Raw genomic sequence first — 576,716 nt, 5'->3', positions numbered from 1 at the left:
CCTTTATTTTGCTTTCTCGCGGCCTAGGGTAGGGGTCACCTCACTACCTGGCCTGTGTACATTTTTTAAATGGTGGAAGAAAAATAAGAGTAATAGTTCATGAAACATAAAAATTGTATGGAATTCTGAATTCAGTTTCCACACTGAAAGTTTTATTGGACATATCATTTGTTTACAGGTTGAGTGAGTGGTTGCAACTGTGACCATAGGGTTCGTAAGCCAATGACAGAAGAAGTTTGCAGACATCTGGGCTGGAGCATTTCTCTCTTTGTTGCTAGTTGTTTCAGGGTTTCCTTAAACCACAGCTCCACTAAAGATAAGATCATTGCAATCATACAGAACACCTGGAACACACCTCTATCAACATAATCAGACTTACTCTACTCCAAGTAACACTCACTTATAGGTAAATAGCACTTTGCTGATCACATATGACCACACTACTTTACAATGAGAACTAGTGAATGCTCCTGGCAAGTGAATTGTCACCATCTAATTTCTTTTTGGGGACAATCAGATTTGTATACAACAGGTTTGTTTAAAGTGATATCATAACTACTATCAGCATAAAAAATGAGAGACTTTCTTCTAAAAGTTAAAAAATTCCTTAATTAGGAAGTTAGCTGTGGAGAACAAAACAAGGAATGATACTGCTGTACTGTGTTTCAATGTAAAATATTGTTGGACCCAGCAGACATCGAAGCGGAGGAGAATTAACTTACCATGTTAGCTCAGGAAAGGCACAGAACTCTAAACAACTAAATTAGATCAGATATCATTCCTTGTTTTAACTCTCTGAAATGTTCGGTGGGAAAGAGTTGGCTGTGGAAGGAGGAGAGGCAGGGGCCCTCAACCAGAGCGATGAATTGCCAAAGATCAAATATAGAGCTCTTTCTTTTAATGTTTCAAAAAAAAAAGACACTCACTTGAATATGGTCAACTGATCATTTCAATTGTCCTTCTTTCAAAATAATTGTAGATTCATATACAGTTGTAAGAAGTGATACAGACAGTTCGTATATATCATTTTCCCTTTTTCCCCAGGGGTAACATCTTATAAAACCACACTATGATATTACAATGAGGAGATGGACATTAACACAATTAGCTGCTTATATTCAGAATTCCCTAGTTTTAGTTGTGTGTGTGTGTGTGTTTACTTATATGAAATTTTATCATGTGTAGTTTTGTATATCCACAAGGCAAGATACAGAAGAGTCTAGTGTCCACAGGATCCTTCCTGCTGCCCATTAATAATCATACCTATCTTTCTTCTACTCCATCACGAACATCCTAACCCATGACAACGACTCATCTGTTCTCCACTTCTAAAATGTAGTCCTTTCAAGAATGTTACATAAATGGCATCCTGCAGAGTGTAGCTTAGTGGAATAGTCTTTTGTTACTCAGCATAATTCTATGGAGATTCAGTCAGGTTGTCCTTGTGTATCCAGAGTTCATTCTTTTTTTCTTACTAAGTGGTATTCCATGGTATGGATTTTTGAATTTTGAACCAGCCCTACATAAATGAAATAAATCCCAATTGGCTGTGGTGTGATATCTTTGTATAGATGGTTGGATTCAATTCATTAGTATTTTATTGTGGATTTTTGCACCTAAATTCATGAGAGCTATCCATCTGTAGTTTTAATTTTTTTGTACTTTCTTTGTCTGGTTTTGGTATCAGGGTAATACTAACCTCATAAAATGAATTAGAAAATTTCTCTCCTTTTCTGTTTTTTTTTTTTTGAAAGATAGTCTGTGAAATTGGCACTAATTCTTCTTTATTCTTCTACCAGAATCTTTGCTAATATCCTGTAATGAAACCCTCTGGACCTGGAGATTTCTTTTCTAGGAAGTTTTAATTCAGAGTTGCATCTCCAATGACTATATAACTATTCAAATTATTTTATCTTGATTGAGGTTTGGTGGTATGTGGTTATTGAGGAAGTGGAGAGTTTCTCTAAGTTGTCAGATCCATGAGTGTGGGTTTGTTCAACCGAGTCTCTCATTATGCTTTTTTCTTTTTAAAGATTTTATTTATTTATTCATGAGAGACATGGAGAGACAGAGAGAGGGAGAGACACAGGCAGAGGGAGAAGCAGGCTCCATGCAGGGAGCCCGATGCAGGACTCGATCCCAGGACTCCAGGATCAAGCCCTGGGCCAAAGGCAGGAACTAAACTGCTGAGCCACCCAGGGATCCCTCTCATTGTGCTTTTAATGGCTGCAGAATCTGTAGTGATATTGCCTGTTTCATTCCTGATATTGGTGACGTATGGCTTCTCTCTTTTAATTTTTGTAAGACTTACTAATGAGTTGTTAATTTTATTGCTTTTTTAAAATAAACATTTTATTTCATTAAATTCCTCAACAGAGGAAAACAGCTTTTTTGTTTTCTTTTGTTTTGATTACATTAATTTCTGCTCTCATTATTATTATTATTATTATTATTATTATTATTATCATCTGCTTCCTTCTATTTGCTTGGGATTTATTTTGGTTTGCTTTTTCCAAGCTGCTTGAGGTAAGAACTTAGATTATTGATTTGAGAACTTCTTCGTTTCTAATGTAAGTATTTAATACTGTAAACTTCCCTCTCTGCATTTACTTGCATTCTACAAACTTAAGATATTGTGTTTTCATTATCATTTGATTCTCTGTGTTTGTTATGTCCATTAAGATTTCCTGCTTGGCCCATCAATTATGTAGAAATGTGTTGTTTAATTTCCACATGTTTACACATTTTTCTGTTGTCTGTCTCATGCTGATTTCTAGCTTGAATCCACTATGATCAGAGAACAAACTCCATGGTTTCATGCTTCTAAATTTATTGAACTTTGTTTTATGGCCCAGGTATGGACTGTCTTAGTGAATATACTATAGGCCCTAAAAAAAATGTGTATTCTGCTGTTGTTGGGTAGAGTGTTCCATATGTATCAATGACATTCTATTGGTTGATTAAGGTATTCCAGTCTTCTATTCTTGTTGATTTTCTGACTCATAGATTGGTCACTTTCTGAGAGGGCAGTGCAAAGTTCCCAAATATAATCATGATTGTCTATTTCTCTCTTCAGCTTCATTGATTTTTGCTTCATGAATTTTGAGAATTCTGTTATTTGGGGCATACACATTTCAAATCACTATGTCTTCCTAGTGATTGATCCTTTTTTATCATTTTGTCTCCTTTGTCTACAGTAACATTTCTCTGAAATCTAATTTCTCTGCTTGACTTTTTATTTAAAATCAAAGTTTGCCTGAGGTATCTTTTTCCATCCTTTTACTTTCAACCTATCTGTGCCATTGAAGTTAAAGTGAGTTTCTTTTTAAAAAGGCCATTTTTGGGATCCCTGGGTGGCGCAGTGGTTTGGCGCCTGCCTTTGGCCCAGGGCGCGATCCTGGAGACCCGGGATCGAATCCCACGTCGGGCTCCCGGTGCATGGAGCCTGCTTCTCTCTCTGCCTGTGTCTCTGCCTCTCTCTCTCTGTGTGTGACTATCATAAATAAATAAAAATTCAAAAAAAAATTAAAAAAAATTAAAAAAATAAAAAGGCCATTTTTCCTCAACTCCTCTAATCTCTGCCTCTTGATTGATATAATTAGACTATTTTCTTTTTTAAAAAATATTTATTTATTTTGAGACAGAGAGAGATAGTGAGCAGGGGGAGGGGCAAAGGAAGAGAGAATCTCAAGCAGACTCCATGCTGAGCATGAATCTAACAAGGGACTCTACCTCATGACCCTGAGATCATGACTTGAGCTGAAACCAAGAGTTGGATATTTAACAAAATGAGCCTCCCAGACACCCCTAGAATATTTACTTTTAACATAATTATTGATAGAACTGCCATTTTGTTCTTTATCTCCCATTTAGTTCCTCTGGAGCTCATTTTTCGGTTTCTCTTTTCTTGCTTTCATATGGGTTACCTGAATAATTTTAAGGATGCCATTTAGATCCATTTATAGTGTTTTGAGTCTAATTCTCTTTGTGGTTTTATTAGTAATTTCTCTGATTATTATAGTACACATGTATAACTCATCACAGTCTGCTAGTGGCAACACTTTACCTCTTCGAGTGATGTGTGTGAATCTTACTTCCACTTAGGCATGTTCACCTTCCTCACTATTAGATATCATTGTCTTCCATATCAGATGGTATTGTCATTTTTTTGCTTTGGTCATCACACATGATTTGGAAAATTCATGAGAATAACAGTGTTTTATATGTCTCCCATTTGTGCTCTATCCACTTTTGTTTCTTCCTTCCTCCCCCTCGAAGATTCCTTCTTTTAACATTTCCTTATGTTTGAAGAACCTCTGTTAGCCATTGTTTAAGGGCAACTTAACCAATAACAAATTGCTTCCATTTTCTTTCATCTGAGAAAATGCTCATTTCCCCTTCATTATTGAAGGATAGTTTTACCAGACACAGAATTTGCAAGTACCATTTCTTTCAACATCTGACAAAAATGTTGTGCAACTTTCTTCTGGTTTCCATAGTTTTGATGGGATATTCACTGCCATTTGTATTGGTGTTCTTCTACAGGTAGTGTGTCATTTCTCTCTGGCTGCTTTCAAGGTTTTTTCTTTGTCAAAGTTTTTCTTCTTCTTCTTCTTCTTTTTTTCTTTGTCAGTTTTAATCATGATATGCCTTCCCAAGGATTTCTCTGGATTTGTCATATCTGGGGTTTTCTCAGCTTCATGATTCTTCAGGTTTATGCTTTTCACCAAGTTGGGAAATCTTCAGCCATTGTTTCTTTGGATACTCTGTCCATCACATGTAGCTCTCCTCCTGGGACACTGATGATATAAATGGCCCACAGGTCCCTGAGAATTTGTTCACTTTCTTTTGTTCAGTTTATTTTCTCTCTGTTGTTCGAATTGGGTAAATTCTATTGGTCTGCCCTCAAGGACATCAGTCCCATCCTCTGTCAAATTCTACTCTAGTACTGAGTCTATCCACTGAGCACTTTATTTCTGTCATTGTATTTTTTAAATTGTGGAATTTACACTTGGGTTTTTGTATAACTTCTATTTCTTTGCTAAGAGTTTTATTTTTTATTTGTTTCTTGAGAATTTTCAATTGCTTGTTAAGGCATTTTTATAATAGTTACTTTAAAATCCACATCAGATAATGTGAACGTTTCATCTTGGTGTTGGTGTCTGTTGATTGTCTTTTCCCACTCAGGTTATGATTTCCTGGTTCTTATTATGATGGTTGATTTTTTATTGTTTCTTGATCATTTTGGCTATTATGTTAGGAGACTCAGTCCTATGTAAGTATTTCATTTTAGCATGCAGTCGCCCTAAGTGTAGCATGCAGTTCCTGGCGTACTTTGTGGGATGAAATTCTAATGACAATTTAGTTTTCAAAGCCTCTGTGATGCTATTTTGATCAGCTGTAGCTCCACTTTTCCCCACTGTTGTTGGAGACTGCAATGGTCCACTTGATGTCTCTAGGTAAGAGGTGGTTTTTCTGGCCAAGGATGAGAAATCTGGTGTCAACCCCCATATAAGCCCAATAGCACCAGTAAATGAAAACCATAGGGGCCTCTGCTAAAAAGGTGCTTCCAGGAAGAGAATGCCCTTCCCTGCTCGTCTCACACTCTCTTTTCCTCCCCTAGAGACACCAGACAGCCAGATATCACCAGCCAGGAAATTCGATTCTGGCACAACCAAAGCCTGGCTCAGAAAGTACTTTTTGTCCTGTGACCTTGAGACTTCCCTCCCAAATGCACAAGCAAATCTGGTCCAGAAAGTACACAAGATCTGGTACACAAGCCCTTGGCCCAGGAAGTATTCTTTTTCTCTAGGAGCTTACATGCCTCTATGTGTACATTTAAAAGTAAATTTAAAAAAAAAAGACTCTCATCTCTCTGGGTTATGTTCCTTCTGATTTTTATAGAAGCTTAGAAAATATATAAGCTTAAATTTGAATTACTTCCACTTTGCCCATTGAGCCATCCAGATTCTTCTCCTTTCCTCTCTTTGTTTGCCCACAGTCCCTACTCTGATCATTTATACATTTCCATCACCCTCTTCTACAAGTGCTTGCCTCATTCCACTCATAGCTTTTCTTGATGAACACCCTCTCTCTCTTCAGGGCTACTTGGGCCCTTAGAAAACCATTGCTTCCATAGGCTCTGTCCTCCTTGTTCACCTGTATGCTCTTGGCAATTGGAATACTTCAGCTGCTTCTCTCCTCTCAGAAGGAGAGGTCTTGGTCTTGTGTGGCATCTATATTCGGTCTGCCATCCTCTCTATCAGCTTCATTGTCCTTCTCACCTTTTGGGTCTTTGAGAGGCAGGATCACTAGGGAGCTAAAGAGCACACACTCCAGTAGGAGATCATGTCATTTCAAATTCCAGCTTTGCCACTTATCACCTGTCTGACTTCAAGCAGGTCACTCAACACCTCTGACCTCAGTTTCCCCATCCAGAAAGGGAGTTTTGAATATCATGTACCTTATAGGGTTGTTGTGTTGATTATATGTATCAAGAATGTAAAAAGTCCTCAGAACACTGCCTGGCCCCCAGTAGGCACTGTGCAAGTGTCAGCTGCTATCATCATTACTCTATGCACTCTAGCTCACTTTACCCTTCATCTCCCCTTCCTTCCAGTCTGATCTGCACACATTCTCATAAGGTTTCAATAACCTCTTTTAAACTCTCTTGTCTCACCACAATATCATCCCTTAATTTCAGCTCAGTTCTGGGTCCACTTCCTGTAAGAAACAATCCTACACATAGCAAATGGGGAGTGGTCATTCTTCCTATAAGCCCCAATTGTATTTCACATTTACCCAGGATGTGGTCAAATGTCTGCTGAGTGGTCATATTTGAAGGCAAAGGCAGTGCTCAGGGTTTCTCTATGCTTCCCGGGTCCTGCCCCCTGTGGTACCAGCACACTAGGCAGCACACACTCAAGAGTACCACTTTCTTTTTTGATGCACTCTCCAGTCACCTTTTTGCAGATGCCAGCCTAGATGCTCTGACCAATAGCTACTACCTACCACCTGGGGGCTCTCAGTTCTGTGATTGCCACAAATGCATGACAGAATTGTGTAAAAAAAGGTGGGGGGGATGACAATGTCTATAATGAGGAATCCCATCAGAAGAATCTATCAACCCCAGTAAATATAATAAACCCATTTTAAACTGGTTAGCAGAGTCCAAAATTCCAGGCCCTTTGCCAGGACTCTTTCTGGATCAAAGTTGAGTAGGGAAATTTCATAAAACTGCAGCCTCAGGTGTGATTACTTTCAAAGTACAGCATTCACATACATTCACCAAAGTTTCCCCTTTAGGCCACAATGTTTCTGTAATTTGGGTCTTTAGTAGGGGAGATAATATTTTTTGGCAGGCAATAAGTTCTTTTCTTTTTTGGGGTATATTTTTTTCTGCAGCCAACACCAAGCCAAGAATGTTAACAGGCCATCAATTTAACTTTGATTTCATAAAGTGTGAGTAAAGTGGTAGCAGACTGCGGCACTTTTGCCAGGGGGCAGCAATTAAGCAGGTTGAAAAGAGACTTGAGTAAAGCAGGGACTCACTCTGAAATGAAATTATGGGAATTTGCTCTGTCGGAGCTGTGATTCATGCAGGGATCTGAGAGGCAAGCCTAAAGATGGAGGAAACCACTTCCCTTTAAGCCTCAGGTGAAGTAGCTAACGAGCCCTCTTTGCCTTGTTGGCAATATCAGAATTTTTCGAGCTCTCCTCACAGAAAGTGTCCATGATAACTGTGTCCGTGACACTTCAGGTTGATGAGGAACCTTCATTTTCCATTTACCCACATATTGATTGCGTATGCATATGGCCCTCAGGAACTTTTAATGGCAGTAAATCGCAAAGGTTTCCTTAGGTCCCATTCTGGAGGAATTGCCTCAAGAGAGTGCTGGCCCCACAGAACTGCAGGCTTGTGGGTGGAATCACCAAATCCCAACACTAGCATCTCAATTCAGAAGATACAAAATTCAGCAGTCAAGGGAGCTCAACACTTCTTAATTAAAAAGAAGAAGAAAAAAAAAAAAAACTTCCATTGGGAGATCAGCCTAGGAACTGATACTGGCCATTGACCTGAGACATCATAAGGTACCTGACATAGATAAAAGCATGGATCGGGGGATCCCTGGGTGGCGCAGCGGTTTAGCGCCTGCCTTTGGCCCAGGGTGCGATCCTGGAGACCCGGGATCGAATCCCACGTCGGGCTCCCGGTGCATGGAGCCTGCTTCTCCCTCTGCCTGTGTCTCTGCCTCTCTCTCTCTGTGTGACTATCATAAATAAACAATTTAAAAAAAGCATGGATCAGAAGTTGTAGTGTATGCAAAAGGGTGCAAATACTTGGAATTTGCTGGAGGAATATAAGTTCCAACCAATGTTCTCCCAGACACACTGTGCTACAGTTATCTATTTATGTCTCTGTCCTCCTGTTGTACTGTTACATCTTAGGCTCAAAGCCTGGGTCTCACTCAGCTTTGTATTCTTTTACCTAAGATCCAGTACACGTTCAATAAATGCTGACTTAAAGAAAGAAGGATTTGTTTTTGACCTGAGAAATAATTCGGTTTTAGGACAGTGAAATTATTCTGTATGATACTATAATGGTGGATACATGTCATTATAGCCCATAGAATGTATAACATTAAGAGTGAACCTTAATGCAACTATGGCTTCCGGGTAATAATGATGGCTCAATGTAGCTTCATCTATTGTACAAATGTCCCACTCTGATAAGGGATGCTAATAGTGGGGGGAGGCTATGGGGATAATATGGAAAATCTCTACTCTTCATTCAATTTTGCTTTGAAGCTAAAATGACTCTAAAAAAATAGTCTGTTTAAGGAAAATAAGTCATGGTTTCAACATGGAGTGATGGCAGGTGACAGTATGTAAGGCATAGAAAACAGGATGAGAGAGAATATTGAGTCCTGGGTGAGATGAGGGGTTAAGAAGATGGACTCTGTTTGAAAAATCATCGACAATCCAGTATGGCTTGAGGAAGTGATACATGTAAGACAAGTCATAAGAGATAAGAACAAAAAGACATTTTAAGGATAGAGGATGAGGGCCTGAAGTAATATATAAAGATTTTCAACTTAATTGAGGGGCACCTTTGAAAATTTCTCCTATTATGTTATAGTAAAGACTAAAATTGCAATTAAATTCTGGGTCAAATTGTCAAATTCCTTTATTCCATCTAGGTTAGTGATCTCTAGGTGGATCATAGCAATTACCTCCTTCAGATATAAACAATAGGAGCATCTCAAATGTATGTGTCTAGAGTCACAATGACTTGTGATTCTACATTCTTTCTTTACATTGAGATAATATCAAAATGATCTCACTGTGATTACACTCATACTAGCTATTTATAACCTTCCCCCCTGACTTTTGACTACACAATGCCTATCCAAGCTCTTCCACCAGAGATGTATAGAGGAGAAGGAGAAAGGAGCATGGATCTGGTGATGGGGGGCTTGAGGGAGGGGTGGCAATGACACAATGCCCAGAAGCTCTACAGCTCTTTAAAAAAGAGCAAGAAAAACACCCAAAAATTTCCCAATGCCCACTGCAGACCGCATTCCAGGGGAATATAGTGAAGATAGAGAAGCCTCCTTCAGTTACAAAAGGAGTTCACACTGTTTAGCTAAACTTCACCAGAGAAAATAACTCTGTGACATTTCAGTTGTGTTGTGATCATTAGAAGAGTAGCCCCAGGGCCACATAATTCACTCAGTTAGTTGAGTTTCTGACTCTTGATTTTGGCTCGGGTCATGATCTCAGGGTCATGGGATTGAGCCCCGTAGCAGGCTCTGCACTCAGCATGGTGTCTGCTCAAGATTTTCTTTCTCTCCCTTTCCCTCTGCCCCTCCCCCTGCCCATACTCTTTCTCTCCATCTAAAAATAAATAAATAAAATCTTAAAAAAAAAAAAAAAAAAAAAGACCAGCCCCATTCATTCATTGTAGGGCCCCTGGCATGGATCCATGATGGGGGCAAGATTCCCCTAAGACTAGCTCTGTTACTGGGCTTCTGGAAAAGCCTGACTTATGAGGAATCCCTCCTGATAGTAGAGGCACCAATGAGAATACCGGTGTGGCCTGAGATGGTATATTGGGATGGCATGGGATACTGAGGTGCTAGGAAAGAAAGTTGTATATACCATTGATCTGGAAACTCAAGGTGTGATGGTCAGAGGAAGCAGATTTTTGCAAATAGGGCTAGCATCTGGCAGCTCACCTCCAGCTCCCCTCTTTTTACTCCATGGGATTCTGACCATGCAGGGGCCAGCAGGTGGAGGACGAGTGGTTAGCACACCATTTACTAGGTCTGAAAGAGTTCTGAGGATGGTAATACTTGAAATGATGTTAATACAATGGTGAAACACAGGAGCTCTAAATGCCAATCCCTGTTCTAAGGGCTTTGCCTATTACCTCTTCCAGCTTCACAGATGCAAGGCTGGTACCATTACTAGGTCCCTTTCACAGACAGGGGCATGAGATTAAAAGAGGTTATGTAAGTCACAGGTTTACATGGGAGGTAAATTGCAGAATCTGTCTATTTGCCTATCTCTAGAAAGCATGCTGATCACCCACTGCTGAGGGAAGAGGCAGGTGGCAGAGAGGACATTGTAGAGGAAAAATCTAGGCTATTTCGTGTTAGTCTTCTTTCTAGAAGCATCTTAGTTTAGCATCATCTGGGCAGCACCTTAGTTTAGCATCCTCCAAAGTGGCTTTTCAGGACCCTTTATGTAAAAAATACACATGCAGGTGATGGGCACTGAGGAGGGCACTTGATGGGATGAGCACTGGGTGTCATACTATATGTTGGCAAATCGAACTTCAATAAAAAAATATATTAAAAAGGAAAAAAATACACATGCAAAACAAACAAACAAACAAAAAGCAGTCTGTTTTGCATCTGCTCCTACTCCTGGTTCAAACTGCCACTGCCCCACATGTGCATGGGAGTGAGTGTGGATTCCTTCAGGGTAGGGAGCTACCCCCTGAAGCTGTGTAGGTGTAGTCTAGCCCGACTAGTGCCAGACAACTCTCCTGCTTGATATTTGTTTTCATTTTGAAAAAACCTTAAGTTACCTAAACTTGACTCATCATCACCAATACAAAGTTTATCAAGTGTCTTCCTCTGCTTGGAGCCAGCATTTGGCCTGCTGAGTCCATTACAGTATGTATAGAGCCTTCCACGGTACAGGGGTAGGTAGTGTGGGTGGAGGTGAGGGTTAGCTGCGAATATGATCACACAGTTATAGATAAGGCCTCCACATAGGAAATCCAGGGTGTCGCCATCCCTTTTCCAATACTGCCGGGGCTCAAAGGATCTGTTATTCTGCTTCCCATTTTTATTAAACTATCAAGAAAATCAGTGATTTTTGAAAGGCAAAGGAGAGAGCTAATGGGGGAAAGAAACCCTTTGACCCTTTGACCATGGAGATATACCCTCAGACTGCCTGAGATGTGGAAGAAATAAATGGTATTATTCTTGGAGTCAATCCTGACATTACCAATAAAGGAGTTTTAAAGAACCATGGGGCAAGTTGATGAGGTAGCTAAAAGAAAACAGTGCAGGTACATTTCATGTCAGCAGTAGGAATGAATGGGTCCCTGGCACAACACTTGCCCCAGAAGCCCCCAGGGAAGGCAGCAGAGTTAGGGATCAGGTCTAGAGCAATACAGCCATCAGGAAGGCTTTAGCTCCACTGTGTTGCCTGGTCTACAGATACTCTCGCCACCCCATCCATTTAGCTGTGAACTCTTCATCTCGGGTCAGAAGCTGGGTAGAGGAAGGGTGGAGGACGTGACAGGGCATCGGTTTCAGCCTCCTGAGGAGAAGCAGTGACACAAAGCACGTGCATACATGGATTTGCTCAGCTGGAGAAGTCCTGGGACGGCCCTCATGTCACCTCTCACCCTCTGCCAGGACCGCATGTCCGTGAAAGAGGCACGGAACCCAGATGAGTTGCCTGACCATTCTCTCCCAAGAATGGAACACAACTCAGACCATCTAGATATAGAGAAGTTAATTTATTACATACTAGGAATGCCTCAGGCTGGGCACTGGGACTTAATTCTTCCCAGGGGAATCCCGTTTCAGAAACTGCCTTCTCTTCCAAGTGTCAGGAATATTAAGGGATATGTATTTAAGGCGAAATCAACATTTCAAAACTCCAGGGACTCGGCAGGCAAGTTGAAGGAGGCTGTTCTCACAAAGATGTGCAGGCCCTACAAGGGGTGTGGGCATGCCTGGGGCAAAGAAGGCTCTTTGTAAGATTTAGAAGGAACCAGCTCAAAGCCCTCTTCAGGCCCTCACAGGTAATCTGTCATCTTTCTAAGATTCCGTGGTTGGGATTTTGTGACCTTAGATGCCTCTGGTCCCTGAGAAGCCAGTCGCAACTGAATACCTGCCATTTGCTTTGTGAAATCTCACCCTGTTTCTACCCTGGTGTCAACAAAAATATGGGGCTTTCCTAGATTCTTTCCTTGAATCATTCAAAGATTCTCACCCAATGCCTTTGTGCAAGAAGGGAACTTACCTTGGAGGTCTCAGTAGCAGCAATATAAGGAACTTGAAATTAAACATTAGGCCTCAGGAGTCTTAGATCAGTGCCCTCTTGTCCCTCCTCAGAGACCATCCTTTCTCCCAGTCTGAGTGCTGGTGCTGCCCATGCTCTGCCCTCCCAGCCTCCTCCTGACTCTGGGGGCAGCACACGCTCAGATGTGACTGCTCATCAAGCAATGACTCCCTTTCCACACTAGCCAGCTCCTTCCTCCTCTAGCTGTGATTAAGAATCCAGAGAAGTAATTTCTTTTCCAGTAACATAAAATAGAGAACACTATTTCTGTTTTTAATCGCTTTAAAACCAGTTGAAAAATCATTTAAATTAATAGCACAACATGGAAAGACAACAGGCTCAGAGTCAGAAGTGTCAACTCAATGTCCACTCTCCCTCCCAGTGAGCTCGGTGACCTTGGACAAGTCACTTCCCCCTTAGTTCCTCTCCCGTAGAGTATGTGCCATGCCACACAATGTGGAGAGCAGTTACAGGGGTGAAATTATGTTTAAAATGACTGACACAGGGCAGCCCCGGTGGCCCAGCCGTTTAGTGCCAACTTCAGCCCAGGGTGTGATCCTGGAGACCCAGGATCGAGTTCCATGTTAGGCTCCCTGCATGGAGTCTGCTTCTCTCTCTGCCTGTGTCTCTGCCCCTGTGTGTGTCTCTCATGAATAAATAAATAAAAATCTTTAAAAAAATAAAAAATAAAATGAGGGACACAGTGCTCATATCCTGGCAGGGAGCAACAAACACTAGGGGTTTTCTATTAAGTCTTTAGATATTGATCATAGAGTGGATGCGGATAACATGTTGTTTACCTTCCTGGGTAGAATGCAAGTGCAAAGTAGAAGCATAAAGCAGCACGCTGACATGGTGTAGAATAAAGGGCGCCTTCCCCTCCATTGAAAAGTCCTCCAAAGTAAAACAAGATTGCACTCCACAGAAGGGCTCAAAGATAAAACAGGTCCCCTGTGTCTCCTGGTTCAGTTGAGTAGGTTAACTCAGCATTTCCCCAACAGGTGGTGATTTTGTGGCCCGAGAATCATATCACACATAAACATTCATAAATAGTTTGTTCAAAGGAAAGGCATTCCAGGATGCGATGAAAGCCTGGGGGGGAATCCACTATTCCCTCCATTCCTATCCACCCCTCCCACTACTCAACCTCATGTTTTCTGTCCTTTGCAAGGTCTTTTTGCTTAAATAAGAATGATGCCAGTTCCCTAATCTAGAGCCCTGACTCTGAAATTTCAACCCAGTTCAGAAACTAGATGAGAAATAAAAATTTACTCTGAGGAAGTGATGCCTACAATTGACTTTGACTCTATCAGATCCAGACCTTAGACAAGTGAGGAGAGAATGAGACCTAGAAACTCAACACCCACTGAGTGAGACAGATCCGGGGTCAGGGGAGCATGGCAGTGAGTGAGACCAGTGGGCTGAGCTCCAGAGACCTGTGATGCCCCAGGGGGCTGACCAGGCAGGAAATCAGCACTGGGGGTCCCATAGGTGGTGTCATGGTGATGTGGGAAACAAAGGCAGAAGAAAAAATTATTAAATTTCCTTACTAGCTACAGCCCATTGACAAATCCTTGAAACAGGCAGAGTGACCTTCCTCTACAGACTCAACTTCCTTGATGTTAATACTTTGCTAAGGGCAAAAGGCGATCTTAGCCCGACCCTCAGGATCCTCTAAGCCTCCTTAAAATATAAAAATTTCTTTAGAAACTTCCTTTATCTCTAAATCCCCAAGATACGTGTTGTCAATCATCCTCCAAGCATATGACCTACCGATATACATCTAAAGGGTCTCATGACTAAGGTTTTATTAAACAAAATTCCTTAGAGACTTAGGCTCTCCCTAACTCCCTCCCAACTTGAGAGTACATAATGGGCCACTCCCCATGACCTTGATGCAGCTCTTTCAGCCCAGGGTCCTGTCTCCATGCTTTAATAAAATCACCTTTTTTGCACCAAAGACATCTCAAAATATCCTTCTCGGCTGTTAGCTTTGAACCCTAATGTCTTTTCCTACATCAGTTGCACATAGACAGAGCCTGGTAAGGAACTTGAAATTAAACATTAGGCCTCAGGAGTCTTAGACCAGTGCCCTCCTGTCCCTCCTCAGAGCCCTCCTTTCTCCAAGTCTGAGTGCTGGTGCTGCCCATACAGGGTGACAGGGACATTGCAGACAATAGAGCTTAGGGCCGAGATCTGTCCACAAGAGACAGACCCCCAGCCTTCAGAGAGGAGTTCTAGAAAGACAGGAAGGTAACACCCCAGCTTTGGGAAAACTCAAGAGTGAGCAGATTATTAAGGAAAATAAAAACAAAAACAAAAACACAAGTATAAGAAACAAAGCAGGACCCACTTCCCAGAGCACTGACCTAAGGTGGGGTTTGGTCACAGAAACAAAAGCTGAGTCCTACTGGTTTTTAAACTAAGACTCAGAGTAGGATAAGCCTAGAAGCAACACGAAAGTAGGACTGAACCCCTTCCACCCACTCACCCACCCCCAGTAGCTGAACCACTGCTTGTGCCCCCAGCCACAGCCAGAAAGGGCTGGAGAGGCAGAGTCTCATAGCAGTGAACCCAGGAGCAGCTCAGGACACACCCCACCCATCACAGCCCCTGCCCAGGGATTTAGCCAGAAATGTTTTCGGGCTGCCTGTCACCTCTAGACAAAGGGGAGCAGGCTGAGAACCAAAGCTCTCTCACTCAGGAGAAGCCCAGAGGTTAGGTGCGTACACTCCCTTGAGTGCATTTACAGACAGCGTGGGTCACTTCCATCCAGCAGCTGCTCCTGCGGTCTGAAGATGAGAGCTTTGAACAAGTAAACTGAACGTTTGGGCTGGTGCTTCTTTGTAACCTTACTCTTGAGGACCGGGAAGACAGAATGATTCTACTTGTTTCTCAGAGCATGGTCATGGAGCACATCATCAGAATCACTTGGACAAGGAAAGTTCTGGGGCCTGCATTGAATTGGAAGCCCTGGGGTGGGGATAGGGAGTGATGTTCAAGCCCTCATCCAGAACTGAAGCTCTGCGTAAGGGGTGGGCATATCTCACACCACAACCCTGTCTTCTGTTCCTCAGTCCGTGGTGATGCAGGACCACGACAGGGAGCTGAGAGCCTTGCATAGGGGGGAGGTCTTCTGTCTGCTTGTCTGCTTCAGCTGCCAAGTGTGAGCAACCCAGGGAACCTGTGACATTCCCTCCTCAAAGTCTGCATCCCGGGAAGTGAAAGGAAGCAAATTATCCCAGCGTGGCTCTGCATTAAGTGGAGCTCAGAATATTTCCTTCAGATCCACCTGTTTAAGACAGAAGCACATAAATACATACTATTGTTGCTACTTCCGCCCACGTCCCAGCTCACATCCCCTTTTGGGGCACTGCCATCACAGATGTTGGAGTCGTGTACAATGTCACCGAAGCATGAATGCTGATGTCAACCAGTTAAAGGGAAATGATCCTATTTCCTCATTCTTTAGGAACTGAAACAAGCATTGAGAGAAGTCATGTGGGTGCGTGTGTGTGCATCATGTGCGTCCTTCCTTGTGTCCCGAAGCTTGGCACAAGAGGGAACACGATAAACGTGTGCTGACGCAGGTAGAAGGAAAGCCGGGTGTGAAACCCCACAGCTGCATTGACACGACGCTAACCTTCTGTCTCAGACCAGGACGATGTGGCTAAAGAAATGCTATTGGCTAACGTCAGAAGGATTTATTGGGGCTACGTGGTCGCTTACAGCACTGCAGGGCAGGATACATAACAGGGCCCATGAGGGGCTGGATCCAGGATCTGGAGATTCAAGAACAAAGGTTCCTCAACTCACTTTCTCCAGGGCTGCTGAGCTCATCTCTGCACACCTCCCTCCCCTCCCCCAACTGCCCCTCATTTTCTATGTGTCTCTTTCTTGGCAAAGTGAATGTCCTCATTTCTCTGTGTGAGCATCAAACATGGCTGCCCGGCCTCCATGTTGAATCACTTCATATTTCAAGAACCTGGAGGGAATTATGATAGTCTCTTAGTCCTAATTCCAAGTTCTGAGAAATAGGATGTGATTAGCCATCTTAGTGAGGGTGTGAGGAGTGCACTGTAAATCTGGGCAGGCCTACTGTGGCCTGAGGCAGATTCTCTTTCCTCTGTGTCCATCCAGTTGGAATGCCAAAGATGCATCAAAAAGGGCTGTGGCAGATTCTGTGAGAAGAGGACCAGCAGTTAGATGGGGTCACCTGCCTGAGGTGGAGAACCTGTTCTCTAGGACACCTCCATAAGGCTATGAGTCTCAGTAGAGCCTCTTCTGGTCCTGACTGCTAACACCACCACCCTGAGGGTGAAAAGCAGCCCGAGTCTGCACTCAAATGTTAAGGCATGTGCTACCTTGTGGATTCTAATGTCCTGTCATACCCTTCCTTCTTGCACCTTAGCCCTCCCTCACAGGACTTACCCTGAGATCCTGGGCATGGCCAGAAGTAAGGTCTGCACCCTTTTTGGTGCCAGTGATTTTTCAGAGCTCAGAGAAAACACGTTGAGGACAAAGGTTTATCTGTCATTCTCTCCTTGACTGGGATCCGATCATATATGCAGTTTTGTTTTGTTTTTTTTTACAAAGATGCATGGAAAAATATTCTAAAAAATGCATGAGGTACCCTTACAAAGTGACCATCTAAAACTAGTGAATGCTTGCTTCTGCTAATTTCAGAATCATCGGGTCATCTCCCTTGGCTTGAGTCCACACAAACTCAAGCCCAGGAAGAATAGCCTGAGCTGGATGAGAGTCTGGAATGAATGGAGAATGGGCTCCATCACATGCTCCCATACACATAACCTGCGGATAACATTTGGCGTGTGCTCTGCACCCTCGGTGTTTCAATATTTTATGAATGACACCTTCCAAGATTTGCTGGCCCATGCTGGGACCACCTGCCTCACTGATATCCTGATGTGCTCTCGGGAAGGGGCTCCGCACACTGAGAAGCTCCAGATGGCCCTGGCCATCCTCCACTAGCACCATCTCCTTGCCAAGCTAGACAAATGCAGGTTTTTGACCTCAGGGAAGTAGGATTATCGGGGTAGTCTATCTCCCTGTGGAACACTTACCTGGCCTGCCACTCCATCAATGTCATGCTCAGCTGATGGAGTGCTAACTGGAGTTCCTGAGCCCCGTTGTTTCCTAGGGTTCACAGGCCATCACCAACCCCTCCATCTCTCAGCCCTGACCGGGTGTTTCTGTAGAAGAAGCATGCCTTCTAGTGGCCATCTGCAGCTCACAAGACCTTTGAGATCATAAAGCATTAGAACTGTGCTGTCCCTCGTGATGAAGTGGACACCATGGGCAATTTACAGGATCAGTGTGTCCATCTGCCTTCCCAAATGCCTGCATCCTGTCCTGGAGAACTTCGTATGAAAGCCAAGGATCCCATCATTGAAGAGTGTCTGGCCCAGCATCTGGTGGTGATCTAGAGTAGTCTACAGCATGTCCCCCAAGGGAGCATGCCCACCAGAGGGGTGCACAAAACAATCCACCAAAGAGAGGGAAGAAATACAGAAATTTACTCATTTTTTCTATCTTAGATATTTATGTATGTATATGTGTACATATATGTACATGGGTATATATATAATGAATTATACTTTACTGATATTGATGTACATAGGGACCATCATACCCATATAAAACGTATTTTAAAATTTGCTCGTGGTGTATTTATTTTTTCTGATGGAGTGCATGATCCAAAGCATCCAGAGACCAGTGATTCAGAGCAGGGGTCTGGGTCAGATAGCTTGCTTGAGTCCTGGCTCTGCTGTTCTATGAGTGTGAGTCTAGGCAGGTGCTGAGTCTCCTCGACACTCCGTTTCCTCATTAACAAAATGCACTTGACAGAAGCCTCACTCATAAGACATATAAGGATAGAAAGAAAGCAGGCAGCACAATCCCAGGGCCTGGAGCTCCGAGGATCCTGAGTAAGCATCCATTATAATTATCACGGTCACTGTCCAGGTCCCTCCTCATCAAATGGCAGAAGCTAAAGGCCTCCAGATGGCTGAAGCTCAGCAGGAGTCTCTAAACCTGCACCTACATTCTGACCCCAGAGGGGACCCCACAGACTCAAGAGCTATCCCAGGTCCATCCCATGACTCAGCCACATGTCCTCTGTCATAAATAGCATAAGTTATAGAGGCAGATGAGGATCCTGTATGGGTGAGAGTAAGCAGAAGCCAGAGTGGGACTTGAACAGTCCAGGTGCCCCTGGGGAGTTGGGTACCTCTGAATGTATTCCCAGCGCTCCCTCTCACTGGCTATGTGACTTGGCTAAGTTGCTCCACCTCTCTGTTTTGGTTGGGATAATGCTAGCTGCCCTCTAACACTCATTGGGCTTAATAGAAGTTGGCATGGTAATCAAGCAATAATCATTAGCTGCTATTGTTAACATTAGGAACTAGACCTGGCTATCATTTGCCAAAGTTAAAAGGCTGCACCTCGAGGATGAATCCAGATACTATGGGGGCTGGGTTCTGGGGTTTAAGAAGCAACTTAGGTGCAAAGTCCCTGTGACAAATTTATTTTTGAATGCAGGTCCTTTGTCTGGCTGTCCTATTCCCCTGCTGCTTTTACCCTCCCATCATTTCATCACTTTTTACCCCCATGTGCCTTGCCTTTGGCATGTCTGCTGTTCCCTCCCATCATTCCATCACTGTCCCCTCTGGTTCTCAGGTCTGCCCACTGGTTTTTGGCTATGTATTTGCTGCCATGGCACCCCCAGCCCTCATCCCCCTAGACAGAGCGCTGCCCTCCAGGGACAGACAGACCCTGTACCGCATGGGTGGCCAGTTTATTGAACTACCTGAATCTCTCCTTCCCCTCCTGCCCACAACCACCCTTCTGCGGGGTCTCCCATCTGTGGAATTTTCTCAGAAAGGAAGGACCGGGGTCCCTTATGAGTCTGGCAGGTGTTACATCTGGCTGGGACTGCTTACCTGAGTGGCAGGGGGTACAGGTGTTGCTTCTCCTGCGGACCCTGGAGAGTAGCCGTGTGGTCCAAGGTGCCCTCACACTCTCTGTGGGAGCCCCGACGGCCCAAGCCATGCCTCCTCTCTCCGCCCTGCCCTTTGGGCCCCATCTCCTCTCCACCTGCTCACCTGGCAAATCTGCTGCCTACTCTGAGTAGGTGTTCACCTGGCTAACCAAACGCCCATCTATTCTGCCGTCCCAGGCCCCCTTGAACACCCCCTCCTTTTCTGGAGAGGACTTGGCTTCACTAAGTACCTGGTTGGGTGAGTTCCCTCTCCCACTCCTCCAGGGCCCAACTACCTGTGAACCCCTGTGCTGCCCGGGAAATGTGACAGCAGGCCACGGAACTCCACCCTGCCATCCAGATCCTCTGGGAACAGGCTTGGACGTTGCCCTGCCCCCAGCTCAGTCCTATGCTGACCTTTTCTGACCTTCTCTCTGTCTTCCCGGCCAGATTTGCAGGGCTGGCTCCAATTCCTACGTGAAACTGGGGCCAGACAGGCATGTGGACACCCTAGGCAGGCTCATAACTTGGCACACCTTCAAGATAAAGCACTTTAAATATTTGTTCAATAAAAATCTAGTGGGACCACGGAGAAACCGATATTCTGTTAATACTTATAGAAAAACCTTCCCTTTAGCATTCCTTTCCACTGGCCAAGGAATTTATGTTCTAAAAAACTGAAAAGCTAAATACCTGGTAAAACATCTCATTGTTTTCTGTAAATCCGTTTCTTTTCAGTCTATCCTGTAGTTTCTGAAAGGAGGTGACTTCTGAAGAGGCAGGAACAAGAGTTTAAAATTCAAATAACAAAACAAAACTCATTTTTAATTTCACACTATATGTATTTTCAAAATTTCTCCTGGCTGTGTCTGTTAGCTTTTAGCTGACCGTGAGTGCACACGAATGCAGGCAACATGCAGAGCACGAAAGTCTGCCTGGCTGAGAAATGTGTTTGCTATTTTTTTCTTTTATCTTTTATCCTGTTTAATTAAAAGTTTTTTCTTTTGGTTTTGTTTGCTTGCTTATTTTTAAGTGTCCAGGCTGGCTTAACCCACTTAGATCAGGCTGAAGCCAATTATACCCAAACCGTTAGGTGAGGCGGGGCTCAGAGGAACTGGTGTGCCAGGATTTTCCTGGAGATGGTTTTGTGCATCAGGTGCTGCCCAATGGGTGTGGCCCCTGCTCCAGCTACTTGACGGGGCCACCACACCTGCTCCAGCGAGCACCTCTCCACTCTCCTGGCCCCTCTCACAGCCTCTCCTTCCCGCTCCCAAGCGGCTGTGCACTGTCTAGGCACCTCAGCCATGGTGAGCTCCTGAACCAAATTTTGCCACTTTAATAGCAAATGTAGGGGAAAAATGTTCACCTGGATGCAAACTTGCCTACCTTGAGTCCAGGCCCAGCCCCTTACTGTGTGAGCTTGGCAAGAAATCCAACCTCTTGAACCCAGGTTTAGGCAACTGTAGGGAAGGGTAAGGGTCCTGACCTCACTGGATGATCCAGAGGATTCAGCTAGCACATGCAACAGCCTGGCCTTGGGAGGCTCACAACACGTACACACGAGCCCTGTGGTTGTCTTCCTGCAAAGTGATATCAATGTTCCTTACCCTTTGTAAAGATCTCAGGCTGACAACTTGCGTCAAAAACTGGAAGGCCACCTAGCTATCAGTTCTGACCTCTCCTTGCCTGAGAGACACCCAAAGTGAAATTGGATCCTTGTCACCAGTTGTGGGTCAGAGAACACAAGAAACAAGCATCCATTACACCCAAGTCTCATTCATCCTAGAGTTGGAAGGAAGAGGCTCCGTAAGGTCAAGGCCAGCTGTGCCAGCACTGAGCAGGGCAGAGTTCCCAGGACGGCTGGCTGTCCCCAGAGTGCAAGTGGCATGGGGCAGTGCCAGGGTTCACCTTCCTCGTAGCAGAAACAGATGAGAAGCAGGAGCATGTGTGCCACATTTCAGACAAGCAAAGAAAGCAGCCAACACAGGTGAGTGAAGACTAAACTGCCCACTGGAATAATCAAGCATCAGAAAAATCGGTTCTACCAAGGAGAAAAAACATAACAGACCCAGAAATGCCTGCTGTTTGTTGGGGAGAGATTCTGTATGGGTTTCCTGGTGAGGGGGATCCGTGCCGGGAGCTGGAGAGAGGCAGAAGAACTACGAGTGGATGGAATGCCATGTGTGACTCGTGAGGAGGTTGTCAAGATAACACTCGTTAAAAAGGGGTAAAGAATAAGAGGCTGTTTTCTAAAGCATCAGGGAAAAGACTGACCTGAAAACAGATCCTCTCTAACTCAGGTGGGGCATGGAATCAACGAGGGGTCTGAAATGGCCAAGATACAGATCCCAGTCTTCAAAACCGTCTTTAGCAATAGGAATGAGAAGGGAAATACAAACAGCGAAGGGGTAATAGAAACCTTCCAGGGAGGAAAAAAAAGAAACCCTCCAGAAATAACTACTGGCAGAAGCAGATGCAGGACCCTTGGAGCATCTAAGGACCCCGCTGAACAAGTGCAGGCAAGCTCCCGAAGGTTATGGGGAATGGATCAGCATCTGCTGGATCGACTACAATAGTGCCTGAAAAAAATGGCTTTGTTATCCTCATTATTACTTTCAAGAGATGAAGTTAGAATTCTGAATGAAGATGTCCCATATTCTTGTCTGAAACACTCACAGGAGAGGAAAGGAGGGAAGCAAAAGAAATTTGGATCCTGTTTGTCAGGTCTCACATCATGACTGGGGTAACTCATCACACACATGTGACACATGTGTCACAAAATGCTCAAAAGGCTAAATTCCCATCATGTTGGTCTGAATCAAGCTGCATTTAAAATGTGGTTTCAGGGCCGCCTGAGAGGCTTCATCAGTTAAGTGGTTGCATGTCTGACTCTTGGTTTCAGCTCAGGTCATGACCTTAGGGTCTTGAGATCATGCCCTGAGTCAGGCTTCATGCTCAGTGGGGAGTCTGCTTGAGATTCTCTATCCCACTCCCTCCTCCCTGCTCATGTGCACACACAGTCTCTCTGTCTCTAAAATAAATAAATCTTAAAAAAAAAATGTGTTTTAATGCCATCTCTCTCCCTCCCAAAATGTCAAACTGGTGAAGACAAGTGCTGCATCTACTTGCATTTTTGATGTGTCTGTGCCTGCACAGTGTATAGAATATAGGGGTAAAAGAACTCCAGAACAGCTCATTCACCCCCTACATGAAATCCAAGAACTAGAAGGCCCATCTTGAGGGTCCAACCATTATGATAGCTGCCCCTGGGCCCTAGACCTGCCCCATCCCACGGGCAGGGTTCTATAAAGTTTGTTTCTACTTCCTTCTTCTGGCTCCTCTTCTTTTCCCCTATATGCTGACACATTTATTGCTTTCAGCTATGTCCCCTGTCCAGGTCCCCACACCATTCACTTCCTCGGGCCATCCTTCAGATCTCTGCAAATCACTGGAGGCTGGACCTTCTTCCAGTCTTATGCTTTGAGGGCCAAGCTTGCTATGAGGTGACAAAATAAATGATGTTAAACAGTGAGTGGGTTAATGTGCCAGTGTTAGCAAGGCCCTTTAAGTTATTGATAAACTCTTAATCCAGAGAAATAACTCATGCTAATTCAGGTTCTGTGGCAAGGTAATGGGGATGGTTTAGGGATGGCAAGCCTGTTGGGAGTCTCACATTAGAGACATTGCCTATGAGTAAGGTTGACCCTACTCAGATGGGAGGCATTACTTATGGTTACACTCAGGACAAGGGTGGTGGCTTTGTCAGGGACCACATGTACATATATTAGGGACGCAAAAAGGAAGTCTGCCTCATATCTCTACTAAGTCCTATTTAATATCTTAATTATCTCATATGAGAGAGATGACAGTGGAAGTAATGTCACTTGTATAAATCCCTATATGTTATCACCAAAATTTTTCATGTTAGGTAATACATTTATTTGGCTATAAATTATGGAATTAATGTTGCTAAAACATAATTAGGTGTGCATGTGAAACTTTTACACACTGGAGCCCATATACTGATGAAAATTATATATAACAAATGTACTCATGAAAAGTCATATATAAATAGAAATATGCACCATTTTTAAACGCACTAAAGAACATTGCTATTTAAACAAAGCCTATAATTATACCTATTTAAGAATAAGGATCCTCTAAATTTAGAATTTTGAAGCCATTATTTATAGTACGGTTTACTTGAATGTTCATACTTACACACTGTAACTGCATACATGTGCGTGTGGGCATGTGTGCACATACATACTCTGTAATATATGGTAGCTACACAGGCTTAAGCCAGTGGTAAAGGTCTCCCCGGGGTCTTGCTTTTTTTTTTTTTTTTTTTTTTAAATTCCTGCCCTGTGAATCATCCAGGTCCTACCGAAGGCCAGTTTAGTTAATTTTTCAAACCTTTAAAGGAAGGATGCCTCCTGGGCGACAGGCCATGCAACCAAATCAGTCTTGCTCCCCATGGTAGGTAATTATAAAGAAATAGGACCTAGTGGAAACTGAGTCATATTGTTATAACATTTCCTTCCCTGCAAATTGTTTTTCTCATTTTGCTTCTGATTTCGTCTGGGATCAGGGAGCCCTGAGAGGGCCATTTCAGATGGAAATGTTACTTGTTCAGCTTGATTGGGTAAAGGGAGGCCTGTAACCTCATAGATTGGACTGCAATTTCCTGCCCAGCTTCCTGAATGGGGGCTTTCAATTCTTTTAGTCCACTTATTTATTATCTGAGCTTGCTGTATCTGTAGGTCACTGGCTGCTACTTGATTGCAGTTTTTATGAGCCAGTCCAAAAACTTCCAGTCTTAAAAATGTGAAACAATTACGTCTATAATTTCTGGGCTGGCTGTAACAGCCCCATAAGACTATGTTTTGGAAACACTCTTCACAAAGAATTAAGATGTGTAACTTACAGGAAATACTATGTGACAATCATAGAGTCTGAAGAAAGGGAGAGACAAGGCTAGATATTTCACTGTATATCTTTTTCGACTTAATGATAACATTTTGGCCACATTCTTTGGCTTTTCTTTGGACAGGGAGTCTCTGGGCCTTGAAAGAAGACCTCTTCCCACTGAATTAAATTATGTCTCCTGCATGTTATTTCTTGTTGATACCAGGAAAGGCCTCCTCGCTATTGTCTGATGCCCCAAATATCTTCTTGCACTTTCTTGTTTACCTACAGATGCCCTGCAAATTGGTCCCTACAACTTCTAACAGCCTACTTCTTAGCATCTGCCAGTGCTATCAAACCCAGGAAGCTCTTAAATCATATACGTTGTTTGGAGATTTGGAAAATGTAATCACAATACTTATAAACAAAGAAGCTCAAAGTAAACATGCAAGCAGAAGATGCAGAGGCATAACCAGGGTAGAGATATGAAGCTACGAGGAACAATTTACAGTGATGTCAGCTTGCTTTGCACCCCTCTGTGGCTACCCTAGAGGATGACCACCAATGGCCAGCTCCAACTGACTCTCTTAACCAGCGCCAGGAATGAGCCTGGGCTTACATATTCCTCAGAGCAGGAAGAGAACTGCTGTACCTTCTTACTTGCACACCCAGAAAAACTCCCTGAGGGTTTCTCACATAATGTTCTGAATACAAGGGTAGAAAAGCTGATTTTTTGTTCATAAATTGTTGAGGTGATGCATTTATTTTTATGACAGAGTTAAAATGTTAATGATATTCAAAATGGATGGCATGTAATGAATTTATAAATCACCTCATTTATATTTTATGGGCATTGAATTTTGGTCCTTTCTTTCCAGCCATCTCTCCTTGATCCAAAAGATCTATAATGTAATAACAGCAGAGAATCCCAACATTGCTAGTGTCATTTCCTTTTTTTAGACACATTTATTGATTACACTCTGAGGCATGTTGCCTCTTTTATACTATGGGTAACTCTTATGCAGTAGGAGCATTTGGTCAGAACAGTGGCATTCCTCCTGCTAGATCATCTGCTTCTTGTACTAAAAAGACAATTCTGGATACAGAATATGACAGACTCAGAAAGAAAGCTTAATTAAGAGCAAGAGTCCTGGGTTTGAATCCTGCCCCGCCCCCCGCCCACCCCACTGATGAGCTCTGTGACTCTGAACAAAATCATCTCAGTTCCCTCATTTAGCAAATGGAAGGATAGGACTGCATGGTCTCCAAGATCCCTTACAGCTCTAACATTTTATGTTCCTGTGACATGGAAGTTCTAATAATAGGGCACACGGAGAAATCAGTGGTGATCAAATGTCTTTGATTTCCCTTAGTGGGGTCAGGAAGAACTGAGAGAAAGCCATCTAGCCACACTGGAAAAACTCTGAGAACATGTTAAGTCAGGAAGAGTCACAAATGGGGAGAAATTAGAATTATTATCAAAGGGATCCTAGATTTGATGAGAAAATCAGCACAGAGCAGCACACCTGCACTGGTGGTTCCCGGGGAACCCTGGGTGATGGATGTGAGCACGTGACCTCAGGTTGAGGAAAGACTCTAGAAGAACAGATCAGAACTAAGACCATGGGTGTTGGGTGTATCCTGGGGCCCCACTCCAAGCAGATCCAGGTTGGTTAGCATGGCATGGGCATCACTTCTTAAGAGAATTGCAGGTGCTATACAGTAATAACCTTTTTTTGAAACCCAAAATGGCAATGACAACCATTAGGGACTATTTTCAGAGCAGTATTTGAGCATTGGTGGTTGGCTGAATCAACCTACTTATGTCACCCAGTTCTCATTGATGAAGGGCACGTGGTAAGCAATTAGTCTTTTGAGGGAAAGATGGAGTATTCAGTAAATGATGCTGAGATTTTGGAGAGACAAAGCTAAGCATGTAGGGTAAAAAAAAAAAAAACAGATTTCTTACTTCATATCATATGCCAAAATAAATTCCAAAAGAATTAAATATTAAAGTGAAAAAAATGTCAAACTGAAAAAAATTGAGTTATTTCTGGAGATAAAGTTTAATATATTTATTATATAAAACCTGCTTATAAATAATACAGGAGGAATATCCTATTGAAAAAAGAAATAACAGAAACAGGCAACTCATAAATGAAGACATAAAATTGACCAGTAAACAGATGAAAAAATGTCCAATCTCAGAAAGAAATCAAAGTAAATGCAAATGGAAACACTTGAAATACAATATCAGTCCATCAGATATTTACTTTAGGGGCGGCTGGGTGGCTCAGTCAGTTGAGCGTCTGCCTTCAGCTCGGGTCATGATCCCAGGGTCCTGGGATAGAGCCCCATGTCAGGCTCCCTGCTCAGTGGGGAGTCTGTTTCTTGCACTCCCTCTGCCTTTTCCCTCTCTTTCTCTCTTTCTGTCTTTCTCTCTCTCTCTCCCTCTCAAATAAATAAATAAAATCTTTTTTTAAAAAAAGGATTTTACTTTAAATAGTACTTAATGTTGGTGAGGATTTGAGGGAAGCGAGAACCCACTCTGTACATATTGCTCACTAGTAGTCACGGTCCTTGGGTTCCATTTCCATGGAATATGCTGGTACCCCAAGGTGGAGACTGGCCATATGTTTACCAAACTCAGCCTTCTTTCTTCTAGGCTTATAGCAGGACTACATTTTTCAGCCTTCCTTAAAGAGAGGTATGGGCATGCAACTAAATTTTGGCCAAAGAGATGTGGCCAGAAGTGAGGCCCAGCACTCCTAGGCCTGCCCATAGATGCCAGACATGTGACCTTACTGTCTCTCTTTCCCTTATCTGCTGACAGAAGCAGAGGACCTAGTGGAGAACCCTAAGGCACAAAATTAAAAAAAAAAAAAAAAAAAAAAAAGCTTGAGTAGAACAAGCTCCCTCTCATTACCCTTGTACCATTTTGTCTTCATGGACAAGGAATAAAATTTTATCTTCTGTGTTGAACCACTGAGGATAGAGGTTTATTATCATATCAGCTAGTGAGCATTACTGCCAGAAATTTTTTTTTAATGGTGCCTCAAAGTCAGGTGCTTTGAAAAACTTAAATATGTGACAATGACTCAGTGGCTAGGTGGCAGGTGGAGAAGATAGATGTAGTAGGCCAGATGGCCAGCAAGCCGTGGTAAGACATGACAAATATTTGGTAAATCTGAAGCCTGGAATGTCTTCGAAGGGTGACCTCAGGCCTCCTGAGCCTTCGTTTCCAGAAAACATGGTGGCAGGAATTAAAGTGACTACTTATATCTGTAACTGGATACTTTTTATAAGGTATGATGGGAAAGAGATGAACCTCCAGCAATAATCACCTAGTTTTCCAGCAGACAGAAGGCATGAACAAATCTACAGATAAAAACTTAAAGGTAGAAAAGTTGATGTTTCTGGACCACAAATCATAAGAGATTAAGACTGGAAAGTTCTAGTCAACCTTCCCAGTTAAACAAAGAGATTTGGATGGGGCAATAATCCAGTCACCTAAGGCTGATTTTTTTTTTTAACCTAAGGCTGATTTTTTTTTTAATTTTTATTTATTTATGATAGTCACACACAGAGAGAGAGAGAGAGGCAGAGACACAGGCAGAGGGAGAAGCAGGCTCCATGCACTGGGAGCCTGACGTGGGATTCGATCCCGGGTCTCCAGGATCGCGCCCTGGGCCAAAGGCAGGCGCTAAACCGCTTTGCCACCCGGGGATCCCCCTAAGGCTGATTTTAAAGATTACATCCAGGTAATCAGGAACTTGAGAGAGGAGGAGGCACAGAGATAAGGCAGACTGGAGACTTGCTAGGAAAGGTCTCAGTGAGGCTGCTGGTCCTTGGAACTTCCTGGAAAAAGATAGTAAGAAGCTACTAACAATTTGAGGGAACTCTCCTGCCATGGAGACTAGAAGTCTGGATCATAAAGGTTTTTCATCTGTGACAAAAACACTGGGGTACTCAAATTTGCTGGAGCAGGCAATACACTGTGACAGCTGGGCAGTCTATTTTACTAACTTCGTCTTTATTTTCTGGATTCTGATGCTGAGCCCAGGAGGAATTGCCCTGCCCAGGGTTAGCTAATTCCAACTCTGGAGTGTTCCTTTTCAAATGCTAACTAACCAGTCCAGATCCCACACCTCCAGCCACCTCCTCTGTCAGGTTTTAACTCTCCAGGATGCCATGTCCCTGTCCTAATCACCCAGGGCCAGGTACCAGACAGCTGGAAACAGCTCCACATCCAGAGTCTACTTGAAACTATTCAAGCCAGTCAATCCTGAGCCTGCTTGCTGCATGCCACCCACCCCATTCCCTGCCATTTCTCCTACAAACCACAGTAAAGGCTCTTGGGCACATTTCCTCTCTCTCTGCCTCCTGACTGACCGTGGTACTTCCCCATGTGTCCCCTGATGGCATGGCTTGCCCCCTTCTCCTCAGATTTGTGAGAAACAAACTATCTTCTCAATGGCGGTGGTCTCCTGATCTGTTGAACTTATTATATCTCAAATTTTCTATCAATATACTGTATTTTAAAACAAGTAAGGCCAACTCATTAATACCCATTTTAGATATTGCCATGGAGAAAAATGTACAAACAGGTTCCTTCCAATGAACAGAATCAGGTGTAACTGAGGACCCACCCCTGTGCCCAGGGTAGGGTGCCTTTACAATGCCCACTGGCAGGATTTCAAAATTGCTAAGAGCAAGTGGCTACCCTGTGTTTCCTGTTTTCCCCTCCTTTGAATGGGAGTACAATGGTGTTATTTGTCCTTGGTCCACAATTTATACTGGATGTGAGGGGAAGATGATTTGTCTTTTGAATTCACAGGTGGCTGGATCATGAGGAGCTGTACATGCTCCTGCATAGAGAGGGGAGCTTATGACCCAGAGATCCTGGCCTCCAGTGACTGTGTGGGTCTCTAAGTTGTTTCCTATGAAGAGATTAAGTTTGTTCCATGTTGACAAGAAAAAGGAAAGAGAAAATAAATAATTGGTCATCAGAAGGGCAGACTGTGGCCTCAACTCCCCAGTTCCTTTTAAGATTCTTCACATTTCCTGGGCTCACTGTCAATCTATATTTCTGTCTCCACTGTCAACAGACATGACCACATGTCTGAGCTCAAGCAAAGTGAAGGGGTTGAAAAGATGCATACGACTTCCAGCCTGGCCTGGCCTCCAACTGTCTTTCCCTATGGAGAGGTAAATATGAAGGATCTAGTAGAGGACTCTGAGGCCTTGGGGACACAACCAGAGATCCCTATGTGGCTGAGGCAGAGCCCTCTTTGCTGCCAGCTGGCCTTCACATGAATGAAAATGTTTTCCCCAAACGTTATGTCACATGGAAGTCCTGGGGAGTATAATCTGGAAATCTACCACAAACCTTACCACATGATAAATCATTTGTTCCATTGGAGAGTGGCTAAATCACAGTCTCCAATGGCAGGTGTCCCACAACGTACTAGCTGTGTGACCTTGAGCAAAATTTACTCAATCACTCCATGTCTCTGTTTCCTCCCTCCTGGGATAGGTATTCTGATAGTATCTATTTTGAAGGGTGTGGGGAAGATTAAGTGAATTAATATTTGTAAAGAGGTACTGAACAAGTTAACTTTTATTTGAATTTGAAATTCCACTTTTAGTTTTATCCTAAGGTCAGAGTCATAGATTTTATTTACATATTCAACAAATGTTTAGGTAGCTCTGACCATCTGCCAGACATTCTGATAGGCACTAAGTAAACAGTGGTGAAAAAATGATGTGTTCAAGGATTTGTAAACAAGAATTTTGCTGCTATATTACTTGTGCCAAGAAAAAAAGAACAAGAACAACTTGAGTGTCCCCAAATAAGAGATTACTAGAGAAATTATGCTATATCCATGGGGCAGAATAAAATGTTGACACTAAATGGATCAAACAGCAAATCTTCAAAATGCATAGAAATGTGGAAGATATTCACAATATGAGTGTCTGCCTCAGGGCCTTTGTATGTGTTCTTCTTTCTGCTTGGAAAACTTGAAACATAGAAATTGCTCCATGAATAATTCCTGGATGAATTAGTTAACTGGAAAAGACAAATTGTAAAATAATACATACCATATAATTCTCTCTTCCAAATACATGCATAGTAGAAAGACCTTAAAATTTGCCAAAATAGTACAAAGACTATGGTTGGTTGGTAAGATTGTGGGTGATTTTGACTATCTGTATTTTTGGAATTTTCTGTAACAATCTCTTTTTTATTACTGAAAAGGCTATTTGTTTTTATGTTTTTAAGATTTTTAATTTATTCATTTGAGAAAGAGGGAGACAGAGTGACAGAGACAGACAGAGTGAAAGTGGGAGGAGAGGCAGAGGGAGAAGCAGACCCCAAACTGAGCAGGGACCCCAATAGGGGGCTCAATCCCAGGACGCAGGATCAGGACCTAAGCCGATAACAGACACTTAACCATCTGAGTCACCCAGGTGTCCCGGCAATTTGTTTTTAAATGAGTCTGCATATGAAGGATCAAATATAGTTCACTTTCTAAGGAAAGCAATAATACAGACCTGAGGACAATAATATGAGCTAATTTTATCAAAGCTGACCATGTGCCAGCCAGTGTCCTAAATGCTTCACGTGCATTACTCCATTTAAACATTAGCATGATCTAGTGTGGTGGCTATGACCACCATCCAACAGGGGCTGACAGCCACCACCCTGAGATTCCTATGCTGGGATAACTCATTCTTCCCAGAATGGCACTGATTTGATCTCTGTCCATGGCCCAGCAATTTTTTGACTTTCTTTTGTTTATTGTGGTAAAATACATGTAACATACAATCTACCATTTCAACCATTGCTAGGTGTACAGTTCAGGGGCATTAAACACATTCACATTGTTCTATAACCACCATCCTCATCTAGCTCCAGAAGTTAAATTCTGTCCCCATTCATCCTTGACCTCAAGCTCCTGGCAACCACCTTTCTCCTTCCTGTCTTCACAAATTTGACTACTCTCAGTACCTCTGACAAGTGGAATCAGGACAAATACTCCTTTTGTGACTGCCATATTTCACTTAACATGTCTTCAAAGTTCATGTATGTTGGAGCATGTGTCAGAATTCCCTTCCCTTTTAAGGCTGAACATTCTATTGTGTGTGCGTACTGTGTTATGTGTAGCCACTGACCCATTGATGGGCACTTGGGTTTGCTTCTACCTTTCAGCTACTGTGAGTAACGTTGCTATGAACATAGATGTAGGAATATGAGTTCAAGTCCCTGCTTTCAATTCTTTTGAGTATAAAGCCAGAAGTGGGATTGCTGGTCATACAGTGATGCTATTTTAACCCTTTGAGGAATAGCTATACTGTTTTTCATAGCAGCTTCATCAAACCCCAGGACTTGGAGGAAGCCAATCTGGTGCCACATTTCTTAGTGTTTCTCGTTTCTGTCTTGTTCTCTCAACACTCTTTGTCTCAGCCCCCACTGCTTTCCTTCACCTTGGGAAAGGGCTACAGAGGAGAAAATAGTGTAAAGTAGTTGTAGAGCTCAGCGCCAGATTTAAGGTAAGTAGCTTTTGTGATCACCTTCTTCCTACATAGGGGACTAAGACCCCATGGGTCTCCAAGTTGGATGAAAACTGCAGTCAGGTTGGGATTCTAGCCCTGACACCACAGATTACTAATAGCATCCCTAAGAAAAGTCAGAAGCTAGGTTTTCTTCTCAATAAAATGCCTTTCCTATCTGGCTCTCAGAACTAGGCTCTGGCTGATTACTCTAGACCTAAGAATGCTAAGACAAGAATAAAATGCTGGGATGCCTGGGTGACTCAGCAGTTGACCGCCAGCTTTTGGCCCAGAGCATGATCCTGGGGTCCCGGGATCGAGTCCCATATGGGGCTCCCTGGGAAAGCCTGTTTCTCCCTCTGCCTGTGTCTCTGCCTCTGTGTGTTTATGTGTGTGTGTGTGTTTCTCATGAATAAATAAATAAAATCTTTAAAAAGTAAAAAAGAATAAAATGCTATAGGGACACCTGGGTGGCTCAGCAGCTATGTGTCTGCTTTCTGCTCAGGTAGTGATCCCGGTTCCAGGATCGAGTGCCCCCTGGGGCTCCCTTCGAGGAGCCTACTTCTCCCTCTGCCTATGTGTCTGTCACTCTCTCTGTGTCTCATGAATAAGTAAATAAAATCTTTAAAAAAATGAATAAAATGCTATACAAACTGTTTCCATTTTGGTGGAACACTATTCTGAGTAAGGAATTTCATCTGGCTGTTGGGATAATGCTCTTGACCATAGTTTGTATGGTCACCATTAGGTGACAACCCGGTAGGAACACACCAAAGGCTCCTTCCCTCCTACCATCGTGGGGGACAGGGGATCTGGTGTGCCGCAAATACGTTCTCTCCCTTCTGCAGGAGGTTGCTTCTTTCTGTTGCACATCAGCAGATTTTTTTGTGCTCAAAAGATTAAACTTCTGAGGTGACACTTGCAAAGTAGCCGAATCAGAAAAACTGCAGCAACACCAAAACTAGCAACAACAAAGGAACTGGGAACTGAAAGGAAAATTGTCTTCTTTCTTTTTTGTATCCAATGCCAAGCTGATTTCTTTCATACTCCCTGTATCTCTTCTCCTCTCCTTATTTCTCTGAAGAAATGAAGTTACCCACCAGGGATGCACTGTCCCAGTCCCCTGAGTGGCCCGGAGCCTCTCTCAGTTGTCAGGGGATTGATGGATCTGGGTGAGGTTAGGAGTGGGCCACCCCAAATGACCCCCAAAGGTGGACCTGGGAGATTTCTCATGGACTGCCCCAACACCGGCTGTGAAGCATAGAGCTCGGCTTATGATTTCTCTTATAGATGTTTGCTTTTCCAATTTACTCAAGCTGATCTTCAGAATGTACAAGCTCCTGACTGTGAGCGCCTCCAAAGCTGGACGGAAACCAGACACCCCGCCTAATCCATCACCTCGGACCTACCCTAACAGAGACAAATCATGCGGTCACTGCCACCCTGTCGGTCCCACAGCCTGTGGCAGCGTCATTGTTATAATTTAATGCCTCTGCAATAAATTATATGCCCACTCCCCCCCCCCCCCCATCAGCCTTCCTTCTGCTCCAGGAACAGAGAGAGAAAGAGACACAGAGAGGTACGGAGTAGCTGGAAACTAATGATCTGTAAACCTGGCACTTCTGGTTACCTGCCTTTAAACCTTCCATCACTGAAAACATTTGCTGACTCCCGGTTTTTGTAGATGATGATGTCCTCGTGACTGAACCTGGACTTGAGGTATTGCTTCATTTTTGTCTTAGTTTATATTTTAGGCTCCCGCCCCACCCGCACCGGTTTGCTGTTTCACTCCATGATGGGATTCTCCAGTGGAGGGTACTCTTGTCTTACTCATCCCTCTGGTATGTGATCAACGGCCCAACAGACAATGGGTGGGGAAAGAAGCGAGTCCCCTGACCTGATCTCAAGTTCAGTGCACTCTGGCTTTGGGGAGAGCATGGAAACGACACCCTTGTACTGATGAGCTGGCACTCCAGGAGCCCTGAGGACAGAACTCCTCTCCAGCTATACGGTGCGCAAGAGTGGTCTCTCGGGCAGGGAAACGATCCCCTTAGCCAAGATGAAGAGAGGGTCTGGCTTACACCTGTTAATGCTTTCTCTCCACAAGTTCAGAAGCCTTTGCCAATCTTATTAAACTCAGCCTTAAGCTTTGTGGTAATGAAGGCTCCAGTTTTGCACGTGGTCTTGCTGCAGGCACAGATGAGGCTGTGCATTGAAACCCCCTTTCTTTTCTCTACCCCCTCTCTGAACTCAAGAAAATGAACACTAATGTCGTTGCTATTTATGTTTTACAATGCAAATGCCACGGTGTGTCATACACATTGTAAAACAAATGCATTTACCTGTGATAATGCATTCGTTTCATTTCGATGATAAATACAAAATGAATAATGTGATAAACATGGTGCTGAAGGATTAAAATGAATCTGTAATTTCTTGCAATTGTTCGAGAAGGAAATTACAGGAAAATATTAATGTTTTTTATAATGATTACTTTGCTTGGGGTAAGCAGGAAGCCACTGTTTTCTCCTGTGATATCATTTGTCCCAATTCAATATATTCAATATAATAAATTCAATTGACCCTCATGCCATTAAACAAAACAAAACAAAACAAAACATTTGTCTACCGAGTGTTAGCATGCGGACAATGTTTTTAGCTTTCATGTAGATCCATGGTGTTTTAGAGCTAGAAATAACATTGAAGTCATGTGGTTGCAGACTCTATGGGAAGATTTATGGTGGCAGGGGGATGAGCAGGTACCTAGGAGAGTGCTTCCCACCTTCCTTCACCTTATGAGCCATAGAAACCACTTTCTACAACACACTGGGGCTTGTTGATAAAGCTGCTCTGGCTGATGGTGGCTGATTCTGGAGGTCCAGCTGCCCCAAGGTCCCCCTGGCCGCTCCAAGGGCTCAGAGGATCAACACTTCACAACACCCTACCTCTTCCTATAAACACCATTTGGATAGCTTGGTACAGGCAAGAAACGTGCCCAAACAACAGATGCCTGGTCCTGCAGGGTCATCCCAAGACCCAGCTCCTTGCAGTATATGTGGTAGGAACTTATTTCCTGTTCCCTGTATGTTCACATTTAGTAACCAGAAATTGAATTAAGGCTCGGGTGTAATCTTTACTTTACCAGAGCTGAGCAGCTGAACACTCTGTGAGGTCACGTACAGAATACTATTCTGAGGCTGAGCAGATTTAAATATTTCATTATGCACAGTGACCTTGGGCATGTCTCAATGACAGCCAGGTGAGAGCACAAAAAAATTAACCCTGTAGGGGAAGAGATGGACAAGGAGCTGCCACGGAAAGGTTTATTTTATTCTTTTCTTGGTTCCTTGGATAAGATACATTTGTAAGCATTTTCATAGCCAAAGAGACAGCATTTGTGGAAACCTGCAACATGACGCATGGCGCTGAAGAGGTACTCTACAGAGGCAACTTCCCTGTCTTCTTTCTGTCTGTATCTTCCTATAGTTTTGTTTTTGTTTTCAGAAAAAAATGTGTCTTTTGTCTTAGAGTCTTTAGTGATATGAGGAAGGAGGTGGCAGTGAAACAGGTCAAGTCAGTCAAGTAGGAAAAATAGTATATAAAAAATTGTAGAACCTATTGAGGGCTTGCTACATGCCAGCCACTCTTCTAGGTACTGTGTGTGTTGCCGCAAATACTGCAAGTTGCTATACTCAATATCCATTCCGACCTCACTCTGAATGATACAGGCTGCAAAACAATCCCTGTATTTGCCAAACTTCCTTGCAGGCAGGATGCTGTGCGTCACCTGGGTTCTCATTAGCACATGTGCCAGGTAAGTTTGGGGGGTGGCCATGAGCTACATGAGCAAAGGAAGTGCCTTGTCTGCTGGAGCAAACAGACAGCCCCGCCCCCCCCCCCCCCCCCCCCAGGCAGACCGGGAAGAACTTCTGGCGCCAGTATGCACTGTCAGATGAGCGGAATGGTAGGAGCTGGCAGTAGTTGTTTTCTGCTAGGTCAACCTTGTGCCACACTGGGCATTTTTCCTGGCCAAGTGTGGTTCCCCAGCACTCCCAGAAATTCTCAAAGCTGTAAATAACTAATTTCCCATTTGCATTGGTAGCTAACATTTGCACTGTTTTTGTTTTGTTCTATTGAAAATCCTAACTAGTACTGCAGTTAGTAGCAGAAGTGGCAATGGGAATAGAGCGTTGAGAAAATGCGGATCTAGGATTGTTTATGTCAGGGTCCCATTGACATGAGAAGGTAGAGCAGTGATAGTCCATGGGATGCAGTGGTGGAACATTTTCCTAAATTATTGCCCATGTTCATCTGAAATGAAGTGATGGGATATCACTTCTGTGGCTTTCGTTTTGGGTCCACTCCCTTGCTTTCTTGGACAGTTCACTCAGAAGGAGGCAGGTGGCATATCATGAGGCAACCCTGTGGAGGGGCCCATGTGTTTAGAAACCTGTCAACAACCACCTGTGTAAGCTTGGATGCAGACCTCTCCACCACCCCCAAGTGAGTCTCTAGATGAAAGCAGACCCCCAGCCCACAGCCTGGCTGAAACATCATGAAAAACCTTGAGCTAGAAGCACTTAGCTAAACCACTTGGATTCATGAACACAGAAAGTCCACGAAGTAATAAATGTGTTTTGCTCTATGCCACAAAGTCTTGGGTAATTTGTTACACAGTGATAGGTAACTAATACAGATTTCTTTGAAAACCAAGTCATTTCTTGATGGTCCTAAAAGAATCCCTTGCCTATGTTAGCCACTGGAAAGACATAGCTGAAAACTGAATTGTGAATCTGATTTTATAAGGTGATGGATTATAAATACCCTCCCCTGTAGAGGATCTTTAAATAATCAGGTAGACAATAGGAATGTCAGTACATCTCTTTGCTCAGCAATATTAGTACTTGCTTAGTGGGTTCCTGAATGAAATAGCGATTGAAGCAGGGACAGGGGTTCCCATAGGCTCTAAAACTGAACTTCACTTTAAGGTTTCTCGCTACTGCCCAGCAGAAACAAAACTAAATATAATGCCATGCCCCCATGGGGACCTAGCTGACCTAGAGGCAGGTTTTTATTTCTTTTATCTCTTCTATCTTTGATGAGAAAGGGATTGATTAGTTATAGATTTATATATATTCTAGACATATATTCTAGATTTAAATTTGTCTTATTCTGCCTTGTTTCTGCAAGAAATACAATCCCTGCAGTTATTATTGACAGTAATAATAGTGTCTTACACAATATTGGTCTTGTCAAGGAACTGACTTTACAGTGAGCAAATTAAGGCAGTGAGCTTATATGGATGGTGTCTTCAAACATAGGTTTTATTATTATTCAGATATGGTAAGGCCAAAAATTGTCAGGAGACAATTGCCATTGAAAAGATAATTTGTCTTCTACAGCCCCCAAGAGATGTCATGCCACACAATGGCGTGGGGGTCGGAGGGGTCACATGGGGAAACACCAGGATGAGCTAGGAGACAGAGCAAGTCAAAATCATGGTTGAGGGTCTTTCTTGTGGTTTCTGCAAAAATAAACAAATGAGGCCAGGTAAGCAGGCTTACTCAGGATTGGCCAGTTTGAATAATTTTAGCAAGCTCTGACATATAGGAGTTGTCCCTACTTGTCTGATACCTGGCTCTGGGGAGGAGCAGGGTAGGGGAAGAGTGACTTGTAATGTAATAGCCAGATAGAGGAGTTGGCAGGAGTGTGGGCTAAGAATAGGTTGGTTTGCATATGAAAGGTATGTCACAGGCTAGCCTTTTACTAGGAACTAGTCAATCTGGAAGGGGCAGTGTCTTCAGGATCAGTGAGGTCTCAAATGTCTAAGTATCAGAATACCAAAAATAAAAAGGCATGACTGGTATGGATAGAAATCTTTGCTCAAAAAAAAAAAAAAAAAAAAGAAATCTCTGCTCCAGCATATATCCTTTTCCCTAGACAGCCTTAGAAAACATAAAAATTAATGTATTAAAGACTCAGTAGTTACAGTACCTGGGAGACATCGCATGAAGTTGAAATGTTGTCCTACAGGATATAGTATATGCTTTTTATTGCTATATTTTCACAGCCAGAATACAAGAATTTAAAAACCAAGGAGTAGAAGTGGGAGTGGCTTCTTGTGCTATTACAATTAATGACCTACTTGCAAAATGTTCACTCTTTATCCCCAGGACTTTAGGCACTCCTGGATTAATGTAAAGAGAAAGAATGCATTGTCTGGTTCATTCTGTTTATCAGGAAGTTAAGACTTTGACCAAGTTATTTAACCTTCCTTATGCCATATGCTATGAAAGCAATAAATGGTAGGATATTGGATCCTGACCTTCAAAGGGAAATGAGGTTGCTGCTGCTGACATGGGTCAGTGTGAGTGGAACCAGGCAGTCCCTAGGAAGCCTCCTTACAGTGCCCTGTTGAGTTGTAAAATATAACAGAAGGCTATAGCAACTTACACCGCCAAAAAACCCAAAGGGCAAGACCACCTCAGGAAGCAAAGTTTAGATCTCTAAGTAGATCACTCAGCCAGTCAAGGCAATAGCTGAGGGCAAAGAGAAAATGGAATGAATAGTAGAAGTTGTAAATTCCAACTAGAGCCTTGTGACCAGTTGCAGAAATGAGGACTATAAAAACTACCCACATTTTCTTTCATGCTTTTCTCTCCTATTTCCACGGTCATTTCCTAATGTTATTTCAGTAGTGATTCAGTTGTCAATTTTGCCAATACGTTTTTTGCCAATACAAGATATCAAGTAGGGATCATGGCAATATTAGAGAACTAGTGGACATCATCCAGGTATGGATGCAATGACTGTAAGGATGTTGGTCCCTCTTTTGGAGGGAAAGTTTGGGAGATTTTTTCATTCTGATTAGGGTGCAAATTAGTCTGTAAGCTTAAGTATGAGGAAAAGGGTATGAGTATTGGTACTAAGAACCCAGAAGTATGGATTGTGGCAGATACTACTCACTTGGCACTCATTATGATCCTCTTCTAATTTATCTACATGTACTTTGAAGACAGAAAAGTATGTAAAGCACATTTTCCAGACTCCCTTGCAGCCAAAATTTCATCTGTGACCTGGGCTTCTTAGATTTGCAGGTAGAGGTGAGAATCTAACATGGTGACTGTCCATGGAGGGACTGGATCACCTGACATGTAGGGTGGCAGTTATAATGGAGTTTCGGGTATCCCATCTCTAGTATACTAGTGGCATTAATGTATGTGATATGATTGGAATATTCTTTGGATATTCTGTTTTGTACTGTGTAAATTCTAAGCCTGCTTCCCTGGATAGTTCCCTGAGAAATTCCTTAGGAACCTAATATCTTTTAATAGACCATTTTTGATGCTATAACTAGTTAGAATGGATAATTTTCTGCAACAAAACAGCTCCATTCCATTCAAACGAATCCTCATAGTAATTCTTTGAAGAATGTTCTATTGTCATTGCTGTCATTTTATGATGAAGAAATGGAGGCACAGAGTAGCTCAAGGTCCCCAAGCTGGTAAGCAGGAAGACAGGATCTGAATTTAGGCGATTTAACTTTAAAGCCCATATTATGGTCCTCTATGTTATGCTACCTCCACAAACCTAGCAGACCAGGAGTAGAAGATGAGAGGAAAGAAAGGAGAGGTTAGGAATAACAGATACTCAGAGAGATTAAAAGGTTTATCCAGAGCGCAAACTGTACGTGATATATACTAGGTTCAAGCACAAGTTTATAGATTCAAATCTGATATGCTTTTCACTGCATTGCATTTCAGTTATTAGTTATTTTCATTTGAAGTTCAGAGCTTAGTTGAAGGTAAGGCTATGCAATAGAACAGTATAAGGGCAAGAGGCCCCTTAGCAGGGTGGGATAATCCAAGTACTTCTGATGGCACTGGAAAGCTTAATGAAAGAAAATAACAAGGTCAAGTTTGTATATTCTCCATTCAAGGCATTGTTTGAGAACCAGAGGAAAAAAAAAGAGTATCCATTCTCAATCTGGGCACCAGTTTGGCAATTGATTTATTGAAGGTATAATTTATCCACATTAAGAATATTAGTAGCAATTAAATTTGGGCATGTTTCTTATAAGGGTTACATAAAACTAACTTAAATGCTAAGGGAACTATTATAATTAAGATTTGTCTAAATATTTTAAGTACTTAACATAGTTTGATCAACTCATATCACTGTTAAGTATAAAATGTAAATGTCACGTCTGTTTCAACTAAACATTCAGAAGAGGAGGAACATGATCTGACTCTACTTTCTTCACATCTGCTCTCATATTACCAGGAATTCCAGAGTTTCTAGACCACACTTGGGACTTTTTTTGTTTTCTAGAATTGTTATGTTTAATTAAAAAACAAACACTACATTCTGTCATTTATTAAGGTGAACCTTAAAAAGATAGGGAGATGGATGAGCTCCATCTGCTATCTCATGCTAAAGCATCCTAAGTAGCTTTTTGCTAGTGCCATCAAGAAGATAAACTTCCCCAAAATACAAATATTTTCTTAAAATGCCATGGCTTCTGAGAATATGAGTCATGGATATGTCATTTAAAAACATATCTAATTACTTTTTAAAATATTGGTTTGAACTCTTATTAGCCACTTGTTACTCTTTTTTTTAAATTGTCTCAGATTTGACCAGCAAGAGCACCTTCACATTGGGTCTATGTTCTTTTGTTGTGCCTCTGTCATTTTTTTAGATCTTTTTTATTTTCTGTCACTTCAAGATGTTCCAGGCTTCTCTTGTACTTTCCCTTCCGTAAATCTGGAGTGAGATAGAAGTTTGGGGCACTAGATGTCTTCACTGGTATTGAGATGCAATTGTTTTTAGGCCCTATCAGAGAATGGAAATAGGAATACATGCATTGACTCCATACTGATATGAATGTATACTTGAATAAAGAAACCAATGGAGAAGGGAAAGCTCTTTGTTTAGTAAATGTTCTACTAACAAATGTAGGAGAAATGAAGTGTGGAAAATCACTGTTTGGCAAACACTGCCGAGATAATTACTCTAAGCAAGAATCACCAGTGGACACTAAAATCAATGGGCAAAAGCATGATGAGAAATGGGAAGCTTACATCATCATAAGGTGTCTTCCTACTAGCCATTATTACTTACCAAGAGAAAAATAATCTATTTGCAGTGAAGGAAACTGGCAGACACACAACTTAACCAAGTAGTCAAAGTTGCCTCACCAGGAATGGGACAGGCAAATTGATACTGTGTGCTCCCCCTCACAAGAAGCACTCAGCGCACACATGACTTCCTGTGGTGTGTCTGCCCCAAGTTCAGAATCTGAATCTACTCACAAGGAAACAGCAGGCAAACCCAAATTGAGGAATATTATCCAAAATAACTGGCCAGGATACTTGAAAAGTGTCAGGATGATAACAAAGGACTATGCCAGAGTAAAGGACAAATGACATCTAAATGCAATGTGGGATCCTGGATTGGATCCTGGATAAGAAAAAAATCCCATGAGATGGATGGTGAAATTTGAAGGAGGCTTGTCGATTACATCACAGTAGTGAATCAGTCTCAGCCTCCAGATTTTGAGAATTATCTTGTGGCCAAAGAAAATCTTAACATTTGGGGGATCAGAGTGAGGGCTATACCAAACATTCTTTGACTATTTGACAACATTTTTCTGAATCAGAAATCATTTTAAATGAAAAGGGAATAACATTCAGAAAGAACTAGATAAGAAGAACCGAATGCCTGGTAAGGAAGCACTGCTGCTGGGTTGATGATAGCTCCCCCGAGACCCTGTGAGCTGCTATGACTGACACTCATGTTTACTCTTACCTGCTACCTTTACCTGCTCATTACACATATTAGCAGTTAAAGGCCAATCCCTGCCTGATCATGGCAGAATGTGGGTGCTAGACTTTCCAGAAGACCAGGTAGGGGAAGATTTTTACATATCCCCCACAGTACCCTAGGGGATATTTACAATACAAAAGACAGTTTGAAATGTCTTTCTGTGCTCATTTGTTTGACATTTTTTCAATGTGTAATTTTATTTGAAAGATATTTTTAAAAATTTTACACTACAAAAATGTTAAAATCATCTCCAACTACCAGAAAACTGCTGGTGATGTTGTACGTTTTGAGGTTGCATTGACATGCACAATCGATGTAATTATTATGATGAGCTATCAGCTCTTTGTTATTTTATGCGGCTCAACTGCTATGGTCTGAATACTTGGCAATATCTGGAGTAAGGGATATCTGGCATAGGTTAGATTTACATTATGAAGAATAAGCATTTTTTCAGCATGAGAAAATGTTTTCTGCATTCAAGCACTCGTAGTAAAATGTAAAATTAGTGACATGGTAATATTTTTATCAAATCCCTGAGGGAAGAGACTTTCATGACTCATATTTTACCCATGTTTTCTTGTACAGAACCAGACTCATAACAGGTCCCCAAGTCAATTTGAAAATGATTTAATATTTGTTTACCCTCAAAGTTCATTTGCTTGTGAATATTTGCCTATACATTGAGTTTAAAAAACAAACGAACGTCTGCCTCAGTTGTCCCTATGGGAGTAAATATCTAATGCATCACCAGTAGGAATTAGTCTTCTTTGAACACTAATTTTTCCATGTAAGAGTGCAATGGTGGGGCGCCTGGGTGGCTCAGTAAGTTAAGCGTTTGACTCCTGATTTTGGTTCAGATCATGATCTCAGGGTGGTGAGATAGAACCCTGCATCAGGCTCTGTGTTCAGGGTGGAGTCTGCTTAAGATTCTCTCTCTCCCTCCCTCTCTCACTGCTCCTCCCTCACTTGTTCTAAATAAATAAATAAATAAATAAATAAATAAATAAATAAATAAATAAAATCTTTTAAAAAAATGAAAGTCCAATAGTCTTGTTTTTCACTTTTGATAGTTTTATGTGACTATAACCTCCAGGGAGGGACCCATGGTGAGGTCATGCTTCTCTGGCCTCTCCTTGAACTCCTCCAGATGGGACCAGGGTTCCTGACATTCCCTCTTTCTCCAGTACATCTAAACATACTCAGACTATCATTTTTAACCTTGTAAAAAGAGGCCCTCTGCCACGCTGAGAATACTTCATAAGGTTTGCAAGCCGGCTGTTAATCCATAGGACATACACAGGATGTTTAAGATATTTTCCTATGTTATAAACCATACAGCCTATATACCACATGTATTTACTCATGCTTATGTACACTATGCATGCAGTTCTGGGTGTTTATTTTTATTTTTTTTAAAGTTTTGTAGTTTTTTTTAAATTTTTATTTATTTATGATAGTCACACACAGAGAGAGAGAGAGAGGCAGAGACATAGGCAGAGGGAGAAGCAGGCTCCATGCACTGGGAGCCCGATGTGGGACTCGATCCTGGGTCTCCAGGATCGCGCCCCGGGCCAAAGGCAGGTGCTAAACCGCTGCGCCACCCAGGGATCCCTGTTCTGGGTGTTTACATGCATATGACTAGGAATAAAGTGTGTGAAGCTTGCATGGATGATGTAGACAGTTTGCTGAAATCATAGTATCTTAGCTGGTAATATAAGTAAATAAAATCCCTGACCCCCACAAAAGCTTCAGATAGAACAAATGCATGTAACATATTTAAGTGTCTGATTAATTTAACCATAGAATAATGAAAGGAATATTGGACTTGAATTCAAAATATACACATTCAAATCCTAGCCCTAATACTTTTTAAAGAGTCATCTAACTTTTCTGAGGCTCAGTTTTATTTATAGAATGAAGTAATTATGCCTCTTTTCCAAGATTCAGTAATCGTTCTCATATACATATGTGACAAAACGATGAGTGGTTGTCAACTCGACACTCTCATACACATACCACCACAACCACGGAGAAGTGGATGTGGCCACTTTTTGTACATATTAAATTGCTTTATTCAGTCAGTCCTCGAGAATGTATTAAGTGCCTCTGCATTAATTGCTGGGGACACAGCCATGAGTTAGGTGAGAAATTGTCCTGCCAGATGGATGACACCTTCTGGTGAAAGGCAAGAAGCTTGAGCAAGAAGTTTTTACCAGAAGACCTAACCTGGCCCAGGTCAGAGAGTCAAAGCAAACTTTCTTGGGTTGCTGCCTATGGATCTGAATAAGAATTGGAGATGGGAGTGGGAGGACAGAGGACACCTATCTAGGCAAAGAAAGGTAGCATGTGTAAAGGCTCAGTGGCTTGCCCTCTCTGGTAGTGACAACGATAATGCAATGGGAAGCCATTAAAGTACGGCCTTGTTGCTGTTGTTTTAATATATTTTATTTTTCAGAGCTGTTTCAGGTTCACAGCAAATTTGAGCAAACATTTCGATTTCCAGTTTCTTGGTGTTGTACATTCTGTGGCCTTGACAAATGTACGGTGTATATACCCACCATTATAGTATCATACATAATAATTTCATTGTCCTGAGAGTGTTTTATTTATTTTTTATTTTTTTAAAGATTTTATTTATTTATTCATGAGAGAAAGAGAGAGGGAGAAAGAGAGAGAGAGAGAGGCAGAGACACAGGCAGAGGGAGAAGCAGGCCCCATGCAGGGAGCCTGATGTGGGACTCGATCCCGAGACTCCAGGATCATGCCCTGGGCCAAAGGCAGGCACTTAAGTGCTGAGCCACCCAGGGATCCCCTGAGAGTGTCTTAATAAGGGAAGTAACATGCTCATAATTGCATTTTAACAAGATCTTTCTTTAAAAAAAAAATTATTTATTTTAGAGAGAGAAAGTTGAAGGAGGGGCAGAGGGGGAAAATCCCCACACAGACTCCCCACTGAGCATAAAGCTTGATGCAGGGCTCAATCCCAGGATCCCAGGACCCCGAGATCATGACCTGAACTGAATTCAAGAGTTGGATGCTCAACCAGTTGAGCCACCAGATGCCCCTTATCAAGATTTTTCTAATGGCAGTGTGCAGAATGGATTGAAGAAAGCCATGAGTCAGTGCAGGAAGTTGATCTGAAGTAGAGAAAATATAGAAATAGATGCCACAACTTTGAGGGTCAGCAGTGATGAGGAGACCAATGATCAAGACAAATGAGGGAGATAAGATGAAGGAGAGGAAGACAAGAGCAGAGCCCTGCATGGATGGCACAGCAAGAAAGCAGACAGGGGTCCCACAGAGTTAGATCTTCCTCTAACAGGAAGTTTCATGACTGCCTTCTGGAAAGTTCTAATCATGCTGGCAGTCCACATACTTTCTCTCAGCAAGTAGCCTGTGTGTCCACACCAGGCAGCATTTTGAGTCCACTGTGCCTTTCAAGACTTCTGTGGTCATATCACTGCTGTTCACAAATGTGTCCTCATTGTTTATTAAGACATCTGGAAAGCTCCAGCATTTATTAAGCTTGAATTTTCCATCTTCTTCCCAGTTTTCTTGAAAATTGGCCTCAAGAGCGTTTTTCTTCTTTGAGCATTAGCTTCCACAGAAATCAAGGAGTGGTGGCAAAGTCCTGCATGAGAAAGATCACATTTCACCATGAAGGGAGAGAGAGGATACAATGCCAAGATGAGAATCATTTTCATTTAAAACTTCAGATTTTGTAAGAAAAACTCCAAGTTAGGCAGGTGGGTGTAAGGCAACAAATGTAAAGCTTTTGAAAAACAGAAGAACTTCCAAATCATACACCTGCTGCAGGTGTCCATTCAACTCCAGAAAAAACACCTTAAATTATTAAGGGTACAAAACTTGGCTTTCAGAGGAAGTTGTTTATTTGGCAAGTATTTATTGACTTCCTACAAACACAAGCTAGATAAACCCTTTCTTCAGTCTGCCCTTTATTAGATGTCCTAAGCTGGAATAAATCCAGGAGTCTTACCTCCTTCCTTCCTTTTGTCCCTGCTTCCTTCTCTCTCCCCTTCCTTCCTTTTTTCCTTCCTTTTTTCCTTCCTTTTTTCCTTCCTTCCTTCCTTCCTTTGTTTTCTTTTCTCTTCTGATCATTTTCTCTTCCCTTATGTTCCCCCCCCAAGGGCATAATGTTTTAATATTTTTTTCTACTTAAAAATATTCAACTGCTATTTTCACATTCCAGTATTCTAGATATGACCTACAAGGCATTTTAGAGAGACCCAGAGGTGAAGTAGAGAAATCTTGGGGGAATTCTTTGGATAAATAGTTCTCAGCAACCTTGACTTTATTTCCTTGCTCCGCATTGCCCCACATCATCACTAAAACACCTTTAACCCCACCTTTCTCTTCTTCGACTGGAGATATTTGGAAGGGAGATAGGGTCAAGGACATACATGTGTCAATTATGCTAAATAAGTAAGAGACAAAGGAAGGATAAAATACTTGCTTTGATTGTATGGGACACCAACTATAAATAGGTTCTGGGGCCCAATTGCTTAATTCAAATCCTGCCTCCTCCAATTATTGACTGTGTAATCTCAGGTACATTATTTAACTCCTCTGTGCCTAGATTTACTCAAGATGCTTAAAACAAGTGTTTCTGCCCCTATCTGGTTACAGAGAGGGCAGTGCCAGGCATGTAGTAAGTAGAATATCATCACTGCCGCTGGAGGAGGAGAAATGGGCTGACGACTTAAGTGAACCGGCCAAGGTAGCAAAGGGCAGAATCAGATTGAGACACTATGTCCTCTCTCCAAATCCCACATTCTCCACTGCTTCTGCATGATTGGAAGCCTCTCTGTCCATAGCTTACTTACACACAGATACACATCTCTATTTCTCTCCGTTGGACCACCTTTTTCTTATCATATTTTATTTTTTTGCTTCCAACATTAAAATGTGTTTTCAACCAAAGTTCCCCTCAATTAAAAATACCACACAGCACATTTTCCTGGCTTGTGAGGAGTAATTTATTCAATTCATAGAGTTAGCGAAATATGTGGTTAAAATCTTTGAATGGCTCTGTAAGCAGAGTGTCTGCTCATTAGACAAGCAGATACATCACTTGTCACTCCTTCTTAATAACTCATTCATTAACCACTAGTTCCAGCAATCTGAAATAATTATTTTTCTTTTGAATCTTACAAATAATATTAGGGGGAAAGAAGAAATCATGTTAATGTGCCGATGACTATAAACATAATGGAATGCTAGACGACCGTGATGCAATCACCCAAGGTCCATGTACCAAGGTGAAATGTAACAAGATGCTCTGCCAGCTCTCAAAGAAACAATTGGTACAATCAATTTAACCTCACATTTATCTTGTCTTGACAATTATTGAGCCATTAATCTTCTCAGTGTCAAGGCATTGCCATCATTGGACCCATTCAAATGAGTATCCATGGCAATAGAGTACACATGGGTGAAAAAAACCTTGGCAGCCAGAAGCACGATGTCACCTAACAAATTGACAAGAAATGTAGAGTAAAACCTATCTGTGAGCAGAAAGGAGAAATCAGAAGCTATGGTGCCCTGATCTCATAAGTTCTCCCCATCCAATCAGCTTTGGTTCCTGCTTACTTTCCAAAGCTACAGCATGATAAGAACTTCTACTAGATTAACCATGGGGAGACTGAGATGACAGCAAATCAGGGACACCAAAAACCAAAACAAAAAGCAAGTGAGTATCTTTGTAATAAAACTTGATATAGATTATTTTAAAAAAAAAACTCAAAGTCATCAGGTAGAGTTACATTCAATTTCTTACACTATATATTTTTTAAAGATTTTGTTTATTTATGAGAGAGAGAGAGAGAGGAGGGGCAGAGGAAGAAGGAGAAGCAGACTCCCCAGTGACCAGAGATCCTGGCATGGGACTTGATCTCAGGACCCCAAGATCATGACCTGGGTGGAAGGCAGATGCTTAATGGACAAGCCACCCAAGTGCCCTCAATTTCTCACACTATATTTTAAGTACAATTGGGGGATAGGGTGGTTTATCATCTTATTTTATGCATGTAGAACCTATGGAGACAAAACATGTCCCTAGGGAGAAAGAAAAGAATGTCAGAATGAACAGAGGGGCAGAGTAATGATGGCCAAGGTTCAGGTGAATACTTGGGATTACTACTCCAAAAGGATACTTATTAAGGTACCAAGCAAGCATGCTGTGTGTTACTGTAGCATCACATCTAATGAGAAGATCCCCACCAGATAATATTCTAGGTATCATTATGAGTTGGATCCTCTAAAGACTTGACATCCAGACAAGATCATTCCATCCTTCACTTGTAGGCCCCCCATAGCTGCTCTTTTACCCTTAGGAGCATGGCAGATGGGCCGTTCCTCCCATTCCCTGCCTCCACCCAGAAGGATGAGTTATTTCAGGGCACATAGCTTAAAGCAATGGACTTCCAACTTTTCTGATTGTGCAACCCTATTAGTATAAAATGTTTGATTGTGGGGTCTTTATATATTACTATAAATATAAGCTAATGTAGTATGTTATGTACATTTACTCAAAAATAGAAGATATAACAGAATGGAGAAGGAGGGATTGAGCCATTTTAACTCATCCACCTTCCGAGTGAGTTCCCCAGGTGTGGCAGAGAGACACAGAGGGCGTAGCTTTGGGGAGAGCAATCAGACTGGCCCTTGACTCTGCTGGGGCTCCCACTGTGCTTGGTGTCTGAAGTCTGGCACCTGTCCTCTGGGGTAGGAGGGAGATGATGGGAAGTGACTGGCAGGACCCTCCATGGAGCAAGGCCCCAGAGGGGGTGCTGAACACCTCAAAGCAGACACATTTAACTGAATTTGTTGTCATCATGGATAATGGGGTTTGGAGAGGCACATCATTTTTGGAAAACTAAATCATATAACCGGTGGAACTAATTTGCAAACTGCTCTCTCAATACCATGAGATGCCCCTGAAAAGCCTTCCCTTCCTCACTGTTAAATTGTCATCTCTACATTGTGTGTGTTTGTGTGCTCCTGCATGTATGTTTTGTTTTGTTTTAAAAGTGTCAACATCCTACTGACAATGATGGCATCACCAAATATTCTTCAAATTTGGAACACTGGTCTACTTGTAGATGAAAAATGCCTAATTCATCATTAAACTTCATACAACTCGGGCAGCCCCTGTGGCGCAGCGGTTTAGTGCCATCTGCAGCCTGGGGTGTGATCCTGGAGACCCGGGATGGAGTCCCACGTCGGGCTCCCTGCATGGAGTCTGCTTCTCCCTCTGCCTGTGTCTCTGCCTCTCTCTCTCTCTCTCTCTTTCTCTCTCTCTCTGTGTGTGTCTCTATGAATAAATAAATAAAAATCTTTAAAAAAAAAACTTCATACAACTCCAATCTATTTGCCCTGAGATTCCTTGGGAACCCCTAGGAGGTATAAATTATTTTATGGTCATTCTCTCATCCCATTTCAAAATATTATGATGAGTCTCTTATCTAAGATAATATCTGTAGGACCATTGTCAAAGATCCTATTGTTGCCCAAACTCTAGCCAGGGTCCTCTGAGCCCTCTTCTCAATTAGAGCTCAGTTGGGGCCTATAAAATCTTGAATAAACACGGTTTCTAATAGCTCAAGGCCACTTCCATAGGATGACTCTAGCTCCCCATATAGTGCCTGCCTGATAAGACTCAGGGTTGCCAGAAGACTTCATTATTGGTTCTAGCCAACACCAGAAGATCAGGCTCCTGTCTTCCATCCTCTGTGGGAGGGTAGGGGTCCAACTGAGTAAGTGGCAATTGGCAAACCTCAATGGGTTTCGTATGAACCAACCCTCTCCTTCCAGTTCTGTGTAATTTTCCTTCTCCTTGACTCTACCTCCAGGCCTCCTGTTCGGCCCCACCCTCATGCCCTCATTTTCCCTTTAGAATTCCCACACACATCCAAGTGGAGTTCAGTTCCCTGTTATAATAATATGTTACTGATTAAAATCTGTCCTTGACATTTTAACTAGTGTCCAGTTTTGTTCGGTAACTGCAGATCACAACATAGGAAAAATAAATAAACACAGGAGACTTCCACCGTCCACCCCGCTGCAATGTGGAATTTCCAGGGGAAGATAATTTGTCTGATACAGACTATGTCAAGATGCCAATATTGATCTACGTAGTAAATATCACTGAAGCTTAATATCCTTCTTATTTTCATTAGATCAAAAAGTAAATGTAAACTGACCAAGTATTTTGCTTCTGCACTGCAGTGGACCATCTTGCCCATCCCCCCATGCATGCACCATACTTTCGGGACCAGTGATCTGAAGAGCAAACTTCTGTGCAGAGAAGCTGAATTAAAATTCATGCCCCACGGGCCACACCTCATAAGAGATGGATTCCATACGGGGTGATTCAGGCTTTACCCCAGTTAGCCCTGGCCCAGAAATGCCAAGCTCTTTCATAGGCATGGCATCATCAGTACAGATGGTATTCCCATCTGACAAGCAGGGCTTCTTAGACCCACTGGCATTCTTCCCAGTAGATGAAAAACGCAAGCAGGACAGATTCAAGCCACTGTTGTCTTCTTAAAATAAGCAATTCATTTTTTAGGGAGTGAGAGCTATTTTTAATAGCATTAGTTACTTGGCAGCTGTTTCCAAAATGGCTCCCACAATTCTAAGAAGCTGTGATTCATCCTTTGGCCTGGCAAGATCCTGGGTACATGGAAATTCCAGCAGGAGTTATAAATGTCACTTTTCATGCTCAGAGCTCACAAAGTCCTCTGTAAAGTGAAAAGTGAGAGTTGGCAAATTCCCTAATAATGGGAAACAAGAGCCAGTATTCAGCTGGGGGTTGGTCAAACACTCTTGTGTTACCCGGTGTCCTGTGGGAATCACAGGCATTAGGGACAGGAAACCACTGAGGTTTTTGAGTCTGGTCCCTGTGGTCTGGATAGAACCATTTCCTCGCAGCTTCACTCCTGGCAGATATTTGTCTTCACATGTGCTTGCATTACTTTTTTCTTCTATTTTATTATGTAAGTATATTTCAGAAAGTAATAAAGCATGTGTAATTGGGGGGGTTGAATGTTTTGATTATTTTTATTAGCGTTTCACAGTTAGTATGACAATTTTTAAACAATACAAAATCATGGAAAATGGTAAGTAAAAGTCCCTCCCATCAACAAAATCTTCCTTTACTCACGTTTTTCAGTTAATCACCACTTTGATTTGTCTTCTTGTCTTTGTGTGTGAGTTTATTATAATATATTTAAGATTGATAAGGTGACACTATTACTGTTTCGTTACTCTTCCAGAAATTTTCCAAGCATATATATGCATACACATATGTTTACATATTGATTATATTTATGTTTGTTTTTAATGGGATTATACTATGCATATTGACTTGCACTTTCTATTTTTCAAGTTTAACTTTGCCTTCCTTTCCTCATTGGCACGATTAACATTATAAAGGTTGCCCAGCATTTCTCTTATGGAAGCACCATAATTTGTTTAATGGCTTCATATTAATGGAAATTCGAGCTGCTCTAGGTATTGGCTATAACAATGTGGGTCAATCACATCCTAACACTTAGCAATCATAGCAAGTTAGTGAATTTCTAGCCCAGAAATCATATGTGTGTGAATTGTAAATTGACTACATATCAAAAGCATTTGGAGAATCAGAGCCCTACCACCCCTCAACCCTGTGAGCATTGAGAATTACATTTAGGACACCTGGGTGGCTCAATGGTTGAGTGTCTGCCTTTGGCTCAGGTTATAATTCCAGAGTCCTGGGATTGAGTCCCACATCGGGTTCCTTGAAGGGATATGTCTCTGCCTCTCTCTCTGTGTCTCTCATGAATAAATAAAATCTTTAAAGAGAGAGAGAGAGAGCATTACATTTAGCTTACTTTTTAAAAAACTGTTGTTAAATACACATGACATAAACTTTACCATCTTAGGCATGTGTAAATACACAATTCAGTGGCATGAAGTACATTCATGTTGTTGAGCTACTGTCACCACCCTCCATCCGTAAAAATCTTTCATCTTACAAAACTCAGACTGTACCTAGTAAAAACATTAACTCCCCATCCTGTCTCCCATGACCACTGACAATCACCATTCTACTTTCTGCACCTATGAATTTAAATCCTCTAGGGACCTGGTATGAGAGGACTCATACAATATGTGTCCCTTTGTCACTGATTATTCCAAGTTTCCTCAATATTGTAGAAGGTGTCAGAGTTTCCCTCCTTTTTAAGGCTGAATAGTATTCCTTGTATGGATGTGCCACGTTTTGTTTATCCATTTATCCATCGTAGACACTCGTTTAATGCATTTTGTTTAATTTTATTTTTAGATTTTGTGTATTTATTTTCAACAGAGAGTGAGCAGGGAGGAACAGAGAGAAGGAGAAAGAATCTGAAGCAGACTCTGCAATGAATCTGCAATGAGCTCAGCTCAGAGACCAACACAGGGCCCAAACCCACGACCATAAGATCATGACCTGGGCTGAAGCCAACAGTAGGACTCTTTAAGTGATTGAACGACTCAAGTGCCCCTAATGCATTTTAAAACTGACTTCATAGACAATTTTCTGATACTTCAATAGTCTAAAATGGATAAATTCAAGAAAAACATACACTATGTAATCACAGGCCTATCATCCCACCAGCTTCCCTATGCTCTGTCCCTTCCCATGAAAGTATCTGAGGCAAACTTTTTCCCATCAGAGAGGCCATCGCCACCCTCCTCACAGAGCCAAACTGCCTCCACCTCACCCCCACTCAGAGCCCACCCTCTGTCTCGGCGGTGGGCTCAGGCCCTGCCGCCGAGTCAGAGGAATGCATCTGGGGTATTGTTAATACTCAAGAAGAAGTCACTGAATGGTGTGATTATTCTGGTTTTGTGTTCTGCTTTTCTTTTTTAATTTCCACAAAACTTTGCAGAGACATTCAAGAAATGCAGTCAAAGCATTTGCAATTACACTTTGAGCCCATGGCTTGTCTTCAGAGAGATGTTTTGAATTTAAGCTACCCCATGACTTTGTCAGGTTAGATTTGGGGAACTCATTTTGTCAAAATTCCTGTGGGATTTTTGCCCGAATAACTCATATTGATTTTTTCCCTAAAACTTTCCCTCCCAAATAGTTAGAGTTACATAACACAGAATCTTGATTCCTTCTTACTTCGCACCCCCAAACTCCCAACTCCACCTCATGGCCAGACTAAGGAATGGCAAAATGAGACAAAATACAAATTACAAATGTATTCCAACTGCTGTGAGTTGGAAACCAATAAATCTGATTTTTTAATAAAGCAAAAAACATTATTTTTTACCTAGAACTGAATAGAAAGAGAGTGCTATTTAATCATTTTTATCATCCTTAAAGCTCATGCTTTTCTACAGATATCACCTCAAAGTCTTTTGAACAGCACCCAAATAAAGTACAGTAGGTCTGAGAGAACCATCGAGGCTTTGAGCAGCACCTGCCATAGAGCAGGGAGCCACTAGATACCTATTTGTTGAAGAAAAGGTGAGATGCATTACACATCAAGTTACAAAACTACAAAAGCTATCCTGCCCCTCTGTGGCAATCTCTATATTTAAAGTCACCGGCTTTCCTATATATACATTTTGCTAGAAGATTTCCAAGTAGTTGCATTTATTTCATTAGAAACAATTTTATAAGGGATGTTCATAGAAAAAAGCCTCTCAGCACGTTAAAAAATTACTTCATATAGTTTACATGCAACTGTTTTTCAGAAATGTTTCTAGTGCCAAAAACGGTACACAATTACACCGCATTTCCTCTCAGATGGTTTCCTGTTCTTTTACAATTTTTTTCTAGTTGCCATTTTAATTCCTTATTTAAAGTTTTCTTAGAAAAGCTGTTGGCTCTTCTTTCAGGGAAATGAACAAAGTGTAACCTTTTTTTTTTTTTTTTTAAGGGCACAGGCTAAAGGAAACTAAAGACTTCCTGGTGAAATTAGAAGTACTTATTTAGACATGTAGATAGAAAAGAAACCTAGAAATTACGATGAAAATGGTTTTCAAAGATTGGCCAGCCTGAGTTAGGCAGAAAGCAGATAAAACTGCTGGGTGGGAGCCTGTCAAACACAAGTAAAACCAATATCAATAGACACAGTCCCGTCCTTCAGCCGGGTCTGACTGCAGGTGCACACACACTCCCTCCGTGACTTTGATACTAGGCATGACTTTGCAAAGTAGTCCCAAAGACAGTGTTCTTTGCACACCAAAAAGAGGCAGGAGAGGGGTGCAGGGGCAGGACACAGGAAACAGGGCCCAGGGTTCTGTGGAAATGCTCCTGCAAGGCAAGTGCTGAAAACAAAAGAACTTTGAGTGGAACCCACTTAGAAGACAGCCCAGCCAGCTGATTTTTGATGGCAGCTGACTCAATGACACAGCAGTGAAATCACAGAGGAATAGGAAAGGCACAGCTCACTTGATACCATCTCACTTTGCCTCTGTTTCAAGCAACTAACACTTTCCCAAGTTAATAGTTAAAGGCGGTTATGAAAATGGACTCTTAAGCTTATGTTCTTGCATACATCATGGATGGATCAAGGCATTCTTTTTCTTTTTTTAAGAGAGGGAAAGAAAGAGAGAATCTTAAGCAGACTCCATACCCAGCATGGAGCCTGACTTGGGTCTTGACCTCATGACCCTGAGATCCTAACCTGAGCCCGAATCAGGAGGCAAAAGCTTAACCAACTGAGCCACCCAGGCATCCCAAGGCATTCTCTGAAACAAAACGAAGAAATCAAATGAAATTATACAGGCAGGTCCTCTTTATCTCTAGAGTGACAATCTTTGGGGAACCATCATCCACAAAGAAAATACACTATATCCTACGAGACACTTTGCACGGTCAGCGGAGTCCACAGCAGAGTTGCACAGCACCTGGCAAGCCCTCATCTCCCTGCATGGGTCCTCCACTGACCCGACTCTCTCTGCTTCTCCCAAGTGAAGGCTCCAGCTACATCCTCACAAGAAGGGAGAAGTGTTTGTTTTCCTAAACCCTTCGGTGTCCTGTGCGTGCATGCGCCTGGGTGTGGGTCTTGCTTCCCTCCTTTCATCAGGAGGCTTTGCTGAGGATTTGTGCTCACCAGGAGCTGAGGAACAAAGGGCCTCCCCCTTCCGGGCCAGCACAAGGAAGCAAACATGGTGGCACTTCTGTGCAGCCAGTGATGTCACTTGAATGATCAGACACCATTCTCAATAGCAATAGCTGAAAATAGCAGGCTTGGGAGGCAAGAGCCCACACCAGAGGGAGAGAGGTGAGTCTGAAAGCCCAGCATGGCAACCCCAGGGATAGTAATTACGGCGAAGTTCCTTGGGGGGAGAGTGTGACTAATCTAAGCTGCTGGCACAGCAAGTCATCTGCGTGCCTCCCCATCCTCCTCTTTCTCCCAGGATAATAGAAAGTGATTTCATTCAGCACTGGTGATGCAGCCCCACTCGCAGGGCCTCCCGCATGCCTCTCGGATGCTTGCCAGCCACCAGGTGAGGGGTTTGGCCGAACAGGGGGAAGAAGGCTCCTCCATGGTGGGCCTTTCAGAACCTGACCTCCAAGAGCTCACCCTCCAGTGCAGGACAGCAGCCACCAGCCCTCCTGCAGTGACAGATGTTGTGGGGAAGTGCCACCCCAAATCTTAGACACTGGCTGTGTGTGGACGCCCGGGGGCCAAGCCAGGACAACAGAGGCCTTCTTAATGGCGATCATTCTTTTATCTTAAGTTTGCATTTAAGGATTTTGTTTGCCTCTCAGAATAATATTATGCTGTGTTTTTTTACTTTCTGTATTCTGATGCTCTGACACGTGGGGCCTTTCTGACTCTGGCAGGACTGTCTCTCCTGGGGTTAGTCAGTTCCCGAGGAAAGCAAACCACTCACCTGGGAGCAAGACTTTCAAATACAAACTACTAATCCACAGTCCACACCCCAACTGCCTCCTCTATGGGGTTCTTATTCTGGGCCATAATGCTCCTGCCCTAATCACCCAGGACCACGTACCAGACAATGAGGGGCAGCCCTATACCTGAAGTCTATTGAAATTAGACCAATCCTGAGCCTGTTCGCCCTACCTCACCTGTTTCTTCCTATGGAAACCACAATATAAACTCTGGCCGGTGTTTTCCCCTGGCTCCCTCTGCCTCCTGTCTGCCCCAGGTGCCTCCCTATGCAAAAGATGGCATGCCACGGCATGGCATGCCCTCTCCTCTTGGGAATCATAATAAACTATCTTTTCAATGGCAGTCATCTTCCCAATTTGTTGGCTTTACTGTATCTCTCTCTCTCTTTTTTTTTTAAATGAATACACTATACTTTAGAACAAATATTAGCCCAAGTATATCCCTGAGGATGGCTGTAGTGTTTCTAACACGAGCTGAGTCTAGTCTGAGTCTAGTCTTCATAGGCCTTAGGTTTAAAATCTGGGCTTCCACACAGACAACAGTGGCAAAAACAAACAAACAAATAAACAAAGTCAGGACCAGTAATAAGGTCCAGCACCTGGAAGGAGCCCAGGGCCAGCACATCTGCATATCAGTGTCCAGCCCTGTGAGGGATGTCCCATCTCTGCTGCAGGGCCCCTTCTATTCATGGGGTCCAACCTTCTCTTGATGGTCCTGGGTTACCAAGCAAAATATAAAGGCAAAAAGCCTTTATTATTATTATAAAAAGGTATATTATTATTTTTTTCAATGTATTTACACGAATTTGTTGTTTGGTTCACTATTGTTGCTTTGGGTGTTTTTAAGTCACTTTGGGCATCCTTGTGATGTTTGCCATCGCTCTCTTATCTTGATTTTCAAATTCACCAGATCAACTCTATAGAGGCTGCCTTCTTACCCTCTTCCTCCCTCTACTTTGGCTTTGCTTTCTTTCAAACACTTTTCACATTCTGAAAACTCTAAAAGTTTTGGAAAAGTATAGAAAATTGTAAAACAAACATGAGTGGCTTCTTCCTAGATTAGCAATTATTATTTGTAATGTTTATTTTGTCTTTTTAAAAAATAGATAGATAGATTGATTGATTAATTGATTTAAAAGAGAGAGAGAGAACAAAGGGAGGGGTGGAGGGGGAGGGAGACAGAGAATCTCAAACAGGCTCCATGCTCACCTCAGAGCCCAATGCAGAGCTTGATCTCATGACCCTGAGATCATGACCTGAGATGAAATTAACAGTCAGACCCTTAACTGACTGAGCCACCCAGGTGCCCCTGTTTTGTCTTTTAAAAAAAGTAAAATAGAAGAGACGAAATATTTGCAAGTAAAACTACAGATTTCTTTGTCTCTTATTCTAGAACAGTCACTTCCCTTCTTCCTAAAACTAACCACTGTTATCAGTTTCCCGTTTCTCTAGTCCAGTTTGTATTATTTTACATTACATATACATGAATCCCTGAACAAGATCAGTATTGTGCTTCAAGCTTTTACATAAATGCTTTCATGCTGCAAGCAGTATTCTGCAGCTTGTTTAGTTTTTAAATATATACCTTCTATATCATCTCTGTCAGTAGTTTTTAATGATTAGATTGTGTTCCATTAGATGAATTGCCACATTTACTTAGACAGTCCTCCACTGATTCTGCAATGAAAATCCTTCTGTGTGTCTTGCAGGCAGACTATGCCAGGGTTTCTTTAGCATAGTCATAGAATTTGAATTCACTGTATTGGAAATTACACACATTTAAAATTTACAGGAAGCCTGTCAAATTTCTCTCCAAAGGGGTTGTCCTGGCCATTTTTTTGTCCATGAAATTTCTGCAACATAAATGTCTATTTGAGGCAGGCTGTTAGGCCTCCAAAGTTTTTAGAAAGGAAAAAGAAAAGCAAATGAATTTGTTATACTCCAAAGTCTTATTAAATACTGAACAAAACATGAACAAGTTATTATTACTGCTGTTTATTACAGAGACTTATGTGCAGATACAGTGGCCATAGTATTTAAAGCTATACAAACACTTGGCACACATGCCATTACCTCCAACTCTTATCCATGTCACTAATATCTGTCTTTCCATTCTTTCTGCTTTAAGGAAAAATTCTTTTTTTTCCATTCTCTATGTGCTATGTAGCACTTGCACAACCTATTTCTTGAAACTATACAAAGTATTGGTTATTTAACTCTTGGTCACTCAATGAAGTAGGCATAATATATGGAATGACTCAGGCAATGACTTTTTTTGACATATATGTCTACATGAATTAGATCCAAACAGAGACCTTATATTAAATAGCAGTATCTCCATAACAAGAACCAGAAGCTTTTGATCTATGCATCTCTCTCTTTTTAATAGTTTTCTCTTAGTATCTTTACAAGTGGAGGGAGGGAACCAACTTTCCTGTTTTTTCAGGGACTGAAGAATGTCCCAGGACACAGGATTTCCAGGGTTTTTTTAAGATTTTATTTTTTAAAGATTTTATTTACTTATTCATGAGAGACAGACAGAGAGAGAAGCAGACACAGGTAGAAGGAGAAGTAGACTCCATGCAGGGAGCCTGATGTGGGACTGGATTCCCAGGTCTTCAGGATCATGCCCTGGGCTGAAGGTGGCACTAAACCGCTGAGCCACCCTGGCTGCCTGGATTTCCAGTTTTAAAACGGAAAGTTTCAGGCAAATCAGGAGTTGGTTACTTTCTTTATATGATGGTAAATGCATTTAGAAAGTGTGCTGCCAAAACATGAGAAAGCTCACCCCGGGGGATGATGGACGAGAGTAGGTGGTTTTAAGACTCTTATGGGGATACTCAGCTGATGAGTGTGGTCAGCAGTCTGGTTGTAAAGCCTAAAGCAAGATCAGAAAGTCTGGGGAATGATTAGTCAAGATGGAAAGGGAATAAGAGTCAAGACCAGATATGATCCATCAAGATGTCAGCAAGAGTCATAGCATCAAAGATAGCATGGTACACTTCCACATCCAGATTTCTCTTTTACTTTTCCTTCTTTCTTCTCTTACCTATGGGCATGCTCTCAAACAGCTAGAATGGGTAAGCCGGGTGGCTGGTGTGGCAAAGGAAGATTGCTAGGTGGGGAAGTGGGCAGGGGGATGGATTAAAATGGGTGATGGGGACTAAGGAGGGTACTTGTAATGAGCACTGGGTATTGTATGTAAGTGATGAACCACCAAATTCTACACCTGAAACTAATATGACACCATAGGTTAACTAACTGGAATTTAAAGAAAAACTTGAAAAAGAAAAGGAAAAAAAGGAAGCTTGCTGGGCAATAATACACCAGAGCTAGGTTGATGTAGTGTATTATACTGATTCATTCTTGGGAAATGAGAATTTATTTCTTGTTGTTTCCTATGAGACTCTGCCTAATCTTTTAAGATCTTGGACATATTGAGGTTAGGATGACTGAGGACTTGAACAACAATTAGTAATGTCTTACATTTGCCTAATACTTTTAGCTTCTCAAGGTGCTTTACATCTATTTTCTTCTATAATTTGATCTATAACTCTAGGAAGTATGTAGAGAGTTATTAATACCTCCTTTTTGTAGATGGACAAAAAGAAGACAGGGATGATGATAGATATTATCCAAAACTCAGGCCTATAAACAGAAAAGCCAGCCTAGCATCTCTGTTTCCTAATTCTTAATCTCCTAAATTGGGCTGTGCACTTGGTAGAAGTAAAGAAAATATTTTTTTCACCTGAAAAAAAAAAAAAAACAGAGCTTATCTAATTCAATGGTTTCAAACTGTTAAACTTTCAGAATCATATTGTTAAATAAAATCTTACATGGGACTCAAGTATATAAAACACCTAAAATGGAAGCATCTCAGATTGGCATAGGGCACCTGGAACTTTCTCCAGTTTTTCCTTTCTCCTCCGGAAAGGAATTTTCTTCAAAAGTCAGGTTGGAAACCACTGATAAGGCCGATTCCATTCATTTGCCAAATGGTGAAACAGCCAGAGAAAAATCACTGTGATGTGCTTCAGGTTACCCAGCTGGGTACAGGAAGAACTGGGATGAAACTGGGATTTTATCAGTTAGCTTCTAACTGTTTATCATTGCTTGTGTTTTTCATATTCTGCTATATCCAAGCAACTGTCATAGTTTATGTTCTTGTTGTTCAAATTCTTTTATTTTCCTTGCTTCATTTGTGATTGTTTACTTTTTTTAAAGATTTATTTATTTATTTATTTATTTATTTATTTATTTATTTATTTATGATAGACATAGAGAAAGAGAGAGAGAGGCAGAGACACAGGCAGAGGGAGAAGCAGGCTCCATGCCGGGAGCCCGACGTGGGACTTGATCCCGGAACTCCAGGATCGTGCCCTGGGCCAAAGGCAGGCACCAAACCGCTGAGCCACCCAGGGATTCCCGATTGTTTACTTTTTTATAGAGCAAAGTTGAAAATATAAATAAGCAAACTACTTTACAGTTCACTCTTTTCCTTTTTGGTGGAACTATTTTCAAACATTTAAGCAATCACATGTTTAGGTTACCACAGATGATATAAAATATTATACTGGGCAATACAAGCCCATCAGTATCAACACACAGAACAGAGAAAAATTTTATCAGGAAAAACATCACAGAGTGGTGTCAGCAAAATGTGGGGGTAGGTGGTTCCAAGCCCACATCTAGCCACAGAAACATTGAAAAGCAAGCAGAATTGCCAGAACCAACTTTGACAGAACTCTGGAAAATGCTCAGTTTTATTGAACCAAGTAAATACTGAACCAAGAAAAGGGCAACTTAAAAATGGTAGCAAAGCTTGGTGGGCTTTTTTTTTTTTTATTTGTTTTTCCCCCTCCCCAGCTCAGTAAACATTTCAAGCTGAAGGTAGGATGCTCAGAAAAGACATAAAGCAATCCTAAACTTTCAACTTTAGTTACTATCTAGGCTCAGAGCAAGCAGGAAATGAAGGCTGATGCAGAGTTCTAAAAGACTCTGGGTAATTGTCAAAAGAGTATATCAGCAAGATCCATCTGCAAGATCAGGAGAGGTGAAGATTAAACCCTAGCTGAACTCCAGCTAAAGGAACAGAAATTTCAGGGACCACACACAACAAAGAATACAGTCTTTGTAAAAACAGCTTGGAAGAATCACTAAAGAAACAAATGACTGAAGGCTCTAATAATCAAAAAGAGCATATTCAGAGGAAGGGAGCAATTCTGATTTCAAGGTTAATGATCTATATTCAAATGCTAAGTTTGTGGCAAAAAATTACAAAGCACACTAAGAAACAGAAAACCTGGCCCATTTGCAAGAAAAAAACCCAAACTGACAGAAACAGTCTTTAAGGAGGTACTGTCATTGGACTTACTACACAAAGACTTTAAGTCAAGTGTCTTAATTATTTTCAAGCAGCTATGGATAAGAACTAAAGGATATCAAAAAAACAATATACAAACAAACGAGTATATCAGTAAAGGCACAGAAATTTTTAAAAGGAGCTGACAAGTAAAATTACTTAACCTAGAGGTTTTTTTATTAATAGGAATTCTCTAGAGAAGCAATACATATATATAATAATGTAGTGGATCATGAAATTATGGAGGCTGAGAAATCTCACAATCTGTGATGTACAAGCTGGAGATTGAGAAAAGCCAGTGATGTAGGTAAAGGCCTAAGAGCTAGAGAACTGATAGTATAGATTTCAGACCTGAGAATCAGGAATACCAAAGGCAGAAGAAAGATTGATGTCTCAGCTCAACAGCCAAGGACAGGGCAATTCAAACTTTCCCAACTTTTTGTTATATTCAGACTTTTCATGGTGTCAATACACATGGAGGAAAATCACCTGCTTTATTCAGTTCATCAATTCAAATGTTATTCTCTTCCAGAAACACTCTCACAGATATCCCCGGAAACAATGTTTGAGGAATAGCTGAATATATCTTGGCCCAGTCAAGATGACACATAAAATTAATGATCACAGATTTCAAGAAAAAGTTAAAACAGGTAGAAGAAAGATTCAGTGACCTCGAAGCCAAAAAAATTGAAATTATCCAGTGCAGTAACAGAAAGAATAAAAGAAGAAAAGTGAGCAGAACATAAGAATCTATGGCACAACATATATGCATTATGGGAGTTTCAAAATGAGAAGAGAGAAAGAAAGGGGCAGGATGAATACTTGAAGAAATAATGACTGAATCCTTGCCAAATTTGATGAGGGACATGAATCTACGTACAAATACAAGAAGTTCAACAAATTCTAAGTTGAATAAACTCAAAGAGAACTCCATCAATATATGTTATAACCAAACTGGAACATAAATACAAAGTGAGAAGTAACCATCAGGTACTAGGGATTCTCAATAAGGTCATATTAATTGACATATGATTTCATCAGAAGCCCTAGAGACCAGAAGGCAGTGGAATGACATAATTAATATGTTGAAAGAAAAGAAATAACCCTATCAAGAATTTTGTATATAGCAAATCTCTCTCTCAGAAATGAAGGAGATATTAGAGCAAACAAAAGGTGAGAGTTTGTTTCTAGTAGACATGTCCTATGAGAAAGGCTAAAGAGTCCTTCAGGTTGAAAGGAAAGACACCAGACAGTAACTCAAAACTGTATAAAGAAATACATACCTACTGTAAAAGTTACTACATAGGTAAACATAAAAACCAGTATTATTACATTTTTTATTTGAAATTACTTTTTTATTTCCTACATAACTTAAAAAACAATAGCATAAAACAGTTATAAATCTATATTTTGGGGCACACCATATATAAAGATGCAATTTGTGGCAACAAAAACATAAAGGAAAATGGTGGTACATAGGAACAGAGTTTTTGTTTGCTATTAAAGCTAAGCTAGAATGATTTCAAGGTAGATTGTTATAAATTTACTAAAATACTTAATCACCATGATAACCACCAAAATATGTATCTAAAAAATATACACAAAAGGAAATGAGAAGGAAGTTAAAATTATACTCTACAAAATAAAATTAGCTAAACCCAAGGGACACAATGAAGAAAATGAGGAACATAAAGAGTATAAGACATATAAAAACACATATGAAAATGGCAAAAGCAAATTATATCTTATTAATAGCAACTTTAAATGTAAATGGATAAAACTCTTCCATCAAAAGGCAAAGATTGGTAGAATGGACATTAAAATACAAGAGACTAATTTTAGATACCAGAACACCACTAGGTTGAAAGTAAAGGGATGGAAAAAATATTCTATGCAAATAGTAACCAAAAGAGAACTGAAAAGGAAATTAATTTTTAAATCCTATTTATAATAGCATCAGAAAGAAGAAAATACTGAAGGATAAATTTAACCAAGGAAGTGAAAGACATACACTGGAAACTACAAAATACTGTTGCAATTTAAGAAAAACTAAAAAAGGAAAGATGTCCTATTTTCATGGAAGACTTAATATCTTTAAGATGTCAATATTACCCAAAGCAATCTAGAGTCAATTCAATCCTATGAAAACTTAACCTTTATTTTTTACAGAAATGGAAAAAAAATCCCAAATTCATATGGAATTACAAGGGGCTTGGAATAGTTGAAATACTTTTGAAAAAAACAGAACAAAGTTAGAAAACTTGTATTTCCTGGTTTTCAAACTACTACAAAGCTATAGTCATCAGAAAACATATGTCAATAGCCTAAGGATAGACATATAGATCAATTAAATATAATTGAGAGTCCAGAAATAAACCCCTATACACTCATCAAATTTTCAACAAGGGTCCCTAAACCATTCTATGAGGAAAGACATGTTGCTGGCATAACTATTTATTCATGTGCAGGAGAGTGAATTTGAACTTCTGCATCAGGCCATATACAATTCTTCAGCTCAAAATGGATCAGTGGCCTACATATAAGAGCTAAAACCATAGAATTCTTAGAAGAAAATACAGATCATTGATCTTGATTTCAAGCATTGGATTCTTAAGTATGACACCCAAAGCAGAAGAGACAAAAGAAAGACTAGATATATTAGACACTAGCAAAACAAAAAGTTTTAATATCAAGAAAGTGAAAAGACAACCTATAGAACAGGAGAAAATATTTGCAAATCACATATCTGATAGGAATTTAATGTCCAGAATGTCTTAAGAACTCCTACAATTCAACAATAAAAAGACAACCCAATTAAAAATCAGGCAATGGACCCAAGTAGATATTTTTCCAAAGAAAATATACAAATATACAAAAAATGCTCAACATCATTAGTTGGATATGCAACCCAAAACCACAGTGCAGTACCACTTCACACCAACCAGGATAGCTGTAATAAATTTAAATAAATAAGCAAATGGATAACTAATAAAAAATACACAAATACAAGATAGATGATAAAGATATATAGATAGATACATAGATGACACAAAACAACGAGTGTTGGTAAGGAGTTGCAGAAATTAGAACACTAATATATTGCTGTTGAGAATGTAAAACAGTGCAGTAGAAAATAGTCTATAAAAAATTCATAATTTTATATTTAGCTGGCTAATATGAATGGTTTGGTGGTTTCTCCAGAAGTTAAAGACAGAGTTACCATATGACCCCACCATCCATGTATATACCCAAGAGAATTGAAAATGGATACTCAAACAAGTACATGTATCTGTACTTGTATTATCTATATAGCCAGTGAGGTAATTATCTGATAATTTGGAGAATATATTTTTCCTGATATTATTTGGGACCCTAGTTTAATAACTTTGATTAACTAGATAACCCTGATGGTAGCTAAATCTTGCCAGTAATCAAGCATTCTTTTGTGTAATGGGTTTTGTGGATATTTACAGTGATTTCATACTGTTATTTAGACAGCAGCTGCCCCATCATGTCTTCTATTTATCTAATAATCTGTCATATCTGGTCAGGCACAAAGTAAGCATAATCTACATCTCAAAAGAATTATCCAAACCAGGCAAATGTACTAACCATGTGCCTTTTCATTTCTGAGGAAGTCTTTTGGGAATTTAGCTATTGTTTCCATCCACCCTCTCTAGATTTTATTGTATAAAAGTATATGTTTGCTACATATTATCAGCAGAGAGATGTCCTAACCTTATTATAACTGGTATAACACAAAACCGAATGCCCTGGGTGAGGAGATCTTGACATGTAGAAGGATTCTTCTATCTTTGGCATCTGGTTCACCTCATTCTGAACCTGCTTTGCTGTATTGAGCGTTGAGTTAATGCCATTGTCAAACAAGGCAGAAATTTGATCTCTTAAAATGATAATTCTTCAGTCCCTTTATGAAACAACTGGTCTTCTCTAATTGTTTCCCTATTAAATGTCATAATTAAATTCAAGATGGTAAACAAAACAAAACAACCTAATCTGATAGCCAAGATGCTAAGTCCAAATTGTATTATTTATGGAATGCAAGCATTTTTTTAAAGATTTTATTTATTCATGAGAGACAGAGAGAGAGAGAGGCCGAAACATAGGCAGAGGAAGGAGCAAGCTCCCTGCAGGGAGCCTGATGCAGGACTCAATCCCATGACCCCAGGATCACACCCTGAGCCGAAGGCAGATGCAAAACCACTGAGTCACCCAGGCATCCCTACGGAATTAAAGTATTATATCAGTAGTCAAAAGGATAAGAGTTTACTCAGGAAGTGGTGATGAATAAAAATTCTTAGCAAATTACCTGGGCTCATCAACTTGGTTGCAATATCTAGTAGCGATAGTAGTAAGAATAATGACCATGTATTGAAGTCTTACTACCTGCTGGGTGCTGCATTAAATGATTTATTCCACGTAATTCCATCTTACTCAAAAAGAAACAGAAAATATATATACTTTAATTTTGTGTAGCAGGTTCAGAATTTGAACCCAGGTCAATCTGGCTCCATAGTCTGAATGCTTAACTATCACTAAGTTCCAGAGCCTCTCAAACAATAACATTTCTATTAGCCACCAGAGAGGTCAGGCATGAAATGGAGTGAGATCTTCTCTTTAGCCAATTTCAATTTCATTTAAGGAAAGATCATTAGGAACTAACAGGATACTTTGTACAACTAGATAGAACTTTTAAAATACCTCTGAGATTCCTCATCACGCTCCTGACAAGGATAAGAGAAAACAAAATTTAACATACTGTTGAATCTCATACTTATCAAGGGTTTGATCTTGAAATGTCTCTTGGCTTTATTTGCAGTCCATTTTGAACCATCACTGACAATTTGGGATATATGGGCCCATGATCTCTCATCTGGTTGAAAGGAGAGTGGTTCACTTTAGTTTAACGTTTTAGGTATAGCCAGATGACATCTCGATCCCTGATCTAACTCAGGTAAAGAAATGCCATCACTCTAGCATTTATTTCACGGAAGCCACTGAAGAGGGAATCTAATTCTCAATTCAATTCAACTCCATTCTAATCCAATCCAATTCAGTAAACATTCATTGTATGCCTACAACAGCTTGACGTCATGTGGGACACAGACATAAGGAAAAGGTCTTTACCCTCAAAGAACTCAGAGGCAAGTGTTCAAGACAATGAATCAACATGAATTCCACTCCATGAGACAGAAGTGGCGTTTACAAAGGAAAGGCTGGTTGTTGATTGAACCAGGAACAAAGAAGGGATTCCCAGAGAAAGCTCTCACTAGCTGAGTTTTATGAGATAAGTCATGAGTGGACGAAGAAGCAATGATCTTCAGAGGGAATGAAAGGACATAGGGCCAAAATATAGCAGGTTGTTCGAGTAAGTAGTTCTGGAAAGGTTCCTAATCACACAGTCCTAATCTATCTCTGTAGCCTTGACTTTGATCTACCTTCTACAGCATCTATCTGTCCACCTATCCACAGTCCCTTCCTGGCATAATTTACCCATGGCCATTCACATCCACTCATGGTTTAGGAATGAAATGGCAAAGACCCAGGGATCTGAATGTGGGACTGGAGAGACTGGGAAAAGTTTTACATTCTATTTTTTTTTTCTGACTGAGGGGAGATAAAAAAAGTCTTTCCCAGCAAGATATTATTATTATTCTTGGACAGTTATCTATTTTTAAAATTTGGGCCAAATCATGCCTTTTGCTTTGAAGTTGGGTCAACTAAGATCGTTCTACTTCCCAGACCACGTTATTTTTAAAAAGTCTCCATCTGTACTGAATTTGAACTTGAGCAAGATCTGTTTCTGAGATTGTCTTGTCATGGTTAACAATGCTCTGGTGCCCTCCTGCTTTATATTGGTTGGGTTATCAGGTGTACTACTAGATTTAAAAGCTACGTTTCAGGACTTTTCATCTTTGCAGGTTCTTATACCTGAAACTCAGGGGGAAAAGTGGTAAAAGAGTTCTGGAGAGAAAGAAAAAAAGAATAGCTTATTCTTTCAATATGCTTAGTCTGATAGCAAATAAATATATTTGGTGGGGGTGGGGAGGATTACACTACCCGCAGAAACATCTTAGCCATCTGTTCAGAGCTCTTCCAACATGATTACAACACAATGCAGTCCATGGCTGGTTGCTGATCTAAATATTTGGTGGAGGAGGTACTACCCTCCTGGGGTGTCAGAGCCCATCCATAGCTTCTTGCCTTCATGTGGCTTATTGGTTCTCTACCAACAATTAGGATTAGTAGAGAATCCAAGACTTTCACTGGGATAAATAGCTTCTGACTTTGTAAGTTAAATCAGCAATTGATGTCTCAACCTAACAGCACAGTTTTAAAATTTCTTTCTTCAGGTAGTGGGCAACAAATTCAACCTGAAAAATAAAAGGCCCAGGAAAATCTTAGAAGCATCTTCCATGACAGCAAATACCCATCATTAAACGCAAGGGTTGACACACCGAGGGCCTCAACAAGTCTCCTCCTGTTGGTTAACAATTAAAGGTCCTTTCCCTCCAGTCTGCGTGGAGGGAAGAAAGAGTTTGAGTTTTAATCGGATAGTTTTACATCAAAGAGTTAAGACAGGAAGAGAGCCAGCCTCTCAGCTTTTCCCCCTGGAATTAAAGTCACTTTCTCTATTCCCCTTCTAGAGTCTCTGTGATGCTTGCTACCTTCTGTATAGTCTACTGGGCTAAACACCGCCTCCTCCCCACAGAGAAATGTGAAAGGAAAGCAAATGAGCTAAACCCTCCCAGTTCCTCTGCCTACATAATTATCACCCATTCTGGCTGGACCTCCCAGCAGCACAGCTCAGTTTATTTATCTGATCATCTTCATCTCTTTATTGACAACTGACCTAACCTGAAGAGTTTCTCCTAGGTGAAATTCCTGGTACTGAGTCAATGAAAGGCATGGAGCAGAATCTCAGCCCCTTCTGACACTCCACTGCCCACAGCATCAGGTCACCCTGAATATTCCCCCTTGCATAAACAGAGACACAATGTGGTATGGTGTTGATGGTAATGCTTTTTTCCTTTCTCACCCCCCTGCTAAGTCTCTGGCTCTCTATCCACATTCTGCAGCAGGCTGGAGTGATTCACAGCTAGGACCTGGGGTTGCAAACTGCTCAGACAGTCATGAGGTAAAAAGGGCAGGGTTTGCAGATGTCCCACTTTCCACTCCACTCCTCCTACTCCACCCCTTTGGGGTCTCTTGCCAGCACCACACTTCACTGGTGACTGCAGCAGACCAGAGTCAGCATTGCTGTAGATGGGTGACCACACTGAGCCACCACCAGATCTGTGGTTATGAGAGGGGAAGCTGTTAGTGATGGTGAAGAGTACTGGCGTTTTTCCCTTAGGAGGGTAGAGGGCATGGTATTGACCCCTGAGGGAAGCAATCACAGCTGTGGGCTGGCTCCCTTACTCATGTAAGTTAATGGTATTGGGGCAATGGTGAGTCTAATTCAGTCCTAGGGAGACATTATTTCTTTAGTTGCATTTCACGCTGCTAGGTCTGAACTCTAGGCATCATTCTTTCGACCCATGTGTGGTCCAGATGTACATGGTCAAAAGGAAACCTTTTTTCTAGAGACTTTGGGGGGATCAAGAAATTGCTTCAGATTCCAGCGTGTTATTTATATGCATTCTTTAGCACTCTATGATAATGTGACGGGGGCCTTGGGATTTGCAAGTAGAGTCTGTAACCAAGTTGAGCTGATTTAAATCAAACAGACAAACAGACTGACAAAAATCCTGAAGGCCCAATAGAGGGTAGACAAGTAGAAGGAAGAAATAACTGATGGCTGAATTTGGTTAGACCCTTGGTTTGGTCAACTGTTTACATAATCAGCTCAATGGGAAAATGAGAAGAAAAGTATTCTCACTGATTTGAGAGGACTCCGTCACTCTGGAAGTGTGATCCAGCAGCTCCTCCTCACCAGGGACAGTGGCAACAACAGCAATGTAAGTTAGAGCAAAAATTTACATTTTCTTAGAACTACTTTCAGCAAGATCCTTTCTTCTTGTTTCTGTGGACTTTCACCTGCCCTGTCTCACTTATCATTTTCCATCCTCCATCTCTACCTCAGGGCTCCCGGAAAGGAACAGAGGGCAGTGCTAAGAATCAGAGGCCCCAGTACAGATCTCTACTTTGTCACTTGCTACCTATGTGACTTGGGGGTAATTACTTAATCCTGACTCTCTTCCATTTTTCTCATCTGTAAAACATGGGGGAAACAATGTGCACCCCATACTTTGTTGGAAGTTTTTTTTTAAGTAGTCTCCCTGCTGGGCATGGAGGGCTTGAAGGATGGGCATGCCCAGCATGGAACCCAATGTGGGGCTCACATTCACAACCCTGAGATGAAGACTCAGGCCCAGGCACACCCCTGTCAGTAAGTTTAAGAGGACATGTGTGAGCACTCACTAAATGGTAGCTATTAGTTTCTAGTCCTGTTTTGGGGTGAATCCAAGCCAACATTGCTCATTGAGATCTGTTGTCCCTGAAACTGAAAACTAAAGCAAAATGTGCTCAAAGAAACATTGACATATAATTGGATGCTCGATGGCATGCAGTGAGGAGACCCTGATTTGGCCTAGCTCTTAAAGTGCTTAGAGAATTGAGATAATTCACATAAAGTTCTTAACAATGTCTAGATCTCAAACACACAATGTCTAAGTGTTCTTGTCCTACATTCAGTTGAATAGAAATTCTGCTGAATCTACCATCTAGGTATTCATATATATGCGTGTGTGTGTGTATATATATACATATATATGCATATATATATTGATGTATATATGTATGCATATATAAAACTATACATAAATGCATTCTAACCCTTTTTCACCAGCCCCACTGCAATCATTTGATCTATAACACACCTTCTTTCCTTCTATGGCCTGTATTACTGACTGTAGTCTCCTAACTAGGGTCCCCGTGTGTTCCCTGCCCTCCTACTGCCTATACTTACCGGACAGAATAACATTTTAAAACATAATTCAGACTATACTATGTCTTTGCCTAGAGCATTCCAAAGGTCCTAACTTCATTCAGAGTAAAACCAAAAATCCTTACAATGACCTAAAAGGTCCAGCCTATCCTATCTCCTGCCGCCCTCTGCCCTCCCTACCCTTATCTCTCTGATCTCCGACTCACCTCTCCCTACCTTCTTTCCACTCACTCTGCCATGGACCCTAGGCCCCATGGCTGTTCCTTAGGTCCATTCCACAGCAGGATTCATCATTGGCTGGTCCCTCTCCCTAGATCCTCCCACTCATATCCCCGTGGCTCATTTGCACACCTCCTTCACACTCTTGCACAAATGTCACTGTTAAGCAACCTACTCTCACCAATCTCTTTAAACTACTATCTGCCTTAGCTCATAGCACTCCTCGGGCTTCTAACCTGCTCACTCTCCTTTCCCCATCACATTCACCACTACCATGTGAGTGACTTTTTATGTATGCTGTCTCCCTACTGAAATGTCAGCTCCAGGGCAGAGACTGTTGTGGTCTGTCATGTTCACGCGATATCCTAAGCTGAAATAGTACCAATGACACAGTAGGAACTTCATAAACATTACTGAATAAATTGATAAGTGGTCATTCTTCTGAAAGCCTCAATCCTTTGGGTGTTGGTAGTTTTCCTTTTTTTTTTTTTTTTTTGCAAATGTGATGGGGAGGAAAATAAAATGAAATGAATGACTTCAAACATTGATTTCAGCTCTGGAAGTCAGCTAAAATTCATTCATGCATCAATTAATTCATTCACTAAAGAAATATTTATTGAACATTGACTAAATGCTGCGAGTACAAAAGGGTAAATGTAATGAATTCTCTAATATCAAGAAATTCTTAGTTTAGGGGCACCTGGGTCGCACAGTCTGTTGAGCATCCAGCTCTTTGTTTGGGCTTGGGTTGTAATCTTAGGATTATGGGATCAAGCCCTGAGTCAGGCTCCACCCTCAGAGCAGAGTCTGCTTGGGACTATCTCCCCCTCTCCCTCCACCCCTTCCCCCACTCTCTCTCTCTTTCTTTCTAAAACATATATATTAAATCTTAAAAAAAATTCCTAGCTTAATAAGAGAAGCAAATTTGTAACCCAATAAGTGAAGTACATTGAGGTAAGTGTTATAGAGACAGGTGTATATGGATTCAGAGAAATAAGTCCCTAACTCTCTTGGTGTGAGGTATGAAAACTGAAAGATGGGGGTGGAGAGAGGAATCGATTTGGGAAGACTTCAACATAGGAAATTTATCAGTGGATAGTGGAAAGACAAGTAAGAATTTATAGGTTGACCAAGAGGAATCACATCTCAGGCAAAGTTATAGAGGCCCCTGGAAGAGTGTTGGTTGGAATGGGAAGAAGAGGGGAGGAGTAGAGAGATTGCTGAGGCCAGTCAGCCATTCATTTAATTTTAAGTAGGGCAGTAATATGATCATACTTAAATTTCTGATATACTACCATGTCAAGAGAGGTTGGAGGTGGGGGGAATGAAGATGAAAGGCAACTGCAATGATGTGGTCATTGTAGGTAAAGGTCTTGAGCCTAGTGGTCAAGATGCTTCATAGAGATCACACACAAAATATATTCTTTGCCACTTGCTTTTCTTTCAGTTAGTCTAATATAAGGACTCTTTTTTCATGTCAATCTATACAAATAAATGCCATTCTCACCCTTAATGACTGCGCTATAATCCAACCTTTGGTGTACCTAATATTTTTAACAGGCACTCCAAATCATATTAAGCTATGTTATGATTGTTTTAAACATTTATACCTGTATTTATTGTTTTGGCTATAACTATTAGAGTATGGTCTAAAATAGCTAAGATAGTTGAGCTAATTTTGACGTACAGCAACTTGACAATAATTCCTTGAGGTTGGTTCTATTCTCTTATTTAAAACACATAGAAACTAAGTTTGGCAAATAATTCCTATGTGTAAAGCCATGAGCTTGCAAACGACCAAGCCAGATTCCAAATCAATATATGTATAACTTTCAAGTTCAGCCCATTGGATTAACATTTAGCATGAATACACATGAAATTTTGTACCTGGGAAATAATTTATAATCATATAATACATTCTCACTCCAAAGTTCTTCATAAGAACCTCAGAATTCAGAATTTTTGTATCTTGCCTTCCTTTGTATCATACCCTTATGACCAGCCTAGAGCACCTAACTTTCAGTCAAGTAGAGCTCTGGCCTACAAAGGCTTTATAAAATTCACAAATTCTCTTCAGTTTTCATTTATTTATTTATTTATTTATTTATTTATTTATTTTTTAAAATTTATTTGAGAGAGAAAGCGCACGAGAGAGAGTGTGAAAGAGAAAGAGTACAAGCAGTGGGGAGGGGTAAAGGGAGAACCACCAAACAGGAAGCCCAATGAAGGGCCTGATCCCAGGATCCTGGGATCATGACCTGAGCTGAAGGCAGACGCTTAACTGACTGAGCTACCCAGGCACCATCTTTCAGTTTTCCTCATAGTTTCACCTGCTGTGCAGAGATGTACCTAAAAGTAACACAGACTGGTCATCTGAAGCAGAAACCAAGAATTTGATGTTATAAGGGTGCCTGGGTGGCTCAGTTGTTTAAGCCTCTAACTCTTGACTTCAGCCCAGGTTATGATCTCAGGGTCACAAGATCAAGCCCCATGTCCAGCTCCTTGTGATGTTCTCATTCCTTCTCCCTCTGCCCTTCCTGTTCCCCCTCCCCACCATGCATACATTCTTTCTCTCATTAAGATAAATAAATAAATCTTTAAAAAGAAAGAAAGAATTCAATGTTGTAGTTACAAGGAAAACACACTCTAACTTTATTAGAGCCTGACCTCTGAGGCCTTGGTCCTCTGGCCTGGGATGATGCATGCAGAGCAGGGTCTTACCAAGCACACCTGCTTAGCTGGACCACTGCCTCTGCCTATCTTTTCTAGACACTGCTCCTGGCACATATGAATGACTCTGAACTCCACTATCCAACCCCCTTACCACCCACAAAGTGCTGTCAGATAAATTATTCCATCTGATCTCAGCTGAAATCATAGATTTGAAAACTGTAGCTAGATAGCATCATAACTTGAAATATGAGAGGGAAAAGGTCAATTTTCTTCCACTAAATGTCAAGCAACTAGCTTGACTGATTGTTTTTGCTGACTTGACTAGATCGATAGGCTGTTAAGTCGTTGTGTTGACACTGATTGAATCAATGCTGTTTGATTTGGAGGGAAGAAGGCAGAAAATAGTAGCCAGCATTTAAGCAGGGAGCATTGGAGAGCTCATGTGTGTCCGGTGGTGCTCCTACCTCATCAGGTTCCCTTCCATCCTCCACAAACCCTGTCAGGTAGGCACCCTTACCATCCCCATCTTACACATGAGAAACCTGAGTTTAAGAAAAGTTATTCCATCTTGCCTAAAGTCATTCAGGAAGTGATGACACCAAATTTGAGCCTAGTACTTAATGGTGAGGCACAAGTGCTGTCGCTAGTAGAAAATGCTGCAGATCCTGGCAACTTAGTGGAGGCACATGGCTCCATTGCTCCACCTGCCCTCCAGGTAGGAGTGGAGAAGGAGCCAAAACCTTCACTGGGTTCTCTAGCAACAAATAGTGATTCATTAGTTAGACCACATTTGCTGTGCTGGCTTAGGGTTTTCTTTTGTTACCTAGTGACAAAAGAGTATCCTGGAAGTCGCACACAAGCTAGAGTGGCTTTATTTATTTGAATTTTCATGGTTCAATGCTTTGAGGTTGGAGGTGGGGGATAGAAGAGCTTAAGCCTTGAAATACTCACTCTGCTGGATGCCTCATGTGCACAGCTCTGCCTGATGTGTGTGTTTGTAGATACTTATTTCCTCGCCTGTGTCAGAATCATTTGAGCCCCTGTGCTTTGTACTTGAAAGGATCTTCAAAGGATGACATCTTCTCAGAAGTCTGGACTTCAAGCTTCTTTTTGCCTGCTCTTTCTCCAATTGCTTTAACATCGGGGGTTTAGGTGGATCATCTTTTTGCCACCCCCACCCTGATTGTGATCCAGTCACTCTTATAGACCTGGACAGTCTTTGCACCTGCCCCCCAATCAAACTGTCCCCATGTCCAGTAGGCTTCAGCAGAAGGAGAGAAAAATGATGTTGACATTTTCAAGCCATGTAAAAACTTTTATTTACCTCTTTCTTGCTCACTGTATTCATTTCAAAGAGCAGAGACCTAATAGTGTTGACAAGCCAGTTCTTCAGGATTTCTGATGTGATATTTATCTCTATCTCTCTTCCATGCCCTACAAAGTTACATTCAAGGAGGCAGTGAGAAGGGGAATAACCACAAAGAAATTTAGAGGACAATTTTTCTAATAAGAATAGAGTTCTAGTGTTATTTCTGCTAATTAGGAAGTCCAGTCCTAGGTAAAGGGCCACAGTATGTTATAAAAAAAGATAATCCTCTGAAGTCCGGGGGGACTGCCCAGGGGAAGGCTGCTTTGTTGTCCTGCAATGGAAGAGGGAAAGGGAATCTGGCCACCCTTGCAAGAAACATGGTGGGACACACCCTTGCAGTCAGCACCAACACCACGACTAGGAATAGTGAAGGGTGTGCCAGCTGGGGAGGGTGGGAGGCAGTGGATTGCAAGAGGAATGGTTATGGACTAGGAGATAGGAGACAAAAGACGTGGATTTTAGCTGGCACTCAGCAGTTCCTGTTTAGCTAAATGCATGTGCAAAACAAGATCAAAGAATGTTGAGTTTGATAGTTAAAATCTAAATATTCATCACTGGGATCCCAGGGTGGCTCAGCGGTTTGGCCTTCAGCTCAGGGCATGATCCAGGAGTCCAGGGATTGAGTCCCAGTCGGGCTCCCTGCATGGAGCCTGCTTCTCCTTCTGCCTATGTCTCTGTCTCTCTCTCTCTCTCTCTCTGTGTGTCTCTCATGAATAAATAAATAAAATCTTAAATAAATAAATAAATATTCATCATCATCAAAATCATCACTGGGAAAAATTACAAACTTTGTCGCACTTTTTCATGCATGTTTTCTGGTTTGGCAGAAAACCGTATTTTATTTGCATTCTGGGGATTTGAGTGCTGGTAGATGGCATGCAAACTTTTTGATGCCTAAGACATCTAGAGATCCATCTTGCCTAAACTTTATCCTGGAATCTGCCACTAGCCTTGTGACCCTGGGCAAGTCTGTCCATCTCTCCGAGGCTCGGTTTTCTTCTTTGTTGAGGAATAAGGTGTGGTGGCATCAGGGGGATGAGTGGGGGTCAGATAAGTTTTAAACTTACAAAGCAGAGGACCCCAATTAATTTTGACTTTTATGCTCCTCCAAGAAAAAAAGAATGCTGATACTTGACTGGCTAAAAGATGAGCCATATTCTAGAGAACTACACTGAAAAAGTTTTCTTCTGAAATCAGTAAACCATTTTAATTTCAGACAGAAGTGGCTTGGTTGGAATTTGGAATCCACCAAAACATCAAAAGGGAAGAGAATGGACTTAACCTTAGGAACTATTACCAGACATCTCTTAACACCTCCTGTGAGAGATGTGGGAATGACCCTTAAATATTTCCAGTGACAACTTCCTGTAGGTTCAGGTATAGAAAACAAAAGAACATTTGAAAAGGAGACACAGACCCGCAACTGAGTGTCTCAAGCATTGCTGTCCTTGTCAAGCAATAACTCAAGGCACCTGGGTTTCCCAATATTCCCTTTAGCAGAGAGGAGGGCCATGCCTCTTGGTTATAAAAGGGATAACTGATCTGGAGCAGGGTAGAAAAATACTCTCCTACTCACAGGCTTTTATTCATATACCGTATGGCGAAGACTGTTAAATCTTCACTACTTTACAATACAATTTCTGGTATCTGATACATGAAAGAAAGAAATTTATGCCAACTCTTTTCTGCTTTGATATTTAACCTTGTGGAAAAGTGATCCCACCTACCTATGTTTGTCAAACTAGCCAGGAGTCCCCACAGTAGTCAAGAACCCACAAAAAGAGTACTCAGTAAATGTTGGCTTTCCTTTTATTATTATTTAAGAAGTTAAAAAAAAGAAGTTAACCAAAGTTTATTATTATTTAAGAAGCTACAACAGTTGCCACCACTTGTCATAAAATGCCTTGTCACTGAGCATGGTCTGCTGTTGCAGTAGCTATAAAACCGTGGGCTCTCTGGGCTTGCTGTCTTTACTTAACTCTCTCTCCCTAAACCGAATGCTCTGCCTGCCTTGAACAGCCTATTTACTTATTTTATAAGTATAAATTTGATAGTAGCAGGGCATGATTACCTTCTTGATTCCGGGAAGTTTGTCCTGTGCTTTTTCCGATTGCCTCAGAAACACATGTACAAAGCTTGGCAAATAACAACTACCAGCCGAGATGAAGAAAGTTTTTAGAGCCAGTCATAAGAGTCCCAGCAGAGCTCATGGTGAATAATTTGGTAAATGCTATCAAAGCTAATTAGAACTTAGATAGCCTTCCACATTATTTAATAATTGTCTCATGTGTTTGATCTTATTTTCCTTACTGGTTTCTCAGTTCCACAAGGGTGGACATTTTTCATCCCATCTTAGGTCCGTCTTACAAAGTCTGTTCTACATATACATAAGTACATAATAAATAAGAAGAAAGCTCTTTAATCCAATATCCAAGACTTACTATGGAAATGCTCTTGTTACATCCTGGGAATTTAGAAAAGACCTCTTTGAATTTTCCAGCTCACTTAAAGAATTCAATTGGCCTCTGCTTTCGAATACAGATCAAAAGCCTGCTACCAACCCATCCCCTTTGTAGCTCTGTACCTTGACAGCTGCATTTCCTTGGGGTCCTGCTTTAGTCACAGCTCCATTTGGAATAATTGCAGATGTGTCATGGCAAAATATTAAGTGAACGAGCTGGTAAAATGAGACAAATCAGAAGTCAGAGAACATAAACATGTACGTGACTATCATCTGTACAATGCACTTGGATTTATAGCTGCAATCTGAACAAGGACAAACCCACTGCTGCAGTGAAACCTTGACTACAAGGTCCCAGGCAAGAAGCTTATTTCCTCTTTGGAACTTTCCAAACATCTCTATGAGTGTAAGTAAAACAACTGATGCCTCTCCATTGTGGAAATCCTCACTACTGGGCCAGTCCATCCTAAGCAGTGTGTCTTTATCCTTTCAAGAGTCCCACAAAGTAGGTATTATTATTCCATTATTTTGTTCACAGTGAACTGCAACATGCTACCTGACATGTTCCAGGTCATAAGATTAGTACATGTGGGGAAAGGATACAACCTAGGCCTCCCATGCTCTTTCCAAAATCTTTTCTGTCTACTTCTCAGTTATCTTCTCTCACCTGGCAGACATCACTTTCAGGTATCTGCTAGAAAGCTTCATTAAAGGGAGGCAGATGGAGGCATGGTTCCATGCATGGTCCAGTATCACACAGTAGGGGACCCAATAACTGACTCAAACATATGTTGAAACATGATGTGGGATAAAGGCAGTATTATAGTTAACAGGTGAAGAAGGAACTTTTCAGGAAAGGTGCTGTGATGTTTGATTATCCACATGGACAAAAATAAATAGAATTCTATCTCATACCATGTAGTTCTAGACATATTAAAGACCAAATATGAGGGCCCCTGGGTGACTCAGTCTGTTAAGTATCTGCCTTTGGCTCAGGTCAGGTTTTGGGTCCTGGGATAGAGCCCTGTGTCAGGCTCCCTGTTCAGCAAAGAGTCTGCTTCTTCCTCAGGACCTCCCCCTGCTTGTGTTCCCTCTTTATTATTTAAATATAAATAAAATCTTGAAAAAAAAGACCAAATATGAAATATATAACTTGAGGCGTGCCTGGGTGGCTCAGATGGTTAAGCATCCAACTCTTGGTTTTGGCTCAGGTCATGATTTCATATGAAATGAGATCAAGCCCTGAGTGGGGCTCTGCACTCCACAGGGAGTCTGCTTTAAATTCTCCCCCTCTGACCTTTTCCACCCTCAAATAAATAAGTAAATCTTTATATATATATATATATATATATATATATATATATGACTTGAAGCTTCTGAAGAAAAGAGACTGGATTACAAAAATGAGATATTTGGTCAATGCTTTTTTTGTTTTTTTCCAGGAATGGTGGCACAGATTGTAGAAAGGACAATAATACCTGGAGAACACCGTCAGGTGGCCCAAAGGGTCACTTCGAAGAAGGCAATACACATCTGCTCAAGGGGCTGAATTTACTGGGGCCCCTCTTAACCTGGTTTCCTTGAAATTGGGGGGAATCAATGATGGTGGATTGGCTTCCTTGTAGTCACCCCCTTAGGGTACAGGAGCAACATGGGAGGTATTAGATCCTCAAGATCATTACCACATTGCCAAGTGCCTAATGTGGATGGTGGCTTCTGCATACTCCTTCTGGTTTGTAATGTGTCCTAGGTCTACAACATGGGAATCAACAGAGACCTGGAGTGCCTAGGAATTTTATGTCTCCCCTTCCTTCCCTCAGGGCGGCCACTGAGGGTGACTCTGAGGAGTACCTTAATGAGTTTGCAAACTAAAAGTAGAAGAGAACTGACTTACCTGGTAAATGATGTCTATCAAAAACCTATCAAAACTTCATAGTTTGGGGATCCCTGGGTGGCTCAGTGGTTTAGCGCCTGCCTTCAGCCCAGGGTGGGATCCTGGAGTCCCGGGATCGAGTCCCACATCAGGCTCCCTGCATGGAGCCTGCTTCTCCCTCTATCTGTGCCTCTACCTCTCTCTCCCTCTGTCTCTCATGAATAAATAAATAAATCTTAAAAAAAAAACTTCATAGTTTTAGACTTCAGTGGCCAAAAAGATGGAGACCTTTTTATCACCAATTCTAATGAGCATTGTCCGTGGAGATCTGACTGTTACAAAAAAGGAGGAAAAAAATACAGTGTAAGAATCAGAAATAAAGAGAAGGGGATCCCTGGATGGCTCAGAGGTTAAGCACCTGCCTTCAGCCCAGGATGTGATCCTGGAGTCTCGGGATCGAGTCCCACGTACGGCTCCCTGCATGGAGCCTGCCTCTCTCTCTGCCTGTGCCTCTGCCTCTCTCTCTCTCTCTCTCTCTCTGTGTGTGTGTGTTTCTCATGAATAAATAAAATCTTAAAAAAAAATAAAGAAAGAGAAAAATACTGTCCTTATTTTCAGGTAAAATGTCTGCATGTGTTATCTAAAGAAACACTGGACAATTTATCTGAATTAATATGAGAGTCCAGTAACATGGTTAGATACAAAGAGTCCAAAGTCACACAGCTGGAAACCCGGAAACTGATCTAGACACACACTGAAACACCAGGTAATACAAAGACAATGCTGTGACTTATAGAATGAATTTTTCAAGAAAGGTGCTGGAAAGACTATCCATGGGGACTAAAATAAATTTAGATCTCCTATCTCACACCATGCAATTCTAGATATATTAAAGACCATATAAAGCATACAACTTTAAATTTTTGAAGAAAATATAAAGGAACATTTTTGTCACTTCTGAATAAGGAAATGTTTCTTAAAAACTTTTTTTTAATGAGATATTCGATCACATTAAGGAGTTTATATTTATTGATATCAAAAAGCCTCATAATTAAGGTAAAAAGATAAACCAAAGTCTGTCAGAAGATATAGCAAGTCATACAACTGGCAAAGAATTAGTATTTAATGTATATGTATATATACATATACATATATTTTTATTTGCACACACACATAAGATATATACATAAAATTCAAGCTATATAAAGTATATAAATATTTGAAACATATAAAATTTAGGATTCACATATATAGGTGTATGTATAAGAAAAAAAAACCTTTTTTTTTTTTAAAAAAAGGATATAACAAATACATTACAGAAGAGAGAGTCTGAATGCCAATGAGGATGTAGAAAACTGAGAATTGCCATGTACATACACCAATAAATTGATGCAATCCTACCTTGGAGAGTAATTTGGCATTATTCTAGTACATAATTCTAGTGCATTAGTTTGGGTTCTCTAGAGAAAGAGAACCAATAGGATACATATGTATATGGAGAGAGATAGAGAAAGATTTACCATAAAGAATTGACTCATGTGATTACAGAGGCTGAGAAGCCCTAGAAGTTGACAAGGTGGAGACCCAGGAGAGCGATGGAATATTCCAGGCCATGTCTGAAGGCCTTACAACTAGGAAAACTGGTGGTGTAGGTTTCCATCAGAAGGCAGAAGATTCATATCTCCGCTTGAAGACAGGGAGAACTCTTCCTTACTCAGCCTATTATTCTAGTCAGGCCTTCAGTGGATTGGGTAAAATTTACTCGCATTGAGGAGGATGATCTACTTTACTCTGTCTACTAGTTTAAATGTTCATTTCACCCAGAAACATCCTCACAGATACACCCAGAATAATGTTATAACCAAACATCTGAGCGCCCCGTGGCCCAATCAAGTTGACACACAAAATTAACCATCCCAAGTCAACCCCTTGTCAATTTGGTACCTACTTAATCTCCAAATAAATACCATGTAAAGTCATAATTCTACCTCACATGATACAACCCTGTATACAACTGGAAATGCACAAACTACAGCCCCAGAAGAGGAGGCAAAGCCCTCGAATGACATTTACTCTTTTCCTTAACATCCCATAATTTAAATACTGTGATATAAAGTTGATATATCTTATGTTACATGATAAGGGAATAAGAGAAGGGAGAAAACAAAGATAATATATTATATGTTAAATACTATATAGATAATATCATACGTTATATAATATACACGCATGTTAATAAGAAAATAACCCAGCAGTCCCACTTCAACATATATGGTTATGGTAAATTTTTGTACATATGTTCAAGGAGACATGCATAAACCTGTTTATTGCACCACTACTTCTGATAGAAAAACACTAGAAACAACCTAAGTGTCCATCTTCCATATATTGCAGAATCGTCTATGCAAAAAATAGAGTCCTATTTAGCAATAAAAATAAATGGGTTAAAGATGTAGGCATGAAGAACCCCAAAAAGATGTTGAGTGTAAAAAACTAGTTAATGAAATGTCAAACACTGTGTGATACCATTTATACAAAGTTTAAAATAACAACATAAAACATCCCAAATTATTTTTGGTAATTTCATGTGAAATAACAATATGAACACTGCATGGAAATAGCAAATAGAAAATTATGTTACTTCTGGGAAGAAAGATGGAGTATTGTATCTTCAAAGGGTAAACAGGAGGTTTCAACTATGTTTATAAAATTTTATTACTTTTTAAAAAACTAAAATAAATATGGCAGATAAAGTTGGATGGTGGATAATTTTCTATAGCTTTCTATAGGCTTTTAACTTTTTAAAATAAAACCAATTTCCCACACACTCACACAATAATGTCATGTGTCCCTGTTAGGATTACTACCAAAAAAATAAAAAAACCCATATTGTTCTGATCACAGTGTTTGTAATCAAGAATTCAGACAAGGTACAAAGATATCCTATCTTCCAGCCATGATGTCTACGATCTCAATGTGGAAGACTTGAAGGCTGCGGTCGCCCCAGTGACGGGCTTCACTCATGTGCCTGTGGCTGGTGCAGGCAGTTAGACGGGTTCCCGGTGGTGGCTGTCAACACATACATGTGGCCTCTTCCTGTGGCCTGGGCTCCTTCACAGCATTGTGAAACCATGGAGCAGTCCGACCTCTTATGTGGTAGCTCAGGATTTCTAAAGTGTGCGTCCCAAGGCAGCTACTTAGAGGCTTCATGGAGGCTTCTGACCAACTTTCAGTTTTGGAGTGTCACTTAATCTGTTCACTCTATGCCACTTGGTTCAGCCCATATTTAAGGGGAAGGGACATGGATCCAGCTTCTCAGTGGGAGGACACCAAATAATTTGGAAACGTTTCAAAACCAGCAAAGTCCACTCTCTGGACAGCAATTATTTACATTTATTTCAAGTGAAAAAGATGCTTACCCTCTCCCTGAATCCACCAGAAAGTCTCTCACCTATGTTGCACAAGGCTCAAGCTTGGGGTCCAAGGTCTCATTATTGAAGTCAGGTCCTTTGACAAATGAGTCTCCTCAAGGTGCACTTCCTTGGGTTGAGCCAATCAAGTCAGGTTCCTCTCATTCTAAACACCTGTGAACTAAGGAGACAAACCATCTTGGGGAGCCCACTCCACTCCACTTCTTTCTTCCTGACTTTACCTGTAACTATTCGGTTTCTTTGGATCACAATCTCAGCATTCATTACTTTGAGGGGTGAGATGGCAAAGCAGCAAACTAACACAGTAAAAAATCACAAAATGTGCATTATTTTGAGGGAAATATATTACATAAAGTACTAAATTTTACGTAAGGAATTTTGTATCATTGAATTTATTTAGTTTTTTTCCAATAATAATTATAAATTAGCTATAAAATGTTGTGAACTTAAAGAACTTTGCTTTTATGAAAAGTGAGACTACAAGGTAATTAGCCCATCTCCTATACCTATTTGTATAGGTTTTTAAAAGTTTGTTGTCCCAATGGGCAGGTATTGTTTTTCTTAAACGTGTAAATATCATGTGCTGAGTTGAACAAAACCTTGCTTTTACTCTCCTTAGAGTTTAACTAGGACCTTGCCAGAATTATTTCATAACTAGACATAATAACATAACAACTGATATAGAAACCACTACAATGCAAATTCCTACAATAGAAATAAAGATGATTATTCAAATGTGGCAATATCCCATTATTTCAAATCTATTGTCTATGAGATCAAGCAATGCTAGGTTCCTATTGGCAGGTGAAGACTTTGATGGAAGATAGAAAAAAAAGGAGGGAATGTAAAATATGGAAAGGATTGGAAATAGGATTAAACAAAAGAATGGAGGGAAAGAATTGGAGAGAAACAGAATTAAAAGATAGAGAAAATAAGGAGAGAGGATCTAGGAGGGAGGGAGAAGAAGGTTACTGAAAGATGACAAAGATGTCCAACTGTCTCTGGCAGTAGGGTCTTGATCCATGTCCAAAAGACAAGAATTCACTTTTCAGAATGCCTTTTGTATTAAAATTAAAACATAACGCATGTTACTGTGATGCCCCATCAGAAATATTCCCTTGAGAGAACGGTGTATTGGACTAGAGAACCCCACTAATATCCTTCCCTCCACAAAGCACCTGGTGAAAAATAGCCTCAAAAGACAGTCAACAATCTGATATTTCTACATTAGCTCCATGAAAAGGGAGTCTTTCAATTAGTGACAGGAATTACATTTGTGCGCCTGCGGATTGTATTCACAGTATGGAAGTGATTACAAGGCAGTATATGTCCCTTAAAGCCAAATGATCTGCTCTTTTTAGTTGCTGGTATCAGAGAAAATAGCAAGACGGTCCAACAGATAATCCCCAAATCATGACAAGTAATAAATCTGCCTGCTGAAAGATCTTTAAGAAAACTTCCTCCGGAGGAAAGGAAGGATGTGGGAGGTAAAACCACATGTGCAGAGTAGCTGATATCAAAATTGTAATATTGCTCCCAGCTCAAACTTCATATTTTATCCTTGTTAAAATAGGAGACAGGACAATGCTGTGAAGCCATCTTCATCGAACCTGAATTTTTAATGTAGTGTGGTCTGTGAACAAGGCTGAAAGAGAACAGCTGGAAACCAGCACATTTCTGGGCAATTGTTGTTTTTGAAAAATAGTGGAAGTAATAAGACATCAAAACGGTCTTTTAAATTTTGTCTTCAGCATGAAGCTTCCACCCCAGAGTGGGGAAATATAAAACTCCAACTGACTTTGTTGATTAATGGAAATTTATAATCAGACAACGTCATCCCTAGGAAGAACGGGCACCATTCTGGGGATGGCAAACTGGAAGGTCAGTTTACCAGATGGAGGCAGATTCCTGCTGCTTCCTCTGGGAAGGTCAGAGGGTGGAGGCACAGGGAGTACTGGTTTACTCATACAAAACCACCTCCTGTGAATCTCTACCCTTCGGTGATTCCACTTCAGCTATTTCCTGACACAAATTTGGAGTAGGAGAGGAAAAGTGGAAAGGGCACACTGTATGTTATTTTACCTTTCTGGACCTTCTTAGGAATCAAAAGTTTACCATGACTTCTTCCAGGTCATCCTTTTGTTTCCCCCTCTAAAGCAGTTCTGATTGTGTAGTGTGTGTGTGTGTGTGTGTGTGTGTGTGTGTGTCTGTGTGTGTATTTAAAGTAAGTCTACAGTTCCATCCATCCTAATGTACAAGTCTCAGACTTCAAAGAAAACGATGGACAGCCCAAGTGGCTCAGCGGTTTAGCGCCACCTTCAGCCCAGGGTGTGATCCTGGAGACTCAGGATCGAGTCCCACATCGGGCTCCCTGCGTGGAGCCTGCTTCTCCCTCTGCCTGTGTCTCTGCCTCTCTCTCTCTCTCTCTCTGTCTCTCATGAATAAATAAATAAAATCTTTTTTAAAAAATCTTAAAAACAAAAAAAAAACTTAAATGATAATGTCTGTCCTTCAGACTCAGTCCTCCTCACCACCATCCCACCTTACCCCAAATCTGAATGTCCTCTTTAAGTCCTCTCCTCAAACTTTCATACCTTTAACCTTCTCACTGGGGGTTGCCTGATGAGGCACCTGCCATGTCTTTGAAATGTTCTTGTCTGCACCAAACTAAAATCATCCCCCCATGTTTTGAGTAAAATAGAATCTCCAGGAGGATGTAGTATATCCAGGCTTCTAATTTTATTTTTTCCAGATGCACTGGCAAATCCTTCCCAAGTCTCCATGCTATAGTAGTTTGAAAAAATATTGTAGGTTTAGGCAATCATTTGTTCTAAATACAGAGAACTAGAAGAGAACTACACGGAGTTCCATAAGACAATACAAATTCCCATAGCTTTCTGTAAAATTCAAGCAAACACAGATTCTGTGACTGAAATGAGAATCTCCAAAGTTTATAAATGTTTCCAAGGATGGCAGTGAGTCCATACACATGCCCTCAAACTTCCATTTTGAACCCCAGACATAAGTGGCTTGAATGAGGAGTGACTCCTCACTGAACGTCAAGAGGAATTCTTACTTATTTATTTTATTTTATAATGTTAATTTACTCCCTAAAATCTATTTAGCTTCTATTTCTTGCCAAGCACAAACATTCTTACATATCTGACAAATATTGTGAGTATTTTCTTATTTGTTGAGGAAAAATACTGTAGATTTATCTGAATTTGCCTATTATTTTTATATATGAGATGAAGGGCAGTATTTAAATTAAATCTATGAAGATGGATTTATGTAACCCACTTTCCCTGTACACACACATCTATCTCTCCTATTTTTTTTTTCTTTTATGGGAAACGACAGATAGGTAAGATCCTTGGAGACTGCATGTTGATGTCAGAGATCATTCCTGCAAAATAGTCATAGAGCCACTTGCCCGGGGGGGGGGGGGGAGAAGAAAAGGCTTGTCAGTACCAAGGAGCCTTTGGGTTCTGCCTGTTGCCTGTACCTTTCATTCCATGTCTCTCAGAAGATGTCCCATGTGGGTCTGGGGATGTCCAGCTGAGCAATGATGCCCTTGGAAGCCACAGCATGCTGAGAAGAGGAAATAAAGAAACCTCTGACTTCCTTGCCTCTGTCATGGTCTTTCTGCTTTGGCACTGTGCTTGTCCAGATACAGAATTCCTCCTGGGATTGAGCAGGCTCCCCAGAGCTGGCCTGGAGATGGATCAGGGTCTGTGAGGTGGGGGTCAGAGAGAGACAGAGTCAGCAGGGCTTCATGTGATCTCAGCTTCTACTGAGGCTGAACTAAAGCTGAAGGAACTCGAGTTAGGAAGAATTAACTTCCTGGTTTGAAAGGTCAAAAAAACATTAAAAGTGGCTATGGAGTATCCTTCTCTAGAGTTCTGAGGGGGGAAAATGAGCTTAGTTAATCTGGGGAACTACATGAGTTGTAATTCAGCCCAAAATCCTGCAGTTGCATTTAAAATCTCTTCCACTATTTTATTTCTTCCTACCCACGAGTGCATGCCAACAAATCTGAGGCTTCCCAGGGCTCTGTTACCAATTTGGAGGGCTAGGCATTTTGATTTTCCAGGAAGTAATGAAGCTCCATTGTTTTGAACCATTTATTATCAACTGTGCTACAAGAAACAGAAGGTCTACAGTATTGGAGCTGTCTGAGAGAGAAAAGGAAAGACAGGAGATGAGGTTGAAGAGGAGCTCAGGGGCCAGGTTATGGGGACCATGGTCAGGGCTTTGAACCTGAAGCAAAGGAGAAGTCAGGAAGTCCAATCCAGGAGAGGTATTACTGGTTTGGACCAAGGCAGCCACCAAGAGATGGGAAGAAGAGGCTGGATTTCAGATAGAGTGTTCATGAGCTGCTGGTGAATTGGGCAGAAAATGGCCCCAATTGTCAGAAGCCAGTGCCTTGCATTTGAACAGGGAACACTTGAAGAGAAAGGGGAGCACAGGCTGTTAACCCCTTTACATAGCCTGGTATAAGGTGCCTCATCTCACTGAGTGGGAAAGCCAGGTGAAGGGACTTGGGAGTTGGGCAGCCTGGAGCAAAATTCCAGCTGTCCCTCTTACCCATAATGTGACTTTCAGTAAGTCCGATGGCCTTTCTTGGTTCAGCTTTCTCTTTTGTTCAAGGGCCAGAACACCGTACATGCTGGAGATAGGGTGACCATGAGTTCTAATGAGGTCATGCATGTGAAGTACATGGCTGGAGCCAGAAACTGTGGCTCTTAGTCCAGAGCAGTTAGTGTTACCACTTCAACAGCTCTGCAGGGTGGGGAGTGGGGTCCCCACTGCATAAGTGAGGATGCCGGACAAGAGCGGTGGTCATAGTATCAAGATTTAAGTCTTCCTCCAAAACACCTTGAAGAGATCTCAGGTTAATAGGAAATTTAACCTGTGCCCTTCAAAATTGCTGATGTCAGGTCAGCAGGAGGGTGACTGTGGTGGGCTGGCTAATCCCTTCCAGGACAGACAGCTCAAGGGAAAGGGGCCCCACCTCCCAAAGAGATTTCCCTGATTCTCAGGACTTCCTCCTCAGCCCTGCACTCCCCCTCTTTCCTTTCTCTCTCCCTGAAAACCTGGAACCCAGATTCTAGGAAGCAAGTAGATCATGGCTTTGCTTCTTTCATTAGTTTATACTTTACATATAACAAGTCAGCTCAAAGCCTCTAGTCTTTTCAATGACTTCGCAGGTAAATTTTGCTGCCTCTTTCCATGGAGGATCCGGGATAAAGAAGACAGGAGCCTGCTTTTTGGTGAATTTCTTCGAGACCCCTAAGCAATACTTCTTCAAAGATTGGAAGCCCCTCAACTTTAAGCCTGTGTAGCAACACTCCAGGGAAAGCAGTCATTGCTGTGCTTTAGAAGGAGAACCACAGAGTGGAGGCATTGTAGAAGACAGAGTAATTAATACAGGAGACCTGGGACAATGACCTGAGTGTGGACAAACCTGCAAACACATTAGTTGTCCCTTGCACACAGAGTGAGGCTCTGAGAACAACCCAGAGAAGAGGTCCAGGCTGGTAGGGGGTCAGGTTTTCAAAGGCAAGTGAACAGCTGGATTAAAGACTGAAAAAACTCTCACCAAAATGGTAATCTCTCTCCCACCTACATTGTACCTGAAATTCCAGCGTCATGGATTTACTCTTTCTGTTAAAGTTTTATTATCACTTAGGAGCAAGATTTGCTAAAAAGCCATGCATCAAGCTGTTCATATAGGAGATAAAAGGTGGGGCAGCTTAATGACTTACTTACTTATAGCACGCTGGCTATATAAAGTATGATGCTTCCATTCAGTGACAAACCATGAGAGCACTGAAGATGATGACAAAGGAGGGGCGGGGCAAGCTGGCGGAGGAGCAGGGTCCCCAGTCACCCGCCCCACCAACTTACCTAGATAACTCCCAAACCATCCTGAACACCTACGAATTCCACCTGAGATTCAAAGAGACAACAGCCTAGGGGTGGTGAAAGGGGAGGAGGGCTTGGGTGCAGGTGAGTTGGTGGCGAGCACTGAGGTGGGCACTTGACAGGATGAACACTGGGTGTTATTCTTTATGTTGGCAAATTGAACATCAATAAAAAATAAATTAATAATAAAAAAGAAAATAAATGCAGAGAGAAAAAAGACATTTAATGAGAAGAGCAACATTGTCTTACAACTCTTTTTAAATTAGTTTTAACAGAAAAATAGATTCTCATTTCTGAGTGTTTTCTGGGCATATTTTAGCTGAAGTATGTGAAGAAAATCTGGCTACTTGCAGCTATATAGCTGAGAAGGGGAGGAGTATTTTAATAGCCTTTCAGAAAATTGTAAATATTCTTGGATACCACACCACGACTTGATAAATGGTATTTTCTTTAAGATGAGTTGCTATGTGAAATCCAAAACCACATCAGTGTACATTTCCTATTATCTTACAGTAAAATCCAGTGGTTTACCTTTAAAAAAAAAAAAAAAAAAACAAAGAGACAACAGCCGAACGCTACAGAGAGAAGGGTGTTTGCTTCTAACAAGTAGGAAGACAGGAAAAAAAATAAAAGAAAAAAGAATCAAGTGGGGGAGGGGCCAGGAGCCAGGCTAAGGCTGGCGGCGAGAGCCCCCCGACAGGAGAGCCCCGGAGAAGCAGGAACTTTAAAAATCCGCACTGGATTCTCCCGGACAGAAAGGCGCTCAGCAGGGAAACCGGCGGGACCGCAGGAGGGGCAGTGGGGCCCCAGACTCCCGGGGTCACCAACAGAGGAGGGGCGCCCCGGGGAGAGCGCCCACACCGGGCCGAGCGGTAAAGGGCTGGAGCGCGCGGCGGCCCGCGAGCAGCTCGGAGGCGTCTCCGCGGAGGGGGCTGCGCTGCCCGGGAGCGTGATCCCAGCAGCGCAGGCCCTGGAGCCCAGGGCGCAGGGGACACAGCCAAGGACTCTGCGCTCCCTCCGGGACGGGCCCAGGCTGGAGGGCCCAGGACAGCGAGGACCCCTGCCGCCGGGCGGCCCCGAGCTGTGCAGCTCAGCGCCCCCCAAACCCGGGAGCATCCAGGCCCGTGCGGACTGGGAGCTGCCGGGGTTACTGCGGGAGCTGACTCCAGGGCTGGGGAGCTGGCTGCCGCCAGCGGTGGTGTCCCTCCTGGTGTCACCCTGTGCCTGGGACAGAGCAGGGCCGCCAGGGGACAGGGGCCTCAGTGAGTAAACAGCTCCCACTGAGCCGTGCACCTGGCAGGGGGCGGGGCAGCACCCCCAGATGCACGCACCTGAGAATCAGCCCAACAGGCCCTTCCCCCAGAAGACCAGCTGCAAGGACAGGGGAAGAGCAAGTTCTTGGCCAAGCAGCACTGGAAAGCTCCAGGGGACGTTGAGGGATTTACAGTATATAGAACCAAAGGATATCCCTCCTTGGTTTTGTTTTTATTTTTTCTTTTTTTTCCTTCCTTTTTCCAGTACAACTCCTTTTTCACCACTCTACACTGAGCAAAATGACTAGAAAGAAGAACTCACCACAAAAGAAAGAATCAGAAACAGTACTCTCTGCTACAGACTTACAGAATTTGGATTATGATTTGATGTCAGAAAGCCAGTTCAGAAGAAGAATTATAAAGCTACTGGTGGCTCTGGAAAAAAGCATAAAGGAATCAGGAGACTTCATGACTGCAGAATTTAGATCTAATCAAGCTGAAATTAAAAATTAATTAAATGAGATGCAATCCAAACTGGAGGCCCTAATGATGAGGGTTAATGAGGGAGAAGAATGAGTGCATGACATAGAAGACAAGTTGATGGCAAGGAAGGAATCTGAGGAAAAAAGAGAAAAACAATTAAAAGACCATGAGGAAAGGTTAAGGGAAATAAATGATAGCCTCAGAAGGAAAAATCTATGTATAATTGGGGTTCCAGAGAATGCTGAGGGGGACAGAGGGCGAGAAGGCATATTTGAACAAATCATAGCTGAGAACTTCACTAATTTGGGGAGGAGAAACAGGAATTCAAATCCAGGAGATAGAGGGATTCCCCCAAAATCAATAAAAACCGTTCAACACCTCGACATTTAATAGTGAAACTTGCAAATTCCAAAGATAAACAAAATCCTTAAAGCAGCAAGAGACAAGAGATTCATAACTTAGATGCAGAGAAATATTAGATTAATAGCAGGCCTCTCCACAGAGACCTGGCAGGCCAGAAAGGGCTGGCAGGATATATTCAGGGTCCTAAATGAGAAGAACATGCAGCCAGAAATACTCTATCCAGCAAGGCTCTCATTCAGAATAGAAGGAGAGATAAAGGACTTCCAAGTTAGGCAGAAACTGAAACAATATGTGACGACCAAACGAGCTCTGCAATAAATATTAAGGGGAACCCTGTAAAAAAAGAGGAAGCCCAAGAAATAATCCACAAAAACAGGAACTGAATAGGTATTACGATGACACTAAATTCATATCTTTTAATAGTAACTCTGAACGTGAATGGGCTAAATGATCCTATCAAAAGATGCAGGGTTTCAGACTGGATAAAAAAGCAAGACCCATCTATTTGATGTCTACAAGAGACTCATTCTAGACCTAAGGACACCTACAGCCTGAAAATGAAAGGGTGGAGAACCATTTACCATTCAAATGGTCCTCAAAAGAAAGCTGTGGCAGCAATCCTCATCTCAGATAAATTAAAGTTTATCCCAAAGACTGTAGTAAGAGATGAAGAGGAACACTATATAATACTTAAAGGGTCTATCCAACAAAAAGACCTAACAATCATGAATATTTATGCCCCTAATGTGGGAGCTGCCAAGTATATCAATCAATTAATAACCAAAGTAAAGACATACTTAGATAATAATACACTAATACTGGGAGACTTCAACACAGCACTTTATGTAAATGACAGATATTCTAAGCATGATGTCTCCAAAGAAACAAGAGCTTTATATGATACACTGGACCAGATGGATTTTACAGCTATATACAGTACTTTGCATCTGAACGCAACTGAATACATTCTTCTCAAGTGCACATGGAGCTTTTTCTAGAATAGACCACACATACTGGGTCACAAATCAGGTCTCAACCGATATCAAAAGATTGGGATTGTTCCCTGCATATTTTCAGACCACAACTCCTTGAAACTAGAACTCAATCACAAGAAGAAAATTGGAAGAAACTCAAACACATGGAGGTTAAAGAGCATCCTGCTAAAAGATGAATGGGTCAACCAGGAAATTAGAGAAGAATTAGAAAGATTCATGAAACTAATGAAAATGAAGATACAACCATTCAAAATCTTTGGGATGCAGCAAAAACAGTCCTGAGATGGAAATACATTGCAATACAAGCATCCCTCAAAAAATTGGAAAAAAAACTCAAATACACAAGCTAACCTTGCACCTAAAGGAACTGGAGAAAAAACAGCAAATAAAACCTACACCAAGCAGAAGAAGAGAGCTAATAAAGATTCGAGCAGAACTCAATGAAATAGAGACCAGAAGAACTGTAGAACAGATCAACAAAACCAGGAGTTGGTTCTTTGAAAGAATTAATGAGAGTGATAAACCATTAGCCAGGTTTATTAAAAACAGATGAGAAAAGACTCAAATTAATAAAATCACGAATGAAAAAGGAGAGATCACAACCAATACCAAGGAAATACAAATTATTTTAAAAACATATTATGAACAGATATATGCCAATAAATTAGACAACCTAGAAGAAATGGATGCATTTCTGGAAAACCACAAATTACCAAAACTGGAACAGGAAGAAATAGAAAACCTGAACAGGCCAATAACCAGGGAGGAAGTTGAAGCAGTCATCAAAAACCTCCCAAGACACGAAAGTCCAGGGCCGGGTGGCTTCCCAGGGGAATTCTATCAAACGTTTAAAGAAGAAACAATACTTATTCTACTAAAACTGTTCCGAAAGGTAGAAAGGGATGGAATACTTCCAAACTCATTTTATGAGGCCAGCAACACCTTAATTCCAAAATCAGACAAAGACCCCACCAAAAGGGAGAAATATATACCAATATTCCTAATGAATACAAATGCATAAATTCTCAACATTAAGAAGATTATTCACCATGACCAAGTGCAATTTATACCCAGGATGCAAGGCTGGTTCAACACTTGTAAAGCAATCAATGTGATAGATCATATCAACAAGAGAAAAAACAAGAACCATATGATCCTCTCAATAGATGCAGAGAAAGCATTTGACAAAATACAGCATCCACTCCTGATCAAAACTCTTCAGAGTGTAGGGATAGAGGGAACATTTCTCAGCATCTTAAAAGCCATCTATGAAAAGCCCACAGCAAATATCATTCCCTATGGGGAAACACTGGGAGCCTTTCCCCCTAAGATCAGGAACACAACAGGGATGTCCACTCTCACCACTGCTATTCAACATAGTACTAGAAGCCTAGCCTCAGCAATCAGGTGACAAAAAGAAATAAAAGGCATTCAAATTAGCAAAGAAGAAGTCAAACTCTCCCTCTCCCTCTTTGCAGATGACATGACACTGTACCTAGAAAACCCAAAACCTAGACTCCACCCCAAGATTTCTAGAACTCATATAGCAATTCGGCAGTGTGGCAGGGTACAAAATCAATGCCCAGAAATCAGTGGCATTTCTATACACTAACAATGAGACTGAAGAAAGAGAAATTAAGGAGTCAATCCCATTCACAATTGCATCCAAAGGCATAAGATACCTAGGAATAAACCTAACCAAAGAGGTAAAGGATATTTATACTAAAAACTACAGAATGTTTCTGAAAGAAATTGAAGAATACACAAACATATGGAAAAATATTCCATGCTCATGGATTGGAAGAATTAATATTGTGAAACCGTCTCTGCTACCCAGGGCAATTTACACGTTCAATGCAATCCCTATCAAAATACCATTGACTTTCTCCAGAGAGTTGGAACAAATAACCTTAAGATTTGTGTGGAATCAGAAAAGACCCTGAATAGTCAGGGGAATATTGAAAAAGAAAACCAGAGCCAGGGGCATCACAATGCCAGATTTCAAGTTGTACTACAAAGCTGTGATCAAGACAGTGTGGCATTGGCACAAAAAAAGACACAGAGATCAACGGATCAGAATAGAGAACCCAGAAATGGGCCTTCAACTCTATGGTCAACTGATATTGGACAAAGCAGAAAGACTATCCACTGGAAAAAGGACAGTCTCTTCAATAAAGGGTGCTGCGAAAATTGGACAGCCACGTGCAGAAGAATGAAACTAGACCACTCTCTTACACCATACACAAAGATAAACTCAAAATGGATGAAAGATCTAAATGTGAGACAAGATTCCATCAAAATCCTAGAGGAGAACACAGGCAACACCCTTTTTGAATTTGGCCACAGCAACTTCTTGCAAGATACATCTATAAAGGCAAGGAAAACAAAAGCAAAAATGATCTATTGGGACTTAATCAAGTAAAAAGCTTCTGCACAGCAAAAGAAACAGTCAACAAAACCAAAAGACAACCTACAGAATGGGAGAAGATATTTGCAAATGACGTATCAGATAAAGGGCTAGTATCCAAGATCTATATAAGAACTTTATTAAAGAACTCTAACTTTATAAAGAACTCTATTAAACTCGACAGCAAAGAAACAAACAATCCAATCATGAAATGGGCAAAAGACATGAACAGAAATCTCACAGAGGAAGACATACACATGGCCAATAAGCACATGAGAAAATTCTCCGCATCACTGGCCATCAGGGATATACAATCAAAACCACAATGAGATCCCACCTCACACCAGTGAGAATGGTGAAAATTAACAAGACCGGAAACAACAAATGTTGGAGAGGATGTGGAGAAAGGGGAACCCTCTTGCACTATTGATGGGAGTGTGAAATGGTACAGCCACTGTGGAAAACTGTGTGGAGGTTCCTCAAAGAGATAAAAATAGAACTGCCTTATGACCCAGCAATTGCACTGCTGGGGATTTATCCCAAAGATACAGATGCAGTGAAAAACCAAGACACCTGCACCCCGATGTTTCTAGCAGCCATGTCCACAATAGCCAAACTGTGGAAGGAGCCTCGGTGTCCATCGAAAGATGAATGGATAAAGAAGATGTGGTTTATGTATACAATGGAATATTCCTCAGCCATTAGAAACGACAAATACCCACCATTTGCTTCGACGTGGATGGAACTGGAGGGTATTATGCTGAGTGAAGTAAGTCAATCGGAGAAGGACAAATATTATATGGTCTCATTCATTCAGGGAATATGAAAAAGAGTGAAAGGGATTAAAGGGGAAAGGAGAGAAAATGAGTGGGAAATATCAGTGAGGGTGATGGAACATGACACTCCTAACTCTGGGAAATGTACAAGGGGTAGTGGAAGGGAGGTGGGGGGGAGGATGGGATGACTGGGTGACGGGCACTGAGGGGGGCACTTGATGGGATGAGCACTGGGTGTTACACTATATGTTGGCAAATCAAACTCCAGAAAAAACAACATACAATGAAAAAAGAAGATGATGACAAAGGACATCTTTGTTGACATGGAAAAATATTCAGGATAGATTGTAATGGAGCATGACTCCACTTTTGCTTAGAAAGTGTTCTCAAATTATGCAGATTTTAAAATTTACTTTTGAATTATAGATTATTTTTCTTTTTGCTTATCAAACATCCCAATTTTTCAACCAAAAGATTGATTTTGTACTTTAAATATTCAAATTAATTTTAAAATGAAAGTCATCTACTTGTCAGTACTTCAAAGTTACTAATAAAACATTTAATAAGTATTATTTTACTGACATAGTTAAAAGAGAATTGGATTCACATATTCTAATGGGAATAAAAATCTTAAATATCAAGAATAAAGATTGCTGAGAGGAGTCTAAGAGATCCAACAGTGAGCAAGAAGCCTCCCATTCCCACTATTTCAGCAGGAAAATCTTGGCCTGTGATGCTAAGTTGAACTAATCTTAATAGGTAGACAATAAGCCACTTCTAAAATAGCTACAATGAGCTAATTCATTTAAGGATAATATACTTAAATCCACAATTAATATACCTGTATAAACTTTTCTCCCCAGTCTGTATTATTCTCTAAATGGCAAAGCTGTTTGTCTAATGCTCTAGAAAATCTAATTGGTGTATTAATGCTGATCCCCCACACTGATCATTCAGCTTGTTTTCTCCAGGACGACTTTACTTTCTGGAACTTTGTTAATATTACAAACATTGTTAAAAGGCAGTGCTCTCCTGAGTTATTATTGCAGACAAAGTAGGGAATGATTAATTCCAGTGGGATACTAGAAAGCCACAGAAACTGATAATAAAATACATAGATCCTATGTATTCACATGGAAAGGAGACCATAGAACAATTTGTGGGTGTAGAAATATGAATTTTTTTTATATCTGGTAATAACAAAACCTGCTCACGCTTTTTCTGTGATCACAGGGCTCCTCAAATGGATTCCCTCTAGTGCTACCTTCCACAGAAGGCTTACCATAGCTAACTTTTTCATCTTAATCCCTGGCTGGTTTTAACTCCTAACATATTCTTTAAAGCTTCACAGCTTCCATTAGATGTGCTTTCTTCTCTACTTCCTCATTTTTAATCCTGAATAAAAACAAATAAATAAAAGCAACAACAAAATAGCTCTGCAGGTAACTTTGACTAGTCCTTCATGAATTCACAGTCAGTGATACACCTGGTCTCTGTCCAGCATTTGTCCTGCTCAATGACTCCTAAGTTTTAATGGCTGGTCTTTAAATCTCCACATGTTTATCCCTGTAAAATAAACTGCATAATTCTCCCTTGCTATTGACTTACCTGACAGTGTTTCTGAAAATTTAGAGTCCTGATGCTCTTCCACTTTGAACCCAGATATTCACTAAACCCCATTTCACCTTGTGCAACTTAGAGTAGTATAGACAAAAATCTGCTCATTTTAATAAAATACTTGAAATTAGAAGAAAATTTTCCAAGACCCACCACTTTAATACAGTGACATCAATTTGAATACATTTCGAGACATTCTTCATATATATGTATCTTTATAATTATAAGCATAAGTATAAATAGTATTCCTCTTTCATTTAATATATTATTAACATTTTAGGTTATTTCAAAGTTTATAAAATCATAATTTATGATCACCATATAATATTCTATCCAACCAGTTAACCATAATTTATATAATTGCTCTTCTATTTTAGTTATTTGGATTGCTCCTAATATTTATTTGTTAGTATCAATAGTGTTATACTATTGATATTATAATTATTATACTATAGTATACTATATTGTACTAATAATATCTTGGTACATGTGTATTTTTTCTATATTTGGATAATTTGTTTAAGATAAATATTTAGAAATAACATCCCATTGGTTTAGAAAAGAACAATATTTTTGTATCTTTTGATAGACATTACAAAAGTTTACTAAAATGATTGTTACTACAAGCTAAATGACTAATACAAGACTATCCCTCCTGTCATTTATAAATTTATAACTGAAAAAAAAGTAAATTCCTCTTTCTCAGCATTGAGAAATGGGCAAAGTAAGTCTGTGATTTGTAGTAGAAAAAAAAAACCGAGATGAGCCCCACAACCACCCCAACTTTCTTTGAGAGGCACTATCTGGGTTGTGGTAAATGAAAAAAAAAAAAGCACAATAATTTCACTGAGCTAAGAAGACAGACATTAGATTTTGAAGTATTGAAGCAGCTGGGATTTGCTGAGCAGTGTATAACAGAGAATAGAGTTGTCAAAAAATAAGTTCCACCAGACAGCATAAGAGGACGCCTGAAGCTGTGGTCAAATCCTAAGCTTTCATACAGAGAGCAAGGAACCACTAGTTCTAGAAAATAACTACCACAGGAGAGAGAACATCTACCTAGAAGCTACTAAAATTTGCAGAAGCAGGAAGACACTCAAGATCTCCAGCCAGAGTGTAGGCATTCCATTGAATATGATGAGCTTTCAAGAGAGACCACAGCAAGACCATGACAAGAGAAGACTAATTAGCTGTAGAAAAGAGAATATTTTAGATCCACTCTACCAAAGCTTTTGAAACATCCCTTAATAGAATGAAGCTTATCAACAAGTAAATTAACAACCTTCCAGAACAAAAGATGACATTCTACAAAGGACCGAAAAATCTAGACACCAAACAACAGACCATTTATGATGCCCGGAAATAACAAAACAAAACCAAAAGCATCAGAGATGTGAAAAACAGACAAATGTGAAAAATAACCATGAGAAAAATCTGATAATAAAAATTATCCTGAAATTACAGAGAAAACGGAATTAACAGACAAGAACAATTGACTCTTGGACACTGTGAGGGTAAGGGTGCTGACTTTGTACACAGTTAAAACTCTATGTATAACTTTTGACTCCCCAAAAAACTTAACTACTAATAGCCTACTGTTGACTGGAAGCTTTTCAGTGAATTGTTTTGTACCTTAACCTAAAATCAATTGACTATAAATGTATATCTTGTTCAGGTTTTCTTCTGTTTATTCATTTGTTCATTTTTATGCTTATAAATATTTATCTCATTACCATATATTCATATATCTTGAAAATAGGTTGTTTAGTACTTCAACTTTGTTCTTTCTTTGCAAGATTGTTTGGTCTATTTGAGGCCCTTTTCATGTACATGTAAATTTTACAAGTAATTTGTCAATTTCTGCAAAATAGTCTCCTGGGATTTGACTGAAAATGGTTTGATATAAATGATCAATAAAATCCACTAGTGAGACCATCTGGTGAAAATTTTCTTTATGGAAGACTTTTTTTTAAATTATAAATTTAACTTTTAAAATACATATAGGACTACTCAGATTTTTCTGGGTTTTTTTGTTTGTTTGTTTGTTTGTTTTTTCCTTACCTCAGTTCTGTTGTGTTGTGTTTTCTGGGAAATATATTTTATATGTTATTAAATGTTTTATCATAGAGTTATTATAATGTCTGTGGTATCTGTGCTAATGTCTTATCTTTCATCCTGATATTTGTAATTTGTGTTCTTTCTTTCTTTTTTTTCTCTTGTACATTTTAGCTAGGATGTCATCAATAACTTCATTAATAGTTTCAGAGAGCAAACCTTGGCTTTGTTACTTTCTATTGGTTTTATGTGTTCTATTTCATTAATTTCTTCTTTTCAAAATTTCATTTTTTTTTCTTTAATTTGCTGGTCTTTCCTCTAATGATGGATTTAGACCTTCCATTTTAAGCCTTCCTTCTTTTCTAATTTAGAAAAATTAGAAATTTCTTCCTTTCCTTCTTTTCAGCATTTGGAGCTATAAATTTCTCTCCAGTTGCATCCTGAAAATTTAGATATACGATATTTTTATGAAATTCAAAATATTTTCTAGTTTCCTAACAATTTTTTAATTGACAGTAGTTATTTAGAAGTACATTGTTTAATTACCAAATATCTGAAGGACTTTCTGGACTACTTTTTGTTAACAATTTATTTAATTTTTTTGTAATTAAAAAATATACTTTGCCTAATTTCAATCCATAGACTTGTACATACTGGTTTTATGACCCAACATATAGTTTATCTTGGTGTATGTTCCATATGCACTTAAAATATAAAATATATACCAAAACAATTCAATAGGAAAAGGATTTTTAAGAAATGATTGTGAAACAACTGGTCATCTCTATAGGAAAAAAAACTCAATTCATGCCTCACTCTATACAAAAGTTAATTTAAAATAGATTATAGACTTAAATGTAAATGCTAAAACTATAAAGCTTTAAAATATATATCTTAGAATATCTTCACAACCTGAAGTTAAGCAAAGATTTCTTAGAACTTAGGAAAAAGAAACTGGGGACAATGGAATTTATTAAACACTTCTACTCATGAACAAAACACTATTGAGGTAGGCAAGCAGTAGAAAAGCAGGTAATGTTCCCATTTATCTGACACAAGACCTGTACCTAGAATATATTAATAATTCTTGAAAATGGATAATAAAAAGACAAATATCAAATTTTTAAAACTTGTCAGAGGTCTCAAAAAGGCACTTCATAAAGAACATACGCAAATGGTTGTTATGCACTCAAAAAAGTGCAGAACATCATCTTTCATCAGGAAAATGCAAATCAAAACTGCAGTGAAATATCACTGCACACCCATTAGATTTGCTAACAACCACTAAATGTTGGCCAAAATATGAGAAGACTAGAAATTTTATAGTTTGCTGGTGAGACAGTAAAGTACTTTGACCACTTTGGAAACTGTTCTGGTCGTTTCTCCTGAAGTTAAGTTTATACTTACCCTATGATTGAACAGTTCCACCTTTTAGTATTTACCTAAGATAAATGAAAACATATGTTCACAAAAAGACTTGTAAAGGAATGTTCCTGGAAACTGTATTCAAAATTGCCCCAAACTGAAAACAATGCGAAATTCTGCTAACAAATGAATGAGGAGATAATTTGTGGTACATCTCTCTATAATGTAATGCTACTTAGCACTAAGTAGAAACACAGTACTGACAGACAACAATTCAGATGAACGTTACTAAAGTCAGGTTTCATTATATGCTGTAGTCATGTTATATCAGGTTGCTGTGAACAATGAATAGCAAAAACTGAACCAGTTCTAGGGAAAATTTAAAGTGAGGTCCCTGAGAGTCTCTGGTCACAACATTTCCCTCTCTCTCAACACATAACCTGTCTCATGTGTGTTTCTGTTTAAAGACACCTTATTTAGTATATATTGTTGATGCATTAATACTGAATTAATGGTCAACAGCATTCCAACTCATGAAAGAAGCTTTTCTGATACACATATTTTCTCCATAAAGTACATCCAGCCTTCTTGCACTTAAGGACACTAGAAACACTTCAGCATGACTCTTCAAGACTATTCCAAACAGCAAAATAACAAATGCAAAATGCAAAGTGAAAACTAAATAAATGAATGAGACCATATAATGTTTGTCCTTCTCCGATTGACTCATTTCACTCAGCATAATACCCTCCAGTTCCATCCACGTTGAAGCAAATGGTGGGTATTTGTCGTTTCTAATGGCTGAGGAATATTTCATTGTATACATAAACCACATCTTCTTTATCCATTCATCTTTCGATGGACACCGAGGCTCCTTCCACAGTTTGGCTACTGTGGGCATTGCTGCTAGAAACATTGGGGTGCAGGTGTCCCAGCATTTCATTGCATCTGAATCTTTGGGGTAAATCCCTAACAGTGCAATTGCTGGGTCGTAGGGCAGGTCTATTTTTAACTCTTTGAGGAACCTCCACACAGTTTTCCAGAGTGGCTGCACCAGTTCACATTCCCACCAACAGTGTAAGGAAATATCAGAAAGGGACACAGAACATAGAGACTCCCAACTCTGGGAAACGAACTAGGGGTGGTGGAAGGGGAGGAGGGCGGGGGGTGGGGGTGAATGGGTGACGGGCACTGAGGGGGACACTTGACGGGATGAGCACTGGGTGTTATTCTGTATGTTGGTAAATTGAACACCAATAAAAATTAATTTATTAAAAAAAAGAAAGAAAAGAAAACTAAATAAAAGGTACTTGTTTACACCAGGAGAGCTGAAAATAGAAGGCAACCATTGCTGTGTTCCATTTCACCATTACCTCAACTCAGATTTTTTGCCACTCTATACATGTCCATGAATGACCACAAAAATGCCACAAGAATTACATCATTTGGGGATTACAAATAAATTTTTGAATAAGCAAATTCACAAACACAGAACCCACAAAAAATGAGACTATCCAGTATATGATTCTATATAACAATGTTTGAGGATGGGCAAAACTAATCTCTGGTGAAATAAGCAGACAGTGGTTGCTTCTGGGAGGATGAGAATCAGAGATTGGCTAGAAAATGTCAGCAAGAATCTTTTGGGGATAGTGAGAGTATTTTATATTCTGATGGGATGTGTGATACAAGGGAATATGTGGTTTGTCAGAAATCATTAAGACCTGTATGTGTCATCACATGTAATTAAACCCCATGTAAGTAAAATAATAAACCTACCAAAAAAGAAAATTTAATACTTTCTACACAAAAAGCAAACAACAAAATAATGATGTTTTGAAGTTAAAAAAAAAAACTATTGGCAAGCATGTAAGAGAGATAGAGAAGTCATATCTTTTACATAAAAATAGATATTATAAATCAATAAAAACAAACGCTTTCAAAGAAGAAATGAGTAAAAGGAAAAATCAACTTATAAAAGGAAAATACAATATCTCTATGGTGAAATGACCATCTCAAAGTTACACGAGTATTTAGTGGAAGAACAAGGACTAAAACTTAGATATCCTAATTCATTTTCTATTTTATCAAGGTGATTGAGGTTGGCAAACATTGAGAACATTTGGGGACAGGCGAAGACAAAATATAATAATAGTAACCATTCTGTCCAAATGAATCACATGGTTATGTAATATCAGTAGAATTTACTTCTCTTCTTGCAGCACAAACAAGAAATTCTGAATTTGATCAGAACAATCATCATGAAAGAATATGGAGACAATTATGGGAGAAAATTATAAGAATCAACAGAGGACAGTAAGTTCCAAATACCTTACAATGCAATTATAATGGAAGTATGCTGGTACAAGAATATACCAGTAAGTTACTGGGACAGAATATATACCTCGTGTGTACCTAGAATTTTAAAAAGGAAGGGGACTATTAATTAATAAGTTGCATTTGGATAACAAGTACATAATTTGGGGGAAAATCAATTTAGATTCTCACCCCAAGACATACTAGTGTAAATGTTTAGTATAAATATTTTAAAGTGTAGAAAACTAGAGGAAAATAGTATCAAATATAAACAAAATTTGGGGAGATTAACATTCTAGGCACAGACGCAATTGAAAAAAAATCTGGAAGACATAGATGTAGCATTCTTGATTTGTTAGATTATGATGAGCTTCTGCTGACTGCTCATAAATTCAAAGATGAAAAGAAGAGGCAGATTTTGCCATGGAAAAGCTTATTTTTAAGAAGATTTTAACTTTGGGTGCCTGGGTGGCTCAGTTGGTTAAGCGTCTGACTCTTGGTTTTGGCTCAAGTCATAATCTCCTGGGTCACCGATTTGAGCCTTGCATCGGGGCTCTGTGCTCAGCAGGGAGTCTGCTTGAGATTCTCTCCCTTTGTTTTTCCCTACACTCCCTCTCTCTCTCCCCAACAAATAAATCTTTAAAAAACATTTTAGCTTCAATTAAAGGGTAACGTTTATGCAGAAAGATAAACAAATCAAAGCATTCAGTCATTAACCTCTACTGAAAAGTAACTGATATTCCAAGTTCTAATACCATAGATTTGGTTTGACTATTATTTAACTTTATATACATGGAATTATATAGTATATATTATTGTATGGATGATATATTTCATCCAACATTATGTTTCTGAAAGTCTTCCATGTTATCCTGGATAGCAGGAATTCATTCACTTCCATGGCTCTGTGGTATTCATTCTATTCATTCCATTTGCAATTTTCATGTACTAAAAATATAGGTATCATGTATTAAAAATAATGTTGCTATAATGATGTTGTACATGTGCTTTCTGCTTATATGCATTCCCTTCTGCTGGTATACATCTAGGGTAGAATTGCTGATTTATAGGGAATATATAAGATATGCTCAGGTATATGCACCACACAGAGTATGAGAGCCTCCATTGCTCCATGTTCTATACTTGGTATTCCTGCCATTCAAGAATTGGGCTGGGGAGTCAGGGGTGTTGTAATATTTTATGGTTTTGTTTTCCACTTCCTCAATTAATTATGATGTTGAGCTGCTGGGTATCATCTTCTGTAAAGTGTCTCTTGAAGTTTGGGCCCCATTTTTTAATTGGTTGTCTGCCTTTTTCTTAATGATTTGCAGAAGTTTTAAAAAATACTCTGGATAAGAGTTGTCAGCATATATTGCAAATATCTTTGTCTTGCTCAGTGGATTTCCCTTTTCACACTCCTGTTATCTTTTGATCAACAGATTGAGTTCTAAATTTCTATGAAACCAACTTATTAGTCTTTTATGCTATCTTTGTATGTGTGCCCTTTAAAATCTTGGCTTTCCTCAGGGTCATGAAGTTATTCTCCTGTATTATTTTTCTAGACATGTATTGTTTTACCCTTCACATTGAGATCCACAATCCATCTGAAATTCAGTTTTATATACAGTGTCAAGTAGGATTCAAGTTTTTGCGTGTGTGTGCACATATTTGTGTAGCACCTCCCCACACACATGTGGACATACTTATTGAAAAGACCATTCTTTCTTCTTGTACTGCAGAAGCATCTTTATCATAAATCAAGTGTCTGCATATATACAGGTTTGTTGAAATAGACTCAATCTATCTCTTTAGACTTAAAGCCTTAGCTAAAGAGTTGGTTAGAAGCCACCAAAGTGAGTTTCCTAAATTATCATTAGATATCATTTGTTTATATTAGCCTCTATTCCTGCTTGCATTTGAATAAAAATTCTGTCAAAGGTTGAGAGTTCTAAAGGCCTAGTATTCATCGTTTCAGTTTCCCTATAATATAAATTTATCACCTAGTCTGAAAAAAACATCACTGAAAGAGAATTTTTTTTTTTGTGGATAAATGAGATGATAGGTGGGTAAGAGGAGAATAATCCAGAGGGGGAGAATCACAAACCTCTAGGTACAGTCAGAATAATGACTTCATAAAAATGTAACTTTGAATTTTCAAGCATTTTAGAACTGGAAGTGACTTTTAATGCCAGTATATATATAGCAGGTACCAATAAATGTTTCATTCTGGATGAGCTATAAAAATATTTTCAAATCTCTCTTCATACCATACGTATGAGATCCAGTCATTGTGCTTAGTATCTACTATCTAACACTATCACCTGTCTTTTCCCTTCCCAACTGAACTTGCTTTTCCTGGCAGATGTCCGATACATATTTTGCCAAAGCTAAAGGTTTGATACTTTGGGCCCACATGAATGCTCTATCTTTGTATCAATTCAATTAGTCTTCTCATCACTGAACTTCTAGTTATCTGTTTCTACTCATTTTATAAATTAAAAATAACAATAATAATAATATGGAATAAGTCCAATAAGCAAAGATGATAAAGTTGCCCAAAGGGAGCCACTGGCTGGCAGATACCATTCTCACCACACCACACCTTAAAGGGCCCCATTTTCAGCAGGTGAACCTGGGACCATCAAGAGCACTGCTTTCAGATTGCTTGGAAGCTGACTATGCAATATCTAAAGTTTCTTTATAATTACATGCTGTCTCATAAACATTACCATCTTTGCTTGAAGTTATACAAATAGGAGAGGCATGGGAAGCTGATACATAAGTCAAAGTTTAAAAAGAAGTAATTAGTAGAAAGGAATATCTTGAGGTGCAGAGGTAGGGCAAAGAATGTGCCAGTAAATGGATTCTAATATCCCCTAGAAGGGGAACTTCAGCTATAGTTTAAAAGGAGAGAAGAGGGGTGCCTGTGTGGCTCAGTCAGTTAAGCATCCAACTCTTGATTTCAGCTCTGGCCATGATCTCAGGGTCATGAGATTGAGCCCCATGTTGGGCTCCACACTAAGCTGGAGCCTGCTTAAAATTATCTGTCTCTCCCCATCTTCCTGTGCCCCTCTCCCACACATACACATGAAAGAAAGAAGAAAGAAAGAAGAAAGAAAGAAAGAAAGAAAGAAAGAAAGAAAGAAAGAAGAAAGAAAGAAATGAAAGAAAGAAAAAGAAAGAAAGAAAGAAAGAAAGAAAGAAAGAAAGAAAGAAAAGAAAGAAGAAAGAAAGAAAGAAATGAAAGAAAGAAAAGAAAGAAAGAAGAAAGAAAGAAGAAAGAAAGAAAGAAAGAAAGAAAGAAAGAAAGATGGAAGATTTTGGTAAACTATATCTATATAGTTGTACATAGATATGTAAAGATATGCATTTATTGTGTGTATTTATTTGTATATATATGTATATATATGTATAAACAGTCTACATAGTTGTACATAGATATATGTACAAATAAATATAATTATGTGTATTTGGAGTGAGAGGGAGACTATTTAGGTTCTCCATAGCTTCTTTGTAAATCTATGTATCAAAATCCTAAACAATATCCCTGAATAATAGAAATACACATGGGTTTTCTCGCTTTCTCTCTCTCTCTCTCTATCTCTCTTTGCTCTAAATTTTCCAGATTATGTGCAATGAACAGGTATTGCTTTAATAAGGAGAATGCACATAAATTGAATTATAAAATTATTGACTAGAAAAATTAATCTTCAGGGAGTTTTGTATTTTCAAGTAGGGGAACTGTGTTAGGAGTGGAGAGACTCTTTCTTTTGGTAGAGACCCTGGAAAAAGTCTCTGCAAGAAAGATTGGCTATCACAAAGTACTAACAGCTCCATGTTGGCACATTACTTAATTTTCTTTTCTATTTTGATTGAGTTCTATCTGGCTGTGAGCTTTCATCTTGTCAACTTTAGTAAAAGATTCAATCTACACCATTTTTCAAGTGCCCCTCCCTGCTTCTGGGCTCCTTGAGGTTTTATAAGACCATCACGGCTGACACAGCCCAGTATATTAAAAAGGGCTTCCTAGTTTCAGGGCCCAGGCTGGCTGGGGATGTGAAGCTGGGCAGGAGTTACCTGCTAATGCCTCTCACCTCACCCTACCTTCTACTCTTCTACCATTAGCCTCTGCCATGGGGATGTGCGCCATTTCCTACCACCAAAGTAATCATCTACTGGAAGCTCTGCCATCTCCAGAGTGAGAGAAGAGAAACTGGAAATCTCTAATTTCCAAGAGAAACTGGAAGTCTCTAATTTATTGAGAAATATCTCCAATATTTTTAAGTTGGAAACAAATTTAACTTTTTACATGCAGTGTAGCCACTGACTTGCCTGGAGGGTGGGTTCAGAATCTGGAGCTCAGATCACAATAGCCCAGCAATCCTTCCCATATGGATGAAGAAAGAAGTTCTATTCTCTCTCTCTCTCTCTCTCTCTCTCTCTCTCTCTCCTGCTGATCGAAACAGAAAAAACAACATGACTACTATTAACTTTTCAGTAACTCATTATGTCATAAAAGGCAGAGCAGAGCTAGCTGTGTATGTTCAAGGTGCCAGGGAGCACTGGTATCATCAATCTCTGAAATGGGAATCCTAAAGGCCTTACCTTACAGACTTAACAAGGTTGCTGCAAAGGTCAAATGAGTTAAGAAGTGCTAAAGAGCTCTCAATATGTAAACACACTGTACAAAATTTGGACAGTATCTGGTGGAAGAAAAGAACAGACAGAGGGCATGGGAATAGCCCATCAATGCCTTCCTGTCCTGGCTGCAGAGACTGGCATTGGCTGGAGCCACTCTTACTTTCTTCATACTTAAAATTACTTGTGACAGCGAGCACCACCAGCCCATGTAGCTGGACAGGAAAAGGACATTCCCTTTCCGTGTCACATGACTTTTAAAGAATTGTACATATATAGACACAGATCAGAGGTTGCATTACCCAGAAAGCACAGAATAGTTATATGGAGCAACATCATGCTTTGTGGAGGAGGACATTAATCATAGTGAATGTTCTTAGCTCTCTTAGGAAGGTTGGCCAGCCAGAGTATGTCCATTCTAGGGTGGAGTACATAGGCACAGAGATATGGCCTTGAACCCACCGTTTAGCTCTCCAGGGCTCACTCAGGGAAACAAAATGGAGCTGAAGAGATGATGAAAAGAGATTCTGATTATCATACGCACAGACACTTTGTGTTTTCCTGTTCTTTGTTGTTCTGCTAACATTATTTATTCATGATAGCAGGTAATTAGACTGTGTCCTTCAGGGCCAGCTCAACAGATGTGAAGTGAGGAAAATGTGTGTGTGCAAATGTGCCTAAAATATGTATGTATTTTAGGGGCATATAAAAGCTTCACAAATCACATTAGGAATACTTTATATGTTTTGCAAAGCTTTAAAAAGTTTAAGGCACTTTCTTGTGTGTTCTTTCATCAATTATGTATTTTGATGAACATTGTAAGTCTATGGGGTTGGGCAAGGGGTCACACAGGTATTCTGAGGTCCCATAACCCCTGGCTAATGGAGTTGAGTCTTGAAATGGCCATGAGCCCCAAGGACTCATTCTTGTGCCACTTCGCCTCCCGACCCATTGCAGCCCTACACCTCCCCCTGAATGCATGGGCATTGTGCTCTAAGAAGGACTGCTGAGGATGGGACAGCATCTTAGAGGCTGCAAGGATGAACAGGGCAGTTTGGAGGAAGTGCAACATCAGCAGAGGCGCATGGAATGTCGCATAGAACAAGTGCCCAGAACTGTGCAGGTGGCCGGGGCCAGCATCACATCTTGCAAGGACTGACATGAACAGCTTGGAATGGGCCGATTGTGCAAAAGCATGCTTCATGCAAACCAGGTCAGCTGGAGCCACCTTCCACCCTCCTCTTCACTTTACCCCTTCCACAAGCATGCCCAGACAAACATGGACATACTCACAGATACACACAAATGCGAACACTGTCAGGTCCAGTGTCTTCCCAAAGACTCACCCGGTGTGGACAGCTGGCTGGCTCTCAGGAGGGAGAGTCAGAATAGAACAGAACAGATGCTAGCCACAGGAAAATGTGGAAGGAGAAATACAGAAGGACATGCCCAGCCAAAGAGGGAGGAGGAAGGAAATTTAGAAACTGCAGTAGCAATCATAAAGTGGTGGCTGAATTTGGGTTTTATGCTAGCTTACCACCAGAGATCTCAGAGAGCTTTACCAGTATCAATTAAGAGGGCTATCACTCCCATTTTGGCCAGATCCATCTAACCAGAGGGAATGAATAATCCTGATGGGGAAAGCTCCCAGGGTCCTTGCTCTGAGCCCTCTCCTTTAGGTTAGTTCGAGTGGCTGAGAGTCCAGCCTGCATGTTGACACCCCAAGCATCCCTACCCTGGAACCCTCAGGACTCCAAGCTGTAGAACTTTCCCTTCCATCAATAATTAATCCCACGTCACAGGAAGGGGAGGTCTCTAGTCGAGGGCTTTGTCTGCAGCCCCATCTTGCTAAACATATCTAACAATTTTTATAAAACAAAACCAACACTGTTATCAAATTTACAAGTGCTAAAAACTTGGGGAGATGCTCACACCTTGGATGATAGAATTGTACCCAAAAAAGCTTTTTAAAAACTGGAATAATGGACCTCAAAAATAACGTAATAAAATTTTAAAAGAATTAATGCAAAATTCTAAAGTTGGGTTCAGAATGTCAATGTCACCGGTACCTGACACAAGAAACCAACAATAGCAATCTCTATGGAAAGGGTCTTTTTTTTTTTTTTAATTTATTTACGATAGTCACAGAGAGAGAGAGAGAGGCAGAGACACAGCCAGAGGGAGAAGCAGGCTCCATGCACCGGGAGCCCGACGTGGGATTCGATCCCAGGTCTCCAGGATCGCGCCCCGGGCCAAAGGCAGGCGCCAAACCGCTGCGCCACCCAGGGATCCCTATGGAAAGGGTCTTGAGTGTTAAGATGAATCCAATGTTTATAGAAAAATTTCCAAGAAAGCTAATGCAACCAAAGTCACATTTGTGGACATATATGGTCATGCAAAGAAAATTATTACCAAAGGTGATATTGGAAGTCATCTGACCCACCTTTATTACATGATGGAATTGAAGTCTTCAGAGGTTACATAGAAGAGTAGATAGAATGGATATAAAATGGATTCCATCTTGGGTACCAATGCCAATCAATGGGAAGTCACTGCCTGGAGACCTGATTTTGAGATGAATTCTGAATCCTTGTCTGGGTTCAGCAGAAAGAAGGATTGTGATGCTTAAGTGATTTTGCCATGATCTGGAGAGGGAGCCCAAGGGTTACTGATGCAGACAATGCTGGGCCCCACCCCCTCAGTCCTAAGAAGCCCACCATTCCAGTGTGTTCTGCATTGGGTCCTGCTATGGCACCTGCCGAACACCCACTGGGAGTGTTCTCTATACTCTGTCCCAGAGTCTGCCAGCAAGGTCAAGTCTTAGTTGCCCAAGTTAGCCAGTAACCTGCTTAATAGTATACCTTCGACTGGATTCCTTTCTTGTCTGTCTCAACTCACCCTCCCCTTTAAGTCCTGCCTGAAATCATATCCCCAATAAACAAGCTGCACTCAAATCCTTATCTCAGATCTGCTTCTAAGGAGCTGATCTAAGACAGCCACATAGTCACCATCCTGATGGAGCCAAGGAAGTAAGATTTACCCCAGCACCAGTCCACTGACTCTGCAGGGTAGAGTGTTGAGGACCAGATCCCTGAGAGACTAGGACACAAACTAAGGACAGAGACCAGGACTGTGAAGTGTCTGGTGTCTCTGCCAGTAAGGCAAGGGTCAGATAAGAGAGGGTGTTGAGTTTGGAAAAAGAGAGGCAGACCTTTAATGACACGAAGGCCATTTAGCACTGAGGTTATAAACACTGACTTTGGTTTCACATTTCTTGGTGTACAGGTCAGTCCTACCACATCCTAGCTATGTGATCTTAGATAAAAAATTTTTTTAAATTTGTTTAAGCTCTCCTATAAACTTTAATATCTTTATACTTTAAGCTTTAATATCTCACTACCTTCCTCTGGCCCCTTCTGCCAGCCCTCTCTCTGACTTCCCTTCCAAGGCCCTATTTTGCTTAAAATCCCCTGGGACTCCTTTGTTTTCCTTCCTTATAAGCATATTTCTTGCAAATACTAATCTCAAGGGGCTAATTTGTGCCATCTGGAAACAGCACTTCCGTCCTCCCCAGCGCTCCACTTCGGAGATGTGTTCGCAAGAAGCCCCAGGCAGGAAACACAGCAGCACGGTTCCAGGGGAACATATGGTGGAGGGAAGCCACCCACGGGGCTCCCGGAGAGGAGCTGAAAGAGGACTTCCTTTCTCCACTGATCTAGTTGTGAACAAAAGGTTCATGAACAACTCGTGGGGCAGGCTTGAATGATACTAGTATCAGGCTATCACCTCAGTGTGAGACCGTGCCCATTGAGACTGGGCAGCAACAAGAAGTCACCTCCCTTCCTTACTGTCCATGCAATTTGCCTTATTGCCTCCTGCCAGCACCACTGCAAGACCATCATGTCATGGATCCTGTAGAGAGATTCCACACGTGATAAACTGCTACTTCATCAGAAATATCTAAAATCTGAAAATAAATTGGCTTCGAATCACACACGAAATACTCCCAAATATCAAAATTAACAAAAGATTATTCACATGACATTATGTCAATTCCATTATACATTTATTGCTCACAAAAATATACTGTGTTTGAAAATAATTTGCAAGGTAGAACTTCAAACTTAACAAGTTCCTGAATAAGCCCAATGATGCTGGACAAAACACAGCCAATCACCAACTAAAGGCATTACTTCTAGTCAGCCATTTTTCCAGTCAGCAAGCACTGATTAATGGTTTGCACGCCAGGCATTGTTTTAGGTGCTGGAGATTCAATCTTGAACAACAAAAACAAACAAACAAACAAACTCCTCTCCTCTGTGAAGAAATTCTTTCAAGCATAAAATAACATTCAGTGTGGGGTATAGTTGCTGAACGATGTGGGTAAAGTCTATTTTGAGTCAGAGTGTCTGAGCCTACAGCAGTCTGGACATAACAGCCCTGAGCACTGCGTTGGCCAACTTGTACATCATTAGCTCATAACTAAGGAGACCTGGTGAAGAATGAAGATGCAAGCCTGGAGGTTTCGTCAACCAGATGGCCCCTGCAGTGTTGCAGGAAGAGTGAGACATACAGACACCTCAGAGCAGATGAAAGACCTCATCGGGAGGCAGGACTGAACTTGAATGAAGCCCAAGCCTTTTCCTGAAAGTCTTGCCACCCTACTCACCTCCCATGGTAGTATCTTCACCAAGGAGTTTAGGGTTTGGGGGTAGCTCATATTATTGTCCTGGTGGTAAAAGGCAGAAAGATCCTAATCCTGGTCAAGGGGTAGTGGAGATTTTTTCAAAAGGACATAATTTATATTACTTAAGATAGAGGAGAGTGGCCCTATTTCTGAAGAAAGAGGGCAGATTTCAAAAAGGAGGCACCCCCCAAAACACGTAGCTTCTTTATCTTCTTAGATGTCAGGAATAGTTGTATTCAGCATCCAGGAGAGCTTTTAGCTATGACTGCCATTCGACTTCCCTAACCCTATGCTCACACATGCACAGACTTGCACAGGTGAGGTCACAGGGCTTACAGAATGCAGTAAAGGAAAATGTGTCCCCTCCTTCATCACACCATATGGAGTTGCTTTCTACACTGAGTTTGGTGCTCTCTACACTGAGTTTTGGTGATGTCTTTACATTCGAGAACAGAGTAGGCTTTTCCAGTTTTTTGAGTCTATCTTCAGGTTATCCAGAAGTGTTTTCAAGTGAGGTTATTCCTCACATGGGTACTAGGCATTTCTTGTTAAAATGCACCTAAGTATTTTATTTCCTATTATTATAGATGAAGTTTTTAAATTATATCTTCTAATTGATGTCCTATTCCTAGTCTATTCTAGTCTAACTTCTGTGTATCCCAGTTCTGTGTATGAAGACTATTATATTTCTGTAAGCTAAACTGTTGCTAATACACCAAACACAATGTGAAGTAGTAGTGACTTTAGTGCTCTTGACTTTAGCAGGAGTGTCCATGTTTCCTCATCTAATAAGATGCCAGTTTGGAGGCTGAGATATTGAGATACTTGTATACTTTTTATGTGTAGGGAGTATCTGACTCCTATTTATTCCATGTTTTATAATCATAAATTTTATGTATGAATTTTGTCAAATGCCTTTTAAACATCTATGGAAAAGGTCATATGATTTTTCCCCCTAAGATCTAGTAATATGTTGAATTAAATTAATGGATTTAAAGATACTTACCCATCTTTTCATTCCTGGAGTAAGCCCTACCTGGTCATAATGTATTATTATATATTCTTGAAACTATTCCACATTGTTTATTTTTTGGGGACAAACATGAAGAAGGGTTTTACTATGTGAACTTATCCATAACACTAAAATTAATAAAAAGATAAAAGAATTAAATGATAATTCAAAATATTTTTTCTCCCTTTGCATGTTAGTTCTTTATCATTTTCCAAAAATTACTTCTAGTAACTCTTGGAAAATTGCAGCCAGCCTCTTGAGTAACCTAGAATGTAAATTATATTGGGTCTTGCAGATTTGAGCATATTCAATGAATTTGAAAAATTTTTAACAATATTCTTTCCCGGGATGCCTGGGGGATCAGTCAGTTAAGCATCTGCCTTCAGCTCAGGTCATGATCTCAGGGTTCTTGGGATGGAGCCCCAAGTTGGGCTCCCTGCTCAGTGGAGAGCCTAACTTCTCCCTCTTCCTCTGCTGCTCCTCCTGTTTGTGCTCGCTCTCTCTTTCTCTCTTTGTCAAATAAATAAATAAAATCTTGAAGAAGAAAAAAAAAAAAGAAGAAGAAGAAAGTGATCAAGAGGCACTTGGCTGGCCCAGTCAGAAGAACATGTGACTACTGATCTCAGGGTCATATGTTTGAGCCCTATGTTGGGCATAGATATTACTTAAATAAATAAATACTTAAAAAGGGTGATCAAACCTTTCCCTATCACTACCCACATTCTAGAAATGCCCACCTATCCAGGCTTTAAGATCCTATTCAGGAGCATCTGGGTGGCTCAGTGGTTGCGCATCTGCCTTTCACTCAGGTCTCAGGGTCCTGGGATTGAGTCCTACATCGATCTCCCCACAAGGAGCCTGCTTCTCCCTCTGCCAATGTCTCTGCCTCTCTCTGTGTGTCTCTCAGGAGTAAATAAATAAAATATTAAAAAATATATATCCTATTCAGGTCCTGACTCCTCCTTGATGTTCACACTCCAGCTCACACCCTCTCCTGTGAAACCACATGGTCAGTACGACTCAGTGTTGCCATGGACTATTCCCACCTGTATCGATCTGGCCTGTCGAACAAACTCTAAGTGCCTGTCTTACTTTGTTCAGCTTGCTATAACAACAAGAACATAGACTGGACAGCTTAAACAACAAATATTTGTTTTTCATAGTTTCAGCAGTTAAAAAGGAAGAAGAAGAAAAAGGTGATCAAAATGGGAAATATACTCTAAGTCAAAAAAAGAAGTGACTAACCAGGTGAGATTGGTATTCACACATGGTGTAGAAATTGGATCTGAAGACAATTCCAGAAGGGTAATTAAGTTCACTAAAGTAAGATTATCATCTCCTTGAAACCCTATCTTTTAAAGAACAATAGTCACTTTTATGGGTAAGTTTTGCTATATTGGCTGTTATATAATCCATTAATTTTTAATCATGCTTTGAAGTATTCTGCTCAGATCTCCCTTCTGTGCTGGAGAACATATGGTCTGTCAACCAGGAGAAGAAAAGTATTTCCTACCACCACCATTGCTGCCACTTTTCCTTCTACTCCTCAAACCCCATGCACAGGAAAAAGTGAACTGGCCAGCAAATTCTTTTATTTTCTGTGATTATTGTCTTTAGACTCAATACCACCAGACAAAAATCCAACCATCACTTGCACCTTGGGAAGGGATTTACCTGATTCGTATTTGATATTGGTATCCAGGCTCCCTAGACAAGGAAGAGGGCTGGGGAACAGAGTTGGTATCATTGCAGGCAGATAGGCTATCAAATATCTACAAATGTGGAGCATCAAAGAAGTCTGATTGCAACCAAGGACTGAGTACCTAGGTTGAGGAACTGAAGTGTCAAAAAGGAGAGAAAATAACATAGAAGGGAGAAGGGGAACCCCAAATATAAACTTTGAGGAAGTTGTAATCTTGTGGAAGATGGGCTCTGCTGCCAGGTACCCATTCAACTATTTACCAGTTGATAGTGGGGCACTCATCAGCCCCCATCAGCCCCTACTGTGTCAAGGATCACCTAAGAAAATTTGGTCATGAAAATCACAAAGTGTTGATGTATTAGTTCTGTGTCTGCCAATGTATCATACAACAAGAAGAGAAACAGATTTGCCTGTGCATTAGCTGAAAGTTGCTTATGATTTTAATCATAAGACAACAGGAAAAGAGAAGAAAGGTGTTTTCTGTTAACATGGCTCTTTTTGGATATCTGTATAGAGGGAATCCAATATATTTCTTTATATGTAATGACCCAAAAGTTTAAATTTCCTCATCTGCAGAAGAGGGGTAATAGTAACCACCCTTCAGGGTTATTAGGATTAAGTGATTTACGTAAATCATTGGGAGGTCACTGACTTTAAGTTCCCTGCCATCTACTACAGGGTGTGTTTCTGCTGTTCCTCACATCGAAACTCCTTCCAAAGGTTGTTGATTTTTGCGGTCTCCCATTGACTTCCTCTCCTTTTCTCCTCTTGGACTTCTCTCTCTTTAAATATTTCTCCATTGCTACTCAGGTTTACATAATTCTACAGCCTTAAAAATCATCTATGTGTTAATACTCAGTCCAATTTAAGCTCCTACTGCCTTCCCAGCATCTCCATTTGTATGTCTAATAATCATTGCAACTCAACACAGACAAACTACTGATAGACTATCCCCATCCCAACACACACTCCTCTCTTCTCCAAGGTCCTCCTTGTATCAACAAATGATGTTACCACCTGTGTGGGTCTGAAACCTTGAGCTCATATTTGATTGGTTTTCTTCCCTTGCACTCTTGACAAGTGAGCATAAGTTAGATAAATGGAGACCAGCATTCAAGGCTAAGAGCACAGCCATGAGCAAAGGCCCATATGCAAATAGATGGAAGGGGCACCTGGGCAGCACAGTCAGTTAAGCATCTGACTGACTCTTGGTTTCTGCTCAGGTCATGATCTTAGGGTGGTAAGACTGAGCCCCACATCAGGCTCCACACTCAGAGGAGTCTGCTTAAGATTCATTCTCCCTTTCCCTCTGCCCTTGCCACTTGTGCTCTCTCTTAAATAAATAAATCTTTTTTTAAAAAAAGAAAATAGATAGAAAGTTGAGAAATGGTAAATGACCTAGAACAGTTAGAAGGAGATCATTCACAATGAGTCTGGAAGGATAGTTTGGTTATAGACAATGATCATCTTTGATGAAAACTTTATTGTTTAGGCAACAGCAAATCACTGAAGGGTCTTGAGCCTGACCTGACCATTGGTTAAGGAAAATAACTTTGACCATGAATTTATTTTTTTTAAGATTTTATTTATTTATTCATGAGAGACACACACAGAGAGAGAGAGACAGAGACACAGGCAGAGGAAGAAGCAGGCTCCATGCAGGGAGCCCAACGTGGGACTCAATCCCGGGTCTCCAGGATCAGGCCCTGGGCTGAAGGCAGCGCTAAACTGCTGAGCCACCCGGGCTGCCCAGACCATGAATTTAAATTATGAGAAATTACAGACAAAGAAAACAATTAGAAATCCATCGCAATAGTTCAAGTCAGTATGGTGAGAATCTGGGCTGCACAGTACACAGAGAATAAGAGAGATAAGAACTCTCAATGCTAAAAACAGAAAGACTCACCTGATTAGACAGAGGCTTAGGATGGAAAAGGAGCATAATGCAAATCTGAAGCTTCCAGTCAGTGCCTCTTGGAAGAAGGAAGTGCCAGATTCCAGAATAAAGAACAGCTGAATGGCAGGTAGACTATTAGAAGGAAAAAAGTGAAGTTGGTTTTAGACATGTTGAGTTTGAAATGCCTAAAATGTAGCAATAGAAATGTCCAGTAGAATCTAAACCTCAGACAAAAGGGCAAAACCAGAGAATGATTTGAGAGTACTAAACCATACATAATTTTGAGTTTGGGGCCTAATATAGTAGCTAAGGTTTAGTGGATGCTCCATAAATATTGCCAATCCAATCACATACCTTTGGGAATAATCACTATAAATATGATATTGAAAGTGTTGGAGTAGATGAAATTGCCCAGGGAGAAAGGAGATCTGCAGACAGGGCCTTGGGGTATCCTTCTTCTATGCCCGAAAGAAAACAATCTTGCAAGAAGGCTCATGTAGGATGAGACCATTGGGGGATGTAGTGTAATGGAACCCAAGAGAGAAGGGAGGTGCAACAAGGAAGAGATTTGTTTCAGCATTGGACATTGTTACCAAAATGATGAGTAGAATGAGGGCAGAAGAAGTGCTGTTGGATTTGGCAGAGCATGTGCAGGAAGACTTTCAATGAAAAGATGGGAACAGGGGATCCCTGGGTGGCTCAATGGTTTGGCGCCTGTCTTTGGCCCAGGGCACGATCCTGGAGTCCCGGGATCGAGTCCCACGACAGGCTCCCGGCATGGAGCCTGCTTCTCCCTCCTCCTGTGTCTCTACCTCTCTCTATATATATATGTATCTATCATGAATAAATAAATAAATCTTAAAAAAAAAAAAGAAAAGAAAAGATGGGAACAGGAGCCATACCTCAGGGGCTGAGAAGTGAGTGTGTGACAGGAGAGCACAGCAATACCTTGTAGTATCAACTCCTATAAGATATCATAGATATCTCCATAGTGGAGCTTCATAGATGTCTGGTAATTGTATGGGCATTAATAAATCTTTTAGTCCTGCTGTCCATGCATATAACAATTTGTTATGAGCATGTGAAATATGCCAGTTATGACAGCTCTATTCAGCTCTCCATCATGGTTTAAAACCAAAGCATAGGGCGGTCCCGGTGGCCCAGTGGTTTAGCGCCTGCCTTCAGCCCAGGGCCTGATCCTGGAGACCCGGGATCGAGTCCCATGTCGGGCTCCCTTCATGGAGCCTGCTTCTCCCTCTGCCTGTGTCTCTGCCTCTCTCTCTGTGTCTGTCATTAATAAATAAATAAAATCTTAAAAAAAAAAAAAACCAAAGCATAAATTTTAGACCAACAACATTATGTCGCTTTCCTGGGGAATCACATGTCTGCCCCAGGAAATGTCTCAGGGAGAAAAGCTTCCATTTTGTGTGCCTTTATAAATGTTTCTCCTCATTTAGAAAGTCATTCAGTAGCTCAAGAAAATCCTTTCCTTCCTCTACAGGACAGAGGGATCTCTTTATGATTAAGAAAAAACATCATGGTACAGTGAGCCGTATTCTCTTGATAATACAACAGAGTGAAAAGTAATAACTAAGCAGGATGAGAGTCTTGTAATCTTCTAAATGGCTGTGATTTCAGATTTGCCATAGCCATCATAAATGAAAAGATGATTTAACAAGAAAGAGATTTTAACAAGAGAGAAAGGGAGACTGGGGATGGGGTGGGGTGGGGAGAGCAAGTAAAGGGTTCGCTGTTGGCCCTTATTCCGCCCAGCTGAGACACTTAGAATTCCCCATGAGGCGACTCTAATATCATCCTGGGGACATCCTTCCTCTGGCCTATCCCTGTCTGCCTTTGGAATTCTTCCCTGGACTCCTGGCATAACCTGGACCATGGCGGGGACCAGCCAGGCCTGATGCCTCTACGCTGCTCTGCCCCACAGCTCACTCCTTGCCAGGGGAGCACAAACACAAAAGTACATTGGAACACCAAATAAACAATTTCACTGCGATTTTGTAGGCTGGCTGAAACTCTTCCTCACTGCTGCGATATGCCCGTGGTACATCTGTCTCAGTATGTGAAAGGATGCAGGAGCTTCCTAGCATAAAATATCCAGATGCCCTTCCTCAGTTCAAACTGCTCAGAGCTAAGTGTCTCCCTGGTAATTGCCAGCTCCTGGGGCCAGGAAGAGACGCCTTTGTACACTTGCCCTTAAAAGTCAAAACTGCACTTAACGAGAGTTGGTGCATGCCTTCTGCGTTTCCCAATTTGGCTGAAAAGTAATACATCAGAGACTGTCATCTGTGTATTGTGTGGTCCATGCCACTGCATAAAGGTCTTTTTAATTCTCCTTTTTCTCACAGGCTGCAAAATACGTCATTTGCCTTCCTCTGGCCTCATGCATACTTTCTTACTGTCTCTTCCCATATTTGTAAGAGTGCACTGTTTTACTTCCCCTTCATTTTCTTACACATTTTCTTCGAACCACAAGTGCCTTTGCTTCGAACCACAAGTGTTCATTATCAACTTCTCTCCGGTTCTCTGGTTCCTCGGTCAAGTAGTTCTTATTCATTCTACTTGTAAAGGATGGAACTCTCTGGGCCCACACAAAGCATCAGACGCTTCTATCTGGGTGAAGAGAAACCAGGGCCTGGGGCTTTTATTGACTGATCAGCTTCCAGAAAAGCCCAGCAAAGTCTCCGTTCCCAGTGTCCCCAGCTGTGTGGCTGTTACAGATGTTAGGGTCCTGCTGAGAGCTGGAGCCCCCCACCAATGTGCAGTTGAATGAGGCTTCAATATTAGTAAATGAAGAGGGTGCTTTAGAATCACAGGGAGTTCACCTCAAAGCTCTCAAGTAATCAGAAACTGCTACTTTTCCTTTCTCCTCTAAAAAGGAAATGCAAATAAAGGAAGTAAGAAAGAGAGACTGAAATAATAAAAGCACCAAGTGGGAAGTATGAGGTAAAAATGAGGACAATAGGTCGTTGACTTTGGGCACAGGTAAAAGAAACCAGAGAATCCAGGGACTGGTATTAAAGCACCTTTGGGAAGGAGACCAAACTCTGGGGTAACCTACAGGGTTGTGGAATGTGCATTCTCATGTTGCTCAGGGATGAAGGACACAGATGGGAGGGGCACCAGGCTGGGGAGGTAGTGTGTTGGCCAAGGCCATCCAAAGCCCAGCTCAGGTTGATGTGCGGTTCTGCATATTGGGGGAGGATGCTTTGGAAAAAACGCTTGCTGTGTTGAGTAGATGAAGTAAAAGTTATCCAAAGCACCTTACAGTTCAACGTTTCATGTTCCCCTGAGTGTCTGAGAGCACCATGGGGGCAGGCAGCGGGGAAGGTTGCTCAGGCCACAAATCAGAGACTTTTTTTTTTTTTTTTTTTTCACTAACAACAACCACTGCCACCTGAAGCTAAGTACATCTCAATATGTACTTGCAGATGGGCACAGGAGTCTGGACCGGGTGGTGTTCTCCCTTTGGTTGGTTCTGTTCATTCCCCATGCTAGATATTCTCCTCATTTTTAAATGTCTGTATATGTTGCTTTACTTTAAAAAAAGTCTTTGCACAGGCATAGACCAACTGAGCAATATCGATAAAGGTCAGTGACATATAGCTGCAGACCAAGTCAACACTGCTCATTTTACTTTATTTTTTATTTAAATTCAATTAATGAATATATAGTGTATTTTTAGTTTCAGAGGTAGAGTTCAGTGATTCATCAGTCTTATATAATAAGCACCAGGTATTACATAACACTGTTCACTTTAAATGATAGGAATTGTTCAACTGTGATCTGCCTGATGTGGTTATTGTGGACACATTCATGACGAGAGAGAGAATGGCCACAAAATCAATGAAGCCAATCAATATGGGGGTTGGGAATTCCCCCAGCAGAGCACTAGCTGCTTGCAGGGCTGCTGATTATCTTCAGCTCACTCCCCAGTGCAAACTTCATTTCCAGTATGGCACTGATTCTTACCTTTTCTTGTATCCTCCCTCCTGGGAATTTTTTCTATGGGCATAATTCAAAGGCAAAGAGAACGCTGTATGCATGAAAATGTCATTGCTGCATTATCTATAACAACAAAATACTGGAAAGATTTAGTACCCAGTTGCACAGGAATATCTAAGTTATGGTAGATCGATTTGAGAAACTATTATACAGCAATACATACAATGATTATAATGATTATGTGGCAAAATGGGGAATACCATAATATTAAACAGAAAAAAGAGGAATGAAAAATAGGCTGGCTATAGATTGGTGAAATGTGTTTCTTATGAACATAGATTAGAAAAATGAAGATAGTGGGTTACGCATGAGTCTTTTTAAATAATTTCTTCAAAATGTTGTCTTTACAAATAAAAATCATATAAGGAATAGAAAATAATAAAAAACTGTCCATCAGTATTAGCTGACTCACTATTGTGCATCTGTGTGTGTCTCCATGTGTGTACATCTTCACGCATGTGTGTATGTAATCATTTATTTATGTAGATGTAAAACCAAGGGTCCCATGAATCAATATCCAACCCATTTTCAATATTTACTGGATGATTTCCACTAACATTTTAAACCCCTATAATTGTAAATTCATTCATTTTTAGGAAGAACAATTTTTATAGTAGGAGTTCAATAAGTGTTTCTGGAATGAATACATACACGCTGGGAAGAGCTCAAATTCCTTCTATAGGGCTTTGTTTCTAGCAGATGCTTTTCAAACTCTTGGAAAAGGGAGCTGTAGTGTCAAGAAGTTCTGTGTTACTGGGATAATGAGGGGAAGTAAAGGAGTTCTCCAGACTGTCCTTCACTCTGGTGTCTGTTATAGCTTCCCTTCTAAAATATGAATGTGTTTCATACTTAAAAGCATACTTATTTAAACAAAACACTGATGGTGTGAGCAGGTCCCCCTAAGGGACCGTGGGGGACAGACGTGACTGCATTTCCTCACTCTTCACTCTGCCCACATAACCAGCCCACAGGGCTCTTTGGTCTAGTGTTCGGAGGAAGAAGGTTTTACTGAGCTCCCTAACCCAGGACAGGGACTGTGGTCCCAAATGGGGTAGAAATTTTGTTACTAAACCACTGATCATAGATGGTTGTTCAAGAAAGGGCCAAAATAAAATTGATCTCTTGTCTTTAAAATGACAACAATTAAAATGATCATGGCAATCAGTTTCCTCCAAATCTTCTGATTATGAATGTCATAGTCTTCTTTTCACTGATATATGGCACATATCGCTCCAGCACCGTGCTGGGTCCATGGTGGGTGCTGAACAGGTGATGAATCTTGCATCAACTTCAGGGAGGCCTGGGCCCATGTGCCCTGCTCTACTTTAGGGCCTGCACTCAGTCTCCATGATTTGTCATTTTTTTCTTAAAGAAATTATTTTTTTGAAAAAGTAAAAATAACCACATGGTACAAAAATTTTGAAAGAATAGCAGTATACATGAAAAGTTAAGTCTCCTTGCCATCCCTTTTCCCTATGTTGCCTGGGTCCTTTTCCAGTGATATTTCTGCAGATATAAGCATTTGCACATAGGAAGATTCTGGGCGGTGCCTGGGTAGCTCAATTGGTTAAGCATCAAACTCTTGATTTCAGCTCATGATCTCAGGGTCATGGGATTGCCTCCTTGATCTTCGTGAGCCCAGCGAGCCCTGCACTGGGTGTGGAGCCTGCTTAAGATTCTCTCTTCTTCTCCCTCTGCTCCTTCTCCCCTCTCTCTCTAAAAAAAATAGATGGAAACTAGAATCATAGCTTAAAGGCTAATTTAGTGATTAGTTGTCCTTGGGTTTCAATTTCCTAAACCTGAAGCATTTTCAGGCCTAGATTTTGGTCTGCTTATGTCACCTCCAAGGCACCAGGGCCACATCAGTCTAATGGCCTCCTTGCTTGATCCACTTGAAGAAGTAAGGCATTCTGTGCATGTGTAAGCATGTCTGACACCCAAGTACCAGGATGAGGAATTGCTTAGAAGGGATGGAGCAAAGTGGGTACTGGGGGTATCTAGACATCTATGTCCCAGTTGAGGTCAGATAACATTAATGAACTAATTTACAGAGATTTGACAATTTCTGATAACTTCCCATCCCAAAGTTTGGTATGTCTGTTTATTCAGTTCTTCTCTAGTGTCCTTCACATTCAAATTTCCTTCAAGACTTACACATTTATTTAATTTTATTCCTAGCTGTTTTGTCTTTATTTTTGTTGTTGTTAAAAATGCGATCTTTTCTTTATAATGTATCTTCTGATTGTTGTTTGTACATGCAAAGCCCATTGATTTTGAAATGCTAATTATGGTAATTGTGTAAAAATGTTTCTCTTAGGTTTTCTAGCTTACAATTATCAGCACCTGTAAAAACTCATGTTGTATCTTCTCCTTCCCAAATCACACCCCTCATTTGTTTTTCTTGTCTCACTGAATTAACCAGGATCTCCAGTAAAATATTTCAAGTGGGCACCCTTGCCTTGTTCCTCACTTTAGTGGTGATATGATTTTCAATTTCCTCAATGAGGAGTCTGGAATAGAAAATGCCATTGTTTTCTGATTTGTTGAAACTGAAAGTAAACACACACACACTTTAAAGCATTGCTTTATTAGAAATGTCTTGTGTGATGTAACTGTACAATCATCCTATAACAAAAGAGATGAAATGGATAAACCTGATAAATTTTTCTATCATCTATACTCCAGAAGCCAAAAACAAAAGTTAAAGGTGCTGCATAGTTTGGTTATTAGCTTTAATTTTGTGTAACAAAAGTAAAATTTATGAAGCAATAAATTATATGACAAAATTCAAAGATTAGATAAGGTGAGGATATTAAAAATAGAAGTACTGAATCACTTATACCAGAAGGGATTAACTAAGGGGCACAATGTTGCTTTCTCGAATGCTTTCTGAAAAATACCAGTCGAATGGGGGTTTTCAAGAGAATCTGCTTATTGCCAGGCAGTACGTGGTTGTTCCTGGCATGGTTTTCCTGGTGGATTGGGAATGAATGGTTGGTTAGGATGGGTGTGGGAGGAGTGGGGTGTTGGGGGATAGGGTGGGGGGGGAGGGGTCTGTTGAAACCTGTCTGAACCTCAGAGTTGAGCTAGATTTCATGGCTGCAGCACAGTGGGGCTTAGCTGGGGGCCTGGGAAGCTGAAGTTTCCCTTGCAGGATCCCCAAGGTGACCATGTGTTCTTAAATGAACTTCATGACTCAAAGTCTCAAAAAGACTTTGAAGGCACTTTAGGAAAAGGAACAGTTAAATGCATTCCACCTGTGTCTGACCACTACTGTCACTCCACCCCTTCCCAGCTCTGTGCCTTGAGGAAAGTTCATTGGTCTCCTAAGGCTCTGTTGTGTCATCTACAGACACCTACCCCATAAGGATGATATGAGAATTCAATGAGATAATGATGATAAAGGTCTCAGGACAGTCCCAGTGCATACAGGTGAGCCCTTCCCTGCTCCTGGGGTGGGGAAACCAGCCTTAAAACAGAGGAAGAAAGGTTTCCAATATTACATACTGGTTGCCTGATTTGAAGGAAGATCATTTTGCTCTTGAAATTTCAGGAAGTTGGAAGGCATAGGATCATTACCGACTAAGAACACACCCTAACTCAAGCTGGTGAAAGATGAATGGATGGCCATTTGAATGCCAGCCTCGCAGCGTGATGGGCAGTGTAACCTGCGATTCATTGTTTCATAGCATTGTCACAGTGAAATCAGACTCCACGTCACCATCTTCAATCTGCATTTTGGCTTGTGCTTTTGACTAGCTCCATAAAAGCTTCAATCTGTATTGTAGTTTTGTTGCTTGTAAATTTAAGCCCTGATAAAAACTGCCCTATGGGGTAGTTTGGGGTTTGGGATACACAATCCTGAGTCTTCCAAGGTCACAGTGGCTGAAAAGGGGACCTGACCCCAGGAAGTTGTGTGGCCAGAGGACACACCCTGGCCTTTAGGAGGGTTCCTGGCTGACTCTCATGCCAGCATAGACTAGAGGGGAGTGGCAACGTGTGGTTAAAGCATCACTCACTCACCTGCCGCGACTTAACATTTGTTCAGCCATCTGAACAAGGAAACAAACACTGCCTAACCGGAGGTACCAGAGAATTCTTACGTGGGGTATAGTCACAGCTCTTATTAGCTTCTAGAATGCTCAAATACATCATGACCTCACAGAAATATTCATGATAGTGTCTGAGTAATACAAAACCCTTGGGATAGTGACTGTTAAGATGTCTTGTGTCCGGGGACCTTTTTAAAATGATGCATGTTGGAGCACCTGGGTGGCACAGTTGGTGAAGCATCTGCCTTCAGCTCAGGTCCTAGGATCGAACCCTATATCGGCCTCTCTGCTCAGTGAGGAGTCTGCTTCTCCCTGACCCTCTGACCCTTCCCCCCACTTGTGCCGTCTCTCTGTTGCTCTACTTTCTCAAATAAATACATAAATAAATTTTTAAAAGATACACATTAGGGCAGCCCAGGTGGCTCAGCGGTTTAGCGCCGCCTTCAGCTCAGGGTGTGATCCTGGAGGCCCGGGATTGAGTCCCGCGTTGGGCTCCCTGCATGGAACCTGCTTCTCCCTCTGCCTGTGTCTCTGTCTCTCTCTCTGTATCTCTCATGAATAAATAAATAAAATCTTTAAAAAAAATAAAAAATAAAAAGATACATGTTAAAGTAAACATTTGTCATTGGAATACGCTTGCCAAGTTTTGCTCCACTGGAATTAATTCATCGATTCAAAGATTCCAAGAACTATGTGACTAGTATGTAATATTTTTTAGACATGATTATAAATAATTCACTAAATTGGTCCATCATTAAAAAACCAAGAAGTTCGGGGCACCTGGGTGGCTCAGTGGTTGAGCGTTTGCCTTCATCTCAGGTTGTGATTCCAGGGTCCTGGGATCGAGTTCTGCATCAGGCTCTCCCCAGGGAGCCTGCTTCTCCCTCTGCCAATGCTTCTGCCTCTCTCTGTCTCTCATGAATAAATAAAATAAAAATAAAATAAAGTAAAAAACAAGAAGTTCTAGAAATTAATTATACTTATTAAAATATATACAGTATATTCCTTTAAATGCTCAAGATAAAACTGAGGAAACACAGTCAGCATTCACATATTGTGCTTTTGCTTTGTTCCCTGGACTATGGCCAGTTGCTGGCTTAAGCAGGGCATCCCTTTGACTGAGGACAGAAGTACTGCCCAGCACGGGAGGCTTAGCAAAGCACCAGCTGCCTTCCGGAAATGACAGCATGACTTCAGGAAATGACAAGAACTGTCCAGTGTCCACAGATCCTATTGATAGCAGGACCATCACTATTCTTATAGGGATAAATGAGGACAGAAACAAACACACCAAAGAGAAAAAAAACACAATAAATCAACTAGTGGTACAAACAGTAGCATGTAGTTACTAAGCTGGACGCTGTGCAAAAGCTTGAGTCTGGTCGCTATCACATCTATATACATGATGGAAATCAGTATTTAGACCATGACTTCCCCAGAGAATGCAGGGCTGCACAACACAAGATTAGTGGGATATTAATAAGACTTAAATAAAATCTATGATCCATTAAACTTGGGAAGTCTGGGTTAAGCAAAAAATCAAGTGGATTTCTTTACTGAGCTCTGTCCTAGTCAAATATGCTAATATGCGCTGTGGCTCTCCAACCAGAAATCATGGCATGGCAGATTTCCCAAATGTATTTGACCAAGGGAGACCTGTTTGTTTGTGGGGCAACCCTCAGAGGCTGCTGTCCTCAGTGCACCTGGGGAAGTGCTGCCTAACTGAACTTAGCCTGTCATACAGCTGCCTCAGGGGGAGGGACCTGCAATGCCCCACATTGCTGAGTATGCACTGCCTTCCTGAGTACTGCTCTGCCCTACTGAGCATGCACTCACTGCCTTCCTGAGTACTATACTGCTTTACTGAGTGCTGCACTGCGTTCCTGAGTATGCACTATCTTACTGAGTGCTGTACTGTCCTACTGAGTAACTACTGCCTTCCTGAGTACTTCTCTGCCCTACAGAGTATGCACTGCCTTCCTGAGTATGCATTGCATTACTGAGTACTGCACTCTACTGAATGAAGGTTTCCACACCCATGTCCTGCCTGGTCCTGAGTGAAACAGGTTAGGGAGGAAAATAAGAGAGGCCCAGAAGTTTAAACTTGTCATCTGATCCCTTCCTGCCCTTCTCCCTTTTTGCTGTCATTGTGGACAAATTTCAGAATGTCCTCCTGGTGAAACACCAAGGGCCCTTCCAGCAGAAACAGGTATTGCCACAATAGGAAAACCATAAGACTGCACCTCACTGACAGGTTGTTACTTTAAAGAAATGCCTTTTGGAATTCTTCATATGCATTCTTCTGAGATTACAGTGAATCACAGGAGAAGGTGAAAAGCTGTTAATTCCAGATCCTGGGGTTAATTAGCTCCTTTATATCATGTGCCTGTAAGAAAGTATAACAGGTACAGTGAGAGAGACTTACATTTAGTTTCCTCTTAACAGGTTCTTAAATCAGGAGATACTTTAATTGCAGCAGCAAGCAAGATGGTACAGGAAAAGAGACATTTTTCTAGCAGAATTCAACCCCAACTTCTGTCTAATGGGAGCTGAGACGAGAAGATTTTCAAGTTCTGTGCAGGACTCTCCGATGAATGACTTGGGAAAGGTACTTTTGGTTGGCATTCGGAAGGAAATCCAGCAGATCATCCCCCTCCAAATTCAGGCCCTGTGTGTGTAGTTGATTCAGGCACCTGGGTCATGCAGGGGAGGTGAGAGAGGCCTCGGGTGCTGACGTGGCCGCTCACCCTCCTCCTCCCATGCTGTCCTGCCTCAGGCCTGTGCTTCCCGGACACCAGCTGTCACACAGGAAGCCGCAGCCTCTCTTTCTCCCACCTCCTTTGCTGGCTGGAGCTGCAGGATCATGGCCTGCAGAGTTTCCTTCACCATCTGGAGCTCCCTCTTGAGACTCTGTGCACACGTTGTTAAGGAACACACGCGAAGGTGACGGGCAGCCCTGTGCAGCCTCAGAGAGATCTGATAAGAGCACGTGTGCCTGCAGGAAGCAGATGGGCACTGACATCTAATTGCAGTTTCAAGTTCTTCCAAATTGTAGGAATTAAATATTAATACAAATTTTACACTTCTTGTAAGAGCGATCGCCATCTCCATGAGGCCTGAGGTTATTAACTATCTCAAGTAAGATTTCAGAAAGGAAAAGGAAGAGTCAGCTTGTTGACTGAGACACTGAGACAGATGGCCCACTGGGAGGCTCAGGCTGTAGGGTCAGTGGGAGGGGTTCCTGCTAAGCCCCAGGCAGGGGTGAGGAGGGGCACAACTGCTACAGACAAGTGCTTGGACAGCGCGAAGGACAGAAGGCTGGAAATTAGAGCTTCCTCAAGAAATCCATTATTTGGGGCCACTGTAAGTCCTGACTCATGAGTTAAAGTCCCTGTTGGCCACAAGCCAGCCTTGTCACCTTGTGCAAATCACTTAGAACCTTGGTTTTCTCGTGAAATAAGGATTTCTAAACCGCTGTAGGTTCGAATCTGCAGTCTTGTGTTATTATATCCCCCAGGGACTTGTAAAATAGCCACTCAGGGTACACAAGATTTGACAGAGCTTGCCTTTTCTGGGTTGGTTGGTTGGTTTTTCTTTAAACTGTTGTTTAAAATTGTTTCTCACATAGAGAAAACCATCACTGAGAACTTGGCAAATAATTATAGGGGATAAATAAGGTTGTCATTCTCTTAAGAAATCAGCCCTTTTCTGGGACTATATTTAACAAATCGTAAAAAAAAAAAAAAAAAAAAAAAATCGTGCTTTTTTTCTATCCACGGTCAGGTCCCTGTTTCCTTTCGTACCTAAAGTCAGAGCAACTCAAAGATAAACAGGACCAGAGACAGACTGAATTATTTTAGTTTCATAAGCAAATTAATTTCACTTCAGCCAAGAGGAATGAAGGGGAAATATGGGAATATGTCACTTAAACATCACTTAAATACTGTTAAATTATCACATGAGGTCAACCACTTAAATATTCCTAGATCAGAAATGGAAAAAACATAAAGAAAGCTTTGGGAGAAGTAGCTTGCAGAGATTTTACCACTCACAGACCATCAACTCTACAATGTTGTTTTATTTAAGTACAATGTCAATGCAATGTCAAGAGAAAAAGATACCCCCAGGTTATGACTGTAGAAAGCTTTCTTTTTCTTTTTTAAATAAAGAACTCCAGTGGATTCTGGGAATTATGCAAATGAACTTCTCCTAAGTAAAAATGCTGAACCACCCTGAAAAGCTTTTGGCAGCTTTTCATCTTGAAGCTTCCCCAGACTTCATCATTTGTGTAATTTACATTCATCTACTAGGATGGTTCACTCTTTGCACTTGAACTTGAGGGGAATGAGGGTGGAGATGAGCGGGTGCAAGGAAAGAAAGAATACCATATTCACCTTTTTTTTTTTTCTTTTAAAAAAGGCTTCACTGTCTTCCATTTCTCTGGACACTAATCCTTAGTGAAAACATGTATGACTTTACGAGTAAAAGCGTAGATAGTCCCAGACTAAATACCAAACTGCAATTTAACCACAAAGTTATGTCACATTTCCAAAGAGTAAGCACAGAGTTTAAGTAGTTTATGAATCCTGACAAACTCCTGAGATTTAATTACCTTTGATATGCAGCCTGGGACTACATGCCCCTATTTGTAATAATTATTGCTAAAAGATGACACAGGTTTTTAGAGAGAGAATTGAACCAAAGTGAGATGCTTCTTAAAGAACTTGCACAATTTCTGGCCCTCACAGAACACTAGAACACTAGAGTCTTTTAAAAAGAGACTGACAGAGAAGGCATAAAGGAAAAAAGACTAAGTTACATAATTAAAATAATGCATCAGCACTTCATCCGACAATCTGCAGTGACACACAGAGGAGTTGGAAGACAGGGATTGGAGCAAATGATCACCAGCGTCAAAAAGCTGGCAAATCACTTAAATGGTTTGTCTTACTTGGAAAATGCATATTCTCAGGAGCCCTCCTCTACTTGCTAGAAGAGACGCTGCCCCATTCATGGATTGTTTAATAAAACCAATTAGATCTTCAAAAACATAAAAGAAAAATAGCAAATAAAAGTAAATAAAATACATACTCTCATACTTTCTTCATAAGACTAGAGTTAAAAGAAATACTTTTTTTTTTCTTGTAAGCATTTAGGGCCTTTTGGAGGCACTAGAGATTTAAGGCTTATCGACGAACACAGCGGATGTAGCTAACACTCTGGGCTCTGTTGGATCAGGACTAGACATCAGAAATCCTGGAAACCTCATGTAGTGAATCTATGGCGTAATGATCATAAAAATGATTAAAATCATGTTTTTATTACAAGTGTTGGCCACGATGTGCAGAAAGAGGAATCCTTGTGTACTATTGGTGGGAATGCAAATTGGTGCAGCCACTGTGGAAATCATATGGAGGGTCCTCAAAAAACTAAAAATAGAATTACCATATGATCCAGTAATTCTACTGGGCATTTACCCAAAGAATATAAAAATACTAATTCAAAAAGATACATGCACCCCTATGTTTATTGCAGCATTATTTACAATAGACAAATTATGGAAGCAACCCAAATGTCCATTGATAGATGAATAGACAAAGAAAAGTGATATATATAATGGAATACTGCTCAGTCATAAAAAAGAATGAAATTTTGCCATTTTGTAACTACTTGGGTGGACCTAGAATATAACACTAAGTGAAATAAGTCAGTCAAAGAAAGACATACACCATATGATTTCATTCATATGTGGAATTAAAAACAAACAAACAAACACTCCTTTTTTAAAGACTCTTAACTGTAGAGAACAACTGGATGGTCACCAGAGGGGCAGTGGGTGGAGGGATGGGTGAAATAGGTGATGAGGATTTAGGAGGGCACTTGTCATAATGAACACCAGGTGATATATGGAAGTGTTGGATCATACTATACACCTGAAAATAACATAACACTGGATGTTAACTATACTGGAGTTTTTTTAAACTGAAAAAAAAATCATGTTTTTATTTACAAAATACCTCTCTCTAACCAACCTGACTATGCGATGCCTTACAAATGTATGTTCCAAAACATCGACTAAAATGGCAGAGAATCCAGGATAAAATGTGGAGTGGAGATGGGGAAGACCAAGTTACAGGATAATTTGTATGGAATGGAGAACCTATACACATAAGTGATTTCTGCAAGAAAAGTGCATTAGAAGGACACAGTGGTAAACTTCTAGGTATTGATCCTGGGAAGACAATGTAGCCTTTTATTTTTTTTCATACTTCTATAATATTCAAATCGGCATGCATACTTTTATATTTAAATCAATATTTCTATAAAAGAAATCACTTGAAACATTTCACCATTCAGCAGTTGGGGAAATAAAAAAAAAAACAGAAAGAGATCCTTGTTCTTTCCTTCACTCATTCAAATACTCAAACATTTCCTGAGCTCCTACTGTGTGCTAAGAAAGGTTCTGGGGGGTAAAAAAAAGAAAGAAAAAGAACAAGAAAGGTTCTTGATGTAGGAAGCACAGGATTGAACTGAACAAAGTCACCGCCATCGTGGAGTGTAGTGTCAGTGAGTTCAAGGGAAAGTAAACCTACATGGGCATGTATGTAGCCTCCAAGATGAAGGCCATGGAGGGTTTGGAGCAGGAGAGTGACTGATCACTCGGCTACTTTCATCACTAGTAGGTTAAAGGGGGGGCAAAGGCAGAAGCAGGGAGATAAGAGGCAGTGGTTGCAATACTCCAGAGAAGAAAAGATCACGTATTGAACTGGGCTAGTGGCCGTGGAGGTGAGAGGTGACCAGATTCTGCATATGTTCTGAAGGCAGAGCCAAGGGCAGATAGTGATGGGCCAGATGTGGAAGGTGAAAGAGGGAAAGGGCATTGAGAATGACTCCCAGATTTTTTATCTAAGTGATGAACTTGTAATTTATCAAGGAGAAGACTGAGTATGAGCTGGAGTTTTTTGAGGGTGGGGAGGGATTTTTGGAAAAGTCTATTTGTCAGCCAAGAAATGTACTTAGATATGTACACAGATAAGTACTTAGAGGTTATGTTGAATAATATATTTTAAAAAATATTCTCATACTTTCTTAATGTATTCCATTTGATACTGCTAACTAAGATCTTAAGGCTACTAAGTAGTACAGTAGGTCTAGAATCAGTGTTTCTGATTACTAGTCCAATAAATTCAAAGTGGAAGCCCATTGACATATTTGACCTTGGTTTTTGTCAAAGTGCTGAGCAAATGAAGTAAAATTCCAATATTGGATTTTAGATAGATATGATAGAGGTGCTCACTATATCTAAGTGTGAGGAAGTCTCAAAGAGCTGAAAGATTCTTATGATGCCTGTGCCATTGAGACCTCTAGGGCTAAATATAAAATTCCCCTGTAACAGATATGCCACTACAAATCTGTGGCATCTAAGAATATGAGCAGATTAATTACAATAATGGCATAAGGATTGACATGCCAACATCTTTAAAAATACCTTTGGAGCCCAAGACCATTCTTTACCACCGTGGGGTAGACTATACACATGTCAAGCAAATGTATAACTTCTTGCTAATAAACTTATGCAGGCTGTTTGCAATTAGTAAAGGGGTAAGACAGTAAGACAACTTTCACAGATGTCATCCAGGAATACAGAGGTAAGACAACATTGTCACTTAGGGCAGCCACTTGCAAAGAACCTCAAATTCTTTCAAGAAGTTCTTTTGTTTACACATAAAAACATTTTGTTGTGTGTTTGACTGTCAATTGGGTTTCCAAGCAATCATGTTCGTAGCTCAGTCAAAAGTAGATCAGCTCAGCTGGTCTGGTTTGGTTCAAAAAGAAACAACAGTATTTCTCAGAAACATTTTCTCATTTGCTAAAAGTGTTTCTTGATACCAACAGTGATGGCTCTGTAGCCACTGGGGCTTGCAGTGTGAGGAAATTTACCTTCAGGAAAAAGCCGAAGGTGAGGAATGCATCTGCTGAAGAGCAAGGAGGAAAGCCTCATCCACACACGTGACCTGCTCGGTTGCATCTGATGCTTTTACAGGGGCCGCTCCTTGTGGTGCCCACCTAGTGCCAAGTTTGCATTGTGCCAAGCTAGCAGCAGGGCAGCCTGGGGCGCACCCCACCTCCTAGGCTTCCTCTCCCCACCCCATTCCCTTTGGCAGAAGCCAATGGAAGAAATCCAGGCCACCGTATCCGCATCAGCCCAGCACACACAATGCTCTCAATGACAACCTCTTACAGTCTGTTTTTTTCCTCTGTAAGATTCACAAGTAGAGTTCTGTGATCCTTGTGGCCCCTTTTCCAGCTCTTTAGCTCTAGAGTGGAAAACATTTCCAAGAAGGCACAGCAATCTCCCCAGACTGCTGTTACCTTTGTCTGTTCAAGCTACGCATTTGAAAGTTGAACCAGGCAAGGGATCTGAGGGGAATGTGATGTTTTTGCATGCGCCTGGATGTATTTAGAGTATTTGCATGCCATCAAGCACCACCAAAACTAATCGATTGGGCACCATGCATTCCAAATAAGCAGAGAGAACAGAATTCCATGAAGGTCTCCTGGACATGGATGCAAATAGAACCACAAATAGAAGCAGTCTGTCCTCATCTCATCTGTGATTCAGAAGCAGGCAGGACTGCCGGGGGGCGGGGGCGGGGGGGCTTTGAAATACGCTAAAAGTGTCTTAATCTTAGGTGTACTTTCCCCAGACCCCCACTTTGAAAGTGTGTTGTAGAAGTTGAAGGGGGAAAAATTAGAAGAAACCTGCTTAAAAATCCACCTCACCTGGATGGTTTTCAGTTAAAGAGTTTTGGACATGGAGGAACCATCCAAAATGGTTTTCAAAACATGACTGCTAATTAGGACCCAAAATGACTGTGAAATCTTACTAGAGACTCAGACTAATGCTCCTGGAAATCCTGGCTTGACTGGCAGGGAAGTCACACCTCCTGTCCTCTCTTCAGACAGCAGGCATGAGTCACCTCTCTGACGTGGGCTCTTCCAATTAGTGGTGCAGACTTCTTTCAGACACTTGCTACCACAGTAGCTGACGGGTTTGTGTTGGTCTTTGGTCAGGCTACATGTAATTTAGTGAGTCTGTCAGGATGACGAAGAGACATGGGCTATTTCCTCTTCCTTCTTGGATCTGTCAATCCAGTGTCTTCTTCTGAAAAGCAGGACACTTTCAGCAGGCTGCCCGAGCCTCAGCATCAAGTCAGGATGCCCGGAGGATCTGTTTGGAAACTCATCTCCACCGTCCATGAGTGGCCCACCCCCCACTGATGCCTTGCTAGCAACACTGTCTCACACGCATGGTTTATGCAAAAACCTAGTGTCTTCCACACAGAATATGAGCATCTGTAGCATCCAAGGCTTGAATCTTCTGGACATGGACATTCACTGCAGACTCACATTAATCACGTTCATGCTACATCATATATGCACAGCAGGCTCTGGCAGAGTATTTAATGGAATCAAACAAAAATATGATACTCACTGTGTAATTCTTTTGTGTTGTTGATGGCAAGCTGTTTCTTTCAACTGTACTCAGCTTTGTGTCTTTGATCAAGAGTGGAAATACAAACCAGTCAGTTTGGCTGGAGGATTCAGCAGCCTCTTTGAATCTCTAGATAAGCTGAAACTTATTTGAAACAAGGGCTTTGGTTTGTACAGGGAGGGAGCCTCCACAGAGCCATGTCAATATGTCCACTCAACTCCAAGTGCTGTTTTGTTTGAGTTCAAAGATTTGCTTCTGTGTCTTTCCCCTCAATCAGTGACACAGAACAAAGCCTGGGATTCAGAGATAAGTTTGGGTTGAAATCCATAGTGCAGTATGGATTTTCTTTGAGGGGAAGAGGATGTCTTCAGGACCCATGCAGTATTTTCCAGCCCTGGTTTGACATGCCCCTAGTATGTCTCCACTTATCTCAGCAAGGATCAGCAAAATTCTCAAGAACATAACTTTGGTAAGATACTTTTATTGTAGCTTAAAAATTTTAGAGTAATTTTATGGTTCACAGAATGGGCCTGTCCACTTATTTGCAGGCACAGCTACCTCCCAATGGGACCAACGAGGACCACAGAGCTTGCCCCTCATTAGCAATGACGGGGGACCAGTTACCTAATTTTGGTTTTCTCAACTATCAAGTTGGAAGAAGAATCCCTATCTATTTATTGCTGTTTTATTAGACATAAATGACCTTTTATATAGGCCACTGTGTGGCTACAAACTGACTTTATTCACACATCTATTATGAAATAATTGAATAAACCTGTCTTAAAACCTCTGACATATAAATGGGATGTGGCTGGAGCTTTTGACACAGCCACTGAAATTGTTGAGGCAAACAGACTTTGGGGAATATAATTTTCTACCTAAAACCTAACACCTACCATGTACAACCATGTTAAAGATTTTTCCTGAATATAGCCCCATGGAGCCTCATGAAAACCTTAGAGGCATATGTTACAGATGAGGAAGCTGAATCATAAAAAACCTTTAGCAATTGTCTGTCTCCTGCTGCTCCAGAGTTGTGGGTAGACTGTGGGGCCACTAAACAGGGTTTATTTACACAGAGCTCTACCTCCTCTCAGCCTCCTCCCTGGCGACTCACTCCTATTAAGGAGAAAACCTACCTCTCTAGAACCAAACTTGACTATAAAATTCAGAAAACTTAGGTCTAGAGACCAGCACAGACCCTGCCTACAGCCCTCAGAATTGCTCTCTGACTCCACTATAAGCTAGAGGTATGTCTCACTGGGGAAAGCCCCCTCCTGCTGGGCTGGGGACTTGGAACCCCTCTAGAGGCACTAGCTCTCTGTATTGCATCACTCCAGGCCCCCAGGCACATAGACAGTTACTTGTTCATTTGCTGGAGCCCATGTTCCCTTATAAATACTCAAATCTAGGTAATCTGTGAACACAGAATAAACAAAAATACAAAACAAGAACTCTTCCACTGTTTCTTTGGCCAACTTTCTAAGAATAGTTTAAATACCAGTTTTGTAAGAGGTAGGAAATTCTGAAGAACAAAATGTCTGCTTTTAAAAATCTACCTTGAGCAATGTGAAAGGAATCACCATTATGTTGAAGAAATTTCCTGCTAAGTTTAATAACCAAGGTCTAAGATTTAAGGTTATGATGAGGAAGGAAACGGTACTGAAACCATCATTAAACTGTGGGTCTGATACCTGTGATTAAGATTAGTCACAAAGCTACTTACACACACGCAGACACATACACGCACAGTCACTCAAGATACAATATAAAAAGAAGCAGAATTCTGAAAAGTAAGACAGCAATGAGAAGCAAAGACAAGAATAGCTACATTTCCCACAAACTTATCTAGCAAGGGTCATACTACTGATTGGAAAGGATGAATGAATGGAGAAGTGTTCTGATTGAATAATTGAAAAAAAAAAAGGATGGGGCTGTGTACCCCTTCATCTTCACACCCATCCATTTGCCCTTGAAAGAACTAACTAGAACTAAGCACATTCACAAATCCACACAGGAGGCGGTGCTTCATATGGATGTAAACTGAAGCTAATATGTTCTCATGCCACCTTGCTCAGTGGCAGCTAGTATTGAAGGAGGCATCTGCAGATGTGACACCAAGTATATGGAGTCTCATGCAAGAAGAAATTGAAAAGGAATGGCCTAAAGTCCTGTTAATTATAATACTCTGCTGCTCATTCCAGGGCAGAATTGTATGGTAAAGAAATATAGAGAAGCCCCTGGGAAACTGAGCCAGGGAGACCCACAACCACCTGTGCCCCACAAACCCAGCTTCATGCCTCCTGAAAATTGCATTTTGCTTTGGTCTTCTATGCATGTCTGAACTTCACGGTTAATTTTTAGTGGTCAGGCTTAATAATCAAAAATGCTGAATTACTTACCAACAAAAGCGAGAGAGAAAACACTGCATCCAGGATAATCTCAGAGATCTAAGGTGTGCTGTGCTATAAATAACAGCAGCATCTATTTGTTTCCATCTGCCAGGGCATTGAAAAAATTGAGTATTTTTTTAAGACTCGCTCTTACAAAACAACTAGCAGGTGCTTAATAGGTAAGACAAAAAGGATATGAATGAGATCTTCATCATGGCTGTGGATTGCTGTGTGAAGCTCATCTTCTAAGTACAGTAACTTCTTGTCTATGGCTTCACATTTTTCTCCAAGTTCTGCAGAAAGGATGCAAGATTCCTGGCCAGAGAAAAAGAAAAAGAGCATTTGTAAAGTATAGACTTTTTCAGGACTATGTGACATCTGTACTTTCCCCAGCAGTACTCAGAGGGAAGATTTCCCAACAGAGCCCTCCGGGCTTCTGCACACCAGGAGAATCATGCTAGAACCTTTGTCTTCCTTGGAGGTCATTCTCGAGAAGACATGAACTGATTTCAGGTTATTACCAAATAACGAGCTCCACAGATGACCTCCCTTATCCGGTCATCTCAAAGTGCTATTTCCAGGATGTCAACTCCTAACGTTGAATTATCAAAGGAGAAGCCTGAGTCTCCCAGCTGCATCTGTGGACAGATGTAATAGGAATTCGAAACAAGAGTCGAGCTGTGGCAAATCACAGGAGCTACCTGGTTGAGCTGTAGGAACACAGCTACTCCTTGAGGGGCACAGTAATCCAGTGGGGCACTGGACATGGTTTACACACTAGTCACAGGGCCTAAAAGTTAGAAAATTAGGAAGACTTTAAGTGCCATGAGGTATGTATTCTATATACAGCTGCTGCTGCCACCACCACAGGTATTAATCTGTTCTCCCTCTCACCAGAGAAGAAACCCTCAGAAGACCAGGGCTGCTGAATGGCAGGCCCCAAAAGAGCAAGATGGATGGTGGCCCGCTCCCTGTGGTCCAGAGCCCCTGACATATGGCAGGCATGGGATATCCACTGATTCCATGAATGAATATCTGAGTCTTAGAGCCCCTTCCTTCTCAGATGCTTCCCTTTCAAACTTAGATCCCACCCATGAACCCAAAAAGTGTCTTCTATATCTCACTTTAAAGCACAAAACCACCACAGAGCAGAGTCCAAACTCTGCCCCTTCAAAACCGGCCATGAGGCCCACTCCAGTTGTATCCCCTTTGACATGCAACCTAATTTTGGCCAACTGGATGGTCCCTTTGCCTCTGGTCACACTATTCTTCCGGCCATTCTGATACGCGTTAGGTCCTCAAAAGTGTTTGTAAAACCTCTGCTATCCATTCATCCCACACCCGCAAGCACAATAACTGGCATATAGAAGCTCATGGACTTTTAAAAGAAAAGAATAAGCAAGGTCCAAAAACTGAGGAAAGGAAATAGAGAATCTTAGAACAAAGGAAAAGGAAAAACGCAGCATTATGCTTAGTGAGATAAGCCAGACAGAGAAAAATAAATATTGCATGATATCACTTCTACGTGGAATCTTAAAAAGCCGAATTTGTAGAAACAGAGCATAGAATGGTGGTTACCAGGGGCTGGGCGGCGGGGGGTGGGGGTGGGGATAGGTGTGGCGAGATGTTTTAAAAGGACAAACTTGCACCTAGAAGATGGGTAAGTCCTGGATATCTAATGCACAGCACAGTGATTATAGTCAACAATACTATAGTATAAACCTCGAAAATCCTAGTAGACTAGGTGTTAAATGTTCTAACCACAACAAAGCAAGGATAATTATGACATGATAGAGGTGTTAGCTAATGCTAGGGTGGTAATCACTACGATATATACAAGTCCCAAGTAATGACTTGTATATGTATTGTATGACTTTTTTTTTTTTTTTTGAGAGAGAGAGAGACAGAACACACACTTGCACAGGAGTGGGGGTTGGGGGGACACTAAGGGAGGGGAAGAGAGAGAATCTTAAGACTCCACTCCCATCGTGGAGCCCAATATGGGACTCAATCTCACTCTCCTGAGATCATGACCTGAGCCAAGATCAGGTCAAGAGTCCAACACCTAACTGACTGAGCCACCCAGGCGCCCCAACTACGTTGCTGTTCTATGTCAATTATATTTCAGTAAAAAACCATAATACATAAATAAATAGATAAATAAGCAGCAAAAAGCAAGCTCATTAAAATTTAACAAAAAATAAAAAATAAAAACAAATAAATAAAGTTTAACCTAATGTAAAAGTGATTATTTTCCCAACCCTGAGTGAAAGTCTTAGAAGGTACACTAAGAAGAATTTTGCCTAAGGGAAGAATTAAGATACATATTTAGATTAAACTGTAGGGTTACTATAAAAGTTGCACTTAATACCCAACAACAACAACAAAATGCCCAAGTGTAGTGATATTCACTGTTAAAAAGGCCTTAGAGATAATGAGCTATGTAATAGTATAATTGGAGGCCATGAATAATCATTAAATCCAGATATGTAATTTAACATTCATTATATTACCTCCAGAATGCTTTTGAGTTTATATTCCAATTGGTCAACTATATTAGAATAGAACGGGGCTAAGGGGAACTATAAATAACTACCGCAAATATTGGAAAAGCCTTTTATACTGCAAGTAAATGTATATACAGAAGAAAAAAATTTAGGGACAGCATCAAACAATTTCAAGGACAAATGGACACAAACAAGAAGGCACGTGAAGCATGCATGAGGGTCTGCCCGTAATTGACCATGGCAGTGCCGATGAGAAGACAGCAAATGTATACAAATCACATGTACATCCATATATTACTGATCCTAAAAGTAATCATGTTATCATTCAACGATGCAAAATTACAGGGCGGACAAATCACACGGAAGCGGAGACAGTGGGCAATGAGCAACCCCACAGTCATGCGTGAAATACATGAGACACTAGGAGAAAGATCATCCGAAGGAAAATGACCGGTGGCAGTGAGACCACGACTCCTGCACCAAGGAGAAAAGCACAGTGTTTGGGGGAAAATACAGACAGCTGAAAATACACTTGAAGAGAGGAAAAACACAGGCTCAGAACACAGAATTAAGGAATTGAAAGCACTTAAGATAGAGAGGCAAATGACTTAATCCTCACCTTCAAGCTAAAACAAATACAAATCAAAGCTGAATTAGAGAAAGAGAACTCCAAATCTAGAAAGCAGCAGCTGGTCCCTGGCTTCCTTCGAGTAGCCAAGCTGCTGTAAAGCAGAAGCACAAGTCCTCTCTCCAGACTGAGCAGCCTACGGGGCATTCAGCTGGTTTTCTACATTAGCTCACGAAGGTTTTCCTGACCAACTTTCTCCATGGCTTGTATTGAAAGTGGCCTTGGGGAGCACGCCCCTTCACCCCGTGGAGTAGTTGCAAATGAGCCTGGGATCCGGGAGCCGCACCCCGACCACGTGTCTCTCCAGTGTTCCAGTTCCAGGCGGAAAGAGGTGGAGCCTTGGGGCCACCATCGCGTCCTGCTGAGACCTCCCCGCAGTGTGCTGCCTGGGCCTGGCGAGAGCAGCTGGAGCGCCCCTCGGAGACTGCAGGAGCCTGCAATCCTGTGGACAGTTCCAGAGCTCACAAACACCCCTATGGGCCACCACCTGCTGTTGCGGAAGAGTCCCAAGCATGGCTGGCAGGCTGGAGGCTTAGGGACACATTATTAATGTGTCCCAGAATTCTCTGGCAGCCCTCCCGCACTGATGATGGGGGGCAAGGGTCACCAGTTGGGGCACCGAGAGGTGGCAATAATCCAAGGTTATTCATGGCTTTGCCACAAGGTCAGGGGTTCTTTCCACAAGTAAGAGGCCTCCCACATATCCCCACAATTAGATCAGGGGTAATGATGGAGCTGCCTCTAGGAAACACAAGAATGACCAGCAAGGAAAGGCTGGCTCATGTTTCTTTCCCACAGGGAGGCCCGCGGCCCCCCCTGGAAAATTGGCCAAGGTCTCTCTCTCCCTTGTTTTCCAGTACTCCCGGTTTGCCTTCCTGCCCTACTGCTCATTGCTTTATACTTTCTCGACCTCTGAGTTTCAGTCCATTTCTTGCTATGCCTATTGCTTTTGCTCCACCCCCAATATTTGGTCCTCCGTTGCCTTCTTATTTTGCCAATTTTCCTTCCTAGGAATGCCGGCTCCTGCGCCCTCAAACAGAGAGAACAACTGATGACAATAAATGGAGGGGAAAAGAGGGTTGGGGAAAAGGTGAAAATTATTCATTTATGTTTTTATATTTGAAACCCCCTACCCTCTTAAACTTTGTTTAGCACTAATGTACCTTACATGATTGAAGATTCAATAAAAATTCTAAAGTTTGAAAAAAAAGCTGAATTAAATTCACTTAAAATATGACTTTACATACCCCACCCCCAAACATATAAGCCCCGCCTGTTTGCCTTTTAAAATTATGTACAGATTGATAGTGATTGTGTGAATTTGGGAAAGCGATTTCAGACATGTAGCAAAAACTTTAAATTATTTAAATTTAAATTATTCATAGCCTGTGATCCAGTAATTCCATTTCCTGGAATCTATCACAAAGAAATAAATTATTTTTATTAAACCTTTTAAATAAGTATGGAGAATGTTATATATGTTAAATAAAAAAATATTTAATAATGCAAAAGTAATTGCATTAAAAGCATGGGAAAGAAGAAATAAAATGTCCAGCATTAAAAGGGGTAGTTAAAATAAAAGGGATAGTATATTTAATTTATTTTTAGACATTAGAATCATTTTTAAGACAGTAATATTTAATGATCAGGCAATACACAATGGATAAAGTACTAAAATACTAACAATTATTATTTTGAGGGGTGGTGTTATAGAAGAGTTTTATGTTCTTCTCCATACTTAGTTGTATTTTCCACATCTCTAAAATATAAGAAAGAAAAAGGTTACCAAGAATACTGATTCAAACCATAATGGAAAAGTATGGAAGAAATACACCTGAATATTTAAAAAACAAAACAAAACAAAACAATTTTGCAGATTAAAAAGACATAAAGAGGCAAAAAGAAACAAACTCAAAGAGCTTAAGATTCCATGACTATGAAGAAAAGATCTGTCTGGCAATCTGACACGAGGCTGTTGCCTTAATTACAGAATCTCTATAAGCTCCTGCACAAACCATTGCTTGGTGGCCCAACAGACTCTGCTCCTGAACCCCTCGTCCTGCCTGTGACCTGGGTGGGTGTTATTTGAGGAGTTGACAGCTTTACCATAGTGCTCTCACTTAGAACCTTGGAAAGAGAACTAATTTAAGACCTACCTGAGCAGTGACAGCTGACGAAGGGCAGATTTACATATTTCTACCAACCTGGTGAAAAATTTTGCTCTGTCCAAAGGACTCTTTCCTGTCCCTAGAGGCCACAGGGACCAGAGTCATGGCTATAAGGTGAACACTGTTGCAGAAGTACTTAAACTAGGGACCAGGCAAAACTTCCTTGTATTTTCCATGCTATGCTCAGGTATGGCCAAGTGTATGTGTAGCCACAGGAGTACAGCCTTCCAGGACCTTGCTGCTCTGCTGTCAAGGGTCAGCTTATGACTCCTCCACCTTGAGCCTGGCTGGGCAGTTGACAATCCTTCAATGGACAAAGCATGCCAAAGGTGACATGCTTGACTTCCAAAGCCAGCTCATACTAGATGATATGTCTTCTCAGATCACTTGCCCTGGAATCTGGCCTCTATGTTGTGAGAATACCCAGAGCCCATGGACAAGCCATGTGTGATGTCTAGTTGAGAGCCCCAGCTAAGGCCCCTGCTGACAGCCAGACATGGACAGGACTCAGCCTTCAGATGATTCCAAGCTCCATGTTGGAGTCATCCAGCTTACAGTGTGGGGCAGATGGTTCTCTGCCAATTCCCCATCCAAATTCCTGACCCATAGATCCACGCATATAGTAAATGGTTGTTCTAAATCATTAAATTGGGATGATTTGTCACACAGTCACAGTAGCCACACAGCAGACTACGCAGGTTATACCCTACACAGGATTCTGAGTAGATAGATAAGACTGTTGCAGAATGTGAGCAGGAAGTACACTCTCACTGATTCTTAGCTAAAGAGTCATCCTGAAGACTGACTAGATCCTGAAGCTCAATAACATGCTAATGCCCAGGCTTGTCTCAGATGGGAAGGTCTGAGCCATGCTTGCAACTGTCGCTCTGAGATGAGATGTGCGAGAAGGAGATTTTGATGAGCTGCCACTGCCACCCTCCCTGGTCCCCAGATCTCTGGTTTCTGGTCAAATGTGCAGGCAGGGCTATGAAACAGTGTGGATATTCTGAGCAGTATATTTACTTGCAATAAGACTAACAGGGCCCCACTTCCTTCTACCTTTGGGAGAAATGACTCTCCAGTAGACACTCAGCACAGCAAGTGCTTCCACCACCAGAGGTCTCAACAACAGACCAGTGGTTATTTGTTTGGTATCTCACACTCTCCTGGAGTCTATGGGATAAAGGGCAATACTGCTGCACTATTTAAATGGTTGTGCCCTCCTGTGAAAATGAGTGTGCATACACTACAGTTGTGGGATGGTAGAGTCTCTGCAGGGAGCATCAAGTGTGATTTCTCTCTTGCTTTGAGACCTCCTTTCTTGAGTGTATTCTTTTTAAGCCAGTGGATTTTAGGCTTTACTAGCAGAGATGCCCTGGCAGGAAAGCAGGGGGCTTGACTGTCAACTATACCTCAACTTCTGATTTTATCCATTTCATTTGCTTAAGCCTTGATGGAAAGTTAAAAACAAGTAAACGGAACCAGAGCTATTAAAGGGTTTTGTTTGCTTGTTTGTCTTAAAAGAAAGAAAACTTCTTTCAAAGAAGTTGTCCTTCCATAAAAGCTTTGGCAGCTCCAGCATTTCTGTTTAAGCGTACTGTAAGTCAGCTATACCATTCAGGAGTCCCCAGCCTGGGATATAACTGCATGAAAATGAAGCCACCTTGTTTCCCAGGACCTCAAGTGCAAGCATTTATAAAGGGACAGCTCAATATCAGGGCCACTGAGGATGTCATGAACCCTTCCTTGAGGATCTTAATACCCAGAAGCAGAGAGAATTGGAGCTGGCAGGGGGCTTGGGAATGATCTAGTTCAATTCTTCCTTTTATACACGCAGAAAGCATCTCAAAGAGTCCTGTGTCTCATTAAAGGTCACACACTGAGAAAGTGGTGGGTTGGTGTCTAAGACACAGGTCTCCCATATTTAGCAGATTCCTCCCTCTGGATCTGATTTAGCCGTGCCAAGGGGAAACACAGAAAGGGATTTTTGTTGGGCCCCTCCAGGGTGGGAGGGAGGGGGGCTTCAAAATAATGACAGAAATAAATCAGAGAAGTGAACAGTGCCTGAAGATACCACCTCCTTTCCCTTGCACCCTTGGGACTCTGCGAGGTCTGCTCTGATTCCTAGACAGCTCTGCATCACTAAGGGGTTCTTCCTCCAGGAATAAGATAGATAGATATCAACTGGAAGTGATAGTGGCAGCCACCAGACAACCTGGCTTCCATGGTGAGCTGGGGATCTTGGGTCCACATGTCCATAAAACATAAGGCTGGAAGCAGAGGAAAGCAGTGAGTCACACTGGAAGGAAGCGAGTTTCAACTTTCTGAATAAGAATAGAAGAGCCTTGACCTCTCATCTCTTTTTATCACTTTGGCAGATTCCAAACTGAACATTCTCTGAACCATATCCAGCAGCTCTTCATGCACTGAGCTCCTCTTGGTTTGAAATCTGTAACATTTGCTTCCATTTTTATTATTAAATTAAATGTGGAAAAAAAAACCTCACAAAAAAACAACATACCAAAAAAACAAAAACCCCACATGACCACATGACTGACACTTGATAATAAAAATAACACCTACTACAAAGTCACTGGTATTCCTAGCTGAAATGGAATTTTGTAGGATTTGCAATTCTGAACGGATAAAGTACAGGTTGTCTGGCATTTCAAAGTGGCTTTGAAAACTCTACAGTAATTTGTCCCATCAGGCAGTCTCTTCAGCAACTCAGATTATGACTTTTCCTTTCTGTACCTCCATTCCCTCATTTAGCCCTAGGAGTATCTTTCCTATGGGCCAGAATGAAAGAAACTTCACTGGGTAAATGGCCCCTTGGCTGAGAGTTTCCCATTCTTTGCCTGGTTAATACCATCTCTCTCTTCAAAACCAAAACCCTGCAGATTCCACTTCTTCCAGGAATGCTTATGGATTCCTGAATCTCCTATACCACCTCGACTCTGTTAGGGCTTAAGCATGAGACTCCTTTACTGGTCACATACCGGCCTATCTCCCCCACCAGGAGGTGGCATAATGGCGTCCTGCCATTTCTGTAGCCCAGTGACTACTGCCTTGTGGAAGCCATGCTGTTTCTCAGATTGCATCACTCATGGCATCATCTAGCTGAATTGAGAAGGGCCAGACAGGAGGGATCCAGGGCTGCCAGCCAGTCTTGTGTGCTCACCACAGCGCTTTCATACAAACGCATCTTTCATGGACCTCAGAAAAAAAGCCCTACATCTTCCCTACTATCTCTCCACATGGCTATGATTTGGGAGCACCAACTCAGCTAGACATTATTTCAAATATAATTTCTCTAACTCACCTTGTGGTCAAAATCTGTAGACTTGAAAGTTTGGGCAGAAATTTTCAGCTGTGTTGAATCAGAGCTGTTGTCAAATATCTGTCCTACCCAACAAACTCGGGACGCATGATTTAAAACAGAAAAGAGGATTTCCTTTGTTGGGCAGGATTTTCCCATTAAAATGACTTTCTACAACATTTGTTGACAAAAATTTATAGTCAGATCCCAAAATGCATTCTGTGCCTAGCCAGAACAGATGCCTAAACCTCAGAGTCTGGTGACAAACCTGAATCACACACTCCATGGCTAAGGTCTCCAAGGACTTTTTTCCTTAGTGATAATTCCCATAAACAAGACTAAGTCCTTGCCTGTGACATTTGGAGAATATCAATATTTAACGTTTGAAAACTAGAGCCCATACCCAAAGGGTAGGTAATATATTACATCACAGTAATTGTTTCAAAATGAGAAAATATCTGGTAACAATATCCCCTAGGCTACACCTAGAGTGATCAGGAAATCATATTGATTATTTTTATTCTGGATAGAAAATGCATGTGGAACAGGAGGCCATTTAGATTAAATTGCCAGTTAGCAGATAATGTTGCCAATTTTATTTATGAAGGGCTCGCACACCTAACAGAGCATACATTTCCAGAAATGTTATTCATCACTGGTGATCTGCCACAAATTTGAGCAGATGGACTACACCTTGGGTTGAGTCAGTAGATCGAGAAATTCAAATAGTTGATGTTTTTAATACTATCAAAAGGAGTTCCAAAGAGAGAGGCAGTGTGATGTCTGAAATGGAAAAAACCTCATAACTGAAGGAAGGATTACTGCTACAATTTAAAAATTACTCTGATACAATCAACAATGACTTTTGAGGTCTATACTTTAGGTGGGAAATGCACTGTGCTAGATGCTGTACTTCAAAGTCCACTCTCACCACTGCTATTCAACATAGTACTAGAAGTCTTAGCCTCAGCAATCAGGCAACAAAAAGAAATAAAAGGCATTAAAATTGGCAAAGAAGAAGTCAAACTCTCCCTCTTTGCAGATGACATGATACTGTACATAGAAAACCCAAAAGACTCCACCCCAAGATTGCTAGAACTCATACAGCAATTTGGCAGTGTGGCAGGATACAAAATCGATGCCCAGAAATCAATGGCATTCCTATACACTAACAATGAGACTGAAGAAAGAGAAATTAAGGAGTCAATCCCATTTACAATTGCACCCAAAAGCATAAGATACCTAGGAACAAACCTAACCAAAGAGGTAAAGGATCTATACCCTAAAAACTACAGAACACTTCTGAAAGAAATTGAGGAAGACACAAAGAGATGGAAAAATATTCCATGCTCATGGTTTGGAAGAATTAATATTGTGAAAATGTCAATGTTACCCAGGGCAATTTACACATTTAATGCAATCCCTATTAAAACACCATGGACTATCTTCAGAGAGTTGGAACAAATCATCTTAAGATTTGTGTGGAATCAGAGAAGACCCCGAATAGCCAGGGTAATATTAAAAAAGAAAACCATAGCTGGGGGCATCACAATGCCAGATTTCAGGTTGTACTACATAGCTGTGGTCATCAAGACAATGTGGGACTGGCACAAAAACAGACACATAGATCAATGGAACAGAATAGAGAACCCAGAAGTGGACCCTCAACTTTATGGTCAACTAATATTCGACAAAGCAGGAAAGACTATCCACTGGAAAAAAAAACAGTCTCTTCAATAAATGGTGCTGGGAAAATTGGACATCCACATGCAGAAGAATGAAACTAGACCACTCTCTTGCACCATACACAAAGATAAACTCAAAATGGATGAAAGATCTAAATGTGAGACAAGATTCCATCAAAATCCTAGAGGAGAACACAGGCAACACCCTTTTTGAACTCAGCCACAGCAACTTCTTGCAAGATACATCCACGAAGGCAAAAGAAACAAAAGCAAAAATGAACTATTGGGACTTCATCAAGATAAGAAGCTTTTGCACAGCAAAAGAAACAGTCAACAAAACTAAAAGACAACCTACAGAATGGGAGAAGATATTTGCAAATGACGTATAAGATAAAGGCCTAGCATCCAAGATCTATAAAGAACTTATTAAACTCAACACCAAAGAAACAAACAATCCAATCATGAAATGGGCAAAAGACATGAAGAGAAATCTCACAGAGGAAGACATACACATGGCCAATAAGCACATGAGAAAATGCTCCGCATCACTGGCCATCAGGGAAATACAATCAAAACCACAATGAGATACCACCTCACACCAGTGAGAATGAGGAAAATTAACAAGGCAGGAAACCACAAATGTTGGAGAGGATGCGGAGAAAGGGGAACCCCTTGCACTGTTGGTGGGAATGTGAACTGGTGCAGCCACTCTGGAAAACTGTGTGGAGGGTCCTCAAAGAGTTAAAAATAGATCTGCCCTATGACCCAGCAATTGCACTGCTGGGGATTTACCCCAAAGATTCAGATGCAATGAAATGCCGGGACACCTGCACTTCGATGTTTCTAGCAGCAATGTCCACAATAGCCAAACTGTGGAAGGAGCCTCGGTGTCCATCGAAAGATGAATGGATAAAGAAGATGTGGTCTATGTATACAATGGAATATTACTCAGCCATTAGAAACGACAAATACCCACCATTTGCTTCGATGTGGATGGAACTGGAGGGTATTATGCTGAGTGAAATAAGTCAATCAGAGAAGGACAAACATTATATGGTCTCATTCATTTGAGAAATATAAAAAATAGTGAGAGGGAATAAAGGGGAAAGGAGAGAAAATGAGTGGGAAATATCAGAGAGGGAGACAGAACATGAGAGACTCCTAACTCTGGGAAAGGAACAACAGGTGGTGTAAAGGGAGGTGGGCGGGGGGTGGGTGGGGGTGACTGGGTGACGGGCACTGAGGGGGGCACTTGATGGGATGAGCACTGGGTGTTATGCTATATATTGGCAAATTGAACTCCAATTAAAAAAAAGAATATATAAAAGAAATATTTTTTAATAAGTCATCAACTGCTTTGTCCCTTTCTAAGGAACAGGATTAGGGTGGGGAGGGGAGGAAGCAGCTCCCTCTCTGGAGACCCTGCTCTTTGCTATAACTCAACCAGCTTACTTAGATCCCTATCTCCCTAGGCCATGTAATAAGGCATCCGCAGTAGTTGCCTATCCAAAAAAATATTTAATTCCTGCAGTTAAACTCACAGGCTACATAATAAAGAAAGGACAGGTGACAGAGTAGTCTTCCCTTATGGTTGGCAAGCCATCTGCATTTACGGATTACTTGAGCCTTGGCAGTATTTAAGTTTTTTCAAAAAAAAATTTTTAACCATGCACTGCATATATGAATACCTACAAAAAAAAATGTGACTTGAGCCTCATGTTTGTTCCGCTGTTAAGTTTCATTCCCTCTCCTATAGCTTGAGGTAAACCAGATGTGATTACCACCATCCATGAGCTTAGCCGATGCATTAAAGCATTTCCTTAGTTCAGTATTAAAATCACAGTCTTAAATATGTTCCTTTGGGCTGTTTTCCAAAATATTTACTTGGCAAATACATTCCCAGAATGCTATATGGTTTTCTTTTTCTTTTCTTTTTATTGTCCACAAAGAGAGTATTTACCTATGACAAACTCCTGTCCATACCATGAATAAAATCTTGCACATCTATCTGAAATAGACTTTGTAAGTATCTGTCTTTCCACATAAACACTCATTCTACAGGCATTAATGCCAAAGAGCAGAAAAACATGAATTAAGACACTGAAGGCATATCTTTACTTCTCCATATAATACAAGTATTCATCCAAATACCCAAGTTATATGGCTACACCCTGAGTAAGTGGTATTTCTTTTAAAAGCATCCAGATGTGAGGGGCAAAGAAAACATTTGAAATATTTAGATGTCTTTCAGTCAGAGTAAGCAATAAATTGTCTTCAAGTATCTGTGCACTAGTTCCAGAGAAGGTGCTGAGAAACAAGTTCTAAACAGAACCATTTAACAGAACAACAACAACAACAACAAAAAACTGATAAAAGAAAGAATTGGCTGATAATTTGCATAAGCTAATTGGCCTATGGCTTCCGGTTTACATGAAGGGCAATCTTTGGAAAGCTATATTTTATATTACAGGATCATCTAAGAGAACTTGGATTGTTTTCCTTTTGGCACACATCCAGTTGAACATCAAAGTTGAATAAGGCCAAACTCTATTAGAAACTTCAAGGAAAAACCGAGGAGTAAATAATAGTCATACCATCAGCAAGTATTTAAATAATCTCTATTTTAACACAAGCATTGAGATATGGAGGACAGTGACATCAAATCCTAAAACCGTTTTGTATAAGGAAAATGAGAAGGGAACACGGTTGGGGGGATTCCACATAGGGAGAATGTGCTCGGCAAGATGTCTGTTGCTAAGAAATGCTGAACCACAAAGAGTAAAGATGAGCCAGGAGAAAATAATCAAATGCTAACTTTCATCTGTATTCATTTTAGATAAAAAAAAATTTCATTTCTAAATATTTTTTGTAAATTGTGCAACCACAAGACTACCAGAATTACTGTTTCTAAATGCCAGTCTTTCGTCCTGGTCCTGGATGGCACCCTTCACAAGGAAAGTATCTTCACGTTCTATGGGGACCCAGCCCCTGCTGTACAGGAGGTTCCTGACTTTGACCGCCCCGGCCCCCAACAGGTGAGAGCATCAGGGGCAGCCTAGGTATGACAAGGGGCAGAGGGTCAATTCATTTTCCAGGAACATGAAACCCTGTATTAAAAAACAAAACAAAACAAAAGAAAACAACACACCTCTCGGCTACTGAACCACTGCGTAGTGGTCAGATAAGCCTCCTGTTCACAAACACCCTTAAGTTAGTCCTTGCCAGCCAGGCGGTGGCGATTCTCTATTGATCACTGGGTGTTCATCAGTGAGGGACAAGGAATCTCCAAGGTAAAGAGTCTCGGAGAGCCCAAGGCTGGTTTCCTGAGAAGCACTGACCTATTTTTAATTAGTGAAAGAAATGCCACAGTTAGGCCCTGGAGCACAGAAGGTGATTCCACAATTTTCCAATGGGAGGGAAAGCGGCGCGATCAGGGGAGTCCACTTCCTTTCCTTGGGCAGGTGAGGGAGGCTGACAAGCTGACAACGTTAATTAACAGAGAAGCAGCAGGAGCCAGCTAACAGCTGATGGTGAAGCCCCCTCCAACCTACCCTGCAGCGCCCCTGGGGCTCCCTCTCTCCACCTGCGTGGGGCGGGGCCAGGAGGGCGGAGCCCCGGGGCGCCTGCGCACTTCCCCCATCCGTGGGGTGGTGTTTGTTGCTCCTCCTACACGTGCCGGTCCTACCTGAAATTCTAATGGCATAACTTAAAGAAATACAATGGGAAGCAATGGAACGTTTGCATGAACGAGACGACCCGTCTCCACAGACATCAAGTAGAGAACCTTGGGAAACTCAGTAATATTTAGGAGAGAGGAGAGAGGAGCCCCAGGGATTGGTTTTGCAGGTGCGCACTTCCCGCCCACTTTTGAGAAGCCCACTCTGGAGAGGCCAGGTGAGGCGTTGTGGCTGAGGTTTGCCCATGCAAGCTGGGCCGAGCGAAAAGGAGCTGGGTTTTGGAGAGACCCGTGTCACAGAACAAGGCTGCACTGTCGGGGTCGTGGCTTACAGCGAGTCGCTTTCAAGGCAGACGGCATTATTATGCCTGCTATTCCCGTGCTGCACGGGACCGCGCGGAGCTCCCGCCCTTTTCCTGGCCTCTTGCAGCCTCTTTGGTGGCAGCTACTGGCTAGGAAAGGAAGCAGCTGGAGTTAAGGAGAGAGTGATCCTGTCCAGGGAACTCCGCGGGGGGGGGGGGGGGGGGAGCCCACTTTGTAGTAAAAACAGAGAGCACCCCAGCAGGACAGGCTGCAGACAGGAAAGAGAGAATTACGCAGGTATTACGGCCAGGACGGCGAGTACAAAAGAGCAACTTCACAGCGGAGGAAGCCGGCTCACTGACTTCCCCAGCTCCTGTCTGGCCCCCGTGCAATTTCTGCACCGTCTGTAAACCCGGGCCAACGGCAGCTGATTGTTTCCAGAGTCCGCGGAAAGGCTTGCGGGCGAGCAACTAGCAGCCGGGAAACAGAAAAAGAAGAGCGATCTTGCAAACCTGAGGACGTGCAAGCTACACCTGGCCCTGAGCCCTGCTGCCCACTTCCTGCGCCGCAGCCCAGCCCCAAGCACAGGACTGTGCCTCGCGGGCCCAGCTGCAAAATGCGGGACGCGGCGCGGAGCGGCCTCGGGAGGGGGCGGTGGGCTCGGGGAGAGCTTTAATGAGCCACAGCAGGCTCCGAGCGAGGGCGCACCTCGGGAAGGCGCGGAACCACGTGGGCCGCTTACGCACACAGCCGAGGCTCCGAGAATCCGAGAATCCGGCTCCCTGTGGACCTCCATAAGAAGTCAGCAATTTTTCATGGAGGATTTGGGTCATAAAGAAACTGCCTGCCTTCGGGCCGTCGTGCTTCAATAGAGAAACCAGGGTGGGATGGCCAGACCCAGCAGACAGCTCCAAAGTAAAACCAACTCCCAGCTGCAACACAAAGAGACACTTTAGCCACGGGATGAACGCGCAAGTACCCAGACTTCAAGGACTCCCTGGAGGAGGGAGTCGGGAAAACTTAGACACCTTTCTAAATGAGATCCTTGATCATCGTTTCTCTGAGCCTTTGGTTGTCGAAAATACTCCATCTAAATACAAACGAGATTCTTCCTTTATTAAATCTTTCTTGTCTGGGATTATCTCCCACTCATTCATTGCTCTCTTCTGCTGCTTGATAAGAAAGTCAGGCGCATTGTTTGCAAAGGTCTTAGAGATAGATACCTGTGATTTGCCAAAAAGAGTGATAACAGACAGCCCCCTCAAAAAAAATTTTTTTAAAGCTCTGCTATGTATTTTCTTAAGCCTCTATTGACTTTTAGATGCATTATTTTATTTAAATCCTTACAACCTCATGAAATAGTTTTTACTGTCATCATTTAGGGGCTGTGGGAAGGGGGCTGTTTAGCAGATGAGTAAATGCAGCCTGCAGATGGCCTAACTAGGGTCAGAGCAGAGACTCTGAGCTTCAGGTTCCTTTGCCACACCATACATACTGTCTTCTGATAGCCCTGAGCCTAGTTCCACTGATTCCAACATCGATACCCTCGCTCTTAAATAGGTGGATGTTATTTTTTTTTTTAAGCTGTAAACACCTTTGTGAAGTTACATACAATAAAATTAAAAAAATAAAATCTTTAAAAAAAACAATAAAATTCACTCTGGTGTAAAGTTATAGATCTATGTACATAGTCATGTAACTACCACCTCAATCAAGACACGGAATGGTTTTATCACACACACACACACACACACACACAAATTCCTTCATGTTGCTTTTCATGAACAATCTCTTCCCCTAACCCCAATTCTTGGCAACAACTGATCTGTTTTTTGTTCCCATAATTTTTTCCCTTTCCCTTTCTATGTTAAGCCTGATATCTTAACATTTCTGCCACTGACAAAGGGCGTCTACCCTTCTTTGTGAATATAAACCCAGAAAAGAAATGCAGGAACAGTAAGTGGGCTGAGGCCTGGCACAGGACAGGAACACAGCAGTGACAGCTAGCAAAGTCTTTAAAATACCCTCTGTCTCCCCTATCCTCAAGAAAGCAGCAAAAAAAATGTGGGAAATCCTCAGCATTTCAGTTGGTGGAGAGGAGGTGGGGGTTGGAGGCAGGGAGTGGGGGTTGGAGGTCCCAGAGCTCAGAGAAGCAGCCACTGTAGCTCTCCCATTCTCTGGGTTACAATCTGGTCTTCCTCTTCACCAGAAACTTCAAGTATCATTCTGTGATAGGGTTCTACACTATTCATCCTTGACCCTACATTTCCTACTTTGTAGCTCTGTTTTCCTATAGTCAGATTGGCAGGTGCTTATAATCTTATGGAAGAATAATCATCCCCCAGAGAGCCTGGAGGGACGCAAGGGCACAGCAAGGAAGGAAGGAAGGGAGGGACGGAGAGAGGGAAGGAAGGAGAGAAGCTCCTCCAACAGGTAGAATTTGCTGAATCAATCCTGACCTCCAGAGGGGTCCCATGCCCGAGCAGACCCCATCACACACCAGGCCTGGCTCCTGCCTGTCCTGGTACTGAGCTCCAGGGAGCCTACTCTGGACAGCCAAGCCTTCCTTCAAAGCCTCTGACCCAGGGCCCACAGTATCTTCAGCCCAGGGCTGTGACCCCCCTTGCTTGGGTGGCACTTCCCTCCACATTAGAATCTTCTTTCCCGTGGGCCAACTGTAACAGGTGGTGAATTTTCAATTACTCCACCAACAGAGCTGGTGGCCACCTGCAGTGTCTTGGCTAACAAAGAAGTTGAGATCATCTATAGCTCGATTTAGAGCCTAATTTATGAGGCCAGCAGGATTTCAGAGAGTGACAACAGCCTTTTTTCTCATAAGGTTATTCAATTCAAATATAGGATCAAGTATCAATTCTCCAAGCAGTCCAAAAGGCAGTGACTATAGCCCACGTTGTCAGTGAGTGTCTGCTCTGTGAAGACCGTGGTCCTACAGACACAACAGGCAGGCCTGCTTGGGTGGGTGACTTTCTGGCAAAGGCCTAGGGAGGGGACATATCTTTTTTTTTTTAAGATTTTATTTATTTATTCATGAGAGAGAGACAGAGACATAGGCAGAGGGAGAAACAGGCTCCATGCAGGGAGCCTGATGCAGAACTTGATCTCGGGACTCCAGGATCACGCCCTGGGCTGTAGGCAGGCGCTAAACTGCTGAGCCACCCAGGGATCGGGAGGGGCACATCTAATAACAAATGTGAGCCATGAACATGAAGTAACATGTTTCACCAGGCTTTTATTTCCTTTTAATTCAGAACACCTGAGTACCTGGCCAGAAAAAGAGCTCCAAAGCCTCCTGATGTGGTACTAAAATTGGAGAAAAAAAAAAAAAGTTGCTTAGAGAACTTTCATTGAAAGGTGTCTTGTTAGGGTTGGAAGGGAAAGTGAGTGAAAGAGAAGGGGAGGTGGGGAGGGGAGTAAAGAGTGGGTGGGGGGAGTGGAGTTCTTCTTTGTTAATCTAGGTCAGCCTTGGAGTAAAATGTTAAATAAATCCACATTTTCATTATATATGTGATATATATATATATATATGACATATGATATATATATCATAAGTCAAGTACCAGGTTTTTCTTAAAAAATGAAAACAGCATATTACAAATATCCATTATGACCTTGTCTAGGCCAAAACAAAGGTGTATATATATATATATATATACACACACACACACACACATATTTGAATGTTTGATTCTAATAAATAATAATATATAGATATTCTAATAAATAATGATAGATTCAAAATACATAATTAAATATCACATCATATATAATAGTATATAAATGATGATATATGGCATATATGGTATATGTGATATATATAATAATTATATACCAGATTTATATTCTAACTCTATCCATTAAATTACAACACAGAACTAAATATGTCAAAATATTTTTGCTCTTCTATATTTTAAACTTTCACAAAAATTCTACATTATTTTGTGTTCATATTCCAGGGTTATTAACACTGTTAAAAGTTTGTATGGTTCAGTGAGTCGCCCTCCCAATATTTACTGTTTCCATTTGGAGTGTGGCCTCAAAGTACCCCTCTGAGTAGGGCCCCTGCTGAGGCTACACAGATGGACAGACCTCTTTCTGTTCGCTGCCAGCAAAGTACAGAGCTGGGCTCAGCTGAACCTTCCAATCTTCAAAGGCTTGCAAAGGGGTCTTCTTCTCAACTTCAGAGTGGAGCCTGGGGGAGATGGCAGGAGTGGTTGTATAGGCAGCTCCCCCTAAGTCATCTGTCTGCCTCTCATCTTCTGCAGATAGTATGCCCCTGGCCTCCTGGAGCTGTAGGCCCTGGATAAGCAACTGACAAGCTTCCAAGTCAGCTTCCCACACTTTTCCAAGCAGTGGACACTTGCAGCTAAAACAGAGGGGAAACAAAGGCATGAAGATTTATTCAGTGATGTATCATCCTACCAAGTCAATAGCTTAATCTGGCTAGAAGTTAGCTAGTCATCTTACAATTAACAATTTAATTTCATATAGTGGTGGATTGTTTCAACTAGAAGGTATATAGGGGCCAAATCTGGATATCATCAAGTTAACAGTGAAATAACTATTGGTCCTTCTTAGCTACTTGATCTGCAAAGACATCCAAGATCTGGTGTGTTTTTCCAGACTCAGTGTTCCAATATAATACAGCCCCTTCTCATATCTGTGCTCCAGCCCTGCTGGCTTCCTTTGAGTCTCCAGACTTGTCCAGCTCTCCCAGCTAAATACTTTTTCATGTGCTATTTCATATGCCTAGACTGTCCCTCCCCCGCCATATTCACCTACCAATACCAATTCACCCAAGTAATGTAAATGAGTGAAGCAGTGCATGGGTAATACAAACCATAGCAACAGATATGCAGTTTCAGTGGCAGAAAGCAAAAGAGCAGAATAGACTCTGGCTAGTAGGAAGAACATATCCATCTACAGGGAGCCCTTTATCAGCTCAGGTCAACTAAAGGAGTATAGACTCAATGTTCAAAAATTTTTTATTTTTTTATGAAAAGGCAAAAATGTGGAATTTTATAGGAAAATATACATTTTTTTACCCATACATTCAGCTTCAGGCTGGATATTTTCTAGACATCTATCTTCCTTTCAATAACCCTTCCTTCTACTATGTCTAATCTACCATTCAACTTATCTATTGTGTTCTCAATTTTTGTTACTTTACTTTTCATATTCAATTTTCAGTTCAATAATTTACTATTCAGTTCAATAATTTTTATTTAATTTTCTTTTCAGTTCAATAATTTTTATTTAATTTTCTTTTCTACATTTCAGTTCACTGCTGAAATTATCTATCATGCTCTCTAGCTACTTAAAAATATTAATTGTCATTAGTTTACAGCTGAGTTTATAAATGATGAATTCAGAAGAAAAGAGTTTGAGACAGAAACAACATTATTGAGATATTAGCTAAGGACATTAAAATCTTGACAAGGGACATCAAACTACACATTCAGAAAACATTACAATCTTAAAACAGGAAGAATCTAAGAAAAAGAAGAAATACACCTGGGCTTATCATAGTGAAACTGCTGAACACCAAAGATGAAACAAAATTCGTTAAAGCAGCCAGATTTTAAAAAAAAAAGCATTAACTTCAAAGGAACAATAATATGAGTGACAGAAATGGTAGAAGCCAAGAGATAATAAAACAACATCTTTAAAATGCTGTAAGAAAATAAGTGTCAATCTATAAATTATACAATCATTTTCAATTTCCTTCAAAAGTAAAATAAAGATATTTTCAGAGAAATAGGAACTGAAAGAATTCCTTGGCAACACATTCAGAAAAAGGAAAATTATCCCAGCTGAAAGCAAGGACATCCATAAAGAAATGAAAAACAATGAGAAGCATAAACATGTGATTAAATCTAAGTACATTTGGATGTAAAAAACAGCAATAATTTCTTTTGTAGTCTAAAATATATGTCAAATTAAAATACATGACAGCCAGTGCAAAAAGAAGGAGGGTCCTTGTGTTGTCCAGAAAGCAAAAGAGTGCTCATTTATATCAGACTTTAAAAAGTCGAAGATTTATATGCAATCTTCTATAGTAATTGTAAAATAGGTTAAAAGAATGTATAACTGATAAGCTCATACTATAGAGCATTTTAAAAATTAAGTATACTTAATTGTTTAAGTATTGATTTAATAAAAACAATAAAAGACAGGAATGAACATGATACAGATGGGGACAATGGTAAAAGTAGAAACACTTATATGCAAATATATCAAGATTTACATTAAATATAAATAGATATATTTAAAAGGCAAAGATTTCAGACTAGAATAAAAAATCAAAATCTAATTATATGTTGCTTACAAAAGGCATATGTTAAATATAGGGATACAAACAGATCACAAGTAAAAGGGTAAGAATGATACATTATCATTAAAGACATCATTAAATACAGTGATTGTCCTTCGTGGGAAAAGGACAGTCTTTTCAACATACTGTACTTATTTCAACTGAATATCACTATAGGAAAAAATCAAATCATGATTACTGGCTCACATTATACAAACACCAATTTCAGGTAGGCTGAAGATCAAAATGTGAAAGTTTATAACACTAAAACTTCTAGAAGATAATGTAGGGTAATATCTTTATGACTTCATAGTAAACAAAGATCTCTGAAATATGAAAAGGACACGCTGTAAAGAAAAACAAATGGTAAGTTTGACTTCAGTTATATCATGACATATATTCACCAAAAAAACACCATTGAGAGAATGAAATTATAAGCCACAGAGTGGGAGAAATTATTTGTAATGTGCATAACCAACAAAGGAATGATTTGAAAATATATGATGACTCCTACAAGTCAATAAGAAAGAGACGGACAATGCACTTTTTAAAAAGGGCAAAGATCTGAACAGGCACTTCACAAAAGAGGGCATCTAACTGGCCAATAAGTAACTTATGAAGAGGATGCTCAACACCATTAATCATCAGGAAAATGCATATTAAACCACAATGCAATGTACTACACATCAACAAGATGGCTAAAATTTGAAAGTCTGACAATAACAAACGTCAGAAAAGATTCAGAGCTATTAGTATTCTCATACACTGATGGTGAGTCTAAACATGAATACAATGTCTTTGAAATCTCTTTGATGGATGTACTAATACCCAGCACATGTCAATCATTAAGACCTACCAATGCGACTCCTAGGTATACACTCAAGGAAATGTATATACTGTCAGTTCTCATATTCATAGTAGCTATATTCTATAAAGTCACCATGAGCACCAAACTAGCCAATACTGAACGGTGCTCCCCAGGGAAACCTAGGGTTAAGTTCCTTCCAGCCTCTGGCCACAACGGTTTCATCAACCAATCAATGTATAACTTTGTTATGTATGTCTCTATTTGAAGACACCTTATTTAGAGTATATTGTTGATTCACTAATGCTGAACTCATGTCCAACTGCACTATAACTCCTGCCTGAACATACATTATTTTCTCCTCGCTAAGCTTCAGCCTCATTTTAAATAGTGAAATCACTAAAAAAAGTACAAAAATTTTAAAAACATGACACTAAGGAGACCATGAAAATGACACTTGTTTGTAATATGAGAACTGGAACAAGGCAGAGCATTGCCTTGTTTGACCTCAGCTGAGAACATGTACATCAGATGACTCAAATTTTTCACTACTCTGCATGTGTATGAATGACAGTGAAAGCTCTGTAGGTATTGATTTCAAGGTTACAAATAAACTTTAGTAAGTAGGCAAATTCACAGAACCCACGAATAATGGAGATCAATTGTATAATATAATATTATTTGTAACAGCCAAAACCGGGGAGGGAAAACAAACATCTGTGGATAATTGTGTATATTCATTTTTTGGAATATCATACTGCAAAGACGAAGGTGAATAAATTATTACTATCTGCAACAGTATGGTAATCTCATAATCATAAGGCTAGGCAAAACCAAAAGATAAAGAGGAGGCACTATGGTTCCATTTATTTTGTATTTGAAAATATGCAAAACTAATCCATGGTCTTAGAAATCAGGACAATGGCTACCTTGGGGAGAAAGGGGATGATGACAGGAAGAGGTACAAAGAGGGCTGCTACCATACTGGAAGTGGTTTATTTCTCAATGGGATGGTGATTTATATGAGAGTGTTCATTTTATGAAAATTCATCAGACATACATTCATGAGGTGTGTGCTTCCTGGTTGGTGTTATGTGTCAATCTAATACAATAAAAAGAGAGAAAGGGATCCCTGGGTGGTTCAGCAGTTAAGCGTCTGCCTTCTGCCCAGGGTATGATCCTGGAATCCAGGGATGGAGTCCCATATCGGGCTCCCTGCATGGAGCCTGCTTCTCCCTCTGCCTGTGTCTCTGCCTCTGTCTCTCTCTCTCTCTTTCTCTCTCTCTCTCTCTCTCTCTCTCTTTCTCTGTCTCTCATGAATAAATAAATAAAATCTTTAAAAAAATAAAAAGAGAGAAGAAAGATTTTCTGAGCCATGTCCTGTAACAAGAGAGCTGGAGTGGAATCTCATACACACCAGTAGTGATTGTCCTTAGTTACACATGCTAGACTCATTTTCCAGCTTCCTATGTGTAACCAATCAGACAGGCATAAAGTGGCATTTTGTTCAAGGTTGCATCTCTCCACTAGGATCATAGCCACTCAGGTTTTCTCCTGTGAATTGTCCTTTCATATCCCTTTGTCTGTTTATTCCTTTCTTAAGTTCCACTTGCTTTTTCTAAGGCTTTTATTGAAGGAGATATTTTACTACCACTTCAATATCTTTATTTTTCTATTCTACTTAAATATTTTATTACTTCTTGGGTCCAATTTAACCCATTATCTCCTTTATAGAAATCAACTCATTTTCTAATGGATTTTGTATTATAATGTGTGTTCATAATTATAAAAATTATCTTTTTAGGCAACTTGTGTTTGTGTGTAAAGACAATGCTCCTTTTCATTGTGTTTTGTGTAGTTACTTTTCTGATTTATCTTGTTCAGTCTTATCAGAGGTTTGCTATCTTCTTAATCTTTTCTAAAAAAACTACCTTTTGCTTTGTTAATCTTCAATATTGATTTTTGTTCTCTATTTCCTTGAATTCTGATCTTATCTTTCTATTTCCTTTTTCTCATTTCTTTGGATCTATTATCTTTTTATTAGCTTCCTTTTTCAAGCTTAAATTGTTTGTTTCCTTTTATTTTTTATTTTCCTCTCTTGCCATTTTAATTTTCTAATAAATGAAAGCTCTAAATTTTTGTCCAAGTCACACTTTAACCATGTTTAAGTTTTAAAGTCATTAAATATTTTAAATATGCAGAGAAATACAGGAAATAATTTAACAAACATTTCTATACCTACTGTCAAACTTACTGATTTTTAACATTTCCTGTGATTGCACATGATTTAATTCCAGAATTTATAACATCATTGTCCCACAAATTTTACATTTAGTGCTTTCATTGTCTTTCCTCATTTTACATTCATTTAAATCTCCAGCTTCCTTTCTGTTAGGTTGCTATCTAATTGTATTGCATAATGATCAAGAATAAACTTTATTTTTTATTTTTTTTAAGAATAAACTATAAAATTAGTTAAGGTTCCTACTATTATCATCTACTACTTGATGGTTCTTTGTAATTGTCCCACATGCATCCAAAAGAAATGAGTGTTCTACTCATTGCATCTACAGTTAAGGCATATTATATTATTAAAGATTTTTATACATTTGCTTTTTTTTTTTGCCTGTTTCATCTATCAGTTTCTGAGAGGAGTGTTTTAAATTTCCAACTATAATTTTTGATTCATTTATTTCTTCCCACAGTTCTACTGATTGGCTTATGCATTTTGGATTATGGTATTGGATATATATGGTATTGGAAATATATATATATATTTCAATCATTAAAGTTTCTACTGCTTCTTTTCGGTTTATGATGACCTTCTACGTTAGTATAATATTTTAGCCCAAGAATCTATTTGGTGTGATATTATAACTGTGACTTTTAGTTCAACTTTTCCAGGCTTAGATATTTACCATCCTTTATTATATATATATATATATATATATATATATTGCCCCAAAAAATGAATCCATGGATAGATCCATTCTAAGTTAATTTTTAAATAGTGTGAGATTTAGGTTGAAGTTCCTTTTTTGCCCTGTGGATATGGAATTTGGGGTTGATTGTTTTCTTTCATCATTTGAAAAATGTACCATTTCTTTTGGGCTCTCATGGTTTCAGGTGAAAAATCCACCATTATTCAAATTAATGTGCCCCTATAGGTAATATATCATTTCTGCTGGCTGCTTCAAGGTTATTTCTTGGTCTTCTAAGTTTTCAGAAATTTAATTCTGATGTGTTCTGGTATGGATTTTTTTGGATTTATTTTTGGGGGGGGGAAGCATTCTTAGCTCTTGAATCTGTAGGTTTGTGTCTTAATTTTGGAAGTATTTAGTCATTATTTCTTCAAATAATGAATTATTCCCCTTTTCTCCTTCTTGGATCCTATGATATGTATCAAATTTTTTGTTATTGAGCCTCAGGTCTCTTAGGCTCTGTTAACTTTTTCTCAGTCCATTTTCTTTTGTTCAAATTGGGTTAATTCAGTTTTTCTCTTCTCAAGTTCATTGATTCTAACCTCTGTCATCTTCACTGTATTATTAAGTTTTTCCACTGAAGTGTTTGTTTCTGTTTTTGTATTTCCAGTTCTATAATTTCCACTTGATTCTTTTTTTATAACTTTTCTATCTTTGCTGACATTTTCTCTTTTTTTGCCTTTATTTCAAGAGAATTTGTAATTGCTTATGGAAACACTTTTAAAATTTATATACTTATTTAAGAAAAAGAGAGCACATGTATGTGAGCAGTGGGGGGGGGGGATGGCTGGCCACAGGGAGAGGGACAGAGAGAATCCTCAAGCAGACTCCCTACTGAGCACAGAGCCCCAACATGGGGCTCAATCTCTGAGATCATGACCTGAGCTGAAATCAAGAGTCAGATGTTCAACTGAATGAGTCCCCCAGGTGCCCCATCTATGGAAACATTTTTTATGATGGCTGCTTTAAAATCCTCAGCATGTGATTCTAACATCTAATTCATCTCCATGTTCAGGTCAGTTATTGTTTATTCTCATTCAAGCTGTGATTTCCTTTGTTTTTATATTTTGAGGGATTGTCAATTGTATTCTGAAAATTCTGGCCATTATGTTAGGAGATTCTGAGTCCTGTTTAAATGCCTTCTAAAATAAGTGCCTTCTATTTTAGAAGGCAATAATCCAGTTAGGTTTATCACACAGTCCTATTCTCCTTTTTAGGGCTATGGTTAGAATTACATTTTTTTTTTATGTAGGCTCCACACCCAGGGTAGAGCCCAATACAGGGTTCAAACCCATGACCCTGAGATCAAGACCTGAGCTGAGATTAAGAGTCAGATGTTTGGCCAACTGAGTCACCCAGGTACCCCTCCAATTACATTTTAATTTTAAGATCCTTTGCAGCAAATGTATGGCTTTCTTGGGAGGGGGGTGTTTGGTTTGGTTTGGTTTGGTTTGGTTTGTCTGCTTGAGATATCTGTTCCAACAAGAGCTTTCACTGGTCCCAGCTGAACTGCACAAGGAGCAAAGGAGCTTCCCCAGGCCAGGCCACTGAGTGTCTCTGAGAGGAAAAGGGAGTCTTGGGCCAGCAGAAAGGGAGAACATTCCTCTGGGTGCTTATTGTTAGCAGGTTATGTTGTTGATGCATTCTCACCTGTATTGTCTGAGGGACTCCCATTAGATCCAGGGGCAGAATGAGCGTACCTAGCCTACACCTTAGCCTACTTTCACCTTCTCATTCTGCCACCATCCTACTCCACAGTGATATATTTGTATATATTTTGAGGCTATATTTTAGTTCTAGGTTTTTACTAAGCATGTTTTTTTCATAAGTTTTTTATTTCATCAACAATAAAATTACTAAGGTTTTGTAATGCCTTCTTTCACATATCTCATACTGCCCTCCTGGACTTATTTTTCATCTTGTTAAAACACTTCATCTAAGAATGTTTCAAATAATATCAGGTATGGCAAACCTTTTAAAGACTCCTAGATCTGAGAACATCTTTATTTCACACTTAAACACTAAGTAAAATATAGCTTAATATTCTGGATTCAACACTGAAAATATTACTCCATGGCATTTTTGCAGATTATGTTGCTCTTGAAAAGTGTGATATCAGTCTAATTCTTATTTTAAAAAGATTTTATTTATTCATTTGAGAGGTGGGTAGAGAGCACAAATGGGGGAGGGGCAGAGGGCGAGGGAGAAGTAGACTCCCTGCTGAGCAGGGAGCCCCAATGTGGTGCTCCAACCCAGGACCCTGAGATCATGACCTGAGCTGAAAGCAGATGTTCAACCAATTGAGCCACTCAGGAGCCCCACAATTTCTCCTTGCCTTTGTTACATAAAAATTTTAACTGCAACCTATCCATGTTCCACTTCTCACCCTTTTCCATCCTGTCTGTTTTATACTCTGTAAAGCCCATCTGCCTAAAGCCTCATGTCTTTTTCTTCTCTGGCTTTCAGTCATTGGTCTCTCAAATATTTCTTCCTTCTCCTCTACTGTTTTCTTTCTTTCTAGGATTCTTTTCACATAAATGTTGATCAAATACCTCTATTCTGTATATTGCTTAATTTATATTTTATATTTTCCTTCTCTCTATTCCTGATACCCTCCAAATACCTTCCAATAGCTGCTGGCTCACTAATTGGTTCTTCAGCTGAATTCATTAGGCTGCTCGACCCATTTGCTGAGATTTTTTAAGTTTTTATATTTTGCTTTGTCTGAGTTGTCATTTGGATTTCTTTGTGACTTCTTGTTTTACCTCCTGTCTCCAATATCCTTCCTTATCTTTGGGAAAATACTTAATATGCTTATTGAATGTTGTAGTGTCCAATTATGCTTCATCAGGTATAAGTCCTGTTGTTCTTTTTTTATTTTAATATTTTATTTATTTATTCATGAGAGAGAGAGGCAGAGACACAGGCAGAGGGAGAAGCAGGCACCATGCAGGGAGCCTGACATGGGACTTGATCCTGGGTCTCCAGGATCACACCCCTGGCTGAAGTCGGTGCTAAACTGCTAAGCCACGAGGGCTGCCCATTTCTGTTGTTCTTTTAGAGCAGTTACACCCTTAAGTCTTATTTATTTCATTAGGCATATTAACTACATTGGTTGGTGATAAGTCTTTGGGAAAGCCCTGATTTGTGCCCATCCTAATAGGGTAGGTGGTGGGTGAGTGGGGTATCATCTCAGGGGAAAGGGCCTCTGGTGAAACAATCTGTACTTGCAGAAATACATAGACTTCCTCAATTATAATTATCCACCCCTTAGGGAACAGGGAGGACCAGGGGAGTGTTCAAAATCCAAGCTATTTTTTGACGCCCTCCCATGGTAGGGCTTCTCTGATGCTGGTGTTCTTGTTCTTTCTCCCTGCCTCAGCAGTTGACAGGTGCTTGTCTGTTTCCAGAAGCGATGGGGATAGGCACTGGCCTTCCCAGGCAATGTGTTTAGAAGAAAAGGGCATACCTAAAAACCTCTCCTCCACTTTATCATCTGTTTCTTCCCCACATGGGGACCAAATCACCTTCAGCTGCCTGAAGTGTTCTCAGTAATTTTTTATTGTTATCTTGACAGATCCATCAGCATCTTTCTGGCTTCCAGTGGTGAGGCCAGGCTGGATTCAATGAAAAGATCCAGTAGGCCAGCTCCCATAACTAAGGAAAAAAGTTGGCTGCTTCCATCAACAATTTTCTACATTATAGCAATTTGCATAGTGTTAGTTCGTGTCCATTTGCTATTTGAAAAAGTATATTTTGTGTAGCTTTTGAGTGAAAGTGGGCCATCCTGAAATGTCTCCTAGAATGCACACATCAAAGTCTCGAAATCTATGAGCCAATTTTAGAGAATGCTGAATGGTAAGTAAATCATGTAGATGTAAAATTGTCGTGCTTTATTATGGCTCATGCAATAATTTCATCAAGCTTTAGATTTTCAAAATATCTTTTCTATTGAATTCATTTGTGCTAAAGAGAGTAATGGTTGATTTCAAAGTCTTGAGATGTTTTGCTATTCCTGCTCAGGAGAGTAATTAGGTCATTAATAATAATCCCTTAAATGAATGAGTCACAGCTACTTGAGCTATGTGAGATCTTTGGTGAGGTTTTACAACCAGTAATGAGACAATTTAAAGATACAATTTCAGTGTTTGGGGGAAATTTCTTGAATAGAGAATTGAGATTCATCATTTCTGTTGCTCCTGCCGGTTAGAAGTAAAATGAGGTCTAAAAGATCATCTGAGTGTGGCTTGAATCCTTACGTAACTAAGGCATGTGTATATAATTTATGGAGAATGATGGTAAGAGGGCAGACAGGAAGTTTGTAGGGAAAAGTTTCTACCCATTTTTAGTATGGAAATACTGAATCTAACATAGATACCAATAGTTTCAGCTCTTGGCACCAAACTTTCTTTCTTGACTTATGAATATTTTCACTTAAGGAGTATTAGCATTTTACCTAATTCTTTGGAAACTTTAAAGATAACCAGGTCTTTTTATAGAACTACAATGGAATAAAATAGCAAACAAATATGTGAATGCCCAATTGTTTAAGTACTAATAGTCCTCACGCTTCTGAAATCTTTTCATTCCCTGGGCAACAATGACTTAATTTCTAATCTTTAAAAATTGTTGTTATTAGAAATATGTAAATTTTATTCCTATGTATTCTATTTTCCAAAAAAGAAAAATTAACATAATTCTTCACCAAACAAAGACTTTTGGACAGCTTAGTCTCCTTTCCAAAATGCCATCTGATAATATGAAAAAAGGAAATGTAGCATAGGAAAGAGTGTTTAGGAAACTGTAGCAGACAGTGCTGTTTGTTAAGCCAACACTCCTTCCTCTTTTCATCCTTCCTAACAGAACTCAGGTAGTATTCAGGTAAACACCCCCCCCCTTTAGGACATGCTGGATGGTGGCCCCTCCCTAGCTTTTCAGGTAGAGTGTGATTAGATGAAAGCAATCAACCTATGACATTCTACCAGACAAGCATTTATAGTCCAGACGTTGGCAACACAGATAGCTGAGCTATATTCAATCTGACCATGTCTTGTGGTCCATGCTGGGATGCTAGAAGGTGAGGTGTTGTATTCCCTCTCCCAATAACAATGAACATAGAAACTACTGCAACTATCTTATGACTCTATTGGAGTGCATTGCAAAGCTAATGCACTATGAATGGAAATGGCTAAAAAGAGGTATGGAAAATATATTAACTTGATGACAAGTCTGAACTGCTGAATCAGCCAACCCAGGTGCCCATCTTTCTCTTATTTAAGTCAATTATAGCTGTTGTTCCTATCAATTGTAACCAAACACATAGCTGATTCAACCAAAGTCAAATGACTCTGTTTGCAGTTTAGCCTCCTCTACAAAGTTTGGTGACCTTTGGAAAATACTTTATCTCAATTTGAACTTCTACATTTGTAATATAACATCTCCTATGTCTATCTCAGAGGATGGATTATAAAAATGAAGCTACAAATGAGTACATAACTCATTTGTAAAAATGAGTAAAAAGTACATAACTTCTCAAATCTTGAATAGTAGGAGGCACTAATAAAATGAAAATTGCTTTTAAATGTGCATGGTAATATGGTGGCCAAGATGTGACCATTGTTGTCCCTATTAGTTTATGATTCTTCTATTACTATGTTAAAAATAAAGGCCAGGTGAGACCAATGATTAATTCCACACTATTCAACCTGCCAGCAATAATAAAAGATATTTTGCAGAAGGGCAATGCAGTTACTCACCACCATCAACATTATCCTTGTCACCACCACTACTACCATCATCACTGTCCTTAACAGTCATTGGTCAGGAGCTGTTCTAAGGATTGTTAATCCTCAAAACAACCTTATGAAGTAAATAACACTATTTCACTGTATAAGTTTTAAGACATAATTCAAATTCTTTGCCATTCCTATAGTCAGGAGGTAGAGTCTATATCCTCCTCTTTTGAATCTGGTCTGGCCTTACTGACTTTCTTGTTATCAATGGATTGTAGAGGTTGTAATGCCACACAGCTTCCGAGGCTAGGCTAGAAAAGGCCATGCAGCCTTCACCTAGTGTTTTGGGACCCTGGCTCTGAGTAAAGCCAAATGCCATGCAAGAAGTCTACTCCCTCGTGAAATTGCAATGCTGGAGAAACTATACTCACTCACTTGGTCAATGGAATCAGGTACAATGTCAGCTGACACCCGCTATCAGCTACCAGCCATGTGAGTGAACCATCTTGCTTGTCCAGCTCTGCTGAGCTGATAAAACTGCAACCTCAACCTCATGTCACAACCCCAAATGAGAACTGCCTAGTCAAGTTCTACCCGAGTTATGACCCACAAAATGATGAACAACGTAAAAATGTGCTGGGACAGACCCCTGCTTTACCAGCTGAGAAAACTAAGGCGTCTTCAGAAATCAAAGAGATGTTCTGATCACCAGCCTGATCAGCTCCCTTTTCCTATTGTGGATGAGGCAGACAGCCACAGATTGCAGAGGCCCTTCCACCTTTGCAGCCTATTTAAAACTCTAAGTAACAAGTTACGTTTTTCCCCTGCATCACTCAATAGTAAACACCAGATGAAGAAGGAAAGAGAGTACCACCCAGAAATAACTACATAATTATCTGAAACAACTACTGAACACTCATTTTTAAGACTTAAAGTGAAAGTCATCAGGGATCCCCATCAAGCCGCTCCTGCTCTTAATTTCTCTACCTATATTCATGGTCTCTACTCCTGCCTCATCCTGGCTTGTTCAGTGTTCCTGCATCCGTGGAGTTCCATCCTTTGAGAGTGGGAACCTTGTCTTCATGCCAACTGCTCTGCTCCCAGTGGCTCACAGAGTGTAACATACTGGGCACTTATGTATTAGAAGAGTGAATTGAATGAAGGCCAGAGATCATGGTGACTTTTAATGTGTCTTTCCTTCGACTCCCATATCCAAACACAGGCTATATGCTGAGAATATCATTTGGGTCTATTTTTTCCCTTTATGACTGCTACCCCAAATTAAGCATTTCATCTCTTCACCCCCAGGAAAGCTGCAATTAATGATGAGTTTTCTGCCTTCAAATATTTCATCCTTCTAATCTGTTCCTTCTACTACTGCTCCAAAAATGTTAGTGGCTCCCATTGCTTGCTAAATGGAGGGTAAAGTCCTTTGAGTTCTTTCCCAAGATGACCTCCAGCCTGCCCTGGATTCCTTTCTCGTTGCTCTCCTATGTGCTCAATGTCAGCAAAGTGGGCCACTTGTTCCTCCCAGGACAAATGTACAAGTTTCAAATTACACATGACTATTTTTTATGCCTTTCTTCAAAATCTTCACCCATTAAAAAGCCCACCATTTCATCAAGGCCCATCTCAAATGTCACTTTAATAAAGAACTCTATGGGATGCCTGGAGTGGCTGAGCAGTTGCCTTTGGCTCAGATTGTGATCCCTGGGTCCTGGGATCGAGTCCCACATCAGGTTCCCTAGAGGGCACCTTCTTCTCCCTCTGTCTATGTCTCTACTCTCATGAAAAAATAAATAAAATCTTAAAAAAAAAGAACTCTTCCTTGATCCCCACATCATATGTAATGTCTCCTTTCTCTCAACCTTATGCATTTTGCAGTACTCTTAAGACCATTATTAGCCTGTGCCTTGATGCCTGGGTTGTATGCACAGATACCTTCTTCTACTGTACACACTTAATGAGGTTTCAGAATATTTAGGACTCATTCTTTTAATCCTATGAAGCATATAGTCTATCAAGGTATTAACCACAACAGGAACTCAGTAAGTACTTAATTAACTAAATGAACTTTCAGGGAAGTTACATTTAAAGGAGTCCTCCAATTTGAAGCAAAGAAAACAATTAAGTTTTTTTTTTAAAAAAATACATCCTAATAAAGGTTATAGAGGAAAAGCTTTCCTGATAAGTGATCCCAGTGGACTGACTACATTAAAAATTAAAGTCTCAAGTTAGGTCTCAATATGCCACTCTACTTTGCCAGAGTGGTATTGGCTTCTAGACTGTGCAATGCTGAATGGAAATTTTAGATTATTTGAGTATAATTTTGAAGTGGGGAAAATATTTTCTAAGCAAGACAAACCTGGAAGTCAAGTAGGAGGGGAAAACAGTGATAAATCTGAAATCATATATATTTCAACTTCTACATGGCAAAAATGCCATAAATGAAAGTCAAAATATAAAAGGCCTTTTAGGAACAAATATTTCTAACACATGTAGTGTAGTCCCAGAGTCAAATTCTTTAACCTTCAAGAGTTTTGAAAAACAGCAAGAGAAAAAGCACACATCCCAAGAGAAAACAGGCAGAATGGGCAGAAGAGAAACAAAAACAACCAATAAATACATGAAAAGACGATTGGCCACATTCATGGCAGAGATGTACTGTCCTGGAAATGAAAGTATCCAAGTGGTACAATTTGCTCTTTTGGAAAAGAGAGACAAATCAGTACCCTTTTTTTAAGGAAAGTAATTGGGCAATATTTGTCAAAATTAAAACTGCACCTGGTCTTTGAGCTGCCTCTTCTACTTCTAAGCATTTACCTCACAAATATATTCAGACAAAAAAGAGAACAGTAACTGCACTGAGAGAAATAACTGGAAACCAAATGGAGAAAATTGAAATTAACCACATTTATTGTTACATCCCATGTAGCCACTTACAATAGAAGGCTAAGCTCTATTTCTCACAATGGAAATATTTCCAAGAAAAATTAAGTGAAAATAGGTAAAGCACAGAACAAATAGTATTCTGTTGTGCTCTCATTTGAATTTTCTAAAAGTCACAAAAGGGCAGGCGTATATATCCATACAGGCCTATGCACGAGTGAGATATTTCTGGAGGAATATACTTATTTTCTCATGATCAGGGTAGGGACAAGGGGTTTTTACTTTATTTTTACCCCTTTCTGTTGAATTTTTTTTTTCCTTCAAAGAAACCACATGCATCCTTTACTTTTATAGCAAGAAATAAATTTTAAACTTTTAAAAAATTATTCACCTTTTGGGGTATCTCGTGGGCTCAGTTGGTTAAGCAACAGACTCTTGCTTTCAGCTCAGGTCATGATCTCAGGGTCATGAGATTGAGCCCCCCATGGGACTTGGCTCTCTGTGAGAGGTCTCCTTGAGATTCTCTCTTCCTCTGTCCCTCTCCTTGCTCACACACTCTCTCTTTCTTTCTCTAAAATTAATAAATAAATCTTTTTTAAAAAAAATTACCCACTTCTTTCCCTTCTGCCATTTCGCTAAACTTTGCACTATCTTAACCTCGATGATAAACATCTCCCCTTTGCAAAATCCTTGTCATGGTTCTCAGGGCCACATTTTGATCAGTGCAAGCTGGAAGTCAGGGAAGTGGCTTCCTAATCAGAGCCTCTCAGAAGTACAAGAGCTGCATTCAGTCCCAAGAGCTACAGGATAAATGGAAGCACATGCCCACACTGAGGGCAGCCAAGGAATTTTAAAGAGAAACAGAAGCAAGACAAGCAAGAGAGAGCATGCCTTGTAAATCACCTCACAGCTTATCTGCTGGGTACCTTCCAGTAGCTCAATTCAGAATGAAAAGGAACTGGTCAGACCAGAACTGGCACTGTAAGTAAAATATATTATCCTTCCTACCCATCAGAAGACACCACTTTCCAAAGAGAGCTCAGTAACAAATGCCAGTAGAGAGGATAGAAGACGGACCCACCAAAGAGCTTGCACCCCAAGTATTTTATCAGCGGCTGTGCAGGCCAAAGTGTTAAGGATGGGAGGATTCCATGCAGCTAAGCACACATGTATATCTGGTTTTGGGGAAAAGAAAGTACAGAAATGTCCCCAAACTATTTTGTGTTCTAGACAGAACAGTAAAAGCTATTTAGGAATGCGCAATGGTGCCACACGGGTGTGAACCAGCCTGGTGAGGCCGACAGCATAGTGCAGAATGGCAAGGTATGGAGCCAGGTGGAAGCTGCCGTGGAGTCCTGTTATTTGGAAGATCTTCGATATGCTTTCCCTCGTGCTTATCCATAGACGGGAAGGTGGTAACATTCCCTCCAAATATATAATAATCATGGCCCAGGAGACAAGGAACAGCCCACCTGCAAGGGACAGAGCCTGGTTTCTGACTTTGAAAATGGATCCCAGTGAGTGATCTTCAACTTCCTTAGGGTGTGTCTGTAAGCTGAGCTCACATCCCAAAACAAAGACAGGACCAACTACTTCTGGCTGAAGGAGCTTCTGCAGGAGTGTTGGGTGGGCCACAGGTGTGAGAAGCAAAGGGCAGGAGGCAGAAACTAGAGCTCCAGCTGACAGCGCGTGCACACAGGTGGCAAGGCAGGGAGAGGAATGTGACATTACGGAGCAGTGTGCACCAACCACATCTGCCTTCCTCCCAAGCAGTCTTGCTGTGAATTCCCACCCCCCACTGACCCCAGGATTCCTGCAGTGCAAACACCATTCTGGGTTGGACCAGGCAGGGGGCATGGTGCACGGTAAGCCTTGGTGGGGAAGGAGATGATGTCATTCAGGCTGTGCTGTGAATTTGCTCTCCATCTTCATCTGTCAAGGACCTCACTGTCATCAGTCAAGGTGGTCAGGGCTCTCTCCCCAGCAGTGGAGCAGCAGGCTCCGTGGAGACAGAAGGGGAATGCCTCCTGTGTGGTATGATCAGATTCCACACAACAGAACCACTAGACAACCCAGAAAAATGCCCATCTCTCTTTCCCTCACAGCCCATCAGTCCTACACACATATGTGTTCATTCTACACAGACACATGGTGGTTGGGGATGGCTGTTTTTCACTGATGCCATGAGAAAAGTTGGAAAGACTGAGGTGCAGGGAGAGGCAAGGGAGCCAGCCTGTTTTGTCCCAGGCAGGGGTTGGCTACAGGCCTCTTGTCCAGGTAAAAGTGGCTTTCTGCAAGGGAGACCAGTGCTGGGCCCCCTCGGCAGGTGGGAAGTCCAGTTTTACCACATGCAGCTGTGCAACCTTAGGCAAGTTCCTTAACCTCGCTGTGCATGTCTCCTTATCCATCAGGGAAGGATTATTGGATGGAGAGGACAACAGTCCTGGGCCTGTCCCACAGCACACAGCAGCTATGTGTGAACTCCTCTAGCTACCTGCTTTCTCACTTCCCATCAAGTGACTTCCTCAACTTGATCTTCCCAACTCTGGTTTCCAACAGTGATCATGCCCACAGCCCCATCTCGGGCACTGTTCTCTTCATCCCATGGATCCCAGCTCATCTCCTTGAAGCTCTCCCTTACTCCTCTTGGACAAGCTAGCTACCTCTCTCTTGGGATTAGCCATGGTGTTTTGTCCACACCTCTATTTTGACACATATCATATGCTGTAAACATCCACATACATTCACTCCCTCCCAAAACAAGGACGGTTCAAGGTCAGAGTGCATGGTTGACAAACAAGTCAGTGAGTGAACAGATTTTTCTCAAGGTTTTCTTGAGTTGGCCACCATCAGGGGTCAGAGGAAGTCAAAGCCCACAGCAGAACTGGAGATGAGCCTCCAGGACCTACAGGAGGAGTTCACAATCGGCAGGAAAAGCAGGAGAACCCTGTCCCTTCAGCAACTCTCCAGAGCCTGACATGAGTAGGGAAGAATCTTGGTACTGATGCTATCCCACTAGCTGCTCTCAACATATGGTCAGCCTAGAACACTTGGTACCCATCCCTAATTGAGGCAATGAAAGAGCCAAGCGAGAAGCATGATAGCAAGGCTGATAAATGAGGGCCACAGGGAAGACAGGGACTGGAGAAGGTGACAGTGATGCCCCAAGGCTGGTGCTCCTCAGATGTACAAGATCCAGGCAGCAAAGTGAAGGCTGCTTCCATGCGACAGCCAAGCAGCAACACAGGTCACCAAGGTGGGGGCCATGGCATTTGGGATCTCCACCAGGCATGCCCTCAGATTCCCCTGAGTGAAGGATCCGCGGAAGCTGAACTCTCTGAAATTAGAGCAAGATCTTGTATTTAGATGCACTTTTATAGGAATAGATTCTACAGATTTTGAGATTCTAAAAAAGCCTTGTAATTTCAAAAAAGAAAAAAGAAAAAAAAAGATAAATGTGCCTATGAGTTACTCAGGGATCTTATTAAATCGCAGGTTCTGGTTCCTAAGTCAGGGCGGGGCATGGGGCTCTGTGCTGTAACCACGCCCAGGTGATGTCCCTGTCGCTGGTCAGCAGCCCACACCTGCAGTAGCCAGGGTGCTGCGAGGAGCCTTTCCTACCAAAACCTCTGCATTACCAAATTGCATGCAACCACAGAATTCAGCGTGACACAAACTGATCTGAACTTCAGTACATGAGACAAGATACACAAGACACAACATAAGCTCAGGCAGGTATTACTGACACTTTTTAAGATCCCTTTGGAATTTAGGACCAGCCCATTACAGTTTGGAAGAGCTACGAAACTGTCTTCCATCCCCGCTGCAGGAAAAAATAACCTGGAGTCCGTGGTGTCTGAGCCTTTCTTGTTTGTTCAGAAGGAAATCCAGCAAAGAAACAGTTTTTCCTCATTCCGGGTTTCACCTACCACCTCTGGGAAAATGACTAGAAAAGCAACGATGGTCAGGTGGACTCACTGTGTTTATAGAGAATTTGCGTGGCACTGAATATTTATGCATACGAAAGATCAGATTAAAGCTTCACAGGTAAATTGGAGACTCAGTGGCTGCTGGCAGCAGGTTCCACTGGCAAACACTGCGGATGCAGAGCACAAGTAGCTCTCTGGGTCTAGCCGGGCCCGCAGCCACCAACGGGGACAATGTGATTGCGTGGTGCTGAGGTCTGGATCCGAGAGAGGAAGCCTCCCAGGGGCAGTAGAAAGCGGGGTATCTCACAGCTGGATGGTGCATCAATAGCTCTATCCCCAGCACACAAAGTATTATAAAGGCTGAAGAGCAAATTGAAGTCTAAAAATAGCACAATAAAATTATTTCCTTCTTTCACTCCACCAGAGAGCAAACCGGCTGACATCAGTATCTGCGGGGCACAACGGACTTCTTAGCGCTTATGGGGAAGAAACGATTACACAACTGCCCTTTCTCACCAGCAGACCGACTGCCTCAGAAAATAAGGGAGGGAAAGCAATTATCCTGTTGCCGAAAACCAATAATGGGTATTTGATTATGATTATTAATGGGGAGAAAGGGAGACAGACCGCTGAGCAGAAACCAGGCACTAAGTGAATCTGCGCGAGATTCCAAGAGGGGGAATTAATTTTTTGTTTTCTTTTCACCTCTCATCCCGTCATTTGAATGTGACACCAAACTTTAAGCACGGCCTGTCACATCCTTATCCATATTCAACGCCACTGCACTATGGCCACATTATCTCCCCTGGATACCCGAGTGACAGGCTCCTTGCTGCGGGGGACTGTTTTCCCTTTGCCTCTAAATGCAGGCCGGATGGAGCAGGGAACTGACTTGTCAGATACAGGAAATTAACTAATTTCCAAGACACCAGAAAGACATTTTGTAGCAAATATTTACTTCTCTGTTTCTTTCCTACTGATACTGAACATATATTATCTAATCTGGAGGATGCCGGATTTACGATCTCTGTGAACAAAGGGATGTTATGGCTCATTCCAAAGGAAACGATGCCAGCAATTCCTTCAGCCCCTGTTGAAAACATGAGTGCAGCGTGAAGTATATTTGTCATGAAAGAATAAAAGAAACAAATGAACAAACAACAACAAGGGCGGAAACAGACTCATAAATACAAAGAACAGACAGGTGGCTGCCAAAGAGGAGAGGGATGTGGGGATGGATGAAATGGGTGAAGGGAACCGAGAGGCACAAACTTCCAGTTATAAGTAAGTCGTGGGGATGAAAAGTAGCACAGGGAATACAGTCATGAGTACAGTAATACACTTAGCGTGGTGAGCATTTTGTAGTGTATATAATCGTTGAATCACTGTCTTGTACACCTGAAACTGAGTATTATATATCAACTACAAATAAAAATAACTTTTTTAAAGAACAAAAGGGACCTTGAGGGATATAGGTAGAGAGGGCATTGAGCCATTTCTCTGACTTTATATCACATTCTGAAAACCAGTTCCCTAATATTACCTTACCTATCCTTTGATGTTCCAATTACTGTCTGCCTCAAGGTCCACGTAAACACAATAGCTTCATACAAAGTCGGCCACTGGCAACTCAAGAAGCCGAGAGGGGAAGGCTGGGAACAGGGAGGGCTGAATTAGAAGATGCTGGGTAAGGTAGGATGTGGATCACCCTCTCTGTGTCCGGCAGGGTTCTAGGCACTTTTCATGCATTCTCTCTTTCTACTGTACAATTTCACTTGAGGTGAGGATGATTATGATGATGATCTCAATTTTACAGATCAGGACAGAGGCTCAGAAGATTCTGGTGTGTGCTCAGTTACCTAGCTAGCTAGTGGTTGGAGCTCAGATTGAATTCCATCCTGATGACAAAATACTTAGGATCTGATGGCACCAGATTTTCACTCATAAGAAATATTTAGTCTCTTTCCCCACCTGGAAACACACTTTCCTAATGTATACTGAAACCAAACATAACACTTAGGAGATTAGGTGACTAATAGCAAATGCACAGCCTGAGACCCACAAAGCCACCCTCACCTCATCATTGTTTTGTGGTAGATATCACTCATTTTTGTGCAAATATAGGAACATTTCTTTCATGATTGAGAAAACACCAGCAGTTGTAAACAGTAACAGACAAAATAGGCACTCATTATCACGTGCAAAATTGAACATTTCCCTATGCTGCCTGTTCCCAAAACAAAGGTTTCACCTGAAAACTATTTCAAAATTCTACATGCATGGGGCACCTGGGTGGCTCAGTGGTTGAGCACCTGCCTTTGGCTCAGGTCGTGATCGTGGGATCAAGTCCCACATTGGACTCTCCGCAGGAAGCCTGCTTCTCCCTCTGCCTATATCTCTGCCACTCTCTCTGTCTCTCATGAATAAATAAAATATTTTTTAAAAAATTCCACATGCGTGCACACACACACAGGCATGCACATATATATCATAACACATTATATGTCTAATCCTTTTTATTCTTTCCAGGTCTCTAATCTTCAGCCTCTTCCAATAATATAGAAATAATAAATATTATTATTAATTACTATTATATATTACAGTATTACATTAATAAAATATTATTATAAATAATACTAATGATGATGGCAGCAAACATTTACTGAGCCTGTCCCTTTATTGGTGAGAATGGGCTTTACATATCTCATTTAATCTACAGAATAGCTCGGTAAGGAGGGTACTATTTTATTTCCTTTTATAGACAGGAAAGCTGAAACTTAGGTTAAATAATTTGCTCAAGGTCACAAAACTAGAAAGTAGAGAGGAGGCCACGGATTTGATAATCTGACCCCCAGAACCCATTCTTCTTGGTCTCATGTTACCCTCTTTCCCTGGCTTCCTATCAGTCTGAGTCCCTCCACTCACAGGCCCTTGCTTCTGCGGGCCCTGAACCTACAAGGTCCTCCTTTCTCCAGCCACATTGGCCAGCTCTTCATCTGACTCAAATGCTTCCTGTTCTTGACACTGTCCCTTGACCTCTTCTGTGAACAGAACTAGTTGCTTCTTATAAAGAAGCCATGGGTCAGCCATGAGGCAGCAAGCTTCTTGAAAGACCACCATGCTACCCGGCACACGGTCTGGTACACAGGAAAGGCTCCATATAGAATTGCCTACAAGTCCACCCACTGGGTGCATGTTTTTTGCTCCTCCCCCTTCCCACCCATCAGCCATGAGGAACATTTAATCAAGACCTTCTGAATGTCATCTCTTCATACCCATAACAGTGAATTTTGAACTTCCCCTCCTCCATTTTTGTTAAGCTAAATTTAGGAGCAAAGTCCATCAAACCATACTCAAAATTGTGGGACCCAGGAAATTGAACAAAATCCCCTACCCCTGGACAAGCAGAGCAGGACTGACTCTATTTTGGGCTGCACCCGCCTTGTGCTGACCTGCTTACTACTTAGGGCACTGCCCCACCCTAGTCAGAGACCAGGGCACACCCTAATCGGAAATCCGGCTCAGCGGACCAGCATGTCTGTGCAACTTTCTGCGTATCCCATTGGCCACTGGCCCCTATAAAGCTGCTACGCCTCTTAGTCTCCGGGTCCAAGTCCCTGCTCCGCTGCGTCGGGTTTACTTGGACCCAGGCTCGAGCGTGTAAATAAACCCTCGTGTGTTTGCATCGGTGTCGGCTCCTTGGCGGTTTCTCGGATTCGCGATCTTGGGCACAACAAAAATAATATTTTCTAGTGTTCTCATCACATCAATTATCCAATTTTTCCACCTTTCCCTAGGCTAATTAATATTTCCTCGTACATTTGTACCTTGTTTTAAGGGTAATTAAAATCTCTGAATTTATAAATATCGAAAATAGAGGAAGCTGGTCTAATCACAAGAGGGCTGACTACAAAGCCCTTTTAAGTATTTGTCTTTCCTGATATGCTTCTCTGTTCAAGGATCAGTAGTGACTTCATAGCCTGGCAGGCAGACCTGGAGTCAGACTGCTCATGTTTGAATCTACCCCTCACCAGCATGTGACTGTGGGCAAGTGACTTGGCCTGTGTCTCAGTTACGTCATCTATAAGTGGGGGTAATGACAGTATCTACCTCACTGGATTATTAATATAAAATGAATTAAAATACATAAAGTACCAAGAACAGTACCTGTACACCTTAGATACCACCACCAATACTCCTGCCATTACCATCATCACCACCACAAGCAGGACTCTGACTACCTAGGCAGGTCAGTTATGAGGTCATTGCCTCTCAGCTCCAAATTTATCCCTCATTGCCTGCTCTGCAAAAATTTAGCTGGACCCCCTAAAAAGTCTTCTTTTGTCAGCTGGCCCAATAGTAAGTTTCATCAGTAGAGGAAGCTGGAGAGACAGGGCTAGAGGAAGAGTTTCCTTTCTGGTTCCAGCATGCTCTCAGCCAGCTCCTGAAAAGTGGATGGCTTCTCTCGACCCTCCTCCCACTATATGCACAGCTTCTCCAGCACCCAGGTCCTGAAGTGCACACAGGCTCTCTAGTTCCCCACTCCTGCAGTGCAGATGGTTTCTCCAGCATTCAGCTTCTGCAGAACTAGGTGCTGTCAGACACACAGCTCACCCAGCATCTGGCTCCTGCTGTGTGAGCAGCTTCTCTGGCACCCAGCCTCTGCACCCTGCACAGCTACTCCAGCCTCTGGATGTCAGAAGCTCCCAGAAGCCAAACACTTTGCCCCAAAACCCCCTCAAGCAGTTTTTTAGCAGACTGCTCTTGGTGAGACAACTCCCTATGAATAGTCTTGTTTGGCACTCTGGAAAGTGGATTCCAGAAATTTCCAGAGAGGACTTCCAGTGAGGTACCCAAGGGTGGCAACATAGCAACTTCCTGCCTATTCTGCAGCTGTGGAAGCCCTATCTTAGCCCTGTGGGTGGGGGAAACTGCTGCTATCTGGTATTCCTATATTCCTTTCTGGTGAATTCCTCATTATTCCAACCCTCTGTCATCATGTATAGTCCTTTGTATTATACGGTCTCTATTCAAATAACTGTCTGGACTCTGTCTCCTGATCAGACCTTGACTGAAGCACTCTCTGCCCTCACCTCTTTGCCCTTAGTAGGAGCCCTCCAGGACTCTCATCCTTCTCTGTGTTCCTCATACACTCTAAGTTAATTCTTGTCTTAGGATATTTGTTTCTTTCTGCCTAGAAATGCCATCAAATCTTCTTATGGCTGATTCCTTGGACACTTCCTCTGAGACACTCTCCCAAATTTCCAATCTGAAGTAGTCCCATCTAGTGCTTATGACCTCAATCACCTTTTAGCCCTGTTTTACTTCCTTCATAGCACATATCACTACATGAATTATCTTATTCCTTCATCTGCCTCCCTCCCTAATTAAATGCAGGTTATCTGAGAACCTTTGCTCTATGAGAGCAAAGACTGTGCCTGTATTGTTTACCACTGAAACTATGGAGAATCCTTGTCAAACGTGAAAGCCCTTGATATATAGTTGTATACAGAAGACAAGAAGGAAAAAAAAGAAATATAAGAAAAAGATGGAAGGGAAAGAGGGAAGAGGGAATCCATCCTGTCATCCCCCCTTATTTTAATCTAGAACCTAATCCTAGTGCCCCCAATATAACAGTTACTTTAATGAAAGTAATCTCCCAATCACTGGTGCTCAAAATCTTGAACCCACCACTCTCTGTTACGTTCCATGCTCATCACAAAGACCCACAGAGTTTTCTCTAAATTTTGTCCTTATTTTTGCTCCCTTTTCCCCAATAGTTCCATCAGTCTCCACAGAAATCAGTTATGTCTCCATGGAATCATGACTTTATTACCTTAATAGCCTCCTTACTAGCCTCTCTAATTTCATGTCCTTTCTCTTTTTTACTCTGCTCTCAATGGTACTGCCAACCAATTTTCCTAATACGTTGCTTTTCCATCAAGCTCTTCCCCATTTCTTTACAAATTCTTCACTTATTTCATCAGCCTAAATATTTGTCTACCTTCTAAGGCCTTCTTCTACATTGGCTTCATGCTACCTAATAAGCTGCACTGTCCATTACCTGCAATCACCCATGAATAAGCCATGCCATCTTCATCCAAGGGCTTTCATTCACAGGAGCTCTCTCCTTCCCGATATTCTGGAAGGGGGCAGATCCCACAAAGTCTTCATTGGCAACCACAGTCTCACTGATCAGCTTCTTCTCTCAATTCCCATACTTCAGAAAACAGCTGGATTTCTTTTATAAACATATGTTGTTTATAAAAAAAAATGTGTTTGCTCCATAGTTTTCTGTGGCTTCAGGTAGAGTTTTGAACAAGCAATGGGAGATGCTGTGATAAAAAAAAAAAAACTACCAGCCTCCTAGATGAGGATCAATATAAGCTCTAGGGCCTGGAGGACCTGCCTTGTGGTAATCTAAGGTCCTGTTCCACCAGAATGCTCTAACATTATCATCTGACTCAAATCATAGTCTGAGTCATTATTCATATATTAAATCTGTTGTAACACATTTTGCATGTATCTTGTATGGAAATTTTACTTTAGAAAAAAAGTGAAAAATGTGAATTTTTCACAAAGGTGTTTGTTTTTTAAAAGGGCCTCCTCCTGTCTATCTTCATCCCTTGTTCTTTCCGTATTTTCCTTCTCTTGAAATTAAGGGAAAAAAAGGCTTTCTTTATAATTAAGCAGACTGTAGTATGTACACTCACTGGAACATTAATTACTACTAAAATTATGGCTATAAACATCATAGAGTAATATAGGAAAAATTTTTTGACAAACCATCTGGTTGAAAAAAGCAGTATTTCCAAAATCAGTACATACAATTAATTATAATTATTGTCAGTCCTGAGAGATCTTAGAGTGGTATAATAAGAGTATGAGGAGTATAATGTAAATGTCACCACAGACTAGGTCACAGAGTTCTGCAAAATCTAACTCTAAATCTAAATCTAAATCTAAAGTGGATTCTGGCTCCCAGTTCTTTAGGATGTGATTTGATGGGCTTACAATGAGAAGGTGATGTGATGGGTTCTGTTTCCTATGCCTAGGAAGTTTTACATTCAAAAGGCATATTGCCAGGTGCAGAACAGTGTCTGCAGTACTTCACCTTCCATGAATATATATGGCTTCATTATTAAAAAGCAGTGGAAGGATAAGCTCTAATTGAATGAAAATGGTTTCCTGTAGAGGGAAGTAATGGAACAAGTTGGAGAAAGAGAATGACAGCCATACTTCTCTGAATGTATCTTGCTTTGCACATCTGACTTTGAACCATAAAGTTTGTGTTACATGTTTATAGAAACAGCAACCACTAAATAGAAGTCAAAATAAAACGAATGAGCACACTGTTCATTGAGCTAACTACATATTGAGTTGATGGATGAACTATACCAAGAGAAATTAAAGTGACTTTAAAACTATATTTTAACTTTATATCCTTAAGAACAGAAAGAACTGCAAAGAAGTTTTAAGTTGCTTTTAGTTATTATATCATTAATACTACTATTAATATTATTATTATGAAACTACAGATATAAAATATGGATATACCAAATATACTATTATATATAAACATACTATATATATAAATACAATATATACACTGTACATATACCATATATCCCACCATATATATAGTCAAATATACTCTTCTATATATACATATGAATAGATAACTGACAGATAAAATATTTTTTTAAAAATTTTAGTGTATGAGAAAAGAAATACAAATATAAAATTAAAGAAGTTAAGGGAAGCCATATAATCCTAAATTTGGACTGGAAATAACAGTATGAATCTGTGATATAATTTCTTTATCCAAAAATATCCTAGCTGTGTCTACTGAAAAGGTTAAGAAATAACAACCAACCCAGTAGTCATGAGCACTCCCAGGGCCCAGACTGTGGTCTCTATTCAGGAGCCAATTTGAAAGGGCTCTCAGCCAAAGATGGGTCAATTTAAAAAAGAAAAATTTCTGCAAAGGCTTAAACATAGCAAATATTTTCAAAATCCATGACCTCATAGTAATACACACACACACACACACACACACACACACACACTTTTTATTCACTTTTGGAGCATGCTAGAAAACCAATTATTATTCTTAAAACTAACTGGTGCATAAGGAGAAAAAGTCAAATATTTATCTTGTCTTTCTTTCATAAATTGTTCCTCAGGACAATCAAATTGATGTTGAAAGAAAATTGTTTTTTAACTTTGAGACATGTATTTACTTTCCCTCATCACCAGTCATGGGTCACTGTAAGTGAACTGGGTGGCTGCCTATGCCTTGGAAGGAACAGGAAAACATTGCTGTTGAGTTCTGTGGCATCCTATGCAGAACTTCAGTCTTTGGTGATAGGGTTAGAGTTTCTGATTTCACAGCCCCAAAAGCCTCCTTTAAAATGATCTAAGGAATTTTCTTCTTTTATAGGAGTATTCTAACAAGAAAAAATAATAAAGACAGTGATGGAATTAGAATATTATGGTTCTGAAACCCACTAGAGAAATAACAAATCTAGTCACTAATCACCAATGCAGGTAAAAGTTATATATTGTCTCTTGACAATAAAATCAAACCTCAATATAATCAAATCTCTAGATCAAACTATCAATTTATGGGAAATACATAGAAAAAAAACCCATGACAATGACCACAAAGACTCAATCAGACAAATTCTGTAGTACAGAAAACTTGATTTCTCCAACAATAATAAAAACTAAAGTAAAAGGAGAGAGAACCTGCAGATTAAAAAAAAAAAAACTAAAACACATTTCTTTATTTGAATAGATGACCTGTTAAAATAAAATCATGAAAAAATTCAGGGAAATTGGAACACTGACTGGATATCTGATGATAACAAAACAGTTTTGTCAATATTTTAAAGTATGATAAGGGTATCACAGTTACTTTTTAAGAGTCTTTTTCTTTCTGAAGATATGAACTGACATATTTACAGATTAAATAAAATGTCTGAGATTTGTTTCAAAATATTCCTTTTGGGGGTCCAGGGAGTATGATAGATGGAATAATAACTCCCCAAAGATCTTCATGTCTTGATATTCAGAACCTCTGAATGTTACTTTATATTGTAAAAGGGACTTTGCCGATGTGATTAAATTAAGAGCTTTTGGATAGGGACGTTATCCTGGATTATCTGGTGAGCCCAATGACATCACCACAATGGTCCTCATAAGTGAATCAGAAGGATCAGAATCAGAGAGGGTGGTATCATGACAGAAGCAGATTGGAGTGATGTGCTTTGAAGATGGATAAATGGGCCACAAGCTAAAGACACGGGTGGCCGCTTGCAGCTGAAACAGATAATGAAACATTCTCCCCTTGGAGCCTCCAAAAGGAAAGAGCCCAGCCAACACTGCAATGTCAGCCCAGTGAAACCACTTATGCACTTCCAAATACTAGAACTAGAAGAAATAAATTTGTTTCAGTGAACTGTTTGTCATCATTTGTTTTAGCAGCAATAGGAAATTAACAGAGTAGGAGAGTTAGTGGGGGTATAGCTGAAATCACAATTGGCCACAATTGTTGAATGTGTGTGATGTGTACATGGGGGCTCATCACCCTTATTCATTACATAATTTCTCTGGTTTTGTATATGTTTGAAATTTTTCTTAGTAATTAGGGTGTTTTTTAAGTCTTACTAAGGGAATTTAAACCAAAAATCTATTTTTTGAGATACTGCTTTCAAGTTTTGTATATATGGCTCATATGCAACTCTGGAATGTTGTGCCAACGTTAGTCTCAGAGAGTCAGAGCTCTTAGGGAGGTTGAAACAAACAGACCATGATTCCGTAAGAGTAGTCCCATTGGGACATGGGCAGGATGCTTTCTCTTCCTGAGCCTCAGCTGTCTTATATATTTGGGTTAATAACAGAGCTTCCGGGCAGCCCGGGTGGCTCAGCGGTTTAGCGCCTGCCTTCAGCCCGGGGTGTGATCCTGGAGACCCAGGATCAAGTCCCACGTCGGGCTCCCTGCATGGAGCCTGCTTCTCCCTCTGCCTGTGTCTCTGCTTCTCTCTCTCTGTGTCTCTCATGAATAAATAAATAAAATCTTAAAAAAAAAAATAACAGAGCTTCCATCTCATTGGGTTATTAGGAGGCTTAAGTAAAATAATCCATTTAAAGTATTTAGTGGGTTATCTGACACAGTATCTCATAATAAAGGTTAGTTCCATATTATCATGGCATGTCATTTCCAGCTTTCCAACAAACATTTGAAAAATGTCTCAATCTGTCTCTATCATCATTACTAGAGCCCTCTAAAATGTATTTGTGGCATAAGTATTTAGAACCTATTTGAATCATCCATAGTCCATTTTAAAAAGCTCTCGTCTTGGTCTGACTGTTCTGCTCTGATGATCTCCCAAGATAATGAGCAACCCAGAACCAGAGGTATCGCATAAAGCCCAACAGGGAGGCTCTAAAGAAATTTCTATCCTGGGAAAATAACTGGTTGGCCTCTCAGGTTCCAAATGCTCTCTAATCCTTTCCCTCAGGATGAATGCCTCTGTTCCTGGTTTATCCTTCAACATGGAAGTAAGAATCAGAACTCTCATTATCCTATGTAAACTGAAGGGAGAGCTTCCTTTTCCTGTCCCCAAGTTATCTCTTCCGCTGAAGCAGCTGCAAGAAAGGTCAGACCGGCTCTTTGAGGAACAAATTTGTACTTGTCATTCTGTGCCTGGCTCCTTTTCAGAAGCTCTGCGTCTTCTGCTAACTGGTGGCTACAGGCTCTTCATGGGGCTTCAAGCCAGAGTCTAGGCTGATGCGCAGAGGTAATGAAATAAATGGCATTTAAAAAAAAAAAAAAACAAACACTGTAATGTCTCTCAAGTCCACTGAAGCCCCTGGAGTCACACACAAGGAGATGGGGACTCACAAGTCCATTAAACACTTTGCATCAAAATAGTTGGCAAGTTTGCTCCTGGGAAGCAGTGGAGGGAAGGGGAAGAAGGGACGCCTGCAGCTTGGCCTCCTCTCCTGTCACAGGAGTCACAGCATTTGGGAGGGATGGCAGTGAGTCAAGGGGGGCTGTCTAGACATGTAATGAGTACACTGATGTGCAAAGTCTGCAATAGTTTTCAAATTGCTTAATGCGCTTTTGAATTTCTTGAAGAAAACGACAATGCAGATTGGTATTACTGGTTCATTTTATTACAATCCTAGATGGGTTTTAAAAGAGCCAACAACAACAACAACAAAAAAAATCCAAAAAACAAAAAAACACTGGTTGACAAAATGAGGTGTGGCTACACACATTTAAATCAGTGCTGCCCAGGATCCCTGGGTGGCTCAGCGGTTTAGCACCTGCCTTCGGCCCAGGGAGTGATCCTGGAGTCCCAGGATCGAGTCCCACATCAGGCTGCCTGCATGGAGCCTGCTTCTCCCTCTGCCTGTGTCTCTGCCTCTCTCTCTCTCTCTCTCTGTCTGTCTGTCTCTCATGAATACATAAATAAAATCTTAAAAAAAAAAAATCAGTGCTACCCTTCTTCTAGAACCTCCACATCTTCCTTGGCCTTCTTCTTATAGGAGTTAAGAAGACAGAAACAGCCACCAGTTACTCCCTGAAAATCCACGCAGACATAACGGGGCTGGTAAAGCAATGTCTGTTACCAGGTTTTCATTCAGCTCATTTTTTCACATTTTCTGAGGACCTCAATATAGGGGATGATATTTATTTTCCTGACTTAAGAAAAAAGACGGATAAAGTGGTCTAAGAAGAAAATGACCAATAATGCTGATTTTAAAGGTTGTCAATTTCATTTTACGTGGCTGTCGTGGCTGGAGTGTCCATTTCATTGTTGCTCAATCAAGCTCAAACTCTGAGGAGAGGCAGAGGCTAAACATGCAGGGGGAGAGGCTGGCTTGTGCCACTCTGAGACCACGGGAAGGCCGGCCGAGTGCACACAAACACACAGCTTCCGATCCTGCCCTACAGACCCCGAGACGTGCTTCTCTCCTGCTATCATCCTCCAGGTGACTTTGCTTGGCTTTTGAGTCCTGAAGATGGCAGCGTGGGGGAGTGGGGGGGGGGGGGTCCTACAGCTGCAGGAAATACCATTTTGCAGACATAAACATCTACATCTGTAAGGGGGATAAAAAGCCACCACTAACTCCATATCACCGAAATAGCCACAGCTTCAGAGAAAGAAAAATGTGAATTTGGGGTGGAAGTGAGGAGAGTCTTCCATGTTGTACCTTGCCCGCCAACGAATAGCAGCTGGCTTTTCTAGCTTTTGACCTGTTGAGCCCTGAAAGTACTGAGTACTGTCTCGAGTGCCTCATTGTTATTATTACTAATACAGCTATTTTGTTAAACAGATGCTTAACTTCCAACCCACGTCTCACAGTCTCTGTTGGTAAGGAAATGCTGACTCTACTTCTTGGAGCATAAAGGAGGGCAGCCGTAGAATGGGAAAGATGCATGTGATTACATGTGATTAATACAGATCTGAATTCAAGACTTCAAGAGATAAGAGAAGCCAACTGAGGCTTTAGGGGGGTTGTTGATGGTAATTATAAATCACATCCCCAAGCTACCCATTCTCATGTGTGGAAATCAGATCAGCAGTGTCTGTGATCCATGTCATGCGGTGGATTTGAAGGACACTGGAAAAGCCTACCCTGACTGACATCACTCCCAGACCACCCATCTCTGACCCAGGAATTCCTGCTTTTAGACCTTTGAATAAAGTGGTAGCTGTCTCCCAAATATTTATTTATTCCCTGAAAGAGTAAGACAGTGACTCGGTTATCCTCACAGTCTCCAGTTACAATTGGCCAGGATCCATCACATGAGGGGCATGGGGATATGTTGTCAGGGGGCTGGAAAGGCTTGTGAGGAAGAGACAGAGCCAAGCATCACAGGCCTCACACTGGAACTAGGGCCCATGTGCCCTCTAAGTGGCATATGGCCACTGCTCCCTGGAGAAGCTTGTCTGCTTTTCCCGAATACTTACAGCCAGTCTATTCCTCTCGGGCTCAAGCGGTGCTGATACCTCAGCATTGACTATGACAGCAAGTGGCTGCTACATCAGTCACCATTTTCTTTATCTGCCTTCCAAATCCTCATGTCACGAGATCCTGTGGCTGTTTTTAGGAGTCAAACTTGGACAGGGCCAACCTACTGGCCAATTTGCTCTCACGAGACCATCCCTCAGGGTGTGAATCTCTCTGTGGATATTGTCCCACTAAATCTTAAATAAGAGTCCTTCCTCCTAGACAGACTAAAGTAGCCTGAGACGAAGCCAAGATCCTATGATCACAGCTACTCTAGAAGGGTCTAAATGCTGACAACCTGGAAAACAAAGATGGGAACAAATTCATTCTGAAGCTAAACAGTTACACTTGACTAAACCCTTCTAGTGCAAAGCATTGAGACACTTAGAGAATCAGATAAAGCATCCTCCAGGTGAGACCCCATAGGCCCGCAGGAGGGCAAGGCAACTTACAGAAACACATTCCCCCTTCATGCTCTAATAACCCACACGAATGAGCACCCTGGCACCAAAGCAATACTCAAGAACAATCTCCATCTGTAACTACAAGAGTGGACAAATGCCATTACCAAAACAAAAGTAAACTCCACTGAATGGCAATAGATCAAGAACATTCTAGAGACAGAGTGTCAATTAAAAGAGACAGGCTTGAGTTCACATACAGAATAGGGAGACGTAGTGCCGTGACCCATCTGCACCAGGGAAATGCATCTAACTAACCAGGGCGTTCGCTTATTTTCCCATTTATAGAATAATAGAGGAAATAACTCAGTCAAATTGCTTTGTGTAACTGTCACAAGTCATCATCTTGGTGATTCTCTTCTCCTTAGGCCACTAAATAATTTTCATGATTTCTTTAGGGGATTTTTTTTTCTTTTTTTTAAGAAGCACAACCAAAAGACCCTGTTTTGGTGATGAATGGGAGCTAAAGAATTATCTTTTGCGGCTTAGCACACAATACCGTCACATAAAATTCTCCCAGCTCAAGAAATGTCATCTTTACATCAGCAGCAACAGAGGGAAAAACCTGCTTTCCGCCTGAGGCAGTTGTGATAAGGGATTTAGAGCCCATCCTGGTGTGAGCTTCCAGATATAATGAGATGCAAGCAGCACAAAAAGTGTCTGCTGCTCTCCGCTTTCTAGCTAACACTCACACAGCTGTTGCATGACTCAGGCTGGCTGGGAGGTGGCAGGGTGGGGAGGGAAAAGGAGGAAAATGAGTCACAGAAACGTCGTGTGTAATATTTTGTCTAACCTACATTTGTCAAAGCTGCTGCAGGGCTGGCATCTCACTTTACGTGAGATAAGGACACTGAGCAGAGTCTTAAAACTGCACACTGGAAGTGAGCGTCAGAAAAAATCCCATGAGGAGTTTTGCTTGTATTAATCATGCAGCTGAAGCTAACAGGTTCATACCATGTTAGCAAATTAAACTATCATACAATCTTGACAACGCTTCTCTGAATCCTTAAAAGTCTTCTCATTTTAATTAATGACAAATTGGTTATCTACCTACTGGGGTTTCCATTGATACAGCAATTAATTTTTCTTTAAGATTTCTCAACTCCCTGCCAAAAGGCATCAAAAACACTCAAGCTATAATGGTTTCTCTTGAGTTTGCAAAAATCCCCTTAGCTTGGACATTCCCTATTGATTAATTAGAATTGCCTTTTTAGAAATGTGACAGGCACCTTGAAATGCACACACTCTGAAGCACATTGGCCTATCTGGGGTGCCAACAGGCACATAGGCTCATAGAGCAGAGTGGACATCACCTCTCTCTGATCTCCCCTAGTGATCACAACTGGTGTCTCTCAGCCACCTAAACGAAACACAGTAAAGAAACAGTAATCACTGGGCATCTGGCCAAGCCTTGAGCCTCCTTGAAAACTGGTTGACTTCTTAATTGATCTCAGTGGACAGAGTGATCGTATCACAGGTTGAAAGCAGAGAAACTTCGGGTTGAGCTGCACAAACCACAGTAGAATCCGCTGGCAGGGCCTTCTGTTTGAAATTACAATCAATCTCCTATCTATTCCCTAACCTATCCATCAAAATCACAGTCATCTTTTTTTGTTTGTTTGTTTTCTCAAGCTACTTTTAGAAATGGCACCAAGTCCAATTAAGCCTTGATGCATCAGTGACAAAGATAGTGATGACAGGTGGCTATGACCTCCTCACAGGTATTCTGACCTTTTAGTCCTGACCTGGCAATTAAAAGTCTGTCTTCTCCATGTGCCACGTCACTCTGCTCCCCAGATGCTTCCTGCCACACTCTGCACTGAGCACTCCCCACTCTTTGGAGCTCCTCACTAGACAGGCTCAGAGGGCTTCCATTCATGCTTTCCCTTCTTCCCGTCTGCCACCCCCTTCTCTAGCGCAACATGTTTGCTTAGTCAAAGGGAAATGTCAGAGGGAGAGAAGCAAATATATTGGAGTTACTTTCCTCAAAAAATGCTGTCCCTGAGGTAACTGTAGCCTGAGCTCCACAGGGCATCAAGTTGAGGTACCTTGTAGCTCCATGAATCACAGAAGAGATGGTAAATTCTTCCCAGCTTTGGAGCCTGGGAGCTCAGGCCTTCCTCAAAAATAGTGAAAGGGAATAAAGGGAAAAGGAGAAAAAATGAGTGGGAAATATCAGAAAGGGAGACAACATGAGAGACTCCTAAATCTGGGAAAAAAACAAGGGGTGGTGGGCAGGGGGTGGGTGTGACTGGGTGACGGGCACTGAGGGGGGCACTTGATGGGATGAGCACTGGGTGCTATATGTTGGCAAATTGAACTCCAATAAAAAAAATAAAAATAAAATAAATAAAATAAATAAAAAAACTCCACAACTGGCCAGACTGGTTCTAAAGACAGAAGTTTGCTCCAGGATCCTAGCCATTTGGTGGCACAAACCATGGGAGGCTCTAAACCTTTGTCACAGCCATTAACAAGAACTCAATTACCTCATTTCTTTCCCTCCTCACCCTCCACAGGAGGTGCTAACAGCTGGCTAAAGGGCAGACAGCAGAAAAAAAGCTGTGTTTCAGTAATATACAAGGGTTGTGAGACTCTTAGTAGAGGTTATTAGCTACAACCAAACATCTCTCTTCTCCCCATAATTTTACCAGGAGGATGGGGCTCTCTTCTGGATTAATAAAATAATATTGTTTTCTGTTTGTCTGTTTGGTTTTTTTTTTTTTAGAGACAGAAAGAGAGCATGAGTTGTGAGGGTGGGATGTTGAGCAGAGGGAGGTGCAGAGGAAGAGGGAGAGAGAGAATCCCAAGCAGTCTCCACACCCAGTGCAGAGCCCAACCCAGGGCTTGATCTCATGATCCTAAGCTGAAATCAAGAGCCAGTTGCTGAACTGACTGAGCCACCCAGGTATCCCTAAAATAAGGATTTTTTTATGGTTTTATAATTTTTTATAGTCCAGAGCTACTACTAAGGTAATAATAACTAGCATTGATTAAGCCTTTACATATTAAGCCTAATATGAGAAACATTCTTTATCTTACTCTATCATTTGTCCATTTTAATAACAGAAAATTGGATCTTGAAGAGATTTATTGACTTAGTGGCAGCCCACAGCCCAGAAGTAGTTGCACTCAAACTTAGATGATGTGACTGCAGAGCCTGCACTACCTTGTGATCTAATAATCACACTACTGGGTATTTGCCCAAAGAAACAAAACACTGATTCAAAGGGACACATGCACCTCTATGTTTATACCAGCATTATCTACAGTAGCTGAGATATGGAAGCAGCCTGAGTGCCCATTGATTGATGAATGGATAAAGAAGATGTGGTGGCTATTACTCAGCCATCAAAAAGATGGCAATCTTGTCATGGATGGCCATGCAATCTTGCCAAATAAGTAAAAAAAAAAAAAAGTGAAATAAGTTAGTCACAGGAAGACAAATACCATATGATTTCACTCATATGTGGAATTTAAGAAACAGGGGATCCCTGGGTGGTGCAGCGGTTTGGCGCCTGCCTTTGGCCCAGGGCGCGATCCTGGAAACCCGGGATCGAGTCCCACATCGGGCTCCCGGTGCATGGAGGCTGCTTCTCCCTCTGCCTGTGTCTCTGCCTCTCTCTCTCTCTCTCTCTCTCTCTCTCTCTCTCTCTCTGTGACTATCATAAATTAAAAAAAAAAAGGAATTTAAGAAACAAAACAAGCAAGCAAAGGGGAAAAAAAAGAAAGAGAGAGAAACAAATCAAGAAACAGACTCAACTATAGAGAACAAATGGATGGTTCCCAGAGGGGAAGTGGGTGGAGGGATGGATGAGATAGGTGATGGGGATTAAGGAGGGCACTTGGCATGATGAGCACCAGATACTGTATGGAAATGTTGAATCACGATATTGTACACCTGAAACTAGTATTGTGCTGTATGTTAACTATACTGGAATTAAAATAAAATCTTTTAAAAAATTGAAATGTCTCAGGTTCTCTATATAATCATCAAGAGAGAAAATGTTTGAGGATTGTTTTTATGGTCTCCAAGGAAGGGAGACCCTTTATATTAATTCCTGCTTCTGGGCACTGCTGGTCAGTGTACCTAGAAGGGAAGAATGGGTTCTGGCCCCACTTTGTGGACTGGGTATAGAGGCCAGATGGGATTTGGGTGGTGATAGCACTTCTAGCCCTAAAGGAAAAACACCTAATCAGAGGACTTGGGTTTCTAGAGCAGGAGTTCTGCTTTCTCTTTCTGGAGAACTTCTTACTCCCCCAAAACATAAATACTGTTAGCCTACTGTTGCCTGAAAGTCTTTCTGATACAAAAGCAGTCAATAAATACATATTTTGTGTGTTATGTATATTTTATACCACATTCTTACAATATGGTCAGCATCTCCTGTTTTTTTCCAGGAGTGATTGGTAACAGCTACATGAAGAGTACTTTTGCATTGGTTATGAATGTATTCATGAGGACTTTCCAGTATATTCTCCAAAAACTGCCTTTAAAGGGTGCCTGTTTGGCTCAGTCCATTAAGCATACAGCTCTGAATCTCAGCTCAGGTCTTGATCTCAGGGTTGTGAGTTCAAGCCCATGTTGGGCTCCACACTGGGCATGGACATACTTTAAAATATATGGTGGGGGGAAGAGGGAGAGAGAGATAGAGAGAGAGAGAATATGTCATTAAGGAAATCATAAGGAAGAGAAAATACATATATAGTAGTCTACTGGATTTATTAAAAAAAAAAAATCTGCATGTAAGTGGACCCAAACAGTTCAAACTCGTGTTGTTCAAGGGCCAGATGTATAGATGTGTAGGATCAATTTGTCTGGTTTTGAAAGGGAAATGTGGGCTTCCTACAAATGTATCAATCGATGGATGAAGTCATAAGTATTTCCTGTGTGTGCTGGCCATTGAGGCAAGAAGGCAGGACACAGACAGTTAAAAGGGACACTCTTGTCCCAAGGCAGTGTGATCAAAGAGCAGGCACGAGGTAGCCAGAAGAGAGGAGCCAGAAGAGGGAGAAATCACTGTGGGCCACATCTGCTTCAATAGAATGTGAAAGGACAGACAGGGTTCAACTCCGTAAAGAGCCTGCTCATCAGGCAGGGATAAAAAGTCTCCTGCTAATGAGAGAGAGAGACAGAGCTGATACAAACAGCCCCCAGCGAGGAATGCAAGTAGATGCAGGAGGGTCACACCAAATCAGGGAGGGGAAAGAAAGAAGCTGAGACTCTCCATATTTCTGACAGCAGAGGCAATGCAAAAAGGGGTCAAGGCCACGCAGAAGCAGTGAGAATGGCGCTGAGCTCGCCGTGAAGAAGTGAGGTCTGGGGAGAGAGGTAACACGTTTGACGTGTGTCCATTAAGAAAGAGAGGAGGAAGGCATATGTCAGCAACGGAACAAGAAAGTATGAAAAAACAAATGGAGGTGTCCACGTGGGTCTGCTTTCCTTTTCTTTGTACAAGAGGGGGGAAGGGGTTCCCATGGCAGCCAGTTGCTTATCTACTGGCTGCCATTTCTTACGTTCATTTCCCTCAACAGCTTTTGAAATCAGTTCAATATGGATTGAAAATGGATTGTTCCAGGTGTACAGGAACTTCGAAATTACCTTGCATAATTTGGCATAAAGGGCATTATACGTGAGACCTCAAAGAATTCCATTCATTGTTCAGGGTGAGCAGCCTCCATGCCTGCCATGAACGCTAGCATTGCCAGGTCAGGTTTGCAATACGCTCCTAGGATAAGCAGACTCTTCGGCTTTCAGCTATTATGCTGCTAAGGGCCAGACACCTGAATAAGGCTCATGAATTCTCGCCTCGAGTCCCCAATACTGCCATCACATTTCAGATTCCCATGCCTCCGCACGTTCTAACCCTGCTTCTTCACTCTCCATGCCTTGCTTCTTTCATCGTCTTTGTGAAGCCTGAGCGTCTCTCAGCATTAACTCCCTTTTTCCTTTGTGGATGGATGGGGTGGGTGTATGCTAAATGCAGTATCTGGTTCAGTATTAGAAAAATAAATAAAGGAATACTATCTTTGGCACTATCTCTGCTACTTTTTATTATATGTCAACTCATCAGTAATGAAATCACCAGCATGCGCCGTAGTATTTGTTTCAAAACTTGTATAATGTAGCACTGCATACATATAAAACATTTCAAGAACAAGACCACTTTTCAGAGACAAAATTTAAGTGGGTAAACTGAAAACGTAAAATAGAACTCTAAAAGGTTCTTCCCACACCCAGGGGGACTCTTGTATGTGAAACAAGTGCCCCAGAGAGCACATCTTCAGCTGTGATTCCCATCCTCGCTGGATTGTGAGCAGTCAGTCATGACACTTGTTTTTGGGCGTGACTGATGGGCTCCGGGAGCATTGGGTGAGGGTGCCTTGGTCTCTGAGGCACTGTCCCTTACCCTCCAGAGGCACTGTCTCTTACCCTCCCATGCCTTTTGAGTGCAGGGACACTGCTTGGTCTCCTGCACTGTGCTGTCTTACACAGAAGGTCAATACAATTTTGCCAGATGCCTACTCCAAACTCTAGTCATCTGACTCTCAGTTTCTACTGACTTCCGATGTGAAAGCAGAACCATCCACACAGGCAAGCTGAGAGGTAGTAGGAGATCCAGGTAGGAAGCTACCAGGACCTTTCCCTCTCTGCTCATCTCTGCTGGTTACCTCTGGGTGTTCATTAGCAGAGTGAGTTCATCCAGCCACCACTTCCCATCAAGCTGTTTGTATTGAAATTTCGAGATAATTAGAAACTAATCATTATTAAAAAAAAAAAAGAATAAGAAGAAGCAAATCACCTTTTGAAAAATATGTTAGTCTCTAAATTTCAAATGAAACTGATGTATGTTGGATAATCCTTTCTTTTTTTAATAATCCTTTCTAAAGCTAAGAAGGGCCTCTAAGAAATATCTAACAATTTCTACATTGGAAAAAAAATTTAATGATTTTTCTGTTTTCTGATTACAAAAGCATGATACATACTCCAAAGGGGAAATAAAACCACTTAAACACAGAAGAGCACAAGGAAACAAAGTAATCTATAATCCAGTGAGCTGTACTTAACAAAGTTTTCATATTCAACTGCAGAAAAAAAAAAGGTAGCAATAGAACTGCAAGAAGCTAGAAGAGACAGTTTCCCATCAGTCATGCATACAAGAGATTCCACAAGGTTAAATGGAACCACTACTCCTTAGCCATAGGGTAGAGGGTTTGATGCATGCTACCCAGGGACATGAGTTAGCCATTGAACAATAATGAATTTCTCCTGCACTGTGCTTAGAGATATAAGATATAACATATGGCCAATAAAATATGTAACCTGTCGATAGAACTTTTGAGTATTTCTGTTGAGTCTTTGGGAAAGATAGCTACTAGGGAATATATAATAAGGGAGACAATGGAAATTAAAGCAAGGTTTTATCATAAAGGAAAATCAGCCAAACCAAAATATCACATACCTCTTAACCTCTAGAGACAATAAATCTGAGAGAGTAATAATAAGTGGGGAAAGCTCTTTAAGAGTAGATTTGTTGTTGTTCTCTTGTATTCTATACCATTAATATTGGACGGCAAGACAAATGGATTTCTGGGGCATTATATCTTCTTAGGATGCCTTAACTTTTTGAAGATAACAGTTGAAAATAGAGCATCAAGATACAATTGCTATTTAGCCATTTTCATTCTTGCAGTAAATATAATTTTACTGACTGTTGACCACATGCCAAACAGCACACTAGCCACTTGGAATACAAAGCAACTAAGGCATGGAATCCATTCTCTAGGATCTCATAGTCTAATAGAATCAGATAGAAACCATTTCAACAAATTGCTGTAAGTGGCCCCCACTCTGGGTACCAAGAAGGAAGCAGAAGGCCATAAAGGCTTTATAGATAAGGCATATTATGCTGAGCCCTGAGGATGAATGTGCACGCAGAGGCTAGGGAGTGAGGGCTCCCAGGTCAGAGGCAGTAGCAGCGGGGACAGAGAGGAAGGCAGTAAGGGCCTGGGTCCATGGCATGGCCATGTGATGCCCATGACAGCCACCCTCCTGCCTCTCCAGCTAAGAGAAAGGAAGGAGGAACATCCCTGAAACAAGGGAGCAAGGAAAAATCCCCAAGTAGTATCTCTCCTTTGCGGAAGGGGAAACAGGAACACACATGTATCTAACTTATAACTCTGATTTTTTTTTTTTTATCAGTTCATTTTCTTCTGGAGAACAAGGTGTGTTGATGTATCTCTGCCTTTTGCTGACATAGAGAAATGGTAAGCCATGTTCTCCTTGTGCCTAAGCCACTCCCTGTTGGTGAGGTTAGAAATTAAAGGAGAGAGGGTGACCTCCTTCTGATCCATAGACTTCTGGTCCATGCACTATTGCTAAAAGACAGTTTTCAAAATAAATAGAATAACTATGAATGTCTATTTTTCTATTGTAATTTTGTGTGTTTATATGTGTGTATGTGTACATATATGTGTATATTTATATATATGTCTATATTCTCATGTATATTATATGAAATAAGTTTACGGGTATAATTTACAAATACATGATTTTACATTTATCTATTGACAATTACACTTGACTGAATAGGTATCCTGAGTATGTAAGATAACATAAGATTTAAGTGCATCAAATATTTTGCAACTTTAATGTAGTTGGATAGAAAATAAAACCATGATCAAAAAACAAGTTTTTGGGGAAAAAAACTTTGTGAATTTCTATAAGCATTCAAATTCAGAAGGGAATTTCTTTTCTTCTTCTTCTTTTTATATATATATATATATATATATATATATATATATATATATATATAACTCAGATTGTTACATGGCAAATCTTCATTTAAAAATATACTAGGGATCCCTGGGTGGCGCAGCGGTTTAGCGCCTGCCTTTGGCCCAGGGCGCGATCCTGGAGACCCGGATCGAATCCCATGTCAGGCTCCCGGTGCATGTAGCCTACTTCCCCCTCTGCCTGTGTCTCTGCCTCTCTCTCTCTCTCTCTCTCTCTCTCTCTCTCTGACTATCATAAATAAATAAAAAATAAAAATTAAAAAAATATATATACTAAAAGCCCGTCACCCACTCACCCCCACCCCCCGCCCTCCTCCCCTTCCACCACCCCTAGTTCGTTTCCCAGAGTTAGGAGTCTTTATGTTCCGTCTCCCTTTCTGATATTTCCCACACATTTCTTCTCCCTTCCCTTATATTCCCTTTCACTATTATTCATATTCCCCAAATGAATGAGAACATACACTGTTTGTCCTTCTCCGATTGACTGAGGGAGACACTTGATGGGATGAGCACTGGGTGTTATTCTGTATGTTGGTAAATTGAACACCAATAAAAAAAATATTTTATTAAAAAAATAATAATAAAAAAATAAAAAATATACTAAAAGCTCCCACTGAATATTTTCACACTTGGTGCAGGTATCCCTTTGAATTGCTAACAGAATTGGACACTTCCTAACCCACTAATTCACTTGACTTTCTTGATAGAGAGTAGGATGCTGAGCCCACCAATCTGACTCAGTGTCACTGACACAGTAACAAAGTTATTGTTGTCATTGAGATTTATCTGCCAAATCATGACTGGCCAGATCCAAATCTCACTGTAGCACTGATTGTAAATTGTGTCCTCCATACATTCAAAGGGGGAAATGAGCAATCTTTTCAGTTCTCAGCCACTTCCTTTCAAAATTCCTGGAAGACCAAGAGAGGCTACAGATGGTGGTAACAAGTAACAAAGACTCCCATTAGCATCTATCTCCTTGCTTTGGTCAATATCCTGCAGTATTAATTGAGCAGCCGCTGTGAGGCAAACCATTCCACTCGTGCAAAGAACTGGGACTGTGATGGGATCATGCAACCTTTGCTCCTTGGGCCCAGGGGGGAGGACAGTTCTGTCGTGGGAGGGAGAGGTTGACCATTTCCACACTTCTCATGGCATCCAGTCTGGCCTCCTGATCTGAGGCGGCAGTAAAACTCCCTGCACACACCTTGTGGTACACATAGCCTCTGCTACTCTGCCTACTGCCCACTGCTTTCCCTTCTATTCCAGTGTTTCTAGCACACCAGTTCAAACCATCTGTACCAGGTCCCTTACAGCTTCCAATAGCAAAGGAAAAGCCCTGAGGAAGTAGGCCGTAGGATGGGTCAGCTGCCGCTCTAGTCATGTGAGGCTGTTGACAGATCCTAAGTGACGAATGTATGTGAGTCATACAGCCCCATGGCCGGAGGGGCAAGGAGGGAGGCAGAAGCTGATGGAAGATGGGACTAGGCGGGGGGAGGGATCTAGAAGTTTGTTACATTCACTCAACTATTTACTCACTATTTGTTGGATACCCTTACACTGTTTAGCACCATCAAATCACAAGATACACACTGAACAAGACAAATGTGATCTGCAATACCTGTCACAAAGAATTTTGAAAGTGAAAAGAATTCAGGGCAAGCATGTTTCTCAGTGATGGGGAGTCACAGAAGGCTTCAAAGAGGGGATACCTAAAGCATGAAGGATGAAAAGACATATGGCCATTGAGGGTGGAGCTGGGAGCAGCCACAGTGGTGCATGCAAAGGGAATGGCAAGAGTGAGTGTTCCGATATGCCAGCATGCCACAGGGAGGACATTGGCCTGTCTCAGGCCAGAGCATCTGACCCTCCTGAAGATGACTTCAAATCCCTAAATATTGGGCCAAACCTTATTTAAACTGCCATTTTTCTAGGTCATTGTGATCTAATATCAGTAATTTCACATGGCTCAATCTAATACTTCTATGGATGGCATCCCTTGAACATTTCCCTATCTAAATTAGTTTCTCCACAGGAAAAAACACACAGTACCATTAGGAAACATAAGAGAACCAGTACAAGTAGTAGGACGGTGGCAGGATGATGATGAATGATGCTGAAGGACACACAGAGGCCATATGGAAGAGTTTGAGGAGCTACAGTAAGATCTTTGAGCTTTATCCTTAGGATGATGGGGATGACCACATTTGTATTTTAAGATGCTCACTCAAGACCACCTGGAGAGTGGAATGAGAAGGGTAACATGAGACAGAAAAACATAAAAAGTAGCTATGATGGTTGCTCAGTAAGAAAAGATAGATGCAGACAAGCAGCGGAAGGTGGGAGGGTTTGAGGACACAAAAGAGGCCAGCCTGGTCGGACTCGGTGACTTGGAGCAGGAGTTGAGGGCCCAGGGAGTGAGCATAGGTCCATGGGGCCACACAGGGAGCCAGGCAAAAGGAACCCTCCAGGCAGGTGATGGGCTATTCTCTGGGCTGGATACACAGCAGGGAGAGCTGGTTTTGAGGGAAAAGGATGAGTTCTGGGCATCCCTGTTCACTCAGTTCTGATGAAAAGGAGAGCAAAGATCAGAAGCAGCAGGAAATGAAGGGAACTAATGTTTGCTGACTGCCCATGAGGTGTGGACTTTATCTCTGCTGTTTAATAAAATCCACACCCTGACTCTAGAAGGCAGGTATCCCTCCTTCAGCTTGACAGCTAAAGATGACAGTGAATATTTACTGGAGGTTGGTAGTTGGATAAGCTGTAGAGCTGCATTCTAAATGGGCATGCATCTCTCCACCAGTGCCCAAGCTCATACGACTCCAAGCTGCCAGCCAGTAACCTAGTGGAACCTATGGTGTGTGTCATGCTTATGGCTGAAAAACAGGAGCTGGATAAGATCAACAGGAATATGCTGAAAACTTCCCCAGGCACAGACAGGAGAAGGTGAAGCTGGACTCAGAGCAGAGTACCTGACCCAGACAAGTATCCTACTTTCTAAGGAGGGGAGACATTTCCCATGAGGATGCTCATACCTGCATGCCCTCCTTACCCCACAGTCTCTCCTGACCATCTTTGTCATAGTTCCTCCCTGTGTCTGGGGCACTAGAAATAGATAAATATCAGTCAATATTAGAAGAACTTGCTTCTCGAGGCATAGAAGAAATCCCATAGTACCTTCCTTGCCCCGCAGAGCAGAACTCAGCAAGGCAGCTCCTCTCAGTGTCTCTTAAGGGACAATATTTTAGCCAATGGCATTATCTCAGTTGACAAGGGTTTAAGACATAGCCTATTTAAAGAGTTATTTAACAATTCCAAAATAGTAGCAAAAAAAGTCCATAAAGCTAAATGACTCCCAGGGAAGAAAGTACACATTACATTCTCATACTTGTTTCCTTAATTAGGAACAGATCCTGGTGGCTGGGATTTATTTTCATGAGTACACATCCACAAAAATGAGAAACATCTTGACATGCTGCAACATCCGTAATGTTTCTCAAACTGAATTCCTAATTGGGTTAAAAAAAAAAAAAGGCAACCACAAATTTTCACGCTGGTTTTGAATCAGGATTCAAAACAGAACCTAAGATGTGCATTTTTAAATATTGTTCCAAAACATGTATAAGCTGGGTCAAAATACATAAGACCCACTTCAGACATTAAAAAGAAAAAAAGTAGAAAACAGACCAAGGCATGAATTCGGAATTTAACATGGCAAAGAAGATTCTTCCTATGGAACATGAAAGCTAACTTGTGATCTCCCCCAGACATTTTTAAACAACCTAATCTATTTACCTTTTATAAAGAGGAGAAAAGGACTGGGGGTTGTTTATATGGTACCTGCTTGAATCCTGTTACAGAATTCAAAGGACTCCTTTCTCTGTGTTTTTCTGTTAACTTATTACAGAAATTGGCTAGGCTTTTTCTTTGCTTTCACTAAATTCTGTTACAGTTAGGAATCCAGGTGCACCATGGAGTCTTAATGAAGAAATTCTCATCCTTACCTACGCAGCTTGTCCTCAAGCACTTCCATGTACTTCATAGTATTCTCCTTCACATTCATTTCTGCAAAACAAAAATCCGAAGTTGATGCACTTGTGCTCAAAGATTGAACAAAACCCAGAAGTGCCCAACTAAAATCCTAAAACTCTCAGTCAGGCCAATAGTAATGATAACATCCTAGGTTTGGAAAGCCCTTAAATCCACTGAGATGGCTGTCTGGAGAGATGTGCTGGAAAGGCTCTGAGGCCTCCAGGGTCTCTACTAGAGATAGAGTGTCCTTGTGCTGTGTTTTCAAAGGCAGCTCATTTGGTGGATGGTATGGAAGCTGCTGTGCTCTCTGCCTCCCACCATTCCCCCCTGGTAGTCAAGAGCTTGGTTGCAGAGGATGGAAAAAAAGACCAGAGTGGGAAACAACTCTCATCCTGTGGATGAACCAGAAAAACTTCACCAGTAGTGGCATGGGACTGCGGACCCTTTCACTAGACACACAGGGAAATGTGATCCTGACAGTATTTGACATAAATGGCTCAGCTTCCAAAGCTGGGATGTCAGAGGCCCCTTGAGATAAACTCAGAGCCTCGTAATTATCAAATGTTGGAGGAATAGATGATTGTTGTGCCCCAATGGATTAAAGAGGCATTTAACTAATAAAAAGAGATTTGGTCTTTTGTGAGTGAAGAAAATTTTTATTTCTGACCTCTCAGTGGGTTAAAAAAAAAAACCAAACATTGATTTACCATCATCACTTTTTTTAAAAAATAAAGGGAATAAAAGGGGGGAGGGACTCATCCTGTTTTACTATGTAAGTAAACATTTGTGTACTAAAAAAGAGAGAGAGATTCGGTGCACTCTGGGCAAGCCCAGACAGCCTCTGTTTCCTTCTCTGGGGAAAGAAAGTGCCATGCTCTCAAGGTGATCACTGATGGAGATGTGAATATGAAGCACCCAGAAGAGCAGGTGGCAGCAGAGAAGTCCCCATCAGATGGTAGCTGTAATTAGTGATGTTGCTGCCATTCCTATCATGACCATTATTATTGCTATTGTGGAGTTTATTAGTGTTTTTATTCCAACCTATATTCTCAAAGGCAAATCATGCATTGACACTCTAAAGTTGGGATGTGTGGAAAGCAGAATCCGTACTGCCTGACTCTGCCCTGAGCCTGAGCCTAGAGGACACTCATGACCCGATTTTGTCAACATGTGTGAATTAGGGTATGGGACACGGGGTACGTTTGTAACTGGAAAAAGTATCTCAAAATTCCTCATAAAGAAACCAAATATTTACATAGAAATTCAAACAAAAGTTCTGATACATGAGTTCATAATAGATAAAAATAGAAATGTACCCAGTGAAAGCAATTATTTAAGTTGGTTTCTTTATCTTTTTGATTTATGCCAACCTCATTTACAACTTAAGGTGTGTTGAGGTTTTTTTTTTTTTTTTCTCCAAATAAATATTTATTTTTAGCACCTACTGTGTGGTAAGTACTATGCTAGCACGGAGACTAAGGTGCGGTGGTAAGAATCCATGAAGCAGAAATCTGTTCACTAGTTCATCTGGAGCAAGTACTACAAATTTAGAATGTCCCAACTGGAAATACTCTTTTTCACATTCTACACATGTTTATGTGCCACACACTGTTCTAAGCCCTTGGAATAAACCTGTGAACAGAAGCAATAAAGATTCCTGCCTATATAATGCTTCATTCTGGTAAGGGCAGGTAATAAAGAATAAACATAAGAGTTTCACAGAAAACTAGAAGTTAATACTACAAAGCAAGAGAAAGAAGGGTATCAGAATGGGGCTGCAGAGTGGTCAGGCATCATTAGGAAGGTGACATTTGAGTAAAAGTATGAAGAGGTGGGGGGGAGCACATGAGCAGCCATACTGGGAAGATCAGCGCAGGTGGAAGGACCAACCTGTCTAAAGGTCCTAGGACAGGAGCACACCTGACTTCTCCAGCAACATCTAGAGCAGATTTTGTCTGGGAAAAGAGATGAAGGCAGAGAAATAGCTCAGCTCCAACCATGCAGGCCATTGTGGCAAGCTGTGTTTCCATAACATAGCCACAGTAATATTCCCAGCCCCACACCCTATTCCAGAACTTGGCTGTTCTCCATCAAGCACTGAAATCGATTTCTCTCCTCTTCAGTCTGAACAGGCTATGACATTACAACCAATAGAGAATGACAGGAAGGATGCTCTTTAACCTCTGAGGCTAGGGTCCAGCTTCTGCCCACCTCTTTCTACTGGCAACTCAGTCACCAGGTTGTGAGGAAGCCCAAGCCACATGGAGAAGCCATGCATAGGTGTTCTGGCCGAAGGCCCAGGAGAAGCTTTCAGCCAACAGCCAGATATGTGAGTAAGCAAGCTTTCAGATGATCTGAGCCATAGAGTCTGAGGGACCCAGACATCATGAAACAGAGACAACCCACCTCTGTTGCTCCAGGTCTAAATGTCTGACACACAGAATTTGCACACACAATAAATGACTGTAAGTCATTAGGTTTTGGCATGATTTGTTATATAGCTATGGCTCCTGGAAAGCCATGTCAGGATTTTGAGTGCTCTGAGTGAAATGGGAAAACACTGGAGAAGAAAGGTGACAATCTGGCTCATGGCTGCTATGTTGAGATAGAGTCTAGGAAGGCACAAGAGAAGTCGAGAGACGGGAAAGTTAGAGTGATCATCCAGGACGAGGTAAGGGAGACTGAGACCATGGTGTTGCAGGAGTGGGTGATAAGAGGCAGATTTTGGATATAATTTAAAGATAGATATGGCAGGAGTTCCTGATGGATTGAATTCAGGTGTGTGAAAAAGAGACCCATCAAGAATGACTGCAAGGTTTTCACTCTGAGCCACTGGAAAACAGCATTGCTGTCAATGGAGATGGGAAGGTTTCACAGGTGAAATCAGTTTGGGGAGATGAGCAAGAGTTCAGTCTTAGACTGAAATTTGCTATGAGAGTAGAACTTACATGTTCTTACCAAAAAAAAAAAAAAAAGGTAAATACAAGTGGTGATGGATGTTTTCATTAGCTAGATGAAGAGGGAAGGGGTTCTTTCACAACACACATATGTATCAAATCATCATGTTGTTTACTTTAATTTTTTTTTAATTTTTATTTATTTATGATAGTCACACACAGAGAGAGAGAGGCAGAGACATAGGCAGAGGAAGAAGCAGGCTCCATGCACCGGGAGCCCGACGTGGGATTCGATCCCGGGTCTCCAGGATCGCGCCCTGGGCCAAAGGCAGGTGCCAAACCGCTGTGCCACCCACGGATCCCCATGTTGTTTACTTTAAATACCTTACAATTTTATTTGTCAATTATACCTCAATACACTGGAAAAAGATAAAAATAAAAGCAGTTGAGAAACTCAAAAAGAGTCCAATTTGGGATCTGATAACTTTGAGCTTATGAGCCATCCGGTGGGGATGTCAAGGACAAAGTTGGATATATGAGTCAAGAAAAGGTCTGGCATGCAGATGGCCATTTGGAAGATATTGGCAGGTGAAGCAGTGAGACTAGATGATATCACTTAGGAAGTGAGAGTAATTTAAGAAGCTCTTAGTGATCATATGTAACTATGGTTATATTGTGATAGCATCTTTCATCCAAAGGGGAAAAAATGCACAGCACCTCCCTTGAGGATAAGAAAGCCACACTCTTATGTTAAAATTAATCCAGATATATTCCATATTAATGATTTTGTTCAGAAATCACTACATACTTGGCTCATCTAAGCATCCAAGTCTCCAGTTAGTAACATTGCTGGACCCAAACAGGAGCGTAGGCAGTTTCATGTGCTTTTCCACTTGCCTAGAGGCTGCCATGTGACAAGGATGTCACACTGAAATCCCGCCTTCATTGGATCTTGACCCATCTCCCAGCCAGGCAGCCTAAAATGCCTTGCATGCATATGCACTAGGTTGACACACAACCTTCCAGAAAGGCCAGGACCATAGACAGGGAATTTAAGTTTTTATCTTCCTAAATAATATGCCCAAGTTGGGGTGCCTGGGCAGCTCAGTTGGTAGAGGTCTGACTCTTGATTCTCATTCAGGTCATGATCTCAGGGTGGCAAGATCGAGTCCCACATTGGGCTCCATGCTGGGCATAGAGCCTGCTTAAGATTCTCCCTCCCCCTCTCTAAAGAAAAAAAATGCTCAAGATGCAGTGAGAACAGAGCTCATCTTTTCTTCTCTTCTCATCGTGCCTCTGTTTCCTTTTTTCCTAATCTGTTCTTAGAGTGAACACTAGAAGAATGGTAGTGGTATTGAGGCAAGCTTCTGAGAACCAAGGGTAGTGCTGAAGGAAGCTGAATACTCCAGGTCAGCAGGCCTCCTAATGAAAAATGCAGAAATATTTCTCCTCCTCTCCATTTGCTGAGGGAATCTGATATTCAGAGTTGGGCAATATTATCAGAATGGAATTCATATAATTAATTTCATGAATCCAATTAAGCAAAAACTGATTGATAATTAAATGCAGTAAATCTGTGAAAACATTTAGCAGAGTGTGTGGTACAAACACAAATCAACATTATGGGAATTTAACCCGGGTTCTACTTCATACCAGGCACCATATGAGACACTATTTAAATCTAAAAGAGACATGGCTTCAAGGGATACAGAGATAGCTATGGGGTGAGACTCTAACATGGATGTCTCCCTGGAGTGCACAGCAACATTTTCCATAAATCTTCATAATAACTGATAATCCACAAATGCCCCCGAGTCTGATGAAAAAACACTACCAAGTTGCCCAGCAATATCCTTTTTTTTTTTTTCAGCAATATCCTTTTAAGCATACACAAGGAAGGTAAAGGAATGTTAAGTAGAAAACAGGCCTAACTTGGTTTTAATGCATTTTATCCTTTGTTTGCATCATAAAAGGACAGCAATATTTGTCAGGATACTAGTACAGGAAATGAGCGACATCCAGGCAGACTCACTATCAGATTGAAAGAAGCAGTGATACGGAGAACTTCAGCCCTACCACCTTTTTGATGTGTAAGGACAGCATCATGAGATCAGGACAATACCACCTCAAATTTGAAAATGGAAACCAAAGGGACTCCATCAGTTTAGCACGAATCACAAAGTTTGTCTAACATTTGCCATTTTCTCAGAAGAATTTGCCAATAACATAGTAATTCTAGTAACATGAGGTTTGGCCTCACTTTACAAAAATAAGTCATCAGATTTTTTTTTTTTAAGATTTATTTATTTAACCATGAGAGACACAGAGACAGACGGAGGGGGGGGGGGGCGGAGAGGCAGAGACATAGGCAGAGGGAGAAACAGGCTCTTCACAGGAGCCGATGCAGTGCTCAATCCCGGATCCAGGAATCACAACCTGAGCCAAAGGCAGCGGCCCAACCACTGAGCCACCCAGGCGTCTCAGGTCATCAGATTTCAAATATCCTTATTCAAGGTTCGATTTAGACACAATTAGCTCCTACTAGTAAAATCCTCCAAAAGGAAGATATGAAAGACACAGGAGGAATTACAGAATTCTGAGAAATTTTCAAACATCTAAAATAGTATTCTTCTGTTGGAGTGAATGAAAGAATTACTGTTTTTTTGAATAATCAAACTATGCATCGAGATGGAGTAGTAACACTAGGCTAATGAAGACCCAGGGAAGTCAAAGACACAGAAAAATGGACTTATAACTTGTTTGTCTTGATATGTGGGATGGATTAGTGTTGTCTAGGACCTTGAAAGATGGTGGAATCCATGCTGTGAAGCACTACACAAGTCAACTTTTACACTGGAGGGCAAGAGGGAAATGACAGCCATGAGTGCCTGATAATAATAGAGTGATCTTGTAACACTGGAAAGTCACCATGCAGAAAACATGATACCAAGGTAATGATATCAATGACATTTCATTGAGCACTTCCTGGGCTTGTTCTAAACACTAAACAATGATAGTACCTACGAAGCAGCTCTATTATTATCCTCCTTTTACATAGATGACACAGAAAGGCAGCAAGGACCAAAGTCACACAGCCAGTGAGGGATCATCCCAGAGCCCATTGTTATGGAACCCATGACTTCCATTTTAAATAACACAGGGGTTCAGAAAATGCACATAGAATAAATACCTGTGAAATTTTAGCCACCAACAAAATGAAGCTGGTGTTCGCACAGAAAGTAAATCAAGGAAAGACCAAAGATTGCTCTAAAAAGTCAGAGCTGCAAAAAGCATGGACAATTATAAAGAACAGCCATCAATAAATGGAAACCTGATTGTATGTAAATTGCAGGGAAGAATGCTGCTAGCATATTTGCCTAAAATAAATCACCATTAATATGAATACATATTCACATATATATGTCTACATATATACATGTAAAGGGTATAGGCCAAGGTGATTTCATAGTAGGTTGCACCAGAAAATGATTAATAATTCTCTGAGGCTTATAGTCATGTTGTTTGCTCCTAATAATAGGACGTCAACTTCACTTGGTTTTACCAACAGATTTTTATTTGCATGTATCTATTTGTTTATTTATAGTATTTTCTGTTACCACTATGCAAGGTGGTCATTTAAATAGAATCTCAGGTGGGTTCCTGGGCTTTTGGCTGGTCATTGTCAATTCCCTAGGGTGGATACCAAATAAACACACCATCACTAAATGAACAACAGCTTCACTTCTCATTGGCAGGCCATCATTCAGCGTGTTAATTCCTCTCTCTTTTTTTCCGTCTCATGTCGATAAGAGATTTGCAGAGAGAAGAAAAATGGCCAGATATGGATCTGACAGCATTAATAAATGATACCAAAGAGCAGGCTTCTCTTTTAGGGGCGTGCCTGACTCTCATTCTTATACCCACTAGAGTTTCTTCAATGCCTGCCTTGTGCCGGGTTGTGCATTGGGCACTGCTGCTGTAAACATGAATCACATGGCACTGCCACTGTAGACATGACTCAGATGTGCGGCCCTTAGCCTGGAGGACACCAGGTTTGGCAACAGAAAACAGTCACACAAATGCATGATGAATAAAAACAACGAGTCGAGTTCAGTGATTGAAACTTAAAGCAGCAGTCTGTTCTGGGAGCGACGCAGAAGAGATTCCGCCCAGCGTGAGGGGGTTAGAAATGGACTTCCTGAGGAAGTGAATGAAGTAGAAATCTTAAAGGATTTTCCATGCTGGCTGAAGCCGCAGGAGGCATGGGTAATCCAAAACAGCAGTTGCACATAAAATCAGATTTGTGTTTTAGAATATTGGGCATTTAATGTCATTTTATTTCACCCTCTCAATAATTTCTGAATCATTTTTTCCCCTCAGCTTACATTAAGATTAGTCAAAGTGGTGCATGATCCCACACCAAAGAAGGCAAGGGGCCTGCAGGAATTGGGCAGATCCAAAAGCACAGGCTCTGAGCTTCTACCACCAGTATCACAGCCACACCTGGAAGCAGACACAGCGATGAACTCCTGCAACCAGATGTTCTCCTTTGGGGGGATCTGAGTAGGAATGTTGTGTTACGATAGGCTCACACTGGCAGAGGCACCCAAAGGTCAGAGGGTGGAAAAGCTTTTTCAGAACTGGGGCATCATCTGACTCTGTTGCCTACTAAGGAAGTAAAACTAATTATTCTGAACTGTGTTTATGCTTCACCTGTGCCATTTTGCTCCACGTGCTGGTGTGTGGCAAAGGCTATCCCCCCAGATGCCTCGTGGCTGCCTCAGGGAGCCCTCCTCACTGCCCTTGAACCCAAAGCCCATCTCAGTGACTTGTCCATCTTGACACCCTTGTCTGTAGAAACCACGCCTGGTTGGGTGGGAAGAGATGGTGGGCAGGTAGGAAGGAAGGAGAAACGAGTAGGTAAGCTCTACCAGGTTTAAAAATGTTTAATATATAGTGAGTGATTCCAGTCCATAAAAGATAAAAGCCCAGAGTTCCAATTTCACCTGCTGTGCTTGTCCCGAGTTAATTGGGTATCATCTGATACAGTAATTCTCACTTTCCCAGTTCAGACCTGCGCCTACATGCAATCTCCCGGTGCCCTTGAAGCACACAGCCTAATAAATCAGCACAATTCAATGACAAGAAGAAAAACCAAGTATGCATGGTATGGAAAGCAGGTCAGAAAAAAAGCTAACGCTAATCCCGAGCTGCCTCACACCGCAGCCCCGGTGTGCATGTCCTCACCAGCCAAATGTTTCTACCAAATGGAAAGACAAGCTCCCTCTCCCAACTCTCCCTGCAAGACAGTAGCAGGCGCAGGTTCGACTTCTTGCATATAACTTATATAACTTAAAAGACTTGAAGGGCACCTGTGTGGCTCAGTTGTTTGAGCATCAAATCATTGGTTTCGGCTCAGGCCTGGTCTCAGGGTCATGAGACTGAGCCCTGCATCAGCTCAGCGGGGAGTGCGCTTGTCTCCTCCTCTATCTGCCCCTCCCCCACTCCTGCACATGCACATAGGCTCTCTCTCTCTCAAATAAATAAATAAATCTTTTAAAAAAATAATTGAAAGAGTTGTGACCTGGAGATCCATTTACAATATTTTAAAAGTTGCTTAAAATGTCTATTTATTTACATTGCCTGGTAGTGTACATTTGAGAATATACACTTTATTCTTTACTTCTTTCTCCTTACTCCCCTCAAACATGCACACCACACCCACAGATACACACATGATTTACTTCTCTTTGACAGACAGACTAAGGAATGGAATGTGGGGCTTGGTTTTTAAAACGGAATACTATTTTCTTAAACAATATGTGTTTAAAAAAAAAAAGCCCAAATCCACATTTGATCTTCTTAAGCGAAGGAAAGTGAGCTCATGAGGTGCCAGCATGATGCATCCATGTGGGTGCATTATCTATTTACAATAACTCCCCAAATCCTTTTGAGGATAAGAAGACTGAAGCTGAAGGAAGTTCATTCAAGGAGTAAATGAAAAACTCAGACCCAGTTCAGTTTTATAACAAAGTCTATGTGTTCTCAAATACATAATCCTGCTGCCCAATTGTCATGAAACATAACTGACGAATTTCACTGAAGGCATTCTATATTTCCCAGAAGGGAAGAATTTACTTTTCCCTTAACTGTGAAGGATTTGAAACTGGCATCTCTATATTGGACACAAGAACACCCGAGGTCTGACCTGAGTTATTGCCCCTGCAAGAGAGATCCTGGAATGCTGGCAGGACAACTCAGAGTGTGCTCCAGGGCAAGGAACAGCAAGTAACTATCTGAAGCCAATCAGATCCCCAACTTCATGGATTCTCCATGTTGGATGTGCCCCTCTGAGCTATCTTGGGAGGTAACTAAGCAGGCAGCTCAGTTAATGGCCTTGCTCCTTGCACCCAGCAGATTTGGGCAAGGTAGTGCTAGGGATACAGAGGGAAAGATTTTAACATCACCAACAGCTCTGCTTATCAGTCCCATAGCATAGCAACCCATGTTCACCACCTCCAGCAGAGGGATTATCTGCCCAACACCCTTCTGTTTTGAGGTGCTAATCATCCTCAAACCAACCCCTTGCCAGCATATCCTAGCACCCACTGGCTTCTTGGCTGAGTCTTTCCTGGGTAGAGGAGACACTCATATGAACCAACAGGCTCCTTGCTCCAGAATTTTCAAATGTGCACAAATTGAAGAGGATCCTCATTCTCCAGTGCCATGCAGACAAATGGCTGGGGGCTGCCTGCAGCTACAGTTGGGTCCCAGTTTGAAGATGAAGCTGACACAGATTAGCTCTCAAGGCCCTGGGCCCACCACCCCGCTGCCCAACCCATCCCCACCTCCACCATGGTGACTTGAGTCAATGCAGTGTCATTTCTGATGCCTGAGGGTCACACCTCTGCTCTGTTTCCTCTGCCTGGAATATCCTCTTCAAATGTTTTCTGCCTTCCTACCCACCAAGACGCTCTCTGGGCTATAAGATCCTGCTTTCTTGCCCTGCGCCCCCTCCTCCCATGGTGCCTCTCACTCCTTCTGGGCTTCTGCAGATCTTTCACACCTTCCTACAGCCATCAAGTTTATGTGGGACATGGCTGATCTCTCTGCTCAAATTGTATCTTCTTTGAATCCTTAGCACCCAGTGCAATCCTGGGCTCAGAGGAGGAGCCCAGTAGGTCCTATGACACAAGCTATAGGCCAGGTATTATGCCAGCCACTGGGGAAGCCACAGTAGAGACCAGACAGTTTCTGTTCTCAGGGGATTGACAGCTTGATAAGGAGATGGAAATCAGAACAGATTATCAGGATGCCAAGTGCCTGAGGTCATCAGAGAATGACTCCCTGGAGGGTGCAGGAGAGACACAAATGCAACCCAGGGTGAAGGGATAGGCAGGGGCACTTGGGCTCCCTGAAAAAGAGGACCTGTGAACTGAGAAGGAGATGAATCTACGGATACGCCTCAGTTCCATTATAAACAAAACAGCACACAGGAGATGAGAGGGAGAGGTATGGAATGAAATAAAGAGAGAAGGTCGCAGAACTCCCATCTTTAAACACCCAGTCATCAACCACGCCTCCTGCAACAAAGAGGCATCAACCTCCTGCTCACCCGTGCTTCTCATGCTACTTGGTGGGCACTTGAACAGGGCAACTCCCCAGTGAACCTGGATTACATGGGGACTACACAGACAATCCTGAGCCCTTACAAGCTGTGACAACGTCTAAAAGTGAACTGGCTTTTTTTTTTTTTTCCTGCATAAAGCCCAGCTAGCAGCCACCACTGCCAAATGATCCTTCCACCTGGAGTGAACAACCCAGGGTTTGGTTCCATTCAAGGCTCCGAACGAAGGGCATGCCTTTACCAAGCAGCAGACATGAACTCCCTCCAAGGTAAGACAATAGCACACAGCCCACAGGATGCAGTGCACAGTGTCCCCACCTTCCCTCCACTGTGCTCAAGTGCTAAAAGGAGGAGGTAGATGCAGACATATCAAGAAGACACTCCCAAGAAGACAAAATCCCTAAGATCCTACCTATCTAAGATCCTAACTATAGCTTTCTTGTTGATGTATTTTCTCAAGCCTTACACAGAAGAAGTGGGGAAAAAGCCAGATGGGTCACACTGAGGCACCAATCAGATGGGAACAATTTTCCATGTAGGGACAATTTCACAAAAGTATGAGTTTAGGAGCACCTGGGTGGCTCAGTCAGTTAAGCTTCTGTCTTCAACTCAGCTCCTGATCTCAGGATCCTGGAGTTGAAACCCGCAGTGGGGCTCTCTGCTTAGTGGAGAGTCTGCTTCTCCCTCTCCCTCTGCCCTTCCCCACCTCTGCTCATTCTCTCTCTCTCTCTGTCTCAAATAAATAAATAAAATCTTTTTTAAAAAAAAGTATGAGTTTAACTGGCTGTAAGATTCCTTCCTTCTAGTGACAACCCCCATCACAAACACACACACACGCACACACACACACACGCAGTGCCCACATCTAGGCACTTGCTGTCACCTCCACATGGCCCCATGACCAGGCCACACATGACCAGGCACCTGCTGCCATGGACCAAGTCTTCTGAGAGGCCAGGTGTAAGCAGTATGCCTTTCCTCCCCTTCAACACACAGCCCATGCTGGCATGGGTCATAAAGCGAGGATGTTGGAAAAACTAACAGAGGAAAAACATGAATAATTTGCATCCCTGCTTCCTCAGGACAAACATGTGCCAGGTGGGAACGACCATACAATATAAAATCTCAGAGGAAAACAGCCTGAATGAAGCCTCTTGCTTCTGCCTGAAATGACTCATCTTCCCAAACTCTTCGGTCCAGGATCACCCTACTGGGACAGGCATCGGGGATGCAGGTCTTGTTGGGTGCTCATCTTGAGGGGTGGTGTGACCTTGTCCCCCAGGGCCTGGTACCAGACAACCAGGGACATCCCTGTGGCCCAGAGCCCTGCCCTGAAATTATTCAAACCGGCCAGTCCTCAGCCTGCATGCCCTGCCGCACCTGTCCCTTCCCTCACAATAAAGGCTCTTGACTACATTTTCCCCTCAATCCCTCTGCCTCCTGACTGAGCCCGGCACTTCCCCATGTGACCTCCATGGTGTGGCCTGTACCTCCCCTTGGGACCTGTGACCTACAAACTCTCTTTTCAAGGGCAATCGTTGGCCTGACCATACCTGATTAATAATAAAACCTATACTTGAATCTCTCAACTTAGGACAATAGAACATGCTACATTCAGCCATTTACCAGACAGATTTATAATCAGATACACAGTATATGTGCCTTGTGCTGTAACTCTGCCCCAGCCTCACATATAGTAGTGATGAGTCTGCTCTCACCAACATGTGCCACTAATTCTGTAATGGACAAGGGAAAAGAAAGAGACAAGCCTTATCAGCAATGAATACAACATTATGAAAGAGCTGAATTTCAGCCTTATCAAAACAACTGCCAGGGAACATAATCCTTGAACTTCCACAGCCCAGGCAATGATGTGTGGTAGGAGGCTCTCAGGTGGCTCCTTGCCGGGACAGGTATCAGGGATGCAGGCCTTGTTGGGTGCTCATCACGAGGGGTGGTAGGGCCGAGAGTGCCCACCCTGCGCTTCTGAGGGTCTGACATGGTGCCCTGAACTGAGGCTTGGCACATCTGGCCAATGTATTTTCTATTTCTACTCAGGGAAGGCTGGCCGCAGAACTCTGGAAACTATTAGTTCTGTCTTTGCCAGGGCCACTCAGTTGGGCCCCCAGAAGGGAAAGAACCTGAGATTCCCAACCTTTCTACAATGGCCCTTCTTATGAGAGAAAGGCCACGAAACCTTGCTTAACACCCTGTGCTGGCTTCCCTTTGACCTTGGAAACAAATCTAGACCTTTCCACAAACCCTGCAGGTGTGGCACAGTCAGTCTCCCGTCTCCCCACCCACACCTCGCCCCCTGGCACCCTGGCCTGGCCTCAACCTCTCCACACTAGACTCTTTCCCCGCCCTCTGCCTGGCCCTCCTCCCCTGCTCCCTGGGCAGAAGCTGTTTTCTTATCCTTAAGCTTCAGCTCAAATGTTGATTCCTTAGAGGGCGCTTCCCCCTTGGTCACTGGCTGCTTTCCATCCCAGTTATTTTCTCTCTGATCCTTGATTGTTGCCTTCATGGGCCTTACAACATCTGGTATTTATTCTATCTATGGGCTCATTTACCTGGTGGTGGTAGTGGTGGTGGTGGTTTTCATCTGTTTTTATTTCTCTGTCCCTCTCTTTAGGTTTCAGGAGTACAGCACCCCACAGTGCATTCCCCTATGCATTTGTTAGATTATCTATTAGCTCTGTTACAACGTGCATCTTATTTCGCTTCCCTGGCGTTGCTGCTGAGTCTTGCTATTGCTTCATACAGCAGAGAATGGCATGTGAGGAAACATCCTGACTATGAGCACAGGCGGGGGGCATTCCGGCATCCCTGGGGAGAGTGAGGGTCAGCTGTGGGCCGAGTGTCAGGAGACATCAGGGGTCACTGGTGCCTTATAGACTCGACTTCAGTATGAACACTCAGCACTACCCCCTGCAAGGGCTCTCCAGCTCACAGCCTATGGCTACAGAGCAGTTTCATATAGGAATGCACGTGAGAGCACAAGGTTTTGTGGGCCAACTTCTAATGTGAGAATGGGAATTCAGGACTGTGGGTGAAGAGAGTGCCTAAGCCAGCCCACCTGTTCTCATAGGTGCCTAGGAGAGCAGGGTATGTAAGTCAGGGGGTCTGTACCCACTGCTAATGCCAGCATCTTAATCAGCTCCCACCTGCCGTCTGCAGTGGGCATGGCAGAGACAGAGGAACGCGTTGGCTGGAAAGCAGAAGAATGTTGAAACTCCCACTGTGATTCACAGTGCAAGCTGCCCCTCATGCAATTGAGAATGAAATGCAGCAAATGTTGAGGCTGAATCTCATTTTTAGCCTTTAACTTTGGAAATTGTATTTGGGGTAATGCTAATGTGAAGAGAGTGTATTAAAACAAAGTACAATAATAACATGGGGGCATCTCTTAATAGCTTACAAGTGTCTTCCTTCCTTCCTTCCTCCCTCCCTCCCTTCCTTCCTCCGTCCCTCCCTTTTGCTCTCCCTCCCTCTCTCCCTCCCTCCCTCCCTCCCTGCTTCCCTCTCAAACACACCCTAAAGAGCACAAGATCCATGAGAATTTAAAAATAGCCTAACATGGATTTCAAGTAGAGTAAACTAAATGAGTCCAATTTTCTATGCCTTTCATTTTAAATTATGCGCTAAATGTCTAGAAGCATGAGATGTAAGTGAGGAGGATGGGACATTTAAAATCTAATTTTCAAAAATTGGGTCCTAAGGCAGAACAGTGAAAATGCATTTACACATATAATTGTGCCTGCAAATCAATACTGGCAGAGCAAGTGCCCCTTTGGCTGGTGAGATCGCCTGGCCTGGGTTCACGAAGCCCCAGGAAGCCAATGCACTGGTTTGGTGAGTATGCGCTGAGCCCCTGCTTGGTGCCAGCCGGTGATCCAGCCCATGGCCTCAGCAACCTGGTGAACGAGCGAGGGAATGGCAGGGGTAAAGAGGTCTTTACAACACTGTGGGAGGGAAGAGGAGAGGCCAAGACAGAACAGCTAGTGAGCACAAAGACAGGCACTTCCCACAGCGGAGAGACAAGTGGGGGTCAGGGAGGAGACATGCGGGAGAAGAACATAGCTGAAATCCAAGTGCTGTGCAAGGAACAGGGCAGGTAGCAAGGCAGAGAGACCAAGGGCAAGGAACTCCTGTACCGGCTCGGAAGTAAAGGGAGAAAGGACACACTTGGGAAACTAAACGTTCAGGCTGGCTGAAGATTAACGTGGGAGGAAGGCGGGGGAAGGGGGGGCAGTAAGGGGCATGGGGAGAAACAAGGATGGAGAGAGGAAGCAGAGGGAAGTCAAGGAAGGCCTCATAGGTCCCTGTGGGAATGTGGGTTTCCTCCTACAAAGGGGAGCCTTTTGGGGTTCGACAGATGAGTGTGTTATGTCCATGAGAACAATTTCCCTGCAGCTACACTGCAGAATGGGTTGGCTACAGGGCAGAGGACTGCAGGTGAGAGGATCTCTTCAACACTGCTGCTATGATGCAGGAGGACTGGATTCAGAACACGTTCGTGGGATGGACAAAGTGGGTTGATCTAAAAGACAGTAGGGAGGGACCCCTGGGTGGCTCAGTGGTTGAGTGTCTGCCTTGGCCTCAGGTCATGATCCCGGGGTCCTGGGATGGAGTCCCACATTGGACTCCCCGCAGGAAGCCTGCCTCTCCCTCTGCCTGTGTCTCGGCCTCTCTGTGTGGCTCTCATGAATAAATAAAATATTTAAAAAACAATTAAAAAATAAAGACAGTAGGGAAATATAATTAACAGGAATTAGCTTTGGGTTGAATTCATTTATCCATTCACTCAGCAACTACATATCAAACAACTATTACGGGCTGGGCACTAGTCTAGAAGCTAGCAATACAACAGTGGAAACAAGAGTATTAAATAAGTGGGTATGTGTACACCTGCTCAGAGGTGCCTGAACTCATTTGGGAACTACTGTGTTACTGCTTGTTAAATAGGATGAATACAATAAAGCAGACAAAGGGTTTCGGAAGTGGAGGTGGGTGGGGGGATGGGGTAACTGGGTGACGGGCACTAGGAAGCCACTTGATGGGATGAGCACTGGGTGTTATACTGTATGTTGGCAAATTGAATTTAAATTTAAGAAAAAAGGAAGGAAATTCTTACAAACTTTGCTGTGGCATATGTATGATCATAGCTTTTGAGAAATGAAAAAAATAGGATTATTGTGAAGTTAAAAAAAAAAACAGACATGGAGCCTACATTCCAAGTGGGGAGAGAGAAGCAAAGAAGTGAGTATAATACAGCAGATGTCGATAAGTATAAAAAGACAATGTGGGGGTGCCAGGGCATCACTGTCAGCTAGGCGTTCGACTCTTGGATTTGGCTCAGGGCATGATCTCAGGTGTTGTGAGATTGAGCCCCGTGTCGGGCTCCGCACTCAGCATGGAGTCGGCTTGGGACTCTCTCTCCCTCTCCCTCTGCCCCTCCCCGCACTTTTTCTCTCTCTCATATAATCTTAAAAAAAAAAAAAGACAATGTGTGTATCAGGGGAGGGCTGCCATCTTAAACAGGATGATCAAAAAATAAATAAAAAATAAAAATAAATAAAAAATAAAATAAACAGGATGATCAGGGGAGCCTTCCTTGAGATGGTGACAGTTCAACAAAGACCCAATGGAGGTGAGGCCACACAAGCAGTCAGAGAGAAGGAATACAGCATAAAGCCAGGTCTCTGGGTTGGTGGATCGGCAATGGAGAACACCAGAGGAAGAAAAGATTTAGGAAGGAAGAAAATTAGTTCACTTTCTAATAGGTAGGGTTGGACATATCTTTAAGATATCTGGGTAGAGCTGCCCAGCAGACGGTGGTCCTGACAGGATGGAATTCAGCAAGGTGAACAGGGATTCGTTGTCCTTTACATGGTGAGTTGAAGCTGTGAGAGTAGATAGACCATTCAGGATGGATGTATTCATTTCCTATGGCTGGTGCAACAAATTGCTATGAACTTAGCAGCTGAAAACAACAGAAATGTATTATCTCACAGTTCTGCAGGTAGAAAGTAGCACATCATGGCTCAGCTGGTTCTTTGCTCAGAGCCTCACAGGATGAAATCAAGGTTGTTAGTAAAATCCAGATCTGCGAGACTTCAGGTGCCCATTTCCTTGCTGGCTGTCAGCCAAGTGTGGTTCTCAGCTCCTAGAGGTTCCCACAATCCCCAGCTACTGGCCCCATCTCTCCATCCTCAAAGCCAACAGTCACTGCTTTTAAAGGCTCTTCTGATTAGATTGGGCCCTTCTTTTTCATCCAGGATGCTCAGCCCATCTCAAGATCTTTAACCTCAGTCATTTCTGCAAAGTCCCTTTTGCCAAGGACATCCCTTATTCACCGGTTCTGGGGATTAGGGTGTGACACCTTGGAGACCATTACTCAACCTAACACACTAGCCATATAGCATGAAAAGAAAAGGTGGCTGGGGACAGAATTCCAAGGATCAAAACCTTAGAAAGATGAGCAGAAAAGGAGGAGCTGGCAAAGGTGACAGTGAAGTGATGGGGAAAGTAGCAGGACCCCAGCAGGGTAGGGTCTATAGAAGCAAATTAAAAGTACAATGTTTCCAAAGTGGTCAGCAGGAGTAGACACTGCCAAAAGGGCTGGAAAAAATTCAGCGAGTTTTGTAATGAAAGGGTTACCAGTGATCTACAACTGCTTTCTCACACACACACCCCAACCGCAGCCTGGACATCCCAGAACCAGCCGGCAGAGCTGTGTGGAGGAGGGGACAAGGTTTCAATGTCATCCCACTGGTGGGTACCAGGACCTCCTCAGTCAAATAGACATGAGCCTGGTTCTGAAATCATCAGCCTGATTTTCATCCCACATGCACGTTCTCCTCCCCTGGAACAACAGGAGAGCTTCATGTGTGGAAGAGGCAGAGAATGGAGCCCCTTCCCTGCAAATCTGCAGACAGTGATCCCCCTGATATGTGGAAGCACTAAATGCCAACAGAAAATCCATTCTGCAATCCCCATAGTTTCCTGGTATTTGTTTTAAGTATTTAAAATGCATTAGGCTTGACACTAAAACGGTTAATAAGTTAATCTCCTAGATATTTAGGAGGAGGTAGGTATAAAATTATTGGCTTAAAATGATCCCTGTGAAACCATTTCTTCTGACAAGATCATAAAATGCACTTTCCCAGTGAGTCATATATAACTGGCTCATGTCTTTTTTTTTTTAATTTTTATTTATTTACGATAGTCACACACACACAGAGAGAGAGAGAGGCAGAGACACAGGCAGAGGGAGAAGCAGGCTCCATGGACCGGGAGCCTGACGTGGGATTCGATCCCGGGTCTCCAGGATCGCACCCTGAGCCAAAGGCAGGCGCCAAACCGCTGCGCCACCCAGGGATCCCCCTGGCTCATGTCTATAATAAAATGGGGGTTCAGGTTTATGGAAGGCAGAACCTGTGAGGCTTTGGATTAAAGGGTAATTTTCACCTCATGTTGCTGTGCAATTGAGGGATCGTGGTATCTTCTTCCCGACACTTTTTCTGTCATCCACCTCGAGATAAGTGAGCAGCCTCTCCTTATCACAGGCCACGTTATAAATATGTGTGTTGGGCGGTGACCCCTCTGACCAAAAGGAAAAAGAAAACAATGGGAAGGCTAGACTATGTTTTTGATTGTACAGATACCATCAGGCAGGCCCTGGCACTACCTCAGAATCCCATTAGGTTTTAACAGGGAGTTGGTCTTAAGGGATTGTGAGAATAGATTCATTTTGTTTAAATATCAGAAGATAATGTGGGTGGAACTCCTGTTGGCTTGTTCTCAGTGACAGGTGTGGCGATCCAGAGACATAAAGGCGCATGGCCTCCGTCCCTGGTACACGCACAGCTGCCGAATCTTTTGAGACAGGTTTTGTCAGCCTGTGTGTGATTCCAGGCCCTGGGGTTTTCTCGATTGCACCATTTGCATTGTGCAAGTCTTTCTGTCATCTGCCTCCCACCAATGAAAACAGGAGAAAAGTCCCTGAAAATGAAAAATGCAATGCTGTCATCTCACTGCTGCCCACAGCACGGTGGGAGGGGGTACAGAGGGACAAGACCGACCCCACATAGTCACATTTGGTCCTGTGGGGCCCAGAAATGGGTCACTGGACTCCTGGACAGAGCGAGTAGCTCTCCAAGGGAACACAGGCAGGGGGGTGAAAGCAGTTAGTTCGTGTGGAGGAAGTGGAGCAGAGCAGGGCTGGGCTGGGAGCCCCAGGTGATACTCGTAACTTCCATACCTGCAACTAGGGGTGGTCTACGTGACTATTAACACAATACTGTAAAATAATACTTCACTGTGTATTATATTATTGTTATATATTATTCTATTAAATGTGCATTGTACACTTCTACATATTCAAATTAGTGAATAGACTCATATATATACACACACACACACACATATTTATATATGACCCGCCCCACACACACATATATATGTATAACCTAACATACTGCATTTTATGGGCAACTTAAGAGATTTCCAAGGGCAATTTTATTTATTTTTTATTTTTTTTAATAAATTAATTTTTATTGGTGTTCAATTTACCAACATACAGAATAACACCCAGTGCTCATCCCGTCAAGTGTCCCCCTCAGTGCCCGTCACCCATTCACCCCCACCCCCCGCCCTCCTCCCCATCCACCACCCCTAGTTCGTTTCCCAGAGTTGGGAGTCTTTATGTTCTGTGTCCAAGGGCAATTTTAAACATGCTTGATTTTTACCTTAAACTTCACCTTTAGAACCCAATCCCTACATTAGGAAAAATTCCTTTACTTTCTGAACTGGCTTTCTACGACTGCCCAGTAAACACCGGGACTATAGGGGGATGCAAGTTGTTTGAAAGGTGTTTTCATGACTCTCCTCAAAAAGGCTTTAAACTCATTATGTTCTCTGAAATCAGCTACTGCTGAGCAATGCTATATTGCGTGTGAAGAACAATATGTGCATTTGTGAGACATTCCCAACCTTCATCTAAACTTTCCTGCTTTAGAAATTCAGGACCTGAATTTTGAGAACCACTTTAATAAAATTTAGTGTTTCCCCTTTCCTTGTGTGGATTTATTTCCTTTGTGTTCATGAGGCTGTTAAAAAAAAAAATTGTGTTACAAAGCGGGGCGGGGGGGGCCACCCAGCATTGTTCCCAAGTGGCATGGCTTCCCCTGGTCGATGCCACTTGCATACTAAACCGACGGTCCCCCGAGGCTCGGCTCAGCACTCCCCATAAAGTCCAGAGAACAGACTGGATCATCCTGCTGTATTAAGATGTCCTGAACTCTCTTTAACACAATCCTTCCTTGTCCCATTTTGGCAAGAGCTCCCTCTGAATGTGAGCACACAAGGGCTATGTCATTTATCTCTCTGGCTCAGACCCAACCACAAGTTAATCCCTGCAGGCTGTTCAAACAAGAACAGGAGACTCCAAGATAAACCCCTTCCTCGAGTTTCACCAAACCTCTCTCTAAATCAACTCCAGTGAAAGCTGCACATCTCCAAGTAAGCTCTGCACTTCAAATGGAGGAAATCACCTGCTCAGAAATGGAAGTCAAGCTTCAATTATGAAATTGAACAATGTATCTGATCAAAATAAGGGACTACACATTTTCTGTAATTTCATCAAACAGATCATTCACATAATGACAGATTTAGCTGCTTTTCATCTAATTGGATAACAATACATAAAATGTACATCTTAAAGCTGAAAGCAGTGTGCATTTAAGAAAAAAAATCAACACTAAGATAAAAATTTTGATCTTATACGTCTAATATTTCTACTGGGATTTGTATTCCCAGTAATTATTCTCAGAAATCTTTCCCTTTTTCTTTCATCTATCTGTGCTATGTGGTGCCCACTAAAACTCCGCACAGACATGGTAAGTGTACTGGGCACAACCACAAAGATAAGAAGACCCTGTCTCCACCAGCACGGCCTGCAGGCGATAGGCATACCTAACACTGAAACCCATTGCCATAAAACAGAATGCTGCGTGGCTAGGCTTCCACCATATTTTAAAAGTAGTTTATTTTGCTTCTTAAGCAAGCAAGGTAGGATTACAGGTTGGGCCAAAGAAAGGAAGAGGATGGAGACAGAAATGGTGTCCTCAGACCAGAGAGTGTACCTAACTGATGCTGGGTGGCCCTCACAGCTACTGCCACACACAGTTGCTCCTCCTTTCTCTCTCCTCCCATTTGCTTTACTGTCTCTTTTCTTCATCTCTCCTTCCAGAGGTATCGTGGGAGGAATCTCAGCCATGTTGAAGGTTGACAAGGCAGGTTGACCTTGGCTTCCTGCATTTTGCCTCCTCATCCAGTGTCATTGCCGACCACTGGAGCATGGTGGGGCCTGGGCTGGGGAGCCTACAGGGGGATATGGGGTGGCTCTTCCAAGTGGTGCACATCCCATGGGAGGCTCTCGGTCACCCACATTCACTCAGATTTGGAGAGGGTAGGAGACTGGGCCAAGGAGGGTGGCCATTGGGGGAACTGCTGGATTCTGTCCCAAGCTTTTGTATTGCAAATATATCCCTACTTAATTTATGACACTAAGTCTTCCCCACTGTCTTAGTTTGTTTAGGCCACTGTAACAAAAATATCATAGTCAGAATGTTCATAAACAACAGAAATTTGTTTCTCACCATTCTGGAGGCTGGGAAGTCTAAGAGCCAGGTGCTACCAGGTTGGGTGTCTGGTGAGAGTCTACTTCCTATTCTTTTCACTGTGTCCTCAACATGGTGGAAAGGGCAAGAGACTTCTCTGGGGTCTCTTTTATAAAGTTACCAATACCATGTATGAGGGCCCCACACTCATGACCTAAACTCCTCTCAATAAGAACCATCATGTCAAGCATTAGAATTTAACATTAAGAATTTTAGAGGGACACAAACATTCAGCCAATAGCACCCATCAGTAATATGCTTGATCAAATATATTTAATTTTAAAGGAAGCCAGGTGAAAATGAGATACAATATTTTTTTTCTGGACATTCATGAATCACTTTATGAAAATCAGAGATACCAGGAAATATCACACAACTACGTATAAGAATGAGGTGGAGCTGGTGTGCCATAATCAAAACAACAGACCCAGAAATGTTTGAGAGGTGGCAATAAATGGCTGGATGATTTATTTTGTGCAGGATTGTTTTTAGGAGCATTACTATAGCTACTTATTGTTTTTCTTTGAAAGCAAGAACCCAAAGCTCTTCTTATAATTGGAAGATAGTAGAGGATAAGTGGTCATGAGTAAGCCTGTGGATTCAGGCTAACCTGGGTTAGCTCTGCAATGCAGCAGTACCGTCTACTTGGGCAAGCTAATTAATGTCTCTACACATCATTTCCTCATCTGACAACTGGGACAATACTTGTACTTCCCTCATAAGGTGGTCATAAGGAATCAAGGAAATAAGGGGTACTCAAGAACTCTTAACTTTTATCTTTTCCTGCTTTTGCTATCATCCTGTTTCACCATCACCATGATAGAGCTGTTGGGGTGGCACAGGGACATTCCCTTCCATTACACATATTATTACTTTTGTTTTTTTTCTCTTCCAGTTTTATTAAGAAACAATTGATATACGCCACTGTGCATGTGTAAGGCATATAGCATGATGATTTGATTTACATACATTGTAAAACAACGATCACAATGGGTTAACAATCATCATCTCCTATAGATACAATTTTTTAAAAAGCAAAAATTCTCCTTGTTATGAGAACTATTAGGATCTACCTCTTAAGTTTACTATGTATCACACAGTAGTGTGAACTACAGTCATCAAGGTGCACATACATCAGAGCCCTACTGCTTATTTATCTTATAACTCAGAGTTTGTACCTTTAATCATTCTTCCTTCAATCTCCCCCTGCCCTTGCCTCCGGTAACCACAAACCTATCTCTTTTTCTATGAGTTTAAGGTCATTTTTTAAAATTAGATTCCATATACAGTGAGATTACACAGTATTTGTCTTTCTCCATCTGATTTACTTCATTTAGCATAATGCCCTCAAGGTCTGACCATGTTGTCACAAATGGTAGAATTTCTTCATTTTTTATGGCTGAATAATAATCCCCTGTGTGAAGTGAAATAATTTCTTTATTTATTCATCCATTGCTGGACCATTAGGTTGTTTCAATTGTAATTGACTATTGTAAATAATACTGCCATGAACACAAGGGTGAGGGTACAAATATCTTTTCAAGTTAGTGTTTTCATTTCTTTTGGATGTATTCCCAGGAGCAGAATTACTGGATCATATGGTATTGTTATTTTTAATTTTTTGAGGAACCTCCATACTGTTTTCCACAGTGGCTGCACCAGTTTGCATTCCCAGCAGCAGTACATGAGGATTCTCTTTTCTCCACATCCTCACCAGAATTTGTGATCTCTTGTCTTTTTGATATGGCCATTCTAACAAGGCATGAGGTGATATCTCATTGTAGTTTTAATATGCATTTTCCTAATGACTAGCAATGTTGGGCATTTTTTCATGTACCTGCTGGTCATTCATATGTTTTCTTTGGAAAAATGTCTTCTTAGGGCCTTCATCCATTTTTATGTTGGATTATTTGCTTTCTGCTACTGAATTTTATGACTTCTTCATATATTTTGGATATTAACCCCTTATCAGATATGTGATTTGCAAATATTTTTCCCCATCCTGTAGAGTGGCTTTTCACTTTGTTGATTTTTTTTTTTCTGTGCATAAGCCTTTTAGTTTGATGTAGTTCCACTTGTTTATTTTTAATTTTGTTGCTGGTGCTTTAAGTGTGGTTTCCTAAAAATCATTACCAAGAACTGTGTCAAGGAGTGTTATGCCTACATTTTCTTCTAGGAGTTTCATGGTGTCAGGTCTTACATGTAAGTCTTTAACTCAGGTTGAGTTAATTTTTAGGAGTGGGGTAAGATAGAGGTCAAGTTTCATTCTTTTATTTGTGAATAGACAGTTTTCCTGGCACCATTTATTGAAGAAACTGTCTTTTCCCCATGGAGTATTCTTGGCTGTCGTGTCAAATATTAGTTGACATAAAGTTTGGATTTATTTCTGGGCTCTCTATTGTATTCCATTGTCCAGTTATCTGTTTTTATGCCTCTACCATACTGTTTTAATTACTATAATTTTATAGCATAGCTTAAAATCAGGTATTGTGATGTCTCCTGATCTGTTCTTCTTTCTCAGGATTTCTTTAGCTATTCAGGGTCTTTTGAGGTTCCACATAAACTATAAGATTCTTTTTTTTTAACTTACATAAAAATGCCATTGGGATCTTGGTAGAATTGCATTGAATCTATAGTGGCTTTTAGTTGTATTGACACATTAGCAATATTAATTCTTCCAGTCCATAAACACAGGATGTTTTTCCATTTATTTAGATCTTCTCTGATTTCTTTCATCAACGTCTCTCATAGTTCTCAGAGTAGAGATCTTTTACCTCCTTAATTACCTAAGCTTTTTATTGCATTACTGCATTGTAAATGAGATCAGTTTTTTATCTTTTTTTCAGAAAATTCATTGCTAGTGTATAGAAATGCTACTGATTTTTATACGTTAATTTTGTATTCTGCAACTTGACTAAATTCATTGATTAGTTCTAAACAGTGTTTTAGTTGAGTCTTTAAAGTATTTTGTACATAAAATCATGTCATCTGTAAATAGAGACAATTTTACATCTTCTTTTTCAGTTCTAATGCCTTTTTCTTTTTCTTATCTGATTGCTCTTGCCAGAACTTCCAGTACTATTTTCAATAGGAGTGATGAGATTAGGCACCGCACGTCTTATTCCTGATCTTACAGAAAAAGTTTTCAATCTTTCATCACTGAGTATAATATTGGCTATGAGCTTGTCATATTTAGCCTTTGTTATGTTGAGATAGGTTTCTACTATGCCTAATTCATTAACTTTCCATGGTGAGTGGTTGTTGATTTTTTTGTTGACTGCTTTGTCTGTGTCTGCTGAGATGATCATATGATTCTTTTCCTTCATTCTATTAACTCCTGTAAGATCAGGAATAAGACGTGCGGTGCCTAATCTCCAATCCAGAAGTAACATACTGATTTGCACATGTTGAACCACCTTTGTATCCCTGGTATAAATCCCACTTGATCATGGTGAATGCTCCTTTCAGTATGTGCTGAATTCAGTTTGCTAGCATTTTGTTGAGAAGGGTTTTTGCTAATAGGACTATAAATTGAGCTTAATTGATAGAGCAGCTTTACAACTTGATCAGTGCTCTCCAGGGTTGAGAATCAGAAGTATAATAGGATTTTTCACAAGTTGTGAGAAGAACAGAAATTTTGAATTATAGTATATTAATGCCAGATAAATGTTCAATATATCCAGTAGAGATAAAGTATTCTTCATTTTAGAATTATTTCTAGCCTCGGTCACCCATTGAACTTAGAATACTGAACAGATATGAGACTGGCTTCCTCGAGAGGCAGTGGGGCACAGTAGAAAGAAGAAAGCTGTACGTTTCACAATTCCAAAAGCACGGTGCACATGAACTACAATGGGAATGATGTCCCTGGATTTGGCAGTGCCATTGAGGCTCAGAGAAAAAAGCATAGTCTTTGAGGTCAGATAAAATGGGATTCAGGCCCAGTCCCAGATATGAAAGCAGATATGTTACCAAACCTCAGACCCACTTCCTAACATGTAAAGTGAGAGAAATTATTCCTATATATTAGGTTTCTGTGAGAATTAGAAATAATAAATATGTAGGGCACAGCCTGTATCCAACAGGTGCTCAATACAGAGTAATTTTTTAAAGATTTATTTATTTATTTATTTATTTATTTATTTATTTATTTATTTATTTATGATAGACATAGAGAGAGAGAGAGGCAGAGACCCAGGAGGAGGGAGAAGCAGGCTCCATGCCGGGAGCCTGACGTGGGACTCGATCCCAGGACTCCAGGATCGCACCCTGGGCCAAAGGCAGGCACTAAACCACTGAGCCATCCAGGGATCCCCAGAGTAATTATTAATATTACCATAACTCGTCACTTCTATAACTCTATTAGTTCTAATATTAAATATGGGACAAACAGTTATAGTCCATATCGGTGGTTTCCAAGTATTTTTAAGTAATGGTACTTCCTATAAGCATCTTTCCAGTTACCATTTAATCATATGGTCCTGCCTGATTGTGAAGCCCTAAGAGAAGAGGATAAATTTCATTTGATAGTTATTTTGTAAGGTTACATTCCCAGGTTGAGCTGCCACTCTGAATAACTCCGAGGGCACCATTCTAAGGAATTCCAGGTCCTGGCACTGCCAATGATTTAATAGGCACTGTACTTGTAATTTAAGACATTGCCACCAGGTGTCAGCGCTGAGCAACAATCACAGGGTACAGATCCTCTGGATCCCCACATCCAGAAGCAATAGATAATACAACTCAGTGCTGAAACTGAGCCATACATCAGGTAGGTTAATCATGAGTCAGTATAATACAGACACCCTATTGCTCTGGAAACACTTCTTAGCAGACTTTGGTTCACTCATTCATTCACTTACTGAATCAACAAATATTTACTAACTCTGCCAGGAACTTCTAAGTTAAAGTTTTGTAAGTAAACTTTCTCCTGGTCACTCTGCCATAAGCAAGTCCCTAAGGCATCTTCTGTAGATCCATACCCCAGCACAAATCAGAACACAGAGGAACTGTTATGACTCCCTTACTACTCCACCTGACCTGAGGATGAATCATAACAAGGGCTCTGACCATCTTGAGGAGTCCAGGCTGGTTTGGCTTCTCCCGTGTTGAATCACCAGGAAATCAGGACTACCTAAAGCAGGCAGGAATGGTCTGGCTCTACTCTGGGCAACTGAGAACTACCTTGTTCTAGAGATCCTCCCAGAACAAAACATGAGCCCGGGACTCAGCAAAAGTAATTCTCTGGGGCATAACCTAGTTTGGGAAACGGTATCAGAAGTGGACCCAAAGCAGATCACTAAAGGGGAAGCAACTTGCCCAGCCCTGAGTTTATCAAGTGAGGGACAGAAGGGTGATGGCCGGCTATTCAAGCAGCAGGTAGGGAACTAATAGTAAATCTGAGTGGCAGCCAGGCTTCTGGACCTCCACCCAGACTGCTGCTCACCAGTGAACCCCTGAAACCAGACCTGTAACTGGCTTGCAATCTCCTACATTTAGTTCTCAAGCCATCAGCAGTACATATGACATCATGCTGCTCGACCTCTGCCAAACAGCTGCAAGCAAGTTTCTGCATCCCCTTGTCACTCGTCTGTGCTGATGGGTACCTTCTCTTTCAGTACCTTCGGACACACATTTCCCTAGGGACACAATGTTATAAATGGCGGTTAGGATCTCAGACTAGCCACCAAAACCTGTTTAAGGCTGAGCAGGCCACATGGGGCAGCAGCTCAGAGCATTGCTCCAGAGGCTCACTGTCCCGCAGAGCCCCAGCTGTCACTTCCTGGCTCTGGAACTCTGGGCAGCAGACTTAACCTCAGGCTCATTGTGAATCAAAGTAATGACAGCAACCTTAACTGTTAGAGTGAGGATCAAATGTGTTCACATGTACAAATCACTTAGAGCCATGCCTAGCACACACACATACACACACACACACACACACATATACACACACATTCAGACAACGCTAGAGAGAAAGCACTGGAGGAGCTTCCAGAAGTACATGTTCATCAGCCCTGGGCTCCCTGTAAACTTGAACCTTAAGCTGCCACTAAACTTCTCTGACCTCACATTTCTTACATGTAAATCAGAGTGGTTAAATTACATGATCTCTGAGGTCCCTCCAATTCAAAAACTAAAGAAAGTGATGCCTGGGTGGCTCAGTGGTTGAGCGTCTGCATTCAGCTCAGGTGTAATCCCGGGGTCCTGGGATCAAGGCTCCCTGCAGGATCATTCTACTGATCCCTCTGCTTAGGTCTCTGCCTCCCTCTGTGTGTCTCTCATGAATAAATAAATAAAATCTTTAAAAAATAAAAAAAAACTAAAGAAAAATAATACTGGGAACATGTTGTCAGTGTGTTTTCTGAAATTCTCTATTTAAAAAAATATATATTCTTCTTTTTCAGTGATGTTGATAGTGAAAACCTGGTTGATCTCAAAGTCCCTGGCTTATAACCAGTCCCAGAGGCCTCCAGGCAACTTTTCCCTCTAGGCTTGATGCCCAGAGCCCACAGCTGGCCCATGGGCCCCTCTGTCACTCAGACTCCTGGCATCATATTGGCAGTCAGGTGTGAGCAACTGCTGCCACTCGCCCCCACCACCAGCCTACTTGTCGGAGGCCTTTTAAATTATAAGACCAGGAGAAAATCCGTAGTTCTTCAAGAAAAAAAAAAATGGTGGAGTGCCCTCATTTAGAACAACTTTTTCTTGCCAGTCTCAGAAGAAAACCAGCCTTATCCTTCATTGTTTCTCTCTTCCCATCTGGGTTTTAAGCCACTAAAAGCCCCTTTTCTGCACCCCCCCCCACCCCCCCGAACTCCTTGAGTCACACTGGGCTTCATGAACCAGATCAGCTACAGAATGGTCTGCAAAAAGGCATCTGTTTGCTTGTCCTAAGCAGCTTCCCTGCTGTGCACTCTGAGAAAGGCTGAGGACTTGCACTTTGGAGAGATCAGGCTTGTCTTTGCTTGAAGCCAGTGGCGTGCACCCTGGCAGCACGGTGCCACGGGGGCTCATTAAGCCTGGGAAAAATAACAACACAGTGGCAGACTAAGAGACGACAGCATGAATGATTTAAGCCATTTTCGAAGTCTCGGGGTTAAAAATACATTCTCTTGGCTGTGAGATTGTGTATTGTGATCAAGACTACTTGAGGACAGGATTTCCATACTTTGTCAGGAGTGGGGGAGGTGAGCACGAGAGGAAGGATGAAGAGAACAATAAGGTTCCTTGAGGCTGGCTCTGTGAAAGACTAGCCTGTCGCAAACACGAGGGCACAGCCTTCCATACTTGGGAAACAAGCAAAGGGTCGTCTCTGAATGCCACTGTCCTCTGCGCAACACCACGTACATTCTTTACCTATGTCCGAGAAGCTCTGTGTAACCACATCATCCCCACCTTTGTTGGTGCCCAGTTATCTAGTTTTCATATGCTAAGAGTAGGCATCCTCAATAGGTGCTTTCTCTAACTTGAATGAATAAACACAAGAATGAAATGTTAGAGAGATGATAGAATAAATCTCCTCTAGGGAAGAAAGAAAAAAAGAAAAAGAAAAAGAAAAAGAAAAAGAAAAAGAAAAAGAAAAAGAAAAGGAAAAAGGAAAAGGAAAGGAAAGGAAAGGAAAGGAAAGGAAAGGAAAGGAAAGGAAAGGAAAGGAAAGGAAAGGAAAGGAAAGGAGAAAGAAAGTTCCCTAACTCAGAGCCCATGCTCCTGTGCAGGGTGGCTTGAATCCAGACCCACAAGAGAACTACTGAAGGGAGTTCCCAGGTCCAAGTAGGCAATGCAGGTCCCAGCATGGGACTGTATAGGATGGAGTGGCCAGGAAGGGACAGGAAGCTGGCACTACTCTCGGATTTCAGTGAGACTGTGATAGGGATCCAGCCAGCTGCAGGCATTGGAGGAACTTAAGTCTGCTCAACAGAGCCCATTACCAAAGGAATGGTATCATTCCTATCATTTGGAAACCAGCTCCTCAACTACTTGCCCATCTTCTCTGTTCCCACAGAAATCCACCTACATATTTGTCATCACATTTTATGATGTCTATCCACTTATTTGTATGTCTTCTCCATCACTTATCTCCTTTGTGTCCTAAACGTTTGGCACAGAATGGCTCCCCATGAGTGGAGCAAAAGGAAGGGCAATCTGGGAGCAGGGAATGTTGGCAATGCATACAAGTGGGTGGGGAGTTTCCAGGAAGCCTGGTTCCCACAAAGAGCCCTGAGCTATAAGACAGAGGACAGTGATACAGCGAGAATGCTAGAGCTTTCCTAATTCTCGGGATGCCAGACATGTTACCAAGACAGGATTCGATATCCAGAACATGACAAAGTAGCAACTACCTCAACTACCATGGGTAGAAAGCAGGTCTTACGAAGCTGAAGCATCAGATTGTACAGAGATGTATCAATAGCAGAAAATGACCTGATTAGCCTGAGTTTTGACTTTCCTAACCTAGAAGTGGGTATATACGCCTCATGCTTTGGATCAAGTATTGGTCTTGGACTTATAGGCCACTAAGGGGCTATCCTTGGAGATCATGTGGCCCCGGTCACAGCGAGTGGAAATCCAGGCAAGGAATGAGAATGCAGGACTTTCCCCTCCTCTCTGTCTCAAAGAAAAGGGGATTCTCCTTGGTAGCTGGAGAACATGGAGTTGGAAGGACAATCAGTATGCTATCACCATCCCCAAAGGCTTTGTGAATCGGTTACGGGAACACACTGCAACAAAAACATTTGCCATTAATGTTAATAGTAAAAACTATGGCCATTAAAAACTTTATCGTTGGACTATCTGGAATTCGAAGTAAAAATTCCAGGAAACCAATGGACTTCTGAAAAAAGTACATGAAGCGATGAAGACAATGTATCATCCCCTTGGGAAAGCCTCATTCCTCAAAGCTGGCCTTCCTTAAAGGAGGTCACGAAAGGAGCATGAGAACTGAATTCACATCTGAACCCTCTCTCCATCAGGCTTTCAGTCCTTAGATTTAGTGGAGGATAAATCTCGGCCCCTGCCTTTAAATCCAAAGAGTTTCCTTTCCCTTTTGTTCCCCTTGGCTTTCCTCCTACTGTGTGTAAAAGTGGTATTACTCCCTCAGCTCTCTGTTTGGGCTGATCTCTTAACATTCAAACTCAAAGGTAGCCACTGAAACTGGGTCAGGCACAGATATGAGAGCCTGAGACTAATCACCAAATTTATAAAAATTGTGATCCAGCTCTCCTCTGTGCCACGAGTACAGAAGCTGCTGGTACCAAGGAGCATGTAGTGAAGACAGACTTTCAATAAGAGCCCTCGCCCCCCTGCCATACTACATGTTGTAATATTTGATCTGGCATTCTGAATTTGACTATCCCGAATTTTAAATTCTAGACTTCACACAGACAACACACTAGTGCTTTTCGTGTACACCTGCTTTTCACGTGGGTTTAGAGAGCACTAAAGGTATTAATTTGCTCGTCCCTAAATAAGTGTGTCCTGTTCCCCTAAGTCTCTCCACAAACACGGTTTGTAGAAGAGCTTTTCCTTTCAGTAAGTCAACTGACAACAGCAGTGCCAGGTTAGGGATGTTCTTGGAAGTGTAATAACTGATTCTCTGCAGGAGCACATAGTCCTGGTTCTGCTAGTTACCGTGGTGGCAGCTGGAACTGCTAGTCGTCACTGAGGGCTTCTTAGGGTTCAGGTATTATTCCTGAGGCTGCAGTGACAATGTACCACAAGGGTCACTTAAAACAACAGAAATGTATTGTCTCACAGTTTCAGCAGCCAGAAGGTCAAAATCATGCTGTGGTAGGGCTGGTTCTTTCTGGAGGCTCTCAGGGGGAATCTGTTCCACAACTCTCTTCCTAGCTTCCGCTGGTTGCCAGCAACCTTGGTGCCCCCTTGGCTTGCAAATATATCACACCAATCTCTGCCTTCCCCTTTGGGGTCTCTGTGCCTCAAGTCTCCTTTCTCTTAAGAGAACATCAGTCACTGGATCATTCAGGGTCTATCCTAAATCCAGAACAATCTCATCTCCAGATACTTAAATTATGAGCACCCGGATGGCTCAGTGGTTGAGCATCTGCCTTCAGCTTAGGTTGTGATCCCAGAATCCTGGGATCGAGTCCCATATCAGGCATCCCCTCAGGGAGCCTGCTTCTCCCTCTGCCTATGTCTCTCTGACTTGCTCTCTGTATCTCTCATGAATAAATAAATAAAATCTTTTATAAAAAAAAAAAGATGCTTAAGTTAATTGTGTCTTCAAAAACCCTATTTCCAAAGAAGTTCACATTCACAGGTATCAGGGGTTAAAACTTGGAAATACCTTTGCAGGCGAGGGGGGACAATTTGCCCTGTTACAGATGTAATAGGAAGCACTTTGCATGTTTTATCTCACCGATGGAGGAATCCTTTGAGGTTGTCTTGTCCCATGACCCATGAACATTCTCGACAACATACCTGACATCAGTCATTCAGCAGCAGCTTGACTAGCTCCTGAGCGAGGGAACCTTCAAACCTGACAGAAGCCGTGCCAGCTTCATACTGCTCTAGCACTCTCAAGATCTTCCTGGATGCCTAGTCTCACCGCAGAGTTACTAATTCTATTACCATCTGTGAGATAAGAAACTGAGGCCAGAGCAATATATGACTAGGTTAAGGTCATGCAAATAGTGAGGAGGGATCTAGGTCTCACACATTCTTAACTACACACCATTCTGATTCTGCAGGGAGACTACAGGGGAGGAGGCGAAGCTTCCATATGAGTTCACCATAAAAAGATAAACCTTGAAGTCCAGAATAACCTTGCCATATACGATGCCATCCCAACCTCACCTTATCCATAAAACAAATGTTGAACTAACTGGTGCCAGCCCAAAAATCAGAGCAAAAGAATCATTTAAAAAACAAAACTGAAAACCCTGTTGCAAATGTTGTTCTATCCACAGAGTAGTTGCTTTTTCTTCTGCTTGGCTGTGAACACCCTCATGTACATCCCCATAAGGAAAATTAGGATTCCCAATATCACTCCTCTTCTTCCCTCAGATTGTTCACATTATTATCCTCACGTCACCTACGCAGATATATTCACACCCTCCCCACACACACTCTGCTGCACATCACACAAATGTTTCAATAGGTTTTCCAGGAGAAACATTTCCATCCCGTACTATGGTGCTCACATGTGCTTTCTTTGACAAGAATGCCCCTCACCCTTCCAGCTCCCACATGTGAACAAACACGCAGCCTCACTTGTGTGTACAGCTGTGTGTGCTCTGCCGCAAAGGGTCCGGCACCACGTGTGGGCTGTCCTGCCAGGGACAGATGGCCCGTCGAGGGAGGTAGGCTTTCCCTCTGTTTTCAGTTCTGCTGCTTTCCTTTGATTGATTGCTGCCCTTCCTCACCTGGGGGAAAGACTTCATCTTTGTCACTTTACATGTATTTATATGACAAGCTCCTTTAATTCTGTGATTAAATTGTTATTGAGCATAAAGACACAGTGAAATAAGCAATTCTTAAGCTCAGAATACAGGACAGAGCAGGTAAAGGGACATGAGCAGGACTTGTCCAATGAATACAAATGAATGCTCAGATCTAGAACTTCGGAATCCAAGCACCTACCTCGCAAGCTCCCATCAGGCCTCCTCTTGTGGGACTGTACTCTTGGTGAACCGCAAAGCCCACAGAAGCAGATTTCTCATTTCTAGTTCCTGGGCTGCTCCACTTTGTCCCCCTCACACCTGATCTGCAGCTGTCCTAGGAAGATGGCGTAAGCCAGAGCTAACTGCCGACATCCCCTCTGTACCGATGCAGGCACACTGGAAACACGTCCTGGCCAAATCCACAGCCCCACAGAGATGCTTTCTGGGGTACGAGCCCAAGAAATAGCCTGAACGTGCACTCCACAGGGTGAGCCTGAAAGGCTGTGGGAGTTGGTGCGAAGTCTGTCGGTGAAGAAAAACATACCAGGTGAGGTGATGTCTGTCTACAGCCGTCAGTGACCGAAAAGGCTCCTTTCAAGGCCCCAAAGCAAAACACTGTGGGAGGAAAGAAAGGTGAGGCAAAATCTCCAGTCAAAAGTTTGAACTGCCAACACCTTCAAGCACCTGGCACCAGGGAGAGATGGAAGGAGCCCTCGGGAGAGCAAATGTGCAGGAGCCCCAGGAACCACGGTGCAGGACAGCTACATGGGCACCGGCTAACTTCTCATTCGAGTCAGTTTAGGTAGATTAAAACCATTTCGGCTTTTGTTTTAAAAAGTAAATATCGCAAGTCCTCAAGTTGGGGGTTGATAGTGTGAATCCTGGGTGCCACTCACATGATAGTTTGCAAGCTGGATTTTCCGAGTAGGTTGGAAGCATGAAAGGTATTCTGGAAGAGGCAGACTGCTTCAGGCCTGGGCCCAAGGGGCTATCAAGGCATCTGTCCAGAAATCCTAAAGGGAGGGGCCTCTGGGGTTGTCCTTGCTGACCTGGTGTCACCTCCTGCCTCAGTTCCCCCCATGTGGGTCATCCCACAGACGGACGTGGGGCTGAATGTCAGGATGGCTATTCACTCCGGAATCAGGATACCCCGATACCAGTCCCCGCTCCACCACTCACTAGACCTTCAGGTCAACTAAACTTCTCTATGCTTCACATTCTTCATCTGTGAAAATGGATTATAATGATATAAGCCTCCAGGGCTCAGTGTAAGGATTAAATGCAACAACACATGTAAAAACTTTAGATTTGTGCACAGAATATAGTAAGCACTTAATAAATGCTAGTAATCATTGCCACCTTTGTGCTATCAAAACCTCATGCCAGCTCCACAGCTAAGGCTAGCTGGGCACCTGCCCTGTGCCAGATATTCCCACAGCAGGGGCCAGCCATACCTGCATTAGTTCCCTCACTTCTTAAGGTGACCCCACTGAAGAAAGGGTCGAGAGATACAATTCTTTTATCATAGAGGAGGAAACTGAAGTTGACAGTAATTGCTCTGCCCAAAGTGGGCGGCAGAACAGGGCTCACCCATGTCCCTGTGCCTCAGAGGCAGAGTTCTAGGTGGCCACACCCAACTGTCCTCAATCAGGTATGAATAATCTATTAAGTGGCTTTCTCTGAGTGGTAGAAAATGTAAAATGAGAAGAGAGAGATCATTTGAAATGGAGACAAGTAGCCAGTGAGGATCCTAACTTGTTTCTTTAACTTGATTCTTTGAAGAATCCAATCATGACATTATTTTCTCTACCAACATCTTAATTAAACATGAATTTACCAGGTAAAGTGGGTGAGAAGCAAATCAAAGTGAAAGGTCAACAGTTACATCACCTTTCCCCAGTTGAGAGCACACGGTTTTGGGCTCACAAAGTTGAAGGAAGAAAATGCTACCACACCCACATTGTTCTGCAGGTGCTGCAATGTGCTCACCATCATGAAATATCCAGGATTTAACATGCAAGCCTTATTGGCAATCCCAAGTTCAAGCGCTATCAATGCAGCCCCAAGCCAGGGTCTGAGGAAGAAAGGGAGCCCCCAGGGCCATGGTTTTCAACCAGGTAGGATTATCCAATAAAATAAAATAGAAGATGTGCAGTTAATTTGATATCAGATAAGCAATAAATGATTTTTAATATAAGTATATTCCAAAATTGCATGGAACATACTAATCCTAAAAAATTATTCATAAGCAACATTTAGGACCCTGAATATATCCTGCCAGCCCTTTCTGGGTCCTAAATGAGAAGAATATGCAACCAAGAATACTTTATCCAGCAAGGCTCTCATTCAAAATGGAAGGAGAGATAAAGAGCTTCCAAGACAGGCAGGAACTGAAAGAATATGTGACCTCCAAACCAGCTCTGCAAGAAATTTTAAGGGGGACTCTTAAAACTCCCCTTTAAGAAGAAGTTCAAGTAACTCTGAACGTGAATGGGCTTAATGACCCCATCAAAAGGCGCAGAGTTTCAGACTGGATAAAAAAACAGGACCCATCTATTTGCTGTCTACAAGAGACTCATTTTAGACAGAAGGACACCTACAACCTGAAAATAAAAGGTTGGAGAACCATTTACCATTCAAATGGTTCTCAAAATATACCCTAAAAACTACAGAACACTTCTGAAAGAAATTGAGGAAGACACAAAGAGATGGAAAAATATTCCATGCTCATGGATTGGCAGAATTAATATTGTGAAAATGTCAATGTTACCCAGGGCAATTTACACGTATAATGCAATCCCTATCAAAATACCATGGACTTTCTTCAGAGAGTTGGAACAAATTATTTTAAGATTTGTGTGGAATCAGGAAAGATCCCAAACAGCCAGGGGAATTTTAAAAAAAGAAAACCATATCTGGGGGCATCACAATGCCAGATTTCAGGTTGTACTACAAAGCTGTGTTCATCAAGACAGTGTGGTACTGGCACAAAAACAGACATATAGATCAATGGAACAGAACAGAGAACCCAGAAGTGGACCCTGAACTTTATGCTCAACTAATATACAATAAAGGAGGAAAGACGATCCACTAGAAGAAAGACAGTCTCTTCAATAAATGGTGCTGGGAAAATTGGACATCCACATGCAGAAGAATGAAACTGGACCACTCTCATGCACCATACACAAAGATAAACTCAAAATGGATGAAAGATCTAAATGTGAGACAAGATTCCATCAAAATCCCAGAGAAGAACTCAGGCAACACCCTTTTTGAACTTGGCCACAGTAACCGGAGAAGGACAAACAGTGTATGTTCTCATTCATTTGGGGAATATGAATAATAGCGAAAGGGAATATAAGGGAAGGGAGAAGAAATGTGTGAGAAATATCAGAAAGGGAGACAGAACATAAAGACTTCTAACTCTGGGAAATGAACTAGGGGTGGTGGAGGGGGAGGAGGGTGGGGGGTGGGGGTGAATGGGTGACGGGCACTGAGGGGTACACTTGACGGGATGAGCACTGGGTGTTATTCTGTATGTTGGTAAATTGAACACCAATAAAAATTAATTTATAAAAAAAAATTATTCATAAGCAACAATGTTCACAGCATTATACACAATAGGCAAAAGGTATAAACAACACAAATGTCCACCAACAGAGAAATGGATAAACAAACTGGTATATCCATGTAATGGAATATTATTCACTTAAAAAGAAAGTAAGTTCTGACACAGGCTACAACGTGGATGAAGGACATTATGCCAAAGGAAATAAGCCTGTCACAAATGGACAAATACTGTTTAATTTCATTTATATGAGGCTCCTAAAATAGTTAAATTCACAGAGACAGAAAGTGGAATGGTGGTTGCCAGGAGTGCGGAGGTAGGGATGGAAGGAACAGGAATGTACTGTTCATAGGGACAGTTTCAGTCTAAGAAGGTAAAAAATTTCTAGAGATGGATGGTGGTGCTGGTTGCCCAACAAACAAATGTACTCAATGCTACCAAACTGTACCCTTAAAAATAGTTAAAAAAAAAAAACAGCAAATTTTATGTATATTTAACCACAATTTTAAAAGTTACATTTGGCTTAAAATTCAAATTTAACTGGCGTTCCTGTGTTTTTATTAGCCCCATCACCAGGGACATTTGGCAAGGGACATTTTTAATCATCATGATGGAGGAGGGGATACTACTGGGATTTAATAGGTAGAAGCCAATGGTGCTGCTCAACATCTTGCAGGCCACTAGACAGCCCCAACAACAAGAATGATCTGCTGCAGAAGGTCTACTGTGCTGAGGTTGAGAAGCTCCGCCCCCAAGGGAGGTGCAGGGGAACCTCACAGATTTTGCCTGGGGCCTAGAAATTTAAACTTCAGCCACATCCAAAAGACAGATTCCCACAGGGAAATAAAAATGAACAAATCCTATCTGTAGTAAGGCACACCTAAAAATTATCTGTAATCACTTTGTACATTATTTTTGTACACAAAATTCTGTTTGCAAAAGAGACTGCAATTGCTATTGCGCATTTTCAAAAATAGACCCCCTTACAGAATTCATTTGGACTCATTCTGATGAAGACAAAGAGTTTATCAGAAAAGGTATTTCTGTCCAGTCTCAGCCTCAATATGTTTGGTGAGGCACTTTAGCCACAAAAACAAAATTAGGAGAGGGAAGGGGGAAAGGGGAAGGGGGAAAAAAAACCAAAAAACAAAAAAACAAAATTAGGAGATTAGCTAAGGATGAAATGAGACCAAATCCCCATAGCAAAGTTCCATGCACCAGCCAGAAGACACTTACTCAGCCCACTGCGACAAAAACACCCAACTGGAAAGCCCACATGCCAGGAAGAAGCTTAGCTCTCCCCATTTGACCTTGTATTACTTGCTAATCCTTTAAAGCATAAGAAGAAAGGGAAATCCACCAAGAACTTGAAAACAAGCATGATGAAGTCTTAAGCACATTTTTCACTATTATCAATGATAACACAAATGGATGGTGTTTTATTAATGCTGAATTAAGAATCAAAGACAAAGTAGCAGCTCATTGTCAAAGCTGTCTTAAGCACAACAACAAAACAAGATTAGTATCATGGAGTTGTATATAAATTACACTCATGATCCATCAAGAAAATCAATCAGTGAGGAGGGAAAAATAAAAGGGTATTTCCTGCTTCTTAGAAACCGTCAAGACTCATCCATCAACAAAGACTTTTAGTGCAACTAAAGTGGTAAAACCTAAAGGAAAATAAATGTCAGATAAGGTAAGCACTGGAACTGGAAGATCACAAATTCTTTAAAATCAAGGGACTTTATGGAAAGTGATATGAGGAAAATTCTCTCTGCCCAGAGAACATACTGTAGAAAGCATATAAATAAGAAAGGAAATCTATAACCAAAATTAGGTCACAATGGGACAGCTGTGATTGAGGTTTCCGGGGGCTGGAGCTGGTGCCTGTCGCCTCCTGGGTATGGAATTTGGCATTTGTCTCCTTTTTGCTGCTCTTCTCTTTCCTTCCCTTCCCAAGTGTCTCTTCCTTCCTGCTGACCTGGGGTCCCACAGACCTTATAAGCAAGCAAAGAGCCATTAAAAAAATGCATATCAAGGAACTCTCAGAGCAAAAGAGATTTCTCCTGATAGTCCTACAAGATAATTGTAGGTGAAATACAAACTTGAAAATTATCCCTGGATTTTATAAATGCTGTATTCCAAAATAATACCAGCTCTGTACCAATTAACTTACAAATACACATATAACACAGACATGTGTGCACAGAGGCACAGTGAGGGCTATGAACTCACCTAAGTGGGATGCAACCATCAACAAGCTCCCAGTACCTGGAACACACCCTGAACAAGGAATCGCATCTGAATGGTCCCTTCAGAACCCACAAGGGAGGTCAGAGCTTCTGTCAACGTTGTTGGCAGGCTACCACTAAGCCCAGTGCCTTCTCTCTTGCCACACAGAAAGATGTAAATCGCCTTGCTCCTCTCATTTCTAAGGTCCTAACAGATGAAAACAAACACATTAAAATAGGAAAGAGCTGAAATAGACAGGAACACTGCTAGCACAAATATAGCTTGTAGCCTGGATGAGGGAAGAGGGGAGAGTAAGAAAAATGACAAAAAGAAGACACACCTCAAAACACAGCAGGCCCCCTGGCCATTTAAGGAAGGGGCCCACGGCCATGCACCACTCCACAGACCCTGAGGCTCTGACAGTGCGGACAGTCATGAACTTGGAGTCACATGTCCCAGTTCCAATTCTAATTTTTGCTGTTATAAGTATGAGCACAAATACCTTAGCTTCTTTGAATCTCAGCTTCTCCAATCATAAAATGAAGATAATCACATTGCCCTTCCTGATCTTTGTGTTGAGTATGACCACAGTCTAAGAATTGAAGTGTGATTATATATACAATTGAAGAATATTATTTAATTAATAATTAGTATACATAGTAATTAACCTAAGGCATCAAGAAGAGGTTAAATTGCAGTCTGTGTCTGGAAAGCAAATGTTGTATTTTTCACAGCCACACAGGAAGGGTGAAGGGGAGGCTCATCTCTCTAGGGTCAGCCTCTGTGACACCCCACCCGCCCTCTTCCACCCCAACTCTTGCCTCATCCCTGGCTTCCTTAGCTTGCAGCATGCCTGAGGAGAAAGCCTGCAAGACCAGGAGTAGGAGGGAGCAGGTTCATCCGTGTGCATCCCTCCCCCCTCCCTTCTCTCTTTCAAATAAATAAATAAATTTTTTTTAAAAAGCCTACCTATGTGATTCTTAATTATACATTATCTTATTTGGAGCCTACAATACTAAATAAAGCATCTAGGAAGCTCTAAACTTCCCCAATGTGAGAGAAAGAGAGCACTGTGACTTATACTATCCAAGGCATAAGGTAAGAAAACATACCTGTGCTTTCTTTATGGGAAGTAAGATATATTGCATTCAGTGAGAATGGCATATACTCCTACTCAAGTTTGACTTCATCTCAGTAGAAGAGAAGCAGGAAGGATCTCCAGGTGCAACAAAACTTAACCTGCCAGCCCAGGTAGGTATCTCCTGGTAATAAACTTCTCCAAATGTTGGACCCCAGTAGAACCAAAGTGAATCCATTTTCTCAAGGAGAATAAATTCAATGTCCATGGTATTTGCATCATTAAGAGCAATGGATAAAACAAACTCTGACAACTTTTCTAGACATGGCTAAAGATTGTGTTTGTCTAAAGAAAAGAAAATTGGAGTACCCCAGGAGAGGCCTCAGCTTGCTGCCTGTGCTGGTGTAGGTCACAGGACGCATGCTGCGCTGTGCAAATACTACAGAGGAGAAATGGCAAACACATGAGGTCTAAGAACTAAGCATCCTTCTAAGAAATTCCAACCTGTTGATGCTATGATGCCTCTTTGGAGAATCCAGTTGGGTAACTTCCATTTGAAAACTGTTTACTGCTCTTTTCTCCCTCCGATAAAAATCGGTGTACCTTCCCAGCACTGCAGAGACTCTAAATTGTGCTGTGGACAAGGGCTGTTCTTTATAACCTTGCAAAAGCTGCTGCTGAAGCTCCCTCTGGCTGTCTTCAGAGGCACAGCCCACCCCTTGAAGAAAATGCCCTTGTGCTGCTGGGAGGGGCAAGTACAGATCCATGCCAACCAGGCCCCCCTGGGATACATGGCTTGGCAGTCCCTGTGGTAACCTTCAGACAGAGCGGCTCAGAAGAGGACAGTGCCTGGAAAGAGTCTGCTAAGTGCATTCTCAGGTTTTCTTCTCCTCTCTGTCCACAGAATAAGGCTCTGGGCTGGGCCTCCTTGTAGCTAGATGTCACTAAGACACTAAGACCTGGACAAAGGGCCATAATTGGAAGTGTCATTGGGCAGCTTCTGGGAACCTTCCCTAAGAGACAGAATGTATGGGCACCATATGCTGTGTCCCTGCTCCCAACCTTCTGCCTCCATCACCACATTTCTATAGGCCATGAGGTTGAAGCCACACATGAAGAAGCAAAATTGTAGCTTGGCAGCATGCAGTGGCTGAAACTGTGAGGCACCAAGACAGCCCTGGAACTGCCTACCTGTGCATTAATGTGAGAACAACAACAACAGCAACAACAAATCAGGCCTATTGTAGGCAACTATAATTAATGATTATTTGGGATTATCTGTCTAGCTCAATCTAATGCTAACTCACATAAGGTCAGAAACAAGTAGAATAGAAGAGACAGCTTGAGGTGGGTATTTTGTCAAGATAACAACATTTCCTCTTTAGAGAAAAGAATCTACAGAATCTCACTAGAGAGAACATAAATGTTTTTTCAACTACCAGCCCCTTGGTGCCTTACCTACTTTATTCTTTCCTTCCTTCTGCAGTTAAGCCAGGCTCCTGATCGCTACCAGCACAGTATACACAATTTTCACATTCCACTTGGAATGTTGTTTCTCTCCCTCTGAACAGGCCTCTGGCCATATATACTTCTTTTGAAATCTGGGACAGAGATATAGCAGCAATGCACTCTCCTCTGTTGTCCTGTCCTCAACATGCCACCTGATCCCCATGTGGTAAGGTGAGAAAAACAAGAATGGCTCAGGTCCCCTGTAATCATGGGGTGGGTGTGCCACCCAAGACAACTGGAGACCTCCTGAGACTAATGTATAGAATCTGAAAGGAAAAAGGTTCCTCTCTGTGATAGAAACCAACCATAAGGCAGGGGATGCAAGTTGGCAACTGCCAAAGGCCACCGTGACAGCCATTTTTCTTGTTACGTGGTATGACATGTCTAATGTGAAGCAAAGCTGTCACAAGACCACCAGTTACCTACCCAATAGCTATTCTCCCATCATAACCAAGCTCTTATTGGGGATGGCAATGTCCTTAGCTAAAATCAGATAAACTAAAAACAGAAAAACACAACACAAGAGCAACTAGATTTCAGGCTCTCTTGCATACTGGGCTGCTGAAGGACATCATAATGACCAATGGGATATAAGTGTGAGCCACTGGTTGGGCCTGTGAGAAAGCTATTTACTAGAGAAATAGACTTATTGGGTGTGCCTCTTGCCCACTATCCTCCCTCTGCCTGGAACACAAATGTGATGCTAGAAGATAGGCAGCCATATTGTGAACACCAGGAGACAAGCAATGCTAAGGATGGCTGAGTGCAAACACAGAAGAATCCAGAGTCTCAGGATACCTCCATGCTCACTCTGGGTACCTGCCTCCAGGCTTCTTGTTGCAAGAGAAAAGTAAATCCCCCAGTTTATTTAAACCAGGATGTGGAGGCTATTGTCACTTACAGCCATATGAACTTTGTTACCTCGAAGTAAAACATTACAAGAAACAGAACCAAAATGGGAAATAGGTAGAGTAGAAAAGATGGAGCTTTGAGTATGTGGCTGGAAATCTTGTATCTTGAAGAATGGTGAAAATGTGATGAACTACCATCTTTCATACCTTGGAAATGCTACTTGTCAAAAGAAATGATACCAAGTGATATAATTATAATAAGAATTCAGAGCATTAGCATCTGCTGGCTCCTTCTTAACACACACAAAAAAAAGGGAGATAAACTCACATGATTACAGATGCCTATGACACATTTAAGAAGGTGTCACCCTCAGGTGTTGACCCTGCACCTGACAACCCCGAGAGTGATGTCCCCTTAAATTATTTTTTTAATAAATTAATTTTTATTGGTGTTCAATTTACCAACATACAGAATAACACCCAGTGCTCATCCCGTCAAGTGTCCCCCTCAGTGCCCGTCACCCATTCACCCCCACCCCCCGCCCTCCTCCCCTTCCACCACCCCTAGTTCAAATACCCACCATTTGCTTCAACGTGGAGGGAACTGGAGGGTATTATGCTGAGTGAAGTAAGTCAATCGGAGAAGGACAAACAGTGTATGTTCTCATTCATTTGGGGAATATAAATAATAGTGAATAAGGGAAGGGAAAAGAAATGTGTGGGAAATATCAGAAAGGGAGACAGAACATAAAGACTCCTAACTCTGTCCCCTTAAATTCTATGTTCTAGGGACCTCCATGCCTCACACTAGTCCCAGCGCTGCCCTGCTACAAGCAGAGTAGAAAGGAAGGAAATGCAGCTCCTCTAGAAAAAGCTCTGCCCAAAGCTTGCAAGACGAGATGATTAGGAGTCCCATAATTCGAAGACATTCATGGCTGAAAAGGGCAATTTCTTCTCTACCCCAAAGTAAAGAATTAATAAATATTAGCCATAAAATGATAGCCTCAGCAAGAGACAAAACTGGTGTACCACCAACCATAGGGGACAGGCTTGCTAACAAAAATGGGATTATAGATATTGCCTTGGGGGAGTGACAAAGCACAGAAGTAAAAGACAAGATTCTTCAGGCTTAAGAAACTACATCTAGACAAAATGTTTAAATACAGTTGTTAAAAAAAAATACAGTTTTTCACTCATGGGATTGACTGGAAGGAAGTAAAACAGAAGCCCACCATTTTTTTTTTCTATTTGTGCTTCCTGTTTTCTAATACATACGCAGCTCATGTTTTGCCTTCAGGGAACCAAATATAGTTAATAAGCATGACCACAATACCTCCCAAAAAAAGCAGGGTGGAAAAATAATATCAAGGCACCATCTAACCTGATGAGCTTTAGAGAATTGGCTTAATCCACTGCAAATCTTGAGGAAGTACATCTCTATCATAACAGCTCAAGTCAGTTCAGAGTCAGTGGTTATTTTGTTTTACTTTGTTTTTGTCCTTTTTTTCCACATAACATTACACTATCACCAGGGAGGACCTGCATTCATCTTGAACTCACCCCATATCCCGTTTGGAGGAAGGAACAGGATCTTGGAATATGTTGAGATTTCCAAACCCATAAACACATGAGAGAATTTAGTAGCAATAGGAATGTTAACCTCAAGAATAGGCCAAACAGGCATTGTACCTGTGTCTCCCTTACTGATTCATGAATCAAAATTCATATCCTCGATGAATTTACTTAAAAAAAACACAAGTTTCAGTAAAGTTGCAAATACAGTATGAAGAATTTTTTTTTCTGAATCATCTGAGAGTTGTTGACCAGATGCCCCTAGGTTCCTGACTAGTTTAGTGGTATTTTCCTACAAATAAGGACATAACCTATATGAATACAAGACAACTACCAAAATTAGGAAATTAATACTAAGAGATTACTATCATCTATTCTCAAGCTTCAACTAAATTTTATCAATTGTCCCAATAATGTTTTTCTGTGACAAAAGCCTTCCCCCTCCCCTCAAAATCACACACTGCACGGAGTTCTGATGTCTCTTTAGTCTCCTTCAGTATGAAATGGCTCTTCAGTCTCCCTTTGACTTTCATGACCTTGGCACTTCTGAGGACTACAGGCCAGTTATTCTATAAAATGTCCATCTGTTTGAGTTTGTCTGGTGTTTCCTCATGGGTAGATTCAGGTTTGCATTTTTGGTAGGAATAGCAGATTTGATGCCATGCTGTTCTCATTGCTTCCTATCAGATGGCACAGGATTTGGGAGTTACTGATGATGTTAACTGTGATCACTTGATTAAGATAGGGTCTGCCAGACTTTTCTAACATAAGGCTACTCTTTTAATCTTTGTATTTAATAAATATTCAGAGGGAATGTAACTAAAATTATGTAAATATCCCATTCCTCAGGAAACTTTTCAGTGTATTTATTTGTATATATATGGACTCACTATTGTCCATTTTATTCTTGGGTTATAATCCACTGGTATCATCTTCATTTATTTTGATGCTCAAATCATGCCTAGTTTGGCTGGAGGGTGTGGAAGGGGTGCAGAGTATGCATGGTGAATTCTGGGTCCATTTGTCCCACTATTCTTTGAACATGTCTTTGCTTTCCAGCCCCAACTTGTTCTTGCCCTATCTTGTACTTTTAATGCTTGTATTCAAAAGTGGCTCAAAGAGCCCCGGGTTCCTCTCAGTGTAAAGTAGTATTTAGAAGCCAAGAAGAACTGGCTCTGGGTATGCTTACCACTGTTGGAATGCCACTGCTCTAAGCTTTCTCAGTGACACAGCTGGAAGACACATGTGTAAATGCATAGGTACACACACACACACACTTTTACCTTGGTATTTCTGTATCTAGTTACACATCTTGAAAGCTCTGAATTCACAGTGATACCTTCAGTTTTACTCCAACACCACGAGATTCCTTCCAGTTTTCTCCCTTTCCTTAATTGTAACTCTCATCAACAACAGTGAGAAACTGAGCTTCTAGGAGGGACACCACAGAAGAGACACTGTGGTATCCCCATCATGGATGCCTACCTACTTATCCCACCGAATATCTAAGTTGTTAAAGAAGGGAAGAGAAGGGATAGGAAAAGAAACAGGAGAAAGAGCTCCAGTGAATTTCTGAGGAAAATATAATGCTAAAGAAAGTCTGGCCTGCAACAACATATGACTATTATTTCCTAAGTTGATTTTTGAGCCCCCAAGTTTGTACCCACAGGATGTGCAAAGCCTCCAATCCAGTACCTACCTCAAAGATGCCATAGATGATAAAGGATCAGGGAAGAACTAAGGTTGAAGGAGGAAGGAGGGCTGGGCTTCTAGACTGGTTAGCCTGGGAATATGCTGCCTGCAGGGCCACAGCTCTCACTCCCACATAGTCTGAATGCCCAGTACCTCTTGTCCGCACCATCATGCTAACTGCAAGTGGAGCCCCTTGTATGTTCAACTTGATTCTCCATAGTCCATTCACCATGGCAACAGAGTGATCCTTTAAAACATGAACTGTATCATGCCCTCTTCTACTGAAAACCCTAAGATGGTTTCCCATCTTAATCAGAAAGTTTGTAACATTCTGTTATACACAGTCTTATGTGATCTGTCCCCTCTTTCCTCATTGTCTTCACTTCCCACTGCCCCCCCCTCACTGAGGCCTCCCACACAGGCCTTCTGGCAGCTCCTCAGATGCCCAACATGCTCAGACCTCAAGGTGTTGGCTGTTTCCTTTGCCTAGAAAATCCCTCCCCAGAATCCAGACTGCTTGATCTACTTCACTCAACTGTCACCTTATCAGAAAGGCTTCCCTAACCAAACAGTCTAAAATAGAAACACACACACACACACACACACACACACACACCACTCCTGTGCCTTAGGCCTGTTTTTTCTTCTTAGCACTTAATACTATTCACTTATTATATGATTATCATTCATTTATTTGCCTGTCTCCTTCCATCTCAAGCAATAATCTTGTAGGCTCCATTCCTGTAACTGGCTGAATTTTGTCCCCCAAAAAGATATGTTGAAGTGCTGACCCCAAGATCTGCGAGGATGACTTCATTTGGAAACAAGGTTTTTGTACATGTAATTAGCTAAGTTACAGAAAAGCCGTACTAGATTGGGGTGGGCCCTAAATCCAATGATCTGTGTCCTGATAAGAAAAGGAGAGGGAAGAAGGGAAGGAAGAAGACTGCCTGGAGACAGAGACAGAGACTGAGATTAAAGTTGTATCTACAAACCAAAGAATGCCAAGAATTGCCTACAACCACCATAAACTAGGATGAGGCAGAGAAAGCTTCTCCCCCTAGAGCCTTCAGAGAGAGCACAGCCAAGCTGACACCTTGATCTCGAACTTCTAGCCTCCAGAACTATGAAAGAATAAATTTCTCTTTGTGATTATTTATTCGGGCAACTCTAGGAAATTAGTATAACTGTATTTTTTCATCATTATATCTCCAAATGCTTAGAACAGTGCCTGGTACATACAAGGCACTAAGAAAGTAACTGCTATCTGAAGAAGTGAACAACTTTCAAAACTACCTTGTCATTCATCAACATCATCAACTTATCCAGGACCAATGCTGACCTATGCTGCTGACCTAAGATGTACCTACATCTTGCATTTGTGGAAAACAGAAAGAGGTGTCCTTCTTCGAGACACTTCACTTCCTTTAGTTGAAAAGTTTCCATAACATACTGACTTCATCAGGACAAGATGTAATACACATAATACATATAATATGATTAATAATTAAAATACACATGATAAGGGCAATAAATAGTGTGAGTGATATTCCTTGTTCCCAGTAGAGTCTGCACATATATAGTGGCCCTGATCTAAGCCAATCACATTTCTTTCAGTTACTTAGGGAGGAAGTAGAATTCAGATAGAAGATCTAGGGCAAAGGTAACAAGAAGCCGTACCTTTTCTTCTTTTATCTGGGAGACAAAATAAACATGGGATAACCTAAGAAAAATATTAAAGCAACATACTGCAGATTAAATACATGGTTTGAAAAATAAATGCACAGGTGAAGCAGAATAAAAGGATCAGATGATGGCATCATTGCTCTGGGGTAAGAAAAAGAAAAAACTGCCATTCATCAGTGTCTGCCATATGCCAGACAGACCTGATTTCATTTAAAGTACACAGAGCTCAATGGGATAAAGGCTTACAATGCTCGCACCAGTGCTCTTGCCACTGAAAAGTAGTAAGACTTAATAACTTGCCCCAGATGAGGTAGCTAGGAAGTAGCAGCACTGAGATATGAACTTGGATCCAACTGGCTACAAAGCCTGCACTTGTCATACATCAAGCCGCCATCTTTGAGCAAGTTTTAAAGAAATTGTGGACAAGCAAAATCAGTGAAATAGGAGTTTTTCCAAATTAAGTGTATACAACTTTCAGTTCTAAATAAGAATAATACATTGACAAAGAAGATACGGTGTATATACAATGGAATACTACTCAGTGATCAAAAAAATGAAATATTGACATTTGCAACAACATGGATGGAACTAGAGGGTATTATGCTAAGCAAAATAAGTCAGTCAAAGAAAGACAACTATCATATGATTTCACTCATATATGGAAGTTAAGAAATAAGACAGAGGATAATAGGGGAAGGAAGGAAAAAATAAAATAAGATGAAATCAGAGAGGGACATAACAGACTCTTAACTATAGGAAAGAAACAGGGTTGCTGGAGGGGAGATGGTGGAGGAATGGGGTAATTGGGTGATAGGCATTAAGGGGGGCACTTGATGGGATGAGCACTGGGTGTTATATGCAACTGATGAATCACTAAACTCTACTTCTGAAACTAATAATACACTAATTAATTGATTAAATGTAAATACACATATAGGGAAAATAAAAAAACAAAAATAATAATAGGTATATAGGCTATTCTGTGTACTAATTATCTTCATATACTCTATCTAAGTAAATTTGGAAATTAGTTTTTACCTAATAGCTAGTATGAAGGCAGACCAGCTATTTGCAAAGGGATGGGTTTACAGCATGACTTAATATACACCATTGTGAGTAACAAAATTTGAGAAAAATTCATGGCATTTGTTGTCACTTGGTTCACTCAAAACCACTGCAATCCCTGACAAACACGTTTTTCTCTGCTATAGAGAGTTAAAGCAAAGGACTACAATTTCCATATTCCCTTGCCATTAAGGTCCTGCTGTTGGTTGACTTCCACCCTGGTCACACTCCCCTGTGGGACCAGGAAGCAATGATGAATATGCTGAGGCAGCAGTCCCAGGATCTTATAGCAGCATGGTCAGAGGCATCTAGCATTTCTGAAGCTGTTTGGGCATGATACTCTCTGTGTAATGCCTGGCTCTATGAGGTTGAAACAGCAAAGAGCATTGGCACATTCCACTGCCCTAGCTGCATGATGAGGTTGGACATTTTCCCTGGCTATATTACTTCCAGGTGTGAAGCACCCAAGTGTGGTTCTTTGGACCTCATGGAAATTTTACAGCAAACTAACATTCTCTAAGAAATCTTTCTTAATGAGCCAGAGTACACTGTGTTGCCTTGCATCTAAGAAAATCTATGTTTAAAATTCTTCTACTTGTATACTTGGATAAATGAAAGAAGAATGGCTCTGAATATCATCAAGAGTTACTGTAGGCATAGAAAATCACCCGTTTCCTTGTCTGGCTGCACTACCACGCAACTCTCACCCCAAGAGACCAGCAATAACATCCAAGAACTCTTCTAAAATGAACAAAATAAACTCATCTGGCATGCGCAATCTTTCCCACTTTTGCAGAAGTGACTCTTTGCAGGCTTTATGAATAAGCCATTGATTCTGTTCCCAAGAAAGGAACAAAAGAATGTGGCTGTAGAGGAAGAGAATGGATCACAAAGCCATAATTCTTTACCTGGTCGTATTACCAGGTGACCTTGGGCAAGTCATTTAGCAAACTATTGCCTCCAAGGAACTCCCCTCATCTTATTTTTGAAGGACATAAATGAAAGGTCTTCTATTACTGAAACACACAGGCCATTTAGAAGTATTATTTGTAGCCTTCTTTCAGTTATCTGACTGTACCCACTGGTGGTTGAGATAAGACTTGTTTCCAGCAGACCAGCAGTGGTATTTTCCCCTGAATAACTAATGTGTGCTAGCCTGCCTATGGATAAAGTGAATGTGAGCTAGCACTTTAAGAGGTTCAGAATTAGCTGTTAATAACCATCTCCTGTTATGGGGCAAAGAGGAAGAAGAAGATTAAGCCATAGTCCCCTATAAAAACAGACATGAAAGGCAGCAAGGTCAAAAGACACTTAAATCCCAAACACAGGCTGGACTATTTGGAAGAATGCTTCATAAGTTAATACTGTAATAAATAAAATAATTTTATTTGCATTGCACAGCTTCAGAAGCTTTTACTCTGGAAACAAAATCTTTATCCTGAATACACTAAAATCACTTATACATTCCTGTATAAATCATGAAAATCCAATAAATCTAGGCTTATATATAATGTGTCTCTTTGGGGAAGCAGGAGAGGAATAGGAAGTATTAAATAACACAGAATGGGAAGTCTCTACATTTGGCCACTGTAGGCAAACCTATTCAGTACAAAAAGTACTTTTCTCTTTTATTGGAAATTACTGGAACATATGACAAACTGAACAGAAAACAATAATCAAATGTTCATGCTTAGATGCTAAAAATACACCAGGGTGATTGTGATTTTTTTATCTCTAATTTCAGCACTAATGATGATGATTATTAAAATATATGTATAAAGAAATCAAACCTCAGGCTTTGATAGGGAGGGGAGAAAAAGCTTTAACCTAATACTTTCTGCTGTAAGAGCAATTTCATCCTCAAAATTAATCAGACCATCTAGATGCAGCATTTTAATTAGGTAAAACCTACAGCCATGTTGAATAACAAAGGGAAAGACATAGATCAAGTGGTAGATAAGATCCTCTACATGGTTCTATTTTCCCAAAGTTGTATCACTATTGATGAGAGTTAAGGGGGTCAATGCAAGAAACCTGGAAGTAGGTCATGGGCCACATTACCTAAAAGTAGTGGTTCTCAAAATGTGACCAGCAGCATCAACACCTCCTGGGAATTTCTTAGAGACATACATCCTCAGGCCCTACACCTATGGAATCAGAAGCTCCGAGGGCCCAGCAATCTGTGTCTAACAAGCCCACCAGGTGATTCTAATGCACACGATAGTTTGAGAACCACTGCCCAAGAACTTCAGATAGGGAGTATAAAATAAAATTCTATTACTTTCCTGACCTCTTAGAAACTAGTCTGAAAATCCACAGGACACAAGCAGTTTGTGGCTGAATGGTGGTGAAAATCCACACTGCTTAGCCAGTGTTAGGAGAATTTTCTGCTAATATTTGTCACCTAGTCCTTCCATCTTTCATCCACCTAACTTCCAATAAATAAGTTATTTATTGATGTAGAACCATTGGCAACTATTTCCAACTTGTTGACTTTCAACATCAGTTCCCAAATTACATTTTGTTTTTCTGTGTTTTATTTACTTCAAAACTTTCCATGGTGAAGGAGTAAAAGGCCAGATTTTTCTCTTCTTCCTCACAATTGAATTTGAGAAAATCTTTGATCAGTCAAAATATCCTTCACCCTGCCCAGCATAAATTCCAGCCCTTCTTAGCCAACCATGCCTGGACCATCTGTCCAATTGAATGACTGCAGGTCCCCCTCAACATGAAAACATTGGGAAAACAAGAAAATGCAATTCTTTCTTTCTAAAATCAGTATGTTATTAGTTTTTCTAGCTCTTAGGACATAGCTCTGTCTGTGGTTGGATTATTATGTGTGATTGTAAGCAATTTTATTATAGCCATTATTTAACATCTTACTGGGGGGGCGAAGTCATGACTGACCTAAACTGAGTACATATAGAGTCAAACCTTTCTCTGATCACACTTCTGTGTATATTTTATATACTGCTTTAATTCACTTGATGATATCTTGCTATCTTATCTAAGGTGTATGTATATTTCTCCATGATTCTATTTTTAAGCTCCTTGAGGGCCGCAACCACACCTTCTCCTTCTCATTAAGTAGTAAAGCACTTACAATGAGATTCAACAAATATTCACTGTATATATTTAATCAAGTGTTCTCTCCCCCTTGTCCCAGGAATAAGCTGCTGACACTCTACTTTGGTGATTTACCATTTGACACTAAATTTTCGCTGATTTGGGGGAAAAAACCTAGAACATCCCTGGCTTAAGCTAACCCTAAAGGAGCAACTGATAGATAAAGCTCTATGCATTCCCAAATATGCCCAAGATCAAGCGTGATATAAATGGGGTGTTACGATGCACCAGGGGACCTAGTTATTACACTGGGACATGGTCACAGCTCAAAATCAGCCACGTAGCTTTGCTTTCAAGCACTGACAGCAGCCTAAGGCAGCAGACTGTACAATAAATGACTGCAAAATGTCACTGCCAGAAAGTTTCTCAGATGTTACAAATAGGCTGAAGATTGTCACAGAGAGAGGAAAGGACAATTTAGTCAGCACTATATATATATGGAAGAAATATATTGGCCTTGTTCCATAAATGATAACTGAAATGCTATCTGGACCAGTCAATTTATCACAGGAAAATAAAACAATCTGCCACTGTAACCCAGAGAGGAGAAAAATAAGGATAAAAGATGAAAAAGCTCCATTCATTTCAAAGAAAAGACACAGTGACAAAGAAACTATAGCAGGCTGACTATTAATTCAAGACCTCTTGCTACTCTGGCAGAAGCCTGAGCAAGTCAGTTCACCATGGTCTGGCTGCAATATGCCCTCCCTCCATTGCAAGTGCCCTGCCCTGCATCCTCTGTCTGATGAAATTCCACTCATCCTTCAAGATTTACCTCCCGTGTCACTTCCTCTCTGAAGTCTTACAAAACGCTGCCAGGCAAAATTAATCACCTCCCCTTCCCTGCTGCCCTCCTGGTGCAGCATTGTGATTCTGGATCTCATACCAGTCCATGATGCCTGAAGGGTGGAGACCGCTGCTCAATTCCCTTTGTTTCATTTACAGGACACCTGACAAAAGGCCTGGCACCTCGAAAGTCAGTGCTCAAAAAATCTATTGAAAATTGTTCGACAGAATTATAGACAGTATTTCAATTCCCAGTGGTGGGAACTTTATTTGATGTGTATCACAGGTATAATATTTATTGAACAACTCAGTACAGGACACTATGTTGGTGCTTTACATACTATGGTCTTTAATCCCTCACATCAATCCTATAAGGACAGTGGTGCTCAGGAAGAGAAAACCAGGACACTGAGATCCAAACCAAGCCTGACAGCAGGGCATATTTTGCATCCCTGCACCACTGCATGATCACGTGTGCCCCAGGCCACTGACACAACCTCTGTGAGCCTCAAAGTCCTCCTTTATAAAACTGGGATGATTATATTTTAGTGTTCTGGCCCACTTTCTACAACGGCATCAGGAAGACCAATGAAATCCCACCATTTATTGAAGAATAGAGAACAGTGAAGAGGATAAACTAAAATGGAAAAAAAAACCCAAATGCATTTAACATATTTCTTTTCCAAAGTTTCAGAAATGGCACCTCATCTGCATCTCCTGAAGGGACAGCTCTCAACAGAAGCTGTACCTTAAAGGTACAGCTGCTTCTATGAAGACACAACTTTAAAATGGGCAGATTTTTATACCAATTATTTGAACACTATATCCCTCTTGTAAAGATCTGCTCTGGACCCCAAACTCAGGAAAAATGCAGAGAATGTTAGGTCACTGCATCTCAATGCCACACTTGTGACCATTCCCTAAATGTTTACCATCTATTTAGACCCCAGGTCACACCACACAGGTAACTGCATGAAAAATGACAGTGGGGAGTTAGCTGTTAATGGGCACTATTGGCAAAACTGATGCCCCATAGGAAATGGGAATATGGTGGTGGAAAAGCTGCCATGACACAATACCAGCCAATATCTGTGGTGACATGACACCACTTCAGCTTGTATAATGCTAGAGAAACCCTAGAAAACAAATAATTACTAAGTTGCTAAAATGGGCCATCAACTATTTCATGTTTTAGGCAAAGTATGTGTATCCTAGAAAAATCACCACATTGTGGCACATGGACTTGGAGGCAGGTATATATGATAAGACAAGAGTGAAAGGGTAAAGAACAGCTCTTAGGCTACTACAACAGTCTAGGCATAGGAGGATGATGCCTAAAGAATAAAAAGATGGACATCTTCTCAGTCACATTATGACTTCCCAGTCATGTTATACCAAGACTGGAAAAACTTAGTATGAAGATACAAAATTATAGTTAATTTCATTTATTAATATAGTTGCAAAACTGCTTTAAAAATTAGTAAGACTTGGGGAACCTGGGTGGCTCAGTGGTTGAGCATCTGCCTTTGGCCCAGGTCATGATCTTGGGGTCCTGGGATTGAGTCCTGCATCAGGCTCCCCACAGGGAGCCTGCTTCTCCCTCTGCCTATGTCTCTGCCCCTCTCTCTGTGTCTCTCATGAATAAATACATAAAATCTTTTTTAAAAAGAGCAAAACTCCAGCATAGTATTAAAAACAATAGTTTATTCTAGGAAATGGAACAATAATTTAATTTTTAAAACCTTATTGATTAGGGTTTATATACAATATATGTGGTGCATATAGTAATAAATATATATTTACATATATATACATATATGTGTATATATGTGTGTCTGTATATATGTATATATAAAATATATATTATATTATTTAATATATATTTAAATATTATATTATATATATTATATATATTATATATTATATATAAAATATATATTATATTATTTAATATAATTTGAATATTATATTATATACATATATAAAATGTGGCATAATACTGTTTGAATTAAGAACTGTTAAAGGTGCATAGTGTAAACCCTACAACAACCAGCAAGGAAAATGAAACAAAATGGAATAGTAATAATCCAAGAGAAGAGATCAAATAGAATACTAAAAAATAGGGGCACCTGGATGGCTCAGTCAGTTGGGCATCTGCCTTTGGCTCAGGTCATGATCCTAGGGTCCTGGGATTGAGCCCCAAGTCAAGCTCCCTCCTCAGTGGGGCACCTGCTTCTCCCTCTCCCTCTGTTTGTTCTCTCTCTCTCTCAAATAAGTAAATAAAATCTTCAAAAAAAAAAAGAATTGTAAAACATAATTCTAAAGGAAGACAGAAAAAGAATAAAAAAGAAAAAAATACATATGGGAAAAATAGAAAACAATAATAAGACAGTAGACTTATACTCTAACATATTAATAACTAGACTAAATGTAAGTGACTTAAAGATTCCAGCTAAAGGAGGAAATTATCTATCTGGATAAAAAAAAAGCAATATCAAACTATAGTATGTTTCCAGGAAACCCACTTGAAACATAAAGACATAGATAGGTTAAAAATGAATGAAAGAAAGATACATCATGCTAACACTAATCATAAGAAAGCTGAAGTAACTATTCCTACCAGATAAAGTAGAGTTCAGTAAAAAAGAGAATTGACATAAATAAATAGGAATATTTCATAATGATAAAGTGGGTATGTAGACAACCTAAATGCTGATAGAACATGAAAATATTTGAAGTATCAAAATATTTAAATAATGGAGCATTGAAATCTATTATTTAATAGAACTGAGAAGAGAAACAGACATATCCACAATCATAATTAGAGATATCAACATACTCCTCTTAATAATTGATAGGTCAAGTAGACATTAAATCGGTAAGGCTTATGATTTGAACGCTATCTACCGGAGTCACCTAATCTACATTTATAGAACACCATGCCCAGTAATTGCAGAATTTACATCCTTTTCACGCACACATAGAACTACAGAAAGACTCTATATTGGTCCATAAGACAGGTCTCAATAATTTCAAAACAGATTAAAATCATACCAGGAATGTTTTTTAAACTTTGTGTTCAAAAGAATTAAATTAGAAAGGAATAACACAAAGATATCTTTGAAATACTCAAACATTTGGAAATTGAGCAGTCTATTTCCGAGTAATTCATACAGCAAAGAAGAAATTACAAGGAAAATTAGAAAAATTTTTATTTGAATGACAATGAAAATATAACAAAATTTGTGGGCCTCAAATGAATAAGTGCTTGACAGAAACTTATAGTTTTAGAAAAGAAGGTTTACAATAAATGATATGTGTCAACCTTAAGAACGTAAAAAAGAAGAGCAAATAAAACCCAAAGTAACTAGAAATAAGGAAATAATAAAGCTAGGAACAGAAATCAATGTAATATAAAATGGAAAAACAGTAGAGAAAATTAATGAAACCAAAAAAATGAGTTTTCTATAAGACCAATACAATTGTTAAAATTCAGACTGAAAAGCAAAAATTTAAAGAAAACACAAATTACCAAATAGGTTATCAAGAAAAAAAAAAGAGTAGCACATTACTGTAAGTCCTAAAGATATTAAAAGCATAAGGACAAAAAAAAATAAAAGCATAAGGACATATTATGAACATCTTTATGACAATAAATTCAACAGTTTAGATAAAATAGAAAAGTTTCTCAAAGGTGCAAATTATCAAAAATATATACACATATATCTATTAAAGAAATTGAATTTGCAATTTAAAACCTACTTTAGGAACTCCAAAGTCAAGTGGCTTTACTATTAAATATTATCAAACATTTAAGGAAGAAAAAATACCAGTTTTACACAAACTATCAGGAGAAAGGAATACTTCTTATATAATTTTATGAGGGCAGCATAACTGTGATTTAACATACAGAGCAACTTCTCTCAATCCTTAACCAAATAGTAAGCAAATCAAACCCAGCAATTTATAAAAAGTATTTAATGATCAACTACGGTTTATGCAGGAAAAAGTGTTACTTAACATTTTAAGATCAGCGTTACACTGATTAACTACAGTAACACAATAAAGGAAGAAAATAGCTCAAATGGACTTCATCAAAATTAGAAACTTTTACTCATCAAAAGACACCATTATGAAAATGAGCAGAAGAAAATTTCTGATGCAGTCAGTGGCTGCCTCGGCTGCATGGTGAGATGGCCGAGCAGGTGCCCAGGCCAGTGCTATTGCTGTGTCTGGGTAACATCTGTCAATCACTTACTGCAGAAACAATTTTCAAAAAACTTGTAACTGATCAAAATGTTTTAGGCAATTGGAGGGTACACAGTGCTGCAACATCCATGCATAAAATAGAAAGCCCTCCTGTATCAAGAGCACAATTGCAAGAAGAAGCGTGATACTCCCATGAATCACACTGTCCAGGCAGGTTACCAAGAAGACTGTGCCATATTTGATTAGATCCTATGTATGGATGAAAGCAATCTGAGAGATTTGAATAGAAAAAGTATGCAAGGTAAAAATGGCAAAGCTAAAATGGAACCACTTAGGAGCTATTATCCATGAGAGCAACATATCAGTGAAGATCCCTATTATGTGAGTGACTCCAAACTCAAGACTGTTTACCAGCAGTGTGTAAGGTGCAGTGTATTGGACAAGGTACGCTGACACTGCATCCATTCCTTGATGCAGCCAGTGGGGCTAGTCCCCACAGCCTCGCTCAAGATGTCAGGTGTCAAAGTGTGATAACACTCCAGAGCTCAAGCCCACAGCTGTTTCTTTGGCTAACTTGCTCTTTCTTATCTTAAAATAATTATAGATGAAACTCAGTTGTTGTGTTAGGCAGAAGAACAAGTAAAAAATTTTGATCTAGACAGTTTCTGGGGTACATAAAATCTCCTTAGACTAATTAAACCCCCTACTTCGTTTCACTTAGGAAAAAAATGTGGAAGAAATAAAATAGAACATGATGAAATGAGCATTATTTTAAGACCCAGATCAACATCTGAGCTGACTGAGACTTCTAAGTCTTCTGCTCTACCTCTTCCCTAAGTTTGTGGAAACTTGAGGATGAATGCGCCCTGTTCCCCTATACTACCTCTTTATATCAGAGCCTTTTTAACCATCCATGGGAACTCACAACCTAGATGAAAAGGGTTAATACACATATTCATAGTGTACACTTGCATATTTAAAAAATAGAAAAAAAGGTTTATGGAATTAATCTTAGCACCTCTACTACTCCCTAGTTTTTGTTTATTTAGTTTATTCTATAAGAAAGTAGGCTTCTTTGCTCCCATTTGAACCACTTTGCCCCTAGAAATTGAATCATATCCAGAAAAGATATTTGTATGCTGGTTTATCTCATGATCCATTTGCAGAATGTGTCTGCTTTTATATGCATATATAACCCAAATGTCAAAAATAAATTAGCATAGGAGGAAAAAATAATTAAAAAGTTAGCAAAAGATCTTTTATTTTGGAATACATAAATATAAGTAATGATACGATGATAAACAATCATCGGTGCTTAATTTATAGGCAAATATAGGTTATTTCTGTGTACTGTCAGTTAATTAATCTAAAATTAATAGGGATATATGTCAGAAAAGACTGTTTCAAAATGAACTGGAGAAGTTATAAAAATACAAAATTTTTAAAAATAGAAATGAACAGGAAAGTCCTCCAAGTAAGAGAAAAATATCTGTAATAAATATACCTGACAAAAGACTTGATTTCAAAATATATAAATAGCCCCCCTACAACTTAATAGTTAAAAGACAATCCAACAACAACAAAAAGAAAAACTGGGCAAAAATATTTGAACAGTAATTTCAGAAAGGAAAAATATGTAAATGGGTAATAAACACAGAAAAAGTACTTAACTATTGGTCTTCAGTACAAAGGCATTAGGATGGCTAAAATAAAAAGGACAGACAACATCTAATGTTGATAATGATATAAAACAATTATGATTCTCCAATAGTGTTGGTAGAAATATAAAGACTCCTAACTCTGGGAAACGAACTAGGGGTGGTAGAAGGGGAGGAGGGCGGGGGGTGGGGGTGAATGGGTGATGGGCACTGAGGGGGGCACTTGACGGGATGAGCACTGGGTATTATTCTGTATGTTGGCAAACTGAACACCAATAAATGAAATGGCAAAAAAAAAAATGGTACAATTTTGGAAGTTTCTTGTAAAGTTAAATGTATGCCCACACTATAATCTAGTAATTATACTTTCAGATATGAACCCAAATAAAATGAAAACATGAGAGACTTATGACAAGGATGTTCATAGAAGCTGAAGTCATATTTGTCAAAATCTAGAAACAACCCCAATGTCCATTAAGAGGGAAATGAATAAACAAATCATAGTATATTTATATAATGAAATACTATTCAGTAATAAAAAAAGAAATAAACTACTGATACACACAACAACATGGATGAACCTCAACAACATGTTAAGTAGATGACAGAAAAAAATGTCTACAGTATTAAAATTCCATTTTTTCTGGAGTAGACAATATTTACCTATACTGATAGAAATTAGACATGTTTGGCCACGGAATGGGGGTAATTAACTGTAAAGGATACTCTGGATGGAGGAGACTCTATAGTTTTACAGGGTATAAATTACATGGATATATACATTTCTCAAACCCCATCAAACTCTTCACTTCAGATTTGTGCATTTCACTGTGTGTAGATTACATGGTACTATAAAACAAAATTTTAATTATGACTTTAATTCACCATTTCAATGTGTTAAATGAAATATATTCAAGTATATATATATATACACACACACAAACATATATATATAATTTAAAGTTAGTTTTAATCTAATAATGGATCTATCAGAATTACAAATATCACACATAATAGACAAACCTTAGAATTTACCTTTTAATATCAGATAAAACCCAAGGACATCAGGTATCACTGCATCTATACAAAATAAGACAAGTGGGAAAAGCAATGAAGAGTAAAGAATGGAAAGAACAAAACATCATTATCTACAAAGGACATGATTCCTCTGTAGAAAATCAAAGGCAATTTATAAAAAACTAAGACAATACCAGCAAAGTTGCTGGAAACAAGATCATATAAAACACAGTATAAAGCAGTAAAAAACTGATCAGGAGGGAGTTTTTGTTTTTTGTTTTTGGGGTTTTTTAATTTAGCATTTGTAATAGAAAAAAACTGAACTGTACATTAAGATGAATTTAACAACAAGAAAACTGTATAAATAATGAAGAGTCTATAAATGTAGTCATATGAAAGGTTCATGAAGGGGAAGGAGAAGGTCAATAATATAATTTGGGCCGTCCACTCAAATACTTAATATATAAATTCAATGCAATCCAGTTAAAATCTGACAAGCTGATCCTAAAGGGCCATAAATAGCCATGACTTTGAAGACAACTTTGAAGACAAAGGATAACTAGTCCTATGTGGGGAGAGAAGGGGGGGATGGAGGGGAGGAAGGGGTTATGTCCTACCATACATCAAAATGTACTATAAAGCCATAAGCCATAGCAATGACACAGTGTGGTACCAGTGCAGAAGTCAAACAGATCAATGGAATAGTATAATGACTTACAAGAAGATGCAGGCACACACACACAAGTGGCACACCGATCAATGGAAACCATGATCCCATCAGGTATTCATATGTAAAAAGGCAAAATTAGGACCCTACTTCATGCCAAACACAATAAATCCCAGATAGAAATTTTAAAATGTATTTTTAAGAAAATAAACAAAGGTATAGAGCAAAACTTTAAAATCAGAAGAAACCATAGAAAATATTTATATGATATGGAGTAGGAAAGAATTCATTAAACAAGAAATATATAAAGAACGAACAATAAAGGAAAAGACGAAGTTGTCTAATTTAAAATTGAAAACTCCATACGACAAAGACACTGAGGCGGGGAAACAGACTCTCCACAGTATAGGATATGGGACATCGGTGTATTTACAATTTTTTCTTAATTTAAAACAATTCTTTGGGACACCTGAGTGGCTCAAGGAGTTGAGCCTCTGCCTTTGGGTCAGGGCATTTTCCTGGGGTTCAAGATTGAGTCCTGCATCAGGCTCCCTGCAGGGAGCCTACTTCTCCCTCTGCCTATGTCTCTGCCTCTCTCTCTGTGTCTCTCATGAATAAATAAATAAATATTTAAAAAATAAAATAAAACAATTTTTGAAAAAATAAAACCAGAGGTTGATGTGAATCCAATGTGGTAAAATTTTAACATCTGCAATAAGTGGATGCCCCATTATGCCTGTGAAATCTCTATTGATGGGACTGAGATGCATGGTTCCCCACTCTCCCTCCACGTCCTGACTGATCCTGGAGCTTCCCTGGGTGGCTCCAAGGCACGACATGCCCCTGGGATCAAACTACCTTTTCACCGGCAGTTGTGTCCTGATCTGTTATCCTTACTCTACCTCAACTTTTCTATTAATATACTCTATTTTAAGACAGTGGAAGGTGGGTCTCCCCTGAGCCAGTGGACAAGGAAGCAGCAGCTGAGAGACGCCATGTAAGCATCCCCACCCTCAACTTCCAGAAGGTATCGGGAGCTGTCAAACAGATGGTGGGAGATGAATGCACCACACTTAATCCCTCTCTTTGTCATGGGAGGAAATGTGACATAGCTTTAGCTATTAAGAAAAATTAAAAATGCTGAACATAACACCCAAAGGAAAGGAATAAAAACTGCATTCAGTATGGAGAAAGGATACATTCTCAGATGGGATTATCAGGAAATAGGAGAGTTGTCTGAAATCACAAGGACATAGTGTCAGTTTTTAATCTTTTTTTTTATTCTGGTAAAATTTATAGCATAAAATTGACCATTTTTTCCATTTGTAAGTGTACAGTTCAGTGGCATTAAGTACATTCACAATGTTATGCAACCATCACCACCATCTGTCTCCAAACTTTTCATCTTCTTAGATCCAAACTCATTAAGCCCAAACTCCCTATTGCCCCTTTCTCCAGCCCCTGGAAACCACCATCCCACTCCTCTATGAATCTGACTGTTTCAGTTACCCCATAAAAGTGGAATTTTACAGTGTCATTTTTAAGGAATTCCATACTCTGTATTATTGATTAGACATTTTTAAAAAGCACAACTGATGTGCATTCTTCTCTCTTTTGAATTTGACTTTTGCTTTGTGAAGGTGGGTTGATTTGTGCCTGATGAATGCTATATAGACAATGCCATATTGTGTATGCTCAGTACCTAATTTCATAGGGACTTTACTGAAAAAGAACTTTCTTTTTTTTTCTTTTTTTCTTTCTATCTTTCTTTCTTTCTTTTTTTTTTTTTTAAAGAAAAGAACTTTCCACTGCTATGTTGTAGCAGTTGCTGTGCTTCCTGCTCACACAAGACCAGAGCCTCCGAGGCACAGGTTATCACTCCCATGTACAGAGTTAAAATATGCATGGTTTGTATTAAAGCCCTGTGTCATAAAGAGCAACCATATTATTTAATGGTAGTCCTTGAAAAATCCATGAGGGGAAATCAAATTTTTTGCAAATCAAAGAGAAAAGCACTCCCTAAGCAAATTCTCGAGTCTAGGAGCACTCCCTAAGCAAATTCTCAAGTCTAGGAGAAACAATTTCTCATAACAAAAGTTCTAGAAACCAAAAGTACTAGAATAATAAATACGGGACAAATCACAGCTCCCTATAGCATTAGCCAAATTCAGTCTTTTGAGCACAACCTGAATTATGGACAACATGTGACATATTCTTCTAAAAAGTTTTCAGGAAGGTAATTTTCAGAAGGCGCTCCTGGTAATGTCTTATATTATAGCCCCTACTTGCTTTACAAACCCGCTAAGGGTAATAGATGGGAAGAAAGATGGAAGAAAGAGGAAAGATGACACAGAATGAAGCAGGTATGTGTGCATGGTGGGAGAAACTCTAGGCAGAGACTGGAAATCCAATCCAATCCAATCCACATCTTCCCTGTGCACTTGGCCAAGCCTTTCACCTTGCAGGGTCACCACCCTCTCACTTATAAAGCAGGGAAGGGTGCTCCTTAAGAATCTAGAGACAGGGAGGCCTTCCTATCTAAAAGAAAAACTCATCCTTTTTGCACCAACACATTGCCTAGGATTCTCTAATAAGTGGTGACTTTTGATGTTTTACCACACTAATGATGATTTGAAAATCGTACTCCATGTACAAAAGGTTTTGTCCTCTGGCTTTGGTTTTACATCTCTCTCCTTCTTCCCCTCCATTTGATATGTTTCTCTGCATTTATAAATGTTCCCAAGTGTTGCCCAGGCTTCAGCCTCAGTCCTGGTGGCATGAAGCCTACACTCCATACAAGGGTGGCTAGTCCTGCCAATGTGCCCAGACCATCCCACCTTGCATATGAGGATGCAGAGTCTGGAAAAGGCAAAATAGCCATCACAGGCAGACCCAGAACTCAGAGCCCTTGCAGACAACTCAGGTGCTTTCCAGCTGGAGCCTGGAAGCCTCTACTAACTGATGTCCACAAAATCTGCCAGCTAACAGTTCTTCCTTTTGCAAGGAGAGTACTCAGGACATGGTCCTGGGACTCCTAGATCCAGGATGAAGATACCTCTCACACCCAGAACTATGGGGCTGCTCAGCCTCCCCAGAGGATCCCATACAGGAATGCAAGGCCACTGGGCTGCAACTAGCTGGTCTTAGCTAGAATTCTGTTTTCTTTTTTTTTAAGATTTTATTTTTTTATTTATTAGAGACAGAGAGAGAGAGAGAGAGAGAGAGAGAGAGAGAGACAGAAACACAGGCAGAGGGAGAAGCAGGCTCTATGCAGGGAGCCTGATGTGGGACTCGATCCTGGGTCTCCAGGATCACACCCTGGGCTGAAGGCAGGCGCTAAACTGCTGAGCCACCAGGGCTGCCCTAGAATTCTGTTTTCTAAACCACAGCTCATCACACAGGTTGGACCAGGAAAGAAGAAAGCAATCTGTCGGCTCCTGAGGGACTCACCCAGGTGAGGCACACAGCAGCTCAGTAGGGTTGGGGGACTAGGGATAACACTCTTCCCAAGGCTCCCTGGGCAAAACAAGGCTGCTTCTGGGTGGATTGTCACCTCCCCACAAGAGGAAGACTTCCTGGCATCACTCATGTCCTTCCTGCCACGTACCTCACTATTCAAGCACCCACACCTTCCCCATCCTTAGCCACCTCCCCTGTACCTGGAAGCCTAGAGCTGTCAGGCCTAGATGTTGCAGGTGTACTACCAGAGTCATAAATCCATCTCTATGCACTCCCAGACCTTGTCCATTGCCACAGTGTTTCTCCTTTTCCTTCAATGTGTTCTGCAACCCTGGCATTATACAAGGGATGAAGACTATAAAATAAACACCATGGGCCAGTTATCCCGCTTATAAAAGAAAATTTTACTGAAACTCTTAAAGACCACCAGATTACATTGTGCCCACTGCCTGCCCCAGAGGTGGTGATTTGTAGATATTTGTCATTCCCATACACATATTTATCCTTTTCTTTGCTATGCATGTATCCTTAAAACATAGAATGCTGTTTTACATGTTTTTAAATAAAGAGTCGATATTTAACTGTATGCATTTTACTGGAATTTTCTCACCTCGCTGAGATTATATAAATGAAATTGGTCCACATTGATACATATAACTATAGCCCACTCGTTTTCACCCCTGTATAGTATTTTATTATGTATGTGTGTTACTTATTCATAAAAGAAATACCCCAACCAGAAAGCAAGGAGTAGTTCACCTTTACATATAAAGGGTCCTCAAATTAAAACAGATAAGGGCACCTGGGTGGCTCAGGCCATTAAATGTCTGCCTTCAGCTCAGGTCATGATGTTGGAATCCTGGGGTGGAGCCTCATGTCAGGCTCCCTGCTCAGCAGGGAGGGTCTGCTTCTCCCTCTCCCTCTGCCTCTGTATGCTCTCTCTCTTTCTCTCGCTCTCTCACTCTCTTGCTCTCTCACTCTCACATGCTAGCTCAAATAAAATAAATAAATAAATCTTTAAAACAAATAAATAAAATGGAACAGATAGTAGTCATCAATCCCTGATTTGTTTTCCCTACTCTTTCACATTGATTTGATATCCATAACTAGTTTAAATGCTAAGTGAATTCAATAATGTCCATTTCTAGAGTGATTACCTACAAATAATCCCATGTTTTAAATAACAGAAAGAGGTATTTGTATTACAACACAGAGACGCTGGACTAATGGCCAGGTCACAACTACCTAGTCCTATAGATTTAATGGTGTGACTCAAAACATACAAGTTTGAGAGAGAAGCTCAGTGAGGAGGATTACACATCCAGCTAAAGGATGCATCAGAACTCAGATATTCTGCAAAAGGAACTCTACATGAATGGAGCAAATCCATCTGTCAATAAATGCAATAACCCAGTCTGGCACCTTATGTTCATCTTTCCATCATCAAATGGGAAAGAAACAGTCAACTCTAGATATCTGCATGGTGCCAGGGAGAACGTAGGTTGGCAAGTGAAGAAAAAGAGGCACTGGGAGAAATGGGGAAAATGGCAGCCACAGGAGAAGCCAACACTTTGAAGCAACGGTTGGTCCATCTGTCTTTAAGAGTTGCTTCAAGAAGGAACCAGCTGTCTGATACTGGGGGGTGGGGGGGGAGTAGAATAAGAACTTGCATTTAAAATAAAATCATATTAGAAAGCAGACAGGTCTGTTCTGTTTTGCTTGTCTCCAAATCACGACCAAAGTCTTCATCCTGTTTTATTGGCTTCTGGAGGCTGAGCACTGGGTATTTTAGATCATTTTGCAAACTTTAGCTTAGGGGAATAAATTGCCAAAAAACTTGAGAAATCTGTATTATTTGTATTCCATAAGACACATGTCTGGAAATATACACACAACTTTGGATGGACTCAACTTCCATATTTAGCGCCTGGAGGAAGAAAGAGAAAGAAAAGGGTTGCTTTGTGTTTGTATTTTTTTTTTTGAAAACTCAGACACACCTTTCCTTCACAAAAATTATTTCCTTAACAACTACCCTCATCTGGAACATTAAGCCCACAGAAACTACCTGAGGATTTTGAAGGCTCACCACATGCAAACTATAAAGTGGGGGTCTTGCCAGTGTTGTTTAATGAGTAAAATCACCGTGAGGGGATTGCTCATTGTACCAAGGTAGTAACAGTCATTTGACTTGACAGTCTAGGCTCCTCTGACTTCACACAAGCTCCCCACAGTTCCTGCCTTGCTCTTTCCTCTTCCTTTTGCACCATCACTTCAGATCTGATCAGAGAGAGAAGTCCTCAGAGGCTCGTTCATTTGTATACCAACATATTTTAGATCACCTTATTCAAGAGAGATCCAGAAAATGGTGAAACAGCCCATATACATAATCCCAGGCCATCCATACCCAGTAGCATGAGAAGGCGCTTTTTGAAGCTTTTGAAAGAAGGGAGCCTAGAATAATCCTGTGTCTTTAGCTGGACACAGGAGGCTTCGCTTCCCTGTGGGTTTGCTCTGGACAGGCTACATCAGGCTTGGGTACTTGGCTTCGTGTTTTCCGAAAACAAAAATTATCCAGGAAAATTGCAGGAATGTACTCTCATATTATACTCCTTCCCTAGGTTTTGTCTCAATAGTTCAAGATGCTAAAAATATAAACTATGATTCAGCTTTTAAAACTTCCGTGGTCCTGTCATAATAGTGGGCCAGACATGAGGGGGCACGAGAGAAAATCCAATTAATCCTACCCCCATGAGCAAACAACCTTATCAGACATTTTACTTCAGCCCCAGCAGAAGTTTTGCATGAAAGATCCCACCTGTCAGTTTTTCGTTTATTTCAGCACAAAACCTCTGAGGCAGCATTTTTATTTTAATTCAGAGGTAAGTTTTATTAAAAATGCCTGTTACAGCCAGCTGGTGTCAAACCATTGGTTTGCTAACTAGGCATCAATTGAAGAGCCTGCAATTTTCTGTTTCATGAAGATGAGGGCTGCAAACTCTTAATACCAACTTCTAAAGCTTGTCTGCCATGGGCCAGGTGAACCACGAGAGGTGGGGAGTTCTAGAAGAGAGAGAGGGGAAAATTTCTCTTTTTTAAATTTTTAAAAAGATTTTTATTTATTTGAACGAAACAGATGGTGAGAGGGAGCAAGGGAGAGCACAAGCAAGAGGGAGAAGCAGGTTCCTCACCGAGCAGGGACCCTGACGTGGGGCTCGATCCCAGGACCCTGAGATCAGGACCTGAGCCAAAGGCAGACATTCAATCGCCTAAGCCTCAAGTCACAAATTTCTGTCTTAAATTCACTCTTTCCCCCAACCTGGACTGGTTCCTTCTGTAAAACTGGATCATGCAAAGACACATCCCAGAATTACATTCCAGGTTTCCTGTTGCCATATTTGTTACATTAGCATAACATATGCTATCAAACACCAACAACATACGTGTCAGACCAAAAAACGCCCCAGAAAAGATTCAGGTTCTCCACACTGGGAGGGTATTTGCACAGAGCAAGAACATCAGACCCAGAGAATCTGTCAACCCGACATCAGCTTACTCAGTGGGTGGTGAGGATAGTGGGTGTGGAATGCAGCTTCCCCCCCCCCCAGAGGACAGTGTATCTCTCACCTGTCTAAATTTGGATGTCCAGGACTGCCCTTCCCCTGCCACCCTCCCTGGACAAGGGACCCTCAGAATTTTACATGTGAGGTCACCTGGTGTTGTCATTTATTGAGCTGACCCTCAGCCTTTGGAATTCCTGAAAGTGTTTTAGGTTAGAAGGGCTGGAGCTGGTATCACTGACGATCCCCAAGATGCAGCCCTGGTTCAGAGCAGGTGGATCTTAATGGAAGAGCGCTAGATCTAGAGTCGTTAATCGTCTGAGCTCTGGCTCTCCCACACAGTTTTTTTTTTAACAGCATGAGACTCGGTTTCCTCTCCTTGCAGTGGAGGTGTGAATAGTCAGCACCTCATATGCTGAAGACATTTAATGTTTTTGAGCTCTGAAAACAAGCTTCCACAAACACCTCTGCTTCCTCTCTGATAAGAAGACCCTCCAACTTCTGGTACTCTCAGGTGAAGCCTGTGGAACTCTGGGATTCACAAGCAAGGTCCCCAAACCCAAACTCATCACATTTCCCAGAACTGGCACTTTTCCTCTACCCTCCTCCTTAATCAGTGGCAGAGTCACAGTGCAAGGCTGGAAAGTGGGAGTCATCCTGGAATCCTCTTTCTTACCCTTGCCACTCCCAGGAATCCATCAGAGAGCCTGCTAATTCTCCTTCCCTGGCATCTACCGACTGTGTCCACACTTGCCTCTCCCCACGCTACGTAAGGCTTATGTCCTGAAGGGGCTCCCTGCCTGCACCCTTGCTTCCCTACCCTGCACACAGCTGTCGAGTGCCCTAAGTCCGAGGATGTGACCCCCCACACCCCCTCTGAAATCAGTAGTAGCTCTTCATAGCATTCAGGAGAAAATTCAAGTTCCTTGGCTTGGCACACAGACTTCTCTTTTGGGACTGGCCCCTGGCCCCTGCATGCCTCCCGTTTGACCCACCCTATATCCACTCACACCAAGCTCACTATGGGCCCCATGTCATGGTCCATACTGTTCCCTGCACCAAGCCAACCCTTTCCCACCTGTCTGTCTGGTTACCACTTACCTACAAGGATGTGAGCTCCCCAAGGGGCAGGAGGTGGAGTGGGGGTTTTGTTGGGGGGTGTTGTTTATTGTTCTATTTCCTGAACCTAGCACAGTGTGTGGTACATTTGAGAGCAGAAACCTAATGAACACTCGAAAGAATGCATGAATGGTTATTTAAGACTCAGAGGAAGCATCCTTTTCTCATGGGAGCATTTCTTGGTTTCTCTTCTTAATCTCAACAACTAAATGTGTAATCTTTCATATGTGTGTCTCTTTCTGCCACATCATCCTGCAGGCACCTGTCTTGTAACATCTGCTGCTCACTCCTGATTGCTCAGTTTCCCATGTGTGTTCAGCACTATGTCACAGGCCTTGTGAGAGAAGAACTGCCTTATGTTTGCTCTTGTGTTCTCTGTCTCTCACTCTCCCTCTCTCCACCTTCTCTCCCTCCTACCCCGTTCTCTCTTCTCCTGTATACCTGATACAAACAACCAGGTACTGGGCCTGCACCCTGTGTGTTAGCATCGCAATAGGCTCATCATTAGGCTCAGTGACAAATCATAATGGTCTGCCTGTATGTTTTAGCCCACTCCACATTCACACCTAGATAACGAATCATTTTTCCTGGCTAATCCACAGGCCTGATCTTCCCAAGGACATGTTCAAATACATGCCATCCATTCAGCAACATGGTACAACTCATGGCAGACAGTGACTGTGCCTCTTTCACTCAAAAACGTAATACCACTTCATTGTGTAGACAACAAATATCGCACAGCTTACAATGCACAGGTACTATACTGAGATAGGACATGATGGACTCCATTTCCTATTCAGTGTGTTTATTTATTCGAGCAATGTCTGAAGGCTTTGTGTGAAGAGAGAGACACTCACTTTTGAGGGCAACAGGAAACAGCTGCTCCAAGGTATATATAGACCAGGAAAATCAAACACATTCTCTCTGTAAGATCCAAATCCAGTTCTAGTTGAGTCCACCCCTCTGTTTCATGAAATGATAGGATGGGACTGGGGGAATTCTGGAGATGACTCAGTTTGAGAAGATGGGGCCGTCACCTTGTGCTTTTTATCTGGTCCTTTCTCAGGGCTTGGGGAGTATTTAGACATCATCTCTTTCCCAGCTGTAGGGACCCTGATTTATGAGCTCTGCAAATAAGTCAGCCTGAGTTGGGGAGAATAGTACGCTCACCCAAAAGGCAAAAATTAAAAATCTGTCCAGCTAAATTGTATTGTAGAATCTGAGAGAAAAGTCCCCTGTGTCCATTATGGCCTGAGACTGCAGCGGGAAGGAGAAGAAGGAGCCACGGGCGTGGGTGCAGGCATTCGGTCTCCATTGACAGAGTGTGTAACCTGAGTCCCAGCTTGCTCATCATCTCAACAGGGTGAAAATAACACCTCCTTCACAGGGCGCTTATGAGGATTAAGAATTTGTGAGGAGATGAGGTAAAATACCCGATACAAGATGAAGGGGTGATTATTATTATCACGGCTTTCCTTCAAAATTTCTGCTTCGTTGGAGGCCTCTTATGATCAGAAAAATTTCAGACTCAAGATTTTTAACTGACTGGTTAAGACACAAAGTGGATACCAGTTATGTATACATGGTGAGGGGCAGGTGCGTTATGGCCCGGGAATAGGACTCTGGCTAAGAGCGTGTTATAGGTTAAAGTACATCCCCCTTAGAAAAGATATAGTAGAGTATCCCCAGTATATCAGAACATGACCTTACCAGGAGGTGGGGTCTTTAAAGACATACTTAATTTAAATGACGTCATGAGGGTAGGCCTAATCCAATCTTACTGAAGTCCTTCTAAGAAGAGGAGATTAGGACACAGACACACACACAGAGGGAAGACTGGTGGAAACACAGGGAAAAGGTGGCCATCTACACAGCAAGGAGAGAGGCCTCTGTCGGAACCAGCTCTGCCAACAGCATAACCTCAGACTTCTGGCTGCCAGAAGTGAGAGACAACAGATTTTCATTGTTGAAGCCCCCCAGTCTGTAACAGCCCCAGGAAACTGCTGCAGAGGACAAATGGATGCCCCTGCCAGAGAAATGGCCCTTGGCCACTGTGGTGTTTTATAGAAAATATATCTCTCCCTCGTCTCCCCTACCTATGACATCATGTAGCCATCTCTATACTCCCAAACAAACAATTACCTAATCTTCAACTTGCAATAAAATTGAGAGGGAAAAATGTTTAAGTGTTCAAAGGTTTCATTTGAAAAACTGCTCTGAAACTAAGTCATAGAACTGAATTGGATCTTCCCGTTATTCTCATCCCAGGCACCTTCCCTCCCTGATGCTGCTGCTGCTGTGAGGACACAGCATTACTTGTCTACTAGACTCCCCTGAGTTTAGGCCTCTAGTCCCTAATTGCCTCCTTGATTTCCACGTGGACATCCCTAATGCACCTCAAATCAACATGTCCAAAACCAGAATTTTGGTTCAACAACTCACACCTCCCCATCCCTGGCCCATTGTTCAGACAAACACCACCATCTAACCAGCTATGCAAGGCAACAATGTAAGGTATTTTTTATCACCTCTCCTCACTCCGACACCCTTGGTGAATGCCTGAAACCACAGATAGTACTGAACCCTATACATACTTACATATGATAAAGTTCTTTTATAAATTAGCTGCAGTAAGAGATAAACAGCAATACTAATAAAATATAACGATTATAGCAATATACTGTAATAAAAGTTTTGTGAATGTGGTCTCTCTCTCAAAATACTCTGTTGCTCTGTACTCACCCTCCTTGTGATGACATAGATGATAAAATGCCTACATGATGAGATGAAGTGAGGTGAGTGACAGAGACACAGTAACGTAGTGTTAGACTACTATTGACCTTCTGAGGATAGGTCAGGAGGACTATCCTCTGCTTTTAGTTGACTACAGGTAACTGAAACCATGGAAAGCTAAATCATGAATAAGCCAGGGGAGTGACTACTGTGCAATCCCTGGAACCATCAACTTCTCCACCACTACTGTCTCCTGAATCTGTGCGCTTCTCTCCATCCCAACTGACTTTACCCTCTCCCCATCTGCTCCCTGACTCACCATAACAGCCCCCCACAGGTCTTCCCAGGATCTCCGACCTCTCCAGTCCATTCTCCTCATAGCAGCCCATGTGGCCTTTGAAAAGCATAGATCTGGTCATGTCGTTGTCTGCAGAAAATCTATGAGAATGCTCAGGCACTGCTGGCAGGGGTGCAAATCAGAACAGCCACATTGGAGAACTGCTCAGTGTGATCCATTAAAGTTAAACTTATGTATATCTTAAGTCCCAGAAATTCCACTTTTAGGAAAACACCCAACAGAAAGGGGAAATAGAATCACCAAGTCATTTACAATAGTACTATTCTAAACAGCAAAACACAGGAAACTACCCAAATGTCATCAACAGCAGAAATGATAAATAAATTATGTTATATTCACACAGAAAACTACTGCTACAAGCAGCAAATGGAGTTTCATGTTGTTGAGTGAAAGAAGCCGAACAAAAAATACAATCATGTGACACCATTTATGGAAAGTTCAGAAATAGTAAAAATTGATCTATGGTCTTGCAAGTTAAAAAGGAGGTTATTGTGAGAGCATGCTAGTGACCGGAATGGGATCCAGAGGAGCTTCTGGAGTGTTAATAATGCTCTGTTTATTGAGCTGGGTGCTGGTCACATGATGTGTTCAGGGTGAAAAGTCATAAACTGACTCACTTGGGCATTGTTCTGTATGCACATGCTTGGATTAAATATTCGTGTCCCTTCCAAATTCATATGTTAAAACTCTACTTCCCAATGTGATGGTATTAGGAGGTAGGGGGGCCTTTGAAAGGTAATTAAGAGCAGAGGGCATAGCCTCATGATTGGAAATAGTGCCCTTGTAAGAGTCAGGAGGGCAATTGCTGAGGGTAGATGAGGACATGACAAGAAGTCATCTACAAAGAGGAAAAGGACTCTCACCAGAACTCGACCACATCTGCACCCTGATCTCATGCTGCCCTCCTCAAGAGCTGTGAGGAATAAATTCCTGTTGTTATAAGACACCTAGTCTGTGGTATTTTGTTATAGCAGCCCAAAATGGACTAAGAAAGCATGTTATAATATAGTTTCAAAAAAAAAGTAAAAAATAAACAACATAGACAACTTTTCATCCCTTTTTATATAAAGACCAAAATCCTAACTTACTTCAAAAACCTTCTTGGTTTGGGTCCTGCCTACAGTTTGAACCCAGGACACCTACTCCTCTCTCCCCATCTCTGGACTCCAGCTATCCTGGCCTCACTGATCTCTCTGTCCCTCAAACCCACCAGCTCCCTCTGGTCTTGGGGTTTCTGTATAGGCTGCTTGCTCAGCCCCTCCCCTCACCTACAATTTTCTACTTATCCTTCAAATCTCAACTCAAACTTAACTTCCTTGGAGAGATCTGCCCCTAGCCGCTAGCCCCCAGACTGATCAGGTGCACATGTTACACTCTTGTACATTCCTTTGTGGCACTTGTCATAGTTTATACCTACATTTTTGTGTCTTTGATCAACATCTGTCTCCCCCCACTAGATTCAAGTTCCATGCAGTCAGGGTGTGTATCTGTCTGTTCACCTCTGTACCTGCAGACCTGCAGCACCAAGCCCAGCACCCACCTTGCAGTATATGCTCAATAAATATTTATGGCCTGAAAGAGTGAGCCATCCTAAGACAGCAGTGTCATTTCTTTGAATCAAACATCTCAAAAGACTAGCCCTTCCAACTTCTAACACTTCCTTCCTAATGTCTAATTCCTTTCTCCTGCAATTTGAGTTCATTTATCTTCACCTTGCCCTCAGCAAATATGAATTGAGATACTTACCACTAAATCTCCATTCTCCATACGTGCTTTTTACATCTTTGAAGTTAGCTGTTAAGTCACTTTTGATTTTCATCTGTTAAGTCAAAATAAGCTGATCCATGCAGATTATTCCTTCCTATTCTCTAACAGTGCCTTTGCTTGAATGTAAACTCAGCCATGCAAAGTTACACGGAGGAAAAAATGGATCTGAACATATATGTTTCACCAGTGACAGGGGACATTTACATCACATAAACTCATAGAGCATATCTAAAATAGTATTAATAGCTATCATCCATTGAATACCAAATGATGAAGATCAAACTCAGAGCACTCAAGTAGTACATGGAAAGTAAGCCAGCTACTAAGATTCAGAGGTAGGACTAGAAAACAAGCAGACTAGTTGAGCATCTTAACCTTTACTCAGTTAGAATACAGTAATGCTTATTATTTTCTCTCTGCCAATAAATGAGCTATACAAATACAACACTTTAGATCACTGTATCTTGATTTTTCTTTGAACAGTAATGGCGATAAGGTATAGTCCCAGAGAAAATCAAATTTAGTCATTAAATTTATGATTCACCAAGTAGAACATGACCTTATCCCCTTCATGCCCAGAGCCATAACATAGCTTGTCTATAACCTAGATCGGGAAAACTGTAAATGGAAAAGACATCTGGGACCACCCAATTGATCTTCCTGGCTGTACAACTTTGGGCTCTGCCATTAGACCTGTTTTAGCTATTCTTCAGTATAGCAGGTGTTATAGATCTCTTTTTTAATTTTATTTTTATTCCAACATAGTTAACATACAGTGGCATATTAGTTTCAGGTGTACAATATAGTGATTTACCTATTCCATACATTACTCAGTGCTCATCAAGGTGAGTATTACTGACCTTTGATGAGAAAAGGCATTGTCATACTAAACTGAATGCCTCCCTTCTCGTTTTTAATTCTTCACCTGTGGGGAAAACTGCCTTGTGACTGTAGGAATTTGATCATGTAACCCCCAATCTGCTCTCCCACCAGAGTAGCACTTGTGCTGGATATAAAATTAGCACCTGTCGCATGGCTCCCAATGACACTATTCTCCATATAGATGGAACCAACTCCCTAAGCTGTGGGCACCCTATACACACCACCAAATTCCCTAAGGCTTAACATTTCACCATTAACAATGGAGGGAACAAAGATAGGTAGGAGAGATAAAAGACATCCACACACCAGTTCCTATGGTCTGCCATCAGGCAAAAAAGAATCACAGAGTCATGACTCACCACAGTTACCTGTGTACCTCTGTCTGGCTTCAGAACCACAAGCCCTCTAGACACTCATTGACACATAATTCTGGATTCTGGAATGCTAAAACTAGTGCAGATGTTCAGACTCAAAGCTTTAAAACCCAGACAGCAGCTGCTATAGATCAGCAACACTCATACCATTTCTGCAAAAGGCATGGTTGTTTTTCATGATTGCTAGGACAGTTAGGTGTCACAACTACTGCTACATACAGTTAGAAGCCCAAGACACTAAAAGATTTATCAGATGAGAGAAGGTCCTTCAGGGTATCCTACCACACACCAGGGCTCTCAGGCCAGCTGGGAACCAGTGACCCTGCTATTTACATACCTTCCTATGTTGTTTGCTCTATTATTTTCCCTATTTGGTTCTATTTATTTGTGGTCCCACTTCCAAAGCCAAACCATATTGGAGAATCACGAACTGTCTAAATTCTCCATCATAGACCTTAAGAGGAAGGCAAAAGGAAGAAGAATAGCACTTACTATTGCCGAAGAAGAGAGAAAAAATGAGCATGGGGTCTTCACCTTTGTGATTGGAGTGAAAACAGTTTAGTTACATCAAAACAATATGTTCAAATAACAACCAAGCCAGATGAGCTCAAGGAAAATTAATGAATCATCTCCACTATTCTGCTCATTGACAAATGAGAAAACAATGAGGTCGAGACCATGAAATTGCCCAAGACCCCTTAAGTGGTCAATTCTGTTCACAATATCAAAGCTGCAACCTTGGTAGGTAGCTGGCCATCACCAATGTAGGCAGACATTCAGCCAGTGTCCAGGCCTCAGAAAAGGTGTCTCAGAGTGCCTGACAATCAATGGCAGGTGGCCTTCAGTTACCAAGGCCCACAGCTCACTGGTGGCTTGCTTCCCCACAGACTTAGCTGCAGTGACTTCTCTCCCTACCACTAATAGCATCCAGACCACCTCCTTCAAATATTATAGCTATATGGGTTTGTCACAGCATTAATGAAAATTCAGCTTGCCACCACACAGGAAAGATTGATTTCTCTGTCAGTGTTAATACCCAGGTTTGAGGTCAAAGTGAGGCTAGAGAGAGCCGGTCTCCTGTGGTCACATCAGATGATGCTCTGAATGAGCCGTGGGAGGGCTGCATCCTAGATTCTGACAGAAACTGTTTTAGCGCCTTTATTAATATGTCATCGAAAACCAAATCCTTAGTGGCATCTGGCTAGCTCAGTTGGTGGAACATGATATTCTTGATATCAGGGCTGTAAGTTTGAGCCCCACACTAGGTATAGGGTTTAGTTAAAAACAAAAGAAAATAAAACTTTTTTGAAATTGAAAAAAAATACATAAAACTATATCCTTAACAATTCAGATGGTTACTAAAGGGATGAACTGTGGTGTTTATTTGTTTTAATTGGATGGCTATGGAAAAAAAAGTTTTTCAATGGGAGAGAAAAACCAAGAGAGCTATTTACTAAGTGAGTTATTCACTAAGTTTTTGGCCAGGCCATGGAAAATGATACTCAAAGCTTCACTGTTTAAGATTACTTAAGATGCCCTTTTCCAGTTGTAGAAATTGGAATTTTGGCATTTCTATTACTTTTTCCCACAGAACCCTCCCGTGACATTCAATTCTAAGAGCCCATCATATTCCATGGAGAGAGAACCTCTCCCTTTCCCAGTCTGGTTCTGCAAGAAAGATCTGATTGTGAGATTGAACCAATTTTTCTTGATAGCTTGAAATTTATTATTTGAATTTTCCTTAATGAGTCTCTTAACATGCTTTAGTAAAACTTGTCCTTATAATCCTAAACACTTCCAATTCTGTTCCTTACATGAGCACTCCATGAAATGCCATGACTCTCTATTTCCTTTAGTTTTCAAATCACTAATGGACCGTTGCATAATACCTGATCTGTGGGGCTGGCAGAGGGACCAGGGTTGGGCACTAGGCAAGGGACCCCACAGGGAGGTGCTGAGACACCAGCCTTGTATGGCTCATCAGGCAAAATTCAGCTTTGCTTCTCATCTGTAGCCCTATTATAAATTGCTTACCTCTTCTTGGGCTTAAAATCATAATCAGTGGGGCTCCTGGGTGGCTCAGTTGGTTGAGAGACTGACTCTTGGTTTTGGCTCAAGTCATGATCTCAGGATCTTGAGATCAAGCCCTGCCTGCATCAGGCTCTGTGCTCAGCATGGAGTCTGCTAAAGACTCTCTCTCCCTCTCCCTCTACCCCTCCCAGCTCTGTCTCTCTGTCTCTCTTTCTGTCTCTTTCTCTCTCTCTCCAGAATAAATAAATCTTTATAAATAAAAATCATAACTAGTGTGTGTCAATTACACTGCAATTTTTTTTAAATGGTTAAGTGATTTTTAAAAATCATAATCAGTAGCCATAGCTGATCATCTTTCCCCTCTCTCTCTCAGGTCCTGATAAGAAAGGACGCCCATCTTCCCTGGTGACTTGATATCACATGATGAACTTTTGCTCCTTATCTAAGGAGTCCCTTAAGGGGCCCCTTAAAATGGCAATTTATGGCAGGAGATCTGGTCAGGATCTGGAGCAGAGAGGGTACCTGTGGGATTGGGCTCTAGGTGTGAAGTCCCTTCCATGGCCACACCTGAAGGATGTCAGGACCCCTCTCCCAATCTTCTTCCATAACCATCCCTATGCAAAATAAACTGGAGCTTATGCAAGGATACCTGAAATGCATCTTTCTGTGTGGTAGTGGGAAATTACATGCAACAGGAGATTATTTTAGAATGCAAAAGGATATATTAAAACCGAAAGCACATGTCAAAAGCAATTTCTTCAATAATTGCTTATCTGGGGTACAAGGACCCTGCCTCAGAAATGTGCCCTTATCTTGAAATATGCAGTAACCCCAACAATAGATTGTATATGGAAAAGGAGTTGAGTAGATGAGTAATTTAACAAGAATTTTCTTCTACTGGTTTCCAAAGCATCGTCAAGATTGTGCTCCTGTCATCTGGATTAGCTTAAAATAAAACTCAGTTGGTTTTTTTTCAAGAACAGATGGAAAGAGGGACACAAAGGCGAACAGTATGCAAACAACAGCAGAATTTCAAACAGTAGTGGGTAAAGAAATGGAAAATAAACATAAGTCTAGGAAACAGCTATAACTTCAGTCCTAGGAAAGTGTTTTCTGAACTATTATGTAGACGCTTTCAAGATGAAGAATCTCTGTCATGGGATGCCTGGGTGGTTCAGAGGTTGAGCATCTGCCTTTGGCCCTGGGTGTGATCCCAGGGTCCAGGGATCGAGTCCCACATTGGACTCCCTGTAAGAAGTCTGCTTCTCCCTCTGCCTACATCTCTGCCTCTCTCTGTGTGTCTCTCATGAATGAATAAAATCTTAAAAAAAAAAAAAAAAAGAATCTCTGTCATTCTGTCTTCAGTCAATGCATCAAACTGCAGGCGTGTCAGGAGACCGGGGTCCTCGGGGCCCAACACACAGGAACCAGGAGACCAGAGCTGGACTTTCAGGAGTTTTTTATATAGTTAAATCAATAAAAGGAGCTGAGAGTAATAAGAAAGAGTTTTCAAGCAAATGGAGAGAAATAACATTACAACAAGAACCAGTGTGACACATACATTTTTTTTCATTACGAGGATGAGAAATTTTTTTTAAAGAATGAAAGAAAGCCAATGTTAAAGGGAGTAAGATGCCTACATAATTCAATAGAGTAGATGATCAAGTACCAAAGCAAAATTCTCATTTTTGGGACATCAGGATTGATCTGCCCAGACAATAACATCTGCATGTATCACATCAATCAGGTTGTCTTCATGCTGCTAATGTGGGGTCCAGGCAAGGCTTCCCATGCACCACCGCAGAGCTGCCCCACTACACATGGGTGGGCCTCGCAAGGCACAATCCCACAGGAAAACCACAGGAAACCCAGGTTTTCCCTTTAATAGTGAATCTGTTTTAGACAATCAGTGGCTCTCCTTTTCCATAGCAGGGAAGAGGAAGAAAACAAAGAGCCGCTGGCACATACTGTGCACAGGATTTGCTGCCACCGAGGGCCCCAGATGCAATTCTGAATTGTTCACATACCACACACATGCACCACACACATACGTGCATGCATATACATGCCACATACATGTACGTGCCGCACATGTACCCGCCCTTGTTTACACCTACACATGTGTGTGCATGTGCATGCCACATATCATGTACATGCATGCACACACTACACCACACTCATATACACTTGCGTACACAACACACACACATGCATGCACACATAGATACACATGTCACATGTGTGCACACATACACCATATACCCTTTGAAACACCACCACTATTATTACTCATGACTTGTGGGGGAGTCCAGGCTCCCCACCCCTGTGCAGTGTCTAGATGCCCTGCTCTGTGGGAAGACAAAATGTCCCAAGGTCATTCTGGCTATATTAACAAGATGACATTTAAATTAGTTATGAAGTGGAGACTCATTAAGACCAGCCCAGTTGTTAAAATAGATGGCAGGTGGTCATGAATGATACAGAAATCTTGTAAGGAATTGTTCAGATGTTCTTTGTTTCATATAGTTGATATTTTAAAAAGTTGCCCTTTAGGAAGATGGTGGTATAGAAGGGACATCTTGTCCCACTCCACTAGCTATTAATACCAAAAGTCTTTGTGACTGTGTCATAATTGGTACTTCCCAACTGAATGCTAGAGTTTAGGCCAGAGGTGGGACCTGGTGAGCTGACAACACATGGCAGCGGCATCCAACTGCTGTACAAATGTTGGGTACGGGTATTTAATCTGGACTCAGAATGGTATGTCTGTGATACTTGAAAACAAATCTTATCAGTAAGCAGGAAGAAAGAAAAAAAAAAACATGTAAGAGATTAACTGCAATTATGTGGGTCTTGAAATACAGTCAGTCCCACAAGCCAGGAGCAGAAGCCAGTTAAGCACAGCCTGGTAGGAGAAAGAGACCATCAACAACCAGTCATCAAAATGAAGTCTGAAGGTGAGGATTCTACTGGACATGAAAAAGATGTGGAGGACACACTGTAAACAATTTCAAACCTTACAGCAGACCCAGACACTGCAGAAATTGACACTCGCAGCAGACAGGTATGCCAACAAAGGCTGCAATTTTGGGTGGTCCATCAGGCAGTCCATCAGGCAAAGAGGAGAAATCAAAGCATCACTGGCTAACCACGGTAGACCCAGCACCAGCAAGGGACTACCAGCCACAAATCATTCAGATTCAACTGCTGTTGATTCTTGAGCAACACAAGGGTGAGGGGCACCAAACCCCCATACAGTCGAAAATCCACGTACAACTTTGACTTTCCAAAAACTTCACTCCTACTATTCTGTTGACCAGAAGCCTAACCAACAACATAAACAATCAATTAACAGGTTTTGTATGTTATGTGTGTTCTTTATTGTATTCTTACAGTAAGACTAAAGAAAATATTATCAAGAAAATCATAAGAAAAAAATGCATTTCAGGGGCACCTGGGAGGTTCAGTTGGTTAAGTATCTGCCTTCAGCTCAGGTCATGATCTCAGGGTTCTGGGATTGAGCCCCACATCGGGCTCCCTGCTCAGTGGGGATCCTGCTTCTCCCTCTGTCTCTGCCCCTGCACACATGCTCTCATTCTCTGCTCTCTCTCTCTCGCTCGCTCTCTCTCTCCCTCTCTCTCTCTCTCTCAAATAAATAAATAACATCTTCAAAAAAAGAAAAAGAAAAAGCATATGTAGTACTGTATTCATCAAAAAAATCTGTGTAACTGGACCCACATAATTCAAACTCATGTTGTTCAGGGGGCAATTGAATACTTCTGCACAATTGGCCAGAATCTGGTGTGTTCACCATTGGCACTGCCCTGAGGAAACATTTGAAGCAGGGCAGGGTGATTGTGCTCACCCTGGCAGCCACGTCCATAGCCATCTCCCTCTGCCTGACTGGGTCTCCTCTCCAGAAAGACCCAGAGCTTTCTAATCTTCTCTCACCCCTGCCAAGTTCTGCCCTCAGAACCTACCAAAACTCTGAGGAGAAAATGACGACTAATCAGCAACCCTCTACAAAGCAATTCCAGCCCAATCCAAAGAGAATCCGTGACTCTAAACTCTCAGGGAAGACGGCAAACTCTGGGCTCACTGCACCAATGGAGAATGCCATTCTGAAGCCCCCCTGAGCAGGCAGGCCCACACGTCCTCCAACAAGCAGCCTCCCCAGCAGCAAGAAGAAGAAAAATGCTCAACATACATCACAAAGCTTGAGATTCAGGTTTATTCTCGGAAACTGGAATACTGAAGCAAAATTAAAGCCACAAAATGCTAGAAATAAGATAACCCTAAGAAAAATATGTATTCTTTAAAACATAATCCAAATCAATCTTTAAAATAAGTCCTTTCACTGCTTATAAAGCCCACCAGGCATACCTCAGTTTACAGAGGAAGAACAATGGCATAATAATCTAGGTGGAAAAAACATTAATTGCTAATCTTTAAAATCAGAGTTTGTAATAAATTAAAATGAGAGCAAAAGTGAAAACATGTCCATCATTCTTGTTTGCCCCTTTAACAAGTTTTTGTAGCCCTTCTGTTGCTGCCAATTTCCCCAGCTTCTAACACACGACAAGTCTGTGCTGCTCCTGAGCAAGCTGGAGCTTTGTGGAGACTGGGGAAGCCACAGCTCTCCAACACCCCCTGGTCCAGCAGTGTTCCCACCATGGGTTCAAGATAACATCAACAGACAACTCGGGCCCTCAGAGCAGCAGGTTGCAGAGGGCGAGCACAAGCTGGCCAACTGCTGAGCACAAGCTAGTCAGATACAGGGTAGCACCATTACCCAGTGGATCATCAGGCGCATTATAGGGAAAAGAAGGGAAGATGGGTGTCTCTAATTACAACTTTCTGCCTCGCTGGTCAAAGAAAAGACTTTCAAACTGCAATGGCCTGTCAATGTTTTATTCTGACCGTTATGTTGGATGTCTGTGGAGCCCTATGTGCTTTTCAGCTGGCTCTTGCCACTGGGAGGAAGAGGGATGGTCCTGCTCCTTCAGTGATAAGAGCATATGTCTTTGACACCTTGGAGTCCCACCTTGGGAATGACAGCAAAACGGTGGCCGGGGGTATTCAAATCTCGTTTTCTGGGCCTTCCCCACATTCCTTCTCTTCTTCCCACCCCCTCGCAGAAACACACTTGTGCCCAGATTCCCAGAACCTTTGGGCTGCCTACACCCACTGTTTACGACTTGCCCTAGAGATGGTTCCCTTTCTAACTTTTTCTCTAACTTTTTGAAAGTCAGCCTTGCATTCAGCTTGTCAGAGACCAGCTCTCTTCCAGGAACCAAGGACACAGTATAGATTTTAGCCAGGAAATATGGTGACAGCTAAATAAGTCAAGACCCCTCTCAGGAACGAAGGCCCACACCACTTCATCTCAAGATCTTTATGAAGAGACTCTAACACTGAAAATGTCCAGGCCCCTGGTTCACATAGTTCTTGTCAGGGGCATCTGGACCTTTGCACTCCACACTGGGGACAACTAGCAATTCTGCTTCTGAGTTAGGATGGGTCTGTGAAAACAAGATACTCATTCGTGGTCTTACACCTTGCAGACAGATGCTCCTCTAGGTCCAACCATCTGCTTACTTCACTACTTGTCAGTCACTCCTTTCCCCCTTCCCTCATTCATTCCATCAACCTGATATCTGTCACTATTCGGCATCCTAGACTATGTCTCTTCAAGATCAGCGCTCTTTCTACTAACCTAAAGGATGTCCCATCAGGAATCTAACACTACTGCTTCCTCCTTCCATCCAGGGAAGGGGCAAGGGAGGCAGTATGTACCTCGGTCCTTGTCTTAATTATTACTGGCTCTATACAGCATTTCCCATCACTGGTTTCAAAGATGCATGACAGCTAGTCCTTTTTAAAGGCCCCAGATTTGATTTCATGCTATTATCCTCTTCCACTCTCTTGCAAAGAGAACAAAAACGTAAAAGTTTGATTAGGCTACAGCTGCTGTGAGGATGCTCAGCAAGAGGCTGACCCAAGCCCGGCCAGGAGCCGGAGACACCCAGGAGTCCTTGGCGCTCACTGCTTGCTGACAGGACCACCGCACCCCCGAGAAGATATAGGGAGAGCAGTGGAAAGGAAAATAAAAGAGGAGAAAAGAGGTTAAAATGCAGGAGACATGACAGGAAAGTGGAGTAGCAAGATCTGCAGAGAGGGGAGTGACATGGGGGCGGGGAGAGGCGCTAACCAGGGCTTCCTGGGCCCACTCCTGAGTCTCAGGCTGTGTAGACATGACTTTTTCAAAAACAGAGATAACAATTTTTTATTCCTCCAGAGATGAGTGTCCTCTGAGGGTTTCTCTTTCCCCCTTGCTTGCCAGCCTGCTAAGCGGGAGCTTCAAAGTTCACTTAGCACCAAAGCACACTCACCGCAGAACAAATCTAATATTAACGTTATTAGCACGGGAATGCTAAAAGGGAGGGTGGGGGCTTTCTCCCCTCCCTTCACCACAGTGGGGTTTCCAGCGTTCTGCTCACTTCCTAGAGACAGCCTTCGCCCAAGGAATGACTCAAGCCTCAGTAGATTAAAAAGTGTGTGTGTCCTTGTATTGAGCCAAGCACAGTGCTCTGATTGTTTCCTAACCAGCACTTCCAGGTTATTGGTTTATAATCATTTACAAGGACTTACCATCTTTTTTCCTAAATAAATATAAGTGTATGGAAAGATCTGTTCTATGTGCCAGCACAGCAGAGGACAAAAGCAGCTGACTGACAAGGAGCACAGCAATATGGGCCACGGGGCTGTGCTGGAGCCTTGTCTTCTCTCAAGGCTTGAAAATGAGTCCTCCCCTCCGGAGGGTTCACTTGCAGCCCAACTAAACAAAAACATCTCTCCATCTGATGGGGGTGCTCCCATGGCTTGAACAGGCGCTCATTGCTTCTCCTGCGTACCTCGCTTTTCCCTCTATTATTATTTTTTTAAACACAGTTCCAGAGCCTTATACGAAGCAGCCCCAGCTACCCTGTGCCGCCTGTTCTTATCTGAAGCAAGATAAGTATATCAGTCGAATATTAAGCAATTACTTTCTTTAAATCTGTCTCACTTCCAATCACACGGAATGGCAGCGTGATAGCTAGCCATACATATGAATAAGTAATGGAAGATTTTTAAAAAGCGGATTTAAATAAAATATCCTTCATTACCGTGTTGAATTCTATCTACTGCTAAGAAGACAGCCATCTGGAGCATTGCAGCAAGGTGGGTTTAAGAAGGCACCCGCATGCGCTAATGCAATAGGTGGACAGAGATCTGAAGACAGGCCAGAAGAAGACTGGTGATATTATCAGAGAGGAGCGTGATTGTGTGATTTATCTGTTATTTTTACTCTGAATTTTGCAGGAATAATGACTGGTTCACCCAAGTTGATAAATGGGGTCTCAGAAATGCCATATTTCTTCTAAAGTTTGTCCCAGGAATTGGTGCCCTCCTCAGGCACCGAGGATGCGCAGACCGAAAGCTTTGCCACAGCGCCCTCTTGTGTCCAGAGAGCCACACGCCGCTCTTCCCTAACCCCCTCCCTAAGAAACCCTATTATTACTTTAATTACAGATTAATTACACCCTTTCATCAAGGTTAGAAGATTCCATACAAAGCATGACAGCTAGAGAGCAGAAGACAAGCTCTGTGCTTTTTTCTTCTTATTGTGACATAATTTCTTTTCAACGCTCTTTCACTCTAGTGGTTGAGAAGTGGGCTCTGGGGTCAGACTCCCCAGGTTCAAGTCACAGATCTCTGGCTTGCAGGCTGTCCTTGGGCAAGTTACCAATGTCTCTGTGTCAAGTACCTATCTCCCTATGGCGGCTGTAACAGTAAAGGCAAAGGACCCTGAAAGTGCCTGGAACCTTATTTTAAAAGGTTAGCTATTGGTTATTGTTGTCAATTATTTAGAAATAAATCAAAGAATTAATTACATTTGTGCCTCAAGCGACTTTGGAGATAACTAAGTCCAATCTCCTCATTTTATAGATGAGAAATCTCCAGTTCACAAGTGCAGAGTGACCTGTCACAGTCACCCACCCATTTTACGGCAGAGCTGGAACAAGAATTCAGTCTTCTGGTTCTAGGCGATGTGAGTCCTTGGTCTCCCCCATAGAATGGCTCCTTAGAAAGTACTCCCTCCCTTTGCTCTGAATGTGCAGAGCATGTGCTGCTAGAGCAGGGTTCTGGGGGCACACGGGACACTATCAGATCAGTACTGAGCCTCACTCAAATATCAGTTGGAGGTCAGGGCACAAGGAGTAACGGGTAATCCCTGTCCACTTTTTATGAAGAATGTCAAGGTGATGAGATCTATCATCCAATATGGAGAGAAAACAGGGCATGTGAATTACAAACTACCTAGAGGCACTGGCTTCACATACCTTTCAGGAAGCCTAATAGGACCATACACAAAAAATTAAAATCTAATGCTTATATTAGGTTTTATCTAATCTGTTTCCAGAGTACTACATTCTCAATCCTCCACATCTTCTAAGATAATATCTGACTCCAATGGGCAAGGTCCAGAGAGCCATGTACGAATGTGGAATGAAGAGACGTGTTGGCTATGGAACTCACTTCTCTCAGAGAAAGTTTCATTTTGTTTTCAAAGAAGATACTATACCACAAAAGGACACATTATGGTTCCACTTATATGGGGTACCTAGAATAAGTAAATTCAAAGAGACAGAAAGTGGGACAGAGTTTGCCAGAGGCTTGGGACAGAGAAATGGGGAGTTAATGTTTAATGTGTATGGCCAATGTTGCCAAGGAAATATGTGCCAAAATGCAGATTAGTTAGTTCTTATACTTTTATATCTCATCCTAATACTTGTTTTATTGTGGTGAAGATTACTGTATCTTGGATTAAGACTCATGATACAACAAAAACTTAATGAGGCAACACAACCTCCTCTTGAGTGAACCTCCGGTACTTCTTAATGCTCCTTTGATTTTCTAACAGACCTAATGCTGATGTATAATCAAGCAGGTGTAAATACAATTACTGGTCAATGTATTTGGCAGTTTGGGGCAAATATGAAGAGTGGCCATTAATGAAAGGTCCTAAAAAAAACTCTCTTCCAAAGCAAAGATGTGTGAACTTCAAATTTCAAGTATCAGCCTATGTCAATAACCAGATGTTTGTATGAAAAGATGAATAGACGTGGGAAGACCAGGTGTTTGACACAGCTTACTCACTCACTAGCAATAGGGACTGGGCAAGTAGCATGACTTCCCTGAGCCTCACCTTGCTCCTCTCTACAACAGACTTGCTGGTGATTTCTAAAGGCTTCCAAAGTCATCATTCTATGATCTGGATTGAAAACTGGTCTTGAATCTATCCACAGCTACATAATTGAAAATCTTTCAAAAAAGATCCAACTGTATGAAGGCCACAGTATCATGAACAAAAAAAAAAATCTTCCTTCTCTTTATGGAATAATCTGCAGAATGAGAGGTTGAATATAGGATTTCACATATCAAAACAGAAAGAAAGTTGGAGGAACAATGTACATGATTTTTGTTTAACATAGTCTTTTTAATACCCACCGTTCTTTCTAAACACTCATGCATGCAGTCCAGTGCCACAAAAATCAGTGTTACATCCCCTTGGATTTTTGGGTAGTAGCAATACATTGAAAATAGAGGCAACTCTGGTGAACTATATAAATGGAAAACCAAGATTTCACAGAACCCAGACTAGAAAGCAAGAGCATGATGTGGGGGGGAAAGAGCGAACAATGCTAAAATTGCTCCCTGTTTTCATCTGAAATTTTCCCCCTCAGAAATCAGATTAATGGGGGTGCCTGAGTGGCTCAGTCGGTTAAGCATCTGACTCTTGATCTCAGCACAGGCCATGATCTCAGGGTCATGAGATCGAGTCCTGCGTCAGGCTCTGCGCTGGGTGTGGAACCTGCTTGGGGTTCTCTCTCCCTCTCCCTCTGGTCCCTGCCCCACGCCTGTGGCTTGCATGTGCACACACTCCCTCTCTAAAAGCATTAAAATAAGAAATAAAATACATGCTTTTAAAAAAAAAAGAAATCAGATGAGTGAAAAATTATGAGAATCATTTTAGAAGCACGGTGAGTTGCATATGTTTCGTATCGTTAATTTTGTATGATGAAAACTATGTTTAAGCTCAGATGTTCATATTGTTTGTCAGTTACACTCTGCAAACAGATGCATGAAAAAGATCTTCATTAAAATATATCTACACTATAAGCCATTGCAACCCTTTTGTATGGACAGACACCAAAGCAGAATTCCCCTGTGTTAGAGCAAAGGACAGTATTCTCTTTGGGGGCACAATGATTTCCCCAAGGAAAAGAAGAACTGAATCCCCTCTTTGATTCTGAGTTTCCTCTCATGGATTTCTGATCCAGAGAAGTTCTTTCGCTCTCCACCACGCCTCAGAGGACTGGAAGTGTACTAGTCATTGGCAGCAGCTTCCTTTTATTCTCAGAGAGTAGAGACAAGGGACTCATTACCCTACTTTCCTAAAAAGTTTAGGACAAAGAAACAAATGAACTCATCTGAGAATTCTGGTATTGGAAAGAAGTTGTGATCTGCCTCTTGACAGTTTTATGAGTTTACACAAAGGGTCTTAAAGAAGCCACATTGTCATATTAAATGTAGTGGTTCAAATCTATCTGAATTCGACATGAAACTATACTCTTATTAAAAGAACGTTTCATAAACTATGTCAATCATAACTGAATTTTTATAGCTGAATTTTTATTAGTCCAATATTTTTGTGTCAATGAAGCCACAGGCCCAAGGAGACATCATTACCAACTTTGTACATGCTGCTACTTGACATTTATCTACAAGCTAATGAAGATATGTTTGTCATTATTATCCCTTATCAAAATGGGGTGACCGACTTTGTCATATGGAAACCATATGCGTCTTTTGGAGTCAGGCAAAACTGGTTCAAATGCTAGCTCTGTCACTCATTTGCTATGGGAACGTGGGCACATTTTACCTACACAAGCCTCAGTTTCAGCAAACCGCATACATTAGTGTCTGTCTTCAAGGAGAAGCAAACTAAATAATATGTATAAAGTACTCCCAACTGGGCCTGGCACACAACTCCCCCCAGTAAGTGGCACGTTGCTGCCATCATCATTCCACATTGCAAGTCATTCTGAGATGATCACATTCATGTTATGAAAATATTGCCAAGCTAGGTGTTTTTCCAAATGCAATGAGAATGTCCAAATATTTCCAGGGCACTCAAAGTGGCTCAGAGACATTTATTAAGGGCTCTATACAGAAAAGGGAACAAAGAACTTCCTCTGGCTCTGCTTCTATGACATTAGGTAAGGGTTGCCTGAATACTGCCGTCAAGTAGTAAAATATTATCAAGCAATCATACCCAAAACACTTGACTTGAAGACAAAAATGATGTCCAAAAATCAGAGAGGAAAAAAAATCACAAAGTTTTTTTTATGAGCATGCTATTATTCGTGAAAGATATTCTCAAATAACGAAAAATGAATAGTCTACTAAAACAATGGAACACTAAATAATCATTTCCAAGTCATTTCTAAGAGGTACATCTCTTTAGAGTTTAAATATGACACCATTAAGGAAACTTCACAATGGAAAGCAGTTGCCATGAGGGACAAAAGTACCTAGAATGTTCAGCTCAAAGGCAGAATCCCATCCCTGCTCTACCTACTAATAGCTGCCAGAGCTACTTCCAGTCCTTCGGATGTCATAGTCCCTCATCTACTGTACTTATGCTATAGAGTTATCTTGCTAATCAGAAATGAAATCATGATTATAAATGATTATGAATCATGATTATCTGTAAAGTTATATAACTACTGTTAATTATTGTGTTTTAGAGCCAACTCATACTACCCAGCGAGAGAGGCAATTGATAAATTTTCAAGAATTTTTAAAGCTACTTCTTAAAACATTGGTAGCTTGAAGGGCACCTGGGTGGCTCAGTGGTTGAGTGTCTGCCTTTGGCTCAGGTTATGATCCTGGGGTCCTGAGATCCAGTCCAGCATCGGGCTCCACACAGGGAGTCTGCTTGCTTCTCCCTCTGCTTATGTCTCTCTCTGTCTCTCATGAATAAATAAATAAAATCTTTTATAAATAAATAAATCAACAAATCAATAAATCAAACAAACATTGGTAGCTTGAAATCAACCATGATGGGAGTATTTACCATGGAAATGGGCAGACGTTATAAATCAGTGCTTTTTTTCATCTTTTTCTGGAGAGCTGGTTATTAAACATTTATCGACACACCACTGGTTCTGGTTAATACTGTAAACATACGAAGTTTCCTGTGCCTACAGATGAATGAACAAAAGTTCAAAGAAAAGGAATCTATTGTGAGGTTCTGATAAATCTCAATTAGATTCTTAAAGAAGCTATTGTATTCAGAGAGAATGGACATGGGGTAGCACACACAATTAGACATGTTAAAAGATTAGAGAAATGTATTCACTTTATAAACAATGCAAGTAATAGAAGAGCATGCTATGAGACAAAAATGGAAAAAGAACATGTTACTGCAATCTTTTATACCTCCTGTGGTCTGAATTTTATTTTTTTATTTTTTATTTTTTGAAGATTTTATTTGTTAAGTCATCTCTACACGTAACAGGGGGCTTGAACTCACAACCCTGAGATCAAGAGTCATGTGCTATATGGACTGAGCTGGCCAGGTGCCCTGGTCTGAAGTTGATTTTGAGTGGCATCATCAAGCGGCATAATCATTAAAGATCTACAAAATGTAGGGCAAGTTAAAAAAAATAGATAAATGTTACACACAATATAGAGCCTATTGTTGTGAAATTGTGAACCTAGGAGACACAAATATAAAAAAGTAAATAATGGGCTCTGAGAACAACTCAGTAGGGATGCCCTCTCTGAGAAAGAAGCTTCCACAGCAACAACAAAAACACTTGTCAAAAACAATGTCAAGAAAGGCTCTTAAAGAACCCAAAAATGTGAGAAACATTCCACCTATAGGACAATGTCATCATGGATCGTTGTTAAACAGAGAACCTGTCTAGACCCTGAAGGATCTCCATTTATACAGCAGCTTCCCCGGAGAGACCGAATAAAACCTCTGTTGGTGTTGTTGGGGTTTGGCACTTACAGGTGCTGACATGAATAGGAACAGGAGAAATACAGGTGCAGACTTTCTTAACACACAAAAAGCAGGAAAAAGATTGTTTTCACTGATACCATTCAAAGGCAAAAATGCCCTTTGGAAAATGTTGATGAGGTACAGACCATTCTCAGATGCTTGGTCCAAGATTGCCATGTGGATTTCTGCCATACTCATCCCGCATCCTGCCATCTGCCCTGTCGTAGGAGCCAGACTTTTATCCCACCAGCTCTGTACCAGGCACAGGGGACTCCAGCATCTCATGTTATACAGCAGGAAACGATCTATAGAAAGATTTGCCTGATTCAAGGAATGAACAGGTGAGAAATAAGAGGTAGAGAAATAACTCACATCCAAGTCAAATTTCAGTTTTTGTAAGTACACACGAAGACAATAAAAATGAGGGATGAGAGGAATATCAAATGCCTGGTAGTCATAAGTCTGAAGATAGAAGTGAGTTTGCTGTTTTTGGTGGACAAGATGTAATGGCTTTGGAGCAAAGATAGGAAGAAAGAAATGTGAACTTTTCATATCTGCTGGAGTCTGAGAAGGTTCCAAAGATGCCCCTACCTCTCTCACACACACATAGCACAGACAGACAGACAGACAGACATACACACACCACAGAGACATTACACACACATCCCTACAAAAAAATCCTTTTATTTTTGATATATTATTATACTGAATGTGTCTTTGGCTTAGAGTACTCTCCATTTTTCATAAACTAGAAAAATCAATCAAGTGCCAGAGTCTTTAAAGTTTTAGTAACCATATGGATTAGTTTGTAATAAAATCTTAAACTATTAAAAATCAGTTTAATTTGTAAACATGAAATAGGAAGAGAAAAAAAAACTGTTTTTCTTAATAGCATCTTCATTTGGGCTAAGAATCTTGTCTGTCATTGTTTTTTACAATTTTCTTAAAAACACCACTACATTTCACCCTTGATTTCTAGATTTCTGTGGCACAGATATAAGATGGGTACCTAAATCCAGGCAAAAGCACTAAACACAATTTCCTTCATCGCCAAGTCTTACACGGATGGCAAAAGCAGGAGGTCACCTTGCCGTGGGATCCCACACACACTCTGACCCAAGTGCCATTTACAAGGATTTCAGCTCACAGCCCCTCCGAATCCCCAGGCTTTGCCTAACTCAACATTGGCAGGAGAGCCCATGCTCCCTGACTCCCCAGTACTCAGAAAGTCCCGCCATCTGATGGTACTTCTTGTTTTCTTAAGAAGAAAAAAAACTTGATCAAAATGCAAAAGAAAAAAAGAAATAAGAGGTACGCAGAGCTCTGCTTTTAGAACAAACCAAAAGAGATTTTAATGCAACAACAGAAGATTTTGAGGTCGACATAAAATGGAGATAAACAAAGAAGAAATACATCAGGGTAGACAGACTAAAGTAATTGATAAAGAAACACATGAATATATTCAGGTGGACACAGGGCACTATGCAATAGTGTTGGGCAAAAGAGGTCCAAACAGATGGTTGTTTTCAAGCTGAAATTTCTGAAGAATGCTGGTTTCCAGAATGTGTCTGGTTAAGAGAGATGCAGCTCCCAGAGATGAGACAGTGAGCTCAGACACCATTCCCCAGGGCCACTCGGTGGTGGGTGAGCGCTCAAGAGTTATAGAAATGTTTTAAAATAGAAAGTGACTTCTGGACTTTGAAGGCTTTTCCTGAAAACCACTGACCGATCAATGCCATGTGTCAAGGTCACCCCGCAGCCCATCAATGTCTTGTGTCCCGGGCTCCCTTACTGACATTTCCACTTCCTGATATCCAGCCCAAGAGCATCTGAGGAACCAAGCAGGAGGCATTTAAATACTACCACGGCCAAGAGCATGAGAATAAGATAGTGCCCATAGTACTTGAACTATGAGGAGGAAACTTGGGCTCTGGAGCATTTTTTTTTTTTTTGTAAATAAATAGAAAAAAGGGAAACGACAGGAATTGGCTCTGAATTATAACCTTCAGTTGAACAACAACAAAAAAAGCCATCTGACGTGGTGAGTGAGTGGAATGGTAAGTAGCGAGGCTGGGAAAGAACAGAGAGGAGGCAGGAAGGCCAGATGCAAACAGCCGAGAATAAGGACAGGACGCTGGCCACCACGGGAGCAGAACACAATTGTACTGAAATCAGTAAGCTGCCTTATTGCCAAGGCTTAACATTCAAAAAGAACCCTAAGGAAATTAACCAGATTTACCCATCTGAAGTTTCGGGATCAACTACAAATTATTTCTAAACTAGCCAGACTTGGGGCACCTGGGTTGGTGCCCAGTGGTTGAGTGTCTGCCTTCAGCTCAGGGCATGAAACCAGGGTCCTTGGATTGAGTCTCGCACCAGGTTCCCCGGAGGGAGCCTGCTTCTCCCTCTGCCTATGTCTCTGCTTCTCTCCCTGTGTCCCTCATGAGTAAATAAAAAAATAAACTAAAATTTTAAAAATTAAAATAAATTAAAAAATAAATAAACCAGCCAGACTTCAGAGTCACCTGGAGAGCTCTGAAAAAAATGCTGAGTCCCACCACTACTCTGGACCCACAGCCCAGAAGGAGGTTGCCGTGCACAGCCAGGGGGAGAGCCACAGCGACACGTGGCACTGCCCTGATGTCTCCCAGAACAAGACAGGAGCTTCAGTTCAGCTCTATGTAGTGGGGCAACTGAATTATTGATTGTTAGTAAAATCTGTGTTATCTTACTTTTTTGTTGAAACAAATTTGGTTTTGTACCAATTCATTGTGTTTGTTTTCATGTTCTGCAGGCTCACAGTAGGCCACTAGAATGAATTTCTTCCCCAGGATCTGACCTGGGCATGCAGCTGAGTAAGTGGCTGACATTCTCTTTCTGCTCCACTGCAGCAGGAGGAATTTGACTTCAAGGTGGGTGGTGGTAGGTGCAGGGCACTTAGCCTCCTCTCCATCCACCTTTTAGAGAGTGCTTGGAAAATACAAGCATGGACACTAAGCAGTGATCTTGGACTTGAGGGCCACCCACCCAGCATCTCTGTCTCTGCCTCAGGGTAGTGTGCTAGCTCTGACAATGAGAAATCACTGCTGCATTTGGGTTGTGCCCATTCCAGAAGAAAGTAAACGCATTCCACTTGCTTCAAGATCCTAGCTAACAATTCCAGTCTACTGCCTACCCATGTTAGAGAGAAGTTCACAGCATCACCAAAAACTACTGCCAAGGTTCTTATGGAAGATCCAGCACAAATCCTTACTTTTGTTGTGGGAAGACCCAGGCCCAGAGGTTGAAACCACATGGCCAATGCTATTCAGCTGGTTAGAGTCCTCACACAAGACCTACCTGTCATGATCCCCCACTGGGGGCCTCTCCATTCCTGGGAGGAATTAACACCATATGCTGCTCCCTTTTCCTAGTAGTGGATTCAGTGACAATCATCCAGGTAACCAGAAATAAATTTTTAAAATCAATTAAATAGATCGTGGCTTTCCCACGTCAAATAGGCGATGAGGCTAGCATGACTCTTTAGTCAGCAAATGACTGTTTGAAGATTGTAGCCTAGTAAGAGTGTCATTTTCATTTCTGAGACGGGCTGTGCTTGACAAGCTGTGGCTGACAGTGGGGTCCCTGGGTCACGGAATGCAGATCAGAGAAGAGATATGAAGGGAAATTACCTTGTCTTCAGCTCCCTGGCACGCAGAACTGGGAACCTCTACCACAATCCACTCAACAGGGGTGGGTGGGTCCCTGGGGTCACAACTACTTGAAGACTCAGCAGCCTCTGTGGGCAGGTTTCCAGCCAGAAGGCCATGCCTCCCAGTATAAGACAATGAAACTGCAGTAGGCCGTGGGAGGAAACGAAGGCATGGGAGCAACTGGACATCACGCACTAGCTAGAAGAACATATAAGTAAATCATTATTAAAATAATTTCAATATATAAATTCAAATTAAGATTGCCACAAAGCTGCTTGAAAAACTGGTTTTGAAACAGCCTCTGCATGATCCATTGCACTGGAATCAGTAACCCAGAGAAGCAGAGAGGAATATACAGCAAGGAAAGGGATGTTGAACCATCCCCATGCTCCCAGACTTGCTACTGTCTTCCTCCCTCGCTCTTCCTGGCCTGGAGTCTCCCTCCTGCCTTTTACCCTCCCATATGACAGGACTCATAGAATTTTGGCTCATAAATATGGGATCCCACTAAGAGCACAAAAAGGTCACCATCCAAACTGAGGAACCCCCAAACTGAATTCCACCCAATAATTCTAGCAGCTAATGAACTGCTTAGGCTCACACAGCTCAACAAACATTCGTATGAATTTATGTTCTCCGAAGCCTTCAACATGCATGTTGAGCTAAAAACAAAGCTTTAAGTCTTGTAGTTTAGATAATCACATTCTAGGTTCATGACACATTCTAAGGGCAATGTTGGGACTTGAATTTTAACAGTAGGATTTGGATATTACATCAAACTAATGGCGGACCTAGCAAAGAGCATCTTTTTCAAGAGCATTTTTTTTCGCACGTGAACATGTCCAGTGAGAAAAGACATAGCCAGGGTTTTTCAGACTTTGAATCAAGTTCCAAAGTGGAGTCTCACTTTTTGGGCTGTGAAGTTGATCAAAGAAAAAAAAGGAAAAACGGCACTTGCCTTTGGCTATAATCATCCATAAAATAATCTCACAGTTAGCAAAATAAATCATAGTTAGAAAACAGCATACAAGAGTTTTGGCTTAAGGAAATGAAGAACACCTCAATTTTGCTCATATCCCCGCCCCCGCCCTCTAGTGGCTTAACCTTTACTCTCTGAGCACAAGATGGAGTGTTTCATGAAGAGAGAACAAAAGGACAAGTGGAATTTTAAGTTTGGCGGGAAAGACTGTTTTCATGAAAATTAAACTTAATTCCTGTATCAAATGAGGAACATTTTATCACTATGGGTGAAATCACTCAAGTTCATTTATAGAAAAATCATATTTAAATATAAGACATTCTTTACACTCTAGTACAAAATTAATGAAGAAGCCTAGAATAAGGTATAAGTTTTCAGAAGTGTCATTCATCGATTTAAGTGTTTATGGAAGAACTTGCCTTGACATTGAAAACCATAACTGTCCCCAACACTTAAAAAAAAAAAAACCCACTCAGGAAATGCCTTTACTTATCTAAAAAATTTCCTTAGAGTCTTCTAACACATATGCCAAGTATGTTATATACCTCACACCACATGGAATTATGGAAACAACTATGAAGACTAGGATGCAAAGCTGAACATAAGAAAATAGAAGATGGTCCTGCCAAAGATTCATAAAAGGGCAAAAAGCTAAGAAAAAGAGGGTCACACAAAACTCTAATTGCCACCAGGTATTTTATGAGAAGCTTCATATGTATTAGTGTGCATGTTACACAAGAGAATGAGCTGTAGTAGGATATGTACTATGTACATGACATATATGCAGTACTATATGTAATACGGGTATTGGGGGGTATATGTTAGGAGTTACACACATAGTTCACAATCTAACAGGCATTTTCCCAAAAGTTGTACACGTTTTATGTTATCCCATTTATTATAACCTGTATCATCATATATACTGCCTCAGTTACCCCTCTCGGTGACTAAACCAGGATGTGTCCTCATTTTATAGGTGAGGAATCTGAGACTCAGAAGGAGGCTGGATGACTGACACACCATCAAAGGACCATTGGGAGGCTAGCCAGGATCAAAGCTCACTCGGGTCCACCAGGCAACAAAGCCCATGCAGAAAGCTGGCCTCATGCAGTGTCTTTATTTCTTAGTTCCTGGGCTGGTTGTCAGCCCAGGGTAACAATCCCCCTGGAAGCTCCTGGGGTCTTCCTGTTGACCGCTGCCACCACCACCACAAGGCTCGCCAGCCCAAACCCATGGATTGGTAGCTTGATTCTTTCTCTGGGGTTTTGCCACACTCCTTCAACCCTTTGCAATAGGCAGCAGATTATTATTGTCAACTTAGCCATAAAGGAGGTTGTGAAGGGAGGCCTCTCTACTGTCATCAGAGCACTAAGCTTCCTAAACTTCAAGCTTACCATGAAATCAGGGACCCAGATAAGAAAGACACAGAGCTAGGACAGGGCAGCCCATCTTCAGCTCTTCGGCCTTTCGTGACTGGTCCCTTGTTACTCATCCACCTTTAAAATAAGCAGTTTGTGTCTATTCTCTCTCCACCCTCTGGATTCAGAAGAATTTCAATACTAGTGTTTGATTACTTTATCTCTGGCAAATATTTTTCTCACCCGTCCTTTTTCCAAGGACAGCAGCATTTTATTAGAGAAGTCTAAATACCTCCAGAAAGAATGCTAAAGGCAAATATCAGCAAAGATGTCTAGCACAGCTTTCATGCATTCCCAAACAGCATTACTCTTAAAAACAGAAAGAAGTGGAATTAATTTGGCTCTGTTTAAAGATCAAATCCAGAGGGCATTCTCCAGTGAACTCCAGTCTAATCTCTCAGAGTTGCTATAAGGTCAAATATTGGGCCCACGTCCAAGACGATCTGATATAATCCCTTGTCATTTAAGATGGGATTTGCACAGTAGAGAAACTTAAATTTAGTTACAATTCAATTTCCCTTTCACATTAAAAAAAAAGTCTCTGACTTTTTTCCACTCGTTGTCATCTTTGGTCTAACAAATGCATGTTCCCCATTACTCCTGGCCATCCCAGAGAGAAGACAGAACTGGCAGCTGTCTTTATCATGATGGAGCTAATGGGCTAAATGCAGCCCCGGATGCAAATACCAAATTAGGCCAAGAGGAACCTATATTGAAAAATAAATATGACTGGTTCAAGTCTGGAGACCGAGCACTTAGAATTAGCCCTGCCTACCCAGCCTACCCCTGACTTAAACAAGACCAGGAACCTATCACTTCCCCAAATGTCAGAATGTGAATATCTTCCAAAATATGAGAAAAATTAATAATTACACTGACCTTTTTGGCTAAAGTGAATGCATTTAAGGAAGATGCATACAAACACTGCATATGTTTTTATATCCTTCAACCGTTGCTGTATTCATCCCTATGCCTGATACTACTTTCCCTTCACTTGTGCAGAGAAAAGTGAAAGCAAATCAATAGCTTCCTAGCACCTTCCAAATCCAAAACGTAAGCTAAATAAAGCTCAGAAATAAAGATTCAGAACAGCTGAATAAATGATCAATCCCAGGAGTGACCTCCAGATATTGTGAAAAGGGATATCCCTGGTCTATCCCAGAAGAAAGATGAAATAATTTCAATTTTTTTAAAGATTTTATTTCCTTATTCATGAGACACAGAGAGAATGAGAGAGAGAGAGAGAGAGAGAGAGAGAGAGAGGCAGAGACACAGCCAGAGGGAGAGGCAGGCTCCTTGCAAGGAGCCTGATGCAGGACTCGATCCTGGAACCCTGAAATCACGACCTGAGCTGAAGGCAGGTGCTTAACCACAGAGCCACCCAGGTGCCCCTAATTTCATTTTTTTTTTTGTTAGTCAAATAAAGGTTTTACCACTTCCTAGCTCTCAAATGTTGAGCAAGTCACTGGACCTTTTTAAACCTCATTCTTCACTACCGTAAACGAGAGCAGGAGTCGTGCCTCCCTCATACTACTGCTGCTAGCACACCAGGAGAATGTTCTGAGCAGGCTGCACACCGGAAGGGCAACTGTCTCCTCCCAAGCACACTTTCTGACACAGGAGCACATGGTGGGCCCCTGGTAATCCCTTCATCTTTTCATGCACAACTGCCCTTAATCAATCTTTTCCAGAGTTAATACTGTGTTCCTCCCTCTTCAAACACAATATCCTGATTTTGTGTTCTAAGCCTTTGGTAAACAGGGGCTCAGGAGACTGGAGGATTCCACTCTCCCCAGATGCTGATCTGAAGCAGCACATGTCCCTCCACTGCACCCTGCTTCTTCTCAGCCTGGCTGGTGCTGAGGCCAGCTGCCCTTAGGGCTCTTCTTGCACACTCTCCCTCTTCCCACATCCTCTCAAACCTATAAATGAGCATCGCTGTGCTGGGGGAGGCCTTTCTTCTTTCCAGTTTGCAGTTCCATTGGAGAAAATGGTCATGTTTTTGCCCACTTGGAAGACAGATGTCGTCTCCCCAGCCTGCATTTGGAGATGTGAGGGATGGTATCTTTGCCTGCTGCTTGAGGTTGACCCCATTTTATGACAGGCTTTGCAGCATACTCAACTTCCCAGATGTGAGAGCAAGGTGTCATCAAGGGTAGTCATCTGTGTGCTCACAGCTACTTAAGGACATGGAGTTGAGAGAAAGAAGTGAATTGACCACTCAGAAGCCTTGTGAATATAAAAGCAGAAAGCCACCCCTATCAAGTTGTCTTCAAAAAATACTATTCAGGGCGCCTGAGTGGCTCAGTCAGTTGAGCATCCCACTCGTAGTTTCAGCTCTGGTCATGATCTCAGGGTCGTGAGATTGAGCCCCATGTCTGGCTCCATGCTCAGCAGGGTATCAGCTTGGGATTCTCTCCCTTTCCCTCTGCCCCTTCCCCTGCTCGTGTGTGCGCGCTCGCTCTCTCTCCCTCTCTCTCTCTCTCTCTCTCTCTCAAATAAGTAAATCTCTGAAAAGAAAAGAAAAGAAAAGAAAAGAAAAGAAAAGAAAAGAAAAGAAAAATACTATTCAGAAATACACTCAGAAGCTCTTGTAATCCAAAATACCATGGATGCATAGAATATTTAGGTAACAACTATGAAATGTATATACTAACATACATGGAAGGTACAAAAACCACACCCAGTAGTCTTGCCCTGTGAAAAGCAGGGCCCCTTGGAAAGTCGGGAGACACACACACCTCACCAGACATGCTCTGTTGGGAAGCAGTTTTTGCCCTTGCTGTGACCTCTGCATACCACCAATCCCAGTTTCCCTGTAAGGGTGTCTGAGATAACGAGGTGGCAGTGAGAGTCTAAGGAAATCTAAAATTAAAACAATGAGCTATTTGTGGCTCCCCCTCCTACTGATGACTGACTGAAATGGAGCGAAAAGTCAGGGCCTCAACTTTCACAAAAGGATCAGACATCAGAACAATTCGAAATAAAAAACCAAACATGCTCCCTTTTAATAGAAGTTTCTCTACTTTTACCACATTTAAAACAATTCTGGTATATTCCTTTTTTTACAACATCATAAAAAACAGTGTAAGCTCTTTTTCTTTATTCTTTGTATTTATTTTCCTCATGAGTGACAATGTGCCTTGTCTCCATATAGTACCAATATCTCTACCATTCATTTCTGTCCACCTGTCACCATTCAGTTATGTCAGCATATTCCCTGAGTCAAAGCAGAGGTTCTATTTTTGTTTTGCACAACTCTGGAAGATTTGCATCACTACAAAGACACATGAGAGAAATTTATGATTTACTGGAATTTTAAACAACTCAAGTCTGAACTTGTTTGGGACATGCATTCCACAGACAGGCAAGTCTTTCAAAAGGCAGCAGATTTACTTGATGGCAAACTTTGGCATCATTCCTGACTCCCTAAGGGCTGTCTGTCATAGGATCATACCTAATGCCTCCGTCTGTCCCTTGATTTTAGCCATCAGGGATGCCAATGGGGACAGAAGCAGGGAAGGCCCTCTACTGCCTTCAGGCACCTGACAGTAATCCATAGATTCCTCCCACCACCTTCTGTGCCCTGCCTGGGACACAAAGCATGCACCAATCAGGCCCTTGCTGATTCTCACTCTTAGCAAACTGCCAGAGTTCTCTCTGATGTGGGGCCTGGCACTCCCACGGGCATTTACTCTTTCACAGAAAAAATATCATAAATCAAAATTAAACAGGATAGAGAAACCTGCAGCATCCAGAGTTTTGGTCACCATCGACCCCTTATTGAGTGCAGGGGAAAGCTTTTTGGTACAGAGGCTGCCCCCCATGCTTCCCAAATTCTATTTCACTCAAACTGCACCAAAGCCATAATGATTGAGCACTGCAGGGAATAAAATGGAAAATAAAGCCCAGGCCTTGCTCTTGAACAGCCTACAGCCTATTAGAAGAAAACTGTATACATGCCCATGAGAATGTGAACTTAGTACCTGAAGAGAAGATGGATGGGCTGCAGTGGTTAAAAGGTAACATTATATTAGGGATCAAAGAAAGATCAGGAGCCCTGTGCAAGCTTGTAGTTAGCTACATACCTACCTGGTCTTTGGCTTAAAAGCATACACCTGGAAAGAACGTAAGTGATTATTTAACAAGCAAAGCCCTATGAGGAATGCACACTCATCATCATCATCATCATCATCACTGGTGGCCTGCAGGTTGTTGACTTGACATGTAGGGCATGGCTAACCTCTCTGAGTACCTTTCCTCTCCTTAAAATGAGAACACGACCCCACCTTGGAGGTTGTCATGAGAAGTAGGCATAACACATAGAGCCTAGCCAGCTGTATGTGCTCGGCAGGTGGTATCCGTTGCCATCTAGACTAGGTTCCTCAGAAGTGGTCACTGAAGATCAGGAGAGGTTAAGTAACCTGCTAGAAGTTTATATGTCACTTGGGAACAAACTAGTATACAATCCCAAGTCTTTTGTCTGATCCTGCAGACAGACCATCCAGCACACATACCAGAGCCCCGCCATGCCAAGGAAGGGTGCACGGACCAGCAACAGCAGGATCACCTGGAAGCTGCTAGAAACGCAGACGCTCAGGCCTCCTACACCCTCCTGAATCAGAATCAGCAATTTAACAAGCTCACGAGGTGACTGACAGACATTAAAGTTTAAGAAGCCCTGCCTGGGGAATCTTCAAAAGACTGTCTGCTCTTATCATTTAAATATTCACTCATTTATTCATTGTTTCACTCTGCAAACATTTACAGTGAGCCTGCTGTGTGCAAGATACTGCAAGGTATAAAAACAACCTATTCTCTGCATCACAGAATACAATCGAGTGCCTGTAGTTCAATGCCGCCCAAAATTCAATCCAAGACACCAGGCATGATAATAAAAGGGATAGAGGAAAACCAGAGCATTTGTACATGTCTCTGAGTCACATTTGTGTACAAAAATGTCATCTGCTGGCTAAAATGATCATGGTCACAGAAGGCAAATCACCTAAGTCAGACCAGCTCTGGTTCTTTCTCTTCCAGGGGTGGGAACTTGGGCAAGTTGCCTACCCAAGATGGGTCTCATATGAAAAAACTGGACTCAGTCTTTAAGAACTCCTAGATCCTTGCCCTGCTTTCTTTCTTTTTTTTTTTCCCCCTGACTTATCTGATTTTATTCATTTTTTCAGCAAATATATGAGCAATACTATCTTCTGGGGACAGTGTGGCTGCTGGGAACATCCTGGTGACAAGGTAAATGAGATCTACTAAGCCAATGGTAAGTGTTATGGCACAAACAGAAGCAGGTAATGAGATCACGTGCTGCTGGGTGGTGGCTCCAGCAAGCCGGTCAGAGAGGCCTCTTGGAGGAGCAGGATTTAACCCAAGACCTGAATGGCAAAAACACAAACCTGCATACAACTGAGGGGGAACCGGTTCTGGATGATGTAACAAAACCTGAAGGTGTGAATAAGCTCTGTGTATTCAGGCCTGAAAGAAGGTTCCAGGCGTGGAGGATAGAGGAGAGAGAAACATGGGGTGCAGTCTATCATCCAGGGAGGGCCCTCCCAGCTGCACAAGGCTAGGCAGCCAAGGTAAGGAGCTGGATTATTTCTTGGGTGTGACTAGAAGCCTGGGAGAGTGTAGGCAGTGATCTGATTTTAACTTCTCTTACTATAAAATGTAGAACTGTTAACCTGTTCTGGCCTGAATTGAGCACCACCTCCCCCCAGATTCATATGTTGAAGTCCTAACCTCTCATATCTCTGAATGTGACCATATTTAGAGACAGGGTCTTTACGGAGGTCATTAAGAATAAATGAGGTCATTGGGGCGGGCCCTGATCCAACAGGACTGGGTGTCTGTATAAGAAGAGACGATTAGGACACAGACACACACAGGAACCACCCTGTGAGGACACAGGGAGAAGACCACCATCTGCATGGCAAGGATAGAGGCCTGAGAAGGAGCCAACCCTGCTGACACCTTGATCTCAGTCTTCCAGCCTCCAGAACTATAGGAAAATACATTTCTGTGGTGTAAGCCACTGGGCCCATGGTACTTTGCTCTGGCCACTCCAGCAGACTAAGACATACTCAGTGTAAATATAAGAACAACCATCTTTACAATGACACAAAGGAAGCCACAAATTCTCCTGCCTAATTCTAAGAGCATCCTAAGTTGTCCTCCAAGTCTTCGGGCCAGTGATCTAAATTCGTGGTTCTGCCTAATTCCCAGGGTCCTTTTCCAGCAGTTCCTAAACTAATCACAGGGAATTTGTGAATTTTCCTGGAAATTTTTCCTACCTTAGTTTCTCCCAGCTTAAAAAAAAATTAAAAATTAAAAATTAAAAAAGAAAGAAAGAAAGAAAGAAAGAAAGAAAGAAAGAAAGAAAGAAAGAAAGAAAGAAAGAGGAAAAAACCCACCTCAGACTTTTCTCTGGTTTCAGTTGTCTTATCATTTTAGTTACCATTGCCTAAATTCTAAGATACACCTTTAAAAAAAATGAATTATTTATTTATTTGAGAGAGAGGGATAGAGAACATGCACAGAGAGAGGAGCAGGAGCAGAAAGGTATAGGGAGAGGGAGAGAGAAAATCTCAAGCAGACTCCCCACTGACCGTGGAGTCCAACTCAGGGCTCGATCCCACAGCCCTGAGATCATGACCTGAGCTGAAATCAAGAGTTGGATGCTTAACCAACTGAGCCACCCAGGTGCCCCTAAGATACACATTTTCTTTAAAAAATTAAGAGGCAATCTTGAATGAAAGTGAACATCAGCCTTTGTGTCTGTCCCCCTGAAAGCCTCCATCAAGTCCGTGGGGCATTTTACAAATACCGGCATCACAGTGACATTCTGTTTCTTTCACAAAGGTCAGTGAAAAGCCAGGACAGAAGCCTTTTTCCTTTCCAAAGTGGCAGGGACCATGGGACAAGGATAGATTTTGATTCAGAAGGCCAGGACAGGCACTGGGGTGGGGCAGTGTCCCCACAGCCGTCCTTGTGGATGCCCATCTCCAGCGCTCCACCATGCTATCTGGAATCTCCACTCCTTGGTTAGCAAATTCTGCATCCTCAGCCCTTCCTTCCACTTTGTCCTAACAATGATCTTCTGTGCTCCTTCTCCCTGCTTTCAGTCTTCTGCTCTACCAAAGCCCTGATGTCCTCCACCAATAAACAGGGTAATGCCCCCAGCTTCTCGGTTCCCTGGCCTCACCTGCAGTGACTTTTGCTTCCACCCAATATGAGCCACCTCACCCCTAGCCACTGGGGACTGTGCCACTCATAAGCCCACCTATTCCTGCCCTTCCCTCACCACCTGTTTTTCTGTCCCTTTCTGTGGCCACATTAGGCCATCCATCCCTTGACACCTTTACTCTCTCCTTTTCAGCAACCTCCAACTTTGGCTCCATGGTCCATCACTTTCCCACCCTCCTGCTACCATTTTCATCTCCCAAATCTAGCTGCCCATCTCCCAAATCTAGCTGCCCTTCTCCTGTGAAAATGCCAGCCTGGGATCCCCACTGGCGACATGCTCACTCCCTAAAGCCAGGCTGCCGAGCATGGTCAAAATGATACAATTGCAGAGGCAGGTGTCACTAGGAGGCAGATCCAAATGGGTGCCCTGACCACACCTGGCGATTCTTCTGTTTCCCACCACAGATCTCCCCCATCTCCAGAGCGATCACTGTAACCTCATCTCAACCCTCCACCCATGACCCTCCTCTTCATTCATTCACTTACTCATGTATTCATTCCAAAGTGACCATGGAGAACTGATGCTGAGCCCAGGCTCATGCTGGCACAGGGGTCCTACTCAGCCAGCCATCTCTTTTCTCTGCTGCTCCCCATCTACTCCACTGGTTCTGTTACTAGTATCTGAATGCTCCCCATCTACAGTGTCTGAAAGAAAGAGAGAGAGGGAGAGGGAGAGAGACAGAAAGAGAAAGGAAGAAAGGGAGGGAAGGAGGAAGGAAGAAAGGGAGAAGAAATTCCTTACTCCATTATATCTCGCCCATTCCCTTTTCCTTTCCTTTCACAATTAACTCATAGAATGAGTTTTCCACTCACTTCCTCCTCTGCCTTTCCTCCTCACTCACCCACCCAGCAGACTGAATGCTATCCCCATACCTCTTCCTGGACCTGCGTGCACCTGCAGCCAGCAGACACACCCAGGCCCCAGTGCACCTGCTTTCTCTGCTGTAGTTGCCACCACTGTTCTCCTTTTCTGAAATAATATCTTTCCAGGGCCAGAGGCAGGAAAAGGTTTAGGGCTCAGATTCTTGGATAAAAGGAGCCAGAGCTCTACAGCTGCGAGGACTCTCTGCCTCCCCTCCTCATCCATCTCTCATCTCTGCTTATCCCTTCATGGCTTCATTTTGCATGTGACCTTTCCATGTAGCAGGAAAATGACTACCCATGAGCCCTGGATTCTCATCCTTCCAGCTTTCCTTACTCTGTTGGGGGTGCAGGAGGAGGGCAGGTTCTGATGGACCCTGCTCATTTCTACCACTTGAACAATCCTCACTGCCAGTGAGTGTTCTGTGGTAGCCCATGCTGGGCCACGTGCCACATCAATGGCCATGGTATTGATCACTATGGTCATATTCATGCAAGAAATGGGAGGAGTCCTTAATGGAAGGAACCAGACAAATAAAAATAACCTGTGCTCCTCTCAGCTTCTGGGATGTCCCACTCTTGCCCATCCTCCCTCTTCTATGATCAGTCCTTCATGCTTCCTTGTGGCTCCCCTTCCTCTGCTGTCCCCTAAATGTTTGTGCCCTTTGGCATCCTCCCTAGTGCTTTTTTTCTCTGTACTTGCTTCTCCTGTGCCCTCTCCCTTATCCCCAAGGCAGTGTCGGCCACATGCTGATAACAGCCCAAACCCACATGGTCAGCCCAGCTCTCCTTCCTCAGCTTCACAACCAGCTGTCTATTGAACATCTCCATCTGGATGTCACATAAGAACTACAAAGTAAACTGGCTAAAAGCAAATGTATGAACTCTTCCCAATCTGCTGTTCTTAACAGTCTTGATTCCAACTAATATGGCTGACTCCAAGCCAACTCCTCCTTGTCATCATCCTGCCACTTCCATCTCTAAATATCCAATATCAAACCCTGTTGGTTCTAACTGCTAAACATCTCTTCCCTCTACCTACTCCTCACAGTCCTCATGGCCACTGTCTTGTTTCCATCCACCTTCACCCCAACCCCCCTCCAGGATACTCCTCCTCATTCATCTCCCTGATGTAGGAGGTCCCTCATGCCCAGCATGGCTCCCCTCTGCAGTCTGCAGCCAGACCCACTGTGGGCTTTATTTTTTGTTGTTATTGTTGTTGTTGTTTTCCATACAGATCTGATGAAATCACTCCCCTGCTCAAATCTTTTCAGTTGCTTCATCTTGCCCTTCTGATCATTTCCAAGCTCCTTAAATGATACATGAGCCAGCCTGGACTTCCCTAACTCTGAAATTTAAGCCCTTTCCACTCCTCCATCACATTAAATAACCAGGCACACTGAACTTCCTACAATCCTTAAAGGAAGTATGTTTGTATGTTTTTTTTTTTCTCACCTCTAAGCCTTGTTCTTTCCTCTGCTTCAAATGTGCTTTCCATATTTTCCTCTGTTTTAACCTTTCCATGCCCTGTGTCACAGCTTAGATATCATTTATTCCAGCAACCTGGCCCTGGCACTGCAAGCTTCTCTGCCATAGCACTTGTCACACTGCAATAGAGTTTGTCTGTTTTCTGCTAGTACCTTCCAGCAGTTCTTCCATCTCTGGGGCTGGACACATAATGGCCCACAGTAAAATCAGCTGAAAGCAAGGACAGATTTACCATAAATCTAATGACACATATGTCTCAGGGCCACCCACTTTTATGAGTCTCTTCCAAGGCCTGTAACTAACTTTTATTCATAATTTTATGTGTTTTTTCTTAAATAAGACCTACCTCCAAATTGTAAATGCTTCAGGGAGTATAAACTGTGGATCCTCTACTGGTTACATGAGTAAATTGGGCAAAAAATGAGGCTCACAGAAGTTAAATGACTACCCCATGCTATGCCCTACTTCATGACATGGTACTATCTGGATCTGATTTTGCATGGGTCTGGCCACACAGTTCAAACTCTGGTGTGCATTCTGAGAAATTCAGCTCATCCCTCCTGGCCTCAGTTTCCTCCTTCAGGAAAGAGGATATATGCTTCATAGGATTTTATAAGTAATAATTCACATGATATCTCTAAAAGCACCTACACAGGACTTGAAACATAGATGATTCTGAATACAGGATTGCTGGAAGAATAATACTTTGAAATACTGCACACCACAAATTCCACTCAGCTCTCCAATTCAAGATCCATATAGTTCAGCAAGTCTTTACTAAGCCCCTACTCTATATGCAAAGCACAGATGGGGGAGGGGGGATACAGAAGATTAATGATCTCAAAAAGCTGTCACAGTAGTGGGGGAAATAGATATTTAAACAAATAAGTATAAAATATGCAAAAAATTAAATTTCTTCATCTTTTTTTACTGTTTCTCTTTATTTAATATCTTGCTCTTCTTTTCTCTAAGGAGTTATCTCCTACCCTGTGGTCTAAGGTTGAGTATGTTAGTTAATTAACAGCTCTACTCCACCACAGAGTTGCCTTGGGTTACAACCCAAATGATATTTAAGGAGACTAAGTTGAAGATGTGAAGGAACAAAAATTGAACAAGGTTTTCGCTGGTGTCACCATTCAAAAGCCCTCTGGGGAAATAGTAGTTCCTTAAAAAGAAGCCAAATTTAACTAAGCCAACAGTAGAAGTTAAGAAGTTAGGGATAAAAAATATTCAATAGCAAACTCCCCTTCTGAGACTAGGTGTATGTGAAAGTCATTTAAAACCTTTGCCCATTTGTATATTTTGAACCACAGGACACTGACTGGTCAGCTGGATTACTGGGTCACTGGGGAGCAGCCTGGACCAGAGGCCAAGAAAAATGGCTCCCACCCACTCTCCAACTCTTTGAGGGGTAGCATGTAATCCTGTGGCCCTGAAGAGTGACACAAACCTGGCTTGTGCCAGGCTCTGCCTTCAGGAAGGTATGCAACCTTGGGTCAAACCCTGTGAAATGTTGACACAATCAATAATAATAGTGGATAATATAATGCTAGAGAAAATAGTAACATCAACCTCACAGGGCTGGTGGATGCTTAAATGAGATCAAATAGATAATAAATTTAAGAGTTTTTAAAAATTCTTTTTTCATATACGTAAGTAAAATTTACTTTTCCTTTTGTGTGTTTCTGTGTGTGTAGTTCTATCGGTTTTATACCGTGAATGGGTTTTTGTAACCATCACCACAAACAGGATACAGAACAATCCCAACACCTCCAAGGAATTTCCTTGTGCAGCCCCTTGTGGCCAGACCCTTCCCCAGCCCTATAACGCAGTCCCTAGGGGTCTGTCTTTTCTACAGTGTTAAATAAATTGAGTCATACAGGATAAAGCCTTTTGTGTCTGTCTTCTTTGGTTCAGCAGAATGCATTTGAGATGCATCCAAGTTGTGTGTATTAAAAATTGATCCTTTTTATTGCTGGGTGGTGTTCCACTATGCGGATGTACAACAGCTTCCTATTCCATTCATCCACTGAAGGACACTGGGCTTTTCCAGTTATGGGTGATTATGAATCATGCTGCTATAAATATTCATTACACACTTTTGTGTGGACATAACTATTTCTATAGGATAAATAAATACCTAGAAATGGAATTGCAGGGTCACCATGGCAAGTGCCATTTTTAAGTTTATAAGAAACTGCCAAAATGTTCTCTAGGATGGCTGTACCATTTTATACCCCACCAGCAATCTTTGAGCAATCTAATTGCTCCATCTTCTCATCAACACTCAACATTATCAGTATTTTTTATCTAGCCTTAATAGGCATGTAATGTTAGTTACATTTTTAAGAGAGAAACATTTATATAAGACTGTGTATAATCATCTATTTTATAAGGTAAGAATGTTCAGGGTAGGTTAAGGTCTCAGAAACCAGGTTTCTTCAATGACCACTACCCTCAAAAAGCCTTGACAACTCCAACATGACAAAGATGTATCTCATGGTCTGGCTCTTCCCCACTTCTTCAGCCTTATCTTCTACCCTTCTCACTCTTGGACCCTTATTATTGAACCTACTATTGGCCAGATCAATAATGATGTTAAGTAAGGTTAACTGAGTCCTTATTACAAGCCAGGGGCCAACCCATGTCTGTCACATGTGTTATCTCATTTCATCTTCTTATAGTCTGTGTAATTACAGGTCACATTCCTGTGACACAGGAGAAAACTGGTGCTCAGAGAGATCAGGAGCTTAATGGGACATTAAGGAAGGGATAATGATCACCTTTGCAGTATCAGGCTAAGTTTCACAGTATCAGGCTAAGCTTCAGGCAGGGAGAGAACAAAATGACACAAGGAGGACACAGAATGTATATACAGGAGAGTCCATGGATTCTATGGCAAGAGTAGTCCAGACACAGATATCATAGGCTTCATATACTTCATCCAGAAAACACAGAGATTGTGAGAAGTCCTGAGGGTCAGAGGGATCCGGCAGGGTGAAGCTTAGAAGGAATGTAGGGAGTGGGCACATGGGTGGATAAGAGCATGGGATATTCTGGAGGTGAAGGAAAGAAAACAGAAAAGCAGGTGGAAACCAGTGGGAAGCAGCAGAAAGCCATGGGAAGACATGGTCTCAGAGGTGGGAGAAAATGATGCCCAACAGCTGCAATAGGCAGGAAGGTGCCTTCATCATGTGATAAGCACTGAGTGTTATACACAACTGATAAATTATTGAACACTGCATCTGAAACTAAGTATGTATTATACATTGGCTAATTGAATTTAATTTTTTTTAAAAAATTTAAGATAAAAAATAAATAAATGAGATGAAAAGAAAAAAGAAGGTGCCTTCATGAAGCCCAAATCACAGTAATTTATTACGATTACACATCATCCATGGACAAGGATCTTTGACTTAATACCCAACACTGCTTATTGTCTGAGGAGAGAAGGGGAGGGAGCCTGACAAACCCAACAGCTCTCTACAAAACGCTGGTGACAATTTAAAAGGTCATCCCATCTGGCATTTTTCCAGGACAAGGAGGTCCTTTATCTACTGTGCCCTTTAGCTCTCTCCCTCAAACTGCAGCTTCAGTGGCCATACACACCATAACTAGACCCTCTCCTTCAGTCTGTGAATTAACAGCATGCTTTGGGAAAAAAAAATTCCTATAGGCAGAAGCTATTTTTCTAATGGATCTATTCAAGAAAACAGAAAAAAAAATTTAAGGGGGGAAGCACCTGGGTGGTGTACTCAGTTAAGCATCAGACTCTTGGTTTCAATTCAGGTCATGATCTCAGGGTTGATAGATTGAGCCCTGTGTCCTAGGTGAGCCAATGGTTTTGGGGTTGTGCAGAAGGGTGTCCATGTTCTTGGGAATACACACTGAGATATTCAGGAGTGAAAGGTCAGAATATTTGCACTTTACTTTCCAGAGTTCAACAAAATAAAACAAACAAATATGTATGTGTACACACACACACACACACAGAGTAGAGAGCAAGAACAAAGTCTAGGAAATGTTCACTGTTGAATGTGGGTGAGTATTATACAGAAGGTCATAAACAAGGGAGGAAACATGCTAAAATATAGAATTTTTAAATGGTAAACTAAAAAAAGAGGTAAACTAACAGTAAAATAACAAATTTAAAACAAGGGCTCCACACTAAGCCCAAAGTCCACTTGGGATTCTCTCTCTCTCCCCCCCTCAGCCCCTCCCCCTGCTCATGTGCCCTCGCATGCTCTTTCTCTCTCAAATAAATGAATCTTTAAAAAAAAAAAGTCAAAGACGGTGAGGTACTATTATACACTAGCTGTACCATGCAGAAAAAGGAAAGAGGTGGGTAGGAAGCCATACACTTCTCTCAGCTTGTGTATTTTAATGGACACAACCATGAAAAACAATGCCTTCCCCAGATTTATTGTAAAAAGTGAAGTGGCTTCATTATGGTCCCAACCGCAGCAGTTCCCTGGATGTCACATGTGTTTGAAAGGCCAGGTCCAATGAATATTAATGCACAGAGTGGAGACAGACCGTCTTTTCTGGGGAAGACCTGTCTGTCACTATTTGTTACATTATTTGTACCCCGATGCCTTCAGTGGTTTCAGAATTTGTTCTAAACTGTCATATCAACATAGTATCATCTTTTACAAAAATTTCTTTTCTTGTTCTGTTACTAATTATGATAAGGGGTTAATTTCACACATGCATACACATAAAGGAAAAAATCATAATATATCATATAAGGATGAGGAAATCATCAATTTCCCTTCCCCTCCCCACCAAAAATGGACCAAGAACATGGACAATAAACTATGAAAAAAATTATAAAGGCACAAAAAGAAGCTAGTTCAGCTTTGTGATCGATCAAATACATGCAAATTAAGGCATGAACTAAATATTATCTAATTATTGTTATTATACTAATAACCTTTTAAGAAATAAAACCCAGTATGGGAGAGGATGGATTGGTAGCATCAATTAAACTGGTATAATTCTTCTGAAAGTCAGTTTGCAGCAATGCATTATGCCATAAAGCTAATTATACTCTTTGGTCCAGTAATCCCGATCTGGCATTTTATCTTTAGAAATGAAATCATAAAAATGATCATTAAACACATCAGAATAAGGAACAGCTAAGCAAATCATGGTATATTGAGTCTCAGAATGTTATAAAGACCATAAATAATAAATTGGAATGCTATGTCACCACAGGGAAATGTAAGTGCATGATGAGGAATATGGATCTGGAGCCAGAAGGTCTGAGTCCCATTCTAGCTCTTCACTTCCCATCTACAATTCCCTTAACTCACTGTACCTCATTGTCAGCCTCTGTAGAATGGGGATGACAAATTTATCACAACATATAGTTTCTAGGCTTGAGTGATGCAATGCTTATTGCCATATAGGGCTAATGGCAGGAAGAGAATGCAGTGTGCAAAAGGTATGCATGTGTTTCAGGCATTGGGGCAACACTATAAATGAAACCAGGAGCTCTGTTATAGAAGTTGTATGATGGACACTTTTTGGTCGGCTTTGAAAATGTGTTTTGTTCTTATGCTATTTTGTGGAATGAATTTTTCTTAAAACAATTTAAACTACTAGAGTAACCCTGGGAATCTTATAAACTTCAACTTCAGAGGATTCTTATAGAATTGATTGGGGAAATTAACTTTGTCTACAAAGGTTGGTGCATTGATAGGATTCCAGATCACTAGGGAATTTCAGTGTTTGGTAACCTTCTCAAGGTGGACATGGAGTTTGGTATTCGGTCTCTACAGTCCTCAGTATCTGGGGGAAAAATGGGGTTCAGTGACAGGCAAACAGACATTTGCCAAATTCTAATTTTCTGTCTTGCCAATACAACTGGGACATATGGATCAAAGTCAAACACTGGGTCACATACAGAGTTAAAAAGAAGCTCAATACTACAGTTACCTTGTATGAGCAAGACCAGGCTTCCTTTCCTTAAGTACATTCTGAAATCATAGTATATTTGCATTTGGTTCTTTCTTAGGGAAGGGTAATATAATATTTGGGGATACACGAAGTGTAAAGTAGCCATAGTAACACATACAAAATGGGAGATGTTAAAAATAGGCTAAAAGAACCAAAAGTGTAACATCATTTTGGTAAATAAAAGGAGAATTTAAAGGTTTGGTTATAATTACATCTAAAAGCAAAGGATGCAATCAGTTGTTAATGAGTTATAAAAACTTTAGAAAGTATAATGTCAAGACAAAAATACAATTACATTCTATAACTATGTGAGCATGTAAAATACAAGCATATCTGGCTTATAAATTTTTGATGTTGTCAAGTCAGTAGATCTTTAAGCAACTCTTGACGGTTCCTGCCATGCTATAAATATTAAATTGCAGCACATTAGCTTATCATTGGCCACGCCTATGGTGATCCAACTCTCCCCAGATTGTATAAAACTCTGGAGGGAAAGCAGATGAGACAGGATGGCTATCTCTAAATACAAAGTATACTGTCCCCAGGGCAGCAAAAACTGGTACAACAAAGCAGTCAGGACAGAAAAACATTTATCAGTGTACCCTCTCTCTTTGACAAGAGCTAAGAAAACCTGAAAAATCAAATCAACAACAAATAATGGTCTCTCAAAAATGTACTGTCTCTCTTGGATTGCTAAACATATGGCAGCTTCAAAGAAGAGGAAGTACCCGAGGAAAATGGCAGGAGGCTATAACTCATGGCAATGTCAAAGAAAAAACACAAGATATTTCATACAAATTTAATCATTGAAAAAAATCTGACAGCATAAAAGATGTCATGGCACCAATAAAACTGAATTCTGAAAAACCTCACAAAATTGGACTCAATTTTTTAAAAATCAGTCCTAATTCCTCAAGGCCCCTGAATTACAGAATATTTTAAATGTTTTATTTAAAGTTCAAAAACTCACTCAAAGAAGCTTAGAAAGAAGACTATCACATTTTGCAAGTTGAATCCCTTGTGGTCAATAGGACGACACAGCAGTAAATTCATAGGCAAACAGGGCTTGTAGTAGTCCATGACCAGAAAGTCTGGATAGTATGTCAACCTACTTATTAATGCCTGTCCCTGTAAGAATATAGAGGGAAACACTGACATGTAAGCATTTTAGAACAGGAAGCAGAACTATCAACAGTTCTTTGAAAAAATATCAAAAAGTGGTTTGAAGTTAACAAATATGTATCCAATTAAATTGTTATAGTTCAACTTTTTTCCTATTGGCTGTAGAATGCTAGGACCTCTTAGTCACCCTGTAACAACAAAGGATTTCCGTTTTAATACAAAGTATGTTGTTATTATAATGGTGATAACCTATAGAACCTCATATCAAGTGAAATGACCCATCTGGTATCAGGAAGTTGCAGATAGCAGATCATTTATTCAGGTATGAAATACAGAGAGCATACTTAGAAACTTCAAAAGTGAGAAAAACCTATCTTTTCAGGGCACTCAACATCATCAAGAGATGATTTTTAGTGGACTTTGTTTTCACAGTCATGACTATGAGGATAGCATTTAGGTAGAGTGGTGAGGTTGAGGGATGGGTAGAGAAGCTCATGTTCATGAAGAACATAAAACTGCAGACAAAAAGGATTCAAATCCTGGTTCCTACCTCTCATGTCCATGTGCCACTGGTCAAAGCTCTGACCCTCTCTAAGCCTCAGTATCTTCAGCTATAAATCAGAGAGTATGGAGCCAGACACACACTGTCCAGAGGATTAGGTAGCTAAACGTGTGTCAAGACTTGGCTCAGTGCCTGGTGCAGAGTAAGGGCTTAAGAACAGAAAGAAAAGTAATCCAAATTTATTATTGAAGAGAATGTGACAACATACAGGGGATCGCTCCTTCCTCTGCAAGAACATAGTAAATCCATGATAGCTATAGTTAATCTGTGCACACAGCAAGGCATCCAATGAATACATGCTGAGTCTATACAATGAAGAGCAAAGGAGGAAGAAATCTGAAGAAAACTAATTTTTAAACCCATAGGGATCTGAAAAAAAGGTAATATGAATACCTTCGAATTGAGTTCTACTAAGTTTTAATAATCACAATAACAATATATTTTCAAAGTCATAATATAATTCTGAAGTTGTTCAGTTAACTGAGGATGGCATCACTCCTACCCAGGAACATTTAAAAATAGGGGCGGAAGAGTTGCACAAAAGACAATGATCCAGATGTGAAGCACTCTGCAATACATGGTACCATCTCAGGCAACCGATCACCCCTCACCCAAACCACAGCCAACAAACTCTCCTCTGGGAATCATGATATTCCACTTAACCACCATTCTTGGCTTAATCTTCAGAAGGGAATGTATGAGTGTGAATTTGTGTGTGTGTGTGCATGCATGTGCACACGCATCAATGTCATCAAAAGCCCAGAGTCCAGATGAAATTAAAAAAAACTAGGAAAGACACTGTTGCCAAGAATGATCCACCAGACACTTCAGAGTCACGTACACCCACCCTATTACACAGAATCACGTTCCTGCTCCAAACAAATTAGCATATCAAAAAACTGCCTATTGCAATTGGGTATGAAATACAATTAAAATCATCATTGCATTCCCCTCTGGGGATACATGACTGAAGAATTGGGAAGGGAGTATAGAAAGCAAATGGGAGACAAGTGGGAAAGAAAGTAACAAGTAAAGACTTCTAAAAAATTACACAGAAGTAGGAGAAGGAAATCAGTTATAGTAGAGAGCAAGGAAATGAACAAAGTATGGATACAACCATGGGAATGCAAGACCAGTGGGACTCGTAAATGGGACTTTGGTGACTTCAAGGACTTCTGATTCACTCTGGACCACAAATGGTCCAGACTATGGACCTAACTGTAATGTTAGTAATGGTCCTAACTAACACAGTGCCTGGCATACTGTAACTGTTCAATAAATGCTTAGAGATAACACATGGCGAGATGAAAATGCTGTGTTGTACCTGAAGCAACTGAGAAGCAGTGAAGATACAGTGACTTGCTAAAGATCAGTCATTCATCAGGCCTCATGCGGGGATGCCTCTCCATGCCAGGTGCTGTGCAGATGATCAGCAAACAACAGAAGGCAAATGAAAGTGAGGACTCCCACGTCTGAACACAGGCTTTTTACAGTGTTGTGGAGAGACCTCTCAAAAAAATTATCACAATTTTTTTGATAAAAGAGAAAGAAGTTCATTGCAAATTTCAAGCATAGAAATTCACAGGCAAAAACAGTTGCAGAGAAATAACCACACTAATAGGGATGCAGGGATATAACTAGAAAAGAAAAAATATGGAGAAATATTTAAAATGCAAATATATATTTAACTGTGATCCTGGTATAACAATAATTTATTAATAAGATTAATCAACGATAAATAGAAATGTAAAAGTTTCATTTTTACATGGAAAATGTAAAAATGGAAAACCTGAAAGAAAGATTATGGAAAACCTGAAAGAAAGGCCATGGAAAAACCTGAAAGAAAGATTATGAAATTTTTTAAAAGAAGTTTTTTCTCCCTGGGGAGTGGGGGGGGGGTCAGGGACGCCTAGGTGGCTCAGTTAGCTAAGCACCCGATTCTTGGTTTCAGCTCAGGTCATGATCTCACAATTGTGGATCGAGCCGGAGGCTCTGTGCTCAGTGCAGAGTCTGTTTCAGATTCATTCTCTCTCTCTCTACCTTTCTCTCAAATAAAATATTTTTTAAAAAAAGAAATTTTCTCCCATAGTTCATATTACCTATGTTTTTAAATCTAAACAAAGATTTCTAATTTAGAAAGGCAGACACAAATAGGATATTATTCCCCATAGAACAATCTAAGTTCTTCCATGTACAGAACCTGGAACACATCTAGTTCCAAGACAAAAAAGCTTGGTCCTCAGTCATCAAGAGCTTGATTTCTATTCTGGCCCCAAGTAAGCAAAGTTGTCTTCCATGAGGACCTTGGCCAAAGCTCAGAGGGAAGAACTGATATTTGGTGAGTCTACAGACTATGATCTCTGGCCAATCTTCCAATGTCTGAAGTCTCATCTTTGAATCATGTCAGATCACTGGAAGTTCCCATACTTAAAACTAATTAGCCTGAGCCCTTACTAATATATTCCCATGGTATTACTATAATTTAACATGTTTCTTAAAATCTGAGAGATCTTACAATGGCTCTTTTCCAAATCCCATTTGCTGAAACACGGAATCAAAATTTTGTGGAAAAGTATGTACGCACCCACAGATCTAAGATATGTGTACATTTCAGTCTATCCATGAGCTACTGCTCTGAAGGCATCCCCTAGGTTTTTTCCAGGAGTGGTTGGAAACAGCCACATGAAAAGTGCTTTCTCATTTGTTACGTATGAATGTATTATTGAGGACTTTTCCAGCATGTTTTCAAAAGAAATGCCTGGGTGCCTGGGTAGCTGAGCTGGTTAAGCATTTGACTCTTGATTTCGGCTCAGGTCATGATCTCAGGGTCATGAGATCAATCACTGGGGTCCACGCTAAGTGTGGATCCTGCTTAAGATTCTCTGTTTCCCTCTCTCCCTCTGCCCCTCCTCAGTCCGCTCACATGTGCTCTACCTCTCCCTCTCAAAAAAAATTTGCCTTTAAGAATTTAACACCACTTCACATTCCTGAAAACTATGTGCTTTAAGCTGCTTTTTTGAGGAGGATGGATGATGCTTCAAATGTCTTTTTTGCTCTGGCTCCTAGGAAGCTCATTATCACATCATATTCTCAACCAGATTAATTAACATTTGTCATTGGCTTTTCTTCTATCTCAACTTTCAAATTATATTTTTTTCTTAATTGTGTTACTTACATCTTCATTATATATGTTTTCCATTTCTCCATTTCCTCTCTATACACACACGCATATGCAAATTCTATTCTTCTGTTCTAATTCTTCTTGAAAGTTTCTTCTAAATATGTCTGATAAATGTGAAAAGGGAATTACTGCCTATACTTGCAGAACTTGTAAAGTGCAGGATCTCTAAACTGAAGATTAACTATATTTTCTTAATAGGTGTGAGGTAACTTCTAAAAGAAGCTTCACCTGTGGACTTTCAGAGTTAAAGGAATTCATATCTCACTAGAGAAAGTCCTAAGTCCTTTCATCAGTTATTTCAAGCTCAAAAATTATGAAGTAGTCCAAAAATCATGGCAAGATGATGTCAGCATGGACCTATGGCCTTTCTAATCTAAAGTAAAAGGGAGATGCAGTGGTTTACCCTGATGCATAGAAGATGCTTTCTAAGACCCCTGTGGGTGCCTGAAACCACAGAGAGTACTGAACCCTATGTATACTACATTTTTTATTATACATATATATGTATGATAAAGTTTAACTTACAAATTAGGCACAGTAAGAGATGAACAAAAATCACTAATAATAAAATAGAACAATTATACTGTAATAAGACTTTTGTGAATGTGATCTCGCTCTTTCTTTCAAAATATCTTGTTGTCCCTATTCACTCTTCTTGTGATGCTGTGAGATGATAAAAGGCCCACGTTATGGGATGAAATGAGGTGAGTGATGTAGGCGTTGTGACGCAGCATTAGGCTACTAGCGACCTTTTGATGATTCATCAGGAGGATCATCATCCTGACGGGGGTTGATGGCAGGAAACTGCAGATAAGGGGGAGGTACTGAACTAGCCCCAAGCCAGAACTGAAAAATTGACTCTTCTCTGACTTTATTACACTTAAAACCTGCTCCTTACCTGCCCTCCACTTGTTCTTGCTCAATGGAAGGCGAATAAGTTAAAGCTGAACACAGCCAGCCATCACTCAAAGTAAAAAAAAATGAAATCCTGCCATTTGATAGCCATACAGAGAATCCCTTTACGTACTTCACAGACCATCTATACGAATTCCTGACAGCTCGGTGGGCCACAGACCCTGCCAGATTTTTGAGCTACATCTGCAGTATCTTTTCTATTCAGGCAGCTGGCATAAAGTGGGAAAATTCATTAACATGCTAATGATGTCCTATTTAAAATTCTAGCCCTGATTATTCTGTGATTAAATCTCTCGCCTTGACGTCTGCTTCCTTTATATATGAGTTATAGTGAAAAAATCAACAATATTAATAAAGTACAATACAGATTACAACTTATGCACAGGGGATGGAAAAAAGTTATATAAATCTCAGGGTTGTCTTTTTGCTGAAAAGCAGATGTAACAAATCAAAAAAGTTACTTATTTTTTTCCCATCCTCCCTTTAAAAAAAATTGAAATCCACAGTAATTAAAGGTTTATAGTTAATCTCCATAGGTATTCAGGGGTTGAAAGCTTTTCATTCTATTTCACTGTACTTAAAGTTGCTCAGAATTCAAGCGTGTTCTCCTGAAGTCTTAAGAAGAACTGATACAGGTTAAAACACACACCCCTTCTTGCTTCATCACAGAGAATGTGTGTCACTGTGACAAAGCCAGTGATTTCTGTCTCCCTTCGCCCTTGACTACTCTGGCACATTTCAGTACTTTTTCATCATTTTGTTCTGTCTGCTGACACTTCAGTATGAATATCCCACTCAGACAACTTCAAGCATCTTCCACGAAGGACAATCAAACTTACCTCTGTTCTCACTAAATTAGAAAATGAATTTGAAAAATCAAAAAAACGAAGAAGATCCAAGGTCTGGGTCTGTTATTCAAAGCAGAGGAGTAAAGGAATAAAATAGAAGTAAAGGAATGTTTCATTTTAACATCTGGCCCCAGTAAATGAACAAATATTTACGGTATATTTACTATTTTCAAAGACATCATGCTGCATACTGTGACAAAAGAAATGAAACATAAGGACAGTGCTTTTCTTTGATCTCAGTCAAGCCAGCCCCATAAGATGTAATAGTATTTTAAATGATCAGCAAAGCACTTCCCATCAATAAGAGTTCTCTGTACAAGAGAGATTGCTAATTGCTCCCTAAAACTGCAAATTTCTCCTTCTGCTATAGAAACAGAATCTCTGGTTAGACTTGGACATATAGGTTGGCCATCTTGGACCAAATGTCACATGTTGAGGAGTACAGATGAACAAAATCGAAGAGCCCGGGTCCCTGACCATCACAGAGTCACTTGTCCATTCCTAAATTGCCTTTTTCCCTTGTGCCACATTCTGCAACCATTGTAGGAATTCAAAACCTGAGTATTTTTTAAAAGAATTCTACATATTGCTTATTTCTTAGTCTTATTTTTTAAGCATTTGTCTAAGGATAAAAAGAGGTAGCTCATGGTACCTATACGCCTATGCATACTCTTCCTTTGTATCTGCTCTACATGTAAAGCTCTACATTAAGAGCTTCCTCTAAATTGTTAACTCTCAAAAGCCAATAAATGGCAGACTATGGACTTTGGCCTAGTTTTATTGCATTCCAATAGATAAAAAGCTCCAACCTACTAAGGAATTTGTTATATATGTATTATTTATTTATATATCTTCCATTACTTTCATCAACCCAAGATTACTAATTCGGTTAACCTGATACCAAGTCACCTCAAACTGGTCAAGAATTACCGTCAGGCTAAATAAAGCATAGGGAAGAGGGTAGCTGATCAAGCAAAATCCAAGTCTAAAACATAAAGAACGCCTTCACAACAGTAATGAGCCATCTGCAATTTAGAATCATTGATGGTAACAATTTCTCATTCCATTTGTTTATGTTTTATTCATCATTTTGAAAATACTTAGTAAAGTGACAAGGGTGAGATTCAAAAAATACTACATGGCTCTTTTTTTTTTCCTTCTTAAGAGATATTTATGGCTTTCAAGAGCTCAACTGTTCAAATGAAAATATTGCTGAACTAAATTTGTCCAAATTTGTTCACATCTTCTTTATTCTTAGATACAATAGATTCCCCATTTTGTGCCAAAAATTACAGAGTGACAACATGAAAAATCTTATAGTTGTTATTGTTAATACATTTGAAAAGTCTATAGCAAAAATTCACTTAAAATATCCAATGATCTTTCCTATCCTGACTTCACAGAGCACATCATCATATCTTAGGGAAAAATGTTACTATCCCTCAGTACTCTAGTTACAGAGTCAGACTCAAATGTACAGTCTCTACATATTTGTACATATTTGTACATATTTGCCAAAAAAGTCTTGACCTACAGAAGTGGGGAAAGGAAGATAAGTAGCTCTCAATTGTTTAGCCAGGGAGGCCTGCCTATTACTAAGAAGACTCTATAACAACTGAACATCCTATCTGTGATTCAAATAACTATAATTGAATGTCTTTCTCAATTGAGTAAGCATTTAAAACAAAATTCATTCAGATTAAAAGGACACACCTAATTTCTGCTAACTAATTTCATATTTCTTTGTTTGGTTTTAAATACTAATCTTTATTTACTTCAATCCGTGGAGTATTTTCAGGTAGCTGTGTTTCCAATGTGGCTAACATCCCCATTCTTTTCCTATTTCTTTTTAAATAAGAATACTTTGTAAATATAGTTATTAATTAGTAGATAGGTCTTTCATTTTCCTAATAAACATTTATTTAGGGATGATAATATACTATATATGACCTCTCGCCTCCAGCAGCTTCTACTTCCTAGAAGAAATGCAAGGGCAGACACACACACCCACACATACACCTCAAGATCTTTATAAGTTATTTCATTTAATCTGATTAAGTACTGCTCAATCAACCTATAAGTTCGATATTATTCTTCTCATTTTACCAGTAAAAAAACAGATTCTAGTATCTAACATATTTGAAACCTGCATTTATTTCTCATGATTTCATTCTTCAGATTAGAAACTGAATCACTGTAAATTCTTTACATTCTTTTTTTAAGAAATAAGTTTTCACTTTTTCAATTCAGACTGAACTAGCATCTTCTAAGACTATCCCTCAGGGAGCAAACCTCAAAGTGACCTCAGTTACTCTTAACAACCAGAACAGGAAAAGAATACAAAAGTATGGTAACTTCTCTGACAGGCAGATACTTCAGTTAAGGCATCATTGGCCTCTTCTACATCATTCTTCCTTGAGAAAGAAGCTCTCACAAAAACTCACACATAGAAAAGCCACTTCATGGTCTTTATGCAGTCTTCTGAGTCAGCCTGCTCTCATCTGTGATTGTGCAAGCCAGAAGACTAAGCCAAGGAACAAAAGGAACATAATTGTCAAACAGAGAAAATTCTCAAGACCTGTGCCAAGGGGGAGATTACTCTAAATAATCACAAGGCCATTAGCAAATCTAGGGTAGAGAAGGGGGAGTAAAGACAGAAAAAGAAAAGACGTCACATGTGAACAGCAAAACAAAAGCTGACAAGTAATTCCACCCCATTTGCCAAGACTCCTGCCAAAAAAAACCCTCCAGGAAAAATATTGTGTGCTCCAGGACGCCCTTTGCAGTGATGCTCACATGAGACACAGAACATCCTGCCCAGCCGCAGAGTACAATCAATACCACGATATTTCACCAGGCAATAGTTGTGATTACTTACCGTAGGCAGTTTCCCCCTGGTCCAGCTCTCTTCTCAGTTTACTGTAATCTTCCTTAACACTCCCCAGCTTTTGGACATTTCTGGAACTCAGTACCCGAAGCTTGTCCAGGAGTCCCTCCAGCCCTTCCCTTTCTGATGTTAATGTTCTAATCTCCTCTGTGAGCTCCTTGGCTGTAGAGAAATTATTTCCTGTAGCACATTGCAAGAGAGAATGAGGGAAAACAAGTTTTACAGCATCCCCACACATGGATGATTTAGCAACAGCTTGTGAGTACCAACAGTATGGAGAAAGAGGGCTGCTCTTTGCAACTGCATCCAGCCACATTAATAGTCTTCTGTGGAGGAACCTGGAAACACACTAACTGTCCTCCTTCAACTGGGAAAACCACCAGTCTCTTTATGACCTTATTTTTGTAGTCTGTTTTAAAAGTCCCAATCCAAAAAAATAAAATAAAATAGTAATAAAATAAAAGTCCCAATCCAGGTCCTTGTGAAACACAATGACGCAAAAATGTCCAAGTGAGATCCAGGGAAACCATGTAGTATTACTCCATTCAAATATCTAAATGTCGGGATGCCTGGGTAGCTCAGCAGTTGAGCATCTGCCTTTGGCTCAGGACGTGGTCTGAGAGTTCTGGGTTTGAGTCCCACATCAGGCTCCTGCATGGAGCCTGGTTCTCCCACTGCCTGTGTCTCTGCCTCTCTCTGTGTCTCTCATGAATAAATAAAATCTTTAAAAAATATATTTAAATGTCAAAGAGGTGAAATATTATAGTAGGGTGGAAGAGGACTAGCCATTACAGTCAGACTAGACCTAAATTCAAATCCTAGTCCCCCTGTTACTCAACCTTCATGACCTTGAGCAAAGAAATGAGAACACATAATTTCAGGGCAAACTTTTTATAAAATGTGATTGTACTAATACCTGCATCACAGGTTGCTTTAAGAACATGAAATTTCGTAAAGAACTAACCAAAATATATCATGCATTGAATCTAGCAAGGTTGCAGGATACAAGGGCAATATACAAAGATCAATTGAATTTCTAAATAGCAACAGCAAATAAGTAGAAGATGAATTTTTAAAATACTATTTACAACATTTTTTTTTACAACATATTTTAAAGGTCAAAATACTTAGGGGTAAATTTAAAGAAACACGTGAGGCATCCATACAGAAAATCATTTTTAAAAATTCTGAGAGAAATTCAGAAAGATTTAAGTAATCAGAAAAATATAAGACTATATATACATATATTGGAAAACTGAATGTTTTTAATACTTCTATCTTCCTTAAATTCATCTATTCATTTAATACAATTACAATCAAAATCTCATGGTGGTCTTTTATAGAAACTGACAAGCTTATTCTGAAATATAGAAGAAAATGCATAAGGCCTAGATTAGCCAAAAGAAAAATTCTTTTAAGGTGGAATAAAGAGAACATATAATACTTGATTTCAAACTAATGCTGAAGCTACACATCAAGACAATACAGCATATAGATAAATAGATAGACAAACACATCAATGGAATAGAATAAACAGTCCAGAAGTAAAACAAATGCACACAGTCAATTGATTTTCAACCAGTGTCAAAGCAAGTCAATGAGGAAAAAAGAGTACAACTGACCCTTGAACAACACAGATTCAAACTGTGCATGTCCATGTATACACGGATTTTTTTAATATAAATATAATATAGTAGTGTGAATATATTTTCTCTTCCTTGTGATTTTCTTATTAGCATTCTTTTCCCTACTTTATTGTAAGAACACATGATGTAACAACATATAACATACAAAACATGCACTAATCAACTGTTTATGTTATTGGTAAGGCTTCTGGTCAACAGTAGACTACCAACAGTTACATTTTTGGGAAGCCAAAAACTAAACTCAGATTTTTTTGACTGTGCAGCACATCAGCATCCGTAGCCCACATATCATTCATGGGTCAACTATATTTTCAACAAATGGTAATGGAACAACTAGCTACTGAAATGGAGAAATATTAGCTTTGATCCATACTTCAAACCATATGCAAAATTTAATTAGAGATGGATCACAGACCTACAGGTAGCTGCAAAAACTATAAAACTTAGAGAAGAAAGTATAGAATACTTCTCTAACTTTGGAATAATCAAAACTTTGGTTAGGACTCATAAAATACTAACTAAAAAAATAGATAAATGGACTTCATCATAATTAAAGACCTCTACTCATCAAAAAATACCACTAAAAAAAAAAAAAAGAAAAGGCAAGCCACAGACTGGGAGAAACTATTTGCAATACATATACCTGACAAAGGAGTCAAATTCTACAACCCAATAATTAAAATAAAAATGACTTAACAGGCATTTTACAGAGTAAGATATACAAATGGCTGGTGATCATATGAAAACATGTTGGTGGTTATTAGTTACCAGAATAGTACAAATTAAAGCCATAGAGATTCCACTACAAAACCATTCAAAATTCATGGTTCAATGAACCAATGGTTCAAATGAACTAGACTGAAGCTGTCTAGCTGGTAAGGATGTGGAGCTGCGGAACTCTCAAACATAATGGGAGTGTCAGTGACACAGTCACCTTGAGAAGACTCTGTTTCTCATAAAGTTAAATACACACTTGTTCTTGGGCCCAAAAATTCTACTTTCAGGTATTACCCAGGAGAAACAAAAACATGTAATCAAAAAATAGTTGCATGCAAATATTTATAGTGGCTTTACTCATGATAGCCCAAACAAACAACCTAAATGCCCACCAAGGGGAGAAAAGCAGAAACGGGGGCACATCTACGCAGTGGAGACTACTCAATAACAGAAAGGCACAAACTCTTCATACACACAGTGACATGGGAGTATCTCAAAAAGAAAAATAATAAGACATAGAAGACTGCATGCCACATGATTCCAGCGATACTAAGTTCTAGCACAGAATGATCCATGGTGAAAGATATCAGAACAGAGACTGTGTGGGGAAGGCAGATGATGACTGGGAAGGGGCACAAGAGTGATGCTTCTGGAGGGATGAAAATATCTTGATAGGGCTGCAGATGAGAGGTGTCAAAATACATACAACCGAACATTTAAGATCTGTGCATTTCATTGAATTTAAATCATACCTCAATAAAAAAGGAAAAATATATTAGGGAAAATTTTAATATGAAAATTATGTTGTAAATAAGCATATTACATTAGTGGGTGCTCCATAAATAACAGTTATTGTTATCAAGGGGCTCCATGATGTTTGCACAGTAACAACTACGAATCTTTTCTCCTCTACCTTACAACAACCTTAAGAGGGAAGTCATGCCCTATGTTATCTATTCTGAGAGGCACACTTTGTTTTCCCCATGGTAACATCTCTGAAATGGAGATGTGTCCAGGCTGTGTCCATCAGCCTGGAAGTAGTCCAGATGAGGCTGTTACCATGTGATCATCGTTCTTGGTGGCTCGGTGGACCATCTGCAAGCCACTGGGGTTTCAAAGTAAAAACCATTTCAGGATCACTGGAGACCTGGCTGTTGCCTGAAAACCATCTCTTGTAATGGATTTGTAAGATTAGGCAAGTACCATCATTTAAAACTTGAAGAACTGTTTTGCAGCTTGGCAGAAAACAGTAGTTCATTCTTGGAGGAAAAAAATAGTTTCTTCACCAACAGCTTCACTGATGCAGAGAAAGATAATGGGTGAAAAAATGTGAGCTCCAACTACTTTGAGTCACAATGTGTTTCAGAATACTCAGACTCTGAATAAGAAGACATTTTATGAAAACCTTGAGTGATTAAGTTTTCTTTTGAAAAGGATTTTTCAAAAGCCTAAATACTTCTAAAAGAACTATTTCAATAAGTATAAAATAAAAATCCAAAGCCACAGAAAGCATTATATCATTGTTTAATTGACAGCAATTTTTCTTTTCTTGTACTATGTAAAATAATGGGGCATTTTATGTTCACTGAAATATATGTTGTTATCTCTGCTTTATAGTCAAGAAAACTGAAACCTCAAGAAAAAAATCTTGCTAAGGTTACATAGCAACAAAATGGAGGACAGATTTCCAACTCAAATATAACTCCCAAATCCTTCTTAGGTACTAAACTACGTTGTTTACTATTATTATTATTATTATTATTATTATTATTCAAAGGCAAGTTTCAACCCAATATAAATGGGAGAAATATGACTAAATGTTTTCCCACTTTAAAGGCATTCTGAACACCCAGCACTTACCATTTCTGTCACTGAAATCCATAGTTTCCAATTCCATGACTGGATAAATATCTTTTGAGACCCTATTTACTGTCTATCGCTCAAGTGGTCAAATATGGGAGGGAACAAGGCACCACCCTGCTCTCCAGGAGGTCACTGATAAATAAAGAGGAGGATATGTGTTCTAATGAATGGGCAAATATGCTCTAGAAGAGCTAACAGAAGAAAAATTGTTCCAGAAGGGGAGACAGAGGCAGGTTTCACGAGGAAAAAATATAAGGTTTCCAAAAGAAGAAACAGAAACCTGGTTAGACAGCATGCTTGCCTTCAGTGGGTGGTAGGAGGCATGTGGCCTAGGTAGAGACTAGACCCACAAAGAAGTTGGATCCTAATGGTAGAGGGTTCAAGATACCAAGCTGATGGGCTTGACCCATTTAAAAAAAGTCCGGATAAGAAGAGCAGACTGGATGTCCACAAGTTTTGGGCTATAAATAGCAATACAAATAAAACATTTCCTGGATCCATGATTTCCTTCTTTTTTTAAGATTTTATTTATTTATTCATGAGAGACACAGAGAGAGGCAGAGACATAGGCAGAGGGCGAAGCAGGCTCCCTATGGGGAGGCTGATGCAGGACTTGCTCCTAGGACCCTGGGATCACGACCTGAGTCGAAGACAGACACTCAACCACTAAGCCACCCAGGTTCCCCCGTGATTTCCTTCTTGAACAATGACCAAGTTAGGGCTGCTCTGGATGGGGCCCCTGTAGACTGCCACCCACAACCTCAAGTTTGACAGGTACAGAGTTCTGGTTTGGGAAGATGAAAAGATCTGAAGATAGATGGTGATGATGGTTACACAGCAACGTAACTGTACTTAATGCCACTGAACTGTACACATAAAAATGGCTAAAAAGGCAAATTCTATGTGTATATATATTTTATCACATAGAAAGATATCCTTTCAAGAAAAAAAAAGAATCTCAAGATATGTGCCACATGCCCAGGGTAGTTTGGGGAAGACCAACCCAGAGGTGTGACCACCTCTAGACATGGCAGCCACAAGCACAATGTGGTGCCTTCAAATGTCCCTTCACTGGCTGGGCTCAGGGAACCCCAATCTTTCTGCTGGACCATATTTTCAAGCAAGGGGGAGTAACCAAAAGTGAGGTGGGCACCAACCGTGTCCCCAGAGACACCACAGTGTGCAATCTCCTCCTCCAAACAGTTCAGAGAGAAAAGATCTCTAAAAATAAATCAGAAAAGACTACATAGGCAGGGCAAGTGCCTGCACAGAAGGTTTGCTAGAATGACAGGAAATACATTCTCAGATTACCCTGCAACTCATGACAAGCTCTAGAGACCAGGGCCCTTAATAAAACATGAGAGAGATCATTAATTAAAACCTGGGTCCCTTCCTTGATCCTGAGGGAAAATGCATAGTGATAGACATGTAAATTTTATATATGCAGGAAGAGTGCAAATTCCCAAAGAGACAGTTAATACTACAACTGAAGCCATAATAAAATGCTACACTGCCCCCAGTTAATATTTTATAAGCATTTTGGTCTCAGATCCAAGCCCATGAGTAAATCCTTCTTGATTTAGCCCTCCCTGATTACTGAAACTGGCCAAGAGCTCTATGATGAAAATACAGAAAAGTAAAAGCTGATCCCTGAAGGAAGTCCCATCAGTGACCCCATGCCCCCAATCTCTGTGACTCTAATGAGCCCCTTTCCTAAATGCCACAGGAGGATTTGTGCAGATGAACTCCCGCCTTTGCCATCATCCCACGCACACATCTGTCTGCTCTTCAGCGAGAGAACCATACCTGGGCCTTCACAAAGGCTTATTAAAGCACCTGTCAAAATATTTCCTTCTACAAATGCCACAATTAAAACCCTCCAGGTGAATGCCAAAGCCAAAACTGACTTTACCCACTCTGTTCCTTCTAATTGTATCCTTTATCCTGAACTTAAATATGTCCCTCCTCTACTTCACAGTATCTGGGGTTTCTTTTTTGAGGCTGTTGTTTGAGAGTCCAATTTTACAGATTACAGGGCTCTTGTTAGGCCTTTCTGACAAGTCAGGATGGGGATCTCAGAATGACTATCTCTGGTTTGCACTTGGAGAAACTAAGACCCAGACCTTGCCAAGGTCACAAAGTTTTGGAATTCTAAGATCCCACATGAGGTTACTGATCTTGAACTGGGTTTTTCCGACCTCATGTTAGGTGCTTATTCTACCAAATATAATTCAACAAGTGACTTGGTCAAAATGTGGCCACAAATCACCCATAAAGGGAGGGAGTACAGAAAGCCTCAGGGAATGAACTCTGTACTCAGGTAGGCTGTATCACCAGACAGGTCCAGCCCTCACTACGACTTTCAATCAGCGGGACATGCCACACACACACACACACACACACACACAGTACAGCATAGGTCCACAGATACTTCCATCTGTAACGATCCTCCTAAAATTATTCACATTTACATACTCTAATTTCAGCTGTCCTTCTTTACCGGAAAAAAGAAATAAAGCTAGTGTGAAAATCATCAAACTCCAAAAATAATAGAGTCCTGCCTCTTTTTTCTTTTTGGCAAAATGCTGTATTTTTTTTTTTTTTAAGATTCCATTCATTTATCCATGAGAGACACAGAGAGAGAGGCAGAAACACAGGCAGAGGAAGAAGCAGGCTCCCCCCAGTGCGGGACTCAATCCCATGACCCCAGGACCATGACCCAAGCCAAAGGCAGAGGCTCAACCACTGAGCCATCCAGGCATCCCAAGGCCATTTCTTTTGAGGAACTCCAAGCTCAAGTACACATGGTGAGGCAAGACCTCATGCTCTGTCACTCAGAGCCTCCCCCTCCATGATGTCAAAGCTAAGAACTTGGCCTAGCATGGGATGCTTGGGTGGCTCAGTGGTTGAGCGTCTGCCTTCAGCTCAGGGCATGATCCTGGAGACCCGGGATCAAATATCACATTGGGCTTCCTGCATGGAACCTGCTTCTCCCTCTGCCTCTCTCTCTCTGTCTCTCATGAATAAACAAATAAATTTAAAAAAAAGAAAGAAAGAAAAGAAAGAAAGAAAGAAAGAAAGAAAGAAAGAAAGAAAGAAAGAAAGAAAGAAAGAAAGAAAGAAAGAAAGAATGAACTTGGGCTAGCAGAGCAAAGGCTACAAACCAGCACTTGCCACTACTCCCCCTACCACTCCACCACCTCTCTACGGAAGCTCCTTTGGCTGGAATCTGCTATTCTCTGTCAGTTTTATCACTTTCTTCCAGTCAGTATGATTTCCTGAGAGAGCAACAAGCACTTTATGTGAGCAGAGCCCTCTGACTGGTTTTGCACATCAAACATTTTAGACGGCCACACACTTCACAGTTAAGACGGGGAATATAACACCGGCACACACAGGATTTTATGTAAAACATAAACTGCTTCTAATAGCTTGAAAATTGTGGTACCTGGTGAGAGACTAAATATACAAACAGACAACGGCCAGATCATCTGGAGCAATAGCACTCTGTCCCACAACCTTGGGACAGGTTGCTCAAGAAATGAACCCCCATATCTACAACAGCCAGTTCAGGAAGGCAGGCTATAGGAAGCCAGATTGCTATTTCTATTAATAATCCAGGAAACTAAATAATCATGTCTATAATAATCGGTCCAAAATGGCCAGGATTTTATTAATAATTAACAGCTTCCCTAATTTTTGCCCTTGCTTCCAACTTACGAACCGGCCAGAGAAAGCCAAATATGCTCCCCTAACCAATTACATAGGATGCTCTAATTAGCCTGCCTCTAGCTCCCCCAGGCTCCCGTCAGAGTAAACCTGAAGCCTTCCCTTTTTTCTACTATGAAGCTTTCCCACTTTTCTGCCTGCCTTTGAGTCTCTGCCAAAACACAGGTAATGGTGGCTGACTCCCTTGCTATAGTAAGCTCTGAAGTAGCTTTCATTTCTTCTCTTTTGGCGGGCCTCATTTATTTCCACACTGGACAGATAGCATCTTTGAAAAACCTTTGCTGGGCCTATCATCTCCTCCGCCACTGATCTAAATTTTTTAGAGAGAGGGAAACATTCTGTGCTTATCTAGAAAATCTTGTTTATGTCTAGATAGGCTTCCACTTAGACACTAAGATATTTTAAACGAAGCTAATTTTTATTCTCTGGAAAAGAAAAATCAAATTGGATAGAACCATAATTTAAAAAAAAATGGCTTGGAGTACCTGAGACACCTTGGTATGCTACTAAAGAATAAACAATGATCTGAACCATTTATTCCTTGGAAACAAATAATAGGAGGCAGGGGGAAAGAAAATATACCACAAACTGAGGGAAGACCCAAAGGAGGTATGAAAATAACAGATTCTGGGGCTCAGCAATCTACAAATGAGGTGCGGTTTTTCTTAACACAATTACTCTTATTGACTATCTTCTGAGTGCAGGGCAAAGCCCAAGAAAAAAGCAGCAGTGACTCAACAGATGGATGGCATCAACAATAGTGGGTGATCCAAGCAGGGAAAGGCTGGAGCCAGAAATGCACGTGCAATGTCAGTATCCGAGCAATATGAGAAGCTGGGCAGCAGAGAGCCAGGCTTTGATCCTAGGGGAAAGGAAGAGGTCAGAGCAGGGCAGGCCCCATGCAGATGAAGACTGGGACACTACTCAGGTTACAGAGCATAGATGGAGACAGAGCCCGGTTACAGGACCTGGGGACCCATCCAGGACCATGTCTGAGCAGCAGAGCAGACCCAGAGCCTGAGACAGAAGGCCAATAGCAGGAAAGATGCTTGCTACCGAGTCTTATACCAGGTAACCACCACTTAAGTATCTTCTGTGTCTGGGCATGAAAAGTCCTGGAGTGTCAAGGAGGTCCCAGCTGTGAGGAGGAGGGCATGCATGGAATTGGACTGAGCAAAAGCACAAGCACTCATCACTAGAGGCCAGTGGTTACACAGGGGCCCAACGCAGTTCTAGAGAAGGAGACAGTCCCCAACTTCTGGTGTTGACATCTTAACAATAGTACCCAGATCACCCGTACCCACTACACACTCTCTAGAAGGCATGAAGGTCAAAGCAATCACTGTGGGGCAGAGGATGAAGTTTTCAGTGAGGGTAACAAAGAGGTTAATGATTCCTTGTCTCGGTTGGGCTACCTTCTTTGAAAGTGGATTCTCCAGCCCCCGTTCAACCACCCTATCTGTTCCTGCCAGGGTCTGCCCAAATAATTGCAGATTCGTAGGCAAAATAAATGATGGGTATGCTTTGAGTAACTAAATCTCGAGGTTGATTTATTATGCAACAATCAATGACGAGAACAGATTTTGGTGTCTGAATGCTGCTGTAACAAACCCCTAAAATCTGAAGCACTGATTCTGGGATCAGGTGGCATGCAGAAGCCTTGACAGGCCTCAGTGAAGAATAAAAGGGAGGCAAGACAAATATAATTGAAAGCTGGAGGAAAGGAGTTCCTTGCCATATAGTAACAGAAAGTCTGGTATCATTATCAACTGAAGTAATAGAGAAGAAAGTTGCTAATGAAGTTGGTCATACACCCAAGAAGACTCCAGGCAGAACACAGAAGTGCCTGCCAGGCATCCTGTCACTGCCTATGATACAATGCACGAAAAGAGAAGAGAGTTAAAGAATACACTATTAAAAATAAAGGAGCTAGGATTTGGTGAGTCTGAAAATAAAGCTATTTCTTATTCCCAGTCTCTGCAGATAGCCAATTTGATTCTCAAATTAAGAAGTCACAGTCTATAGACCAAATCAATGAGTGAATCAAAGAAACTTTCAGACAGACAAAAAGCCCTCTGGGAATCTTAAGGGTACCCCCTAAGACCCTTTTCATTCAAGAGTGCCTCCAAGAATCCCAAGGGCATTGCCTCTCAGCATTCTAGCAGACAGACCAAAATGAAGAAGGGCTTCTTTCCCCTGGAGTGGTTTGTCATGGCTTTTGTCTAATGGAGTGAGGATTTGCCACTCTGAATGTGCTAAGGTAGGCCTGTCAAGATCCTAAAGGAAGGGCCTTTCCCTGCTCAGGTCCTCCCTGCTGTAGAGCATAGCTCAAAAGAAAATAGAAACTACGTTACGTAGAGATGAAAAAGAATGACGACCATCCTGGCACAGCCCCAGCCCATGGGGACAGCCCACTGACTACAGAGTAATCAGGAAGCAGGAATGTTGAGAAGTGAGTTCCCATCCCAGCTAATTCAGGTCATCCCTCCTCCAACTAGGCCTCACTGATTTTCTTAGCTGATCAAAAAACTAAAGACAAAACCCAGGCCCCAAATGCAATATACCATCTTAAGAATTTTCCCTGGGATTCTAAAAAGAGATTATTCACATTTGAGAGAGGGACATCTCTGCTGCCTGAATGATCCATCTCCTCCCTTGGGTTTAATAGATACATAGCCACCTGTATTCCTCAAGAAGATATATGGATTAAGAAAGGCAAAACCACTAACTCAGAAGAAAGATTGTGTTCAATCTTTTTTTTTTTCTCTTAGCAAATGGGGCCATAATTTCAAGTAAATGGCATGTGAAGCTGTTAAGAGCCAAGCCCCACATTCACATTTCGATGTTGTACTGGTTGTAAATAATATGCCTGACTGCACCAGGAACCAAATTGCTCGTTAGCTGCCAACATTAGTTGTTTAATGATCTGAAGAGCAGAAGCTGCCAATTATTGTATTCCTTCTTAAAATGCCATTTAAAACCCATACATGTAATTATTATACCTTTTCGTTAAATTTTTATGATTCTTCTGAAGCTGATGAGCTGTAGGTTCACGCAACCTATAAAACTCCGAGAATACTTGGAGGATGTCATTACATAACTGGATTAAAAATCCATTTATCACACCTGAACTTGAGCCCCTGTTCTGCCACCACTTAGCTAATTAACCAAAGGACATGCCCCAGGGCCTCTATCTCCTAATCTGTTCATTGGGACACCATATCTCTCCCACCTACTTAACATAGCTGTTGTGAAAATAAAATAACAATATAGAGGAATGTCTAAAAGCCCTATTCAAATGATAAGGTAAAATACTATTTTCAGAGATTTGTCTTTTTAACCTACTAATTAATGGAAAAATATATTCCTAATAATTACAGGATTGAGAAGGGATTACGATCCACTGAGAACCCTCCAAAAATCTAATATCTCTGACTAGACTACTAAATTGAGTGCATCACCTGGTCTCATGTTATCAGCCCCTGTAGGAAGGGGCTGACTTCACCCAACAATCTCCATGGGGCCTCTACAGACACATAATGCTATCTAAACATCTCCTAGAATTATATGGTATGCAGAGTACCTCTGGTCTCTTAAAGAAACAGAAATTGGAAGTCCAAAATACGATACCTACACAAATAACTTATTTTTTTGTTATATGTGCATATGTAGCTTTAAGAGTCTTACAAGGAAGCCATGCTGCACATTTCTTCCATGAGTTTTAGTAATACTTCCCACAAAAGCTCTGAAATGTCCAAGACATAAGTAACAAGGAGAGTGTCATTCAAGAATAAAGCCTGGCTGTGGTGGCAGCTGTCACTATTCTACTCCACTGCTTCAATGTCTCCTCTACATCCAGTTACCTGATACAGCAAGCATTTTGGCTTCAAGTAATGCTGGGAGTTGGGTTTCAATGTCATTCACTTTCTTCCTGAGAATGCTGCTGAGTCTCTCACTCATACACACCTAGAGGGAGAGAAACAGCCATGAATCAGCATTCACTCAAGTCAAAATCAGAAGGCAATGGAGCAGCCAGTTGGAGATTTCTGGATTTATAAGCAATTAAGAGGGGGTGATAAGGAATAACTGAAGGAGAGTTATTTAAAAGCAAACAATGTAGGGCTGCCTGGGTGGCTCAGTCGGTTAAGCATCTGCCTTCAGCTCAGGTCACAATCCTGGAGTCCTGGGATTGAGCCCCTCGTTGGGCTCCCGGTTTAGCTGGAGTCTGCTTCTCCCTCTGCCCCTCACCCTGCTCTCTTTCTCTCTCTCTCTCCCTCCCCATGGTTACTCCCTTCTGAAATATTCTTGCCCCAAGTGCCTTAGCTTACTCATACCCTTCAGGGCTCTGCTCAAACATCACCTGGGAAGAAAGGCCTGGCTGATTACCTATAGAAAATAGCAACCTCCTCAACCCTCCCTCCCCTTCCACCTTCACCCTGCATGGTGTTTTTCCCATGTCTTCTCCAGCTGACATGATTTGTTTTTATTGTTCTGTTTTTCTAGTATCTCTCCCCACGAGGATGCAAGTTCTATGTAAGCAGGCACTTTGTTCTTGTCCGGCACACAGTGAGCAATAAGTGAAGGTACACAGTAGTTGAGATCAAGGGCAGAGGGGCAGACTAATTACCAGTAGATGTTGTCTAATAAAACTTTGAGGGCAGAGATTTGCTGTAAGTCAGAATTGAAATTAGACAAGTAGACCTCAATGAGTTTTATAGGTTTTATCTCATATTTTTCCAGGATACCTAAACACTTCCTACATTTTCTTTGCTCTTTCAAAAATAGAAAAAAAATCTTTTTTTAAAGATTTTTTAATTTATTTATTCATTTATGAAAGAGAGAAAGAGGCAGGCAGAGACACAGGCAGAGGGAGAAGCAAGCTCCATGCCTGGAGCCTGATGTGGGACTTGATCTCCGGTCTCCAGGATCATGCTCTGGGCCAAAGGCAGGCGCCAAACCGCTGAGCCACCCCAGGACCCCCAAAAATAGTAAAAAATCTTAAAGTTCACTTTCTTTTTCCAAATATCTTAGATTATCTTTTATTTTGTTTGAAACTAAAACATCACATTTTTTTCGTTTTGTTTAAAGCAAAAACTTCATATTCAATTGATATCTATACTCAGATCAGTGAGCTACCTCGAAAAACGAGAAAAACATCCAATTCAACAAAAGTACACAACTCAGTTGAATAACAATAAACATGTGTATAGAGACATTTTGGGTGGCCCACAAATGATCCTTCTTTACTGGATAAAAATCTGATTCCATTCAAAAACTAAAATTAATCCTGTTGGGTTCATAGACCCCAGAGAAAATATAAAATTTAATTTCCCCAGAAGAATCTAGATCTTGCTAGATACCATCAATTTGAATTGTTTGGCTTATTTCAGACTAAAATTGAAATTATTTTTGGAATCAAAGCAGACCTCACCCATCCTGACTAAATTGTTATACTATTTCTTGGCCTTAAATATGTTCTTTTCCATTAAGCAATTGTAATTTCTCAAATCTCTACAAAACTCATTCTCTGGATGAAGGTGACAGTGCAGTCGCCTCCATGCCAAAGCTGGCATCAGAAGTGATGAGCATCTCCATGCCCCAAGTGATAATTCCTAGACCCTCTAAACAATCCTGAGATTTGTCAGGAGTCAGAACTACATGTTAAAAAGAAGATGCTCTGGATTGCTCCTCATAGCACTCAGTCTCAGGCTGGCCCAGTGCCCGATGATGGGCACATCCCTTTCCATCCATCCAAGAATGTCATCGAAAGTCCAGGAACATTTCTGCCAAGTCCATAACACCAGCCATAATTCTTATGTCTCATCCAATGTATGTCCAGTCTTTCTAATTTTAGTTAACAGTTTCTATTAATCATAATTGGGTCAGTTTCTCCTTTGTTGAACAAATCTATCCTTCAAGCTGTCACTGTTAATATGAGACAGACTTTCTAAATCTTCTTATTAAATTGCAATGTACATTCTTTCAAGCACTGCTGGATGTAATCTAATATCCACCAATCACCAGATATTCCATTTATTTCCAACTATTTCTTTCATCTCATTTATCCCTTAATTACCTGGTTTGGGAACCATGGAGTCAAAGAAATGTAATGAATGAATGAAGGTTCCATCTCTCTTTGGATGAGGAATCAAAAGAATATCAGATCTATATATCTAATATACTAAAGGAACAGGGCCAAGCTGTAATTTTTGCCTCAAGGTCATGAGTCAAACAAGTCTAGTGAGTAAAGTTGTTTTGTGTGACTGGACAGTTTTGTTTCAATTCTGTGTGGACTAATATATGTCCGCCATATACATACACATTCATGTATGTGTGGATGTACACACCCACCTATACACACAAATACACACCCTAGAAAATCTGTGTCTCCTTTGTATTTCCAGATAACTTTGGACCCTGGGGAACTCATTATCAAGTGGAGCTTCTAAATTTACATTTTAAAATCTTAGATATGGGGCAGCCCGGGTGGCTCAGCGGTTTAATGCTGCCTTCAGCCCAGGTCATGAACCTGAAGACCCAGGACTGAGTCCCATGTCAGGCTCCCTGCATGGAGCCTGCTTCTCCCTCTACCTGTGTCTCTGCCTCTCCTCTGTGTGTGTCTCTCATGAAAAAATAAATAAAATCTTTAAAAAAATTTTTAATAAAATCTTAGATATGAATTCCTTTATCTTATGGAAAAGCAAGGGAATTTTAAGTTATTTGTAAGTGCATTAGAGAAGGTATGCAAACAAAGCCAATCACTTTTGGCATTTGGGCAAATCCAAGAGCTTTAACGGTAGCTGGAGATTATCAACAAATCCCACTGTCATATGCCTATAGTAATATGTTTGTGTGCATAATATAAAATGTTCTATAAAACACATTGCTATATAAACCATGTAAAAAAAAAACACCATGTATATTCTCTAATAGGCACACTTGTATGCTCACTGTTGGGATAGGGATTCATTCAGAATACACACAGCACGTTCCAATGCTCAATAAATCCAAACCCTAAAGTACTTCCACCTTTTAATTTTGCCCAAAAATTAGGATGCTCCTGATAAATGGCACGTATTTACACCAGAAAATACAGAAGAAGGAATAGTCCTACCTCCTGCCCCATGCAGGAAGCTTTGGCCTCTCCTCACCTCCCTAGTGGCTCCATCTGGAGGTCACCTGGCAGACATCCATAGAACATGAATACTAGTCGGCATATCACCAAAACATATATAGCAGAAATTCAGGTATGCCTTCTAGCATTTCCCTTCCTGCTTCACATGACAAAATGGGCAAACTGAGTCAGTCTCCTTGAGCAGGGAAGAAGGTCTCTCAGCCTTGCCTGGGGATTCAACCCCTTGCATGTTCTGCATAAAGCCGTGCCTTGGGTCTCATCTTGCTCTTCTTCCAGCAAATGTTCTAGCAGAACATAACTGCTTATCAATCTGCTGCTGTGTGACTTTTTTAGCAAAATCATTCAATTTTTTTTTTCAGAAAATGGATACAAAAATAGGGGGGAAAGGGGCCAGGAAGACTGTGGACACTTTCGTCAAAAATACATCCCCAGTCTCAGCCCAGCTGTGGTGATGTGCAAGCCCTTTGGCAGGTCTTCCTGACCTCTCTCCTGGGCACTGAGGGAGGGCAAGAAAACATTCCTTTCAGGCCAGTGGACTCTCGTCTGCTTTGCTCTCTGCTCAGACACCAGCTCTTTTTACATTCTGACCATCTTATAACCAGCCCTGGCTCTCAGACCTAACACAAAAAATTAACAATTCCTACCCAGTTCTCTGCCACACAGTTAGTAATCCACAGAGTAATTGGTCCTACTTCTCAGTTTGTCAATAACTTGGTCACATAGAACTATCTCTGCAGGAAAAGATTCTGTTTTGTAAACTGTGGTTATCCTAATAACCATGACATTGACTATTTAATTGAATTGACACGTGCTCCCAGGGAATAATGCAGGAGTGCACTACCTCTGTACAGATCAGGTCCTGATTTGAAGTATAAGTGGCAGAGAAAATAGGCAAAATTATTCCAAGTCAGTTTAAAAAGTTTAAAAACAAACACCTACTATGCCTTTTCTAAAACCTGTTTGTGAGTATCCCTGAACCCTGCCTTCCTGGAAGAAAAGCATTTAACTTTTCAGATTACTCCCATCCCAAAAGCCTTTTCATACAAAGGCATTTGATGGTATACAAAAGCATTCATTTTCCATTCCCTAACACTGATGGCTCCTGTGAAGCAAAGGCTGAACCAGTCAACCCCTGTGGGACCAGAAGCCAGGACCTCTACCATGGGAGCAGCCCTCATTCCCAGCTCTTTGGGCCCATCACCTGGCCTGTACAATGGTTCTATAGAGTCTGTACTTCTTCCAGAGCCATGAGCTAGCCATGAAATTTCATGTGAACTAGACATGACATTAAATCAAAAGAAAACTTCAGAGACTTTAGAAAATGGGCATATGAAGTTACTTACCTTAGCAGTGATTTCCTTAAGTGACAAGTTGAGGGATTTTATCCGTTCCTGGAGGCTAGAAGAATTAGAAAGAGGACATTGGTCTTCTTGAGATCATAGTTCTATACCACCACGTACAGGAGCACTATGAGACAGTGAACTTTCCATCAACCCAAAGTCTAAACAACAGTGGGAAAGATGATGCCAAATTGGTTCCATTTGACTGTGGAATTAACATGTTACTAGGAAGCAGATTTCCCTCCGTAATTATGCTCTACTTGGGCTGGTATTAGAACTGTTCTTTCCATAGTACACATCTCCATAGTAGGGCAAAGGAACAACCCAGATGTCCTGGAAGCAGAGATAAAAATTTATATTCCTATAACTACCTTCCAAGGAGGATGACCTGCCCTGTTGGACTCCTTGCTCAGTGCAGAGTCTGCTTTAGATTCTTTCCTCCTCCCTCTCCCTCTGCTCCCACCCCCTCACCCCCACCCCCCACCCTTGTCATTCATGCACTTGCTCTCTCTCTCTGTCTGCCTAAAATAAATAAATAAAATCTTTGAAAAAATAAAAAACCTATCACAGGCAGATACTGACTCCAAAGACACAAGGGAGACAGTAAGGTGGGTAGCAACTTAGAAAACAAGGGAACTAATGGGACAGCTCCCTGGAAAATGCAAAAAGTGAACTGGGCCTGAAGAGAAAGGAAGGAAAAACAAAACTTCAGGGAAAAGATGAGTCCAACTGGACCATATGGATCGCAGAGGTGAATTGTGGTGGATGAAAAGGGGAAGCAGTGGGGCAAGGGACAGAAGGGGAAGTCTGTCTGCATCTGCAATGTGTGCTTACTTATTTAGGAAAACAAGTAGAGGAAATGCTGTATATATTTAATCTCAGTGGTGGATAAATGAGTAGATGTTATATTTTTCAATGTGTTTAGAATATTTACAATCAAAATAATTCTTAAAGGAAGATCAAGAACCAGCAATAGTCAATACAGAATACCGGGCTGAGGGCTACAGAGCTTTATCCCACAGGCAACAGGAAATCATCCCAGTTGGGAGCAGGAGAGCAATAGGAAAGAAAGAGGATTTTCTGGAAATTTAACTAGGCAGCACTATAAGAGGTGATTTGGAGGAGGGACACTGAATGTGACAAACCAGGTGGGCACCTTTAGCAGAGACCCAGCTGCAAGGCCCAAGGGCAGGAAGAGGGACAGAAGTGAGAAAGAAAAGGAAGGTGGGGACCCTTTCATATGCCGCTGCTGAAAAGCAGTGAAAACATATGCTCTGGGGCTTTTCATTCATCCATTCATTCATTTATCCACAAATTCATTAATTCTTTCAACATCTACTGGGCACCTAGTAAGTTAGGAACTCAGAGCATAAAGACCTGGGTCTTATCTGTCAACAGCTCACTGCTGCCAAACAGTAGCCCAAAAGAAAAAAAAATTAAAAAGGGGGATATAGGTACTAGAAGAAAGGAGATCAGTTAACAAAATGATAGATGCAAAAGCAGGAAGGTGAGATTTCCTGGGGTATGTGTGGGGAGGTAGGTCAGGGCAAGTTTCTCTGGTCGGGGTTGCAAAGTATCAGAGGGAGGTGGCCAATCTGCCCATTGCTGTTGTTCTTCAGCTGTAAGAGCTGGTTTTGAATGTTATCACCTCCACTCATCTGTGATTTCTGAGCATAAGCAAGTTCTTTTGGATTGCAAATTGCCCTGGAACTGGGGCAGGTCCATTCTAAGCCAGTCATCCTCACATCCAGACCTACATTCAACAGAGGAGGGACACCCAGTTGAGCTGAGGTCAGATGGCAGCTGACAAAGAGCAGGGCATGCAGCAGCAGAATTTTCTGAATTCAGGAGTCATGAGATGACCAAAATCAGTGTGCTCAGTGGGAACGGTGAGAAAGTACTTGTGGAATCCTGCCTGGACAGGATGGAAGTTGATCTTTTGAAGGGAGGGAAGTTCGAGTGGTATGCTAACATGGAAAGCAGGGAACAGACCAAGCCTCTTGAGTTGCTGGGGAGAGAAGGGCAGAGGGTGTCAAAGATGTGTCTGTTCTGGTTCTGCCTCTGATTCCAGCAGCAGCACTAGCTTCATGCAAATATCTGCTGTCCAAATTTCAAACTTTCTGTGGGTGGCAATGCATTTTCCCTTGCCAGGCTAAGGGGAGTCCATTCAACTAATAACTTTTCAGTAAACAGTTCGTCACAAAATTAATCCTATATGAGCATTTAATAGCATTTTATAAGTAGGTGTTCCCAGCCACACACAAAGACTAGTTCATGCATTAACAATGAAGATAGATAGGTGGTGGATCTACTTACTGACCCTGAAAATTTAGCTGACCAAATAGCAGTGTCTTTAACTTATGCTCAATAGGTCAAGAACCATCCTTCCAGGGGTTGACACAATTCAGTGGTCTTGGTTCAGCCCTGGTTCTATCACAGAAAGAAAACTAGTCTCCTCTCAAATATCCATATTAAAGCAGGGAAGCAGTGATGCAGATAATTGAATGCATTGTTTCATATTTGATTTGATTTATATTTAATTTATTTAATTTATGCTGTATTACTTTTTGCAGTAGATTTACCTTCTTAATTATGTTTTGCTCAGGCTAATATTAACATTAGTTGCATCCCTGGGGTATACACAGAATGAAAGCAACAGGGGGCAAAAGAATATGAATAATCTACAAACCAGGCTAGTGGTTCTCAAGCTATTTTTAGTAGCAGAAATCTTTCAGACAAATTTTACATAGAACTGCAATATATACATATTAAATACACATATATATTATATACATATATATATTAAATACATAACAAGGGGATCTGTTCTGATTGAGGGTAGGTGTCTGGCCTGGGGTACAAACAATATCACACTGATTCCACACACTTCGTGCTCTACCATCCCCCGTGGCCCCTGAACCAGGATTCCAGGAGCAGGAATTCAAACTGAAAACCTCCAAATTATATAAGTTAAATGTTTATTAAAAAGAGTCACATGTGGGACGCCTGGGTGGCTCAGTGGTTGAGTGTCTGCCTTTGGCTCAGGGCGTGATCCCGGAGTCCCCAGATCAAGTCCTGCATCGGGCTCCCTGCAGGGAGCCTGCTTCTCCTCCCTCTTCCTGGGTCTCTGCCTCTCTCTCTGTGTCTCTCATGAATAAATAAATAAAATATTTTCTTTAAAAAAAGAGTTACATGTACCTCAATGATAAAAATTAATCCTCGTGTTTCTTTTAAGCTGGTATATTATTGACAAATGAGAACTATCTCCTAGATCAAATACACCAATGCTGGTGTACCCTGGAAGCACATACACTATTTCCACAAATAATGTTTTAACAAACACATCAGACCTCATTTACTCAAGTTGAGTATCTTTGTTCAAAGCAGCCAACCTGGGAAGAGTAGTGCCAAACATTTGTTGAGCATTTACTATGTACCAGGCCCTCTTCTATATTCCTTACATATGTTAGCATTTTAAATCCTCACAACTCTGTGAAGTAGGAACTATAATAGCTACAATTTCAGACAAGAAAACTCAAAGAGAGATTTACATAACTCTCCCAGAGTCAGCCAGATGGTAAAAAGGTAAATGACAACCCAGGCAGCCCAGCTATCTGTTCTCCTAACCACTAGCCTGCACTACCTCTCCTGGAAGATGTGCACTTATTCAAAACATGCTCTCACTGTCCAGGCTGACTTTTAGAATCCTTTTTTAGAATTATGTTACATTCAGAATGCAATCACTATCATTATTTGTAAATGCACATTATTCTTCACTCACAAACTAGTGTTTAAGTCATATGACCAAAATTCAACTTCAACAAATGAAGTCTTAGAAAAATCAAGACTGTTGACAAGAATGTGCTGCAGAGAAAGCACATCAGGGGCAGATGTGCCTGGAGCTGGTGGTGGCAAAAGAAAGTAAGAGCAGAGGGGCCAAGGGGTCAATTTTGAGTTGACTGTGTCCCTCTCACCCCAAATTCATTATGTTGGTGTCCTCACGATGGACCCTTATTTGGAGACAGGGTCTTTACAGAGGCAAGGCATTAGGGTGGACCCTAATCCAACATGCCTGGTGTCTCTATGGAAAGGGAAAATTTGGATACACATACATACACATACACACACACACACACACACACACACACACACGGAAGACCATGTGGGGACATAGGGAGAGACATCCATCAATAAGCTGAGGAGAGAGGCCTCAGGAGAAACTAAAGCTGCTGACACTTCGCTCTTAGACTTCTAGCTTCCAGAGCTGTGAGACAGTAAATTTCTGTTATTGAAGCTTCCCAGTCTGTGGTACATTGTTATGCCACCCAAGCAACCTAAAACATGTGATATTTTCAATTTTCAACTGAAATTAACACACAATTAATCATATGTGTTATTAAGGTCCTACATACTGGTACTCTAGAGTCCAACAAAAAGTTACTTCACCATAGCAGCAGGCAGACAACAAACAACATGATAGCTTTTTTTGTTTGCTTCAGACTAACAGACAGTACCATTTGCAACTGATTCAAGTGGCAGACCGAGAGGCTACAATAGATAAGTGAACATTTTTATTGGTAGCTAAGGATTTGAAGAGCAGCTATAAGAAAAGTTTACATAAGGAGGTGACTCAGTTACTTAAGCATCTGACTCTTGATTTCAGCTCAGGTCTTGGGATCAAGCCCCACGTTGGGCTCCATGCTCAACGTGGAATCTGCTTTGAGATTCTCTCTCTACTTCTCCCTCTGCCCTTCCCCCTGCTCGTGTTTTTTTAAATAAGTAATTAATTAATTAATTTTAAAAATCTTTCTAAAAAGAAAAATTTATATAAGAATGTCTTTGATTTTAAAAAGGTGATTACAAGACCACTGGGTTAGTATAGGAGCTCAAAAATCCCTGAGCTTCAGTTTAGGAATGAAAAGGAGCTCTCTTAACACCATAAGAATGCTACCATTGGTGTCAAAACTATCAGTAATAAAAAAGGTCAGCTTGGGGAGGGACAGTTTGCTTTCCAGCAGTAACTAGAAGGGAAGATGGAATGGAGGTCAATCATAGTAATGAATTTAAATCTAAAAAAATCTAAAGACTAGTCAGAAGGAGATGTATGCAGGAGACCATCAGCCAGGTAATTTGGGCTCAAAGACTTGAGATAAGAAACAACACTTCTAAGGGAGAACAGGCCAACCGAAGAAGCAATTCTGCTGCTACCACTTTGGCCCATGGACACTGACCTCTGAAATGCTACAAAGGCCTGTGAGCTGCTCTCCTGCTTTTCCCTCACCACTGCTTGGTTCATATTTGGCTCCAGGATACCCAGGGAAAGCCAAGGACCAGTATGGCCCACCTCTCCCTTCCTTCACTGGCTCAAACCTGCCACAGAGGCCACCTGACAGTGCCTCCAATCTTCCCTGGGAGGTGCAGATCCCTCTGCCCAGATGCCCCCACTGCCCCCAAGGCACACACCAGGCCAGCCCCTTGCCTCCCTTCAAATCCTTGCTCTAAACTTACCCTCTCAGGGAGCTCAGCTTGACCACTCCATTTAAAACTACAAATTCACATCCTTTCCTATTCTTCCCCCACAGCATTTACTACCTACTAACCTACTATGTAATCTACTTACCTATTATACTGATTGTTTTTTCTGCCTTCTCCCCCTAGACAGAAAGCTGTGCAAGGGCAATGATCTTTCATAGAGAAGTTCCTGGCACACAGTGAGTACTTAATATTTGTTCAGTGAGTGCTACTCACCTTATTGTCTTCTTCCTAAGGAATACAGTAGTCCCTGCCTTATTTACGGTTCACTTTCCATGGTTTCAGTTACCCATGGTCAACCAGTCTGGAAGCAGATGATGTTCCAAGCTATCATCAGAAGGTCAATAGGATCCTAACGCTATGTCACATGTCCACATCATTCACCTCACCCCATATCATCATCATTTTATCGTCTCACATCATCATAAAAAGGGTCCGTGCAGTACGACAAGATTTTTTGAGAGACTAAATTCATGTAACTTTTATCATATATAATACATTGTTACAATTGTTCTATTTTATTATTAGTTATTGTTGCTAATTTCTTACTGTGCCTAATTTATGACTTAAATTTTATCATGAGTATGTGTGTATAGGAAAATATACAGTATAAGTAGGGCTGGGTACAACCCATGATCTCAGGCATCCACCGGGGGGGGCGGTCTTGGAACATATCCCCATGGATAAGAGGGACTGCTGTAGATGAGGCACAGTGGAGACATCCACACCTCTACCAGAGGATACTCAACCCACAGGATGGTGAGAGGCTGCATCTTTGTCCCCACCTCTCACTACTGTCCCAACATCAATGAAGGTTAAAGGCCATGACTGCTCTTGACTATCTTGCTGTAGGTGGAGCTTCATATGAGGAAGAAGAGGTTAAAAATCTAGTCTACTCAGTAAGATCTCCACTCCTCTTCCTGAAACCCATCTCTCAGAACTCTGGCTCTCTTTGATTTATCTCTTTTGGATGATTTCTTTAATAGACTGTGTATAACTGAATTGTATTCCTCAAATATTTATATCTTGAAGTCCTAATCACCCTGCACCCTGCATCTCATAATGTGACTTTTTTTTTGCAAATAGGGTCATTGTAAATATAGTTGGTTAAAAAGAGTCTGTTAGAGTGAGCCCTACTCCAGTATAACTAGTGTCCTTATAAAAAGGAGAAATTTGGATTCAGAAAAACACATAGAAGGAAGACAGTGGGAAGAAACACAGGGAGAAGAATGTCACCTACAAGCCAAGAAGAGTGACTTGGAACAAATCCTTCCCTCAAAGTCTTCAGAAAGACCAGGCCTGCCCATACCTTGATCTTGGACACCTAAATACAATAAATGTCTGTGTTTAAGACACTACCTGTGGTTCTTTGCTATGGCAGCCCTAACAAATTAATGCAGACTAGCATGGGGAGGGAGACATGTGGAGAGCTTGAAGGTCAGAAGTAAGGATCAGGACTGTGCAAAGGGCACCCAGAGGTCTCAGCCTGGAGGCTATCTCTACCCAGTGCAAATGAGTCCTCTCTGCTGCAAGGCTGTCAAGGCCAGAGGGTCACTCTGTAAAATTCAGAGTTGTAAAACTTAGAGTGTCTTGCTAATCTTCCTCAATAGCCTAGTGCTGCATTAAGTATCTATTTGTTTAAAGAATCTCACACTCCAGTCAAATAGCAACCAACTACTATTCATTCCCTATTTCTCCAGACTTAGGAAAGCATAACTCAAAAGCCTTATAAGAAACTTGAATATGTACCCTTTCTTAGTAATACTTTCAATACTTCCCATAGACCTAGGTATCAGAGGGTCCTGCCCTAATCCTCTGTATTCTTGGAGTGAAGCATCCACGAGGCCAAAGGTACATGCCCATCCAGAGCTGGGCCAAGTAGCCAAGACCAGAATGCCTTCCCAAAGAGCCATGAGACTGCTTCCTCCCAGGGTATTCTCAGGGTATTCCTCTCAAGGATGGAACACACACTGCAGTGGACATACCTGCAGGCCCAAGCTCTCGTCAGGCAGTGGCTACTTTGAAGGTGTGGATATTTCCTGGCCATGCAGGCCAGGGTGTTCACAAATAAAACCTATCACAATAGCAGGGCAGGAAGGACAGATGCCAGGGTGGGAAGACAAGGTTGATCAGGTATTCCATTGGTCTCCTTCCTCTGAGCCACAGCTATCAGGTGGGCCTGAATTAACTCCATTGTGTTCATGTCCTAGAGAAACTTCTTTCACTTTACGTGGTCTTCCCTTGTTTTTAATGCTTCCTTCTGCCACCACCACATTTGGTACCAGCCTTGGCCTGACACATTAGACTCACACCCAGGAAGCCAACCACATACCTGCCCCAAAGACAGGCCTTTGAGGAATAAACTGTGTCCCTAGTCTCATATGACCTCTGCTGAATAAAAGAATATTAATGGTTCTGAGAATTCCACCATTCCACTAAGTCTCTGCAAGATTTGGAAAAAGTCACTTTTTCTGGAGCTCTATTTCCTTACCCACAAAGTGAGGCAGTTGAGCCAAATTATCTCTAAGAAACTTTCAATTCTACCATCCAAGGTTCTTTTACTATTCTACCATTTAAAATTCTCTTGCCAATATTATTTTATCTGCAGAGAGCTAAAGAGGCTAAAAGACACATAGGTTATATAAAGTGCCAGATGACCTTGATGACAGAGGTAGAAACAGAGGCCAGATGTCTGTTATTTTTCTAAGCAAGACACAGATTTTAAGCCCTCAGAACAGAGTTGTGCAGAAAGGCTGCTATCTGTTGGCAGCTGCCTGTCCATCTCCTCCCTGTTATATGTGGCCTGATCCTAAAGTCTCATTTTAGCAAAAAGCTCTGGGAAAGGAGGAGAAGTATCAATTTCATCTCCAAACAGTCTTCTCCCTGCCCCTCTTTCTCTCTCCCCATTTGTAGTTCCATCCCATGTATTATTTAGTAAAAATAAGTTTAGGAATGAGAGATTGTTATTGAAACAAGTTAGAAATGATATAAAGGTCAAAATGATAGCCACTCAGGCACAGGAATTACTTGGGTCTTAAATTTAAAAAAAAAAATAATACAGGAATCCCTTGACATTAATAACCTTGCCAATTACTGCTCAGTCCTCTAACCTTCTGTCAGGGGCAAGTGGTTAAGAAAATGACAGCAAAAACAGCTTTAGGAAATGCAAGGTTTTATCTGTTTGGCCTTTTTCCTTCTTTGAACCCTTCTTGCCTCACGGCTGATAATGTCACATGTCACCAGTGGGACATGCACAGGGCACAGACAACAAAAATGCCAAGAATTCCTCCAGACTTTGGAGGATCCGGAGAAGGCACGATAGGGCACAAATACTCACCAGGAGCAAGCCATTCTATGTGGCTCTAAAAGCTATCGAGCTGGTTACTTGAGACATTTACTCTTTGGGAAGCCTGCATAGTACAGTGGGGAGAGATTTGTTACCAGAGCTCTGGTACCCCGTGGCCATCCTCACTGCCGTTGGCACAGCACATAATCTCTGTTCTGGTCATTGGCAGGACAGGCACATGGCACAGTGTCTGCTCATGTGACAGATACTTATATTCACCCTGGGCATCTCGGGCAGAATGAAATATCGAAAGGTTTTTAATAAAGCATTCATACGAATAACCATTACCATAGCAGAATAAGAAAGTAGTTTTGAGTAATCTGACAGAAATCAAGCACATGGGTTTTTAACTAGAGTAAAATACATGTGATGTTTTCCTCTCTGCCCCAAGCAAAAGAGATTAAATGAAAGAAATAAAGAAAAGAGGTCAGAGAAATACTCAGACTTTCAGCCCTTTAATTGGTTCTCTGGATATGGATGGATCACATTAGTGACTCATCTCCTTAATGAGTCTTTCTCTGAATTTCAGGGATCCTATGTCCAAACTCTAAAATACTACACTCTGTTACTCCAGAGTTTTTGTGGTAAAGCCTCACTTTGTGGTAAAGCCTCACTTCTCCAACTAACTCTGCAGACTGAGATTGAGATATAAATTCTTCTTAATAAAATACATCTAAGCTTGTGTAAGTACTCCCAAAGGAGATAGCAGAAAGAGAACGAGTGAGAGCGCACAAGGATTTCCAGCTTCGTAGGAAAGACTTCCTGTGGTCAGGGCGCTGATGTGGAAATACAGAGCAGAGAAAGAGTGCTAGTACTGAATGTACTGGATTTCCGGTCTTCCAAATTTGCTGATATGGATAAGATACAGTGCATGTGCATGCACACGCAAGTTCCCACCCCCCACTGGGAGACTGCCTGACATCACGGAGTCACAGCTTGCCTCTGAGGCCAGTGCCATTAAAAATCACAGCTTTATTTTCAACTGATTAACTTGGTATTTGGCTTGCCCAAATACTCCAAGTGTTAATTCAAGCAGATCTTTCAGTGCTTCTCAAACCACTTTACTCCAAACTGTAACTGTAATTCATATGCCAGAAGCATTTTGACTTGCAGGCATTTGTCTGTAAGGGATCTTATGCTGTCTAATGAAGAGGAAATGAGAGCAGGAGTGAAAAATATGAATAGCCTTACATTCAGATCATAAGTACTCCTCTCTACCCCTTCCTCTCAAGTTATTCAGGGATACCTATTCACATACAATGAGAAACTAAATTACTGGCCTCTTATTTTTTGAAGACTGGTAATCAAGTGGACTCTACATTTTCAACTATTATCATAACCCAAATGCATTTAAACATTCAAAAACTATTTCAGTTCTGTGCTATAGAGATTTTCTCCACCAAATTGCTGTGAGTTAAATCCTGGAAACACTAAAATTTGATCCAAGTGGAAAAATGAGCTGCCTCTGGGTTTACTCTGTTAAGTGATCCAAAGGCAACTTCAGATTTCCATTTCAATCACTTCCTTAATTCTGACTATTAAATAATAAATAATGTCTCATTGTTCCCAGGATTTTTTAAAGAACTACCCTGAACTGCTTGCATTTCTTCTTAATACTATTATTTTTAAATGTATACTGTTTTCCTAAATTTATAAACATGCAGACTTTCCATAACTATGGAGTTTACCCAAAAGGTTATACTTTCTGCTTTGGGTTTATGATGATTTTCTGAGTCATCTTTAATTACCTATTGTCTGGCTAAGAACAAGCATATGCACAGCTAAAGCCTGCACAATCAGTTTAAATCTTACATTTCTCTCAGACTCTTTCAAAATCTGCTGACAAATCAACAGTTCAGTCATATTTCTGAAACTGGAGAATATTATATATTTCATTTCCTAAAATGTTTCAGTGGGTAAACTAAAGATTTACACATTTTACTGGGTAAAGATGGCAAAAAATAGACCATTGCTGAACAAAATGAATGAAGAGCAGGGAAAAATCCAGTTGCCTAAACAAGTAGCTGAATTTAAAAAAAAAAAAAAATCAAACACCAATATCAAAACAACTCAAAAAGAAAGCTGAAGAAATTTGTCCAAAAGGATGTACACAGTAGTAATGATATGGCAGCCCTGATGAACATCTTAAGAAAAATGTCCCCAATGTATAAAGCACAGGGGCCCCCTGCAAGCACCTACAAAAAACCAAAGATCATCCCAGTAGCCTAGAAATCCACACAGGATGGATTAATAATCACCCTTTACCAGCTTGGGACAGAAGTACTCTTAATTAACTAAATTTCCACCAAGCAATGAGCTGGCATTTCCAACCTGGGGTTATTCCCTGCAGCTACTTGAAAAGGTTTTTCTGACCAAAACTGAATTACCTTTCACTGGAAGAGCTTTCAGCCTCCAGCTCAAGGCCTGAAGAACAGTCTAGTGGTATGTTAACGCCAAAGAGTTAGAGCAGGGAATAGTAACATAAAACCTACAAACAGGGAAACATTCTTGGAATATGTCAGGAATAAAAGAATTTGGTGAAAAGGAGTGGAAGATTGTAGAAGACACCCAAATTGCAAAGAGGTTAACTACAGAACAGTTCTCAAGATGATAATCGTGGAAAATAAAAAATTGAAATACCAGAAGAAAAACTCTTAAAATAGGCCACATGCATTCATGTATGCTGAGAGATCACTTGCAATTGCAATATTAGGAGAACTGGCTGCAATCAGTTTAAAATGATTATCTTCTATCCCTGGAGCTCTAGCTGAAAACAGTTAATCTGATTCCAAAATTATAAAAGAGAAATGGATGAGTCTACAAATTACAAGCCTCCCAAGAAGAACCTACCTAAATAATCACAGACCCACACTGGAAACTCCATGATGGAAACAAAGCACAGAGAATTTGTAGAAAATCATAGTAAACTCAATCTAGTACAAAATGACATTTTTTTAAAAAAAAATCTATAAGGGGAGATTCCTCCCCTGCACTTCTCAAATACATTCAGCAAACACAGAAGCCAGGGTCCTGTCTTCTTGGGGTGAGTGGCAACTGTACTCCGCCAGAGAGTTGGTTGTTTCAAATCCCTTCCTTCTCTTCCAACCCTTCTTCTCTTCCAAGTTGTGGTTGGTATACTTTTCTCATTGCCTATAATGATGACCTTCCAAAGGAAATGGGAGGATACAGTAGTGAGCTGCATTCCAAACGCTGAACAGTAGCTACAAAGCAGGCTTCAGTTCTGGCCTGTGTCTGGTGACATGCTAGTCATTAACACCAACCCACTGAGAAAAGAATTTGAACACGGTGCCCCACATATGGTCAAGTTCTGCCCAGGGAACGTGGCAGGGGAACTCATCTGGGGGCTATTAGGAACAGAATTACTGTGTTTTTAAGCACTGTGTGTTTTAACTGATTTCACAAAATCTGAAAGTACAAAGTTTTCTTTTTTTTTATTTATTTACTTATGATAGTCACAGAGAGAGAGAGAGAGAGAGGCAGAGACACAGGCAGAGGGTGAAGCAGGCTCCATGCACCGGGAGCCCGATGTGGGATTCGATCCTGGGTCTCCAGTATCGCACCCCGGGCCAAAGACAGGCACCAAACCGCTGCACCACCCAGGGATCCCTGAAAGTACAAAGTTTTCTAGATCCAGAAGGAATCTCCAACATCATCTGGTTCAAACCTTCATGTTATGAACCAGACTTCCAGTTCCCATAGCGCCAGGCCTTGGAAGTAGTGCCATCCTCCTTTTTCCTCCATTCCTTTCTTTGGAATGGCCAGCGGACCTCTCTGACCTGAAACAGTCAGCTGCCTGCGTGTAGAGACCTATTTGCTCTAATCCCTCTCAGATGACACCAGGTGATCTGTGGGGCACAGAGACAACATCGCTGGAATGACACCCATTCTCTTTTGCTTGGATCCACAGACCCATGCTTTGGCTAGCTGGACTTCTTTCCATTGTCTGCCTGGGCACTGGATTTGAAGCCTTGGTCTCTCCTGGATTGTCAGTGTTAACTACTTCCCCCACCCCCATAGCAAAGATACTGGAATACTGCTGCTATGTGAACTGCGGTCCTCAGCAGCCTCATCTGCAAAATGGGCATAAAACCAATATACTGTCTAGGATACTTTATAGGGTTATGATGAGCAAAAATTAGCATTTTGTAAACAATAGCAATGTTAAAATTAATATGTGATTATTATTACAAATCTCAGTAAGAAAGCAAGCTATGATAAATGTGAGATTTGAGAGGCACATCTGCAGAGTGGTCCTGAACACGGAGGCAACTGCCTACCCCTGCTCCAAGGACACACCAGTCTTGCTTTACTCCTCTGCCACCATCTCAACCCATTGACTTTCTGGGCAAATACTGTCTGCCTCAGCGATTTCTGAGGAAATAGAGGTATATGCTTTACAACAAAGATAGAAAAGTCAGTATCTCCTATACATTGGTTCTAGCAACCACAGAGCTACTCTGCCAGATGATTTCTGATGGATTAGTCCCATAAAGTCACTGCTCCTGAAAGAGCTACCAGGTGAAAAGACAAGACAGAGAAGGTAGAGAAACAAAGACCAGAAAGAGAAACTAATGAACACAATCAACAAATGGAGAAAGACTGGCAGACCTGAGGGATGTCCTGAAGTCTCCATGTCACTCTGCTTTGGGCCACCTGTTCATCAGCCGTGGGCACAGGGACACACACAGCTGCCTCCCTGCATACACTCTGAGGATCCAGCATACTCCAGGCCTTGCTGTGCTCACGGTGCCTCCTCATTCTCACAAGATATGGATCTGAGGGGAAAGTGCGACTACTGATTTTTTTTTCCCCAGTCAATTGTGAACTGCTGAATTTTATTATTTCAAATCTGTCTTGAAAGGAGCCCTGATACTGGCTTGGGATGCTCACAGATACCTGTGACAGGGATGCTTGAGCTCCTGAACAGTTCACCACCCTCACTGGGGAGCCCTGAGCAGGGCTCAGGGAGGAGGGAGCACCCCATGCTACCCAGTCATGCTGACCAAGGTCCCAGACATATCAAGCAAGGTCCAGCCAGCCCCTTGAAACTAGGGATTCAGTTGGCTTCACAGTTTGTGCCAATGGTTTGTAAAAAGATGTGACACGTTTCTTCCAAATGCCCAAGAAATAATTCATCCATGAGCTGCCAGAGCACATTTCACATGAAGCATGAGAAATTCCAGGAACTGAGGGATAAAAACCTCAACCACAGGCTAATACGAGCCAGACACAGGTATCTAAAGAATGTTAGGAAGTATCATCCACAGCCCGCATCTCTATTGTCATTACTCTGATTATTCCTAACTCACTTCACAGTTGGCCACATGCTGCTGGACAGGGTCACTGCCTGGCTCTTCCCTGGTGTGCAAGGCACACAGACCAATAAAGGGCTAGGAGAGCTGGGCCAATGGCACTGGAGAAACATGAGCTGCAAGTCACGACCCTCCTCAATTTATGCCACATTAAAAAAAAATTATGCCACATAAACAGATGGGAACTCACACCTCACATACAAGGATGTGGCCCAAGAAAAGCCCCAGAACTTGTCACATTCTTCCTTCTCTGCCCCCCAAACTTCTCCCCACACTGCCCCCACCAACACCCAATCCTATTACCGATTATTGGAGTGGAGTCAGTATGGAATGGAATGAGAAGGACTGGTTAATGTGGTTGGAGAATCCAGCTCACTGGATAAAGCCATCCATCTAGACCTCTCCCATTAAATGAAAATTTGTAAGAGGAAACAAGGAATTCGTTTTAAGGCTGAGGGTTTGGAATCCCAGGATAGAGAAATTCAAACAAACAAATATCTGCAGTGGGCCCTGTCCTTTCTACATCCCTGCTCTATCAGCTTCCACACTGTGGAGTTCCTGATTCCCCAGAGGATTAAAAAATATCCTCTTGGTCATTGGACGAAAACCATTTCTGTTGGCTCTATCAAAAGGCAGCTATGGTATCTCTGAGAAGGCAGCTCCTCATTCCACCCTGCTAAAAGATAATGGATCCAAAACTCACACATTAGAAAATTCAAACTGCTGCTTTGGTTTCTATTATAATGTCCAAATAAAAAGTCACTGGCTCTCTCATTCCCTCATACAACCTTCTCCTTCCAGCCTTTCTCTGACATCCACCAGATGATTCCCAACAAGCTATGGTCAGAAATGATGGCGCCATGCAAGCAGAGAGTCTCCATCAGTGATTTGCTCAGAAATGCCAAGTGCTATTAGGAAGTTCCTTTTCAAGCTGACTGTGTAGTTTATCCAGTGAAGAAGCATATCCTTCCCTTTGAACTTGCACATTACCCAGTTGAGTAAATCAGAAACAGCTTCTCCCCAGACAGCACCCTGAGTTTATAGCTCGTCTCTATGAAAAATCTTTATCAGTGATGATAATAATAATTGTGATGCTGAGTGGTCTGTTTCTCCACATATTTGTAACAATACCAATCTCTACAACCTCTCTTCATAAGACTTCAAGATTTGCCTGTTTCACAATTTGTCAGGATCTCTCCTCCATCTGGCCTAAGAAGAAACTATTCTCATAAACAACAGACACTGGTCAACAACTGTAGGTGCATATAAGATGCAGTCTTCTGGCTGGGGCACCTACGAGATAGCCCCCGTCAAGTCAACATCTTCAAAAAGAAAACCAGTATCTCATAGGAAAAACTAAGTCAAACAGTATTGTGTATAATTAGTTAAAAATACTAGACCAAGCAATCTGTGATCTATCGAGCCATATGACTCCACATTTGCTTCTTTCAAACACTCTATTTCTGGGAGTCCATGCTGAAGCCCATCAGTTTGGAAAAAGTGTGTCTTCCTTCTTAAACGGAAAGCCCACAAAATAACAATGATTTTTCCAGTTAATATTTATGACCAGAAACAGCATGAAGCCTCACCTCCCTCTTGCGGAAGAAAGGAAACTGATCTGTACCTACACACCCCAAACTGTCCTAAGGCAGGGAGGTGCCTGACTGTACCACTAAGTAAATAAAGGAGATGCCAAGGGTCACCCCCTGTTACAGTGTCACCCAGATTATGATATGTCCCAGGGTGGTCACTCTCCAGCAACATAAAACTCTGCTCGGTGCTGGCAGTGTTCTGCTCATGATAAACATTCCAGACTGAGAACTAAGGCAGAATAACAGATTCGAAATTATAGGATCCAAGTTCAAGGGCCTCGCTCTATCAGCCTGCCATATAATGGAGATCCTTGTTTTAGACTAAGAGAAAGAACTTCCTTGGATCTCTGGAAAGAAACTATCTTCTATTAGCTCAGACTCAAAGGCTGCTATGGATGTATATGAGAAGGCCTCTTAGTAGCTTCTTCACCTGGAAAAGCTCCTGAGTTTTTGTTTCCTCATCCATAAAATGTGAACAAGGAGAATAGCCCGCCTACCACCCCAGGCTGCTCTGAACGCAGTGAGTTGGTGTGTGAGAAAGCACTTGCTCTACAACTTGTGCATCTCTGTACAGGACAGGGCACACCTGCAGGGATGCTTTGAATTCAACTCAAAACCCAGAGGCTTTGCTAAACACTGCAGTAGATTCTAAGTTAAGCATGCCCTAGCTTTTTCTGGCAAAAAGCCATCACCTTGTGGGAAAGATGAGAGGTGGATAACAAATCTCTGTGTGGTTAAAAGCAAAAGGAAAAATAAGTAGGACACACCTGGATGGCAGGATGAAAAAGGATCATTTTAAGCCTCAAATATAAATATATGTATTTGTAAACATAATTATAAATTCACATGTATATTTCATCTTATATATTATACATAATACATGTATATAATACAGTGCATGTTATGTGTGCATATATGACATATGATATACGAAGTATAATATATATATACCTATACCTCTGTATGTGTATATGTGTGTGCATGTATAGACATATGGATGTAGAGTGACTTCCACAGGAGAACACTGGAAGCATCCCTGTGTGGGAAAGATCCTCAGAGGTGGAGGCAATAGTATAGGGACAGGTACAAAGATGCAGCTGGAGAGCGCAAGTCATATTCAATGGTCAGTTTCCAGTTTGGCAACAATCCAAATCTCTTCTTCTCCATGAGCATGAGCCATGAGGTTAGATTTCTGAAGGGAAATATTAGGGCTGAAAGGAGAATGAGAGGAAGTCCTAAGCACCTCCCTAGAATAGCATCCGTGGCTTGCTTTTCTTGGCTGGATACTATTTGCTATGTGGATAAGAGGGGACCAGAATTCACTCAATAGCCTAAGACACGTTGGGACAGACAGTTTGAAGGCCTTCAGAAGCCTGGAATCCCATTACAAACGTGACAAGCAGTAAGCACAGTGAAGTGCTTACTACCATCCAGGCACACTGTTACCAGAGCTTTATATGTATTAACAGTTGATCCATGTAACAGCCCTATTATCATCATCCCCTTCCCCAAGTAATAGGTGGCTCCCAGCTGTTACATTGTTGAGTGAGGATTCGCCCCCAGAAAATCAAATGGCAGAACCCACATTCTCAACCACTACAGGTGGTAAGTCCTATGAAGTAGTGCCTTCAGCATAATAACTAAGCAGAACGTGAATCTCTCCCGTTGCTCTACACTCACAACACCCACAGTCCTTACTACCCATCTGCATGTTCATTTGGGCATTACTCAGCTTTTTAGCTAAAATGCATACGCGTGAGTTCTTTCACCAAAATAAGTCCATGATCTCCGAAGGACAAAACACAGACTTGTATCTTGTAGATATTCCACAATATAGACCATGGGAAAGATTCTCACTCCGTAAGTGGATAAGAAGCTAGGCTGAGAAGTAACAAATAGGAATTTTAATATCAATTTTGCCTCTTATCAGGACTGTGGGCAAATTACTAACATTCTTGAACTTTCTTTTCCTCATCTATAAAATAAATATAATAATAGAAGCAACTCTTAAAGCTTAGCACAGTGCCTGTCAAAGAGTAAGCATTCAGTAAATGCTAGCTATTATTAATAACCATTCATTCTTCCTGAAAGAAATACTGTCATGATTGAGTAGCCCCCTCTTAATGATTCACCCCCTCCATCAGTGAGAGGTATAGTTTACCTCTCTCCAGATGAGTGTCTTCAGCAAAGGTTGGCATCAGAATCTCTAACCAACTGAGCTGCTACAGATCTCAAAGAGAAAGAAGGTGCCCTTGGGGTCTCTGGAAATGGGGACGGTGCATAGTAGAATGGAGAAGAAATACTGGCATTTGGTAGACTGGGTGGCCAGAACATAAAATGTCTCCAAATATTCAGAACTGCCCCATACAATGAATAATTTTCCCTGCTCAAAATAACAATAGCACTTCTATTGAAAAACTAGAGCCCTTCTTGGAAAAATATTTGTGTATGAGGGACAGCAGGTAACATCAGTCCTGTAAACTGGTCAATGAGTTGAGGGATCCCAAATCAATTAGGAAATCAATACCTTCTTATGGTTTCAGGTGGTTCTGCACAGATGGAAATCTGGTTGGCAAGGGCCAGGGTGTCATGCAAGGCCTTGCGGACTTCCTGCAGCTCGCCCAGAGACAGCCTGCCCACTAGGGTGGTCAGGTCATAGCCCTGCCATGGGAGAAGCTGCTCCTGCTCTTCTATTTCCCTTCTCAGCTGCTGATCTTTTGCTTCCAGCACAGACATTCTTGCTTGGAGAGCTTCGATTTCTTTCTGTAGAGAATGGAGAAACCAGATTTTATAAATTAACCCTGCTCATGGCAAACTGCTCTGCTGATAATGAGTCCTTTAAATGAGAGTCGGCCATATGTACTAGAGCCACTTCTAAGGCAGGCAGATTTTTGGAGGTTTGTTGAAGTAGAAAAATCACGCCAATTTTATATTTCTGATTAGTTGGCGTAAGGAAAGATATTCCCTCCCAAGTATTCAATAATTATGGGGGGTGAGCCAGGAATTTGACTTGGAAGAACCAAGCAAATATATTAATAACTTACTCCATTTGAGCCGGAAGAGCTACAATATAGAGTCGCAAACGTCATATGTTTGAGGTATGAACTAAGCAGGTAACACAGGTCACAGACCGAAAAAGAAAAGGGAACAATCCTTGGTTGGTCTGTCCCCAAATGTGAAAATGTAGTATGCAGAGAAAGATTAAAAAAAATCAGTTTGCTAAGTCTACAAGATTGAAGGAGCAATGGGATGCTGCAGATAGTGTTATGCAGTCTAAAGTTCATAAAAATATTAAATAAATTCAATTTCCACTAATATAGCAGACCAAAATCCAAAGAATCTATAGAATATCATCCAATCTTGAGGTCAAAGGATAAAACAAACAGTAGGTTATTGAGTGAATGCCAATTGTGTGCACGATGCTAGAGCAGACAAGCATCTCACTGCCTGTAGCACTCTGAATTTAAAATGAGACTCTTTCAATCACCACACTCCCATGTCCCATGCGTTGGTTTCTGGCTAATAAGAGCAGAGCTCTGATCCTGGGTGTCTCCCCATCTCTTATCTGTGGTCGCTCAAATCCAAGTACAGATCACCTATAACTTCTACCTCCTGACCCCACTTCCAGTTTGGGCTGAGGGTAGAGACTTAGTTGGTTGGTACTGAAGATCCACCCCTGAGATGCTCCAAGAAGATAATATGTCTCCCATTGGTCCATCGTTACAATATCATTGGCATTGTTTCCCAACTAACCTCCCATCCTCCACCTCTGCCCGTATCCTATTGTTTTCTTTCTTTGTAAATGTGCAAAATGCATGTAACATGAAATTCACCATCTTAACCATTTTTAATGCCAGTCCCATGGCATTAAGTACATTCATATTGCTGTGCAACCATTGGCACCATCCGTCCAAGACCTCTTCATCTTATAAACCAAAACTCCAGATCCCCATTTACCCCATCTTTCCCCCAACCCCTGGCAACTGCCATTCTACTTTCTGTCTCTATGAATCCCTAGGAACTTCATATAAGTGGAAGCATAGTATTTGCCTTTTTTGTGACTGGCTTATTTCACTCAGTATAATGTCCTTAAGGTTCTTCCAAGTTGCACCATGTGTCAGAATTTCCTTCCTTCTTAAGTTTGTATAGCACTCCATTGTGTGGATGGACTACATGTGGTTTATCCATTCATCTGTAGATGGACACTTGGGTTGCTTCCACTTTTGGCTGTTGTGAAAAATGTTGTTTTGAACATCACTTTGAGGTCCTTATTTCAATTCTTTTGAATATATACTCAGAAGTGGAATTGCTTGATTGCATGATGATTCTATTTTTAACGTTGTGAAGACCCACCGTGCTTTTCCACAGTGGTCCAGCACCCAATTCTTAACACAGAAGTCAAAGTGATTCTTTAAAACGTGGTCAGATTATGTTGCTACTTTGCTTAAAACCTTTCAATGGCCACACTGCAGTCAGACAGAAGCCTGAGTGCTTATAAAGGTGTGCAAGGTCCTCCAAGACGTTTCTCCCTGACTTTGTCCTCTACTATTCTCCCCTACCCTGGCCTGCTGGCTGCCCTCTGAATATGTGAGGCACATCCCCACTGCTGGCCTTCATGTGGCTGCTCCCTTGGCTTCCATCTCACTGCACAATGGGTTGATCTTAGCTTATGCATTATAGCTCTTACCACCCTACAACATAGTAAGGACATAACTTGGGAATTAATTATGTTTGCCATTTCTTATCTATCTCCCGAGGCCCACCTCTACTAGAACATCAACTTCACAGAAATCCTAAGCATTTCAAACAGTATCTGGAATATAAGAGGCATTCAAACACCTGCTGAATAAATGAATATTCACGTTCCCCCAGAGTTCTGCTGAGAACGTTCTCCTCAAACACTAGGTATCCCAGGGCTAAAACTATTTCCCGTACATTCTGACATCATAAGGAATTATGCAGGCTACTGAAAAATATTGTAAATATTTTTCGAATATTGTTAATGTTGTAAATATTAAATATTGTTCAAAACCAAAAGCCAGATTTCACATTTTCAGCTACCCAAAGTGATGTGGAGAACAAAAGCAAAAGACATATAAGAAAAATAATCAAATTTCCTTTGCAGTCCACTGACAAGTACTTGAGACAGGCAGGGTGACCTTCCTCCAGGAACTCAACTGCCTCAATGTGAATACTTTGCTAGAGGCAAAAAGCAACCCCAGCTTGACATTAGCTTGACTTCCAGGATTCTGTAAGTCTTCTTTAACATATAAAAATCCCTTCAGAAACTTCCTTTACCTCTACCCCCCAACAAAGATATATGTTATTAATCATCCTCCAAACATATGGCCCACTGATATACATCTGAAAGTTTTCATGACTAAGAATTTACTAGACAGCAGTAAATGACTCCTCAAGGTCCTAGAAACCTTGCTTCCAAATTTCTTAGAGACTTACACTCTCCCCAAACCCCTTTCAACTTAAAAGCATATACTCAGTCACTCCTCAAACCCAATGAGGCTCTTTCTGCCCATGGGTCCTGTCTCCATGCTTTAATAAAACCACCTTTTTGCACCAAAGACATCTCAAGATTTCTTTCTTGACCCTTTGCTCCTGAACCCCATACATCACAACACAAACTTTTAGGATGATACTCACTGAATATAGAAGTATTCAGTTTACTGGAGAATATTTTCAAGTTGTGATGGCTTTTGCCACCTTGCTGTTATGGGGACTTGGATGGGCAAGCTCAGGTAATAAGAATACTCTGAACCAGGGGGTAGGGATGGGAGGGCAGTCCAAGAACTCATCCAAGCCCATAAAACAGTCTAAACTCACTCCATTGTTTAGAACCTAAACCAAGATTTGCACTCAGGTGTTCAAGACCCATACTCTTCCTGGAGTCACGTTGTCTTCCATAGATGCTCCCTTGTTACCCCCCATTCCTGTCTCGAGCCCCCTGGGGCTCCACGTGGTATGGACCCAACTTCAAGGGTCCCTGCCTCAGGAAGGGGGAGTCTACTTCCAGAGCACTTGGTAGCCTCCTGCCTTAACTCTGTGCTGCATCTAGACTTACAGCCCCTGAGTGGTTCCTGGCCAACTTTTACCCACCACTCTGGGCCAATCTGGAACTTTCATGTGATATCTACTGGTTTTTCCCAGACACGCTAGCCTTGCCCAGCCCACACTTACAACTCTGCCCCCTGACAACTGCTCCTCACGCTTCAACTCAATACAATTTTCCATGAAGGATTTTCACAGAACACATTTCTTCCTGACTTTCAAAAGAACCTCATAAAGATCAAAATGATCAGAGGTCATTGGCCTGGCAGACAAGGAAAGCATATTCAAAAAGTAATGAGGAATACTGAAAATGGGCACAAACACCGCTGAGCTTTCAACCCCTCTTTGTGGAATGAGATTCCTACCAGCCCTCCAGCCAACTCCACCCATCTCTCTCTTTTGGACTTCACGGGTGGATGGCCAAAGCTCTCATTTCTCTGAGCATCCTTCCCCTGCTCACCTGCAGCTGCCGCTTCTCCTGAAGAAGCCAGTCTCGTCTGGTGATGGACACACGCAGGGTGTCCTGAGCAGTGGGCTCCCACAGCTTCGGCTCCATCCTGGGGGTGGTATGGGGGTCATCACTGCAGGCCCTTAAAGTACAATATGCATGTTAATACAGATGTGAAGAAACTGAAATCCTTGGAGCTACAAAACTTTCCAGAGAAAGAAATTTCACAAAGTGGCCGCCAGCTGTTCTCATCTTTGGCAGGTCAGATGAACTAGGTCCCTAAAGTAAGTTTCTGTTTTAATTACATTCTGTTGGGGATTTTGCTTTTACCCAAAGCCAAACTGCTATTTTTAGGCCTGCCCTGTCCCATCCTATGGCCCCTAATCACATATACTATCTACGTGCTGACACTGTCCAATGCACACCAGATTTTAAAGACTTCGAATGAAAACAAAGAGTGCAAAATATTTCTATAATTTTTATGTTTATCACATATTGGAATGATCATATTTTCAATGAACTGGGTTGTATTTAATATATTTGTAAAATTAACTTCACCTCTTTCTTCTTGCATCTATTTAGTGTGGCTACTGGATAATCTGAAATCATGTCTATGGTTTGCATTGTATTTTATTGGACAGTGCTGGCTTGATCATTCAGACAGAGCCAAATGCCAGGGGCCGGTCGTGGCTGCAGAGATTAAAAAGAGCTGTGACTGATCCACAGATGCTTGGGTCAGAGCTTCTCAGAAAAGGCTTGCTAAAAGACTGTCAAAAACCACTTAAAATCTGGCTCTGTCAGGAGCTGGCACATTTGGTCAAAGCAGTGCTGGGGGAAATGCAGCACAGGCTTGATTGAGACTTTGCAGGGGTCTTGAAGACATTTACCCTTAACGGATGACAAATTCATCGTTAAAGTATTCAATTTCTAACTCGATGCAGTTGGACAGAAAAAAAAAATATATACCCCAAGCAAAAATCTATGTCAAACCTATGTCAACCATTCAGGGAAACTAAGTTTAGGAAAACAGCACCAACTACAAAAGCAAATGACAAGTTGGGAAAAAATATTACCAGCCATGTACCATAAAAAGGAAAAATATTTCTAATTTCAAGAGTCCTATCGAACCAAGAAGATAAAGACGAACACATCTATCAGAAATTCAAACAGGTGTGCATAGGTTGCTAAGTCAGTTAAGTGGCCAGTGGCCGACTCTTGGTTTCAGCTCAAGTCATGATCTCTGGGTCCTGGGATCAAGCCCCACATCAGGCTCCCTGCTTGGCAGGGAGTCTGCTCAAGGATTCTCCCTCTCCCTCCCCCTGCTCATGCTCCTTCTCTCTCTCTCTTTCTCTTTCTCTCTCTCTAAAATGAATGAATAAGTCTTTTTAAAAATCCAACCAAAGGGGCAGCCCCGGTGGCCCAGTGGTTTAGCACCACCTTCGGCCCAGGGTGTAATCCCGTAGAGCCGGGATTGAGTCCCATGTCGGGCTCCCTGCATGGAGCCTGTCTCTCTCTCTGTTTCTCTCTCTCTCTCTCTCTCTGTCTGTCATGAATAAATAAATAAAATCTTTTTAAAAAAATAAAAAATAAATTAAAATCCAACCAAAGGAATTACAAAGAGTTAAGGAAAATGTTTACCATCAAAAACACTTTTCAATGCAAATCCAAACAACACAAAATATCTCTTTTCACTTAACTGGCAAATGTTTTCAGGAACCATCATTGCTTGGTGAGAGAAGGGAAAAGGAATTTAGCATAAAATACAGTATAACTTCAGATCCTATATTCCCACTTCTAAGAATTCATCATATGTAAATAATTACAGATGTGCACAAAGGTTAGCTATAAAAATACCACATTTTTTAGTAGCCCCAAACTGAAAACACACAATTGTGTCCCCAAATGAGTAGCAAAGCAGTAAGCCATGGCACAGCCACACAAAGAAGGGTTATGCAGCCACTAAAATTAGGTCACCAAAGAAGATGTAACCACTGGAAAATGATCTCTATCTATTGCTATTTTTTTCAATCAGCTATTATGATAATATGTAGAACACAAAACAACTATTGTAAAAAAAAATGTATATAAAATATAGGAAAACATCCACCAAAATGTTATCAGCTCTCACCTCTGGGTCATAGAATTATTTCTTTTGGCCAATTTTTTTATTTTCTAAGTTTTCTATAATGAGCATATGTTATTTCTAATACTAGAGTGGAAATGCTTTCTACCATATACACTAAGTAGCTATACTATTGACTTAAATAGTTTCACATAGCCAATTGTCATAGCCCTTGGACAAAATAGACATGTCTGTTTGAAATAAATCACATTTCATATGTAAAAGGTCAAGGGCAAAGTAGGTGTCTATAGCTTCTGATAGTCTGAGGCATAAAGGACACCTGTCCCTTCCTCCCCTGGAATCTCCTTCCAGATAGCTGGAACTTGGCTGCCACATGTATTGACTTCAGGGCTCATCAAGCAGGAACATGAAGCTTCCTGTTCTTACTTGTACAATCATATAGAGCCTCACTCCCTCCATGTTTCTCAGAAAAGAAAATGAGCAACTCATTTTTTTAGATTCCATTTATGAATGGATTTATATGGTATTTGTCTTTCTCAGTATAACTTATTTCACTTAGCATAATACCCTCTATGTTCATCCACAGTCACAAATGGCACAATGTCATTCTTTTTGATGGCTGCCTAATATTCCTGTGTGTGTGTGTACACCACATTTTTCTTAACCATTTGTGTGTTTATGGACATTTAGGCTGCTTGGCTATTGTAAATAATACTGCAATAAACACAGAGGTACATACATCTTTTCAGGTTAGTGTTCTCCTTTTCTCTGGGTAAATATCCAATGAATAAACAAACAAAAAGCGGAATCAGACCTATAAATACAAAGAATGAACTGATGGTTGCCAGAGGGGTGGGGGTGGGATGTTGGGCTAAATGGGTGAAGGAGAGAGGGAGGTACAGGCCTCTAGTTACAGAATAAGTAAGTCACAGGATACAAGACACAGCACAAAACACAATGATATCGTAATTGCCATGTAATAGGATGGATGGTAGCTACACTTGTGGTAAACTTAGCATAATGTATAAACTTGTCAAATCATTAAATCATACACCTGAAACTAATGTTGCATATTGCATCAGCTGTAAGAGGAAGGAGGAAGGAAGGAAGGAAGGAAGGAAGGAAGGAAGGAAGGAAGGAAGGAAGGAAGGAAGGAAGGAAGGAAGGAAGGAAATGAGTAACTCATTCTAACATCTGTGCTGTTCATCTCCTTTCACTTCCAGCCCATTTCATTCATTCATTTAGAAAAAGAAAACACTATTAAGCCCACCCATCCTGTGCTGTGGTTCGTCCCTGGTGCTAGGGACCCAGCAGTAAACAAGACTTGGTTCCTGCACAAGAGCAGGGAAGGCAAACGCACCAAAAGGAAAATACAAGGTAATAGACAAATGCTCAACCTAAGGTTCAAACCAATTATTATAGGAGTTCCAAGGTAAGAGTGAGTCTCCCACTTCCTAAATCTTAACGTGGCATTTACAAATGAGTGAGCCCACCAAGCACTGCAATGAAGCAGCACTACTATTTTTAGAAACAATGGTAGAAAATATGTCACCTCAGCTCTTCTAAATTGGGAAGCAGCAGCTACAGAAAAGGGAACCTTGCTGGTATTCGTGGGCCTGACACAAATTCGGGTTCTCTGAATAATCTCAAAACCACTTACTTATTGTAACAGACCTTGCAATTTAGAAATTTATTTTAAGACCTGTTACTCTGATTCATGTGTGTAAAGGCAAATCACAGTAATAATTGTAAAAAAAATGCTTAATCTGATGATAATAAACTAGTACGAACGGAGAATTTTCTGTACACTGGACACATCACTTTTAGCACACTCACTTCTCACTACAGACCAAGGAGGAACATATTATTATCACAGTTTTGTCACTGAGGAAGCAGTGGCAGAGGAGATTCAGTGACTTGCTCTTGGCCACCAGGAGAGCCAGCAGAAGAATCGAGGGGTCAGGGATGCATCCTGCCAATCCCCACTTTCTGGCCTTTCCTGGACAGTGTGCCATTTAGGCTCTTGGCAAGATTATCAGCTCCATTTCCTCCTAGTTTCTAGGCTTGTACCACCCACACCCACAGATTAAGTCCCCTTGCTCGCTATTGAGCAGGGCCAGCTGAGAATGACAGGGAGGGAGGTGACCAGGGTTTGAGTACTAGCCCTACCTTTTTCTTGCTATGTGTCCTTGGATTTATCAAAGCTCTCTGAACCTTACCTTCCTCGTTTTTAAAATGAGGTTGGTGATGAAGACAATGATGCCTTCCCTGTGTGGCTGATTATGGAGGTCACCATCAGTTCATTCACCAAATGAGCACTGTGCACCTTCTCTGTGCAGGCCCCACCCTTGCATCAGGTGTGAGGAAGGAGGCAGAGCCCCTCTAACCTCAGGGAGATGTCTGTTTGCTGTCCCTCATGTCCCCATACTTGCAGGGAACATGAGATCTGTGTGCATGTCCAGTGGACACAGTGTCCTCTCCAGGGTAACGAAGATGAAAAAGAAAATTTTTTTGAGGATCTTCACATGGATCAGAAGAGGAAGTCTCTAGAACAAAACCATCATCAGCTATTGCCATCTGTGGGAATGGGACGTGCTTCCTGTCTCTGGGCTCCAGGGTCTTGGCCTGTCACATAGCCATCATAGCCACTCTCTCCGGAATGAGAGCCTAAGGAAGGGAGAGACCCAGCTCACTTCGTGTGGTTCCCAGTGCTCGCACTGAGTAGGGTCTTAGCAAATATGTGTTGAATGATTTAATGAGCCCATGGCCTAGAAAATCCAGAAGTTGTTTACATTCAGCTTTCTGTTGCATTTGGATCATTTCTTTGCACTAATTTATTTCTCCATTTGCTCTGCTTATGCAAATACTAAGAGTTTCCTGAATTTCCTAAATAGATACCATCTGGGTCAGGTTGGGAGTTACTGAAGGAAATCAACATAGAATTGAAAATTAGCTACAGAGGAGCTACAGGTGCAGAACTGGGAATTCTCCATATTATTGTTAATCACATTCATTACTTAATCCATAAGAAAAGCCCCTGTGATTAACCAAAACTCCTCTCTCTGTCTCATACACTTTGACTCCAGGTGTAGAAAGCCATCCACAGATGGCTGTGTGGCAGCCCCAGGACACACTGTAGCTCCGTAATGAAGCAGGGGACAGGTTTCCATCATTGAGATGTTCAGTCCTCTGAGCCATACTCCCTCTTCCTTCTATCATGTTGCTCCCTTTATATTTAATAATTCTCCATGTGTAATCCCTAATGTCAGTACAAATTAGCATTGCTGCTATAAACTAATCAGTATGTAAGATGAGCAAATCCCTCAGGGGCCAGAATTAACAACACGAGGGTTGGAATGTTAGAACAGCCCTGGGTGCCAGCAGGGACTCAGGATCTCTAAGATCCTGCTCTCCACCTCCCAGTTTCTTACAGGCCCCCATCTGGGGCTGCTCAGTGCTGGAAATATCCTTTGGCCTTTCTCCTTTGTCTTTTCCACTAACCATTTAAAGGAAAAACCCAATTTGTTAAATAAGATCCTATATCACTGAAACCAGTGAGAGCATATCTCATCCCAATGACCCCCATATACCACGTGACTTTTGTGCATGTGTAGTTCAGTAATAATGAGAAAAGAATGAAATGCCCTCTGGGAATCAACATTTCCAGAGCCAGGTGGTTAATGGGTGTGTGCCTGAGATGAACCTACATCACCACCTCCTCCCTAGCAGCACCCGGAGTCCCTAGAGCCTCCAGCACCCTCCTTTTGCTCTAAGGGTTGCCTTCAGAAACATGGGAAGTGAGAATGCTATAGGGCAGAGGAGAGGCCAGACAATACACCTGCTAGGACATTCCATATCAGAATGGCTCATGGAAGTGCCCATGGTTTAGACAGTTGTACGTATAACACAGAAGATCCCTTTCTCAGACAGGAATACCAGTCTTCACAATGCCAGAAAAAGTGCTATTTTGTGCCACTTCTGGAATCAAAGAATTTTAGTCAAGAAAAAAAAAACAACATTTACCAAGGCCAATGCTTTCATTATTACAGTTTGGAAAACTTGAGTTCAGATGACTATTTTTGGCAACAAGAGCCAAGTACAGCCCTTCTGAATGCCTTTACTCATTGCTGCTCCCCATGGATGACCATTCAAACAAATTTATGTCATATGACTTCTGTGCTTCCATCCCTCCCTTTTTGGGAAGATGGTGAGAAAGAAGTGGTTTGGGCAAGTCATTGAATCACTGAAATATGGTTTAGGTCTGGAAATAGCTTCTGCATCCAACAAAGTGTCATAAATTAGTAAGGTCGCTGTGATAGTACAAATCCTGTAAAAATGCCTGGCATAATTCAGATAACTGTACAGTTCTGCCTATATATATATATATATATATATATATATATATATATGATTTGGGTCTGAATAGTAAAGAGAATGGAGTAAAAGTCATATTCCTTAGGAAATCTAGCAACATTGTTTTATACAGTCTTACCCCACTCAGAAATGACTGTCCTGCAAAGAGGGGCACATGAACATTTGTTTGGGTTTATAACAGCTATGCTCAACACAACTGGCTTTAGGACAAATTTTAGTTGAATTTGAGCAAAGAGGATGGCATGAGAGACCTTTATCTGGAAGAGGATATTTATAACCCACTAATTCTAAAACAACTTCTGAGGAGTATTCTGTGGCTCATCCCTTCTATTCTTCTCTTCTGTTCCTATCTCGAGTTGATGACAAAGGGTCAGTAGTGGGTTTCCTGGGAGTGCAACACACGCCATCCTAGTGACATCTGACTCCTGACCTTGAGCCTCAATTCAGGTTCAGAAACATACCCTGGTGTGTTCTGGTAAGAATAACCATTGTTACATCTTACCATAACCTAGGCATCTTGTGTTATACCTCTGTAAAATGTGTCTATAATAGTTACTTTCTCAACTTACACAATGTATCTCCATTCCAGGCTGTGAACTTAGAGCTGGTTGTCTCTTCCCTAAATACCATGGTGGGAAGGTCCTGACAAGACAATAAAGAATCACATGTTTCAAAGGGAACAGAGGAAGACCTGGTCAGAGGAAAAATGACTCAGTCCAGAAGCATCACCAACTACAAACATTTATCTCCCCTGTTCCCACCTGAAAGGAAGTATGTGTGCAGGAAATATTTGGACAGGCAAACCAGAGCTCTGCCTTGATAAGCCCCATTGGAAAACCATTGTCTATCTTTGTTTTTAAACTTTGTTATATTTTGTCTACTTGTGCTTTAAGTTATCCACTGGGAAACAGTCTTTGATAAAGGATATTTTGCACGATGCCCTACACACACACACACACACACACACACACACACACGGAATTTAAGTTGTGAGTATGACCGATTTAAAGTACATATTGGTGAAGGTCCGGTGGGAAAATACATGGGATATATAGTCAGAGAAATGCATAATATTAATGAGAAAATTATCAGTCATATGTGTGATAGTTGGCCAAACTTCTCTCTTAGGAGAAAGAAAAAAATAACTCTTTTGATTGAAGGAAAGATATAGCAGGAAGAGGGACACCTGGGCGGCTCAGTGGTTGAGCGTCTGCCTTCAGCTCAGGGCATGATCCCGGAGTCCCAGGATTGAGTCCCACATCGGGTTCCCTGCAGGGAGCCTGTTTCTCCTCTCTCTGCCTATGTCTCTGTCTCTGTCTCTGTCTCTCTCTCTCTTGCTCTCTCTCTCTGTGCCTCTCATGAATAAATAAATAACATCTTTAAAAAAAAAAAGATATAGCAGGAATAGTTGCCCGTCTGTTCCCTTCTGATCATTGCTATAGCAGGATATTGAAATGTGATTTTCCAGTTGTTCCAGAATAAGAAGTTAAAGCCGAAGAACACAAGCCCAAACACTCTACATTCTAAATTCTAACAGTAGAGTAGGGTGCCCTACCCTGGGGGCTACACAAGCAACGCTACCACAATCAACTAGCACTCAACACACACACCCATTGGCCATGTAGGAAATAGAGTTTTCCTTTCCCCAGTCTCACATGGGGGCAAAGAGGGAATAAACGCTCCCACTTAAACTAAATAGAAACAAAAAAATCCAGTAGACCTGCTCATAAAGATTGGAAGTGTCCTGCAAGCAGGAAGATTGATATGTGATTCTCCTACATGAATGTCTTTCTAAATTAGGGTTGTCTTAATAAAAAGTCTGAGACAAGGATCTGAGTTTGGGCTATTTTCTGGAGAAGTGAGTCCCAAGAAACTAAGAGTGAGGGAGCGAGATGCAGGAAAAGTCAGTAAAGGCACATTATTGAGCTGAGCACCATAGGGGCAACTGGGGCTTAATCCCACCAGGAATCATATCTGGAAAAAAAAACCTCCACATCTGAGGTACCTCCACATCTGAGGTATGTGGAACATACCTCAGAACTATCCCCATAGAGACTGGGTAGGCTGGCACATTTATCTACCAACTCCCACACCCTTGGGGACATTACCCACTCCCTGTCCTCACAAGCTTCACAGAAAGCCCCATGGCACATATCCCTGTTGGGTGCCTGAAGTGGACAAACTTCCCACAGCTGGAGTGAAAATCGGAGGGAGACCAAGGGACCGGGACAAGGGGGCATCAAGTGTCTGTTGCAACATGTACTTACACAACAGACTTTCTGATGTATCACTGGCCCTTCAACAGGGACAAAGAAACTGGAGAGCCATGGCAAGGCAGAGGGGGTCTATAACAAGGCAGCCTGAGTGCTGACCATTCAGTATGACAAAGACATGTGAACTTCCCATGAATCAAATAGACATTGCAAAAGTTATCTTCCCAAAAAGTGTGCCCATTGGACAAGGGGACCTACAGAAAGAGGCTAAGTAATATCTAAAAAGGGGTGGTTGCATTTCACATCAGGATCTGGGCAGTGGGGAAGGCCTGTGGTATTGCCTAGAGAACCCACACATGAGTGCCATAAGGCAATGAGCATGCCTATATGCACGAGGTGTCCCAGCCTGTTAGCCAGGGAAGCAGCAATGACCAGCAAGAAGAGGGTTACAGACAATGGACAGGGAGAGACTTGAAACAGATATATAATGAAAGTTTCAAACTAGACTGGGCTGGATGAACATTGGTAACTGAAAATGGCCCAAACGTTTGTCTTATCTGCCCAAGATATAAAAAAAAAAAAAAAATAGGACGATGTATTCAACAGAGCACAACAGAGACTGGAGAATAGTAAAACCACAGAGTGTTTGTTCCTCCGCTAACTAGAGACACCCCTGAACCAGTTATCTTACTGAGCAGTGCGGGTCCATCCACTAGGGTAAGACCACCAACCGGGCCAGGGTGCCACACCATGCGAGGGCTGGTACCTGCCGTTAGAAAAGCCTGGTTAGCCCGCGAAGGCAGCAGCTGAAACTCTCTGGGCTGCAGAAAGGACCTGAAGAAACTGAGTGCGGTTCAGGGTGATACCACAAGACTCAGAGAACTACACTTGATCTCAGCCAAAAGGCTGAGAGGCAGTGAGTCTCAGAGAATTAAACAGTAGTTTTTAAAAAGTTGAACGCAGATTATTAAGAACAAAGTGACAATAAAAACTAAAAATGAAGTACAGCACCTGATTGTACTTGGGTGTTTACATTTCCTTAAATCTTATTTTAAAAAAAATTTTCTTAACCTGAGACACAAAGACACCCTCCCAAAAAAGATGCCCCCCCAAGAGTGAATGGATGAGCCCCAGAAGACCTGCAAGTCTCTTGAAACTGCCGTGCAATCATTTGCATGGTTGTACATACGTGGTTTGGTTTTGGAAGGAGTCTATAGTTATCATCAGATTCTCAAATAATAGGGATCTCAAAAAGCACTTATTTGTGTTATTCATAAGTACTGAAAATTTCCCGTGTTGGTACAACTATTTCATTTCTACAGGAAAAGCATCGTTCATCAGAAAGTATCCTATTTCCTCCATGATTCAGAGAGAGCTCCTGGCCTGTGAGAAACTTTTTGCCCTGGTCTGTCCTGGCTCCTCCAGGCTGTGAGCTCTGGCCCCACACCATGACCCCTGGTGGCCCCTGTGAGAACTGCAGCCACAGTCCCAGGTTTAGAGGAAACCCGAGTCCAAATAATTCTGTTGAGGACACGTCACAGGCTAGCTGGGCAGTCGGCGCATTGAAAGATAACTTTCTAAAGCTTATTAATAACTATATAATTCTGTTAATATGCATTAGAAAAATCTAAAAGTTGATTTTGAGTCATTATTTTGTTTTTTTTTAAAGATATTTATTTATTTATTTATTTATTTATTTATTTATTTATTTATTTATTTGAGAGAGAGCAGAGTGAGAGAGAAAGAGATCACAAGCAGGAGGGAGGGGCAGAAGAAGAATGAGAAGCAGACCCCCTCCTGAGCAGAAAGCCCGATGTAGGACTTGATCCCAGGACCCCGGGATCATGACTTGAGCCTAAGGCAGACACTTAACCAACAGAGCCACCCAGGTGCCCTGAGTCATTATTTTCTAACTGTGTTAATAATAGGATGGGTGAATTTGGTGAAGAAAAGCCCCAATTATACATAAATAACTGAAGTTTGGAAATAGTGATCCCATTCAACCCTCTCATTTTCTGATGAAGGTAGTGAAGTGTGAAGAAGTGAGGAAATTACGCCCAGTCATATATAGCTGGTAAGAAGAGACGAGACCAGAAGGGAGGCTGTCTGACCTGTAACCTAGGGTTCTATCAAGATACTACAAAAGTTCTTCTTGCTGGAAATGTTGGAAAAAAGGCTGAAGGAGCATTTTCTCTGGGGCAACTGAACCACATTAGAGTGAAGATTCTCTCTCTCTCTCTCTCTCTCTTTCCATAGATATTCACATGTATCTTTGTGAACCTGTATATAGATACATCCACATATGATCATATTCATTCATTCAATGAATGTTTATGGAATACCTATTTGGGGTCAGCCACTGTTCTAGTCTTCAGGAATAAAAAGATAAATACAGGGCAGCCCTGGGGGCTCAGCGGTTTAGCACCGCCTTCAGCCCAGGGCGTGATACTGGAGACCCAGGATCAAGTCCCATGTCAGGCTCCCTGCATGGAGCCTGCTTCTTCCTCTGCCTCTCTTTCTGTCTCTCTCTCTCTCATAATTAAATAAATATAATCTTTTAAAAAAAAGATAAATACAACCCAGTCTTGTTCTCAAGGAGCTCACAGTCTGAAGAGTAGACTAATATTCAAGGAAATAGATTTATTTATTTAAGACCCAAGGCAGGGGTGAGGTAATTAAATGTGCTCCAGTAATTCAAGAGGGGGATGATGTGACTTCAGGACAAGGCTTCACAAGGATGGTAGCTGAGCTGAGTCTCAAAGAAAGAGTAAGAGGTAATTAACAGTGGGGCATGTGCAAGATCATAGAATCCAGAGACATTCACAACATGTAGGTGATTTCTAATACTTAAGTGAGTGTGGATTGCAGCTGGTGAAGGGCTAGTCAAATTCTGGGCTGCTGAGAAACAGAGCAGGAGCTGGATTGGAAAAGTTTTAGATGACATGCTAAGTAATCAGCATGGATGCTGAGGACAATTGGGCATGACATGATATTTCCACTTGTGGTGCTGTGGAGGGTGAATGAGAGGGAATAATGTTGGAATCAAAAACACCAGCAATAATAATAATCCAGATAATCCAGATTAGAAACTCTGAGGGGCATCTGGGTGGCTCAGTTGGCTGGGCATCCGATTCTTGATTTCGGCTCAGGTCATGATCTCAGGGTCATGAGATCAAGTCCCACATTCGGTTCTGTACTGAGCATGGAAGCTGTTTAAGATTTTTCTCTCTCCCTTTCTCTGCCCCCTGCCACACACACACACACACACACACACACACACACACACTCAGATGGGCACGTGCTCTCTCTCCAGAAAGAAAGAAAGAAAGAAAGAAAGAAAGAAAGAAAGAAAGAAAGAAATTCTGGGTGACATATGAGTGAGCAACGTAAGCGGGAATGAGATAAGGTTAGACAATAGGATGAACAATGAAATTGGAAGTAAGTTAAAAGGAGGGGCCATGTATGTCTCAGAGTTCCCACCTGGGTAACTGGGTAAATGACATAAGTCACTGAGGTTGGGGCTGTAGGAGAAGGGGCTGGTTGAGGAGAAGGCCAATAAATCTAATAATTTAAAGATAAATTTAGTAAAGGCAAAGATAAAAGATAGTAAATTTTTTAGGATAGAATAAAGATATAGTAAACTTAATAAAAGTCAGGGAGATGTTCAATAAAAGCCAAATGGTAGACTGGAACTCTGGAGAGGGATCAAGGCTAGGGATATCAATTTGAGGAAATTAGTATGTTAATGGTGCTGGAAGCATGGAAGTATTTGAGATCATCCAGAATAAGAATATGTAAAGTCAGAAGACAGGATAGGCTACAACAGAAGACAGAGTAACAACCATATCAAGAAGACGGGGTGAGGAAAAGATGCTCACAAGAGGTTGAGAAGAATGGCCAGCAAGGTAGCAAGAAGACCAGGAAAGGGCAAGTCCTGAAAGCCTAGGGGAGAGAGTCTTAGGAACGAATTTGATTGATTCAAAGTTCCAGGCCATGCAGTGATACAGAGCAGAATATGAAGTGAAAATGCCCTTTAAATCCAACAGAACATTATTGCTGACTGTAGCAGTGATAGGGATAGAAATCAGATGACAGATAAAAATCAGGTCAGAGGGCAGCCCAGGTGGCTCAGTGGTTTAGCACCGCCTTCAGCCCGGGGCATGATCCTAGAGATCTGGGATGGAGTCCTACGTCCTGGAAATCTGGGATGGAGTCCTAGGTCGGGTTCCTGTATGGAGCCTGCTTCTCCCCCTGCCTGTGTCTCTGCCTCTCTCTCTCTCTCTCTCGTGCTGTCTCTCTCTGTCTCTGTGTGTGTGTGTGTGTGTGTCGTGAATAAGTAAATAAAATCTTAAAAAAAAAAAAAAAAACAGGTCAGAAATCAGTTCATAGAGGTCAGATCCCATTCACTCCAAAGTGAACAGGAACTAAAAACACAGTGTGCAGGCAACCCCTTGAGGAAAGGGGCAACGGATAACAGGTAACAAGGTAAGCTGACAGTTTACATTGGCTTAATAAACGGTTAATAAAGGCCTATACTTTTATGGGGAACATATTAAATTGAACTCTATGAAACTGACATCTTTATAAGTCACAGTCAGATATAAGGAATGTCAGATGGTATAACCTGAGTGAGAATGGGTGATACTGTGTTTTAGTTCATTGCATTCTCTGAGAAATCTGGCCAAGATCATAACTAACACATCGCTCTCCGTTCAAATCACATGTAGGCTAAAAGACAATAATTGAAAAGCCTTTGCCAGCTCAGACTCGGGCAGCTCAGCAAGCTAGTTCCAGGCTGGAACTCACACCAGCCAGCTCTGCGCCCAGACTCAGCACCTACCTGCTGGGGTCTGCAACCTCTCCTGGGCCTAGCACAAATATAAATACAGATGACAATCATGCTGATCTCCATATAGATAGAGATATAAAATGGTTCTACCTCCTAAAATTGCCTTGAGGATTAAATGACTTCCTGCCTGTCCATCGCAGGAGGAATAGGCGAGCAAAATGTGGTCCACCTTCACAATGTAATATTACTCAGCCTTCCAAAGGAAGAAAATTCTGACCCATGGCATGACATGGATGAACCCTGAGGACATTATGCTCAGTGAAACAAGGACAAATATTGTGTGATTCCACTTACATGAGGTCCCCAGATGTCAAAATCAGAGAGACAGAAAGTAGGATGGTGGTTGGCTGGGGCTGAGGGCAGGATGGGGAGTGGGGAGTTCAGGTTTATTAAGGACAGAGTCTCAGTTTGGGAAGAAGACAAGAGTTCTCAAGACGGATGGTGGTGATGGTGGCACAACAACGTGGATGAACTTTATGTCTCTGATCTGTACACTTAAAAATGGCTGAAATGGGGGCAGCCCGGGTGGCTCAGTGGTTTAGCGCTGCCTTCAGCCCAAGGTGTGATCCTGGAGACCCGGAATCAAGTCCCATGTCAGGCTCCCAGCATGGAGCCTGCTTCTCCCTCTGCCTGTGTCTCTGCCTCTCTCTCTGTGTGTGTGTGTGTGTGTGTGTGTTGTCTCTCACGAATAAATAAAATCTTTTTTAAAAATGGCTGAAATGGTAAATTTTATGTTACATACACTTTATCACAATAAAAATGAAAGAATAAAAAAATGAAAGAAATAGTTAATTCCTAAAGCACTTAGTAACTATTATGCAAATAGAAACTAAAAACAAAAAGAAAAAAAAAGAAACTAAATACATTGAAGTAAATAGAAGCTCAATACATTGGCAGATGTTAAAAATGACTCAAGACTGGAACGAAAGACAAGAAAGAACCCCAAAGAACCAAAGAAAGAAAGAATTCACTAAAAAGTCAAGTTGGGATGGACCCCATGTGAGAAAAGGAGAGGAAATGAAGTGATATGTCAAAGTAGGATGAAAAAAAATGAATAGAAACAAGGAGGTGGAATCCATCTGCTCCTGAAGAAGCCCAGTAAAAGTTCACTTAACAAATATTTGTAAGGAAGCACCTACCAGGTGCCAGGCACTCGGCTATGTGCTACCAGCAAAACTGCAGGGCAAGAATATGAGAAAATAATTGGCATCACTGTAAGACAGGCTATAGGGAGGCACCAAGAGAAATTGAAAGTAGGATGCCATGTACACTTAATAAGAATGAGCCAGATAATCTTCCGATTATCTGGGCTACCTGGAAGTTGGAAATAAAATGTAATTGCTGTGGCCACGTTTACACCTAAGTAGAAGCAGACCTAACTGTGATCAGGTTAACAGCATTCATCACAAACCTGCTTGCTTGCAAGCCTTTACCAGGAGAGAGGCAACAGGCAGGTAGATGAGAGCAGTTGTCCTCAGACTTTCCAGATACACCAGTGCCTGGGGCCCACCGCAGGGAGCCTGACTTGGTCGGTCTGGGTGGAAGCTGGACATTTAAAAACTCTCCAGGTGATTCCAACACACAGCCAGGATTGAGAGCCACTGAGTTAGAAAGAGCATTTGTTCCCTGTATACCACCGATCCCGGGGAAGCTCTGGGTAGCAGAAACAGCGAAGGTTGATCAGGAGCCGGAAGTGAGAGTCCATAAGCATCAGGCAGAGAGGACCACCTGTGGATCTTACAGGCTTAACACGATGACAGAAGACCAAGCATCTCCTGACAAGAGGAAGTCCACCCACTCTTGAGAAGGTTGGCTTCCCAGAGAAGCTTAGCACCCAGACCCTTGGGGAGGGTCTCTCCCTGTCAATTAGTAGAAATTGCTTCTCAGGGGAGCATGACCCACACCAGTCGCTCACTCTGGAGGCACCCTCACCTGCCTGACCAACAAATGAATGCTTCCCAGGAAAAAGCAGCTGAGGGTCTTCCTAGCAAAGCCACTCCCAGCTCTTCACTACATGGGAGCCAGGACAGCAAAGTGGGGGTGATCCCAAGTACTCACGGAGTGGCCCCGTGGCACACGGCTGCTTGGGCCTGTGCGTGCAGGTGGCCCAGGAGGCTGCAGAGGGCTGGCTGTCTGGAAGGAAGCTGGAAGCGCAGGCTGTTCTTCTCTTTCTCCAGCTCTTCCAATCTGTATCTTAATGCCTCAGCTGGAAACCGAAAATGTGAGAGAGAGGAATAAAAAACCGTGTAACTCAAGGTGGGCAACCCCAGCCAGTGTTCACCTTAATGACTGAACACAATGGCCCCTGCTTCCCTGGCCAGCACCTTTGTCTCTCAGCTGGTGCTTTGAAGAATCTTCCTTTTAGTGACGTCACAGCCTCTCTGTTTTTTATTCTTCCTCGAGTTAGAATGTACAGTTTATGTATTTATAGCATGGTCCTAATTATGATCATCCATAGGAGGGTACATATTAATTATTTTTAAAACCATGGTCTTCACTTGGGAGAAAACTTGCTAAGTTTGATGAGTTTTATGTCTATAATTGAAAAATGTCGGTGCCCGCACTTGGATTTTAAGAATGTTTCCTTAGAAACTGCCCATCAAGATAGAGTCAGGTACAATTATTAAAGGCATAGAAGCGATGTTCCAGTTCTATGTTGCAGATGACCGTATAGCCACCTCTGTTATAAGGAGGGGTCTTATTATTTTTTTAATGACCTTAAGTTTCCCCAGACAAGGTACAATACAGAATCACTGTAAAACAATTTTTATCTAACAAAGTAAACTTCAAAAATTGGAATCCTCTCAAATGAGAACTTACCTTCAAGATAACCAAACACATAAAGAATGGGAAAGTCTCCCATAAAGCTATTTTTGCAGAAATATAAGGACTGAGTGTATAAATACCATCCATCAGATCTTCCCTCCTGCTGATCCTTGCAAGGTGAAGGGACAGAAACTTCGATGGGCTCCACTCCTGGGCAGTATGTGGATCCCAGGCAGTCACCTCTGGCCATGAGCGCCTACCACTTACCCTTGGCATGCAATGCAAACATTATCCTCTGTGTGTGCCATGATGAGAAGATGTTTGGAGGCTCTACCCTAGATCACACTCCTGTACATTTCCATGCTCTACAGGCCATTTTCCAACTAGGCCATTTCTATAAGACCCAATTTTAAATTAAAACTCTGTTTCCAACAAACTTGCTATTTTTTAAAGATTTGTTTGTTTGTTTTGTTTGATAAAGAGAGGAGAGAGAGAACATGTAGGGAGAGGGGCAGAGGGATCAGGAGAGAGAAAATCCTCATCAGACTCCTCCTTGAGTGTAGAGCCAGACACAGAGACTCAATCCCAGGACCCAGAGATCGTGACCTGAAATCAAAACAAATGTTTAACTGACTAAGCCACCCAGGCACTCCAACAAGGTCGTTATTTTTAAAATACTTTGAACAAAACTTTGTGTTGTATACCAGCAGAGGCCAACACTAATCACAGTGCACCCCTTGACATGACATTTCTCCCATGTTGGCCCCCTCCCAAGACACACACCTGGGAGGACGAAAGGCAGGCCTCAGGTGTGATGGGCAGCAAACAACCTCTCCATTAACTTGCCATATTCAATGGGACCAACAGCCAGGGACATGCCAAGAGAATTCGCCAAGGATTCATTCTAACGGCATCAAAAAGGGTCATTTATTTGCTTCAAGACCCAGTCACAGGTAACTGCCAATGGCTCTCAGTTTGTTCCACCTTCTTCAAAGTGACAGTTGGAGCTAATCCAGACACCACACCTACAACACACAGTGCAGTCTGGCCTGGCAGTTCTCCCAGAATAACACCAAAAACACATCTATTCCCTAACACCAAGCTTCAAACTTTTTTTAAAAAAATTATTATATTTCATTTTGATTAATTTTTAATAAATTTTAATTATTTTTAAAAGGTTTTATTTATTTATTCATGAGAGACACAGAGAGAGGCAGAGACATAGGCAGAGGGAGAAGCAGGCTTCCTGCGGGGAGCCTGATGTGGGACCCGAACCCAGGATCCCAGGATCACACCCTGAGCCAAAGGCAGATGCTCAACCACTGAGCCACCCAAGTACCCCAAATTTTAATTATTTAATTAATTTTACTACTTAATTATTTACTTAATCTGTACTATAAAAAAACTGCCATGAAAAGTAATAAATTTCTTATGTTAAGTGCTTTTTGTTTGTTTGTTTTTTATTTATTTTTTTATGTTATGTGCTTTAAAAGAACATATTTGTGCTGTTGTCACGTGGTGGTAAAGATGTGTCAAGACACTATTACATGGAGATAAAGACAAAGCCTGTGTTTGTACCTCAGCCCTGTCATTCCTAGTTGTCTGACCTTCCAGCTACTTAACCTTTCTAGACTTCAGTTTGCTAATCTGTGGAATCAGGACTAATAATATCTACGTCCTAAGGTTCCCTGAGGATTAAATGAGATAATCTACTGCAAATTGTTTAGCAGCATGCCAGGCAGCTAGCATGTGTCTGAGGGGTTGGCGATCATAGTTAGTAGTGCCATGAAGTAGTGGCCTTGAAGTTGGCAAAGCCGTTAAACACCCAGCCTGGCCTCCCTCTGCCGCCAGCCATATTCTAAAACTGGACCCCACCCCCACCCCCCACTGCCCAGAGAAAAGCCCTCAGAGACTACAAGCTGATCCAGCAAAACAAAACCCCGGGAACGGTAAAGTGGCTGCCAAAAATCACAGTCACAGTGAATTTCAAAGGGAAATATAAATTATCCCGGGAAATACTGGTGATTAGCTGTGCTGTGCATTGCCACTCACCCCGAAAGAGTGACATCTACAGTTATTTCCATGTTATGATTGGAAAGGTGCACCAGGACAGTCAACACCAATTTTATAGCTTATTGTCCCCACTCTATAAATGGCCTCCTTCCCCAGCTTCTCAAGTGGCTATCTGCTACATGGGGCTCCACCTCACAGTTGGCAACACCTCTGATCAGCATTAGGGTGTGTTCTACTAGTTCCCTCAAAGTACACCGCTATTCACTAATTTGATATTGCAGGCAGAGGGAGCTCCCAACCAGGGCAAAGGCCCTGAGGTAGCAAACAAAGGGGAGAGGTGGGTGGGGTGGGCTTGGTCATCAGCAAGGACTGTGTTTAGCTGGAGGGAAAGGGGAGCCCCTGGAAGGTGTTGAGCAGTGGAGTGACATGATTGACTTCGCCAGCTCCACTGGGAAGAGACCATCAAGAGCAGAAGCCCAGAGACTAGTCACACAGTTATTGCAGTTCCCTGGACCTACAAATGGTGGAAAGTGCCAGGATTTCGGATATTCTCTGACAGATGGGACATTGAGAACGGAAGATGACAGAGGTCAAAGTGACCCCAATGTCTGTGGCCCGAACAACCAGGGTGAGATAACTTGCTATGAGCGGAGCTGGGTGAGTATGCTGTTCCTTCTGCCAGAAACACCCCCCACAGAGGCCCGGGCAAGCCCTGCTGCCTGCTCAGATCTCAGCACCCTCCGGTGGGCTCCCCAGGCTCTATGCACACCCAGACTTCTACCCTCACGAGAGCCTCACACTTGTCTCCTCGCACTCAAGGCCTCTTGTGTTCATGACAGACAGACCATGTCACCATGCTTGTCACTGTTTAAAGACCACGTGGGGCTGCTGCCAGGCTCAGAGTTAGCACACACAAAACATGTCCAGCTAAACTCAAAATAGGTTTCCTCATGGTGTTTCTTGTTTGGTGAGTTTTCTTAACCACTTTACACCATCTTCATTAGCTACTAAATGAACATAATGATGTAAAACTCATCAAGTCGAAAATGAAATCCACTGACTACCTTGCACAAGTTTACTCTTTCTGCCACAGGCCTGACTGGGTCCCTGCTGGCCAGGCCTACAACTTTGGGTTCTTGGACTTGTTGCTATCCATACCTCTACATCCTCGTGGTGTCCACCGCACTCCCACCTTCTTCCCCATTTCCACTGCCTCCAGTCATCAATGTCACCCTCACATCTGCAGGACAAGTCACCTCTTTGCCTAAAAGCCCACATTCTGGGATGCCTGGGTGGCTCAGCAGTTAACACCTGCCTTCAGTTCAAGGTGTGGTCCTGGAGTCCCGGGATCAAGCCCCAGCATCGGGGTCCCCTCAAGAATCCTGCTTCTCCCTGTGCCTATGTCCGTGTATCTCTCATGAATAAATAAAATAAAACAAAATAAAATAAAATAAAATAAAACCCACATTTCTCTGGCATTCTTACAGGGGGCCTGCAGAGTGCCCTTTATCGTGTTCAGTCATATACAAGACAACAAATGAGAGAGAACACAATGAGAAATGCAGAGACACCAGCTATGCCCCCACACCGTGCCAGACCCCTCCACACATGTATCACAGAATGTTCTCAGAATTCTGGAGGACTCTGCCTAGCCACCAGAATAGAAGCCAAACATCTGTGTCTGGCATTCAACACCACCAGCAAGCTTGCTCAGCCTTGCTCTCTCTTCTCCCACAGACACTCTGCGCCTGAGTGACGTAGGAATAGGTCACTGGAAAGAAAAGGGAATCACAGCATTGAGAATCTAGGCACCTGAATTCTATCACTGGCTTCAGTGCCAAGCATAGTTTTGACAAATCACTTCCCCCATTAATGTCTCAGAGATTCATCTGGTAGGTGGGATGAACATCTCCCTGAGGTGTTTAATGAAATCATGGATGTTATCAAACAGTAAAGAGGTATATTGGGAACAGCCTTGCCTTTGTCAGCTTGAGCTGCTATAACAGAATACCAGGACTAGGAAGCTTACCAGTAAACATTCATTTCTCACAGCATGGGAGCTAGAAGTCTGAGATCACAGAGGCAGCATGGCGGGGTTCTGGGGAGAGCTCGTCTTAAGGTGGCAGATGGCCAACTTCTTGCTAAGCCCTCACATGACAAATAGAGACTGAACTGGCCTCTTCTTATAAGGGCACTAATCATACTCATGGGAGCTCCACTCTCATGACCTGCTCACGTGCCAAAGGCCCCATCTCCATTGGGATTAGGCTTCATCATTTGGGTTTGGGGGATACAAACATTCAGTCCATGCACACCTCAAAGGGAGAAAGGAGGAGGGAGAAATCCAGAGTAGCCCACTTTTTCCATTAATATGGGTACTATGGAAAAATGTTTCCTCTGGGGGAAAGGAGTGTTTGGAAATGTTGGAAAATAGTATTTTTCACCTCCTAAAACCCATGCTTATTCATTATTCCCTCAATTAACGAGTATTTCTGATAACTTGGTATTGCCAGACCATAGGGCTACAAAGATGAGCAAGACACACTGCTAGTTCTTAAGGAACGCAGGGACTGTGGACAGGTGTCAAAATTACAAAAAGGTCTTTTCGTGTCTTTCTGTGCAGAAAAGGTGGCAGCAACATGCCCCATTAGTAGAAGAGGGTCATAAAGAAGCACAAAGGTAGTGTGCCCACCAGCACCCAGGCCTGGGGAAGGGAGGCAGGGGGCCTCGGGAAGCCACACAAAGGCAGGCTATGGCATGCTGGGTGCTGTACCCATTGGTACCTGAGGATGAGACACTGAAGGGAAATGGGAAGCATGTGGGAGGTAGCCAAGAACATGAGAGATAGGTTACAGTAAGAAATAAATAAACTGATAGAACAAGTAAGTAAATATTATGGAAGATAGAGAGAGCCAGGTTCCTTAGTATTGGAGAAGATACTTACAATTATGGGAAGGGGTAAGAGCAGAAAGTACAAGGTGTGTTGTATTGGAATTGGAAGCACTGGTATGATCTAATGGTTTTTAATACAGATATTCACACATAGAGAAGTGGAAAGAGTTATAGATGTGTGTTTGTTTGCAATTGCATATATTTTCTGTCTTTACCCGCCAAGAAAGCCTAGAAGCAACAATCCCCAGAAACAAGAAGCACACCAAGCACATAGAACCTGATTTCCAAATACCATCCCCTATGAAAGGAATCAGACCCCTTCAGAGAAAAGGTTGATTGTAGGCCTGAGGCAGGGCCAGAATCTGAAGATCTTGTTGTATCAAAAAAATTAGGACATGTCCAAGGACTGATGGGAAACATGTCCATAAAGTACAAGAGTCCATAAAATGCAAGGAGCTCCCATAGGCCCAATCTGGGATCATTTGAGAATCAAATAAATAATACTATTAATGAAGAACACCCATTGAATAGAATAGAAACCTATATATCCATGCTAATAGAATTCCAACTAATAAAAAGGAATTTGTGGGAGATGGGCAGGGGATGGGTTAAATGGGTGATGGGCATTAGGAAGGCATTTCTGTTGAGCACTAGGTGTTATATATAAGTGATGAATCACTAAATTATCCTTCTGAAATCAGTACTGTACTACATGTCAACTAACTAACTAGAATTTAAATAAAAATTTGAAAAAAAAGGAATGCCGTTTTGGTGAGGTGCAGTGTAATCTTAGAATATCTCCCCACAAGATACTAATCAATTTTCAAAGGATAAATGGTATCTTTGTGGTGGAAAGACTTGGAAAGCACCAGCATAACCAGATGGTCAAGATATCCATCATCAGCGGTGGCATGATGGATCTACCTCATGTGACACTAAGAGAGATATGTCAACAAGTACACTGCTTCATTTCCATAATGTTCTCGTCAGGGCTGCATGACCTGAGTCTAGTCATGTGGAGACATCAGTGGACCCAGGTTGAAGGTCGTCTGACAAAATATAAGGTCTGCACTCCTTAAAACTTCCAAGGACATAAAAGACTTGAGTGCTGAGAATCATTCTGAATAGGAGAGTAAAAAGACATAACTGCACACAATGTGTGAACCTTTTCCGAACCGGAAAGAAGAAAGGAACAATGGTGGCATTGTTGGTGAAATGCACATGAAGTCTGTAGACCGGATAGGGGCAGTTTATTAGTGTTGCCAGTTGGTGGCCTGTGATTGTCCTTGTTTGGGGAAAGAGCCAAGCAGGTACACAGGGCCACTAGGGCATCGTGTCTGCAGCTCACTCACCGTCAGTGGCCAGAAAGAAGACAGTGACAATGGATATGTGTATCCACTTGGGGAATCAGAGCAAGGGAGATATGCGAGTTCTTTATGCTATACTTACAACTCTTCTGTGAGTGGAAAATTATTTTATTATTTTAAATTTGTATTTTTAATAATAATTGTCTAACTTTTTAAATACTTATTTTTAAATTACTATTTAAAAAAATATAGGGGTGCCTGGGTAACTCAGTCAGTTTGGAGTCTGACTCTTGGTTTCGGCTTGGGTCATGGTCTCAGGTGATAGATCAAGCCCCACACTGGGCTCAATACTTAGTAAGGAATCTGCTTGAGATTCTCTCTCTCCCTCTGCCTCTGCCCCTCCCCCAAATGTGTGAGTCGCTCTCAATAAATAAATAAATAAATAAATAAATATTTATTTATATAATATTTATATATTATATTTATATTTATATATTAATTTATATTTATAAATAAATATTTATATTATATTTATATATTATATTTATATTTATATATTAATTTATATTTATAAGTAAATAAATATTTATTTATTTATTTATTTATTTATTTATTTATTTATTTATTAAAAATATAGAGAGAAAGTGTTGCCTAAGTGGCTCAGTCAGTCAAGTGTCTGCTTTTGGTTCAGGTCATGATCCCAGGGTCCTGGGATTGAGCCTCCCATTGGGCTCCCTGCTGCATGGGGAGCCTGCTTCTCCCTGTCCCTCTGCCTACCACTCACCCTGCTTGTGTTCTTTCTCTCTGTGTCAAATAAATAAAATTTTTAATAGATAGATAGATGATAGATAGATAGATAGATAGATAGATAGATAGATAGATAGATAGATACAGCACTATTAAATGCTAGATTTGTGACTATCATGTCCCTTTATTAATATGAATCCTGCTGTGTGTTTAAGAAAATTTCTCCTATCATTCTATCTGGCCCACTGGTTGAGGAAACGTAATTCACTTTCTTGGTCTTTTCTTTCTTTTAAACCTCTACAAGCTTTCTGTAGACATTATTCATCTGATTTCAGTTTGTAGCTCAAGATTTAAAGCCAGAATTGTAGAGAGTGGTGCACACAGCAAATGCTGATTAAATGTGGTCCACTGACCATCTGAATGATAGAGCAATAATAATATTAGAAATCTTGGTTGCATTTTGTAAATACAGCTGGATAGTAAAAACAAACACTCAAAGTTAACTAGAGAAGACATTATCAAGTGCTAAGCAAAATGATGCTTTAAATAATAGGTCCTAATTGATACAATGTATTCAATTTATGGATCTAACATGCATTACTTTTAGGATCTCTGCAATAAGAATGCTAAACACCATCTCATCCCATTTTGGACCAAGTCGATGCATTTTTTTGATGTCACTACAATATATTTATTAATGTTTAATTGAGGGTCAGTGCTCATCTGTATTCCTTAGTACATCAATACTAAGTGCCTGTTACTTTGAGGCTGCAATTTGGAAACAGAACGAAAGAAAAGTACTTTCTACATCTATGAATAAATAAGCAAATAATCATTTACAGAGCAGCAAGAAATCTTCACACATAAAGGCAACCTGCTAAACAGATTCAATTTCTGCTGCCTTGCTCTGTCTGTGGGACAGAGCCATATTCTTGACTGTGTGGCCATTCTGCATTCTGAGGAGCTCCTTAAAGCAGAGAAGCAATCAATGTCTTCATAAGTCATTTTTCCTTGGTTTTTACATAATGGCCACGAAATGCTATTCATTGAGAGTTGAATATTCTAATATTTCCACATTACCATACACATCACGTGCAGATGACCAGTTTACAAAGGATTCAACTGTAATAAAACATATTTCAGACTAACCTGAGTGCAACTGAGCCAATCTTTGACATTTCACAATGCTGGACTTTCGTCGGATTCATTATCATAAAAATCAGCCACTGTTGGGGCACTGAAGACTTCAGGCATAATCATTTTCGTGCATCTGTTGCATGCCCCACACCATAGACATTATTTCTGAGTCTCACAAAAACTTGTAGAGCAGGAATACAAACACAGAAACTAAATTGCAGAAAATCGAAGTAATGTGTCTAAGGCCTCACAATGAGATCACAGCAAAATCAGAATTTGAACCTTGATATTTTCTGTACCAAACTCTGGGCTTTTTCTTTTATACCTCCCAGGAGTCATCCTTGAAGCAGTACCTGCTCCTTAGAGTTTCCCGAGCTACACAGGGGTCTTGTCTGCTGATTCATTTGTCTGGGTCCCTGGAGACCATAGGACCCACAGAGCAGAGCCTGAGCCTCATTCATCTCTGCCTTGCCAATATCTAGAATTCAGTGCTAGGCACTTGATAGGTACTGTGTAAATGCTGAGTAAATAAATGACTCTTTCTACTTGGATGAGGATTTGTGGAGACACAGAAGAACAGCAACCATCTTATGAGCACTGTTATGTACCAAGTGCCAATCATTTTAATCCTCACGATGATGTCATGAGGGAGACAGGATTTGTTTCCACTCTGCTGATCAAAAGACTGAGGCTATGAAAAGTTAACGAAATTTTTCTAGATTAGTCACACAGTTGTGTGACTCAGAAATAAAGCCAATATCTGCTGACTCCAGAACCTGTGCTCTTCACCACTGTGTCCTACCGGCCAGATCATATCCTATGGTATACACCATACCCTTGAAATACACACGTGAATGCATGATACAAATGCAAACTATTCTATCGTCTCATTGGCTGCTTCATCCTCTTTCTCACAGAAAGCCGCCAGTAGCCAAAACAAATGAACAAACTGGCAAAAAGTGGAAAGAGCCTCAGATCCAATTCAAGGGACATGGTTAAATAAATAAGAGCCTATCATCTCAGGGAATGCTATGTAGCAAGTCAAAAGCCAGTTAGAAAAACTATGCAGAAATATTTTCAAGTTACAAGAGAAAAAAGCAAGATGCAAAATTATAGGTAGATATAATCTATACTTTTATGATTACCAATATGTTTAAAAAAACAAACAGGTGGAACGAAGAGTCTTGCCAATCAGTCAGTGTGGCTGGGTGACTTTCTTTCAATTTCTTTTCTTACAAAATAGGCTGTAAAATCTTGAGTTACTTATTATTTAGAAAAGTGCTATATCTTTTAAGTAGCCTACTGGTTTCTTATTCTACCCTTTGATTTCTGCATAATAATAGAGATTTGCTTTCTCAAATTCTTAATGCTAAACTGCTTAGGGTAAGCTTGGTTTCCCTGGGACACTGGTCTTTTCAATGTACACCAAAGAAGATTTCTAGAAATGTTGTATTTTAAGCCAGCCACTGTGAGGAAGACTGAGAAATCACTGTGGTTGTGGGATAAAAGAAAAAACAAACATTTGAGGGAGATAGAAAAATTTTGGAAAAAAAAAATTTTGGAAGACAAGCAATAATTTAACTGTGGATACTTAACTACTCAGCACTTAGTCTGTCACCTTGTTCTTCATACACATTTGTTGATTTGCTCTGAATTATTTCAGCCGAATATTTGTTTTGAAGTATCTGTTCTTCCCCAGCAAGAATTTACAAGCAAAATAAACTGTGAGGGATCAAAATAACAAAAGTAATGCAAGTTCTAGGTACTTCCCCAGGTCTGGGGGGTGTCATTCGACCAGCAAGTTGAATGAGCGTGTATGAGTGTGCGCACATGCAATGTCAATAGGCTTGAAAACAATGCTTAAAGTTACAGTATTCAGGCACATCAGAAAACATACAAAATTCAAGATCGTGAATTTCTAAAAGGATGGTTGATTATGGACCACTCCAAAATACTCTCCGCCTCAACTCCTAAAACTAAAATTATAGAAAAATGTTTCTTTCACCCATCACTGAATGTCCTAGGGAAGTAACTGACCAACTGAATTTCGGTTACTCTTTATAAAGTCTTCATATTTTTAGAACTATAAAAACCCTCTGTAAAGTATGCTTTCATAGGTACTGTGGAAAACCGTATCTGTATACATGTGGTCCATGTTCATTGTTCAGAATCTAGGGTGGCTGACTCTCCACTGGCAATTCTCAGTCGTCTGCTTCTTTTGAAAAAGTGCCTTAGACCGTGCCCCACCATCCCCCCCACCACTTCCAACATTACTCCCACCACTACCTCCACCTCTTCCTCCATCCCTACCTTCTCTACTACCACCACCACCACTTCCTCCACCACCACCACCAACTCCTACCATACTGCCATCATCTTTACTGATTATATTAGGAAGAGATCCATCCAACTTCCCAGCTACTTATTAGGAGACAGGAGTTGAAAGCACTTACCCAAGAAGGAGGAACATTCTTTAGATTATTTCCAAATAGCTACAATGCAGAGAACCCAAAAGAACAGACAAGAGAGAAAGAGCCATTCATCAGCACAATGAAAAATGTGACCAACAAACAAACAAACAAAATATTAACTGTGCCCATATCTATGCATGAAAATAAAGATGATTTTTTATGAACTTGAAAAGTGTTTTTACAACAATCATGAATTGCTTCAATAATTAGTTTTTAAAAATCCATTTTTAGAAATAAAAGGCAATCATCAGCTAATACATCGAGGCAAAAGCAAGTAGCATTCCTACCTGGAGTTAACTTGCATAGATTATGGAGTCAGACATTAGGAAATGATTTTTTTTTCAGCCACTTCAAAATGTGTAATCTCTGAAAGAGAAACTCTTATTTAAAATGTAATGGCAGGGATCCCTGGGTGGCGCAGCGGTTTGGCGCCTGCCTTTGGCCCGGGGCGCGATCCTGGAGACCCGGGATCGAATCCCACGTCGGGCTCCCGGTGCATAGAGCCTGCTTCTCCCTCTGCCTGTGTCTCTGCCTCTCTCTCTCTCACTGTGTGCCTATCATAAATAAATAATAAATTAAAAAAAAAATAAAAAAAAAATGTAATGGCAGATCCTCCCATGTGAAACAATTTTTTATGCCATGTTCTTTATTTTAATTGAATTTAGATATATGATCAGTCATTACCAAAATGGGCTAATCACTTAGGCAATTACTAACTCACTTAGCAATCTAGATGCATGGCTGTTAACCGAACCAGCTCAGTGCACTGAATATTGAAGTTTATTAGGTATAGTCTAGTTAAGAGAGAAATTAAAAGAATAATTCTTAAAGCAGATTGACTATACCAAAGAGGCCAAAGAGATTTTCTGGCAAGCTATAAGACAACTTAAAGATCTGGTCAATGATTCTTGGGCCTCTTCCACATTAGCAGTAACCTTGTAAAATGACACCACAGAAAATCCAAATGGTCACTTGAGTTTCTCCTTCAAGGGCTTCTTTCTCTTTCTCCACGTTATGTTAAAGGGCTTTGGACCATTTAAAAGATTGATGTGCCTCTCAGACATGAGAATGTACTACTGACTCTGTGGCTATTTTTAGAAGTCACACAAATGGAACAATTCAAATGCCTATTCATTACTGCTTTCTCCTGGTTTTGGTTGTGCTCAGTTTTCACTATTAAACTGGACATGGCATTCAATTAGTTCCTATGAATAGACTTTTCATGAGTAATTTGCTCTGCTGGTGTTTTCATAAAAAAATAGCTGGACACATCTGTTTGTCAGTGCTCAAAACCACAGGCTCTCTTGTCTTTGAATGGTAATCACCACAACCTGCAATCTTTTAAGATTTAATTGTTTTTTGTAGAACATCTTTTAACACATTTATCTCTAATGGAATTCAGGACATTAGGAGTTCACTGTCGAGCAACTGCTATCATCATTATTTTTAAAAATATAATGCATACCACAATAATGTGTGTACCCTTTCTGCAACGGACAAATAGAACATACCAATGTAATGCTCAGCACCAAGAGGATTGTATTAAGTTGATCTCTGACTAACAACATAGCCAAACAAACAGCTTAAATTCTTTGAGTGGCATAAAGGGATCTAGGTAAAATGCATATTGTAAAATAAAAAAACTAAGAAGATTAAATAAATTATTTCCACTAGCCTAAGCCATTCCAATTAGGATGAAATCCAATCAGAAGGAATAAAGCACACTAGAATATTAGTTCCTTGGAACAAAGTAGAATTAAGCTGTTTTCTTTTGGAGGAAGAACCATAAGACAAATAAAACAGTGACCTTCCATTCAAAGACGATGTTAATAGAAATCGCAAAACAGCAGCCAAAGATAAGAATGACTAATAAAGAGCAATGCTTTTAGCATGCTGTGAAGCTGCATATGTACTGGTTTCAAGCAACGCCTCTATAAATGGGGAAGAAGCTAAAGAAATTAGAAGGCTCTGCAAGACTAGTTTTAAAAGTATCTTCCCAGAGTCCTTAGATACGACGCAGATATTAGAAATAAAACTGGAGTTAGCCGGAACATTTTCCCAGGGCAGGAATGGAATAGTAACTGAAAGCCAATGCAAGAAACACTTCGGGTCCTCTACAGAACCAACTGAATTCCCACGTGGCTCTAGATGGCATGAAGTCATGGTCCCCAGCCATTGGGATTTCCAGCAGCTAAGCATAATTCCAAAGACAGAGCTCCAAAACCAAAATAAGAGTAGCTGACAGTTCAGTGACCCTCACCTCCACTTGGCGGTAAAGTCTTAACTCCTGGACCTGAATGGGGACTGTGCCATCCCACAGCAGGAAGACTGTAGAGGCTCTGAAGGCAGAAGACAATGATGCTTTGTTGGTGGCTCTCTCCTCAGTACCTAATGTAGTATGTGCTGTAAAAGGCACTTAATCAGCATTTATGGGATGAATGAGGAGTGCCACAGCCATACTGTCAAAATAAATCTTGGTTTTATAATCATTAAAACTAGAATCTTAAGGATAAACATCACAGATTGTATAAAATGTTATCCTAAAGACAAATATTTAAGATGTATAGAATAATCACATAAACAATGTAAAAGGAAAGTGTTGTAATCCTTCTTTCTGTGTGTAAGAACCTCTAGTATAGGAAGAAAATCAACATTTTAAAATTATTTGCTTAAGGATCAGGAGATACCCAGATTTTAGTCCTGGATTCAGAAGGACCCAATATGTAACCTTGAGATTATTTAGCTTCCTTCAGACTCTGTTTCCTCTTCCTATCTCTGAAATTCCTAGTCCAATGTGTGCCACCAAATTATCGTGAAAGAAAAGAATGCCTGTGAATAGTTTTGAAAAACACAAGTGGCAGACTCTTTACAAAAGTAAAAGTAACTCAATGAAATTGCTGTGACAGTCCTACCTTGTTGATTCAGATTTAACTCAATTCAAATGGTGTCTCTTTAAAATTCAGCATGCATTCAGTGTGGCCCAACACCCGGAAGGCTGTCGGATTCAGAGGAGTTTATAGCCAATCTTGCTCTGTGTTTCCTTTCTCATCCTGTAAAATGTACAACCATATCCCGTCCCTCCTCCTGGCTCCCACCCAGTCCTCCACTCACACATGTAGGCAGCACAGGCTACCTTTAGCTTCCCAGGTACCAGTACCAGCTTCCCAGGTACTGAATACTGAATCACCCAGGAGTCACAAAGCCTTTTGAGGAACACCATGAGCCACCTCACACTAAATTCCATCATAAGCATTAGCAACACTGTAAGTGACAGAAATACCTGTAGGTGGAGCAATGATGTCTGTGAAGAAACGAAACAAACAGAAGCTCTAAGACAGGCATGATGCAGAGTTTCTGAGTTTTCCATCATAATCTTATATATGTGCTCATCCATTTTATCATCTTGCAGACACTAGCAAACAAGTGGTAGCAGGCACAGGTGTTAGAAAATTATAATATCGTTAACTACTAAGTATTCAATGAATTATTATGCCAGGTCTACCCCCGAGGTTGATTCTATTAAGATTGAAAGTCCTCTCTTAATTAGCAATTCTGAATAGTTGCACACCCAATTCTTGCAAGGAGGGTAAAATCTCCCCGTTGATCCTTATCTATCAAGGCTAAGAAAGGATATGTTTGTGATATTTCCAGGATTATGCAGTCCATCCATTCCCCTTCTCTTAATATTCTAAAATCACCTCCTGAATGAGGACAGAGCAGCAGACTTGAGACCACCTCATACTGGCTACCTACAAAATTTTTTTGGCCAAAATGCGATTTAGAGTGATTCCATCAACTTTAAGAACTGGTCTCAAAAAAAAAAAAAAAAAAAAAAAAAAAAAAAAAAAGAACTGGTCTCTGCTACGTGGACTGCTTTGGGGATATCACCCTTCACATTACATGGGGAGGAAATGTTTCCTCCCTATTCCTAGGTAACCATATAGAGGATTTGCTTTGCTGCCCCATCCGTAACACCTACCTGTCCAGGGAGACGGAGTAAGTTTCCTGGTTGGTGAGTTTGAGAGCCAGATTGAGCTCAGCCTCTCTCTACCTCCCTCTTTTTTTGTTGGAGGCCAGGTGACCTTGCAAAGACCCCACACACACACACACAAAAAGGAGGCAGCAGCTTATCACTGTCTGTGGTTGGGTGGGTAATTCTTATTCTGGAATTTGGTAATCAGAGGTCCATTGTTGCCATAGACTTAAAACACATTCTACAGTGTTGGCTTTACCAGTCTAGAGCTGGTATTCAGATCTCCATCTGCTTTACCCCCTTATGTTATCTCTCAATTGGCTCATAACATGGAAAAGCAAGATGTCATCTCAGGGATGTGCCAGTTATTAAGCCACTGTCTCACTGTCACACAGCTCCTGTCTTAAATCTTCTGCTCTGTGCTGGGGCGGGACCTCTGCAGACCAACCACACTTCTGCCTTTGCCGCTGGCACCTGTCAGTCTCTGCCAGTAAAGGCCGCCAGAGAGAGGCTGCAGGCTAGAAGAGCAAGTGCCTTGCTCCTTCCCATCTGCTCCCTGCTGTTGCTTTCCTGTTCCTGTCTTCGACCTGCCAGCAACGCTAGGCTACCGTGTTTCATTCCAGTAGCCCCAGTTTGCAGTTTTTCCAGTACTCGCAGAATCAGCCTCATCCCCTCAAAGACACCAGCCTCAGCAGGCCGGGGCCACCCCCTCAGTACTGTGGATACAGGAACCCGTAGCCAACTTGGCTTTTTCCAGCACACTGGGAAAATATCACCAATACTCTAGGATGTGTTTTGTGGATGTAAAAAAGTGAGAATGACTGGATTCAATAATGGAGAGAAAGCCTCCTTGGTTCCCTACAACGGTGGCCTCTCCATGGAGCCTGATCACCCGGGATTTCACTGAGCTTGGTGCAGCCCTGGGTGACTCCCCATCCCCCTTTCTGTACCTCTGTAGCCCTGTCTGAGGTCACGCAGGAGCAAGATCCATAGCAACATGAGCAAAGGGCATGGAGCCCAAATCAGCCTTTAGGGACATTACTCACTACTTCTAGAACACACAGTGACCCCACAGATAATGAGGATCTCTCCTATGGTAAAATAGATAAGGAGGAATGCTAATTGAGAGGGACCAAATTCTGTACAGAAAACCAACTAGAAAAAAAAAAGAAAGAAAAGAAAACCAACTGGTATCTGGTTCAGTGACAGTTGGTCATTTTGTTTGTAAGAGCAAAACTATGCGAGGCACTTGGCACTCAGAGTCACTTCAGTGACTAGACCAATGGAGCCAGCTATCCCACCACAGACTGCTAGGAGAGGAATTCCAGAAAGCCTGTCCCCAAGTCTGTACATTGAAGAATAAAGCAAAGAAGTCAGGAAACCAGATTGTCTTTGGCAGAAGAACAGAATTCAAGGCACTGTTATAGATTTGTGTCCTCTCTTCTTTTCCAAGGGCAGAGGTCATCATACTGTTTATCTCCCCAAGGTCAAGGGCCTCAAGGAAACCGACTTCAAGGGGATCCCTGGGTGGCTCAGCAGTTTAGCACCTGCCTTCGGCCCAGGGTATGATCCTGGGGTCCCAGGATCAAGTCCCGCATCAGGCTCCCTACCTCTGCCTTTGTCTCTGCCTCTCTCTCTCTTTCTCTGTGTCTCTCATGAATAAATAAATAAAATCTGAAAGAAGAAAGAAAGAAAGAAAGAAAGAAAGAAAGAAAGAAAGAAAGAAACAAACTTCAAAATGGAATGTCTGAAAGAAGGGTAAACCGTATCTTGTTCAGAGTTGAACATTTGCAGAGTTCTAGAACCTACAGGCCATTCTGGGGTCACCTTCAAACATGATAAGAAGCCTTCAGGGTGAAAGCAAGAAGCATGGGTCAGGAAAAGGCAAAAGTCCCTCCTGGAGCCCTGCTATTCCCTAAAGAGCCAGGGATTTCTAGGTGTCCCAAGGAGTCAGGCAGACATTCAGGCACCCCTGGGCATTCTAGGAGACAGCCCAGAGTAGCAGCACTGCCCTAGTCCCACTCAGAGTGTGTGCCAGCTGAACATTCAAACTCATCTGAAGGACCAGAGTGATATTTTTCAAAATGCTGGTCCAACTCATTAGTGGGTGGTATTATCAATTTAAAGATTGGAGACCAGCATTCACTATTCACAAACTAGAGCAGCATGAATACAAACAAAGTCAGAGTGGCTGCATTTTTGTTCCATGTATGTATAGGATCGTGGTGTATTTCTTACTGTGGATCATCGTCAAAACTGTGAAAGCCACTGATTTGGAGAATTCATTGTTGAGCCATCAGCAGTGGGTAAACAAACTTCCCACCAGGCCCTTGATGTCTCTCGGGTCAGCAGATGCAGCCCACCCACCAGCCACCAAAAGAGGAGGCAGGGAGGGAAGGAGAGAAAGGAAACACCAGTTCTTGCCCTTCCTTACCGGACTCTCTGAGTGCCCAGTGCCTAGCATCGCTTTGCTCTTAGGAACAAAATGGCCAACCGCTACTGAACCAGATACAGGTGGCCTTCTGTATAGACTATGCAGAGGTCCATCAGTAGGGGGAAGAGATAAGGGGAGGCAGGAAGCCTGAGTTTGAGAATAACACCAAACAGTGGTTGAGGGCATAAAATAACCCGATTGATGGGACAAAAATCACCAGAGCAGACTATACATTATAAAGTTACAAGCCAGAATGGGACCCTTTTTCTTTTAAATGTCTCCTCTGGGCTAGCTTTCGAGCAGTCTGATGTAATAGACAGGTTAAAAAGAAATTTAACCTTCGATGGAAGTGTCAGACTGTACAGAAGCGATGCCTCTCACTTCAGCTAGACCAGAAAGAAGTTCCATAAAAACAGTTAAGTCCACAGCTAGTGATCTGACCTTCCAGCAACAATTCTGGAAGGGAGGAACACGGAATGTCATCATGTTATGGACCTGAGTTTGCAGGACAGGTGACTTCCTGCCCAGACATTGTAACCCGCAATTAGTACATACTGTCACCAAGGGGTAATGGTTGCTTAATTATGGTCCAAAGGGCCCCAAGAGTTGAATTCCTATGACTGACATTAATCGTAGCATATTTTTCCATTCACTTTTGGGTGGGTTTTTTTTCCCTACAAAAACGTAACTGTTCAAACACAGATGTTGAACAATAGTGTTTTTTCATGCCATGATAGAAGATGGGAACATTAGAGAGACAGGCCTTAGGGTAGGCAGAAACGCCCAATTGATTTTTCTCCAGTCCATGGCCAGCATCCAAACAACTGCATGTTGAAAGAAAAAGAGAGAGAGAGAACAAGAAAGAGAAGCAAGATGCCACCCCTATCTTAAATGAGCATATTCTCCACCTGAATCCTTTTTCTTTTCATTATGTCTAAAGACATATTAGCTAGCTCCATGTTGCTATCTATTTGTTGTTGTTGTTGTTGTTTTATTTAAATTTAGGGAGTTTCATTAGTAGGAGTTCAGGATATTGAAGTTTCCATGGAGGATCCAAAGCAATTGGTTCCGACTGCCAAGAAGAAAATTAATACCTCTAAGTGGAATGGACACAGTATAACATCCCTGACTGGGACTAACAGTGTTTGAAACACACGGCTGTTCATGCTGGAAATCCACCCTCACATGAGCTCATCAGAAGCACTTGCTCCAGTGGGGATAACAGGAAGGATTTGTTTCAGAGCTCAGCATGCTGGACAATCCTGTCCTCACTGTTTAGGACCTGATTAGAAGCAAATGCCATCATCCTTCTAGGCTGTGCACTTCTTAGCGTACTGTGGTTTGGGACACCCAAAAGTCAAGCTTCCATCCAAAATATGAAAAAGAGGCCAAGATTTGGAAGGATTCTCTTTCTTCCTCTCAGTATACTTTCAGAGTTTCTGAAGTATCATTTTTAAGTCTAATGGCAATAATTTTTCAAGTACTTGGTTTTTCTTTGTTGTTTTTATTGTGCTTTAATCCTTTTTAAGACACAGTCTTACTGAGTACTAACCACCAGTAAAAGCCAAGACGCACTGATTCTTGGGATGGTTCTTCCTTCCAGCTCCCCTAAGGATCCCTGGGACCCCCTCAGAACACAGTTTGAAAATCAGTTTGCCAGAATTCTGAAAAATTACATAGATTCAAAACTGTTGAGGAGCTGTAAATACTGCCAGCCTTAAGCTGCCAACTTTCCATTGCACTCCCAAGTTTGTATGACGTAAGTGAAATTTTCATTGTATAAGATCTTCAAGAAAAATAAAAGATTTGTATCTTTATCCACTATTTTAATAGGGACAGACTCCAATTTCAAAGATGCGAGTGAATCTCTGATTCCATAGATATGCATAAAATATTAATCTCAGTGAGAATTAATTACTCAGAACATGAGACCAGATCTTCAGCTGTGGTATTGAGGGATTTATGAGATTTCCAACTTTCCAAAGCTTTTCTATTCTTTTGGTATATTTCCTTCTAATTTTTTCCTATTTTTTTTCTTTTTCTTTGTTCATGTATAGTATGGAAAAGCCTAAAAAGCGGAAAGCATTATCCATAGCTCCCCATACTCCCTAGCCAGCATGTTGGCAGAGTTCTTTCAATCAGAACACTTTTTCTATTTAGTATTTCCTTTGTTTCTCATGAGCCCAGCAACAGGAATAGGGCAGATGTTATTGTACCCATTTAGCAGATGAAGACAGGCTCTATCAACTCATAGCAGATCGGCTTTGGGAAAAGTTCCAGAATGGCATGCCCATTTTCTACTTGTAATTATTCATGATAAGAACTAACAGTTTCCATCTACTTCAAATAAAAATGGAATCCTTCCTCTGACTTCTTACAGAGGAGAGATAAATTACCTGTGATTATCGATGCACTTAGTATCAGAACCGAGGCTACAACCCAGATCAACTGATCCTCAGCATCAATTTTCTCCACAGAACCTGCAAGGCTGAACTGCAACACATTTTTTCCCTGCTTCCCCAACACCACTTCTGCCCCCATGACTACCTAGGAGAAGGAGCAAACTTGCAAAATTCACATTTTAGCCCTTGTGGACAAAAACCTCAAGGGAAAATACCCATAGCAGAAAACCTAAAGGGAAGTAGTAAAGTTTATGGAAAGGCAATAATGAAGCAATAGGAGAAAGATGTGCAGAAAGCATCCTGTGATGTTTTGGCCAAGAAGAGAGAAAGGGAGCTAACAAAGTCAGAAAAGTCGAAAGAATATAGTCTGGCCCGTGCAGAGTAATCAAGTCCGTGGCAATAAAAATTCATTATGAACAAATCTCATTTAAAAACAAACTCCCAGAGGAACTAATTACACTAAATGTTCTGGCAGTGACTTAGGCAGTACTCATTTCTAAGCCACCCTGGGGGATGTGAAAGTCACCACGTTCTATAGCAAACGGGGGCTGCTGGAGTGCCTATCTCCTGCCAAACAATAAGCTTCTGTCAGGTTAGTGTTCTATCAAGCCTGTCAATTGTAACTTATTTTGTGTTAGGAGACAAGCTGGCACATTGTATAAAGGTCAAGTGGAAAACTGTCCCTTCTGCTACATCACTGTCATCAACTGATAAAGGTCATTCCACCCAATACATCGCCATGACGGAAAATAACTTTGTTTGTCTACTGTGAAATATTAAAAAGTCCCTTTGCTGTGGGCTTTCTGGTTTCTCTCTGCTTTCAAAAGGTATTCAACTAGGCACTCCAAGGTATTCCAGCTGCTGCTCTGACAATAACTTTTTTATAAACAAATATGAACAGAAAAACACAAAGACAGCAAGTCTAAACTACTATATAGACTGATCATATTTAAATACTGGTGATTGTAATCATTGCAATCACATCCAGCATTATATATAACTCAAATGTTCAGCATACACCATCTCATTAAATCTCAAAACAAATCTGATATCCCATTTTATAGGTGGGAAAATTTGAAGCTTGGAAAGATTACATTATTTGTCTAAGCTTATACAGCTAGTAAATAGCAGAAGCTAACTTTGTTGTCAGGCTTTTAATTATGTTGACCTGAACGGCACTAATACTTTATGACTCCATTAGTTAGTAGAGTTACCGACTATTAAGAACAAGATAACAATGACAATCATCATTGGTAGATAAGATGTATTTAGAACATTCTTTTGTTCATTCAACAAGCATTTCTTAAGAGTTGCCTTTGACCAGGCACCATGTGAGGTCCGAGATTTTTTTTAAAAAGTTAAAATTAGACAAGGTCTTATTCTCTCCCCCAGACAGCTTACAGTTCAACCAAGAGGACATCCAATAGCTATATTAGAACATAATATGGACAGGGCTAGGGAACATGCAAAAAAGCCAAAAGAAAGGACACTGAAACCAAGACTTGGATGATCTCATAGGACCTAAGAAGGAAAAGGGGGGAGTGAGTGCAGGGAAAGGTGTAAACTGATCAGGAACAGATTTCCTGCCTTCAGGAAACACTGGAGCACTAGGGAGAAAGCTACTGGCAGGAAAATAGTGGCAAGAAAAGAAATTAGGAAGCTAGGCAAGGGCCAGAGTGAGACAGGGTTGCTGCAGGCTACGTTTACCAATTACCCTAAAGATGTCCATCACAGAGAGGTGAAATGGGAATGGGAACCTACAAGCATCTGAGAAAGAAGACTGGTTACAAGGTGAAGAATAGATCGGAGCAGGGCAAGAATGGAAGCAGGGATCCTGTAAGAGACAAGTGTGTTGGTCCAGGCAAAAACCCGTAAGATCTAAGGTAGGAAGGAAGAGATACTGTGGGGATGAAATCGAAAAGATATAGTGGCTTAAAGTCCAGGGGGAGGGGAATGTCCAGCACAACTCCCAATTTTTCTTCCTTGGTGCCATTCATGGCAGAAGGAACTATAGCAAGAGGAGCTGGGCTGTGCCAGAGATCAAGAATTTCTAGAGGAAAGGATGGATCTTAGGTTTTACACAATAGTTTTGGGGGGTGGGTAAAGTGATGTCACAAATACAAGTCCTTTTCCCTTATTAATGGAAAGATCCAGCTTTAAGGAAACAAAGGTACCTGAAAGCCATTCTCAGGCTAGAATGAGCAGGCAAACAAAGTATGGAGGTCACAGAACTGTGGGACGAATGTGTTCACAGAACATAGAATGTGCTTTACAAGACCACTCAGTCCCCACACTGAAACCGTGCACTGCCACTTTGTCCCACTTGGTCTTGTCTTTCCTTGTTGAAACAAGACCCAAAGGCCAATGTACAATCTCACACTAATGGCTCAGGGAGGCAGAGGGAGCAGAGAGAGCTGGTTTAAAACTGTATCAAGGATCCTGGTCGTGATCCCCCAGCCCCCACCACCAAAGTAGAGGTGAACAATCACCCCTAGAGCTTTCTACTCAGAACCCATGGGGATGCTCTTTGGTTCTGCAGGTGTCTTCCCGCCCCCCAACTGAAGATTTTGGTAAACAAAGATTTTCTGTTTCCAAGTCTTATAGAAAACTTACTCAAATTTCCGTATATAACTTTTTTAAAAAGTGGGTCACGATTCATCTCTAAAAGGCAGGGCCTCTAGAGCAGCTGATAGATTCGTGCCATGCTTTCAGCCCTTGCTGATTTGGAAGCAAGAACAGCAGTCAAAGAGAGCAGCAAAAGACACACTGCAGAGCTTGTTAAACCTGGAGGGAACAGCCACTCAAGGTTCTCTTCTGGTGTGACTCTCTGTCATCCAGAATGTGATGGGAGTATATTTGCTGTCAGTTTCTTATTAGACAGGATGCAAGATTTAATTAAGTGCCTGGTCAGTTTATAAAACCTGGTTAACTGTCCAACGATACATCACTAGTGCAAGGGGCCCCAGGTAGGGGCCAGGGCACCATATCATTGCCATTATGCAGAGGAAATGAACGCCATGTTTGTAAATGACTGTTTTAATTGGATGGATTAATAACTGTCTGGAAACTGACACTTAACCCTCTCTGCCCATGAAGTTACAGGTCACAGAGCAGCAGAGACCCACACAAAAATGACCAGAGCACAGAATCTATCTCTCTTCAATTCTTCTTCTTCACTTTTGTTTTTAGCCCCCCATTTGTCTCAATGTCCTCTTCTTCCATTTTTTCCCACCCACCCTCAAAACCAGGATACCTAATTTCCTCAAAGCTCAAGCAGAGTTTCAGTCTTGTTTTCTCAATGTCATCCAATGTCAAACAACAGAGAATGAGGCAAAGAACAAGATTCAAGGTCATGATATTTACAGCCGAGAAGAAAAATAGTTTGCCACAGGAAGATGTGAAGAGTAGTCAAGCCTTAAATGCCTCATTATAATTTGCATGTTTTAATATGTATTGCTTTACCTCATTTCCGAATTTTTTGCAGCTGGAAAGAAATCAGGCTATGTGCAAATAAGCTACTTATTGCCAAATAGAAAGTAAGAAGCCAAATCATTCTATCTTATTTCTTTCCGTGGTACTGATGCTAACTACTGGCAGAGATTGTACAGAAGAAGCCATACTTCACACTGTGTTTTCAAGCCTGTGCACCAAACTCCTCACATACACTATTATCACATTTAACCTTCCACCCACACAGCGGGTAGGTATTCTTGTTCCTAGTTTATACAGGAGCAAACTGGTGTTCATGGACAGATTACAGGATAAAAGGCCCCCACCACACTGACACAGAGTCCCCTTGCCCAGTCCTGGGACTCTCCACTCTTTCTGCTGCGCTGACCTCACCCAGAGGTACAGAAGGGGTTATTATTAAACATTTCACAGCTCTTTGTATGTAAACTCTGCCTCAACTAAAAACATACAGAAAATTAAAACTAAATATGTAAATAAGCACTTGTTAAATCTGTTATAGCTTGCGAGGGTATTTTTAAGTACTGACTATCCCAGGTTGAATACATTAATTATTACTAATTGTCACTTTGCGTAAAAATAGAAGGGTTAATCCTGCCAGTTGAATTCATCAATCACTCAATTCAGTGACAAGACATGGGCCAATCAGCCCCATAATAACCAACTGATAGATTGAGCTTTTTCTCAATCTAACACACAAAGCCCCTCTAGATGCTGCCACAGTCAGAGACAAATCAAAGGTTACTTTGCTCCCCAGGGAAGATTAGGACAAGTGTCTGGGAAAATCTCTAAATAAGAGGCAAATTCAAATATGTGAGAGCAGGTTTTGGAAAGGGAAGGACTGTATTAATTCACCACGGCTTCCCATCGTCCAGCAGAGTGCTAGGAAACAGCAGGCATTCGATAAATGTTTCCTGACTAAATGAATAAACTCTGTACAGAGTGTTTCCGTGTTAATCTTCTTGTATATTTTTAACATCCCTCATTTTGAAATTCATATGTTGTTCTCAACCATTCTTAATTACTTCCTGTGTTTCATGAAGCAGTAAGTGAACTAGGCTACTATTTTTATCTGCTCACCACCAGTTCCCTCACCTCCTCATAGCAGACATACCCACCGCGTCGGAGAGACAGACAGGTAAAAACACTTGGCTCATTACGCTGCCTCACCCCTTCAGCTACAGCAGCTGATCCCAGGAGTTTCCACCTGCCCCAGCCTCAATAGGAAAGTTTTCATACTGGAGCCACGGAGGACAGACCCTTTTCTTCTCAAGTCACGGTGCTGTTAGTATAAAAGTCTTGAATTACCATGTGGAATAGTTGTGGTATGATCATTTTTAAATGTGCCTCCATCAAAAAGTGGCCTAATTCTCTGCTTGAAAATGGGCTAACTCTGGTGACTTGCTTCAAGTAAACAGAATCTGGTGGAATTAACACTACATAATTTTTTAAATGAAGTCATAAAAGACAATAGATTTTCTTCTGCCTCCCGTCCTACCTCTCTCCACTGCTCCCCCCAACTACATTCTCCATCATGCTGTAAGGAAGTCAAGAAGCCCCATGGAAAGGCCACAAATGGGCATTGCAGCTACAACCCCAGCTGACAGGCAGCATCAACTGCCTGATAGAAGAACAGGCGTGCAGATGATCACAGGCCTCTCCAATTCTGTGAGCGGCCCCAGCTAAGGCCATATGGAGCAAAGAAGAGCTATCTCTGCTGAGATTTCCCCCAATTTTAGATTTTTTAAGCATAATACATGTTGTCATTTTGATAAGCCTCTAAGATTGGGGGGGGCGGGCGTTCATTTGTTATTCAGCAATAGATAACAGGAACAGATTTTAGTGCCATAGTAGGGTTCTCCCATAGAAAAGCCCAAAACATGTGGCCACAGATTTGGGATTGGGCAGTACATGGAAGCTGGAAGGGCCCTAAAGACACGGGAGAAGCACAACTGACCTTAAGGAGGCTTCTGGGAAGGACTTAAAGGAGAAAGAGGAAAATGTTATCAGAAACTGGAACAAAGGACAAAAGTTCGAAAACACTGTCACCCAAAGTGACATGATACAGAGTGTACCTATTGAGCTGGGTGGTCTGGCTAAGGAGATTCCCAGGCAGCAGGTGAATTCCCTGACTTCTCCTTACTAGCCACAGGACAATGTAAGAAGAGAGAAAGAAGCTAAGGAAATGCATTTGAAGCCAGGACTTGCTGGGCTTGAAATCAACACTGTTCCTTATCTCCAGTGTCTTCAGATGACAAATAGTGCTAAGGTTAAGAAATGGCTTCTAGACAAAGATCAAACCCAGAGTGCTGCCTGGAAAATATGGTCAAAGATGAAGCCAAAGACATAAACTATAAAAGCCTTTCTTAGATCTCAGGAAGATCACAGACACTTTCAAACAGTCAAACAGCCCTGTAAGAATCTTAGGAGCATTGTTCCGCCCCTTCACCCACCCCTCCCCACCCCACCCCCCACCCCGCATCTCACCCCCTGTGAGCCTTATAGGGAGCCTGAAAAAGAGGCTATTCTTGAAGAGATCCATGGGCATAGATTTGTCTGATGGAGTAGATTATACATTGATTGATATGAAACCCAAAACATTTTTAAAAGAATTATGTCAAGTTGGAAAGAACAAGGATGGTATAAGATGACAAAAAACATTTAGATTCCCAAACTCGTAGGGGTGGAAAGCAGGCTGAAAAACTACTTGGCTCCAAACTCAGGCTGCTGTTTATGGACAAGGAACGATGACACAGGATGTAGAATCAGGAGCCCATAGGTCAGAGCTGAGTGCCATGAAAAAATCGCTTCCAGGCAGTAGGGATAAACGCTAATCAAGGATTGACAACAGGAGCTCAGCTGCATTTCAAAATTGCCATGGACCCATGGCTGCCTGTGCCTCCTATTTCTCCCCTTTTTGAACAAGGATCTGTAGCAGTGATCCTACACCTGTCCCACTACCATAGGTTGGGACTGTGGGGGTTGACAAGCTGTATCTTCAGGACACAAGTGTTCCAAGGAGCTGTGCTTGGAGACTGCCACCTGAGGAGTCTCACCTGCGGCAGCACCTGATTAGACATGGAGCCCCTGGACATCAAGCCTGAACCTGGTGCCATAATATGTGACACTGTTGAAGGGTTTTGAATGTGGGTGAGTATATTTTGCATGTGGGAAGAATGTAAAAACACAAGAATAAAGGGCAGTCTGTTGTGGCTTCAAAAGATACCACAAATTCTTTAGCCACTCCTCCCATCAATAGATGGATAATTACTCTGCCCTTAAGTATGGATCACATCACCCTTAGTGATTTCTAATGAGTAAATGCAGCAGTGGTAACGCTGCCTGACCCTCAAGTTCAGTCCACAGTAGGTACTACTTCTTGCCCAGCTCTCTCTCAGGATATCATCACCATACTGCAAGGCAGCCACACAGCCATAGGCTACAGGTGTCCCAGCCCCAGTCCCAGCCAAGTACCAAGCATCAACCACCAGCCACAATGAGTGATTCACAATGCGGGTGATTCCAAGCCCCAGCCTTCAAGCTGCCCTGGTTGATGCCTGGGGTAGAGATAAGCTACACCCACTCACCTCTCCCCAAAATGCAGACTCACAAGGAAAATAAATATTTTCGTTGTTTTTCTTAAACAGCTTTATCAAGTATAATTTACATGCCATACAATTCACCCATTTAAAAGATATAATTCAATGGGTTTGGGTACATTGTATTAATTTTTTTAATTATTAAAAAATATGTATACTGCAAAATTTGCCATTTTAGCCATTTTTTAATAATTCAGTGTCATTAAGTACATTCACAATATTGTGCAATCATCACCATTTACCATTTCTAAAATTTTATCATCTCAAACAGAAACTGTGCAACCATTGAGCAGTAACTCCCCATCCCCCTTATCCCAGTCCCTATTAACCTCTTTCTTTTTAAGATTTTATTTATTTATTCATGAGAGACACAGAGACACAGGTAGAGGGAGAAGTAGGCTCCCTGAGGGGAGTCTGATGTGGGACTCCATCCCAGGACCCAGAGATTGCCACCTGAGCTGATGGCAGATACTCAACCACTGAGCCACCCAGGTGTCCTGTCCCATTAACCTATTATCTGTTTTGTTTCTGAATTTGCCTGTTCTAGGTATTTCATGTAAGTGGAATCATACAGTATTTGTCCTTTTGTGTCTGGGCTATTTCACTGAACACAATGTTTTTAAGATTCATCTATGCCATAGCATTTATCAGGATTTTATTCCTTCTCATGGCTGAATAATATTCCATTGTATGTATATGTCACAGTTTGTTTATCCCTTCATCTACTTATGGACATTTGGGTTTGTTGCAACTGCTTGGTTAATGCAAATGATGCTGCATGAATATTAGCATACAAATATCTGAATGAGTCCCTGCTTTCAATTCCTTTGGGACCATACTTAGGAGTAGAATTGCTTGGTCATGAGGTAATTCTATGTTTAGTTTCTTTAGGAACTACCAAGCTGTTTTCCATAGCACCGCACCATTTTACATTCCTACACTGAGTATGAGAGCTCCACTTTCTCCACATCCTCACCAACGCTTGTCATTGTCCATTTTTTTGATAGCAACCATCCTAGTGAGTGTAGTTTTGATTCACATCTATACCTCAGCATTGTTGATATTTTCATCTATTAGTGATATTGATCTGTAATTTTCATTCTTGTGAGTCTTCATCTGGCTTTGATATCAGGATAATGCTGGCCTCATAGAATTAATTAGGAAGCGTTCTCTACTCTTCTCTTCTTCATAGCAGTTAGAAAAGAATTAATGTTAAATTCCCTGAAATGGTTCATAGAATTAACCAGTAAACCATCTGGCCCTGGACCTTTCTCTGCTAGGAGGTTTTTAATTACTAATTCCATCTCTTGACTAGTTCTTGAGTCAGTGTGGGTATTTTGTGCTTTTCTAAAAATTGGGCCATTTCATCCAGGATAACCAATTTGCTGGCATAAAATTGTTCATAATATTCTCTCATATTCATTTTTATTTCATATGTTTGGCAGTAATGTTCTCATTTTCATTTATAATTTTAGTTATTTCCATCTTCTCTCCTTTTTTCTTCTCCAATTTTGTTGATATTTTCAAAGAACTAAATTTTGATTTTATTGATTCTCTCAACTGGTTTTCTATTTTCTATTTTATCTCTGCTTTAATCTTTATTTCCTCCAGTTAGCTTTGGGTTTAGTTTACTCTTTTTTCTGGTTCATCAGAGTCTAAGTTTAGGTTATTTTTCAGATATTTCTCCTTTTTTAAAAATACCTATAGGGGTACCTGGATGACTCAGCCAGTTAAGCGTCCAACCCTTGGGACGCCTGGGTGGCTCAGTGATTGCACATCTGTCTTCAGCTCAGGTTGTGATCCCAGGATCCTGGGACCGAATTCTACATCAGGATCCTGGCAAGGAGTCTGCTTCTTCATCTGTCTATGTCTCTGCCTCTCTCTCTGTGTCTCTCATGAATGAATAAATAAATAAAATCTTTTACAAAAAAAAAAAAGTATCCACTCTTGATTTCAGCTCAGGTCATGATCTCAGAATCATGAGATCAAGATTCTCTTCCTCTCCCTCTGACTCACTCCCCACTCTCTCTCCTCCCTAAAAATTTATTTATTTGTTTGTTTGTTTGTTTGTTTATTTATTAAAATAGGTATTTACAGCTATAAATTTTCCTCTGAGCACTGCCTTACTTGCCTCCCATAAATTCTGAGATGTTTAATTTTCCTTTTCATTAATCTGTAAATGTTTTCTAATTTCTTTTGAGATTGCTTTCTTACCCATTAGTTCCCTAAGAGTGTGCTGCTTAATTATTATGTATTTTTTACATTTTCCAGATGGCCCTTGGTTTTCATTTCTAGCTTCATCACACTGTGGTTGGAGATAATACTTTGTATGATTATAATCTTTTAAATTTATTGAGATTTCTTTTGTGGCCTAACATGTGATCTACCTTGGAGAATGTTCCATGTGCACTTGAGAAAAAAATGTATTTTGCTTTTGATGGGATGTTCTATATATGTCTGTCAGGTCTAGTAGGTTTATAGTGTTAGTCAAGCCTCTATATCCTTATTGATTATCTGTCTAAATGTTCTTGCATTATTAAAGTGGTATATTGAAGGCTCCAACTATAACAGAGAATTATTTCTCCCTTCTATTTTGTCAATACTTATTTCATATATTTTGGAGCTCTGTTGTTTGGTGCATAGATGTTTAAAATTATTGCATCTTCTTGATGTTGATGCTTTTATCAATATATAATGCCTCTTTTGTCTCATAACAGTTTTTTACTTAAAGTCTATTTTGTCTAACAATGTAGATCCCCAGATCTCTTTTGGTTACTATTTGCATGGAATATCTTTTTCCATTCCTTCACCTCAATCTATTTTCCTTTGGGTCTAAAATAAGTCTCTTGAAGATAGTATACAGTTGGATCATTTTTTTAATCCATTCTACCAGTCTCTGTCTTTTGATTACAAAGTTTAATCAACTTAGATTTAAAGTAATTCCTGATAAAGACTTAGTTCTGCCATTTTGTTATTCATTTTCTGTATGTCTTTCTTTTGTTCACCTCATTGCCTCCATTACTATCTTCTTTTGTGTTTAATCAATTTTTTTGTATTGAACTGTTTTGATTCCTTTTGTGTATATTTTATTGGCACATCCTTTGTGGTTGCCATGGGACTACATTTGCCATTTTAAAGTAAAGACAGTCTAATTTTAATTGATACCAATTTAACTTCAATAGACTATAAAAACTATGCCCCTACACAGCTCCTTTGTTATTGCTGTCACAAATTACATCTTTTTACCATGTACACTCAGGAACATGGATTTATAATTCATAAATTATAAATTTTATGCATTTGTCTTTTCAATCATATAGAAAACAAAAAGTGGAGGTAGAAGCCAAAAATAGAGCAATACAGGCTTTTATGTTTGCCCATCTATTTACCATTACTGAATTATTTATTTCCTCACATGGCTTCAAGTTATTCTCTAATGTCTTTCATTTCTACCTAAAGGACACTCATTAGCATTTCTCGCAGAGCAGGTCTAGTGGTAATGAACCTCTTTTAGCTTTTGTTACCTGGAAATTTCTTACTATTTCCCTCATTTTTTTGAAGGACAGTTTTGCTGGGTATAGAATTCTTGATCAACAATTTTTTTCTTTCCACATTAAATATATCTTCCTTGTGCCTTCTAGTCTTCATGATTTTTGATAAGAAAATAGCTGTCAATCTTATTGAGGATCTCTTGTATATAAGGAATTGCTTCTCCCTTGCCACTTTCAAGAGTCTCTTGTCTTTGACTTTTGACAATTTGATTATGTGTTTCCCTGTGGGTCTCATTGAGTTAACCTTACTTGTAGTTTATTGAGCTCTTGAATTTGTAGATTCATGTATATCACCAAATTTAGGATGTGTTCAGCCATTATTTCTTCAAATATTCTCCTGTCATTCTCTCTTCTCCTTCTGGAACTCCTATAAGTATATGATGGTCTGCTTGATAATGTTCCAGTAGCCTCTGAGGCTATCTTCAATTTTCTTCATTCTTTTCTCTTTCTCCTCTTCAGACTAAATTATTTCATTTGTCATATCTTAAATTTGCTGATTGTTTTTCTGCCCATTCAGATCTACTATTGAGCCCTTCTAGTGAGTATTTTGTTTCAGTTACACTTTTCAGCTCCAGAATTTGATTACTTGTTACAACTTCTTTATTAATATTCTCATTTTGTTCATATGTTGTTTTTCTGATTTCCTTTAGTTCTACATCCATGTTTCCTTTAACTCTTTGGACGTCATTAAGACAGTTGTTCTAAAGTCTTTAATAAATCTGATATTTGAGTTTCTTCAGGGATGATTTCTGTCCACTTATCTTTGCTTGTTCAATGGGCCATGTGTTTCTATTTCTTTGTATGTCTTGTGATACTTTGTTGAAAACTGGTCATTTAAATATTATAATGTGGTAACTCTGGAAATCAGATTCTCCAAATCCCCCAGTTTGCTGGCTTTGTTGCTGTTTTTGCTGTTGTTTTTACCATTGTTGAAGGCTACAGTAGTCCATCTGTTTAGGTAATTTTCCAAACTATTTTTGCAAAAACTATATTCCTTGAAGAGTCTTATAACTTGTGTTCAGCCAGTGTTTAGACAAAGAGTTCCTCAAATGCTGGGAGAAAAAGAAAAAAAAAAAAACAGAAAAGAAAGCACAGGGGGAAATAGCACAGAATAAACACACAGAAAAACACCAAAAATGAACAAACAAATTTCTCTCCCAGTCTTTGCACTGCTGGGCCACACCAGCCTCCTTAGGATCAGCCTGAGGTGAAAGTTTAGTCTTCTCTTTCTTTTTTCTAAGTATGTATCTTTCTCTGAACAAACAAGTGGTTTTCTATTTTTTTTAAGATTTATTTATTTATTCATGATAGGCATAGAGAGAAAGAGAGGCAGAGATTCAGGAGGAGGGAGAAGCAGGCTCCATGCCAGGAGCCTGACGCGGGACTTGATCCCGGGACTCCAGGATTGTGCCCTGGGCCAAAGGCAGGCGCCAAACCGCTGAGCCACCCAGGGATCCCCCAAACAAGTGGTTTTCTAAATTTCTATATATACACAAGTGCTTTTGAATATCCCAAAGGTCTCCCCCAGCTGTTGCTCCTGGGCAGGAGACAGCCTGCTGTATTTCTCAATCAGTAACTTTTGTCCAGCTGTTTTCAGTTTGTTAGTCCACCTTGCAGTGTTTTCAAGCAATGCTTGCCATTTTTCTAGCCTCCACCCTGAGTTACCCAAAAGAAAGACAAGCACTTGATGTCAGTCCTTTAGGTAACCCAAAACAGGTTAGAATAGACTTATATAATAATTTTCCAGTAAAATCTGCTCTGCTCCCCCTGGAATCAGGGACCAGAGTCCCATACCAGGAATGTGAGCTGTCATCTCCAAGGTCACTGCCATCCTGGGGAGGAGTAGGACAAGGGCAAGTAGAAATGCCACAAAGTCCTCCCACTATTTTCAAGTTGCCTTTTTCTTGGTTCAAGGTTTGCTTGGTTACACTAAACTTTAGGCTATTTTCCAGAGTTCAAAAATGTTGGTTCTGACAGTTTATATTTCTCTTTTGATGTTTCTGTGAGGGAATGACTGCTTGGAGTCACTTACTCTACTATTTTCCTGATGTCATTCCCTGACATTGCTTTAACTACTAAATTTTGTGGTTGTTTGTATATTAGTTTCCTATGGCTACTGTAGCAAATAACCACAAATTTTGTGATTTAAAAGAACAGAAATTCATTCTTTCACAGTTTTGGAGGCCATAAGTCTGAAATCAGTTTTACTGGGCTGAAATCAAGTGTTATCAGGGCTGTACTCCTTCCGGAGGCTCTCAGGAAGAATCCATTCCTTGCCTCTTCCGATTCCAGTTGGCTGCCAGCATTCCAAGTCTTTTGGCCACATTACCCCAATCTCTGCTTCTGCGGTCATATCACTTCCTCTTCTTCTGTTGGTCCAGTCTCCTTCTGCCTCTCTCTTAAGAACATATGTGATGGCATTTAGGACTTACCCCAATAATCCAGTTAATCTCATCTCAAGACTCTCGATTTAATCATACCTGCAAAACACTTTTCCAAATAAGGTAACATCTACAAATTCTGGGAATTAGGATGTTAATATCTTCGGGGGGCTATTTTTCAGCCTAGCACATGCAGCAATAGGTAAGTGCAACAAGTGGTTTGAGAGAATAAGTCAAACTGCAGACAGCAAAGTGAGGATCCTGGGTCCCCTGACCCCATTCACCTCAGCACTGTCACACCAAACTATGAATCCTCTTTTCCTCTTCTTCTTGTTTAAATTGGGTCTCTTCTTCTTGAAAGTACAGAGCACACACACACATACACACACACATGCATACACACAAACACACACACACAATTTTAATGTTAACTGAAATTTCACACATTTATGTTATTTTCATTTTATCCCAAATAAGCTAACATTCCCTAAGAAAAAAACTAATATCCTTTACACATTTTTTGGTCCACCATGGCATGGTAAACCTGGCAAAGAGTCAATAACATGCTGTTCATGTGAAAAGGTACTGTGATATACTAATCCAAAAGCCATTCTCTGCTCTTCACTAGCTTCAGGGTTTTACACAAAACAAGATACAAGTAATAGCCAGGTTACTTTGTGGACAGGAAAGGAATAATTAGCTCATTCATGTCACAGAAGTCTGCCTTTTTTTTTTAACTTTTCTATCAAATATCTGCATTTGACAATAGACTAGTGAAACCAAATTATTCAAACTTTTGCAGAAACACCTGGATATGTTTAGTATTTAGCTCTGCCCTGAGTCCATTAGGCTCTTGTTATGGGCTGAATTATGTCCCCTCAAAATTCCTATGTTAAAGTACCTAAGTACCACATAAAATGACTATATTTGGAGATAGACTCTTTAAAGAGTTATAAAATTAACATGAAATCATTGGGTAGGCCCTAATCCTAAATGACTGGTGTCCTTCTAAAAAGAGAGAATTAGAGCACAGACACACTGAGGGAGGACCCCATGAGGACACAGGGAGAAGACGGTCATCTACAAGACAAAGAGAGAGGCCTCAAAAGGAGCCAACCCACCAACACCTGCTTTGAATTCCAGCCTACAGAACTATGAGGAAATAAATTTTATTTTTCAAGCCACCAGTCTGCAGTGCTTTGTGATAATAGCCTAAGTGACTAACACCCTGCATCTCCCTTTAAGGGTAAATCTACCATCTGTACCAAAAGCAGGGACACTTTGGACCTGAAATGATTGTGGGAAGATTCAGTCATGCTGAGGTTTTTGTTCCTGATCACAGACACACCCCTTCCAGTTCTCAATCTGTAGAAAGAGGGGAAGCAAACACTTGCTAAATAAAGTAAAATTGCTGACATTTCTAAAGTTCTAAGTGCTCTCACAGAAAAACTATCCCAGCTAGCCAGCCTCAATATAAGTCACTGCTTTGTCCTGTCTGGCTACCTGCAGAGCAGCTGAGTTCCTCAGGCCCAGATGGAATATCTCCCCAGGTGAACTTACTCTCCTGGGCTCCCAGCTTGCCTCTCAGCCACTCAGGGAAGGTGGCAGGAACATAGAAAACTGTGGGATATGCTTCAAAATCAGTCTTGTAAGTGCAAGAGGAACTTCTGCCCAACCTCCTGCTCCCACCCACCAGACTCTACAGCTTGAGAAACTTGTGTCATTTGTAGAGTTTCCTAGAGAGTAAGATGCTGTGTCCACTATTTTCACAACCACCTGCTACCACTCATTAAAAACATGCTACAGTTCAGCCAGCAGGAAAGTGTGTCCAAGTTTCAACTAAGTGCTTAATAACGGGAAGGAGATGGAGGGGGAAAAAGATTTTTTGTTTGTTTGTCTTGATGTTTTGTGTTCAGCAGCATGTCTAGCCTTGATGGTCAGATTTCATAGTGAATAATGTGCTGTACTCCATGCAATCCCTACAGGACTGACCGACTTCCTCAGAGCCAGGGAAGGCAAGGGAGAGGTCCATCAATGTGGGGAACAGATGGTAAGGTGGCCATCAAGAGAAGACATTTTCTCTGTGCTTCCACCTCCAAAGTTCTGAAGGTCTAATAAATTCCAAACCTTAACACCCCAGCAGAGGAGGTAGCTGAGTGTACACCCAGCTGGAACACCAAGGAAAAAAGGCGTCACGCTGAAATCACATTCTGTGCTACAAATGAAAGGGAAGTTTACCATATGCAGATAAACCATCTGGGTCTGTGCATAAAGCTCACATCTGAAGTAGGTGTCACACGATGTACTACACTCCTAGCACTCATGAAAAATGCCAACACACAAACTGCAAATATGAACAATGACCTGAAAGCCAGCATTGGCTGAGATATTGGACCTTAACTTATACAAACATAAACTCTCCTGTAAACAGGAAAAGAAGCTAAGACAATAAACTAAGTGAAGTAAATGGTGTTTGTCTGCATTCTCTTTTTACAATGTTTGTTTTCACAAATAGCTCATCTCTCAATTTTTAAGCTTTTACCTAAAATAAGAGGAAGCAGACACACAAGCTTTTGCTTTTGTGAGAATAATATTGAAGGTTAAAATTGAAATAATACATATGCGAACTTCCTAATACCCTAAGGTTTTAGATAAAATCATAGAAAATCCTCCTGATGCATCCCAAGTGGAGCCCTCCTCCACTTCTTCCCTAATCGTCATGGAAAGAAGAGTTTCCAGAATCCAGAAACTTTCTAGGTTTGGTCGCCACAACTCCTCCAAAACTCAGTTTTCCACATTGGAATACAAAATGCTCGTAGACCCAGCAAGGACAGGAGGCAAAGATATGGGTGGCCTGAGGACACAGCTGGTCCCCTCTGAGCAGTGTCTGTGGCCTCACCAGAGAAACAGGGGCAGTATCAATTCCTCCCACAGTGATCCTGGGATGTAATAGCTACATATGGGAAAGTGCCCAACATGGAACAGATGTGCAACAGCTCTACATTAACATACATATCACATGTAAAAAAAAACCTATAGACAATGCATACAAAATGCCATTTACTTTACTTGGTTGCATTGTCTTAGCTTCTTTTCCTGGTACTTACTGCAAGCACTCCTCAGAACCTAGAGGGAGAACCTGGTAGATAGCAGGCCACTGCGATGATGTTTCTAAACCTTGCATGTGGGGAGGAAGAGAAGTGCATGAGCACAGGTATTGCAGACAGAAACTGCACCCCCGTCCACCTCTGTACTCAGTGCAGCTCTTTTCTCTGTAAACATCTTAAGTGCCAGTCCTGTCTCTCTGAGCAGATCCCAAATGCAGTCTACTCTTTCAGTAGGAACACAAAGCAATACAGGCTGCCAAAAATAGCATTTCTCTTCTGCGGACCCCAAAATGGCACCCACTCCCATTTTGAAAGGGCTCTATCACATCCAGGGCTATGAGGAGAGGAAGCAGAGCTTCTGTTTCTAAGCATGAGACTCCAGGAAGCCACTCAGACACCAAATCCTAAAGGAGATAGAGAATGGGGTCCTCCCTGAAAAACAGGGCTGTCAACTTGGATGATTTATACACCATCACCAAAGAGCAAAGAGCAACTGTAAATAGACCGATCTTGCTTAAAGAAAAAATGAAGATTATGGCAATTTAGGAAACAGCTGGTCACTCTCTAGAGTGGTTTTATGTTTGACCTCTACTGTCATCATTCCTCTTTCCAATGTCTCACATCATACTTGTGTTTTGTCATAATGGATATTGGTGAAGACAAAGGATAGAGGAACCAATTCAGTGCTGACCACTCTTTACACTAAGAAAGAAATCCTAAGCAAGCAGGGTAAAGCCAGCTGTGTTATATATCACAGTGATGTGAGTCCCTGAAATGATGAATTCCTGAAATTTTTCTCCTTCTTCCCCACAACCTCATTCCATTTGCTTCAGGAGTGAGCAGCAGATATGGTCACAGGCAGGGGAACGTTCCAGGCCAGATGTCAGTGCAGAAGCAGCTGAAACAGCAACCACATTGGACATCCTTGCCCACGCTCTCCTTTTCTCCCTCTCAGCCGGTCACAGACCCCGCCCTCCATCTCCCATTTCAGGACAGCACTTTCTCCTTCTGCAGGACTCTGAAGTCCCACACTTGCCCTTCAGCTGACCACAGACATGAGACAAGCACTAACGTGATGAAATCAGTAAGGCGTTTTGAGCCTCTGCAGAGAAACTCTTAAGCAAGTACCAAATGGTGTTATTCTTTTCCTGCCCAAGCTCTCCCAGCTTTATGCAAGAATATAAGGAATTATTAACTTTACTTCCTAGGCAAGGGAGAGGTGTAATTAGAGCCCTGGGGTTTTCCCACAAGGCAGTAGTGAGTAAATCTGCCAGCACTTTGAGGAGATAAAACATGGAACTTTCTATTCTGTGCCAATTGCTCCTTTGTCTGGAACAGAAAGTCATTTTTTATGAGTGAAACTAAAAAGAAAGAGAAAAGTTACAAAACCAAGGGAGAGCCCTCCAGATTCTCGTGGCAAACCTCGTGGACTCCAGCAGTCCCTGGGGGGCTCCCCTGAGAAAGAGCACAGCCCCACCACTGCTGCTAACACTGAAGCAGAAGTGAGTCCACTCAAAGACTGTGAAGGCTGAGTATACAGCAAAATCACAATCCTTGAAACATTTACTAGTAACCCTAGATAAACCAAGTGAGAAAGGAAATCTTACTCAAATCGTATTTCAACAAATCTCATTACAATAAACTCTCCACCTCAATATCAACCAAACTTCCCAAATGACTTGGCCATTAGTTTACAAAAATGTATGGATCACTTACTACATGCCAGTCGATGCACTGGGCCCTGTGGTGATCCATTTCAGACCATAGCCAACTTCACATCCCATTTCAAGACAACCACACTGTGGGACAGTGGCTTTTACACCTCTCTGTGTTCTCTAATGTGCTCTTCCAGACGCATCCTCCTTTCCCTCCAAGGCCCACCTAGGTTACCACCCCCTCCAGAGAGCTTTGATCCTCACCCACCCCACCTCTACCAGAAGTAGTTTCTCCTCCTTTGGAACTTCCTTAGTTTATATTTTAAGGGACGTGTTATGTGTAACTTTACTATCATTATTGTGTACTGTGCTACCTCCCCCCTCCCTGGTCAGAAACTCCCTGAGATGAAAATCCTAAGGACAGTGCTCAATGTGTCTTTTTTTTTTAAGATTTTATTTATTTATTCATGATAGGCAGAGAGAGAGAGGCAGAGACACAGGCAGAGGGAGAAGCAGGCTCTATGCAGGGATCCCGACTTGGGACTCGATCCCAGGACCCCAGGATCATGCCCTGGGCCAAAGGCAGGCGCTAAACCGCTGAGCCACCCAGGGATCCCCTCAATGTGTCATTTAAAATGGCCTTGCATCAGCGTGCCTTGGTGGCTCAGTCAGTTAAGTGTCTGACTCTTGATTTCAGCTCAGGTCATGATCTCAGATCGTGAGATCGAGCCCCACGTCAGGCTTTGGGCTCAGCGTGGAGTCTGCTTGGGATTCTCTCTCTCCATCTCCCCCTGCCCTTCCTCTCTTTCGCACTGAACTAACAAACAAATAGATAAATAAAATCTTTTTAAAAAGAAATAAATAAAATGGACCATGTCTCCCTTGTATCCCACCAGCACGCCAAGTGCAATTCTCTGGACAGCTGCAAGAGTGCCCTTTGGGAGCTTGCTGGAAATGGAGAGTCTCCACTCCAGCCCAGACCTACTTGGTCAGAATGTCCATTTAACACATTCCACAGATGATTCCTATATACATTAAAGTTTGAGAAGCACTGTAATATACAATAGATGCTCAATAGATTTTTTTTTTTAAAGTGAGACAAATTCTACACAAATATCTCCCCCTCATGTACCTCATCCCGGGGACTGCAGATGAGCTAAGTAATCCCATCCTGAGATGGCAAGAGTGCTTGATCCTTGTGCTCACTCCAGCTGGCCATCCGTGGCCCCTGTGCATTCAGCAGCAAGTAACTTCCTTGTTCATCACAAAACTCTGGCGTACTGCCCACCTACTATGTGCCAGGCCCTCTGCACATTTCATAAGAGCATTCACATCTCACCACACTGAACCAGGTTTGCAGATTTGGGAGTTTAAACAGAAGGGGGTCAGTATGTGATTCTGTGTGTTAAGTGCTTCCCAGGGTGCTTGTCCCGTCCACAGACTCCTGATGCATCAAGAGGGACACAGCCCCTGATGGCTTCCTGCTCCTGCCCCCAGGACTCAGCTGGCTGCTATGCAACAAGGCCGGTCCTCCGCAGAGTAAAGCCCTGCGCCAGTGTTTTCTCACATACCAGCATGCCTCCTGACCACTGGAAGGCTTCTAAAACAGACTGCTGGGCCTGCCCCCAAGCTTCTCATTCAGGAGACATTCTCATTCTCGACATAGAAACAGGACAAAGAAATTCAGACAAAACACTAAATAAAGGTGTCTTTATTCCTTTGGCTTCCCTGATGAGGCGTTATCTTATCCAATCTTGTTCTCTTGTGTGTTTTGGAGATATATGGAAAAAAGACTAAAGAAGTGAGCCTTTGTTTAATGAAGCCCACTACAAAAACCAAGTCCAGAAAGTTCCCCAGGCCTTGATCAGAAAAAGAGGGCCTGGTTTTCCACCTATGTCTTCAGTTTTGTGTGTTAGGGCGAGAGCTGTGTGCTAAAGGCCCATGCCAGAGAAAATTAATTTGGCCAGCAGTGGAGAGCCTCAAACCTAGGCTCGGTTGTCCCTCACAGACGAAAGTCAGTGAGTGCCCCTTCTGCAGGCATTGCTCCTTTGCTCTCTGCCTACAGCTGTGCCCATTCACAAGGTGCACTCTGCCTCAGACTCGCCTCCTCTCCCACACATCTCAGTCTCCGCCCAGTGCTGTCATGAAATCAAGACAGCCTGTAGAAAGAGTGGGAGAGTTTAGAGTTCCACCTCCATTCCCAGATTCCTCTCCTTCCTCCCACCCCGTCACACTCTAACTCCACCTCACCTCAATGGTAAATGTAATAACACTACACCAGCTCTGGGTGTTTCTAGAACAGGATTTGCAACCTCCTTTTGGAAATCACTCATCCCACTCTGTGGCGTGCCGGTACCAATGGTCCGTGACATATTTACTGGAAATAAGAAATATGGATCAGTAATGTTGAAGACCCAAGCCTCCAGGCTAACCAGCTTCCAGAAGAATCCTTAGGTCTACATTCTATTTCCAGACCTATTCTGAGTGTGCTAAACCTGGTTATCACCAGGATGATCTATCAAGTTCATAAATGTCTAGGGGAACCTGGAAGTTATTTTAAGCCTTCTCTATTCCCCACATTCAGGAGAAATGGGTATAAAATGTGGCAATCAGCATCCAAAGTCTTAAAGACTCTTCCCAGGCCAACCATACTGGAAATCCTTCCTTTGACCCAGTCTACCCCATGTCCATTCAGCTGCCACATCAGTCCTTGTCTGCTTCTGCTCCAGCTCCTACTACAATGTCTCGTTTTAACTGTTGTTGGTTTGTTTCTTTTTTTCTATCTAATCAATTCCTCTATCTTCTGGTCTCATGTTGTGAATTCTCTTTTCTAGCTTGGATGTTTGGGGATATCACATGAAAATTTGATACATTTGACCCCTTTGGCACAGCCTGGCATTTCTCAAACCCATTTCATTTCCTATCTCTGGTCCTGTAAAGTATGAAGTCAAAAAGTTCCATGAGAGCTCATATTTATAGGCATCACAAGGTCAGATACTGTGTCCACCTTACTTTCCTATTCCTGCCACATTGCCTAACACATAATACAACAAATATTTTTCAATGAATGAATAAATTATAGATCTATCACATGTTAGGCAGGCAGATGACGAGTTAATAGCTTTCATTGTCCAAATACCCCAAGTATTTCAAGGTAATCAACAAATTTATAATTCAAAGGATTAATGCTCATAAAGTCCTTTTATATCCACAAAATAATAGTGCTATAAAACAATCAATTGTTACTGAGTGGAGGTGATCAGAGAAAAGACTACACAATTCATTTGGGGGGTAGAAAATCGGTATAAATGAGGGTAGAAGAGAAATGGGACATTCCAGGGAAAAGAAGAAATAAGCAATAAACAAAATAAAACTCACCTTTATCATAATCATCATCTTCAATTGCTTTTTCTTGAAGTTTCTGAAGCTTTAATCTTAGGGATTTTACCTAAGGGGTAAGGGTTTGAAGGGGAAAGAAAATGAAAGCCAAATTAGAATAGCATTCAAGCAAACTTATTTTTTTAAAGCTAAAAACATTTAGAAATGATTTTAAAACTGAAGTTCTTTATTCTCCTTTAAAAAAAGAACCACAAATGTACATTTTTCCAATGCCAGATGCATTAGTTTCTCAAAAAAAAGAAAAAGTTATATAAAGAGAAAGTGTAATTTGAGCATAAAATCCACAAAAAGAGTTAGAAAGTTATTTTAAACAAAAACATCACATTGTACCCTTATCTGCATGAAAAAAAAAATGCATAATGAAAAGGAACACAAACTTCCTGACCTGACCAAATGGTCTCTGTTCTCAAAATCACATTAAAATGATGAAGATAAACACACCAAGACTGGAAGGGAAGCCAAGAGAAGAAGAAAGTGAACTCTAACTCGGCAGGCTGCCCTGCTGGCTGGCTGAGACTGACAAGAAGGACTTCACAAAATCCTTCCAGAAAAGAGCATCACCTTATTTAACCCACATATAGACACAGTGATCCCATCGCTTGTCAGAGGGTTACCAACACATTCATTTTTAATTGTTTTTCTTCTTGACAGGAGGCCCGGGATTTTCTGAAGATAATTCTAGGCCTATCAGTGAATGGATTTGGGTTTACTTCCCGAAACACACCTTCCTCCATGCTTTGCCTGGCTACATCTACATTTCCTTCAATATCCAGTTCAGGTATCACCCCCTCCGGTCTGTGCAAAATGTCCTTTCTGGGTACTGTCTCTGTGATGTGTGCCTGTTCCTATTCATGTAAGCCATTCAACAAATATTTACGGAGTGTCTCCTAGGTGTTAGGCACCATCTGAAGTGTTGAGGATACAGCACAAGATTCTTAGCCATCTCTGGACATATATTCTTGAGCAGGTACATTTTCTGGAGTCTTAGAAAAAGATTAGTGTTAAGAAAGAAGAAAAACCATAGAACCCAGTAAGGGGCATCAAGAATGTTGGTAGATGCTGGGACTGCAGCTTTAAATAAGATCTCTCTGACATTTGACCAAAGATCTGAGTATTAAGAGGGGAAGCCCTGGGACTCCTGGAGAAAGCATTTCAAAAAGAAAAACCAGCTCAAAGGCTCTGTGCAGAGGTGTTGCTAATGTTGCCAAGTAAAAGCAGGAGGCCACTGGGTCTGGGGTGGATTGATTAAGGGGGGATTATACATGATGAGGTCAGAGAAGTGATAAGGAATGCATCATGAAGATACACGAAGACCTTTGAAAAGTGTTTATGTTACTCTGAGGGTGATGGGGGGCAGTCGGAATCCATCGTCTGAATGATTTCTGAACAGCTCCATTCCAACTCCTGCGGGCAAGGGCAGAAGTCAGATGATAGGGGAGGCCATGGAAATCCCCCAGGATGGAGGTGATGGTAGCCTGAATGATACTGGGCACAGTGAAGATGGTGAGAAGGGATCTGATCCTGGGCACATTCCGAAAGTGTCTGTTTGAAGATAGAACCAACAGGATCTGCTCATAGATCCCATGTGGGGGGTGAGAAAGACAAAATGATTCTGAGTTTTTGGTTTGAGCACTGGATGAATGGAATTGTAAGAAATTATCGTAGTAATTAGAACACCATGTTACAGCTATTGTTTTGTGTCATTTCATTTGTGCGCTCCATTCCCAACTGAGCATCTTTAGGGAAGAACTCTCTTCTACTCATGCAGAAAAAGGCAGGGCTCACCCATACTCAGTTCTCCACTGCTCTGGGCACACAGAAGGATGTGTGCCCTCCCTGCCTTGCAGTGGGTAATGGGGTGCGGGTGCAAGTCTTGGAGGTCCCTGCTGCACTGAGCATTTAATTGCTCTTGTAGGATCCCTTACTGTTTTCCTCTTTGTCCCCTTAACTGAGGGGCCATATGTTCAATTGGTGCAGGCAGGGTTCCTGAGCGACCCCCTGAAGCAGATCCCCCAGCTACCTCTGTGGAACTCGAAGCAAAAAACACAACTTTGCCCTGTGAAGGCTCTAATGCCATGTCACTGTCTGCTACGAACCTCTTCTAATACAATTTCCAAAGTTGGGCACAAGTAGTACATAAATACTTTCTGAATGAATGAACATTTATATTAACCCCTTTATCCTTGAGTTGGTCCATGTTACAACTGAAAACTGTACCAGTAATGTAGTCGTACATATTAGGGATGGAAGAAAGTCTGTATGAGTGGCTCAACTGCCACATAAAGCATACTATTACCAGCACCGCTCCCAAGAGGGGGTATTATTAAACAGTTACTAAAGCTGAAGCAGAAGAATTACAGGAGAGAAAGTCATGGAAAATTTCACATATTAGCCAGCATCCACCTCATCTTCTCCCCCTCACCCAATTAGCCCTGCAGGTCCCTGAGCTGATGCCCTGAGAGATGTCTCAATACCCATCTTTGCTGGAAGCAGGGCCACTGATGGTCACGTCTTATCCAATGACACAACCATGCGAGGCAGGCAATTTCCCTTCTTTTCCTGCAGCTTCCAAGCGGAGGCAGGGCTAACTTGCAAGGTTCTCTCCTCTTGCCTCCTCTGCGCACCCAGCTAGCATTTCCTCTCATCACAATTTTCTCAGCCCCACACAAGCCCTGGTAACGTCCTTGGGTGACTATTTCCAAACAGTATAAGCTATACATTCTCACTTCTCATTCATGGTAGTTGTGTTCTGTAAAGTCATCAGAAATGCCCAGTTAGCAAACACTAAACCGCCGCTTCCCGGGGAAACCAGTCTTCGGCTTCTGAGAGCCTCTGATCACAACGTTTTTGTCAGCTGATCAATGCCTAACCTTGTTTTATGTGTGCTTCAGTTTAAAGATGCCTTCTTTAACATATATTGCTGGTTCATTAACAGAACTTACGGCCACAGTGCTACAGCTCACGCCTGAACAGAGCTTATCCAACACACGTTTCCTCCCTGGGGCACGCGGCAGCCTGGGAGCACCTGGGAGCACCAGGCATCCTGACAGCCCTGTGCCGGTGGGCCACTGTAAACAGTGAAATTCCAAAGAAAGCACTAAGTAGACCACCCAAAGGACACTTGTATACTGGAAGAGAGCTGAAACAAGACGGCAGCATCACCTTGTTCAGCCTCAGCTGGGAAGAGCACGTCAGGCAACCCGAACTTTCAGCCCCTCTGCACACTTCCACAAATGACCAGGAAAGCACCACAAGCATTGACTCTGGAGTTACCATTAAACTGTAGAAAGTAAGCAAATTCACAAATTCAGATGGAATCCACAAATACTGAGGATTGGCTATATTTTAAAAGGAGCTAAAACTCAAATTCCTGAGATTTGCTTTTTCACTTAAAGAGAAGGGAGAGGGAGTTAAGGAATTAGAATATAATATCTAAAAGGCCCCAGAACACTAGAATCCCAGTCTTTTTTTTTTTTTAAGATTTTATTTATGTATTCATGAGAAACACAGAGAGGCAGAGACACAGGCAGAGGGAGAAAAGAAGCAGGCTCCATGCAGGGAGCCCAATGTGGGTCTCCAGGATCAGATCCTGGGCTGAAGGCGGTACTAAACCGCTGAGCCACCCGGGCTGCCCAAATCCCAGTCTTTCAAAGGACATCTTCCAAATCCGTAATGCCTCTCCAGTAACCTGAATGAGCAATCTGGAGCCTCTGCACAAACGTGATGGGAAAGAAGCCACCCCTCCGGCCCCCGTAAAAGGCCCCCCTGATTCTAGACAACTCCAGCTGTTAGGAGCCACTTCTTCCTATTGAAACAAAATCTACCTCCCTATAAATCCTATGCCCTGGACAGAGTTCTTTCCATCACTGCTACCACACAGGATAAAGCTAATTCCTCCTCCACACAACAGACATTCAAATAATTGAAAACAGCATCATGTTCTTTGCCATCCAGGTATTAGTTTACCACAAACAAAGGTACTTAAATTATGGATAAACTGTGTCCAGATCCCATTACTTGAGACAGGATATGAGTTTAATGTGCACTACGAGGAAAAGGGTGAATTTGATTTTTTTGACCCAAATCCTCTTCTTCTGAGCTATTTCTTTAATGATAACAGTGACCAACAATCTGGGTGCTTGCTCAGTGCCAGACCTTGTCTGAAGAATCCACAAGTGTGAGCACATTTCATCCTCATCAGAATCTAATGAGGGGGGTACTATGGTTTATGTCCACCTTCTAACAAGAGAGGTGCAGAACAATTAAGCAAATTACCTACAGGCACACAGCTGGGAGAAGAGAATGCCAGGCTAGCACCCAGGCAGTCCCAGTAATGTGCCCAGCTGCAGGGAGTCTTGGGATCACAAGCACACACACGTGCCCCAGCAGGTGCCCAGAGATAGCAGGGCTGATTCATCCCCCAGAATCCCACAGGTGCAGGAGGTGTGGGCCAGGCATTGCCCTAGGCGTGTAAGCCCCCAGGGTGAACTGGCTGCCACTTTGCCCTTCTTCCCCAAGGAACACCTCTCTAGTGGGCTATGATCAATCAATTCTTTTAAAAGCTGCATCCTGGGCAGCCCCGGTGGTGCAGCGGTTTAGCGCCACCTGAAGTGCGGGGTGTGATCCTGGAGACCCGGGATTGAGTCACAGGTCAGGCTCCCTGCATGGAGCCTGCTTCTCCCTCTGCCTGTGTCTCTGCCTTTCTGTGTGTGTGTGTCTCTCATGAATAAATAAATAAAATTCTTTAAAAAATAAAAATAAAAAAATAAAAGCTGCATCCTGGGGCACCTGGGTGGTTCAGTGGTTGAGCATCTGCCTTCAGCTCAGGTCATGACCCCAGGGTCCTGGGATCGAGTCCCACATCAGGCTCCCCACAGGGATCCTGCTTCTCCCTCTGCCATGTGTCTCTCATGAATAAATAAATAAAATCTTTTTATAAATAAATAAATAAATAAATAAATAAATAAATAAATAAATAAATAAATAAATCCCACAGCCTGGTAATAAAGGTGAAAGGAAGAGCTATATCTAGGGTGGTTCATATTTTTTTAAACCTAAAAATCATGAAACCCAAAAAGTAAGTCAGGTTGGCTTTCTGCAGTCAGAGCCCCTGGAATGCCAGCTCTCAGGCCCTGCAACGACCCCGTGGCTCAGGGAGCTGGCATGGTGAGCCCGAGGCGTGGCTGGGCCCCACGAGCCACACATGCTTACGGGTTCACAGACTCCAGTCTATTAAAAATAAGATTCTCAGAAGGATGTCAGTTACCTGCAGGTAAGAGAAGTTAGAAGAAAGAAACCCAGTGAAGCCACGTGGACTGCAGAGGCATCACTGCCAACGTGAGTTTCTGTTCATTTGGCTATTTGGGAGGGAGAGAAGCGGGCCATGATCTGCATTGTACTTGTGCTTCACTTGAGTCAAAGCTTGAATTTTTGAGATGGAGAGATACAGATATACATTGTCAAGATTTTTTTTAAGAGATCTTGGAAATGAAACATTAAATAATGGCATTTACAGTCAGAAAAGTATGATGACACAAAGCTCCACTTAGTGCCTGCAACCTCGGAATTCCTAATAAGAGCTACGTATTTGGGCTGTTCGTTTCTGACACAGGGCCCCTAAAACCCTAGAAATTTCCAGTGAAGAGGGTAAGAAAGGTGTCTTTTGTTATGTTAATAAGGTGACTCCTTAGGATGAGGGCTGGTTGCCAGGGGAACCAGCAACATGATTAGAGGCCTGGGAACCTTACAGCCCCCTCCCCCCCAACTCCCCCCCACCACCACCAGGGAGGATAGAGGGGTGGAGGTTGAATCAATCCCAAATGGCCAATGATTTAATCAGCCATGCCTATGTAATAAAGCCTCCATAAAAACCCAAAGGACAGAGGTGGGAGAGATTCCAGGTTAGTAAACATGCAGACATTCAGGGAAGTATGAAGCTCCACGCCCTTTCTCCACAAGCCTTGCCCCCACGCATCTCTTCCACTGGCTGTTCTTGTGTTATATAGCCTTTTATAGTAAACGTATGATCTATTAAGTAAAATGTTTTTCTGAGTTCTGTGAGCCACTCTAACAAATTAATCGAACCCAAGGAGAGAGGTGTTGTTGGAACCTCCGATCTATAGCCAGTGGGTCAGAAGCACAGGTGACAGCCTGGACCTGCAACTGGCATCTGAGGAAGAGGCAGGCAGTCTTGTGGCACTGAGCCCTCAAGCTGTGGAATCTGAGACTCCCTCTGGATAGATGTGGTCAGACCTGCATTGAGTTACAGGACTGACCTGTATTGGAGAATTGATGGTAGAGACAAACACCTTTCTGAGGTTGGAACTGGTGATGAGAACCCCTTTACACCTTGTATATCTGCCTCTCATACTCTCTTTTGTGCCTTAGCCAGGCAATCCAAGAAAGCTGTCAGTTAGGTATCTGTGGTCCCTCTTAGCAAGATTAATCATTTTACTAAAAATAAAAATGAATCAAGCAAAGCTGAAGGCCAAGAAGTATGCAAGGCATCAGGCCATTCAAAACTGTCTAAGACACATGATCTGTGGTTACAGAGCTCATGGTCAAGTGCAGAACTTGGACCCACAAATTATTATTAAATGTGATGAGTGGTGCCATGGGGCATGTCCAGAGTGCTATGGGAACATGGAAAGAGGGCATCATTTGGCCCAGAGAGGATAGGAAACATCTCACAAGGAGATGGCTTCAGACCCACACCAAAGGGATTATAGGAGCGTGGCAGGTAGAAAAGTGTAGGAAGGTCATTCTAGGCAGAGAGAACTGTAACCAAAGGCCTGAGGCACAGCTTTCCCTGTCTTCAGGAACAGGAAGCAGCACCAGATGGCTGAGCCAGCAGGAGTAAGGCATTGGGGCAGGCTGGAGCAGGTTGGGAAAGGTCTCAATTATCAGGATAAGGAACTTGGATACCATCCCGAGAAGAGCAATGAGCCACCAAAGGTTTCAAGCCAAGGAATAACACTATCCCACCAGTGTTCCGGAAGATAACTCTGCTGGCCATCCGGAGAATGAACTGGAAAAGAGAGACACTGAGAAAGGCAAATATGTCAAGAATCTCTTACAAAACCCACGTTGAAAATAACAAGGACTTGAACCAGGGCAGAGGCTGCGGTTGTGAGAGGGAGGTTAGCTGCAGGACTATGAGGATGAGAGAGGTGTTGAAGATGCTTGCAATTTCTCTAAGAAACTGCATGGATGCTCTTAATTAAAATCAACAAATATATGTACCAAGACTAGGGCCCTTTAGAACAGGTTTGCTGGGGAAGAAAATGACATCAATTTTGAACACATCTAACTAGAGGGTTCTGTGCATCACCTGGGAACAGAGCCCTGTCTGCATATCCAGCCTGGCTTCACAATCTCCTTGAGATATAAATCATATGGCTGGGGTCCCCAAGGGCTGGCACAGGGCAAACAGGGACAGGGCCAGGAACATCAGGCCACACTTAAAGATTTGAAAGTAAATGAGATGCAATTGCTGGGAATGAACATGACCTTCACATTTTCAGGTATTTCCACCAAATGCCTGATGAGTAGCTGTTCTACTTCCTTGTGGATGTGTACAAATGTCAGCACACATACACACATATGCACACATCACATGCACACAGAAGGAAAATGCAGTCACGTAGCCCAATGGGTCAGCCACAAAGCATCTCAGGCTGGGTTTCTCTTCGGATTTTTTGGAGGTAGAACAACCCTGCCTATTCACAGTTGTAACCACCTCTCTGATAACAGGGTGCACAACACACTCATGATGCCAGAGTTTGCATGTATACAGCGCCCCCCTAGCTTCCAAAAGCCCTTAGCTTCTCAATGCAGTCACAGAAAATCCCATGCAAGGTTACCATCTTTAAATAAGGAAACTGAGAGCCTGACCAATGTAATGACCAGGAGCAAAGTCTCCTGGCTGTGTCAGGCAGGGCCCACTGAGCAGGATGAAATGCAAGGGCTACAGGAAATGCAAATGAAGCTCAGCTTCACCCCCAATATGGTGCATCAATCTCCATCTTCACACCACTCAACCACAGGCCAGCCAGCCCCAGCTCCCCTGCCTCTGTCCCCAATTTCCTGTTTCAAAGCAGAGCTGGGCAGAGCTAACCACACATCACGTAGGCCAGGAACTGCAGAGGAGCCTGCTGCTCAACAGAGAGCAAATCTGAGCATTCAAGTGACAGAGAAGACAAGAACAAGAACAGATTTGTGTGCAAATAGAAAGAGAAGAAACAGAAGTACGGCAATATCTTTTTGGTCAGTTACAAAAGGAGCTGCTGCAGCTCCCAGAGGGAAGTCGGTGGTCAACCCCAGAACTACTCATTTCCTGCCTTCTGCCCAAAGCTGGCCTGAGCTCGTGACACTCACGGGCCCCGGGAGGCTGGGAGACACCAACCTCCAGCTGCCTCCGGTTGCTCAGCAGGCAGTCCAGCAGCACAGGCTCGCACCTCTTGAGCAGCGTCTCCCAAAGGTGAGCCTCCCCCAGGCTGCTGCCCTCAAACCGCCAGGGGCCTGGGGAGCAGGAGGAGGCAGTGTCCGTGTCCAACAAAGAAAGCATGTCACATTCCGGCCTGTGGCTGCCCCCTGTGGTCTGGGCAGAGTCCGCCAGTCTGGGAATAGTCTTGAGAGTGAAGTGGGGAGAGAAGAGTCGAGGATGTTCGTGGGGCCTGTCCATGCTGGCAGCCTTCACTTCCGCCTCCTTGGGGCTCTGACAAGGGGCCTCAGCCTCTCTGGATGGCAGGCAGCCTTCAGCTTCTCCACGTTCCCCAGAAGAGCCAAGTGAGAGCCGTATGAAGCTAAAGCTTGACGTAAAGGCATCCTGAGAGCCTGCAGGGGTTGGGGGGGCCTTGGGGACACTTCCAAGGCTGTAGCTGCTGCCACTTGCCTCCTCTGGGGACAGACAGTCTTTTGTCCAGGTACCGCCTCCAGCAGCATCCCGGCCAGGACCTGGAGCCTCAGAACTGTCCATGGATGGGAGCTCCCCCTGCCACCCAGTGTCCCCAGGGCCACACGACCTGGCTGGCCTGGCAGGTGGCTTGGTGCCAGCTCTGAGCTGAATCCCAAAGAGCCCCGAGGGCCTTCTCACAGGGGTCAGAGCCAGGCCTAGGTAGCCCCCAGAGGTCGGAGCCGGGGCTGCTGTGCTCCTAGGAACAGGGTTCCCAACCGAGGGGCCTCGCCACTGGCCTCCAGAATCAAGGCCACACTGTCCGGCCCTGGACTCAGACTGGTGGGACTCCTCACCGCACGCCCCTCCCTGGGCCTGGAACGGAGCGGCCACTGCTGGATAGAGGAACCCGATCCGGGGCCCAGCTGCACTTCTCATGTAGCCCGGCCTCTGTGCCAGCCGCCTCCTCCGAAAAGACGCTGCAGGTGGTATGCAATCCTGGCTGCCTAGGAGGAAAAGAGAAAACAGCACCATCAACACGCAAAGCTCACTGGCTCAGCTGGAACTGCATTTGGAGAGCATCTTAGGTTTAGAGGTCGCCGCTCTGTGCATCTGTCAAAGGGAGATGCTGGCTCAGTGGTCACGGGGCCAACCCGGGATGAAGATTCTGACGATCTTCTCCAAGTGTTTGCCTCGAATGCACAGAAGAAACACAGCGTCTCCACTCTTCTGTTTAGCAGAGCAGCTGGCGTTGCTGAGTTATGCCAGCATGTCAGCATGCCCATTGGAGTTACAACCTCGCCGGCTCCTTCTGAACCCTCTGGCATCTTGCCTATTGGGCTCTTAGGCACCGCAGCACTGTTATCCCAGAGTGGGCCTGAAAGCAAACAATTGGGAGGCAAATGCCAGCACACTCCTCAAAACAAGATCCAATCGTTATTCTAGCTCCTTATTGAACAATATGTGAGTTTTCATTATCTGAGCTCTCCGTGTCCCAGCACGTCTCTGGACCATGGAGAGCCAGCTGGGGCACAATTTATGGCCATCAGTTCATCTCTCACAGTGGACCATGGGAGGCCCTGCTTGATGTGCTCAACAAACCAGGGACTATGTCCCCCTTGAGCTCTGCAAAAGGAATAGAAACAATAAAAAATGCTGATAGCTCTCAGGCAGGATTGTATAGCAGTTGAGAGCAGACTCTGGCACCTCATTGCCTGGCTTAAGCCCTGGCTGTGCCATTGCTGCCTGTTAACCTCCACAAATTACTTAACCTCTTTGTGCCTCAGCTTGCTTCTCAGTAAAATGGAGACATTACCAGTGCCTCTCTCGCAGGGTGAGACTTAACTAAATGAGTCACTAGAGGTAGACAGCCTACAACAGGGCCTAGCACACATAATAAGTGTGCTGAAGATGTTAGTTATTATTTCTCCATTGCACAGCACATTGGTACTCAGAATATGGGCATCATCTACATTAATTTCATTTGCTCCCTACCAAAGTTATGTGAATCAACCAGACTAGGAATTATAATTTCCTTAAAGGAACTTCCTGTTCCTTCTACAGTTAAGGAAACTGAGGCTCAGAGAAATTGGCATTCAGAAACCCCTGCAACTGACTGAGTGACCAGCATCACAGTCTCCTGACTCTCCTGACCCACACAGTGTTCTCACCGTGGAGCCCCGCCACACCATGAATCAGATGAGATGGAAAGCATACAAGTAAGACCAGGCAGTGCTGAACGTGGCTGCAGGTATACTACAGCCCATGGTGAGGAGTAGAACAAAGTTTCATGCCAGGCCCACACATCCTACCCTGTCTCCAGAACTTGGATGGCCTCCAGATCTTTGTTATGATAAGTGGAAAGCACTGGGCATTTGGGCTTGCCCTGTGTTATGATCATGACACACACCAGTCTTTGGAATGGATGTCAATGATAATCCCTGGGGAAATTAGCACAATGACCATGAATTTGAGCAACTAAGGACCAAAGAGCCCAAGATGTGTTCACCCAGTGGCCTTCTCTTGCCAGTGTGCCAGCTGCCCCATGCCGGGGAAGGGCCAATACCATCCAAGTACATAGAATTGTGGAAGCTGGCAGTGAAGGGAGGCAGGAAAGCAAGGGGCTTCAGGGGGTAGGAGAGGAAGTCAGGATAAAGGAAGGGAGTGGGTATATAAGTTTCATTCCATAAACAATAAAATTAAAGCTCAGAAGGTTTTAATTTGCCCAGAACCCCCATATCATAGCTTACCCAAGACTGTTTTGCTCTAGCACAATGCCCTGCTATGGCCCTAAATGGCTTGCTAAATGATGAATGGATGCATGGATGGATGAGGGAGGGATGGATGAATCAAGGCCCTCTGATTCCAAAACACATGCTCTTCCTATATCCTTTGCCTCCAAGCATATCACTTAATATGGTAACTTGAAATGACAGGAAGTCAGAAGAAAGATGGATTTTTCTTTTTTTCTTAATAACAGAGGCCATGCAAAATTGGAATCAGTAGAAAAGGACATGATAAAAATGTACACAAAATATATAGAAGGAATTAATTAACTAATCAGTGAATAGTCCCAATTGGACCATCCATTCAGATGGTGACTATCAAAAGAACCCAGCAGTGGTTAAAGAGTGTGCTTGTCGTGATGAGCACTGGGTGATATTTGGAACTGTTGAATCACTTCCAACTGTATTGTTTGTACACTTGAAAATGATATTATATTGTATGTGAACTAACTGGAATTTAAATAAAAACTTTTAAAAAAATAAGACATTGAAAAAAAACGTTTAAACAGAAAATAACAAGTGTTGATTACAATGTTGAAAAATTGGAACTAGTGGGCACTGTCAGTGGGAATAGAAAATGCTTTCAGTGTAGCTGAAAATAGCACAGTAATTCCTCAAAAAGTTAAAAATAGAATTACTAAGTGATCTAGCAATTCCATCTCTCATTATACACCAGAAGTATTGAAAGCAGAAAAATTATCTCTTTGAGATATTTGTATATCCATGTTCCCAGCAGCATGATCCATAATAGTCAAAGGTAAAAGCAACCCAAGAGTCCGTCTATGGGTAGATGGATAAACAAAATGTGGTAAATTCATACAATGGAATATTATTCAGCCTTAAAAAGGAAAGAAATTCTGACACAGGCTACAACTTGGATGAACCTTGAGGACATCATGCTAAATGAAAGAAGCCAGTCACAAAAGGACAAATACTGTAGTTATAGACATATATACATGTATATAAGGTATCTAGAGTAGTCAAATTCATAGAGGCAGAAGGTAGAGTGGTGATGGCCAAGGGTGGAGGAAGGAGAAATGGGGAATTAGTGTTTAATGGGGACAAAGTTTCAGTTTGGGAAAACGAAAAATTTCTGGAAGTGGCTGGAGGTTAGAGTTGAACAACAATGTGAATATACTTAATGCCACTGAGTATGCTTAAAAATGGTTAAGAGGCTAAATTTTATGTTAGATGTATTTAATCCAATTAAAAAATTTTTAACGGGGCAGCCCAAGTGGCTCAGCGGTTTAGCGCTGCCTTCAGCCCAGGGCCTGATTCTGGAGACTCGGGATCAAGTCCCACGTCAGGCTCCTTTCATGGAGCCTGCTTCCCCCTCTGCCTGTGTCTCTGCTTCTCTCTCTCTCTCATGAATAAATAAAATATTTAAAAATAAATAAATAAATAAAATTTTTAAAAATCTTTAAATTGGTCAAACTGGGTCACCATGCTATGTGGTCCACCACGCTATGTGGACCCCCATCCTTTACCTCAAGGGTTTCACTGAGGATGTCCCTACATGTCAGGATCTTGACCACAAAGAGAACCCATGCTCCTACTGGGGATCTGGTAAGATGTTGTTGGGCTACAATGCTACATGAGCAACAAGCCAAGATCAGACATGAGAAAACTTCACCAAACATGAGGATAGAGAGACAAGAGTCAGATTGTGTGAATGGCCCAGCTCTTGCACCCACTGGACCACTCACACATCCCATCCCGCGGCATAGGCCTTCCCAGAAGGCATCCCAAGAGGCAGACACAATCACACACTATTAATCCTAACCCTCAGGAAACGGCAGAGCTGATAGCCAGATCTGGATGGCACTTCTGGAATGAACTAGAAGGATTAAAAGAGACCCATATTGGTCAGATGGCAGCTCAGAAACCTCTAGAAAGATCCCCAGTTCCCTATACTCGAAGTCCTCTTTTTTCAACTTTTTTTTTAATTATTTTTGAGGGAATTTATGATATCCCCTCTAACCAGAAATTAATTATTACTATTTAACCTGCCTGAAATCCTACCTCTTAGATTTGTTCAAACCCAAGCCCTGCCATCATGCCCTGCAGTTAAGGAAGGGTTATGATGCATTCAGACTTTAAAGGGCAGGATTCCTTCCTGACACCTAACTTCAGGGTTGAATGGGTAGGAAGTAGAACACCACAAGATTCGAAGTGCACACAGGCTTTGAGAGTTGGCCAGGGAAGGCAGCTGTGCCTTCTGTTCTTTATAAAATGCAGAGATGGTTTCATTCTGCCCATCTGGCCCTGGAAAGGCTGAGAAGGGAGAGGTGCTTCACACAGCATTCTCCACCCCTCACAGCCTCCCACTCTGTAATAGACCCTAGGGAGAAGAGCACAGACCTGCTGGCCCGGCTTATGTAGGATCCTCATCTCCACCCCCATCCAGCCTAGTGAGCTCCAGAACTGGAGGGAAGCAAAAGACCAGAGCTTAAGAGATCCAGATGTCAAAAGGCCTCTCCGTACAGTCCAGATAAGGTGCCTGGAAATATGTGCTTATCTAACTTAAGGGGGAAATTGGGGGAAACCTAGTTAACCAGCCAGATCAGCAAAAATTCTGTCTGCCTCTAATGCTCTCCTTCTTCCAGACAAATCCTTCCCATCCTTTGGTTTCTAATGCCCTTCCCCATCAGCTACCTTGTCCTGATGACCTCATTCACAGGGCTTCCACCGTGGTCCACACCACTCCTGTCCCCCTACTTACTACCACCAAGCACTGCTAGCTATTTTCTTCAGCGTATGCAAATTTTCCCCACTTATGCTCTATTATAAGCTTCCTGACACCCTTATAATTCCCAAAAAGTCCTTGTATACAGAGAAGGCATTCCAATACACATTGGCCACATAATATTTATTTTTAAATAGGAAATCTAAAATATATAATTTAAGGAAACATGATATATATGAACTTACTTGGAAGAACTTAACACCAAGACCCAAAGTTCAAATCTACAGGAAATGGCCACATGGGCTTGGGGAAGCCACCTGGCCGCCCCATCCCTCAATGATGCGATGATTCACCCAGGAAAAGTGTACCCATCTCCTAAGAAGAAATAGGCCCTCAGGGGCCCTGCCAAGAACACATAGAAGAGTCAGGAAAGAACAAGCACATAAGACTTAACAAAACATAATTTGGATATAAATGTATAGTGGAAGCATAAATGAATGTATTCTTTTCATAGAAGGAATTTAAATCCTATTTGTCATGGTTGGGGCATAAATATTTTCTAAAACATTCAGGTTAACCAAAGATTCTGAATCATAAAGAAACCACACATCCCAGTGGATTAACTTGTTTTCAAAGAATCAAAATCCAATCATATATCCACTAAGCACAAACACTCTGCTGAGCATGAGTTCATCTTTCTTTGATAGTTCAGAGAGCACTTGAGGATTCAGAAGTGGCTTGGGGTCCTTGTAATAAGCATCTAGCAAGCAAGGCAAGTCCAAGTGCGAAATAAATCAACCCTTATTGTGTTTCCATTTTAATTGTGCAATCTGTTTTAATAAAACAATTCCTTATTGAACACTATCTCCTGTGTGGGATGCAGACGCAAGCAGGACACCATCCCTACCCCCAGTTGCTCATAATCTAGGAGGGAACATAAGCCATGAACGCAAAAACTGTCATAGGATGGAATGTGCTACTTTAATCCCAGAGGAAGGAGAACTCAATCTGAAATTAAATGAATGGGGTAATCTAAGTGGTTCCATTGGTTTACCTCACAGTTCTTTGCCCTTCAGCGAAGCAAGGACTTCATGAGCTCCAGAACACTCCCGAATTTTGTCCCCCCCCCCAAAAAAAAAAGCACCTCTGGGGATGGAAGGGAAGAATGGTGATAGTGCAGGCCTGTTCCGTGAGACACAGGACCACTGTAACAAGTAGGTCTGTGCAGTGGCCTGGGGCCTCCTTCCTCCCATCTCCCTGGCAGCTTCCCTGCCTTTTCCTGCTCCCCTCCTTCCTCCTGCACAGACATCCCCCTCAATCAACCTCTTGCATGTCTCACTCCATCTTATCGTCTGCCTCTCAGAGAACCCAAACACTGTCCTAGAGAAAGTACAGTGAGCAAGCACAGGTGGCCCTGCCTGCTTGGAGTTTGCCATCCTTGGGAGAGCAGAGAGAGGAATCAAGCACACACACAGATAAGTCCTGACGGGATGGTAAAGGACAGGTTCATGGTGCCCAGTCACATAGGGTAGGGTACCTGGCTTTGTCTCACAGGGTCTTGCAGTGACATTTGGTTGAGCTTGACAGGTGAGCAAGAGTTATGGAGGTCACAGGGGAGGCTGCAGGGAAGAGCCTAAGAGAAGGAACAGGCCAGCCAGAGGAATGGCATGGAGGACACTGGTGACAGGCCAGAACAGGATGGAGCCAGACACCCCCATGCATACTGGCACATCAGCCTGCATCTTTGTCCTGAGAGGGATGGATGTGCCCTTTGAAGGACATGAAGCAAAGGAGAGACATGATCAGATTTGCATGTTTTAAGAGATGCTTTGTGGAGAATAGACCACACGGGAGTGAGAGAGGACACAGGAGAACAGTTAGAAGGCACCAAACAGAGGCAAAAATAAAGAAAGTAAGCCTACAGCACGCACAATCATCCTGGTACTTTTCAGAGGTCAGGTCATGGGGTCAGGAGGAAAATTGTTCCTGGGACATCTATGTCTGTCCTTGCTGCACACACAGTATTGACTTATGTGATGAAGCACAAGGAGCAGTTTCTTTGTAGCCTTCTGGACAAGCTCCACCACCCTTCCCCAAGCAGTGTTTAGACACACAAAGATCTGGGGCCAAATGAGTGATATTCTCAATGAATCTCTCGGCAAAGTAATCAGCACAGGCTTGCTGACCCGGCGTCTTCGCAAACTGACACTCTCCATCCGGCTGAAAGGCAGATTGTTTTCCTAGGCATGAATATTCACCAGCTGCTCTTGGTGAGCAGAGCCGCCTCACCCCGATCTAGCATTTCCATAATCATCAAAGCCGCGTGCACCGTGGTGTAGACACCAACAGGTCTGCAGAGCACGGCTGTCTAGGCCAACCACTGGGAGTTCCAGGAAAGCAAAGCTCAGGCGGTTTTCTATCAGCCTAGTCACCCAAATGCAAGAGCTCTGATTCCCAGGCTGCAGACATCACTTCTTATAACAGCCTCACAGTCAGAAGGACGAGGCCCACACTGCATTGTGGCTCCACTGGCTAGAACATCAGCCCTGAGTCAGGGAAACTGAAAAGGCTGTTCTGCCTGGAACTCAGGAAACATTTATGTGCTAAAAGTAGGAAGAAAAACCAAAAAACGATAAACACAGCACAAACTGGTTGGGGGAGGAGACACGATTCATGAAGGATTTCAAGGGTACCGTCCCATTGCTTAAGTGGGGTGCAGGGTAGTTGCATGGGCGCCGACAGTCTCCACACCCTATGTATGTACAGTATCATTTCTGTAACTGGGAGGTAGTCTGTAACACGTTTTCAGAGCCACAGGCCCTGCCCTCAAGGAGAAGGCAGATGCGGACCGGGCTGCCAGGGGCTCCACCACAGGAGGCAGGGAACAGCCTCACCAAGGAGCTGGCCCTGCAGCTGAACAGAAAGGTTGAGGATACAGAGGTCACAGTGGAGGTGAGGTCACTGTGGGTGGAGGAAGAGCAAGTACACAGGAATGGAGGTGACAGCTCAGAGAGGTTCAAAACATCCGGGGCCCAGGCAGGCGGGGCCCCTGTGGAATATGCAGCAGGCAGCGGGCTGTGAGGAGGCCCAGGAGGCTGATGAGGGCACTGGGGCAGGGACAGGGCCCGGGCAGGCCCCATTCTGGGGGCCCCCACGGTGATTCCGGGGGGTAAGCCAGGGTTGGGGACCTCTGCTCCAGGGATAAGTCTGACTTTACACCCCATTGAGTTCAGAATCCAAATGCATTATAAACGTTCACAACACTGCAGAGGCTATTGCCTCGCAGAATCTTCTCTTTCCCCAAAACTTTTTTTGCTTCTTGAAATGTGGCCTTTCACTGCGAATCTCTACTCATGGACAGAGTGTGGCCTGTGTTTAAAATATGTCCCCATACATCTGTTCTACATCTTCTAGCCCACATAAGCTTTCTGCCTTGGGTCAGACAGTGGGAGTCCTGGGCCCCACAACGGGGCCTCCCATGAGGACAGGCCAGGAGGCAGGCCGCTGCTGGGTACTGTGTCACTTCCCTAATGTGCGGGCACCAAACAGCAGATCAACATTCAGCCGCACTTCGGAGTTTAAGGGTCAAACAGCATCCATGCCGTATACAACATGCAGCGTGGATCCCAGACTGGGTCCTACAACAAAGAAAGGATATTGGTGGAAAAGCTGGTGAAATTCAAATAAGATCTATAGTTAGTTCATTGTGCCAATGTTCATTTCTGAGTTGTAATAACCGTTCTGTGATTACAGAGGCTATTCGCATTAGGGGAAGCTGGGGGAAAGGAACTCTGTCATATCTTTGCAACTTTTCTATGAATCTGGAGATATTCCAAAATAAAAAGCTTATTTAAAAAATAGGTACACAGGGGTATCTGGGGGGCTCAGTCAGTTAAGCACGTGACTCTTGGTTTTAGTTCAGGTCGTGTTCTCAAGGTCATGGATCGAGCCCCACATCGGGCTCCACGTTCAGCACAGAGTCTGCTTGGGACACTCTCTCTCTCTCCCTCTGCCCCTCCTCCTTCAATTGAAAAAAAATCTCTGAAAAAAAACACATATACACATGTACACACATGATTTATGGACCTGTACTTTATACTACGAAAGGGTATGGACTCTGAAGATGGACTGTCTGAAGTGTTCTTAACTGTCACTTGTTAGTGAATGCTGTTGAGTCCCCTGCCTCTCTGCTTGCATTGTCTTGTCTGTTAAAGGGGACTCTATCTCATAGAACTGGTGGAAAGATAGACAGGAGTATGAATTTCACTACCCTATACTACGTCTGGCATAGAGTAACCATTCAAAAGCTGTTTTTATTTTCAATTCAAGAATAAAGACAAGAATATCATCCTGAAGCAAAGACACCTGGACGCAGGCACCTGGAGGCAGAGTTCAAGACAAAACTTAAAGCAGCTTCAGGTCTGACTCTAACCTTTTTTCTGTGCTAACAAAACTCCTGGAGGCCAAAAGAGATCTACTCTGTGTGTGTGTGTGTGTGTGTGTCTCTGTCTCTGTCTCTCTTTGTCTTACTCTCTCTGTCTCTCTTTCTGTCTCTCTTTTTGTGTGTCTCTCTCTGACTCTGTCTCTGTCTCTCTTTCAGATTCTCTCTCTCTCTCTCTCTCTCACACACACACACACACACACACACACACACACACACATACACCCCATCCAGCAAGTCACAGACAACCTATATTCTCTTGCTGACCAATATGTTCCCACCTCTCTGATCCAGTTTTCTGTGTTCTGTTTTCTTTCCTTTCTACACCCAGATCTACGACCTCCTGCTGAAGCAAGTAGCTGAGGAATTCAGCAGCAAGAGATTCACAGACCACGTGAACGTGTTTGCTCTGAAATCACTGAACAACCTCTCTCCGTGGTGCCATTAATTTTCATAAACGATTGTCTTTTTCTTTTCATGTAAAGTGCTACTCAAAACTCTGATCGCCATCTGAACCCCCCTCAAGAGGGCTGCTAGCTACAGATGGGTGTCTCTAATGAATTTTTTAACTGCTGCCCTAATAAAATATGGATGAGCCAGAAGGAGCCCTCTCTGTAGCTGTTATTTCCAAACAACCAAACAACTTAAGTTTCTGCTTTTATTTTTGTAGCAAAGAGCTGCAAGCTCTCACATCCACCCTAACAAAAGATAGCTTTTCTCATGCTCGTCCATCTGCAAAGTTCACAGTTACCTTTTTAAGTGCCATATTTTATGCATGGGCTTATTTTCTTGGCTTTCTAAATGCCCCGCTTTGTGTGCCAAATTTGAGATGTGTTTATTAAAAAAATGATCCCAAATTGTCCGCACTTCACACATAAGTAGTGCCCTCGAGACTGGAGTGCCTTTCAAGGAAGTCCCTACTTTGCACTAAATTTTTATAATACTCAGAAGTTAAGCCCACATCAAAGGTTGTGCCACTTTAAATACCTGACCTCAAAAATGATACAATTATAGCATTGCAAATGTACTGAGCAATGGTCCTATTAGAAAACAAGAGGAAATTGGGTATTTCTTTTTCCACACTTCAGTATGGAAACTTGGTGCATTGGTCGAAGGAAATAAGAAAGAAATTAGAATTATACGACTCTTGTGTTATAAAGATCTGGACTCCTTGACACCACACACATGTGGACAGGTGCTGGGGGCGGGGGGGACCTGTACATCACGTGGGTCTAAGACCTAAAGAGACAGCTTCTAAAAGAATATGGTTGTCTTTTGTCTACACCTGAAGATTCTTCTTTTGTAAAACTTCTCTAGTCTCACTTCATATTGGGTACTATATATAGCATCCAGGTTTTAAGAGGCCATGACCATATCTAGAAAGCTCGAGTCTCTCTGACTGATTCAAATCAAGTTGGCATTTGGAGTTGATGATAACGAGGCAGGGGCTGGACTGGAGGTAACCTTCACGTTATTTACCAATGAAGGGTTTGTCTCAACAGTAATCCTATACCAAAGATTACATGGGGGAATACTTAGGATATTTAAGAGAACAAACTTTTGTCAAATATCCACTTACATTCATATGGTGCAAATTAATTATAAAAAAAAAATCCTGTCTCTTTGTGCTTTCACAGTGCCTCTTCACCATGGAATGATCTTGAACAAAGCAATACATTTTACCGTTAAGAATAAGCCCCCGCAGATGCTTTGATGCTTAAATGTCTAAAGCATGCTTTAGTTATAGCAATATGTTTCCACACTGTGGAAAGCAACTAATCATCCTCACTGAACTCCTTTTGAAAGCTTTTGTTCCCAAAGTGGCATATTTTATGATTTTTAAATTATTAAAATAAGATGCTAGCAACTCCACCAGTCACTACTATCAGATTGATATCACATACACACTCAGATCAGGGCCATCTGCCAGAGGAGGCAGAGAGCCGGAGGTGCCGGCCACTCCCCTGAGGGCTAGAATTCAGAATATGGTGAGGATACACTCATGGGTATCACAGCCAGGCACTGGGCCAGAAACCAAGCAAGAGAAACCACTCCTGCAGTCTGAGGCTGTGCTTACTGGGAGGTAGATGTGCATCGGTGAAGGAAGGACCCCCTGCTGAGCACTCCCTCACTGGTAAGCTATGACAGCGCCTTGCTCTTTGAAATCAAGGCATCCATGGGAACTAGTGTCCACCATCAACTAAGCCACCACTGTGCATCCCAGAGTGATACTCGTGATGTTCTCAAGAGCATTCTGAAGTTAGCCTGGGTTTCAAACTACCTCTGCCCTTCTTTGACTTGTCCAAATATACCTTCCCTGAACCTCAGCTTTCTCATCTGGAAATGTTCCTCATCCCTTCCTTGCAAGGGATGAGCCACTTGTCCACACCACCTTCTCTCAGCATCGCCACGATCTCATGGCTCCTAGCATCAAGCAGGAGAGTGGAGCAAATGTCTTCATGTCGCGGAGCTCCAGGCCTGCCTGCCACGCAGACAGAGGAGTTCCTACTGATCCTCACCATCCTTCCCAGGCCAAGCAGGACAGAAACAGCACCTTCTTCCTCTTTGCTCTCCTGTTTACAGCTCCATCCTGACCAGCCCTCTCTGGCAGTGCACTTTTTTCAGATATGACCAGTACTGTGTATTCTGTGTCAGTTTTCCTATTCACAATCTCACTCCAGGCCTGGCTGGAGATCACACCGAAGCCACCTGGGAGCGGAAGATATTTACAGACAAGCCGCCAGTTACCTGTGTAAATGACTAATTTCATCTGCTTTGTAAGAGGTTTACCGGCTTAATATTCAGGGAGGGGGTCTGGCAGTACGAAGACCTGGATCTTGATTCGGTCAGTGCCCGTCCGAGTGATGCTGAGCAAGTGATTTAGCCCGCCGTGCCTCGGTGCACTCTTGTGTTAAATGGGCATCATCTCCAATACCATGAAGTCACCAACATGTATTTGCAAAAGCCCATGGTCATTTGTGACACATGGCAATACATGTTTTGTAAATTTTAGTTTCTTTCCCCCACTTTCTTCTGGGCATCTGAAGTCATCGCTGAATCCTGATAACATCTTAGAATTTTCCCGGACAGTCTCTAAAAGGAGGGAAGAACGGTCAGTCTTCACTCTTATCCTCCATTGTGTACATGTGGATTTTTTTGGGGGGGCGGGGGGGGGCACAGTTAGAATGTGTTAATTAGTTCCAGTTATATTCTTCAACACTCTGCTTCAGAGTTAGTTTTGTTTGGAGTATTTTTTTTTCTTACCTTTCTAAGAGAGTAGAAGACAGAGAAAATAAATGGGTGGACATAAAGGCATAAAAGTCCATGGAAAAAAGTCCAAACTATCAGAAAAATACCGGACAATTTTTAAGCAATTCCTGACAAATAAAAGAAACTTATTAAAATTTTAGCAGATATATATTTTCCCCTAGAGCTACAGAAATCCTCTGCGTGTACATTCACTGACCAAGCACTACTTTGAAAATCTCCTCATTTTCCTTCAGGGAGCCGTTGAGGGGAAAAGTGACATTTCACATACTCTAAACACTCAAAATTGGGGGGCTTCCCCCCTCTCCCTCTTTGTTTACCTTTTCAGACTTTGAGCTATTTTTCTCACCCTCCATCAACATCCAAAGGCCTATTTCTTTTTTTAAAAAGGTTTTTAATAGCTAACACAAACTAGATACGTCTGTTTTTCTCTAGGATGGGCCTTAAAACTTGAGTTAGCTCTCGCTAAGGGAATAGAGCTTCCTTTGTGCGTAGCCTATTTTGAAATAAATGAGGCAATCCTGGGTAATAAATTGGCTTTAATTCTCTTATGCTGGAGGAAGGTGAAAATGAGATTGGGAAATTGCTGTGGTGATCTTTGAGGAACCCGGGGGCATAGGAGACATGTCAACAAACTAGAAACACACAAATCACCTTGTGTTCTAAAAAGTGAAATAGGTCATTCCTGCAACTGAAGTCTAGTTATCGCAAACAATGAGTGTGACCCAGACACCTGACAAGTTTCTGAAGATTAGTAATAGGGTATTTTGTGGGCACTTACAAATAAAAGGGCCTACATGGGCTTATTGAAAATAAGTCACTTCCAACTAACTGTATTTTATTTACAGGAAATAAGAAAGGGGAAATGACAATAGCATCTATGGAGAATTCTATGTCAGGCACTGTAAGTCAGGGGAAAGGTGATAGGCATAAATATCTGGACTTTACCCAAAGGATCTGAGAAGGCCTTTCCCATCTCCCCTGTGTACAAGTAGGCTGAAGGAAGGACAAGCAGGATGGGCTGGTGGATTCATAGCTGGTGAATGACAATTCCAGGTCAAAGGATTCTGCACCTTGAATGGATGGGAGACCAGGAGAAGGGTCCAAGCTCCTTGATGCAGGGCTCTTTCCTGTCCCCTTGGCACTATCTTCTTCAATATCATGGCTGAGAGTAGAAGCTAGACCTAAAAATATCCTCAAAAGGATGACTCATGCTCAGATAAAACTGTCACAGATTATGACAAAGAAGAAGTAATTCAACTAAACAAAGAGAAGGGGAGGGAACCATGATACATGAGCCAAACACTAACAACTACCAAGGGATTTCAGCTCATGGGGAAAGATGTCACAAGAGGGGGCAAACAACCAAAGAATGTTCCTGAAGGATGGAAAACAAAACGAAGACCAAGCAAATATCAACCAACAGCCTCTAAAAGATGCAGCCAATGACTCTCTGCAGTTTTCCTCCAGGGCAGTGTCATTAAGGATGCAGGTGATAGCACACAGCCACCTTGAGAAACCTACTAGCAGAGGAAATTTTGAGAGTATGTGTGTAAAGGAAATATTTATAAAGAACGTATACATCTGATTAATAAAATAAACTATTTTCTTGGGGCCAAAAATCAATCTACAAATGTTTTCACATGAAATCTTCCTTATGTCTAGTTCCCTGCCTCTGAGAATGAGCATTAACAACCACAGAAGCACCAGAGCAAGCCTACACTAGAAGTGTGTTAGCGTGGAACAGGGGAAGGGGCAGGAAAAGGACCTCAGGGCCCAGCGATCACACAGGAGAAAACAGATGTGACATTTTTGCAAGGCACACCAAGACAGTGCCACACTTTATGGTCGGAGTGGCCAATAAGCAGGATGCACATAGATGTATGTGATTCCATGTAAATCTCCATAAGCTGCATGAAGAGCATCAAGATTCTGAGTTTTTCATTATGAATAATATCTTTTAGGGGCATCTGGGTGGCTCAGTGGTTGAGCGTCTGCCTTTAGCTCAGGGTCCTGGGATTGAGTCCCACATCAGGCTCCCTGCTCAGTGGGGAGCCTGCTTCTCCCTCTGCCTATGTCTCTGCCTCTCTCTCCATGTCTCTAATGAATAAATGAATCTTTTAAAAATAATAATAATAGGGATCCCTGGGTGGCTTACCAGTTTAGCGCCTGCCTTCAGCCCAGGTGTGATCCTGGAGTCCCAGGATCAAGTCCCACATCGCGCTCCCTGCATGGGGCCTGCTTCTCCCTCTGCCTGTGTCTCTGCCTCTCTGTGTGTGTGTTTCTCATTAATAAATAAATAAAATCTAAAAATAATAAAAATAATAATAATATCTTTTAGAGAGATTTTTTCACATGCTTACAATTAGAACACTCTGATCAGACTTATTTTAAATCCACTGATCCAGAGATTATGTCTGTGAACATATTTTCAATTATACAACTAATTTTGGCAGAGAGCCAGGCAGGATTAAAATGAGGGGGTGAGTTTGGATGGGGGTAGGGGCAGGGTAGAAACAGAAGGGCATCAGGGACATCTCATAAATCCTCACCTACTAGAAGATGAGTTTCAAGGTTATTTTTAGAATGTTTGAGGTCATCAGGCTTTGTCATTATATTGGCTATAAAATCACGTAACTATGTTCTTAAACAGAACTAAATACACATGGCCACAAAAGTTCAAATCTCTTTTTCTTATTACTGCATTTGATGCCTAGCAAGTGCTGTATATTTTATGTACCCCACAAGTGCTCCAATATGACACAAAGAGCTGTCTGATCACATCCCAGGCCACCAATCTGATTCTGCATTCCAAGGGGTAAGACCCAGCCTAATGATGGAACAAAAAGAAAAGCAGTCATTTCTCTGCACTGAAGTTTTTCTGTATGTTTAAATGAGATAGGACAGGAGAAGACACACTGTAAACCATAAAGTGCTATAGAAATGAAAAATCTTACTAAGGCTGTTTTCTAAGAATGATAGCCCAGTCTTATCCCAATAGTTTATGGATCAAATATTGTTACTGTAACTGCCTAGTTACTGCCCACAATATTGAGTCCAGACTATTACCTTCTCTCCACATTATAAGGCTTGATACACCTAACAGATATGATCTAGAAAACAAATCACAATGCAAGGACTTTAAAACAAACATCAAAACCTAGCTTGATAAATTTCACATAATTGATGTCCATTTACCCATTCAACATTCACTGAGCATCTACTAAGTACCAGGCACACTCCAAGCTTCAACATATTTTTATGTCATTTAATCTTCACCAAAACCTATTAAGGTAAGGATTATCATCACTCAGTTTCCATAATAGAGAAGTTTATTTGTCCAAAAGTCACACAGCTGGCTAGTGCTAGAGCTGGGGCTAGAGTCCAGGAAGTCTGGCGTCCCTCTCAGCCTCAGCCCTTTCTTAAAGGCAACAGATGCTGACTTTCTTTATGAGAGTCTGGGATAAGTACAGATCTCTGAGAGCTTGGGACTTAACTCCTAAGGAGTCTATACGACCTGTTTTCACATTTGTTAACTTTCAGATGTAATCCCCTAAAGGATAATTGCTCAGTGGTATTTACTGATTATCTATAAAATATTCCAGAAAAAGTAGACTACTAAGAACTCTAAGAGGAACACAACACAGCAATAATGTCCAAACTTAACTAGCTTGCATGACTTACAAAGCTCTTTATACAAAATCTTTCCAAACTAAAAATGTGCTGAAGCAATTTGATTTTAAGCAGGGGCTCCTTATCAAAGATCCTTCCCTGTGAATGGCATCAGTTTTAATCTGACAGTCACACAACATGTATCCATCACATGAAAAGAAAGGAAACCTCTAGAGAAAGTGACCAGGTCAAGTTGGAGTTAGAAATTGCCCCCACTCCAAGAAAAAGGTTTGGGGTTAGTCATTCTTACCATCAGGCAATAGCACACCAGAGATAAGCTGGAGTAGGAATAAAACACTAAAGCTGTGAGTCATTTGTTATAATTAGAAGATTCAACTTCATACTTAATGCCAAGTCACTCTCATTCACTCACATTCAGTTATCTTTCCTAAACAGGCAAGGAAGGGACAGAATTAGGCTGGCAAGACAAGAACATGTGACTGACCCTGGGGTAGACTCAAGGAGAACCCTGTGTTCACCAGTCACCCTCACTCAAACCATGAGTGAGGAGAAAGTTCAGAAGCTTCTGCTCCAAACCAGTTGGGCTTGAGTGTGGTCTCAGGATCATTTGCATCATAAGCACTCAAGAGAGCTATGAAAATGCAGATTTCTAAGCTTTTTCCCAACCCTCCTGGTCTCCACAGTAGCTGCATATCCCCTCTGGAAGACAACCAGGGCCATCTTGTTAAAATTGCATGCCCCACCCATTACTTTTAAGAGCAAGGCACATAGGTGACTTTCCTAAGACAGAGAAACAGACACAGTTAGGTAAAATGAGGAGACAGAGGAATATGTCCCAATGAAAGAATAGGGGGGAAATGACAACAGGAGACCTAAGCAAAACAGAGATACGTAATATGCCTGATAGGGAATCTACAGTAATGATCACAAAGAGACCCACGGGACTTGAGATATTTTTTAAAAAATCAGAGATGAAGAACACAATAATTGAAATTAAAAATACACTTGATAAAATAAATAGAAGGCTAGAAGAAGCAGAGGAACAAATTAATGACCCGCAAGACAGAGTAATGGAAAGTACTCAAGCTGAGGAAGTAGGAGAAAAAGTTATGCAAAATGAGACTAGATTTAGGGAACTCAGTGACTCCATCAAGTGTAAAAGCATTCATCTTATAGGGATCCCAGAAGAAGGAGAGAGAGAAAAGGGGTCGTGAAAATTTATTTGAAGAAATGAAACCTAAAAAATTCCCTAATGTGCAGAAGCAAACAGATATCCAGATCCAGGAGGCAGAGTTCCCCCAACAAAATCAACCCAAGGAGGTCCACATCAAAACACATAGTAATTAATATGCCAAAAAGTAGTGATAAAGACAAAAACTTTAAAGCAGCAAGAGAAAAGAAGACAGTTATATACAAGGGAAACCAACAAAGGCTGTGAGCTGATTTTTCAGCAGAAATTTTGCAGGACAGAAGAGAGTGGCATGATATATTCAAAGTGCTGAAAGGGGGGGGGAATGTAGCCAAAAATATTCTGTCCAGCAAGGCTATTATTCAGAATAAAAGAGGAGATAAAGAATTTCTCAGACAAACAAAAACTAAAGGAGTTCATGACCACTAAACCAAACCTACAAGAAATATTAAAGGAACCCCTTGAGTGGAAAGGAAAGATCATAAGTGAGGGTATAGAAAGTAGGAAATACAGAAGTAGTAAAAGTAAATATATCTGTAAAAATCAGTCAAGGGATTCACAAAATAAAATTATGTAAAATATGACACCACATACCTAAAATCTAGGGGAAGAGGAGTAAAGATTATGTTCAAACATAAGCAATCAACTTCATATAGACTGCTACATGTATGTTCTATACAAACCTAATGGTAACCACAAAACAAAAACCAGTAATAAATATGGAAAGAATAAAGAAAAATGAATCTAAATATATCACTAAAGAAAGCCATGGGGCACCTGGGTGGTGTAGTAAGTTGAGTGTCTAACTCTTGGTTTCAGCTCAGGTTGTGATCTCAGGCTTATGAGATCAAGCCCTGTGTTGAGCTCCATGATCAGTGCAGTCTGCTTGGGATTTTCTCTCCCTCTCCCTCTCCCTCTGCCCCTATCCCATGTGTTCTCTCTCTATCTCTCTCTCTCTCAAATAAATAAATCTAAGAAAGAGAAGAAAGAAAGAAAGAAAGAAAGAAAGAAAGAAAGAAAGAAAGAAAGAAAGAATGAATCCAACCAACAAACCATGAAAGAGAGCAAGAGAAGATAGGACCAGGGCTAACCTACAAAAACAACCACAAAATAAGCAATAAAATGCCAAAAATAAATACATATCTATCAAAAATTACTTTGAGGGCAGCCCCGGTGGCCCAGCGGTTTAGCGTCGCCTGCAGCCCAGGGCGTGATCCTGGAGACCCGGGATCGAGTCCCAAGTCGGGCTCCCTGCATGGAGCCTGCTTCTCCCTCTGCCTGTGTCTCTGCCTCTCTCTCTCTCTCTCTCTCTCTCTCTATGAATAAATAAAAAAATAATAATCTTTAAAAAAAATTACTTTGAATGTAAATATGCCAAACACTCCAATAAAAAAAAAAAAAACAGAGGGTGACAGAATGGGTAAAAAACAAGACTCATCTATAAGCTGCTTACAAAACTCATTCCAGACCTAAAGACACCAACAGATTGAAAGTGAGGGAATGGAGAAACACTTTTCATTCAAATGTATGTCAAAAGAAAGATGGAGTACCAACAGTTATAGCAGACAAAATAGATTTTAAAACAAAGACCATAACGAAAGTCAAAAAAGAACACCATATACTAATAAAGAGGACAATCCAACAACATATAGCAATTTTAAATATTTGCGTACCCAACATGGGAGCACCAAATACATAAAACAGTTAATAACAAACTTAAAGGAACTAATCAATGTTATACAATTATAGCAAGGGACTTTAACACCCCACTTACATCAATGGATAGATTTTACAAGCAGAAAATCAACAAGAAAATGGTGGCTTTGAATGAAAAACTGGAACAGATGCATTTACCAGACATATTGAGAGTATTTCATCCTAAAAGAGTAGAATACACACTGTTTTCAAGTGCACATGGAACATTCTCCAGAATAAATCTCATATTAGGCCACAAAACAAGTCTTAACAAATTCAAAAATATCAAAGTCATATCATACATCTTTTCTGACAACAACACTATGAAAGTCAATATCAACTACAAGAAAAAAAATTGTAGAAAGAGCACAAATACCTGGAGGTTAAATAACATGCTACTAAACAGGAATGGGTCAACCAAGAAATCAAAAACAAATAAAAAACTACATGGAGACAAATGAAAATGAAAACACAATGGTCCAAAATTTTTGGGATGCAGCAAAAGTGCTTTTAAGAGGAAAGATTATAGCAGTAAAGGCCTACCTCAAGAAGCAAGAAAAGTCTCAAATAAACAACCTAACCTTACACCTAAAGGAGCTATTAAAAGAAAAAAACAATAAAAATCCAAAACCAGCAGAGGGAAGGCAATAATAAAGATTACTAGAGTAGAAATAAGTGATATAGAAACTACAAAGATAATAGAATAAATCAATGAAACCAGGAGCTGGTTCTTTGAAAACATCAACAAAATTGATAAGCCTCTTTCAAGACTCTTCAAAAAAAAATACAGAGAGGGCTCAAACAAAATCAAAAACAAAAGAGGAAAAATAACAACCAACATCAAATAAATACAAACAATTGTTAGAGAATGTTGTCAAAAATTATATTCCAACAGGGACACCTGGCTGGCTCAGTGGGTAAATTTTATGTGACTCTTGATCTTGGGGTCATGAGTTCAAGCCCCATGTTGAGCATATAGCCCACTTATATATATTTCCAACAAGCTGGAAAAACTGGAAGAAATGGATAAATTCCTAGAAACGTATAACCTACCAAAACTGAAGTAGAAAGAAAGTTTGAACAGACCAATTACCAGCAATGAAATTGAATCAATAATCAAAAAATTCCCAGCAAACAAAAGTCCAGGACCAGATGGCTTCACAGGTGAATTCTACCAAACATTTAAAGAAGAGTTAATACCTATCCTTCTCAAGCTAGTCCAAAAAATAGAAAAGGAAGGAAAATTTCCAAATTCATTCTATGAGGTTAGCATTACCCTGACATAAAAATCAGATAAAGACACTACAAAAGAAATGACTACAGCCATTATCTCTGATGAACATAGATGCAAAACTTTTCAACAAAGTTTGAGCAAACCAAATCCAACAATACATTTAAAATATCATGCACCATGATCAAGTGGGACTTATTCCCAGAATGCAAGGTTGGTTCAATATCTGCTAATCAATCAATGTGATACATGAGGTCAATCAGAGAAAGGATAAGAGCCATATGATCATTTCAATAGATGCAGAAAAACCATCTGACAGAGTACAACATCCATTCATGATAAACACCCTCAATGAAGTAAGGTTAGTGGGAACATATATAAACATAATAAAGGCCTTATATGAAAAACACACAAGTAACATCATACACACTGGTGGAAAAGAGAGAGTTTTCTCCCTAAGATCAAGAACAAGATGGGGCAGCCCGGGTGGCTAGCGGTTTAGCACCACCTTCAGCCCAGGGCCTGATCCTGGAGACCCGGGATCAAGTCCCATGTCAGGCTCCCTGTGTGGAGCCTGCTTCTCCCTCTGCCTGTGTCCTCTGCCTCTCTCTCTCTCTCTCTCTCTCTCTCTCTGTCTCTCTCTCTCTCTCTCCTCCTCATGAATAAATAAATAAAATCTTTAAAAAAAAAAGAACAAGACAAGGATGTCCTGTCTCACTACTTCTATTCAATATAGTACTAGAAGTCCTAGCCATAGCAATCACACAACAAAAAGAAACAAGGCGCATTCAAATTGGCAAAAAAGAAATAAAACTTTGACCGTTTGCATATCACATGATACTCTATATGGAAAACCCTAAAGACTCCACCCAAAAACTATTAGAACTCATAAATGAATTCAGTTAGGTCTCAGGATTCAAAATCAAAGTACAGAAGTCTCTTGAATTTCTATACACCAATAATGAATCAGCAGAAAGAAAAATTAAGAAAATAATCTCATTTATAATTGCACCAAAAATAATAAAAAACCTAGGAATAAACCTAACCCAGGAAGTGAAAGACTTGTGCTCCGAAAACTATAAAACCCTGATGAAAGAAATTGAAGGCGACACAAAGAAATGGAAAGACATTCCATGCTCATGGATTTGAAAAACAAATATTGTTAAAAATGTCTATGCTACCCAAAGCAATCTATAGATTTAATGCAATCCCTATCAAAATACCAACAGCATTTTTCACCGAACTAGAACAAACAATCCTAAAGTTTGTATGGAACCACAAAAGACCCAAATAGCCAAAGAAATCTTGAAAAAGAACAAAACTGGAGGTATCACAATTCTAGATATCAATGTATATTGCAAAGTTGTGTTATCAAAACAGTATGGCACTGGCACAAAATAGATACATAGATCAATGGAACAGAATAGAAAACCCAGGAATAAGCCTATGGTTATATGGTCAATTAATCTTCACCAAAGGAGGCAAGAATATGAAATGGAAAAAAGTCTTCTTAACAAATGGTGTTGGGGAAAATAGGCTGCTACATGCAAAGGAATGAAACTGGACCACTTTCTTACACCATACACAAAAATCGACTCAAAATGGATTAAGGATCTAAATGTGAGACCTGAAACGATAAAAATCCTAGAAAAGAGCACAGGCAATAATTACTCTAACATTGTCTGTAGCAACATTTTTTCTAGATATATCTCCTGAGGCAAGGGAAACAAAGGCATATATAAATAATTGGGACTACATCAAAATAAAAAGCATCAATACAGTGAAAGAAACAACCAACAAAACTAAAGAGCAACCTATGGAACGGGAGAAGATATTTGCAAACGATACATCCAATAAGGGTTAGTATCCTAAATATGTAAAGAATGTATACAACTAAACACCAAATAATAATAATAATAACAACAACATCAACAACCCAAGTAAAAAATGGGCAGAAGACAAACACAGACATTTCTCCAAAGAAGACATAGAAATGACCAATAGACACATGAAAAGATGCCCAGCATCATTCATCATCAGGAAAATGCAAATCAAAACTAAAATGAGATAACATCTCACACCTGTCAGAATGGCTAAAATCAAAAATCCAAGAAACAACAAGTGTTGACAAGGATTTGGAGAAAAATGAACCCTCATGCACTGTTGGCAGGAATGCAAACTGGTACAGCCACTGTGGAAAACAGTATAGAAGTTCCTCAAAAGGTTAAAAATAGAACTAGCCTACAATCCAGTAATCACACTACTAGGTATTTACTCCAAAAATACAAAAACACTAATTCAAAGGAATAAATCCACTCCTATGTTTATCAAAGCATTATTTGCAGTAACCAAATTATGGAGGTAACCCAAGTGTCCATCAATAAATGGATGGATAAAGAAGATGTGTTATATACATATACAATGTTACTCAGCCATCAAAAAGAATGAAATCTTCCCATTTGCAACAACATGGATGGAGCTATAGAGTAAAGTGCTAAGTGCAATAAATTAGACACAGACAACTACCATATGATTTCACTCAAATGTGGAATTTAAGAAACAAAACAAGGGAGTAAAGGGGGAAAAGAGAGAGAAGGAGAGAAACAACTAAGGAATAGACTCTTAACTCTAGAGAACAAACTGATGGTTACCAGAGGGGAGGTTGGTGGGGGGATGGGTGAAATAGATGATGGAGATTAACAGTGCAGTTATCAAGATGAGCACTGAATAATGTATAGATTTGTTGAACCACTATATTGTACACCTGAAACTAATACAACACTATATGTTAACTATACTGGAATTTTAAAACTTAATTTAAAAAAAGATAAGCAGGAGAAAAATTTAAGCAGAAAGGAAATAATGAGTAAGGACAAGGGATCACAAAGCAATAAGAAAAAAATCAAAAATACTAAAGGCCAGAATGAGTTATATACCTTCTGTAAATATACTAACAGAGAAGGGTTCAGAACAAGTGTCCCCAAAATATGCCACTTTAGCACATGGATTATTTTGAGCTGAAGGCAATCAAGACCCAAAAGAGTCAAGAAAAACTTTTACCTCTCTCTTAACTGCCTAAAAGAATCTAGACAGAAGGTCAGGTCCAGGAAGAGAACTATCACCATAGGTAACTACAGAGGCTAGGCCTAGGTGTGGTATGCTGGTGGGAAACTGGGCAGGGCCTGGAGATCAAATACCTCTCTGTGTCCCATCATCTCTTCATGGCAACCTGTGAATTGCCTTCCTCCTCTTTGTGGTCCCAGACTCCCACCTCTTTCCCCTTAGCTCAGAATGGCATATAAGCTTCAATTGCCTGATTGCCTGTGGGTCTCATATTCTCATGGGGCCCCCATACATACATAATTAAATTTGCTTTTCTCCTGTTAATCTGTCCTATGTTAATTTGATTATTAAATCAGCCAAAGAACCAGGAAGAGTAGAGGAAAACATACCTCCACACTCATAAGAGAAAAACTTGTGCTTCAAAGGGACAAAAAAAACCTGGGAAAGAAAGTTAGGCAAGCAGGAACAGGCTCCCAAATTAGGGCACAAAGGTAGTAGATAAGAGAGAAGACAGTGCAGAATTACACAGATCAAATGTTCAGCCCTCACCTCTATGAAAGAAAATGATCTTCAGATTGGAAGGGATAACAGCGTAATTTAGGAGGAACTGAAGCCCAAGAGAGGCAAAAATATGGAAAGAGAACACCCGCCACTTCATATGAGTTCATGTCCCCATAGGAGGTCAGATAAATTATGATCTAGTACTAAAGGAACTCATGGACAAAATCACAGAAATATGTACAGTGGCTTTGAGAAATCATGGCCCTTCTAAGGAGCAGAGATTGGCAAGTGATCTGGTTTCAAGAAGGGAAAAAGTAGAATCTAAAAGCTATGGATTAGTTAGCCAGACACATATCCTCAGTACAATTCTAAATGAATGTTCAAACAAACACGTTATGACCAAAACAAATCAGGCAACCTCTATAGCAAGAGAATGGAATAAAAGCAAGTGAATCCTATTAAAATGGACAAAGCATGAGAAATTGGGGAGAACACTTTATTGACAATGCATGATCACATGCCATATTCATTTAATGGGCCCTTATAAGTGCCTATTTATCATTTGTGCCAAGTACAGTTATCAACATTTTACACCTGTAAAATGAAAATTCTGAAAATTCTTTTCATTCTCATACCAGCCCTATGAGTAGCCTCTGTCCACAAATAAGGAAAAGCAGGCAATCAAGAGGTTAAGTAACTTGCCCAAGCTCACATGGCTGGTGACTGGAAGAGCAGGAATTAAAACCCAGACAGTATGCTCCAGAGTCATGTTTTTAACACTATGCTGCTTCTCAAAACAATGAGGAATAGCTGCCAAATACTGCAAAATTTGGATGAAATTAATAGCAGACACCAAGATTAATACATTCCTCTCCAGTTCTTGAGAAGGAAAATATTTTTCCAAGATACTGTATTCAGAAAAATTAAGAGGGCAGGCTTGAGTTTGGAAGAAAGCAGCTGCAGTCCAACTGTTAATTTGAGAAACATTAACATTTTTAGAAAACAATACCCTAAGAAGATTTCCCACCAGTCAGCTGATGCCTGCCTGGGTGTTCTGTTCATTCATAAAACAAAGCTATCTCAGAAGCAACAAGAAGTACAGTTCCAGTTGAAAATTGAGTCAATAACTTGGAATATCAGTTTGAGAAAAATGACAAAATGAGAGGGAAAAGGGAAAGGAAAAATAAAGAGAAGATGACATACACACAGGGCAATAAGCATGTGGACAATAACTGTCGCTCAAGAAGACAAAACAAATAGGGAATCAAAGAAAACATCTATGAAGTAAAAGACAAACAAGCCAAAAAATCAATAAACTGTGCAGATAAAAGGTATACACAGCACACAGGGGAAAGAAATTGAAATATTATGACCAACACCAAGATATCTTGGTAAAATCACTGAACTCCAAAGAAAACTATGAATCTTATGTGAATCTCAGAAAACTCAAGTCACTTATATAAAAGAAAAACTCAATGTTACTCAAAGTAACATTAAATGCAAGTGACACTGTTGATATAGTTTGTGGGTATGGGCGGAGGCATTCATAAATTTTATACCCAGCCAAGTTGTCAAACATTGTAAAGACAATTAAAAGTCATTGTTCAATATGCACAGATTTGCATACAGTATAACCATGGATCTTCTTGATAAAAACCTCCAGATGGTGAAATCCAGACAACCAAGCAATAAATCAAGGTACAAAACTCAGAAATGGTGAGACCCTTCTATGAAAGACTACTGGGGTCAGGGGGTGGGCACCAGAGCCTTTAAATAAAGCACTAAATGCTAGACAACTATGAGAAGTATTAATGCAGAATAGAATATATTTAAATGTTACAATGGCAACAATATAAAGTAATAATAGATCTAATGCAAAATACTTGCAAAGCACTTCCTTATTTATCAAAGCCTTTCCCATGTAACCCCTCATTTAATCAACTGAACAGTCTTAGAGATGAGAAACTTTCAAGCTCAGAGAAATGAGCTGCAAAGACACTCCTGCAGATTTTCCAACCTGAATATTAAGTCTGTCCATGCTCACCATCTGATATAAATGTCAATTTCATTTTGCTTACAAGCCCTATTTTACACAACATAAAGACAATATAAAGACATCTGAGGACATCACTCATGAATTTCTACCCAGTTGTTCCTCCTAATAATTCCTAGGCATCTCCCTCACTGTGATTCTTTTTTCTGTGTCATTGCTACCACTCTCCTTTGAGCCTTGGTCCCCTTTCTCATCTCATTTGAGAACTGCATTCAGAACAAGGACTGCTTAAAAAAAAAAAAAAAAGACCAACGATTGCTTTTGTACACTACACACATGACAAACAGGGAACTTCCCCAAGAGAGAAACGGACAGACCCATATATACTTATGGCAGGGGGCAACATACACAGAACATGGAAAGAATTGGAAGAGTGAGGGAACTCTTCCCTAGTGAAGGAAACATGAGTACTATCTTCAAATCCTTAAAGGACTGCCAAGTGACGCAGAGTGAAACTTGTATTGTCTGTATTGTATGATCAGTGACCCATCTCTCAAGTATCACAGAGAGCCATGTCCCTAACATCACTTCACGGTGCTTATTACAGCAGAATACCACCTGTAATAATATCTTCCTTATATTTTTGCTTAAACTGACTCATTTCCTTTCTTAAATACCTCTATTTTAAAGAACATTTTATGTTATCACTACTATAAATGGGATATGAATGATCACTTGCCATTATTAGAAGATAATTGTACATACAAATAAAAACAATGAAAAACTGCATTTTTTGCTGTTGGTCAGATTTGGGAACAGATGCCCCTCAACTCCATCTTTATTATAAGGGAAATTAGTTTTAGAGAAGGGTTAAAGACACACTAGCAGCAAACAGATTTTCTCCTTGGCAGAAAGAAAATGTAAGACTGTGAGTTAATGCTATTCCATGCTATGTCCTGTGACTCTGAAAACCATCTCTTGCACCATTGGGGGCCACATCCCTCATGAGGTGAAAAATGTTACTAAATGATTTATAAAGTTATTCATTCTAACTTATATTCACAAAAAGCAAGCTAGGAAAATACTTGTTATAATAACTAAAGCTGGCAAAAATGGAAAAAGCATCTTTACAAATGCTAATAATAGTTAATATTTGTTGAATGTTCTACAATTTACAAAGCACTTTCATTTACATCATTACACACAATCTATTTAAAGTAGTGGCTATTCTGTCCCCAGAAGAGCTCGACAAAGCATTCCTCAGGACAGATGACAGCTAAGACCCCTGCCAATACCCACAAACTCAGAATCAGGGCTGCCTTACCAACTTTGCAATTTGAATTGCTAATTTTTAAAAGAAAAGGAATTTTAAATTAAAACTTTAACCTATGGTCAGTTAGAAATCTGAATTGGATTTACCGAAGTAGAAAGCAATTTGATCTTAACTCAGCAAGGATGAAGCATATCCAAGGGAAGTTTGAATGGCAATTATTCTGTGTGTGTTAATACAACAACAGATCATACAAGCAGAATAACTTCCCTGAAGCTTATCAGGGATAGGAGGGCTAAGGAAAGGTCACTGAAGGTAAGGAAGCATTGAAGCCCTGACTCTGCCATATAAAGAGAAGTAAACTCCAAAGGGGTCAGCCAGACTGCAAAACTCAAGCGTGCAAATTAAAATTTTCTCCCTATATCCCTTGGCAACCTTTGGACTGCCCCAGATTTATCTAAACCAGAGAGAATGAGACCTCCGTGGTCCTCTTGGGTATCTTAAAGTTAATGGAAATAATCTTGCCAATTGCTTTCCTCCTTCTTTTAGAAGGCACCAAATCCCGGTTGTTCTGTAAGGACATCCTTCAAGATATGGACTCCTGTCTTCACTCAACCAGGCTGTGCCAGGCGACCATGCAGAGGAGCCAGCTGGTTTACCTACTTTGGAAGTACAGCATCTTAGCTACATTGTTTGAAATATTTGCATAGGAATACATAAACATTTAAACACAAATTCTAAGAAGCCCGGAGGGTTTGGGCACAGCTGTTCTGAATTTTAAAGGAAAGACCTGTTCCATCTCTGAAGTTCTCAATAACCTTAGCACCCTCCTTTGCTGAAGCTAATCCTGAACTCCCCTCTCAGGTTCCCAGTCATCCTCGGAGCCCAAGATGACTGGGCAAGGATGAAAGCCTTCTCCTCTTCCTAAGAGCATTTCCCTTTACCCTTCAAGCTGGCAATGTCACAGAGCAAAATGATTGGGAGATCCTATGTCCTCTAAAGAGCATGTGGGGAGGGGGTGGGCAGAGGATGGGCAGATCCTGTGTCTGGCTGGGTCTACCCTGGTCTCTGCTTCTCTCAGCTTCCTTTATATCACACCTCTATTTGTTAAAAAATACATAGATAACATTTCTATGTAATACTAAAAATTGAGATTCGATTCTTGCTGATAGTTTCTTAGCTGACACTGATTGTCATATTTTATTTATGCACCAGTGCAAAGTTCCCATAGACCTTTAATTAGATTAACTCTAGAATTTGCCATCTTTCTTTCAGAATTCCATCTGCCTCTCCTTATTAGCCTGGTCTTTAATCCTTCCCTGGAGAGATTAATTCAGTACATTTTTTCCCTCTTTGAGCCAAAAACTACATGAGTCAGGATGGAAAACATTCTACAAGATACAAGAACAATTCATAATGCCTTCTGCTTTAATATGATGTGAAAAGCTGAGGGGTTGTAGTGAACAGTAAACTCAACCTGAGTGGCCAGTGTGATGTGATGTGAGCATCAAAATTAGGCATTATCATGGCACATCAAAGGGACCTAACATTCAGGTTGAGGAGGTAAGAGACCTACCTCTCCTTGTTCTGCTAAGAACATATATGGACTATTCTTTCCCTTCTGGGCACCGCCTTTTAAGAGAAAACAGCCTGGAAGGTCACTAGCACAGCACAGCCTTAAATAGGAATGAGAACCTTACCATATCCAGAGAGAGTGATAACCTAGTGGTGACACAGAGCTCTGGAATGTGACTTGGAATGATGACAGAGGGAGAGAGAAATATGAAGAGAAAGAGGGAATTTTAGAGAACTAGTTCAGAAATCTTCCAGAGAGCAAGGGAAGCAGAAAAACTATTGTATTAGTCTCCTATTGCTGCTGTAACAAATTACTTCAGATTTGCTAACTCAAAGTAACACAAATGTGTTATCTTACAGTTCTGGAATTCAGAAGTCCAAAATGGGAGTCACTGGGCCAAAATCAAGGTGTCAAAGTGCTGACTTTTCCAGCTTCGAGAAGCTGCCTGAATTCCTTAGTCTATGGCCTCTTTTTCCATCTTCAAAACCAGAAGTTGAGCATCTTCAGATCTCTGACTTTGACTCATTCCTCCCTCTTTCACTTATGAGGACCCTGAGGATTACATTGGGCCCATTTGGGAATCCAAAATAGTATCCTCATCTGAAGATCCTTAATTTAATGATATCTGTAGAGTCTCTTTTGCCATGTAAGGTAACAAAGGTAACATATTCACAGGTGCAGAAATCTTTGAGGAGTCATTATTCTGCCTATCTCACCAATGCTGGGGGAGGGGGAGAAATAATGAAAGACCTGAGCTTGGATCACACGCTAGATGAAGAACTTAAAGGACTGAACTATAAGTATATGTGGATCTTTAAAATAATAATAAGCAAAGAATCAGGTTGATGTGGGTTCAAATTCCAGCTCTTCATTTATGGAATGCATTAGGAAACTGAGGCTAACAAAATTCAGTAGCTTAGCAAGGCTGTCCAACTTTATATTGTGATGCTTCCATTAGCTAATACTTGGGGTTAAGATCAGTGTTCGGGCCTAATTTAAAGAGGTATCTATTGAATCAATTAAAAAATAAGATTCTGCATCCAGGTTACAGTGCTAAGTGCCAGTGACTAAAAAACCATTAGCCCCCAAAGAATTGAAGATTTGTTTGGGGAGATGAACAAATAGACAAAATATAAACAAAAGTATCAAATATTAAAAATAACATGCTAAATGAGTGGTAGAGAAAATGTATGCAGTAGGCCAAGGGCAATTGATCCAAGTCATTATTCTGGACTCATGCAAAAGGCTTGCTAGAGGGGACAGGGTTTGGAGGAAAGAGAAGCCTCCAGACAGGAGAGTGGGACATGATACAACCAAGGTGGGGATGCTCATCACCAACTCATCGCAGTAGCATAGCCAAGGTCAGAATTCACACGAAGTACAGGGGCTTGAAAGCCTACAGATGGGAAATCACGAAGGAGGCTGCACTAGCCTGCTTGCTGCATGGCACAGGCATTCCATTCCAGAACTATTTCTCCCTTCACATCTGTCAGTGTTTGCTTCCTGTATTTAGGACCTCTGATATTTGATAGACATAGATAAATACATATATATTGATATAAAACTCTTCCATCTTCCTGGTGAATTAAGCCGTTTATCAATATATAGTGTCTTTCTCTGTTTTCTGTAACACTTTTTTACTTAAAAGTCTATTTTGTCTAATATTAGTTTCAGGTCTCCTTTGATTACTATTTGCATGAAATATCTTTCCCCCCATTTTCTACTTTCAACATATGTATGTCCTTAGAGCTAAAGTACATGTCGGTAGACAGCATGTAGTTGGATCATGGTTTCTTTTTTCCATTCTGCCAATCTCTGCCTTTTGGTGAGTTTATTTAATCTATTCACATTGAAAACAATTACTGAGAAGGAAGAACTTGCTTCTGCCATTTGCTATTTGATGTCTTCGTGTCTCACAGGTTTTTGGTCCCTCATTTCCTCCTTTATTGCCTTCCTTTGAGTCTAGCTGATTTTTTTATAACAGCATATTTTTATTTCCTTCTTGTTTCCTTTTGTCTGTACTCCATAGTTGTTTTCTTTGTGGCTGCCATAAGGATCACATATTATATCCTAAAGTTATAATAATCTAATTTGAATTGATACCAACTAAGCTTCTATAGCATACAAAAAATTCTGCTTCTACATAGCCCCATCCTCCTTTATGTTACTGATGTCACAGATTTCATCTGTATATATTGTGTACTCATTAACATAGATTTATAATGATTCTTTATGCATTTACTGTTTAAATTCCATAGAACCTACCATTTTAAATGTGGTTTTTTCTTAATTGGTATTCATTTAGCTGCTGTAGACCTCTGACTATTTTCCAGAGTTCCTGTGAAGTTATTTTAGCCAGTCTCTAATTGATTGTTTGTTTTTGTCTTTTTGAACATCTCCGTGGGAGAACAAGGGCTTGGAGCTTCTTACTCTACCAATTTGCAGACATCATTCCACTTAGGCATTTTAGGTCCTGTAAAGGAGGGACGACCCCTGTTCCTTTCCTCTACCCCTCCTCCCCAGTTCTCAATTCTGAAAATACCTACTAAGGACCCCCAATCACAGGCATAAATTCAGATTGGAGCAATGTGAGGGCAGGATTTATGTTGCCACTAATTTTTCTTCTTTTTTTGTTAATTTGTACAATCCCGTAGTCTTCTAAAGGATTTTTAATTTTTATATTTTGAATTTCATTTATCATTTTGTATTTTTTGTTTATTTTAATCTTTATCTTATTTGGCATTGAGGAAACTTCTAGAGGCATACCTCTACAACCTTGCAGGCTCAATTCCAGATCAGTAACGAAATTTCTCAATAAAGTGAGTCCAGTGAATTTTTTGAGTTCCCAATTCATACAAAAGTTGTAGTCTGTTTAAGTATGCCTCGTGTCTAAAAAGAACAATGTACATACCTTAATTTAAAAGTACTTTATTGCTAAAAAATGCTAATCATTATCGGAGTTTTCAGCAAGTCGTAATCACTGATCACAGAGCTCCATAACAAAATAATAAGAAAGTTTGAAATATTGCTAGAATTACCAAAATGTGACACAAAGACATGATGAGAGCAAATACTGTTGGAAAAATGTTACCCACAGATTCATTTATTGGAAGGTTTCCACAAACCTTCAATTCATTAAAAAAAAAAAAAAGCAATATCTGCAAAGCACAATAAAATGAGGTGTGACTGTATTTTCTTTGTTTTGAGCCATATATGTATTACATCTTACTGAATATTGAGTCTTAAGTTTGCTTTGTCTTTCTTAATATTTTTATTTTCACTTACTTTCGCATATGTAACATTTTTCTTCCTTTATAACGTTTTACTACTATTTTATTCATCCAGATGATTTATTTCAATTTATATGTATTTTGTAAACACTTTTTTTCTTTTTCTCTTCCAAATTTTATTTAAATTCTAGCTTGTCAACATACAGTGTAACACTGGTTTCAGATATAGAATTTAGTTATTCATCACTTACATACAATACTTAGTGCTCATCACAGCAAGTGCCTTCCTTAACATCCATCACCCATCCCTCACCCACCTCTCTCCATCAACTCTCAGTTTGTTCTCTATCATTAAAAGTCTGTTTCTTGGTTTACCTCTCTCTTTTTCCCCTCTACATTCATTAGTTTTGTTTCTTAAATTCCACACGAGTGAAATCATATGGCATTTGTCTTCCTCTGACTGACTTATTCTACTCAGCATAATGCTCTCTAGCTACATCCATGTCATTGTAAATGGCAAGATTTCACTCTTTTTGATATATATATATATCACATCCTTATCATTCATCAGTTGAGGGGCTTTGGGGTTCTTTCCATAATTTGGCTATTGCTGATAATGCTGCTATAAAAATAAAGATCAGGGTCATGTGTCTTTCTGAATTATTATTTTTGTATCCTTTGGGTAAATACCTAATAGTACCATTGCTAGGTCATAGGGTAATTTTAACTTTTTGAGGAACCTCCATACTGTTTTCCACAGTAGCCGCACCAGTTTGCATTCCTACCAACATATAAACACTATTAGTTTCTACTTTTCTTTAATCTTTTTCCATTATGTTTCATCTATCACATGTTATCCTAATATGACATTGAAGGCTGTGCATCATTCTTTTAAGTTTGTTTTTTTTTCCAGCCTTTATTTTTTTTAATTTTTATTTATATATGATAGTCACAGAGAGAGAGAGAGAGGCAGAGACACAGGCAGAGGGAGAAGCAGGCTCCATGCACCAACAGCCCAACGTGGGATTCGATCCCGGGTCTCCAGGATCGCGCCCTGGGTCAAAGGCAGGCGCCAAACTGCTGCGCCACCCAGGGATCCCCATTCTTTTAAGTTTGTATCTCAGGTTCTCAATTAGAGTTATTTCTCTTTATTTTATGTAATTTTAAAATTTATCACTTTTATCTTTTTTAATTTTTTTATTTTTTTTATTTTTTTTAATTTATTACTTTTATTTTTTTTTAATTTTTTTTTAATTTATCACTTTTAAATCTCACTTTTTAATCTTTGAATCTGTGATCTTCACTTTTATCATTTTTATATTTCACTTTTAAGTTCAACTGTATTCTATTTTATCAGTCTAGAGTAGTGAATAAGGCTGCAGGTCCAGAGCTGAGGGTCTCCTGTTTCCACCACTAGTAGCTATGTGAACTTTGGGGAGCTATGTAGCTATTTGATCTCCCAGTGCCTCTGTTTCCCATCTGTAAAATGAGGATGCCAATAGTTTCTACCACGTAGAATTAAAGGAGCTCATATATTAAGGCTTTTAGAAGAGCCTCTGCTATGTAGTCACCACAGCAGAAACAGATACCTGCTCACCAGCCCATTTCCCTTTTCTCCTGGACACACGGTTGGACTACCTTTCCCAGCTTCCCTTGAAATTATGTGTAGCCATAAGTCTGAGTCCTAGTCAACAAAATTGTGGACAAAAGTAATGTCCTTCACTTTCACTACTGGCTTATGACAATCTTCTTTGCAGTTGTCCCACACTCTTTTTTCTTTGGTCTACTGATTAGCTGTTGACTCTCCGGGTGACTTTGGAAGCCACGTGCTGAAAACAGAGATCTGATCTACCTGAATCCGTGAATGAGTAAATAGAGTATAACCCTGCTCTTTACCACCACTAACAACCCAGCTTCAAAATGTAATTTATTAAGTCAATCGGAGAAGGACAAACATTATATGTTCTCATTCATTTGGGGAATATAAATAATAGTGAAAAGGAATAGAAGGGAAGGGAGAAGAAATGGGTAGGAAATATCAGAAAGGGAGACAGAACATAAAGACTCCTAACTCTGGGAAACGAACTAGGGGTGGTGGAAGGAGAGGAGGGCGGGGGTGGGGGTGAATGGGTGATGGGCACTGAGGGGGGCACTTGACGGGATGAGCACTGGGTGTTATTCTGTATGTTGGCAAATTGAACACCAATAAAAAATAAATTTATTATTAAAAAATGTAATTTATATGAGCAAGATACGAACTTTGAAAGTGACGTGCCACTGAGAATTAGGATTGTTCCATTACAACAGCAGGTGAACTAATACAGTGACTGCTGCCTTAAATAAAGTAGGGTACGACCTAAAACAAGTGGCACTGGCCTAGTAATCAGGCAGTGGACAGCAAGGAAAATGATCTGGGAGGCTGGAAAGATGGAGGCCCAAGTTATGCAATGGCAAAATATTTGGTAAAATCATCTCCTGCAGTAACTAAAAAGCAGACCTACTGTTTAACCATGATTGTAGCTCTAGGGAAAGAGTTGGAAAGTAGAACTTTCCAATGAAAATAAAATGAAAGAAATAGTAAATATCAAAGTAAGAAATAAGATTGAAGAAGCTTGAGTGACAAAGGCCCAAAGTCTCAGCCCTGTGGCAAAGATTAAGAGTGTTGCATTCCCATCTAAGCTTGCGGGCCTGAAAGTAATCACCATTTAGTTGAGAAAGAAGGGCATGGGGTGATAAAGTAATGCAAAAAATCAAGCTTGATAATAAAGTCTAGGAAAAAACTTTGGGATTAGTTATTGGTATAAGGAATTTAATGGAAGAAAACAGAAGAGAACCCCACTAAGTTTTTGACAGAAATGTATAGCCTGAGAAACCACGGGCTTGAACTAAATAAATTAAAAAGTCTGTAAGAGCTTTCAAAATTTCAGGCCACCAAACAGAGGGCAGCAAAAGCTCTGCACACCCTCATGAAGATGGCAGACTCCCCAGCAACTGCTTCAAATGTTGCCATGGAGAGTAAAAGACAAAGACGAACTTGGCAGGACAGACCATGGAGACCAATCAATAAGAGATTTCCTCCCAGAGAGCAGAATCAAGGTCTAATGGAGAAAGTTCTCCCACCCCCGGGTTGGGGGCCTCTACCTTACCTACCAAAGGCTCTCATAATTGCTTTGCACCCATGACTGCTGTGCATACTCTATTTTACCCTGCTCCAAGTGGGAGTTTTTAGTGCTCTTATGCTGTCTCTGCTCCACCACTGAAAACTGAGAGAGGTTGGAAGAAAGCAAATAACACTTTTCTTTTTTAATTCACAAGTCACAAAAGCATGAAGATCCTCATTTGAATGTAGAGAAGACTGTACCTCAGCCAGAGACCCGACAGAGCGATCCAGACTCAATGGCTGCATGGGACTCTAGTGTCTCCTTCTGGGAGCGGTAAGTGGAAATGTGAGGGGAAGAGTGAAACAGGGATGTGGTGACCAGAAGGGAAAGCTGTGGCAGAGATTGGCCATTGTTCACCAAGCCTTTTTCCCTTGTCTCCTGCATCCCCAGCCTCTCTCACAGCTGCACGTGGCCATGTGACTGACCCTGGCCAATGGAGTGTGGACAGAAGCAGCGCCCCTAAAAACCTCTGGTGAAGTCTTCTCTCTTTTCCACTCTCTGCTAGCTGGGTGGCAAAGGCCAGACCAACTTTGGAAGCCACATACCGAAGGTGGTGGGGCCTTTGTCAGCCCAAGTCCGTAATGGCCATGTAAGGCAGAACAGGCCCTCCAGCCAAGTCCGGTGCCTCCACTCACCAGTAAATGGAGGGTGAATCTTCTGAACTTCAAGAGAACTACACTTCCGATGTCTTAAGGCGCTAGTATCTGGGAATATCCACTATGGCATTAGCATCATCTTAAATCCAAGAACTGAATAAAAGCATGAGTAAATCACAGTATAAACATGCAACTTACTGTGTAGCCATTCAGAATGATCATGTAAAGCAACATTTGTTGACATGAAAACGTCTCTATGCTATACTAATAAGTAGGATAAAATTAGGTTAAAAAACGGTATGTAACATGGTCCCATTTCTATAAAACTGTATGTGCATATAACACAGGCTCTGAGAACCTTCTAGAAGGATGTTTACTAAAGAATGAAGAGTGAGGGGACACCTGGGTGGCTCAGGGTGTGATCCTGGCTCCGGTGATGGAGTCCAGCATCGAGTTCCTGCAGGGAGCCTGCTTCTCCCTCTGCCTGTGTCTCTGCCTCTCTGTCTGTCTCTCATGAATAAATAAATAAAATCTTAAAAAAAAAAAAAGAATTAAGAGTGAGGAAGGTAGGACTTCAGTGATCATTTCTTGATATATTTTTCAGGGTTGTTTGATTTTTTTTTACAATGCCTATATTTTGGTTTTTTTATACAGAAACAATAAAACTATGTTTGAACATTAACTGTATTATTTTTCTTCCAAGTGACCCCATAATGTCCCAGTCATTCCCCTTAAGACGTCTTTCCATCCTCTTCAATATGGAATTTCTTAAAAATATTACTTCAAGGAAGTCAGAAAACTTATGGGTGAAAAACTCCCCTCCCAAGCAATCTTATCTAGGCTTACAGCTCATCTGCACTCTTCACAGTACAGATATTTCCATCAGTTTATAAGAAGCTATATGAGATTTAAACTTCCCAGAATATTGGGCAGAGTTTATAAGCTGAACTTTGCCCTCCAGGAAAGGCAGAGGGGCCAATGCAATGCAGTTGGACTTGAACAAGAAACCAGTGAGAGGGGTGCACCTGGGTGGCTCAGTCAGTTAAGTCTCTGCCTCTGGCTCAGGTCATGATCCCCGGGTCCTAGGATTGAGCCCCCAAGTCGTCTCGTGCTCCCTGCTCAGCAAGGAGTCTGCTACTCCTCTCCCTCTGCCCCTTCCCTCTGCCCCTTTCCCCTTCCACCTGCTGATGCTTATGCTCTCTCTCAAAAATAAATATAATCTTTAAAAATAAACAAACAAACAAACAAACAAACCAGTGAGGGGAGGAGGCAGCCATAGGCAGGCTTTGAAATCTTCCTCATACCCGTGTGACTACTGGTGTGTCTATCACTGAGCTAACTCCCTTCCTCCCAGCCAGGGTGAAGGAATGACCCTCTTTCTCCCTCTTTCTCCCTTACTAGGATTGTGAAGAGGTGTCCCTGGTAGTGTTCTCACCATTGGGGTTTAGGTCACAGGTGACTGTACCTTTGCTAAATGGCTGCCATAAAAACCGTAGGGTTTGGAGTAGAAGTGTGACCCAGGTGAACTAGAGTTTTAGAAAATTAATCTGACCACTGTGATTAGGAAGAGGCTAGAGCTGAAAACTTATTTTAAAGGCTATCAAAGTAACCCTGACATGTGTGATGCAAATGAAACAGAGAGGAAGGGTCCATGTGCTATAAGATCCTAGGGAATGTACCAGGCCCTAAGCCCCAACAGATTTAGAATCCATGGAATCCATACACTGAGTAGGAAAAGTGAGACCACTCCAAGTACCCACCAGAGGACATTTAATACAGGGCACTGGTCATAAAAGTGTGGAAAAAACTGGAAGAGAATGAAGGAGAAGGAAAAGCAGGAACAAGGAGGAAGGATAGTAGCTAGAGATCCGAGGCTGTTGCTCCTGGGCTGCGTCCTGGAGCCTGCTCAGTCTGCTGTAGCAGAAGAGGCTGTGTGGGTTGGCTCTGGAGCCTGGGAAAAAAGGCTCCCTGTCAGGGCTGTTGGAGTCCCAAATCACCCAGCCTTCCCACTGCTACAGCACATGTCTGCAGCTGTCCCACTGAAAAACCCAGAATCCAGAAACTTTTCTCTTCCTCCTGCCTCTGGTGTCCCACAAGGGCCTTTTGTTGACAGAGTTTAACGGGTAGGGAGCCAGGGATGTGCCATTTTCAGACTCCCAGCCTCAGCAGTAAAGAGCAAAGCACAGAAGGGCGGGTAAGGGACCAGGAGTCAACAACCAGCACCCAGCCTACACTCTGACCCATTCTCTTCCAACCTGTGTCCTTTCTGGAGGCCATGTGCAGGACAGTGGTGAGGAAGGGGGCCTTGGAAGGCAGGGGACGACAGCTCTTGGCCTCAAGGAAAATCCTACAAAAAACTTAGAATTGAGGAAATGGCAAAATTGTTGCTCTGACCATGGTAATCACATCATTGAAATTACAGCAAAGTGAGCAAGATGGAGCTGGGTAAAGCAGGCCACACACTCCCTCCAGAAGGCCCCGTCTGCTAAATTGATAATAGCACCATTCTCTTGTTGACAGGGCCACAGCTGGCACATATGGTACCACTGGGCAAATTTTTTAAAAAGTACCTCCTCCGGGGTGATGAATGATGAAAAGATGCACCCCTGGGAAACCAGACTAGAAAAAGGTGGCCCCTCTGAGCTGATGAATTAGGAAAAGGCAGGCCTTCCTCAGGACAGGGACCCAGCCTGGGTGTGGACTCCACTCACCTCTTACCCGGGACACTGGGCAGGACATCACCTGCACACCTAAGGGCTGCAGCCCCCTATTTTAACTTGCTACTGTTTCCCTAAGCCCTTTGTGTACATTATCTCATGTAATGTTCACATCGGTCCTACAAAATAAGCATAATCACTGCCCAGCTTACAGACAAAGGGAATATACTTAGTAAGTGACAAAACTGCTGTTAGAGATTTGAAATCTAATAAGAGCTTATTAATGGTAATAATAATAATAGTAATAATACAAGTGCCTGTGATGAGACACTGTACTCCTATCTTTACTCACATGACCACAGTCGATTCCCCTAACGGTAAGATGTGGCTATTATCCCCTTCAACCTGCTAGCCAAGAGCTCACTGCTCAGAGCCCGGGCACTGGGGTCTAAGCCAGGTGCCTGACCTGCATGCTAGTGTACATGGCATGTGCCCTTGACCCCCAGCCACCGTGAATGGCATCCTTTCATTTATTTATTATTTTGTACGGGTTACTGCCTCTCTCAAAGGAGGCCTAAGCACAGTCAGATCTGATGGAACAGTGAGACGGCATAGGAATCTCTGAAGCTGGGATTTCCTGTGGGTTTTTCTGTCGGTGAAACAAAAAGCCCCTTTGACTCCGGCTCCTTTAGGGTTCCAGGGAACAAGCTGGCATTATCTTTGCACTGAAGGGCCTTTGACTCCCACACTCAGTGCAGACAATGCTGAAAGAACACCCAAAGGATCAGCCAGCTGGCCTGCCAAGTCCCCAGCCTCACGGAAGTTCTCCCTCAGTGAAAACAGCTCACAAGTGACAGCTCCAAAAATTTACTGGGAGCCAGCAAGGTTCGGTAGGAAAGCAGGCAGCCAGGTCCTGCTCTGTCCCAGTGTGCACTTGGGTTGTGTTCGTTTTCATAATGGTTTTATTAAATAAATGTGAACCATGACTATTTCTTCCCTGGAGCCAAAACACCTGAGAAGCCAAGGGAGTGAGCAAACTCTAAGTTTAGAGAGAAAGGCAATGGCAGGCTCTCTGCTGAGCTGAACTTCTTTTAAGGTTATAATGCCCTCTTTGGGTGTGAAATGATAGCAGCAGGAGTGGGGAATTTTCTGCGACAGGAAAAGCAAACCAGCAGAGAAGACACCAGAACGCGATGTCCTAATGGAGAATCTTACAGAGCTTACATTTCATACAGATGAAAACTTTATAAAGACAAAACCAAAATTAAATTACACCTTGAGAAAGCAAAGATGGACTGGGTCTGGACCAGAATTCCCTTTGCGGAGCCAACCCAGTATGCTCTGTCATGCAACCTTCACTCTTCGAGATGCACTTGGTGTTAATCATCCACACAAAGCCTTATCACAAGCAACTCTCCAGTGCTTGGAGCCCAGGACAACATCACACCTGCCAAAGGACCTGCTCACCTTGAGTACAGGTGGTGTGCGTTTAAGGGGGCATCTTGACAGTGTCAACCCTCTCCTCTGCAGGCCTGTGAGTGACAGCAGTCGTCCCAAGCTCCTTCTGAGAACAGCCCCCCAGGAACACCTCCAGAGTCTGGGAAGCATCCCTCAAACTGCAAAATGTGGCAATAGAAGGATTAATCCAAGAGGCAGCATCAAGAGAAGAATCACAACTAGTGCAAGGCAGTCTATACAATGTGGCCCTCCCAAAGTGCTGGGCACAGCTCAAAGAACCCAAGTGTCAGATCAAGAATCGAAAACCAGGGAGGCCTAGTGAGCACACGGTCTTGGAAGCTGAGTACAGGATCCTCCCTGCCCTCCAGAGCAGACTGCCTGGGCTGCCGTGTGCAGGGACCATCTGCACTCCTGCTCGGGGAAACATGCTTAAGCTGGACTGAACAATACACCCTCTAAGAGGTCTTGTTCCTGTCTTCCCTGTGACATGTCCCACTGCCCACCTCTTGTGCAGCACTGGGCTTGGTGACAGCTTATCAGCAGCCCATCTCAAAAACAGTAGAGAGGATGCAATCAGCTAAGAACTGGAAATGAAGGAGGAAGAACTCGGGAAGTGGGGTGGTGCAAAACTACAACAAGTACTATGAACAAGGTGGTGATGGATCATCTAGCATCCCAAAACCTAGAGTCTCTGTCTGAGAACCACACAAGCTTTCTCTCCTTCGCCTGGCAGCCATCTGATCTGACTGAACTCACACGGTGGCAAACCTCATGTGCACAGATGCAAAGCGATCAAGGCTCTTTATTTATTCCACTTAGTTCTGGGAAGAGGCATCTATTTGGCCACAGAAACACTAATGTGATTTACTTAAGGGATCAAGGACTCAGATCAGGGTGTGAGAGACAAGCTACAAGGCAAACTGAGATCATAGGTAACACAGATGTCCTGTAACAAAAGCAATTCTGTACACAAATATTACAGATTGTGATGAGCTCTTATAAAAATGATGTGACCATAATTCTACACTGAGGGCCTGATCTCATCTGCCCTGTCCCCAGCCCCATTTCCACAAGGGAGGACACTGAGATCCAGAGAGATTAAGGAACCTGCAATTGTCCGACTCCTAGTCCAGTGTCCTTTCCATCTGGCCACCTGACCACTGATGGCTGGCCATTACTTCATCCACAACAACAAATAACCTGAAGTATTCTGATCACAATTTAAATGAAATTTGCCTTGGCAATGCATCTCTGCACTTCCATGAGGAGATGCATTTGTCTGATGTTTCAGCAATTCACAATACATCATAAGTGATGAACATCATGACAATAGAATGTAGGAGGTGCTGGGAGCAGTGGCGATGCCAAGCAAGGGCAAGGGTTAGCTTGGAGGAGGCTGTAGCACCACCCCCACCCCTCATGCTTCACAGTCTTCTAAAGCCACTCCAGACAAAAGTCATGATAATGTGCTTTGATATATATATGGGCAGCTGACATTTTTCCTCTGTGAAACGTGTGAATGGAAACACCTTTAGAAATGTTCACGACTTGTATTGATGTATAAAGAGTGTGCCTGCATGTAAAAGCAACTTTATTCTTTTTCTTTTCAATTGATTTATTTATTTTAAAGAAAGAGAGAGAGCAGGGAGGGGGGGCAGAGGGAGAAGGAGGAAAAAAACTTTAGCAGCTTCCAGACTGAGCACAGAGCCCAACCCTGGGCTGGATGCAGGGCTCGATCCCATGACCCTGAGATCACCACCCCAGCCAAAACCTAGAAGTGGATACTTAACCAACTGTGCCAGCCAGGCACCCTCATGTAAAAGCAACTTTAAAACAAGTCCCCTATCCTCTCCTTTCTAATGCAACCACTGCCTAAGATTCTCTCAGCCACCACTGGTTGGGAAGCAATTCTCCCATATGGCACCGGGGCCATATTACACATGTTACTTTAAACCAGTGCAGCTCAATAAGTCTTTATTCTGACCTTAGGTCTAACAAAAATGATAAGAAGATAAATAAGATTAGGCCTGCCCTCAAGAAATTCAGCCCAAGCTAATGCAAAGGCATAACCAAAAGAGAATATTTCTCTATAGTAAATTCATGGTTGATTCGCCCCTTCCCCAGCTCTGTAATGATTAATAATTACTCATTTTAGTGGAAAAGGCAGTCTCCAAGTGTGAATAGAATATTGCTTAAAAAGAGGGGGATCATTTGTTCATTAAAAAGCAGGATACAAATTTAAGAGTAATGTCAATATAAATTCATCCCAAGATTAGCCTAAGATAAAGCAACCCCTTGGAATGTCTCACTTTATTTCCACTGAGCCCTAGTCTACCTCAGCAAAATGGGAAAAATAGAAGTAATATCAATGCTTTTCCTTATATATCACCTTAGGCTTTTCAAAAAAGTTTCTAAAACTATTAATATTTGAATAAATGCACTAGGCAATCCCAAATCAAAGAGTAAGGAAATATAACTGTTGGACTAAAATCATAGAATTTATCCATTTTTCAATTCAAATTGCTATTTAAAATCAAATGAAGAAAGACACACAAAAGCCACATGGTTGAGAAATAGTTCAGAACTCATCCTATAACCCCAGGCCAACTGGCTCTCTGGGTAGAGAATGAGATCATAAGTGCTGAATCAGTGTGAGACAGTCCCCTTCATCACGGTCCCCAGACAGCTGGAGTCCTCCCCCCACCCCCACCCCGGGGAAATGTGTGTCCTCAGAACAGAGCTGCCTAAGAAGAGAATGCTGATGAAATGAAGCAAACACAACACCACAGCCAGGAAATTAATGCAATTTCTACAGATGGAGACCTAGTATGTCTCTTCCTAGATGAAGAGCAACACATTTTATACACAAGCGTGAGAATCAATACTTGAGTAAATTATCTTCAAAATTATTATACCTTGAAGTAAACACTGCAATTGATAAATTATAAACTAAAGGATTCCTCCTTTCTTCTTCCCCCTATTCATCCATCCACCCTGTATAATATTCACTGGGCATCTACTAGGTGCTAATTACTTCATAATACTTCAAATACTTGATTTTGCTGTATTACAATGCCCCATCATTCTGATGAAACAACATCCAGAAACTTCCCAAGAATCCATTCTCTATTGTCCACTGAACTACAAGCTTCTCAAGGGTATGGACATATTCTACATTTTTTCTTACCTGAAATTGTTACAAGAATCTGGCAATGTGGTTTGTGCATCTCAATAAAAAATTGAACTGAACTGAACTTGTAAAACTCTTGATTGGTTTTGAAAGATATACAAATAACAGATGTGATTAATCTATACACTGGATTAGTCCATCTAAAATATAATAAAGAGTTTAATTCAATTCAGTGAGAGTGGAGAAAACTATAAGCATACTACACAGATGAGGGGGTAAGGAAATACACCAGACTCCTTCCTTGAGCTGAAGGAGTTCACAATAGAGTCAGAAAAACAGGTGAAATACATAACAAACCATAACAGAAGAAGAGAGAAAGAAGTGGATGACTCTAGAAGACCAGGGAAGGCTGAGAAGTTTTACTGGCTAGATCTTAAATGAGGGATAATATTTTGATGTGTAGAGATTGATGGGGGCAGGAGGGAGATAGATTCCATAGTATTTTTGGTGGCTGAATAATGTGTGTAATAAAAGAGCCAAAGTGTCAGTTTTAGGGATTCAGGGGCCAGTTTATGGAAGGCCTGGCAAGGAATGCTGAGAATCAAATCATTATGTTGTATATCTAAAACTCATAAAATGTATGTAAATTATATCTCAAAAAAAAAAAGTCAAGGTAATTAAAGGTCTCCAAATCTATTGTTTGAATTGAATGTGGATTATCTCCACCCAAGGACAGCTATCTTGTATTCCACTCTGTCTGACCCGTGGCTATGAAGAAAAGCATTAGGGAAATACTAAGAATCATGCTGAAATATACAAACATTTTTCATCAGAGGATTTGTAATTACAAAACAGCTTTTGCAATTCTAACTGTCCAGTTTATTAGAAACAGGAGAACCCCAATTTATGTCTATATTGACATCTTTTCTCATTTGACCCCTGTAAAATAATCCTCCTTTCCCCATCAGTGCTTGAGTAAGATGAGGCATGCTTTCACTTGTAAATGCAAAACACATACATTCTACTGTGTCATAAATTAAGCCTAATAATTACGCCAAGTCATCTTATCAATCCACTCACAAATTAAGAGACAACAGGTATGAAAAAGAAAAGTTAGGTTGGTGTGCACATCATAAAACTAAATTTAAACTCCGGTTCCACATTCAAGACACAATTCACTCATTAAACTTTGAGATATTTCACCTTTCAACCTATGAATGCAATTAGTCTCCATGTAGGGCCACCTGTCAAATGCATGTTTCTATTCCTAGTCATTCGTTTGCCTGGATGAACATGATCATGTTAATGATTAATATCAATCCTTGATATGTGCAACCCTGGGAAGTTAAAGTGCCGCTAACTGCAGGGAGCTGTCTAGGCCTCTTGAATTGGAATCACCTGGGGTTGGGGGTGGGGTTCAAAATGTGCAACCTCAATGAGCAGGGAATAGGAAATTCACACAGTAGTTCAAATCCTCCAGGACAAAAATCACAGAATCCTAGAGCTGTAAGTGTTCCCACAAGTCATCCTCCCAATCCAGCCATCCTCCCCACAGGCAGACTCCTCAATTACATTCAACCACAGAATGACCCAATACCAATTTAAATGCTTCTGATGGCAAAAGAACACACTGCTTTCCAAGGCAGCCTCTTCCAAAATAAATAAATAAGGATTTAGTTTGGTTTATTCAATATTTTTAAGAAGTGATGAATTCTGCCAAACTATGGAATGAAGCAAAGCTTACTGGAAATAGCTCTCAGTAAGAGAAGAGGACCCAGATTCTAATACTCATTCCTCTGCCATCTTTCACCCTTTCACCAGTAAACTAAGCAGGCCACACTCTGTGACCTCTACTGCCACTCAGACTGTCAGTACTCTCTGATATATGACTTATCCTCAGAGATTGCTATCTTGTACCTCAAGGAGTTTACTGTCTTTATTGCATTTCTCTCAGAGTTCAAATGGATCAGCAAATAAAGGGGAAAAGTCCTACCATGACAAGCAAACTTTATAGTTCAACAGATAGAATTTTGTCCGTGTATTTTAAATGGATAAGCACAAGGCAACGTGGCTGGGAAACTAACCTGAAGTTGACAAGAGAAAGATAATCCTGGCCTATTTATTTCAATCACTTCATTAGGTCTCCTGACTTCAGTCAGGTCTCCTGCCCCTAACTACCAGATATATAGTTCTCAGCATCTGCACTTGGTGAATGCACTTGTCAATGCCTCACCTGCCAGAACTCAAGAGGTTTAACCAATTGATCTTTTGAAACTTCATCCAGCAATAAATTCTGCGATTCTGATTATAACACTTGATGACCAGTGACCCTAGTGACTAGAGGAAGCCCCAAAATCTCAACCATCTATTTCTGAGCTATGACAGTAGACAAGTGACCAAAAGGAAGGAGGGCAGGGTGAGGAGAGCAGACACCAAACCAGGGATCATGTCAGCCACTGAGCACAGCATGTGGGCTCCTAACTGCCTTTCAAAGCCAAATATATATATAATATTCATTGGTCAGCCACAGTTCTTCCACTTGCTGTGAAAACTTGGAAACTGATTGCAGTCTGCTCAAATAAGCAGCTGGTAAACTGATTTCAAAAGAAAAAATGGATTCAGGATGGTCAAAGTATCTGTGGCAGGCGCTTTAAAAATTGCATGATTGTTGCACAAGACATTCACTAAGGAATTTTTACCACAAAGTCATTAACATCAAGAACAAACAACATAAGACTCCCAAAGGCTAAAAGTCTTATGTTACTAAATGGTGCTGGCTGGAAAATGGCCACAAGTGGTCTAGGCTGTGCCAGAGGCGACTGTCCCCACCCCTAGGAGTGGCTGCCAAAGATGTCTGGAAGCAGGGCTCTCTGCTCACTTTATATGAGAACCCAGCTTATAAACTGATTATTATCATGATTATCAAAACAATGAGTCTAATTCTAATAACATTAGTTTAAAATGTTTTTATACTCAAAATCTTTGCTTGATACTGGATTTTTTTTTAAAAGATTTTATTTATTTATTCATAGAGACAGAGAGAGGCAGAGACACAGGCAGAGGGAGAAGCAGGCATCATACAGAGAGCCTGATGTGGGACTCGATCCAGGATCACGCCCTGGGCTGCAGGCAGCGCTAAACCACTGCACCACCGGGGCTGCCCGATACTGGATTTTTAGATCTTACTATTTCAAGATCACCACTGTACCCTCTCTTTGTTCTGAAGGTCTTTCAGTGAACTTTGGCCAAAACCACAATAAAACTCAGACATCAACAACTTAATTTCTAATCATTTTCCAATCAAATCTTTAAGATCTTTTTAAAGGAAAAGTTTTAATGCACGTAATAAATCTTTACTTATTTCCCAAATTAATGTCTTGATGATTGAGTAATGAGCAAGTATCACTTTTGTCATTGAACAAAACAATAATAGTTTGCATCCCAGTCTTAAGACATTTAAATTGATTAACAAAGCACAGAAATGGGTTATAAGAACAGAGATGTGAAGCTATTTGCCTGCATTGATGGGATCATAGTGATTTTTAATGTTCTTTTTCTTGTTTGTTGTTTTCTGTGCTTTCTGTGATGACTGTATAGTGCTTTTGTAAGAAGAAAAAATAATAAATTTCATTTGGGAAAGAAATGAATTTGGAATTGTTTCTGCAGCAGACAGACCTGGCATTCACTCTCCCTCGTATGCACAGACTTTCTCTAAAGGTCCATTTCCCTCTGGGGGCATCTCAGGTGAGCAGTAAAGTCCCTAGAGAAATATACAGGGTCCCACCCCTGCACGATAATCGTGACGCTGCAAGCTTCAATACCAATTTACACCTCTTGTGCCACCTTAAGAGTTCTGGCAAACTTAAATGTCTAAGTAAAACATTAATTGAGATTTCATTTATTGTCCGAGCTTTGCAATGAATCCTCGAGATATGTCTTTCAAGATCTTAATGCTTTTTCCCTCTGCAAATTTTCATTATTTGTGCAAGGAAATAGTTTAAATGGGATTTTAAAATAGGGATGAAAAAAATTAAGTTTATTTCAAAACCTCATCTGCCAGGGCTAACAATTCACTCATGAGTATATACACTTACGTATGTAGTGAATTATTTTTTAATGTTTTTTTTTTAAAGTAATCTCTATGCCCAATATGGGGCTTGAACTTGCAACCTTGAGATCAAGAGTCACCTGCTCTACTGACTGAGCCAGCCAGGTGTCCCTTAGAATCTTTAAACATGTTAGGATATATATTATCTCCTATAATCTAACACAGGTCTACTCGAACCACGGCTTGTCTCCATAACTTCAGTTTTGCCAGTGGTTGAGAACACATTTGCCAGAGGCACCCACCCTAGGGTTCTAATCGTGGCTTTACATAAACTGCTACGTGACCTTGGGAAAGAGGCAAAATAATCCTGAATCTCAGCTTTGAATAGAGAAAATGAAGATTATAAATATCCAATGCACAAAGGTTTAGGATGGATTTCATCAAAGGAATTCCTAAGAGAGTGCCTGGCACATTATAGGCTCTAAAAAATTGCAGATGTTATTATTCCCTGCTAGTAGCAGTCACGTCTTATATTTGCGTAGTGACTCACACACACTCTTCGAGGCACTTTCAGATCTTCTACCCCATTTGATCTTCAGACAGCTCTATCAGCACCAAAAGCACTAATTGCTACCCCTACCTTTCTTGTCTTTGGTCTTTTTTTTAAACAGATGAGGAAACTGAGGCCCAAGGTCACAGAGCACAGAAAGCAGATCCAGGCTCTTTTTGATCAGTAGCACTGATTTACAACAAAACCTCAAAAAGCCTTCGGAGGCCGTGTCTGGATGAAATAAAATTAAGTTTCTTTTAAAATACTCCATTACTGGGGGACCTGGATGGCTCAGTCGATTAAGCATCTGACTCTTGATTTCAGCTCAGGTCACTATCTGGGGCGATCATGAAATGGAGCCCCCATCCAGCTCCATTCAGTAAGGAGTCTACTTGAGATTGTCTCCCTTTCACTGTCCTGTCCTTTCCCCTGTCTAAAATAATTAATTTTTTTTTTAATAAAATAGGGACGCCTGGGTGGCTCAGTGGTTGAGCATCTGCCTTTGGCTGGGTAGTGATCCCAGGGTTCTGGGTTCGAGGTTCCCTGCAGGGAGTCCGCTTCTCCCTCTGCCTGTGTCTCTGCCTCTCTCTCTCTCTCTCTCTCTCTCTCTGTGTGTGTGTGTGTGTGACTATGATAAATAAATAAAAATTCAAAAAAAATTAAATAAATAAATAAATACTCTGCTATTTATACCTTAATCAAATCTAATTGGTATTTCCACATCACTCCAAATTATTTAGGTTTTGCTCAGTAAAAATAGGAACTAACTTCAGATTCTCCGCCACACTGAAACCCCATAACCCAGGAGGTAGGCACTGACCCTGCCCCCACTTTACAAACGGGTAAACTGAGGCGTGAGCGAGTCCAGGCTTGACTGTCTCCAACTCCCAGCTCTTAGGACTCTGTCCCTATCCGAGCCTCGTCTGTCTGACTGGGCGCCCGTTAGGGTCAGGAGCGAGCCCTCTTCCAGGTGAGGAAACCCAGGTTCCAAGACGCGCGGGGAGGCGTCCGGAGTCACCCGGCCCCCTTCTGGCGCAGCAGGGACACAACCCGGGGCACCGCGACTGCAAACCCCATTCCCTTCCGAGGCAAGTCTTGAATCTCGCAGGTGCGAACAGTGGGACGGTCGCCGCCCCGTCATTCCCGAGAAGCGACGATCCCTCCAAGCCCTCGGTGCTGACCGGGGGGGGGGGGGGGGGGGGGGCAGCGTGACCCGTGTCCGGGCGCTGGAGGCCGAGCCCGGCTGTGGGCGTCCCCGCGGCGCGGTCGGAAGCTGGAGGCGGCAGCGCCCACGCCGGCCTCCGCCCCGGGTCGCGGGGCGCTGGACCCCGAGAGTGCGCAGGGTGCGGCTGCCCGGGTCAGCTCGGTCCCGGAGGAGGGACCCGGCCGCCCGGCCCCACGCCTCTCCCGCCCGCGCGCCCCGCGCCCTGCCCCGGTGGCCGTCGCCTCGCAGGGGCGCGCGAGCCCAGGTGGTGACGGAGGCGCAGCCCCGCGGCGACCGACCCGCCCGGATTCCCCGCGCCCCCCGCGCCCCCCGCGCCCCTACCTGCGCCGGGGGCCCCGCCGCCACGGGCCGGCGCGCCTCGGGGTCCCGCGCCCGGCATGCGCCCCCCCGGCTCCTGCAGCTCCTGGGCGGCGGCGGACGGGCCCGCGGAGGGGAAGCGGCCGCGAGCGGACGGGAAGTGGGGAGGGGGCGACGACCAAGGGGCAGGCGCCTCCCTCCTCGGCGAGGCGGCCGCTCGCCTCCCGGCCTCGGCCCCCCCGCGCCCCGCCGCCCCGCGCCCCGCCGCCCCGCGACCTGCGGAAGTCGGCGGCCGCGCCCCGGTCCGCCGCCGGGAGAACCGAGGGGGCGGCGCGGGGCGGGGCGGGCGGGGAGACGGCGGCCGTCGGGGTGAAGTGCAGGGAAGTGACCGAGGGGTCGGTGGAAGGGAGGCAGGAGATGAGGCGGTGGGGAGACAGCGGGCCGAGGACAGGCCACACCGGGACGGGGGTGCCAGAGCAGTTGCTCAGAAATGGGAAGCCAACTTTCTGGATCTTCGGGTCCAGAGCCGCTCCCCACGTCCTGGGGAGCTCTTAGGCCCCCTGACTGATGTCCTTCACCCCTTCTGCTTGGTTCAACCTCGGAGGCTACTGGAGCACCTCCCCCGCCCCGCACAGCACCTGCCAGAAACGGTTCTTGTCCTTAAGGAGCTCACCTCCGGGTGGGAACATAAACGTCTGCGTACAAGACTAACTGACAATATACATGCCAAGAGCCAGAGGCTTGGTTGGCCTTTAAAAATGTTGCAGAATTCGAGAGTATTGAAAGAAGTGTCAGGAGGCCTTTCTGGAGGAAAGGGAAGGATCTGGCTAGAAATAGACCGCCAAGGTGCTTTAAAAGATAAGACCCCGGGTCGCCTGGGTGGCTCAGTGGTTGAGTGTCTGTCTTTGGCTCAGGGTGTGATCCCAGAATCCTGGGATTGAGTCCCGCATCGGAATCTATGCGGGGAGCCTGCTTCTCCCTCTGCCTATGTCTCTGCGTCTCTCATGAATAGATAAATAAATAAATAAATAAATAAATAAATAAATAAATAAATAAATAAATAAAATCTTTTTAAAAATAAAATAAAAGATAAAAACCCTTGTGGGGGTGCAAACACAGATGCGCTTGAAAGCCAGCATGTTTGGGGACAGGATGACTATGAATATGGATATTAAGGAATGTGGGAAAACAGTGGAAGGAACACAAAGTTGGATCAGGCTGGATTTAATGATGTAGACCACTAAATGGAGATCTGGAGTCAGTGATTTAGTCTGAGAGATTAGAAGGGCATCTCGCTTTCTGTTTGGTTAGTTGACTTAAACGTGGACCAAGAGGTGATCTACATTAAATGCTAGAGGTGGCAACGCCAGACTTGTCTTGGAATACTGTAAAGGAACTACCCAAACGCTTAGGGAGATTGGAATATTGGAATGAAATTATCGTGTAAAAGCTGCTCTCCCACTCTGGGAGGGTCTTGAGGACACACCTGTCACCATGACTCTGGTAAATAGCTTTGTGACCCAGTATCCTTGGTCATTCTTCTCTGTGGGTCAGAAATTACAGTGGGAATTGCAACCACTGAACTGGGACCCTTCAGTGCAATGGGGTTAACTGGATCTGAGGGTGGCAGGAGCCAATGGTGGCAATCAATCGCCATCGGCAAGGTGGGTATATTGGATCATGGTGTTCCCTGAAGTCAAATAGATGAGAAGTCTACTAAATTCTTACTTGATCTGTGTAAGCGGAAAAGTTCTAGGTCAAGGGAACAAAAGCTTGACTTGCTTCCAAGTTAAAACAGAGGGACTCGGACCTTCAATCAATTCCCAGACTTGAGTCAGTTTACAGATCCAGAACTCCTCGAATGAAGGAGGAAAGACCTGGAACACTGCCAAAACTCTATCCTGTTAATCTTTTTTTTTAGCCTCCCCCAAAGGGACATATGGCCTTTTACAAAAGTGAACCTGCAATGGGGGAAAGGAAATAATCAGACCTTTCGGAAGTGACTGGACCCTGGCTCTGAGCCAACACGAATTCCAGGAAGCCCAAACCATCTTTGTGTCCCACTAATCACAGTAGGGGTTTGCGGAGGTCAGATGATCAGAGTCTTATTTTAGACACCCCTCTCACAGGGGGTGTCTGCACCCATCCTGTAGTCATTCCTCCAGTTCCAGAATGCATAATCAGAATAGACATACTCGGCAATGTGCAGAGTCCCCACATTGGCTCACTGACCTGTGCAGTGAGGGCTCTTGTGTTAAGAAAGGCCAAGTGGAAGCCACTACAACTGCCTCCAGCTAGGAAACGAGCCAACCAAAGCAGTAGTGCATTGCAAGAGGGACTGCAGAAATTAGTGCCACCATCAAGGACTGGAAGGAGGCAGGGTGGCAATTCCCATCACACCCCCATTCAACTTGCCTACGTGGCCTGGGCAGAAGACAGATGGATCTCAGAGAATGACAGTGGATTATCATAAACTTAACCAGATGGCAATTCCAACTGCAGCTGCTATGCCAGGTGTAGTTTCATTGTTTGAGCAAATTAACACATCTCCTAACACCTGGTACACAGCTATTGCTCTGGAAAATGTTTTTTCTCCATACCTGTTAGTAAAGGCCACCAAAAGCAGCCTGTTTTCAGCTGGCAAGATCAGCAGTACACCTTATCGTTCTGCCTCAGGAGGGTGTCCACTCTCCAGCCCTACATCATACTTTAGTCAACAGTTGACAGTCAGCAGGTGCCTTTCCCTTCCATGAGACTGTGCTGGCCCAGTACACTGATGATATTATGCTGACTGGATATTATGAGTGGGAAGGAACAACTCTATACTTATTGGTGAGACACTTGCATGTCAGACAGTGAGAAATAAATCTGACAAAAGTTTAGGGGACTTCTATCTCAGTTGGGTTTTCTAAAGGTCCACTGGTGTGGGGCATCCCTTCAAAGGTGAAGGGTAAGTTGTATTTGGCTCTTCCTACAAGAATAGTAGCGACAACAAAAACCACAACACCTGTGGTCCTCTTCAGGTTTTGGAAGCAAGATATTCCTCATTTGAGTGCACTCCTCGAGCCCATTTGTCAAATTGCTAGATTTGAGTGGAGCAAAGAACAAGAGAAGGCTCTGCAACAGGTCCAAGTTGCCATGCATGCTGCTCTGGCTCTTGGGCCATATTCAAGCAGATTCAACGATGAATCCAGCAGATTCGGTGATGCTTGAAATGTCCGTGGTGACGGAGAAGCTGATAGAGACTTTGTCAGGCCCCTACAGGTAGATAACATCACAGACTTTTAAGATTTTGGAGGAAAGCCCTTCCATCCTCCTAGATAACTACTCTCATTTTGAGAAACAGCTTCTGACTTACTCCTGGGCATTAATAGAGACTTAGCCTTTAACCATGGTCCACCATGTAACTATGCAATCTGAGCTACCCATCATGAACTAGGTGTGGTCCGACCTACAAGCCATAAATCTGGGCGTGCGCCATTGCACTCCATCATCAGATGGAAGTGGTGTATGATATTGGGCTCAAGCAGACACTGAAGGCACAAGTGGACCAAATACCCATGGTCCCCACTCCTGCCACATGACTTCCTCTCCCCCAGCCTGTACCTGTACCTGTGGGGAGTTCCCTGTGATCAGCTGACTGAGGAAGAGAAAAATCAGGCCTGGTTTACAGATGATCCTGCACAATATTCAGGCACTGCCCAAAAGTAGACAGCTCCTTTCTAGAACATCTGAAAGACAGTGGTAAAGGAAAATCTTTCCAGTGGGGAGACATTTGAGCAATGAACCTTGTCATTCAGTTCACTGGAAAGGAGAAGTGGCCAGAGGTACAAGTATATGCCAATTTATTAACTGTGGCCAATGGTTTATCCGGATGGCCAGATTTGAAAGGGACATGACTAGAAAATTGGTGACAAATAGATCTAAGAAAGAGATATGTGGATAGACTTCTCTGAGTGGGCAAAAACACTTGAAGATATTTATGTTCCATGTGAATTTTCATCAAAAGGTGATTTCAGCAGAGGAGGATTTTAATCATCAAGCAGATAGGATGACCCATTCTGTGGATGCCAGTCAACCTCTTTCCCAGACATGCTTAACATTGCCCAATGGGCTCATGAACAAAGTGCCCAAGGTAGCAGGGATGGAAGCTATGTGTGGACTCAGCAGCATAGATTCCTTTATTATTATTATTATTATTATTATTATTATTATTATTAGAGTTTGATTTGCCAACATATAGCATATCACCCAGTGCTCATCCCGTCAAGTGCCCCCCTCAGTGACCGTCACCAGTCCCCCATCTCCCCACCGACCTCCCCCCTTCCACTACCCCTTGTTCGTTTCCCAGAGTTAGGAGTCTCTCATGGTCTGTCATCCTCGCTGATATTTTCACTCATTTTCTCTCCTTTCCCCTTTGTTCCCTTTCACTATTTTTTATATTCCCCAAGTGAATGAGACCATATAATGTTTGTCCTTCTCTGATTGACTTACTTCACTCAGCATAATACCCTCCAGCTCCATCCACGTTGAAGCAAATGGTGGGTATTTGTCATTTCTAATGGCTGAGGAATATTCCATTGTATACATAGACCACATCTTCTTTATCCATTCATCTGTCGATGGATACTGAGGCTCCTTCCACAGTTTGGCTATTGTGGATGTTGCTGCTATAAGCATAGATTTCTACTCGCCAAGGCCAAGCTCACTATGGCCACTGCTGAGTGTCCAACGTGCCAGAGACAAATGATACAGCACCATTCCCCAAGGTGATCAGCCGGCTTGCTATTTGGTGGCAGGTTGATTACACTGGACCTCTTCTATCATGGAAGAGGCAGCATTTTGTTCTTACTGGAATAGAGGCTTACACTTACGGATTTCCCTTTCCTGCTTCTGCCAAAACAACTATCCGAATTCCTTATCCACAAGGCATTACTTCTGATCAAAGAACTCACTTTACAGCAAATGAAACATAGCAATGGACCCATGCTCACAACATCTTTCTTATCATCTGAAGTAGCTGGCTTGATAGAACAATGGAATAACCTTCTGAAGACAGTTACAGTGCCAGCTCAGTGGCAATACCTTGCAGGGCTGGGACACGGTTCTGCAGGACGCTGTCTGTATATGCTCTGAATCAGTGTCCAATATATGGTACTATTTCTCCCATAGCCAGGATTCATGGGTCCAGGAATCAAGAGAAAGATATGGGAGTGGCACCTCTCGTTAGCCCTAGTAATCCACTAGCAAAAATTTTGCTTCCTGTTCCCACAACATTAAGCTCTACTGGCCTAAAGGAATTCCAAAGGGAGGAATGCTTCCACCAAGAGACATAACAATTCCACTTAACTGGAAGTTAAGACTGCCACCTGGCAACTTTGGGCTCCTCATTCTTTGAATCAATAGGTGAAGAAGGGAGTTATGGTGCTGGCTGGGGTGACTGATCCTGACTACCAAGGGGAAATTGGACCACTATGGAAGTAAGGCAAAGTATGTCTGCAATATCGGAGATCCCTTAGGGCATCACTTAGCATTACCATGCCCTGTGATTAAGGTCAACACAATACTATAACAACCCAATTCAGGCAGGGCTACTAAAAGCCCAGACTCTCTAAAAATGAAAGTTTGGTTTACCGTATCAGGCAAAGAACCATGACAGGCTTTGATGCTTTCTGAGGGCAAAGGGAAATGATAGTTTAAGAGGGTAGTTACAAATACCAACTATGACAAGTTGCAGAACCAAGGACTGTAATTGTCATGAGAATTTCTTCCTTATTTTGTAATGACTATGTTTTTGTTTTTTTTTTTTTAAGATTTCATTTATTTATTTATGAGAGACCCAGAGAGAGAGGCAGAAACACAGGCAGAGAGAGAAGCAGGCTCCATGCAAGGAGCCCAATGTGGGACCCGATCCCGGGACTCCAGGATCACACCCTGAGCCAAAGGCAGATGCTCCACCACTGAGCCACCTAGGAGTCCCTGTAATGACTGTTTATTTTTTGTTTGTTTGGGGAAATTACCATTTCAATCGACATAAGCATAATTCATACCCAAATTTCTTAAGTTCTATCAAACTTATGGCCTTCATAACATTTCTTAATTTTAGTTTTCTTGGTGAGCTCGCACTGCCTCAAAAAGTAAACTACCCTTTAATGGATTCAATTAGCATAAATAATCTAAATTTGTGATACCTGTATCTAATGAAGTACAATATATAACCAACATTGTATCACCTAGAATTGTCAAACTCTTCATGAAAACCTGAAAAAAGAATCCAAAAGGATTAAACTATTTAACATGTAATGGGTATTTCTTATAATGCAAGGCTTAAATATTTAGTTTTTGATAACCTAATATATTTTCATAAGCTTAAGTCTATGGTTTTATAGATACAGTTCTCCATCAGGAAAGCCATATGTATATATTTTTTTCTCTTTACATGCAACTAATTAAAGATTTTAAGAAGTTGTTGTAATGACTGTGTTTAATATGGATCAAGGAAGGAAAGAAAACAAAGGTATTTGACATTTTATACTGTATCTTCATTTTCTCCCCTTCCTTATCCACTCATCCTATAACAAAAGATGTATTAAAAATAATCAGATTTATAATACAACATTCAAGTAATAGAATATGAAGAAGAATAAACATCATCCCAGAACTATGTGTCTTCTTCCAGGGAAAGGATAGTGCATCTTTTAATCGTACAGCGGATAGTTAGATCACATTAGGTGGAAGTGTTTTGTTATTGTCTTTATTTGGTAATTAATAATGGGTCAAGGGAATGTGTATGAGTGTTAAGCTGAGAAGACGTGGATTGTGATGTATGTCATATGTGTTCACAGGGATAGGCTATAACATGTTACCAGCCATCTAATCAAACACTAATCTAGGTGTTTCTGTGAAGGTATTTTTGTAGATGTGATTAACATCTACAATCATCTGACTTTAAGAATCTGCCTCAAGATTAAAGCCTCAACCCTGCCTGAGTTTCCAGCCTCCCCACCTGTACTGCAGATTTCAAGCTTGCCAGCCCTGACAATTGCATGAACCAACTCCTTAAAGTTTTTCTCCCATTTATCTATCATCTACCTATCTATCCATCTATCTATACTATCTATCTATCTATCTATCATCTATCTAACTATCTGTCATCTGTCTATCATCTATCTATTCCTCTCCTCCTTCCTCTTGTCTACTTCCTTTAGGTCTCCTTCATTGGCTTCCCCCTCTCCCCACCCCTTATGTTAATCTTCCCAGAATTGCATCCTTGGCCTTCTTTTTTTCTTAAGCAGACCTCACACTTGATCTAGCCCATCCACTTCCAAAGGTTCAACTCTTTTGATGCAACTTCAATCGGCATATCTGCCTGCACCTTCTGTCCCAAACTCTAGATTCATATTTTCCAGCCTGTACATTCCACTGGTCTCTCAAATTGAATACCTTCAAAAGGATCCTCACTGTCTTCTCCCACATATTCCCTGTGTTAACCATTTTACTCAGGCAAGTTTACTCTCCTTTCTTCCTGCCTCAAGCTGGAACCCTGAGATACAATGCCATATACTCCCTCACCTCATTTTGTTTGTATTCAGTCACTAAATCCTGTCCATTCTACCTCAGAATTGTCTTTTGTGCCCATGCTTTCTCTCTATACCCACTACCCTGAATTACACTGGGCTTCATTGTATTTTTAATTGCTACCTAAACATCACTACCTAGTTGTCTAAAAAGCTATTCAAACCAGTCAAGGTCAAAGCCATTACCATCAACTCTCCCTCAATCCTGTACTTCTAAGTGTGTTCCCCATCTGCCCGCTGGTCCTATTATCCATCTAATCAGCCCTGCGGCACAGTTCAGAAGGCATCCTAATGTACGCTTAGGAGCACAGGCCCTGCCCTCAGATAAATGAATGCACAACTAAGCTGCACTACTTCCTAGCCGTGAACCTTGGGAAGTCATTTAACCTTATTAAGCCTCAATTTGCTCATTTTCATAAAAGAATTAATAATAGTAGATTCCACATAAGGTTGTTGTAAGAGGTTCCGATACATGGTCTGGGTGGGGCATAGGCGCTGGGTTTTTTAAAGGTCTCCTGAGTGATTTGAAAGTGCAGTCAGTTAAGACCATTGATTTTACTAGGTAGTATGGATGGATTTGTGATAGATGCTGAAAGACCATTTAGGGAAGACGCAACAGTCTAGGTGAGAGCATTTGTAATGAGGATAGAGAATAGGGGGTCACATTCAAGAGATGCTTTAGGAAACAAATTAATAAAAATTTGGCAAACAGGTGTTGAGGGTGATGAGAGAAAAGCATCTAAGATGACTCTGGTTTTACTTTGGTTGACTAGACTCAGTGGATGATGGTGCCTTAAACTATGGCTCCCAAACATGTTTGCTCACTATACTTACTAGGAAAAATTTTCTATACTTTCCTAGTCTTTCCTCTTACCTACTGTGCTGGATTGTATATCAATGACCTGTGTACAGGACTGTTCTATTGTCACCTTGATTATTCTGGGAATTATATTTTGCAGAATCCTCTTCCCTGAATAGTTGCCAATTACCCTTAGCCAAAAGCATGCTACTTGGAAAATGTCAGTGAAGCAGTAGCCATTTGAAAGGTCATTGTTGGTTAGAGGCAATGGAGACAGATGCAGAGGTATTGGTGGGTTCCAGTTTGTCCTTTCTCTTCTCTGTGCAACGCGTAGGTATCTTTCCCACCTACTAATCTTGCTAACACCAATAGCAGATGCTTCTCTGCACATTTACAGAGGCAGTATATGTAAAGATACATCAAACCTTCCACAGACTGCTATATCAGCCCCCTGCCCCATCCCACCTTAACAGCTGGACATGCACAGCTTCCAGGTTCCATGCAAGCTCCAACTCATTACCCAGGCCAGGGCTGGTTAAAAACTCAGATTCTCAGATTCCCCAACTTCCCATTTTTTTCAGACTTCTGCTTCACCAGCAGCAACTAAAATTGTGTAAGGTCTAATTGTGTACGGTCTACAGTATATTCCTTCTTCCACAAAACTCACAGAGCTTCTACTGCTTCAGCTGAACCCTCACTTATGAGATTCCTGATTCCAAAGCTCTGGCCTGGATAATACAGAAGTCTTCCTTTAGTCATGATGAAAGCTTTCTCATTCCAGTACAACATAATATTAATTAAGACTTCTAACTGCAACTAACCAAAACCAATATGCTCTAACTTCAGTAATAAGAATTTTCACGAGAATACAGGGGCATTTCACAGAATCCAAAGGCATAATGAAGTTGGTCCCCTGAAAAGATGAGAGCCAACTTCTGGGAAGCCAGCAGAACACTGGCAGTTTCACTCCCCCGTGCTTCTCTCTGCACATGGGCTTCCCACTGCTCCCAAGTTCACATGTTTCTAAGTCAGCCCCATGGGAAGCCTGGCCCTGATGGAATCAATTCTAAATCTTTAGGAATGAGATCCTCATTAATCCAGACTAGGTCAGGAAGCCATCTCTCATGCCATCAAGTACAGCCAAGGAAGTGGGACCATGTAGGAATATAGGATAAACCCCCCTGAAGACACCCCTGAACACATGGGTGAGGGACACGCAGGGGACCACTGTGAGCTGGACAGCCAACCTATATTGTGTACTTTAAAAGTTATAGTGAAGGTCAGGCAATAAGAATTCTGTGGCTTATAAACATAAAAATAACACCTTTAGTTTCTCTCTTTTAATATAATTTCCACTGTCGCTTTTGCATAGTGGTGTTTGCCATGGATGTAAATTGTTGGTTCTGTTTTTGCTTTTTCTAAGTAGGCTCTAAGCCTAATGTGAGGTTTGAGCTCCTGACTCTGAGATCAAGAGTCAGATGCTCTACTGACTGAGCCAGCCAGGCCCTCCTGCTGTGGGTATAGGTTCTGAATACTGAGGTGTGGAAAGGGTGTCTACAGAAGAATGAGAACAGGTAATGAAGGGATAATTGTTCTGTGGATATTTTTAAACAAATTTTTGGAAAGTTTTCCTTCATGAACGCTACCAAAATCTTCCGAAAAGCAGAAAGGAGTAACATCATAGATGCCGACACAATCTGAGGCTCCAGCCTAGACTCCCTGCATCATTAACAGAGTTGACAGTTGTTTGCTATATTGACATTACACATATCTACAGGTAACACCAACCTAGCCAATGAATGTTAAATACTGTAGCTGTAAATTTGCAGGAAGAAATCAGGAGCTCAGGGGGGAAAAGTGTATGACTCATTTGCCAACACAGTGAAATTTCAAAAATTGTGCTTAAGGATCTGGGAATGTCTTAGGAGTTTGCTAGTAATAGATAATGTTTGTTGGGCACTTACTACATACCAGACACTGATGTACACAGTATAAACTTGTTAAATGTATTTTACCTTTGCGACAACACAATTTTTATACCCATCTTCAGAGTAGATTGCTGACACACAGAGAAATTAGAACTTGCCCAAGATCCTAAACATAGTAAGTGGCAGAGGAGGGATTTGGGTCCACATTCCTAACCACCATGATTTACTGTATCTCACTAGATAAAAATACCATTCTCTAATGCCTGAGCACAAATTATCACTCTCCCTTCATATAATGAGACTTATATTTAGGTAATAATTCATTCTACTACATTTTTATGCATAGTATCCTTCCCCCACCTACACACACACACACACACACACACACACACACACACACACTTTCCCTTAGGCTCATGCCCAGCAGTCAGTAAGAGGAGAGACGGTCGGATATAACAATCCTGCCTTCTGTATAAATAATGTATCTTTTTATCTCCCTTCTAAACTGTAAGTTCTTTGAGGGCGAATGTCATGCCTGATTCATCCTTGCATTCTCTGGCCAAGACTTACTAGAATGAATGTCCTAAATTGGGATTCTGCTACTTGACAGGCTAGCTGATTTATTTCTCAGGTCTCCTGCAAATCCTTTGAGTATGGCAATGATAGATATGCATGAGAATTCCCATCAAGTTACATAGCAAGAGTTAAATAGGAAATATTCTCATTGAGAACAATAACAGTACTTAAACAATTCTGGGAAATTTAATTGTCTAAAGGAGATCTTTTCTTTAAAAAATAAATAAATAAACTTAAATGAATTGGAGAAAAGAAATCTGTCTTAAACTCAGGAAATAACATTAGACAACATGAAGACTCTCATTTGTTAATGCCTGGAAATAGGAAGTTGGTTCAGTTTCAAATACCATCAGATAATGGCCATGCCAAAGGATGTTATCATAGTTTTAGGCTAAATATATAATATAAAGAACCTGCCTTTTGCAATGCATATTGTCTAAAAGCTATAATACTGAGATAATACATGGGAAAGTGTCTCTTTCTAGACATGTGATCCTGAGATACCCCTAACTGATAGCACATCTTTATCCCCCAGTGATTAGTGTCTGCTAGAGATCTGGCATTCAAAATGGGTTTGTGTGATCAAATGGCTAAAAGGGTGCCTTCATTATGTTCCACATTAAAATCTACCATTCAGTGTTTTTTTTTTTTTTTTTTTTTTTTTTTACCTGCTCTTGCCTTGGTTTACCACATGCAATGTAGGGACAGCTGATACCACTGACAGGAATCTCTCCAGATATTTATTCATAATTATAATTCATTATAGGAGAGTCAAAGGGTACTCCTCTCCTTGCCATTCTCTGCTTTGAATAAATAGATTTTCTTCTCTATTAGAAATTCAGGATCTACACTTAGTCCAACTTCCACCAAGAGACAACTTGTCTCCCTCTCACCAACTCTCATTCATTCTTCAGCTTACCCCCTGGGCACTATCCTTATCACTTCCATGAAATAGGTAGCACCCCCCTCCATCCCTCTTTCTATTTGACAGATAACTTTGTTGCTCTCACAGTTCTCTTTCAAAAGACACAACATTAATCACATAATAATACACAGGCAACCTCACTGTCATCAAAAAGCTCAAGCGACCTCAAGGCTTCTCTGATTTTCAATCTTGCCTCTTAGTGATGAAGAGGACTTTGGCCAACCTGCTTCATTGCATTACTGCTCCAATTCTCTCACAGTTGATTTTGTGATCCACTTACATTCCTGGCTCACCTTTGGGAGAAAGAAGGCCCCTCAGCTGATGCACACTGCACCATGAGGAATTTATAAATGCCTCAGTTCCACAAGGTCACACTGGTACAGAACACAGCTTGGTTAGTTTCAGGAGGCCATGCAGGTCTAACATGGATCACTTATATGGACAACCATCCAAAGTCATGAGACAGTCTCATTAATAAATGTAAGCCACCCACAAAATGTTTTCCTAATTGACTCTTTCCATATGTTTCATGGTAAATAAAGCAAACGTGTTCTTTCATCTTCTCTGGCAAACACTGTTAATGGCCAGGTAGAGACCTGAATATTTCTGGGGAAGAAAGTTCACACAATTCAGCCAACTTGAAATTTGAATCCAAAAACCAACTGAGGATTCCTTTTCCAACTCGATGTGTGGGTTTGGAGGTAAACTGTTTTATTTCCTAGTTTTCTTCTTTGAAAACAAGAGGGAAATCAGATGACTGGCTTTTAGACTATCAGATTTCCCAGGTGGTTCATAAAAAAAAAATTTTAAGAAGATATAGATAAGGATATAGAATATTACCAATATTTTATTTTTCCTTTATTTTTAAAAAAGAAACTTATACCAACTTCCATTACCACTATTTCATAAAGAAAAGGCCATTGTAAGCTCAAAAATATAATAAAGATGCGATATCAAATAAAGGGTGTTCTCTAAAACGGAATAAACTTTTGCTTTTTGAAAAGTTCATTACTTTATTCTAGGTTTGTTCTCTCTCTCTCTCTCTCTCTCTCTCTCTCATTTTGCCTTGATCCAGTGACGCTTCTATGGTAGGTAAGACCAGTCTCTAAGCAGGCTCTAGGGGCCACCCAGTAAAACAGCTTCTGAGAGGCACCTGAGCAGCTCAGTGGGTCAGGTCATGATCCTAGGGTCCTGGGATTGAGCCCTACATTGGGGTCTCTCTCTCTCCCCCCCCCCCGTCAAACAAATAAACAAAACCTTTAAAAAAAAAAAAAAAGATAGCCTCTGAGCCCAGGAAACTAGAGTCTCTCTCTGATGTGTGATACACAGTTTCACAACAATAAAGCCATGAATATAATCGGTCTTTATGTGATGAAACTATTTGCCTATTTGTCAGGTACAAGCCTGTTCATAAGATTTTGAACTTGGAACTGGGCTTTCCAAGGACAACATGGGCACACAGTTGGGAATTAGAGCTAAACTACTAGTAGTCATAGTGGCATTCACCAAATGTTTCTGAGTTGCTCTCTTCCACACCCACAGTGGGAATACTCTTCCCAACTCCCTTGAAGTTGGCTATGGCCATGTTACTTGCTCTCATCAGTGGAGTGTGAGCACAGGGATTATGTGCCACACCTTGGTAGAAACCTTAGAAGCCAGGGACTCCTGGGTGGTTCAGTGGTTGAGTGTCTGCCTTCAGCCCAGGGTGTGATCCCAGAGTTCTGGGATCAAGACCCACATCAGGCTCCCTGTGAGGAGCCTGCTTCTCTCTCTGCCTATTCTCTGCCTTCTCTCTGTGTCCCACATGAATAAATAAATAAAATCTTTAAAAAAAGAGAGAGAAGAAGAAGTTTTAGAAACCAAAGCTTGATTCTTGGCTCTTTTCTGTGATACCACTCTGAGATAGTGGAAGTGTGTCTTGAGGTGGAGCTTCTGTCAGCCTTGATCCCTATGTGATTCTATTACTAGAAACCTCACCCCCACTCCTGGAGTTCTATGTAAACCCACATTGAACACATAGCCTGAACAAGAGAAAAAAAAAAAACTCACATTGAATTAAGCTGCTGAGATTTAGATGCCACGGGATATCTTAGCTCATTCTGATTAGTAGACCAAAGTGCTCTCAATTCTGAAAGCCTTATGACCTGAATGGCAACACAATGTCTTGGGTCATGTGTTTCGGAACTGGAAGCTACCTCCAAAACTGTCACCAACAATACTCATAGTCTTCCATTGTGTGGATTTTCCCCCCAAGTTCTAACTAAACTGGTTCTATTATTTAGCAAGGCATTCTTCCAGGAATGAAAGGTAAGTCTTGGCAATAGCAAGAACACACAAAAATGGTTTAATGACAGCACTGGAAGGTGTGGGGTTCACAGAGCAGAGCCTCCCATGGAGGACCTCCTTGCCCTGGGTTGGGTTGAAATGAAAAGGTTAAAAGAATCTAATATCACAGTGTTTTGTGTGACTTCGAGCAAATCTTCTGAGAAATGAAAGGAAGATCTTTCTTTCTTTCTTTTATCCATGCCACATCCTTAGTTATGGATGTGATGGCTGGAGCCTAGAAATGGCAAAGCAGAGAAATGAAATTAGTCTTGTGGAGTTGCCATATCACCTCTGGGTTGTCTTTCTTCAGATTTCCTTTATGTGATAGAGGAAAGACTGTTATGTTGTTTGTGCTACTAACAACATGTTTGATTTTTTTTCTCATATGTACCATAACTTTTTTGATTATATGAAATTTACTTTATTTGAAGGTATTTGAAAAATACTATATATTTCATTCTTAAAATTTCTGTTTATAGGATTTTTATTATTTAAAAAATGTATATAATTTATTTTTTAAAGAAATATGAATTTATTAAGGAGATGTATTTTTCTCATTAATGGATAAAAGGCCAGAGCTTGGAGACTGTGATGTAGGAAATGAAGCATGAGGAGCCACTGGGTTCCAGACTGTTCTTCAGGTGTGTGAGGCTAAGCTCTCTCATGAATGGTGTTGGGTGAGGGTGGCTACAGAACTTGAGCTTTGATTGTCCTGGTTGTTACCTGACCCTCTTTTCTCAGTGGGTTGGCATTGCCAAGTTTCTGGCCTGAAACCTCTGAAGAAATGAACCTCATTTCCCTTCCCCCCAGTGAAAGAGAAAAGGCAACTTCTGCTTCTCTCACTCTGACTCCAGTTCTCCTTTTGGGCTTTCTCAAAGAAAGTCATTAAAGTCATTAAAGTTCAACTGAGCTTTTTAGACATCCAGAGTTTAAACTGAAGTGTGGGGGTGCCTGGGTATCTCAGTGGGTTAAGCATCTACCTTCAGCTCAGGTCATGATCGCAGGGTCCTGGGATAGAGCCCCAAGTCAGGCTCCCTGCTCAGCGGGGAGCCTGCTTCCTCCTTCTCTGCCCCTCCCCTTGCTTGTGCTCTTTCTCTCTTTCAAATAAATAAAGAAAATCTTTTAAAAAAATAAACTGAAGTGTGTACAGTATATGTATGTAGCACATAAGAACACTTAAAGGTCTGAAAGGATCTTATATTAAATTAATAAAACCTTGAGGCAATATTAAGCAACTTTCTGTTTTAATATTTTAGGATCTATTTCACCTCTAGACTCTAAAGCCTTCAAGATATAATTTAATTTGCAATCACACCTTCCCAAACACCGCAGGTGAGGAGCCTCCAGCAGGGATTATCCTGGTGGAAAGGCTGAGAAGAAGGTGCTCTGAGGCCATGTTACAGAGTGATAGTCCTGAAAATCTGCAGTGTAGACAAGGCCCTAGGGAAGATGGGGAAGACTAGAGACCCAGGGATGATCAATTAGGAAGAGCTTCCAATTCATAAAACATTTTCCATGTTCCTAAGTCACCTTCCACCAGCCACCTGCTGGGATATGCTTAGAGATTGACAATTGCCTTTATTACCAGCCTTGTTCACATGGAATTGGTAAACCTACAGCTGCCCACCCTCTATGCAAACAACTAAATGTGAATTCTACAGCCAAGTAGACATTTTTAAAAATTATCTGTATGAAAGATTCCTTCCATTCATGCTTATGTGCAAGAACGAACTCTAATGATATTTGAGGGTTTGGCATATATAGTAGCCATCAATCATTGCTAGTTTCTACCTTGCCATTGCCTAGCTGGCTGTTATACATTTACCTAACCTAATTAGAAATAAGATAGTCCAATAGAATTTCACATGAAGTATTATAAAGCAACTATTGTTTTATAACCAATGCATTTCAATCCATTTATTCTTCAATGCATTTTAATCCATTTATTCCCAAAGGCAGTCATCCTTAAAAAATCAGAATTATCCGTTTTCTCTAACCGACTTACCAAGAAATGACACTGAATGAGCTAGTGCTACTGGAGGACTGTTGCTAGATTTCATTGCTGTTTTATTTTATTCTATTTTATTTTAGGATTTCTTTATTCATGAGAGATATATAGAGAGAGGCAAAGACATAGGCAGAGGGAGAAGCAGGCTCCCTGCAGGGAGCCCAATGTGGGACTCCATCCCAGGACTCCAGAATCATGACCTGAGCCAAAGGCAGATGCTCAACCACTGAGCCACCCAGGCGTCCCTCACTGCTATTTTAGAAAGAGGCTTTGCTTTACACCTATAGCACCTGCCAGGAGCCACTCAAGGGCCCTTGCACCTACTAAAGCCCTTGCTGAATAAAGTACATGCTCACTGACACTTCCAGTGCCTCCTCTGGCCCATGGCCAATGCCAGGAGCTCAACTGACTGGTTTCCTCACCGGGCCCTTGATATAACAAAGCAGCAGACCACAATCAAACCACAGACCTTCCCAGGAGATGCTGACTACAGCACTCTACCGGTCAAGAGGATTTTTGTCCTAATCCAGAGGCTTCCCACCTTCCTCATAAAAAACTGCCTGAAAATATCATATGATTTGCTAGAGACTGTGGTTCCTGAAGCAATGCCCAAGCACACCAGGAGTGTGTACTGACATCCACATAGACATTAAATCCACAGAATCATCTCTTTGGTTACTGTTACTATCAAACAGCCCACAGGTATATAATTAGCACCTTCCAGATACAGCACTGTTCTAGGCCCTATTAAAATTAATAGCCTGCCAAGAAGCAGGAGAGGGGAAAAGGGGACAAATAGGTGGAACTCTGGGAAATTTTAGGACAGTGAAAGTACTCTGTGTGGCACATTAATGATGGATACATGTCATTATGCATTTGGCAAACCCCACAGAATATACAGCACAAAGAGTGAACCCCTAATGGGACTCTGAAGTCTATGGACTTCAATTAATAATAGTGTATCAATACTGGCTCACCAATTCTCAACAAATGTACCACAGTAACACAAGATAGTAATAACAGGGAGCCCGTTCAGAGAGGGGGAAGGAAAAGTATATGGAAACTCTGTATTTTCTTTTTTTTTAATATTTTATTTATTTATTTATTTATTTATTTATTTATTTATTTATTTAAAGACATAGGGAGAGAGGCAGAGACACAGGCAGAGGGAGAAGCAGGTTCCCCGCGCGGGGAACCCAATGGGGACTTGGTGCCAGGACCCGGGGATCACGTCCTGAGCCGAAGGCAGACGCCCACGGGCCTGGTGGGACCAGCCACCCAGGTGCCCCAAACTCTATCCAATTTTTCTGCAAACCTAAAACTCGAAAAAACGAAGTCCATTAATTTAAAAAATATTAACAGAACGGACAAGCAAAACAGGACAGGCACTAAGGCGGTAAGGAAGCCGGTATGCAGAGACAAGATTCAGTCACCAGGTGTAACATTGTTTCCACTTCTTGTGATTCTTTGTAATTCTCTGCATTTTAAATTCTTTTTTTATTTATTTATTTATTTTATTATTTATTTATTTATTCATAAGAGAGAGAGAGAGAGAGAGAGAGAGGCAGAGAGAGACACAGGCAGAGGGAGAAGCAGGCCTCCTGCAAGGAGCCGGATGCGGGACTCGATCCCTGATCCCGCGATCACGCCCTGAGCCGAAGGCAGCCGCTCACGGGCTGGGCCACCCAGGCGCCCCTGCATTTTAAATTCTAAGGCTACGAGCTTCGCGGCAGGGAGGACCAGCTAAGAATAAGCCTACAAAATTGGCCCGAGAGCTGTCAAACCCGGCACATGTGTAAATGAAGTTGACTCGATGTACCATTTTTGATCCGAACTTGGGGGAAGTGGAGAAGAGAAGCGAGAGCCATAAGAGAGAGAGGCAAGAAGGCAAACACATCCGCCGCTTTGAGAAAAGCCCTCAACAGTAGTGACCGCGTAGCGGTGGTGGCACGGGAAGGGAGAGGAGACCGTCTGCACCCCCGGGGGCCTCCGAGGGTGTAGACTGCCTGGCTTGGCCCCACAGCGGAGAGAACCACCCTGTGGGACGGTGCCCACGCTCCTCGGGTTCACGCCCTGGGCCTGCTGTGTGTTGTCCCCTAAGGAACCGAGCTGTGTCCTTGAGCGTGAGCCCGACGCCGTGACAGATGGCAAGAACCTGCTCCTCCCGGGCACCGCGTCCGTCATCTGAGCAGCGCGGCGGAAGGAGCCGGGCTCCCGGTGCCCAGCTGGTAATCTTCTTATGTCCTGGGGCTTAAGGAGTGGTAGCTGTTTGCAACTGCTCTTTCCAAGCAAGGCTTAAAGCCGGGCGGTCTGGTTTAGATCTGTTTATAGCACGAAAGAGACAAGGATCAACCAACAAGTAAGGGACTAAGGTGTAATCTGAAATGATAATAACAGTGGACGTGCGTATCCCAGGGTTTCAAAGCATTTTCTCATACTTTAGCTCTTTCAATTATTACAACAACCATATGAGGAAACAAGGAGGAATCATTCCAATTATATTTTTAAAAAGAGAGAGAGGGATCCCTGGGTGGCGCAGCGGTTTGGCGCCTGCCTTTGGCCCAGGGCGCGATCCTGGAGACCCCAGATCGAATCCCACGTCAGGCTCCCGGTGCATGGAGCCTGCTTCTCCCTCTGCCTGTGTCTCTGCCCCTCTCTCTCTCTGTGACTATCATAAATAAAAGATTTAAAAAAAATAATAAATAAAAAAATAAAAAGAGAGAGAAAGAAAAGAGAAGCTGCCAAGCAGAGAGCTGTCACCACTGTGGTTAGTAAATGGTGGTATATCCGTGAGTCCTAGATTTGCAAAACAAAACAAAACAAAAAAACCACTTCTGCAGCCAAGTGAGATCCAGGTTCTGCCTGCAGGGATCTTAGCTCCTTGGGGGATAGCCAGGGATTTAAAAAAAAAAAAAAATGGTGAGTTCGAAGTTCAGGAAGGCAGAAAAAGCACTGTGGGCTCAGATGGCTGGAAAGTCTTCCTAAAAGAGGAGACTGTTTCAGTTCCCTAAAAGAGAAGGGGAGGGGTGGGAAGGGAAGGCTTCCCAGGCACAGGGAAGAGTGAGAGCAAAGATGGGCAGCTTGCTTGCCAAAGAGAACCACTCACCCAGAGCTGAGAACTCATGTGGCTGAGGTTTTGGAGTAAGTAACTTTAGAAACAGAGGTTAAGGCCACATGATGAAGAGCTTTGAATGCCAAGCCACAGACTTTTTTTTTTTCTTTTCCTGTCAGCAAGGAGGCACCATTAAAGATTTTCAAGCAGAGTGATCTGCACAAAGCAGATTGGGGGGTGGGGGTATGGACCTCTGGTTCAAGAGAAGCTGCAGAGAGAGGAGCCTGGGTAAGAGGTGGGAGGGCCAAAGTCACAGAGATGGTGGGGATGAAAGACATTGAAAGGAAAGGACCAAGTGCTCAGACAAATGAAGAAATAATGACACCATGACATTAAGTTGCAGACGGATGGTGGGGACATGGCTGGAAACCCCTAGCAAAGGACAAGAGATAAAGGAGATAGGTTAAGGGAGAGTTATTTGCATAGATATGCTAATTGAGCATTAGGGGTAGAATGAGAACAGAACACTGAAATGAGAACTCCTCTTTTAAGGAGTGGGATCAAGAAGCAGAGTGAGAAAAAAGGTGTAAGATGAGGGTGCCTGGGTGGCACAGTCGGTTAAGCAAGCGTCTGACTTTTGGCTTTGGCTCAGGTCGTGATCTCAGGGTCATGAGATCAAGCTGTGTATCAGGCTCCATGCTCAGCAGGGGCACCTGCTTGAGATTCTCTCTCTCCCTCTGCCCCTCCCCTCACTCTCTCTCACGTGCACAGTCTCTCTCTGTCAAATGAAATAAATAAATAAAATATTTTTTAAAAAAAAAGGTGTACGACAGGAAGAGAGGCAGAATGGAGTATAGGTGTCACTTCCAGAAAGCCTTCCCAGTCAGGGCCCTGGCAGTTCCTCTCCTCACATGGACTTGCCCACACACACCCCTAAGCTGGGCACATAGTCAGAACTGGGAGATCCTCTGAGCCAACTAGGAACGCTGACTAGACCTGGGACAATCCACAGCAAGGTCATGAAAATCAGAAGAAGAGAGCTTTGGAAAGCAGGATACGCGCAATGAGGAAAAACACAGAGACGTTGATGAGCGTGAAGATGGAAAAGAAGAATGGCTTGAGGGAACTATTTCACAGGGAGCTTCAGGAGCAGGACCAAAATGTGAAGGAACTCAGGAAGGTGTGGATGGCACAGAAATTAAAGCTCAGTACACAGCCTCCTCTTTCAAGACGTTCGCAGAGAAGGAAAGGAAAATTTAGGAGGAAAATCTGTGTGTGATGTGGGGAAGAGAAGGTCCTAACCAACCAGAGAGGAAGGAGAGGAAAAAGAGTGATTGAGGAGAGGAAGAGGGAAGATGCTGGGAAAAACTGCGGGGAGGCCCAGGGTGGGGAAGACCAGCAGGCCTTGGAGCCCAGCAACACTGTGCAGGCTGGGAGCTGTGCTGCCCACTGCTGGGCTCCTCCCTCACATTAGTCACCTGCCCACCCTTTCTCAGGAATACCACAGGAGTCGCTCAGTCAATTGCAATAGTCTGGATGGGCACACTGACAGGATATCCCTCCCATAATTAGATATCTGGAGAGAAACAGGTATGAGGAGCACACAAGAAAAGTAAGAAAAGCTGACAGAACTGAAGAACTTAGCTAGGGTTTATTGCCATTTTGCTAAGGGCTTTCCTCTGACCATTTTATTCAGTCCTTACACTGCTGTATGTTTTACAAATGGGGAAACTGAGGGTATAAATGAATACCATGCCCATGCACAGGATGTGGGCAATGGAGCTGGACACCGAGGGACTCCAGACCCATGAGCCCATCTGCAATGTGGGGGATGGTTTACTGCCTCACGGGTGAACCAGAGTGACCTAAGAGATTGGAACCAGAAAGGTCCAGTACGGAAGGATTCCTTGAAAGTGATGAGTTTAGCACATGCAGTGTTTTGGTTCAAAAGGAGCAGAACAGATTTCAGGGAAGAGGCTATGGGAGGGTATCTCATTAAAGGGGGGTTACATGTGCAATGGTGTTGAGGCTGGAGATGCAATATGAACATGCAAGCTCCTAACTGGCTGAATGGCACTTTGATCCAATATAGAAAACCCCTGGGTTCTGTTATGGGTGCCTCCCAGTTTAAGAAAATCTGACATTCAAAATTCAAACTTAACAAGTAGAGATAATAATTTGCTCAGTGAGCATCTACTGGGTGCTAGGCATTGCACCAGGAGCTTTCTAAACATGACCTCAAAACCACACAATTTTGCAGAGCAGAGATTGTCAGCCATGCTCCCAAACCAGGTGTCGTAGGTGAAATGTATCCCCCCAAAATTTATATGTTGGAAGTCCTCAGAATGTGACTGTAATTGGAGACAACGACCTTTAAGGAGAAAATTAAGGTAAAATGAGCTCATTAGGGTGGGCCCTAACCCAATCTCACTGGTGTCCCTGTGAGAGGAGGAGATCAGGACATGGACGCACACTGAGGGAAAATGACACAAACAGAGAAGACGGCCATCTACAAGACAAGGGAGATGCCCTTAGGAGAAACCAAATCTGCCAATACCCGGATCCTGGGCTTCCAGCCTCCACAACCATGAGGACATAAACTTCTGGATTTACTTCTGGGTGGAAATACACCAGTCTGTGGTACTTGTTATGGCAGCCCTGGCAGGCATCCACCAGACAATCAGGGCTGGAGAGCCTAGTTCTTGCCCATTGTCACAAAAACAAGAGCTCGGCCAATGAGACACCAGAACCTATGCAACAGACAGACCCATTGCTGTACCATAAGGTTTGCTCCAGGCCTCATAGTATCAGCTAAGCTATCTGATTAAAATACAATTCATTTTACAAAAGCAACTTGCCCTTCTGGCAATAGATATTTCAAGCAAAGAAGATTCTACTGCTTTTGTTCATGTTCCTTTGTAGATGGTGATGTTTCCATAATGATGAGTTGGGTGATTCTGAGCCCACATCCATGTTTGCATCTGGATAAACTAAAAAAAAAAAAAAAAAAAAAAAGGCTGAAAACTGTAAACTAATTTGATCTATTGAAGTGGCGGAAGTGAATTTAATTTTTAAGTAATTTTTGTTTTCCAGGTCATATAAGGTTATCTGGAAAATAATCATTTTAACTGTTTTCTTTCTTAACCTTTTTTCACATTCCTATTTAGTACTCCTTTTGCTATAATTGCCAAAAATTATTTCCCCTCAAAATGTCCCCTATTTATATATTTTTTAACTTTTCTTAGAGCAGTTTTTTTTTCAAGTTTTTATTTAAATTCCAGTTAGTTAACATACAGTGTAATATTAGTTTCAGGTGTAGAATTTAGTAATTCGTCACTTACATACAACACCCAGTGCTCATCATAAGTGCCCTCCTTAACGCCCATCACCTATTTTCCCATCCTCCACTCCCCTCCCCTCAGCTCTCCCTTTATTCTCCATAGTTAAGAGTCTGTTCCTTAGTTTGCCTCTTTCTCCCCCACTATGTTCATTTGTTTCTTAAATTCCACAGAGCAGTTTTAGGCTCACAAAAAATTAAGATAAAGATACAGGGATTCCCATATGCCCCTTGCATCCATACACACAGCCTCCCCCATTATCAACACCACCCCCACCCGAGCATTACATTTCCTACAATGGATGAGCCTACCCTGGTGCATCATAATCACGCAGAGCCTATAGTTTACATCAGGGTTCATTCTTAGTGCTGTACCTTCTATCGGTTTGGACAAATATGTAATGATGTGTATCCATCATGACAGTATCATACAGAATAGTCTGATTGCCTTAAAATCTTTTGCCTATTCATCACTCCTCCCTCTCCCTCCATCTCCTGGCATCCACTGATCTTTTTACTGTCTCCATAGTTTTGCCTTTTCCAGAAGGTCATACAGGAATCATATAGCATGTAGCCTTTTCAGATTAGTTTCTGTCATTTAGTAATATGCATTGAAGTTTCTTCTGTGTCTTTTCATGGCTTGATAGCTCATTTTTCTTTTTAGCACTGAATAGTATTCCACTGCCCGGATGTACCATAGTCTGTTACCTACTGAAGGACATCTCAGTTGCTTCCAAGTTTAGGCAATTATGAGTAAAGCTGCTATAAACATCCATGTCAGTTTTTGTGTGAACATAATTTTTGCCTCCTTTGAGCAAATACCAAGAAACATAATTGCTGTGTCATATGGTAAAAGTATACAAAAGTGTTTTTGTAACCACTGAATTATATTCCAAAGTGGCTGTATCATTGCGCAGTCCCTCAAAAAATGAATGAGAGTTCTCAAAGCTCCACAGCTCTGCTAGGATTTGGTGTCATCAGAGTTTTGAAATTTGGCCATTCTGGTAGATATTGTAGTGGCATCTTGTTATAAGTTGCATTTCCCTGATCATATATTATGTGAAGTATCTTTTATATGCTTGTTTGCATATGAATATCTTCTTTGGTGAGGTCTCTTTTAAGGTCTTCGGGCCATTTTTAATGGTGTTATTTGTCTCCTTATTGTTGAGTTTGTCTACTTGTATTTTTAATAAGATTTTTTTCAACTTAAAATGCATATTATAAAAGTATCATACACACATGACAGTAAAAATCCAAACAGTGTAGAAGGGAACAAACCAAAATAAGACATGTGCCTGCCCCAATTGCCCAATTTGAGCACCTTTCATTTTTGGTGCTTGCAGTGCACTTCCCTTTGTGATACAATGGTATTTTGCTCCTAATATCTTTAAAGAAAACAGGGATTGACATATATAGATGTCTGCCTACATGAATATACTTTTAAAAATAAAGGGAAAAGAGCTTCTCAAAAATGGCCACTAGATGGTAGAAGTAAGCCAAAACATGCAACAAGAAGTAATGTTCCAGGTAACTTCTCTCCATTAGGAAGAAATCCATTTAGAAAGACAGGATTCTTCCAAGGTCCCCTCCTAATAGACCCAACATCCCCTCCCTCAGACTGCCTGGGCCTTCTCAGACTGTGCATGAATGGAGATGGGAGGACTGTCATCATCTCATCTTCCCTGAATGCAAGACAGGCTATGAGGGCAGTTCATTCAAAGTGAAAGGACGAGGCAGGCATGCTCTGCCACCTTCAGCATATCCAGATGTCTCTGTGCCCCTGTATAAATGATGGCCTTCCACTCAGCTTCAGATACTGCATCCCACCCTCCAATCCCACCAAAGTAAATGTGCCACTAGTGAGAGACCAGCTCTTAATGCAAGCCCACCTCTGGCCCAGGAAGGAAGAAACTTCTGAATAGCCTCTGGACTGGAGTGAATTAGCTCAAGTCAAAATTTCTAGAATCTTTTTTGTGTTTTGGTCTGTGTTCACTGTACATAATAAATGATCAGTAAAGACCTTGTAGTGTTCTGATCCAAAAGGGCACCTGTATCCCAATGTTCATAACAGCAATGTGAATAAGAGTCAAATTGTGGAAGGAGCCAAGATGTCCAACGACAGATGAATGGATAAAGAAGATATATATATACCACAAATATATATATACACAATGGGATATTACTCAGCCATCAGAAAGGATGAATACTTAACCATTTACATTGACATGGATCGAACTGGATGATATTATGCTGAGTGAAAAAAGTCAATCAGAGAAAGACAATTATCATATGGTTTCACTCATATGGGGAATGTAAGAAACAGGGAAGAGGATCATAGGGGAAGCGAGGGAAAACTGAATGGCAAGTATCAGAGAGGGAGACAAATAATGAGAGACTCTTAACTCTGGGAAACAGGGTTGCTGGAGGGGATGTGAAGGGGGATGGGGTAACTGGGTGACAGGCAGTGAGGAGGGCATGTGATGGGATGAGCACCGGGTGTTATACACAACTGAAGTATTATTGAACACTACATCTGAAACTAATAACGTACTAGGTGTTGGCTAATTGAATTTAAGTTAAAAAAAAAAAAAGATGTTAGTTGAAAACAAAAAGACTTAGTGTTTTTACTTGATCTCAAAACCACATTCCTAAAGCACTGAAGGAGGAGCTTTCCATTCATTAGATGTCCCTTTAGTTAACACAAGGGCTTAAGCACCAGAAGAAAAGGTCTTACAGATTTGAGAACATTCTCTATACTTTGCTCTATGACCAAACCATTTCATGATTCTAAAAAAATGAGAACAAAAACAGCCAAGCAAGTAAAAGGGGGGAAAATGTTTAAATAAGAAAAGTAAATATGAACAATGCTTTGAGAATTTTGCTCCCCGAAACTTATCCTAAGTATTGCAAGAGAGCCAAAAAACAACAAACAGGAAAGGAAAAAGCAGAACTACAAACTTAAATATCCAACGACTGAGTAATAGTTAACTATAAAATATTAATTTGCTAGATCACTATCTATAGTAAAAGTCATTTTGAAAAATTACAAAGTCATGCATTATAGATTTACAGTTTTTTTTTATTTTTTTTTTATAAATTAATTTTTATTGGTGTTCAATTTACCAACATACAGAATAACACCCAGTGCTCATCCCGTCAAGTGTCCCCCTCCGTGCCCGTCACCCATTCACCCCCACCCCCCGCCCTCCTCCCCTTCCACCACCCCTAGTTCATTTCCCAGAGTTAGAAGTCTTTATGTTCTGTGTCCCTTTCTGATATCTCCCACACATTTCTTCTCCCTTCCCTTATATTCCCCTTCACTATTATTCATATTCCCCAAATGAGTGAGAACATACACAGATTTACAGTTTTTTTTAGACATGACTGTAATTAGGCTCCATAAAGGCAAAGCAGACTAAGCAAGGAAATGTTTCTCCATAACAATCTGCCAATAGCAAGACCTAGATGTTGACCAAAGCACTGTGTTTTCCTAACAAGAATCCAATCTCTCAGTTCCAATCTCAGGTCACCTATAAATGTGATACTGTGTCACACTGTGGTTATCTATTTATTGCCTTTGTGTTTGAGTTGCCATAGTAGTAAAATTTATTTTAATAAAATTATCAAATTTTCCTTTACTAATTAAAGCGTATTTTATTTTGAAACCATGGCAACATAAATTTACTCTCAACTATGTTACCATAATGTTCACATTTTGTTTCAGATTTTTCAGTTTGTGGGATCCCTGGGTGGCTCAGTGGTTTAGCGCATGCCTGTGGCCCAGGGCGTGATCCTGGAGACCCGAACGAGTCCCCACGTTGGCTTCCTGCAGGGAGCCTGCTTCTCCCTCTGCCTGTGTCTCTGCCTCTCTGTCTCTCATGAATAAATAAAGATCTTAAAAAAAAAAAAAAAACAAAATTTTCAGTTTGTAATAAAGTACCTAAAACATATAAATGTCCTTAGCAAGCAAGATAAGGAGCTGGGGGGCAGCCCGGTGGCTCAGTGGTTTAGCGCCTGCCTTCAGCCCAGGGCCTGATCCTGGAGTCCCGGGATAGAGTCCCACATCGGGCTCCCTGCATGGGACCTGCTTCTCCCTCTGCCTGTGTCTCTGCCTCTTTCTCTCTCTCTCTCTGTGTCTCATGAATAAATAAGAAAATCTTAAAAAAAAAAAAAAAAGATAAGAATCTGGTTGACCCACAGAAGGGTCCAGGTTCTTTTGGCAGTAACAGGATAGAGCAGGATCCCCAAGGAGAAAATAAGTTGTTTATGCTAATGTTTATATGAGAGAATGAATGACCCTCAAATTCATATCTAAAAAAAAAGGGGGGGGACTCTTCTAGTTATTCACATGGCTTTTGGCAAGGAAGTCAAGCTTCCTTGGACTGGGTCCAGAACCTGCAATCCCAGGACCTCCACAAATACCAAAGGGCAGCAGAGGTTGATTAAGCCCAACAGAGAAATCTATCTCCTGGCTGGCTCACAGACACAGTTTCTGACCCTACAAAGTCTCACAGTGTGCAGAGTAAGAGGAGTAGACAAGTTTTGCTGCTTAGAAGAAATGAGCCGACAATCCTAAGTGTTCTTCTATGCCTTCCCCATTACCGCAGAGAGCTAGCATGGATCGTCATTAGATCAGGAACTGAAAGAGGACAGAGATCTCAAATCTTTCATTCGAGTCTGTTCATTTTATCCTAAAAGCCTTTTGCCCTAAAACAGTGAAAGAGGTATAATGTGTATGTATCAGTGGATTCCTTCATATATATCTATAGATAGATAGATAGATAGATAGATAGATAGATAGATAGATAGATGATAGATAGATATAGATAGATAGATATACAATGTATATGTGAACATATAATTCTCAAATATGTGTGTACTTGTAAAAAGCTATTTTTTCAAATAAGATTGCCCATCAGAAGCTTTGTGATTATACTAGAATGAGGTGGAATTGAGTCAAATTTTGATCGTCCAACACAATGGACCATCACTGATCATCTTAAAAGCTCGTGTTAAATTAATAATTTTTACCTCCACCTGTATCAAAAGAACATATTTTTAAGTAAAATGAAAAAGACAAGAGTATGGGGATGGCTGGGTTACTCAGTGGTTAAGCAACTGCCTTCAGTTCAGGGCATGGTCCAGGAGTCCTGAGATCAAGTCCCATATTGGGCTCCCCTCGAGAAGCCTACTTCTCCCTCTGCCTATGTCTCTGCCTCTCTGTGTCTGTCATGAATAAATAAATAAAACCTTAAAACAAAAAAGAAAAAGACAAGAGTATAGAAAGATATGTGTATGTGTAGTAAACATATGTAAGCAGAGCAGAAAATTAGAGTTTTTAAAGAAAATGCATTAGTTTGGTAAAAAATAAAATTGAAAAAAACACATATTATTATAACACATTTCCTCTATAATGCCTACAAATTTAATATGAAAGATATTTAGTACAGTACTTTAAAGCTTATTTGAAATGGCAAATTCTTTGCAAATGGGAATCAGAAGCCAGGTGCCTATTCCAGGAAAGAGATTTCTGTATTGAAAGAAAACAACAACAAAGGACCTATGTGCAAATAAATAATCACCCATGTTAAATCAAGGGGTCAAAGACCAGCTTGGCAGCTGGAACAAAGACAAATTTGTCATCAAAACTCTTTGGCCCTACTTTCCTAAAGTAAATTTGGAGCTAATTAACTTTCAAGACTTTTCCGGGATTTTTTTCCACAGTGACAAGACAAAGAAACACATTCAAGATAAAAAACAGATGTTGAAGTTTACTGGTCATTTGTCCATGTACATTATATATTTCCAAGTCATTGTGAAAGCTGTAGTTTGGCCAAGGTCCAAATGTATTAGGTGAAATGGACATTGTGGATCTTATTCTATTCCATGTGTGTGGAGCATGGCTGGACTCTACCTAGGCTGAGATACGAAATGTATCTAATGTGTTAGATATTCCTTATTGCAGTTCCCTTTGGGTGTTGTGTAAAGATTTTCAAAATTCACTGGGACTTTAGAACTTTCATCAGGTCTCTTACATTGATATTGGGTCCACCCACATTCATCACACCATCTCTTTTTTGTCAAATCATGAATTTTGGTTACTCGATACCTGACTTCAAGAATACAAGGAGAAAATACAGCAATAATTTCCCCACACAGATGTCAGAGAAAAACAAACAAAAACAGAAATAAAAAGATAAGCAGAATACATCTATGTTTTTTTAAGGACCTTTGTATGATTTTTTAGGTTCCTGTGAACCTGTGTTCACCTTTGGTTGCTAAATAATAAAGTTTATACTACAGGACAACAAACAAATGCATTAAAATATAAGATCTCTATGTATCTAAGAGCCTGTGCAGCAGTTGATTTAAGATCCCAAAATACTAGTGAAGTCCTTGAGGAGTTGCAGACTAGAAGGAAAGGATAGAAATAGAACATTTCTAGATAAAATATACTTGAATAAACAAATTTGTATTTGAATAGATACATTCATTACATGTTCTAGAACTTCCCTTACTCAAAATTTTAAATGAGGTACAACTAAAAGCACTAGGGACAATTCTAATTAGACACACATACTACCAAATTCATATACAAATAGTTCTTCCCTTTAAAAACTGATCAGGCTGCTGGGTGTTTCTGAGAAACAAATACAGCACCTCATAGAATTTGACTTGTATATGATAGAGTCATCGAGAACAGAGAGATGTTTAAATTTTTATTTTCAGGGCACCTGGGTGTCTCAGTGGTTGAGTGTCAGCCTTTGGCTGGGGTCGTGATCCTGGGGTCATGGGATGGAGTCCCACATCGGACTCCCCACATGGAGCCTGCTTCTCCCTCTGCTTGTGTCTCTCCCTGTCTCTCTGTATCTCTCATGAATAAATAAATGAAATCTTTTTTAAATAAATAAATAAATTTTTATTTTCTTGTCCACTTCTCTGTCTTTCTCATGGGAATCTATCTAGAGTTCCAAAACTTACAAGGTCTGTAAAAATTAAATTTGGTCTGCTCAGCTGGCATCCATTCTCTTCATAGTCTTCAGGAGAAACGGCTCTATGATCTCCTTCTGTAAATGTTGCAGAGCACTCACTGGCAATGCATACACAAGGCTTTAGATTATAACTCACCCACATATGGTGCTCCCCCTTATCCATAGGGGATGCGTTTCAAGACCCCCAGTGGATGCCTGAAATCGGGGATGCTACCAAACTCCTGGTATACTGTGTTAATTCCTATATATACATTTGATAAAGTTTAACTTATAAATTAGATACAGTAAGAGATTAACAGCAATAACTAAAAATAAAATAGAACAATTATACGGTAAGAAAAGTTATGTGAATGTGGTCTCTTTCAGAATCTTGTATTGTTCAGTACTCGCCCCTCTTGTGACAAAGTGCGCTGATGATATGCTTCCTGATGAGCTAGCGTGAAGGGAGTGATGCACACCCTGACCTAGCGTGAGGTGCAGTTAGGCTGCTAATGGCCTCTGGCAGATTCAGCAGAAGGAGGATCATCTGCTTCCGGGGTGGGGGGGGGGGCAGTTGACTGTGCCTTATTGAAACTGCAGATAAAGGGAAGCCACTGTACTCAACTTCTAGCCTATTGTTCGAAACTCAGGAGAAAGATAAATAAATTGTAAGACGTTTCTCTTGGACTGCTTTTGCTGTTATTAAAGTTTGTGCACAAAGATCACATAGAGGGGGTTGGTGGATCTTGGTGAGTAAGCAGGAATGTTTTACCTGGAGCCTCATTTCTAAGCAGCTATGTAGCAGGGTTCCTTTGGAGTCAATCCAGCCCACCACTACCTTCTTTCTCCCACACACCCTCCTGCCCACCCCACCCACCCCCGGCTCTCCCCCATCCACTCCACACAGTCTTTTGCTGTTGAAGGCCCCCTGCTTTCCCTGGTGGATTCTCTTGGTCAGGACTTCCATAAGGCTCCAGACAGTGCTGGAGGTATTCCTGCTCAACAGGAAATACTCAGGAATCCTTGGCCTCCATATTCCCAAGACAGCAGCAGCAAGTGCCTGACTCCACTCCTGGTTAGTGAACCTACCCCTCACCATCTTCATTTCCCAGGAAGGTTCAGACCCCATTCCAAACATGCCCTAACTTCAGCAAACACATGGAGCTCTCAGAGTCCACTGAAGCTCCTCTCCCTGGCCTTGGGCAGGCAAGGAGCAAGTGTGGAGACAGAGCATGGTGTGAATGTCCCTCTTCTCACTATCCTCTGTTACCCCATTTTTTTTGGTGTTTTTTTAAGTATTCTACTAATAACATAAGATAAACCTTTTTTAGGTACACAGTTCAATTACATTCATGTTGTTGTGCAACCATCACTACCATCAACCTCCAGAATTTTTTCATCTTCCCCAACTGGAACTTGGTTCCCATGAAACAAAAACAGTAACTCCCTAACCCCCTACACTCAACCCCTGGCAACCACCATTCTATTTTCTGTTTCTATGAATTTGACTCCTCTAGACATCTCTTATAAGTGGTGTCATATAGTATTTGTCCTTTGTGCCTGGCTTATTTCCCTCAGCATAATATCTTCCAGGTTCATCTGTGTTGTAGCATGGGTCAGAGTTTCCTTCCTTTTTAAGGCTGAAAAATATTTCACTGCACAGTTAGACCACAACTTTTTATCTGTTCATATATTGATGGACACTTGGGTTGCTTCCACCTTTTGGCTATTATGAATAATGTTGCTATGAACAGAACGATACAAGTGTCTCTTCTGATTCTTTTATAACCTTGATCTTTTCTAAATTTTGCCTATGTCAGACTCAGTCTCATATTTATTTTGGTATTTGATGTCCATTACATTAGTGCCTCAATCGAAATTTAGACAGGAAGAAACCCATCTTAACATTCTGCTAGAAGAACACCCAAAGATAACCTTAGGCCCTATCTAAATTTCTTTAACTTTAATTATACCAAGTAGGTCTTGTGTCTCAGGGTTTTCCCCCAGAAACTCCTGCCTTCATTTTCTAGTGAAGGTTTCAAATCAGACTGCTTCAGATAAGGACCTCAACAATATAATCCAAATGTTAATATAGAGTGAACACATGACCGGGCAATTTCCCTCCTAAGTATACAATACACCTGGGAAAAAAGAAAACACCTCCACACAAAAACTTGTAGACAAATATTCATAGCAGCTCTATTCAGAATAGCTGAAAATAGGAAACAACCAAAATGTTTGTCAACTGATCAACGGTTGGACAAAACGTGCTATATCCAGGCAATGAAATACTACTCGGCAATAAAAACAATGAAGTAGTGATACAAGCTATGATATAGATGGACATCAAAAACATTATACTAAGAAAAGAAGACTAATGAAAAATCCAACATATTGTAGAATTCCATTTATATGAAATGTCTAGAAAAGCCAAATCCATGGAGGCAGAAAGTAAATTAGTGGTTGCCAGGGCTAGGCAGTGAGAACAGGGAATGGCCATAAATGAGACACAAACTTCTTTCCGGGGTGATGAAAACATTCTAAAATTAGATTGTGGTGATGACTGCACAATTCTCTAATTTCACTAAAAATCATTTACTTAAAATGAGTGAATTCTGTGATATATCAATTATATCTCAATAAAGCTGTCTTTTAAAAATATAATTCAAATATTTAACAAATATAGTTCATGACATAATCAAAACACAATCTTCATAAAGGCTGAAAATGTCTACAGCAAGATGCTTATAGTGACGTTCTGACAATTAGGCTACAGGATTCTTTGCTTTTGCTTATGTATTTTTTTAACTTTCTTCATTGAACATATGACTTTCCTAACAACAAATGTGTGTATATTTTAAATTAAAAGTATGAGTAGGAGCACCTGGCTGGCTCGGTCAGTAGAGCATGCAACTCTTAATTTTGGAGTCATGAGTTCAAGCCCCTTGTTGAAGGTAGAGATTACTTTTTAAAATTGAAAATAGGGATCCCTGGGTGGTGCAGCTGTTTGGCGCCTGCCTTTGGCCCAGGGCGCGATCCTGGAGACCCAGGATCGAATCCCACGTCGGGCTCCCGGTGCATGGAGTCTGCTTCTCCCTCTGCCTGTGTTTCTGCCTCTCTCTCTCTCTCTCTGTGTGTGTGACTATCATAAATAAATAAAAATTAAAAAAAAATAAAATAAAATTGAAAATATAAAATATTGAACAAAATTGAAAGCATGAGTGAATTTATTTATTTACTTTTTGACTTGCTTACTTACTATATAGTAGTGGGGGAGGCTTTTCAAATAAGATAGAAAACTCATGAGACTAAAGGCACTCTGCCAAATTTGCCACATAAAATGTTAAAATTTCTCTGTCAGAGAAACCAAACCAAACCAAAACCAATAATCAAACACGAAGTTAAAACATAGAAGATAAGTTGGGGAAAACAGTTACAAACACAATGACAGACAAAAGATCATTTCCTTTATTTAACAAGTGTAGCCAAATCAGTAAGAAAAAAGTTGAACACAATGGAAAAATAAGCGAAGAATATGAACAAGTAATTCACAGAAGAAATAACTGCCATTTCCACATATAAAAAGATGTTAAATCTCATTCACATTTCAGTGAGGGTATCAATTTGTGCAACCTTTTAAAGTGCAATTTGATATAATCTACCTACTACAATTAAATCTACTTTTAAATAATAACATATTATTTTATTTTTATACTTTTTTAAAGTGTGGTTCTGTATATGTATGACTTAGTGCTTCCACACCTAGGACTTTTCCCTATAGAATATTCCAGCAAAGATATTACCAGACAGATGTGAGTGTATGGTCTGTGCTAGTGAAATACTAGAAACCTAAATGTCCATGAGTAGGAACCAAGCTAAATAAATCATAGTATTTTACAAATGGATCCTACACACCTTTAAAAAGTATTAGATCTAGATGTGCCAATGTAGAAATAGCCCTAAGAAAGATGGAGTGAAAAAAGAGCAGAAGAATGAAGAGTAAAAATACAGTCTATATACATGTTAAATACACACACATATTTGTGGGAAACATAAAAATGATTGTCTCTGGTAACAGGGACTGAGGGACTGCAGGGAAAGAAAGCTGCAGAAAGAAAGAAAGAAAGAAAGAAAGAAAGAAAGAAAGAAAGAAAGAAAGAAAGAAAAGAAAAGAAAGAAAGCTGCTTATTATTCATTTTTAAACTCCTATGCTGTTTTGCATATTTCAAGCTTGTGTCCTGCAATTTTTTTTTTAAATGACCGGAGAGGTTACCTAGAGAGTGGAATGGAAGTATGAACCATTTTGGTTTTTTTTTTTTTTTTTTTTTGCTTTTCCATATTTAAACATAACTTAATGGATCTGTTATTTGAAGAGGGTGCTGTGTGCCAGGTGCAGCCGGGAGCGCAGACGCAGCCCGAGCTCGCCCTTGGGAGCTCCGCGTCCCCTGCACCCGCCTGGTCCCACGTCTGCGGCCCAGCGCGCTGTGTGCACGCGGGGGGGGGGGCTGCTCCCCATCCCTCACCCCGCTCCTTTAGCAGCTCCTTTAGCCTCTCGTCCAGTGATTTGCCTCCCCACGCCAGAATGTCTTACCCACGCCCACTCCGCAACGGGAACCCCCTAATAGAAGTAATAAACAGGTGCGGAGATGATGGGGCCCTTTTATTTTGTCTGTGTTCCCAAATGAGCATGTGCCACCTTGGTTATCGTGAAAATCGGTTTAAAACGATAAATCACCGATATGGGCCTGTCTATAGGAAGACACGACATCTACTGGATTCTAGGGAATTTTGAGTCAGGGTAACCAACCTCCCCTGCAGAGAACAGAATGGGGGGGAGACGCAGCATGTGGCAGGTGAGAGGCCTCTGAAGGCTCCACCTTTCTTGGGAGGCAGGGTTGGGGCACAAGGGCCCAAAGAAAGGACAGCGAGGGGACAGAAAGGCCGAGAAGAGCCGGTATGTGCAGAAGCTGCCAGGAAACCTTTACTGTCGTACCCTCACCTCCAGAATTCCCCCAAGGAGGGAAACGTTCACATCTGATTGTGGCCCTTGTGGCCTAAGGGTTACCTAGGGGGGTATCACCTCCTGACCCTCTGGTTTGACTGTGCCCCTCTGAGCAGTATTTGCTTCTGCAGGGGATGAATGCTCTCCATTTCAGCTCTGAGAACCAGAGTTTATTCAGAATGGAGGGTGTACACAAAGGAGGGTGACTGGGGCACAAAGAGAGGAAACCAGTCCCCATTCTTCAACTGACTCCCTATTCCCACCTCTTTTTAACACAAAGGCAAGCGGTGCTGACGGTGGAGGGGACATACTGAGGTCTTCCACTTCCTGGTTCCAGGTGGAACTCCATGGAGCCTTGATCAGGATTTGTCCAACGACCTCCTGTACTCATTTTTTGACCCAATGCTTTCTCTTGCTCTTGTCTCCCCCACTGCAGTGTCCCCAGTCCTGGTCATGCCTCCTTCTCAGTCATCTTCCAGAGATTCTCCTGTGGGCCACAATGTCTGTCCCCACAGAATCTTTCGACATTTCAACCATCACCATCCCAGTTAACCCCCTTGAATGTTACACTGCCTCCTTTGGGACGTAATAATTTAAACAACTGGGCTTCTTTTGAGGGCCCCCACCAAATCTTGACATCATATGGCTCCAGAAAATCTATGCTTTCCCACCATTTGTTGTTAGTAAACCCTGAGGTTCCTGGGGGGGGGAATTCAAAAAAAGACTAGCAAGATTCTTGCTTTCAAAAACTCACAACAACTAGAGAATAATTCAGCATGACCTTTTAGGGCAGTAATTTTCAAGGTTATTTCCAAAATAAGATATTTGTAATTAAACAACCATGTTTGAAAAGACGACTCTTGTGGTATATCTTAGCTAAAAACTGCCCAGAAATATAGACCAGTAAATGACTGGGTCTTCAGTTAACAGAGGTCCAAAGATACGACAAACACTTGGATGAAGCACTAGAACATGGACATCACTATGAATGATGGCTGGCTTCCACGTTAATGAGCAGATATTTTAGTTCCCATGAGACCAAAGAGCTTATGGACTAGTGGTTTACAGCTTGCTGCTGTGGCTCTGGCCAGTATAGTCTGCTGAGCTTCGTGACTCAATGAGATCTGCTGCAGTGGAAGAGAATTTTTGAGACGCTGCCTTGTGTGGTGAGGCACAAGGGTAAGTCCACTTCCATTCTGGTTTCTTGCTCAAAATCATTGGCTTCCCGTTACCTAAAGCAGCATTTCCAAAGAGTTCCACAGAAAGACTATTATGTTCCATGAAAAGAGGTTCCACAGGCTAACCTAGCACTTCTCAACGTTAATGTGTATTATGGGTCACCTTTGGGATCTTGTTAAATGAAGATTCTGATTCTGGGGTGGTACCTGAGATTCTGCATTCCTATCAAACTCGCCAGGGTGCTGATGCTCTGGTCATCAGACCACACTCTGAGTTAGCAAAGGGTCAAAACTTGTTTAAAAAAAAAAGAAATATATATATATATATATATATATATATATATATATATATATATACACACTTTTGGGGATTCCTGGGTGGCTCAGCAGTTTAGTGCCAGCCTTTGGCCCAGGGTGTGATCCTGGAGTCCCAGGATCGAGTCCCACATCGGGCTCCCTGCATGAAGTCTGCTTCTCCCTCTGCCTGTGTCTCTGCCTCTCTCTCTCTCTCTCTCTCTGTCTCTGTCTCTGTCTCTCTGTCTCTATCTCTGTCTATCATGAATAAATAAATAAAATCTTTTAAAAAAATAAAAGGAACTTTCATGCCTCTAATGTGTTCATGTGCCCTGTAGATCTCTAAAGGAGTAAACGGAATCTAATGTTCCCTAAACAAATGAGCCCTGTTCTCCATTCCTACAGTCTTTCAGTCTCTAACTAAAGGCTTGGAAAGCTATAAATTCACAATCAGTCCCTCTCTCTTTCTTAACATCACTCATCCCTACCTGGTATGACTTCTTTCCCTTCCTGCCTCCTGGTATGACTCCCCATCCTCCCCTGTACTCCTAAATGCAGTGCTTCCAAGCTATGCGTAAGAATTTCCCCAGAGCTTGTTTAATGCAGATCCCTTGGCCCCACACCCAGAGACTCTGATTTAGTAAGTTAGGAGTAGAGCCTGAGAATCTGCACTTCTAACAGACTCCCATGGGACACTGATACTACTGGTCCAAGGAGGAGCATGGCCTTAGAGATGGAATCTCCCTCTGCATAGAAGCCTCCTTTCACACACAGTGGGGAATTTTTAAATACTTACCAGGCAATGGATAGTCGTTTACTTTTTCTTGAGTGTGTTTTCTTTCCCTGTGAATCTGTAAGCATCTTGACAGAAGGAACAATGGCGTGTTCTTTTTTCATAGTTGTCTAGTGCAGTATTTTGACTAAATGAACAGCAAATGAAGGTTGGCCTCCTAGGAGGTAGGCACTTAAGTGCCGGGGCTGGCAGTCATGGCTGTCAGGAGCTGTGCAAGGCTGCAATCCCCTGCTCCAGCCAACTTTCCTTTCTCTCTCCAACTGGGGCCTAGACTGGCTGGACTTACAGATCTATTCCTGGCCTTCACAATGATCCAAGCTCTCTGGGAAAAGGCAGCAACGTGGTTCATCAGCAAATTAGCTTCTTCCTTTAGATACCTGTACTTGTGTTGCCCAGACCCTTGGTCTGAGCAGAGACCCTTGCCAGGTATTTTGCCCCCTTGCCATATATCCTGGACACTGATGCTTGGTCTTGTTTTCCTGCTTATTTCCTCCCTTTAATTCCTGCAGGATCTCTGTCCTCTGAACACTAGCATTAGGTTTTAGAATGCTCTTGTAATCTTAACCCTTGTATTCACTTCTTTTGTGGCATCTTTCTGCTGCTCTGACATCATGCTACCTATTCAGTCACTAACACAGAGTCTTATAGTCAGACTACTGACAACTGACTACTGATAGTCATATTTGCTCATTCTCATTCTCTCTGTCTCCACTCTACCCCCTCTCTCTCACCCATTCCTCACTCCTAACCATGAAGTGAACTAACATAGCCCTGGTTCACAACCTGGCTTTCAAATTGCAATCACTTTGTCCTGATTCCTACAATGTACACAAACTTAACTATGTGCAGTTACCTAGAAAAAGTCTGGATTTGCCTCCATTTTAATAAAATTCTGCTTCTTGCCATTTGGAGGCATAGCCTAATCTGGGTGCTAGAGGTAGCCATGGTGGAAAATATGCAAGGCCCCTGACAAACATTTATCCATCCTCTGGGATGGAGCCCTGCATCAGGCTCCCTGCTCAGTGGGAAGTCTGTTTCTCCCTCTGCCTCTGCCCCCTACCACTTGTGCTCTCTCTCTCTCTCTCTCTCTCTTCAAATAAATAAATAAAATCTTCTTTAAAATTCTTTTAGGGTTGCCTGGGTGGCTCAGTGTTTAGGTGTCTGCCTTTGTCTCAAGGCATGATCCTGGGGTCCTGGGATCAAGTCCCACATCAGGTTCTCTGCAGGGAGCCTGCTTCTCCCTCTGCCTATGTCTCTACCTCTCTCTCTCTCTCTCTCTCTCTCTCTCTCTCTCTCCCTCTCCCTCTATCTCTATCTCTCATGAATAAATAAATAAAATCTTTTTAAAAAATTATTTTCAATAAAAAGTGTCAAAACCACTTGCCCACTTACCCTCTACCCTCATGACTCCATTTCATGTAGAAAAATAGAGCAACATCTCCATTTTTTTTAGGTCTCAAAATTGTGGGGAAAAAATTGTGGTGAGGGTCAATGAGATGAGATAAAAAGATTCTCATGCAGGAAAATACATGTTTTACTCAAGTTCCTCACAGTAGAATGAAACAGGTAGACTATATGATCTCTAATACCCCTTCCAGTATTAACATCTTAATCAATGAAAGTGAAAGAATTGAAACCCAGATACAGGCTTACAGCAATGGAAAGTGTGTGTGTGTGTGTGTGTGTGTGTGTGTGTGTGTGTGTGTACACATACACATTCATATCTACATCTGTGCCATTAGATGGCAGCAGGAAGCTAACTCATAACAAAGTTGGCTTCAGCCAAGTTTCTCCCTCTGCCAGACAAATTTCCCTTGGCTTTTTCTTTTTTACTCTGAATCTGCACAGGGTTCTCTCTCTCCTAACTTAAAGACTACCTTTTTATTAAATTATGAAATATGTCAAATGTTCACAAGCACATCACACACAAATTCAACAAGTTTGCCGTACTTTCCGCAACTAACCACCACTCCTTCTCTCTTCTTCCCTCCTTCTTCACTGAATTTTAAAGCAAATCCCAGGGGTGCCTGGGTGGCTCAGTCAATTAAGCCTCTGCCTCAGCTCAGGTCATGATCTCAGGATTCTGGGATCAAGTCCCACATCAGACTCCCTCGGAAGTCTGCTTCTCCCTCTGCTCCTCCTCCTGCTCATGCTTGCACTCACTCTCTCTCTCTCTGAAATAAATAAAATCTTAAAAAAAAAAAAAAGCAAATTCCAGACTTCATGTTGTTGCACTCATTAGATGTACAAATCTAAAAAATATGTGTTTATTCTTACATACTCATAATGCCATTATGAAACTTAATTACCTGGAATCATACATGTCTCTTTTCAATGTTTTTAAGCAATGATAATGGCAATATTTTACATAACCTGCAATTTAATAAAAATGACACTTGAATAATAAACCAATTCCATTTTAGAGGTTTCTAATAAAACATTGTTATAAAAATGGCTTTAGAAAGTATAGACAGTAATTGGAAGTTAGAAGACCTGAGGACTATATTCCCATAAACTTTACTCCATCTCATCACTGTTTTATGCTTCAATTCTAATAACCCCAGAATGATGCTGTTACCTGACAGTGCTCTCCTGAAGATTAAAGAAATAGCATCTGTTAATCTCATTAAGTTCACTGAGGCAGGATGAGGCTGGCTGCTGGTAAATGGAGCAGATAAATGTGAGCACATACACTTTTTTCTTCATGTTGAAAAGTAATCATAGAGAACCTTGTCTCCTTCGGCGCACGTACCGATACTCCAGAGCACGTGTGACACATGGAAATCCTATTAAGCATGATAGGGTGGAGTTAGATAGAAAAGTCATGCCAGAAACTGTGATATGATACCTACAGCTCTGGGAAGAGACATATAAATATATGTCCATGTCATTTAGATCTTAGATATCTGGGGAACAAGGATTTAGAAAAAGGGAGTTGGGTTGATAATTATTCCAGGAGAATAATTTGTCAGTAAATAGCAAAAACATTCATATACTCAGCTGTTCTACTTTTAGCAATTTATCCTAAAGAAATAAACATAGATGCAGGAAAGGATGCACTTGTAAGGTCATTTGTATCAGCATTGTTTTTAATGAAAAACATTTTAAAATAACCTTTAAATATTCAACAATAAACTGGTAGAGTAACTTGCATTATACAGCACTATGATGGGATACTTTGTAGCCATTAAAAAGTCTCTGGTAGGAATACATTGACTAACATGTAAATTTTCTGACATTGGCTTTAGTGAAAAATATCATATAAAATAGTACTGAGGTGCCTGGCTGGCTCAGTTGGTGGAGCACATGACTTGTGATCTCAGGGTTGTGAGTTTGAGCCCACTGATGGGTGTACAGGTTACTTAAAAGTAAAAGATCTTTAAAAAAAATAGTATGAAGAGTGTAATTCCTCTTTAACCCTAATTATATATGTGTATATGCACCCCACACACATATACACACACTCAGAGAGAAACAAGATTAAAAAGATAGAGTTAACATAATGCTAATAGTAACTATCTCCTTAAGTAAAATACAAAAATTTTTTGTCTCTAGATTTTCCACCATGTATATGTAAAACTTATGTAAAGAATTTTTTAAAAGATTTATTTGTTTATTCATGATAGACATAGAGAGAAAGAGAGAGAGGCAGAGACACAGGCAGAGGGAGAAGCAGGCTCCATGCCAGGAGCCCGACATGGGACTCGATCCCGGAACTCCAGGATCGTGCACTGGGCCAAAGGCAGGAGCCAAACCGCTGAGCCACCCAGGGATCCCAAGAATTTTTCTTTTAAAGATTCAACTACCGATCTGGCAACATGGAAGAATGATCTAAAGTAAAATGCTATGGGGGGATCCCTAGGTGGCTCAGCGGTTTGGTGCCTGCCTTTGGCCCAGGGCGTGATCTTGGAGTCCCGAATCGAGTCCCACATCAGGCTCCCTACATGGAGCCTGCTTCTCCCTCCTCCTGTGTCTCTGCCTCTCTCTCTCTCTCTCTATCATAAATAAATAAATCTTTTAAAAAATAAAATAAAGTAAAATGCTATGTACTACAGATCTAGAGAAATAACACATGAAAGAGAAATGGGGGTGGGGGCAGGAGGCAAATCCTTCAGAGACACAGAGGGATCTGAAATCCAGATTGGGATACACATGAATTGATGATACTCATGGTTGCAGACACAGTATAAGTAGGACCCAAGCAGCAGGTACTAAACACCAGGGGCATAGATTGTAATGCCACACAAGGACAGGAGATGAAACTTCAGGTTAGGTAGTAAATGCAAAATTAAAAAAAAAAAAAAAATATATATATATATATATATATATATATATATATATATATATGCTTGAACAAATGAACCCCATTCACACAGGACTGGCTCCTTAAGAACTTGTTCTTTTGGAAGAGTCTGAAAGAGATTTTGAAATAAATATGTTTAAAATTAAGAGATTTCTAAAAGTAAAGAATATGACATTATGGAAAAAGAACAGAATTTAAAAAATAAAATATACAGAAATTTTTTAAGCTACTGAAACAAAAAAACTCAATAGACAGATTCCTCCAAAAAAAAGTTTGGTAGATAAATTACATAAGTTAAGTCCCAGTGAAGAGATTATTAGAAATCTGCAAGATAGCCCTGGAAAATTAACCAGGAAGAGTCCAAAAAAAAATAAAGAAATATATGAAAAAGAATCTAAGAGATATGATGAATAAAATGAAAAGGTCCAAGATACATACAAAAAAGGGAAGAAGGAAATATATATAGGGTAAAAAGCAATATTTTCAGAGATATGCCAAATGGTCCTTCTGATGAAAGACATGAATCCAAATATGCAATGAATCCCAAAGAGTACCAGACAGTACTGTGTACACACACACACACACACACACACTTCTAAACCTATCAAAATAACACTGCAAGACTCTAAGGGGGAAAAAATCTTAAAAATAGCTGGAGGGAAAAATAATTTCTACAAAGAAAAAAATAGGAGAGTAGACACCAGAAGATAATAGAAAATTATTTTCAAAGTGCTTCAGGAAATTACTGTCAGACTAAAATTCTCTCCCCAAGTAAACTGTCATTCAAGAGCAAGAACAAAATCAAGGCATTTGAAGACAGAGACTGAAACAGTTTAGCATCTCCAGAACGTGGTAAGAAACAAACTGATCCTAAAAGAAAGAAACAGGAGTAAGAAACAAGAGTACACAGAGACTCTGCCTGTGTGTAGATCTAAATGAGAACTGACTAAAACTAAAACAATAACAACACAGAAAGGATGGTAAAGATGGGAGGGAACAAAATGCACCTAAAAGACTGGGCAACAATAACAACATATAAGATGAGGGATTATTAGAGTCAAAGCAATTCTAGGGTCCTATATAATTCAGAAAAAGGATAGAAAACAGATTAACCTTAGACTTTAAGTCAAGGATGCACAATAAATATAAGAGTTGCCAATAAAGTAATTCAAACTTCTAAACCAGAACTCCTATAAATCAATAGAAGACAGGAAAGAAGCAATGAGAAAAACAAGAGAAGACTTGGTAAGTTGAAAATATAAAGTAAGAAGAGGGAAAAATCCAAATCTAACAGCAAACATAATACAGTATTATAGCTAAATTAATTCTGGACAAAGAAGACTCATAGGCACAACCCCACCCCCAAAATTATAAATAATAATGGAAAAACTCCCCATCCCATTAAGTCTCATACAATGCTGATAATAAAACCAGAGAAGAGTGACACAAAAAAAGCAAAAGGATAAGACACTCTCATTTGTAAAAATGGATACAAGAATACTAAATAAAGTATTGGCAAAAGCAAACCAGAATGTAGGGGTTTTTTTCTTTTTTTAGAAGTTTATTTTTAAGTAATCTCTACACCCAAGGTAGGGCTTGAACCCACAATCCTCAGATCAAGGTTTGCATGCTTTACTGACTGAGCCACCCAGGCACCCCAGAGTGTAGATTTTTAAAGATTTATTTATTTGGGGGAGAGAGAGAGAGAACAAGTACATGGGGGTGGGGGAGGGGATCAGAGAGAGAGAGGGAGAGTCTTAGGCAGACTCTGCCCTGAGTGAGGCTCAATCTTATGATCCTGAGATCACAACCTAAGCTGAACCAAGAGTGAGATGCTTACTGGACTGCACCACCTAGGCACCCCAGATCAAGACCTGAGCTAAGACCAAGAGTCAGATGCTTAAACAACTGAGCCACCTGGGTGCTAGATTTTTAAAAAGAAAAAAAAATCCTTGCATTATTCCAGGAATATAAAAATAATCTATTAATTAACAAGAAAGAGTCTATTCATGTAATAAAAGCAGAAATTATCTGACCTTCTTAATAAATGCAAGAAAAAGATGTAACAGAAATAACACAATCATAATTTCAAAAAGAAAGTCTTAGCAAACTTGGAAGGACTTCTTTATTTAAGTTTTTTTAAGGCTTTTGGTTTGTTTTGTTTTTTGTTTTGTTTTGTTTTGTTTTTTTAGTAAGCTCTGTGCTCAACATGGGGCTTGAATTTATGACCCCAAGGTCAAGAGTTGCATGCTCTACCAACTGAGCCTGCCAGGTGCCCCAAGAACTTCTTTATTTTTTTATTTTTTTAAAAAAGATTTTATTTATTTATTCATGAGAGGCACACAGAGAGCGGCAGAGACATAGGCAGAGAGAGAAGCAGGGTCTATGCAGGGAGTCCCATGTGGGACTCAGTCCCAGGACTCTAGAATCACACCCTGGGCCAAAGGCAGATGCTCAACCACTGAGCCACCTAGGTGTCCCAAGAACTGCTTTAAAGAGTGTATCAAAGACCTATGGCGGGGACACCGTAGATAAAGAAAAAGTTTTAAAAATTACAGTTCTGTGACCATAAAATTTAAGATAAATCTATCATAAAGTTCATTATGAATTCTCCTGTAATATCAGTACTTATTTAATTGTTCCAGAAACTATAGATCTATAACTCTTACTGGAGGAGGCTGGTTATAAGAAAGTCACATTTGCTATGGAAAATAGATTGCTTTAAGTTGTGATTGCTTTAAGTTGTGACCTTTGCTTGCCTGGGAAGTTGACTTTTCCCTGCCAACTCTGGTGATTATTAATTCGCTACAATTCCACATAGCTCACCCTAACTCAACCTGTACAACGGGAACAAAACAAAGATACTTTCCTCCTTATGAAAAGGTATATTTCAAGTGAAAACAAAGTCACTAGCAGCTTAACTTTAAAACACAGTGCAGAATTCTAACAAATATTGAAAGAAATAAAATAACACAAGAATATCAAGACGATATGGAAGAAAACAAAGTGGGAATAGTTGTCCTTTCATTTATCAAAACTCATTAATAAATTTATAGGAAATAACAAGTGTCTGATCAGTACAGGTACAGGCAATAGACCAGAGAGATAGATAAGACGGAGCTTTGAAAAAAACCCATGTTTCTTATGAGAACTTGAGATAACAGAGTTATCAATGGGGAAAAAATGTGGTTTTCAATCCACGTGAAAAACTAAGATAACTTCTCTTCTCTATACCACATACTTCACACCATACCCTGGAATACCAAAAGAATAAGAAGAAAAAAAAATTTTAAATCCAGATTTATTCCAAATCTAAAGAGAAAAAGTAAAGCTTTAAGCTTCTAAATACATTTAGACAAAAATATGGGATAATGTATTTATGACTTCAGGGTATGGATGAAGTTCTTAAAAAATAAGACCAAAAAAAAGTACAAATCTCACAGGACTGCAAAATTTGATATCATTAAAATAAAACATTTTTGTGTGAGAAAAACAACATATTCCCAACCACAGACCAGGAAGAGGTATTTCTAAAGAAGAGCAAAAAGAGGGAGCGACTACAGAGCATTCGGGGAAGACAGTCTATAGAAAATATCAAAAATATATGAACAAATAATCTACAAAAGAAGAGATATGAATGGCAAAGAGAGGGCACCTGGGTGGCTCAGTGGTTGAGCATCTGCCTGTGGCTCAAGTCGTGATCCTGGAGTCCTGGGATCGAGTCCTACATCAGGCTTTCCGTGGGGAGCCTTCTTCTCCCTCTGCCTGTGTCTCTGCCTTTCTCTCTGTGTCTCTCATGAATAAATAAATAAATTTTTTTAAAAATGAAAGGCAAAGAGTTTTTTTAATTTTTTTCCCAGATGATTTTATTTTTATTTTTATTTTTTAAATAAATTTATTTTTTATTGGTATTCAATTTACCAACATACAGAATAACACCCAGTGCTCATCCCGTCAAGTGCCCCCCCTCAGTGCCCGTCACCCATTCATCCCCACCCCCCCCACCCTACTCTCCTTCCACCACCCCTAGTTCGTTTCCCAGAGTTAGGAGTCTTTATGTTCTGTGTCCCTTTCTGATATTTCCCACACATTTCTTCTCCCTTCCCTTATATTCCCTTTCACTATTATTCATATTCCCCAAATGAATGAGAACATACACTGTTTGTCCTTCTCCGATTGACTTACTTCACTCAGCATAATACCCTCCAGTTCCATCCACTTGAAGCAAATGGTGGGTATTTGTCGTTTCTAATGGCTGAGGAATATTCCATTGTATACATAAACCACATCTTCTTTATCCATTCATCTTTCGATGGACACTGAGGCTCCTTCCACAGTTTGGCTATTGTGGACATGGCTGCTAGAAACATCGGGGTGCAGGTGTCCCGGTGTTTCGTGGCATCTGTATCTTTGGGGTAAATCCCCAACAGTGCAATTGCTGGGTCGTAGGGCAGGTCTATTTTTAACTCTTTGAGGAACCTCCACACAGTTTTCCCGAGTGGCTGCACCAGTTCACATTCCCACCAACAGTGTAAGAGGGTTCCCTTTTCTCCGCATCCTCTCCAACATTTGAGGTTTCCTGCCTTGTTAATTTTCCCCATTCTCACTGGTGTGAGGTGGGATCTCACTGTGGTTTTGATTTGTATTTCCCTGATGGCAAGTGATGCAGAGCATTTTCTCATGTGCATGTTGGCCATGTCTATGTCTTCCTCTGTGAGATTTCTCTTCATGTCTTTTGCCCATTTCATGATTGGATTGTTTGTTTCTTTGCTGTTGAGTTTAATAAGTTCTTTATAGATCTTGGAAACTAGCCCTTTATCTGATACGTCATTTGCAAATATCTTCTCCCATTCTGTAGGTTGTCTTTTAGTTTTGTTGACTGTATCCTTTGCTGTGCAAAAGCTTCTTATCTTGATAGAGTCCCAATAGTTCATTTTTGCTTTTGTTTCTTTTGCTTTCGTGGATGTATCTTGCAAGAGTTACTGTGGCTGAGTTCCAAAAGGGTGTTGCCTGTGTTCTCCTCTAGGATTTTGATAGAATCTTGTCTCCCATTTAGATCTTTCATCCATTTCGAGTTTATCTTTGTGTATGGTGCAAGAGAGTGGTCTAGTTTCATTCTTCTGCATGTGGATGTCCAATTTCCCAGCACCATTTATTAAAGAGACTGTCTTTCTTCCAGTGGATCGTCTTTCCTCCTTTATCGAATATTAGTTGACCATAAAGTTCAGGGTCCACTTCTGGGTTCTCTATTCTGTTCCATTGATCTATGTGTCTGTTTTTGTGCCAGTACCACACTGTCTTGATGACCACAGCTTTGTAGTACAACCTGAAATCTGGCATTGTGATGCCCCCAGCTATGGTTTTCTTTTTTAAAATTCCCCTGGCTATTCGGGGTCTTTTCTGATTCCACACAAATCTTAAAATAATTTGTTCTAACTCTCTGAAGAAAGTCCATGGTATTTTGATAGGGATTGCATTAAACGTGTAAATTGCCCTGGGTAACATTGACATTTTCACAATATTAATTCTGCCAATCCATGAGCATGGAATATTTTTCCATCTCTTTGTGTCTTCCTCAATTTCTTTCAGAAGTGTTCTATAGTTTTTAGGGTATAGATCCTTTACCTCTTTGGTTAGGTTTATTCCTAGGTACTTTATGCTTTTGGGTGCAATTGTAAATGGGATTGACTCCTTAATTTCTCTTTCTTCAGTCTCATTGTTAGTGTATAGGAATGCCATTGATTTCTGGCCATTGATTTTGTATCCTGCCACGCTACCAAATTGCTGTATGAGTTCTAGCAATCTTGGGGTGGAGGTTTTTGGGTTTTCTATGTAGAGTATCATGTCATCGGCGAAGAGGGAGAGTTTGACTTCTTCTTTGCCAATTTAAATGCCTTTAATGTCTTTTTGTTGTCTGATTGCTGAGGCTAGGACTTCCAGTACTATGTTGAATAGCAGTGGTGAGAGTGGACATCCCTGTCTTGTTCCTGATATTTTTTTTTTAAAGATTTTATTTATTTACTCATAGAGACAGAGAGAGAGAGAGGCAGAGACACAGGCAGAGGGACAAGCAGGCATCATACAGAGAGCCAGACATGGGACTCGATCCAGGGTCTCCAGGATCACACCTGGGCTGCAGGCGGCGCCAAACCGCTGCGCCACCAGGGCTGCCCTTGTTCCTGATCTTAGGGGAAAGGCTCCCAGTGCTTCCCCATTGAGAATGATATTTGCTGTGGGCTTTTCGTAGATGGCTTTTAAGATGTCGAGGAATGTTCCCTCTATCCCTACGCTCTGAAGAGTTTTGATCAGGAATGGATGCTGTATTTTGTCAAATGCTTTCTCTGCATCTAATGAGAGGATCATATGGTTCTTGGTTTTTCTCTTGCTGATATGATGAATCACATTGATTGTTTTATGAGTGTTGAACCAGCCTTGTGTCCCGGGGATAAATCCTACTTGGTCATGGTGAATAATCTTCTTAATGTACTGTTGGATCCTATTGGCTAGTATCTTGTTGAGAATTTTTGCATCCATGTTCATCAGGGATATTGGTCTGTAATTCTCCTTTTTGGTAGGGTCTTTGTCTGGTTTTGGAATTAAGGTGATGCTGGCCTCATAGAACAAATTTGGAAGTACTCCATCTCTTTATATCTTTCCAAACAGCTTTAGTAGAATAGGTATGATTTCTTCTTTAAACATTTGATAGAATTCCCCTGGGAAGCCATCTGGCCCTGGACTTTTGTATCTTGGGAGGATTTTGATGACTGCTTCAATTTCCTCCCTGGTTATTGGCCTGTTCAGGTTTTCTATTTCTTCCTGTTCCAGTTTTGGTAGTTTGTGGCTTTCCAGGAATGCGTCCATTTCTTCTAGATTGCCTAATTTATTGGTGTATAGCTGCTCATAATATGTTTTTAAAATCGTTTGTATTTCCTTGGTGTTGGTAGTGATCTCTCCTTTCTCATTCATGATTTTATTAATTTGAGTCTTCTCTCTCTTCTTTTAAATAAGGCTGGCTAATGGTTTATCTATCTTATTAATTCTTTCAAAGAAACAACTCCTGGTTTTGTTGATCTGTTCCCCAGTTCTTCTGGTCTCGATTTCGTTGAGTTCTGCTCAAATCTTTATTAACTCTCTTCTTCTGCTGGGTGTAGGATCTATTTGCTGTTTTTTCTCTAGCTCCTTTATGTGTAAGGTTAGCTTTTGTATTTGAGTTCTTTCCAGTTTTTGAATGGATGCTTGTATGGCAATGTATTTCCCCCTTAGGACTGCTTTTGCTACATCCCAAAGATTTTGAACGGTTGTATCTTCATTCTCATTAGTTTCCATGAATCTTTTTAATTCTTCCTTAATTTCCTGGTTGACCCTTTCATCTTTTAGCATGATGGTTCTTAACCTCCACGTGTTTGATGTCCTTCCAAACTTCTTGTTGTGATTTAGTTCTAATTTCAAGGCATTATGGTCTGAGAATATGCAGGGGATGATCCCAATCTTTTGGTATCGGTTCAGACCCGATTTGTGACCCAGTATGTGGTCTATTCTGGAAAAAGTTCCATGTGCACTTGAGAAGAATGTGTATTCAGTTGAGTTTGGATGTAAAGTTCTGTAGATATCTGTGAAATCCATCTGGTCCAGTGTATCATTTAAAGCTCTCGTTTCTTTGGAGATGTTGTGCTTAGAAGACCTATCGAGTATAGAAAGAGCTAGATTGAAGTCGCCAAGTATAAGTGTATTATTATCTAAGTATGTCTTCACTTTGGTTATTAATTGATATATTTGGCAGCTCCCACATTCGGGGCATATATATTGAGGATTGTTAAGTCCTCTTGTTGGATAGATCCTTTAAGTATGATATAGTGTCCCTCTTCATCTCTCACTACAGTCTTCGGGGTAAACTTTAGTTTATCTGATGTAAGGATGGCTACCCCTGCTTTCTTTTGAGGACCATTCGAATGGTAAATGGTTCTCCAACCTTTTATTTTCAGGCTGTAGGTGTCCTTCTGACTAAAATGAGTCTCTTGTAGACAGCAAATAGATGGGTCCTGCTTTTTTATCCAATCTGAAACCCTGAGCCTTTTGATGGGGTCATTAAGCCCGTTCACGTTCAGAGTTATTATTGAGAGATATGAGTTTAGTGTCACCATCATATCTATTCAGTCCTTGTTTTTGTGGATTGTTCCACTGAACTTCTTCTTAAAGGGGAATTTTAAGAGTCCCCCTTAAAATTTCTTGCAGAGCTGGTTTGGAGGTCACATATTCTTTCAGTTCCTGCCTGTCTTGGAAGCTCTTTATCTCTCCTTCCATTTTGAATGAGAGCCTTGCTGGATAAAGTATTCTTGGCTGCATGTTCTTCTCATTTAGGACCCTGAATATATCCTGCCAGCCCTTTCTGGCCTGCCAGGTCTCTGTGGAGAGGTCTGCTGTTACCCTAATATTCCTCCCCATGAAAGTCAGGGACTTCTTGTCTCTTGCTGCTTTAAGGATCTTCTCTTTATCTTTGGAATTTGTAAGCTTCACTATTAAATGTCGAGGTGTTGAACGGTTTTTATTGATTTTAGGGGGGGATCTATTTCCTGGATCTGAATGGCTGTTTCCCTTCCCAGATTGGGAAAGTTTTCAGCTAGGATTTGTTCAAATACATATTCTGGCCCTCTGGCCCTTTCGGCGCCCTCGGGAACCCCAATTAAACGTAGGTTTTTCTTCCTTAGGTTGTCATTTATTTCCCTTAATCTGTCTTCATGGTCTTTTAATTGTCTGTCTCTTTTTTCCTCAGTTTCCCTCTTTGCCATTAACTTGCCTTCTATGTCACTCACTCGTTCTTCCACCTCGTTAACCCTCGTTGTTAGGACTTCTAGTTTGGATTGCATCTCATTCAATTGATTTTTAATTTCTGCCTGATTGGATCTAAATTCTGCAGTCATGAAGTCTCTTGAGTCCTTTATGCTTTTTTCTAGAGCCACCAGTAGCTGTATAATAGTGCTTCTGAATTGGCTTTCTGACATTGAATTGTAAACCAGATTTTGTAACTCTGTGGGAGAGAGGGCTGTTTCTGATTCTTTCTTTTGAGGTGAGGTTTTCCTTCTAGTCATTTTGCTCAGTGCAGAGTGGTCAAAAACAAGTTGTATTGGGAAAAGGAGAAAAAGAGAGGAGAGAAAGAAGGAAAGGAAAGAGAAAAAGAAAAAAGGAAGAAAAAAGAAAAAAAGAGAAGTAAAAGAGAAAGAAAAAGAAAGGAAGGAAAAAAAGGGGTGGGGGGAAGCGAACAACAACAACAAAAAAAAAACACACGGGGGAGTATCTTCTGATTCTGTAGACTTTAAGTCCCTTGACTTCCCCTGGAACTTGTCCGTCCAGCTGGTCTTCTTGGGGAGGGGCCTGCTGTGCTGATTTTCAAGTGTTAGCACTTGGGGGAGCTGCTCTGCCCCCTGCCTGGTGCAGGGCTCAGTGGGGGTTGTTTACCCCGTGAGGCCCCAGGAGAAACAGCCGCAGTGGCGGGGCCAGCTCTGGAGCCCTGGAGTCCGCTCCCGCAGTAACTCCGGAGCTCTCGGTCTGCAGGGCCTGGAGGCTCCGGGGCGGGGCCGCTGATCTGCTCAGCTCGGGGCAGGAGCGTCCTTGCGGTCCTGGGCCCTCCCGGCCTCTGCCTGTCCTGGGGGAGGCCGGATCCTGGGCTGTGTCCCGGCGCCCAGTGCTCCGGGGCCTGCACTGGTGGATTCGCGCTCCCGGTCATGCAGCCCCCTCCGCGGAGCCGCCGCCCGAGCCCCTCCGACCTGCTCTCTGAGCTGCGCAGCCCCCTCCGCATGGAGCCTCTTCCTCTGCCCGAGCCCCTCCGAGCTGCTCCGGGTCCAGCCGTGCGCGCTGCAGCCCTTAGGGAGCTCGGCGCACTCTCCCTGGGGCGCAGGTCCCTGTTACTGTCCCAGGGGGCCCGAGGGCATCCCCGCCCTCCTGGGTCCTGCTCCAAATCCCTGCGAGGCCTTTCCGCCCGGGTAAGATTGGTGCAGCTCCTGCTTCTCCGGGATGGAGCTCTCCTGTCCTGGGGGCACTCTGGGCAAAGAGTTTTAATTGTACAAATATTCATTGTCAGATTAAACCACATCAAATTACCAATATTTACTAGCTTTTGGCAAAAATGGAATTTCATATAGGTACAACTATCAGCAAATAGGGCTATAAAAATTAAAAGAGATACCATTTAAAACCTATCAGATTGGTCATCAGGATTGGCAAAATTACATGGAAACACAAACTCTTCTACAGTTGCAAAAGAAAGCATAGATTGGTACAAGCACTTTGGTAATATCTAATAAAATTGAATAAATATATACTCTAAGACCAAGCAATTTTTCTCCTACATAAACTGCCTAGGTAAATTTTTACACATGCTTACAAGAAGATAACCTAAGGGAAAAAAAAAAAAAAGAAGATAACCTAAGAATATTATATTCAGATTCTACAGAGAAGTAGAACCAATAGGGTACATAGTAGGGGAGTATATAAAGATTTATCATGTTACTGGCTCATGCAATTATAGAGGCTGAGAAATCTCAAAACAAGCTGAAGACACAGGAGAGCTGATGTGCAGTTCCAGTCCAAGTCTGAAGGCCTGAGAACCAGGAAAGCACATGGTGCAAGTTCTAGTTCAAAAGCCAGCAGACTGGAGAACTAAGAAAACCTGGTATTTCAGTCTTGAGTCCGAAGGCCAGAAAAGACCAACTTCTCAAGTTTGCAGGCACGAGGAATTCCCTCCTACTCAGCCTTTTTCCATTTAAGTCCTCAGTTGATTGGATGAGGCCCACACATAATAGAGAGGGCAATCTGCATTCCTCAGTCTACCTATTCGAATATTAATCAATCTCATCCAAAAACATCCTCACAGACATACCCAGAATAATGGTTGATCAACTGTCCGGGCTTTCCATTGCCCAGTCAAGTTGACAGACAAAATTAACCATCACAGATATTCACTACAGTAATATTTGTAATATCAAACTTGAAAAGTCTATTTATTCTTCAAATATTCAGTAAGTACCCATTGTGTGTCATGAATTGTTCAAGATATCTGGGATACATCAGTGAGTCAAAGAGACAAATATTCCTCTTATTGAGGAGCTTACCTATTAGTTAAGGAAAATAAAAAATAACACATGACTGAGTTATATATTACTTAGATAATAAGGGAATGCTACTTTCCACCACTTCAGGGACACCATTCATATTATATAGTTCAAGAAATGCCACACTCTGAAAACGTGTTAGGCGGCAGTATGGAGTTGGGAGAAGGTGACAAATGGCAATTTAAAAAGCCTCATTAGGGGGACCCCTGGGCGGCGCAGCGGTTTGGCGCCTGCCTTTGGCCCAGGGCGCGATCCTGGAGACCCAGGATCGAATCCCACGTCGGGCTCCCGGTGCATGGAGCCTGCTTCTCCCTCTGCCTATGTCTCTGCCTCTCTCTCTCTCTCTCTCTCTCTCTCTCTCTCTGACTATCATAAATAAAAAAAATTTTTAAAAAAAGAACAAAATAGAAGAGCTTGCATTTAAAAAAAAAAAAAGCCTCATTAGGAAGGTGACATTTTAGCACAAACTTAAAAGTGATGAGGGAATTAAAAGAAGACACCTGGGGAAAATGAGCAACCAGGCAGAAGAAACAGACCTTGTAAAGATCCACAAGCTGGAGGTCAGTGAGTCAAAGAGAGGATATTCGTTTAAAATGAAGGGTAGGGTAGTGGGTGTGGACAGTTGGTGTAGAGTCTTGTGGGCCACTGCAAGGACTTGCATGTTTTAGTCTGAATGAATCAGTAGCCGCTGCTGGGATTTTAACAGAGAAGTAAAGAGATCTGAGTGTATGTTAAAAAACCACTCTGCCTTCTCTGCAGTAGAGCAAGGTCAGAAGCCAAAAGCTACTGCATAATCCAAGTAAGAGACAGTGATGGCCTGGACCAGGATGATTTAAAAAAAAAAAAAAAGTTGGATTCTGGAGTCAAAGAGAGGAGTCAAGGATGGGGAGTCAAGGATGACTATTGATATGCCTCACAAACTAGAAGGATAAAGTTACCATCAGCTGAGAATCAGCACATAACATGCAGAGCAGGTTTGAAGGGAGAAGACCAGCTAAGTTCTGGACATGTTATCTTTGTTATCTTGGACATGTATATTAGATATTGGGAGTTCAGAAGAAAAGTCTGGGCTGGAATTGTCTGTATATAGATAGTATTTAAATCTGGGAGATTGAAAAAAAAAATCCAGGAGATTGCATAAGACCACTAAGAGGATGGATGCAGTTAGAGAAGAGGTTCAAAGATTGAGTCAACGTTAGAAGGTTAAGGGGATGAGAAGGACCCAGCAAAGGAGACCGAGGAGCAGATAGTGAAACAGGAGAAAGACCAAGTGTCCAATGGCTAGAAGCAAGTGGAGAAAGTGTCTGAAGGAGCAGAGAATGATAACCTCTGTCAAATGCTGCTGATAGGTGGCATAAGAGGAGGACAGAAGGTTCTATACTGAACCAAACAATAAAAAGGACACCTGGAGAAGAGCAAGTTCTGGTGAAACGTCAGGGACAAAAGTCTAAGTACCTTCAAGAGAGGATGGGAGGAGAGGATATGGAAAGTACATACATGTCTTTCAGAAAGTGGGAATAAAGAGGTTTGTTTTGAAAAGATATGCACAATGAAAGCACATGTGAATGCTGATGGGAAGCTCAAGCAAAAATCAGTCTTTCAGGATAGAGGTGAGAGTTGCTGCAGTAGTCCTTGAATAGGTGAGGCGATCTAGAGGTTGACCGTAGAGAAAAACATAGACAGTAGAAGACACAAAGGCAGAGTGTGTGAATGTGTGTGTTGGCTGAGCAATGTGACGAGCTTGTGGAAATTCTGTTTACTTCCAGTTTCATTGCCACTGGCCAAGTGGGAAGATATGGAGGTAACATGGGAGTTAAAGGAAGAGGGGACAATGTGAAATGGTCATCTATGAGAGAGGAAGAAGGAATGGAATAAAGGAAACACAGTAGGACTGCCAGGCAGTATTAAGACCTACATGAAATTCATGGTCATAAACTTGAAATGGCCTATCAGTGTGGTTGTCTGTTTTTCCTGTATTATCTTCAGTGTCATAAAGGTAGGTATGAAGTAGTCAGAGATGGATTTAATCTGGGTTTTAGTTTTGCCAGTGAGTACGATGAAGTAAGAGGAACAAGAGAGCCGACATGGCATGAAAGGAAACAGTAACAATTAGCAATGGAATGTGAGGTGGAAAATAAAAGAGGCTACTAAAGGGTTAATAAACAGTGGAAAGTTAATTGGATTCATGGATTGAAGGTCCAGTGGAATCTAAGGATTGTTGAAGTTCGGATACTAGAAATAGATAGATAGATAGATAGATAGATAGATAGATAGATAGATAGATGATAGATAGATAAAACAGACAGGCAGTAGGCAGAGAATAGCTGCAGACAATTGAGAATACAAGTTAATAAGGACACAATGGTGGGAAGGTCCTGGCGTGACTATGAGTGTAGACAGCAGATGTACAGTGGAAGAAATACAACTAGAAGAAAGCAGTTCAAATATGTGAGAAGCTAAGATATTAGAAGAGTTCTCTTCAGGGCAGCCCGGGTGGCTCAGCAGTTTAGCGCCACCTTCAACCCAGGGCCTGATCCTGGGGATCCAGTCCCATGTCGGGCTCCCTGCATGGAGCCTGCTTCTCCCTCTGCCTGTGTCTCTGCCTCTCTCTCTCTCTGTGTCCCTCATGAATAAATAAATAAAATCTTAAAAAAAAAAGGCTATCTTCATGTATCTTAAACTTGCCATTGGATTAAAATATGGGCCTCACATTAAAAAGAATGAGAGTGAACCAGGAGCTAAACTCATTAGGAAATGAGGAGGACCAGGCTGGGCTAAGCAAAGTACAGCAGAAGGGAAATGGATAACTGGTTTATCCGGAAATGGATAACTGGTTTATCCTAGAAAATATAATGCCAGGTAGCAGTTAAATGAATGAACTAAAATTACATGTACTTCTGTACATAAATTTCAAAACCCTAATATTAAATTTTTAAAATCTGGGGGCAAAAAAGACACATACACACACTATGACACTGTTGACATAAATTTTAAAAGTAAACCAAACTGTTTATGGACCAATTCGTATATAGTCAAAACATAAATACATGTATCAGAAGAATATATATTTCAATCTTGTGGTTGGCAGTTATTCTGGGGATGGAGAGGTGGAGTAAAACTCTGTAACATTTTAACTCTTTTTTTTTTTTTAAGATTTATTTATTTATGATAGACATAGAGAGAGAGAGAGAGGCAGAGACACAGGAGGAAGGAGAAGCAGGCTCCATGCCGGGAGCCTGATATGGGACTCGATCCCGGGACTCCAGGATCACGGCCAGGCCAAAGGCAGGCGCTAAACCGCTGAGCCACATAGGGATCCCCCCATTTTAACTCTTTAAAAATAGCCTGGAGCAGGGGCACCTGGATAGCTCAGTTAAGCGAGCAAATGCAGTTTTTGGTTTTGGGTTTTTTTTGGGGGGGGGGCAAAGGGAGAGGGAGAGAGAGAATCTTAAGTAGACTTCACTCAGTGCAGAGCCTGGGGCGAAGAAGCTCAATCCCATACCCCTGAGATCATAACCTGGGCTGAAATCAAGAGTCGGATGATGAACTGGCTGAACCGCCCAGGTGCCCCAGCAAACACGTTTTTGTGGGTTTTTTTTTTTTTAGATTATTTATTTATTTATTCATGAGAGAGAGAGAGGCAGAGACACAAGCAGAGGGAGAAGCAGGCTCCATGCAGGGAGCCTGATGTGGAACTCGATCCCCGGTCTCCAGGATCATGCCCTGGGATAAAGGCAGCACCAAACTGCTGAGCCACCCGGGCTGCCCCAAGCATGGTTTTAAAGAATGTAAATCAGGGGTGCCTGGCTGGCTCAGTGGGTAGAACATGTGACCCTCAATCTCAGGGCCATGAGTTCAAGTCCCATATTGGACATGGAGTCAACTTTAAAAAAAATAAATAAAAAGTGTGAGTCAACTAGCTGTGAAAACTCAGGAAAGAAGGCTTCGTGTGTATTCTATCAAACTTGGGATCAGAGTGATTCTAGCAGCTATTCTCAGTTTACTAAAAACAGAGTTTCTGGCTTCTCTGGTGTACGTTCACAAATCCACATCTTTTTACATCTCAAATCTTCCTTAGTGAAGACTGAAACAAAATTAATAAAAATAATAATACCAATATTATCCTTGGTTTTAATCTCTTTATGTGATAAAGCCTATAAATGTGCCATCTATTTTTTTCAGCCTTGCTCACTGATTTATATCTGAAAGGTGGGCACCCAACAAGCACTGCTGTCATGTTATATTTTTTAGTATTCTCCACATTAACGAAAACATACACACATATTCTTTTAACTTTTTCCCACAATAGTGGCATATTTACATTTTGCTATTATCAAGTTAAAATAACTTGCATATCTTTCCATAACAGCACATGCCAAAGTGCCTACTTCTTAATCGCTTTATGGGACTTAATTGTATGGTTGTACACAGTTTAACTTTTCCTCCATAAAAGAACACTCATTATTTCAAACATTTTTTCTGTTAAACAATGCAGTAATGAGTATTTTTTGAACATATAATTTCATAAATGCAAGAATAAACTTGATAGACACTGCCTGTGTACCCGCACAGAGAACAAATCAATTTCACTGATCAATATCAATTTGTTTTTCACAGCAGCAGGAATGCCTAGTCCTAGTCCCCTCACATCCACAGTGTTATCAATTTCAAATCTTAGCCGATTTGATAAGTGAAATGTGATAAACTGTAGTTTTAATTTGCATTTCTCTTATGACAGAGGTTAGGCATCTCTTCCTGTGTTTAAGAACCATCTGTATTTCCTATCTGAAAACTGTCTCTATTAGCACTCTGGCCAGAAGAACACAAAGCACTCTAGGTATTACACTCAGGAAAGGATTTAATACAGGTGCTTCCAAAACCTTGGAAGGGCTGGGTGAAAGGGAGGTCAGGGAAAGCTGCCAGCAAATTCAGGAAATCCACAAGTCACAGGAATTACAGGAAGCCACGGCTGATGATCTCAGTGCCTGCAGCACAGAAGCAGATGATTAACAGAATGCAGAAGCTCCTGCAAAACCTCACGTATGCCATCGGAATGAGTCGGAATGAGTCTGTAGGCCTGCCTTCTAATGCTGAGGGAACAATACTGGCCTTCTGTTTCTCTTTTGTTTTTCAAATGTTACATGGGCCTCTCCTAGGTAGACTGCAAATGAAACCCTCTTAGCAAGATAATCAAGGAAATGTGGTTTCCAGGCTTCAGCCCCTACAATAGAGTCAGAGTTCTGAAGGCAGGTCCAGTACCAACAAGTAATGCCCGGCGTAGTCCTCTCCATTGGTTACCTGGCACTCATGACACCCTGCTTGCTAGGTTTCAACTTCCAGACTACATCATGCAACTATAATGAAGCAACCAGCCCCCATACAATCAAGGTGTCTTCACCACGTTCCTTAATCTCTCCAACGAAGTTCTATCCCTCACCATCTCTGATGTTCACTCCTCTTTTAGTTTAATACAACCTGCCTTTGCCATCCTACAGCTTAAAAATTAAATTAAAAGGTTAACCACCAAAACAGCCTATAGAAAATAACTAGGCAAAAGGAGAGGAAGACAAAAGGATACAACTGATTAATATATAAAATAAAAAAGTAAAAAAATATGCATAGTCACTGAAGTCATTGTTTCTGCAACTACTGTTGAAGTGATCATTGATATTTGTCATTTTCTTCCACTACTCATCCTATGTTCCCTGTGTCTTTGTCCAAAACCTCAATTAATTGGGATTCTCAACTGGTGGGTGACCCAAATCTTCATTCCTAAAGAACCTGTGGCATTTGGGTTCTGCCTATTTAATGTTCCTGTAGCCTTCCATCCATTTTTACTTCCACACAAAAGCACGGAGATGTTCCAGGATCTACTGTGGGAATGTGTTTGCATGTGTGCGTTCAATTACATAGGCAATTTGGGAGGCTTTTATTTGCATTATGAATATGGAAAAAAGTTCTAGACTTTGTATCCTGTGTTCCTGTGCTGCCTGGATACTGTTCCTGAAGCAACACTTGTGACTTGGCATATGTAACTACATATACTATTCAAAAGATCATTGAGATGGATTACAAATATGTTTTTTTCAGAAAAAGTAGACCAGTTAGAAATAAACACTTTTGACAGCAAAAGCACATATAACAAAAGCAAAAATAAGTAAGTGGGACTACAGCAAACCAAAAAACTTCTGCACAGGAAAACAGTCAACAAAATGAGAAGGCAACCTACCAAATGTTAGAAAATATTTGTAAATCACATATTTGATAAGGAATTAATATCCTAAATATATAAAGAATTCCTACAACTCAAAAGCAAAAATACTAACAATTTTTAAAATGGGCAGAACTGAATAGTTTTCTAAAGAAGACACACAGATGGCCAACAGGCACAGGAAAAGATGCTCAACATCACTAATCATAAGGGAAATGCAAATTAAAACTACAATGAGTTATGATCTCACACCTGTTAGAATGGCTATCACCAAAAGTATTAGTGAGGGTGCAGAGAAAAGGGAATCCTTGTGCATTATTGATGGGAATGTAAATTGGTGCAGCCATTATGGAAAACAATACAGAGGTTCCTCAAAAATATTAAACAAGAACTACCATATGATCCACTTCAAGGTATGTATCCAAACGAAATGAAAACTGGATATTGAAGATATCTGCACTCCTGTGCTCACTACAGCATTCACAATAGCAAAAACACGGAAACAACCAAAGTATCCATCAATGGGTGTATGGAAAAAGATGTGATGTACACAAACACATATGCGATGCATGCACGTACACACATACACACATACAATATAGTATTATTCAGCCATGAGAAAAAAGGAAATCCTGCCATTTGCGACAACATGGAAAGACCTTGAGAGGCATTATGTTCCGTGAAGTAAGTCAGAGAAAGACAAACAATATATGATATCACCTTTATACAGAGTATAAAAAGGACAAAGAGAATCAAGTGGTGATTGCCAGGGGTTGAAAAGTGGGAGAAACAAGGAGACTGCTCAGGGGGTACACAAAGACTAACAATTAACTATAAATCATGGCAATTATAGCTGATAACATTATTTCATATACATAAATGTTTCTAGAAGAGTAGATCCTAAATGTTGTCACCACAAAAAAGGACTAGTGTGTATGGTAACAGATGTAAAAATAAAAAGGCAACTATGATGGGATGGAGGTGGTAGCTAATGCTATGGTGGTAATGATTTTGCAGTAAATATATCAAATCAACTTTGTACATCTTAAACTTACAGTGTTGCCTGTCAATTATATATTAAAAGCTGGGAAAAAATATCAAATGATAATAAAGGTAAAAGAAAAAAGGAACACTTTTATCCTAAAATTTGAAAATCATATGACTGAAAATTAACTATGTATATCCCACAAAAGCAAAAAACTTTTCTCAAGACACAAATTATATGAACATAAGGAACAGTCACAATAGGTAATGTTTGAATTAAAATATCAACATGATTCTACAAATAGGAACTTTTATTAGGGGACTTTAGGAAATTCATTCAACAAAACTTTACTGTTTAAAAGCAAATGACCGGTGAATCTAGGTGGCTTAGTCGGTTAAACATCTGCCTTCAGCTCAGGTCATGATCCCAGCATTCTGGGATCAAGCCCTGCATCAGACTCCCTACTCAGTGGGGAGTCTGCTTCTCCTCCCTCTGTCCCTCCTGCACCCTGTGCTCTGTCTCTTGCTCGCTCTGCTCTCTCAAATAAATAAAATCTTTTTAAAAAATTAAAAAATAAAGATAAAAACAAATGACCAAAAGAAAATCCTACTATTTCCTAAGCAGCCCAAGGCTGGTAGAAAGGTCGTCTAGGCTGACCCAGGCAAAAGGTGGGACAGATTTGCTCATTGGCTTGGTCGCTGGGGGTGGCCCAGTGAGTTGCTAGGGGCTCAGGGGATGAGGGCATGGAGAGGCAGAGGGCAGAGGCTAAGAATCCGAGGAGGAGGAGGAGCGAGGGAGGCTCTGACGGAGGGAGCGCAGACCTGAGGATACAGGGTCACGGGGTCATGTGCTCCTCCAATTCCCTGTCCTCACAGGTCCCTTTTCCACTCCCTCCCTTCGTCCCCTTCTGCCTGCTTTACTGAATTAGGTGTAAGTGGTGTGGCTTCCAGGCCCAAGGGCTTGGATGTGGCTGTAGTTTTCTGAGCAGGCTTTTGAAAAGACTGTTAAAAGATAGAGGATACTAAGAGAAGCCATAGAATTAAAGGCAAAATTGGGGAGAAAAACAATACACATCAGCCAATAGAAGCTAATTAGGCAACTACTAATTCCCAAATTGGGGGAGGGGAGGCTGAGAGAAAGGGACATTTAGACCTCTAGAACTAGGAGATCAAGATGGATCAATCCAGGGCTATAAAAAAAGTATACTAATAAGCACCCCAGAAGCATTTATTGAAATGAATTTTAAAAAGAAAACAATGTTCAAGACCCAGAGAAAAAAAAATCTAAGAAAAAAAAACTAAAATGTAAAAAATATTATGATACATAAACCCGAAAAAAGTAAATAGTAAGAATATAAATCAAAGAAACAGAAAACAAACTACCAAAAATAAAGACAATCTTCAGTAAATGGTGCTGGGAAAGCTGAACAGCTAAAGGCAAAAGAATGAAACTGGACCACTTATAAATTTTTTTTTTTTTAAGATTTTATTTATTCATTCATGAGAGACACAGAGAGAGGGAGGCAGAGACACAGGCAGAGGGAGAAGCAGGCTCCATGCAGGGAGCCTGATGCGGGACTAGAGCCCAGGATTCCAGGATCACACCCTGGGCCAAAGGCAGGCGCTAAACCACTGAACCACCCAGGGATCCCCTGGACCACTTTCTTACACCATACACAAAAATAAACAGACTAAGGACCTAAATGTGAAGCCTGAAGCCATAAAAATCCTAGAAGAGAGTACAGGTAGTAATTTCTCTGAGGCAGGGGAAACAAAAGCAAAAATAAACTATCATGATGAGCACTGAGTAATACTGTATAGAATTGTTGACTATATCAAAATAAAAGGCAAAAGAAACAGTCAACAAAACTAGAATAGGCAAACTACTGAATGGGAGAACATATTTACAAAGGACATATCTGATAAAGGGTCAGTATCCAAAATATGTAAAGAACTCATACAACCCAATACCAAAAAAAAAAAAAAAAAAAACAATTTAAAAATGGGAAGACATGAACAGACACTTCTCCAAAGACATCCAGATGGCTAACAGACATATGAAAATATGCTCAACATCACTCATCAGGGAAACAGAAATCAAAACCACAATGAGATATCACCTCACACCTGTCAGAATGGCTAAAATCAAAACAAGAAACAAACATCAGTGAGGATGCACAGAAAAAGGAATTGTCATCCATTGTTGGTAGGAATGCAAACTGGTGCAGCCACTGTGGAGGTGCAGTCACCTACATACTGTAGGTTCCTCAAAAAATTAAAGAATTACCATTTGATTCGGTAATTCCACTACTGGGTATTTACCCAAGGAATATGAAAACACGGATTCAAAAAGCCACGTGCACCCCTATGTTTACTGCAGCATTATTTTAATAGCCAAAGTATGGAAGTGGCCCAAGTGTCCTTTAATGAATGGATAAAGAAGTGGTGTGTGTGTGTCTGTGTATACAAGTATTATTTGTATATTCACAAATGTGTGTGAATAATATACAAATATTATTCAACCATTAAAAAGAATGAAATCTTGCCATCTGACACAACATGAATGGATCTAGAGAATATAATGCTAAGTGAAGTAAGTCAGAGAAAGACTAATACCATATGATTTCACTCATATGTAGAATTTAAGAAACAAATGTACAAAGAGAAGAGATAGAAACAAACAAACAAAAAAAAAACCTCTTACCTGTAGAGAACAGATAGTTACCAGAGCAGAGGTTGGAGGGGGTACAGGTAAAATAGGTGAAGAGGATTAAGAGTATATTTATCATGATGAGCACTGTATAGAATTGTTGAATCACTGTACTGTATACCCAAAACTAATATAACTGTATGTTAACCATACTGAAATTAAAATTTAAAAAAGAAAGAAAAATTAAAATTAAAAAGCAAAAGTAACTCTGAAAAGACTAACATAATGGAGATGCATCTGGCAAAACTAAGAAAAACATATATACAGAAAGACAACACATACATATTATGTACAATTCAGTGGCTATCAGTATATTCACATGGTTGTGCAACCATTCCCACTAATTCTAGAACATTTCTATCATTTCAACATGCAATCCCATACTTGCTACCAGTCACTCCCAATCCCCACCCCCATTGTTAATTTGGTTGATTGATTCAAAGAACCATTTTTTTGTTTGATACTATTTCCTATTTCATTTATTTCTACTCAAGTATTTATTTCCTTTAATTATTTAGTAGTTTAGCTTACTATTAGTTTTCTAGTTTCTTAAAAGCAGATGTTTAGGTTATTGATTTGACTTCATTCTTTTTAAATATAGGGATTTGAAGTGATAAAGAAATTCCCTCTGATTACTGCTTTCATTTCATTCCTCTTGAAATATATTTTTTAAAGATTAATTTATTTATTCATGAGAGACACACAGAGAAGAGAGGCAGAGACATAGGCAAAAGGAGAAGCAGGCTCCCTACAGGGAGCCCAATGTGGGACTCAATCCCAGATCCCAGGATCATGCCATGAGCCAAAGGCAGACTCTCAACCACTGAGCCACCCAGGCGTCCCACCTCCTGAAATATTTTCTAATTTCCCTGTGATTACATCTTTGATCCACTGCTTATACAGGAGTATGTTGCTTTTAATTGTTACTAATTTCTAATTTCATTCCATTTGTAGTCATATGCTTTGTATGGTTTCATTCTTTTTAAATGTATCAAAACTTGTTTTGTAACCTGACATTTTGTCGATTTCCTTACTCATCTGTCTTGTTTTCTATGTATTATTTAAAGTGAGGAACAGAAGTCTCCAATTGTTACACTGAATTATCTATTTCTCTTGTCAGTTCTGTCAGATTTTGCTTCATGTTCTGGGGCTCTGTGGTTAGTGTGTGTGTGTGTGTGTGTGTGTGTGTGTGTGTGTTTATAACAGTCATATATTCTCAGTGGAATGAGTCTTTTGACATTGCATGTTGTTCTTGACTCCAGCAAAAACAAAAAATTAGCGTTAAGGTCTATGTTATACAGCCCTCTTTTGGTTACTGTTTGTATGAAGTATCTCTTATTCTGTTCTTTTACTTTTAAAATCTATTTGTGTCTTTGAATCTGAGTCTTTTAGATAGCAAAGAGTTTGAATCAAGTTTTTAAGGCCATTCTGCCAATCACCCACTTACGTAGCATCTTTCTTTGAGGCACCCTCAAAACCCCTAAGGTTCTGCAGTGTGGACTCTGAAACCCACTGATTTAATAACATGCAGGAATTATTTGTAAAGGAAATAACCCAATTTTATTTCAGAATTCTGTCAGTAACTTGCCATGTAACCTAGAACCAGTTTCTTTTTACAATAAAGATGAAAAACATTACAACAGATGATGCTATCAGAGCCAACTATTTTAAAACTGAGGAACATTCAGGATATACTCAGAGATCCTCTACTATCACTGTATAGCACCCACCATATTAGTATGATATGCAATATGGAAATGCGTCAAATAGCAATGGCACCAATCCACCTGTAATAAATAACTGTTGACTGCCTACCCTTCAAAAGGCCATTTCCCTTCCTCCTATGATGACAATGCCCTAACTTGGTTTCTTGTGCTTGCACTTCACCTCTAGAAAAAGGTACCTTGATCTATAAAGGTGATCTTCTTCTCCTTTCCACCAACTGGTTTAGAAAGATGAGAATGATACCCAGTTTGGGTCAATGGTTGATGTGAAGAGCATCCTTCCAGAAAATCTCCCTACCTCTGGACTAATTTTACGAAAAAATAAATCTCCGCATTACGCTAGTTTACATTAGGTTTCGTATTTAGACCAAAAATTCTACAACCATTTGATTAAGTATTTCTCAGTATGATCAAAAAAATAAGCTTAACTTTTATCTTTCAATATTTTATTTAAAGACTTCAGTTTTAAACATCTGTAAGACATTCATCAATCCATTTATTATTTTACTTTTAACATTATAAATTTAACTTCAAGTGGCAAAAAAAAACCCCAAAAATATGTAATCAGACTATATTTTAGCAGTGTCTTCAAATAGGGAAACCAAAAAAACTTACTACCACCAAAACAAATCAACTAATCTAATTTATTAGGCATGTCTATGCTTTATTTTCCTTTACAGGATAATTATTTTTTGGAAAAAATTCACTTTCAAAGAATCAGCCCTTGCAAACAGAGCAGCTACTCTTTCCACAAATAAAATCCAGTATCTAGATTCTCAAAACTCACAATACCAAATGGAAATGTCTGGTTGTCAGCCAATAGTGTCATGCTCAAGTCAGTTTCACATCACAGGGAATAATCTATAACTAATTTCATAGGCAAATTCCAATTCTAAATATTACTAGAGACTACTATTGTTATTCCCAACTGTGGTGACAATTGTCTTATTGCTGAATTATACATGATAAATTTTCTTTGGCAACTTTTTATACTATCAAGGAACACAACTGGACAACTATAAAGTTTGAATTAACTTAGTATTTCAAAATTTCAAACTTCACTGTAATTATTTAAATGTAATTTCTTATAGATGCATCTATAAGAAACATGCCTAATGTAATATGACAAGAAAAGAATTGCTAAATAATCATTACTAAAAGCTTTTCAGATATATGTACAAGTACACAGTTGAACTCAAAAACCAGTGAAAATATTATAATGTTAGCTCCAATTCACTATCAGACTTTCTGTGATAAAGAATAAAAACTAAATGTAAAAACTAAAATCTGGGTGTCCGTCAATATTTCTGGAAGGCTCTTTCAAATGGATTCAAAATGGCCTAAAAATTGGCCAGAATACAATGTGAATTCTATTATACCTCGTAAAATTAAGTATATTGATAACTTAATAATTTTTAATTCTCGTTCTATGGAATAAGCCTATAATGGAGGCTCAGCAAAATATTACCAAGAAATTTAAAAAGGAAGCTCAAGTCCAGATGTATAACTAAGAAATCTTCTCTACATATAAGAAAATCACCAACTTAAATTATAAACAGTTTCCACTTAATATTATCACTCCAAACTTCACACAATGTAAATTAAAATAGGTATGGCAGAAAGTGCACTCTGAAGCATGTTCACATCACAAAGATAAATGATGAAATTTAGCCAGCAAAAATTCAAATAGGCATATATGCAAACATCTGTATGCAAACTTTCATGAGTAAGATGTAAGAAATGATTCATCTTGATAATTTTATGTACAGATTGTTTACAATTTAAAACAAGTACAACTGAAAACATTTCTATGTAAAAGCCACAATAAAGTCAAACGAAAGACTAAATAACAGTCTTACGAACTGGTCTCTCAAGAGAGTAACAATGGAGTATGGTATTCTAAGAAATGCCTTCTTCTTGATCAATCATTTCTGTTTTAACTGAAAAGACATCTGCCAGCATATGTTTTGGAATTTCTGAACCTCTGACTTTCAAGGCATAACAAGCATTCTCCACTTTGGCCAGACTTTGTTTCAAGGTATACAACTTCTTAGAAACCTCATAAGGTCCAGTATTGCCAATGAATGAAAATCCATCATAAACCTGACGTAAAAACTGGCTCACTTCAAAGGGGGTGTCAATGTCCCCATTCCCCACACTGTTAATACACATCCGCATCAACTCTCCAGTTAAATCAGCCACTCCCAGGAGGTAATCAACAGGTGTGATTTTCAGTCTCCAAGTACCAAACTGCTTATCCTGTCCGTCAGAGGAGGGCTGGTAAAGAAAACACACACACACAAAGACAATACGTGAAAAAGAGTGGATATGCATGTATGCCATTTATTACAAGGTACAAAATCAAAAGCAGGTCAGTCATACTAATCTCTAAATAAGAGGATCTTTTTTGTTTAATGACCATTTGGGATGTTACAAGAATTCATGCCCTGGGTAGAAAGTTGAAGTAAAGGACTTCAAGATAATTTTGTAATCTAATATTGTATCATTTTAAAATCAACTATTCCCAACTTCACTTGACATATAAAGTAAAATTAAAACATTCTTAATAAAGCCTAATGACTTTATTGCATGACAGTCACTTACTTATTTAAATGACAAATCATAAAGCCCTCCAGGGTTTGTGATCCACGCATGTTTTCCTAAGTCACTTAGTCCCTCTCTGGCCTTTTCTATCCCCACTCAGCAACACTGACTATCATAATTTATCACTCTCTTGCTACATTCTCTTCAGTTCCCTTAGACTCAAGACTCCTTTGTTGTTGCTTTTTCTGCACCTGCCCAACAAAGACAAAACCCTGAATCGATATTATAATCTACTCATGCTAGTGTTTTATCAAGTAGCGGAGTACCAAGCTGAAAAAAATAGTAATCACAACTATAGAGTTGGTACTGCTACAAATTACTCACCAATCCTTCTTCCTTATTCCTATAGTTCTCTTTCCTGTCTCTTCAAACACTATTGCAAACCCTTACCACTCTCCTCAGCCCCCTACTCAATCCCAAACCTCTCTACTCTCAGTAGACAATCTTGTCTACTTACAATGACCTGGCCATTTGCCAGATTAACTGGCACAAGCTCTCTCAATGACCTTATCCTACAAAATAAAACAAAACAAAAAGAACTTATTTATGTCCACATCCATCTTTACCTTCTATCCTCCAGTCTCAGATGATGGGTTGTCCCCTCCTCTTGTTTGAGGTTAACTCTTCCAAATGACCTTGACCCATCTCCTCCCACCTCTTCCAGGACCTTGCTTCATAAGGTGTATGCCCTTGGGCAAGTTATTTCATCTCTCTAAACCTCAGTTTCCTCATCTGTAAAATGGGATAACAGCACCTACCTCAGAGGTTTATTTTAAGGATGAGTTAACATTTACCAAGTTCTTGGCATAATGCCCAACACAAAGTAAATACTCAATAAATGTTAGCTGCTATCACCGTCACCCTCATGTCCATCTCCTCTCTCCACATCAACTTTTCCCTCTCTCTATTGGAGCCTGTCTGGAAGACGACAGGCCTAAACTGTTATTAAAAAGTCTGTACGAGATGTAGCTGGCTGAGGCTGTAATCATACTGGAGGACATTTTAGGCAGAATTGCAAAGGCGTGCAGGTCAGAATTATGTTGTGTATTTGAGGAACTCATGAGGTATTTGAGTAGTAGTATAAGATGATTCTAGAAAGGAGGTCAGGGGTAGAATGTCACATTAAGGAATGAGAACTTTACCTATGGGTAATCGATAGTCACTGAGAATTAAGGAAATGAAAAAGTCAAATTTAAGTTTTATTAATACTACTCAATATCGTTGGACTGTTCAGAGATTGTCCAATCCTTTCAACGTAGATATAAAAAAGTGAGGTCCAAGAAATGTGGTTAAGTAATAGAGCTAATTAATGACAGAACTAGCTAAGTACCCAAAGTCAACTTCCCAATTTTTCTGATACCTGATATCATGACATAAAACTACCTGTTATGATTGGTTTCTATTCACTGTTAGTAGAATTGGCATCTTTTTAGAAAGGGTAGCTTGTGGGGGAAATGGAGGGGGACTGCATTTTATAGGTGGTTTATAAAAATAACTTTGGCTTAAGCAAACATTAATGTTCTTTGTTTCTATCATTAGAGAGAAAGAGCTCCCTGATTATGACTAAGAAGTTGATTTTAGAGAAAAACGCATGTTAAAAATTTAACATATTTCAACTAATAAATTATCAAGGAAATAAATTCTGCTTCACTGGTAATGTGTATTAGAAACTAGAGAAAAGCAAATTACTTGAAATGCAATTTTTCAAGATGTGTCTGAAGTATTTAGGGGTGAAATATCAAGGCATCTGCAATTGACTTTAAAGTGGTTTAGCAAAAAGTATTTCGATAAAGCAAATATGGCAAAATATTAACAATTATCCAGGTAGTGGGTACATGGATGTCCATATGTTATTATTCTCTCTACTTTCTTGCATGTTTGTACTTTAAAACATTTTTTAAAATTTAAGTGGTTTTGACAATATTCTCAGTAAGCAGGTCAGAACAAAATATCTTTCTTCCCTATCAAATTCCCAGAATTTTCCACACCAAGAATCTTCAGCACTAAAAGGAAAAATTATTTCTGAATGTGGTCTTAATTTGAAAAGTATATGAATTATTTTAATATTACAATCTCTGAATAATTTACTACCTAAATCCAGTGCATTTACTCTCAGTTTTTCTTTACATTTATGTCCTGATATTTTCAATTTTGAATCAGAAAATTTTCAATTTTGAATCAGAATCCCTTGAAAGGGAGTATAGCAATTTCTCTAATATATATATCAAAGAGGCTTCCTTTCTTTCCATAATTTAATCTTCACTAAATAAATAAAATATAAAGGAATTTTACTTCTCAAAAATGAAATGCCCTCCTTAATGAACTTCCTACAATTTTAAAAACTGAGAAAATATATACATGGCTTCCTTAAAGTTGTATTTGTCATGCCAAATTCAGTCTGACCTTTCAGTGTTAACATTTTACTTCCTATTCAAGAAAACATTATTTCTACATCTTCCTCCATCTTCTGCCTGACCATCCAGTAATCTCAGTACTAATCATCAGTAATCATCATCATCAGTAATCTCATCCTGATCATCTCAGTAATGTTTTTAAAAATAATAAAAAAATTACCAAAACTAAAGACAGGAAAAACTGTCCAATTTTATCCTTAGGTGTACGTGTATCTCAGGAAGTATCAAATATTGAAAATCTCACCTTTCATTGCCTGTATATACTGAAACCCAGGGAAAAAACAATATTTATTTATAAGTCAGACTGCAAAAGTTTCTTTTTTCTTAATCTGAAATAGCGGCATAATTTTCAGATACAAGCTTTATGAACTGAGTAGTGATTAACAGCTCTCCCTGTATAGGAACAATTTTACATTAACTTTTCTAATGACAACTAGGGACCACTTCCGTGTCATATACTACACACTGCTAATTTAAAACCTTTAAATCAAATCCTGTAAAACACTCCTTTGAGGTAGATACTTGGTGCAGGGGTTTCTGTGCATACTCTGAGAAATACTGGCAGAGTGCAGAAGGGCACTGGCTTAGATTTCAAAACACCTGGTTTCAAAATTTAGCTCTGTCGCACTTCATTTGTTGTGCAGTTTCTGGTAAGTTATTTAAACTCTCTAAAGCCTGTTTCCTACTGTGTAAAATGAGGGTGAGAATTCTTACCTCATACAGTTAATAAAAAATTTAAATGAGATAGTGCTTACAAAGGGCACATGGTAAATACAGAGTAAAACCAAAAGTGGACTTAACAGTAATCACTTAGCAGTGCTTTAGATAAATAGTATTACTATCCCCCCAACATAACCAGCTGTTCTTGTTCCGCCCACTAAAATATTTTAAAAAGACCATTTCCTTCGTTGAGAATCTATGAAATCACACTTTAGAAAGAATACTGCCATCTCAATATTCTTAACATTGTAAGCCAAGAAATCTCCTATCATTGCTAAACTGTTATATGAATTATGTAATAAATGTGAAATGATTTCAAATTCTTACGGTCTTATTTTCTTTTCCACATTCTTCTGTTGTAAATATCAATTGTTTATTAATTTCATCCATACTGATAAGTGATCGTGTTTTGATGAAGTGTTGAAAAGAGACAGCCTCCACATATTCCTGTAGTCCTGCAACACCAACCAAGAAAATTACTAAGTAACAACTACTGAATTAGTCAGACTGTCATTAATAAAGAACTTCAAACTGCTCATCACCTAGCTCAACAAAAGTTTAATGGAGGGGCACCTGGGTGGCTCAGTTACCTGTCCACCTCTTGGTTTCAGCTAAGGTCATGATCTCAGGGTTGTGAGATCGAGCCCCGTGTCAGGCTCTGCACTCAGTGTGGAGTCTGCTTTAGATTCTCTCTTCCTCTCCCTCCCACTTGCACTCTCTCTCAAATAAATAAATAAAATCTTAAAAAAAAAAGTTTAATGGATGCTGACTATAATGGTAGCACTGGATTCAATACTTAGACTACAAAGAATTACTTGGGGATAGAGGTGGGGATTAGTACTGAACACAGCAAACATCTCTGCAACTCAACTTTATAGACAACTCAAATACAAATGTATTCAAGCTTTCTACTTCATGAGTCATTGGCCTTAAAAAATCTACTTTCTTTTCTACAGAGAAACATCAAAGACGTATAGAAAAAAAGGTTTAAAGAATTTAAGAAAATTCTATTATAAAAATTCTTTAGGCTTTAACAGAAACTACACAGTGGATTATTTTTTGCTCCCTGAAGCAGCAAATAGGTAATAATTTAATCAAATGAGACATAAAATTAAATGACATTTGGATCTTTCCTGAAATTTTAATAGGTAGAAAACACTAAATTAATACAGTATTAAGTGTCAATATGGTCTTTCTGCTCCTACTCCAAAATGGATCTAAGAATAGATAACTCCTTTCTGCGTTAGTAATTTAAGTTTAAAAAAAGAAACAAAAAACCTAATGAGCAATACAATTTTATACCAGATCTAAGTTCCACAAAATTAGCACTGAAATAAAAACAAATTTTGGTAAAGATCAAAAGTAGTACTATATATACTTTTTCAAGTGTTTTAAAACAACTAAATTCTCTAGCCACAATTTTCAATGTTATTAATGGTATAATCTATAAGATGATATTTACAGAGAAAAAATATTTCTTAAAATGAATGTTATTAACTGTTAAGAAACTATTTTAGTATTCTTTGTAAAGGCTTTGATATAAACACAAGAGAAGAATGAATTCTGACTAAAGAAAACTCAGAACTGAATAGAATCATCATATTCAAGCTAACACATCTTGCAAAGAGTCCTCCCAGTGCTGACACTAAAAATCAGGTTTGGCATCAACAGTGTTGAGACTCACCCCACTGTAGGATCATCACATCAAATGCCACGTAAGGGTCAAAGAAACAAAGGGAAGTGGATAACTTTGTTTTGATAGCAGTAAGAGGAAGCTACTAAATGAAAATATCCTGACTCATTTTAAGGCACAAGTGATGTTAAAGCAGTCAGAAACTGGTGCTTTCAGTTGACACAACAGGACATGATAGAATAGGATAGCATGCTGAGAAATGAAACAAAGTTTAACAGAACAGATAACATCTTTTACATTTATTATAAAAAACATTTGTGTAAAATTTTAGTTTTATGAATAGGTGACCACCCAGTTCTCTTTCCCAAAGACAATCTGTTCGTCTCAATCCCTTCCAGAAATAACTTCATGCATGCAAAAGCAAAGAACAAAACCTAAAGACCACTCATTACATCTCTCAATATGTTCTACCACGGTCAACTCTTATGAATGGGCTAAACAGAAGATAATTGCACAAAGATTTACATGCAAGGGTATCCGTCATTATAATCATTACAGCAAGGAAGTAGAGAAAGTTTAAAAGATCAATTTAGCTCCACTACTTCAGATAATGGAGGTGTACTCTAAAACATTTCTCCTTTGCCAGCTAGTACAGTATTAAACTTTGTTGGTAGAAAGCACTGTAAGGGAAAGCAAGGAGGAAAAATCTCTTCCTTGTTGTAGTGTGTCTCTTCCAGCAGCCTTCTCCATGTGAGGAAACCAGCTGCTTGAGGTAGCCAGTAGCACACAGCATTTCCTCGCAAATAATTTCCCAGTGAGCTACCACCTCGGGCAAGGAGTTCGACGGTATGGCACCTCTCCATGGACAGCTTCCCATAGAATTCTATTAGCTCAGCACCTCAGCAAACTTCTCTGCCATCCAATGGGCCATGCCTTCAAGGAGGTGAGGGAGGGTGGGAATGAGGGAAGTACTCTTCCGGATTTGCTCCTTTTTTAGATCCCCTGCCTTAGCCCTGGGGTAGTGGCTGCCCTCTCTGAGATTCCTACACTTTTTAGAATATACTTTTCCTCTTATCAGGTAATCACCTACACCTAAAGTTTATATTAAACTTACCCTGTTCAAATTACCATGCAGCTTTTTTTCCTATTTGGACCCTGATGAATACAACAGGGAATTATGAAAATGAATAATGATATTATTTTTCCTTTACCCCTATTACCATAGAGGAGGTATTCTATCTTTTGAGGCCAGACACTGTACCTAGGATCAGGATAAAGATGCAATCCGAGCAGGAAGCTTAACACAGATTTTCCCTTCAATGTTCCACCTTACGTTCTCTATTGGATTCTAATGGTCAATATTCAAACATGCTCAGATCTCTCCCATCTACTGGTCCTCTTTCTTCCCAACTATTGCCCCATCTCTCTTCTCCCCTTCAGAACTAAATTTATTGAAGTAGCTGGCTACAACATTCCTTAATAACCTCACCTCATACTTCTCAACCTACTTCATTCTACCTTGAGCCCCTCTCTACACCACAACAGCTCTCACGAAGATTATAATATAATATGACCTTTAACAAGGTTAAGGGACATTTTTTCATTTTCTGTCTTGGCAGTAGTCAGAATTTTGACCACTTTAAAGGAGGAATTCTTTGGGGTTTTTAAGATTTTATTTGTTTCAGAGACAGAGAGAACACATGTATGAGCAGGGGGGAGAGGCAGAGAAAGAGGGTGAAGCAGACTCCCCACTGAGTAGGGAGTCTCACATGGGGGGCCCTGATCCCAGAAAACCAGGAAACCAAGGCAGATGTTTAACCAACTGAGCCATCCAAACAACTCAGGAGAAATTCTTTAAGGAAGTTTCCAGGGCACCTGGGTGGCTCAAAGGTTGAGCACCTATCTGCCTTTGGCTCAGGTCGTGATTTGGGGGCTCTGGGATGGAGTCCCGCAGCAGGCTCCCCATAAGGAGCCTGCTTCTCCCTCCACCTACATCTCTGCCTCTGTGTCTTAACCAAGATGTTATCTACAGGAGAACATATGGTAAAACAACATTCTTTGAGTGAAAAAAAATATTTGGCTGAATTCATGAGTTAGCCAGTTGTTTTATCCACATGAGCCAATCCAAAACATGGAAAACAGTTCCAATGAATACATTCTTAAAATTATTTGTAGTTAATAAAATTAACTAGGTACAACCAACTTTCACGCCTGCCCCTCAGCTGTAGAAGTGCTGAACACAATGATCTCTGGTAATTTTCAAATTCAGAACGGTAGGAACTATTCTTCCTACTGAAATGTCAAAAAAAATCCGTTTGATGAAACTAAATGGTATGACAACTAAAGAGGACATCTCTCACTTTGAACAAAACACTCCTAAATGACGCAAAATTTAATAGTATGCTGTTGCTAAAATGTTTGCAGTCTTACAAATAAATGCATTTGGAATGCAACTAAACTCACCAAACAAGGTTTAAACTTAACATTTAAATTGATTTTTTTAAGCTGATATTTTAAGTGTATAGTTCTGTGGCACTCATTCACACCTGTGGTACAACGATCACCACCAACTATTTCCAGAACTGTTATCTTACAAAACTGAAACTCTACTAAATACACTCTCATTCCTCTTTCCCTCATGCCCCTAACAACCAGCATTCTATTTTCAGTCTCTGGATTTGACTATTCTACATACCTCACAGAATAGAATTTGTACAGAATTTATCTTTTTGTGACCGGCTTACTTTAGCACAATGCCTTCAGGGTTCATCCATGCTGTAGCATGTGGCAGAATTTTCCTCCTTCTTAGGGCTGGTATTCCACTGTATAGACATATGACATTTTGCTTATCCATTCATCCATCAACGGACATTTAGGTTGCTTCCACCTTTTGGGTATTGCGAATAATGCTGCCGTGAACATGTGTATACAAATATCTGCGAGTCCCTGCTTTTAATTGTTTTTGTGTATGTACCAGAAGCCTCCAACAAGACATTTTAAAAATATAAAGTATGAGTAGTAGCTTACTAAGTTCTGAGTGTCAGTTAGATGTTAAGATAATGTATCTGGTACTTTACATCCATCTTTTTCATATTCATTATAAGCTTACATTGACTGTATTACTGACCTTCCTTTATAGATGAACTGAGGCTCATAGAAGTTAAAGAATTCACCTATATCAAAGTAAAAAAATTTTTTTTAAGATTTTTATTTATTCATGAGAGACACAGAGAGAGAGGCAGAGACACAGGCAGAGGGAGAAGCAGGCCCCTCACAGGGAGCCCGATGCAGGACTTAATCTTTGGACTGGGATTACGCCCTGAGCTAAAGGCAGATGCTCAACTGCGGAGTCACCCAGGGGTCCCATAAAAAAATATTTCTAATTCAAAAGTTCATGTCCTTCCCCTTACCTGCTTCTTTACATTCAATTCCATATAAAGCATAATCACGTTTTCTCCTACTAAATCCAGTTCAGCTATTCTCTATGCTTTGTGCTTTTGTTTAACTTTATTCTCTAGTCTCTCCTACCATAAACTTTCAGGATTCCATGCTATTCTGTGCCTAAGCTGATTCTCTAAATCCTTTTCTACCTGTAGAAAAAGTTTAAATGTTCTGATATGCCCAAAGCAGCACTCATTTCTCCATACCCATTACATAAAACTTATATCTCGGTTAAATGTTTCAGCCAGCTCTGATTTATGAATACCTATTTTTTTCACTACAGAGTTTTGAGGGAAAGAACGATGCCTTTACAACTTTCTCCTTTCCCTACTCCCAAAAGGACCTTGAGAAGAGACTCAAATGTTTAGTAAATTCTTTAAAATAATCTCTCCCTGTTCTTCCTCGCTAGTTTTATGAGATGATACGTGCTTTGACAAAAATATTTTAAAATCTAGTATTCAAATGTTCAAAAATAACCTAATTATACTTAATTTATAGTACTTTGGATTTAAGTCCATTAAGAAAGAAATATTCCTACAAGATTAAAAGTTCAAACTGATAGAAGAATTAGAGGTCTTAAAGTTACCTGATTTATCTTTTATGGGAAAAAAAAAGATACAGAACAACAGCCTTCAAAATTTATCTGTGGTGTCAATCTATGTTAACATGGATGGCTATCAAACACTGCATTTTCAAATATATCTAAAGTCATTACTTAAGTTGTCCTTGGAATGTGTTTGATTAAAGTTAATCCTGAGATGAGGTGTCCATTTCTGCTCCATGGTAGTTAGGTTTCATGATATACCACAAAGAAAGTTCAAGGACATCTGGCCCAAAACACTGAAAAGCAGTTCTGGTCACATCTAGGTAAAAGGATGTTTAAACAAGTTATGTTTCAACTTGATGAAAAGGACATCCGTTATTTTCAGTGAATAATCCCCAAGGTGAAAAATTTCAACCTACTGCCATATTCCATCAAACAATGCCTTCCCCTTCTGCTTTTACCTTGGATGAAATCCAATTAGAATTATTTACAGAATCAGCTGCCAGTAAGAGAGAAGTCTGTAAGTTGCTTTTATGTAATTTGTTATCTTTCTCCTAGTTCCTCTATTAGAACATACAGAAGGAAACCCAATTAAAGACTTCTGATTTTTATTTATTCTTATAATACTTAAGCAATATACATCCCATCCAAATCTCCATCAAAAACCATATATAAAGGTAAACAGACAAGACAGAGGTCTCGCTCTAAATTCAAATTTTGCATCTCAACTCTCTCTCCAGGCTTTTAGTGTTTTTAAAAAATTGCTTGCCTTATGACCCAGCAATTCCACCCCTAGGTATATACACAAGAAACTAAAAGCAGAGGTTCACACAAACTTACAAATGTTCATAGCACTACTGTTCACAATAACCAAAGAGTAGAAACAACCCAAATGTCCATCACTGATGAATGGATAAACAAAATGTGGTATATACATACACATACAGTGGAATATTACTCAGTACTAAAAAAGGATAGAATTCTGATACATGCTATGACACATACAAGAGCCTTGAAAACATTATGCTAAGTGACAAAAGTCAGACACAAAAGGCCACAAATCATATGATTCTATCTACATGAAATATCCGAAAGAGGCAAATCCAATGGAGACAAAGTAAATTAGTGGTTGCCTAGCTATGGGTATATTGGTGTGGAGGAAGGAAGATGAGGAATGACTATGAATGTGTAAGGGGTATCCTTCTGGGATGATGAAAACATTCTGGAATTAGTGGTGACAGCTATACGACTTGTTACAGTAAAAACCACTGAATCAGACAATTTAAATGGTTAATTTTATGGTGTATAAATTGTAACTAAATTTTTAAAACTGCATTTTTAGCTATTTTTAAGAATACTATCTGAATTTTTTCAAGTTAGCTTTATTAGATCACTAAAATGTTAGAGTAAAATCAGATCCAGGTCTGATTCACATGCCATTCTGCTAAAAAGTCCTATATGCAAACACATAAATTATACATTGAAAATATATCCATGAGCCTTAGCTTTGTAAAGTATATGCAATTATACTACCAATAGTAAAACTTAAACACAATTTCACTAATTTGGATTTTGTTTAATTTGAATTGTCCACTGAGCAGGGCTTTTACTTTAGCACTGAAGAGTGTATGCTGAGAAAATAAGTATTACTGATTTTTTAACCCAAAATAAAAATAAATTTTAAAATTTAGCACATTACTACAGATTAATTCTGCTAAATTCCAGAAGGGAAGAGGACAAACATTTGTTAACAGTTATGTGCCAAACAAAGTAAGAAATGCCTTTCATAAACATACTTCATCTAGTTTTCAAAGCAACCCATGAGGCAGTTATTCCCAATCCCACATAACAGGTGAGAAAGCTAAAATTCAAACAGGTTGTATATTATGTTCCAAGGTTACAGATCTAAGGAATATCAGAGCAAACAAACCCAGGTCTGTCTGACAGAAAAGGCTCTCTTTCTACTTCACCTCAGTGAGTAAATTTTATGTTTAAAAAGCAAACATGAAAAAAAAAAAAAAAAGCAAACATGAATGAGTAGAAAAGTTAATAGTAATCTGGGGATCTTCTAAATCCCTCCAACATGACTGCTAAATACCAAAGGATCACACTCTCTTCCTATCTCACTTAGTCACTATAGTAATCCCTTAAACATCTCCTGTCAGCATTTCCAACTCCCTTTTCCCTTTCAATGGAATTCAAAATATTTTAACAGGAACATAAATTATTATATAAATCAATATAAACTTCAAACTCTAAATATATTCTTTCATTGTCTTACTATGTTAAATGATATTTGCTAAAAAATTGCTTATCAAGTGCTGTAAAATATAAGCATAAGCTATTTATCAAATCATTTCTTGATTTTTAGATGCTGGTAGAAAGATCTTTTGTTTAATTTGTCTTTCCCTAGCTAAATGAAGCCACTGAGACATGATTTGATATTTGGAACATCACTGAACTCATGACTTCCTCCATTAGAATGACAGTCATTCACTGACTAGGAGAGATTCACAGGCCTGCCTCTACCTCTACTCTCTCCACTACTCATCAAATCTCTATTCCTTTCTCATCATCCTCACTCTAACCACTGAGATATAAATAAAGGGAGTAGAAGAAAAAAAAGCAAGGTTTGGCTGGCACTTACTGGGTAGGAGAGGTGAGCATCCTTTGGTCATTTGATAAGATGCAGGACAGATCCCTTCCCCTAAGACGTCTCCTCTATGTGCAGAGGCGCTCCGCTCCCCTCACCATCAGGGAGTATGTCTCAAATAAAGCAAAGCTCCCCTGAACCTACCTCAAAGACTACTACTGCAACCTGAGGAAATACGCTTTGCATGAAACACCTGTTTATATCCCTGGTTCCTGGTAGACTTCCCAAATGCTATCTGCTTGTCTCCTTAGAGCATTTCTTTGAAGGTTTACGGAAGGGAGCCACAACTCAGCCGCACAACACAAGTCCCCCCAACCATACCTCTAGACTTAACTCAAAGCAACTCCCTGGTCTCCCAAACCCAAAGTAACATTAATTTTGCAGCTTATCCCCTAGATGCACTGCATAAAACCATAAAATAGGTTATGGGCTAAACTATGCACCTCCCCCAAATTTATATGTGGAAGCTCTAACCCAAGTAACTCAGACGATTAATTCAATGTGACTGGTGTTCTTATAAGACGAGGAGATCGGCACACAGAACAAACACTAGGGATGCCTGTGCAAAGAGGAAAGACCATGTGATGTCACAGAAAGAAAGGGGCCACCTTTAAACCAGAGAGAGGCCTCAGGAAAAAAAACAAACTTGCCAACACCTTGATATTGGACTTTAAGGCTCGAGAACTGTGGAAAAATAAATTCCTGTTGTTTAAGCCACCCAGTCTGTGGTATTTTACTATGGCAGCCCCAACAAACTAATACAGTATCTTGGAATCATAGAGCCTGTTTGGCTTATGAGATAAACCAGACATGCTGAAATTCGTATTATTTACTAATTTTGCTGCTCATCACAGTTAATACAGTACTTACCGAAAGATACAGAAATATTCTTTTAACCAAAATGACCATAGTAGTTTATTAAGCTGTGCATCTTGTCCTACTTCTCCCACTGCCATCCTGCTGCAACTAATCCTAACCACATGGGATGCCTCAGAGGCTCAGCAGTTGAGCACCTGCCTTTGGCTCAGGGTGTGATCCTGGAATCCCGGGATCGGGTCCCACACTGGGCTCCCTGCATGGAGCCTGCTTCTCCCTCTGCCTATGTCTCTGCCTCTCTCTGTGTCTCTCATGAATAAATAAATAAAATCTTTAAAAAAAAAATTCCTAACCACAAATTATTCTAACTTTCTACCTCCTTCACTCCTATTCCTATGTAGAAAAAAACAAATTTATTGATCAGGTAACTTTTAAAAATAGTAAACCATAACTATTAAATGTCCCTGGTTAAGTTCTCACCCCCATCCCCTTCACAGCCATCCTTGTATCTTCAGTCTCCCATCAATTCCAAGCCACTGCCCACCTCCCATCCTCTCTTTCTTAGCACACAACAGAAAAAGAGGTATTGAGTACAAACTTCCTCCACTACCTCCATACCAATCCTTAACTGCCCATCTCCTCTCCTATAAGGCTTGTCCAATCCATCTAATAAGCTCTGGGTTCCACTCTCTCCTGGTTCTTCTGGGAGTCTATTCCATCAAATACTCTATTCCCTTTAAAGTTCCACAGGACTCAGTCTTTGACTTTCTTCTCACCCTATACTCTCCTTGAACAATTTTATTCATGTCTATGAACCCAACAACAGCTTATAAGCTGATAATTCTAAGCCTGTAACTGAAAATCAGTCCTATATTGTATTATCAGTTCTCTAGACCCATATATCCAACTGCTTATTAGGCAGTTACTTGGATGCCCCACAATTTCCAATTAATCATCCAAAACCCCTTCCATCTTCTGGTTTTCTTCTCTTAAATAATATCCCCATTCAACCAGCTGGCCAAACCAGAAACCTAAAGGTTGTCCTGAGACTATTTCCTTTCTCTTACACATTTTAAAAAACCATACCCTAAAAGTATGCTCTTTGCCTTCCATCCCCACTGCTAACACCAACCTGGAGGCCCTATTCACTTCACACCTATAATGACAACCATGGCCTCCTCACCTCCCTGCCTCCAGCCTTCCTCCAAATAGGAGAATGGCATAAAAAAAAAAAAAAAAAAAAAAAAAAAAAAAAAAGGCACAAACCTGAAATGAGGTTCAAAAGCTAACTCAGGGGATCCCTGGGTGGCGCAGCGGTTTGGCGCCTGCCTTTGGCCCAGGGCGCGATCCTGGAGACCCGGGATCGAATCCCATATCGGGCTCCCGGTGCATGGAGCCTGCTTCTTCCTCTGCCTCTCTCTCTATCATAAATAAATAAATTTAAAAAAAAAAAAAAAAAAAAAAAAAAAACAAAAGCTAACTCAGTCTCATTAGCTGTGTGAACTAAGGTCATTTTCTAACTTTACTGCACTTCAATTTCCTCATTTGTGAAGAGCAGACCTCTACCTACACTGCGGGATTTATATGGAATAATTTATCAGTGTCTGGACAGGGAGCCTCTATAACTGCTGAATTAAACTGAAGTGAGAATAATTAAAACAAGAATGAAGGGTACTATCTTTGGAAAAATGAAGCTCACAATGCATTTTCCATCATTTGTCTTTAAAGAAAAGGAATGAAGGTGATTAATTTTTGTCAAACAACATTTTCTAACTTCTTCAAAGAAATCAGTGGTTTTTCTCTTACTTTTTATTGTCTTTGCAATATACTAACTCACTTTAAAAGAGGTCATTCTTTTAAAATGTTACCCTAGCCCAACATGCACTGTAATTCTAAGTAATGGCAAATGATGTTAACGAACACTGATGTTTATTCCTACAAAGGTGTATTCAGTTGAAGTAGTTTGTCACGTACAAAACTAAATAAGAAGCCGTCTCTTCCACGTTCCCCACTTAGCTCCATTCTTACCAACCAACAGACCTCAGCTTAAAAAAGTAGTTTTCTGAAATAGGATTTCAGAAAAGCAATAGGAGTATTTAAAGGTGAAAAAAGAAACTGGGCTAAAAGATCTCATACGTGGACAGTCTAAGTTACGTGAACCAGACGTTTATCTAAAAGATTGTTTATAAACTGAGTTCTTGTAACCCAGAAAATACCCATAGGGATTTACTCATGGTCCTACCACTCACCACAGGGTTTTGCACTATGATACATACACATATTAAATTGTGATTAAAATAGGAAAAATGGTTATCGAACCATCTCACATTTAAATGGAAATTTAAACTATACCTATTTTACTTGCATGTATAAGTAAAATTAAAGGAAGGACGAGTGTCTTTAACAAGATACAGGATCTGAGGATCTGATACTGTCAAGTAAAAAGCTTTTGGCTTTGGAAAAAACACTTAGAGGAGGAAAAAGCACTAAATACTAGCTATCAGAGAGAAAGTAGTCTAGTACAAGATGTATCAGAACAGATAAAACAGATTTCAATTCCACTACCATCACTAAGCTCATTTAGAAAATGGGGTAGCAGAACTAGTTATCCTCTAATCATTCTTTCAGTTATAAAATTATTCTCAAATTAGGTAAATGAATGATTTCAAACAAAATTAAAATATATTCAGGAAAAAATTTAAAATCATCATGTATATATCTGGATTTTCCACTAAATCAAATGGACATCAAATTATCATATTGGGCAGAGAAAAACTGACTATTCACCAAATATATTTCATTATCCTTGGCACAGGAAGAGACTGCATTTCTCATTCTCCTTTGCTGTTAGATGTGGCCGTGTGACTGGCCAATAAAATCTGGGCAGATATGATCTATCTTTTGCAGGGCTGGCCCATTAAAACCTCAGGTATCACTGCGTACTATTCTTTCCCAAAATCCACTGGTTTTATTTTGATGCCCTAGCTCATCTTGGAAACCATGTATTGATTATACCAGAACCCCAAGATCCTGGGTCCCTGAATGAGTAAGCTGGTAAAGCACACGCAAACTACCATTACAAAGCCTGGACTTTAAATTGAGAAAGAAACAATTCCTGTTTTGTTAAGCCACCAAAATGTCATGGTTTTTTCATCTGTTTTAGTCCTTAGCTTTAGCTTAACTAACATTAACATCTCTGACATACTGAATCTCATGCATAAACAGATAACTTCAATTTTCAGCTGTATCTTTCCCTTCACTAAATTTTTCTATTATTCCAAACTCTTTCTATCTTAGTTCACTTTTTCAGTGAGCCTTTGGAATTTTGCTAATATGCTGAAACTGTACCAAATTTCTCTGTACTGATAAAATGACACTTAAAAATCCTTAAATATTAATACTGATCCTATTTCTACTATCACATTGAAGTAACAGCTCCTGGAAACACATTCCTTTTTTGGAAGGAAAAAAAAAGTCAAAAAAAATTTGCAAAGCAAACTATCAGATAAAGGATTTGGTTGAACAAAAAGAGAATAACCCTTTTAAAATAGTTTGTTCTTCATTCTATCAACATTTATCAAACACCTATTAAGTGTCTGGGATATATGAGGAAACAACAACAAAATCTGCAGAGACTTGTGGAATCTACATTCTAATACAGGAAAAAGAGACAATAGAAAGAAACTACATGGTACATAAATGTGAAGGTTTTAAGTACTATGAACAAAAGAGCAACATAAAAGCTATAACATGTGCTAGGTTAAGGAAAACCCTAATATTTGAGAGAAGGGGACTTAAAGCAAGATTAAGCCTTTACTAGGTAGGAGTCAGGTTCTTAAGTCAAAAGATAAATTAAATCCATATGGTAAGAAACCAATGATACCACTTACTAGCTTATATTGGGCAAGTTGCTTAACTTCTGTATAACTCAATTTTCCCACTTATTTAGCAGTAAGGATAACATCTATAACTTAGGGATACTGCAAAGGTCATAGAGAACAAAAGCTTAAAAAACAATCTCTAACTGGCCTAAAACACCCACTTAACTCATCATTCACATTCCTGAATAAGAGAATTAAAATATTAGTTGTGGTCTAAACTTAGTTATGTGCACCAAAATGTCTTAAAATTAAATGACAATCTTTATCATTATCAGAGTGATATAAGCTAAAAAAAATTTTTTTTGAGATGGAGAACATTTTCCCCCAACTGTTAATTTTTCAACAAAAGAAAAACACAAAATAAAAACATGATAGAGCCCAACATTTTTTTATGTGACTTATTTCAAGCAACTAAGTATTCGTTCATTTGTTTAACCATCTCTTGGGACAATCTGTAATCTACTCTGATAAGAAATGTGTAGAAAACAGACCTAACTTTGTTGTTGTTCAATTATTAGGAGGATACTCAATGTTTGAGCTCACACAGTATCCCTTAGGGAAATGCTCTGCGTGCCATTAGCACTATTCTTAATGAGGAAAAGCACAGAACTCCTTTAGTTCAATGCCAGAATTGTTTTATCTTCAAGTCAAAAGAACAACTATTTGGAGTAACACCAAAACAAGCATTTAACAATTACAAGCAGCAAGCTATTCATAAGCATCATATTGTTAATGCTACTCTAATTATAAATAACCTTATTTTATCAAAAAAAGTATCTGTCAGCAAAATTTTAAGACCCAGATAGCTCTTTATTTAACTGCTTTACTCCTTAACTTTAAGAAAAAAACAACTTTATTTCTTTGACTTAAAAAATCTCATTTTAAGGACTTAGCTACAGAAAAGTGAGATATAGGGAAACCTTACATTTTTAAACCAAGAGTAGGCAGTTTACAAAAAAATTTACAAAGAAAAGGTAAAGGCCTAAAATGGTCTTGGTGCTTCAAATAATCCTCAATGATACACTGAAGGGGGAAAATCTGAAGATTGCTTCCATTTTATTAATGTCCTAACTCTTTTCAAGAATGCAGTGCTTCCTTCCTGACTTAAGAAACATTCTACTGACTCTATGAAATGTCCATTTTTGTCTTTTCTTCTCCATTTATCTATTTTGTTCTAAAAGCCAAATTAGGTTTCTTTTCATGTCACTATCCATATGATCCTCACTTTTACTTAAAGTCTTTCCTTACACTTTACTCACTGACAATTAAAGAATATACAAAAATAGATTACTGGGACAAATAAAACAAATCTACGATGTCCTAAGATTAGTAGGCTTAACCTTGAACTAATACAGAATTGAGAAGTTTAACCTAACACATCATCATATATAATACAGAATTGAGAAGTTTAACCTAACCCATCATCATGTGATGAAGAATCAACATTGTGAGGAAAATATACCAGTTTTGCAGAAGTATTAAAGTTCTAAGTATGAACTGAAGTCAAAAGTGAAGACTACTGCAGTCAGCTTTTATTATATGCATTATATTGCCACGAATTTTTCTATAAGATAAACTTACTGCATGAAGTGACAGAAAAATGATCGCACTTATGGAAGTTATTCAAACCCTTGCCTTTAGTTATCCAAGCTAACAGGATACTTAGAAGCTGTAGAATGTGATTTGTTCACTTTGCTACAGTAAGACATTTAGACTGTACTGCTTCTTCAGATCAAGGACTTTCTGGAAACTGAGATAAAAATTTCAGGAGATCAAATAGAACAAGGCAAACATTGCCACAAACATCATCTGCCCTGCCTAACAACTAGAAATGTCAGGGCACACGAGAAAAACCTCACCAAAGGGATTTTGATGAAGAATATCATCAATATGAATGGCATAGCTGTTTTTACTAAACTTTGGCACATATTTTCACCAAAAGACTGCCATGAAGACATTTTTTTTTTTTTTTAATTTAAGTCATCTCTACACCCAACCTGGGGCTCAAACTCATGACCCCAAGATCAAGAGTCACACACTTGGGACGCCTGGGAGGCTGAGCAGTTTAGCGCTGCTTTCGGCCCAGGGCCTGATTCTGGACGACCAGCGATCAAGTCCCACGTCAGGCTCCCTGCATGGAGCCTGCTTCTCCCTCTCCCTGTGCCTCTGCCTCTCTGTGTCTCTCATGAATAAATAAAATCTTTAAAAAAAAAAAAAAAAAAAGATTCACACTCTCTTCTAAGCCAGACAGGCACCCCTCCACCACAAAGAGATTATTGATATGATCTTCTGATACAAAGAACTGCTCTGGAAAAGGGAACTAAAAATTTGTAAATAGTGACTTTGAAAAAAAAAAAAAGACAATTTATATTGTGTACAACTCAATTTTTAATTTGTGCACACTATGTACCTACCACCACCCAGCTATAAATACAAAACATTTCTATCACTCCAGAAGGTTCCTTCATGCCTCTAGTCAGTAATCTCTGCCCCTAACCTTTACCCCCAGGTAACCACTATCCTGCCTTTTAACTCCCTAGATTAATTTTGCCTCTTTTTGAACTTCACTTAAATGGAACTACACAATAGTATTGCTTTGAGTCTGCTTATTTTGCCCAATAGATTGTGAGATTCATATTCACTAGTATGCATGTTTATCATTTTTGCTGTGTATTTGTTATGCTGTACAACTACACCGTAATTCATTTATCCATCCTCCTGCTAATGAACATCTTGGGTCATTTTTCAGTTTTAGGATATTATCACTACAGCTGTTACGAGCTTTCTTGCATGTCTTTTGGTGACATGAGCCTCACTTTTATTGGGTACATATCCAAAAGGGATCATACAGTAGGCACATATTTTTAGCCAAAGTTTCTTAAAGTGTATTGTCAGTCTTTATAATTTAATTATGCAGGTAAGTAAACGGTACCATTTGGCTTTAGTTTGCATGACTCTAGTGAATAATGCTCAGCACCTTTTCATATGCTTATTAGCCATGTGAATATTCATTTCGAAACCCCTGAAGTTTTTTGTTTATTTTTTCTAAAGTAATCTCTACACCCAACATGGGGCTTGAAGTCATGACCCAGAGATCAGGAAGCTCCACCCACTCACTGAGCCAGCCAAGCACCCTTGTCCAATTTTTAAAATTGCCTGTCTTCTTGATTTGTAGGAATTCTTCATATATTCCCTATGTGAGTCCTTTGTCCAGGGTATGTATGTCTCCTCTCAGACTTCACGTGCCTTTTCACTTTGTTAATGATGTCTTCTAATAAATGTCTTAATTTTAATGAAATCCAACTGATCCATTTTTCCTTTAGTAGTTAATGCTCGTGTTATTTCAAAAAAATCTTTTCTACTATAAGATCATGAAGATATTCTCATGTCTTCAAGAGACTTGTTTTAGCTTTCACTTCACCCTTCTTATCACCAGTAGTCAGATCTTCTCTTCCAACCCTGCCAAACCTGTCACATTCAAGGTTTTGCCACATGACAGCACAAACGGAGTTCATCAAATCTTTTTATTATGTGTGCTATTACTTAAAAAAACAAATCTCTGATAGTAAATAATAAATGACAACGGGAATGGATCTCCTTTGGGAATGTACTAGAATGACTCTTCATACAACTGTTTGAGTTATCACTTCAATTTTGAGTAACAAAACTCATATTTAAGTGATATAAGCAGGTACTTTCTTTATTCGTATAAAAAGACATTTTAAGTAGTTGCCAGAGGTGGGCAAAATGGAAATGTACAGCATGACAACTACAGTTAATAATAATAGATCTTTTTTTTGTTTTTTAAAGATTTTATTTATTTATTTATTTATTTATGAGAGAGAGAGAGAGAGAGACAGAGAGAGAGAGAGACAGAGAGGCAGAGACACAGGAAGAGGGAGAAGCAGGCTCCATGCAGGGAGCCTGACATGAGACTCCATCCTAAGTCTCCAGGATCACACCCCGGGCTCCAGGCGGCGCTAAACCGCTGCGCCACCAGGGCTGCCCAATAATAACAGACCTTAAAAGTTCGTCATATGAAAACATAATTGTTAACTACATATAGTTATGGATGTTAACTAGACTTCTTGTGATCATTTCACAACATATACAATGTACACCTAGAACTAATCTATTATATAACTAATATGTTATATGTCAGTTATACCTCAGTAAAAAAAAAATACACAAAATAACAGGTAACCCTTATGTGGATTTTTTCAATAAATATAGTACATGTACTATAAATGTATTTTCTTCTCATGATTTTCTTTTCTACTTTATTCTAAGAATACAGCCAATACACATAATATACAAAATACCTGTTAACAAACTTATGTTATCGGTATGACTTCCAGTCAATAGTAGGCTATTGGTAGTTTAGTTTTGGGGGAATCAAAAGTTTTATGTAGATTTTTAGCTGTACAAGGAGTTGGCACCCCTAATCCTGACCCATTGTTCAAGGATCAACTGTATGTATAATTATTGAGCAATAACAACAAAAGACACATGAACATACATACTACAGGTTGACATTTCTGAAGAACAAGCTGAAATTATAAATGTTCACGCTAAGCTAGACACACTGAGCAGCTCATTTTTCATTATGAAATGCCCTGAGTTCAGTGGAATCAGCTATTTAAAAGAAACAGAGAACTCTCATACATATGAATCAACCTCTGACTTGGTCTTCCTCAATTATATAGTATCTCTCCTGTCAGTGAATTCACATTAAGAAAAGCATGAAGATAAAAGAACCGAGGGCTTCAAATATTTACGTGACTGATTTGTGTGTATATATAAAGCGATTTGTGTTTACATAAAGCCCAGTATAATCTTAAAATTCCAGTATGGAGTCACACGATGAGATGTTGGGTCTATCTGGCTAGGCGATACATTCTCTTTTATGAACCCACTAACCTGAAACTTAGGGCCATCAGTAAGATATACCTGTACTGGGAAATGAGATGTGCCTTGTCTGAATACACCCTATACACTCAAAGAATAAAAGTTCATTCTGTAAGGCCTGGTTTTTTTTTTCAGTAACTTTATTAAAATCTATCAATGATTATTCTACATAATTGGAAAAATAATACAAATTAAATGTTTTTGGATTATCTTTATATTACTATTCAGAAGTCCCAATTCTTAAAGCCAATAAAATTTCACTGTATGAATTAAAATTCATGCAACTCACATATAAATCACGTAACACACTGTTGTTTTTTTTAATGTTACCACTGAAGTGAACCTACACTTACCTGTAGTAATGGCTCTATGAAACTGATGCATGTCTTCTCCTGAGAGCTCTTGGGCTACTTGCAATATCTTTTGTCTAACACCATCCAACTTAATTTCTGATTCAGTCAATATCTCTTCCATATCAGGAGCACTATAATCAAGATATTGGGAACTTTTACAGTATCAGCCAGATGCTTTGTTAGTGAAAAACTAAAATAATCTAAGTATCAATCACAGGGCTAAATATTGTATCTGGATGTTTCTAATGAAAACTACAATTATATTTTATTAAAAATACATAAAATCAGGGGTGCCTGGCTGGCTCTACCAGGAGCATGTGACTCTTGATCTCAGAGTCATGAGGTTCAAGTCCCACATTAGGCACGGAGCTTAAAAAGAAAAGAAAAAGCCATAAAATATGAAATCTGCTCAAAAACAATAGCTAATTTGGGTACTGTGACTGAATTCTTTCATTGAGTATCTTTACTTTGCTACAATGTATTATTTTTCTAAAGATTACTACTTTCTAACTTTACTATAATAACAATGCATTAATTATTTTTAGTGGAGAAACACACAAGATGACTTGACACAACAACATGGCTTTTTCTAAAATATTAAGACCCCCCCCCGTCACAATTCTATTATTTCTCTAAACTGCTAAATACTGATGTCAGTCCTTTTAAAATTGCAATTTGTACTGGAAAAGTGTTCATAATTAGTCAAACAGTGTTTCTTCTTTCCATAATAGAACGTCAAGTTCAAGAACAGCTTAAAAATCTTTCCATAATACAAGCTGAGAACTCATTTAAAAAATAACCAAAAACTAATTTTAGGGTCAGGGAAGATAAAAATTAACAGTGTCACATTCCAATAAACCTATATATGGCAAATTTACTTCCACTTAATAGAGTAAAAATTAAACTATTAATAAGTTACCTTAAAAGTGTAAATGAAAGAAAGTTGTAAATGAGAGAATACTGAAAAGATGATAAATTATATCTGGACTTTTGGGGTGCCTGGGTGGCTCAGTCAAGAGTATCTGTCTTTGGCTCAGGTCATGATCTCAGGGTTGTGGGATCAAGCCCTGTGTCAGGCTTCCTGCTCAGCAGGGAGTCTGCTTCTGCTTCTCCCTCTCCCTCTGTGTGCTTGCTCTTTCTCAAATAAAAAAATCTTTAAAAAAAATTGTATCTGGACGATAAAATTAACTTAAACCCTTAAAAAGATATATACACTCCAAGTCCTTCTAGAGGTATTTATACTTTGTAACAAGAATTTCTCTATCAGAATTAGTTACAGGTGGGCACTTTTTAACCTCATATACAACAGAGAAGCAAAGAAAGCCAATTAAATGAAATAGGAAGCAAACAAAGAAGAAAAGATGAAGATAGAGATACCTAGCTGCATTCATAGAATATTCCTGAATCTTTATAATTCATTTCCCTGTTCTGCTTAGGGTATTTTAAGCTGGTATATATGTATGTACGTATGTATGTATTTATTTGAGAGTGAGCACATGCGCACAAGAGCAGGGTGGGCAGGTGGTAGGGGGGTAAAGAAGGAGAGGGAGAGGATCTCAAGCAGACTCCTCATTCAGTGTGGAGCTGCACATGGAGTTCAATCTCTTGACCCTGAGATCATGACCTGAGCTGAAACTAGGAGTTGGACGCTTAACCAACTGAGCCCTAGGTGCCTCATAATCTGGTTTCTTTTATTTGCGACCGAGGAATCTAGGATATATCTAGAAAAATAAAATATTCTTACAGAAAGAAATTTCAAAGAAAAGATGCCTCAGAGCTGAAGAAAAGGGAACTTCCAAAGGAGAATTAAGCAGTCAATACTATCATATGCTACAAAAATGTAAAATAAGAAGAGTATGCACTAGATTAAGCAATTATGAGGGTAATAGGACAATTTCAATAGTTATGAGGCAGAAAAGCAGATTGCAATGAGTTGATCAATGAATGGGAAGATAAATAACTAGATTTCAACATTGATCTACCATTAAAATTTTACATGTATCATCCAAGTAAAGCTTTTATGCAACAGGCTCTAATAAAGCCATTAGAAATTTAATATTTTCACAAACAACAGCTATTCACTGAGTGATCTTAACACAAATCCCTAGCTGCTGTGAAAATAAGAACTTTCCCTTCCTGTGTTGATTAAAACATTTGTTCTTAAAATCTACTTGCTACTGGGGTGCCTGGGTGGCTCAGTCTGTTGAGTGTCTGACTCTTGAGTCTGGCTCAGGTCATGATCTCAGGGTTGTGGGACAGAGCCCCACATTAGTTTCAGAGTGAGCATGGAGCCTGCTCAAGATTCTCTCTCTCTCCCTCTGCCTTCTCCCCTCCCCTCAGCTCATGCTTGCTCACTCTAAAAAAAATTAACTAAAAAAAACTACTTGCTGCTAATGTCTTCTGACCCCAGTGTTCATATAACAAATCACAGAATATTCTAACAGCTAGTTACTGTTCATTGAGGTATAAAACATCACAAAATATATATAATACATATCAAACTGTATGCAACTATAACAAATTTTAAAGATACTTACTCACCTTGTAATCCTATGGAGAAGAAAAATTGTCCTTTTACTTTCAACAGTTATATCCCGACTAAGTTTCACAAGTCTCTCATATTTATCATGTCTTGCATCAAGTTCCTGCTGAAATGCTAACACATTATTACAACCATAAGCATGCATATTCTATGCTTCAAGCCTATCAAACAACACTGTTATTATACACTATAAAGGAACTATTATTTACTCTATAAAAATGAAGAGCACATCATCTCATTTAAATGATGGAAATCAAAGACTGCTAGTAACCAAAATATTCTTTCTTTAAACAGGTATGCTTTAACTGGATTTTACCACTCATAGCCTCATAGTAAAATGTGTGTATATATATATATATATATATATATATATATTTATATTTATATAAATGTATATAAACATATATATTTAGAGTTAAAAAAAACTCATCTAGTAAACATGAATTATCGCAGAATTATCACGAGACTTTTATAAAAACTACTTCAACTACCTAACTTTCATAACGTTTTTTAAATCGTATCACATGCAATGTTATCTCCTCCCACAAAAACCTGGACTTTTTTTTTTTTATTAAAAGTTCATAACTTTTAAGGACAATTTTCTGAATTTTCAAGCCCTAGTCACTGAAATACTCATAAGCCACTTAACTCTTAATCACCACTTTATTTCAGAAGCATTGTCACAACAAAGACCTAGCAAATATCCTGTCCCACAGGGAGCACAGGGATGTATTTTGCAAAAATACATTTAAAAATGTATTTAAAAAACCCCAGAACTTGAATAAACTATTAACCAAATTAACAGGTTGACAAGGACCAAATACATTTGCTTCTATTATTGAGATAACAACTAAGCAGGGATTTTGCCTAATATCTCAAGACAATGAAAAGCTTTCATTATTATAAATATTAATGACAACTGTGAATCAGATACCATGAATACAAAGTTAAACAAGACAATTCTTATCCTCAAGGAGTTTAGTCCAGTTAAAGACAAAAATGTAAACAATTAAAATTCATAATAACCATGTGTAAAGGTTCAGGAAAGCAGGAACCACATTTTTCTTGTTCCTGCTAACACATGCTAGAACACAGTAGATGCTCAATAAATATTTAATGACCAAATGGATGAACGGATAATGAATAAATGCAATGTCTGTCAATAAATTTGCTTGACAAAAAAAGTCAGAAAGACTTCCAAGAAGATATGTGAGCTAGGTTATGAAGGAAACCACGGTTCACCAGATGGACAATGGAAGTAGCAAATCAGAAGAAATTTTGAGCTTAAAGAACTATGTGTGAAAACGCAGACAGAAACATACAAAAGCAACATATGCTTGGAAACAAGCAGCTCTGTATATGGTGTGTCAGAGTACAAGGATGGGGAAACCCTGGCCCACTGCAGTTTTTGCACTGTGTATACCATTCATTGTATCAATACACTCTCTAAGCAATTACAAGTTGTTTTATACATCTAAAGATCAATGTAGGTGCCATGATTTTAAAATATACCCACAAATTATTTAGGACTCCCTTCAAAAGGTGGAACCTAATTTGTTCCCTTTAAAAATGAAGCAGAGGGCAGCCTGGGTGGCTAAGCAGTTTAGCGCCGCCTTCAGTCCAGGTTGTGATCCTGGAGACCCAGGATCGAGTCCCACATGGGGCTTCCTTCATGGAGCCTGCATCTCCCTCTGCCTGTGTTTCTGCCTCTCTCTCTCTGTCTCTCATAAATAAATAAAATCTTTAAAAAAAATTTTTTTAAATAAAAAAATAAAAATGAAGCAGAGTTATTTAAACTGCCTCATCTCTAACAAACAGAATGTAGCAAAAGTGACAGCATATTGTGTCTGAGATCAGGACCTAAGAAGACTGGTTTCCTCCTTGCTTTGACTGAGGAAGCCAGTTGCCATAACATTAGGCCACTCAAGTAGCTTCCTGTGAGGACGGAGAGCTGGTTGTTGGCAGAAGGCCCGACTGGTCAACTGAGGCAGATCCTCCAGGCCCAATCTGGATCCTCCAGGCCCAATCAGGTCTTCAGATGACCGAGAGTGAGAATCAACAGCTCAGGCACTCTCGGGCTCCAACTGTAAGGTGTAGGAGGGTGGATACACGATGACAGGAAGGAGATTTTTGTTTTATGCTTTCTTTTGAAATGAGGAGCAACTCAACCAAGTTAATAGGAGGATTGTGAGGGACACCTGGGTGGCCCAGTGATTGAGCATCCCATATGCTTCAGCTCGGGTCGTGATCCCGGGGTCCTGGGATGGAGTTCCACATCAGACTCCACAGAGAGCCTGCTTCCCCCTCTATGTCTCTGCCTCTCTCTCATGAATAGATAAAATCTTTAAAAAATAAAATAAAAAAATAAAAGGAGGCCTGTGAATAACAGATACACACACAGACATTATGTATGTGCAGTATATCTGTGGCATGTATATGACTCATTAATAGAGAAGGTCCCACTCTGTGCGAGGTGTGACAGTCACAACAAAAAACTTAATCCTGGTCTTCAAAAGTCTAGCTGAGGAGCCAAAACCAAAATATACGCTTCAAAGTGAACTAATTAAATCTATATGTATACATACATATCTATAGAGCTGATACATACTTGTATGTCGGGGACACAGTAATTTTTAGTGATGTGGCATTTCTGATGCTAATATTTACCTGTAGAACCCGTACAGAATAAGAATAATAATAATAAAAAAAAAAAAAAAGCCAACACCTGAGTACCCTCGACTTTAATGGCAGACCCAGCACCACAGCAAACCTCTGGGGAAGAAGGTACCACCTCTCTCGCTCTCTTCCCTTCGCCAACCTCCATGACAGAAAACTTACATTTGAAGGCCAACATCACAGGTGAAGATGAATTAACATCCTTCCCTTCTCTTCTCTGGTTATGTGGGAAATTGTCATGCTTCCTTTTCCTGAACCCTCCTGATCCTTACGTAGAGAAGGAGAAAACAGTTGGGTAGGGCTTTTGCACCAGAGCTGGCCCCTGCCTCGCTCTCACACCCGCGCCCAGGGGCCCTGTCCTCGGCCGACTCACGCAGCAGCAGCCCTGCCTTTTTATTCCCCCCACCCCCACCCCCCGACCTTAAGCTCACCTCACCCCGGGCCTCCACCAGTGGCTCTCCTGATCTGGCACAAGGTGGAGCAATGACCAAACTAACATCAAAAACACAGCTCGAGGATTTAAGAAATGGCCAGGGGTACACAGGCCCGACGTGGCCAGGAAATCTCCGGGGCCGCCCCTCCCCCCGCCCCTCCCCCGAGCCTGCATGGGGAGAGGGCAATCCCTCAAGCGGGAAGCGAAGTGGAAAATCCGACAAAAAGGAAGGAGATCCTCCCCCTTTGAATAAAGAACGCCCAGGGCCGCCGAGGACGCCACCTTCTTTGCTGCTCATGTCGTCACGGCCTACGGCGAGACGAGCGGAGACCGAAGGCCTGCGAGCCAGCAGAGTGCGTAAGGTGCTGGCCGAAGAGCCTGCCGAGGAGCCCTCCGCAGCCGGCCGACGTCGACGCACTGGCCGGAAGCGCACGCCCGCGGCCACTCACGCCTCTCCCTCCGTCCTCGCACACTTCCGGCCTGCGCCCCGGCCCCGCCGCCGCAGGCTCCGCCCCGCGCGCGCCCCGGGGCTCTCGCGCCCGCGCGCCGTCGTCCCTCCCGCCTGCCCTCTGCTGTGCCTGAAGACAAAGCGAACTCTACAGGCCTCACTGCGCTTCCATCAAAACGGATGATGGAAGCGAGGCCTGTGTGAAGGTGGAAAAACGGCGGGAGGTGTTGGTGATTTTTTTTTTTCCCCCTCAAGGCACTTTTGGAACACCCCCGCGTTCCCTTCGCGTGGACCCAGCCTTCCGCGCGGGGAGTGATGGGGGTTGTAGTTCGCCCGCCGGAGTCAGCCCCTTGCTGCCCTCCCGACCTGGCTGTGAGGAGGGAGCGAGCGTCCACCGCCTACGGGAGGGTCTTCTCAGGATCCAGGCCGAATCTTACGGAGCTGGGAGTTTAAACTTTCCATTCCTGGCTGTGGGGCCAGCAGGCAAAGTGATGGGGAGATACAAATCAGTAAGCAGGCGGCCTTGGCGTTCGGACGAAGGTAAAGCCGCCCTCTGTGCCCCGCCCCCGGGCCCTCGCCTGTCATCGCTTTGTGCACCGCCGCCTCCGCGCGCTCGCTGCGCTCGGCCTCCCCGGGCTCCGCGGGGCTGTGTGACCTGAGGGCAATTAGCCGCTGTCCTCGGTTTCTTTACCTGTGAAACGGGGATGGAATACCACCTGCGTCATACGCTTAGTCGAGGGCCAAATGCGTTAATACTAAAGCTCATAGAAGAGTGTCCTTTCGCATAGTACACGCTCGAGTAAATGTTAGCTTTCAGGGGCGCCTGGGTGGGGCCGCGGTTGAGCGTCTGTCTTCGGCTCAGGCTGGGATCCCAGAGTCCTGGGATGGAGTCCCGCATCCAGCTTCCCGCAGGGAGCTGCTTCTCCCTCTGCCTGTCTCTGCCTCTCTCCCTGTGTCTTTCGTGAATGAATAAAATCTTTTTTTAAAAAAGAAAATATTAGCTTTCATACCCTTCTCCCAACCTCACGCTCCAAAAAAGAGAGAGAGGTTGGTAATAACAGGCTAACAGGTGTGCACAACCAAGTTGTGAGCTTTTTATTTGGGGCAGGTACTGCCATATACATATATATATATATATATATATATATATATATATATATATGATTTTATTTATTCATGAGAGACAGAGAGAGAGGCAGAGACATAGGCAGAGGGAGAAGCAGGCTCCCTTGCAAGGAGCCCGACGTGGGACTCCATCCCAGGACTCCGGGATCATGACCTGAGCCAAAGGCAGGCGCTCAACCACTGAGCCTTCCAGCCTTTTATAACCTCCCACCCGCGCCTCCGAGATCCACAGCTCTTGTAAAGCCGCTATAAGTGTTTGTTCAAGAATGAGGTTCCCATCGCCAAGATGGGTAACAAAGTAGCAATCCAGCATCTTCTAGGTATAAACTCAGGGTAGGGCTTTGGTAAATTGGGTGGCGTAGGCCGAGTGGGGAAAACACAAGTACATTTTATTACACTTTCTCTGAATATCTCCATGTTGTGGGCACGTGCTGCACACACAGTCCTTAATTCCTCCTAATACGAAAGGATAGTAAATGAAACGACTTGACTAGAGTATGGCCGAATTTTCAAGCCCAGGACAGCGGTGTGTGGTAGGAAGGTTTCCTGCTCTAGCTAATCTCTAGAGTCTCTCCCCACTCTGAAGCAAGAAGGTACCTCCTATCCATACCTTTGCAGCTCTTCGACTACATGAATTAATCAACCAAATTCCTTGCAGATAAAATAGGCTGCTCATGACTCTTGCTTTGTAGATTTGGGGCAAATTAATTCTGAGTTTGTAGGAGATCTGACCTTGGTGATGTTCACCAGTATCCCCCCTTTTTTAATGAGAGAATAATTGACCATGGAGGGAAAAAAAAAAAACCCTCTGCTATAAATATAGTAATTTAGATGTGACTCCCTTCAATATAAGGAAGCCAATAACTTACGAACATTTTTAGAGTCAATATTTATTTAGCACAGTCTTAGAAGAAGAGTATTTTTTCCTAATTCTACTGGAATAGCAGCTCTGAAGACCTCAACTACCCAAAATTTAGATCAGCCATGTTTATTGTCTTTCCCCAGCCACCACTCCTGTTCAGCTGTTTAACTACAGCTATGTTGCTTGAACAGTTTTTCAGGCTTACCATAATTGGTACAATTAGAATGCAGAGTTTCATAACTTGTAATGACTTCTCAAAGTACTGAAAGGTGAATCCCGGGAACACTTTTCCAGAACTTATTTGCATATGCAGTTTCACCAGGTGTCCCATCTGTAACTGCTCCTTTGTCAGGAAATACCACCTCTGGTAATCTGCAGAAGTCATCTCCACATTGTCTCTTTGTTTGTTGCTTCACATGCATACACAGAGTTTTGCTATTTGGCAAAACATATTTTCGTTTGTTTTTAAGGAAAAGCTACCACCCCAAGTTGGGAAGCGGAAGGCAAACATTTTCCGTGAGACCTTACTTCTCCTTTACTAGCCAATTCTCAAACCTTTGTTGTTCTTCCTCATCTCCCCAAACTCAGCAATCAATTGCTCAAAAGACTTCCTCTCTGTTACACTTAGTCTCATGTTGATCTCATTCGGATGATTTTAAATGTCGTTAGTAATCTAATAAAACCCCACATTATGCCTCTGCTCCAAAAAATTCATATCCAGTCCAAACCCATATCCCAGTACCTTATTCACCTATTTCTTGAGTGTCTAATATTTATCTCAAAATTAACATATCCAAAATTGAACACACCAGTCCCCCAAAACCCATCTCTTCAGCATTATTCCCTATTTAAGTTCATGTAAATATCTTTTTCCAATTGATCAGACTAAAAAACTAGAGTCATCGTTAACTCCTCCCTCTTTCACATTCTACATCCTATTTACTCTGGACTGAACTGCATCCCCCAAAATTACTATGTGGAAGCCTTAACACTCAATGTGACTATCTTTGGATATAGGGCTTTTAGGAGATAAGTGAGATTAAGTAAGGTCATGTGGTGGGGTACTAATCTGGTAGGACTGGTGGTGGCCTTACAAAAAGAGGGAGAGAACAATCTCTTTCCCCATATGCATTCATCAAGGAAAAACCATATGAGGATACCGCCAGACACCATCTGCAAGCCAGGAAGAGAGGACTAGAACCTACCGTCTTAGAACACTGATCTTAGACTTCCATCCCCCAGAGTGTGAAAAAATAAATTTCTGTTGTTTAAGCCATCCAGGTTATGGTACTTTTCTTATGACACCCCAAGCAGACTATGCCACTATTCATTACCAAATCCTATTTGTTCTACCTTCACCATATACTTAGATTACAACCAGGCTCTCCAAATTCTACTACTTTCCGCTTACCCAAGCTACCATCATCTCTCATCTGAAATACTCCAATAACCTCCTAACTGAATATAGATGTCAGTCCTTCTCATCAAGAAGTGGAGTCAGTTTTCTCTCCCCTTAAAGTTGATTTAGCCTTTGGCTTGTTTTTACTAACAGAATGTGGAGGAAGCAGTGTTGCATCAGTTGTGAGCCTAGACCTTAAAAGACCCAACAGCTTCCCTTTTAGCTCTCTCGGAACCATTATCCACGGTGTAAGATGTCTGACTATTCTATTGGAGAGAGAGGCCTGACCAACCCACGTTCCTTACAACCAACCCAGCTGAGCTGCCAGCCACATGGGTGACACTACCTTGACATTGCAGTCCCAGCTGAACTTCTTTCTGAATGCAACAGAATGATGACACCAGCAATCACCTCCATGGAGCAAAAGAACCAGCCATACAACCCACAAAATCATGAGAAACAATCAGTCATTTTAAATCCCTTCAGTTTCAGGGTAGTTTGTTGTGCAGCTGACTGATAGACACTGGTGTCCTGTTTTCAATTTTGCCCAACTTTCAGTCATCTTTCCACACAGCAGTCAATGATTCCATTAAAAAAATATAGAGATGGTGTTACTCCTCTACTTAAAATTGCAAGTATACTCCTCTTCCTCAGAGTAAAAATCAAAATTATTACAAGACCCTATATAATTGGCCCCAACCGCCACCTCATTACCTTGTCCTCATCTACTGTTTGCTAACTCTGCTCCATCCTCTTTGACCTTCTGTTCTCAAACAAGCTAGACATGGTTCTGCCTCAAAGCCTTAGCACCTACTATTCTTTTAGAATGGATGGCTTTTTCCACAGATTTCTTTAAGACTTTTTCTTGTCTCATTTCATATCCCCACTGAAAATGGCACCTTCTCATTGAGGCCTTCTGTGGTAGCCCAAATAATGGCCTTCCAAAGATGTCCATATCCTAGAAAGGGGAAACCTCTTGCACTGTTGGTAGGAATGCAAGCTGGTGTACCGAATCTAGAGAACAATCTGGAGGTTCCTCAAAAAGTTAAAAATAGAACTACCCTATGACCTAGCAACTGAACTATTAGATATTTACCCAAAGGATAGAAAAATACATATTTGAAAGGGTATATGCACCCCAATGTTTATGGCAGCATTATCAACAATAGCCAAACTATGGAAAGAGCCCAAATGTTCAACTGGTAAATGAAAAATACATACATATACATATACAATTGAATATTACTCAGCCATCACAATGAATGAAATCTTGCACTTCACAAAGACATAGGTGTAGCTAGTGTATTATGCTAAGTGGAATAAGTCAGTCAGGGAAAGACAAATACCATATAATCCTCACTCATATGTGGAATTTAGGAAAGAAAACAGATGAACATATGGGAAGGGGAGAAAAGGAGAGAGGGAAATAAAGCATAACAGACTCTTAACAATAGAGAACAAACTGAGGGTTGATGGAAAAAGGTGGGTGGGGGATGGGTATTAAAGAGGACACGGTGCGATGAGCACTGGGTGTTGTATTAAGTGATGAATTGCTGAATTCAAACCAATATTGAACTGTATGTTAACTAACTAAAATTTAAATTAAAATAAAAAGTCGACATCCTAATAATCACTGGAACTGGTAAATATATTACCTTAATGGCAAAAGTGATTTTGCAAATGTACTTAAAATGAAGAGTCTTGAAATAGGGAAATTATCCTGGATTATCCAAGTGGGCCCAATGTAATCACAAGTGTACTTATAAGTGAATGGTGGAGGCAGGAGAGTCAGAAAAGGAGATATTGACTATAGAAGAAGTAACAATGATAAGATTGTTGGCTGGAGGCCATGAGCCAACAAATGTGAAAAAAAGGTCAAGAAACTGAAAAGTGGCAAGGAAGCAGATTCTTCCCTAGAGTTCCAGAAAGGAATAAAGCATTGCAAACACTATATTTTAATCCAATAAAATTTTTGACCCATTTCTGACATCTGACCTCTAGAACTGTAAGATAATAAATTTGTGTTGCTTTAAGCCATGAGTTTGTGATCATTTGTTATATCAGTAATAGAATCTATCTGTAGGGACACCTGAGTGGGACAGTGGTTGAGCATCTGCTTTTGGCTCAGGTCATGACCCTGGGGTCCTGGAATCGAGTTCCGCATCAGGTTCCCCACGGGGAGCCTGCTTCTCCCTCTGCCTATATCTCTGCCTCTCTCGCTGTGTCTCTCATGAATAAATAAAATCTTTTTTTAAAAAAGTGTTAATTCGGTGATTTTTTCGTGTATTCACAAGATGGTACAACCATCATCACCACCTGATTCCACATTTTCATCACCCCAAAAAGAAACCCATGCCTTAGCCACTTCCCATCCTCCTTCCTCAGCCCTTGGCAACCACTGATCTATTTTATGCCTCTGTGGATTCTAGATATTTCATAAACATGGAATCATGCAGCGTGTGGTCTTTTGTGTCTAGCTTCTTTCACATAGCATAATGTTTTCATGATTCACCTACCTCATAGCACGTATCAGTTCTTCATTCCTTCACATGTCTGAATAATATTCCATTGTAAAGGTATAATAGATTTTTTATATCCATCAGTTGATGAATATCTGAGTTTCTACTTTTGGCTATTATGAACAATGAACATTTGCCTATAAGTCTCTGTGAATATATGCTTTCAGCTTTCTTGAATATACTCCTAGGAGCAGAATGTATAGGTCATTGGGTTCCTCTCCATTTTTTTTTTTACTTTTTTTTTTTTTACTTTTTTTATTTATTTATGATAGTCACAGAGAGAGTGAGAAAGGCAGAGACACAGGCAGAGGGAGAAGCAGGCTCCATGCACCGGGAGCCCGATGTGGGATGAAAAACCTTGTTTTTAAAAAGCACTGAATTATATATATATTAATTGCGGAAAATGTATGGCAATGAGGGTTTTTTTTAAGATTTTATTTATTTATTTATTTATTTATTTATTTATTTATTTATTTATTTGAGACAGAGAGAGAGAGAGGCAGAGACACAGGCAGAGGGAGAAGCAGTCTCCATGCAGGGAGCCTGAGGTGGGACTCGATCCCAGGTCTCCAGGATCACGCCTTGGACCGAAGGCAGCGCTCAACCGCTGAGCCACCCAGGCTGCCCGGCAATGAGTTTTCTATGTATTCTATAAACTATGGATATACTGTATCTCTTGATTTATTACTTTTATTGTGCTTTCCATGAATAGAATTTTGTTGACTTTGGTTACATTCATTCCTAGGTTCCTTATAGTTTTTGTTAGCTTTATGCTATGAATTTTACACTTTTTGTAAATAGTGTGGGTGGGATCTTTATTTTTATGTATCCAATTGGCTATCTAACTAGTAGATAGATAATATTATTTGAGCCAGAAAAGCCTGACTACTAAGTCTGTGTCAAGGATAGCATTATGTACAAAAGATTCACTTTTAAGATATTTAAGATATTTAGAGCTACATTATAACAGGGAAAAATATGAATTTTATTTGAACAATAAATGACTAAGGTGAGTATTTGGAAATAATGATATTAAGATATAGTCATAAAAAGAAGTGTATGACTATTTTTTTAAGATTTTATTTATTTATTCATGAGAGACACAGAGAGAGGCAGAGACACAGGAAGAGGGAGAAGCAGGTTCCATGCAGGGAGCCCGATGTGGGACTCAATCCCGGGACTCCAGGATCACGCCCTGAGCCGAGGCCAGATGCTCAACTGCTGAGCCACCCAGGCGTCCTAGTGTATCACCATTTAAGTGAAAAAAGGTGAGTGTAGTTTGATCACAAATAGATATAGAAGAATAAACAAAAACATTTTTAACATATTGTTGATGTGTGCAGTGAATTGGGGACTGTAAAGCTAATGCAGCCACTCTTCTAGAAAGCAGTTTGGCAGTTTGTATTAAGATTTAAAAATGTTTATACCAGTTGACCTAGTAGCAATTGTACTTTTTGAAATTTATTCTAGGAAGCTATTTAAAAATGTAGGCCAAGACTTAAGTACAAATTCAACAGAAGACTAGCAAAATTTGGAAACAATTTAATGTATATTAATAGGTAAAGTTAGATTGTGTAAATTATGATTCACCCATCCAAAGGATAATTGTATAACCATTATAAACACGTTTTACAAAAATATTTTAGTGTTTATCTCACAGAGTAGCATATACTACTTTTGTCAAGGTCTGAAAGTTTACCCTATTCAGAAGCTAGTAAGTTAGCCTGTTACTATGTCATGGATGCTGGCAGAGGATGTGAGACTCCTGGGTCAGAGATAAAGAACTTTATTACAGCAAGCAATAGATCATGTTGTATTTCTTTCTCTTGCTCCCAGAGTTCCACAAGAGCAATGCAGAGCAGCCCAGATGGATTCTATGCACATAGTGGAGTTTGTATCATAGCAGAGGAACACTGAATTGGAGAAGCTGCTGCTTTTATAGATAAGCAGTAAGCAAGCTTGCTTTTTCTTAGAGAGATGTACCTCTCTTCTCACAACCTTGAGAAATGGACCACTGATGTAATACGTATTTGTATATTTATAAAGAATGGTTTAAAAACACTGCGATTTGTGCAAATGTATGTACCACACACTACTGCTATCTCTGTTTATCATATTTAAAAAATTGGAAATTATTTGTTTTAACGTCTTCCATATTGAGTTAACTAAATTTGGTTGTATTCATACATTAAAATACTGTATTGACTTTTAAAAGAATAAGATTAGGGGATCCCTGGGTGGCGCAGCGGTTTAGCGCCTGCCTTTGGCCCAGGGCACAATCCTGGAGACCTGGGATCGAATCCCTCATCGGGCTCCCGGTGCATGGAGCCTGCTTCTCCCTCTGCCTGTGTCTCTGCCTCTCTGTGTGTGTGTGTGACTATCATAAATAAAAAAATAATAATAATAAAAATAAAAGAATAAGATTAATGCATTTATGTTCAAAGATATCCAAGATATATCATTGGAAGAAAAAGGCAATTTGCAAAACAATATTTAGAGTAAGATCTTACATCATAAATTATTTAAGTTATTTGAAATCTCAAACTTTGGATAGCACAGAAGACCCAAAAAAAAAAGATATCTGCATGTAGATAACTAATTTACCCAGAGAATTAAGAATCTCATCGATGAAGGTAATTGGGTGGCTCAGGAGGGTAAGCGTCAGACTCTTGTTTGTCTCAGGTCATGATCTCAGGGGCATGAGATGGAGCCTCACATTGGGCTCCACACTGGGCATGGAGCCCACATAAGATCCTCTCCCTTTCTCTCTGCCCCTCACCTCCTTTTCTCTCCCTCTCTAAAAAAGAAAACGAATCTCACTGATTGCTATCACAGAAAACATTTTTTAAACGTTAGTGTAACCAAAACAGGTGAATGCGAGTGAGTGATACAGGCTTCTAGTTTTGGAATGAATAAGTCATGGGAATAAAGGCACAGTGTAAGGAACATAGTCAATAATATTGTAATAGCCTTGTATGGTGACAGATGGTAGCTACACAAATGGTGAGCACAGCATAATATAGAAACTTGTTGAATTGTTATGTTGTACACCTGAAACTAATGTAAAATTGTGTGTCACCTATACTCATATATATTTATAAAATATTTTTATTTTATTGTAAATGTGAACATAATCAGAGTCAGGTGGGAGTATGCTGCCCTTTTAGGAAATTATTAGTGAAGACCAGAGTTTACTTTTTAAACGTGTTTTCCAGTGTTTGAGGGAGCAGGAGGGGCTAACAACTGCACTCTTAGGATAATCTCTCAGTATGAAATCATATGACTAGATTTCAAGGGTTGTGTTTGAGTTTAAAGTACCTTCTTCTTATTAAAATTACTCCTTCAATTTAGGAGACCAGTCTAAAATCCCTGAACAAATTACTTTTCTGATAAACTAGTTAAAATGGGTTGTATACAAAGAAAAACTATGATTGGCACAGAAATTGCTACAAGGAACAGTTTCGGGGCACAGATCCTCAAGGAAATGGTTATTGATCTTAGAGGGATCTGAAGGCATGAGGATTAGTGTTTCATGGGTAGTCTCTGGCACACAGAATCAAGAGTTGCTCAAATTACTACCTAGGCCAACTGTAATGAAGTGCCTGCTGAAGGAAGACTGGGTGACAGGTGTATTGTTCCTTCTTTCAGTTCGGAAGAACTTTAAAGAAAGCTAGTAACAGACTTGAGACAAAAATTCTTGGCTCAGCGTAGAGAATCGGGAGCTATCTTTAACTGTGCTAAAAGAACTTTTAGATTAACCACCTCGGAACTGAGGTCACAAATATTCAAACTCAAATTCTGATCCTGTGGATTGCAAATTTCAAGGTTAAGTTGCTTTTTACAGGGGCACATGGGTGGCTCAGTTGGTTAAGCATCCGACTCTTAAATTTGGCTCAGGTCGTGATCTCATGGTTCTGAGATTAAGCCTGATGTCAGACTCTGTGCTCAGTATAGTAGGGAGTCTGCTTGAGAGTCTCTCTCTGCCTCTCCCCACCATGTGCACACACACACACTCTCTCTAAAATGAATAAATAAATCTTTAAAACAAAAAAAGTTGATTTTTACAGAATCACCAGACCTCATGCAAAATTAGGACGCTAAATGGAGTAGAATGGAAGATCCCAAGAATTGGCATAGAGAAGAATTTGGATGATTTAGATTGCACCGCATTCCACTCAGCATTCCTTGCAAGCAGAAATGTAATCTCTCATCCGCACATCTGATAAAGATGTTCCTGCATGGCTTGGAGATCTTATAATGAATGACCTTGCCTCAGATGATTACCTCATAAGAGGTGGCCAAATTGCCTCCTTCCCATCACTTCCCTTTGCCTCTGTGTCTACTATTATGGTCACATCCTAGCAGGCACCTGGAGTCAATTACAAAGTCAAACCCTAATGGGAGAAGACTCCCTAATGGAGAAAGCTCACAAAACAAAAGATTTGTTATTTCTATGCCTAACCTCTGAAGAATAGCCAAGTAATGCATTGTGAGAGTGTTAGACTAGGGAATAGGGAAGAA

The 576,716-nt window shown here is 41.1% G+C and overlaps 2 protein-coding genes, 1 long non-coding RNA gene and 3 pseudogenes across 9 annotated transcripts; 4 read left to right on the top strand and 2 right to left on the bottom strand.

Moving 5' to 3' along the window:
• Positions 1 to 126,082: 126,082 nt before the first annotated feature.
• DISC1 (DISC1 scaffold protein) lies at positions 126,083 to 472,565 on the bottom strand. Of its 7 annotated transcripts, none has more exons than XM_055308948.1 (13): positions 472,447 to 472,565; positions 422,752 to 423,746; positions 414,327 to 414,396; positions 373,104 to 373,251; positions 357,539 to 357,668; positions 353,543 to 353,778; positions 335,216 to 335,270; positions 330,601 to 330,703; positions 318,774 to 318,962; positions 198,863 to 198,923; positions 154,010 to 154,286; positions 135,814 to 135,931; positions 126,083 to 126,639 (listed from the first exon to the last, which is right to left on the bottom strand). In XM_055308948.1, exons 1-13 carry the CDS (start codon positions 472,502 to 472,504, stop codon positions 126,500 to 126,502), a joined length of 2,580 nt encoding a protein of 859 aa, XP_055164923.1. In that variant the 5' UTR covers positions 472,505 to 472,565; the 3' UTR covers positions 126,083 to 126,499. The 7 variants fall into 7 exon arrangements, 5 of the variants coding, with proteins under 5 accessions (XP_055164923.1, XP_055164919.1, XP_055164920.1 ...); XM_055308944.1 differs by lacking the exon at positions 126,083 to 126,639 and adding an exon at positions 257,569 to 257,613 and having other exon boundaries at positions 135,741 to 135,931; XM_055308945.1 differs by lacking the exon at positions 126,083 to 126,639 and having other exon boundaries at positions 135,741 to 135,931.
• On the top strand, positions 138,951 to 139,965 carry LOC129499224 (proline-rich protein 32-like; annotated as a pseudogene).
• On the top strand, positions 254,860 to 255,328 carry LOC129499225 (low molecular weight phosphotyrosine protein phosphatase-like; annotated as a pseudogene).
• Positions 472,503 to 478,149, top strand: LOC129499117 (uncharacterized; annotated as a pseudogene).
• A 57,817-nt stretch (positions 478,150 to 535,966) lies between these two features.
• TSNAX (translin associated factor X) lies at positions 535,967 to 566,309 on the bottom strand. The gene is made up of 6 exons (XM_055308939.1): positions 566,125 to 566,309; positions 565,572 to 565,676; positions 562,733 to 562,847; positions 560,192 to 560,322; positions 542,290 to 542,417; positions 535,967 to 538,501 (listed from the first exon to the last, which is right to left on the bottom strand). Exons 1-6 carry the CDS (start codon positions 566,138 to 566,140, stop codon positions 538,124 to 538,126), a joined length of 873 nt encoding a protein of 290 aa, XP_055164914.1. The 5' UTR covers positions 566,141 to 566,309; the 3' UTR covers positions 535,967 to 538,123.
• Positions 566,310 to 566,626: 317 nt separating this feature from the next.
• On the top strand, positions 566,627 to 574,582 carry LOC129499082 (uncharacterized). The gene is made up of 3 exons (XR_008662296.1): positions 566,627 to 566,830; positions 573,296 to 573,463; positions 574,032 to 574,582. It is a non-coding gene; the product is annotated as an uncharacterized LOC129499082 (long non-coding RNA).
• The last annotated feature ends 2,134 nt before the right edge of the window (positions 574,583 to 576,716 follow it).

Source organism: Nyctereutes procyonoides, unplaced genomic scaffold, assembly GCF_905146905.1.
Source record: "Nyctereutes procyonoides isolate TBG_1078 unplaced genomic scaffold, NYPRO_anot_genome, whole genome shotgun sequence".
Lineage (NCBI taxonomy): Eukaryota > Metazoa > Chordata > Mammalia > Carnivora > Canidae > Nyctereutes > Nyctereutes procyonoides.
The sequence above is the reverse complement of the archived record's forward strand: the minus strand, read 5'-3'. Positions and strand labels throughout refer to the sequence as shown.

Excerpts from the sequence above, each read along its gene's own strand:
- DISC1 (XM_055308948.1), bottom strand. The coding sequence starts at position 472,504 with ATGCCGGGCGCGGGACCCCGAGGCGCGCCGGCCCGTGGCGGCGGGGCC. Across the intron at positions 353,779-357,538 it reads AGGAGAAGCGGCAGCTGCAG|AAAGAAATCGAAGCTCTCCA; the intron begins GTGAGCAGGGGA and ends CATTCTCTACAG. Across the intron at positions 330,704-335,215 it reads TTAAGGAAATCACTGCTAAG|GTGTGTATGAGTGAGAGACT; the intron begins GTAAGTAACTTC and ends CTCTCCCTCTAG.
- TSNAX (XM_055308939.1), bottom strand. Across the intron at positions 560,323-562,732 it reads CTTCTCCATAGGATTACAAG|TGCTCCTGATATGGAAGAGA; the intron begins GTGAGTAAGTAT and ends TCTTGATTATAG. Across the intron at positions 538,502-542,289 it reads GTGGAAAAGAAAATAAGACC|CCCTCCTCTGACGGACAGGA; the intron begins GTAAGAATTTGA and ends TTTCTTTACCAG.